The sequence below is a fragment of the Pristis pectinata genome, chromosome 28 (genome assembly GCF_009764475.1).
Source record: "Pristis pectinata isolate sPriPec2 chromosome 28, sPriPec2.1.pri, whole genome shotgun sequence".
NCBI classification, from domain to species: domain Eukaryota; kingdom Metazoa; phylum Chordata; class Chondrichthyes; order Rhinopristiformes; family Pristidae; genus Pristis; species Pristis pectinata.
This window is the reverse complement of record NC_067432.1, coordinates 17,277,483-17,854,198: the sequence shown is the minus strand read 5'-3', so window position 1 is coordinate 17,854,198 and position 576,716 is coordinate 17,277,483. Positions and strand designations below refer to the sequence as shown.

General features: G+C 39.2%; 1 protein-coding gene and 1 long non-coding RNA gene across 2 annotated transcripts; one reads left to right on the top strand and one right to left on the bottom strand.

Annotated features, from left to right (window-relative positions):
- Positions 1–140,986: 140,986 nt before the first annotated feature.
- On the bottom strand, positions 140,987–397,708 carry LOC127584065 (uncharacterized). The gene is made up of 5 exons (XR_007958336.1): positions 397,674–397,708; positions 342,654–342,863; positions 337,623–337,789; positions 148,158–148,264; positions 140,987–141,009 (listed from the first exon to the last, which is right to left on the bottom strand). It is a non-coding gene; the product is annotated as an uncharacterized LOC127584065 (long non-coding RNA).
- Positions 397,709–561,802: 164,094 nt separating this feature from the next.
- On the top strand, positions 561,803–570,605 carry LOC127584077 (arrestin domain-containing protein 4-like). Its single transcript, XM_052040627.1, has 8 exons — positions 561,803–562,461; positions 564,588–564,657; positions 564,747–564,894; positions 565,603–565,705; positions 565,788–566,044; positions 566,259–566,421; positions 568,042–568,196; positions 568,356–570,605. Exons 1-8 carry the CDS (start codon positions 562,200–562,202, stop codon positions 568,413–568,415), a joined length of 1,218 nt encoding a protein of 405 aa, XP_051896587.1. The 5' UTR covers positions 561,803–562,199; the 3' UTR covers positions 568,416–570,605.
- Positions 570,606–576,716: the final 6,111 nt, after the last annotated feature.

Sequence of the window (576,716 nt, the reverse complement as noted above, 5' to 3'; positions counted from 1 at the left end):
GGTGTAGGGACAGGTGTAGCACTTGCATGGTTGCAGGGACAAGTGCCGGGAGGGTCATCAGTGGGGAGGGAGAAGTGGACAAGGGAGTTACGGAGAGAGTAATCCGTGTGGAAAGTGAAGGGGGGGAAGGGGAAGATGTGCCTGATGGTGGGATCCCATTGAAGGTGACAGAAGTTGCAGAGAATGATGTGTTGAATGTGGAGGCACGTGGGGTGGTAGGTGAGGACAAGGGGAACCCTGTCCCTGTTATGTCGTGGGGGGGGGGAAGAGAATGGGGTGAGGGCAGACATTTGGGAAATGGAGAAGATGCAGGCGAGGTGGAAGGGAAACCCCGTTTACTGAAAAAAGAGGACATCTCAGATGTTCTGGAATGGAAAGCCTCATCATGGGAACAGATGCAATTTGATTCCACATTTTTTCTTGCATTTACTGGTTTCCTACAAGGATGATAAAAAGTTTTACCTAAAAATTTTGAGTCAAATCAGATTCACCCAAGGTATGATTCCATAGTAAAGACAAAACAATCCTGCACTCCATGTTTGATTTTATTTTTAAAGAAAACTAAATCCAAATATGTCACTCACTGATCTTGGTCAAAATCAAAGCAACCAAACTGCTTATTTGGATTAAATTCACTTTTAAAACTTGGATTCATGTCATTTCCTAATGCTTGGATCTACAGTATGTAGGGTGGGTCAAATTCAACTGAACTTGTTAAAGTTTTAGTTCTCCTGTTCACTTTAGCACATACCAGGTAAAGTCCTGCTAAGTACTTTGTTGAGGAAAAATCAAGCTAAAACAGACAAAAGTATCCAGTAGCAACCCTAAGGTCATTTTTAACCAACAATCTATTAACTTTGCGGCATTGTTGAAGTTCAGTACTTTTCTTGCATTCTTACTTCAAAGCAAGCTGTTCATAAAATCAAAGACATTTAGAATACAGGAGTACACTGAAGTTATCACTTCCATTTATTAACCAAAAGCTATCTAACCTAATCACATTTTCCACCTCTCAGTCTGTAGCCTTTAAGTTATTACGTCTTAAGTGCTCATCCAGGTACTTCTTAAATGTGGAATCAATGTTTCAGGTCAGTGACCCTGTCTGACCTGCTGAATATTTCCTGCACTTTGTGCTTGTGTTTTTGTTTCACATTTCTGGCATCTGCAGCCTTTCACTTCAATCACTTTTTACATATGACAAGGACCTTTGCCTCCTATACCTTCGTTGTGAAAGATTTCCTTCTTTGGGTGAAACATGTTTCCCTCAACTCTTTATTGACCCTTTTACAAATCACACAAACTCCCCTAGTTATTAACCCATCTGCTAAAGGAAAGAAGCCCTTCCTGTTCACCCTGACTAAGTCTCTAATAATTTTATACTCAATTAAATCTTCCTCGGTCTCTTTCATTCCAAAAACAAACAATCTCAGACTGGCCAATCTTTCCATGTCGCTAAAATTCTCCAGATTTGTAGCATCCTCATAAATCTGCTCTGCACCTTTCCTAATGGGTTTATATCCTTAAGTAAACCATTTAATCATCTAAGTTTGCAAAGTTCAGCTTCATTAATGTGAGGGACCCATGTTCCATTTTACAACCATTGTATCTCAGTGAATGGAGCACAGTGAAAAGTTAAGTGAATTTTTATGGTTAAAGTTATTGTGAACCAGCAAGATTTTATTGTAGTAACTGTTTTATTGTTTGAAATGCTAGGTTTCAAAAAATTAGTTTAGATTTGATTTTAAAATAATGATGAAGCAAAAAATGCTTACCATTATAATGGAATAAATTGGAGAGTAGCTTCCAAAATAAGAAAGATCTGGGTTATTGGGGTCAAAATCTACAACCTGCACTAAAACACATGAATGATAGAGAAATGGAGGGCTATGTGGGACGGAAGGGTTAGATAGAACTTAGAGCAGGATAAAATGTCGGCACAACATTGTGGACCAAAGGGCCTGTACTGTGCTGTAATGTTCTCTGTTCTATTAAAATAGTACCTCGGCCACAGACTGAGTACAGAACTACATGCACATACGTATGTAAAGCAGGGCTACTTGCCCATTAAACTGACCAGAAAAAGTTAGAACTGCTGTATTCAGGTTTGAGTGAATTTTAAGCTGTATGATAGCTGCTAACTGTATCCAGAGAAATTGTAATCAAATTCTATAAATTTGGTCCTTATTACCTTAGATAACATTTTAGTTCTTTTTTTACATAATGTGAATATAACATTTGAAAAATGTCAGTTATATGGTACAGTGCTGGCACTGCTGTTTACTTACTGTTTAGTTATGAAGTTGTTGCATCATTACAGGAAGGAGATGGAGGTTTTGGAAAGAGTACAGAAGAGGTTTACCAGAATGCTGCCTGGATTAGAGGGTATGAGTATAAGGCGACGTTGGACCAACTTGGATTATTTTCTCTGGAATGGCGGATGCTGAGGGGAAACCTGACAGGAGTCTATAAAATTATGAGAAGCATGGATAGAGTATATATTCAGAGTCTTTATCCCTGGGTAGAAATGTCCAATACTGGAGAACATGCATTTTAGGTGAGAGGAGGAAAGTTTGAAGGAGATGTGTAGGGCAAGTACTTTTATACAGAGAGTGGAAGGTGCCTGGAACAGGCTGCCAGGGGTAGTGTGAAAGCAGATATGACAGTGACGTTTAAGAGGCTTTTAGATAGACACATGAATGTACAGGAAATGGAGGGATATAGATCATGGGCACGCGGAAGAGTTTTAGTTAAATTTGGCATCATGGTCAGCACAGGCATTGTGGGCTGAAGGGCCAGGTCCTGTACTATACTGTTCTATGTTCTATGTTACCAGAGTAGCAAGCCCAGAGACTTGAGCTCTTATCCCACTATGGCAGCTCCTGAGATCGACAGACAGTGTTTGTGGTGAAACTGACAATGGAGATGTTGCAGAGGAAGTTGTTGGAATCTGTCTTGTCAGACGTGGTCATTGCCTGGCAATTGTGGGGCACAAATGTTACGTCACACTTGCTGGCTTAATCTCAGCTTGGCTCAGTGTGGATTCTTCCACTTGATTGGTTGACTGCTTTTTTTTAACTTGCTCCCTGGTGCTCATTGAGAATACACATTGGTCTAGATGCCAGATTAGAGAAAGCCTCTAGTTAAAAAAAACAATGTGGGCAGATGTGAGCAAGGTGAATTGGCATTACTGTTCCTTCAAGGCTAACCCCCAAATCTGGGCTAATATATTTCAGTCTTAGAAGTGCATAATTAGCTTCAAAGAAGACTTTTAAGTTAACAATTATCAATCAGTGACCACTTATAAAACAAGTATTATACCATTCTTCTTTTTCTTCTTCTGTGGGTTCAATTAAATTTTTTTTTACATTTGATTTATTTTTATTCATACAGAATCTGGGACTCAGCATTCTTACTTCCGCTAATCTTAAAACAGTCACCAGTTAAAAGGTGGTGAAATGTCAGGAGAAAAATATAATGGACAATCTATCTGTGTTCAGCATGGATATTAGGATCCTGCAAAAGGCTAATGAAAAGTGAAAGAGCAAGCGTAATTTTTTCTCATTGATGTTTCATTAAAAGTCATTGATTCTGAGTTCAGCTGCAGATGCATTTTAAAAAGTGAGTCCTTTATTCCAAGTGAGCCCCAAAGTTAATAAACTCAATTTGAGAGAAGTTTTCAATATCTCCAGAAGATAGATGAGAAGGAGATAATGGTACTCATGGAGATGATGAGACTTGGTAGCCTACAGCTCATTGGAGGTATTATAGCAAGCAGCACAGAACAAATGTTCTGGTCACATCAGCTCAATCCTGCTCATGTTCAAAAGTGATGGAGCAACTGTGCAATTTGGTCAATAAAGACCTACAGGACCATTTCTACTGGAGTTTTATGTCATGTGTGCTTCCCTGGACTCTTCTGTTATTCACTGAATCTCAGCCATTTTGTTTAACATTTGGATATCTTGTGCCCATTAGCTGGATAGTCAAATTGTTCTGCACTTTGCTGTGAACCCACACATTGCTGGTTCAAATCTTACCACAATCATGCTCCACAATTGGCTAGCCACCTGCTGGGAGTAGTATTGGCTACAAAAGCCAAGACTCTTGTACATGTAAATCCAATTATAAGGAAAGGCTTGAGACTAGAAGAGTCATACATTGGAAGATTTAGAGAAGGTGAATTCATTGCATTAAACTGCACATTTACTTAATTTATTTGTATGTCCTAATGACACTTTATGTAAAGTGAATATCTCCCTGATGGCTGTAGACAAGCTATGTTACTTAATGGTTCCTCTAGTTGAGAAAGTTGCACTTACTCTGCAACAGTGGCTACACTTCAAATTTCTTCCTTGGCTACAAAGTGCAATTCAAATGGAAGCCTGTTCTTTCTTTCTATGTCTCAATCGCCTCTTTGTGATTAATTTAATGCTATCTGCCCAATCCATTTGATCAAAACATGCAGCTTCTGTTGGGCAAATCCTCATAATGCCCATCTTCTTTCATTTTACTCAGCAGTGACTGCAGTTAACCACACCACCCTGTAACAATTCTTCACTTCAGTGGAAATATCTTCGCTTATTTCTACATATTTATCTAATCATAGAAGTTCATCTCCCAAAATTCTCTCCCTGCTCACAAACAGATACTTCAAGAATGTTCCCATTTGTTAATCCAGTGACATGCTTTTCATTATCTGCATGCAGCACCTTGACAACTTCATCAAAGGTCCGTGGCTGGGCCCCAGATAGGTGCTCTTTGATTCCACAATTCTCCTGATGCCATCACCATGTTGCCAAACTGTTTGGCCATTATCCAGTCTTGTGTAAACTGCAATTTATTAGTCAGTGATAGGGAAGACTAAAAACCATCATCGTCTCTGATCGTCATGGGAAGCTTTTGCACAAAATTTGTCTATTATCAGTAATAATTCTGACATAATTGATAAAATCTGTGAACTGGAAAACTCTCAAAGTAGCATTAATGATTAACATAAAAAGTATTCACAGTAATGCGGTACCTTGCACTCCACAGCCAATGAAGTACTTCTGAAGTGTTGGCTTTCTGCAATACATGGAAAATTTACCACACAGAGGAGGCCTTTTGACTCATCATGTATGTGCTGCTCAAAAATGAGCTTCCCAACCCCACCTTCCAACATGAGCTCCACAGTCCTGCAGGTCAGGGCTCTTCAAGTACATACCCAAGAACTGTACAAATATGATAAGGCTTTCTGCCTCTCTCACCCGATTGGACAGTGAATTACCCACATCAGCCTCCAGGTAAAAATATATTTCCTCATCTTTAACCCTCTACCAACTACTTTATACACACAAACAGCAATACAATAAATGTACAAGTAATATGCTTTACTAGTTACAGTGTGCAGGAACAACTTCTCTCCTTTGAACAATGACATGGATCTGGCAGTGTTTCCCTGATCCATTGTCAAGATTACACAGGATGAGTAAATCCATTCTTCAGAGTGGCATTTACATCTTGAGTAACCTTGTACAGGAGCTGCACCCTGTTTAAGTGGAAGTGTTGCTTCAGTCACTGTAAAATAAGTCATACATCATGACTGCTAGCAAGCTGCAAATTAATATGAAGATGGCCCTGGTACCCTTTATACAATTATAGTGATGCAAGATCAGTATGTTCATTACATTTTTATGATTTCATTAACTTGCCCCCGTCACATATTACCATAATTTCAACGTTTTTCTTGAAAAGAAACAACACATAATGAATTAACATATAATGATATTTAATATGATATATTCTTACATCACATCAAAAGAGGCAGATGAGTAAAAACTAACATTAGGCCTGGAATAATAGTGGTACTTTACAGCTATTAAAATACCATTATAAATATTGGAATGACAAGGAGAAGAAATTATTTAACTAATGCAATTTTGGAATGAAGAGCTAAGATTACTGGTCCATTCTTATAATTCACTTTATACGGATGATATCTTACACAAACAACGTATCGATCGTTTTTGAGTTGACAAGGCAAATTTGAAAGGATGCCCCATGGCCCCTCTTAAATTGTGAAGTTAAAGGATTTTGTGAGGTCAAAAGTGTGGTGGTTGATGCTACTCCCTGCATTTCTCTTGAAGCTGATGTGCAGTACAGGTCATGTGTTTGGTATCTCCAGATGGATGGAATCTACATTGTAGTATGGGGAGCAACTCTTCCACCATGGGGCAGAGGCAGTTCAGCAGGAGCCTGCAATGACTTTCTCTGGGATGTTGCTCTGCAGTTACCACAATCAGATTTGCCTGCATCTCTGAGATCCCTTGGCACGTCCTTCTCTTTCCAGACCTGGGAGAAGAGCTTGTGAATTTTTCAATGAAGTCCTTCTCCATCATGTTTTGGGACTTCAGCGTGGATGACATCTGCACCAAAAACCTTTCTTAGTTACCATATGGCCTTGTCAGTGAGGGCACTGGCAAGACTAAACAGTATAGTTTTCCTTGGGATGGAGTCAAGATAATCACGTTATGGATCTGACTCACTGGGTGGTGATTCCTGTGCTCATGAAACAGGGTCCCGATTCCTGTGATCCCTTTAACACTCCAGGCCCCTGGTCCTTGCACTCCTTTTAACGCACAGGGGCCCTCGTTCTCATTAACAGACCAAGGCCTGAGTTCTCATGGTCCCTTTAACACCTGGACTCCTGTTCCTGTGCTTCCCCAATCTCATCCGCGCCTCGATTCTCACACTCTCATTAAAATCACCCGGCTCCGTACCTGTCCTCCCTTTAACCTCACCTGGGTCTGTTTCCTGTGCTCCATTTGAACTAATCAGGACCCCATTTCCCACTCCCCTTTTGAGCTCACCAGGTTTACTGGAAAATATATTATACTATTGTGTAATATCTAAAATGAGTGAATTGGAAGTGTGTTGTAATATTAATTGGAATAGCATCCAAAAGTCTGGAAAATCTGCCTGTCCAGCATCACCAAAGTCCTGATTGTGCCTGATTAACAGAATTCTACCTCAATGAGCGCACTAGGTCCATATTCTTTTTGAGTTTAGAAGAGTGAGAGGTGATCTTACTAAAATTATAAAATTCTTAAGGGGCTTGGCAGAGTAGATGCAAGAAATGATGTTCCCCCTGGTTGAGGGGTTGAGAACTTGGGTGATAGTCTCAAAATAAGGGGTTGGCCTTTAGTTCAGCACATTGTGGACTGAAGGGCCTGTTCCTGTGCTGAACTGTTCTATGTTTAATTTTCTATATTAATTTCTAGACCTGTTTCTTTCATCTTAACTTAAGATACACTAATAGATGAAACAAAGAAAAAGCAGAATATTCAATGCCAAAGGCTCACCTTGTTGTTCTCATTGTGTTCACAGGCACATTTGATAGTTAAAGCACATTCTCAAGCAAAGGTGAGTTACTTTATCCCAATATCAGCAAGTTAGAGTGCCAATGGAATTCAAGCATTTTCAACTGGAAATTTCCTCTCTCAAATAGAGAGGAACAGAACAGAAATATAATCGGTAAACATTTAATATAAGACGAGCAAGTCTAGTGTTCAGGTAATACAGTTTATTTAGATTGAACCCCAGTATCTGGCACTTGCATTTAGCCACTTTACAGTGGGCAAGCTTCCAGTCTATTTAATCAGGGGAAAAGGGGTAAAGTAACAAGGGAGGAAAGTGAAATTAACAGGAAATGGCAAGAAGGGGGAGAAGAGGAGACTTGACCAGAAAATAAGGAAAATAAATATCTATCAAGGAAGAGAAATTAGCAGGGGCATATAAAGGTAATCGATAATGATGAGCTAGAAGGTTAAACCAAGAATGAATGAAGGAGGAAAACACATCAACAAGACAGAGAAGGAACAAGAAGCAAAGAGCCCTCAATGAAGACAGAGAGAGCAAATCAATAATGAATAAAGGGAAACTAATAATGAGAAATAGGAAGGAGTTCCCAGGGATGAAGAAAAGGCTAAGAGAGAAATAGAGGGGGAAAGAAACAGCCTAGAAGAGGCCAAGGCAATGGGAAAAGTGGAGAAAGTTGCTGAAACCTCTGAGCTCACTTGAGACAGTTGCAGCCAACTCAACCTTCCTGATGATGGGATACTGCAGCTATAGAACATGGAGAGAGTGAGAGAAGGATAAATGAAAGTATGAAGGAGTAAGGAATGATGAATGAACAGTAAATTCAGAATTTCAGATTCAATGCTTCATTTTCAGGAAAATATTCACAATAAGCTCCACATCAAAGCAATCAGAGACATTTTGGGCAATCAGTTAAATAAAAAATAATCAGCAAACTACCATTATTCTCTACTTTTCTCCTCTGCTAATCAGTCAGGGACATTTAAAATGACCAATGCAATAAGTGCATGAAAGAATACCCAGTGCTGAAAATGTAGTTGAACTGATGAAGAGTTCCAATGAGAAGCAGGACTTTTAAGTGTCATAAGAAAATAAAGGATGATTTCCTCTCTGTTCCTTCAACATGCCTTTAGAATATTAATGTTTTTCATCTCCATGGCATCTGGCTAACAGCTGGGAAATTTACAGGTCGCAGGGTGGCTCTCAGGAAAGAACCACAAATAAACTGTAAACTCCTTTACTACGGGGAGGGGGTGGGGTGGTGTATAAGACAGCGCTTGAACATCAGTAATCAATTATGAGATCAAGGCTCCTAGAAACACATCTGCTACACTAAAATTACAACCAGCTGAATTCGAGGATATCTTGTAACTGTAAGATTTCCACACTCTCAAACTACAGCTATGCAGCGTTAGCTATTATTAATGCCATATTAGTAATGTTATAAATCTAGCACATAACAGCAGCCTTTTTGTGTAAATGTTCTAAAACATATCACTTGCGCTTAATTTACAACGTACACGCTTTGAGGATCTGGGGAAAACCAAGGCTTTTCTTTCAACCGCAGACACAGCCCAGCTGCTGCACAGAACACACAAAGCAGGCGGAAAATTATTTTTTGTGTGTAGTTGGAATCTAAACAAGTTTTTTTCTTTTTTTTCAAAAATTCCTTTAAATAAACATTTACATTTTGAAATATATTTGCAAATTTCTTAATAGAGACATAGAAATGTGCTGGCATCACATGATTGATTTTATAGACTGTCAAGTTAATTAAAACACAAGATGAAGTCTATTGCATAATTTAGAAGACATTGCTTGAAATCGATAGCCTAATTGCCACACCTTAAAGAGAAACTATATCTGTTTATCCATTTATCTCCTAGCATATCTGTGCTGATTTTGGTGCATGTTTATTCAAAGTGATTTGTTGTAGCCTTCAATTACTGTTCTGACTTGTAAAGCGATAATGAATTGATAATCAATTAAACTTTGTTCTTTAAATTTTAACAGGGCAGGTCCTTCTGCTGGGCAGTTACATGCATTTCTTTTAAATTGACTGCACTGATCTTTAAAGTAGTAACTAATGGACAATCAATCCAGCTTTTCTCTGGGAATCAGGACAAGACAGCAATTTTGGAAATACTTGCTAAGACAGTTTTCCTTCTTTTGTATAATTGAATGAAATAAAATGGAAAATCGAGAAAGACCCAATTATTCACATCACGTAATTACTTTGACTCTGTTCAGCAAAATGCCAGTGTTGCAGGCTAATTTGTTACTAGTCTGACCGAGGTGAGGCACTCCTAAACCAACCCAAAATAAACTGGATTCTGAAAGGCTTGCCCAACAGGTAAATATTTAATTTAAACCAGAGTTTGGTATATTCATGCTTCTCATTGAGTGAAGAATTTCCTAAAATATCTTAAGAAGCTACAATGGTCCAGGAAAGCAGACGTCATAGTGTCACAGAGCACAGAAACAGGCCCTTCAGCCCACTGAGTCTGTACTAACCATCAAGTGCTCATTTACACAAATCCCACTTTATTCTAGAGACACAAGGGACTGCAGATGCTGGAATCACTTTGTTGTAACCATTTTCTTCTTTCCACATTCCATTAACTCCCCTCAGATGCTACCACTCACTTATACACTAGGGGCAATTTACAGTGGCCAATTTACCTACCACCCTTCAAATCTCCAGGATCTGGGAGGACACTGGAGCACGTGGAGGCAACCGATGTGGTCACAAGGAGAAAATTCAAACTCCACAGAGGAGGTAGGGATGGAGCATGAGTCACTGGACTTGTGAGGCAGCCACTCTGCTAGCTGTCCCACTACACTACCCAGCGGCTCTACTGTGACATTTGTTTGTGAGCAATAACATGATTAGAGATTTGCTGATGTGCTTACACCTCTGTCAGTGTATATTGGTAATGTTTTATGAACTTTATTAACCTCTGGATAGCAAGAAGCTTCAGTGAATTCTGCCCAGCAAAGTCAAAGTCAAAGACACGTTTATTGCCATATGCACAAGTACATGTGTGCACAGGGACAATGAAAAACTTACTTGCAGCAGCATCACAGGTACATAGCATCAGATAAGTAACATTCACAAGAGACTCATAAATTAAACATATATTTTATAGAACTTTTGCAAGAAAACACAGAACAAATAAAAACAAAGACCATTTTAGTGCAAAGTGGTCTAAATGGTCATGGTGTTGCTAAACTGTAGTGATTAGGGTTTTGCCAGTTGGTTCAAGAACTGAATGGTTGAAGGGAAGTAGCTGTTCTTGAACCTGGTGGTGTGGTGCTTCAGGCTTCTGTACCTCCTGCCTGATGGCATCTGCCAAAAGATGGCGTGGCCCAGATAGTGGGGATCTTTGATGATAGACGTTGCCTTCTTCAGGCAGCACCTCCTGTAGATACTACCAATGGTGGGGAGGGATGTGCCCCTGATGTATTGGGCAGAATCCACTACTCTCTACAGCTTCTTATATTCCTACATATTTGAATTGCCGTACCAGACCATGATGCAACCAGTCAGGATACTTTCAACAGTACATCTGTGGAAGTTCCTTAGAGTGTTCGATGACAAGCTGAACCTCCTTAACCTCCTAGAAAAGTAAAGACACTGGAGTGCTTTCCTTGTGATTGCATCTATGTGCTGGGCCCAGGACAGGTCATCCGATATGTTAATGCCCAGGAATTTAAAGCTGCTGACTCTCTCCACCACCGATCCTCCAATGTAGACTTGCACATGTTCACCCTCCTTCCCCTTCCTGAAGTCAACGACCAGTTCTTTAGTTTTACTGACATTGAGCGAGTGGTTGTTTTTGAGGCACCACTCAACCAGGTGACCTATCTTGTTCCGGTAAGCTGACTCGTCTCCATCCTTGTGATTCATCCAACAGCAGTAATATCATTGATGAACTTGAAGATGGCATTGGAGCTGTGCTTAGCCATGCAGTCAATGTGTGTATAGAGAGCAGAGCAGGGCAAAACAAATTCCATTTTGTATAAAATCCTGTGAAGTACATTATATATAAAACGTATCATATGCAGTAATTCTGATTATCTCTGTGGCTTTAGAACTATCATATTGATGTTAGAGCAAATATCAGCTGTATTCTTTTCACATTTTAAAATAAAATATTTTGAAATATTGTACACCTTTTTGATACCCACTAATGCAGGCCATGCAGCATCTGTAGAAAAAGAAACAGAATTAACATCACAGTCAGAGGTAGATCAAACAAGAGGATGTAGATTTTGCATAAGGGATAAAAGAATTAGAAGGGATCTGAGGGGGACTGTTTTCACCCAGAGAGTGGTGAGTACCTGGACGCACTGCCTGAGAGAGTGGTGGAAGCAGAGTTGCTGACAGCATTTAAGAAGTGTCTAGACAAACACTTGAATCGCCAACGCATAGAAAGCTACAGGCCAAGTGCTGGAAGAGGGGATTAACATGGAAAGGTCCCCGCTGGTCAGTGTGGACATGATATGCTGAATGGCCTGTTTCCATGCTGTATGGCTCTATGACAATTAATCTTTCATCAGAATACACCTTAAAGTATCATTATCCAAAAACATTAACTCTGTTTCTTTCCCTATATATGTTGCCTAACCTTCCGAGTATCGCCAGCATTTTCTTTCTTTAATTCCCATGGGATTCAGTTGGTTAAGGGTGAAGAGGAAAGAGCTATATTTATCTTCTTGCACGATTGCCAGCAGGGAATTTTTTAAAAATCTTCCCAGATTTAAGATTCTCTACATGTATTTGTCCCAATGACATATGATCAATGCTTCTGAATGAAGTCATCTTGATGGATGTCATGATTTCTGATCCTGTTTTGTACATTTATGCAATGACTAAGCGTAGGCCAAAAGCTGAATCGTGTCTAATCTTATCAAAAGCCAGAAGAGTTCTATGTTTTTGTTGAAATTGTTACAAAAAAGTTTGCAGATTCTTATTTACAATTTATGGAATCCATCGTTATTGCCAAATTTTAAAATTGGAATGATGATGTGTTCCACTATCACTGTTAATACTTTGAAATATTGGGCTGGATTTTGCAGGAAATTTCATCGCTCTATGTAATTGTTACTGAGTTGGGGATTCCCGCAGGAATGTAGAAGTCCTGAACTTGTTGGCTGTTCTTTGCCCACCTTTCCTGCACAGTTTTCCAACAGTGGGCTCATCATGGAATCTAGTGGTAGACCATGAAGCAGCAGCAATTGCACAGCATGTATGTTTAGAAATTCACCCACAGAACCCACACCAGTTTAGGTCTGGTGCAGGAACAGCATCTGAAGAGCAATGACTGCCAGGAAACAAGAGAAGAAATCGGTAACTTACAGATTTTTTAAAAATTAGTTAAGTTCAATTAAATTATATTAGTTGGTTAAATATGATTTTATGAATTTTCAGTCATGGAAAATCAGGATCAGAATCAGATTTATTATCACTGTCTTATGTCGTGAAATTTGTTGTTTCGTAGCAGCAGTACAGTGCAAAGGCATAAAAATACAATGCACAATAAATAAATAGTGCAATAAAAAAGGAATAATGAGGTAGTGTTTATGGGTTCATGCATCCATACAGCACAGAAACAAACTCTTTACCTACTGAGTCTATGACAAACATCAAACACGCATTGACACTAATCCTTCACTAAGCCCATTTTATTTTCTCCACATTCCCATTACCTCCCTTCTAGACTCTACCACTGATCTATAGAAGAGTCAATTTATAGTGGCCAGTTCATCTACCAACAAACATGTCTTCAGGATGTGGAAGGAGCAGAGCACCCTGTGAAATCCATGTGGTCATAGGAAGAACTTGCAAACTCCACATAGACAACTTCGTAGTTTAGATTGAACTCAGGTTGCTGGAACTCTACTAGTTGAATCACTGTGCCACTCCAGTTTTATGTTTTAATATTTTTGATCATCTTTAGCAACGTTTAATTCCTTGGTTTGATATTTTATGGCTTTGGAACTTTTTTGAATAAAAAAGACATTCAGAAACATTCAAAACCTTTGACAAGATTGAGAGCAAAACCCAGAGTTTAGCCAGCTGTCCAAGAAGTTTACACTTGTTTTGTGCAATGTTTGTTCTGGCCCCCTATCGTGATAGAATTCACATGCACAAAGCATTACTGGCAGAAGGACATGGTCACTTGAGGATCAAGCTGGTTTGGGAGCTCAAGGTTTACTTTGCAGGATCTGTAAAAAGTAAGACTGGATTTACTACGGAGGTCAGAGGTGAGAGCAGGTGGTTTATTGTCAACAGGACATCCTGTTTCAGAGAACTAAGACTTGCCTGGCATGTGCAGTGTTTACTTTTCCTTGAAATGGGTGAATTTTTGACTTGCATCACAGTACAGAAATGTTTGTTTTTGTGTGTGTTAGTGGTTGTTCTTCGTTTCTATTGAAACCAATTGAAAGTCCAAGACTTTTTATATGACTAAATGCCACATGAAAATAAATGGATTTATTTTTATATTTTCTTATATACTGTTTCTGCTTTTGGTCCTTGGTATCTTCACCATTTTGAATCCAGTGACCGCATTGCTGGGATTGAGGCCACACATAACAAAGACTGATGATTGTGGGTCCATGGGGAGAACGCAGTCAATGTTCTTTGTATACAATGACTAACTAAATTAAGAATTTGTGTTAGTAGATTTACAATTTAATCATTCAAAGTTCAAGGAAGGATTCTTTGTTAATGTAACTAAAGAAACAACTGAAGTTATTATTTTTATTTCCATTTTTTTAATTTATTGTGTCAAAAAAGCAATTTACTTTCATAGCAATTCCATCACTTCATTGTTGCAAATAGAGGTTAGAGCTTGCTCATGATTCCAATCAGAAGCATTGGCATCCAGCCAATCATAATGCACCACGTCCTGAACTTCCATGCATGTGCCGACAAGTTTGGAATTCAGGGGCTTACTGACGGATTTGGAAAGCTCAATCTGCCTCTTCATGCCACCGCTGAACTCCACATGGAGCTGGGATTCCCAGTATTTCTAATTTCTCCACCTTTACACTGGACTTGGCAGAAACAGCCACTCAGATCCTGCTACTACTCTGGTCTGGGCCACATTCTGAGACTTCAAAGAGTTCACTATGAATTGTAAGTTTTAGCAGGTAAAAGGAAATGAAAGTTACATTTTTAAAATGATTTTGCTTTATTGGTTTTAATTATTTCTTAGAGTTCATTTTCTAATTTTTTAAATATTTTTTATATTTCAATGTCTCCAATGTCAGAGACTATAAAAATGATTAATATTACTGATTGTTTTTGGAGCCAGCAAAACTCCACCCCCAACTTCGGCATCAGTCAAAGATGGCTAGGAGATTTTCAGGAGGGCACTGTGCTCCTGAGGCCCTGGCACTATTCAGGGAACACTGCTGGGTTCCAGAGTTTGAGGGTTCAGGGAGATCAGCCCCCACAGCAAGGCAAGGTAAGTGCAAACACAGGGGGAAAATACTGGGTATGGGGACTAGGACAGAACGGTTCATTGGGTAACAGCTAGGATATATCTGAAGTTTTACCGAGCACTTTGATACGAGGATTATACTGCGATTGTGAAAACTGGTACTTTGACATTGCCATGGATTCCCATTCCATTGCTCTCTTTCCATTCTCTCTACATATTGAACTCACATGAAACTCAGCTCCTCATTTTCTATCCTGCATCAAATCCTGCTCAGCCCTTCGTTTACTAACCAATAGTGAAGCCTAATCATTCATGGTCAAATTCAAAATCCTTGTTTTAATTTCCATTTGTTGACTTGTCAAGTCTTATCTCTAGCACCATTTCTTTTCCTTGTAAAGCACTGATTATTCTGTGTTCCTCCAACGATGTTCTCATCATTTCCAATTCCTTTTGCACCATCACAGATGGCCACACTTCAGTCAACTGGGACTCTTGTTCTAGGATTTCCTGCATAAGTCTGTTATCACACTATATCCATTACCCTGCTTTAAGACCTGCATTGTAATCTACTTCATTGACAGAGATTTTGTTCAATTTTTGTATTCCCTCCTTTGGCTTGGTATGTACATTAGTTATGGAATGTGGCTGTTGTTGGCAAGGCCATCATTTATCAGCCGTCTGTAGTTCATCTTGAGAAAATGGTGGTGAGCTGCCATCCTGGACTACTGCAGACCTTGTGCTGAAGGTGCTCACACAATGTTGAAATCTGGTGAGACTGGTCAAAGAGCAGAAGAGCAACCGAAATCACAGAGGGGGAGTAGTGAGAAGAGTCTCACAGAACTCCCATCGAAGAGAGGAGGAAAACTCGGGCATACCTTGTGTCTCTGACTCACACAATGTTATTGGGTAGAGAACTGCGTGGAGACCAACCCAGTACCGGTGGTACATTTTGAGGTCAGGATGGCGCGTGACTTGGAGGAAAAATTGCAAGGTCCCCTGCTCCTGTGGCCCTTGACCATCTTGAGGAACATTCATGTAGCTTTAGCTCATGACTGCAGCACATTTTGTAGATAGCATAGATTGTACTACTGTGGAAGGTGGTAGATGAGGTCAAACAGACTATTTTTTTTCCAGATGAGCTGAACTTCTTGAGTGTTGTTGGAGTTGAACTCAACCAGGCAAGTGAGCACTGTTCCATGTACTGTATTGCCTCGTAAATGGTGAGGTAATTATGATGTAACAAAGCATCTAGGATCTTGTTCTCTGTTAAAGGTGTTTGGTTATGCAAACTTATGTCCCCCAGATGCCTGAACTCCTTTGATACCTTTCAACTTTAAAAAAAGTACACACAACATATTACCATCAATACTGGGTAGGATTTGGTACCAATGAGACCACTTAAGAACTAGTTTGGCAGCAGTTTAAAGTTTCCCAGCTGTGGTATAACTAATGGACATCATTTCCAAATGGAATATTAATGTAAAGAAATGACTTTGCCAAATCTATGTGCAAGATCTTTGAAATTAAACCCGCCTTTCCTTATCCTTTGAAGTTATGGACAAAATTCAACTGAAAGACATACCTTAACTAGAATGGCCAGAAAAACAAGACAGTTCTATTCCTTTTTTAAGAGTTATAAACCACATTTCATTTAATAAGAACTTGTTTTGGGGGTGTTTTTATTGTGTTTACTTACAACATCCAGAAACACCACAATGAGAGATTGCTGATCGCAAAGTCTGATGCCAACTTTAAATTGCTTGGCACTGAGCTGTACAAATGTGCTTTTGCTCTCAGATCTTATCACTCAGAAGAAGTGGAGCCAGAGCCAGAAATCTGCAATCAATCACAGTTAGAATGGACCGAGGAAAACAAGAGGAAAACCAAAAGAGAGCAAACAAAAAGTAAGGAATGGTTGAAAATGTACAAAAACTATTGTTCAAGAAATGAAAACAAAATGTTCACCTCCAATAAGTGTGAAGAGACCATGGATTTCATGTCATGAAGTTTGAAGCCACCATGGTCCCTCTCCTTCTAACCCCTATGGGATTCCCAGACTCATAATGAATGAATTTAGTTTCCCTCCTATTTCCCCCTCTTCATGCTTTTGCTCAACTCATCTATGAGATCTCTTCCAGATCTCAACCCTGTACTCACCACAGAACTTTCCTTCCATGCCCCATGTTAATTGAGATGTCTAATGGCCCCTTCTGATTAGCATTGACCCCAACCCTGATGGAATGAAAATTAGATACAACACTGATGCAAGGCCAGAATTAACACCTATCACTGAGGCATCCAGTTGTATTTTGAGGACACTTGCCAATGCATTGAGGTGATAACAATGGATTTTGTGAATCACCTAAAACATGACTTTTATTAGCATTTGTTCTATCCAACATATCCTATTGGATACAATATGATAGGTACAATGGAGGTATTAGCAAATGCCATAGCTTGCAGAGAGAGGAAATTCGTTCTCAGTTGGTATGACCAGAAACCCTATATTGGTGAACATATGTTGTGTTCTGCCTCCAACCCTTTATCTGTTGACTTCAATGTGCTGGCACTACTTTACAACTGTATTCAGTGCTGCTGGTTGGGGATGGATTTCTAAGCCATCAACTATGAGCATAAGAAATAAAAATAAAAACTGCTAGCATCTGTTAAAAGAGAAGCAGAGTTAACGTTTCAGACTGAAGCATCAAGTTCCAGCACCTACAATGTTATGTTTATTTAATGAGAGTAGAACATTTTGGATCCTGGGTGGAGACAATTTTCCACTGATGAAGTGCCTTTCACCACTTGGTCCACCCAGACTGGCACGGGAGCGGTGTGGCCATTACCACCAAATCATAACTTTGTTTCTATTTCTCTGGCACCCTCTCCTCATCATCTCCTCTGAGCATCTCATCTCATGTGAACCCTCTCACCTCTCCATGGTCACTCATTTCCACCACTCATCCACTCCAAATTTCTGCCCATAGCCTCTGCGTCAAGTTATTCCTCATCCTTTGTGGTTTCAACTTCATCTCAACTTACTTTGTCTGCTCACCTTCAGCTTTATTCCCCTCCTATCCTACCTTCAATCTCTCCCTCAGTTTTAACCTCATCACAGCCATAGCTTCACCATCAGAACAGTCCAAGTGCATCAATCATAAGTACATCATCTCTGAGCATATAAGCCCCTTTAGTGACATTTCATTTCCCCCAACCCAACTTTCTTTGCATCTAACTTATCACTTAATTATCACAACTTCAACTACCTTTGATGCATTTGTTCACAAGAGAGCAATCCAGCCCCTCCAACTTAACCTGAACTCTTTCCCAGATTACAGCCCCCATCCCCTTCGGTCCGAGATCCACAGATTTGAGAATTTATGGTGAGCAAATTAAATCAACCAATCATCACCACATCTAGCTGGACCACTTAAAGCACCACACTGTCCTGCATCATCTGCCAACACTGCTCACTATTCCAAACCACCCCCGCATGTAAAATTACCCACTGTTTCTTCACTCCACTACAAACCACTGTCTTGAACCATCCTCCCCTCCTTCCCCTACTCCCCATCTTCTCCAAGCTCACCTCCAATAATTGTGAAGAGATTATAAACTTCCTTGTCGCCGTCTGCTCAGCTGTTTCTCTTGCTTCCTTCAACCTCTAGCCCACCCGAGATTCCCCAGCCTCATAATGAATACCCGACTCATCCACACCAACCGAGTTGTCTACTTGAGTTAGTCCCATTTCCCTGCATTTGGGCCATATCCGTCTAACCCTTACCTGTCGATGCACCTGTCTAAATGTCTTTTAAATGTTATATTTGTACCCACCCCTAGCACCCTCTAGTGGCCCATTCCATATACCCACCACCCTCTGTGTGAAAAAATTGCCCCTCAGATCCCTTTTAAGTCTTTCCCCTCTCACCTTCAACCTATGCCCTCTGGTTTTAGACTCCCTTACCCTGGGAAAAAGACTGTGACCATTCATCTTGTATATGTCCCTCATGATTTCATAAACCTCTACAAGGTTATTCAGCCTCCTACACTCCAGGGAAAAAGTCCCAGCTTCCCAGTCTCTCCTTATTGCTCAACCCTTCAATCCTGGTAACATCCTAATGAATCCATTCTGCACCCTTTCCAGCTTAATGACTTCTTTCTTATAGCTGGGTGACCAGAACTTCACATGGTGTTCTATGCTTATGGCAATGGTTGGACAATGGAAAATGTTGTGAATGCTTGTGCTTGGATTGGATTCAGATCTGCTGTGGTCAGGATAAGTTCAGGTCGAATGTTTACTTTATACTTCAGCAAACTCTAAATCCAGTTACACACCATGGTCACTGGAAACTAGACTGAATTGTTCAGAACCTTAGCATTTCATTTGATCCTAACTGAACTTCTGACCCCATACCTTCTCCATCAGCAACACCACAAATTTCCACCAACGCTGATTGTCTCCGATCATTTTGCAGTGCACTTGCAGTAGAAATCCTCAATTTATGCCACTGTTTCTTCAGGACTCAACTCTCCCAATGCTCTTCTGATTGGGATCACATTTTATACACTGTAGAGGAACTCATCCAACAACCTACTGGTTATATTATAACACATTCTATCTGCCCATGTTGATTCCCACATTGCCTCAATATTAATATTAATATCCTTGGTCTCAACTCCCTCCATAACTTTACTGCTGCACAACACTCCTTCAGTAATGACCTTTTGTGCATCCAATATTTTATCTCCTCAAAACTGGCCATGGTAATCCCTAAAAAAACTCTCACTACTTCTCTCTTAAAATCCAATCTCTGGCCAAGCTTTAGACCACCTCCTTTAATATCTCTTTGTGTGGTTTACCATTTAATTTTATTTAATAACACATGAAGACAGACAACTGGGTTGTGTTACTGTCTTACCATTGGTAAAAAAATTCATTTCCAGTAGCACAAAACACACATATTGTATTCTATCCTGGGCCCAGCTTGCAGATGCAACCATGAAGAAGGTGTGCCAGCATCTCCACTTTTTTAGAAGCTTAAGGTCTAATTAATGTCATTGTGTTTATTTTTGTTTATTTAGTCATGTGTGTTATGCATACTTTGTTAATGTAAGTTTATGTTAATTTATGTGTGTCATGTTTGTAATGTACTGTGCTGCTGCTGCAAAAGCTAATTTTGATGGCATTCATACCCTGGGTAGGTATGCCCATAACAATAAACTTGAACTTGATTTCAAAATCTCATTTCTATTGAAGTCAATGGAATTGAATTTTGGAGGTAACTCATAACTGCCATTATATAGAGTGCACAATCAACTGGGGATGAATTCTTAAACATCCAGAATTACAAATTTTTGTTAATGGTTTCACTGCCAGCTTTCAGAAGTGAAAGGTGAACCATGTAACAAGTTCTGTCACATATATCTCTTTGTTCCATTTACCTGACGCAAATCAAACAAAGGAAAAAGACAGAAATCATCGATTCATAAGTACAATTCCTTCCTTAAGTATAATCTATTTCAGGCAAACATTCAAAATAAGTGCTATTCATGCCGATTCTATAATCACAGTGCCATGTTTAACATCTTAATTACATTATCCATTGGGACATATAAAATGCCATAAATAAGGAAAACTTGGATTAATAAACAACTTACATCTATTAACATGTGAACAGGTATAAATTACTCTCTTTGAAATAACCCACATAATTGTATGCTTAAATCAAAACATAGATTAGATTGTAAAATTGTCAATGTGTTTATGCTATTTTAACAGCATTTGCGAAGCTTAGGTCCTGGTCTTATTTCATGGCAATTGCAATGAATTGAACAGAGACAGAAATTTCAAGCACTTTATTTTGGTGATGCATTAATAATTTTACATGAATTATTATTATCTGTTTTAGTACAAACCAGTCAGAGAAAAATGTAGAAAATGGTAAGAAAAATAAGCAAAATTTGAGTTTGTTCTTGCTGACAGCTGACCTGAAAACTGTGGTTGGGATTTTAAACAAAGTTTCAAAATTATGCTGCTTTGAACTATGATTTTTGCCTTTTATGCATGAAGAACCTTGAATGCATCATGTTGTATGCATGGATTGTAGAAAGTACTTGAAGATAGAGAATGACATTTTAATCTATTGCAAATGCTTTCAGTCGTTACGCTCAATTGAAAAGATGAGATGTACTGAAAGAGTAAATGAAAACCTAAACAAAAACTGCAGACACTGGAAATCTGAAATAAAAACAGAAAATGTGAAAAGTCTCAGCAGGATGGGCTGCATGGAAAGTGAAACTGTTTGTCTTTCCACAGATATTTCCAAACATGCTGAGTATTTTAAGCATTCCCTGTTTTTTTTTATTCTGAAACAGTTTGAATCAAGCTTAGTTTTTTGACTGATGAGATATTAATTTGAAACTTAACTGAATAACAAACTCATTTGACATTATTATGAAATTATACAGATATAGTTGTAAAGGAAAATGGAAGCCACATAGAGTTGTTTGAAAAGAAGTTGTGTATGATACCTCCAATTCCCTGTCAATGAATTCTTCTTCCAAACAATCAGCACAGACATGCTGTATATTTACAAATTAACATACATATCATGGCAGAATTTGAAGTAAAAAGCTCTCCCTGATTAAGTAAAAAGAAGATTAGTTGAATTTCATGTCAAATACAGGGGCTCCTGGGGTTGCGAATGACCTAACTTACAGAGATCCGAACACAGGGTGCAGAGCTGGGCAGAGAAGTGGCAGATGGAGTTCAATCCAGAGAACTGTGAAATACACTTTGGAAGATCTAACTTGAAGGCAGAGAACATGGTTAATGACAGGATTCTTAGCAGTGTGGAGGAACAGAGAGATCTTGGGGTTCCAGTACATAGATTCCTCAAAGTTGCCACACAAGTTGATAGGGTGGTTAAAAAGGCATATGGTGTGCTGGCTTTCATTAGCCGGGGGATTGAGTTCAAGAGCAGAGAGATAATGTTGCAGCTCCATAAGACCCTGGTTAGATCACATCTGAAATATTGTGTTCAGTTCTGGAAGGTTGTGGAAGCTTTGGAGAGGGTGCAGAGGAGATTTACAAGAATGCTGCATGGATTGGAGAATAAGTCTTATGAGGAGAGGCTGAACAAGTTAGGACTTTTCTCCTTGGAGAGATGGAGGATGAGAGCAGACTTGATAGAGGTGTATAAGATTATGAGAGGCATAGACAGAATGGACCACCAGCATCTTTTCCCCAGGGCAATAATGGCCAATACTAGAGGTCACCCGTTTAAGGTCCGTGGAGGAAAGTTTGGGGGGGTTGTCAGAGGTAGAGCAGTGGGTGCCTGGAATGCGCTGTCAGTGGGGGGGGGGGGGGCGGGGTGGTAGGGGCTGATACAATAAGGTAATTTAAGAGAATCTTAGATAGGCACATGGATGAAAGAAAGAGGGTTATGGGAGGTGAAGTAGAGAGGGGGATAGATAAAATATGGATAAAGTTTATATAGGTTGGCTGAACATAGTGGGCCGTACTGTGCTGTACTGTTCTATGTTCTACGTTCAAATGTTCCATACATTTTTATAGCATTTTTCAAGATAGCAGTAATAATAATAATAAATGTTTTATGGTATTCATTAATGACTGGATATAGTATGTATTCCATTAGTTTAATTATGGGTAGAGTTGGGGTGAGTATTCAATGAAATGAAAGAATTATAGTCAGTGTGTGTAGAGCAAAATAATATGGATAGCTATGGAGAATGGACGTTTCTGACTTACATAGAAATCAGCTTACGGACAGTTCTCAGGAGTGTAACCCTTACGCAATCCAGGCACTGCCTCTACAGTGTATGTTATTGTTGTTTTGTTTCTGGCGTCATTTCCATTGATGTTCTTCATCAAAATTAATGCAGCTTAAACACATTAAGTTCTATCTAAAAAAAAAATAGAAACTATTGGAAATATTCAGTACTTGTGGAGAGAGTAATAAAATTAGAGTTTTAACCCTTGTTATGCTGACTGACAGAGCACAAATACAAGTGTTTGAGAAGAACCAACCAAATGGAGGATACACCTGTCTATTCTTGCTGTTTCTCATACATACAAGTGTACTTATATTGGCCGCTGACCAGTAGCTTTGAATGAAATTAACTTCAGATTTCCGATGGTCTCACTGGTTGTGAATCCTTCCTGTGGTTTTGCAGTTACCTCTCTTACTTTCCTCAAATCTCCTCCAACTATAAAACTTAATGAAATCTCTGAATTTGAAGCTTTGCTTGTGTCAGTTGGATGAATGGAGCAGTTAGAATAGGAAGAGGGAAAGGAAAAGAAAGTAGGGGGAAATGGCCAAAGGGAAAGAAGTAGCACAGTGGTGCCACAAACAGTGCCCCTACCTCACAGTTTCAGTGACCTGGGTTTGATCCTGTCTTGGGCTTTGTTGGTGTGGAATTTGCACATTCTCCCTGAGACAGTGTGTGTTTCCTCTGGGTGTTCCGGTTTTGTCCGACATCCCAAATCATCACGTTGGTAGGTTAATTGGTTACTGTAAATTGCCCCTTCTTGTAGGTGGGTAGTGGAAGAATTAAGGGAAGTTGATTGGCATGTGAGAGAGAATGAATTATAAGGGAATAAATGTGGTGATTGCTCTGAGAGCCAGCAGAGACTCCATGGGCTAAACAGTCTCTTTCTATGAAATAAGGGGGGAAAACACCCTGATCTACTGCTGCACTTCAGCAACCTGAAGATCTGGAAAATGAATAATGCCATGAATGAATGCCAGTGTTAGCCATCCAGCTGAAACTGGCCAACAGAGGCAACTGGCCAGTAGTTTGAACACAACTTCAGGCAAAACAGTAAATCAAAGGCAAAACGATTTTTGGAGGTGTGGGCAAGAATGATGGGAGCCCCGAACATAAGAGGTCTAAACTTTACTTGTCGGGCGTGGAGTACCACTCCTGTTCCTCTAGTGAGAAAAGTTACCAGTCTTGGCTGTTTTTTTTATATTCATTGAAGGGACATGGGCTTTGTAGGCTGAGCCAGTATTTAATTGCCTGTCCCTAGTTGCCCTTAAGAAGGTGCTGATGAGCTGCCTTGTTGAACAGCTGCAGTCCTTGAGGTGTGGGTATACCCACAATGCTGTTAAGAAGACAGTTCCTCAGGACCAGGGTCCTTCTCCAATTGCCTTCAGCTACCTAGAGAGCCAGAGTAGCTTTGAGCCCATCAAAATTGCAGTAAAACCCAATGATGTCATTGAAACTTCATCTCTATATTTGGAGAATAATCTTGACGAGCTCAGGCAGATGTCCTCTCAAATTAAACACGGCTGAATGCATGAAGATTAGTGATCAGCTGATTCTCAACTGTCCACCTGCCAGAACCTGAAGGGATTCACTCCTGAAGGGAAGGGAGGGGAAAATCTGAGAGCAACATGAGAATTTGATTAAAGTAAGTCAATCAGGCAGTGTGGAGAAAGCAACCAATAGTTCAGCACCTCGTTGGACATCACTTTGATGCTGATAACCAAAGGCATATTTTTCTCCTCAATTGTCAGTTATATTTGTTGTTATTTCAGATTTGAATCACTTACAATCTTATGAAAACAGATCAAGAAAGTTTAGGACATCAAAGAAAAAAGATTCAAGAGATACACGGTTAGAGTTGGGGATGGGCAGCATGGAATGTGGTGCAGGATGTGGTAGTAAATGTTGTTGAGCATCATTCTAGCACATTCTTGCAACATGGCAGTAGGCAGAAAGAATATTGAAGAAAAAGAATAAAGAATACAGAAGAAAAGGGAAAAATAAAGAATATAGAAGAAAAAGGACTTTTATATTGGCCTCATGACTGTTGAATGTTCCAAAGTGCTTTTAAAACTAAGAAACATTATTTATAGAATTGCGAGAGGACTGATGCCTGGTGACAGCCTCGGAATGGTGGCCGGGGAATTCTGGTTTGGATATTGATGTTTGGGGCCCACTTTCTTGCTCCTCTCAGTTGCTGAGTATTCTTTTTTGCCTGGATCATGATTCAGCTTTATCCTTTTCTCATCTTTGCCTGTTTTAATGATTACGTCATTATCTATTCTGGCTAGATAGTGAACTCAAGTGACACATTATGAAAAGATTTTGCCAAGAAACGGGGCTATGTGCTTTTGTGGGCTTTGCAACTGAAAAGTAAAACATAAAGGAAGATCAAGAACAACACAGCAACAAAATGGAGACACAAGAGACTGCAGATGCTGGAATCTGGAATCTCTCCCCCCTCTCACAACTACCTATCACCCCCCTCACCTGGATCCACCTATTACATGCCAGCTCTTGTTCCACCCCTCCCCTTCTCCTTTTTATACTGGCTATTTCCCTTCTTTCTTTCCAGTTCAGATGAAGGTTCTCAACCTGAAATGTCAACTGTTTATTTCCTTCCAAAGATGCTGCCTGACCCACTGAGTTCCTCCAGTGCTTTGTGTGTTGCTCCAGGTTCCAGCATCTGCAGTCTCTTGTGTCTCCATAATGGAAAATTGGGGAAAGGTAGAAAGTCCATAATCTTCCTTTCAGGTTTTCCGTGTGTCTGAAGTGCCCAATGTAGCAAGACACAGCTGGACACCACATTGGGAATTTTCATCCAAGGAAAGTTATGCCTTATATAAGCTTACTCCTCCTCAAACCTGCTGGATTTAGGAGTGGATCACTCTCAAATAAATCTCAAACACACACTCACCAATAGCTTAACATCTCCCCATCTAACTTCTGTGCAAAAATATCTTCAATATCTTCAAGAGGCGGTGCCTCAAGAAGGTGGCATCCATCATTAAGGACTGTCACCACCCGAGACATGTCCTCTTCATGTTACTACCATCGGGGAGGAGGTACAGGAGCCTCAAGACCCACACTCAACATTTCAGGAACAGCTTTTTCCCCTCCCCCATCATATTTCTGAATGGTCCTTGAACCCATGAACACTACCTCGTTATTCCTCTTTTGCACTATTTATTTATTTTTGTTTAAAGATATCTTTAAAAAATTGATAGTAATTTTCATGTCTTGATGTCTTGCACTGTGCTGCTGCCACAATACAACAGATTTCATGACATACATCAGTGATAATAAATCTGATTCTGATTCTTATCTCATAGCCCAGTCTATTTTGCTCTTATATTCTTGCACTATTCCTTTCCTTTTAAGGTTCTTCGTGACAAGAGTCAATGATTCCTTGTTAGCTGACAAAAATAAACGTCTTTCTTCAAATGATTGCCTTTGCTAGTCTTTGGTAAATTACTATACCTGTTGGTTGCTATGTGTATTGACTGTCCTGCCATTTCCAATGCTTCCTCTGCAATGGTTGACACAATGGCACAGCTTGTAGAGCCACTGCTTCACAGTGCCAGAAACCCGGATTCAATCCTGACCTTGGGTGCTGTATGTATGGAGTTTACATGTGTAGAGGTTAGCATAACGCTATTACAGCGCCAGCGACCTGGGTTCAATTCCAGCTGCTGTCTGTAATGAGTTTGTACATTCACCTTGTGTCTACGTGGGTTTTCTCTGGGTGCTCCGGTTTCCTCCCACATTCCAAAGACATACGGGTTAGGAAGTTGTGAGCATGCTATGTTGGCGCCAGAAGCGTGGCGACACTTGCGGGCTGCCCCCAGAGTAGTCTACTCAAAGATGCATTTCATTGTGTGTTTCCATGTACATGTAACTAATAAAGATATCTTATCTTATCCTTGTGTGCTCTGGGTGCTCCAGTTTCCTCCCACATCCCAAGACATGTGGATTGGTAGCTTAACCCGCCACTGCAAATTGCCACTAGTGTGAGGGTGAATGGTAGAATCTGGGGGCAGTTGATGACAATGTTGGGACAATATAATTGTAGGATTAGTGTGAGTGGGTGATGGGTGATCAGTGCGGACTCGGTGGGCCGAAGGGCCTGTTTCTGTGCTGTATCTTTTTATGACTCTATGACTACTTCACCTCATTCTGCAGCATCAACAGATGGTATCACTAAGAAAGTTTTCTGTCACTCTACAACATGATCCAGTAAATCACGCTTTTCCCTCGCGAGGCACAGGCCTTCATGCATCATATTTCATTAGTTGCTAATATGGAAAAACTTTCATTGACGAAGATGAGCTCTTGATTGGCATCAAATTTGTGTCGGCTTAGGATGGTTTCCTCTCAGTTCCTCTGGCTCAGCTAATTTTAATGTTTTTTAATGATCTGCGCACACTTAATAATGCCATTTCCTTTACTCAGCTGAGGTAATCCATATTTTTCTGTAAATTACCACTCATCATTTTATTACATTTTATTTAAGGTTCCCTAAATTAGGTATTTCAGGCAGTGGACAGCACGGTGGTGCAGCAGGTATTGGTGTTTCACCACTCCAGCTGGTCTCCAGTGCTGTCTGTGTAGAGTTTGCACATTCTCCCTGTGGTTGAATGGATTTGCCCCAGGTTTCCTCCCACATCCCAAAGACATGCAAGTTGGGAGGCTCATTGGTTACTGCAAATTCTCCTAGTGTGGGTGGGTGGAAGGAGATTCATGGGGGAGTTGATCAGCAGGTGAGATGGAAGAGGTTACAGAGAAATAAGTCAGGTGCTAGCATTGCTCTAACAGCCAGCACAAATGTGATGGGCCAAATGGACTCCTTATGTGTCATATGGGAAAAATGAGATGTTTCCCTGTCAACCAGGAAGAAGTCTTTGCTTGCTCAATGATTCCCATTGCGATGAATAGCTCTTTGGAAAACCACTGAGCAGAATTTACGGGCTGGAAGCCAATGGTTCAGTTGGGATTTGCTGGGCATCACCTCTTGTGGTGTACATGCTGTCACATCCTTCTCAGATCTCCACATGTTCCTGACCAAGTGCAGAAGTCCATTACAAATGGGACATCAAATGTCAACACAACTGAGGAAGGGCAACCCAGGAACCCAGGAAGGGCAAAGGGTTCAGAAAGGCCTCTGAGGCTCTGGAAAAGGGAAAATGCATTCAATATTTGAGTTACTTCACCCTATATTAATGCTTTTAATTATTTGTTAGTAACATGCATTGTGTTTAATTAATATGTTTTAAAATTTTTATTCATTATTTAAATCTACTTGTATAATTTTAAATTTTCTCTACCAGAGACAGTTAAGAACAGAGATGTCAAGGTCTGTTGAAGCAGTCTGGAAACGATGTCTCAGGAGTATTCACTCTTGAAGCCTGCTCTTCCTTGTGGAATGTCTCATGGATGCAGAGGGTAAGGAAGTTTGGAGCTCCACAAAGAAATGTGAGTCCAGGTGGGCAGGTACCACAAACAACCATTCTCTGTGTGAACCAGATCCACATGACCAAGTCCAATGGGTTTGAAGCAAGTTTTTGATTCTGTTCCACTCTGTTACTTCTATGAACTTCCACTGAACGTCATTCCTTGAACATTTTAGCAGTTGCCTCTCATTAATCCTTTGGGATCAAGTATTTGAATTTGATATGAATCCCAAATGATTTTTTTCTATTGCCTTTGCTTTATGTTGCAGATATACTTTAGTGATGAATGGTTCTGCAGTGACAGGAAGGGCTAGAGTTCCAAAGCAGAATCCCAAGTAGGTGAGACTGGCACAGGTATAAGTACTATATATAGGTATATATACTTCTGTTATAGGTATAACACAACCCCATCCAACACATGCATGCTAATTCAAAACCAGAAATTATTTAACTGTTAGGAAAAAGAGGAAGTGTCCTCAGCATGCAAGTCTAAAGAAAAGGTAGCTAAGCAAAGTACTTTAGTGAAGTGTTTTCTTCATAGAGTGGAAATGGACAGGGGACTCCATCCAGGCCAAACGTTTTCCGTGGGTTAGCTCTCCGGAAGGCTTATCTGACATCTGTAATGGTGACTGTGGGTACAGGTGCATTGGAGGCTGTCGGGGTCGTTGGTGTCATTTTATTGCCCTTCTGTTCAATGTGTGTACAGAATACACTGAGCTCATCGGGGAGGGATGTGTTGTCTGCGATGTTGCCTGACTTTGTTTTGTAGCCCGTTATACAGTCCTCCATTGGTTTCCGGTTAAGCAACATTTTGTTTCTCAAACTTTAGTCTTCCTTATAAAATCTCTGCATGCTCTGAGCTCTCTTGACATCTTTTGTTTCCTCCAGCCCTATAATTTGCTGAGATATTTGCACTTGTCTCATTTGGCCACTCAACCCTCCCTTGCTTTTGCCGTCTTGCCTTCAACTACCAAGCCTTAGCTCTGAAGGTGTCTCCTTAAGCCTTTCTTCCTCCTTTTTTTTCTTCAAGAAGCTCTTTAAAGCTCTCTGTTTCCTACCTGCTAATGTATTTCCTGCTGCTTGTGTTTCTGAGTATTTCTATTTTCTCCAAACCTGACTCAGCATTAACATTTTGCTCTTTAACCCTCCTACAAAACACTTGGGAAAGTTTATGCTACACCAACAATGCTACATAACTGGAACTTGTAAACCTTTACCCCCTCCAAAAAAGGCTTGTCGGGATTTCTCACTCTGATCAAAAGAAACAGCAAATAAAGTTATCTGTTCTGGTTTTGTTTTACTCCCAGCCATCTGTTGTATCTCTTAGCAGCAGAAAATGCTCTGGACTTCTGTTCCATTGGACTTCCACCTGGCTTTGTGCCAACCCCATTTTTTGACCTCTTTGGTGTCAGGTGGGACATGTCCATATGTTGGCAACCAAATGCAAATAAGGTGACCTGGCACGGAGTTATCAGTGGTCCAATTTTTGCCTCATTTAACTTCACTTCATGTACGCAAATTTGAAAGGGTCTTGGGTTTGAGGTGGGAGTGGATTTAAAGAATGCCACAGCTAAATTAGTGGGATTTCCATCAACTATACTTCGACTGAATTCTGATTCTTGCTATTGAGATACCTGCTCTCCATTTGTTTCTGTTGTTGTGAATAACATAACTATTTACCTTTGTGTCATTTTCAATGGAGTATCATTTACTCATATCGTCCACATTAGATGGGCCACACTCAGAACATAAGAACATAAGAAAATAGCAATAGGAGTAGGCTATCAGGCCCTTCAAGCCTGCCCTGCCATTTAAAATAATCACTGCTGATCTACACTGGCCTCAAATCCTCTTTTGTGCTGTTTCGCCATCCCCTTCTGTGCCTCGATCTATCGAATATTTATCCATCTCCACTTTAATTACTTCTAATGATCTGGCTGTCACCACCCACCATGGCAGAGGATTCCAGAGATTCACCTCACTCTGCAAGAAGAAATTTCTCTGTACCTCAATTTTAAATGATTGGCCCCTTATCTTGTATTTTTGTCCCCTTCTTCCAGACTCCCCCACTAGTTAAAACATTCCAACATCTACCCTGTCAAGTCCTCTTACCATCTTGTATATTTAAATAAGGTTATCTCTCATTCTTCTAAATTCCAAGGAATATAGGCCCAAACTATTTAGTGTCTCTTGGTAGAACAACCCTCTCACTCCAGAAATTAGCCTGGCTAGTCTCCTTTGTAGTGCCTCCAATATTACTCTACTTTATTTGAGGTAAGGGGACAAAAACCTGACGCAGTATTTCAGGTGTGGCCTCACCAACACCCAGCACAATTGTCATAAAATCTCCTTATTTTTAACCTCTAACCCCTTGACAATGAAGACCAAAATGCTAGTTGCCTTCTTAACTACTTGTTGTACCTGCCTGCTCGTTTTTTTGTGACTCATGCACTAGAACAGTGGTTTTCAATCTTTTTCATGCTGCGGACCCCCAGAACACGTCCTTGTTAGATGGCAGACCCCCAAAGCCCACAAAATCAAACAATCGATAATTCATGCATACAACACTTAAATTACTGCACATAGGCCCAATTGAAATAGTGACTATTTCAATCACCGATAATTACCAGTGGTGTCTTTCAGTGTTCAGTTCAATGTGAAGGTTGTGCCTGTTTTGCACTGCAGAGTTTGTCCAAACATGGTGGTATGTGCGACAAACATACGTGTACGTCATCCTCAATATTCAGTCTTGATCTGTATTTGGTTTTCATGGCAGTGACTGCAGAAAATGCTATTTCGCACAAGTAAGTGGTTGAAAATGGTAACAGAACTTTGATGGCTTTGTCGGACAGCAGTGGATACTCCTGGGAACATGCTATCCAGAACGACAACAGTGAGATTCGGTTGAACTGCAAGCTCAAAGTCCTGTCAGATGACAGTTCAGCCAATTCTTCTTGTTCACATCCAGTTAAATCAGTAAGCATGCATTCAAATGGATTTCAAATCCAATCAAACATGCTCGGGTCATCGTCACCGAAATAGTCATGGAAATAATGTGACAGCTGTCGAATATGGTTCAAAACAGTGCTCGCAATGGCCTCTGTCTTAGTCTCGTTCACTGTCAGAAAGTCAGCCAGCAACAGGTTTTTCTGGAAGGCATTGATTTTGTCATGCATTTTCAGAACATTTGAGCCAGGTCCTTGCAATGATAGATTTAAGCTGTTCAAAATGTTGAAAATATCTGCAAGATAAGCTAATCTGGCAACCAAAGTCTCACCTGTCAAGAACTGTGCCAATGATCCATTATGCTCATATAGAAAAATGAGCAGTTCATCTTGCAATTCATATACACGCTGCACAACGCGACCTCGTGACAGCCATCTGACTTCTGTATGTAGCAACAAATGCTTATGCTCGGCTTCTACTTCACAGCATATGTTTTCAAACAAACGATGACTGAGGGGCCTGGCTTTGATAAAGTTAACAATTTTAATGCACGTGGAAAACACATCCGCAAGATTTTCATCCATATCCTTTGCAGCCAAAGCCTCACGGTGAGTCATGCAGTGGGTTGCTGCTATATGTGGAGCTACTTCTTTCACTCGTGCAACTAGACCCAACTTCTATCCCATCATTGCGGCAACACCATCCATGCATACTCCAATACACTGTGTCCACACCAATGCCGATTGTACAAAAAAAGTGTCAAGCACACGGAAAAGTTCTTCACCGGTTGTATGCCCTGGGAGCGCCTTGCAAAACAAAAAGTCTTCCAAAGCCTCTCCTTCCCAGCAATATCGAACATAAACCAACAACTGTGCAGCACTGGCAACATCAGTACTTTCATCGAGCTGAATCGTGCTATCAGCTGGCTCTGTATATCTTCCGCTATATCGCCAATTCTTCTGCTTACAGTGTTATCAGACAGTGGAATGGCTTTCAGTTTTTGACTGGATTCTTTTCCCAGTACAACTTCGCACATATCCACTGCTTCAGGCAGTATAAGCTCTTCTCCAATTGTGTGAGACTTTCTGGATCATGCTATTCATAATGCTACCAAATATGATGCGTGAAGAGCCTTCTCATTTACAGTGGCGCAGGCTGTCATTTTGCCTTTCTGCTTGAGGTACAGCTCCTTTTGCCACTCAAAATATTCCTTCGGCTTACTGGCAATATCTGGATGCACTGTTGTTAAATGGCGCTTCAGTTTTGCTGGTTTTGTTGCATCGTTGAACAGTGTTTGCAAACACACAACACAGAGAGGTTGGTCCGCATTTGTCCCCACTGCGATGAAGCCATATGAAATGTATTCTGGATCGTACTTGCATAGTTTTCTCTTTTGGTCACCCTTATCCCCTTCGTCATCAGAATCTTTCGGTTTCTGGTCAGCTTTTCTCTTTTGAAATTTCTCCATACTCAGCAATACACACTGGACAGTTTAATTACTATTACTGATAAACAAAATTATCAAAACTAATCTAAAATTTACATACTTGCGCACTTTTCGTTTAACAGTGATGTCACTGTGGCGTAAATGCACGGTGAGTAAGCAATATTATTAAGGCACACTAACAACGTCACTCAGTCTCACTAACACTACAGTGCACAACAGAATAGTAGTGAGTAGTAAACACTACTGGCTACTCTGACTACACAAATCGAATATTAAGCGGCAGCTTACCAGAAGGGAAAACCGTTTAAGTCTCTAAGATTGTCGCCTATAACAAATAGAATAGATATGGCCGATTTTCTGAATAGTGGAAAACTGAAGCAAGCAAGTAAGCTACATCTTTGTAACAGGTCGCTTTTCCATTTTTTTCTTGGCTTGCTCGCGGACCCCCTGGCAACCCGCCACGTGGACCACAGGTTGAAAACCTTTGCACTAGAACACCTACTTCACTAGAATACCTGCTCCACTGTACTTCACACGCACGCAGTCATTTTCCACTTAGATAATAAATTGCCTTTTGACTTCTCTGACTGATGTACATGACCAGTTTTACCATGTTATTTGAAATTAGCCATTTGATATCTTAGGGATATTAGCAATGTTTCCTATGGTGAAGACTGATGCAAAAAATGTATTCAACATATCTACTATTTGTTAGTTTTCTGCTATTAATTCACCAGCCTCTTTCTCTATAGGCTCTATATTTACCTTAGCCAACCTCCTCCTATTTATATAACCATAGAAACTTTTATTGTTTGTTTTTATAAACATGAAAATTTTCTCTTAATTTTTCTCCCTTCTTATGAGCTTTTTAGAGTTCTGCTGCTGAAGCCTAAAAACCTCCCAATCCTCTGGTCTTCCACTAGCCTTTGTCACTCTGCATACCCTGCTTTTCAATTTAACATGATCCTTTACCTCCTCCCTCGTTAGTCACAGATTATGCCACTTTCACACGGAATCCCCCTTTTTGATTGGGGTAAACTCTTGTTGAGCATTATAGACCTGTTGTCTGAATATCTGCCACAGTTCATCTACTATCTCTTGGCTTGTTTACCCAGTCCATCTTAGACAACTCCTCCCTCGTGTGATTATGATTGCCTTTATTTAAATTGAAGCCACTGGTCATGGACTTATATTGTGTTGATTCTTCAGCTGCATTTGGAAGTCTATACTGTCGTCATTCCCCCTTCAGGATCTTCAACCACAAAATCCCTTTATTAATCCTTCCTCATTACATAAGACCAAATCTAAAATAAGACCAAATCTTCCTGGATAACTCCACAATGTACTGCTCTAAAAAGCAATCCCTGACACATTTCACAATTTCTTCTTCTATGAATCCCTTGTCAATTTGGTTCATCCAATCAATATGTAGATTAAAATCTTCCATGATAATTGCAGTTCCTTTCAGTTATGCTCTTGATATCTCCCCATTTATTCTCTGACCTATTGTGACATCACATTTTGGGGATATACAGACTACTCTCACCCATATCTCCTTCCCCTGCAATTTATAATTTCAACCCAAACTGATTCCACATCACTATCCACTGCCTTTATTTCACAACTCAGCACTTCTCTGGTACCTTCCTTGATTGACAATACCATCACACCTCTTTTCCCTTTTGGCCTGTTCTTTTGGAACAGTGCATTACCTGGAATATTGAGCACCCAGTCCTGTACACCCTGCAACCACATTTCTGTCAGATCTTTTACAATATACTTAAATATTGCTATCTATGCTATCAACTCATCTATCTTGTTGCAAATCCTACGTGTGTTCAAAGAAAGAACAATCAACCTCCCAGTGTTCTTGGAAGAACAAAAAAAAGCAACAGAAAATGCTCAGTTGGTCAATGTAAACTGATAGTAAGCAAGAACCCCACTAATAGCCACACAGCAGAATCAGATCCTCCCTCCAACTGAACAAAGGCACATGTTCTTTAAGGCACCACTGATAAAGTTATATCATATGATGGAAGTTAATCAAAAATTAATTTCCAGCATAGGCTTCAAATAGCCAATGGTTCCTCGCATGCTGCTACTGGAGTGATCCCCAATATTAGCTGATCAGTAATTCATTGGTGTATTAAGTACTCCTGGAGCAGAGAATGTCACTTTCCCATTGACCATCCACAGCAGCATTACAGGACTCCCTGTGTATAATAAGCAGCGGAACTCTTACCAATCTAACGAGATGTATATCATATTTGGATGGCCATACATTATTTCCCTACACAAGGATTCCATTCCCTTAACATATAGTTGCAACTACCTGCATCGTATCAGTACAGCCTCTCTCTCTGTATATAAAGTTGACATTACCATCTGTCCTTTCTCTGTTTTCAATATCACCAAATTCCCACTCTGGTTCCCTAACAAATGGGAATTCAACACCTTTCCAAAAATGAAACTCCTGAACAGAATAACTTTAACATCTCATATCATAGATTCATAAAGCACAGAAATGGGCCCTTTGAATCACCAAATCAGTTCCAAGCACCAAGCTCTCACTTATATTAATTCTGCACTAATCCTATTTTATTCTTCCCATGGTTGCATCAACTCTCTCCAGATTCTACCATTCACCTATACGGGAGGCAATTTACAGTGACCAATTATCTGAAAGTTTTTGGGATCTGGGAGGAAACTGGAGCACCCAGAGGAAACACTCGAGGTCACAGGGAGAACATGCAAAGTCTACCAGACCAGTACTGGAGGTCAGGGTTACATCTGGGTCATTGGAACTGTGGCACAGAGAGTCTAATAGCTGTGCCACCATGTTGTTCAATCCAGGGTGTATTTTTGACTTCTTCCATGCATAAAGCTGTTCTTTGTTGGCAGTGAGTGAACTATGAACTTCAAACCCTAACGTCCAGTGAGGTGCTACTTCAGTTGAGGCCCTGCTCAAGATTGTCTACAACCTTTGCTGAATTAGATTGGAAGCAGGCCTAGGGATGTGTGTAGGGGCATGACTGCATCCACGTGTCCAGCCTTGCATTTTATGGAGTATTCTGATGATTCTTGATCAGGTTGCAGGGTCGAGTTGCTGTGTCCTTGTTTGTCCCTCCTGCTGCGTGCCCCAGGTTCGATCCAACATTTCAGACCAATTTGCTAACATAGTGGTTACATTGCTGGACCAACAGCCAGATTTCTGAACTTTGAAGTTACATTCTCCTGCTACCATGGTGATATTCAAATGAATCTCACCATGGTAGCAGGAGAATGTAACTTCAAGTAATTAAATTTAAAAACAAATCTGGAAAATAGTCTCAGTAATAGTAATGATGAAACTGTTGGATTGTTTTAAATACCAATGTTGTCCAGAAACTTCCTTTAGGAAAGGAAATCTGCCATCCTTACTTGGTCTGGTAGTATGTTTTTAGTTCCAACACGATTATTAACATCAGAAATGGCAACGTCACTAGAATGAGCCAAAGCCTCCAACTCACATATCCTTTCCTTGACAATTTTCTCCCTGTCCATCTTCTCGAAATTGTTAACTCCCTCTCAGGGTACAACTGGGTACTTTCATCTGGTCTTGTCCAATTGAGTATTATTGTTTGAGCACAAACTATGTTTATTACTAGGCTATTCAGCAGCAACAATACCACAATTGAACTTAGACCAATCTTCACCCAAGTGGATGACACACAGCCGCTGAACAGTGATATGGAATGAGTACTTTGGTTGATTTAGCTCACTGTAACTCAAAGGTGCTAACTGCAGATATACTGCTTCTATTGCTAGCCTAGCTAATATCAACTAACTCAGCACAAGCATCCATATTCCCATCAGATGCTTGGCACTATTATTATTTTGCTTTTAAAAAATATCTTTTATATTTGCCCACCTCACATCTTAACCAACTTGGAATTTTTCAGGTTATTTGCCTCAATGAGTTTGCCTGTTGTCAGATTTGGGATTGTCCTATTATATATTCATTCCCATCTCCAGAAACACCTTTTAACTTCCCACCGACCCCCAAAGAGACCTGCCTATTGTGTTACATTCTGTAGAACCATAGTAACTGTGAAAAGGCAGGGGATGAAAACAATTTGAGCTTTATGTGCAGGTTAATCATACACTTCCCAATAATACTGCTGGGAAAACACTTTTGGCAGCTTAGCCCTCTGTGCATTCTTCCCTTTCTTTTCAGATTCCTGGGATACTTCTATCTTAAAAACTCAATGATATCGCTTAATGTGTTTTCATGTTCAGGAGCTCCCCACATTTTATATTCTATTTGTCCACTCCCTCAGCCTTGGAATAGATTTAGCATCGTTCTCAGCAGAACCTTTGAATGAGGTGAGCATGTTTCAGAACTATAAATTTGATAATGGCCTAGAAGATCTTCCATGTAGAGAAGATATATTAAAATAGGTATTGCATGGGTTCACATCAGTTTGTGTGAGGCCTCCCAAATCTGTTATGCTCAAGCTGTAAGGAACAGTCTATAATTGGGTAAGAGCACTAGCTCTTCCGTTGTTAAGTTATAAGACATTAGAAAGGAGGAAAGGAGATCAATCTTACCTGGTCCACTGTCATGAACTCAAAGTATGTATTGGCTTGCTAGAAGCTCCTATTTTAATTATGCTCCCCAATATTTGTTCCCACTTCCTGCTGCTACAGATATCTCTGGAACGCCTGCTCATGTCTGGGTTTGTCTCCCCACTCTCTGACCCCCCTAGCCTGTTCAACAACCATATCCAAAGCCCTTGGCACCATAAGTTGTGTTCAACACCTACAAAGGTGGCATGTTGAACCTCACTGACTCTCAATATTTCTCCCATTGTGGATGCTCCTCTATTCTCTGGTATTTCTTTGTCCCCGTTACTTCTCCATCTCCCAAAGCCCCTCCATTTCCCAAAGAACATTTATTTATAATGTCCTTCGTCTTCCAGTGCTTCATATCTCCAAATACACTCTGTCCTCTGATACCACTCCATCCTTTTCATCTTAGTCCTGATGTTAAATGGAATAAATTTGTTGAGTAAAAGATAAACAGGCTTGATCTGGGTTTGTAGACTTGCCTTTACTTCATTCCTATTGTGAAATAAACTGCACGTGGTTAAGTCTAGTCACCAGCTCTTAGGTTACTCTTCATTTCTTGATATATTCAAATATATCTTGCTTATATCCCTTGACTTTCTGATTGGTTAGATGTCTGTGTGCATTGCTACAAGCAGTGCTTACACTCAGCAGTGTCAGCCAATCTGAATTTTGGTCTGTGGTAAGTTTTCAAGATGCTAATGTAATGGATTGCTGGGATGATCAGGGTCCTCATCCTCTGTTATTTTAATCATGAGCATATTATCACATGTCCCAACCGCCCTTCCTTCTCATTTTCAAATTAATTCTTCTTTCCATATATCAACTGATAGTCTTAAGAACTGCCAAAGTATTCCCAACGTATATTTGAAAATTGTTGTTTGTGATTAAGAATTGTAAAAAAGAATATCCTGGAAACTCACATTCACTCTTCACAGAGGGCTGATCTTCCACATATTTTGTAATGTACTTTTAATCTCAAAGATAAAATCTAAGATTTTTCAAACACATAAGTTTGACGCTTACATGTGTTGTTTGTAGTTTGGAATATTTAATTTGCCACAGTTAATATTTGGTTTCAAAATGGCTAAACACGACCAAAGGAGACTTAATCTTTAATTTACTTGAAATATATACCACTAATATATCATCATATTGTACAGCAGGTTCATCATTTTATGAACTGCTTTGATTTTCATAAAAAATAAGATGCGATTTTAAAATTAGTCTGAAATAATAATTTTCATAAAAGAGATTAATTTTCTGCTATAGAGTTTTATTATCAATTAATTGCACTTCATATTTTCAGTGATGAACCCTCCTCCTAATGTAGGAAAGTTAACATATCCTTATTTCACCTACTTTAAAAATGAAGTGCACTTTTACGGTGAAAAGTATATTAGTGTAAAAAATAAGCGGTGGCTAACCTCCTTAATTTTTGGTGGCAAGAAGTGCAATTCCTGTTAGAAATAGAGCTAAGATTTATTTGTCCTTATTTTGCCTAATAGGGACCTAACTTTCAGGTCTTGCCCTTACGGTAGGTGGTAAGGCATAATATGAAGGAGTCTTTTGTCACAGCTATTCAGTGTTGCTAATTTACTGTATCTAATAAAGAACAAAGGAATAAAGCTTTCACAAGCAAACGTTATAGGTTATAATAACTCCCCCTCCCCATCCTATAACCTTCTGCTATCTGAATTAATCAGAATTTATTTTTAAAAATTCCTATTTTTACTGTTCTCTCTTAATTAAAGGGGCTAAGATGTAAATAGGAAGAGTGACGATGAACATAGTAGAGAGCTGTAAACAAGGCTCATTAAAAAGATGAATGACCATGCAGATTGTTAAAATTGCTTACTGTGCAAGTGTATATTTTATAATTTCCTGACTACTAAAAGGGCTAATGCCACACAGTCATCTCACATTTATAATAGATGGTAATTTTAAACAGTGAAAAAGGGAAAACAGATCATGCTATTAATCAACAAGCTTAAAGGTCAGTGTTTCTATCAGCTGCAGCCGCTGGATATAAAATACTCATAAACGAGAGAAAAGAGGGAAAAAAGACAAAATTTCTGTTCTGGTGTAAACATGAAAGCTGTGTGTTCACTTGTTCTTTGAAAGTGACACAGAAAGTAAACACCAGTCATTTAATAAGCTAACTTTACTTTATTATTACTACCTTTGTTAATTAACATTATGAACTTTTTAATTGCAAAGAGAGGAAAAATAATGAGCTTTTCCATTCAAGAAACTGCATGCTGCTTTTATTGGCGACCTGAAGAAGCCCTGAATGTGCATGGAGATAAGGTGGGACTACAGCATTGCAGAACATTCAGCATTGAAGCGGAAAGCTCATCTGGTATCCAGAGGATTCCCAGAACTTTCATTCAACCAAGGTCACAGCGTAAACTCCTCTATTTATGAAGAAATGCATTATTCAATTAAATACAACATATTTTATAATCATTCTTGTGCATTACTCTGTTTTATCCTAATTAAAAAAAAACAATTATTAAAATGATCCTTTCTTTTAATTTAGTTGAGTGAATTAATTGTACATTTTACAGGAGGAAACTTTTTTTATTTTGAAGTGCTGTGACTACATAGAATCTTACACAGCAGGAATTGATCCTAACATCTAAGCTGACCTCAAGAGGCATGAGGTAGGACTGAGTTCTTCACTGTAAGGTGCTTCTGGAACCCATTTTATTAGCCACTTGTAAAATATCCCTGTTTTGACAAATATTTAGTGAGGGGAGATATCTTTGATGCCATATTTTGATATTCCAGAACACTTAGTTAAGAGTTGCCATCACTTGCTCGTTTTAGCGACTTCTGGTGACTAGCCAAGAAATTAAATCACAAATCCTTTCACCATCAAGTGATGGAAAATTTGTTTTTGTTTTCCGAAGTGAAACACAAGAATAAGCATTTCTGGAATTATTTTGCATTATTCTGAACACCTTGAGTCATGAGTCAGCCTTGTACCAGTGATGCCATTTCCATAATACCAGAGCATGGGTGGTGAACTTCCCCACACACAATATTCAGGTCACTGACTACCACAGGGCACTCTCGAGGCACCAAAGCCTTTTCAGACTGAAGATTACATCTGGTGGAGGAGGCAATGACCAAGTCAGTTTTATGCACATGAATTTCCAGACTATTATCTTTTTCAGACTTCTTGATACAGAACCAAAAGGGTAGATAACTGCTTCTCCTCCCTCAGTGTTAACGTCATGTTGTTAATCAACCTCACTCTGGCCATTTGCTTCTTCTTAAGCCTGAGCTACAGACTAGCACCTGGGTCACTGGATCTATTCCAATATAACTGGAGCACAAACATAATGCAGTCCCCTACCCTCTTCCTTCTGACATTCAAGTTCAGTGCACTGGCTGGCTGGCTCCCACTGTCACTGTTACTGAGCTTGGGTCCAACTAGGGTTGTGAGAGATGTTGAGTGTAAGTACTGACTAAGAATAATCTATGACCAGGTTCTACTTTATGTGACAATATTTCTAGCTGTTTAGTAGCTGGAAGAGTTTGGCCTGAGGCTTGCATACAACAACAAAAAAATAATGAGAAGAAAAATGTATTGAAAATTGGGGATTTCTGGTGAGTTGCATGAAGATACAAACATACAGATTAGGAGAGTAACAAAGGACTGCAGATGCTGGGATCTCAAGAAAAACACCATGATGCTGGAGGAACTCAGCAGGCCAAGCAGCATCCATGGAGAAAAGCAGGCGGTCAACGCTTCAGGTCAGGACCCTTCTTCAGGACTGATTACAGATTAGGAGCAGGAATTAGTCAACTGGCCCTGTGTGTCTGGTCTACCTTTCAGAATGTCATAGCTGATCTGGTAGCAACCCACAATTTCACATTCCTTCTTCTTTCACTAAACCTTTCACCCACTTGCTGATCAAGAACCCATCCATCTCCGCTCTGCTTTCACCACCCTCTGAGGAAGAGCATTTCAAAGACTCACAGCAATGAGGAAAAAGAATCACATCATCTCTGTTTAAATGGCCAACACCTTATTTTCAGACAATCATCTCTTGCTCTGGGTTGTTGTTCAAACCACATCCTCTCCACATCCACATGGTCAAGACCCCTCAGCATTTTCTGCTTCAATTAAGTCATCTCTCACTCTTCTGAACCTGTGAAGCCCGTGCTTCTCATTCTCACCATGTAGAATGGAGGAGCTTGGACATTGCACAATGGCATCCAACTGCATTCAGGGCACACATGGACACCACACAAGAAATTTTCAATCAAGCATGTGTGTCCCTTACTGTCCACGGATCACACATTCAGAATCAAGGCTTTAGGCTTCCTGAGGCCTGCTGTGGCATAACTTAACGCTCTACCCATAAAGCGGCAGATACTATGGCAAAGTTAAGTCAGCTCTCCGTCATGTTCTTCATCCCAAATCTATAGCCAGCTACAGCAAACATTCTGCTGGAGGACCTCAACAGGCTGAACAGCATCTGTGGGAGGATAGGAATTGCTGACATTTCGGGTTGAAGCCCTGCATTAGGGTTCATCAACCTGCAAGGGTTTGACCTGGAATGTCCCACAGATGCTGCTCAACCCGCTGAGTTCCTCCAGAAGATTGTTGCTCCAGATGCCAGCATCTGCAGTCCCTTGTGTCTCTATAGCCTGCAACCCCACTCCACATTGTCTCCCGCCCACACTGGAGGCCCTGTTCCAACTCAATCCACATCCACTAATCTGCCAACCTAACCCAACACGAAGCCACCCTTACTCCCTGCTCCCATTCATACATCCTGTTGCCACTAAATCTCATCCAATCATCATATGTCACCAAATCTACCCTCACCCAACTACCAAGGATAGCTTTGCCCAGACTACCAACTCTACCCCCACCAAAGCTCTCTCCTATTGCCAGTACTCAGCAGCCAGACTGATCAACCTCAACCTTTCTGAGAATCCCAACCCCAACCCTACCGTCCTCTCTTCACACCCGGCCCCATCTCCTGGACTGATCTGATTTTGTTTTCATACTCTGTAATGGCTTCCCGTTCTTCCCTATCTCCCAACAGCCGCCTGACTGCTTGATTCGCCTCTAGAGGCACAAACCAATTTCTATGCATAAGTATCACATCTTTAATTCACTCATTTTATTTAGTAAATGTTTAGTTGTGTCGGCTTTCATAAATTAAGGTTAATTTCATTTACATATAAAAATTAAGTGGTACAACCATTCTGCCAAGCAGCGTAATATTAACCCCTCAACTGGCAGATGGTTATTTTTCACATTGATGATTCTGGAGAGCTGCTTTGTTATGAGTGAACTTCAAAAATTATTGCAAATGCATTGGGACATTCAAAATCATGAATTATATTATTTAAACACAATTTCTTTCTCTCAAAAATTTCTTTGCTTGTTAATTAGAATAGGTTAAATATCATCATAATTGTTTAGTCCTGAAGCTTGTGATTTTTCTTGCAGATTTGAACTAACACATGAGTAGCTTTGTTATTTATGTCACCTCTCTATATATGCCATATCTTTTAACTGTTTGTATACAGATCATTTTTAAATAAAAAAATAAATATACTATTTTAATTTCGAAAGGGCACATGAAATAGACCTAATTCTTAGAAGACAGCCCTCTAGTGACATAGTGTTATTTAATACAGCAAACTCCAAACATGTCAGATTAATCAACCTATGTAGCTTTAGCAGTTGAAAGCTTTAATAAAATTTAATCTGATTTGTAAAATATAAAGTAAAAATTTTAAATATTCGTTATTTTCAATTAATGCACTAATTGTTAAAATCCTCAGAAAATAGTTTTGCAGCATTATATCTTTGCACTGTTTTATTGTGAATTTGTCTCACTGATTATTTATGTGGGTCCAGATAAACTGTTTATCATTCCTGAAAGATATACAGTCTACCTTCCCAAGGACGCTCGACCGTTTTGTTTCTAACTTAGCAGCCTGACAAGTTGACTCTATCATTTCCTATTTTTCTAGCCAACTCTCATCTGTGCCCAAGGCAGCCTCTCTGAACTGAAATTATTCTGTCGGGAGCTATTTTACAAGGAAGTTACTTCATTTCCATCTTTTGTGTTGTGCTGAATGCAGACGTCGCTCTTTCAGCAATATTCAGCCCCTTAAACTCCCATCTTCTGCCTTACATAAATATACACCCCTTCTCAGACCATAATTCACGTCAAGCCTAGAAAAATAGTTACTTCCTTATTGGTTCTATTCTCCTGCAATGCCAACAGCTGCACACACTCACCTCTGAGGTTCCTTATCTTTAAGTTTCCATTTGTCTCTGTGCTCCACCAACATTTCCAATAAAGTATTTTATTAAATTCTTATTTATGCAAGTTGAAAAGGGTTCACAAGTTTGATCTTGTGCAGATGCATCCGATCAACGGGGAAAACCAGAAAGAATTGGCTTGGCAAAGCAGAATACAATTAGCTATGATTCTTACACACTGAGTTCATACTGGAAACTCAAGCTGATAATAATTCCAGGAAAAAAATGGGAAATAACTGCGAGGTCAAATCCCTGTTTATAGGAACAAAATCTTCAGGAATGTTTGATTTGAAAATAAAGATTGCAAGTAAGGAAAATTCACCAATGGTTATAAAACGTATCGAAAAGCCTCACTCAAGTACAAAAAAAATTATGTTTGGCAAAGCCAATTAACATTTCTTGGCAATTGTTTGAGAGAAGTTAAGGACCTTCCCCAGTGCTTCCAATGAGGAGCAATTGGCCTTTGGTCATGGGCTAAGTGTATGTGAGAGTATCAGAATTTAGTGGTCTAGGATAGATGTTTGGAGACCAACAATGTGAAGGGGTAAAAAGTCTGATAATATGCAAGTGAAGTTAACAAAAGTGAATGCAGCTGATGGCTGATACTCTTTTACTTGTTTAATGGTAACAACTAGACATGAATATCGCACTTACTATCTGCTGGGCCAATGACCTGGGCATTCAAAAGCAATTTTTTTATTGACATACGGTTGACTCCCCTTATACTTTCCATTGTACATCACTTGATAAAATTCAAGATGGAAAAGAGTCCATATCATCTAGTGACCAAGGAAGCAGGAAAAATTTCCACTTACAGATAACACCAGAAAATGCTGGATACATTCAGTAGGTCAGGCAGCAACTGTGGAGAGACAAGCAGAATTAATGTTTCAAGATAAGACCATCAGAACTATAAAAGAGAGAAAATAAGTTAGGGTGAAGTATAAGAGAAGGTGGGGAAGGGATGAATAGGAGAAAGATAACACCTGTGCAGATCTTTTGTGCACTAACATAGATCCTAACTTAAATAACATTCAGTGGAATGAGAATAGACTTGAGTTCTTCCTCTTGTATTTTGGATTATCAATCCATATTCTATGTTTTAGTAATTTTCCAAAACATGTCATAGCATTACACGTACCTATATATTTAACCTTGCTATTTTATATTTATCAACCAGATTGTGTACTTTCTAAATTATGTATTTACATTCTTGAATGCAACTTGCTCCAGCGCAACATTGTCCTTTTACTCTCTGCCAACAGTATTACTGAACTGAAAGAGTAGTGCCATAGAGCTTTGCCTTACTACTCCTCACTCACCAAAGAGACCCACGATGCAGAAAGCCTGGAAGAAATAAAATCTGTCTTCTGATAATCAGCTGAACAAAAATTATGTCTTCACTTCAAATGAACTCCTGTAAAGCAGAATTCTATAATGAGAGGGTGCCAGATGTCAACCTGCAATCTACATGCCAAGATATACTTATGACGTCTTTATGGATTTGGAGTCTAATAGGACTGCTGTATGAAGCTGTCAGTGTTGAAAATAACAGCCTGGCATTTCACATTTTACCTTACCTCTTCACAATACTTTTTTTCTGAGAGGACATTAAAGAAATAGTGATCACGTTTGGTTGTATCCTGCACAATCTATGAGGTGGTGTTGCAGTTGGTTGTGGAGATCAAAAAAGCATACATGGGGGATGGATAAGGACAGGCTTTGCTGTTGACCCTTTAGATTGAACCACAGCTACAACGCGGTGATTGGTACCAGTAGAGAAAACAACCGCACTCTCTGCAGAGACAAACTGGAAGCTGTCAAGCCCAAGGCAACTGTGATTCTTTTACTAATCCCATTTACTTTACATTGGGCCATTTTCTGAATTAAGTATTCATTATTGTTCTTAATTATTAATGATTTGTGATCTATGATCAATTATTAGTCAACTATCAGTTGCTTTTACTTTCCTCGAACACCCAGGACTTAAATAATATATCATGTAATTATGCTTGTATATATAATTAGCAATAGTACAACAGAAAGGGGATTCTGAAGGTGCATGGCTTTAGAATGAAGAATAATAACTTTCTATGGATTGTGATTATATTTATCAGGATAAGAACATTTTTTATTTCAATTTATATAATGAAATTGTCATCCATGACCTGAAACTAATTACTTATTCCATAACTAAAGTTCACTTTAATTAATGTTGTGTTGGGGTAATGATAATATCCTGCATTATTAGCAGTAGGCTCCAATCTCACTGAACACTTACTGACCTGCGTTGCTGTCTGAGAAATATATTACACTTCCAGGCACTGGGAGCAGATGCCCATTAAGAAAATAGAACTAATGATATCAAACTACTTCACAGCTTGTTTTGAGAGCTGACAAAGCTGTCATCCACATAATCTAAGAGGCTATCGTAGCATCCTCAGAAAGCCATACCACTATACCATTTCAGTCCAATTTCCTAATAATGGACCTGTCATAAATTCTAAAAGGCAACAGGACAGTGAGTACTGGTGTAATTGCTAGGGCTTGGCTACTACCATGAAGACATGATAAATATAAAAGAAAATGGTTGTCACTTTGGGCCCAGACCCTATTACATAGTGGTAATTTTAGTAGCTTCAGCACCCTACATCATCCTCTTGTTGTGAAGTGATGCCTTTTTTATTTGCTGCAAGATTGAGTTGCATGTCATCTGATGTCCTTTAAAAAGACATTGTTTGCCCCACAAGAGTTTTTTTTAAACTTTATTCTGTAGCTTTGGAAAATGTCTAAAATTCATTCTAATCCACTATAATTTGGCTATCAGTGATATTTAAACATTTTGACAATTCATTGTTTATTCCATTTGCTTTATAGGGAAGGAATTTGATTGGATTACAGCAAAATGTAAAGGGCAGCTCTGTTAGTTAAATGGAAGGAGTAAAGTGAATTCACATGGTGCATAGGCTGTCTTCACCTGTGTAACAAAAGCAACACTAACACTAACACTGAGTCCCTCTGTGAGAATTTCTTTTATTTAAGCTACTTTAAGGATTCTGCTTTAGTTCCCAATAATATGCAATAGGCTCTTGTTATTTATCCCCAAGTACAAATAGAGATAAACAGAAATAATATGTTAACTATATTCACGTTTTCAGTTAAAGAAAATGATTTGTGTTTATATAGCATTTTTATGCAACTTTCAGGACATCCCAGAACAAAATGTTATGTAACATAGGACACAAATTGTGTAAGCAACCTCCTACAAAGAATAATGTCTTAATAAAATAATCCACTTTTGTGATGTTTGTTGTGAGGTAATTATAGAAGAGGGTACTGTGTATATCTCTGCTGTCCTACTTTGAAATAATGCCATGAGAACTTTTACTTCAACATGCAAAGATACCCACACAACTGTTACTTGTAAGGTGACCAATCATGTACATTACCAAAGTTGCCTACATCACACAATTATACTGAAATGTAATAATCAGATACAGAAGAATCCTGAAAAGTAAAGTAATTTTCTGTTGAATGTTGAATGAATAACCACCCTATAGTTATTGATGATTGTTTTTCATCTATTCTGAACTTTTAGAATTACCAGATACAGCTCGATAGGTAACATCTGTAATCTTTTGTTTTGGATTTTTGGATATTTTACAATATCTATAAAAATATGAGAATGTCATTGTTATTAGCTATATTAATTGTGTTCACCCACAAGGCTGAGCCATTGGGCACAAATAACGTAATCACAAAGGAAGATAATTATATGCTGTTTACAGTCTGGGAATTACAACTTCCAATCAGCACATGCTGTGTTTACTTCAATAGTAATTTACGATAATTGGTCTATAGTGATTACACTATTGATATACTGATCTTTTCTTAAACCAAGCTTTAATTACCTTTTAAGGTTCACAGGTAACTTTATCAATTTCTCCAAAGTCATTACTTTCAACCCCTGCATTTACGATGTGCTTCTTGGGTTCAATCTGTGCTCTCTCACTTGAATTGCCAAGTGATGCAGACATTTGGTTCTCCCGAACCAATGATTGTGAGGTGAAAATGACTAACAATCAGTAGAAACATTGGATACATACTTCATGGTGTCACAGCAGCTATTATGCCATTTCCTGGTTCAATACTGGTTTCAAGTGAAAGCCAATGCTTGGTCTTAATGTCATGGCCCCTCCTTCCTCAGACATTCATCTGATATGCTCATGCAGGAATTACACACTGAAAATGCAGATGTATAACTGCACTGTAGGAATAAATGAGGGTTCTTAACAGTCCAACTATTTACTGAGAAAGTTAACCATTGCACAGAGTGAAGCAGTATATTAATATGTGCTCATGCCCTGGAGTTCATGTGACCTGCAGTATTCCACTGCTCCTGTACCATGGGGATTTGGAACAATATCATTGCCATTAACTCTTTTGTACTCGGATTTTGTTTAGTGCAATTTGATGGAATATTAAGTTGAGAGACAGTTAAGAGAAGGCATGCCAGCAGCTCTAGGAGTTTGAGGAGATTTGGTATGTCACCAAAGACTCTTGCAAATTTCCACACATGTACAGTAGAGAGCATTCTGACAGGTTGCATCACCGACTGGTATGGAGGCTCCAATGCGCAGGATCGATAGAGGCTGCAGAGGGTTGTAGACTCTGCCAGCTCCATCATGGGCACAACCCTCCCTACCATCGAGGACATCTTCAAGAGGCGGTGCCGCAAGAAGGCAGCATTCATCATTAGGGACCCTCGCCATCCAGGACATGCCCTCTTCTCATTACTACAATCAGGGAGGAGGTACAGGAGCCTGAAGACCCACACCCAAGGTTTCAGGAACAGCTTCTTCCCCTCCACCATCAGATTTCTGAACGGTCCAAGAACCCATGAGCACTACCTCATTATTCCTCTTTTGCACTATTTTATTTATTTTTGGTAACTTATAGTAATTATTATGTCTTGTACTGTACTGCTGCTGCAAAACAACATATTTCATGACATATGTCAGTTCTGAAGTCTGCATTAATTTCTTTGTTATATGTCTACTTGTGTCAAAAGCAAAATCTCATTCACATGGTTAATGTGTGACATGCTATTTCGTGTTTTTCTCAGCAAATAAAAGCAAAAAAATGACCTCTTTGAGCCTAGTCAGGTCACCAGGGGAAGTGCTGGCTGAGATAATTAGAGAGAAAAGTTTAGTGTGCATTTAAGAGTGATGTGAGAGTTGAAGGATTCATACTTCCATAAATTGCTTACCCACATTCTCTTTATGGAGCTCATGTAGAGGGGTGGGTGATGGGGAAATTACATACAATCTAACAGCAAAAAATATAGATAGCTCTTCAAATTGGAAAATACTTCAGGTCTTTTGGAAAGACATTCCAAAGAGAAGATGATGAAGGGTGATATGCTGCACCAGCAGTTGAGATGAGTGGTCAGTTTCTGTGCTGTGAGCTCTTTGTAATGGTATAAAAATAGGTAAAATTAAAAGTAAAATCCTCTGAGCTACCAGCCAATTGAAAACTTCTTTGGATTTTGTTCAGGGGAGAGTTCGTTGAAAAATGCAGAATGAGGATAAAAATAACATTGATGACTTTACACAAAAACTGGGCTGGATTGCAGTGGGAATACATATTCGATCCAACAGGTGTATTCTGTATTTACTAATATTTTGCTCTCATACTTTTTAATTTCCAGTTAAGTTTTTTATTATGTTTAGTATCTGTGCAGATTTTCAAAGGACAAAAGAAAGAGTGTTCTATTTTTCTTTTGTAACAGTCGAATGCAGGCTCCTCTTTAGCGGAACTGGGCAATATATTGTCAAGTCAGAATTGCACTTATTAAAAGTTGATAATCTAAAGGCAGTCGAAGGTTGTAGGAAGTAGAATTCAGAGGGGAGCACTTGGTGAAGGTTACTTGCTGTCACATCGTGTTGCCCGTGTGACAGGACATTTAGAAAAACGCTCTGTGCATGACGTTGCTCATAAGCGCGGCTCAGAAAACTGCCATTGACCTTTAGAGAGGAAGCTGACATCATAAAGTGTAGTTTGCCTCAGACCAAATGGGAATGACATAGCAGATTAAGGTGCTTTTAAATTATGCATTTACTCCAGACACCTGGGGAGATAGCGTGTGACAGAGGGGAAGAGACAGAGAGCCCATATAGAAGCAGATAAAGGAATTCAATATATAAAAGGGAAAAGAGATTCAGGGATGATTTACTTGTGCTTAGAATACTTACTAAGAAAGTACAAATATAAAAATAAAGGGGACGCTGTGTTTTATTACTGGTACTACTAGCAAGTAATTCGGATTCGAAGTATTTACAGAGCTCAATTATTACTTAAACTTCCAGCACCCTGCACCAAATAATAGTTTATTTTCTCATTCGCACTCCTTTGACAAGTGAATCCTTAGGAGTCTATAACACAAGTGGACAGTTCCAACTGTTTTCTCACACCCTTGTTAAATGCCGATTTCACACATTATTAAAGTCACACTAGAAACTACAAAGCACATCCCAGCACATTGAACACTGATGCAATGTCTGGGTCCTATTGATTACCATCAGTTTATCGTAGGTGATGCTTAATTTAACAATTTTAGTGTGAATGTTAATGGAATCGTCCTATGATCTTCAGATTAACATGCATATAAAATAGACCAAGTGAGACCTTTAGATTATCTCACAAAAAGTCAATGTAATTGAGTCCCAATGTGTTCTGGTATAAGGATTGTATATCTATTCCTCTTATATGGGAGTCTGATTCTATGCTCATCTCCAGAGAATACAAATTAAAATCAAACACTCTAGATTTTATCCATATAAGTTAGATAAGGGTATCACACAAGTGTAACTGATAAAATGAATTGGTCCACTTAAATTTGGTGGAAGCATTAGCTGGAAATTTGTACACAAACTGGGCATAATTAAATTTAATAGAGGGTTAAAAAATCTTTACTCAGACAGTGATGAGAATGTGGAACTCGTTAGCACAGCAAATAGTATTGGCATATTTAAAGCAAGATTAAATAAACATGTGAGGAAGAAGGGAATATAGGGTTCTGCAGCTAGAACAAGAACAACTGCTGAAGGAAATCAGCAGGTCATTCTGTTTTTTTTGCTCCAGATTACAGCATTTGAGATCTCTTGTGTCTCTGTTATGCAGATGGAGTTGGCCAAGGATAGGAAGAGACTTAGGTATCAACTAAGTGCCAACATACTGTGGTGGGGCTGAATGGCTAGTTTCATCACTGCCTGTTCTCTTTCATATAGCTTTCTTCAAATTTGTATTAGAAGAAGAAAAACTAGGGCCAGACTTCAGCCAATTTTCATTTATACTAAGCCAGCTCTCATGTCCTAATGCTAACAAGGAAACTCAATCTCATTGTATCAAATTGACTGCAGTGTTCCAAAATGGTTTAAATTCATACACTAAGTTCAGCCTTTGTAAGTGTCAATTCAAAGAGAGGGAAAAAAAGTTTTCTTCAATATTTTAAAGGGCAGGTTTTTGCTGTTTGAGGTTTGGTGTTCAATAGTCAACCACTTGTAAAGCATAGAAGTAAATCAGGTGAGAGGTTACAGATCCATGGTGAAACACATTTAGATTTCTTGTCCAATTATTGGGTTTGTTACCTCTGTGCTCAGCTGCTTCAATGCATTCCTGACTGGACTCAAACCCTCATTAAAGCCTGAAGTCACTGTTTCCTGATTCCAACTTATGCTGTTCCATCCTTTGTACTTGCTGGCCTATTTTCATTCTCCAATAATCAATGCCTGATTTCAAAACACTCATTTTTGTTTTCAAATCATTCACAGTTTCTATACTTTCCTACCTTCGTTCTGAGATATCTGCTCCAGCTCTGATCCCTTGACCTCTAATTTTATTCTCCCCACTGCTGGCATCTCCTAAACCTCTCTGCCCACTACCTCTCTTTCCTCCTTTAAGATATTCCTTAACACCTATTTCCTTAATCAGGGTTCTGACTCTCTGACCTTTAAGTCAGAGTCTCCAGTCAGCAATGAACCACATACACCCTCCACTGATCTACAAACAAAGCATCTGACACCTTGCATTTGCTAAATGAAGCCACCCTGATATTTAGCAATGAGGTTTCTCATATCAACACCTGATGCCTCATGTGGGATGCCTTGGACTGAGCTCTACCAATTGCCAATATAAAATCTGTTAGCCCGTTAAATCATGCCTCTTAGCTGGCTGTTGAATCTATCAAGTCTATAAATATTTCTCTCTCTGACATTCAGAAGCATTCAAAAACTACTGAAAATCAAACAGTTAAAATGTTTCAAAGCTAATTGTTTCAACGTTACAGCCTAGTCCTATACTCAATGAGGATTCCACTGTTGATGCTTTGTCAGAAGTTTTTTTAATTCATCCATTTGAATGTTGCTGGACATGCCAGCATTTATTGTCCATCCCTAATTGTCACTGAACTGAGGATGCAGTTAAGAGTCAATCACATTAATAGTTCTGGAGTCAGACTGGAAAAGGACGGCAACTTTCCTTCCCTGAAGGACATTACAACAGTTTGTAATTGCTAATACCAAAACTGATCTCTTTTAAAAAATCCAGAATTATTTAATTATTTGGATTATTTAATTCCCAGGTTCCCGTGGGGAATTCAGTTCATGTCTCTAGATCAATGGTCCAGTACTGTTTGCTAGTCCAATTACTTAACCACTTAATACTTAATGCTTCCAGGTAAATAACAGCTAATGTTCAGGACTTTCAGGTTCACCTGTACATGCAAAAATCCCAAAGCTGGTGGCAATCTCCTCAAAGTCCATCCTAATATATCCTTATGTGCGTCCATATCAGCTTCAGTTTGATGACATTCCTATGAAGAAAATTTAGGATGCCTTAACTCTCTTAAACGTCTATATGTTGATTTGAGAGGAAATCTTGAAGTTATACTTCCAATTATCACAATACTCATAAAATAGTTTTGTACCCATGTTTCCAACAGTAGAAACTTGAGGGTAAAGCTTATAAGGCACACCTTGCAGTAAAATGGAAATATTGGGGATTTACACGGAAATGTAAATACATCATCCAGTGAGCTGTTGTAACTTTGTGAAACAAACAAATCCAGCATGAAATGGCAAACGGATGCCAGCTAGAATGCCTCTACATTGTGACTCTTATATAAACTGAGCTATGTTACAAGAGTGAAAATCAAAAATAAAACACTGCAGATGCTGGAAGTCTGAAATGAAAGCAGAAAATGCCAGAAATATCAAGCAGGTCAGGCCAAATCCATGGAAAGAAAAACAGAATTAACATTTCAGGTTGGAGATAGAAGAGCCTTTGACCTGAACCATTAACTCTAGTTCTCTTCCCATAGATGCAGCCAACCTGTAGAGGATTTCCAGTATGTTCTGTTTTTATTTTATGTTACAATAGATTTTTAAAAGAAGCGTGTTTAACTGAAGTTACATTGGAATAGTCATTTTTTTTTCATAATTCATTTACTGGGATGCAGACAAAGATTGGAGCCTCATTCTTGCAATCACCACTATGCGTTCTGAACAGAGGTGTTTCCACAAAACATCAGTTCCACACATGGCAGAACTAGCTTCTCAAGCCAGATGGGGTTGAAGGGGGAGTAGAATTTTGCCCTGGAGGCCCACAGTACCAATAGTACATAAATTCCTCAACTTAGGACATTTGTGAAGGGCCTACAAGTTTAAAGCCCAGGGAGTGCATCTCCCACCCTATGCCTTTCTCCACTTCCTCTGGGGCCCAACTATATTCATAAACCTTGAGACAAGTTCTTCTGACAAATTGCAGACAATATGAGCCCAGATATTGGGAATTGCACACTGCCATCACCATCTCTGTAGGACAACTTCAAAAAGCCATCACCTGGATTTACAAAACTTGCCCCACTCTCAAGGTCATCAGCGTGCAGTTTACCCAAATAACTGCTCAGAATACGTGAGAGTCCAAGTCCATGATTGTCTGAGAAAGAAGGAGCATTCAGGCTGGCACTGAGAATTCTGGCTCCCTCCATTGGGAGCACGTGAAGCCCAACGTAAAGGGCAAAAGGAGGGTTCCATTCTTCATACTACCCCCACTTTCACCCTTTGAAGCATCTCCGTTGCAGCTTGGTCCCACATTGGTAGCAACGGCCACTTCACAACCGCAGAACTGCAGTGGAAGCAAGTCATTTTCAACTTCAAAGAACTACTTAACAAGAAGAAGATATGTCATTGAAAGGGCATGTTCATTAGTAGATGATTTTTAAATATAGTAAGAGTCAATATTAAGAAAAGCCCTCAATTGCTTAACTGTGTTGTTCTCATAATTGTGACAATATCTCCCTTGGTTCAATCACACTGATGCACGTGCAGCACAAGAAGGGGTCCGACCAAGGAGCACATGTGGAATTTATTTCCTAATACCGGGTTTGCTTCAGTGCTCACACCAATCAGGTTGGTCCAGCAAATGGAGGTCAAGGCAATTCTAACCTTACCCAGCCAGTGGCAGAGTGCTGGCTTCGGATTTTTGCTTCCATTGACTTAAGGAAATGTTGAGAGGAGTGTAAAACAGGAAACTAAACCAATCCGCTCAGATTCCTGCTTGATGAGTTATTTTAAGTGTTTTACTCTATAACAAAGATTTTAAAAGTGTTGGTTGATATTAGTCTACATTGAAGTTGGGTCTAAGATTATGCATAATGGGCCCTAATTAATGGAAAAGGACCTGCTGCTCACCCAGTAGCCTATTGAAGAGACATGACAGGGCTGAGTGGACATGAATGAATCCAGGATTGGTACAGGCAGTCTGTCAGCTGTGTCTGAGTTAGGCTTTCCAGGTAGTGTGTTTGGTAAATCACTAGCTGAAGTTAATTAATGACCTGGAGTCTGTGGCAAGTTTTTTGAGTCTGGGCAGCAGGTGTTGGAAGCTGTCCTAATTCCCATCTTGCTTTCTTTCAGCCTCACCGTGAATGTGGCTAAATGGTAATGTTTCATTGCAATTTGAATCCAGGGAATACTTGAGTCATACAGCATGGCAACAGGCCTTTCAGTACATCAAGTCTGTGCTGCCCATCGAGCACTCCATTAGACCAATTCAATTTTATTCTCTCTGTATTTACATCAATTCTCCCCAGGTTCTGCCACTTAACCACATACAAGGGACAAATTACTGTGGTCATTGAACCTATCAACCCATGATTGCTTGAAAAAGAGAAGGATGATTCAGGCTGGCACAGAGGATTCTGGCTCCCTCCACTGGGAGCATGTGAAGCCCAACGTAAAGGGCAAAAGAAAGGTTCCATTCTTCATACTACCTCCTGTTTCACCCTTTGAATCATCTCTGTTGCAGCTGGGTCCCACACTAGCATCAACAACCACATGAGATGAAACCAGAGCACTGAAGGAAATCCACGCAGTCATAAGGGAAATGTGCAAACCCCATGCATGGGGGTTAAGATTGAACCCAGGTTTCTGGAGCTGTGAGGCTACAGCTCTATTAACTGCATTACTGTGCTACCTCAATTGGTTTTGTTATTTAGAAAATGTTCAAAAATTTGTAGTTTAGCTATTACTGAATTCCATAAATGTGCTCATTTGTTCATCATCATTTTCTAGTACTTTTCTGATTAAGATTTTACTGCTCATGAAATCACTGCCTTCTTTCTGGCCTGCTAGTTCCAAACTTTTCCCATTGTATTGTGAAGGGGGCAGCTTTGTTCTGTGCTTTGTAGCTTGTTAAATTAATACTTAACAAAATTCCATAATCAAAATAAAATTAGAAATTTCACTACAAATCCAAGGTGGACGGTATCTGAACAGACTGATGAATACTAGACGGTGAATACAATAAAGCCCATCACTACCACCTGAAAGTATTTAAGGCTAGCTTCTGATAAGACTCACCAAGAGCAAGTGATCTGATTAGACTTGAGGTATTGTTGCAGTGGTTGTCTGACATTCACGGCCTTTGGTGTCTGGAATATGTCGTGTGTGTCTGTTCGGCATGTGTGTGCAGTGAGAAATTGTATGGCATCATTTGGAGACAGAGTGTGCTAATAAGCAGAGTTCGAGGGCAAAGGCTATAGTGTTGCAAATTGTAAGTCTATACAGATGTATCGCATTCACTAACAGGGACTAGACTCAACAGTTTATTTACCGAGACTCCTAAAAGGAGGTGCGAGTTTGGTACAAATGAAACCTTTCACACTATGTCCTTACTGCTCTCACAATGGAGCTCAGCAAACATGGTGCAAATGAGAGAGCAAAAACCTTCCTATATAAATCTTCACAGCTGCTGAAACCAAATAACGACCTTGACTTCTCACCACAAATAAAAGCATAGAGGGGGCTTTAGGATTTGAAACTCAAATAAAGTTTTTGAGCGCTGTAAAAGTATCTGTCAAGTTGATGACCTTAGATCATTATCAGGGGCCATATCAAGCAGAGAACGTTACCATGCTAACGGAAAGAGGGAAAATTCCCAGAAGTTCCCTGTCACAATTTAACAGCCTGGTCTCACACTGGAGATGTCCATGGTCATCTTCTTGTCTCACAGCACAAGTCAAAATACAATCTACAGTGTAAAAGAGAAAATCACCTTGAGACAGAAGTTCTTTTGAAATCAGTGTTAGTTTCAGCACCTAATTAGAATTGAGGATTAATTTTAAATGAGACACTTTGACTTAAGTTTTATCGTGTTTATGATGGAATCATAATGTGAGAAAAAAATACTTTGTTCAAACATCCAGTACTGCAACATAAACCAGTTCACCATTTCAAATTAGGGCAGCTAGGAAGTTACAAGAGGGACCCGAGAGGAGCAAAGACTTCAGAAGAGTGAATCAATGCAATTTATCTAATCCTAAACATGGGCAGGAAGAAGATACATTGCCTCCTTGGGTGCTACTCAGGATATATCTACAGTATAGTGTGCCCTCTGCATAAAATTACACTGCAGAATATGCAAGCCTGTCAGAAATCTCCTTTGCCAAAGTGTAAACTTTAACTCATTCATTGACACTTCTGTCATGCAATGATATACGATCAACCTTTGGTGCAAACTTGGACTTTATAAATGACCCAGCTGATTCTTACACTGCAGAACTGATGTCGCCATGCAATGAGACACTTTAACACGAATATTATGGATGTGCTGCAGTAATGCTGCTACATAAATGATAGGTGCATCTGAAGAGGTCTGTGGAGGATCAGTATTTCAAGACAGAGATCAATATTAAGGGAAACATGGGATATAGGGTTGGTGCAGAAAAGTGGTGCTCAGTAAAAGATCAGCCATGTGTTAATTGAATGGTAAAGGAGGCACAAGGGGCCGAATGGCCTACTATTGCTTCTATTTGTTACGTTACTTTGTTCCTATGAAGAGCATTTGTTGATTAATCAATGAATGGATAGATTGCTCAAAGCTGTATTTAAAAATGTAGTCAGGTTGATTTTAGGATAAGGTAATTAATGTTATTGTTATCAAAGAGGCCAAATGTACTATCTGAAGACTTTGAAGTTCTGAATTTGAAATAATGTGGTTATAAGAAACGTATGTTGATTAAATATATATAATATAATTGTCATGCATTCATCATGACTTTTATGTAAATGACCTGCTGTTAATCTAACGAACAAAAACCTTACATTATTACGTTTGTGTTATATAACAATTGCTGTGTTGATAATTGTTGGTTAGAACAAAGTAATGAGGGTGGAAATTTGTCTATTCTTGTATGTGCTAGGCACACAATGCAATAATGTATGCATGTTGAAAACGTATTTCAGAAGTGGGGTTCAAAGGACAAATGTTACTACAATGTAGCAGTGGATACAACTGAGAATGAATTTCTTTATTTTACATAAAATGCAGAATGAAATAACCAACTTACATTTTATTAGTATAACATCTCAAGTTGCTTCACAAGAACTGCCATCAAGTAAATCTTAAAATGAAGTCCCTTAGATAAAATTAACAGTACACACAGACACACTCACACACAAGCGCAGAGAATGATGCATGGTTACAAATGAATGAAAAACTAGCAATATATAGGTTGGCTACGATCTGCATTTCCTTGAGTAATTTGAGTGTACCTTTACCGTGGGGCCAACGTAAGTGACACAATTTAACAAACTCTAATCCATCTGCTTATCTGTTGATTTGTTGAAAGTAATGAAAAACGTCAGTTGCATATGGTTACAAAGGAAGTGTGGATAGTCAAATGCTTTATAATTCTATCCCTTCACAAAGATATAGAGTCAAATACAATTGAATTGAAAGAATGAAAGGCTCCTCTATCTGATGGTTGTATTTTGGGAAATGCCACATAACTCCTAGTAATTGTGTCTTCAGACGATGGAATTGCTTATTATTCAATATTAATTGGTCATCTAATTAAAAACATAAGAATTAGGACATAAGAATTAGGAGCTGGAGTAGGCCATCTGGCCCTTCGAGTCCGCTCTGCCATTCATCAAGATCATAGCTGAGCTCCTACCTCAGAGCCATTTTCCTGCATTATCCTCATATCCCTTAATTCACTTAATAAACAGGAAATATTAATGTTCTTGTAAATTTTTCCTTAATATTCACAGAAAATCAAAAAAAAACTAAAGACTGGTAAATGAAATCATGTAGTGACAGCAACATTTGGGGCAAAGGCTTTTCATCAGGGTAATAACATAGCAAGTTTGGGTCTGGGTCTAATCCACACTTTACTTGGCATGGCACTTGCCTTAATGAGTTAAAAAAAAGCAGAATTACTTATCTAAACATTTATATTTGAAGTTTTTCACACACTATGCCAGAAAACAGGAACAAGAGTCAAAACAGTTCCATAAGTCAATGAGGCATATGACAGTCTCTGATGGACCAAAGAATCATAGTAAGATATATCCACACACATAAGCTGCAATCTAACAAAATATTATAAACCAGAATAACTTTCAGAATGATTTATTAACAATTTTAGCATTAAGCATTTGTTTTGCTGTGACCTTTCCATATTTCAGGGGCGTAATGAAGGACTCTCTCAGAGTTCACCAATCAAGAGTGTATTGGTTAAGAATCATTGTGATGTATTATGTAAATGCAACTTAAAAAAAACTTTCAATAGTGTTTAACTAGTTCTAAATGACCTTTGTATATTGGTTATACCTTTTGAATTAATTTGCTCCAGCAGTTATAATGGTTGACCGGCTGATCAATTAATAATCAGATACAGGTCACGATTAACTGACTGCACTATTCATTAATCATCACATCTCTAAATGTCAACACATAGTGTCTGGGGAATATAGGCTGAACCTTGAAGATTTCATTGGATGCAGAACAGTTCAGTCTTTGCATAAGCACAAGTGACAATTCCCGACATGTTTAAAGATCTCTATTTTTCAATGTTTTAGATATGTCTTTGATTTTCCAAAGGTTGTTGCATTTCAAACAGAAGATCTATTCCACTCATGTCTTCAAATCAAAAAATGTTGCATTTAAAATTTTGAAAAATATGCGTTTGATCCCTTGAGCTAAGCTCCTGTGCCTGTTTTACTTCATAGCTGCAATTTTCTCTTTATACTGATCCTGGGTAATCAATTTGCAATTTGCAGAATGCTCATTTTTAAAAGTTGCCCTTTAGTGACCTTCCATAATGTAGCAAGTATATCTAGAATTCAAAAACAAAATAACACCACTTAAATACGAGAAAGCTACAAGCATGCCTTTCTTTAGTTCTATGTTATACTGTTAAATGTATCTTGATAAAGAGCACCAACTGTCTTGAATGCTAGGTATACATTTGCAGGAAATGCTGTAAACACACTTTAAGTAGTTTACCTAACAGGAACACTGAAGGAAACTCAATCTCCTTGTTAAGTCATTTCGTTAATCTCACTTTTGCAGTGAGATATTAAAGTGCCTTGTATTTACATATGCACAGAATCCTGCTGTTCAGGACCCTCCATTCACAAGACAAGGCAATTAATCATAGCCAAATACTCCTGCAGAGTCCCCGAGTACCCTAACTGTTCTATCTGCCAATGAATAAGCAGGTGTAAACCACAATGCAGCAAATCTGTCAGAGGAAAATTAAAGCCTGCAATAGTTTGAATGGGGAAAAATGCATTAATAATTTACCTTATTAACACATATGTTATAACTTGAAGATTTAAAAAAAAATATTCCTTTTCCAAAATATCATCCTGACTATTTTGGTAGTCAGAAGTTTAGTTGGAAAGAATGCTTTCTTTGGTTATATGTTGTACTTTTAATACTTTCAGTTCAAAGCAGCAGAATTTTCAAAACAACCTCTAAATCAATTTTTTTAACCAATTGCCTTTAGTAATTTTGTTTTGCTGAAATAATATTTACTAAAGGCATGTTTTTAAGAACAGTGAGTTTGTTACATGATCCTTTTGAAATAATAGTCTTTCTGATAATTCCTAATTCAATTTTACCATTTAATTCCAAATCAATCATTTTAAGTTAATATATCATTATACTTAGGACCAGCCCATGAGAGGTTAATGCAGTTCTTTAAGAAAATCCAAATTGGGCCCTTTGCACAATAAAGTTGTTATTCATGTGTAGCTCAAATATGATGACATTCAAATGATAAAAGCTTGTAGTCAAACACCTGACATGGATGTAAATGATACCCATATATATGAATTCATGACGTACTAAATCTTTCTAATTGTTTTGATGAATCGAGGTAGGTCAATTGAAACTTCTTATTACAATGATGCAATACAATACTGGTTAAAATAGTTTATTCAAAGACAACTTACACTTATTTTGCTCATCTAATCGTCTAAACATAAAAATTGATCTGCTCCTTCCCAACCATGATCCGCTCCTTCAACTTGATTCCAGGAGTTCCACAATATAAAGAATTGAACCATGAAGAAACATGCTTGAGACAGATCTGTTCTCTGTTCATACCGAAATGATTTCTTCTTTCTCTTTTATTCTTTTTCCAAATCTATTCTTTGCAAGAAACCAAAACTGATTTGCCTAAGAAAAGTAAGTAGATAATCCTGATGTGTTTTCTGTGTCCTGATGACACAGATGGGTGATTAATATATTTGATAATGTGCTGGTATTGCTTACATTGTGTGCATTTGACCACACAGTAAGCATAATTATTTTTCCTCAGTATAGCTATTATCTTCAAGGTTTTACGATCAATAATTCCTGTGATATTTGTGTAACAGACATAGACTAATCAATAGTGGGTCATATAAAGTAAATTACATTTCTCACAAGTGATTTTTTTCTGTTGATGAGAAGCGTTCTTTATTGGTTGATTAAAGTCTCATATTCCACCTTAACTCTAGAACTGCCAAAAGTAAGATTGTAAAATATATTTCTTTAGTTTACACACAAGCTTTAGAAATATGATGATTAATTATCTCTTCAGTTCTAAGCTGTCTATAAAACTCCTTTGCACATTTGTGTATATGTTTTTGCATGTGTGTTTGTGTGCGCATGTGTGTGTGTGTGTCTGTGTGTGCCACTCAGTGAATACATTCCAAATAACAGATGCAGAACTGTTAACAGAGTTTTGAATAAAAAAATAAGAAACTGGGCTGAGTTGATATGTTCAGTAAGTAAGTGTTTAATGTAAAATAGAGTGGCAGACACGTATGGACAAAGATATTAGAACAAAGCTAATAATGAACATTTATTGACAATGTAGACATCATGATATAGATCTATGTTCAAACCACTGGTGCTCTGAGCCAGAAACCCCATTGTTCATTTCTAGCATTTTGATGTTTGCCACTTGCTTAGCTAATATGTCTTGCACTATCAATCACTAATTGCATCCACAACAAATACTAGGATTAAAAAGAGGCAGGGGCAGGGGAATACTGGAATGCACTGATATTAGCTATTGATTTGTATATGAAAAGCAGCTGGATCACTCTGGAGCAGCAGCTTGCCAGAGCACATGGAAACTGATCTACAGCCTCACATTGCACGAAGGAAACAGTCACAGGGCAGGGGAAATAAAAAATAACTTAAAACAACTCAACCTGAAATGCTCACCTTAATCTTAAATACAGAACTGACTTTCAGAAGACAGACAGGATTAACCTCATTAATGACATGCAGTTCTGTTAAAAATACAAATCCAAACAAAGTAGTGTCCACTGTAGTAGTTAATTAAAAAGCCATGGAGAGTTTGACATTGCCCTAATATTCAGCGACAGCACTGATAAGTCTTCAGATGCATCTGTACAGGAGTTTTTGCAAGGTAAAATTAGAGATAGTGATTACCAAATGCAAACAAAACATTCTGAGAAAATGTGAGGAGGTCAGAAATGTCTAGACATTGAAGGTAAACTCTAATGTCTGCAGCCTTTCAGTGTTTTATGAAACAAACAGCAGCTTACACACTCCAGAGACCTTCTTTTCCTTCCATCGGATACAAAATGAGTAATATTTGCTTGTTCATGATTATAACTTAGCATGATGTCGTGATAATTAATAATCTTGCTGTTAGCAGAATGCATGAACAGTGTATGCTACTTTTGTATCAATGCAATTGTTTAATTACTCTTGAAATAAGTTGAAACATTAAGTGTGCCAAAAATCTATTGAACTATTCTTCTTACTATAACATCCATCTTGACGGAAGAATTACTTTGAAATGTTTGACTCGGAATAATTATAGCAGCACAAGTAGAACTCATCCAAAGCACAGGGAAAAACAAACATTTCCAATTATAAAGTTTTTTATGTCCATGCACTGCCAATGCCTTCCTAGGCATTGTTTTAGAATAGTACCTATTTAAAAATGATCTCAAATGCTGTTCCAAGAGAACAGTTGGCCAAAATTTCAATCACACAGCCCTTATCTTTCAGGTGATATTCGACTGAATTATAGAGAAAAATTAGTGGCTGAACATGATTGGCTCTTTATGGTGTTCAAAGGGTGAATAGGGACTATGTCTTCTGAATTTTCTTGCGCTTGGTCTACCCACATATAAAGCCCACTGGGCCCAGAGCACTAACAGCAACCCACACTTGAAATCACTGGTGCTACACCAGACCATGAGCACATGGAAAGGAAACAGAGTGAGCCATGAACAGAAGGGAAGCAAGGCAGAGAAACTGGGTCCCCCTGTGTGTCATTTAAAGGGACAGACCTTTCCTACAAGACTGGTAGAATGCATTATGGAAGATGACAATCAATTTGGCTCAAGTCCAAGAAAGCTCACCAGTTCCTCTACTTCTTCAGGAGGCTAAGGAAATTTGGTCTTCATTTCCATTCTACACTCTTCATGGCAGTTCACCCCCACTACCTTCAGCAGTCCCAGTTGAGGACCAGCACCTTGACAAGACATATGAACAGCTAACATACAAACATACCAATTTGGAGCAGAAGTAACCCACTCAGCCCTTGAGTTTGCTCCACCATTTAATACGATCATGGCTGATCTCAATGTTACTTCAACTTTGCATTCGCTCCTACCCCCAGTAACCTTTCACCATTTGCATATCAAGTATCTATCTACCCCTGCCTTCAAATTATTCAAAGATTCTGCTTCTATTGCATTTTGAGAAAGACTCACAAACTCCTGGCAGAAAGAATGTCACTTCATCTCTATTTTACATAGGCCACCTTTTATTTTTAAACAGTGACACTTAATTTTAGATTGTCCCATAAGAAGAAACATCGTCTTGGCACCCAGCCTGTTGAGAGCCATCAGTCAAGTCACCCCTCACCTTCCTGAGTTCCAGTGGATGTAAGTCTAGTCTGTTCAACCTTTCCTTCCAAGACAAGTGATCGATTCCAGGATAGTTGTCCGAGTTGGTCCGCGGTTTGCATGCAACTCTTGGAATTATGTATGGATAGTGCACACAACCATACTAAAGCCTGAGAATCATTTCATTTACTTGCACCATACATCACAATACAGTATATACACACTCAAAAGTAACTCCCAGTGGAATGATGAAGAAAGGAATTTTAAGATAGACATATGAAGTTTTTGTGTGTTAATAAAGCAATTTCAGAGCCAGTAGGTTTTAATATTTTAGTTAAAGAACAGTATTTTGTGGTGAAAACTCAGTTCAGCATATGTGGAATATTAGATGATTGATTGTAGTAACAGTGAAAGATTCTCCAGCCTTGTTTCATTGACTTCTGAACCTCCTAGTTCAATAAGAAAAACTTCAAAAGTTATGCCAAAACACAAGTAATAACACACATAACTTCCATCAAAATTGTAAATGAATATTGATTTTCTGCCTGGCAAATATTAAGCTTCTTTTGCTTTGATTTCCCCATTTGGCTGTTCTACACAGGCTTTGTTTATTTTTATCTGACTCTTGATCTCTGTATCACAATTCTTTTTTGATTAGTTTATCATTTCTCGAATTGATTGGAGAATGTTACAAGTGAAGGATTTCTTGATGATTGTAGCATGGTCCAGTACAAGATTTCAGATTGTGGACATGATTTACTGAGTCAACATCTAGGGATGGTGCCAATTCTAATACAAAGGGAAACAAAGTACCTGAGGCCTAATTGTTTTAATATTATTCCAGGTGCATTGAGCTTTAATATGATTCCAACTTCTTAGCTTTTTTAATTCTCAGCTTCAACTTTCTATAAAACAACCAGTTAGAAAGGAAAATTATGCAATAAGAACTGTGGAGAAGGCACTGAGAGATGATTTGGTTGGAAATGTAATCCTCTGGCATTACAGAACAGGGAAACACTTTGAGATCTATAACATCAGTGGCAAGTTGAATATGTCACTGGGAACCTACATACAAAACTATCAAAAGCTTGAAGGACAGAAGCTCTGCCCAGACCACTGTAGAATCAGAATCAGGTTTATTATCACTGACATTATGTCGTAAATATGTTATTTTGTGGCAGCAGTACATTGCAAGACATAAAGACATAAAAATTACTAAAAGTTCCAAAAATAAATAAATAGTAATAAATATAAAGGGATCATCTGGCTAGGTGATGTGTTGTAATTTGGTTCTTTGCATTCTACATTGGGACACTGTTTGGAACAGTGGTCAGTGGTATACTTGCATGGATTTGAAACTAACATTTCCAGTTCAGGTGCACTAATGATGGCAAAAGGAACAATAACATTAGGCTTAAGTTACAGAACTAGTATTCACAGATGACAGTGAAGCTGCTGCCCTCACAGCTCCAGCAACTTGGGTTCAATCTTGACCTCTCGTGCTGTAGGCAATTTTCACATCCTCTCTGTGACTGCATGGATTTCCAACCAGGTGTTCCAGTTTCCTCCCACATCCCAAAGACGTGTGAGTTGGTACCTTAATTGGTCACTGTGAATTGCGTAGTTAAATCTTGGAGAGAAGCTGATGACAATGTGTGAAGAATAAAATAGGATTAGTGCGGCTGGGTGCTCAGAGTGAATTTAGTGGGCTGAAGGGTGTGTTTCCATGCTGTGTGACTCTATCAGACCTGACCCATTGGTCTAGGGACAGGAGTTTAATCCCACTATGGAATTTAACTTCAAATAATAAGATAACCCTAACAGTAACAGTGAACATGAAACTACCAGATTATTGTAAAAGCTCATCTAGTTCACCAGTGTATTTTAAGGATGAAAATCTGCCATCCTTATTTGGTCATGGGAAAAGTAATTGACTCTTCACTGCCTTCTGAAATGGCCCACTCCACTTAGGGGCAATTGGGGATGCACAATAAACACTGGTCTTGAAAGTAGCAACACATCCTGTGAACAAATATATTTATAAGCTATAGTTTGTGAATGAATTTCTGTCTGATAGCATCTTTCAAACGGGAAAGAAATAACATAGGTCACGGAAGCCTGTAACTATTGTAAGCAGTCTTCTGAAATGAAAGTTTTGCCTTTTTATAACAACTTTCATACTACAGATCCCACTGCTTACAATTTACTGTATGTACTACAAGGTCCCAGAAAGGACTTCGAGATGTATAAATTACCCCTCTTCTAAATAATGTTGGTTAGTGGTTAAAAAGTAGGCAAGGCACTGGAGACAATTTCCATGCTCCATGCCATGGGATCACCTTACATGGAAGCTGAGAGGGCAGATAGGGTGTTGGTTTAACATTCCAATAATATGACACTGCTTCACTACTGCACTGGAATGGCAGCTCAAATTTAGCGTTTGAACTGAGGCTTGAAGCCGCAACAATATGGCTCAAAATTAAAAGGGTGACCAGCTGATAGAGAATCAGAAAAGATGGAGAGTCTCATGTTTGGGGAAGAGGGAACATCCAAATATGACTGGCAATGGACAATTCAAAGAAATTTCCCAAAAATTAATTACTTAGCCATCCTTAAGAGATCCCATTACTAGCAATTGGGAAGGTTGTACTTTCGAATGAACAGCATGAGTATTATAGTCTTTGACATGATAATTTGGTAAATATATTTGTGTTCCCTTTTAAAGTATATGTGGGTGAACAATGTAAGACTGTGACGAATAATATTTATCAAGATCAATTGATGCTGTATTTTACTATTCTGGACATTTGCTTATTTTGAGTGGCAAAGTGTATAAACTGATGACAAAGACCTTTCAACGTGCTTTCATCAGATACCGCCAGGACCAGAACAACCAGCGACAGGAAAGCTGAATGCTGCATACGAGGCTTGACATTGAGCCTGTCTGTGAAAATAAGCGGTCAGATGAGTAGTGAAGATGCTTGTAATTTGTTAGTGGCAGTGACAAAGTTTGTGGATTTAAAATCCCTGCATGCTATTTCCTCTGTTGCGTTTCTTTCCCACTTATGTTGTCCTTTACTGTAAATGATATCCTACAACTTTCTGCTGTCATAACTCCTTGTCAGAGAAGCATAAAACACCATCTGCACAGCACAATCACAGAAGCTTGTAACTTCACTGTGCAGAAGATATTGCTGTTTTAACTCTTACATACCAGAGATGAAGCAGGCACAGTTTTGAGGTGGGAAGGGTAGGGTTAAATTGAATACTTGTGCTATATCCTCCATTATTCTTCAAACACTTAGCATCACAGGAGTAAGAGAAATAGTTTGCTGCTGTTCAGTAATTGTCTTCACTGATCTGCCATTGGCTCTGACAGTTCAAGAATATGGAACTTGCATTTATATAACACTTTTAGAGTAGTGTAATGTAGCAAGGGGATTCTTAAGCATGCTATTCAATGGAATTCATCACTAAACCACTTAAGGTGATGTTCCAGTAAATGGTCTGAAATGGATAGATTTTAAGGAGTGCCTTGGGGAAAAAAAGACGATAGATAATAGACAATAGGAGCAGAAGTAGACCATTCGGCCCTTCGAGTCTGCACCGCCATTTTGAGATCATGGTTGATCCTCAACAATCAATATCCTGTTCCTGCTTGTCCCCATATCCCTTGATTCCCCTATCTATAAGAAACCTATCTAGCTCCTTCTTGAAAGTGCCCAGAGAATTGGCCTCCACTGCCCTCTGAGGCAGTGCATTCCACAAATTCACAACCCTCTGGGAGAAGAAGTTTTTCCTCACCTCTGTCCTAAATGGCCTAGCCCTTATTCTTAAATCATGCCCCCTGGTCCTGGACTTCCCCAACATCTGGAACATATTTCCTGTCTCTATCTTGTCCAATCCTTTAATAATCCTATATGTTTCAATCAGATCCCCTCTCAATCTTCTCAATTCCAGCGTGTACAATCCCAGTCTCTCCAGCCTCTCAGCATAAGTCATTCCCGACATCCCCGTAATTAACCTCATAAACCTACGCTGCACGCCCTCTATAGCCAGGATATCCTTCCTTAACCCTGGAGACCAAAGAAGATTTGAGTGACAAAGAAGGATAAGGAGAAAGTTCTAGAATGGGGCATGGTGGTGCAATTAATACTGAGGATGCATAATCTTATTTGAAGTCGCAGTCGAGTTTATTGTCAAATGCTCAAGTGTACGTACACACAGGTGCAATGACAAACTTACTCGCAGCAGCATCACAGGCACAGGCATTAGAGGCACAACATTCACAAGAAAAACATAAATTACACATAAATTATACAACAAAGAACACAATTCGAACAAAAAACAAAGTCCATTGTAGTGGAAAATGGTCAAAGTGGGTTTTGTGTTGCTATATTGAGGTTGTGATTAGCATTGTGCAGGTAGCACCTCATGTAGATACGACTGATGGTGGGGAGGGATGTGCCAGTGATGTAATAGGCTGAGTTCACTACTCTCTGCAGCTTCTTGTGTTCCTACACATTCGAATTGCTGTACCAGACCATGATACAAACAGTCAGGATACTTTCCACAATACATCTGTAGAATGTTTGGTGACATGCCGAACCTCCTTAACCTTCTAAGAAAGTAAAGATGGTGGTCTTATGGAGAGATATAAGGAGGCCGTTCAGCCATTTACATCCATCCTATCTCCCTGGACAGTAATCTCATCAGTACCATCCCCCCTCCTTATTTCCCTGGTCATTTGCAGTATATCCTGCCTTAACTCTCCTTGATTCTTTTTGCCATTCACTTATACTAGGGGTAATTTACAGCCGCCAATTAACCTACCAGTGTGTCATTGGTCTGCAAGAGCTAACCACAGCACCTAGAGGAAACCCACCTGGTCATGAAAAAAATGTACAAACTCCACACAGACAGCACCCAAGGTCAGGATTGAACTCACGTCACTGGAGCTGTGAGGCAGCAGCACTACTTGCTATACCACCGTGCCATGTAAATGGAGGAGCATAGAGATCTCGGACACTTATAGGCCTGGAAGAGGTTACAAAGCTAGGGAGAAGTTAGTCTGTGGATGCTTTCTCAAAACAAGCATGGAAATTTAAAAATTAATGCATTGCTGGAGCAGGACTCAACATACATCAACAAGAACAGGACTGGTGGAAGAACAGAACTTGGTTTGAATTTGGATACGGGGAGCAGAGTTCAGACAAGTTCAGCTTATGAAGCTGAAAGTTGTGAGTACAATAAGAGAGGATTGGAATCATTGGAGTAGAGAATAGCATGGATGAGCTTTAGTAGCTGATGAGATGAAAACAGGCAAAATTACCGAGACTGAAATGGACAGATAAGTGTTAAAAGCTCATAGGGTAAATATGAATGTTCTGGTTTAACCTCAGTTAATGACCAGGGAAAAGGTCCATCACCTGGTCACCAAGTTTGTGTTGGGGTCCGAAAATAATGGCATCAGTCTCTCCTCTGTTTCGTTGGAGCAATTTCCACTCATCTAGCACCGGATGTCAGACAAACAGTATGGAAATGTGCAAGAAAATTATTTTTCAATCATTTCATGAAATGAATGATGCGGCTTCAAAGAATAATGAAGAAGCATTCATTCACACCACAAGTGGAGCAGTACAGAAACTTCTCATTTCTTTTTTTCCCCCTCAAGCTTTGCTTGCTCTTATCATCACAATCTTCCATGGACCTGCCTGTGGAGCACTTACGGTCTGATCGTAAGTGACAAACCCATCTGTCGAATTGCTATGACAACTACTTAAACCACAGCACAGGTTTACCAAAAGCTGGAGATGGGAGGGAGATTGAATATTAGTCAATGTCTCTGACATTTATGACCACCAGTAAAGAATAAAATCACCATTCATTAAAAAAACCTTAAATCATGTTGATAAAGTAAAACAGAAACACAAAACAATGAAATACATTAAAATTAACTCCAATGAATGAACTCATTCTATATATACTAATACCTCACAACCATTCTTCTCTGTACAAGTGATTGTACACACTGTTCTTGTGTTAGGTCTACTTGCACAAGCAGTGAGCAGAATTCCCATGCTTCAATGGAGAGGTTCGCCATCCCCATGTTAGAAATTTCGGAATTCTTCATTTACACAGGATCCTGAACTTACACGCAGCTGTTGCGGGAAATGCTATCCGCTCTATGTGGAATAACAAAGGCATTTAAAGCAACACAATCAATGAGGTGGGTGTCGAATCGATGCCCCATACACAAGGGTCCAAGAAGCCTCCAAAGGCTGACAGTGTGAGGAGGTAGCAAGGAGATTAATACAGCAGTTTTATCCTGAGGTTATGATCCCAATGCTGCGATTTTACCAATCTCATCAATGTCACGAAGATCTGTTTTAGCAGCAAAGATCTCATCAATTGCAGGAACCCGCTGAGTTCCTCCAGCTTTTTGTGTGTTGCTCCGGATTCCAGAATCTGCAGTCTCTTGTGTCTCCAAGATGCTGGTGGAACTCAGCTGGTCAGGCAGCATCTGCGGAGGGAAATGGACAGTCAACATTTCGGGTCTGGACCAGATGTTGACTGAAATGTTGACTGTCCATTTCCCACCACAGGTGCTGCCTGCCCCGCTGATTTCCTCCAGTATCTTGTTTATTGCTCCAGATTCCAGCATCTGCAGTCCCTTGTGTCTCCATTGTAATCTAATACTTGTTTCATGTAATTTTGCAGTCATTGATGATCCCCAGAATGTTGCTATTGAACAAAAAGGCATTGGTAGTGCTGTTGAAAGTCAAGAGAAAATGACATGGAAGCTCATTGTTTGTCACAAGTAACTTGCACTGATCATCCCAAGTACAAATGTTGCAAGCTCCAGATATACTTGGGCACAGACCTTTTCCACTGTTTGCCTTGAGCTACTGGTGGATTCTTCCCGGGAACCTTAGATCATATAACACACCCTGACAATATACCCGATGCAGTTTTTCTTTTTCTCTATCTCCTCCTCTTCTTCTTCCCCTCCTCTTCCTCCTGATGCAGCAGAGTAGGCCACAATGGTCAGTTTGTGGAGGTTACTGAATGCTACAATGAAGAGTCGGGGCCTCTATGATGAGTCCTGCAGGGCAGTGCAGAGCATAGAGTCTCATCTTGAAGACTCCAGTGGCACCCTCATGTGGCTTCATTGCTTTGGTTATGATTGTGCTCTTCAGCGCAACTGTGGATCAGAGCTAGATGAAGGATCCAAATGACTAATGTCCTCCAAGAACCATTCAATTGCCTGAAGTATGTCAGACACAGGAGGTGAATGTTTCCTGGAGACACAATGTTAGGCAGGAGGATATTTTTACAAATCACAAACAGTGTGAATATTCAGGAACAGGTAGTTGTTATGGTTTAAGCAGAGCTCCTGGTCCATGTGTCCATCACTCCCTTAACATTTAGAAAGCTCACATCCTTGCAAATTGGCTAACATGCAATACCTGGTGCTGTCCAATCAAGGTAAAGGAGGTAAATTCTGGTCCCCTTAAGTAGAGAACAACAGTGGCACACCTAATACACTGCTGTGCTGCACTCCGCAATATGTGTCCTACATCCACTGCTATTAATTAGAATGACCTGAAGGGCAAGAGGCCAAAGGTGACAATGACTCCCTCTGTATCCTTAAACAACCATCCTTGCTATCTACAATTTCACCAATCTTCATGTCACCAGCAAGCTTACCTATCAGACCTTCTCATCCACAAAGTACAGGGTGAGAGGTTCAACCACATTGCACCTGGATTTTATATGAATTTGGTGACTGAATTGATTGCTGAACACATAGTAGTACATCAGCAGTAGGAAAACTGTTTGAATTATGGATGACAAGCAACAAAAACCCCAGCACCAATCCCTGCATTACGTCATTAGTCAGAAAAACAACCCACTACCCTCTGCCTGCTATCAGAAAGCCAATTTTGATCCAGTTTGCCAAAACACCTTGGGTTTAACTTTCTGGAGTAGCCTGCCATGCAAGGCCTAGTCAAAAGCCTTGCTAAAGTCCATGTATACCACTCTACCACCTTGCTTTCATCAATTTTCTGAGTAATCTCCTCAAAAAGCTTATGAGCATCTCTGGCATCACCAAAGACCAAAAAAATAGATGGAGTCTCCATATGGAGGCAAGCACTTCTTGTTAAGAGAGAAAAACTGAAATGGAAAAGATCTGCAAAAATGTTTTAAGTGTTTATACAGCATATTGATGTGCAATTTAACTCTTCACAACATTATTCTCCCATAGGACTCCCCAGTCTCTGGTGACCTTGAGAATTGTGATCCAGTTCACTCAAAACAGAGACTGGCAGATTCCTGGATGAAGATGAAGGGATGAGGGATATTGCTGGGAATGGGCACCGAGGTAGGTGCCTTCTGGGGAAGGTGCTCCCACAGTGCTGGTGGGGAGGGAACTCCAGGGTTTAGACTTGGAACGGTGGGAGATTTCCCAGTTGGGGGGGGGGTGGGAATTTGTGAGGCAAGATTTCCCATGCACAAAACCATGCTGACTCCCTTTAATCAGTCCCTGTCTTTCCAAGTCATCATAAATCCTATTCCTAAGATTTTTCTCCAATAGATTCACTACAACTGACATATTACTGTGTGCTCAGCAATCAATTCAGTCACCTAATTCATAACACATCCAGGTGCAATGTAACCTAATTTCTAGCCCCATACTTTGGGACTGTCTGAGAGAGCTGTGAAGAATTCTCCCACATTTTTTTCCAAAGTTGATTATATATTTTCCTCCTTTTTGTGGAGTTTGGCATTATAAGTGATGCTACTCCAACTGTTCCTTGAATGTGATGATGCACTTATTACCTATTGCTTTTCTGGGTAAGCAACTGCAAACAATTCTTTTCCCATTTGGGATCTAGAACAGATTCATTGCACCACTTTCCAGAACTCACTTACCAAATTTCAAACAAACTTAAATTGAATATCCTATTTCTAAATCTCTCCCATGTCTTTCCTCTGAAGAGAACTTCTTTCTGTGGTGTGCTAAGATGACCACCTTATCTGAGTGGATTCTTCATACATCTAGGAAATGTATGAAGAAGAAAAAACAAATCTAATCTAATCCTTTCTGATGTCCCACATGAACAGCTCCACTGTCATCTCTGGTTGGATTCTGGAGCAGGGACCATGCTGGTTTTCCCCTCACCAATTCTGCAGGTACTGAAGAAGGGTATCTGCCTCTCAACATAATCTGGAAACCAAACCGTGGCTTTTCCTATGAGGATTGACTAATCAATGGATGATGTAGCCTCGTCGAGAAGAGTCTTTACCAAATAACATCAACAGCAATGTTTTCTAATTGGTAACAAATGTCCAAATTATGGGATTGAACGTTGACAGTTTTCAACTATTCAGCGTGTACTTTAACCTTGGACGTAAAATGAACAATGTCAAATTAGATGAACATTTAATTTTCTTTACCATTGACTTCAAGAGAAAGGGAAATGGGTTGTGCTGTATAAATGTGGAGTTATTTCAAGTCATCCCACTTTAAAACATCACCCAAAGTTCAACGACTCCCACTATGCTCTCCACGACATTGTTAAACACAGAATTTGCATTAAGAGATACATTTCAGTTGTTTCTGATCGCACTGAAACAGGCAGTTTGGGGTGAGATTTGATGCCAGTGATTTTATGGGACAGTTTTTTTGTGTGATTATTTTCCAAAATAACAAAGAAAAACAAATGAATCATTTATTGTGGAAAATACTTATAAACAGGAAATTAACAAAACAATGTCTGTCTTGGGCTTTATTTCATTCATGAGAATGCCAAGATTTGTGTCAAGGTCAAACTCATAAATAATGTACATATTGCAGATGGGATTGAGACTTACACAAAATCAGGGTGCAAGCAGGAGCAATGTTCATTAAGCATGTTAAGGACGAGTATGTATGTGTGTTTAATATGGCTTCCAAAAGTGATCAAATGTAAATTCCTGTGCATATCCTTAGATTTCCAGAACATGCTTAAAATAGACTAAATTGAACTGGATTAGACTCACTTCCTGTGGTCCCTGCCTGCCTATGCTTACTGGGACAGATATAGTGAGCTGATAGAGTTGACCCTACATAGTGAGCAGACCTCTAGGAAGGCACAGTGAAGCCTCAGCAGTAAATAGGCCTCAGGAGGCACAATGCTGACAAGCCACCCCAAAATGCTCTGTCTGCCCATAACAGGTGGCAGAGTTGGGGGTAGAGCTTCACCCCCAGTCAAAGACCATGAGCCTTTTATTACAGTTTGTAAAAAATCTCTGATATCTAAAAATGATTATAATTGCTGCAAAACAATAATAAAACATTTTAACTCACAGTTAAAGATATATTAAAACACTAGGAAATAACTGAAAACCTTAAAGTAATAAAAAATAATTAACAACTTACCTTTATTTCCTCCTGTTCTCCACAGTCAAGAAGCTCCATTCAAATAAAGGGGGCTCCATTGAACTCTGATTGGGGAAGGGGAAGGAGGAGCTACTTCCCCAGTGTAATGTTGGTGATTCAAAGTAGGAAAGAACTCCAGTGTTGGAGTTCAGTGACACGATGTATTGTCAGATGTGTTGTCACCTGTAACATGCTGTGTTCTGGAATGATTGCAGGCTTAACACTGGCACTCCCTACAGTCAGCTAGATGATGGTTGGAATCTGGAACACACAACCTGAGCCAGCTACTCTGACAATGTTTAAGAAGTATCTGGACAAGGACTTGAATCACCAAAGCACAAAAGGATACACACCAAGTGCTGGTAAATGGGATTAGTATAGATAAGTACCTAATTGTCAGCATAGACATGGTGGGCCATAGAGCCTGTTTTTGTGCTGTATGACTCTGTGATTAGGCCACATCACTTTCAAAACAGTCAACAGTTTAGATTAAGTGAGAAGGGCGATTGTCAACCCAAGCCATTTAAAGCTCACGGTAGATTATTTTACTTTTGTTTTTAAATTGAACAATAAAGTGAAATGCCCCCTATTTACATTGCTCATTCTATCAGCTCAGAAATATATAGAAATGCCCTTTAACACACAAAATGACCTATTTCCACACCCAAAGAGAAGTGTGCAATTGCTGGAGACCTCTTTGTTTGTACCCAACCCTTTGATTTAGTCATTCTGGAATTTAGATCATAGACTATAGCAGAATATCAAGGTGTCTGTGTTGATATTATTATAACACTCTTGACAGAGCTCTGATTATCTGTTCAATGCATAAGTTTCTTTAAACCCCTCAAAAAAAATACAAGAAAACATTTTGTATTCAGGAACTACTAAAAATAGCAGACAAGATTCAAAACCACAGCATCTGTTATGATCACATGATCCCTTCCAGATGTTTAATCCCAGATGTTAGCATACTCACCTGTATGCTGAAGGCCTTGTCCTCCCTCAGATGCATGGCTGACCCTCTAACCCTGATCCGTATGCCAATGAACTTACAGGTTGGCACTAATCTGTAGTATTGATTCGCTATCTTTAGAACAAGAGCTGTAAATTCTCATCTCAGATCCGAGCCGATTTGTTATCAAATCACCCATCGACCGGCTGATTCATTGCCATTCAGTGGGGCTGATTTATATGCAGAATCTTAAACAGATGCAGTATGTGATACATATTTATGGTGAGTGCTGTTGGGAAGATTTATTACTGATTCTTTCATCAGGGGTGTGCATGAGTAAAGCGATGATGGCTTGTATTTCCTCTCAGCTGTCAATGCCAAACTCATTAAAAGAGGTGTGACTATTAATATACATTGTAATACTGACAGACACTAATTCATAATACTGTGGCCTGCTGTAGATTCTTGACGTGAAGATATTTTGGGTTCCTCTTTCTTATATTTGCTGCTAAATGGTGCTTCTAATCCAGGTGATCATAATTTAGTGACTTTGAGGATTATCAGTTTATAGAGAACAATTTCTGTTCGGGAACAGATAATTTTATGTAGTTTTTTTCCCAAATTTTTGTATTTTTTTAACTGAACTTTGTCAAAAATTACCCCATTAATTTGCTAACAACTAAAACCTTTTGATGATCCCAGATTTGCTTTAAGGTTGATCCACAAGGTAATATGTGGATGAAGTACCAAAAGGGTTTCATACACCATTTATTTTGTACAACAAACTCAAGAATAACCTCAATTTATTTGTTGGAGCAGCCTATATTTTTTTGTCTATAAAGTAGGACCATCTAGATAATGAAGACTAATGCATTATGACACCCAAGATATGCTATCACAATGATTTGTAGAATGATAAGAGCTAATTGATATTTCTGACAAAAAGTAGCATATAAAAGATGTACATTTAAACAAAATGTAAACTCTAGATGATAAGAGGTTGGGTATATAATATGGAACATAGATGGATTAACCTATGCAGGAAATCTGATTATCTTAGAAAATGAACATTACCATACATTAATCTTTTGTATTCCTGGGTCACAAGCCATATAGCACTGGTTCTTATGTACTACTGCATTTTAAGCATGTTTTTCAAATTTAAATCAATTTTGTTCCATCTAACTGCTTAAGCCTATAATGAATGTTCCATCATGTTCAATGTTCTAATTGTAGACCCAGATCTGATTAAAACATGAGGTGCTGCTCTCTGACCACAAAGATGACATGAGATATGCTGAAACATTATATATGTAATTTTTATCTATTTCTTTCCTTTGCCTTTCTGAATTACAGCTTAATCCATAAAGTAAATATACATGTCCCCATATTTGAATCGTTTCTTTCTTATATAACTCATTTTCATCATTTTATTACCGTCAACTGTTATCAGTGTATTTTTTGTTATTTTTCCAACTCAAAACAACTATTTAGGCCAGTTGGGAGCCAAAACTATTTTTTTTATTGTTCAAAGTTATGGAATCAGAGTCAGAACCAGAATCAGGTTCATTATCACTGACATGTTAAACATTCCATTGCCAGATGAGATAAAGAGTGGATAAATAAGAGATGTGCATATGAGAGGGGCAACAGGGATGACTGTAAATTGAGCGGCAAAGCAACATTTCTATTTGTTGAAATACTTATCGAATCACTTAAATAATATTTACGGCATAAATAGTTGAGCCCAGCAGTGATCAACATTGGATTTCATGAGCTACATATGGCACAAGGACAATTGTTCAGATGACCCGAATCCAGACCGCTCTGCCCCATGAGGATAACACTGATACTGGGGAACAAGTTCAGAAGCAAGCTAATAACCAAAAGAAATGAAGAAATGGGATAAATCTGCAATACATCTGCTCTAAGTCTGTGATGGCTTCTTTTACATGCAATTTTCAGCTGGGAATGGTATCCAAGTTAATATTGGTCAAACAAAAACAAGCATAATTCAAGCAAATGAAAACGAAAACACATACGAGGATAATGGATAACATGCAGTGAATTACTGGGCAGGGATCCAATTGTGCGACTCAGATTATATCATATACCAGGAAACAGAGGTTGAGAAATTTATGTCAATAACCTGAACCCAATACTAGAACAACTGCAGAGTAAGAGTTATAACATAAGGTCAGGAGTTTTTACCTTTCTCACTATTGCAGTGCCTTGTTGTTGAATGGCACAAGGCCTGAAACACTATTGAGCTACAATGGAGGAATTGCAACATAGGATGTGAAAGTCTGAAGAAGCTGTAATGCAGGAGACATTATTATGAGGATTATTTTTAACAGTGAATTGCAGGAAATTGAACTACCTTGTGCACATTGCAATTTAGCAAACATTTAGACTAACAGATTTAAGTTCCTAGAAAATCTCCCCAAAAATTGAAAGACTGACTAAATTAATGACATATTTGTCACTGGTTAATACATTAATATTCCCACATTTTTAGCATTATGGAGAACGTTTCTATTATGTGTTTTCGTTTTGGAACTATAATCCTGTTTTTGAAGTAATTTTTTTTGGAGATGGATCTTGCTCAGTTATTAACATTTGAATGTCTGCAAGGGCTAGACCTGTGCACATGCACTTCCAAAAACTGAAGACCATAATTTATCAAATAACAGATTGTGTCATTGCTGACCAGCACTGGCTTCCACATGGAATCAACTGGTGAGCCCCATTATTGTTGGGACTCTGCCTAAACACTGATTCCCTGCATTATCCCCACATCTCCTGATTCCCTTAAATACAGAAATCTATCAATCCCTAATTGGAATGAACTCAGTGACTGAGTTTCCACAGCCTCTGGGGTACAGATTTCCAAAGAATCATCACCCACCATGTGATAAAATTTCACCTGATCTCAGTCCTAAATGGCCATTGATTTTAGATGCCACAAGGAATATCCACCTTGCTTCCAGCCTGTAAGAATTATGTAAGTTTCAATGAGATCTCCTCTCAGTCTTCTGAACTTTATAGAACTCAGGCCTAAAATCCATTAAAAGACCTCACAGTTTTAATGAATGGCAAGAATCCACCCTTGGCTTGACCAAAGTGTAGTGAGGATGGGGCCATCTTCACTACACTCTGCACAACCCAGTTGTCATCCTTTCTGCTGGAGTGAAAGGTCCAGGAAACAATTTAGAAACATTCTCTGCATCTGGCGCAGATAGGTGCAGGTGGATGGGGATCACAGGTGGAGAATACTACCCCCCATTACAGTTGACAGATATCAAACATGAAGTGCTCACTGCCCCTGTCCTAACTCTTCCCAGAACCTTGAACCTGAAGCATAAGGACCACCATAAGGCACACGACGTTCATTTCATGTCACTTTACAAATTCTCTTTCATCTTCAGTGATCATGTTTATATCATTTCATATTTCATAACTCCTTCAATGTAAATGGCCATTCAGACCATCAAGCCTATGCCAGCTCTCAGAGCAATATCAGCACTCCCATTCCTCCTCTTATTTCTTTGAAATTTATTCTTTATCACATGCACATAAACTCACCCATCTTCCTTGAGTCTCCTACCAGCCACCTACACAAGGGGTAATTTTGCAGCAACGTGGCAACATGACAATTCGTTGCAAGGTGCTCTCTACAGATCTACTTATTAGTTCTATTATAATCCCTTGTACTGCCTCGGTGTACTGATGTAATGAATTGATCTGTATGGATGGCATGCAAAACAAAGTTTTTCACTGTACCTCGGTACATGTGACAATAATAAACCAATTTACCAATTTATTGCAGCCGATTAACCTACAGACCAGGATGTCCTTGGGATGTGGGAGGAAACTAGAGCACTCAGGGGAAATCCATGTAATCATCGGGAGAATATGCAAACTCGACACAGACAGCACTCAAGTCCGGATCAAATCCTGGTCACTGGAGCACCATATGGAAAGACAAGAGTTCAAGGTCACAAAGCCGTGAAATCATGCAGCATGGAACCAGGCCCTTCAGCCCATGGCGACCATTTACACTACTCCCATTTATTGTCCCCATATTCCCATCAGCTCTCCCCCTCCCGCAGGTTCTACCACTCACCTGCACACTAGAGTCATAGAGTTATTGAGTTATGGAAACAGGCCCTTTGGCCCAACTCGTCCATACCGACCAAGTTGTCTACCGAGCTTGTCCCATTTACCTAAGTTTGGCCCATATCCCTCTAAACCTTTCCTGTCCATGTACCTGTCTAAATGTCTTTTAAATGTTGTGATCGTACCTGCCTCTACAGCTTCCTCTGGCATTTGTTCCATATATCCATTACCCTCTGTCTGAAAAGGTTCCGCTCTGGTCCCTTTTAAATCTCTCCCCTCTCACCTTAAGTCTATGCCCTCTAGTTTTAGACTCCCCTACCTTGGGAAAAGTATTATATGCATTCACCTTATCTATGCCCCTCATGATTTTATATACCTCGAGAAGATCACCTCTCAGCCTCCTACGCTCCAGAGCAGAAAATCCGAGCCTTTCCTTATAGCGAAAGCCCTCCAGTTCTGGTAACATCCTTGTAAATCTTTTCCACACCCTTTCCAGCTTAATGACATCCTTCCCATAGCTGGGCGACCAGAACTGCACACAATACTCCAAGTATGGTCTCACCTGAAATTTGTACTAGTGACAATCTACAGCAGCAAATAACCCACCAACCTGTACATCTTTAGGATGTGGAAAGAAATCAGAGCTCCCACGGGTAACCCATGCAGTCACAGACAGAAGGTGCAAACTCCACACTGAGAGCAGCAGAAGTCAGGAACGAACCTGGGTTGATAAAGGTGTGAGGCGGCAGCTCTTCTAGCTGCACTAATATGCCTCCCCAATTGTAGTAAAAGAGAAATAATTTGATCCAAAATTTCCAGAATAGAGATTGCTGCACATTTTAAACTTTCTGTTTTAATCTTCAGCAGCAAAATCAAAAGAAAAGAGAGCCTAGCAGAGCCCTTTAATCCTTAGCTGTCTGAGGCGTCTTTGTGAGGCTTCCTTGTGAGTTTGTGAAGACCTTATAAAGGCCTGAACCCTTTGTGAAGATTTGATGTCTTCTGAGGTCTTAAAAACCTTGCGAGGGTCTTAGGACCTTGCATTCTTGTAGGGTTGTGAGGACCATATGAGGTCCTGATGGTTTTGTGAGGCTGTGGGGAACTGGTAGGGCTTTGGACACCTATGCCTTTCAAACATCTTAGCCTTGAGCTTTTAACAGATGTCTGGTCATGTTCTTGATGCTGCCGCATCTCCCTTCTGTTCATGGTCACCTTTTTGGACTGCTGCCTCATGTTCTGCTATAAGCTTCTCCAAGCAACAATGTGGAAGGGGCCACACATGTCTTAACCAACAGAATGTACTTAATGAAAACATCAATCAAATGTGCATATTTTCTGTTGAATCCAAACAGCAGTGGGAAAAAAATGCCTTTGAAAATAAATGATGAGGAAAAGAGTGTTTTTTTCTGATCATGTTAACTCTTATCGTGAGATTAGGCAGTTTGCACAGCCAATCAGATTGAAGAATTCCCACATACAAAAAGCTAAAGAATAAAACACCTAAATTATAATTATTTCTGAAATCATGTTATAAAAAGCATGATTAAGATTAGGACAAATTCTGGATTAAGATAGAAGGAAGAATTGACAGTATTTCAATATTTAAACGGTGAAGGAAATTTTAAGAACATTTTTTAAAAATCTATTTTTCTCCGTAATTCATTGGCCTTTCCCCAAAGTCGAATACCTCAAAGTCACGTGCTTTTATTAGTGGGGTCTTAATTACAGATAACCTTATTTTGCATTTGATTAAAATGGACTTCCACTCCTTGGTGAGAATGTCATAGCCATGATCTCTTATATTCGCACAGATACTTGTGATTTCTAACCAGCTCGGCTAAAGTGAAAGGTTCATGTTGCAACAAGTAGACAGATAAATGGGACATCAGCCAGAACATTCACAAAGTGCTCAATAATTGACATAGCATCCAGAAACTATTAACTGTGTTGGACACCAGTGGAAAATGTTTGATAAAAAGAGTCCAGCATGCAGTATGCTTGGCTTCCAGTGTCCTTTGCTATTATCCTCGAAAACACATTAAGCAAGACTCATTCCCTGAGAAAGAACTGAAGGGTGTGTTTCCCCTTTTAACTAACTTTTATAAAAATAAAGTTGATTCTTTGATTTTTTTGTTAACAACTTGTTTCTAATCAAAGAGGCAGCAGATTCCATCTGGTCATTTGAACTTAATTATGCACTGTACATAAAACTGACAGAGATTTGGGGAATTTGCTTCAGAAGTCATGTTACCTGTGCAAAAGATTGTACTGAATTCTTCAGACTAATTATTGAGGCAATAGTAGTTACATGATTTACAGTTACCTTACCAAATGAAAAATAATCTTCTATCTTTCAGCTTAATTGGATAATATAATTGTTGACACCTAATGGCCTACAATTTGAAGTTGAAATAATGGTGAAGCTATCAAAGTTTACCTTCATTACCATGTAAAGCTGATCAGAATCAGAATCAGATTTATTATTGCTGACATATGACGTGAAACTTGTTGTTTTGCGGTAGCAATACAGTGCAAAGACATGAAAATCTATAAATTACAAAAATAAATAAATAGTGCAAAAAAAGGAATAACGAGATAGTGTTCATGATTTCATGGACCGTTCAGAAATCTAATGGTGGAGGAGAAGAAGCTGTTCTTAAATCATTGAGTCTGGGTCTTCAGGCTCCTGCACCTCCTCTCTGCTGGTAGTGACGAGGAGAGGGCATGTCCCGTATGGTGAGGGTCCTTAATGATGGATGACACCTTCTTGAGGCACCACCTCTTGAAGGTGTCCTCAGTGGTGGGGAGGGTTGTGCCCTTAATGTTGTTGGCTGAGTCTATAACTCTCTGCAGCCTCTTGTGATCCTGTGCATTGGAGGCTCCATACAAGGCAACCTAAGCACATGGAAAGTTAAAAGCAGAAATTTGGAAGTTACCTGTACTCTTCTATAGTGCATTCAACACAGAGAAACCGTGATTTGATGTGAACTTCAATGTCTTATGTTGCATTCTTTTTGTAAAATCTCCTTAAAATGTTAAGTCTCATTGAATGAGCTGTTAATGAGTTGTCAATGGAGTACTTAGTGATAATTACTGCTGAACAATCTCTCTGACCCTAAAAAATAAAAGTGCAGTATCATTCCATCTGTTTCATGATAAAATCTCAACATACTTTTGAAAGAGTAGAAATGTTTCTTTTTACTTACTGTTTTAAAATTTGCAAATATCATTTCAGCTTCTACCTTCTATATTGTACCCCAGTCTTAATCTTGCTATCTGTAAAATGATTTGAAAAAATCACTGCAAACTCTTTTAGTTTCTTAATTTTTTTTGAATATGGGAATATTTGAATGTGATCCGATGTGTAGGCTTCTTAATGGCTTTACTACAGATGGCAGTAGATTGCAAGTTATTTCATTATAGAAGTCTACCATAACTTTGTGGGCAGCTTTTGGCAAGTGCTGTTAGTGCTGTCTCTTTGCTCTTGGCTGCAAAACCCAGGCCAATATGTTTGTGTTTCTTTTTTAAACTCCTGAACAAAACACATGAGAAAATTGAATTCCTATGTCTCACAGGTTTATTGAACAGCAAAAATATTCTTGAAGATATTGCCCAGGTGATTGTTTAACAGTGAGGCTGCCTGTTATTGACTTTTAGATCAATTCTGATGAACAACTTTAATGCATAAAATAAGGCAAGAAGAGGCAAATGGGAGGGGGTTCTAAGTTTTTTTTTAAAATATCCCCTTTAATTTTTACAACAGTGTGACAATTCCATTATATCTGTTTTTCCTCAAGAATTATCGGCATTTGTGATTGATTAACTGTTTCAAAAAAATTCACATTTTTACTCTTAGCAACGTTTTGCAACCTTTCACCTCAATGTCATTTTCTTCCAGCAATTTGACCTTGCTTTGAAGAGAAATCTGAAAAGCTAGGAATCACAAATTGAAAATAGTTGCAAATAAATCCAAATAAATAATACTGCAGAGAAATGTCTTTACCTGGTCAGTGGTTACAATGTGGTTCATGGAGCAGTTGAGGTGCAAGACATGAATGAATTTAAGGAGAAATAGATAAGTTTATGAAGGAGAAAGGAGTAGAAAGATAAATAGTAAAAACAGAAAATTCTGGAAACATAGTGTGGTGCATATCAGTGCAGCATATTGGTCATTTCTGTGTTGTAAATTCAATGTAATTTTGTGCTTCTTGAATTTGGCTTTATGGAAAAGACTTCAATCAAAATGTCAATATTTTGCTTACAACAGGAAAGTTCCACTGAAATGTTCACTCTGCAATTTGTTAAGGCACTTCCAAAAAGTTCATCAACATTTCAACACAATACCAGCATGTGGATCAGAGTAAGCAAAGAAGAATTAAACCACCTTTTCCCTACCATGTTTAAATAAACTGATTACACGTCTAGTTAAGATTTGTGTAAATTCATAATGTAGGATTTTTGTCCGTATTTTCTATTCTTTGCATTAGTTCAAAACTTATACAGCTTAAGACATTACAATGTAAGCCACATCTGCAGTTACTTTTCCTCCTCCTTCAGTTCCCCCAGAGTCAGGTTGTTACAATGGAGGCATTTCATGTGGTCCATCTCCAGCTCAAGCCAAAGTAACAAAGATTGAATTATTTGCATGTGAAGCACTTATTTATGCAAAAGACACCAACAGATGAAACTGAGAATAAAAAAAATTATCTGATATGATCCTAAATTGCATTTATGTTTCAGATTTTTGGCAAAAGTCATCGATTGATTCAAAATATTGTGTTTACTCCAGTTGCATCAGGTGACAAGATAACCACTATGACAATTCACTAAGCTGGAAAGTGATGAATAGTAGTACAAAATCCCATTATTAACTATGATTTTCTTATTAATAATACAATAAAAATAAAGTGAAAGAAATGCAGTCCAAAAAGTAAAGTTTTCTCAGGGATATGACTGCAGAATGCATGTTAAAACGGGGAAAATTTCCCACTCTTCATGTACAGCTTTGGATCAGAGATCAGTATATCTTGTCATATCAAAAGTGCTAACACAACTGAAAATATATAAACCTTGACCTGTGTCTTTAATAGTGAGAATAGTGGAAGGCAGGAGAGGTTTACATAAGCATATTCTCCTGCACTGGTAGCCTTTATACCCTTGGCTCATATACTCGCTTAGTGATTGTTTACCCTCCATTTGTGCTTTTCCATTTCTCTGATATCTCCAGGCATTTCCTCATATTTTCTTTTGTGCTCATGCACAAGGAAAACTCCGGATACAAAATCCTTTCATTGACATGGACACGTCAACACTGACACAAGTAAGGCCTTTTCCCCGAGATCCTACATAAGATTGTGTTGTCCCACCATTCTGGTTGGTTGCTGAATGCCTCTGCAACTGGAGAAGTGCTTTTTACTGCTCCACTGTTCATTCTTGAATAGCCTGGAACGAGTGCAATGCTTATTTTTAGAAGGAACAAATACATGTTGAAAAGAATGTGTCACATTTCAAGTTGTAAGCATGGAAGTAAATAACCTTCTCCAATTTCTTTTTGGTGGCTCATCATATTGGGGGACAAACACCACTTGAGGCTGCTTTCTCCTTTGTTGGACACACACAGAAGGCCTTTCAATGAAAACTATTTACTCTTCTTCTGGATCTTTGCAAATTCTCTACTCCTATCATAATAAGTTCATGAACATTTAAAATGTAACATGATTTTAATAAAGGTCGTGAATTTGCATTGTTCGATGACTGTGCACAAACACTTAATGTTTTGTCCTATGTTTAACCCATGTCGATTTCAATCTCCTGGATCCTCCAGCACAAAGAAGATCACTCATCTCTATGTGCTGGCCCCAATTCCCGCAGTTATTACTCACTAGCATTCCTTATGCCTTTAGAAAATTTCTTCACATCCATTTTTGCTTTGAAAGTTTTTATGAGTTCTCTTTCCAACATTTTTACAGGTAGAATGTTAAACATTTTGTAAAGAATAAAATCTCCCAGTCACTCAATATGTTCATTTGATGATGATCTTGAAATTATGGTCTTTAGTTGGTCTTCTGACCAATGACAATGAATTTCTGCTCAACCGTATTTTGAATGTATCAAATAGTTTGATAAGGTTCCCTATTCTGATGAAACGACTCAAATTATATTTCTCCCTGGATTTTCATGGACAAGACCTCAGGAAATGGTGTACTGTGACAGATCTTATGAACTCGTGCACTACTAACTGATGTTTCAAACACATCTGAACTTTTGGTTGAAAGGAAGGCTGTCTCCAAATTGTTGATTAAACTTGGACTTGAAAAACTCCTGCTTAAAATCAAAATCTAATGTTACTTGGTTTTATTTCCATCAGATGGGTTATTAGTATATGATTCCAAGAACCACTGTGTGCAGCAGTTACAAAGGGAGTGCTCCAAAGGTCATGTGTGGGTTGTGTCAGCCCTCAGTTAGACACTAGGTATGGAGGCACATTGGAGACATAGTGTTGGCCTCTTTGTTTGTCCCCCCCCCTCCAACTGTGCCCTTTTAATGTGATTGTAGGTCTTCACTGACAGGGCTGATGAAGAAGTCTACAGGACATGCCAAACCACACTCCTGGCTGCAGGATATAGTGTAGCAACAAGCAACCTGGAAGGGGAAAGATTGAGGAGGAAAGTAAAGAAAGGAAACAGTTTGACTCTCTGTCACAATGTTGTCTTACCTTAATTACACCTGCTTTAAACTCTTGTGAATTCAATTGTTAACTAATGCATTTGGCATATGGGTCTTCCTATATATTTCAAATCATTCCTGTATTACCTAAGGGTAATCAAAGTTTCTGCCAGAAAATTCTAAAGAACGAGTCTTTATACAGATATACATAAGACAGCAAATAAGGATAAACAATTATACAGTACTGGCTGCATTCAACTTTTTTATGTCCTCTGCACTATAAAAGCAACCCACCAACTTCCCCCCCCACTCCCCCACCCCCCCACCCATGTGCCCCCTCCCAACGAGAGCTCTTGTTCAAATCAAGCCTGTGAACAATAGATTGACATCAATGTGTTCTATCTGGTGCATCTAATGAGATAAAGTGGGCAGATCAGCTCCACTGGTTCGTCATTCAAAGCCAGGAGGAAGAAGTGAGGAAAAAAACACAATGGTTTTTTCAATATCAGAGTAAGTGATGTGTATCTTGGCCTCCTTGTCAGGGCTGAAGGGAGCCTTCAAACTGCTGAATATTGTTTCTTAACACAGCCCATCCTGTGCTATTATGCCCTCTGACAGCTGATTGGGGGAAGCCTCCTTACTCTCTTAGAATGTGCAGCCAACCATTCCATTAACCCTCGAGGTTCCACATGAAATCCCCCCTTTAGATAAATTCATACTCAACAAATGTGATTAGCTTTACAGCCCTTCTGCTTCTAATGTATAAAAGCAGGACATCATGATCAATGCGGGCCGCAGTTGTCTTCTTTTAAAGTCGGGTGCAATAGCCAGGGCCTGTGAAGACGTAACAAGCAGCAGCCCTTTTTGAAGATGACAAGCCAAGCTTGACAACCTAATCCTTCAGCTTCACTTGCTGTCTTAGTTAGTGGCCGCCTTTAGAACAGTCAGAAGTGCTTGCTTCCAAGGGTTTTTTGGCTGTAAATACAAAGAATTTTGAAATTAATCCTCCTTTGCAATTTTGTAAATCATAATTTTTTTGCAATTGAAATCCAATTCACCATAAAATCAGATTGCCAAGTGGATACCTCAGATATAAAACAAAAACAGCATAAATTCATGTAATTTGATTATTAATTAATCATTATTGACACTTACTATTTTTTGTCATGATTATACACCTGTTTTGACATTACGCAAAATATACATCTACACATCTACAAGCTGCACTTGAAGAGGATTATATGAGAACTAACTTCTCATGACTGTTCCAGCCTTGTGCCTGGGTACAAGTAGCCCATATCACTGCTTCAGTAGACTGCAGTCTCTTACAAGGGGCTATTTAGGAGGTTTTAATTTCTAAGCTATGCAGTAGCCGTCTAAATATACAAAAAGATCCTGAAACAAGAGGGCTGGCCATTATTATCCAGATCTCTGACGCTTATAGCATTATGTTCCTGATGCAATGGATGAAATCTTGGGACATTTAATGTCGCCTGCCTCACAAAGTGGCCAAGAAATGTTTACTAGTGAGAATTTAAATGAGTCCTCCATTCTACTATATGTCATTTTCCCACAGTTATATGATTTGGACTTGTTGCTGTTGACACCAAGTTGCGCAGAATGTGGAGAAAAAAAAGGAGTGAAAGAATTCTTTTCAACTCTTTTCATGTTTCACTCATTTCGCCTTGGCACCACTTTAGCCTCTTTATGTTACACGATCAGTTGGAATTTGCACAGGAGGAGTTGAAGGAATGCATAGGTTCCCTGGGAGAAGAAACTACAAACATGCTATAGACCAGATGTATAATGTTATATGGTCAAACAGTCAAACACAAAAGCTTAAAAACAAAGCTGTGAATTAGGGAGAAGCATTCAAAGAAATGTTTTCAAAACAGCCCAGCTGAGAGCTTGGATGCCTCTCCTGAGACTAAATGCTTAAAAAGGAGCCAGAGAAAGAAAGGAAAAGCCCATTTTGCTAATTAGGTGAGGCCTGGCTGCTGAATTTAGCATCTACTTTTCATCAAGGGCTGGTCTGTGAAGCTAAAAATATGCTTAGAAACTTATAAAAGGAAACCTATAGAGGATCAATTTAAAAAAAACGAGATGATACCAGCATCTGGGTTACATCAAGATCTGCATGAAGTTTTTATACTTTTAAACACGTAGAAAGAAAGCTAGAAATACTATTTATTAAAACTCAATTTTCTTAAATAAAGCAAAAATTATTTTCTAACAACTAAGGCTCAGGTTAATATTTTTGAAGATCGAAATCAAATAGTTTTAAATTCATTTATTGATTGTTCAATTTTTTAAATGTTTAACTAGCACTTAATTTGTTAAGATGAAGTTGATAAACTTGATAACGCCAATAGAAATTTAAGCTAAAATCAAATATCCTACATTTGCCTTTAAAAGTAGTGAGAGTAATGAAGGTTTCATGCCCTTAGGGTCAAACAAAGTGGATAACTTTACATATTAAGAGTAGCAAAGAGACGTGCAGGGGATTAGGCACAGATTTTATTTTGTAAAGACAGAAAAACAAGTGGAAGTTGAAATCTGTGATTCTGCGTCATTATCAGACTGGGCCAGAAACAAGGCCAGAACCTTTCTTTCCAGGACTTTTTAAACAAGAGCAGTAGTGGATAAACTTTTCGGAGAGGTGACAATGGTTTAGAAACAGTGAATATAAGGAAAGAACATGGAAAACTGTCAACCTCAGCCTTCCTGATGCAGAATGTGTCTTGGTAATAAAAAGTATATTAGCTGGTCACTTGTTGTCTTTAACACTATTTTATTTTTCAGACTTCATTAAAGATAGTAAATAATTAGTGTTGACTTACAGGCCAGTATTCCTCTCATCATACTGAGCTTCCACTGACAAGAAATCAGATCTAGGGAGGGGATGGAGTGGGGTGGGGTTGTGGTGAGGTTAGTGTTCTGTGAGCTTTGAGCCTGAGATTTAGTTGATGGAATCAATGAGCCATGTGTCTGATTCTTAACCCTGTTATAAGCAATCTTCCCTCTATTTTTAATATAAATGCAAAATGGAAATAACTTAGGAGTTAGAAGTTACAATTCAAAAGGAACGCTAATAAGGTTGTTGACAAATGAGGACTCAGTGCAGTTGCAGGCTGCACTGAAATAATCATTGCATAAAATCTACTTCCTAATTTTGATTGAGGAATTAATTCTGTTCCTTTTGCATATTAATGAAACTAGACAAATGGAAGTTCAGTGAAAAGACAAATGATTTTATGCAGTGGAACAGCAGAGATGTCCAGAAAACAACTGGATTGGGGTCATTCTGTAATTTTGTTGTGTTATCCTGCTGCATCTTGTCCACTGATGTAGAGGTTTCTGATAAGCCTGTATATATTCTCTAAAATTACTTTTAAATATGAAGCCTGCATTTGTAATATTAGCTAAATATTAGTCCAATTTGATCCTTAAATTTCTCAACCTGTCCTAAAATTGTTAATCCTGAAAATTATAAATGCAACCCTGTAGCAATCTGTAACGTGGTTCATGTATGTGATTGTGACTTATGTTATTCAAGTCCCACCACTCTACTTACAGTGCTGGCTGAGCAGTACACGTTCTTTAATCCAATATTGTAAAAGCAAATAGTGCAAAGCAACCTTGTGATTTTTAACAGAGAACATAAAATAGTGAAGTGAAATTCAAGGGGTTCTAAAGTTAAATGCAGAGCTCAATGAGCAGAGACCCACATTGTGGAAATGTTACAGGCCTGCGAAGTGTTACAGGAGATGCGTGCGGATGGGGTGTTGGATTGGTCCGCTCTAAAGAACAGTTAAAAGGAAGATACTGCAGCTTTCAGGAAAAGCAGAGTCATAACAATTAGAGAAAATTATATGTAAGGAAGGTAACAGTCACCATCTGAATATTATTACTAAAAAATATCTCAATTGAGAAAGTTGGGGTAGTGACATCTTTTCACATAAGCTTGCCTAACTTGAAATGTTTTATCTCACTCTTATAATATAAAGCATCTGTCAATCCGACAGTCAGCATACTTAATCCATCGGACTGAAACAATGACTCACTGTTTGGCTATAGATGGAGGCAATGAAAGAGCACACAATTTCCACTGATAGGGCCGACTGTGAAATCACTCAAAAATGATTCATAGAGACCAGATCCCTGGTCGGAGAATCCCATTCCTCTATCAACTTCTCAGTAGTCCTGGCTTTAAAGAGAGAGAGGACAGTGAAAGAGAGGTTTGTAAGGAGTAACTAAGATTAATGAGGTAACCAGACTGCTAACATGCAATCATTCTGTTAAATAGCTCCTCAAACTGCCTGCATGAGGCAGACAAGAGCATAGAAGGCATTCTTTTTTTTTGGTGGTACAGAAGAACAGAGCAGGGGCCCCACAACCAGAACCTTCCTGAGTAACTGGTTGTCAAGTGCACCCATTGAGAAATGATGAGGTCAGCAGATCTGAGGGGTTCGCACCATATGCTTCAAATCCTGGCGTGTACTGGTGTGACCTCCAGAGCCATGTGGAAAAGGGAGAGGGGATTGAAGTACTGTGGGGAGGGGGCTGTTAATTGGAATTGTTCTCCAAAAGGCAAGAGGGATATGAGGGGATGTTTGTTGCAAAACATGTAGCAAAAAATGTAATGGTTCATTGAAAAATAAAATGGAACTGGCATATCCTTAATTATCAGTTGATGGGATAATGCATAAACTCACAACTGCACACCTCAGATGTTGCAAAGCTTTTGCCATACTGCAATGTAACACAGAATTTTATTTTTAGTCTCATTTCATCTTACCTTATGTTATAAATAAATGTTTTATTTCTGATGATGGATCCTTTGCATTTTTAAAAAGTATGGTAGAATCATTATTATTTAAGAAAACTCATGTTACACGTTTCACAGCTTTTCATGGTATCACTCATTTGAAAGGAATTTCAGGGTTTAACTCTTACTGACCCAGACTGATAGTAATCAGAAATCCTCACAGGTATTTGCATTAATAATAGCTTTGTTGGAAATCTGTGGGGTAGGAGTTGTGAGGGGGGTGTGGGATAAGAAAGAAGCCGATTGCTGCATCATATGGTAAGCGTAAGATGGGACAGGGATGTAAAGGAAGGTTCTTTTACCAGAACTGGTTGAGAAAAATGTAGAAAACATTACTGTGGAATATTTCAACTGGACAAATGTTTAGCATTACAACCACCTGTTCTTCCAAAGCTCGTCCATCATTCCCAGTGGGATGTGGGAAATTACTTTTCCTTCAAGTATATGTAGAAAAAAAGGTCTTATTTTCATTACTGACTTTTTGAGCTACTTTTAAATACTTTCCACATACTGGGGGAAAGCAATTTCTAAAGTAAACACAGCTTTAAATGGCAACGTGGCTGTTCAGATCTTGAGCTCTGTTGATGATCTAAAGCCCAATTCTATTATAATCTATCTGAATGTCCTTCTGGGGTCAACAACATTTCAACCCTAAGATATAGGTAAGACTTTCCAAAGTGAATGTGGTTTTGACTGAGGCAAAAGTTGCTCCATTTCACCAGGGGTAAGACCTTCTAGAAAACCTTATTCAAAGTTTATCATGCAATGACTAATTTGAATGAGAGATAGATGGCAGAGTTGGCAATCATCACAAACTGTTCTGTGAATCTGTCCCTGTGATAATGTCAGGCAAAATCTTTCCTGCATTTCACCTCAGTAAACATAAAATTGGGACAGAGTCCAGGCTCCAGAACCTGCAGATAACAATCTGTATGTAACTATTAGATCCAGGCTTTGATCTATATATAGTCACACATCCCATCCCTTTGAGTATCTCATTTTCTTTGCAGATTTGAAATGACTCAAATGTTCTCCATCACATACAGAACTGTTTTACTATCAATTGTGAATCCTAATACTTCTGAATGAGAGAAATATGAGGAAATGAGAACCCAAACCTTTGCTTATACAGCTCATCGAGTAAGCCACAAAAAACGTGACCTTGTGTATTTACAGTTCATGATGCTGCCATATTTCTCAAGGGGTTAATTACGCAGTGTTGTGGAAATGCATAAATCCGTCAGGTGAATGTCTTCGTCCAGAGATTGGGCGTGAGGAGCAGCAGGAAACAGGATACTCTCTATTGCGAAACAAGACCCTCTACTTCAGATTAACTGCTGCCAGTATTATATTTGCGCATCATAATGGAAATAAACAAATGGCTAATCGTGAAGACCATGTCAAGATACAGAGGTTGTATGCTTGGGGCCTGCTCCCCCTGGTGGAGATGGGCTAACCTGTAGGCCCTTTGCTTTCAGGAATTTCTATCTAATATAAAACACATTTCAAACACACCAAACTCACAGTGTACAACCAGAGTACTGGCTGCTTTAGTTTTGTAAAGAGATGCAAACCAGTGTACAAAATGAGAAAGAATTAAAGATTTTCCTCAGCATAATTTGGTGCATTGAAATATTTATATATTTTTCTTTTTGCCCTGCCTATTCTGAAAAGGCCCAAATTTTAAGTTACAGGAACTGTTATCTACATAAAGTATGCACCACAATAGGTATTACACCTATGCTGTAAAATGTCTTCAACATTGGAAGAATGGAAATATCATCATTTTAGAAAGGACTTATAATTAAAGTTTAATGTTCATGGTTCTGGCTGTCATCCATGCCTTATTGTTTTTATTTAAACCAGTGTTGTCCTGCTGCTTGTTAATGATAGAATTTCATTCACCACAAATCTTTGTGACTGTTGAAACAGAACTAAATAATATCATTGTTATTTGCAAGGAAACTATATAAAAATGTAAACATTCCCTATCACTATTTATCTTCCTTCTTTCAAAATGCTCTTTAAAACTCACCTCTTTGACAAAATCCTTATCTCTTTTTGTGGTCTGTGTCACGTTTTGCTTTTCGTCACTCATATGAACTGCTTTAGGACATTTTTTCTTCTCAGTATTATTAAAAACAAATTATGATTGATAATTGTTTTATTATAATAAGTAATGTAATTACAAATGCAAGAAGTCCAATACAATCTCTCAATAAAGTATATCATTAATATTTCTATAACTTGGAATCAGGACAAATATCTTCTGTGTTAACTCTTCGATGAAATGGCCGAGAACCATACAATGTTAATTGTGCTACAATAAGCAATAGAACAAAACTCATTCTCGTAGTACTTTAAGACTGAGATTGAAAGTTATGTCAATTTGCTTTTGACATGCAAGCTCTTATATTAAAAGTCCAAAATAAATGGTGAAAGTAGCGTTGGCTTTCCTTGAAAATATATTTAAGGCCCAGCTTCTTTGAAATTATTTTGACCTGAAGTATTGCTGACTGAAATTGTAAACATGACTCTTGAACGATAACATTGGGCTCCAGCGCCACACACACTATAAATATATAAACAGGAACAACCTGTTCAACACAACGAGCCTGTTCCACCATTCAGATAGGCTCTGGCTTCTCTGTACTTCAACTCATCATCTTACCTTTCTTTTATATCCTTGGGAACTCTTACCGGCAAAATTCCTAATGTATTTCTGCCTCAACAATTTCAACCTTGCAAGATGTGCAGCTACTTTGAAGGAGAAAACTCCATTTTCTATAATCTGTGTAAGCTTTCTGCTTTCCCTTGTGGATTCCCAAGCTCTTGCTTCAAGGTAATAGGCCCTTGTTCTTGATTCCCCCTCACCGACCTCATCAAAATCCTTTTAACGTTTCAAGCACCTTGATCTGATCAGCCTTCATTTCCAAACTCAAGAGACCGTAAGTCATATTCATGGAACCCTGCTGATAACTTAACTCCCTAAGCCCAGGTTCTTTTCTATGTTGCGTCCCCTTAAAGACCAATGCTCAGAACTGAATATAGTACTCCATATACTGTTGGAAAACATTCTGTTTCCAACTGATGGTTGCCTTGATTGCTCTTGATGGTTTCAGTACACCTTGGCATGGTGCCTGGCCAATCAATACACTTTACAGCAAAACAAATGCATGTGTGCAATATATTCTAATTCAACTACAGTAATATTTGTCTGTACTTGTTATATGTTGCTCATAACCCTGCAATAAAATGGATATTTAAAAGCCTTGAATACAAATAAAATGCCAGAGTTGATGAGAATCTTACTTTATTTAGTTTAAAATCCTAGTCATAGAATAATTACCACTGACTCCACTCTCTAGAATTCCCTCACTAGAATCTCTTCCTCCATTCCTTCCAATTACAAAATCTTTCCAACATTCATCTCATCTGATCAAATATTTGGTCTTCTCCTTCTCATTTTTCTAATGAAAACTCCATTTTCCATAAAAACATTATGACATTCTTTATAAACATAGACTTTTGTCCTCTTTCACCAGTGCTAAATGTGTGTTCACAGTGGTGTGCATGTGTGTTGTCTTTGGCTTCCAAAATTTAGTTTTACTGAGGAATTTTCAGAAGTGAAGAACAACGTGAATTCTTTTTGACATTGTGAGTTTAGAGTATGTGACAGAGGTTTCACTTTTTTGTGGGTGTTTCTGGAATGTAATTTATAAGGTCATTTTACAAACTTTGAAGGAGATCTGGCAATGACATGGTTAATGACTGGAATCAGTTTGGAATGCTGAACCCTCCCTAAACTTTGCCGAACACATTTCCCATAAATGTCACTGAAAGAAAAGATAGTGACTGATTGCAACATACTGAATTGTTTTGTTAGTTGAAGCTTTTGCCAAGTAATCCTAACCATTTCAATCAGGTCCTATCTTCAGATAATGTGTAAAACTGCCAGTACTTCAATAATTAAAAAGATGCCTGCATGCTGATGAAACGCAATTGTAAAAATCTGAGTGGCGTTTGACAGCCATGTCTCACAGCGATGGTTCAGAGACATGCTGAGGGTTTCAGGCCTGTCAGCAGCCAGGTCCTGACCTGTAGGTCTGGGAGTGCCAGTGTAACATGACCTGACACCAGGTGTATGCCCAAAGGGCTTTGAGCTGGAAAACTAGCATTAACCCACTCTCCCTAACCACCCAGATCCCATTAGTTGTTCAGCCTTCACATTCTTTGTTTTGATAGGTGTTTGGTATTTTGACTGAACCACACACAAATGCCTTTTTGTTTTACTTCAATGTATCAATTCATTGGGGGAGGAAATGAGGCTGCATGTAAAGTACGTTTTCAATTGGCACACAGCAATAATCTACATTTGATTATCTCGTGACACTACATGATGTATGACTTGCATATTAAGGATAAAATGGTAGCTAAAGTGTGCTCAAAACTGGTCTCAGAATTACTACTAAAAGGGTGCAGATGATTAAGCTTTGGTAGAAATGGTCGATTCTTTGCGGACATGGTTCTCATCAGCCAGCGCGGCTTCCCTACCCCATAAAACTATCGCTGAATGATTATAGAGGGAGGGCAAGGAATACAAGGCTAACTGGTAATAGTTATACGAAGATGTTATTTTTCAGTGTGTTACAGAAGGAGATGCAGGCATGATCTCCAGCGGTCCACAGTCTTGTTTCTATTTTGCTTTAATAGACTTTTTAAAAAGTTTTGGCCTGAACTAGGCCGGCAGCAGTTGTTTTGTGCAGATCTTCTCCTGCAGCGATATCACCAGCGGGGGGAATGTGGGTAGGGGTTGTGTGGGTGGTTGAGGGCAAGTCTGTGACCCCAGCAGTCTGAAAGCAGAAAATAAACCGTGAACAGGGAGCTGTCTGAAACATATCAGTAAGTGTACAGAGAGCTCCCTCTATATTCAGGAGCATGAGGTGATTTTCATGAATACAATTGTCCATTAAAATGTCGGATTGATTGAACTACAAAATGTTGCAGATTAAATCATAACATACAGATGCAATTTTCTTTAATCAGGAAACTTGACTATAACATTATTCATGATTTAATAAATATTAAAGGCACTGCAGTCTGGTGTGATATATGACTAACCCTGAATTTGCATGCAATTTCCAAAATTTTAAGGCTATAGTTCAGGTTTTAGATAAGACAGGCAATACTGAGAAGGTGTCAGCTACAAGAGTTATATCCATTTATGCCTAGGTCAAAATAATGAAAAGATTGAGGGCTTTTTAATATTTTGCATGATTTATCATTATATGGGGACTGATAGTTTAAATGAATAATACGTTCAGGGTAAAGGATGGTAAGTTTGCAATGAAAGGCGCATGTCTTGACCTCTCAAACTTTACCATCGTCAAGGCTTGTCAGGAACACTCACTACTAGCTTGGATGTTTGCAAACTCAACAAGAATTGTGGAGCCCAACACCAGCCATGGTTAAAAGATTGGATCGGGTTGAGAAGCTGTTTCTTCTAGTTGGGGGGGTCAAGAACAAGGGGATATAACAGTAAAAGCAGAGGTAAGGTATTTAGAAGGACCACATCACACAAATCTTATACTTTTAAGGACACAGAAGGAGGTCATTTGGCCCTGAGGTCATGCTAGCTCGTGGTATGATACCACAATTGATAGTATCTAGATGCAGCGTTGCCTCAAGAAGGCAACATCTATCATCAAAGATCCCCACCATGCCACCTTCTCACAGCCACCATCGGGCAGGTGGTACTAGAAGCCTGAAGTCCCACGCCACCTGGTTCAAGAACAGCTACTTCCCCTCAACCATTTGGTTCTTGAACCAACCTGCACAACCTTAATCACTATCTCAGTATAGCAACACTATGACCATTTTCATAACTTTACACTACAATGGACTTTGTTTTGTTTTGTTCTAATCGTGTACCTTGTCTTAAAAATTGTGTACAATCTATGTTTAATTTATGATTTTCTTGTGAATGCTGCTTATCTGATGTTATGTGCCTGTGATGCTGCTGCAAGTAAGTTTTTCATTGCACCTGTCCATATATGTGCTTGTGTATATGACAATAAACTCAACTTTGACTTTGACTTAGAGAAGAGCAATCCCTTCAGTCCCTTTCCCTCTCTCCTTACTTCTCTGGACCTCTGCAACTTTTTGTCTCTCACACATGCCCATCAACTCCCAATTGATTCTTTTACCACTTATCTACACCAAGGGATAAGTTACAGCAGCCATCAAACTTATTAGTGTACCTTTGGGATGTAGGAGAAAAGCAGAGCACACGGTGGAAACTTTTGTGGTCAGAGAGAGAGCTCCACACAGACAACATCAGATGTCTGGGGTAGAGGCACCAACAGCTGTGTTGCTGTGTTGCCAAGAGTACAGAAAGTTCAAACGCCCCACCCCTAAGAGGTTGTAGAAGCTGGGTCAATTCAAAATTTAAAACCCATGACAGATAGATTTTAGTAGGCAAAGGCTTTGTAAGCAAGGCAGATAAATGAAACTGCAATTAAGATAAGCCATGATCTGGCTAAGCAGCTACGAGAGGCTGAATGGTCTCCTCGTTATGTTACACTCCTTTTCCTTTCAACCTTGGGTGCACAATTGCTGTAGGATGTGTTAAGGAACTCACCAAGGTGACTCCAATGGCACTTCACAGTGCTCAGTTATCTACTATTGCAAAAGACAAAAGAGGAGTACATTTATAGATGCCATCGGCTACAGTTTCCTCTCCAAATGCCCAGTATCTTGAATTAGATTAATACCATCATTGAAAAGCAAACAAAAAAACCCTGCATTCCGGGAGAAGCCACTGATGTGAAACATTAACCCTTTCTTTTCTCTCCACAGATGCTGTCTGATCTGCTGACCATTTGCATCAGTTTCTGTTTCCACCTCACGTTTACACTGGGCCTTGTCCACAGACAGAGGCTGGTCAGAGTGGGAGTAGGATGGGAAATTAAGGTGGTAGGTAACTGAAGGATCAGGGTCACCTCTGCCATTTGAACCCTGGTGCTCTGCAATAAAAGGCAAAGTTGGTTCACCACAACCTCCGTTAAATAAAATAAAAACTCAGGTGTATTAGAAAGGCACACTGACCTACAAGGTCCAGCTTCCATCACCAATCTACATAGACAGAGTAATAGCTTGAATGTTATAAACAGACTCAGCAACACATTACTAGGGATCCCATTCCTAGCCACTGCCCAGTCATTTCTGCCCACTGCCCGCTCATTACTGCAGAGTATGTGTGCCGATACAAGGACAGCACAGAGACAAATTGTGCTCCACTCCTATTGAAATACTTCTCGTCTGAGAACACATTGTAAATGAACAGTTATTCTATTTACACAATGGCAATCATTACAGATTTTTACATCTTTTCCAAAGTACATATATAAGCCAGCTCCACTTTACGTAAAAGTCATCAGCCTGGAACATGGACTGATTCGTGCCCCATCCAACCCACCGTCAGGTTTTGCTGCCTGCCCTCACTTTACCTGGCTCTGCAGGTCTGCCCAGCTGCCCTGTGAGATGGAGGAGGCTGTGAGCAGTGACTAGACTTCAAGCAGCAGGTTCTAAGACCCAGTCTTAGAAGGCCTTCTGGTAGCTCACTATTGTCAAAGGCTTTTTAATTAAAATACATTTTAAAACAATTCAAAATGAAAAATATTGTAATATTATAACAGAAAATATTACAATATTATAACAGAAAATGTACTTAAGTACATATTTAAGTGCTAGAAACTAATTTTAAAACATTGAGATTAAATATAATAAGAAAAAAATCACTTTACCTTTCGCTCAAAGGCAGCAACACCAACCAAATATCTGAGCTCCCACTACATATGCCATCCAGCCCCTTTGTAAATCTGAGGGTGCTGATGCAAAATGCCTCCCCGCTCGACCTATGCACACCCTCCTCCCTCCCCTTCCCAATGCACGCACCACTCACGGCATTTGTATCCTGCCCCTGGATGCAGAGCTGGGTCCAGCAATAGCATCTAATCCCCTGCAAAGCAACGTGTGGGTATGCAAAGCAGGAATGAAGTGACCCGCACCCTGTCTACAGTTCTCCACGGAGAGGTCGCCTGAAGGCCAGAACAGCCTGGCCTGTTAACTCTGATTTTCTCTCAACATATGCTGCCTGATCTACATTCTCTGTTTTTCATTTGAGATTCATTGCCAATTCATTTTGGCCCCAAATCAGAATATACATGGGCTTCTCTTTCACACTGGCACCAGAGGAATATTAAAACCAACAAAAATGCTTCTAAAGGAGGGCAAGGTTTCTCACACTCTCTTGGTAGACATTATCCTACAACTAATAAGTTCCCAAGAGACTAAATCATCCTATTACTGCCCATGGGACAATGTCTAGTTGCCAGTTGGGTGCTAATATTATGCTAGATGACAATTATCACTTCATTTCAAAGTAGGCACAGTCCTATGCCTGTCCCAATCTCTTCATAGTAACCCCCTGCTTCCATTGACAGAGAGATAAAATCCCTGCCTCTTCCATGTTCATTTAAACAAAACATATCATTCATTCTTCATCAGTTGTGCTAAACACCATGTGGAAGCAACAACGTATTGTAAGTTCCACCAAAATGTACTGAACTTACAAATCTTAAAAGATGTGTACTGAATACCTTGAAAGAAGTTAGGTGCTGTGTTTTCTGGAATTTTGTGGACATTTATGGAGGGGGAACAAGCTTTGGGCAGACATTCTAATAAAACCAGACACCAACAAAAAGGAAGAACAAAACTGCTGTGAACATGACTCATTCTAAAAATGCAGTTCAATTAATTGTTACTTAGGGCAAACTGTTCTTCACCAGTGTACTATTTCTACATGGCATTTTTGCTTAGCAATTTTCATTGCTTTATTTGAATGGATGGGAGTAATACTGTTGAGCTTAGACTGCATGAGAGCATGCCACAGAACTGCCCAGTTGAAAATTATTGCAGCAATCTGTTTTATTTCAGTGTGAGAAAGGAATAGTTTTCAGAACATACTGCAGCACACCTGCCTGTGGGAAGAAGGGTTACGTGTTCTGCCTCCTTTTCTCTCACCCTTGTTGTTTCACCAAGCCTGCCTCAGCTCCAAAATAAACTGACATGAAAATATTTCTGTGTGCTTCCACATAACAAGTGCTTCTATGCCTTTAATATGTAGACCTCCAAAGTTGTTTTACTATAATAATTCAAAGGAGGAAAAGTCCCACTGAAAGCATAATAACATTTCACTTGAAAAAAATAAAGCAGATAATTTATGAGTGGACCCTTGCCTCAAGGAACCACAACAGTGCTGTGTATAAATGTTCAGCAGATCACACCCTATATCCTCACTCTAAAACAGCTCCAAGGTCTAAATTTAACACTGTGCTAAAGTTAAATATATGTTTTCTGGATCCTATGTTTTAAGTGAGAGAAAAGTGAATTGGTTCCTTAATTAAATTTAAAAAAAACATGAACTTTTCTTAAACTCTCCTTTGTTGTCAGTTTGAACTTCCCCTCAAATGATTCACTTTACATGAACTTGGGGCTGAAGAGATTTGTGTTTCAGTGAGGCAATTTACAGGCCACATTTCTTCCGCAAACCACAGACAAATTGTTTCTTATGATAAATTTCAATCCAGCTGCAAAGGTCCCACTCCCTTCCCTTAAGGGAGAATAATGAGGATAAATATGTTTTTATGGAAGAAAGCAAGAATTGGTAAATGATTCAAGGCATTTTCCAAATAAAGTGGGAAGCAAAAACACATGACATGGAAAAAAATCTAGCAGGCTATATTGGTATTCACTAATTCCAATGTCCATTTTTTTTGTAGTATTAACTTAAACTAGAGATAGCTATTTTACATGTATCTGGCGACTCTCATGACAATTAAGACATCTCCATACACTTTACAAATATAATGTAGTCACTGTTGTAACATGGAACATATCGCAGCCAGTTTCCACAAAGCAAACTGCATGAGATACATGACCAGATTATTTTTTGGACCAGTGACAACTGAGGGATAAATACTAGCCGGGACAAAGGGCAGAGCAGCTCTGCTTTTCTTCAAAATGATGCCTTATACCTTTGAAGTAGATGTCTATCCTTTTTTTTGGATTAAATGGTGCCAGAGTATCAGCCACCTGCTGGATCTGGTATCAGGAGAGGGTACCGCAGGTGACCAATGCTCCAGCATCCATTTAGCATGGGGGGCCAAAGACAAAATTCTACCTTTTAATGGAAACACAAGAGACTGCAGATGCTGGAATCTGGAGCAACTCACAAGATGCTAGAGGAACTCAACAGGTCAGGCCGAATTAATGGAGGGAAATTCATAGATGCTGTCTGACCCGCTGAGTTCCTCCAGCATCTTGTGTGTTTCTACCTTTAATGTTCACCTCAGGCCTTTTTTTAACAGCTCATCCAAAAGTACTGGTCCAGATTACATGCTTAATTTACTGAAATGGAGTTTAAACCCACAACCTGCTGCAAGAATATCACCCTGCTGTTACTGTATTCTGTTTGCATTCTTTATCTGATGAATCATTCCACTGTTACTTAGAGATTCTACTCTTTAATGGAACAATAACAATTACAGAATAATTCCTTCATTATCGAATTGACAGGATTATTCCAATTACTCTCCCATGCCTGAAAGTTTCACTTCTCCTTAGCATTCTTGAAACAGGTCCAAGGACCAGCAAGTTTGGATTACTCTCCACTTCAACAAACAGTAATTATTTTCTCCTATTCTTCTTGTCTCCTCTGTTCCCCGAGGAAGGAGGATCATTCTGTGAGGCTATTTGCCCAATAAATACAGTGCAATAATTTGCATTTATAATCCAAGCAATAAAATGACTGTCAAATCCATATTGCCCCAATGGTAAGTACTGCCACTTTTCAAACTGGGAGTAATGCAAGCAATTCAACTTAATATCAAATGCACAGCTGCTTGGTCAATGATGCAGAATTATTTTACACTGGCACAAATCAAAGTTCTATCACATTTTCTGAGGGGAAGGCTTGTTTATCACACAGGAAAAGCCCAATATATTGAAAAAGGCAACCACCTGTTCCTGACAATGTGGTCCAGGGAATAATCTCCATCAGGTGTCCATTGGACTTTGGGCTTATATTAGCATCACACTTCACATTACAACATGACACAAGCTGAATTTCTCTTTCTTTTCTGATATTCTCTTTCTATTTAACTGACTTCCATCACTTCTGTATCCGAGCTTGTCCTCCTAACTAGAATCACTTTAACATTTCAATCCTTCTAGTTAGATAAAAGGATGCATTGGCTGTCTTGCAGTTTCTAAAATGTACTGACAAAATTGTCACTGAATTTTCAGTGGATTCTCATTTCCACGGTGGAAAAGATTTTTCTGATCAGTCAAGCAAAATCCTTAGTCACACAGAATTGTATCTTCAAATGCTGTAATCTCATTATTGGAGTTTCTAGGCAATGATTAGATATAGTTCAAAATCATCAAAACATCTTTATGATTGCATTATGGTGAATAGTAGTCATAGAGACACACAGCACTGAAGCAGGCCATTCAGCCCACCATTTTCATGCTGACCATCAATTACCTATCTATTACTAATCCCACGTACCAGCATCAGCACTTGGTCTGAATCCTTCTATGCTGTAGCAATTTCAGTGCTCATTCAGATACTGAGAGTACCTGCCTTCACCATTTTCTTAAGCAGTGCATTCCAGATCAATACCACCTTTGGAATGAATTTTTTTTCCTCGGATATCTTCAAACTCTTTTACTCCTCACCTTTAACCTAGGGCCTCTGGTTTTAGATTCCTCTGTTATGGGGAAACATTTCTCACTAACCACCTAATCTACGCACCTCAAATGCTGAATGATAAATAACAGTGTGACTTGTGTCAGAATGCATGCAGCAGACTGGTGATACAACAAGTTGGAGATACCAAACAGGGTTTAGTGTAACCTGTGCCCAGCATAGCAAAAAGAAATTAATTGAAATTTTCTTATCCTAGCTAGGTTTCTTCCATAATAATTCTTTTTGTACCTGGAAGGAGGAATACATTAATGTTGTGACTAGCTCAAAGGAACTTAGCAGATAATATTAAAACATTACCAAAATAATTATTCCATTATGAAATAACCAGGACCATGAGGGGAGATGAGACACTTCGCCTATTTTGCTCATAGACAGGGACAGACCATAGTAACAATTGCTTCTGACTGAATTACCTGTGGCAGGCACAGAAGCAAACTGTAGGCAAAGCACATTATTATGGGTCCCTTCTGATTAACGTGCCTCCCCCCTGCCCCCACCCCTACCCACCCCCCCATTACTGCAAAGGAAATCAGTTTCAGAAAAGAATATGCATTTTGTAAATGCAACCTTCCACTATTTCATTTCAGAATGTTGATTATAATGAGAAAAAAAGTCATGCTTCAACTATGGAATAAAATCCCAACATAGGCAGCATGATTGGTTGAAATTCTACATAGCTAGAGGGACATCACTGGTATTTCCTTAAGGCTGCAGTAAATTTGGGTCTATTAATTAACTTTCCAGTTTATATAAACATCTCTACTATTTATGTTAAGTTGTCAGCTGCCATCAATGGCAATTCCCTTTATGGAGCATTACCAACTGTGGATATCAGCCTCAATTCAAAGATATTTTCCTTACAATAAAAATAATATATCCCTTTTAAATGTCCATGGTGAGACAATCTATAAAATATTTCTGTAGTTAATAAATTAAACTTATGATAAATATCATGCAAAAGTATTCTCAGTGTAGTCTGTGATGATGAATCACTGACAATGTCAAAACTCTGTCAATGTTAAACTCTGAGTGCAAAAACAACAAAAGGAACATTGAACAGTCAGTTCCAATATGATTTTATTAAAGTAAATTACATCTGACATTTGCTGCTGTGCAGGAAATGGAACTATTTCAAACACTTGCTTGCCTCAAACCGTGAAAATCATGTAAATCTCATAACATCTGTGTGGCTTTATTTTTGTTTCATTGAACATATCGCATGTATTATTTAATTCATTTCACTTTGGCATGCTGATAATAGAACACAGAGAGAAAAAGAAACATTGAAAAAAGAGAAAACAATATTGTGCAGAACAACCAGAGCAGGGAAGTGAGGATTACTGAGAAGAAAACAGGCAGGCATCACAAAAATTTTAAACTGAAGAAAAAAACGAGGAAGGAAGTGGGAAAAAAACAAACTGTGTAGATCTCAAGCTTCATTTACAGGGATGGGCTGCAACCTGGTGGCTGATGTCTCAAAGTTACTATGAGGAGAATAAAGAGACGGAGTTCGCCGAGTTAGGTACGAATAGTGTCACAAAGTAAAATGATTCCAGCTTGCCTGCATTTGTTTAAGTGAGACCATATAATGTCTTTATTGTGTTGTTACTGCAAATGTAATGGACTCTATAATGAGCAAAATTGAAAATAAAGAATATCTCTGTTACCTGAAATGTATTATCTTTATATGAAGTAATAACTTTCCCTTTTTCAGAGAAAACCTGACTCTGCATACTGCACAAAAATATTTGCTTTTCTCACAATATCCCTCCTACTTATTTTGATAGACAAAGGAACTATTTTGTAGCTGGGGTGTCTCATTTCTGCTAGATAAGTCTCTATGCTGGGAGCAACATCTGGAAAATTGAACCAATGGCAAATCATTGGGTTTGCTACTTGCAATGAGATGGAGAATTAATAGATCGGTAAATTAATTAATGTGCAGAAGCAAGAGAAGCTCTGATCTACGGAGTTTGATAAGTTAAATTTGTGTTTTTTACTTGAAGCTGGTAATTCGTTCCATTAGGTATGTTTTCATTTGGATCTTCCCCACCTTCCTCCTTTCCCCTTTTGGGTTTCTTTTTCCCTCTCCTCACATCGCTGTTTTCTCCTTCAGCTCCTCTCCTGAACTTCCTTTGTTCTCCTGAGGCTATGGGGACTGAGATTGTGGAGAATTATAGGGATTCAGGCAGGGCCCCCTCATGGCAATCACAGAGTACACGATCTGCAGTGCTTGAGGAAGGGGTGTTCCAATCATGGCAACAGTTTGACATGAAGTTGATACACAGTAACCAGAGCTACTTTTCCTATTGCATTTTCTAAAAGTCAAAACAACTCAACAACATTTAAATGATACTAACTTTTTAACAGATGCATTCAGAGAGGTCCTATTTTAATAAGGCTCAGGCATTTTGCTCAGCATTGATAGGTATAGTTCAGGAAGATGTGCAGCTATAAATACTTCATGGAAATAGGCACAGCAGGGAAGTGAGATGGGCCATAATTGTCAACAGTTAAAGTGCAGCTTTACACAAGAATTTTAATCTATTTAATAGAAGTTAACTTTAGGTTTTAATTTAAGAAACATGCTAAATTGTAAAAAGAGAGAGCTAACAAACATCTCTCTTTATGGTTTCCAAAATATATGACATTTAATAATGAAGTTCTTGAGTATTGGACTCAGGTATTTAGTTAATCAGTGTGAGTGTCCTTTCATTTCATTAATGTTTAACATGTGGTATATTTGTATGTTAATAAATAAGTATGTAATAGGAGTCTGTAACATAATGACATTATCACATGTGTGATTTAAGGACACACATCTGTTGTTGTCAGCCTACAATGAAGTACACACGCAAGTCTCGGCTCCTCCTAAAGATTGTTATACTCACTAGCACAACAAATCTGGCCCATGGACCACCTCCCAATACATTGCAATTGGCAACAAGTATTGTTAAAATCAGTAATGCATATCTTTTGCCAGATGAACAGTGCTGACAGATGACACTCACCTGAGCACTTCCAAGCCGTATGGCTGCAACGTTGAAGTTTTCCTGGGTAATCTCAGTAAGTGTGTAAATCTCTGCATGCAGTGACAGGTATAAAAAAACAAACAACGCTGTCTGTAGCATGGAGAGAAACTGTCTTCAGACCAGAATTATATAAACAGGGAAAGTGGGCAGAGGTTAGAGAAGCCTTGAATGCAGCAGTGTCATCATTTATGTGGGTATTTGGTCAAAATGCTAGTACAGGAAGGTTAAATAAGTCGCTAGGAAGGTTCAGTTCAGCATGTGAGTCCTTCACAGTGTATATGAAAAGGATGAAAATGTTCTTTATAGATAATGGTATTCACAAAATAATATGGACATGTGCAGACACTAAACACTGCCATAAGAGAGCCAGGTGAAATGTGGGTTCTGCAGACATAAAAGACTGCAGATGCAGGAATATGGAACAAAAACAAATTGCTGGAGGAACCTAGTGGGTCAAGCAGCATCTGCAGGGGGAAAAGGGTTGTTGACTTCCCACCTTTTTCATTAGTAACATGAGGTAAATGATCCTGATGCAGGGTGTGAACCTGAAACATAAGCAATTCCTTCCCCTCCACAGATGCTGTTCCACTGAGTTCCTCCGGCAGATTGTTTTTTTCTGCTGATGGAGATTGGCACTGAGATATAATGTATGCTTACTAATCTAGAAAGACCTCGTCCTTCTAATCTCCAGCCAGTACAGGCCCAGAGCCATCAAACGCTCCTCATATGTTAACCCTTTTATCCCCAGGATCAATCTCGTAAACCTCCTCTGGACCCTCTCCAACGTCAGCACATCCTTCCTTAGGTATGGGGCCCCAAACTGTTCATAATAGTCCAAATGTGGTCTGAACAATGCCTTATAAAGTCTCAGTATTACATCCTTGCTTTTATATTCTAGTCCTCTTGAAATGAATGCTAACATTGCATTTGTCTTCCTTACGACTGACTCAATCTGCAAGTTAACATTTAGGGAATCCTGCACTAGGACTCCCAAGTCCCTTTGCACCTCTGATTTCTGAATTCACTCCCCATTTAGAAAATAGTCTATGCCTTTATTCCTTCTACCAAAGTGCATGACTATACACTTCCCAATGTTGTATTCCATCTGCCACTTCTTTGCCCATTCTCCTAACCTATCCAAGTCCTTCTGCAGATTCCCTGCTTCCTCAACACTACTTGCCCTTCCACTGATCTTTGTAACATCCACAAACTTGGCCACAAAGCCATCAATTCTGTCATCCAGATCATTAACATAGAACGTGAAAAGTAGTGGATCCAACACTGACCCCTACAGAACACCACTAGTCACCGGCAGCCAACCAGAAAAGGGCCCCGTTATTCCCACTTTTTGCCTTCTGCCGGTCAACCAATCTTCTATCCATGCTAGTACCTTTTCTGTAATACCATGGGCTCCTATCTTGTTTAGCAGCCTCATGTGCAGCACCTTGTCAAAGGCCTTTGGAAAATCCAAGTTAACAATATCCTCTGACTCTCCTTTGTCTGTCCTGCCTGTTATTTCCTCAAAGAATTCCAACAGATTTGTCAAGCAAGATCTTCCCTTAAGGAAACCATGCTGACTTTGGCCTATTTTATCATGTGCTTCCAAGTACCCCTAAACCTCTTCCTTAATAATGGACTCTTACCATCTTACCAACCGCTGAAGTCAGGCTAACCGGCCTATAATTTCCTGTCTTTTGCCCCTCTCTCTTCTTAAAGAGTGGAGCGACATTTGTGATTTTCCAGTCCTCTGGAACCATTCCTGAATCTAGTGATTCTTGAAAGATGCCTCCACAATCTCTTCAGCTACCTCTTTCAGAACACTGGGGTGTGGTCCATCTGGTCCAGATGATTTATCTGCCTTCAGCCCTTTCAGCTTCCCAAGCGCCTTCTCCTTAGTAATAGTGACTACATTCACTTCTGCCCCCTGACTCTCTCAAATTTCTGGCACATTTCTGGTGTCTTCCACGGTGAAGACTGATGCAAGATACTCATTCCGTTTGTCCGCCATTTCTTTGTTCCTCATTACTACCTCTCTAGCATCATTTTCCAGCAGTCTGATGTCCACTCTTGCCTCTCTTTTACTCTTTATGTATCTGAAAAAACTTTTGATATCCTCTTTTATATTATTGGCTAGCTTACTTTCATACTTCATCTTTTCTCCCCTTATTGCTTTTTCATTTGCCTTCTGTTGGTTTTTAAAAGCTTCCCAATCCTATAGCTTCCATTAATTTTTGCAATATTGTATGCCCTCTCATTTGCTTTTATGCTGTCTTTGACTTCCCTGATCAGCCACGGTTGCCTCATCCTCCCTTTAGAATGCTTCTTCTTCTTTGGGATGAACTGATCCTGCATCTTCCAAATTACTCCCAGAAACTCCTGTCATTGTTGATCCACCATCATTCCTGCTAGGGTCCCCTTCCAATCTACTTTGGCCGCTTCTCTCTCATGCCTCCGTAGTTACCTTTACTCAACTGTAATACTGATACATCTGATTTTAGCTTCTCTCTCTAAAACTGCAGGGTGAATTCTATCATGTTATGATCACTGCCTCCTAAGGGTTCCTTTACCTTCAGCTCCCTAATCAAATCTGGTTCATTGCACAACACCAAATCCAGAATTGCCTTTTCCTTAGTGGGCTCGACCACAAGCTGTTCTAAAAATCCATCTCATAGGCATCCTACAAATTCCCTCTCTTGGGATCCAATACCAACTTAATTTTCCCAATCTACCTGCATATTGAAATCTCCCATGACCACTGTAACATTGCCCTTTTTACATGCCTTTTCTACCTCCTGTTGTAATCTGTACCCCACATCCTGGCTACTATTTGGAGGCCTGTATATAACTCTCATCAGGGTCTTTTTACCCTTGCAGTTTCTTAACTCTACCCACAAGGACCCTACATCTTCTGATCCCATGTCGCTTCTTGCTAAGAATTTGATTTCATTTTGTACCAAAAAAGCCACCCCACCCCCTCTGCCCACCTGCCTGTCTTTTCGATAGGATGTGTATCCTTGGATATTTAGCTCCCAGCTGTGATCTTCTTTCAGCCACGAATCTGTGACGCCCACATCATACCTGTCAATTTCTAACTGTTCTATAAGCTCATCTACCTTATTTCATAAGGTTAATAATAATATTATTAGGTTCATAGAGATTAACATATGACCTAGCATGCAAGATTTCAATAAAAGAAGCAGGAAAAAAATAACATGGAATTTATTCCATCACTAGGTACAAATATGATCGGAGCTTTCAGTCAGAAAGGTCCATCCCAGGAGCAAGGTCAGCATCATGTGAGTACAGGTGGTACAAGTTCTCTCTGGAGATTTGATGATGGCCATTTATCTCATGTCTGTTCCTTTAAGAGACTCAAACCTAGAACAACTAACCAAAGCAATGCTACCAAATGTGAACCTGCCTGGAAAGAAAATTTGTCCAACAAGAAAATACAGAGTGGGAGATGGCTAAACACCTCAGCTGTTTCCGAAGAACAAAACTCAAGTTATATATAACAATTATGTTACTTATGGAAATGGTGGGAAGTAGCAAGATTTCAAGATAGAAGTACAAATAAATGACCAGGCTGTAGGAATGAATGTCAGGGTTGTTCTATCATGAGTGGGGATGCCTACAGCAGGAAATTCAGCCTTCTGCCTTTGACAGAAAGTACAGTTAGTTTAGTTTGAGTTTAGGTCTGACTACCTAAAGGTGCTATGACAAATACAAAGCTTCATGTGTTATAGTGATCTGCAATTTGAACCATCATTAGCCATTGCTGATGACATTGAACAACTGATGGCATTGTTCGAGGATTAATATAGGCCAGAGACTGGTTGGACAGAAGTGTTTATTGTTCACGATGTGATGCACTATCCCCACTATGACAAAAAGGTTCTGATGTAAGTTGTGAAAGTGGATGATGACTTCCCAATCACAGCTGCAGAAATTGGTGAGACAAGGTGAGAAGATACTCTTCTGAAATTGGTCTCTGAGCAGACTCTCAAAGGTTTAACTGATTCAGATGAATGTCCAAATGTGGATCTGCAACTATTTTACAACAGAAGGTTTGAATTGTCCACTGATCAAGAATGTCTGAAGAGAGGTCTTGGAATAATTATCTCTAAAGTCCTGTTAAAATGGACCTCAGATGAATTATACCCAAAACATGCTGGCATTTTATATACTGTATGTATAGGCTTCATATATTGGCCAGATATTCACATAGATCTAGAAGATTTACTGTCATCAAATGCAGTCTGTCGATACAGAATGAAACCATCAAACCAACAGACATGGGGGTGACCAGCTCAGCTATTTCAGAGACACTGTGTTGATTTTTATCAGAAAGTCACCAAAGACAACCTTCTAATTCCTATTGATATCTTTTTCAGAATGACTTGAAGCTAAGCATATAAGATCATGAACAACAACAGATCATACAATACAGGATCTGAGACTGTTTCTTGCAGTGCATCATATACCTGAAGAATTAGTGTCAGATAACAGACCTCAATTCACACCATATGTACTTGAACTCACGATTCATTCATTCTCCCACAGTATCCAGCCTCCAGTGGTGCAGCTGAAAGGTCTGTCCGCCTTCTTGAGGAAGCCTTGAGGAGAAAAGTTTTCCAAAGTTGTGGGATTTTAACCGCGATCAGTTAGCTAATGCTTTGTTCGACTAACATGGAATGCTGCATTCTACCTCAGGGTTCTCCCTGGCAGAGAATCACTGAGTGGTTGCAGATGGAATGAGGTCATTTGGTCCATCATGTCAATACTGACTCTATATAAGGACAATCCATCTCATCTCACGTCCCCTATCTCTGCCTATAGACCTGCAAATTCTTTCCTTTCAGTTAGTTATCCAGCTCCCTCTTGAAAACTGCAATCGTATCTTCTTCCACTTCTACCTCCGGCAGTGTGTTCCAGGCCCCAACAACTTGTTGGGTAAATTCCTCATGTATCTTTTTGTTATTTTCCCAATCACCTTCATTCTACATAGTCTAGTTCTTGACCTTTCCACCAATGGGAACAGTTTCTCACTCCCCACTCTAACTGTATCCCATATGACTTTAAATAAATCTAACAGATTCCCTTACAATCTCCACTGTTCAATGGATAACAATCCCAGCTTCTCCAATCTATTCACAAAATTTCCTCATCCTGGGAATCACTTTGATAAATCTCTTCTGTGACCTCTCTAAAGTTCTTAATTTTTTTCTAAAGTGTGGTACTCAGAACTAGGTATAATATCTAGCTGACACGGTAGTGTAGCGGTTAGTGTAACACTATTACAGCGCCAGCAACCCGGGTTCAATTCCGGCCGCTGTCTGTAAGGAGTTTGTATGTTCTCTCCATGTCTGCGTGGGTTTCCTTCGGGTGCTTCGGTTTCCTCCCACATTCCAAAGGACACACAGGTTAGGAAGTTGTGAGCATGCTATGTTGGTGCCAGAAGCGTGGCGACACTTGCGGGCTGCGCCTAGAACACTCTACACAAAAGATGTACTTCACTGTGTGTTTCGATGTACAGTACATGTGACTAATAAAGAAATCTTGTCTTATACTCCCATTATGGCCGAAGCAATGTTTTTAAAGTTTCATCATAACTTCCTTGCTCTTGTGCTCTATGCTTTTATTTTTAAAGCCCGGTATCCCACATGCTTTCTTTTATCCTCTACCTCAACCTGCCTTGCCACTTGCAATGAACTCTGCACATATATCTCAGATATGTCTATTCTTACACCCCTTTCAGAATTGTGTCCTCTAGTTTATGTTGTTTTTTCAAATTCTTCTTCACAGAATTAACACCTCACATTTCTCAACATTGATAGTCACCTGCTTCCTACCCGGTCCATATCTCTTTGAAGTCTATTGCTATCCTTGCCACAGTCCATTTTGCGTTTCCAAGTCTTGTGTCCTCTGCAAAGCTGAAAATTGTGTCCTGTACACCTGAGTCCAAAACACTAATTTAATTACCAAAAAATTTGGTCCTAGTAACAACCCCTGGGGAACTCTACTGTACACCTCCCTCCCGTTCAAAACAACCTTTCACTATTCCTCCTGTTACTTAGCTAATTTTCCATCCATGCTGTTCAGTCAGTTGAGTCAGGATGTCACACATTTGTCAGATCAAAAAATAGCAACAACACCAGAGAACCCAACACAATTAAGAAAGTCTGAGAAAGCTGCTTAACAGATTGTTGCCTGAAAATTGGACTTCTTCCATTGTTGGTGCCCTAAATATGTGCTGTTTTTAGTCTTAATGCCCAATCAGAAGACCCACAAAAGTTTGCTAAATTGATTAAATTTACCTCTAAAGAATCATTAGGGTGTTTTCTTCCCTGTTCCAGTTCCCTGAACTGTGACCTGTGTGATTCCCAATGGCAGCTGCCTCCAGTAGCAGCTGCTGCGTCATTGTTTCCAAGGTTCATGTGAAGTGTGTCAGAGTCTTAAAGTATACTCTTCATGACATCCACAGCAACTGTACCAAAGGTTGTCACTTCCAGAGTGGAAAACATTGGGGGAGGGATGACACATGCTTCAGTGTGTCTGGCCAAACATCCCTTCTCACCATGACCCAGACCAAGTGTCTTTCTCTGTGTTTTAAGTGGCCCAGGTCACTGAAGCACGAGATCATCATGTAATCAAAGATCAGAGCAGTAGTCTTGTCAAATAAAATTTGCTTCAAGCACTGATAAACACAGAAATGTTCTTCCACACACGTAGATCAGTGATCAATCAGGCAGGCACAGCAAGGGGTGCAGATGTCTTAGCAGAAACCTGTTAATTCATGTAAAGGTGGTGAGTTGTTCTGGGATTTCCTCCTCATTTGACAGTGAGTGAGAAACACAGGTCATAGTTTGCATATATTATATGCACAATTGACCCTGAGGAAAGGTAAGGTAAGTTGATCCCAGATGTCCTCGGTTCAATTTCTAATAAGTCGGGTTTCAACAGAAATGAGCTATACATTTTAAAACATATAGAAAACATTTTTATACATTTTACACATAAAAGTGGGTGCAAGTAGATCTTTTCTAGACATGAACCTATTACTGCTATACACATATGTGAAAAGATGTTAGGTGGTGCATTGTATTTGTATGTAGGTGTGTAAAAGATGTATATGAGTAAGTAATGAGATTCTGAATCTAGAAATGATAATAAAATAACACAAGCAAATAGGAGCAGAAGTAGGTCACCAGCCCTTCAAACCTGCCCCGCCACTCAATATGATCATGACTAATCTATGCTGGCTTCAACTCCTCTTCTGTGCCAGTTCCCCATAACCCTCAACGCCTCAATCTTTGGAATATTTAACTATATCCAATGACCAGGCATCAACCACCCTTAAGGCAGAGAATTTCAGAGATTCACTACCCTCTGAGAGAAAAATAATTTGATGCACCTCAATTTTAAAAGACCAACCCCTCATTTTGCATCTCTGTCCCCTTGTTCGTGACTCTCCCACTGGTGAAAATATCTCAACATCTACCCTGTCAAGCCCTGAGGATCTTATGTGGATGAATAAAGTCACCATTCATTCTTGTAAATTCTAAGGAATATGGCCTCAAACTGTCTAGCTTCTCTTGACAAGACAACACTTTCATCCCAGGAATTAGCCTGGTGAACCTCCTTTGGACTGCCTTCAATGTTACTATGTCCTGCATTTGGTAAGGGAACCAAAACTAAGCATGGTGTTCCAGATGTGGCCTCACCAACACCATGTACAACTGTAATGTAACCTCCATATCCTTAAGCTCCAAGCCCTTTGTAATAAAGGCAAACATGCCAGTTGCCTTCTTAACTACTTGTCGAACCTGCTGCCAACTTCTTGTGATTCATTCACTAGAACAGCTAGATTCCTCTGAACTTCACTCATTTGCAGCCTCTCTGCATTTAGGTAATCATCTGCCTTTTGATTCCTCTTACTGAAGTGTATGACCTCACACTTCCCTACAGTAAACCACTTTTTGCCAAGTTTTTGCCCAATCACTCAATCTATTTATATCCTGTTGAAGAATCACAATGTCCTCATCACAATATGCCCTTCCATCTATTTTTGTATTATCGCCAGACTTGGAAGCTTAACTTTTTGGTCCATCTCTTTAATATAAATAGCAAACAATTGAGGGCCAAGAATCGATCCCTGGGGTACTGCACAAATTACAACCCTCTAGCCTGAAAAGGGCCCATTTATTCCAACTCTTTGTTTTCTGTATGACAACCAGTTTTAAATCCATGCTAATACACTTCCTCCAATACTTTTGGTTTGAATTAATACACTGATTCCTTATGTGACACCTTGTCATATGTCTTTTTGCAATCTAAATACACCTCATCTATCAGTTCCCCTCTATCAACTCTCCCTGTCACATCCTCAAAGAATTCAAGCAAATTTGTCAAACACGATTTAGGTTTCATAAAACCATGTTGACGAGGTTTAATTACTCAGTTTTCCTCAATGGTTAGCTATTTCCTCTTTGATTATTGACTCTAGCATTTTGCCAACAATAGATATTAAGCAAACTGGCCTAGAGTTCCCCACCTTCTATCTCCCTCTCCTTTTGAATGTGGAAGTCACATTGGTTGTTTTCCAATCTTCTGCTACCCTCTTGGAATTTAATGTGTTTTGTAGAATTTCAACCAATGGATCTACTATCTCTGCGGCCATGTTCTCCAAAACCCTTAGGTACAGGCCATCTGGTCCTGGTGACTTGTCCACCATTAGCCCTATGAGTTTCTCTAATCCTGTAACCCTTATGATTGTTTTTTTTTACAAGTTTCTGTCTATTATTTGAAATTAGCCCATCTGTTATCTGAGGAATATTTACAGTGTCCTTCATGGTATTGGTATTGGTATTGGTTTATTTTTGTCACTTGTACCGAGGTACAGTGAAAAACTTGTCTTACAAACCGATCTTACAAGTCAATTCATTACAAAGTGCAGTTACATCAAGTTAGTACAGAGTGCATTGATGTAGTACAAGTAAAAAAAATAACAGTACAGAGTAAAGTGTCACAGCTACAGAGAAAGTGCAGTGCAATAAGGTGCAAGGTCACAACAAGGTGGATCGTGAGGTGATGATTGATGTGAAAAAATTAATTTAACATATCTGCCATTTCTGTTTCCTGTTATTAACTCATCAGCCTTGTTCTCAAGAAGTCCCACACCTACTTTAGCTGCCTTCTGCCTATTTATATATCCATAGAAGCTCTTGCTGTTTGTTTTGATATTACACACGTTTTCTGTCAAAATCAATTTTCTCCCTTCTTATGAGCTTTTTGCTCTTTTGCTACTGGATTCTAAAAACTTCCCAGTCCTCTAGCCTGCCTTGGTGCTTGCCACTCTGTATGCCCTACTTTACAATTTAACATTATCCTTGACTTCTTTTGTTAATCACAGATTGTGCATCTTTTTCACGGATAGACTCCTGCAGAGTGTTATGGAGGATCTGTTTGAGTATCTGCCACTGTTCATCTACTGACCTGTCACTTAGCTTATAGATAACTACTACAAGCCTGGTTCACACACCACCTCCAAGTACACAACATAAAGTGAAAATGAAAAAAATAATGCACTGGAGACATGCTGATAGAAGGTCACAGACCTGAAATGTCAGCTGTTTCTCTTTCCACAGATGCTGCCTGACCTGCTGAACTTTTCCACGTTTCTGTTTTTATTTTATACCACACAAAGTATTTCCTTTTTACTTTCACTCTCTCTATGCCTTCTATTTGCTTCAAGCCCTTTTCAACACGCACCTTCAAAATGGTCAAACTTTTTTTTCCCTGGTGCTCTCTATATCCCATACATTCTTGCATTAATTGGAATTTGTTGCCTGGCTTATATCAAATAGTTGGGCACACTTTGTAACCACTGTTTTATCTGCCATTCTTTTGCCCACTGAAGCTCCCAACCTCCAGTCACCTCTACCACCTATATGCACCAAGCATGCAGAATTTTATACTAAAATGCAGTCACCTTTTTTCTTCCCAGTTTTTTCATAAGTGGTTAGTGTGCATTTCATTTCACACATTACTGCAACTACCCTCAATCATTGTGCAAACACAGTGGCTCACAGAAGCTTAGTGTTGAGTCTTTTCATGTTTCAAGAAGTTCAAATTAACCTGCAGAAATGGAGATCGACAAAAAAAACATGAAATAAGCATACACACTGTTCAGATGAATGTGCACTTTTCTTTTACTGAACCTGCAAAAAAAAATGGCATCTTTGATGTGCATTTGATCAGATAACATCTGCTTAAATATAGAATGGTTGAATAAAACCAGTGCCTTGTTAGGCATAAGTTTAGAATGTTTCCTTTGAAAATATCAGAAGACTGATTTCTTAGTTTGGAAAAATTGATCCTGCCGAGTACTCATATTTGTAGTGGAATGGAGGAATTTATAGTTTAACCAATCAAGTGTAATTCTGCAGCACTGTTTGTGGGCTTGTTGTTCCTTTTAATGCAAATTGTTAACATAACTGTGAAATCCATCCAGGAATCTGTGTTGGTGGCATTTGGCCCAGACGATATAATTTATCCAATCCCTTTTTAAGCAACATAACTAAACTGCTAGGATTCTCTGCAGGCATGTTTAATCCCTGCTGTTATCTGAAAAATGCATGAGATCACAATAGATGGTTGAGTCGGCAAGGCTGTGTCTAAATGTTCTTCAATACATTATAGTACAGCATCTTTTAGAGTTTGATTTTTTTAATGTTTCCTGATGCTAGCGATGTATTTTTTATGAGGGAGTATACATTATTGTTGTCATGAGGTTTAAAGTAGAAATTGAATGCAAGTCAGATCCTGCCCCCTCCAATCTCCACCTCTTCTGAGTGTGTCCAAGGTACATTTTTATTTCTTTTATTTCCAAATTTATTTGTAATGCCATACTAACTTTTTTAAGCAGTGTGTATTTTAGTCAGATGGATATTTGAATATGGACAGTAATTATACGGGTGCAAAATTTTGTTACTAAGGAATAATTATGCATTTGAACTTTGTAGATTTTTATAAATATATGTAGACAATAATTTTACTCTCAAGCTTATATAGGACATGATGAATTGGTCTCAATTCTCATTTCTGCTGAAATTTGCAGAAACTGCCAAGTGAAATCCCCTGAGCAAGCTGTTGACTGTCACTTTAAAAAGAGGGGGACAGGTAGTTTGTGTTTATGAGAGTGTCAGTTCATTGATATATAATTGATTATTTGCAGGATCATCGAGTTTCAAACATATGTAACTGTTATGGCTCCTGATTTGTATACTTTGTTGTGAACAGTTTATTTGTGCAGGTTAAGTCCCCACCTACACTCCACAGATATCCAATTTCCTATTTCCTCTCTGCTTTGACACAAGTGTTTGGTTACCGAATTGATTGAGGCTCTTCTTGGGAGAAAGCAATCCAATCCATGGAATCAGTGCTCACATAATGTATTTTCCAGTCTGCTTCAATGGGCTGCAAACTCGCCACTGAATGTCACTACATTGGCTATTAATATAAAATTACACTGTGCACTATCCATTTTAGCTAAGGTCACAATGTGGGAGGTATTTACCAAACAGTCTCCTATGGTTGAAGGAGTTCCCTCACCGTGGATGTTTGCATGCAGTGAGGAAACTTATAAAGGTTGTATTACACAGCTCAGAATCTAAAAGAATATGGTTGTGAATGTGAACCGACAAACACTTGAGAAGAGAGCATCTTTGTTGGGACCTTGGGAGCCTTGTTGTACTGGAAAGACCCAAGTAGTTCTCACACACGTCCTGCTTTCAGCATTAACGCATTCAGGTCATAGGAGTGTTTTATATTTTCATTGGAAAAAATATTCTATTCTTGCAGTTAAATCATCAATTTATTCTAATAAGCTTGCTTAGCAACAAGTCCAAATCAGTGAAGGATATAAAAAGATAAGTACAAATATATGGCCCTGTTACATTTGGCAAGACTGTGTCACAAACCATGGCACAGAAGAACATGGACTTTGGTGGAGAAAACATCAGCATTCTTGCAGTTATACACTGAATTACAGTGCATTCAAATCCATGAGTGCTCAGTGCTTTATACAAAAAATTCTAAACAAAACAGGCTAAGTTTTCAAGTTGGGCAGCAGGTTGAAATTTAAATGAGCAGATTGGGCACCCACTTTATATCCCACCAAATTTCCTTCCCCACTTTTCAATGTTACTATGCCACCCATTATTCTGGGGAGTTGGGGCACAGATGAAACTTAAAACATGCCCCAAAGTGCACAAATCTTATTAGATTTTCTTCTGGAATCATAACCAAAACCAATTACTTGCTTTATAAAGTGAAACAGTGCACAATGCTGATACATTTTTGAGTTCTCCTTCACGCAGGATTTATTTTTTGCTTCTGTGTTTCAGAGTATTCTTGCTTCTGAGTTCCAGCTGAATTTGTCCTAGAAGGAGTGATTACCTATGCCAAACTATCTACATAAATCTGTGGTTTATGCTCTACTTCCATTTGTTTTGGCTCTTTTGGAGTTGACAGAATGTTATTATATTGCATTCTACTATATTTTGTCTTGATTTTTAACTAACCCACAAACACAATTAACTAATGCAAGAGAATAACAACTGTAAGACATTATACATTACCAATAAAATGGTGAATTAATCTACAGTAAATGCTGTATTATAACAACCGGTTTCCCACCACCATGCAGTGACCATTCAAGAAATATTCCTGTGCAGTTTCCTATTCCCCTCTAATTTCTAAAGTTACTTGGTCTGTTTATATATGATAAATTTATTAATAGACTTTGGTGTCTAATCATTTGGCTCTGCTTGTAAAATACCTTCAAAAGTGAAAGGGACCAATAACATCTGTTTTTAAAAAAGAATGAAATGCTGCCAGGCAAAATTTTTTAACGAATCTCACAAGATGTTTATATTTGACTTGAATGAATTGACCCACTTTCTTCAGGCATCAGGTAAATCAATTAAAATCCATGACAATTATATCGAGTTAAATTGGGATTTAACCTCTCATGTACTCAAAAGAAGCCAAAGAAGTACTAAGGATGAGGCAAAGTTGTTCCTGGTTTTGTCACTGGCTTTTATTACAAAGTTAAATGAAAGTTTTCTTACAAGGAACTAAATCATAAACCTAGAACCCTTTCCTTCACCTCAATCTTCCCTCACGAGTTATAACAAAAACCAATTCATGATATAAAACATCTGCACGTATGCTCCACACATATGGACAGAATGTAAAAAATTGGTCGAACTTCAAAAATAATTAGTTTTATTTCAAACAAGAATAGAGGTGCAGTCTGCATTCTGCCGTTCCCTCCACCTGATCTGTGGTGCTCCAATTTTCCAAAAGAATCCATACTACTTTCTCATGTCTGCCCTGGCTTTGAGGTACATCTCATCTGTTCCCCCCCCCCCCTTTTGCCTGTGCGTTCTTTCTATTTACACAATGAGCTGACTGCTGCTTTTTTATTCCCTCCTGCAGGTAGCATAAGTATTTGCCATGAATTTAAATTATCTTAAATTCAGAAAGAAAGCATATAGCACCTTGGTGCTATGAAGTTCTAACAATGTACAATATCAGCATAATGTTACTTTACAGTATTTTATCCTTGTAGGCCTGAAGATGACTTGCCAAAATGTGCAGATACCATCTTCTGTATTTTTTCTGCAACTTCAGTGTTAGACATCCATTGTTCTCTTATGTTGTGTCACATTCCTATTGTTTTTCATCACTGATTGTATTCTACCTGAATATTCTCCTCACCTTAGACTATTTTTCATCTGCAGAAACAAGGAAAAGGCAACATACATCACAGAGTATTGAATAACACAATCAACAATGAGATATAGACATGTATGGAATCTCGTTTCATAAATTTAAATGTACATTAGTGAATTGGGGCTACGTGCTGTAGACGACCAATTACATAAATTCAATCTCTGGCTCTAGAGGGGCAAAAGTGATGATCTATGATCAAAATGACATGTTCTTTAACATTAGAACTTAAGGAAGAAAAAGAGGCTATTCAGCCTAAGCTGGACCAATCCAAAGCAAAGTGCACTCCCTCCTCATCCTGTTATTCCTATTTTCATGCTTCAAACTAAAGATGCCTGCCAAGGAATTCAATTACATTTGTTTTACTTTTCAGTGTTATGCAAGAGAAATTGTTTTCTTCCCAATGTGATCCATGGTGATGACTGTTTCCTAGTTGTTTCTGCCCAGGCCCTTTCTGGCTTTGCACCTTGCACTATCTTTCATCGTCAGAAACAAGGAATAGGCGACATACATCACAGAGTTATCAATAATACAATCAGTAATGAGATAGAGACAACCATGGATACTTTGTTCCACATTCGAGGGGCTTAGGGTGATGTCATTTCCCCCATCCTCCTATCCACAACACACTTTTGGCAGCATTGAAGGAGAACTGGACCACATAATCCTGGAAGGTGTCCTAAGACAACACAGTCCTTCCAAAGCTATGCTGAGCTGGACCATCTCTTTGGTAAGTTCCACACTTGCCTGTGCTGGCAACCCCACTACACTACACTGAACTACGCCCCTCACCCCACCCCTCACAACTACGTTGTTCCAGGCCCTTCAATCTTCAGATCTCCCCTGCAGCCCTTCTCCAACCACTCCCCCCACCCCACCCCACACAGTGATCTGCCAAGAATCTGAGAGAGGCCTCAATGTCCAATGACCTTCTTCCCCCACAACCCACCCGGTGTCACTTATCACCGCACCAGTCCTCAAATATGGTCCTGACTCCTCACTGCCCACTGTAGGGAGTTGGTGACCTGATTCATTCTCCCCAAATAAAAGCCACAGAGCCAGTTTCCTCACCCCTCTCCCAGCAGCACGTCTGACTGATCTTCCAGCTGCTGGTCTTCCCAACTCCTTGAACACTGCCTCCGCCTTGACAACTGAGTGGGACCATTTTATTCCAAAAACAAATGTGCAGACCCTGTTGAGTTGTACTTAGGCTTGTAGTTTTAGCCCAACTGAAGCTTCCAATGACCTGATGGTAAGTGACATCAAGTTGCAATTTCTATCAAGCATATCCTTTAATGTGGACTTAAATTCCTGGTCTTCATGTTTCCTACTTCAACCATTCCCTATGGCAGTGGGATCCATTCTCCAACAGCCCTGTGCAAATAGAATTTCCCCAACCTCCCTCTTCACCCTCTTGATGCTAATTTAAATTCAGATGTTTCTCTCAGTGCTAGCTCCATCGAGTGGCTACAGCACATGGAATCTTTCAGTAATTACATCAGCACTCAAAATCTCAGGTAAGAAGCATTGTCATCTGTGCACGTTTGCTGTACTCACACAAGAACTGTAAGTCCTCTACCAAAGATCAAATATACACATCTGCACACTGAGATGGCACATCCTCCATACAGAATACCAGGGTTTGGGCAAACACATCACAGCTGTATACCTTACCTCCTGCTGAATTACATAGCCATTTTTTAAAGTTTAATTTATTCATTGTCTTTAAGGTACTCTTCTAATATAGCCAGGAATCAGTGAAGTTTCAGAAGAGTAACCAGCAGGCAAGATTTTTACATTTTTGAAAAAACCCAATTAACATTTACTTTTGTCATTGTAGAATGATGAGGGGAAAACTTAAATGGGGGATAAATAACTACCACATGAATAGTATAACTGTGCATCTAAAATTTTCCTTCAATGATTATTTACAAAAGGGACATAAAACTATAAACCCGAATTTAGTGGAAATTGCACTGTTCCTGTTGGTGTATGAATGCATGCATGTGGATCTAATGGCTGGGAAATGCCCTGCTCTTTTTGCCAGGCCAACAGGGGCCTTGTTCCAGGAAATTTCCAAAAGTTTAGGCCTAAATGCTTCCCGTAAGAGAAATTCACTTTTTGACATCTTTATTCAGCTGCCAAGTACTTGAACATTGTATGGGATTTGTATATTATTCATAGGAGAACAAAATTGTACTATAGATTTTTTTGCTATGTCTAATGCTAATAGCCAAAGACATTTTTTTTGCAAAAGAATAAACAGAACTCCCACGGAATGTTCCACTATGTCCGAGAATATACAGAAGTATCAGAAGCTTCAGACTATAATCACACAGAACAAATTATTTAGCCATTGTTCTTCCCTTTAAGCCCACAAGTTTTCGTTGTTCTGCCTTCCTCAGACAATGGAAGGCTAATTATTCTTCTCTGTTAGCGGACAACAGAAATCTGCAAATCAGATCTTGCTGATGCACATCACAATCCTTGGAAGTAAGAGAAAGAACTTGCATTTAGATAGCATCTGTAACAATCATCGAAATCCCAAGGTCCAAAGTACTTGTGGTGCAAAAAGTGAGGCAGGTACTTTGTGCAGAACCCAATGCAACAACGATAAGTTTATCAGCTTCCGGAGATATCAATCAAGATTTCATGTAAAAACTGGATTGCGTAGCACCACAATTTTGTTTGCGACACAATTCAATTTCTTTGTAAAGTATAATGTAATCAAAGGTCTTGAATTTACTGCATAGTTCACATAATCTGTGATTTTCAATCTAGGCCTTCTGTGCTTCTGTGCTTCTGTCAAGTTCATGCACAGAGGACCCTAGATATGTGTACTGGTGCCCAACAACATGCAATGTATCAAACTGGATCCCATCTGTAGGACTGTGCTGGACCATCTCGCTTGGGGCGGTCTTCCACAGTGGTGGTGAGGCCTGCCTTTGCGTGGCATTAGAGGGCCATGCCTGAGCAGCTCCCGGGCCAGGAATGGAAACCTGACTCAACTTGGGCTCCTTAAGTAATTAACTTACTCAGCCCCCCTATCTCAAATTGTAACCATCCTCATCTGGTCCCCCAAGCTCTCACACAACCACACCATCCTATCCATCGATCTGTTACCCAACTCAGTACCCCATCCCATAACCCAACATCTGTCCTCCAAATGCTAAACTGCCAGGTACCATGATCTGACACCCACCAATATTTGGTGCCCCACCACAACTCCTGATGTTCCTTGATTTCCAGCCTCTAACCTGCCTGTCAATCTCACCTTCTGATCAGACTACTGAGACCCTCCCAACTATTGCCCTTCACAAAGACTCTGGCAGTTGATACTTGGTCCTAGTTACCAAATGCCACCTGCACAATCTTTGACCCTACCCTACCCCATTGTCAAATGCCATTCCTCATCGATCCCCAAAACCCAGTCAAGGCTCAAAATTTATGTGATTTCTTTTGCACGCTCCACACTGGTGAAGCTTTTAATCTTGAAATTATGTGCACCATTGAATTATGGCTGATGTTAAGGTCTGACTGAATTCTCAGTGTTGAGACCACACTGTGGGTAGGCATGGTAGCGTAGCTGTTAGCGTAATGCTATTACAGCACTAGTGACCCAGGTTCAATTCTGGCTGCTGTCTGTAAGGAGTTTGTGCCTTCTCCCCGTGTCTGCGTGGGTTTCCTCCGGGTGCTCCAGTTTTCTCCCACATTCTAAAAAGATGTACAGGTTAGGAAGTTGTGGGCATGCTGTGTTGGCGCCGGAAGCATGGCGACACTTGTGGGCTGCCCCCAGAACACTCTATGCAAAAAGATGTATTTCACATGTGACTAATAAAGATATCTTATCTTATCTAGGAATATCTCAAAATCAAAATTTCAAAAGCTTTAAAGGTTCATCCTTAACCAGGTAGTGGTTTTGGCATAATTTACACGATTCATTTTACATGCTCCACATTGATGAGGTCTTTAACCTCATGTGCTATTGAACTTTCCCTTGGTAGAGCCACGTGAAGAACATTCATTGGTCCACCACACAGCTACTGATCTCACCCGTGTAGGCATTGGTTAATCTCGAGATCAGATGATACCCATTATGCGCTTTGGCACATTGTATTGTAGAAATGCTACGTTCATTCTTAGGTAAGTAATTAAGTTGCTGTTTGAGTGATAATTATAGGACAGAAGGCCAGGGAAAACTCCTCACCTCATCTAGGAAATCAATCACCTGAGTATATCGAGGAATTGATTTAATACCTTATCCAAATTACGGCAGCTCTAACAGTGACATTTTGGATTCCCTGGATCCTGACTCAGGAGTGGCAGTCACATGTGACATTAAAATAGGTTGCCTTAGCTTTGTAAAAATTATTTTCTTCGTGGAAGAATGCCTGGCCAATCAGATGTGACTTTTGACACTTCATCATCATGTGCAAATGAAGCACTGATTTATGCCTGCACATAGCTCAGGAAGCTTGTACCCCTTGAAATGAGACCCATTTTTAATCTTTGAAAAATATCATTAAAACGTATGTCAAAGCTGGTTCTTGATTGAGGATAAACTTTTAAAGGTTTTGAAATTAAAATGCTGATCCATATCTGAGGGATTCCTCTGATGGTCTTGAACTCTGGAAGACCAGTGAGACCTGAACAGTAAGGGAAACTGTTTTGTTTTCAATATCAATTAAGAACCTGCTGCTGTAAAACAGGTTTCTTCTTAAGTCATATTAGAAATCCACAAAGACTATAGAAAGTTCAGGCTGCAAGGAATTTGCAAGGGATACAATTTGCACTGATCCATACCATATGCCTTTCCTCCACCAGCTGAAGCTGCACGATGTAGGCAACTGGATACAAGGCTTTTCAATCCATATGTGCTGCTCTCATCTCTGTTTCATGCCTACATGGTTCCATGGATGAATCCTGCAACATACTGATTGCTATTAAAATTTGCCGTGTTACAGTTGTGCTATGTTTTCCCTTATTTATCATAGCCCCAGCATCTTATTGACGAAGCTACACACCGAAGCAACAAATTGAAGAATTTCAATATTGCAGCAAGATGGACCTTGTTTCCAACCTGAAGATTTTCATGGCCAATTGAAACAAACTTACAGGATTGCTTTCATATTTATTTTGGAATATCAACCCTCACATTCCAGTTAAAAAGAAGGCATTCAGTGTGTGTATCTCAGCTTTTGGCTAATTTATAACTGAGGTTGCAAGACACCATTGCAAGAATGAAAACCAGGGTAAACATTTAAAGCAGCACCTGAGGTATTCACTTCCGTGTGACAGGATGGGAAGCACATGAAAGGGAGGACTTATTTCATGCAAAAGACTGAGCTAAGGCTTCCCTAAAATGGGATCAGCGAAATAATGGGATTCATTTAAATGTTGATGGTCAGTGTGAACTCAGTATTCCAAAGGGCCTGATTCCATGCTGATTGACTCGGTAACTCTATGGCTTTTGATGCAGGCCCTGTGTGGAGTGACGACTTTGTCATCTACCATGTACGGACAGTCCCACAGAAAGATTAACAGAAGCAGTGAAGACTTATTTACTCACCTTAGGACCTCTACTTCTGATAGTTTCTGTCCAAACAAATATAGCCTCAAAGAAAAAGAATAGCCAGCATTCTACCAACTGTTTGTCCGATTCCCAAGTGCACAGGCCTTCCTGTGGTTTTACTGCAACATCAATGCATTTGCCCAGTGCTCATGTAATGTGCAGAGGTGCAATTAGGAAGCTCGTTGCCAACACAAGTAACCTGCAAGCTGTATCTCAGTGATTCACATAATGGAACAGTGCTGTAGACTTTGTACCATTGCTATTTACTTACATGGGAATGCTATACATAACAGATGCCTGTAATTGAAAACTGGATGGGAACTAACAAGCATAAGACAATTGCCCCTTTATAGGGGAAAGGCCCGACACATTTAAGGTCTGGAAGTGATTGGGGGAACAGGGAAGGATCAGGTTGAAAGGCTAGCACAATGCTTTTTTCAATATTCCTCCTTCCCTCACTTATCTGTACTTATTCATTCATTGTGGGCAGATGTTGTGCTATTCATCGATGTTGATGTAACACTGAGGGCAACAGCATTCTCAGTGCCTGGATAACATGGAGGAAGCTTGTCAGCAGTACAAAACAGGCATTGCATAGCTGGTTCTGTTCAGTCATGTTGAGACATTGAGCAAAGTCCTCATTACCATTTCGTTGAGAGCTTAATGAATCTAGCGTATGCCTGGTGCACAGGGTCTTCAACACATCACATGTGCTCACACTACGTTACTCTGCACAATACGCAGCAAGCGCAGAAGCTTTAATAACTGAGAAAGTAATTGTTAGGATCAGCGTTACAGGCACTGGGCAGTACAATCTAAACATCCCTGCCTCCACACCATCCCCACTGATGCATATCTGGACCCAAGAAGGTACTAACCAGTGGCCTGGGGTGATGCTATCCTCACTGTGGATAATAAATGGCCTTGGCCTAACAGCTACGAAGTGTTTGATGTTGCATTGACCGATGATCAATCCCACATGGTGATCTTCTGTTCAGTAGGAGTTTCCCCCAAAGGGAAACATCCCAGTGTGTTCATTCAATTATTGTTGCACCATTGTTTTCAATGTTGAGGAATATCAGGGTATTTAAGTTGGTTTATATCATTCATATCATACTTAGTATCTTTGCCTTGAGGCATATATTTCAGTAGCTCCTGAAAATTTGCCTGACAAGTGGAGGGGAAACTGCAGTCCTAAACCAAGTACTGATCACAGATAGATGAGTATAGACTTTATATATATTATTCTTACTCGTATGGGGCTAACATGTGTGTGCACCCATAACCCATATAGGTATTGGGAAATCATTGGATTTTGGCCATGCCTTGTGCACTGAAGCGGTGAGATCATTGATTTCTTGCAAAGATTAGTATTAGTGCCACGGAGTTTGTGAGAAAGAGGGGATTTCAATTGTTATGGTGAGTGAGGGGGTCATCAACCTGAACATCTCAAAATGTCAACATTAAAATTTACCCTATAGTAAAAATATCTCAATGAATGCTGTTTCTCATCATAACCATTGGTCCTAGTTCCAAACAATAGAAATGAAAAGCCATTGTTGAAATTCATTCACAGGATGTGGTCACCACTAGCAAGGCCAACAATGATTGACCATCCCTAATTATACTTGCGAAGTTAGTGATAAGCCCTAAACTGGAACTGCTGTTGTCCATGATGTGACGGAGCTTCCAGAGTGCTGAAAAGTAGAGAGTTCCAGGATTTTGACCATGTACTAATGAGGAATAATTATGAGTTTCTAAAGCAACATAGTCATTGATGTTCTCATTCACTGGCTGCTCTTGGAGCTGTGAAATGGGCCTTTGTGTGTGCGATTTTATTCCATCACATTCTTGACCTATGTCCTACAGAAAGATTCTGGGAAGTCAGGAGGTGAATGACTTACTGCAGAATACCCAGCCTCTGACTTGTCAGTAATTATATAAGGCTGGCCCAATTAAGTTTCTAATCAACGGTAACCCACAAAATGTTGACGGAGGGGATTTCACTATGGCAATGTCATTGAATGCCAATCTGTGCTACTACCTTGTACACACGTGGAATGAATGTTATTCATGCCTTGTCAGTCCATGCTCTGTAAGGATGCAGGCACACATTGCATCATTACCTGAGGAGTGGCAAGTGGAAACGAGAACTTTGAAATCAACACCAAGTATTTTCTTATGGTAGAGTAAAGATCTTTGATGAAGCAGATGGGTATTATTGGATCTAGGATGTTGCCCTGAAAAACTCCTGCAAAAAAACCTGGGTGGAGATGATTGACTTCCAACAATTAAGACCGCATTCTTTACACTAAGTATGACGTACTGATGGAGATGTTCATTGGGCCTCCTCTTCTCTTTAGTTATTTGATTGTCCACCATCATTCACAGGCAAATGGGTCAAAGTAGTAGACCTTTCATTGGTCCCTTGGTTGAATGTTCATTTTATCTCTGTCTACTACATATGGCTTAGGACTATAGCACGCATGTTGTCCTGTGTTATGGAGTCATAGAGAAATACAGTGCAGATACAGGCCCTTCAGCCCATCCAGTCCATGCTGACCACAGTGCCCACCCAGTTAGTCCCAATTTCCTGTGTTTGCCCATATCCCTCTAAGCCCCACCCCTCCATGTGCCTATCCAGGTGTTTCTTAAATGATACTATTGTACCTGCCTCAACCACTTCCTCTGGCAGCTCGTTCCATATCCTCACCACCTTCTGCGTGAAAAAGCTCCCCCTCAGGTTCCTTTTAAATCTTTCCCCTCTCACCCGAAACCTTTGCCCTCTAGTTTTCAACTCCCCTACTCTGGGGAAAAGACTGTTAACATCCTTGATTCTGAGGAACTGCCCCAGAGGAGGAAGCAGGGGCCATCAATTCATGTCATCAGTGTAAATCCAACTGGGAATTCAGAAGAAAACTAACTGGGAGACTGATGTACTGTAAGTGTAATGCTGGTTCCCACAGGCTGAGGCAAACGGTGTAGATGTATTTAAAGAGAAGCTGGGTAAACACAGAGGAAAGAGGATGTGTTGTAGCTTCATCAATACTTGGGAGGGTCTTCTACACAACTCATTGAATGAGGTTAATTCATCTTGATGGTAATGATGGAGTAAGGGAATTGGCCAGGCCATGAGATTACAGATTGTGGTGGAATATAATTGTACTTCTTTTCTCCACTGGTCCATGGTACCTCTTGGAAATCAAATTCTGACCTGTTAAATCTGTTGTGAACCTATCACATTTGGTATGGTAGTGATGGTATTCAAAATGATGAAGGGTGCCTACATAGTGAGAATGGTGAAGCTGATTTCAAACAGACCTTTTCCTTTGCTTTTCTTGCCTGTCAGTAGGCTAGATGGTAGTCTTGCCTTTTAAGATTTGGCCAGCTTAATAAGTGGTGGTTCTCATGGTGATGGAGATGAAAGACCTCCACTCGTTTGCTATTCTGTGACCTTGCTATCCTCAGTGCTTCTTCCAAGTGGTGATCAGTACAGTGATTACTGATTCATTAGCTGAGGGAGGGTATTGATAGCAATCAACAGGGTTTTGTTGCCACAAAACTTCACGTTATGTTGAGGATTTCCAGGGACACTCCTCCCATTACTGCATCCCTTGCCAGTGAGACAGGATGTACCCAGGGATGGTGGTGGGGGAGTCTGGGATATCGACTGAAAGAAATTACTCTGAGATTCTCCCAGCCTTGGCATGTTTCCAGATGTTAATGAAAAGATATTCCAGGGTTAATTAGGCTGGATTTTGCTTTGTCATTTTGGAGTCTGGTGCCGAGCTCAGTTCAAGGAGTTGATCCAGTTTTATTCTTATATTCCTTTCTCATTCATGCTTAGTGCAACTGAACAGCTTATTAGAACAATTCGGAGGGCAGTTCAAAGACAATCACTTTGTTATGGATCTACAGTCACATCTTAGTTTAACCAGACATGGATGACAAATTTCCTTCCCTGAAGAGCATTAATGAACTAGAAGGGGTTTTATGTCAATCTGGGAAATACATAATCCCTACTGCTGATAGCAATTTTTTAATTCCAGATTGATTTAACTAGCCTGATTACTCAAGTAGCTGATTTTTAATCCAGACACCTGGATTGCTAAAATCAGTAACATGACTGCTCCCCTTCCCACATCTGGTCTCAACACCTTCATGACATAAGGTAATATTACATCGCCCTAGACCTTACTCATCATTAAGTTTGGACTCTCATACGGAGTTTTAGATAATGCGAAAGAGTGCTGAGGTTTGGAACACCTCACCAGGATAAAAACACAGGAAATAAATTATATGTAAAACCACAGAAAATAAATTATTAAACATTAACAATTAAACTTTAAAGGTTATAGGAAAGGACAGGGAAATGCAGCTAAGTGGAAAGGTCTCTCAGAAGGTTAGCACACATGAACAGAACAGCCTTCTCCATATGGTAGAATGCTAGGTCAGTAATTTAGTCAACCCAACTAACAAATACAGTGGAGATGTGGAGACATACCATGTCTGAGGGATACTAGAAGCTACTCAGATTGAGATCTGGAACAGTTAATTCTGCAGCATAACTTGCAAGTGACACCTCATGGGAAAGAAAATTATAGGGATTTCAGGCTCCTGCCAATGATCCACAACCAGCATAAATACAACAGTGTATCGTAAATGATTACATTTCCTTCATGGATCCTTTTCCTTACTGTTTTCTCATCACCATCCTGCAGCCAGGGTAAGGAATCTCTAGTGCACAACACGTTGCCAATAGAGAAATGGTCATTGGACAATATTGCTTTGGTGGGCTCCTATGACATTTATCACCTGCCACTTTAATGAAATTGATTGACACTATTAAAATATTGAGCAGATTTGTGTCCTGCGAAAGGAGTTCAATCTTCATACACAATCACAAGTAGTAATTCCTAGGATGTGGGTTAGTTGTCCAGGAAAACCCAATGATCAATACATTGACATGTCTATGTCATTAACTCAAAGTGGATTATGAGTGCATGATCACAGTAAGTATTGTTTTACCTAGCCAGCAGAAGGCTTTATTTTCCTGTTTATGTCTGGTGGAACATAGCATCTTTTCCTCAATATTACACTCTAGGTCATTCACATTTCCTCAGCATCCATACAGGATTTCACTGCTGAGTGATTGCAGTGACTTTCGACAAGGTCTCCAGCTGATTCTGAGCTAGGGTCTATTTTGCAATTCCCTTGTAACAGTGCTACAGCAAGTAGGTCAATGGGTGAGGAAGAGAACTGGGGGTAAAGAGGGAGGGTGTGGGAAAGGGGAAATGAGAAAACAATGCTGTGGCAGTTATAAATAGAGAGATCCCTTTGCTGTCTATGTTCAGAAGCAGGTGTGGTGTGCCTGACATTCAGCTATGGTGTGCCTGACATTCATGAATTCTCAATAAAAACAATTTTTGCATCCCTTGAAGTGTTGTACTAAAGTAATATTTAAATATTTTTGAAATGAAAGAGTCTCTTTGTTCTCTATTTGTTCCACAAAAGCACAATGTCAACATGCAGTAACCATAAGAAAGATTGAGCAATCATTCTTTCTGTTTCTAATTTCTGATCTTCTAGGCTAACGAAGATCAGCAACTTCTACTTTTTGTTCCAGCAGCCATTGTCATGATTGAAATGTTAGTCCTTTGCAATTTTAGAAGCAAGGTCCTTGCCCCAATACTCCACTCAAACATCCAAAGGAACACCAGAGCCTTATTGATTGAATTTACAAGATTCTAAGTGTCTTAAACATGAAAAGAGGAAATGTGGTAGAAGGGAGTCAGGCTAAGGGAGGATTTGGGAGTGTGATTCAATGCTGTTGGAACCCCATCCCTGACAACATGACCAAAGCTGTTCCTCTCCCTAGCAGTTCACCCAATTGCCTAGTGCTGACATTCCATGCTGCACCTTGCCATTCCTATATGTTGGAGAGCTGCTGGGGTGGGATATGGGTGCTGGGCAGTGGATTGTGATGTGGGGGCAACTTAATTTCTCTCCCTCTGCTATGTAATATTACCAACATAAGGATATAATAAGGAGGCCATTCATCCCTCAGCCCTTCCATTCAATAAGATCATGGCTGATCTTTGACCTCAGTGCCACTTTCCTACACCGACTCCATATCCCTTGATCTCTCACATATCCAAAAATCTAATGAGCTCTCTCCTATCAGCTACTGTTGAGAAAGGGATGGTGGGCTCTCCTGTAGTGGCATAAGTTTGAAAATGATAGTCTTGAAGACAGGGTATCCCAATAGTGAGAAAACCTGAACAGATCATCACCAATTAAAGTAAAATGGAAGGAACGTCAATTGGTGCCGTTTCTTTTACAGCTCATGGTAACCATTTATGACGGCAGTTGCTGCTACAGTGCAGGAGAACACAGCATCCAATTTATGCACTAAAAGGCACTAGACTAGAGTCATAGAGTCATAGAGTCATACAGCACAGAAACAGGCCATTCGGCGCAACTGGCCCATGCCAACCAAGATTCCCATCCAAGCTTACCTGATATGCCTGTGTTTGGCCCATATCCCTCTAAATCTTTCCTATCCATGTACCTGTCCAAGTACCTTTTAAACCTTGTTAATGTACCTGCCTCAACCACTTCCTCTGGCAGTGGAAACAAAAATTAAAAGAGAACTTATAATCCTTTCCTGTTCTCCTGAAAAGTTATTTTTGATGTGTTCATGGCCTCTGGACATCATTAGAAAGGCCGGTGTTTATTGTCCTTCCCCAATTACCCCTGGGCCGAGTAGCTTGTTAACCCACTTCACAAGGGATTCAGGAGTTAACACCAATGGTGGGTCTGGAGTCATATATGAGCCAGGCCAGGTAAGGACAGCAGATTTCCTTCCCCAAAGGACATTAATGAACCATATTTTTTTTACAACAATCCAGTACATTCACGTTCACCATTTCTGGTAATTTTTTTTAATTAGTCCCAGATTTTTTTTATTTTAATAATTTGAATTTAAGTCCCCCAGCTGCCAGGGTGGGTTTCAAACATGTCCCTATGGATCAGTGTTCCAGGTCTTTGAATACTAGTCCAGTAAGTTAACCACCATATTACTACACCCCAAGTATGGATTACATTATCCAGACTGTAGCTATCCAGAACTTCTGCCAACAAATGCAGAATGAAGTATTTCAGAAATTACATCCAATACATAACTTGGAATCTTCACAGATTGGTCATGGGGAAGATAATCCCAATGTCTTCAAATATTCTACATGATTTATGCAACAAAAGTAAACAACTGTTAAAAATATTTAAATGGCCCTATAACTTAAAATTAAAGAGATCTTTTGGTCAAACAACAACAATTTGTATATATATTGCACCTTTAATGGAACAAAACATCCTAAGGTGCCACATAAAAGTGTTATCTCACAGCACTTTGATACTGGGCCACAGAGAGAGAGAAAGGGTGGACAAACTAAAACTTGGACAAGAAAAAAATTCCACATATTATTGAACAGTTTGAATGTGCTAACATAAATGAAGAAGGTCATGTATTTATATACCACATTTTGCACCTGCAGGTCATCCCTAACATCTTAGAAACTGAAGGACATTTGAAGGTTATTCTATGCTGGCACAAGTCAAACAAGCAAACAAGAGAATGTTGGAAATACTCAATAGGTCAGGCAGCATCTGTGGAAAAAGAAACAGACTTACCATTTCAGGTTGAAGCATTAGCCAATGTGTGTGCCCACAAATATCACAGGGATAATGGCCACTTAATTTGTTTTAGCAATATTTGTTATGAGATAGCACTTGGGAGAACTCCCCCTGCTTTTCAATAAATCATAACCATCAGATCTTTTGGAGACATAGAACATTGAATCTTCACTGGCAATCAAGCAGCCATTTACCCTAATCCTACATTAATCCTGTTTTATTCCCTCCCCGGTTCTATTTCTCACTAATTCACTCGGAATAATGTATACCAACCAGCATGTCTTTTGGATTTGGAAGGAAATCAGAACACCAGGGAAACCCAGTCACAGGAAGAATGTGCAAATTCCACACAGACAGCACCAGAGGTCAGAATTGAACCAGGGTGGCTAGAACTGTGAGACAACAGCTCTACCAGCTGTGTTACCATGCCATGAACTTCAAATGGAAAAGTGGGCCTTGTTGCTGCACTGGAGTATCAGCCTAGATTATATGTTCCAGTGCATGAAAAGCAACTTGAACCCACAGCCTTCCAATTTCCATAGCAAGAGTACTGACACTAATACACAAACTATGTTGCAGACATATTGCTATCATCGTCTGATTTTATCTGTATTTCAACATTATTCTTCTTTGATCACATTGAGAGGAATAAGCAACCCTTTCCTGCAATAATCTAATGCAGAATATGTGACCAATGCAATTTTATGTTTTTCAGTTCCTTTTTTACTCAGCTAAATGATCTTCCTAGCAAACTGATAGACACTTTTTGCCAATCCAAGCCGAGCCTAAAAATTATGGACCTGCAATAGTTAAATCATTGCACTGTCAAATAGTGTCCTTGTGATGCGTAGGCAAAAAGTCAGTGCGTCCTTGGGTTCAATTGTTCCTTCAGCACTTCGCTGTTCAAAAGACTACCTGGCATACTCTACATTATTAATGACACTCTCTGCGGCCTCTTTTACACAGAACATTGGCAGAGTGCCATTTATAACACCAGAGAACTTGATGTTTCAGTACAGTAGATGGTAACGGACAAAAATCAGTTTGCAGAACAATGATAATATGCCAATTTGAATTGATTCTGAGTCCTCATATCTATTGTGTTGGCAGATGGTATCTGTTACACTGACCCAACAATCTTAGTTGTGTAATATATTTCTACATTTGTCAATCTGTTAGATTAGTTGGATGTGTTTTTATTTAAACATAGACATATTAAAAGTCATAATTGTTATTCCTTTGAGACATCCATTTCCTGAGTAAACTGAAGAAAGATATTTCTTTTGAAGAATTGAAAGATGTATTAATAGTGACAAATTTTGTCTCACTTTTTAGAGATAAACCAAATGGCTGCTAATTAAAGGTACATTGTTTTCATTTCTACATCTAGGAAATAAGAGCAGATGTAAATGATGGACAACATATTTTCATACCAATTAAAATTAATAATTAATGTTTCGCATATATATAAATGAAAGTAAATAAAATCTTAACCTTTTCACTTTGAGTGAAGATCAGTAATGTAAAATATTGTTAATCAATGCTAAGAAGACTCTAAAAATTTAAAGTGGTGTGTAATACAAGTTATTTCACAGACAGTCTAAGGCTTTGTAATCAAAAGGTTACTTACAGTCAGCACATGTAATATCATGATTTCATTTGGTTGAACACAAAGGCTATTGGTGTTAAAAATGGCAAAGGTATATTGAAAGGATAAAGTTGATCTACCATCATCATGGCAGGGTTCAATAAAGAAGTTAGTATTTTTTCCTAATCTGGGCACGCTAAGCCATTATTGAGTAGGCATGTAACTGGGATGGATAAAGATCTGATTAAAATGATGAAAAATGAGGTGACTGATTCAGAGCAAAAATGTCCTCACATTTTAATGGAATTCTTGTCAGGTTTCCCTCCCTGTAAGTTTAGATAAGGGGAATGTCCAAAAACCTAAGTGGTCATTTCAGTTGTGAGATAGTAGTTTTGAAACAGTGAGCAAAATAACAACTGTTTTGCCTTCTGGGGATAATGAAACGTTTTCATTCAAAAAGCAATAAAAGACAGGCATGATCATCCATAAAAATGCTCTTAGAGGCTAGGACTTGGTTAGGGAGGGATTAGTTTTAGAGTAAGTAATGATCAGACAGCAGTTCACTGGATGATATATTAAATCTATTTATAATGTAAAGCAAATGTGCTAAGTTGCACCAAGCAGACTATATATTTTATGTCTTTTATCTAGGTCTTCCCTCTGATACCATGCAAACCCTAGAAAAGATGTGATCATGTCATAATTGCATGTGACGACATTGGTATTACAAGCTCATCATCAGTACAGCAAATAGTACCAATGGGAATTCCACTAGAATATGTGCTTCATCTTCTGTTCAGCAAACTAACATATTATTGTACTTTACACAGTGATGATTAGAATTATGTTATTGGAATCAAATCCCTGGAATAGATCTCTACAAACAGTGCTGAGAAAATGGGCAAGTTTGAAGCTTGAAAAAGCAGCATTAGCAAACAAGAATACCTCATTCAAAAATTAACGTGATGTTAGTAACTGGCACTGAGACATGCAGAACCTTGCACTGAATTTCACCACTTCACATTAGTGCAAATTTTTGGCATTGCACAGATGAATTTCTAGCCCAAGGTGTTTAAAGCATAGATCCATTGTACTGGTGAGTTGGGAGTATGATCAAATCTAGCATATTTATACAGAGTGTGGTAGAGATTGTCCTTTACACTGTAAAGAATCGGCTGAGTAGAACCTGATCTATTTTTCTTCCATTCAAATGTGTTGCTGCATGGTTCAGGAGGACACTAACTTACACCCAGTCAGAACACACTCCAATCTATGTTTCTCTCACTGTATTTCTCAGCAAGCTAAAAGGAAGTGGAGAATTTGTTGGGACTGGATTTTCTGCCTCGGACACAGAAGTCCCAACAGCAGGATTAGAATTTGTTTGACTGTTTTAGAAACAAATCCCTGAATGTGAGATCACTGGGCAGTACAGTGGTGCGACAGTTAGTGCTGCTGCTTCACAGCTCCAGTGTGTTGGATTTGATCCTGACCTCTGGTGCTGTCCGTGAGGAGTTTGCACATTCTCCCTGTTACTGCATCGACTTCCCCTGTGTTCTCCAGCTTCTTTCCACATCCCAATGACATGCTGTAAATTGCCCACAGTGTAGATGGGTGAAGGGAGAATCAAAGTGGAGTTGATGGGCATGTGTGAGAGAACAAGTTACAGGGAAATAAGTGGAGGAATGGGACTGATGGGATTGATTTGAGAGCTGGCATTGACTTGATGGGATGAATGATCTCCACCTCCACTGTTAGAAAGATGAAACCATTATAATATGATCACCTGTCTCAGACATAATTAAAATAATCAATGGCACAGTTATACTTTAATCTTTGTGTCAGGAAGATGGATCTTTCTACAGACTGTGAAAAGCAAATTTTAAAATGTCTCCAAACAGGACAAATTTTTAAATATTAGCTCAACATTTCCTGTTAAAATATTGGCAAAGCTAATAGCACTCATTGTTATCCCTGCATAAATGCAGTGTAACTTCAGGTAAGAACAGAAGGGTAATCAATCAAAGAGATCAAGACTTGCTGTCAGAGATATGTCAATCCATCATTACATTCATAAAAAGAGAGTCCCACTGATGGCTCAATATTTAAATGTATTGAGTAGTGTGAGCTTCCTCTTTATGCATGATATAAACTCACTATAGAAGGTTTTGTTAAGTCATTTCAAGTGTAACTAACCTTTTAACATTATGATAAGTTTTAATTACTGTCAGTCAACCACTCAGGCACTGATTATTAACTATAAAACTAGCAAAATTGTGTGCAGTATCATTACTTTCTTTGCATTGTTTCTGGGGATGTAAACACACCAAAATTATCCATTTTGTTACTTTTGCTTTTTTCTCCAACTCCATTAATCGAGTCTTACTTTCCCCCTTTTAATTTTTCAATTCTTAATGTGAGATTGAATTTATACATTCAATTTACAATTTTTTCTTCATTCTTACATTGTTTAATTCACAATTTAACTTGATTGGTTAGAGATAACCAGTTGTATGTGCGGTCCATTAATGTTCTAGCAGATATAAAAATATGTGGCAAGATACATCTTTGGCATCAAATGGGTAAAAGCAAGTTTAACAGTGGACGCCATTCATTGGCCTATCAAAGCAAATTTAGGACCATTATTTTTCACCTTCAGAGTTAGCAAAATATTAACTGTTGATTTGCTTTTCTTTTTTCAGTGATTTGCTTCTCTTTTTACAAAAGAGTGTTTGCTGGCTCTTGGACTGTATTCATTGGAATACAGAAGAATGAGAGGGGAGCTCATAGAAACATGTTGAACGTTGAAAGGACTGGACAGAGTAGATGTGGCTAAGTTGTTTCCCTTGGTGGTTGAGTCCAGGACAAGAGTGCACAGTCTTAGAATTAGAGGGTACCCATTTAGAACAGAGATGAGGAGAAATTTCTTTAGTCAGAGGGTCGTGGATTTATGGAATTTGTTGCCACATACAGCAGTGGAGGCCCGATCATTGGGGGCATTTAAGGAGGAGATTGATAGGTATCTAATTAGTCAGGGTATCAAGGGATATGGGGAAAAGGTCGGGAATTGGGGCTAGATGGCTGATAGTTTAGCTCCTGGTGAAGTGGTGGAGCAGAATCAATGGACCGAGTGGCCTACTTCTGCTCCTTTGTCTTGTGATCTTGTGATCTTTACTTCGAAAAGGTACTGATCAATTCAAATCACGTATAAAGCTTTTTTTTGCTTGTACAGATAGTAGCAGAGTTCTGTAGAACTTTGTATCTCCTTTATTTCCATGTTTCTTTGCGACATAGAAGGAGGCTATTGTGACACGTCAAATCGATGCTGGCTCACTGAACAATCCCATTCCCATATTTCCTGTAACCTTTTGTCCTTACATCCCAACTACCACCTGATTCTATCACTCACCTAAATACAAGGAGCAATTTACGTGGCCAATTAACCCACACATCTTTGAGATGCAATTGAAACCCAAGCACCCAGAGGAAACCCACATGGTGACATGGACAATGAACAACCTCCACACAGACGGCACCGGAGATCAGGATTGAACTCGGGTTTCTGGAGCTGTGAGGCTGCAACTCTTGTAGATGTACCACTGTTCTGCCTTAAGTTAGATCAGTGTAACTCCGATAAGTAGTTCTGAATTCTCAAGACAAGTGAGTCAGAAAATTTTTTGGGTAATGTTCCTCTTTCCACAGTTTATATACTTGGTGGTATTGTGGTCATGTCATTGAACTAATAATCCACAGAATCTGAGTTCAAATCCCATTATAGGTCTTTGAGAAAATTGAAGTTACAAAAGAATCAGGCATGGTAGTGTAGCAGTTAGTGTAGCACTATTATACGCTAACAACCCAGGTTCAATTCTGGCCACTGTCTGTTAGGAGTTTGTACGTTCTCCCCGTGTCTGCGTGGGTTTCCTCCGGGTGCTCCGGTTTCCTCCCACATTCCAAAGACATACGGGTTAGGAAGTTGTGGGCATGCTATGTTGGCGCCAGAAGCGTGGTGACACTTGTGGGCTGCCGCAGAACACTCTACACAAAAGATGCATTTCACTGTGTGTTTCGACGTACATGTAACTAATAAAGAAATCTTATCTCATTTTAACTAATCTGGAAATACGAAGTTGCTTGACCTTGAAGGTGTGGGATTGTAGTGAAGAAATAATTTATGCATTTATGTCTTGTTGAGTAGGAAACTCACTGTTTTACATGTAACTCCAGTGCAGTTGATGAGTATCTTCCCCTTCAAGTGACCTAACTATCCCCAGGTATAGAACTACTTGAAAAATGGTTGGACTCTGCCAACTTTTCAGGGCAACTGGCGATGGTTAATATATCCAGCCTTATCACCCATGCCCACAGCATAAGAATTAACAAATAGATGCTATCAGTTACAATGAGCAGGACTGAATTCCTATTTGATATGATTGAGCTCTAAAACTGCTGTGACCTCATACCTCTAACATTGATTATTCTCATTACTTCCATTTCCAAAATAGTATGATTTAGTTAACACTTTCTTGCAGTTGTTACAATTGCAGTTATTTTAGACTTTGAAATAGACCAAGCTAAGAACTAGTAGAAATCAATATCTTCCTCAATATGTTTCAGGGAAGGAAATTTGATTAACCATCTCCAAATAAATGTCACCTATGCTATCACACTGCAAAATTTTACAGTAAATGAAGGTGATACAGTACATTACTGCTCTAGTTATAGATCCCAAAATAATTTCAGGTTATTCTTCTGTTCTAAATTCAACCCCTGAGACAATCATGTTATTTTCAGTGAGATTTTTATAGAACTACAATAGCCTCGTGACATAACTCTCTCTGAAACAGCATGACCTCTGATACATTATGAAGTATTTACAGATTCCTCTCTAAAATAAAGTGGATGTTATCTCCTAAGATATATTCTGTAGAATATTTTTTGTGTGGTTCCACAGCACAAATAATTTATATATCTCCCTGAACTTCATTTGTTTCCCTTGACTATTCTGCTCTCTTTCTCCTCCTTTCACTCACTTATTTAATGTGCGCACTTCTCCTGCATTAGTTTTAATCAATATTATTTTCCCACATGATTTCTCTTCCTCTTGACCTACCTACTAGTTTTGTATTTCATTGCCACTTTTTCTTGTCTATCCATTCTCCTCTATAAAGGTCCAGATTAACTTTAGTCTGAGGATCTTACTTTGTTGGGATTTGTATTATAATGTATTGTGAATGACTCAATTAACCGGTGGACTCAAATAATAAAGGAAGTGTTTTGTGATTATGAAACTGAGTATCGTGATCCATTTCACAGATAGTAATTCAACAAGAAACTATTTTTCCATTTGAGCTAAGCAATGAACTGTAAAAGACTCTTCGTAGATGGTGATTTTGCCATAACTAATAGGAGGTGGATTTGCATCCTCGTGAACCATTTCTGAGTTGGTGTGATGTGTTGTTTTCTTTTAAGAAGGAATATTTCCATTGGTTTTTATTTTTTTATGTATACTATAGTTTAGGAGATCTGGCAGAAATTTGTGCTTTCTTTCACCATTAGCTGACATCTGTCCTGTACAAATTGTCAAATACACACAATCTCTCACACCTTTGGGTCTCACTTCTCCTAAAAATGAGCCAATGTCCTGGACAGTTGGGGAGTGGAGGAGGGAAAAAGAAAGATTGGCAGTTGAGCAGATGGGGAGGGAGTGGGAGTGGAAGGCAAATCAGATCAACATTCTATAAGTAGGATCAAGAACTGGGATTTTCAAGGATGAAGTTTGCAAGAAATAACATGGTTGATGCGAGGTCGGCAGGTCATGAGGTCAGAGGGATCTGGGTTAATGGGCAAGGGTTGCAAAGGATAAAAATGATTCATTTACTTGGTTGACAGACATCTCAGTCTGGCACTGAGCAGGGAAGACACATTGTCTGAGGAGTGATAGACAATAGGTGTCCCAGGACAACATGGTCCACAATCCCCCTGTAATGCTCCAAAAGGAGCACTGCATACAGATCATCATCACCCCACCTGTTCTTTCTGCAGGTCCCATGTTGAGAGTACAAGGTGCCCTTCACCAGAAAGTGACCAGCTAAATTTCTGAAAGATGCAAAACAGCCCACAAGTGCTTGTGATCATATTTCACTCAGGAAATGAAATCCATTTTCAATCACAAAACAGTGAAATAAACAGTGATAGGTTATTGAATTTCTAAGTATAAATTCTGAATTAAACAGCAATTTTAATCAATTCTGGGTTAAGTGAAAGCCCAGCTTAAATCAAACACATGGCTGTTATTTTAAACTAACAATAAATAATCATCTACAGACATATCAATCCACCGTGCATTAGATGCAATGTTAATCTTTGGCCCTAATATTAACCTGTGTAAAGATTAACTTATGTCCACTGTCCATTGTTTCAATGAAAACATAATGGTTTAATGACTGAGTTAAGTTACATAAATATGTTTAACATCGAACTATACAATTTTCCCAGCCTAGTTTCAAGGTCTTGTGACTTGGTTCTAAGCCTTAACCAGGCACATTGGTGAACCTCACCCCTCATTTGTCTTCATCAATTACAACAAATATTTTGACTTTGACTCTTGAAACAAAACCCAAGTGGTGGAGGAAAGAACTGACTGACTGCTCTGGGAATATTAGTTTTCTTTTCTCGGTTCTTCAAGAAAACAATTAGCTTTAATATAGACAGCTCTGGCTGTATAAAAGCAGCATCAAATATTGGACAGAGTCATGCTGATGCCTAGCCAGAGGTTCTGTGGAGCACTGCCAGCTAGCATTGCAGGTCAGAATAGCAACAGGGCAGTCAGAAGGGTGCTGAGAGTCATTTATTAGAGCATTTAATCTTTCACTCTTATCCTGGGCTCACCTCTTAATGCAGGAGTGGGTCAAGGTCACCTTGAGCTGAAGGGCCAGGTATACCTCACATGTGCTGCTTCAGCTTTATGCTAGCTAGGTAATGTTGTCACCAACCTGGATAGAAAAGTTAAAGGAAGATCAGTGGTTTGTTGGTATTACATTTAAGTTTTATTTTTCAATTCTTCAGTGCTGTCCTAAAACTAACACACTAACACTTAAAAAGTATGCTTGCAGATGGCTTCAATTGTCAGATAGGAAAACAACATGTTTAACAAGAACTGAGTTTACATTAACAACAGATATATGTCATTGGCCAGTTTTCCAGTTACATCAGTGTTACATTCAACTCTATAACTCAGATCTACAATTGACATTTTATGTAAGTGTACATTGTTGGTCCAAATTTTCTAAATGAAAAATACATCCGAGGTATTTATATGCTATAGAATCTGTATAATGATTGCACATGCCTTACATCAATAGATCCTTAAAATACTTTGACTTTGGTGCTCTTCATGTTTCTCCCATTTACTTTCTTTGCTGTAATGAGAGAATGCAGAAAATATTCACATGAATAGTTTTAGGGGTGAGAGATTTCAGATCTAACATAGCCATGATTGTTCTTCTTAGAATCATAGAGTCATACAGCATGAAAACAGGACCTTTGGCCCAACTGGTCCATGCTGACCAAGATTCCCATCGGAGCTCATCCCATTTGCCTGCATTTGGCCCATATCCCTCTAAAACATTCTGATCCATGTACCTGTCCATATGTTTGTGATTGTACCCATCTCTACCACTTCCTCTGGCAGCTTATTCCATAAACTCACTACCCTCTGTGTGGACAACTTGCCCATCAGATGTCCTTTAACTCTTTCCCCTCTCACCTTAAACGTGTGTCCTCTACCTTTTAAATGTTGTTAATGTACCTGCCTCGACCACTTCCTCTAGCAGCTCATTCCATATACTGACCACCTTCTGGGTGAAAAAGTTGCCCCTCAGTTTTCCAGTAAATCTGTCCCCTCTCACCTTAAACCTATGCCTGGTTTTTGATTCCTCACCCCTGGGAAAAAGACTGCGCATTCACCCTATTGATGCCCACATGATTTTATACACTTCTATAAGATCACCTCTCATTCTCCTACACTCCAATGAAAAAGTCCCAACCTGTTCGATCTCTCTCCATAAGTCAGTCTCTTGAGTCCCAGCAACATTCCCATAAATCTCCTCTGCAGTATTTCCAGCTTCATGGCATCTTTCCTACTACAGCATGACCAAAACTGAACACAATATTCCAAATGCGGCTTCACCTTTGAGACTTGATAGGGGTACACAAGAAAGTGGTTTAGATAAGGTAAATCAAGCCAAAGTGTCACATCAGCAGTTTACATGAGCTGTTCTCCGGATTCAAGGACCCGGAGACACCAATTTAAAATTTTGAGGAAAAGAAGTGAGAAGAAATTCTTATTCTAAGAATAATTGTGATCTAGAACTCATTGCCTGCAGGAGTGATGGAAACAGAATCAATCATTGCCTTTAAAGAGAAATTGGATCAGGACTTGAGGGAGAACATTTTGAGAGGCAGTAGGAAAAAGCAAAGTAATGGGACTGAAGGAATTGTTCTACTGGGAGCTCAACTCGAAGAGTCAAATGGTCTCCTGTTCTGTAAACAATCTGTGACATGCCTGGAACATAATTTCCTTAAGTTGATTTAATACTTGGACAACACTTTAATGTTAAAATTGCTAAAAATGCTTTTAAACTGATGCATTTACTACAGTGGAGGAATTGCTTTCCAGATTTTAAATGAGTGTTTGGATAAGATTGGGTTCTGGCCACACTCAGTGGTTGGTAGCAGCCAGGTTCCCAGGGTTTCGCTTCAAACAGGTGCCAGGAACCCCATTAACAGAGCAGTGAAGAAATCCTCCTTTCTACAGTTCTCCCTCCTGGGATATCCCTTTAGGCCATTTGCCACTACAAGACAATTTTGAGAAATTAAGAAAATTTTAGTGTCTTGTATCAGGACACCAGTTTTACTGAGCTGAGCTCCAAGGTGCAAATTGGAGAGGATTGATGGCCATATCTTCCAGGCCAATGCCCACGTCATTCCAATTCCCTGTACAAAACCAATTTCTCCTCCTATGAATTGATTTGAAGAGCTTCAGGCACATTTCTACCCATTATTTTGTTGTTTTAAACCATATTTTCCATTTGTCAGCTTTTACCCACCCATCCTCCAGGTTTAGCATGGTGCCTGCCCTGATAGGGTTTCCATTAATCCATCCTGCCTCAAACCTACCACAGAGCCTGGATTACCAATCTATTTGCAATTGTCCTACAGAGACTATGGGCCTAATCCACCAATAACATATACACTGATCATAACACACAAAAAATTGCTTCAATTTTTATTTTCATGCTATTACTGTAGATTAACTTACAATGATTAAAGCATCAATTAAGCCAATTATTTGGGAGTTGCCTCAGTGCCATTTTCCCTATCTTTACTGCACTGAACATGTATGTTATAAGTCACATTTAATGTAGGTATTTAATCGCTCCCACTCAGTAATGCCAATGCTTCATCAGACATACCCCATATATTTTCTGCTCCACACAAGCCTGCTGTGATTTATACAACAGTAGGGATTTGTTAACATGCACCATGATGCAATCATGGATACATTTTAGGAAATCCAGGCAAAGTGTGATCATTTTAAGCTGATTTAAAGGGATTTAAATCGACACTAATAAATTGAAAATGAATTTAAAGCGCACTATGCAATGGTTTGTAACTGTTAAATGAATTGGCGTTGAGCCAGTCACAATCTCCATGCATTTATTGAGGAAATCAGGACCAGAAGTGTAGCTCATGCCACAACATTTCAGAAAGTGTTACAGGAAGGTCTATCTGAGTACATCATGGTAACTAAAAAAGAAAATGCTGGAGTATATTCTAACATGTAACTTCAACAGCTGAGTTGCATAAATAAAAAGGATCCATGGGTAGCCAAACTTAAGGTCAAATAGACTGCTTAGATAACCTTATATTGCAAATGAATATACTGTGCGTTATATTTCAGTGCATTATCTCTTTTTTACTGGAAGTGCATAATTTACTCGTGCTATTCTTTTACCTGCTATTGTTCTTATAACCTGATTGTTAGCAATAGATTAAAACCAGCCTAAAAAAGTTTATAGCCTGCAGTGTCTGTAAACTTTCAAATATCCAGCTATTTTCTAAATGCATGCCAATATCTAGATCCCTTAACTTGAAAGATATTTATTACTCCAATCATTTTTGTCCTCAATATTTTGTGGAAGTTTAACATACATTGATAGATTTTTGAAAAGCTTAAGTCCAGTCTATGTATCAAAACTACAGTCACGGTGTTGTGGATAGAAGTGATCATATGTGATCTTCTCTTCCTTTGTACCACGACATTTCAGGACCTATATCACTATAACAGTTATTTGCCCTGAAGCTAACCAGTGAACACAAACTCTCTCTCCTTATACAAATTCCTCAACACTGCACCCAACAGGACCTGAGGCATGGATAATGGAACAGAGGATCCAATTATAGGAGGAATGACTATTCCACAACTTCCTAATGACATGAAAAGGAATTATTTCACAATTATAATTAAAACGTAGGACAGAGGGATTTTTTGAAACATATTTGTTTTTGGGATGTGGACATCACTAGCAATTTATCCAACCCTAGTAGTCCTGATAAGATGGTGTTCCCACAGAGGGCCATAAGGATTAACAGTACTACTCATCTCTTCTTCCACTGGCCTACCTTAGTGGCATTTGAACAGCCTGGTTGGCTTTCAGGAACCATAACCACTACACAGTGTATTGGTGACTTGCATTGGAGCCATAACAACAATTGCCTGCCATTTGTAATAAGGAAAGGTTGTCAATCATTTCTATAAGTTGCAAGGGTGGTTCCATTGAACACTTTGCAAATGATACAAATCAAGCTTTCCAGAGGAAAGAGTGACTCTATACCTTCCTCTTGGTGTTTCCTCTGAAAGATGGCAACAACATAGGAAGTTTACAACCATCTATTTACCCGTTCCCTCTCTGCTTTATCCCCCATATGTTACAGTGCTACACTAAACAATGAGGACTGTCTAAGTTAGACTGTGAAGGAGAAATAAAAGGATTACGCTCTGAAACACTATGTTCCAATAACGTTTTGTGTCAGAGGATAAAATGATGCTACAATTATCTCTTGACCAAAATGACATGAAGAGGTGATAGGTAAAGAACTGTCTAGTCAGAATATCTGATCAAATAGATTGGATGTACAATAAGGGCTCGTAGTTCACCAACTCTGTGAAGCAGAGAAAACATTAACAACAGCCTCAATGAAAGCTATTCTATCAGATTTGTATTAGATATGAACGGTTTCCTACTGGCGCTTCTTATTTATACTGTTGACCTAATTCTGAAATGCAAGGCTGTTAAACATGTCCTGACAGTGAAATAGACAGGGTGATTTAAAACAAAAGATACAGTTAAGAAGCAGAATCACCTATATAAATTGGAAATAGATGGTAAATGCTCTAGAATATTTAGAAATAAGTTGTGAGAAAATAAAAATAGCTCAGAGAATTAGTCATGGTTACTTGGAAAAGCAATAACTACAGATTCAGCATTGTCAGTATAAAAGTAAAGTAATGAAACTATTAAAAGAACTATCGAAATTCTGACATAAAGATGGGAATAAATAATACAAATATGCAGAGGTTACATAAGGAGGTGACCTTTCCTGTCCTTGGACTATTGGAAGTTCAAAGTGCAAGCACTATGGACGGGTGCAAAAGCTGAACAAAACTGTAAGGGAACAATGAAAATGGATTAAAAATCCCCACTTGATATCGTCTGGTCAATAAAAAGCTAGTGGAGTCATTACAGAAGTACATAATTTAGCAAGGATCTTGAACATGGCATCATAATAGGTTGAAAAGTTAAAAAATATAAACAAAGCAAATGTACATTTACAGCCTTTATAAGGAATTTCATCAAGGACGTTAAATATCTGGAAAAGAAACATTGTGAATGTAGGCTTCAAAATTCTTCAGACTTTTTTCTCAGGAATCAGAAAAATAACTAGCTCTGCAGCTAAGTGTCACCTGTAGTGTGCTCATTGACTTTCAAAGGGTCGAGAGGGGAAAAAACCTCCTGCTTAATACATTATCTGTACACTGGGTATTTGCTGAAAAAATTATCTACATCAATCACATGCTTAGAATTCTCCCATCCTTAATGATGGTTCACACTTCTCTTCACAAGGTCAGGACAGTAAAAAGGCTTCTCACCTTTTCTTCACCAGACAGTTCAGGTGAGCAGTTGTGGGATTCAGCAATGTTTTTTTTCACACTCAGTTAACAGATAAATCACTCTGTAGAGGAGTAGTTTCTCTCATTTTATGTGGGGTTTCTACCTGAAATCTGACTGACAATTTAGAATTCTTATTAAAATCTTTCAGGCAAGTTAAAATGTCAGACACAGTAGCCACAAGACTGAATTATCAACAGGTTCTATTTTGACCTAAAGGAATCACTCACTTTTGGCACACTGTAACTCTGTAACTCTGAAACGCACACTCCTAGCTATTCCTGATTGTGGTGTTTTGAAGATTTACTGAAGATCTCACTTTGAATAAAAGGCTGCTTACGCTTCCTTTGCATCCAGCTGGATGGACTGAGATAACCCAGAAGTAAGTGGAAATGGGTGGATTCCCTGGAGAGGGAGTTCCTGTTGGTTGGATTACAATAGTTGTCATCTAGGCAATCAGAAACGAGGGAAGCAGAAGAGACCATGAAGTGTTACAGCTGCATCGGGTGTAACAAAAAATGAACGATGCAAAGACTTTCTAAACAATTGAATCTAATCTCACTTCCTACAACAAAGAATACTGTTCCTGCAGGATACTCTGTATTAACCCTAAAATGTAATCACATAGATTATTTTACTGCTTATTTTACAATAGGGCAAAAGTAGTTTAAATTAGTTGGTATTTAACTTATATAAAATAGTTCAGTCCTTCAGAATGTCATTATGGTGATATAGAATGCTTAGAATCTGAGTAACCTTTTAAAGCTATTTCTTCACCATTTTGATAAGGTATCTCAATCTGTGACCTGGCACAGGTAAATTGTTACCAAGATATTAAAAGAACCAGATAATAACGAATTCTGTTATGAGAAATATTCCCACCTATCCTAAACTATTGCATATATGAAGGTTACCCTATATGGGATCTTAAAAGTTATGAAGCACACATGGATATTTGTTTATTAACATTAGATACAGTCAAATGAAGTCTAAATTAAAATATTTGGGTTTGCTGTCCTTGTACATGGCAATTAATAATACATTTATGGAAAGAGATTTTAGCATTATCTATAATGTTGTTTAATGGAGGATTTGTTATGCAAAGAAAGTAATCTACAAACATATAGCAACACAACCATTTCTACACACAATACTGTAAGACCCATCCATTCAAGCCATTCAGAACTTAGCTACCCTTAAAATAGTTTAACATTGTATCCATAGAGTGATGGCCCTTGACATCAAGGCAATATTAGATTGAGTGTAACAACAAGAAGCCCTGGTAAAACTGAAGTCAATAAGCATCAAGGGAAAATATTCCAGCGGCTGGAGTCAGACCTCACACAAAGGAACATGGTGGTGGTTGTTGGTGATCAATCATCTCAGTCTCAGGGCATTATTGCAGAAGTTCCCTGGGGCAGTGTCCTGGCTTAACTCCCTTTAGCTGCTTCATCAATGGCCTTCCTTATTCATAAGGTCAGAAGTGGGGATATTTATTGGTGATTGCACAACTTCCAATACTATTCCTAAATCCTTATCACATGAAGAAGCCCATACCTGCAGGCAGCAAGGCCCTAGGCAAAACTCAGACATGGGCTGATACATGGCAAGCTACATTCACACCACAGAAATGGCAGGCAATGACCATTTCCAACAAGAGACTCTAATCACCTACCTCGATATTAAATGACATTACTATTGTCAAAGCTCCCACCATCTACCTCCTGGGGAAACTCGATATACTGTACAAATCACGTAAATACTGTGGCTACAAGAGCAGGTCAGAGGCTGACTATCCTGTGGCGAGTGACACCCCACAGGCTTTCCACAATCTACAAAGTACAAGTCAGAAGTATGTTGGAATTCTCTCCATTTGCCTGGATTAATGCAGCTCCAACAACTCTCAAGAGTTTTGCCACCTTCTAGGAAAAATTATCTAACCTGATCATCATAAATAAACATTCCCACCACCATCAATATCCAATGGCTTCAAGGTGTACCATCTACATGATTCACCACAGTTATTCACCTCTGTTACTCTGATGGCATCTCCCAAATTCACCAGGAAGGACAAAAGCAGCAGGGGGACAAGAACACCACCACCTTCAGGATCCCTGAGTTTGGAAACATATCATTGGCCATGCTTTATTGCTGGGTCTAAATCTCCACCCATCTAAACAGTGGGAGCACCTTCACCAGAAGGTCTACATCAGTTCCTCAAGGCAATTAGGAATAGGTAAATAATAGCCGGCCTTGTCAACAGCACCTGGAGTCTAAAAATGAATAAATAATAAAACAAATTCACTGCAATTTATATTTGGTTACAGGATACATACTTCCATATTTCACATATACTTCCGCAGAACTGATCCTTCCAGTTCTCATATCCATTTACTCCAGATGACCGTAGTGTTCAAGCTTACTTGTAAAGTTGTAAGGGTCCCTATGGAAGCAAAGGATAAAGATATTTTCATTTATATAGCATCTTTCACAATTTCAGCATCCTCCCAATGGGCTTTATACCCAATAAAATATTTGAAATGCAGACCCAATTATAATGCACTGGAATATAATGCACAGTCTATTCATTTGCAATATAAGGTTATTTAAGCAGTCTATCTGACCTTAAGTTTGGCTATCCATGGATCCTTTTTATTTATGCAACTCAGCTGTTGAAGTTACATGTTAGAATATACTCCAGCATTTTCTTTTTAAATTGATTAAACTGAACTAAACTGAACACTAGTACAGTGTACAGCTTTAACAATAAAACCAAAGTGCAAATGCATTTAAATTGTCATCCTAATCATAGCCTAATTCAATGAAGTGCATGAGTTAACATGTTTCTTCTGTGAAGCGTCCCTTTTGTAGCCATGATGACAAATTCTCTGAGTCTTATTTAATGATTATCAGTCAGTTTTTTATTAAATTATCCACTTGTTTCTGTGTGCCATTAAAAAGTCAAATAAAATCTTTTTTAGTTACAGAAGTAATGCAGCTGATCCAAAATGCTAAAAAAAATGTTCATTCAATTAGGCAACAGTTTTGGTTACAGTACGTATTTGGTAGTTTGTGCTGTCAAAACAAGGAGAAAAATCAAGGGCTTGACATTGCTTAATTCATAAAAAAAAGCATGATGCATGTGGTTTGAACTTTTAAGGGATCTGTTAATGTAATTACCCAGCTTGAATAAAAATTCATAAGCAGTAATGACAAAGCAGCAACCAATCATGACGCAACTGCTATAATAATCTTTTCATGCTTCTGAAGTAGCTAATGAACCACTTGACCCCTATAAATTTTGAAAAGTCTGTGAATCTACAACTGGAAGATGGGTTAGCAACCGTGGTCTAAAGCTGCTTTATGGCAAGGAAGCTCTCAGCAAATACTGATAAATGTGCTAATGCAAATACAGGGGCTCAGTTTTGTTGGGGAAGAATAGGTGTGATTAAATTTCACTGTCATCACCGGCACTCGATCTCCCACTAAATCTGGAAGAAGATACAGCAAATGAACACAAAATCAACGATTTCACCCACAAGTCTTATTTAAATGATGCCCTTAATGTAGCAAAACAGCTCAAGACACTTCATTGGAATGTCATTGAACAAAAATTTGACCCAGACAGTATAAGCAGAGATTAGGCTATCTGAGCAAAATCTTAGTGAGAGATGTAGGTTTGAAGGAGGAGGAAGAAATTGAGAGGCAGAGATGTTTAGGAATGGAATTCCAGAATTCAGGATTTTTGGCTGTTGAAAGCAATTAAATTTGAGAGGAATAAAAGGCCAGATTTAGAGGAATAAGATAACCAGGGCTTGAGGATGTTAAAGAAATAGGCAGGGCCATGGAATTGTCTTGGAAACAAGAATGAAAATTTTAAGATCAAAGGTTTGTTTAACTAGGAGCCAGTCAATCAGCAAACATGGACTGATGTGTGTGTAAGACTCGGTGGGAGTTAAGATGCAAGTAACAGACTTTTGGATGGCCTCGTTTTATGGGAAGCTGAATGAGTGTGAGTGAGAGAGAGAGAGAGAGAGAGAGAGAGAGAGAGAGAGACATTCAGGTATGCTCTGGAATTGTAAGTTCTGAGATAAGGAATGATGAAGATTTCAGCAACATTGAGACAAATGTAGAGTCAGGTAACTTGGAGGAGGTGGAAATGGGCAGTTTTAGTGAGGGCACAGATACAAGAAACCAAACTAAACTTGAACCAAATATGATTCCAAGGTTGTGACGTAACACAAAGATAAGATGTGGGTACTGCTGAAGTAAAAGAGCAATGGACAAAATCTCATTAGGGAAAGTTGAAATGTGTAAATGAAGCCAATACTCATAAGTGAAACTAATTTGTAACATGCTCCTGGAGAAGGATGTCTACTTCTCTCTGGAATCTGTTGAAATTCCTCTTAAAGGATTGTAGTGACACCACATTTCAGTACTTTTTTCCTTAAGTTTTTGATAATGAGTATTTTTCTTAGATCCAATCTAATTCTTTGCTGGAATGTTTTACAGCCATGACCTCTGTGGTCTGAATATTCCTAACAATGTTTTATTAAACATCCATTCATTATTGTGGACACCAATCATATTCTTTGAGCCTCACTTCCCCAAGGTAAATAATCTTTATTTTGTAACTTATAATTAAGCTGTCGTACTATCCTGCTCTGTCTCCTCTATACTTTGAGCTAAGACACAATGTCATTCACCAAGGAAAGTTGGTTAGAATACTCTCTGTAAAAGTGCTAGTACATAGAACATAGAACAGTACAGCACAGGAACAGGCCCTTCCACCCATGATGCTGTGCCGAATTAATTAAACTAGTAATTAAATGCCTAACCAAACTAGTCCCTTCTGCCTACACAATGTCCATGTCCCTCCATTCTCTGCACATTTATGTGTCTATCTAAGAGCCTCTTAAACATCTCTATCATATTTGACTCCACTACCATCTCTGGCAGCGCATTCCAGGCACCCCCCACTCTGCGTAAAAGACATGCTCCTCACACCTCCTTTGAACTTATCCCCTCTCACCTTAAATACGTGCCCTCTAGTATTAGGCATTTCAACCCTGGAAAAAAGATTCCGACTGTCTACTCTATCGATGCCTCTCATAATCTTATAAACTTCTATTGGATCTCCCCTCAACCCTCATAGTGTTATGTAAGATCCTTGTTTTGTAATCACTAAACAACTTAAAATTCTACAGTAAATGAAAAATAAAACACTGCAGGTGCTGGAAAACTGAAACAAGAACAAACATGCTGGAACTACTCAGGAGGTCAGGCACCATCAGTGGAAAGAGAAACAGTTAACATTTCAGGTCTGAGACCCTTCATCAGAATATCAGAATCTAAGATTCTAATTGCTTTCCCAAGCTGATACACAATGTTTTCAAAGCTTAAAAAGGTGATCAACAAATATCCAGAGGTTTCTCCCTTAATTTCTTTAATTGATTCCTTAAATATCTCAGTGATGACAGACAACATTAAGGTTCAGTGGTTGTTCTCTTGCCATTTAGGCAGAAGTCTATGAGTCCATAAATGACTTCATTAGGAACTAGTTGTAATTTTAACAGGTCTGAGAGGGGAAGTCATTGTATCCATACTACCATGCTGTTGAGAAAAAGGTCTGCTATAAAAATGAATATACACAGAAAGAGCAGAACCTTCTCGCTTGTCATGGACTACCCTCCCTCTCTCTCTCCAGCTGGGAGACATCCCTTCTCCAGATTTCCCTGGGTAATGATGGGCAATAATGGATCACCAGATCAGTAGCCTTTTAGGAAGCTGCCAGTTGGATTGGCCTGAATCATATTATCTGCAGCACCAGGTAAGTTACTACTTCACCTCATCGCTCAACCACCCCAAGTCACCAGGGTGTTAAAATCTGCACCATCCTTCCATTTTTTTTCCTTTTGTGAACAGTAACTACTTTGTCTTAAACAATTGGATTGTTTGCTCCCATTAGTGCCACAATGGCAGGCTGACAAGATTCCTCATTTGCCTAATACCTCTGGACAAAAAGCATTGAGTCCAGTAATATTATCACTCTTATAAGCAGTGATTACTTCCATAACTATTTCTATTAATGTAGTTTTAACTGCAAACCTTTTTGGTAACTCTGTGAATGTGACCTAGAATTTAGAAATGAAAGTTAATACCAATGTTCCACTCATGAACCACATATCAGCCCCACTAAATCCTTCAAAGATCCTATGCAGTCAGGCTAACTAATATTTACTACACAAAGCAAGGGACTTAGCATTGATCCTGAAGAACCCCAGCATATGCAGCCTTTCACTCACTAAATATACACTCACCATTATATAATAGGCACAAGGAGCAGAATACCCAACTCCTGATTCTGTTTTTTTTATCCCTGGTTCTGCTACTGAACTGGTTTGCCATGTTCCCTTGGACCCCAAGAACTTCTGCTTTTCTGATTAATTCTGCACACAAGATTTTGTCAAGTGCTTTGCTAAGCTCCATGTAAACTATATCAAGTGAGCCAACCATAATAACCCACTTTGTTGTCTCTTCAAAAGCATTATTCAAGTTGCTTGGACCTGACCTTGGTTGAACAAGTTGAGGAGACACAGGACATGACCATGTAGGTACAGCAAGCAACATGGAAGGCAATGTGTGTGAAGTCTTTACTTCAAGGAGACTGGAGAGAAAAGGAAGGATATCATGTTGAGTTTCACTCTGACCTCCGCCTCTAAATTAACATTTAGTTGCTTAGAGTCAGTTCATCTTAAATTCAATGAATTGATTCCTGGTTGAGGGAATTGTTTTTATGAAGAGTAATTTTGTAAAATTGGCCTAAACTCAGAGTTTAGAAGAATGAGAGCTGATCTCATTGAGACGTAGCAGATTCTCAGAAGGACTGACAGGGCAGACAATAAGGATCTGTCTCTTTTAACTGAAGCATCTCTAGAAGGGATCAGGGTATTATATTAGGATATAGGGTTAGTCACCTAGGATTAAGATGAGGAAAAAAAAAATCTTGATTCAGAAGATTATAAATCTTTGGCATTTTCTACATCAGCAATCTGCAGATGCTCAAATCAACTAGTGCCTTCAAGACTGAGCTTGATGGAATATTTATCACTGAGGGAACCAGTTTGGCTGGTTGCAGGATCAGCCATGATCTTACTGAATGCCAGAGCACTTCCTTCGATGTTTTTTTCTAAACGTTTGCTGACCACTGATTTTATGCTGACTCCCTTGTAACTATTTGGTCTATCACTTTCTCTCTCTTTAACCAATTGGCTTATATCATTATCTACCAGCACTCTGGCAAAGAGAGCTGTAAAATGATGGCCTAAATCTTTATTATTTCTTCCCTTGCTCCTCTGAACAGCTTGGGCTACATTATATACCGGCTTGGCAATTTATCTACTTTAAAGATGCAAACCTCCGTTAATAGTTCTTCTCTCTACTTTTATCATATTCAATATTTTTCACACTTTTTTCATGACAATGTCTATACCATTTTCTAATGGGATGATAAATATTCATTTGACATCAACACCTGTCTTCCTCTTCCATGTTATTGAATTTCCTTCCAATACCATTTCATGTAGTGCCTTCCACATCACAACACACAGCACAATATTTTTATCACCTCTGGTTCTTTATTGTAAACCTGTGTCCTCCTATCGTTGATTCTCCTGCCACTGGAAACTGTTCTTCCTTATTTAAGCTCAACATAATTTTCTATTAAATCTCCCTTTAACTTTTCCTGTCCAAGCAGAAACATTGCTGCTTCTTTGGACTCTCCACATGACTGAAGTCATACATCCCTGGTATCAAGGTGTCTCACACTTCCCTGAATGCATAGCAGATCTCTTCAAAATTTTTCATCTCCGAAAACTTAAAAGTTTAAGGGCAGTTTTGTGTATCTTAATGGGCCATCCATCCAGGTAAGTATCGTGTGTTGTTTTACGATCTTGAGTTGCAGAGGATAGAGAGGACCCAGGTGTTGGGTGACGAGTCCCATATTGCAGAGTACCCAAAGATTTGCTTGTTTTTGCAGTTGACATGCAGTTAAGCTAAGATTTTAATTAGTGACAGCCAACCATTGAAGGCAATTACATTGTCATTATTTAACATCAACAAGTGACAGGGGAGCATTCTCAAAAGCCGTATAAAGTACAGGTGACACCCACGTTATGAGGGGGTAAATGGTCCATGTCACGATTTTCTGTAATACAAAGCCACATTATCTGTGCATGTATCAAGAAATGCGAGCTGAAAAAAATGTTTATTTATTTACCTGTTATTACATAAATTTAATTAGAGTGAATTTTTATTCTGTATCCAAGATTTTTTGGTAGTGATTTGTGAATTCCAGAAGGGTGAAATTTCCGTTACCAGAACTGCCATAAAGTCACCAATCCCTTGTCAAAGACACCTGACACCCAAAAAAGTACAATGCTTTCACTGGAGATAAAGGTAGCCTCGCTTCTTTATCTCCTGTAAGCCTGCAACTAGTTATATAGACAAAACACAAGTGCTAGGATTTAGCAAGACATATCTGCAACATGTACATGGAAGATTGCAGCACAGATACAAACCTGGGGACAAAATAGATTAAATTCCTACTGCAACACACACAAAAAGTGCAGGAGGAACTCAGCAGGTCAGGCAGCATCTACGGAGGGAAATAAACAGTTGCCGTTTCGGATGAAGACCCTTTATCAGCACGGCAAAAATTAAAATAGAAAATTAGAATATAAGAAGTACAGACATGAGTATACCCTTGAGTTTGGTACACCATTTACTCAGATCACAGCTCTTTTCTTACCTCAGTTTCCTACACCAACCTGTATTCCTTGATCCCCTTAATTCCTTTTGTACTTTAATTGCAAACCTGTATCAATTATCCAAATGCCAAATAATAAAATTCCAAAGTGCAGCAAAAAGGGATTGTGGGTTATTGCTAAGCTTACCAGAAGCACTGAAATTATGGTCTGTATCCATTACTCTGTTGGATGTACTTTGCTCTTTCTCTTTAATTGAACAGAAAGATTTGGCAAAAGGTTAGCCCATGAGTGCCCCTGTGGGTTATTTGAATATGCCAATGATATTAAAGTTGAGGGCAGTGATGAAGAAAGTCCCACACTCTCGTCACACCACACTTGATGAGCCAGAGCTGTCTGAAGTGGTATTTTCCACTAGGTAAAATTGCTGCCTGTGCTTAAAGGTCTCATCCCTCACCCCACTTTGGACAACCCCTTCCCCCTCCCAACACCCCATCCCATTCCACCACAAATGTCTGGCGATGGGACCTGTTCCCATCCATGTCATCAGCTGTCATTCCTAGCTCTTCCTCTGCTGTCTGCAATGTTTCATTTTAAAATCTTTATTAGTGCCTGATCAGAATTGATGAACTGTTCCGATTTCATTCTGACACACACATAGTAATCATTCTCTACTGACCTTTAACAACGAGTGAATGACTACTATCTTTTTTATCCAACGGTCTCTAAGCATTTCTGAAAGATTTTTATGGAATCAAGGATATCAGAGCATAAGTCTGTCGGCAGACACTTCCACAATTGGTCACACACCTCTACTTTTTGTGCAACTTCGCAGAGGAATCACTCTCTTCAACCCAACCACCACAACACCCACCTTCTCTTGTCTCTCTTCACATCCCTGATTATTCTACTGGAATGGAAGAATCAGGCCTTGAATTTCATCTTCGGAAGAAGTGATGTAATAGATAACCTTCTCCATTGTTACACATGTAACTGTGCCATCCTCCACAACAACGCTCTCATAATTCTCTCATCAAAATGCCATTAGCTGCTATCACGTGCACAAATCTAGTCTTCATAAACAAAACTCGGAGTAGCGGCAGAAATCTTTGACAGATAATATTCTCTTCAAAATTTCAAACGATAGTGCTTTTTACCCAGGCCCAGCTTCCACAGACCCAACAGAGAGCACTCCACTATGCAAGCAAAATATTCAGAACTATTAAACATATACTGAAGATCAATGCATTAAATGTCTTTCAGAATTATTATCAAATACCTTCAATAAGAGCCACCGTTAAGTAATATAAATAGAGCACTGGATGGTAATTCAGGCAGATTATACTCGTTACCATTTATCAAAAGCTTTTTTCAAACCTCCTGAATTCCTGATTGAAGCAAGTCTTTGTTGTGACAGATTAATGATTGTAGCAAAAGAATCCAATGAATTCAGTGCTAGAGATCAGAAAGACTAGTGCTAGCCAGATTTTTACAGAGATACCATTAGGGCTTCACATAAATCATGCATGTTTAGAGTGAGGATACATTTTAAAGACCATCTGGACTTTCTAACCCCGGCATTTATATCTGGTACTCTTTGCCAAAGCAATGTTAAAAAAAAATAAATGTGGAGATTTCATAACTCTGTAGGACTGGAATGGAGTGACTTCTGGGAACGTGTAACCTATTTTTATTTTGCTTTGTTATTTTTCTTAGCATAATATCAGTCCTAAAATAAAACAAAAGTTGAAGGTAATAAAGAGTATTCACCATATCCAGACTGGTATGACATCTATGTTACAGACAAGACTCAATCCATATTCCATCACTATGTGTCTTGCTGTTATGATTTGATCTGTTTCTTTGCTAGTTTATTATAAATATGTCATTTACTTTTTGACTCCAGGCTAGGCTATTAACTTTTACATCACAAAGAGTATTAGAGAGGCTCACCATTGTAAAGAAGTGTTTAGGATATTCTTTGTCCTCTTTTGATCTGCAGTTGAATGTGCCATTTTGGGCTACACCTCTCATATTAGAGGCTGACCTATTGCTATGATGTAATTATCTTCACAATGGTCAATACATTTCCTAACTTCCAAAAGCATGCTATAAGTCCATGAATGTATCTAAGTTCATAGCAAACGAATATCTCACTCACTATTTCTACAATAAACGTAAGCAGAAGCAAACCAATCTCAACAATAACAATTGAAGCTAAATGGCAGAAAACAGTCTGATTGTGGTTTAATGTTATGTTATTAAAATCCAGCTATTTACAATCTATTTTAGCACATGCAATCCAAAACTCATGATTTTATTGTGAGTACACCAAAAAAAATAAAGCAGCTTGTGATCAAATATTTACCAAAATAATGTAGTCAAATATTGAGACCCATGGCTTGAGAATTCACAATGTATTTTAATGCCAAAGACCCCTTAGAGAATTCTACAATCAGCACAGAACCAGTGCAATCACTTTCATTGTAGCTTTCAAATTCACTGGAATTGAAAAGTTGAGTCATGAGCAGAGACAGTAACTTCCTGGGAAAAGATTGATGAAGTTACAGCATAGAAACTGGTCACTTACTTCAACCGTCCTTTCCCAGGGTTTATGCCCCACACAAGCCGTTTCCCACCACCTCCGATTAAAAACAGAGAAAGATATTATGAGACACTTTCACAGTTCATTCTTGGGATTTGGACCACACTGACAAGGAAGGCATTATTGTCTATTCCTGGAAAAAGTGATAGTAAGCTTGGTTTAATAGTTTAGGGCTTGCTAGGCCACTTCAAAGAATAGGTAAGAGTTATTGCAGAAGGACTAAGAGTCAAATATTGGACAGCCTGAATATTATGGACAAGTTTCATTTCCTAATGGCTATTTTGGTAGATTCAGCCTCTCATAACCACATTCATTTCTGGGATTTTCTACCAGAGTGAATTATGAGTAAATATATTCATATGGTGCACACACCACATATTGCATCACTAATAGGTTTGTAGAATCCACATTACGTTTAGAGGGGAAATAAAATGTTGGTGACCCTTCTCAAAGTGTGTCACAAATTAAGCCCAGAATTTCCTGCCAATGTCGAGCTGCCTAAGCCCAAGTTTGCTGCTGACCTCTTCAATAAGTATAACTACAAATATTCACCACCTTAGCTGGCTGTTAAAGCTGTCAAATTTTTTGAATGTATCTGAATCCAATTTCGGACTGTAATCAAGAAAAGACTTGGGGAAGAGCTATAGAAACAGAAAAATGCTGGTAACACTCAACATATCAGGCAGCAGCTATGAAAAAAACAGTCGATGTGGTAGAGTACTGGAGATCAACAATGGAGAAACCAAATGCAGTTTGGGTGATCACTTTGCGGAAGTGATCACTCCAGTCGCTTGTCACTTTTTTTGCACTATCTCACTGCCACTCGATCCTTTCTGTCTGTGGCTCCCTGCACTGTTACAATGTGGCCCAAGGCAAGTTTGAACAACAATACCTCATCTTCCATCTGGGCACCATGCAGCCTTCTGGATTTGATATCAATTTCTCCAACTATAGGTAAGTCTTTCTTTCTGTCTGCAGCAGATCAGGCCATTTCTGCTTGTTGTCATTTTAGCTCAGTGTTTCTACTTGTGCAGTCTGGTGTGCTGGGTTTGTCCCACAGCCTTGCTGTTAGCAACACATTACATAGACAAACATGTATAATCTGATCCTCGCTGCTACTTAACGGCTACCTTACTTATTTGGTTTCATCCCATCAGAAATATTCCCTTTGTTCTACCCATCCCTCCAATACTACTGAAAACTAGCTTGTTTTCTCTCTTTCCCAGTTCTGGACTTGAACTGTTTCTCATTCCATAGATGCTGCCCAACCTGTTCAGTGTTTCTCCTTTTATTTCAGATTTCCAGCAACTGCAGATTTTTGATTTTCATTTACTCATGAAGAGCTACCCAACACGTTTGTGACTTCCTCATGTACCCACACATATTTGGAAATCCTGAACTTGGTAGTGCGTCATTGTTAGATCCAGGTCATTGGTCAACTGTTGCACATGTTGCATCACTGAATAAAAGCACTATACTATTGGCTTGTGGAAAATAACAGTTAGACTAGGACCACCATTCCTGTAGAAGTGAAAGTTGTCACAGTATAAACTGCTCATGTTCCAAATTGCTTCAAGAAACATTAGCTGCAGAGAACATCTGTAGACAAGCGAGAGTTTTGTAATCTAAACAAATGCAAATGTGCGGACTTGCACATAATCTGCATAATATATAAATAGCTTTAAAAGGTAATGATAGCTATACTTGAATAACCTTGTTATATTTCTACTTGCATCAAATAGACAGGATGCACAACTTTACTGAATGGCAAAGTGCCATTTAATGAAGTCATCACTGATGACAGTCTCTGTGGCCATAATGCCTGTTTTTATTGACTCCAGAGCCTTCATCAGCAGGCAGAGTTGCACTTGATAAGTGTTCAGGTAGCAACCAACAACAGAATCTGTGTTGAATCCAGGAAATGGCCTATATTGGTATTGGTATTGGTTTATTATTGTCACTTGTACCAAGGTACAGTGAAAAGCTTGTCTTACAAACCGATTGTACAGGTCAATTCATTACACAGTGCAGTTACATTGAGTCACTACCTCTATTGTGTGGCATTACCTTATCGTCACACAATATTTTCTTTTCAATAAATGCTGATTTCTTTTTGTAACAAACCTTAGTGGGCTTATTATTAAAGAGGGATCAATTGATCCTCTAAATCAGGTTGTTGCAAACAAAAAGAATACAAAGAAAGAGAAATAATCTGCATTTATATAACATCTTTTACAACCTCAGGATTCCCAGAATGCTTCACAGCCAATGGTGTACTCTTGAAGTGTCAGCACTGTTATAATGTATGGAACCACAGCAGCTAATTTGTGCACAGCAAGTTCCCACAGGCATAAAAGCAATAATAGTATGATATTCTGTTTTAATAATGTTGGTTGAAAGATAATTAACAGTCAGGACACTGGGAAGAATTCAGTTGCTCTTCTTGAAAATAGTGCTGTAGGATCTTTTACAGCCACCTAAGAGGGCAGACAGGGCCACAGTTCAAGGTTTCATTTGAAAGACAGGACCTTCGACAGCACAGTCACTAGTCCTTCAGTACTGTACTGCGAGTGTCAACTGAATCTTGTGCTCAAGTATTGGGAACACAACATATACCACACAGACCTAGTGTAACATTCCATTGAAACAACTGTAGCTAATAGATAAGGTATGCCTGTGCTTGTGTTTAGTCTATATGTTAGTTAAATGTTATGTCAAACTCATGCAATGTTCTGTTTATCAAATAAGGACAGTTATTAAAATCTCTAAGGTATATGTGGATTGAAATCACACTGTGAGATCTTGGTAGCAAATGAGTTAGCATGTTGATATGAAATACTGCTGGCTATAATTTAAATATATGTAATAGGAACATCACACAGCATGATTCAATCCAATAATTCTTATTTTAAATTTGCATCCACCTTTCACACCTTTAATTATTTAACTAAAACGTGTTGTAAACATAATACACAAAGAGGCACGGGGTTCGATTTAAATCCCACTGGTGGCACTGACTATAACTCACTCACAACTTCATCACTATTGAATAACCAGGTCAGCCCACATGTGGGATATAAATCAGATTCCACAGCTCTTCCCCATATATCTATAGTGCGTATAAAAACTATAAACAAAAGACTGTATTTTATTAACTTTTCATTCAATATATTCCCCTTTTAAAACCACATTACTATTTTTAATGAATGACATTAAGAAGAAACAATGTAGTAATGTTATTATTTCAAGCACTAAGCATGGAGTATTAAAGTTTTTGTTTCCATATGCTTGGCTCCATGCATTTTCTGTCACATTGGGGTAACAATTTGCTTGGCTTCCATCTCCTGACCCTACGAGGACCCCTTGATTGCTAGACTGCTGTTGGACAGCAGAACCTGGCACTTTAACCACTGGACAATTGATAGGAGGCTTCTGCATTGGTAAATCAGGGCAAATGGTTCAAATAATCTGGGCTTCGTCAGTGAGTGAGTGAGCATACCAATGGCCTGGAATTAAATTTGTAAGATTTGCTGGACAGGAGAACTGTGACAGATAAACTCAGATATATACCAAGAAAAATCACTTCAAAGCAGTGATCTGTTAGACTTTATTAAATTCCCTGTTGCTTTGTTTGGCCATCATGGAATGCTTAGATATATGGTATCAGTGGAACTCAGGTGGGGAGTCTCTCACACTGATAATAGAACCCATCTGCTTTCCTAGTAGTTTAAATTGACAGAGAATCAATCAGAGGAGAACATTTTTCAAAAACCTAGCTAGAAAAATGGATAAGATGCTGAAAACACTCAGCAAGTCAGACAGCATCTGAGGAAAAAGAAACAGTTAATGTTTCAGGTTCAGAACTGGGAAAGGGAAAAGCAAGTTAGTTTTCAGTAGGAGAGAAAGTGAGGGGAGGGACGGGTAGAACAGAGGGAATATCTCTGATAGGGTGAAACCAAATGGGTTAATTGGGACATTTACAATCATAAATTTCTTTGTCTGTGCAATGTAATAAAAAGCAAACCTGTAGGGCACATGCAGCAGCCAAGACTATACATATAGAAAAAGAAAATGTTGAAAGGCAGAGACTGCTACAAATAGAGAGAGAGTGGGTTACCTAAAGTTGAAAAATTCAATATCAAGTCTAGGAGGTTATTGTATGCCCAAAAATGAGGTGTTGTTCTTCAAGCTTGTGTTGAACATTGTGTAGAACATTGTGTTGAACATTGCAGGAGGCTACATTCAGAATAGGGATGGAGTGGTAAATTAAAGTGGTGAATTAAAGACTCAGTCAGGTTGCACTTGGGGCCTGTGATTTCCCCCACATCTTATCCTCCTCTACAAACAGCATTTAGGGTTAGGGTTTTATGCTCAAAGTACAAATGGGGGAGAACCTGTCCCCTGTTTTTACTCAGTTGCCAGCCACTTGATCAACCATCATAATGGATACCAGCATTTTCCAAACAGGTGGTCCTTATTGACCATTCCCACTCAGGTTGTTTACATCAAGCAGATGGGCGCCCAAACTAACAGTTTATGTTTTCTTTGTTTTACTGAACATTTTTACAATGGATGTATTACTGGAATGTTACTTCAGTTTGAATCCTAATGTTCCATCAAGGCAATACATCCTGAAAATGTCTAACACTTCCTAGAGGGAGTGTTTGTGCTTGGGATACAGCCTCGCATGCAGACAATAAAACAGATTTGTAGCAGATTATTGACATCAGCACTTGGCTTGGATTGATCTATATATATGACCTGGGATTAAGTCCCTGAGCTCACAACAGGAGCAGCTGGCTCGAGTCTTCCAACAATAAATACACATTTCTTCAGACTTCAGCAACTTTGCCACTTCCTGCAGGGTGCAATTTTTTCCCCCTGAATTTCACTAACTCAAACTACAGCCTTTGTTTCAACGATTCACTGCTTCCACGAGTCCCTGTTGCGTTGAATTATCTGTGAAGGGCTATCTTGTATTTCCCCTCACTCTGCACACAGGAAAAGGATATGAACAAGAGTAAATTACTGATTTGATTTAAGGGTCAAAGAGTTAGGGGTCAATGCAGATCTTTTCGAACGCTTGGTGGGGCTGTGAAAGATGTGGTGCTTTTATGTATCTTTGCTCGGAAGTAACTTTTCATAGCAGCTGACTAAATTATGTAAACAGAGATAGACATATGGAGCACTCATGATCTATTACTATTAGAACAAAATTCAGCTGTCAGAGACAGTGCTTTCAGTTTATATCCTGTAGCATTTTCAGAACTGAAACAAAAAGTCATGATTATTTAATATCTCTATTCTCTAATGAGTATACAGCATTTGGAATCATTTTATAGTCCCTTTGAATGGAATTAAATAAAATTGCACCACAGAAATAAATTCAGCCTATTTGATCTGTGTGAGTGTTTACGCCTCTTTTGAACCTCATCACACCTTACTTCAACTAATCTTATCAGCATACACTCCTATTCCTTTCTCCTACATATTTTGGCTATTAATATACAATTTTACAAGCCATTTCAGTTAAAAGATTGCAAATAAAGACAAATGTTGCTGGATCATTGCCAGTGCAAAACCAAAATGAACCAGGCAAGGTAATTTCTTTGTCTAGATATTTGGAATTGGCAAAACACCAATGTGTTGATAAATGAGTGGTGATGTTCGATTGATGCATGAAATATACTCTTAAGGTATGAGATAGAATATAATCAGTGATTTCTTCATTGTTAAACCCTTCAGGCACAACACTCCTTTTCACTTTACGCACATTTCTACTGTATGTTACATTCAATAAAGCTAAAATGTCACACAAGATAAAGGCAATCCTGAGAGAACTTCAGTTCAAGCTTGAAATGTTTATACAGAACATTGCAAGTCATAGTATTTGGTTGCATACATGTACAACGGAACAAATAATTTGGATTTGCTCTCCCCAATCAACAACAACATTCTTCCACCTTTGGCTTAATCCTGATTATGAGAAACAACCTACAAGTCCAATAAAAACAGCTTTCCAATGCTTTAATGGTTCTTTCAAGGCACCACAGAACAGTGCTGCAGACAGTCTATTTCCTTCTTACTTTACATGAGCAATGTTTCTTAATAGTATACGGAAATATGAGAAGCACGTTGCTGGAAAACGGTCGATCTGCTGAATTCTGACAGGGAATCCCATTGCACAAACACAAATGCCAATTTATGAAGAAAATTATCAAAGATAAAAAAATGAATTACCCTGAATATAGATCCATTTCATTACCTCTGGACTTACTAATTCCCCATGGGTCGCCTGGATGGTTCTCATTCTGTCTCCAATGTTGATGAATCCATGTGCTGTTTGTGTCAACTCCTATCACTCATTGATTCTAGATCCAGCAATGCCTCAGATTTAAAATTCTTGACCTTTGGTCTAAAACCCTCCATAGCCTCCTCCTTTCCTACCTCTCTATCTTCCTTCAGCTTCACATTCTCTGAAAATTCTGTGCTCTCTATTTCTGGTCTTCTGTGCATTCTAGGTGTTTATGCTCTACAACTGGTAGCCATGCATTCAGTTGCCTGAGCTATGGAAGTCACTATCCAAATCGTCCTGAAGGTCTAACTCTTAACTTTTGGTTTAAAAACTCATAAAAACCTATTGCTTTGTTTAAGCTTTTGGACACTTGCTCTTATATCTTCATATGTGGCTTCATGGCATACTTTGTTTATTTTTTCTATGAAGTGCCTTAGAATGTTTCATTACATAAGTAGGTCTAAAAAAATATTTGCTGTAGGTGTGGCGGAGGACTAAATGAAGGATCCCAGATTTTACCACAGTCTCTCCTGACCTGTTGCTAAGCTCAACCATGTCAGTGGTAGAAAGCATACAATGGGCTCACATTCCCAGATTTAGGAAGGGGAAAGCAACTGAATAAGGTTCCAAGTCCCTAGGATGTAGCTCACCTCATAAATGTGTGTTTAGATATAATGAAAGGAGCATGGTCTCATTCAATAACATATTAGGTTCAAGTTGATGAATGACCTTGTCGCATTTCTACTTTTCTGAATAATCAAACATTCTAATCCCACAGGTTAAGAAACCCCATGCTTCTGACTGGAATATTAGCAGAACATTTGATGGAGACCATGCAGTGTAGGTGGATTTTTTTAATTGCAGAACAGGGGTGTAAATTAGAGTCTCGGATCCATAGAGTAATACAGCGTGGAAAAAGGCCCTTCGGCCCAACTCATCCATGCTGACCAAGGTTCACATTTAAACAGTCCCATTTGCCCTCTGAACCTTTCCTATCCACATACCTATCCAAATGTCTTTTAAATGTCATTATTGCACCTGCCTCAACTACTTTCTCTGGCAGCTTGTTCCATGTATGCACCACCCTCTGCGTGAAGAAATTGCCCCTTAGGTCCCTTTTAAATCTTCTCACTTTAAGCCTATGTCCTTAGTTTTTGCTTCCCTTTCCCTGGGGAAAAGGACTGTGTACATTCATTGTGATAGAGATACTGGGGTAGTTTTTTTTGTAAAATGCTCAGTGGATGCAGGGATTCAGAAAGCAGCATGCCTAATACTGATATAATTTAAATACTCCATCTTATACTAAATATTCTTTGCATTATACACTGTAACAGCAACCTTAACTAGTAGCATCATTTATAGATGCTCCCTTCTTTGCCATCAGGATGCATGGATAATATTTAATTAGGAAGTGCTCCTTATCCATTGCTGGGCTTGAAACCTACACTTGCTAAAGTAATTCAACAATTGTGAGTGCAGTTTTGCATTTTCTAAAGCTGCAGATAACTTTGATCACTTTGGTTCCAATGTTCTTCAGAGTTCTGTTTAGAGTGAACATTGCCCAAAGTGCACAGTAGTTAATGAATTTACATCTCCCGAATTTATGCAAGATCCACTTCAGTGCCTGATCTTACATCTGTGCAATTTCAATCCAGCAGCTGGTGTGAGTTTGAATCACCTGTTGTGGTAACTGCTCCCCTTAAACTGCCTATCACATCACAAGTCCATATTAAACGTCAAACATGGCATTCATGCTGACTTGATTGCCAACCCTCAGCATACCCACTATAGAGAGACACTGGAACAGGTTCAACCATTAGCAGTTTAGCTTAAATTCTACATCTGACGAAAGTGCAAGAATGTGAAAACATGCTATAAAATTCTTTAAAATTTCATCCACCTTATTCTTCACCCACCAAAATAATCTAATTGGAAATGGTTTTACAATGGCAGAAACATAGATACTAGAGTTTCCAAATGGATTTGCTTTAACTAATGAGATTATTCCATCTAATGTGTTGTATTTCATGTGATTGTGCATGTTTTTTTTAGTTGCTTGCCTTTGGTTGTCAGTAATCATAAGGAAAACTATTTTCAGTGAAAACAATTCTTATATCTTGCTGACTGCTAAGCAGTATGTAATTCAGCTACACACGCAGTTAATTAACTTTTCATCCACATAAATCCTCATGCAGGTTTGAACAAAATATTTCAAGGATGGTTTAAGGCACATGTCACTTCAGAATGCCATCTTCTGCCTCTCTGCAATCTATAACATTTCACATTTGTTTAGCATGATTCAAGAGAGATATACATGAAATATGTAATGGAACAGCAGATTACTGACATGTACTGCAAATGCATTGTGACTGCGAATTCGGAAACAAATATGTTGTTTGCCAATGGTGCAAGAGGAAGAGACTGCACACTGTAGGAAATGAGCAATCATGCAAGAGTCCCCATTTCCTTATATTGTAGTTTACCCAAGTGTAGTACAACTACACATTTGAGACTTACTTTTTTCAGACCAAAACATACAGAATAATGCATTGGAGTGGTTCCACTGAGAGACAAATGAGTTACAAGAATAACATTTTCTGAAAGGACATTCATTCCAATCACTACATATAGCTACAGAGATTTTTTTAAATCTTCTATGTACCATTCAGAGCTGCAAAGAGGACACATTACACATCCTTGTGGAGCCACAGATGGCAATGAACATGATGGAAATATCACAGTGAATGTCCCGTGGTATTGGCCAAAGTGAAACATTCATCTTTTTCCACAGAGGTTAGGGTAGGGCTATTGGGCTGGAGGAGATAGAGATCTGGCAACCAACCTCTGGGCCTTTCGCTTTCACCTGAATAAATCAGAAAGGATTCTTAGTGGCGAAACCATGATTGTCAGTTAATAAATGGAACAAAATGAATGAAGAGTAGCACTGGCAAATCGAGAAAAGAAATATAATTATTTTGTTCCATAAGAAACAAGCACTTTTGCTGATAGGGTTTGTGAGCTTTTTAAAAGTCCTTTCACATGTAGGCCAACCTGAGGCTTTGCTCCTGGACAACTTGTACATCTGATTTCCAGTATGTCCAAGGACCGTGAAATGGTGGTGCCAGGCCTCTTGTACATTCCCTATCGAAAAGCCCAAAAACTTCAGATAGGAGCTTTAGACAAATATCCCGGGATAAAATATAGATTAAGGCTAAGACAAGTAAGAATCACAAACAACAAGAAAGTGACATGTATCTTTTTATGCACGGGACTTGAACAGAAACCTGCTGCTCTCCCTCACGTGGTTGCTAAACTTCCTGGTTGTCACTGTTAATAATTAAGATACTTCACCTTGCATTCTGCAAAATTTCTTACCATTATGGCTGAGTTGACTGATACTGTTTAGTTTAGGTGCCCAATATTAAAGAGAATGTCAATGAGAATGTCTGGTCCAATAGCAGAGAGATTCACTAAGATATGGAGGAGACTGGAGAACTGAGTGCTCTTTTCACTGGATCTGATACATAGAAAGAGACTTGACGGAAGAGTTCAAAGTTATTAGGGATTTCATGAAGTAAGCATAGAAAAATTACTTCCTTTAGCCAGCAGTTCAGTAATTAGAGGGCAATTAACAACATTACCAAGAGAAGGAAGATAGAGGTTTGTAGATAGTCTTCGATAAACCATACAATTCATAGAAATTTATTTCCATGCCATTTGGTATTTCATTTCCTTGCCAGCAAGGGCTGTTAGAATCTGAATATTTTATAGGGAGTAGTGGTGGAAGGAGAATCCATAATCAACTCTTTAACTAAGTACATAAATACTTGGAAAAGGAAAAATTGAAAGGAAATGACAGGGTTTGACTATCAGTGAGTTGGCATGGGGCAATGGGTAGAATGAGACGGAGAAATATTCCCACTGCAATGTTCAGACATTTTCTTTTCACTGACAGATGCAACTATGGTTTCTCAGCAAGCTGGCAATGAGACTTTGTAATTGAGAGTGTATGGAAGGCCTATCTCAAAGAGACTGCTCCAGCCCATAAATGAGAAGTGGGGAAACAATGTTGCATGTCACAGGCCCTCAACTCTATGTTTGAAATTTTCAAAGTGGCTATGCCCTTGTATACACAAACTGCACGTACCATTTACACTGATCTGTGGACTACTTAGCAGAAGAGCCAAATTATATAATACCATTTCTCATAGCATTCAAACTATTTTCATTAATTACTGCACAAGCTACTCATTTTATCTATATACTCTCATTTTTGAAGTCCTTGGCTAACCAGATGCAGAAAAGAGTGAGAATAATATCTTCTCACACTTTCATAATTTACTCCAAACATAACTTGAAAAGTCAACTTTATATAATCCCTTTCCAGATAAGTTCGTGAAGCTTCAAAAATCTAGGTGAAAACTTGCAAAGCTAAAACTTAACAAAAGCCATTCAACTACTTATTTACACTGCAATGTATAATTGTAGAGTTTGAAATGGTTAATTATATCTTATAGGTCAGGATCAATCACAGAATTGATATGTGACTTTATTACTCATAGGCAATGAAGTTATCTTCATCAGCAGGCTGCAAATAAGTAGTTTATCCTTTATCCTCTAGAGCTGCTTTAAAAGTTATGAAGAAGCTTTTTGTTTGTGGTTTGAAATATTTTTTTCTCTCTCTGTTTTGCTGCAGCACCATCTGCTGGACCAGATGTTGTATCCTTGACCATATCAAACGCCTGACACAGTCTGTCAAAGAATAAACTGCTGTCCATTTGGATTAGAGATTTCCCCAAAATTAAGAGAAAGCATCACTCTAACCTATAAAGGATCAAACAATCCGAGGCCAGAAACAATAATTCTGCAAGAATCACACACACTGAGATAAATCATGCCTACGTTTGCAACTGCCATTTAAAATGTGTTTGCCAAGTCTGGCAGAAATAAAGGAGAAAGTCCCATTCTTTTTTTAGATGATCTTTCTGTCCAAGTGATAGTGTTTTGGAGCTGTGATACACTCAGTGAGACCTGATGCAAGAGCTGATCACATGCTATGACACCAGCAATCTGGCAGATCATTCATTGCAGCTGATGTAACTGATACTCTATTTTCATTCGAATAACAGTTATTGATCAAAACTCAATATGAGAAGAGGCTGAGCCAAATCATGACACATTGCAGCCTACCCGTGTCTGTCACTCTCAGAATTAGTTTGAAAGCAGCTGTTATGTGAGGGGACTGTAAGCAATTCATCAACACGAGTCTCTTCAGGCAGACCATCTTATAAAGTTTCACTCTATATCATTTCAGCCTTTGTCCTTAGCAGAAAAAAAGCTCCCATTGTAATGAATAATTTGAGTGAAAAACTTCTCCCAAATGAAAGCAAAGGGTTATGTCAAGTGGCAGTAAAACAGTACACCATTGCAGAAACTTATAAGGCAGTTTATAGATCACCAAGCGAGAGCTAGTTGTAGCCATGAACTTTTCCTCCCCCACATTTTTTCTCTACTTTCTTTGTTCTATTAGTTGGGCAAATTGAATAGATGGGACTAGGTTTTAGAATGCTGGTCCTGTCACTTTTGGAGGGTTGTTAATGATGATCTTCCACTGTTAATAAAACAGACTGATTAGTCGAGCAGAATGTCAGGAGAATAATCTCATCAATTAATAATGACAACCACGAAGGGTTAGCAACCAGTCCCAGAGTTATAGCAGTGTATTCTAGCTCAAGTTAAGTGTATAAAGGAAAACATGTCACTTTCTGGTTGTTCATAATTTGATTTGAAAGCTGCATATTTGCTCAGACATTTGTCAACATAAGAAAACAAGATATTGAATGTATACATCATGAATATTGTTCAAACTGCTCATCTTACCACAGTAATGTTGACACTTCAGATAAGATGGTGGGTAGGAAGAATTAAAAAGCGCTCTCCTCTGCTCTCAGATTAGTACTGCTTCTGAATTGGAGCCATGTGTTTGTCTAGAGAGAGTGATGCATGTGAGTCTGCTTCACCCCTGCCTTCACAGTACCCAGCTGACAAATGATGAAACCCATCATAATTATGGGAAGAAAGATCTGTTGGTCCCCTCTGGGATTTGAAGCTGCAACCACTGAGGTGTGGGCAACAGAGTATTAAAGACAAGCTGGGAGCGAGTCAATTAGTGAGCCTCCTGAGTGACATGCCTTCCAGACAGTTCTGTATCTCATGAACACCACCACCATTGGCCTCCTCTTCCTCTATATTCCATTCTGTCATTCTTTAATGTTCTCATAATGTGTAGTGTACGATACAGAGTTTGAAAGAAAGCACATTGATCCTTCATACTGCTGCCCGATGTCTTCACTTGCATCATCAGCATCGCACGTCTAGCTAGTTTTGGGTCTGTGAATCTGCACAATAAAAATCAATTCTTTTTGCACTAACCAGAGTTTAATCAAGACCTGGATTGGAAAATCCTGATGTGAGTTACAGTGGTTAGCTAATTTTTTTAAAATCCTCTTTTCCAATTTTTAAATAAATCATCTCCAGGAAAGGGTATCAACTCCTAAGCTTATTTTCAACAGAAGCTGATCTACAACCACATATCATGATTACAGGAGATCCTTTAAAAAACAATAGCCTAGTTATCTTTTCATATGTAAAAAATAGAAATTAATTTATGCTGTGTGGAAGACCCTAGCTTCTTTGTTGTAAGACCAAGCAAGAGATTCATTATTTTCAGAGGGTAATTTAAAAAAAACATACATTACAAAGCGCCAAGTCACAACAAGCCATGCCGAGTTTGTTGGAGATTTTCCCTTCTGTGGCCAACCACCACACATCTCCTAAACCCAATAGGAATAGGACCCAACATCTCCTCTCCCCACACAGATGCTGCTCAACCTGCTGAGTTCCTCCAACAGTTTGTTTTTTGCTCCAGATTCCAGTATCTGCAGTTTTTTGTGTCTCCAGATGAAATGCAATTGCATTATGCATTTAAAAAAAACTTTGAACTATGGGACAGAGTTACCAAGCCATTGACCACACATCTGCAACAGATGTGAGGTGACTCTTTCGGATGGATTCTAGTGAAACATTGTCCACAACAGGGTTCAGTTTGCAGAAGTTATAGAATTACAGTCCTAATATTCCAAGCTGATTGGAAAGGGTGTGAAATTGACAGTGTGCAACGAATGAGTTAATGGGTTGATCACGTGGTTCATCATTCTGCGAAACTGTAATCAGCAGGATTTGTTCATAGTGATGACACCAAATATCACAGCAGAGTGACAAGGTCAGGTTCAGAGTAATTGTCAATCTGCAGTTACACAGTTGACTGCAGAGTCACAAGAACACAAGAACAATGAACATTGAATTCTCCCACTTCAAGTAATCCCCACACCTCTTCCCCTCACCCCCCCCAACCATGCTTCTTCTTTTCTTCCCTTTCCTAGCCTATCTCTCTTTTCTCTAGCCCCCTTTTTTCCTCCTTACCTTTGACCCATGCCCCGGTGGATCTGCTCTCCTCTCCTTCCCCGCACCTACCTATCACTATCTCTTACCTGCATCCACCGATCACCACCTTGTGCCCACCCCACCTCCCCTCTTTTGTCCACTTATCACTGCTCTGCTTTTCCCTTCTTTACGTTGGGCTTCCCCTTTTCTTATCTTTAGTCCTGATCCGAAACATTGACCACCTGCTTTTTTCCACGGATGCTGCCTGGCCTGCTGAGTTCCTCCAGGATCATGGTGTTTTTCGTCTAGGTTCCAGCATCTGCAGTCCTTTGTTTCTCAAGCAAAATAAAAAGGAATGTAATAATTATCTGTAATAATTAACACCTCACTTATGAGTTAAATAGCAGTATTAATTAACATCGATGCTATTATTGGTATAGCTTTTGCACAAATCATAAGTTCATATAACATGCAAGGAAATAGCTTCCCTTCAGTCAAGTTGATTTCTTCAATGCAGTTCACTTGAAAGTAGATGCAAAATAATAAGTACAAGTGCAGATCTGCTAGATTTAAATATGTCTCCTGAAACCTGGCACCATCCCAAAAGGTTCAAGGCCACCTCTCTCAGCCCCACCCCAGGATAAAGTAGAAATTATTGACTTGAACAATCCTCAAAAACTATTATGTGTCTTTTGATACTATTGCATACAATTTTGAAGCTCTAGAATGTATTTGTCTGGAAGTTTGATCACTCGGTAATATTTATTTCAGTAAAACATGATTAAAAGTGAACACTTCCCAAGTGAAATGTGATTAATGACCATTTCTATGTCATTTCATATCACTCTGGAAATTTGATCAGACATTTTGGCGGGAGTCCCAATTATGTGTTTAATGCAAGTTTTGCATTAAAGACACATTAAGTGATGTAATTCTCATGCATTGCTCCTTTTGGAACTTTGCAGGGAGCATTAGACTGCATTGTCTTGAGAACAAATATCATTAGTCACTCCAAAGACAACTAGATTTTAATAGCACTGCACTGATTCTTCTATATAGTGTCCTCTCATTGTATATGGTCCAGCATTAGCCACTATGTTAGCTTATTTTTTAATGGAGATCCAAATGTCCATTACCTTTCAGAGAGTTATTGCTCCTGACTGTCTTTCAAACATGAGCTTGGCATCAAAGGAAAATCATTTTCACATCATTGTATTTAAGCGATAAAAGAACCCTGAAGATGCAACTTACAATTTTTATCCATTCACAGAAGTTGGCAAGGTTGGCATTTATTTCCCATTCCTAATTTGGGACGACACAGTGCCACAGTGAGTAGACTTGCATCCTCACAGCTCCAGTGACCCAGGTTCAATGCTGATCATTGTGTATTTTGTGTGAAATCAGCATGCTCCCCCTGTGACTGTGTGGCTTTCCCCCTGTTCTCTGGTTTCCTCCCACATCCCAAAGATATGAATCTCGGTAGGTCAATTGGTCACTATAAATTTCCCCTAGTGTGTAGGTAAGTGGTAGAATTAGGGTGGTGGGGGCTGTGGTAGGAGGGTTGATGGGAATGTGGAGAGAATAAAATAGGATCAATGTATGATTAGTGCAAAAGTGGGCTTGATGGTAGGGCAGACTTGGTGGGCCAAATGACCTGTTCTGTACTGTACAACCATATCATATCATTAATTGGCCAATGAACCAAATGGCTTGCATACCATTTCAGAAGGCAGATAAGAGCTAACCAGTTAATGTGGTTCTGCAATCACATACAGACCAGATTGGATAAGGATGACAGACTTGCTTCCCCAGAGGAGATGGTTACTGTTTGTTATACTAGGTTTATATTACAGATTGATTTAGCTAACCAGTTCCCCAGCCATCATCATTAGCTGATCTCCAACGAATTGTCACGCATTGATGTTAAGTCTTTTGTCCTCTTCTGATGCTGATTTATCCTTTGTATATTTTCAGATTGCCTCTCAGTTTCAACAACAGTAACAGACCTCCCTCTTCTATTGAAGAAGATTTATGGGAGACAAGAATATTAATAGTTCTTCAAGCAAAATAACTCTTTGTTCTCTCCAGAGTTCTGTTCCAAACACTCAAAGTCCTCTAAACCAAACTAGTTATTATGTTTAACTTTATTTATTCAAAATTTCAGAATACTTTCTCTGCTTTCCTGAATCATGGTGCAAACTCTATGACTTTACAGCCATTAATTTTAATGGGGTGGAAAATCAGGGGAAGGTATTCACAATTTCCCATGATGCTCTCCCTGTGCTTGGTGATCCCAATTGTGAACGGTCTTGTTATTCTAACTTTAATGATGCAACTTCATACAACCTGTGGTCAATCAACTTCACAGGATAGTGAGTGGCTTCAGTAAACAATGTCAACCAAAATTAATGTGAAAGGAGAAACAAAGGATGATGAAAATCCACCATGGAACTGAAGTGTACTGATGCTTAATATGACATTTCTCTGACTGCTGTTTTAATGGAGGTGTTGACAGAGTAAAATTTTCATTAAACTACACATTAAGCATTTCAAATATCGAGGCAAATATAGCAGATTTCAACAGAAACACTAATGTATGGACATTTGATCATTTGAAGTATCAGTTCTGCATTCGTTTTTGGTATTTTTCACTTCAATACTAAAAAAACTCCTCAGAAAATTAGTTTGGTTATTGATGAATATCATTTACAATTCATTCTTAAGGACTTTTCTCCACATTAAACCTCACCAGATTTATTCTATGGGTTTTTGTGGAATATTTTCCTGTCTTTGGAACAGAGTACTTTTAATCATTCCCATCACTGGCAAGATCAATATTCATTGTCTGTGATTGAACCAGATGGCTTAAAGGTTGGTGAACTGCTTAAAAAGCTCCATGTAAACTTGTGCAGTGCTAAAAGCAAACAAACCTAATGTGCTTAATTCTGGATTACTAAATGTATTTTTTGCAAATGAATTTAGATTTTGAGTGAATCCTCTGCAACTTTACTCAAGGTGAACTGAATGAAGTTGTCTATCTTCTAGCTTTCACTGTTATAACAGGTGCCTGCTTGGCTCAGTGGTAGTACTCTCCAAGACAAAAGGTCACAGGTTCAAGCACCACTCCAGGACTTAAACGTGTAACTTAGGCCAACATTTCAGTGCTCAGTGGTTTGCTGCATTGTCAAAAATGCATCTTTGTTCAACTGAACATAAATCTGTCTGTTTAGGTGGACATAACAGACTCCATTGCCTTCTTGCACTGAAGCAGAGGCCTCTCCCAGCAAATATTTATTTCTCAACCAACAACATCAAATACCAGTTAACTAATTAATCTCACTGTGATCTGTGGGATGTTACCATGGGAGACCTGATATTACCCACAGAACCAAAATAGTTCTGACCAAAAAGATTTACGAGAATGTTTCCAGAACTCAAGGTCCTGAGTTATAGGGAGATGTTGGGCAGGCTTGGACTTCATACATTGCAGTGTAGGAGACTGAGCGGTGACATTATAAATAACAACATTTAAAGGACACTTGGACAGGCACATGTATAGAAAAGGTTTAGTGGGATGCTAGCAAATGGGACTAGCTTAGATGGGCATCTTGGTCGGCATGGACAAGTTGGGCCAAAGTGCCTTTTTCAGTGCTGTATTGCTCTATGAGTCTAAGATCAAGAATGACATTTGATTAAATTGTGATCACAGGCATCAACTCTTCTTGGTTGCTGTGCAGTTTCTGAGAATCTGATATTCCTCCAAAGCTTTTCTTGCTCAATGTCATTTTTACCTGATCATAGACAGAGGATCTTCAGCAATCCTTTTCCTCCACTCAGTTACCTTCGGTGTTTGCCAAGTATCCATCCATATTCCATTCCTCTTCCTCATCCATATCATGTCCTCTTAAGATAACTATCCACAACTTCAACATAAATGCTGAATGACATGCTGTTCTCTCACTCCACTGCCACTACAGAATTTGGTCTTTGATGAACCATAACTCCCTATGTTAATCATTAGGAAAGTTAGCACCATTGTCTTTGATCCTTTTGATAAATTCTTAAAGCTATCTACCTTCACACCTGGTAACTGCTTGAGGTTGATCCAAACTGTATGCTTCCAATCACCTATCACAATGGCTGTCTTTTTCCACCCCATATTATTGCACACTTCCATGCTTAACTCAACTAACTGTTGCCACAGTTTTTGTAGGTGCCTTTTTCATGTCCTGATTTAGTTACCCCCATTGTGCTTCATGACATCCTTCCATGCTTCACCCTTTGTAAACTTCAGCTTATTTAAAACTATGCTACCTACTTCATCATAAGCAACTTTGAAATTCTGTATTGGTCCCAAAGGCTCAAATTTTAGATTTTAACCTCGTACTTGAAGCATCTATTCTCTCTTTTGATTCTTCCAATTTATAGTTAACTGAATTTACATATAAATTGTGGGATTTGAATTCATGTTCTTTGGATTTATTTTTTATTCAGGAATCCAGTAAAATGACTACTACATTATTGTATCCATAATGGTAACCTCTCTGTATCTAATCCAACAATTATTCTTCAAACTACATTATGAAAAATGAGATTAATGTGGAAAGTAAAATATGCTTCTTTTTTATGCTAAATATTACTAGTTTACTAACCTTATTCAGTGCAATAGAAATATAATTCAACTTAACCAATGTTTGGCATTATAGTGTTGTTTTAGAGCAAGTTGATCTCATTTCGCACATATAATTTGAGTATGCAGGGATCTTATTTCCTACCAGGTTATGTATGTTGCAATGTCATGTAAACTGGATCTGTGGAATAGGACCAAATTTCTGAAAACTTTTACTTCACTGCATCAAATCTACATTTGCATCGTTTTATCAATTATGACTATATGTAAATTTAGCAGCGGCAATAACTGCTGTATTTGACAAATCTTAAAATATAGTTGGTCAAACTGCCTTAATACAAACCAACATGCATTTTACTGCAAAATAAACTTTGTTTGTTTCATCAGATTTTTAAACATAGATTCCTTGCTGTATTTAAAGTTAAATACATTGAGTAAATCTCCAGAGAGGACATTCTCCTGAAGTAGGAAACATATCGTGCATTATCTCCATATAGACTTTAGTTTATGGCCTGAAGTACAACCACCTGATGATAACATAAAATTACTTAAATTGCACAGTATGCAGTCTGAGAAATATAGTTAATGACCACTGTATTAATTATCATACAAGATCAATATTGAACAAGTTAACTTCTCTCTTGTTACACTAAATCAATTAAAAAGTTATTCAGTCATCACTAAGAATAAAGTACAGGAAATCATAAAACTGATGATTTGTGGTGTGTCTGTATATATGGCTGTCAACTACTATACATGCATTTCAATATGGCAAAGGAAAAAGGTGCATTTGTCTTTCAATGTTATACTATGCTTAATTTTGAAACTTAATTGCAATTATTTCCATGTAAAAATTGCTCCAAAAATTTCTGGATCTACCAATTGAACAAGAACCCACTTCGAAGAAACTGTTCAAATTAAAGTAGCAACAAAACATAATCCAAAGGAACTCATTTCAACTCCAAAAGTGTTTATTGTTGTACACCAGGTTAATTATTTACATGGTGGGGGGATTCAATACTGATCAAAGCATAAGCAGTCTTTCCTTCTGTATCGGATGTGCATGAGTTACCATGCAATATGCAGAAAGTTGAGTATTTGTATCATTTTTCCTCTCTCCTCCTCCTCCCATTACAGTGGGCTTCTTGTTGTAATATGAGCCTTCCGCTAAGAGGGTGTTTAGATTGACTGGCTTGCCACACAATTAGGTGGTTTGTTACTTTAAATGTTCTGGAGGAAAATGTGCTCTAAATAGGCATAAAATTGCAAAATAAGTAATTGTTCTTTGTGCTGACTGCTGGAACGTATAATGAATTAAGATATTTCATCAGATAGATGAGGAACTTAGAAGGTCATCTTAGAACTTAAACATGTGTGCCAAGCATTTGCATGAACTAAAGTGGTAGATGTCCGGTTTGTTCGTAGTACTTCTCACTATAACCCATTTCAGGATAGCTTTAGTAACTCGTGGTATTTTTAAAGAAAAAGTTGTGAAGATGTGTACATTGCTGGGACCTTAATCTGGGTGCCTTCCCAAGCTAGTTCAGAGGATGGCTACAATTCAACCTTTCTCAAGTGGGACCGCAACCCTACCTGAAGCAGAGTGAGTAAAACTGGCATAATTTCTTTCACTGGAGCTTAATAGTTTATGACAACCTGTGAGATTTATACTAGATTTCCCTGATGCCAGCCATTTTATTTATTTCCACATTTATTTAAATGAAATTTGAATATAAATTGTACAATTTGAAACCATGTTCTTCAGATTATTTCTATCTCAAGTTCTGGGGCACTAATCCAGTAAAATAACTACCCACAAGGATAACCTCTCAGTGTACAAGTCACCAATTATTCTTCAAACAACATCATGAAAAATCAGATTACCTGATCATTATTTCCCTGCTGTTCATGTGGCCTTTCAGTGTAAATATTGGCTGCCATCTTTTTCTTCACTGGAATAGTGACTACAGACTTCCATTGGGTATAAAGCACTTTAGATTATCCTGAGATTATGGAAGGCGTTTATTAATTTCTCATCCTCTTATTAAAATTATAGGGCTCTGGGAGGCAAACTGAACCTTATGTTCAGAAAACTAATGAAGACATGTTCAATCTACCTCATCGTGAATCTGAATCAATCCTCCCTAAGCACAAATTCAGATGCAATAAGGTAGGCATGCTGTTGATCTGTCAAATTTTATTTCAAATAACTTCCAGCTTTGAAGCATAGAGCAAGCATACACTGCTTTGCAGAAACAGTAGAAGAATACTAAAAATTCCATGCTTCAAGCTGTAGTTTGACTATATACAAAATATATTTGAACAGTATACAGGAACATTTTAATGAGAACTCAACTCCCATGTTAGCAGTGTATTATTCTGGGATTATGATATTTTTTCTTTCTAAACATGGGAGACCCCAGCAAGGTCACACTTACAGATCATTCTTGATCCCAGGAGTGCAATTCTTCTAGGACAGAATTAAAGTCCACTCCTACATACACAGGAACGATTATTTGTCTAGAAACTTTCCCTGACATGATGAGATGTGGGGAAGTCCTGTAACCACATGGGGACAGGAAGCTGGTTCTGCAGTGTGTCAAGTGGATATGGAAGGAGGTAGCAATCAAGGTTAATGGGAGAATCAGGCACTAAGCCATGGATGTAGTGTTAAGTAAGGAGGAGGAGATTTAGAGGAAACTAGAGGAAGAACTTTATCACCCAGAGGGTGGTTTAAGTCTGAAGTGCGCTATCTGAGGAGGTGGTAGAGGCAGGTATTTTCACAACATTTAAGAACTATTTAGATGAGTACTTGAAATGCTTTGGTATAGAAGGCTACAGGCCAAATGCTGTAAAATAAATCTAATATTAATGTACTTGATGGCCAGCACAGACAGTCTCACTTTCTACTAACTACTCCACTGGCTATACACAATATCCAATATAATACACCCCACCACTCACTGACCAACAATGGCCACTGCTCATGGTTAGGACCTAACATTCATAGTTCCACTACACCCTCAACTTTTTTTAAAATTATGTTTTATTTTAAAAAATAATAAATAAAAATATTTTTAAAATTTAAAAAAATTATTTTTATTTTAAAAATTTTGCACAACTTCAGGCTTCTCGACTACATCCCACAGCTTTAACAGAGAGTGAATACCACACAAAACACACTCATTCTCTCCCATGCAGGAGAAGACAGCATATAATCTATGGCAGCAACAATAATTAGTACCAAGGGGGTGGGGGGGGGGGGCACAAGCTTTGTTGAGGTGGAAACAGATTACTAACATCATTTTTCCAATTCAATATTCATAGGGGCTGGAAAGGTTTCACTACAATCCAGAAATCTGAGTTTTAAAGGATCATAAGAATTATTGAACTGCAGTTCTTGGCTCTATGAATCTATTGCTGGTTTTGCTCAGGAAGATGTCAAGTTCCTTGAGTATTGTTGGTGCTGCACTCATCCAGGCAAGTGGGGAAGTCTCATATTTCTGACACGTCAATGGCTTGGGAGAGCCAGGAGGTAGGTTCGGCTGACCTGACCTCCTCTTGTAGGCAAGTTGCTTACGACACTAATACATCTGATGGTCAATAATAGCATTTACTGTTGACCATCCTACTGCTTAATTGCAACCCTCAAGTTATTAATTTTGGTACTTTGGCAAAGATATTGCCATTAAATGTCAACAGACAGCAGTTAGACTCTACCTTGTTGGAGATGGTCTTTGACTGATTCTGTTCTGGTGTGCATGCTATATTAAAGTCTTGCTGTAAGAATGTGGAGAATATAAAAGGCAGCAACAACCTGACAGCTACCCTTCACTACACTGGAAGGCACCCTTAAAACATTCATGACAGTGGGTATATTGCTTCTGGATTCTAATTGTTTGATCCATCATATTCCAGCTGCAGCATGAATCTTCAGTTGTTGGTTTTGGATGGGTACTCAACAGTCATTCCTTGTTCCCCAGAAACCACTCTTTGATTTGTCATGGTGAGTCAAAAGTAGCAGGAATGATGGATTGAACCAGGAACAAGTCATGACTACTTTCCCAGGTATCAGGCATTCATTGCAGACCAGCTGTACCTTCATGAAGTGAATTCATTTGCCCCCAAGGTGATGTGAGTGTAACGAATGGGCCCTTAGACCAATGGGAAGTTAATGTACATTCTCTTTGTCTGCCTCAAGGAGGAAGAGATTATTTCAAATCTCCTGGATCTGACAGCTTCTATTACTTCCCTCAAGCAGTGTGCTGCAAATTGTGGAACAACTCCAGCATCAGACTGGAAGAAACTTCTGGAAATAAGTTTATCACCACATGAGCTTTACTGCCATTGACAAAGCAGTTCTGCCCCTGCTCTGTTGCCACAGTTGAAGACTACAGCATGTGGCAAATAAAAACTTACTTCAATAAGTAGGGTCTTCTGCATGCATGTTGCTCATCAACCTTGCATATGTAGATCTGTTCTCCACAATAAAGCCAGAAAATGCTGGACATGCTCAGCAGGCCAGGTAGCATCTGTGGAAAAAGAAACAGAGTTAACATTTCTGGTCTGAGGCCCTTTGTCTGTCCTGAAACATTAACTCTGTTTCTCTTTCTACACTTGTTTTTACTAGCACTGCCTGGTTTTATTTCTGATTTCCAGCATCTGCAGTATTTTTTTGATTTTCATAGATAGATAAATAGAGCTTTGTGCTGAGAACCTTTACACCCCTTTCCTTCCTCCTCCTCCTGCTTTTGATGAAGAGCCCTATTCTGTAGATCCTTTCTTCCTCTTTCTATCCACCATATTGCATGCTCAGAGTCCATGTCAGGCAGCAACGGGCTGGAACTAAATTTGAAATGTCCAACCACCTTGAACTTACTTGGACTGCAACATTTTCCGGTTTTGGGAACAGTTCTGAGTTTCTGTGTAAATCAGCCTTTGGAGAGGTGTAAGTTAATCAAGGATGGTCAGCATGGATTTATGGGAATGTCATGTCTGATCAATTAGATTCTGTTTCTTGAGGGGGTAAGAAGAATGATGTGATATATTTCATGTGAATTTCAGCAAGACATGCAAAAAAAGTCCCACATGGCATGTTGATTAAAAAAGCAAAATCACAGCGATAAGGCACCGAACATTGTCTCAAAGGAAATGGTTTGAATTTGAGTGACTGCAATGGTGCACTGCAAGTCTCAGTAATCTGCTGCTTAGTCTTCAGGATTTATATGAATAACTTGGACATAAATGTAGAGCCACGATTAAGACGTTTGCTAAGTACACAGAACACTGGAGAATCGCAGAATGGTTAAGGCATGGAAGAAGGCCATTTAACCTGTCCGGTCTATCACAATTTTAAGAGCAATTCAGCTCATCCCATCTCCCATTCTGTCCCCAAAATTCTGTAAGTTCTATCATTTCAGATACTTATCCAGATCATTTTTGAATGTACTGGTTAAATCTCCCTCCATGGTTCTCCCTGGCAGTACATTCCAGGCTCTAACCATTCACTGGGCAAAAACAAAATTTGCATGCCACCATTAGTTCTTTTGTCATGTCCCTTAGTTCTTGAGCCCTCCACCAACAAGTGAAGTTTCTCTCTATCTCATCTGCCGATACCCTTTGTGATTTTAATGCATGATGATAATGCATGATGCACAGTAGCATAGCGGTTAGCGCGATGCTATTACAGCGCCAGCGATCGGGGTTTGATTCCCGTCGCTGTCTGTAAGGAGTTTGTACGTTCTCCCATGTCTGCGTGGGTTTCCTCCTGGTGTTCCGGTTTCCTCCCACATTGCAAAAAGACGTATGGGTGGGTTAACTTGGGTTTAAAATGGGCGGCGCAGATTCGTTGGGCCGGAAGGGCCTGTTACCACGCTGTAAATAAAATTTAATTAAAAAAAAAATAAAAATTTAATTTAATTTAAAGATTTTAAAAATTTGAATCCCCTTGCCTCTTCCTCTCTTCCAAAGAAAACAATCCCAGCTGCCCCAATCCATTCACCAAACTCATCCCTAGAATCATTTTGGTTTGTCTCTCCTGCAATGTCTCTGAAGTCTTCACTGAAGTGTGGTGACCATAACTGGACACAATATTCCAGCTGTGGCCAAACCCATGCCACCAAGTTTGGTAGTGTGGTTGCAGTGAGGAAGAACGTTCTTGAGTGCAGGGTATTATCAATGCACTGTTTAGTGGACACAAAATGGAATTAAAAGCAAAGAATTGTGAACTAATGTATTTTGGTAAACCAAACAAGTAGAAAATCAAACAGGGAGAGCATTCTAAAAGCTCTTTTATCTATGCCTCAACTAATAAACATCTACATGTTCTGCTATGTTTATAAATCTATGGATTTTACATCTCTTATTATTCTCCTATTTATTGTCCATTACCTTGACTTGTTTAATTTACCCAAATATATTAGTCCATAATGCTCTCCAGTCACCACATAGGAGGTACTAGTACCAGAGAGGATGTAGAGGAGGTCTATGAAGATGTCACCAGACATGAAGATTGTCCAGGTTGGGGTTGATTTACTTGAGAATAAAGAAGACCGGGAGGAAGTTTAATTGAGACATATAAAAGTATATGTATATCCCTCAGTTGGTAGAAAGATGAGACAGGACACTTTTTCATCCAAAGATCAGAGTGAGTCCAGAGGTGGTGGAAATAGAAAACTTCATTACATTTTAATAGTACCCAGCTGAGTTGTTGAAGAGCTACTGCCAGAAAGCTGGAAAGTTGAAATTACTTCATCGCTTCACTTTTGACTAATGTTGGCACAGTGGGCTGTATGGCTTCCTTTCTGTCCAATACATGGCTATGATTCTATGACTTCCAAGAGTTCCATTCTATTTAAGTGGAAGGACCCTATACCCTCGAATACATTTCAATGGTTTTCTCAAACTATAACATGTTTAAACTTAGAAAAAATTAGGAATGGTACTGTTGATCCTTCGCTTAAATTTGAGGAAGTTTGGAATCCATTTATTCAATATTTCTGTACAATATGAGCAGACCTTTTTCAAATCCCCTTCAATAACCTTTGAATATAGAGGAGCGGAGCTGACGACATAGGAATGTGCTTTTTTTAATCGAAGAAATATCAGTCCAGTTTTTTTTCTTTGTAGTTTTTGGTTTGCTTTTGTTTAATATTATACTTTTTTTTTGATTTGGGGGTTTTCTCTTCATATAATTAAATTTCTTTTCAATATTTTTTCCCATCATGTACACTTAGCAAGAGTGCGGGAGGTCTAGATTACATTACTCCTTGTGAGTATAAATATTAACTGTTATTATTGTTATCCTGATCTCTTTGTATCATATGTATAATTATTAATGTTATGTACATCAATTTGAATTAATTTGAAATTCAATAAAAGGATGGAAGAAGATTCTATGACTTGCCTATTTTGCATATTTCTGACATGCAGCAACATTTCACACTCCATAGTTCTACCAAATATGGTGGACAGCTTGAATCATACTGAAAATGCGCCCATGGCAACGCACAAAATTGGAGCTAAAATGGCACTGGGTGCATCCAAATAACATTCACCATGGTACCCAATTTCATAGCCTATAAATTTTAGTTTCACATTCGGAATGGAGTTCTCAAAGGAAACTTTTTGGGCAATGGAAACCATCTGTTTTCCAATGACCTCATAAACACCTTTGAACTAGACTTACTATATCTCAGCATGGAGCAAAGGGAGGATTATTGAATTGCCATTTCTGGCCTCCATGTGCAACAGAACCTTATCAAAATGATATACAGTGTGTCTGCATCACATACAATCAGTAAATTCCACAATTCCCAATGAGAGGAATGGAGTGCAGACCCAAGGGTACCTTATTACTCGTAGGTCCTTCCACATCCCCAGTCCTAAAGGATGGAAGTCCTAGTAACCATGAGGTAGTGTAATCCCTCAGGCAATTTTTAGATCAAAATCTGTAACAAACATAATCATCCCCCAAAGCTTTTAGCCTATAGAACAAGACTCTCATGTCACAACATAAATAGCTCTGTGGGTTACTCACATATAACAACTCACTAACCATAGCTTTCTGCTCATCAACAGCTGGGCTGCCTCTTTCAAACCAGATTTATGTGCAGACACTCAAGTGCTCATGACATTGTCAAATAGAACTATGTTTTTCCCAGCTGGTGACTCAGGGTCTCAGCAATCAGAAAATGCATCCCATGCTTTGCTGCATACATTTTCCTTCTTCAGTGACAAAGATACGCAGCTGGTGCATGTGGCAATTTTTGATTCAAATTGGTTATTACATATTTTGTATCTTTGGCTGGGAAGCCACCAGCCTACTTTGTCAGACTAGAGCAGGAACAGCCCAAACCAAGAAGGAGTTAGCAACTAGTTTAAAAAAAAATCAAGATTTATTTCTTCATTCTACTAGCACAGTTCTCAACTCCAAACCACGGCATAAGTTTCAACTCATTCAGTGACATTCCACTTTCAAGATATAATTGGATATTTGGCTATCTCGATGAAAAAACTTCTAGGATTCCAGTATTTTATGTATCCATTAATAAGAGATTTCCATTAATGGAAAGTTATGTACGGTGTATTAAAGGCTCATGACATTGCTATTGTTTCAAGCTAAAATAGAAATTGTACATCTCTGAATCATTAACATATACTTTCAATATACCAACCTAAAAAATAGCAATGTGAAAAACTTACCTATTATTTTTTGGATACCTAACTTGTTATTGGTAAAAAAAACTTGAATTTCCATCATACTTTCTCATGTCCCCTCTGTCTATGTTATGATTCCTCTGTAGTCTTTCAATATGGGTGATGTTCAATAGACAGCTAATCTGATTGCAAGGCCTCAATTGCAGGAGTGAATTGGAAAAGAGACTTGAGCCACCATACAAAAAAGCACAAGAAATGGAATCGATTAGGCGAGGGAAGTCCTTACAATTATTCTCTCTTTTAATTATCTATGAAAATGTTAGTTGACTACAGCTATATATTGATTAACAGTCAGTCAGCTGAATAGCCATTAAACCCCCATCATGGTGTCCTCAGTTTTAATCAGTCACTCATACAAATCAAAGCTAAATTAATCTGGTTAAGAGTTACAAGATTTTCTATTTTTTTTAAAATCACCACGTCATTCAACTCAAAACATTAAGTTATATTTAGATCAAAACTGTAACTGATTTTATTAAATTATATAAATGAAACAAAGAATACATGCAATTGTATTAACACACAAATAAATTATTTTGGAGAACACTGTACTTAAATATTCAAGTCACAGCTTTAATGATTTAGGGGGTCTTTAAATGGAGACTTCAGCAATGTACAGCTGCACTTAAGTACTGACTGTTGTAAATTAACTGTACTTTCCACTAAAAGGCTAGCTCTACCAAGGTTGTTTCAGGTCTCCGAGGCCTATGTGTCTTCTAAAGTGCGTTGATTACTCTCAGAAGAAAACTGCATAGGGAGATATTTGCTGACCAAAGCTATACATTACTGTCCAATTAGTATAAAGATTGCTAGGCAAGTGTTCACTGTAACCAATGACCGTCACATTCCCCTGAGGCAAAGCAGAAGAAAGTGCAATGAGCTCAAATCAAATTAACCTCTGTTTAGAAAACTGAATATCCATATTATATTATTTTCCTTTAATTTAATTCCTGTAAAGTATGGTAAACAATGGACAAAGTACAAGATTGTCATTTAAAGAAGATATGCATTCACTGAGACAATAACAGAACTAAAATAATTCACTTGTGGTGATTAAACGCACCAGGTTGGGATAACAGAATTATGAAGTAAAGCTGGACCCATTACAACCACAATAAATTCATTTGAAACTACTTGCCCTCATGAGGCTGTAAGCATTTCCTTTGCAAATTTATCCTTTTCTTTTGCATTATATCTCAATCATATCACTGGATTTGCTCCATTCACTGAACCAAATCTTTCAAGGATCAGCTTTGAGGAATATCCTTACATATATAACATTTATTTTCCAACTTATGTCACAACAAAGAAGTTATCAATACATTTTACTTTATTCAGATGCTAGAAGGATAAAGCCTTTGATGTTATGCTAATGAAGTCACTTAAGAGGCTGCCAATCAGTTTATCAAATACAGGCTGAATTCTAAATGGCCTTAAAGAAACAATACAACAAAGCCCAGTGGATTCAACATGGCTATTATTAGATGCACATTCTGTTTTATCACAGTCTTACAGTGACACTGTAAAGACTACGATGGCCTACAAATCTTAAAGCCTCAGCAATAATTTTTAAGTTTACTGAGACATGGGAAAGAATATTTAATTCTTCATGATGTAGTGTCCAGCCTTATTTAACTTAAACCCGCTGTAGCTTTTCACACAGTTGACCACTCCATTTCTCTCCAATGCCTTTTTTCTGTTGTCTGCCTTTAGAATTCTCCAACACTCATTCTTTGTTCACTTCTCTTCTTCATCCACTTGTTGCTCATTGACAATGTCATCTGTAGGCATAGAATGGGAAAACCTCTGACTCCATCTCTTTAGTTCCTCTCTCACCACCATAAACTAATTGCAAATAAATCACTACTCTTTCCTTTGAGGTAAATTGTTGAATCCAATGTTAGTCTGCAATTCTGCCACATGCATGCTGATAAAAAATGCCAATTTTGCCCTTAGACACAATGTTAAATCATACGCTCAGATTTTTGGTTGCGTAGACCTCTCTGCTCTCTTGACCTACTAGATTACGCAAGCTCTACCATATTCCCTATTCTTTTCTAGTACTACATTTCATAATTTAACAGTGTCAACCATAGATTTTATGATGCAATCACAAAGTCTTACTAAAGCCCAGACTATATTTGTAGATCATGGGATATATTAGAGGTCATGTCAGTGATGAACACATTCATAGTGACAAAGAATGCACAACAGATGTTTGCAAAAGACTCTTTTGAGTCTTTCCTTTCTGAATAGGAAAAAATAGGCCAACCGCCAAAATAATGAAATTCTGATATGCTTTGCAGGTTTTTGCCTCCCCCAAATCTTTCAGTAAACCAGCATCAAAAGCCACAGAATATATGTGCATGTCAACAAAAAGTGAAATACTGAAGACACTAAAATGTTCCCTCAGAATTTGTATTGTAAACTTCTGATGGGCCACGTGTGTCTTTCAGGGCAACAGCCTGAATTCCACAGTTATTGTACAATGTCATACAGATCATCCTTCATCTTGCCAGTTTGTTTCTCTTACAGCTTAAACGTAATTGTTTCCCAAAGTTTTATTTCACCTTACAAAGGTTTCTGTGCGTACACTGATTTGGGAATGAACAGTGAACCACAACACAGTAAAGCTGTCATGTGCTGGTACTGTGATAACAAAGCTTTCTTTTTCTTAAAATGAAAGTTTATTTGCTACCTACTGTACCTCATCACATGCAAATTCCATGCAAGAACATACTTGATCTGGCTCAAGTGTTCCCAAGAGGACCAGTGCATAATATGTTGAATTAGAACGTGCATGCAGACAGTACAGGTCTGAACTAGGTCATATTTTATCAATTGCAACCAATCTGGGTCTACATAATCTCTGCTGTTAGATGCTGACATTCTTTCTGTTCTAATTGTGAGCAGTTACCGCATAGAAACAAATTTATAAATGGGATACCCTGAGCCCAACCACCTGTGCTGAGCTGTGAAATAAATATGCTAATATTTCATATATGGTTTGACATCCAGCTTATATAAGATAACCTATTATAAACCAACCAAAGGGAGCACTGCCTTTTCCTAATTTAGAATCTAATTTCAAATCCCTGAGGGCAAAATAGACTGTAGTGTCACGCTCTGATGTCTAGGGAGAATGACAGTCTGACCTGTTTGGGGCAATGTCAATTAATGTCACCAAAATATCTGCGTGCAAGTATTTCCTTGCTGCTGTGGGTGCTGTTTCTTTCAAATGTCTATCCACCACACCCGCCTCTCCATTCCACCCTCCACACAAAAAAATCAAGCTATTAGCTGACTTTATCAGACCATAAATATGAGCAGCAGAACACATTTTGTGATAATTGCATGCTCAATAATATCAGCACATGTTTTAAGCTTTGTACTTTTTGCATGAAGCATTGACAAGAATGTCGTTGCCATCAAAAACAAATTTTTTTTAAAAAATCATAAATCTTGAGCATAAACATATAAGATTACATTTCTTTGATCCATAAGCTCATTGTTGGAATGGAAGCAATTTGCAATTAATTGTTTCTTTAACAGATTACTTCAGAGTTAGTAGAAATAGTTTCATCACGAAGTGATCAGCTGTGTCAATACTTGCTGTATTTTGGAAGTACTTGCTCATTTCTAATGGATCATTTAACTTCTAAAGAGACAGACAGCACATCTGACCCCTGGGTCACCTAATGTCACAGAGATCATTTCACACAACTGAAAATAATCCTTTACTGCCGTGAATGTAAAGAATGCAGAAGAAGCCTGACATCAGCAGGTGCTCTCTGTCAGCAGAACTATAACTTCTTGTCCAGGGTCCAGAATAGTTTCAGCAATACTCTGTCACTATGTCGAAGCAGCACAGTGGGGCACACCATTTGCCCTAGGACCAGACACCATGGCACCTATGAGGTCAGCATGGCTATAGGCTCCCCTCATCGTTTAAACTCTTCTCTAGTCTGAAATTAGAATTTCTGTTGCAAGTTTGGATTGTAACTAAACACCATTAATTAGTACCCTTTACACAACCTCCAGAAAAGCCAGAAAAATGTCACTTAAAAAAGTGGCTAACAGAAATCTGCACTAATTTACTTTACAAGGTGTTATGCATTATTTATGTGACATATGGATTGTCAAAAAAGTCGTAATTAAATATCCTGCAATGGCATTATCCTGTGCAATAGATTGCCAATATTCAGTGTATCACAGCTCTAAAAAGAATACAAATTGGAGATTTAGGTGTCAGTTAGGCATACAATATGGTCATTAACATACAGTAATTCTTGCTATCATTCTTTACTATAAATTTGTTGGAACGTCAACATAATTACATTAAGTTACACAGCAGTATTTTTTTTCTATTTTGCAAACACCCATGGGATAAAGGATGCCAGATTGACAATATGCAATATTACCGGTGTCAACATGTAATATTTGTGTCAAACAAACCAGGCGTAGCAGTAGCACTAGCCATTCTCTTTCACTGGTGCCAGATGTGTTTGTTTTCAGGGATGCTGCCACCTCCACCAACTGTGCCCATTTAATGATACTACCTTTGTTAATGATCGCAGTTGTTCCAACTGAGTCAGGCCATGACTAACCACAGTTTAATTTTGATTGTGGCAGCTGTGTCACCTACACCGACTGTACAACCGTGCCAGTTTTTATAATTATGCCAACTTGTTTGAGGAGCTATTGTGCAAAGGATGCCAATTCTTACAATTATGCCAAGCCATCGCAGAATGATAATGTCACCAAATACTGTAACTGCTGCAAAATGAAGTTTCATTCATTCATATATATCTATGCCAACCAGACTAGGTTTGGTACTGATAGGATGTAGTCACAATTCCAGTTTCTGTGCGGAGTAGACTAAATTAGTAGTGCCAGTTGTCCGTTCTCTGTCATCTTCAACATTGTTCTGGACGAATAATGCATTAACAGAGGTGCTGCGTGTCAGATGAAATAAGCAAAGTAAGGTCCGACCCAATCAGGAAGATGCAAGAGATTTTATCATGTCAGTCTTAGACAACATTACCATTAGCATGAACAACTAGTCATTTATCCCATTGTTATTTGTGCACATTCTTTCTTTGGTATTATTTGGATGTAAAAGATCTTACAACAGCGTTTTGAAGGGAAGATTGTGGTTAAATTCAGTGGTCTGAACAATATCTATTCCACAGTCAACACCACTTAAATGGATTATGTGGTCAGTATTGCCTTGCTTTCTCTGTGGCCTTGTTGTCTGTGAATCGGTGGACAATTTTGTCACCTAGCAGCAGTGGGTACACCATTATGGTTCTTCAATGACTGAAGTATTTTGGGACATCCTGAGATTGTGAACAATATAACATAATTGCATATCATTCTGCCTTATTATCTGTAAAGATCACAAGCAACACACCCTCTCCAACCTGATATTGGACTGGACCCATGTGTATGGACCATAGTTGCAATAAAGAAAAGAGAAAGCAAGACAATGGAAAAACAAAGTGCTATTTGGTTTTTTGAAGTGTTTCTGACACCACTCACTATAAATGGTAATTCATCCTTAAATCACCTTTTGTTCTGAGCTTTATCAATCACATTTTCATTGAAACACTTTTTCATTTATGCAGGGCACCACTTTGTTTAGTTACAGACCTTTCCTCATAATGGTTTAATGCCATTATGAGGGCCAGAGCAGTGTTCAGAAATCATGTCACTGACTAAGAGTTAACTGACCTTACTGTTCTTTGATACTGGGAACTGTAAAAAGAGAGATTTTACTTTACAAAATTCCAATTGGAATAGGGGAATGAGTAGGAATTTAGTTAATATAGATTATATGAAGATTGTAACTCACATTTTTTGTGTAATTAAGCACTGTTGCCTTTGTCTCAGCTGGTAGCACTCTTGCTTCTGAATCTGAAGGAAATTTGCACTGGTGGACTATCTTTTGGATAAGGGGTCAAAACAAGTTGTTTTACTTAGATGAATATAAAAGATCTGATGACACAAATTTAAACAGCTGTAGACTTCTCCCTGATGTCCTAGTCAATAATTATTCCTTACTTAACAACATGATAAACAGAATTTCTGGTCATTTCACATACTGCCTGTGGAAACTCACTGTGTTGAAATTGGCCACTGTGTTCCTTACATTACAACACTGACTATATGACAAAACTACTGTCTTGGCAGTAAAGTGTGCTGAGATGAACTGAAAATGCTAAAGGCACTACATAAATGTAACGCTTCCTTTTTTTATCACACCTATTCTCCGGCAACTAGGCTCTTGGGATTAGCTGCAGAATTTTGTACACTTACCCATTAAAGAAAAGGTATGAATCCAATAAACAGGCTCTGATAGGTGCTATTATTGACTTCTGAATATTGTACAGTTAATATGTACAAACTGTAAAGTTCTCTGGAGGGAATAAGTCCATCTTCATTGTATGAAACGGCATAATTATTGGCAGAAATAATTTCAGAATATAAGGCTTTATAAAATAATGATTTTTTTCTGTTATCCAGCATATGAAGAAACTTGTCATTAACATAAGAAGTCTAAGGCCATTTCACCTGCTGTGGTGTTAGATTGCAGGGTTAAATACTGCCTGTGAAGAGTGGCAAAGTCTCATTGACAAATCTACTTTTCTGCATTTCATCATTATTCACTTTTCCAGCTTTCGTATTATGTCAGGCTGATTGATCATTCATCAAAACATTTCAAATACTGTTTACCTGTTTGAATTATAGATTCTGTTTATGGAGCTACCATAGAGGATCAATGTTATTCCAATCTCCAAATTAGAAATAGGTGTAAAGCATTTTGGAACCATATTAACCCCAAACAATCCATAAACAAGCCTCAATGTCTTTATCTCCCATTAAGACTCTTCTTAAAATTGACTTCTTTGATTAAGCTATTGGACTTCTGGTCTAATATGTCTCTAGGGGCTAAGTCTCTAATTTTATTTGATAACATTCCCATGAAGGGCCATGGGATGTTCCATGTGTTAAAGGTTCTACCTTTCAAGGTGCTAAAAATGAAGACTTGCATTTACATAGAGCCTTTAGCTCTTTCAGTTCATCTCAATGCACTTTATTGCCAATACAGTACTTTTGTAGTGTAGTCAGTGTTGTAATGTAAGGAACACAGTAGCCAATTTCTATACAGTGAGTTTCCACAGGCAGCATGTGAAATTACCAGAAATTCTGTTTATCGTGTTGTTAAGTAAGGGATAAATATTGGTTCGGACATCAGGGAGAAGTACATACTGATGCATTTTCTTCTCAAAGGCCAAAGGTAGAACTCCCTACAGCTATTCTCCAAGGATGTTAATCATTGACAACATGTCATATTAACTTTACCCTCACTCTAATATGACCAACCTATTGGTCTAAGGGCCCAGATACAAGACTTAACAATTGTACTATTTGAAAAAGGCCACTGAATGACAAGAATACAGGCTGATTGACAGTTGGTGAAGGCTGATTTACTCCCTCTCTATTATATTTCCTACTCTTGCCATAACTCTAATGTATGACTTAATCCTGGACCCAACATATACTGGCTACAGGGAATTTATCTTTTGCCATTGGGAAGAAAATGCAACAACATGTCTTATGTAGCACCCTTAGTGCAAAAAATATCGCATGCACTTTGTGGATACGTATAATATCGAATACATCTGGAAGTGGAGCCACATTGAGAGATAATAGGCTAGATGTCCAATAGCTTAATCAAAGAAGTCAATATTGAGAAGTATCTAAATGGAGGAAAGCAACGTTGAGAGGTCAAGGAAGGGACTTCTGGTTTCTGGCATTAGTAGTCGAAGAGTACAGACAAAAATTGCAGAATGTTTAGATCTGGTGATGATGAATGGTCAAAATTAGATTGGTTCAAATATTTCAGAGGATTATGGGTCTGTGGATAAGTTAATGACAACTGAACAATAGTTTTGTTCAGAGGTATTTCTGGTCTTTGAGTTCAGCCATTTAGACAAGTGGACTCTTTTCAAAGTATCAGCAATGTGTGTATCCCATCAGCGCTGTGGCACCTTTCTATCTAATCACTAGGAATGGAGAAGAGAGATAATTTAACAGTAATTTCCTAAACACTGAAGGCCAGCCTTCATCACATATACGTACCAGCAAACGCCTCATTCTCAATGCATGTACCAAGACTTTCCCATGGGCTCAGTGATCTAAAGATATAGTCAATGACTATTCTTGGGCCACAATTACACCAAGATCAGATCCCGGTTCTCCACACCATAACATTAAAAAGAACCCATTACAAAAAAAGAATTTTGCTGTTAGCTAAATCCCAGAGACAGAGCTCTGTCTTGTGCCATTTCACATCTTCATCTCACTGGTTCAACCAAAGTTAACAAATAGAGTTCACACAAGAACTGGTTCATCTGCACTTCTTCATGGGAACAGCTCCTGTTTGCTCGAGGTTGATTTTAAGCCCTTCTACACTACACATGTAGCCTGCCAAGCACTGCTGGAAGCAACATTTAATTTTCTTATTTAACTGCCATGAGCATTCAATGGATCACTTTAATTCTTACTGTACAGTGTTCCAAGAAATCTTCTAAACCTTGACGAGCTTCATGTAAATGCAAGCCTTTGTTGATTTTTCTCACATGGTTTCCCAAGCCAACCACACTCCTCACTTTGTTAAAGTACCCGAAGCCTTCCACAAATTAACTGTCATTTGAAATAACTTTGGCTCCCAAAAAACTTGGGAGATTGATTTCAGACAAACCCTCAGAAAGACGGTATTTACTTCGGCTTCTGCAACTTTTCAAACAAAATTGCAGCAGCTGAGTCAAAGAACCTTATAAAAATTCACACTCTTGTCATTTCATGTAATTACCACTGATATCCCTCTTGAGCTGACATAACGTTGAGGAACATTGGTAAGTATTGATATGCTCTCAACAGCGCATGGAAGGTAATAGATAGATTACATTGTTTGACCAAATTAATAACAGAGCTATCTTTAAGATCTGGAAAGATAACTTATTGGCTTTCCTGAACTTCAGGATGGTTTTTACTGCTAATAATGGAAAGTAGTACTCCCTAACTGCAAAACTTAATTTTACAAGATCAATGCATGCTCTACATTGGTTGACATTTGTTGATTCACTGGGTCAACTATCTTTCAGTTGATGTCAGGACTGGAGGACCACAAATGGTTAGAGGCTGTTGCAGAAAGAATCAGAGGGCTTTAGGACCTTCCTGATGGAGGATGGAGGTGTATAAACACTGGTGAAGATGTTGCAGAAAGGACCGTTATGAAGGGTTATCGAGCTGGAAGGAATTGCACAGGTTCAATGATCATGGAGAGATCTGAAATCAAGGATGAGAATTTTAAAAATGCTTGACATGACAAGCCAGTAAACACCAATATGTGCAGGAACCATGGAGAAGTCAGGACAGAGGTAGCAGGATGTTTAGATAACCTGAATCAATTTTAGGCAATCAGTTCACCTTGTACCAGTTTGCATTTGTTTGACCTAGCTCCTTCCGGTAAACATTTCCCATGTGCTGCTAATGCTTCACCAAAATGGTGCCTTGAGTAACCTGTTCCAGATGTGCTTGCACGCACCACCGATTCCAATTGTGAGCTTTAAGAGCACTCATAGTGTCCAAAAATGGGTGCTGCCAGGTCCAATTTCACACCAACTGATTTTATGGCTTATGGGACTGGTCCCATTTATTGTTAATTTGAAGCATCTGTTTAGATCTGAGCTGGTGTACAAGGCATTCTCCCCCTCTACCTTCAGTGTGCTCCCAACAGTCAGCTTTATCCATACTCAGAGTTCACCTTGAATGCTGAATAGACCTACGTAAGGAGATCCATTGGGGCTGTGTGTTTCCAAGTTACGTACATGTAAAGCCCGAAGCTCACCATTTCTGAAGCCTCAGCACTGGGACCAAAAGAAAAATTATCTTATAATTAGCAAATTAACTAATAGGACTGCAGGACATAAATGCAAATTAATGGAAAGTAAATTTGGAACAGCAATTACGAAGTAATTCTTTATTTAGAGCATGATAAACATTTGGAATATTTTCAGGTAAAGTAATGGAAGCAAACAGGTTGTAATTATGTGAGGCACTCTCATCAAATGCATCATTTCTTTCATTTGGCTTCTATTTATTTAATGCTGTTTACTTGGTTCTTTTATTAAAAGCATAAGAACATAAAAAATAGAAGCAGGAGTAGGCCATCTGGCCCGTCAAGCCTGCTCCGCCATTCATTAACATCACGGTTGGTTTTCTGCCTCAGCACCATTTTCCAGCACTACCCCCACATACCTGGCCTCTCTTAACCTCCAGAAATCTATTGATCTCTTTTTTGAAGAGATCCCAGAAGTCCCAATCACAAATGATTTTTTTTTGTAAAGGTAGAACCATAATTAATGTCTCCCTGCTTTGGTGAGAGGATGAACAAACTCCCAGGAAAATACAGAGTGGCATAATTAACGGTGCAAGCCACTTGCTCCTGAAATTCCTCAGTCCATCTCACGATTAAAGAGTTCCTTCATTGTGGAAACACCATACCAAGAATGAAAATCGCACGGGAACATCTGCACTATGACAAGCAAGTCGAAAATTTGTTCTGAAATTTCACATTCTATTGACATGTATATATAACATGAAACTGAAAAAGATATAGAAAGATAAATATTTAAAGATTAACAGTTTTAATTTCATGTGCTCTCCATCTGGTTAACATGTATCTACAAAAGTCTGTATGCACTGTTTAAATATAGTTGTTAATCTATTTAGAATGGATAAAAGATTGGACTAAAACTACAACTGTCAAGATGTTATGCAAATATGCTAAACAGCATGTGGAAAATAGTGCACAGAGGGCAAGTAGCCTATGAACACAAGCTATTCAATGACCTTTTAATTTGGACTAGGTTTTTACTGTCAATAAAGAAAATATAAAAAGAAGGATGATCTTAAACGAAAAAATACTTTTGTACAAGATTAACGTTTGTAGCGTATGGGGGCGGTAAATCACAGATTGAAGTAGGGCGTACTTAATGGACGATAACACACAATCAGCCAGGTAATCAACCTTCTGTTTTATAAGTGAGTTATCTAAGTCTTTCTTATGAGTGAAATAAGAGACAGATTGCACTGTCTGACAGTGTATTGATCTTTTTATTGTATGTGTGTGACTCCCTTTTATAAACTACACGTACGTGAATAACATGCACATTCTACCATGTTGTTGTTGGATGCATGGGATGTAAAAAGTGACAAAATGTACTCGTTGCTAGACGTGGTGTGGAGAGCAGAAGAGGACTGAATAGTAATTAACTGAATATGAAATGTACATTTATCTGTTGTTTCCACTGCATTAACATATTTATTTATGAATTGTGGCCATACCATAGAGTTTTTGTGTCATATTTAATTGAATAAAATAAATCAATTTTATGTTAATAATACAAATGTCAGGTAAAATAAGATTACTGGATGTCATTGAATCTAGAACATAGAACAGTGCAGCACAAAACAAGCCCTTCAGCCCACCATGATGGGCCAAACTAATTAAGTTAATAATGCCTAACTAAACTAATCCCTTCTGCCTGCACATGGTCCATATCCCTCCATTCTCTGCATATTCATGTGCCTATCGAAGAGCCTCTTAAATGCCTCTATCGTATCTGCCTCTACCACCACCCCTGGCAGCACATTCCAGGCACCCACCACTCTCTGTGTAAAAAAAAATGCCTTGCACATCTCTTTTGAAATATCCCCCCTTTCACCTTAAATGCATGTCCTCTAGTATGAGACATTTCAACCCTGGGAAAAAGATACTGGTTGTCTACTCTATCTATGCCTCTCAGAATTTTATAAACTTCTGTGATAGAGATACAGCACAGAAACAGGCCCTTCAGCACAAGTCTGAGCTAACTGTCAAGCACACATTTTTACATGAACCTGCCCATTTTATTTTCCCCATATCTCATAGCTCCCGTCTCCACAAACCCTCCCCCACCACCACCTTCCCTGGCTAATTCTTCCAACTCATTTACACGCCAGGGGTGATTTACGGTGGTCAATTAGCCTATCAACTCATAAATATTTCAGATGTGGGAGAAAGCCAAAGCACCCGGAGACCCACACAGTCTTGGGGAGAATGTGCAAACTCCACACAGACAGCAGCCGAGGTCAGGATTGAACGCAGGTTGCTGGAGATCTGGGGTAGCAGCTTTGCCAGCAGTTGCACTATGCTGCACTGTGCCATTGTGTTTGGTGGTTTAATACCTCTCATTACAGATAAATAACTTAACAACATTCTCAACATCATTGAAATGCTTTTCAAAGCCCTTTCTATTATCAGTCACATAGCTTGTTATCTAATGTTTTTGTACCCATTTGAAACTTTCTTCATGAGATCTGCAATGCAAGCTGTGTCTACTGTCCTGATAGCTTATACTTTAGTCCACACAACTTTTCCCACCATCTTGAAAATCTCCTCAGTAATAATTATGTTTAAATAATGGATAATTAATAAGTTGTCACAGTGCTAGTTTCTGATTCACCACCAGGTGACTTCAATCAATTTAAATCAGCTATATAGTTTTATCTTTATGGGGCAGAAATGGTAATGTTTCTTGGTTTGATTCCACACTGATTTGACAATTTTAATATGTAGTTATTTTCTTATAAATTTAAATTAGTCCCCAGTCAAAATATCACAAACATAATTTTTGCAATGTTAACTGAGGTGGTTCTGGGAAACTGAAAGAAATGGCAGAGCTATCCCAGCTATTGTATCTGAATAATTTATACAAACAGGACACTGTTGAATTAAAAATTGTATATTCAATAGTCCTATGTCTGTATATAAGTAGTATAACCTTTAGATACTCTGCTACAATAGTTAATCCACTCAAAAGTTGAGCATTTCAACACCACACTAAATGTCACTTATAATCAATCCTCATTTTATCTTGCATGTTTAAATTACAGAACACCAAGGCCTGCTCCACTGCGAAGCTATATCATATACAGATTTTACTTTTAATTGGTGTTCTTTTTAATGTCCAATATATTGTACGAAATTGCAACTTTATGACAACATGGAAGGGAATTGAAGCAGCATTGTTTATTCTTTAAGATTAAGATTTAAGATTTCTTTATTAGTTACATGTACATCGAAACACACAGTGAACTGCATCTTTGCGTAGAATGTTCTGGGGGCAGCCCGCAAGTGTCACCACACTTCCCGTGCCAACGTAGCACGCCCACAACTCCTAACACAAATGTCTTTGGAATGTGGGAGGAAACCGGAGCACCTGGAGGAAACCCACGCAGACACGGGCAGAAGGTACAAACCCCTTACAGACAGCGGCTAGAATTGAACCCGGGTCGTTGGCGCAGTAATAGCATTACGCTAACCACTACACTACCGTGCCTTTTTAAAAAAAAGTCATACACAGGATGTTGTTATTGTTGGCAGAGCCAGAATCTATTGCTCACTCTAAGTGTACTTGACCACTTCTCGAACTGCTGCCGTTCTTGTGGTGAAGGCATTTCCGATGTGCGGTCGGGTGGACAGTTCTAGTACTTTATCCAGGGTCAATAGAGGAACAATAACTTTTCCAGGTCAGGATGGTTTGTGACCTAGAAGTGAACCTGCATGCGGCGGCATTCCAAAAAGCGTATTCCACCTGGGTAGTGACGACTGTGTGTTTAGAAGTTGCTGTCAACAAAGATTTGGCAAACTGATGCAAGTTGCATTTTGTAGATGGTACACAATGCAGCCATGGTGCGCTGATGGTGGAGTGAATAAACATTTATTCAGTAGATGGGGTGCTTATCAAGTGAACTCCTTTGTCCTAGATGGTGTTGAGTTTGCTATGTGTCATTGAAACTCTTTATGGGAAGGCATGCCATTATATTACTGACATGTAGATGAGAGTCAGGTTGCATCACTCGCTGTAAGATACTCAACCTTAGACCCATTCTTTAACCACAGTATTTATGTGCCAAATGTACTTGAAGTTCTGGTAAACGGAGATGCACAGAATACTGACAGTCTAGATTTGCATTGGGAATGGCAGTGAATGTGAAGGGTGGAGGGAGGGGTGATTAAAATGCTCTTTTTTGTTAAAGGTGATACTTTCTTACTACTTATCTGGCATGACTTATCATCCCAAGCCTGAACATTGTCCAGATCTTGCTAATGTGGAACCCTTCATTATCTGGTGAGTTGTGATGAAAATGTCTAATCATTTAGTGAACATTCCCATTTCTGACTTATGTCAAGAATGAGGAAAAAAGCACATCCTGGATGATTTAGACTCAAGCAAGTCACACCGGTAAAATGCATGAGCAAACTGACAGCTTTTTCTCTCTGTTAAAATCATTAGCAAAATGGTTAGAATTTCCCTTCAAACTGCTAGCTTCATGTCATTTTCAAGCACTAACACTCAAATCATCAGATTTATTGTATGCAATTTTATCTTGTATCATACTGGAATTTGAACACAAGATTAAGTTACTGACCCTGTAACATAACCATGATACTACCTTTCATTTCCATAGCAACAACTGTTATTGTTTAGATTTCAATAAATAATTGACATTTTTCATTTTTAGTTTGAATGCAATTCTTCTTTAATGGAGATAATTCAAATAATCCATTGAACAAAATTAGCAGCAAGTTAGAAGTCAAGATAAAATATTCAACATAATCTTTAGCAACATATTTTTACTTTGTTACATTAGAGATCTGAGGCATATTCCTCAGAATTTCAAAGAAGAATTCTGTTAAGTTAAGAGGTTACACACTTCTAATTTTAAGTAGTACTAGCACCTGGTTTGTATTAGGGTATTCCTGACCTTGTTCAACTGTTGATAATCCTGGCAGATAAAGGAATAGCTCAAACACCACCATTTAAAATCAATAGTGAAATAGCTGTTAGGTTAATTGGCTGCTACAAATTACCACTAGTGTAGGTGGTTGGTCAGAGAATCAGAGGTTGAATGAATATGTGCAAAAGAATAAATTGCAAGGAAATAAGTGTGGGAGAGAGCAGGTGGGATTAATGGGACTGCTCTGAGAGGCAGCATTTACTTGACAGGCTGAATGGTCTCCTTTGATGTCGAAAGGAAATATGAATACTATATAAATAAAAATGTTTCATCAAAATCAAATGAAATAAACTTTTTTCAACACCATATAATTATACAAGCTAAATGGGACTAATAGAAAGGATTTCTTTTTGATCCCTTGAGTTCATGAGCCTACCCAAATTGCACAGATTTCCAGGGAATCACAGGGCAGTACCTCCACACATCAAACAAGTCCTGTAAAGTGTACTGTAGTTTTAATCAGGGACCATGTTTTTTAGTGGCATGGGAAAAATATTACTTTGTAGTGCATTTATCAAATGACAAAGTGTCGACAATATTAAATGCATTGTCATCATAAAGATAAAGGCTATAATCAGTCATTAACAACAAGGAGAAAAAAGACACTCTTCGAGAATAAAAGAAGGAGAAAATCAATATTGTGGTAGAAAATACAGCAGTAACCTTATTCCTTTTCTCTTTTTTTCTACTTTACCTGCTTGGTATTTGATTCAGCCTTTCATTTATTTTCTTTTGCAGCTTAGTTTCAATTTAGTTCGCAATTAACAAGATGGACAGATATTTCTTTCATGTTTTGAGAATTAAAACAGCCTTGTCTTTCTTTAAAGCTTCAATGGTTTGAGAGACAATTGGTCTATATCCACACCTCGAAAGCAATTTACAGTTTCACAAATGTTTCAAAACCTGCTCTGGATCATGCAGCTATAGCATAGCTTTGAAACAGGCTAAATACCAAACATTGCCATGTTCATATATAAAATACACCTTAAAGCTAAGGCACACAGCAGAGACTTTTATAACCCTTTTGCAATAGACCTATTGTGCAATATGTGAAAAATTGAGTTAATTTGTGGAAGCTACCACATACCGATAATGTAAAAATCACCTTATGATTAAACTGTTGATCTCTATTTGCAAGTCTTTTTTTAAAGAATATATATAATAATAATCTTGGGACTTGGAAGTTTATTTTTCATATGTCAGAACTGAAAAAGAAACAATATATCTTTTATGTGATTTATATTTTTTATATTAAAATCATGTTATTCTTTTATAAAGCAAGCTGACAAATCATCAGCTGAAAGTAATCTCAGCTATCATAAAATTGTTACCAGTAATAGTTTTGATAATAATAGTGTAACACCAGCCTGTCATACCGAGAAGATAAAGAGAAAAAGTTCTAAACATTTTCCCTGAATACATCAAGCTCATCAATAGTGAACTCCATGTAATGTTTTAACCTTTTGGCAATTGTTAAGAGCATAATATTATCAATGGTATTTTATTATTGTAACCTTTCAGCATACAGGCATTTACTATTTTGATTCAATTTAAATATAAATGTAAGACAAATCTTCAGGATTATGTCTATAATAATATAATAATTTCTCTTTGTGCATTATTAAATGCTTGAGAATGAGTTTCTTTGGAACTGGTTTCAACTCTACCTTGTTAGGCATCTTGGAGTAAGGCAAATATACCTATTTCAAATATTATATCATTGAATGAAAACCACAATATACTTTAATTGCTTTGGAGAGATAACCCAACAGATTTTTTTTTGCATTCGGTAAGACTGATGCAAACAACAGTGTGGTATAACAACATGGTTCTGCCAACTGACCATCCCTTCCCTAGAAAATGTATAATTGAGATGCTTAAATGTTAGCTGTGGTTAAATAAAATAAAACAAACACTGAGGATATGCACAGAAGTATCCAGTTGATCTTCTATTGCTCAATCTTAGAATCTTAGAATGAGTTTCCACTAGTTGGAATCACTGTCTTTTTATGGCAAATAAAGCTAATACAACTAAAACAAAACAATTATTCTATTTGTGTTTTAGTTTATGTCAGGATTGAGTGCACATCATACAGTGTGCCCTACATCCACAACCAATGTCTAGCAAAAAAATAATGGCTCTCTGGTTTACTGTTAGCAAAGAATGAGGACTTACCCAAATTCAAATGGCTCACTTTTCCGACATTCGCTGTTGGTCTTGGTTCAGCATTTGGAAAGAGATGCAAAATTATCGAGGAAAGGAATCAGCAGAAAAAAATTGTGTTTCACATTTTCCTCGCCATGTTGCGGAAATACAAGGCTGGGACCCTCAGCAGGCACTTTTATATAGCAATGCACAGAGTGACAAAATGCTAGCTGTCATAATATGCCAGTTAGCATGTCCAATATGAGGCGATCGTTAGAGTCCCAAGGGTTAGGAGACAGGAGCGCTGAAGGAAAAAGGAAGGAAAAAAAAAATCAGAGAGATCAATAGTGCTCTGGGAAATAAGGTAGAAAAGGTTATTTACTCTGCATTGATCTGTTGCTGCAGTAGTAAAGAGCCAGCCTGTTTTCTCAGACAAATCTTTTGTTAACCTTTTAGCTGAAACATACTCACAAGGCAACAAGGGAAAGCACTAACAGGTGTAGATTATGGATCGAAGCAGGTCATGGTACTACTGTCGCTGCCTTGTGCCCATGTAACAACAACCTGGAGAAATTCAAACATCAATAGGGATAATAAGGGCAAATTTATCAAGAGCCGGCCTAGACTTGCTGGAAGCCTGACTTGGTCCAATTGCCCAGATGAGGCTCGATTGATTTGGACATTCTTTTTCCACAACATATTATCGATACTGACATTGCAAATTTGTTTGCTTCTCTGAGCCACACTTATTCTCAACAGCACCAACAGCTTGATTGCTTCTGAGCACAAGTCTTCTTAATGATTGAATGGATGCAATTATAATAAATACTGATTAATTAAAGTAATAATATCCCCTCATGTTGCCTTTTAAAAGCTCTATGGTATTTCAAGTTTGTAAGAAAAGGCTCCATTAATAGCAGATTCTATTTACAGATGTAGTATTTGGCTTAACAAATATTTCATTAGTTATAATTGCAACCAAGAAAAGCAAGAGCATAAAAGGGTAACGAAGAATCAGTGAAAGCAATCTCCAGATGTGCTTCTTAAACCTTTCCATTCTGATCATTTTGGGAAAAAGCAACCAGAATTTTTCTGTTGCTTCTTAGTAAGGAATTTTCATCCTTTATGTCAGCATTTTGCTATGATATTGTGTTTTAAATATTATTGAGTCAGCAATGAAATTCAAATATGTTTTGTAACTTTTTTGGTTCCTGGAAAATATTTTCTGCCATAACATTAGTTATTCTAGATATTAAATCATTAATTGATGTAGTTCTTAATTTTTATTTGCAAATAGTGCTAAAATTGGTTAGCCTCAAATCAATTTTGCCATTTATTAAGAGATAGCTAGGTAAATATCTTCATTGGGTTTATGAGGTATTATTTGTTGCCATTGCCATTTCAGTTAAGAAGTGATATGAGTGGAGTTTTAATCTTGAATAGATAATTTTCTTTTTGGTTAGGTTGCAAATTATCCACCTGTACTACAATGGTCTAAAAACATGCTTCCAGCATGAACATCTAACTACTGTTAATTTTGCGTTGTTCAAATCCAGTAACTTGAGGCATGTCCACATGTGCACATCACTCTCCTTCATTATGTAATCAGCAAGGGCAAGTGTGCAAGTATTTCAAAGGATAGAGCGAGGATAATTATGATTGTAGTTATTTGGTCGGGTAGAATTACTTTTAATTGAGCAAATGCTAAATCTCCAATTTCTCTACATTTAAGGTTATTTCAATTATTGGTCAAGAAGCCATTTCAGGACAGCATAAACAACAGTTGGGTCATGGAGGGGTAGTAACATCATGGAAGATCAGTGTTTACTAATAATTATACTAACTAAAGGTTATTTCAACTACATTGGAAGATATTATTGAAAATATTTAGTTAATTAGTGGTGACCCATGATTCAAATTTCTTCTTCCACTACTGTCTGTTCAAAATAAGCAAAAACAAATCTCTATTGCTACTTGGGTTGTCAATTTCCATTGTTGAGCCTTTTATTTGTGAATCTGGAACAGACTTGCTTCTGGGTCATTTCTGCAACAAAAAATTATTTTTATGTGAACAAGCCATTAGAATGACTCATAACCCTACCAGGAGAATTAGTGGACTGTCTTTACAGTGGTTCCTTCACTTTGATCTGTTTGGTGTGAGCAGTCCATCATTATGTAACATCTTTAAAAAATGGCATGTGCACTTCTCAGGAATATTATCAGATAAAAAATAGGTCTGGTGGCAAAAAAAACCTGTTTAAAGGATCTATATACTCATCAGCACGTCTAAGATTTATGGGAAACATCAAAATAGATTCCCCAGGAAAAGACATAATTACACTGTGAATATCTGAGAATACCAAGGTCACTAACTCCTTCAAATTCATTCTGTAATTAGAATGTATTGCAAAAGTTAAAATTAACCGGGAAATAGTGTCAAATACTATTTGCATAGAGGGAAGTTCTACAGTTACCAGTGACTACATAGGTTCACTGGTAACATTGTTGGACATCAGACACCACATAGCTAGAGTATAAAGAAAGTGTTTTGTTGACTCTGTGGTCAAATGCTAGGAAAGTCAATTCCTATTTAAGTGGCATCAGAAGAAGTTTATATTGTACACTTACTCTTCTCAACAATTTATCTCTGAAATTACTTTATTGCTAATCAAACTAAATCTGGACGTTCTAATAAATTATAATGTTTAAATGTCTCTGATTTCCTATCTATTGAATGCCTTTTATAGAATTTTTAAAATACTGCAATTGTGGAAGCCAGAGAGTCAAACAGGCCCTTTGGCCCATCCTGTCTATGCTGACAATCAAGTACCCAACTGTACTAATCCAATTTACCAGCACTTGGCCCATAGTCTACTATATCTTAGCAATTCAAGTGCTCATCGAAGTGATCCTGAAGTGTTATGAGAATATCTGCCTCCACCACCTCAGGCAGTGGTTTCCAGATTACAACCACCTACTGGGCAAAAAAATTGTTCTTCAAATCTCCTCTCAGCCTTTCACTCCTCATGTTAAACCTATGCCCTCGTCCTAGACTCCTCTGCCATGAGATGGCACCTCTGCAACTAAGGTTGTTTAAATTTAAATGAATATTTTCCCTACAACTGGTGATCAATATAAATCTTCTCCTTGGTCACACTCAGATAGGTTTTGTGATAGTATGTTCTGATCGTCCAGTATGACACAGGGCTTCTAAATATGAAAGAATGGGAAAGGAGTCTTGATACACAATACCAGATCTATTGGAAATTACAACCTAATTACTTAAAATAGAGAAGTTTACTTACACCACTATCCTGACACTTTGAAAAAAAGTCAGAGGTGGGAGATATCATTTGCTCATTCATTTTAGTCCACTTGTGAGCTGATCCTCTATATAGATGTTTATCAAATCACTACAAAAAGCAAATAGAACAATTATTCTCAATCATAGATACTTAGTAAACAAAAAGCAAGTGATTTCAATTATTGGAGAGGCTCCAAGGATACACTCCTTCTCACTCCCTCTTCCAAAGAGGGGGTTCTTGTCTCCCAGAAAAACACTTTGGCCCTTGATGCTGTTGTTCAACATTCAAATTTGGGCAATTAACCAAGATTAGTAACTGGATGATACAATTTATTTCAAAGCGTTAGCTTGTGAAAACAGGACCTATTTCTATCGTGAGTAATTCAACAGGCAATCCTCACACAATGCATATCTTTGTGGCACTGTTGAGAAGAACATGCATTTGAATTCTTAAGGCTTTAAGTTTCGGAGATGTTAAAATTCACCTTTCCATTAAGCCTTAAGTCAATCCTAACGGCAAAGCTCCCTCGAACAGCAGGGCCAAATTTGTGATAGGAGCATAATTAATAGTAATGAAAAATCAGACAACTGCACATGCATCGATTGATACATTTGACATAAAAATGTTGGATTTCTTTTTGAAATTTAGACTTTTCCCAATGCACAATAAAAACCCAATGTCATACAGTGAGTGCAGTTTGTAACATGCACAAAAAATTGAATCAACCTTACCAAAGGAAAAGCTATGAATGAGGTAAAAGCTTGAGGGCTGATGATTTCAATCAAGGATTTCCAAACGTAGAGCAATTAGCTGAAACTTTAGAAGGGGTGGTGACAAGAGGAGGAGGATATATACAATATCAACAAATGGAGGTACCCTAAAGGTTGGTGCTTAGGAGCTGCATGGAAGCGGTTTTGATATAACAGGCGTTCCCATGAGAAAAATATCGTGGGTGGAGTTGTGGTAGAGGGGGTTGATAAAAGAGATAAGAACTTGCATTCTAAGTTATTGGAGAGTTTGCAGGAGAAGCAAAAATGGGATAGAAAGCAGCAGCAGTTAGAGGATGGTAAAAATCTGAGAGTCATAGAGTAATACAACGTGGAAACTGGTCCTTCCATGCACCATCAAGCACCCATTTAAGATAATCCCATTTTATTTTCCTCACATTCCTTTAACTTCCCCCAGATTCTACCACCCATCTACACACAGGAAACAATTTACAATGCCCAATTAACTTACCAACCTCCACATCCTTCACATGTGGGAGGAAACCAGAGCAACCCGTCAGAGAAACCAATGCAGTCTCAGGGGGAATGTGAAAACTCCACACAGACAGCAATCTGAGATCAGGACTGAACATAGGTCGCTGGAGCTGTGAGGCAGCAGCTCTACCAGCTGTGCCACTGTGCTGTGTTGTTGAGGACTAACACCAGAAACTCCTTGTAACTAATATTAGAAATGAGGCTGGTAGATGATTGCGGGAATACTTAATTAAGTGGTCAGCAGTAGTAAAAAGTTGCTAGCTTTGACCTCTACATAATATATGATTTTTGCAAAGAGGGATGAAATTTCATGGAGTTGAATGTACTCCGGTCAGATTTGACAGTGGATGGTTAAGTTAGTTGTGTACTTGATTGAATCTTGATTTAGTGATGGGCAAGAATGAGGAACTGTGAACATTTAAATGAAATCTAGAGCACTGAAAGTAGAAATCAGGGTAACTGAGCACATCAACAGAATCCAGCGTCCTGGATAAATGGGCGACAAAATAAATAAGTGAACCAGTGATGTAAAGATGTTATGTGGGGAGCCCAGCCCATTTTGGGTAAGGTACTCCAGCAGTGAGATTCTCTGACTGGGTGAACCAAGAGTTTGTACGCAATAGATAAGTGCCTTGCACATTTTATGCAATCAAAGGTCTTTCCTTAACCAGTTCTGCCATTGTGGAGCTGATGGAGGAAATCAATTTAGTCATGGATTGTTGGGTTGTGTGGAGCCTGGGAGAACTGAGCAAAGCTGGGTGACCCAGTAGTTTCGGCAGATTGGGAGGATGCTGGAAGGATGGGAATCTTTGGGAAAAAAGGTTCAGTCAGGGAATCAACTAGGGATGAGTTCTGCAGGGTGATTGATGAGCCAGTGCGGGAGGTAGCAAACCAGTGATAGAATTGGGGGTTGATGGAGAAAGTCAAGTCAGCAGACTAGTAATTGATAGGGTGGGGCCATTGGATAAACTGGCTAGTAGCAGTTAGCAAGGTGGGTTTGGAGCCCTGTTGACGTCAGCAAAGAGGGGTGCAAGAGGTTGGAGAGAACAATGAGGAAACTATTCAAAGGAAGATGGATGCTTGGTGCTTTACACTTCCCAGTGGCAGATTGGTTCTCCTTTATAGAATTATAGAATTGTACAGCACAGAAACAGGCCACCTCTGCCCACCTCATACATGCCAATTGTGATGTCTATCTACTTTAATCCCATCTGCCTATGTTAGGCCTATATCCCTCTATGCTTTTCCTATCTAAGTACTTGTAATTATATCTGCCTCTACCAGTTCCTCTGGCAGTTCGTTTCAGATAATCACCACCTCCGTGTGGAAAATCTTACCCCTCAGAACATCTTTAAATGTTCACTCTCTCACCATAGACCTGTACACTCTAATTTTAAGCTCCTCTGCCCTGGGAAAAAGTAACTAACTAGCAGATCATGACCCCTCAGTTAAACCTGCTTCAGTGTAAGTGTACCCCATATTTGCATAAAAAATTTGTGCAAGTGGCTGTTTAATGTCACCGAACCCTCATGGTTGCCTCCATGTCCTGTACGAAGATAAAACCCAGAACAAACACCTGGAAGCCAGTTCTTGACAAACTGAGTATTCAATTGTGTTTTGCAATGAGACTTTGATAAACTTTGATCATGTACCATATAAAATTATTGTGCTGTGCAATAGAAGTTCCAGGACAACATTCTGTATAATAATCCCAACAACCACATAGACCTGAGTGCATCTGCATCCTACTTCTGCCCACTGATAGAGCAAGGTTGCCTTCAGCAGCAGGTGGGAGCCTTGATTAACTTCAGCTTCAAAAAGGCCAGGTGCAGTCCTGACATGGCATCTTAGAATAAACTGTGGGGGCTTCCTAGAAAGTCAGCAGTGAGCTCTTTGATGTGTTATTGATTGCCCTACAAGCTGTGGTGATGGAATACAACTCTTATCTCTTCACATAAACTGTGTAATGGCACATGGGTACCATCACTGTAAGAACATGTCAACATAAGAAACTTCAGGCCAATCATCCCTTCGAATATGCTCTGTCATTCTGTTCAGCAGAAGAGGTGAAGGACGCCTTGCTGAGCCAAATGATTACAGGGGCTTGAAAGCTACCGATATCCCTCACGGTGGCCTGAAACCAGAAAGATAAGAGATGAGAGCCCTACTAGTTCTCCAAGAAAGGCTTGATGTCTCCTGAAGAAGATAGCACAGCTTTGTAACTGCTCCGCTTGTGTCCACTCACACATCCTCCTTTCAATCTTGTCACCCATCTGCTCTTGGGCCTGTAAATGGACAATCAGCTGCAACTTGGTAGGTGGATTGAGACGATCTTATCTTACCTTATATGTATAATGACACAGGAGGAGCTTGTTCAGCTCATCGGGTCCATGCTAGCTCACAGTGAAGTAATCCCATAGGTCCCATTGCCCCTCTCCTTATTTCCCTGTATTGCTTGAGCATTTTCCCATCAAGTCTCCTGGCCAATCTATCTACAAGCATGAGATGTTGGAGAATACTGCATCTCCTGGGTAAAACCCATGCAGTCACAGAGAGAACGTGCAAACTCCACCCAGCACCAGAGGTCAGGATTGAACCCTAGTCCCTGGAGCTATGAGGCAGCAGCACAACCTGCTGCACCTGCCCTTCTTAATTACTTCGTATCCTGAATACCCTTTCAAATTTGCTTGTAGTTTGCATTAAATCATTTGACGAGGGAAATTTAAAAGAAGCAAGTAGAAAGATTTGCGTTTATAAAGCACCTCACACATCCTTTTCAAGAAGTCCCAAACTACTTTACAGCCAATAAAGTACTAATAAAATGTAATCAATATTGTAATGCAGAAGAGACTTCAATGTAGCAACTTCTATAAGAAGTAACATGATAGTGCATTTTATCTAATAGCTCATTAAGTAATAGTACATCCTTGTTCTGGTGTTAAACCTTGATGCTTTACTCATGTTCATTGTGATTAAAATGTGTGAAAAATGCTTTCAAAGTATTTTTTTAAACATATTCATGTTATAACAAGCTCTTCAGAGAATTGACAAAAGGATTTTTAGTTTGCCATAACAATCAGATTTTCAGCAATTACCACCAACAAAAAGTTTTATTGCCCATCATTTGCTTAATATTCTTGTTTTGAAAAGACTGGTCTTTGATGAAAGTGTTTATTCAATTCCTTGGAATTGTCTGGTTAATTAGTCTTGGTCTCCGTTAAGCTGTGTCCACCCTGACCTGTGTACTAATATTGGCCTGGAAGCTGTCTGGCATTTATCCCAACAACCATTGCAGGATGAACCTTGCATCAATCATTGGTGGAGACAGGAAAATGGCACTAACCCGATGCAATGGGTGGTAACTGCTTATCTTCCCATATGCTGGGTCTTGTAAGCGGATACTTCACGCCAACGCCTGCCTTGTGCCAATGCAAATGTATTCACACATCCTGCTTAGCAAAATGTGTCCTGATGTTTTCATTTATCAAGCTAAGCACAGTATTAACTTTCCTGCAGACCCCAAATCAACGCGATACTAATATATTTTCTGACTGCTTTGAAAATATTCAGTATCACTTTATGATTTAGGAAACACTGAGCCTTTTGTATGAGCTCATGAAAAGTGTTGCTTAAAGGAGCATTATAATCTGGTGAATGTCTAACAAGATACTGCAGCAAGAGTTTAAGCAAAGGTGGGCATATTGGCATGATACAATGATCTCATTATGTTGTTGAACATGCCTGTCACTACAAATTCTTAAACTGTAATTCAACCCTAAGTAGAATGATAAACTCTTTGCAGGAGTTCAGACTGCAGTCCAGGAGCCCAAGCTGATATTTTAATATATGTCTGCACATTGTCAGCAAACTTCACCTCTCAAGATTAGAGGCCTGGAGATTCTATCATGCAGCAGAGCTTTTTTTTTAAATGGATATATTTGGAATTTTATCAAAGACTTTCTTGCATGTACCAATAGCATTTTTGCTTGGGTCCTCACTTGTATCACAGCCACATGTACAGCTGCTGCAGGGCACATGCACTGATATTGAACACTGTGCAAAATTGTTTTACACTGTTGAGGCCTTCAAATGGTCCAGGCCTTGCCCACTAAAGAAGGTTGTAAATGGAGGGTTGATCCCTGCTCTGTATTTTCTAAAGAACAACTAAAACGTGGGGAGTCAGAGGAGTCTGTCAGCTTCTAGGTATGGAGGCACAAGAGGCTGCAGATGCTGGGATCTGGAGCAACATATAACCTGCTGGAGGAACTCAGCAGGTTGAGCAGCATCTGCGAGAGGAGAGGAATTGTCAATGTTTCAGGTCAAAACCCTGCATCAGGACTGAGAGTGGAGAGGGAAGATGGCTGGTATAAAGAGGAGAGGGAGAGTCGTGAAGCAGGGGCCAGAGGTGATTGGTGGACCAGGAGGGGTGAAAGATAACAGGCAGATGGAGCCAGGTAGGAGAGTAGGGAGGGATGGAGTAAGGGAGACAGAGGCAGGAGGATGATAAGTGGGGGCAGAGAAGGTGGACAAAATAGCAAATGGAGTCAGATGTCTGCACATTCACATTCATATCTAAAAGCCTCTTAAATGCCTCTATCGTTCTGCCTCCACCACCACCCCAGGCAGCATATTCCAGGCACCCGCTACACTCTGCGTAAGAAACTTGCCCAGCACATCTCCTTTGAACATTCTCCCTTTCACCTTAAATGCATGCTCTCTAGTATTAGACATTTTGATCCTGGGAAAAAGATACCACTGTCTACTCTATCTATGCCTCTCATAATCTTATAAACCTCTATCTGGTGCCCCTCAGGCTCCGCTGCTCCAGAGAAATCAACCCAAGTTTGTCCATCATCTCCGGACAGCATCCTAGTAAACCTCTTCTGCACCCTCTCCAAAGCCTCCACATCCTTCCAATAATGGGGCGACCAGAATTGAAAGTAATACTCCAGATGCGGTTTAACTGGAGTTTTATAAAGCTGCAATGTAATTTCATGACTCTTGAACTCAGTGCCTCCGCTAATAAAGGCAAGCAGATCATATGCCTTTTTTTTTATCATCCTATCAATTTGAGCAGTCACTTTCAGGGAACTATGGACTCGGACCCCAAGATACCTCTTTACATAATATGTGCTTGAAATTGCAGAAATGAAAGTCTGGTGTATGTACAAAGAGTTTCAGCTTTCGCATAACTTGGGTCTTTCTCCCCAAAGGTTGTTCCACTGGATCGTCAACATATGTTTATTTGCCAAAGTGAACATATGGAGTTGCTGCATGGTCTGGAATGCGATATTGTAACCAATCTCCAAGTGACAGTTTGACTGACAGTTTTGAAAAGTAAAACGTATATAGGGGCTGCTGTTACAAAAATATTCAAGGTAAAATAGTACTTCTTTCATCTCACCACCAAAATATAACTATATGGGAAAAAGTTATCTACTCTTTCACTTCTTGGAAAGGGCAGAAAATAATTTCCTTCTCTGGATATTTCAGAAACATTTCCTCTCTTTCTGTCATCATTAAGTCTTCTCCCAGGTACCATTATTTTTATTATCATTGGGGTTCATTTAGCAAATTCATCCCAGGCTGAGTGTACACTCATTTTTAATGGATTTATGGAAGTAACAAAGATGAGACCAAGCTCCTTACATATCACCAAAAATAGATAAAGCCTTCTCTTTTATGCATCTTGGATTGGTTAGCTAACGACAATGCATTTTGTAATATTTTGTTCTGTTAGATTAATGCAACAAAGAAATTAGGAAAGTGAGAATTTTCAGAGGAAAGATTTTATTTTGCAGTATAATTTCAGAAACAGTGAACTATTTTGCAGAAAGAAATTCAGGTATAGATATATAACTGGAGAGTAAAGTGTTACTGGAACTTCTTGAAATATTGCAGAACACATGAGGCACAATGGGGATTGTTAGACCAAGAGAATGAACGGCTTCCACATCTATCATCCTCCAATTTTAAGAAAGTTTTCTTTTACTGTACAGTTCCTTGTAAAATGATATTTTTAGAAAAAATGTAGTATAGAAAGCATAAGCACAATAATTTATTTTGTGATTGATAATTATCCCTGAGGCCACTTACCAAGGAAAATGTTCGACTGATTAATCAGACAGCCAACATTCTGAATTTTTAAAACTTTAATTTTTTAACAATATCGCTACTGGAAATTATGTATTCTGTAATTTTCAACCATGATGAAACTGAATAATAAATCACACAAATTATTGTTACATTAAAGTCTACTGAATTACAACAGAATGCAGAGAAAATGCATTTGAGTGGAATAAAATACATCCATAATATCTTTTTTAATTTGAGATTTTCAGATAATTATATCATGTATTATGTTTCCAGCATTTCTAAGATTGTTTTCAGGCATAAGCTATGTAGAGGCCATGAGATCTGTGACCTTTTTTATATTTTTATCCCTTCTTTCAGCAACAGAAGTGCTGAACAATGAATTCTTTCCCAATCATCAACAAAAGATTTGGCTGAAAATAGATGATTAAAGTATCATTTGCACTTCTATTTTTCTTAACAGATTTTCATACCTTGACAACCTTCTGATAATGAAATTAATCCCAGGACAAATATAAGATTGAAATTTATCACCTGAATTCAAGAATGGCTTCCAATAAATTTGTACTGTTAATGTTCCCTTAAACTGAGGAAGCTTTTGCTTACCAATACCATTCGGAAGACTCATTTTTATCTTACAGAGTGAAATAAAATTGCATGACATTATGAGGCTGAATTTCCTTAGACTTCCTTCTACCAAAATTCCAGAAGTGAGGAAAGTCCCAAAGAATTTCAGGAGTAGTAAATCATTTGTAATGTGCTGGGAGTATCTCTGAACTCTAGAGTGTGATGTCAATTTAGTATTAAATTAATCTAAGGTCACTAGACGGATAACTATAAAAATACTCCAGGGGCTAAACTGGATAGCCTCTGAAAATGGGTGCAGAGATTGGGAAACACAATTAGTCCGCATCTGTTGATTGTGATGTAGGCAGCATGTCAACCCAATGCTGCCTGCTCTGTAGAATGATTTATGTGCATGGCCAGCATTACTTCCTCGTATGCAGTCTCGAGGAGTCAAGGAAGATTTCCTTTCATAAGTCCATAAGACCATAAGGTATAGGAGCAGAATTAGGCCATTCAGCCCATCGAGTCTGCTCTTCCATTCAGTATGGCTGATTTTTTTTATCAACCCCATTCTCCCTGTAACCCTTAAGCCCTTTGCCAATCAAGAACCTATCAATCACTGACTTAAGTACACCCGACGATTTGGCCTCCACAGCCCTCTGTGGCAATGAATTCCACAGATTCACCACCCTATGGCTGAAGAAATTCCTTCTCATTTCAGTTTTAAAGGGATGTCCATTTGTTCTGAGGTAGTGTACTCAGATCCTAGACTCTCCTGCTAATGGAAACGTTCTCTTCATATCCACTCTATCCAGGCCTTTCAGAATCCAGTAGGTTTCAATGGGATCTCCCCTCATCCTTCTGAACTCCACTGAGTACAGGCCCAGAGACATCAAATGCTCCTCATACATTTCACTCCAGTTCTGAGCTGGCTGATGAATCAGAATCTGCAGACTCTGCCAGTGATGGGGCAGGTTGTGTTTGATGGGATGGCGTGTTAGATGCTGTGCATTCCTATCACTGTTTATGATGGACTCCATAGATTTGAAGAGCTCAGTGCCTTCGTGGGGACTCCTCCACTTTGAGCACTCACAGGCAAGGGATTCCCACGTGTCAGCAAGGATTTTATACTTTTTCAAGGAGACTTGGAGAACATCCTTGAAGCATCTTCTCTGTCATCTTGGAAATTTCTTATTGTTATGGACCTCAGGCCAGAGCTGTTTCAGGAGTCCAGTTTTAAGCATGTGGACACTATGGCCCACCTATCACAGCCTTGATGGGGGGGCACATTGACCTCAGGGAGGGCATTGACCTTGCTTTGCTTACCCTGTGATGTATTTGGAGTATTTTTAGTGAAGGTATCATTCATAATATTTCTGCAGTATTGTAAGGTGCCTATTGTAGGATATCTAAGCTTCCAGGAGGGCAGGGATTACTACTCTCCATAGACCATGAGCTGGATGCCGAGTGTGAGGTCTTGGTCTGTTCTTCAGCCACACTGCTCTTTTACGCAGCTGTGCTGGTGTGCCACAGTGCAGTTGGATCTTGTTAATGATCTTCACTGAAAGCTGGCTCCTTGATATGGAAAGTGATCTGTGTTTTCCACCATCTCACCATGGATCTTGATCGTCAGATAACAGTGTTATGTCGAGGGCAGTGACAAGTGGGGAGGAAGTAGGTTAGTAGAGGAGCTTTGGCTTCAGGAAATTTGGTATATGGCTCATCCATCTGTATGTTTCATTGAGTTGATGGTTGATTATCACATCCATTTGCTAAGAACAATATGAAATGTGGTGTTTCTACTGCTGTAACATCTTCATTTCTTCCCCATTGTGTATCTTGGAATGGATAATTGGTTCAATGGACACACTTGAATTCCATGAGGGATTTCTCATAAGGCTTGTTCAAATTTCCCTCATAGGACAACCCATCCACTCTAGGTATTAGTTTGGTAAACCTTCTCTGAATTGTTTCCAATGCATTATTCCTCATCCTTAAATAAGGAGACTAGTCCTGTTTACAGTACTCCAGATATGTTCTCACCAATGTTCTGTTTAACTGAAACATAATGTTCCTACTTTTGTGTTCATCTAGTAATAAGCAATAACATTTGGTGAACTTTCCTAATTACTCCTCTCCTCTCCCGTCAGGCAGAAGATACAGGAGCCTGAGGGCATGTACCACCAGGCTCAAGGACACTGTGATAAGACGATTGAACAGTTCCCTTATACATTGAGAAGGATTCTTGACCTCACAATCTACCTTGTTGTGACCTTGCACCTTATTGCCTACCTGCAGTGCACTTCCCTGTAGCTTTGACACTTTACTCTGTACTCTGTTATTGTTTTTTTTAACTGTACTACCTCAATGCACTGTACTAACTGAATGTATCTGCACTGTGTAATGAATTGATCTGTACGAACGGTATTCAAGACAAGTTTTTCACAGTACCTCAGTACAAGTGACAATAATAAACCAATACCAATACCAATACCTGCTCTGCCTGCACAAGAGCCTTTCTAGAATCATGCACCAGGATAACCAGATCCCTGTGCATCTCAGAACTCTGCACTCTCTCATCATTTGGATCATCTGGTTCTTGTCAATCTGCACAATTTCACATTCTCTCACATGATACAACATTTGACAGATATTTATCCACATGCTTAACCTATCCATATCCCTTTGCAACCTCCTTATGTTCTTTTCACAACTTACTTTCCTACTATCTTTGTATCATTAGTATTTTTAACAACATCTATGCCTTCATCCAAATCATTTAGTTAAACTGTAAAGCGCCAGCACCAATCCCTGTGGCACACCAATTTTGTAGCTAGAAAAGGAACCCTTAATATCTGCCCTCTGTTTCAAGTTAGCCAGACATTCCAATTTACAAGGCCAATATGTTATCTTGTACACCATGAGCTTTCATTTTCCCCAATAATCTTTGATGTGACAACTTAACAAATATCATCTGAAATCTTAGTGCAGTATATCCATTGGCCCCCTATATCCACAGCACCAGTTCTTTCTTTAAAGCATTCCAATTAATTGGTAAAATAAGACTTGCTTTTCACAAAACTATGCCTTCTATTTCCCTCCATTTTGAAATAAAGAAGTTATGTACGTTATTCAACCTTACTCCAAACGAGGGAATTTTGAAAATTGAAACCAACACTTCAGCAATCTCATTAGCTATTTCTTTTAAAGCCCTTGGAAGAGGTGTACTGGGACCTGGAGACTTGTCAGCCTACAGCTTTGATGATTTGCTCAGTACCACTTAGTTTATTGATGTGTTATAAACAATGTAAGTGTATCAGCAAACAACAAGTGAGGGGATATTGGTGTACTATGGTGATAACAAATAATTCCTTGGTTTGCTGGGGGGTGGGGCGTCAATGATTATGGGAAGTGTTCAGAAGTGTCTCCCTAAATGTGAAACTCTTACCTTTTGTTTCGATGTGTGACATCTTTTTTATATTTTCTTACAATTTGCAGAATGAGGCCATTTGGCATCAAGTCCATGGTGATTCTCAGACCATTCTCATAAGCCACATTTCCCCATTTATTTCCCTTATTTTCTTTCAAATGCACATCAATCTCTCCCCCCCCCCCCCAGCAGCCTCATTTCCTTCCCACTCCCGATTCTCCTGGCATCTACCTAGCACATCTTTGAGGTGTGGGAGGAAACCAGAACACTCAAAAGAATCTCACACAATCACTGGGAGAATGTGCAAACTCTCCACCATCAAGGGGATCTTCAAGAGGTGGTGCCTCAAGAAGGTAGCATCCATCACTAAGGACCCTCACCATTCGGGACATGCCCTCTTCTCGTTACTACCATTGAGAAGGAGGTACAGGAATCTGAAGACCCACATTCAATGATTTAAGAACAGCTTCTTCCCCTCTGCCATCAGATTTCTAAACAGTCCATGAACCCATGAACACTACCCTGTTATTCCTATTTTTGGCATTATTTACTTATTTTTTAATGTATAGCAATATTTATCAATTTGCACTGTACTGCTGCCACAAAACAACAAATTTCACATCATATAAGTCAGTGATAATAAACCTGATTCTGATTCTGAAACTCCATATAGACAACACCTGGGGTCAGATTCAAACCTGGGTCACTGGAACTGTGAGGCAGCAGAACTACTCGCTGAACCACTGTGATAATTAACCTCATGAGGATTATCATTTTTAGCAGTTTTCCCAACTGTTCTTATGTCCTTTTTGAACAGGCATGTGATACTTACAATCTTCCAGACTTCTTGCACCACCTTGTACCTAAGGAGGAATCACAGATGGTGGCCATTACCTCTCCAATTTCTACCCCTTACTTGTCCCATGAATCTACAAAGAATCCTTTCCAGACGTTGACTTTTCTAGTTTTAACTGATCCAGCATCTTAACTATCTTCGGTGGTAAAAGCAATGCCTAACTTCTATTTAGTACCTCTTCAGCCTCCATGCATAGATTTCCCTTCTAGTCCCTAATGATCTCCACCCATCCTTTAATACTATTTATGCTATTTATATATCTTCATAAAAATCTGGATTTCCTTTTACTTTAGCTTCCAGTCTACTGTCATAATAATTTTTTATTCATTTCCCCACTGATCTTTCAACATATAGCTGGGTCCTGATATATTTATATTTCTCAGAACATAGAAGGAAGTCCTTTGGTCCATTGAATCTTTGCTGCCTCAGAGCAATCCCATTAATCCCTTTTCCCTACCCAGGAGCCTGTTCTTTCTCACAAGCCGATCATCTACCACTGATTCTCACACCTCTAACAACCTACCTAGGCTCGGGGTAAGTTACAGCAGCCAATTAACCTACCTACCAGCACATCTTTCAGATGTGGGAGGGAAGTAGAGTGCCAGGGTGAAACCCTTGAGTTCACAGGAAAACTCCACATGGACTGTACCTAAGGTCAGGAAGACAGATCCCTGGAGTCATGAACCAAAAACGCTAACTGTTGCACCACTATGCTGCCCTTCGAATATATTATCGACTCTATATCTGTAATACACCCTCCTTTTTCTGCTTCACCTTGGACCATATCCAAATCATCTAATCTTTAAAAGCCTTCTATTGTTGGCAGATCATTCCAGGTACTCACTACCCCCTGCGTAAAGAAGTTACCTCTCATGTCTCTTTTAGATCTGTCCACTCTTATCTTGTATCTGCACCCTCTCGGTTTGGACTCCCCAACCCTGGGGAAAAGACTATGACCTTCCATGTTATCCATACCCCTTATGATTTTATGAATTTCTATGAGGTCACCCCTCATTCTCCTATGTTCCAAGGAAATCATCTTTGCCAAAGATTGACTATTTCCATAGCTGATCTAAAATGTAGCAATTTGTAGTCACTCTTCCCAATATGATCCCATTGACATGTGTTCCACTGGACCCATATCATTCCCTTGAAGCAGTTTTGGCATTGCGTGTTTGCCTAGTAGCTCAGAAATGCAACAATCAGGAAAGTTTTCCTGAACACACTTCAGAGGTGCTTCTCCCTCTCACTTATTACTACCCTTGTCTGCATTGGGGAGTTGGTTCCTCATTATCACTGCTCAATAATTCTTGCATCTGAAACTAAATTCCCTGAATATTTGACCAATATACAATAACAATATTTATATTAGAATGACTGTAGTGTGACATCACAGACAAAGGCCATTCAGCCCATCAAGTCTGCACAATTCTTTGCAAGAGCAATCCAGTAACCTTATAACCTTGCATTATTTTTTCTCTTGACTCCCCTCTGACAGCAATGATTGATTTTTCATCTATCAATCTTTCAGGCAGTCAATTCCAGATTTTAACTACTCATGCCATAATTGACTCTTTTAACAACTGCCTAACAATGGGAAAAGTTGCTATTTTTGCACTCCATCTCACGATTTTCAAAACCCCCACAGAAGTATTTCTTAATTTTTTATTATCCAAGGACAACCCCAAGCTCTTCAACCTACCCATCTGACAAGACCTTCATTCCCAGCACTAAATGTACTAAATCTTTTCTGCGCCATCTCCCAAGAACTTCACATCCTTAAGGTAAGGTGACCAGAAATTAACCGAATATTCTAGATGTGGCTGAACCAATGCTTTACATAAGATCAACATAAAGTTTCTGTTTTTGTACACCATGTCTCTAAGTAGGAAGTTAAAGATCCTTTTTTCAAAAAAATGCTTTCCCAACCATTTCTTCTGCTTCCAAGGATTTCTGCACATGTACATGAGGTTTCTGCCTTGCAACCCCTTTGGAATTACATTCCTTATATCCTGTTGTTTTCCTCCCACCAAAATCATACTTGCATGTGTCGGAACATTGAGCCTGTTTACATCTTCTTGACATATATTACCATCCTCCTCACTGTTTCCCACACTTTCAAGCTTTTTCTCATTTACAAATTTTGAAATGGTTCTCAAAATCATCATAGTGGTTAGCATAACGCTCTACAGTGCCAGCAACCCAGGTTCAATTCCAGCCACTGTGTGTAAGGAGTTTGTACGTTCTCCCCGTGTCTGCGTGGGTTTCCTCCGGGTGCTCCAGTTTCCTCCTACATTCCAAAGACGTACGGGTTAGGAAGTTGTGGACATGCTATGTTGGCGCCGGAAGCGTGGCGACACTTGCAGGCTGCCCCCCAAACCACTACGCAAAAGATGTATTTCACTGTGTGTTTTGATGTACATGTGACCAATAAAGAGATCTTATCTTATCTTATATCAAGACAAGTAATGATCAAAGTATCAACCCTTTCCTCCAACACAAAAAAAATGGTTCATTATAAATCTGTTTCCTGCTGCAAGACCAGTTTTGTAAGCATGCTGCCACCAACCTTTTAATTTTCTTTTGCTGACAACCTTATCATGTGGCACTTTAACAAACATCTTTTGAAAGTCCATATACAAAACATCAACCAAATTGTCTTTTTCTGTAACCTCATCAAAAGCTCAATCAAGTTAATTAAATGCAATTTGCCTTTAACAAATTTATTCTGGCTCTCCTTTATGAAACCATATGTGTCCAGATCACTATTAATTTTGTCCCTGATTACTGTTTGTAGGAGCTCCCCACCAGTGTGGTTAAACTGACTGGCTTGTGGTTGCTGGATTTATCATTACATTTTTTTTCAAATACTATTGCAGTATATAATCCTAGCGAAGGATTTAAACTCATCACAGATCCTCACCCTCACTGACAAGTGCAACTACAAGGATAGTGATTAGTTAACACATATCATTCATTTTGATTATTATTAATTGGAGCAACAGTAAAAATTGTGAACATGGTTCGTGAGTTAAGACATTCAACTTGAAACAATGCTTCAGGATAAGTATATGTTAATTTGAAATTTTACTCTGTCCTATTTTGGCAGTGGTATTAAGCTATTTAAAATATAAGTAGTAAGCCCTCTAATAAAATAGCAGAAAGAGGAATCTCAAACAAATGTATTAAGCATTTAGATGCTTAGCATCCCACAGTGTCATTTTGAAGTCATTATTATTGCTTAAACTATGAATCAAAATGTGATTAACACAAAGAGACAGCATTACTGGAAGTGAAACAGAGCAAATTTCTTTGATCATCATTTAGTGCTAATTAGTAATGTCACCAAAAAGATGTAACTGCAGCAAACCATTTGGTTATCATGTATATTTTTAATAGAAGAAAAGCACACTACTAGTAAGTTAAATGAAATTTTCAAGCTTCCCTCTACCAAGTCAAGTAAAAGTGTTTTGAACCAGTAAATTTCCCTTCCTTTCAATGGTTTTTCTTAAACAGAAATATAAGCTCACACTATGCATTTGTTCCAATGGGGAATTTGCGGGACCAAAATATAACAGAGTTGTTCGTGTTGCACAATTGAGTTAGAACCTGTAGAGCAGAGCATCGACATCGGTTATTAAAAGATAAAATCTATGGAGGTGATAACCTCAGTATGAACCCTACACATTAAAAGATTTCACCTCATGCTGAATATATATTTTTCATAGTCAATTGTCTATCTACAATGCTGCTAGTCAATAGATAGCATACAAGACTGTCTATGTTTTACTACTGTTGAAGCAGATAGCATAAACTCAACACTCAACCATTTGTTTGCTGTTATGGATATCAACAGATACACTAAAAAAGTCATATTGGACTAATGTAAGCAATCTCACCAAAATTTTGATGTTTCACATTTTCTGAGCTCCCTGTGTGTCATATTAATGGATAAGAATTGATATCACAAAATCATATCCCTGACAGACAGTATCACCCCTACCAACTGTACAAATTTTCTATAATTCTACCTCAAGCTCTCTAATGATTTTTTTTTTAACTTGGAAGTAGGGCCTTTCATTTCCATTCCCCCAACAAATTAACAGCAACTTTAATCGGCCTAGTACCTTTAACATCAGTGCGTGCTTCACAGAGCAATGGAAAGTAACAAGTGAACCGTAGGATGTTCAGGATCAGATTCAAACACAACCAAGGGCTCACCACACTCTTTTTACAATCCTTCTTCAGTTCCAAGTTTCACCCTGAGGTTCAAAAATCAATAGATGATAGATTTTAAGCTTACGTAGTTCCTGGGGATATGACAGGATATCAATCAACCCACTTGGTTCATGGTGAAATTCGGAGTAAAAAATGTATAGAATGAACTTCCTTCCCTTTCTATATTGATTGTAAATGCAAAACAGAGAATAAATCTAACCATTAAAATAGAAGCAGGAAAGAAAAGCCCAAAGAGGCTGGAAGAAATAAAAGTAAAAAGGTAAATAGATGTGTCACTTTGTTAGGAACAGGATTATTGAAGACATGCATCCATCTTTGATTCTGTGGCTGAATATGTTTCTTTCAAAGTTAATTGTCTACCTAGATAGCTGCTGGTCAATAGAAAGCATACAAAGCTATCTATTTTCACTGCTGTTGAAGTAGATAGTATATGTAGGTGGTATATGAAATTCACAGGTAAACTATAAACTACATGCACTAGAAATTCATCATAGTGTGACTTGGCAATAGCTGTATTGGTAGTGGGTCCACTGCTTAAAAGTTCAGTAGCACCCAGAGCTCTGGGTATCTTCTGCCACTAAATCAGCTGTAAGGCCTTTTCTCAGGTACTTTACCAGTGCAAGATGAGAACAAGTGGTAGATCCAGGCTGGGATCAGGCAGGGGGTGTGGGTTGAAGTTGATGTTAGAGGGAAAAGAGGCCTGAAGATGAATCTGGAGGATTTAATATCAAAAGGGGGAGAGCTGCACATATTTGATGATGATGAAGCCTACAACTGGTGGTTGAGGAGGAGAAATCTGCTGATTCAGGGAGTTTGTAGATTGGCTGAGGTGTTGGAGAGATGAGTTGGTTGTTGGGGTGAGGAAAAGTAGGCATGGGTTGTGTCAAAAGATTGGGGCTTGGGGGAATGGGATGTGGGGATATTAGTGCTGGTCATGAGCTCAGTGGATATGGTGCTTCAGGTCCTTGACAGAGGAGAGCAAATAAGTAAATGATTAAACAGAACTTACGTGTCAGGTTCCCAGGGCCTGTTTTAAAGCCTGCTGCTGCAGAGAAGGCAATACCAGTTAGATATACTTGGGCTGAGAACGGCTACTCACAGTCATGTTTCAGAACCACATAGACGACTATCTCCCAGCAATACTCCAGTCTAGTTTTAGCCGGGGAATAATATCAGTGGGAAACAACATTGGTACGTTTTGGGAATGGAGGTCAAATTTCTGGAAAGTCTGAATTCAAAGCAATCAGATTTACATTCTGGAAGAAAATAACTACCAAGCATTTAGGCCTGAAAAAAGAAATGCTGCTCAGTTAGATTAGGTATTTGCCTGCTTTGCAAAGACATTTAATTTAATTCTTTATTGAAAAATGCCATTGGGATCTCTGTGCCTTTGTCATGCAGATTCAAAACTTTTTATGTGTATGATGCATGGAGGTTGCAGAGCTCCAATGTCACTACCCAAAATTCATGGGTCTGGGCTAATCACACAGACAACAGACTTAACTGGAGATCTGGCAGCTTCAACATCAGTTAACGAGATTCAGCCTTACCTGGTCCATGTCTGGGAGTCTGAGACATCAATCTTCTGGCAAGTAGATCTACCTTGAGAACTTTGCCAGTTTACTATTCTCATTTCTCACTGTAAACCTGTTCACATGTCCACACCACATCTCACTTCCAATTTTGTCTCCGATCCTGCTGTCCCTTTCTCCAAAGTCCTTTACTCTGACATTGCCCCTTCACTTGATATTCCTTATGCCAGGATCATTCTCCATAGACCCATTCCCTGGGTCTTTGTTAACTTCACCCCAACCCCTTTCTCCCTCTGCTTGATTGTAACACTGGAACAAATAAACAAAAAGTTGTTTGTGCTAATTTTCACCTGTATAGCCTGTCAACAGCACACAGTGTCATTGGGCTATCAGAAGGCCTCAGACAAATTGATCTGGCTACTCATATGCCAATAGTTTAATGTGCCTTTTTAGGCACGAATGAATTTCTAGGCCAGAAGATTTAATAGCCTATTAGCACACATTCTTATTTGGCATTTCTTTGTGCAAAACACATTGCTGCAAATGGCTTTATCAAGATCTCACATGACACAACAATGGTAGGAAAGTGCGTGCAATATCTCAAGCTGTCCTCTGTCAATTTATTGGATGCAATTATTCTTATGCAGATATTTTTTCATGTTTTCTGTAGAAAAATCACTACGAAAGCTCAGAAGGGTTTGTTTAGTGTGGCGAATGAATCTTAGAAAGTTTAAAAGGAAGAATTGTTAACAATAATGGTGATAAGGGAATGGAAACATGCTGAGTTATTGTTTGGAGAGCAAAGGTCTGCTGGGCATTATAAGGTTAATGACAGTGGACAATCACCATGCAGTGAGTGACCCACAACTGTCAAAATATACCTCATCAGGGAGGTTGTCTTTAAAGTGTGTCTTCTGTTTCTACCTGCACTATCATCATGGGCTTCAAATCTTTACTTGTGTTAATATACATCAACAATATAATTTCATTCACTCAGCCTTCATTTGGTTTCACCATCAGGTTCATTCCAGAATCAAACACTGGTACCAAAGGATAATAATAACAAACCCATCTAGAACAGAGTAGCATAAGAAATAGAAACAGGAATTTGCTATTTGGTCTCTTGTGTCTCTTCTATCATTTAATCAGATCATGGTTGATCCTTTACCTTGGTGCCTCTTTCCTGCACTACTCCCCATATCCCTTGATCCCTTGATCCCTTGATTTCCTGACAGGAATTACTCTCTGATTAGTTTACTCTCTGCCCAGCCTTGGTTTCCTCTCACTTAAAAGGAAAGTAAAATCAAATGGATATAAAACCATTGTTCAGTCTAATCTCTTCTCTTCTCAGTGGGTTGGTTGAGTTCAAATTATGTCCCAACTTGTCTGATACCTTGAGAAGCTTCAGTGAATCTGTACTTACAAAAGGGTAGAAAATATACTTGGAACCATGACAAACATATGTGCTCCTCCTAACCCTTCAATAACCTTTACTACCTTCTTCTCCTTTAATGAGTAGTCCCTTCCCATCTCCTTAAGTTCTCAGGCTTCATGTTCTTCATTTTCCTACAATGCTTAGTATTATCACTTGTTGAACCATCTAATCTCTATGTTGGCATCAAATGAGACCCACTAAGATAAACACTCCCTTAAGCAATCGATGGCTTCAGAGACAATTAGCTAATAAGAAATAATGATAATACTATAATATATCCAGGATAAAACCTTGTCAAGTGAGCAGGTTTTCTGTATCCAAACCCCTACAGCTGGAGCTGGGGCTATTCTGATGGCTTAGTTTTCCTTTCTGTTAAATTCACCAACTCCAGAAATGAATCAAAACTACATGCTTTGTCCATTTTAAATTTTTTTGTCCATTTTTAATGACCATTAACAAGGTCTTGGACAAGCAAAAATACTTTTCTTAAAATACTTGAAAATTTGCATCCTTTTTTCAAAGTGGTCTTGGAGTGATCCAAGGAGTGTACCATTTACATGGAATTACATTGAATTTACAATAGAGAACCGAACCATTCAGTCTATTTTGATATTTATCAACTCCACCAGCATCCTCCCACTCTACCTCCTGAGTTGATCAATATATCTCCCCAATCCTTAGCCAAGTACTTGACAATATTTTTTCACGTGGGGCGGCAAGCATTTCAGAATCGGTTGAATGGCTAAGATGTCATCTCAAATAAAAGCAAGTGGATGCTGAAACTCTCAAGCAAGCAGATTCAGAAATCTTAGCTCACATAACTTCTTTGCAAATATATTTCCTGTTCAGAATTTGTGGAATGTGGGTTGATAGCATCAGGCATAAAAGTTAAGGATATTTGTTCTCAAATAGTTTCCACTAAGATTTATTTTTGTATTTGGCATGGTGAAGAACAATGTTTTACATTCTTTGATAGACACTGGTGATTTTTACATATATTTCAATCCCAGTGATTTAGAATAATGTAAAGTCAAGATCTATTTATGAAATATAGTTCAAAGTATACCATTTCACATGAATTAGCTTATTTTTGCAAAATTTGTTTTACAAGAAAAAATAAATACAAAAACATACTGCTTTATTGAAACCTTATTCCTTCCATTGTCATATCAGCTGTGAAACTTCATCAGTTTTCTGTATGTTATTAGTACCAATCAACACAAGATAAATAATGATGTAGTCATTGTTAATGCTAAAGGACCAGTTGCATAGTCAAAGCACTGTGATTCAAGTACTTGCACTTGGAATGGAGTTTTCCGATCTTCTGATCTACTTGGGCATATTTTATTCTTCAGGAATTCCATTCAGATCTCTCACAGCTAAGATAATCAAATCAAAGGCACATTTTAACAAACTTCATTCCAATTTGACACTCTGATGAACACTATTAACATTTCCAGGCTGCCCATCACGAATGCTAAAGAGTTATAGAGTCATGAAGTCATACAGCACAGAAGCAGGTCATTGACATGGCCCACCATGTCCATGCTTCTTTATAAACAATTTTGCTTTAGACATCCTTGTGCTTGCTTTAGGTTGCTTGACATACCTGAGAAATTAATTATATCAGGTGATATTGCATCTCAGGATACCGTCCATATAAACAGGTCTTCAAGGGAGTTGGAATCTCCAGTCACTTTATGAATCATGCCTTTTTGTCATGAGTTTATTATACAACACGCTGCATAGTACAGTTGACTAAGCGCATCCTGTAAATTTGCAATTAAGTCAATATTCATTGGAGCATTATGCCATGATCATTAGCTAATTGAGTATGGAGTCTGGGTGATCTTCCTAATGTGGCAGTGAGCAGCAAAATGTGAGATGCAGCATTGAACCGCAGAGACCACATGGAGTGTTCCTGAAGCGAAGACAATGGGAGTGAATGTGACCCCGATCTCCCTGCGTTAAGCAGCGAAGTTTGCATTTGAAATTGCAGCAGGTCACAGATTTCAGTGAAGATGGATGGTATCTTAAGTAGATTAATTTCAGGGGGAAACAGAGTTAATAAAACCCAATTAGAACTGATTTTCAAACCGGTAAGTTTGAAAACTTCATGGACAATGTTCTCTCTTTCCCAGTTCTTATGAAGGAACCAGCGCTGAATCACCAACTATTTCTCTTTCCACAAATACTACCAGACCTGCTGAGCATGTCCAGCATTTTCTGGTTTTCTTTCAGATTTCCAGCATCTGTATTTTTGAAAATTTTTACTTATGTGGTAACTTTACTGTATAGTTTTTTCCAACTCCATGGATACATGAGAAAGAATATGGATGATAAACCAAAGAAAGTGATATAAAGCAGTGGAGAAAATGTTGGAGCAACACAAAAGGCACTGGAGGAACTCAATGGGTCGAGCAGCATCTGTGGAAGGAAATAGATGGTCAACATTTTGGGTCTGGAGAAAAAGTTGGGTTATAATCAGAATCTGAAGGAAAGAGAGAGATGGGAGGACACAAAGTCTTTGACAGAGAGTGAGGTGCAAACAGATGAAAGCACAACTAACAATGCTGGTTCAAAGTGAGAGATATTGCATTAGAGGCATGGCTTTCAGTCAAAAAAACAGAAAGTTTGGGAGGAGATGGCATTAGCTAGAATGAACTATAGAGCAACCAGTCCACAACTAGCCTTCATCATCTTTCCTTATCTAATTCAATTTTCATAAGCCTCTATTTCTTCTGACCCATATGTTTACCCAGTTTTCCATTAAACATATACATATTATCTGCCTTTTCCACTAGATGTGGCACATTCATAAATAAAAAAAAAGATGTATTTCACTGTGTGTTTCGATGTACATGTGACCTTACCTCTTACCTTATCTCTTATAAATATAAATACACTTTATGAGCCAAAAGCAGATGCTGTGAACCTGAAATAAAACACAAAATGCAGAGAATACCCTGCAGTTCAGGTAGCATCTGTGGAGAGTGAAGCAAAAATTAACATTTCACCTCAATGACCTTCCATCAGATTTCATGGAGCTGATGGAAGTGAGAAATGAGAAAGCAGTTTCCAATGACAGATGGACAAATTGCATATTGTTTCTGAAGAGGACAGTAGTGAGAAAGGAGTGCAAGATGTTAAAGGCAAAAGAATGCTTGGGAGTTAAGAAAGGAATTGGGAATGGGAATGAAGGGAGGATTTATGGATGAACTGAGTTAGTGGATGAAAGGATAGGATCAGGAAAGTTTAAGGTGAGGCTGAAAGGCTGGGAAGGGGTTTGACTTGAGAGAGAAATACAGCAAAGGCACAGCAACAGACCTTCCAACAATTTGGCAGAAGTTCAGTATTTTGGAACAATGTACCAACCAAAAGAGATGAAAAGTCATGATGTCTATGTTGTGTTTCACAGATAGTAAGCACATTACACATATTGATTTGATGACATAATGATAAATACAATGGGCAGACAAGAGTTAAGAGTACTATTGCACAGCAATGACAATTGACATCTTGTACGTTTCCAAAGATGTGTTTAAAGTAATTTAGGCTCATGCATTATTTATTGATTCCATTTAAATCTATTATGTTTAAAGAAGCTAAAAGTTTCATTAAATACAAGCTAATGGGGAACTACATAATGATAGTACTACTCTGATCATTTCAGTAAGTGTTTGCAGACGGCTTAGGCTGGGTATAGAGCACAAGAAACTCACAGTAAGATGGGGGACTGGTGGAGTGGGGGTGGAATTATCAACATATTTTGACAGTTGCCCCAAGGGGGTAAAACAGCATGCAGTGCATTTGTGAGATACAGTTCTTATCTGTTAATGGAAAAGAGTTGTTTAATTCACATTACATCTGCAGCAGATGCAAACACTTGTTCAGTGGTTCACAGCAGTTGTAATTAATTAACACGTACCATAGGTTACACACATTTACTGTGGCGAAATTCCTCAACAAAAAAGAAATGGTAGGATGCCGTTTTTTCTCTGCAATTAACAAACCGCTAATAGAAATGCATTCATGGAAATTACACATTTCCAAGATACACATTTCCGTAATTGATTTACAGATCATTAATTACAGGGAAGCACAGGACTTCTCCCTATTTTTCTTAAGAGTGGAATTGTGTCCATAATTTGGCTTTATGATATTTCGGTCAAACATTTCCTGCCACCGTTGAACTAGATTTTAGCTTGAGGGGGAAGAGATATTAACTATTTGTGAAAAGAATTCAGACAGGGTAGAGAGGTCCCAAGTTTAATGTCAGGGAAGTGGTGAGCTCCCCAGAGCACCTTCATACTAAGGATCAAAGACTGGCCAGAGTTCTTGCTCCTTATTGCTTTGTTGCAACCTATATCAGGGGAAGCACATGCCTGTGAATTGCAAGTGACGACATTAACTGATGAGGATCATACACTGATAATGGTTGTTTTGGCTTTGGTGAGAGAGAACACTGATCAATATGGAACTAAGCCCCAACAACACTTTTGTAGGAGGAAGGTGGGGGTGGTGAGGAAGAGAAAATTGGTGGAGAAAAATTGGCAAGAAAGAAAAAGATTAAAAACTGGACCCAATATGCAGTAAATAGCCCAAAAATAATTGCATGAGTGGACTTCTTGGATCATGTGACCTCACAGGAAATTTCTGAGATGAATATGTCTCACTTCCTGTCACTGTCTGTCCCCTCACACACTCTCAAGGACTCAGACAATCTACTTTTGTAAATAGAACTGTGCTTTATATTTCTCTATTACCTCTAGCTGGCCGTATCAATAATGCAGGAAACGCATCTGTCCAGCGAGATGAGATTATTTTTCTGATTTCGGCTGACAGTTATGGTAATAGTTTGGCAAACAATCTACTCCTTCGACAATGACCGCAGATTACAGCTGTTTTTAAATCTCAGCAGCTCATGAAAGCCTATGATTGATTAGACTCTTGGAGACAGAAACATACAGCCTTCACATTTCATGAACGCTTAACTCTTTCAGTGATTCTTTTGGCAGCTGTAATTCAGAAACATTTACTTGTTGTAATTTTGAATTTGGCGACCAAATTAATTTTTGTTCTTTTTTATTTATTCCTCAATATTTCCATCTTTAATTTTCCCTATTAATCAACCTCTTCAGAAGAACTGCTAGGTTGAGATAAATGATAAAGTTCAAGACCACCTGGCAAGACAGCTCCAAGATTGCCAGAGGGGTAAAGTGAGTTAACCACCCAATTCGTGGCTCCTCCTCAATGTGCAATGAAGCACCATTGCTAGATTTCTATTGAGCATTTTACTTGAGAACTAATTGCCTCCAGCTTTGAACATAAACTGGCCTGGGTAGTTGCCACCATAAGACTAAGTCAGCAACCGTATTGGAAGACATTGAAGTTTTCCTCATGATATTGAGCTCTACAGAAACATTTGCCTTTGAACAAAAGTGCGTATGAAGCAACCCAGGGGAAAGATGATTTACTGAAGCATCAGATATTTGTATCACAACTGTTGTGAAGGATACTGAAGGTAAATCCTTTGACAGATGACACTGAAGAGAAATCACTGGCACTCTTATCATCTGCTTTCTCCTTAGGTAAGGTCTGGATATGGAAACTGTCTATTACAGGCTGCTGAAGATATGTTTTACAGTTGCCACTAGTGGGAAGTGGATCTGGATCACTATGGGATCTTTTTTATGCTTTCCATCCAATTTCAAGTGCTGTGGCTCAAAAATGTCTCACTTTCAATTAAAGTTACATAAATCACATCAACCAGAATGGGGTTGATCCATCACTTCTTATTTTAGCAGTGAGTTTCCACTACTGTAATGCAGAACAATAATTTACTGGTTATGGTATGGAACCAGCAGTGGTGCACTTACATCACAGTAAGTGTTGCTATTCTTTGTGACAGTTGTGATACCCATAATCAACTGGTGCTGCTGCCTCACAGCTCCAGCAATCCAGGTTCAATCCCGACGTCTGGTGCTGTCTCTATTGAGTTTGCACATTGTCCCTGTAACTGTGTGGGTTTCCCTGGATGCTCCAGTTTCTTCCCATATCCCAAAGATGTACAGGTTGGGTAGGTTAATTGGCGACTGTAAATTGCCCTTGGTGTAAATGGCTGGTTAGAGAATCAGGGAGGAGCTGATGTACATGTGAGAGAGAATGGGCATGGATCAATGTGGGGGAAATGGGATGAATGGTGTTGCTCCGGGAGCCAGCATAGACTTTATGGTTGGATGGTCTCTTTCTATATCACAAGGAAATATGAGAAATAATATGAGAAATTATACTGCAGAGCCATTTTACATTCTCATTATTGTTATGGATGAAATTTAATTCAATAAACTTAATATGCTGCAATAAGAGGAAATGACCAAGAAAACAGGCAGATTGTTTTAATACCCAACCACATTGCTAGCATTCATCAGGAAAAGAGCCTGCTACCTTTGCACAGTCTGATCTATATGAGGCTCGAGTCCACACTCTATGTTTTTATTTTAATGTCAACTGCCACAGCCAGGCAAACGACTGAACTGTGAAAAAGAAATTGCTGGAGTGTGCACCTTTGCCTTCTCAGGGCAACTGAAAGCAGGCAATAAATGAGGATTTGGCTGTTAATTCTACTTCTTAAAAATGAATTTAAAACACCCATTTTGTGGACAGGACAGTATCCAAAGGGAATCAACTTATGGAAGAATTGCAATCATTTTTAACTATCTTGTGTATTTTTCTGAAGATTGAAATAACCAAAAGTGACACACTCTTCAGCATGGTAAGAACAATAATTGACTTGCAGTTTGCAACACCTCTTTTTCAAGTGTCAAAATCTAACTGCCATTGGTCTTCAGGGAACTGGGATGAACCTGTCAGTGATAACTCCTTATAATGCTATCCAATTATAACAATTAAAAATACTAGTCTTTTCCCATGCTTACTGAAAAAAATTCTGGTCTGCTTATTAGTTTGAACATGAGATTTTATACATTTACCAACATAAAAAGAGTGATAGTGTTTCACTTTAATGTCCAAAAATAATGCTTGGAAGTACTGGGACACAGAAAGGGCAGTCTGTAAATGCAAGCTTTTGCTTTCTTTTTCCATTTCTGTGTGTGTATTTCATTTAAATATCCTAATCATCAGAATGGCATAAGCTGTCTAAATAGGTCTAAATTCAAACACCTGAAAATTGTTTGCAAAATTGCCGTTTGTTAGTTTTCAAGTTGTTTTATCACTCATTCTTTACAAGCTCACAGGTCTTCCAAAGAAATGTACACAATTTCATACTGTAGTAAGAAAGTTCTGTTTATGCCATTCGATTGTGAATTCTGTTGTCGCAATATTGCCATGGATTTAACTTGTTTTGCTCACTATAAAATAAATGTGTTTGTTTAGCCATCCTAATTAAATAATTAGTCTTTTCTGTTAAATAATCAATTAATTTACTTACAACACACTTGGCATAAAAGCACATGGGAGTTGTACATCGGCTGTCCTGGGTTTATGCACCATTTACAGTTACTTTGTCATCTGTAGTACAAATATCAATACAGATTAATCTCCTCCAAATACTGTCTAATAAATGATATGATACAACCTTACTAATGTGATACATTTGGAGAAATATGTATGCCTAGAAATTCATCACTGGCTGGTGGTGCTAAGTGCGTTATAATCCAGCATCAAAAATTCTGTTCCAATGAAGTCAATGGGATGAATTTCAAAAACAAAGCATAACTTGCTGACACCATAAAGCACATTTAGTTCTACTGTCCAGGGCTGAATGCCAAGTATTGTGCTTATTTAGGGAAGTTCAATCAGTAAGTTCTAGAGTGCTTGACATCGATAGTGGCCAAAAGTGGTTAAACCATTAGGTTTCCGTTAACATCAGTATCTGAAGCACTTGTCCAATGTTATTATCGCAGCAGGTTCTGACTGTCTGCAAACATATTGAGCTGTGAAATGGAGTATTAATTTAGGAACATTTATCCATCCTAATAATCTCTGGTGATGGGCAACCATTTGATAAAATTACCTAGAAATTAAATTCTAAACACAGGCTGTTTGTCACAGTGGGTCAATGACCTTCCACATCAGTAATTGTCCTAATTCCATATTCCTTTTCTTTCTATGTTCCTTTATTCTCCTTCTCTTTAATCAGCTATTTCATTGATTCTTAAATGCTGACATAGTCTCAGCTTCATTCGCTAGCTTTGTAATGTATTCCACACACAAAGCTCCCTCTGACCTCTCTTACATGTAATTCTATAATCAGTAGCAGCCAGCTTCTATCTATCTTGCATCACTGTTTCATAATTTCAAACTTTTTTTTATTAAATCTCAACTGTTGTGATGAAAATAACCTCTTTGTACATATTTTTATATCATAGAATTTGCATTATAGTCCTCCCTATTCTTGCAAAAAGCTTCCAAAACTATGTGAAGTACTTCAATTACAGCCTTATGTATTCACAATTGCTGCTACAACTCAATTTTTATATTCTATAACCCATGCTATTAAAACCCAGTATTAATTAGCTTTTCTTAATGGCCTTAACCACATGAGATTCTGCTCTTAGCGTCTTATCAACCTGAATCCCCAAAATTCTCTGCCCTTTTGTATGACCCAACTCTCTCACATCCCAAACATAATCGACTGTTTGAAGCTAAAAGACATATAAACCCTTATGATTATTGTGTGCAGAATTCAGTGTGATTACTGTTCACCCACCATGGGAATGCTGCAGGTGAGGTTTCAGAACAAGAAACATGCAGCTGCCAAAATTTGTACTATTACATAAAACTCTGCTCCCGCATAGTATCCATAGTTACACTTAACCCTATCTGCCCCAGAGGGATGACTGAAAACCACAGATGTACACCAGGTCCAAGCTTACCTGTGCTGCTATAATGGATAAAACGGGTAATCTACAATGATAAAAAATAGATAGAATAAATCTCTCAATGAAGGAATCAGGAAATTTTAGAAATGTACATTCTCAGAATCCATCCTTTAGCCAGTCAGTTAGGTTACAAATCCAAGACTCTGGGGAATAGAGTGTATTCTTTTACTGGATAAACAACAGCAACTCAGTCAAAGGCAATGGACCTGACTATAGTTGTCCTCTTGAAGCACCCTGATGAGATATTCGCTGTCATAATCCTCACTGAAAGCTTTGGTTATTATCAGAAATACACAAATGTCTAAGGTCTGAGCTGTAGAGATGATGGAAACTTGCACTTAACATGCTTATAGCAATGAGTAAGGATGATGTGGTCATTCATTTTAGATCACATATTGGCCAATATCGTAGACCTGCCTCTGCAAGAATCTTATTTGAAGTCATAAGGAGTGCCCTCAAAGAATTAATCCTCCTTTATTCACCTGGAACATCACTTCTTTAGATGATAAGAAGCCAGGGATTGGACTTTCCTGTTCAACAGGAATAGATTTACGACCTCTCCGTAAAGAAATGTATGGCATTTTTAATGACTATTTTCTCAAGTTGTTACAGTCAATTAACATTACTAACGCCAGAACATAGTTTTGAGAAAGTATGGAGAACAAATAAGAAGATGGCTGAGCTGTGACATATAATTCAACACACAAAGTCATCTCAATGACAGTATCAGAGAGAAAGGGAGAGGGAGAGGGAGAGGGAGAGGGAAGGCGAGGGAGAGAGTGGGAGAGAGATGGAGAGAGGGAGATAGATAGATAGATAGATAGATAGATAGATAGATAGATAGATAGATAGATAGATAGATAGATAGATAGATAGATAGATAGATAGATAGATAGATAGATACTGGACTTGTCATGAAAATAAGTCCCTCATGGTCAAAGGTGCCAAAAAGGTGGAATTTTACAACTAGCAAACATGTCTGTCTGTCGGACAACTCAAGAGTGGCATTTACAACACATAATGTTTTGATACATTGAGAATGCATTGCTTTATTTATCTCCAACATCTCCTAATTAAACAATCTTATGTTGTCATAAAAAGAATAAGGACATGTAATAGGTCTGTGTGAAGATGAAGGCTGGTCATATAAAAGCACAAAAAATTCAAAATCATGGATATATTGTTAGTTACGTTTTATGATGCAACATCTGGGAGACAGAAATATTGTGAAATAAAGCAAAATATCGAACTACAGCAAGAAAATAACATACATTTGCATTAATATACGGCATTTCATATAAGAGCTCAATAGCCTTTTCTGATATCATTGCAAATGAATCTGGACCAGAGAAAAATGTACTTGAAAATCAAAAGAAAACTGCAATATAAAACAGAAAGTGCTGGAAATGCTCAGCAGGTCAAGCAATATCCATGGAGAGAGAAACAGAGTTAACATTTCAGACCCTTTGTCAGATCTGCTTTGATATTTTTTATGTTCCTTTGTTCATGTTCTCTCTCTAATGGCTTATTAACCTATCAACCAGGTGACTTCATCTACAGCTTGTCTCCATGGAAACCCCAGCCTCACCCTATCAGAGACACTCCCTTTGTCTTGTTCTTCACTCCTCCACCTTCTCTGCAACTTAAAACTAGCTTTTTTTCCCCCTTTTCCCAAAGGGGGCTGTTACAGATTAGGTTACTATTTGGGGGAATGTCCCTTTAAGACATAGTACAGTACTGTCTGTGTGTGTGTGTGTGTGTGTGTGTGTGCGTGTGTGTGTGTGTGTGTGTGTGTGTGTGTGTGTGGCATCATTACAACAACAGAAGATAACGACATGCTGACATTTTGGTTTAGTCAGAGATGGAAAGAGAGAGAGGGGAGAGAGAGACACTGCCTGCTGGTCTCTGTATCGATGGATGGAAAACAATAACTGTGTCTGTCACTACAATCCACGTATGGATTTTTGGAATAATCCAGTGGAGTCCACTTTGTCGTCAACCTGTAGAGGGAAACGGGTATTTGTGTGGACGGCCACGTCTCGAATGCCTTTCGGAGTGGCAGATATTTCAGAACAAAGCAATGGAGACCTTCAGAGACTGAGGTGTCGGATGGGTTCCATCGTGGAACATTTGGATTTTGTAATGTCTCTATTTTCTCTCTACATCTTCTCTTCAGTCAACGGTGGTTTTGCAAAAGTCTTTGCTCACATTTCACCTTATAGCTTGTTGAACTGAACTTTGAAAACTATTCCTTGATTTGGAGTTTGGGAATTTGCCACACACACATTTCGAGTTTAGTTTTTGGGGTTAATGTTTAAGATCTAACATTTTTACTTCTAACATTCTAACATTTTTTACTTTTATTTTCCTTATTATCATAAGTAGTTATTAATAAAATAGTTTTTTACACTTATACATGACTCGGTGTGTTTCTTTTGTTGCTGGTACGTGACAAAATTGGGGGCTCGTCCGGGATCAATCCCAAGATTGACGAGAGTGGTCCGGGATTTGATGGGGTGCGAGAGGTCAGGTTACGTTAACACACCCTATAAATAGCATATGGAAAATATGAAGACAGATATTCTACTGAGACAGGCCATGCTTATTTTCACAATTAAACATCTCCCCAGTAGTTTTCCCAACAAAGGGGTAAACACAGTCAATGTTTCTCAATGCAATCTGTATGTACAGATGCATAGACCATCAAATGCAATGATCTTTCAGCCAAGCCTGAGCTCAAAATAAAGACATGCAGCAAATACTTGAGGTGTTTTGAGAAAACATTGACCCTCCTACAGCTGAAGCACAGGGTATTTCTCATGTTGTGTGTTTTTGAAAATAAAATCCCCAAGGAGTAACAACATATTGGATTAAATCCAACTTTTTTACTTTAGAATCAAAAGAGATTTCACACCAGGTGAATGAGCTTTCAGGGGAAGAACTCCCTATAAATCTGTAAACCCCATTGGAAGAGATTGTTAACGTGTGCTGAGTTAGTTGATCTTATCCAGCAAAAACCTGTGTTGTGCTTTTGGCTTCAGTGCTTCTGGGGCTAAGGAGGCACAAAACCAGCCGTGCCTCCTGCTCTTGATCAGTGGACAATGACAGCTGTGAAAATTGGATGTACCTAGCCATTCGAATCAGGTTGGCTGGGATCAGCAGAGGTCAGCACCTTCTGAATATGAAGGGCCAAATCAGCTTGGAAAGGTCCACTGTTACATCTCTCAACTAGAAGAGTTTCACCTTATTTGGCATATCTAACAGGTTCCACTTTGGACAATCGTTATCCAGTAAAACTGTAATGAACATTTCTTCAGCTTTCAAGTACCCTTATCCTTAAAGCAGCAAAAATAATGACAAAGAAATGGAATGAAATAGAATATTCTGACTTTCTGGTTTGGAAACAATACACAGAGTGCCAAGGCAACCAAATCCATCTCTGTATTCGACTCTCACTGGCTGCTATTGAAGAGATGGGGAATACCTACGAGTAGTAGAGGTACTCATTTCAGATCATCTGAATACCAACTGTTCAGTTATGCTAACCAAGAGCACCTCTACTGATCGACATATTTAACGTAAAGGGATATTCTCAGGCTGATTTCAAGTGTGAAGCAAGTTATCTCTCTCCAAAGACCACACTTAACTTTTTAGTTCATGAAGTTGGTTTATTTGTTCCAGTCTGAGAATGAACCTGATAGGTTGTCACAGGCTGCTTTGGGACGAGTGCTAGTGCAAAGAGCCTGAGTGAAAAAATCTAAACCCCATTTAAGGAGGAAAAAAAGCTCTCTTCAATCCAAAACAAAACAAATTCAACAAAGTTTCAATTTCTGTTTTACACTTATTGTTCATCCATCCAGAAGCACCAATTAGTCTGCACAATGAAAAAGGGTGACAAAATTAGTTATGTAAAGGCAAGCTTCAATTTATGGCTAAAGCATTCATCTATACTTCTGAAACCATTCATAACATGAATGCCACAATGTTAACTGATGCACTGCATTCAATTTTGGAGGAGCTTTTTTTTAAATCAAAAGCAAGTTTGCAGCTGGTAGGGTTAAGAAGTGAATAACTGCCATTTAAAAATAATCTGAGCTAGACCCAAGCAATGCTTGGCTTTGATCTGGTCCGATTGAACCATCTAAATTTAAATTAGCTCCAATTTCTGGCCTGGAGTTTTAGACATCCCTAATGTTCAGTGAACCAACCGTAAGTGCCTGACCTCCGAATGAACTTCGCATTAAAGTCAACAAACCCATAGCTGCCAACCTTGGCACATTACTTGCAGAGAGGTTTTAGAAGCACAAAGAAGGAGATGAATTACAAGTCTGCTGGAATATATAAAGATGCCTTTATTTTCAAAGAGTGGAACATAGGGAAACAGTGAGCCTGACTCCTAAGCAGTGAAACTTGGCAGGTTTGCAAAACTTATCAAGTTTTCAGATATTTTGCTTTTCCTTGAGTGTTTTAATATACTCCTCAAGTTTATTATAAGGTACCTTGGGCTCCTAACTGGACAGATTGTCTCCAATGTCCATGTGCAAAATATCATTGCACCATTAAAAATTTAATAGTTACAGCAAAATAGATCACTTTTGGGTCAAAAGTACATCACAGCAATATCACTGAGCATTAGCAGATCTTTTACTGTTATACCCATGAGATCTTGAAAGAGCTCCAACCTCCTGAAGGCTTAGTGCTGACAGTTCAGTTACAGATGAAAAAAAAAGATCAACAGTTTTAGCTCCATAAAAACAGAAATCAGAATTTGTTACAGGTGAAATGCAGTCAGGTAGCTGTTGGAGCTCTAATACATCATTAGGCATGCTATGCATTCATCCACTTAACAGCAAATAACCATTTAGTACCCAATCACCTGTATAGGTGTGTTACATCAAGGTTCCATTTACTGTAATAATTTAAGCAACAAATTTGATGCTGGTACTCCTGTCTTTTTTTGAGCAGAGATTCAATGGACAGTGAGATAATGATACCATACAGGTACACATTTTTACCATTCTTAATCACTAAGTGCGATAATTTAATCCAAAGTAAGTGGTTGCAAGATTTTCACTACCCGGTTGCATTTGATTAATGCCTTTATTCTTGTTCATTTATTCAGTCAGTTAGTTCATTCTGTCATTCATTCTTTGTTATAGCGTGTATTCATTTCTACATTTTATTGTTTTAAGGAGTAGAATACAACTTTCTGGGCCATATATCCCATCCTACATAGGACATGCCATGGTTTAGAGACCGGTAAAGGCATTCTGCTTAAAACTGTCTGCTCATTCCAAAACAACAATGAAATTTCTGTGGATTTAAAAAAAACATAACAATTAGCTCAAAAACAATGCATAAAAGAAATGATTACAGATAGACAGCATGAAACATATCAGTCCTCAAAAAAAGTGCATTTTCTGGTAACTGGGTAATGTGGCTTGTCTGTGGATACATCACCCAGACACTATTCCATTAGGCAATACTTCCAGGTCAGTGTGGGGGCTATGGGCACTGAGATTACATACACGGAAGTCAGAGCATTAGGAAATGTCAGGATTGGTATGGAAAAGAGACCAGAGCAGCGACAGTGGATAATGAAGCAAAGTCTTCATAGTGCAGCAGTCAGAGAAGGTCAAACCTGATATTGTAGCTGTAGTGATGCTGATGAGGCTTTGCTTCAGTGAGAGTATCACAGGAGGTAATCGAGGTCAAGGACTGCAACCGTACCTGACTGGAAGAAACTGACTTTTGATTACAGTTCAGTGCAGAATTGAAAAATTCTTTGAGGACTTATTTAAATTTTAAATGCTTAGATAATTGAATATCAAATGTATCTGTGCCTGAATGTATTTACTCAGAACATCTTTTACAGCTATGGAAGTGTAAATTATGTTGATAGCACCTCCCCACTCCTCCCCTACCATCAACCATTACTTCTTGCCCCCCAGCCCCAAAAACCCTCAACTTTCAATAGCCCGTTGCAACTGAGCCACAAAGGTCAGGCCATGGGTTTTAACTCTGGTTTATACTGAATGAGATGATCTCAGCAAGAATGTTAATACATGTAGTGCAATAGCCTCAGATTCAATAGGCCAGATAGGGGGGAAACAGATTGACTAACACGTATGTTGTTGAGCCATGTTAATGCATTGGGCATTATTTCATGGAATCTGGAATATTGAAGGAGTGGGTTCAGCAGTGATTGAAAATATAATTAGATTGTGTACCATTGATCACATTTAGATTTGTTTCTGATTTTTAAACTTAAATTAAATTTTAAATTAAATTAAATTTTTAAATTTTTAAATTTACATTTTATTTACAGCATGGTAACAGGCCCTTCCAGGCCAACGAGTCCGCGCTGCCCATTTTAAACCCAAATTAACCTACCCGTACGTCTTTGGAATGTGGGAGGAAACTGGAGCACCCGGAGAAAACCCACACAGACATGGGAGAACGTATAAACTCCTTACAGACAGTGACGGGAATCGAACCCCGATCGCTGGCACTGTAATAGCATTGCGCTAACTGCTACGCTACCATGCCGCCCTTTTTTTGTAGGGCATTAGTTAATCTGATTGCGATTAACTTACCTTGTTGAAAAATTGCATACCTGGTTGTAAGGTGAGGGTAAGATTGTGCATGACTGTGATAGCTTGCAGATTTGAAGAGCTTGCCAAGACAATGCCAAGACAGCAGAACCACACAACAGTGTGAGCCGCATTCAAGAGAGAAGATTGGAGGCAAGGAAATGTTAAAAAGGTAGATTTCTTACTGTCAGATTGTGAAGCTGACAGGTCTGCAACATCTCTAAAAAAGACAAATTGAACTCCCTGGTCCTATTTTAACCTCAGCTAGTGATAGTGATACCCGCATCTATCATCAAGGATCCCAACCATCGGGTCATGCCCTCTTCTTGCTGCTACTATTGGGCAGGTGGTACAAAAGCCTGAAATCCCACACCACCAGATTCAGGAACAGCTACATGCCTACAACCATCAGGTTGTTGAACCACCCTGCACAATCCTAGTCCTACCTCAGCAATGGAGCACTACTGTGGGCTTGTCTCTGATTGTGCTTTATTTGCACTAATGTCATTTTGCACAGTTTTTTTTTTGCACTGCCTTGTATAATTTATGTATAATTTATGTTCTGTGTGTTGTCTGAATCTATGTGTCTGTGTTGCTGCTGCAAGTTTTCCATTGTACCTATACCTCGCTGTACTTGTGCATATGACAATAAACTTGACTTGACTTGAAATGCTATTTTCCTCAAAGTAAGACCACCTGCTGCTAAAATATGTGCTGACTATCTCCTGAATGTGTTTAAGTTTATTAATGTCACATTCATGACAAACTTTTGCATCAAAGTGGGAAAAGTTATCTTTTTTTTTGTACAGTGGACTGTTGTATGTACACATTTTTATTTATTTTTTAAGCTGAACGTTACTTCCATCACATACAGTAAAGGCTAAAGTGATCAAATCCCCAAATGAGGGATTTTCAAGATGGTGGCCAATCATTTCAACATTGAAGAGAGAGGCAGCACATGATACATAATGATGATATTAAAGTACCCCCATAATAGTCCTCATTAAAAATTAATTAAAATTAAATAAAACACCAATTAATGCTGAAGTTATTTAATTAGAATGTTTATAAATAGAAAGTAGTATAGTGAGCAAAAAAACATCCAAATTGGAAGACATAGCACTTTCGTTGGCAAAATTATAAATTATTTTCTATTGCCCCCTGCAGCATATCTTCCAACAGCTTTGATTTTCACTGAAGCCGTTCCCCAATGTACAATACATGGGCAGCATCCAATGTTCGGCTTGCAGTTTTGAATGGAACAGAATTGTGAAAGGATTTGACATTAAAACCTGAATTCCAGGGAAATTAAATTCAGGAGTGGAAGACTTTATGCTTCAATAAAACATTGTACTGAGTCACTTCTGGGCTGGGAGGTCTCCAGAAGCATGCATACTACTTGTTAGCTAGTATGGCTTAATTACTTTCATGAATAAATAAAATGCTCCCTTTTCATGTTCCCAGGTCTCTTTTACTACCAGGTCATATCACTGCAAATGTCAGTTATACTGTAACAAAATATTCATTTCTGTTTCTTCCACAATGACTCTTCCTATGATAATACTACAAATATTTAAATATTCCCTCCTTATTTTGTGTGTTGATTTCACTCCATTTGTTATCTTGTATGAGTGAAAAAGCCATATTCTACGAATATAGTTACCCTGATATCTCAGATCATTCGACAATAAAACAATTGAATTATGTCACCACTTGAATTAAGCAATGTTTATAACAAGTAGGTGGGAATTTAGTGCTAAAAAAATCTCAATTATCAACTAATTTGAATGCAGCAAGTTTGGGATAAGAGGTATCGACTTTAGATTTTGCATTCAAGAGTCAGCCCGTTCAGTCTACAGTTATGCATCAAACAAAATATATAGTCGTTGCTACAGAATTCAGTGCATTCAGTTGGAAATGCAAGCTTTCCAAAATCATTAAAAGGATAAAGCAGCAAAATGGTTCTCTGTAAATACGATTGTCAGATAAGCACAGAAGTGCGAAATTGTAGTCACAAAGCTATTTAGAGCAAAGAAAACAGCCTTATTACTCTGCCATTTTTACTGTTTTGTCTGACATTAGAAAGTCAGGCCTGACATACATTTTTTATGGCTTCATAAAGTCGTCCTCTGACCAGGTCACCCTCCTCATAACTAGGGAGCAGTACACTTGAAAAACCCATTAATCACCGTTGAAAGGAGCCCCTTCAATATGCACAGTCTGGCAAGAATTGTTCAGTGCAAATGCTAAGTTACTTGTTCTCCAATGCCAAATGACCCATTCATTTCTATTAGCATGGTTGCTGTGAAGGGCAGGCTGGCTTGCCACACATGCACTGTCTTATGGGAAATATCTTGGCACAAAGACAGCACACCACACAAGATCATTCATATTCATTTCCTTTCATGATGAACCAATGTAGAACCTTCATACTGATGTCAGCCAAAAAAGGATTTTTTTGTTGTTATTGTTACCCTGTTACTTTCCATGCATCAGAAAGAACATTCAGTTTAATCTGAATGTTGTACTCGAGAAGTCAAAAATGTTAATAATTAAATTCAAATATGATTCCTGGATTCACAGTTAAAAAGACTGGTTGACAATAAGGAAGAAATCTCCCCTCCATCTCGGGGGAGAATGGATTCATATTGCGACTGAATTGGCCTATTATAGGATATCACTCCACTGCTGGGAATAGGTTCATACAACACACATCCACACCATTGCACTAATAACATTTCAATACTAATGTTTCTGCTTTAATACTAAACTGACCATGTCTCACACATTCATCCATTAGAGTGTAAACAATCAGCTATGAACATGCGCACTCATTGTGGCTTGGTTGAACTACCAGCATACTAATCCAAAGGCCTGGACAAGAGGCTCAGAGATCTGAGTTCAAATCTTGTGGAATTTAAAACAAACCTTAGTCACTGGTAATAATGACCACAAACTGCTAGATTGTTGTAAAAATCCATCCAATAATACCTTCAGGGGAGGACATTTTTCTTGTTTTTCCAGTTTGTTGTATATATGACTCGACATACCAGTGCGGTTAACTCTGAAATAGTCTAGCAAACCATTCAGCAATTAGGGATGGGCAATAAACGGCCTTGACAGCAGTGAGCAGATGTTAACAAAAGAGTAAGAAACGCAATTGGTACGTCATTGGGGATAGGGCAAAATATATCTTCCTGCTATGCTCCCATTGATGAGGTGAACACACCATTAGCTTGGATTCCCATTGCTGATCAGCAGTCATGTGCACAGAGAGCATTTCAACAGAAACTTCTGTTTTTGGTCAGGGCATGTGATTCCCTGAGCATCATTTGCTGTATAGGTGACTCCTTGCTAAGAGAAGGTCCATTAGAGGAATTAGCCTTCACGTAACTGAAGACTCCCTTATCCTCATATAGAGACATGAACACATACTCACCTCTGGACCACTGAAGAAAATGGGACAAACCTCCAAATGACTGGGAAAAAGAAATGCATTCTTCTTTTGCGATAACCCCATCAAGATGGATGCTTGAAATATTTGCCTTGACACAAAATTGCATCATAGGTACAGTATATGTTGGGGCACTTTAAATATATTGCACTTGTTTAAGTATACAATTGAATTTGCACTCTATTATAGGTCCTGCAAGCAGTTTTATAACCAAAGTGCCTAATGAGGGATAATTTTTACTGTTGTTGCAAAGATAATTTTCTAGTGCATCTTCCTGAGAGGGCTGTTTATTTGTGGGTAGATTTTCCTTCTCTGATCCATAGCCTTTTACACGTGATCTGGCTTCATGTGCTGTGCCCATATGTCTATGCAAGGCTGGAGTGACTATCCAGAGGGCAAAGCCTGGGCAATTAATATTGAAAGCCCTGAGTTTCCCCTTAATGCAAACACCTTTCTCTTCACTACTAATCAAGCCCAAAGAAGTGACGGAGCCAAATACCTGAAACTAGTAATGCAGCAGCAGTAATTACTCAATTCACTCTTTAAAACACAAGATCACATGATCACAAAACATGTGTCTTTAAAAAAAAGTGAGACAGTATTGAAATCCAGATAAATTTTGTTTATGAATTACAACTCTGTTCATCCCATAAAATTCACAAAATTGTAGAAGTTTGATTAATATATTTACTTCAAGCTCTATAATTATGGGATATCTGTGAAAATTAATATATTTATTTTAATATTATTTTGTATATGTTGGAGAGCATCTTTAAATATGCTGCTTTCACTGAATACATGTGTGTGTTTACACCATAATAATGGACAGGAGAATCATATGGTGTGCCTCTTCGCAGCAATTTAGCAATGCCACAGATTACTGGTGATATTCAGTTAATTTGCTGAAAATCTCAACAGGTAAGTAGTTTAACTGTGCTCCCTTGCAAATAAAATGTGATCTTTTTTGGATATGCAAATCCTTTCAAATTGATGAGATTATTTTCCTTCTGGAATGCTGAAACACATTGATGACTCCTGCTTGGCAAATGTTCAGTAAATTTGTTGCACCAAAACTGATTTTTTTAGGTGTTTACATGTGACTTCTGCCATGGGATCTTCTTTGTCTGAGGTGCCCTGGTCTGTCAATAAGAGTACATAACACAGAAAGCCACAATGCCATTGGACAGTAGCATTGATTTATCATTGGATTGTTATATGCACCAAGTTTAGCCCTGACACTATTGAACAGAGGTAAGGCTGCATGGCTGCCCTACTGGGCTACGTTGGGAGCCTCAACATGTATAATTAAGCTTGAGAACCATTCTGCTTGAATGTTGAATAATTGGATATGTTCCTTAAACAGAACAATCTTCTTGTGGTTGAAGGAGAAAGCAATACTGTTGAGACCTCAAAATGATATGATATGCAGGAATAAAAAAGCAATATTCCTACAGAGATTGGACCCAAAACCAGATAGTACCCTACAAATCTTACACCACATCATGCAAAAAATGTCTTGTTTAAAGATCTTGTGCTAAAACAGGAAGGGTACTTTAATCCAACACCATTAGAAGTAACTGAAAGCTACAAATTCATACCCTGAAGTAGGTTGAGATAATCAGCGAGTGCGTTCATTAAAAAAAGTATCCTTGCAATGCAATTTGGGTGCCTTTTTAGGATGTACCTTATGCAATAGGTTTATATGTGGACTGGTAGATAATTAATTCAGTTAAAGCTGTTGAACACAGAAAAAAACGGCGTAGTAAATTATATGCAAAAGTAGGTATCCAAGAATGTTAGAAAACTTTCTCCACCACAAATGATTGGAATGGCTACAAGGAGCCAAAGCAAAGTCCAAGGCTACCAAACTGAGTTTGCAGCATAGCACATGAGACCAGAGTAATCAGTTGTTTTTATCGTGATGACTATTACTTACCACAGTTCTGTTAATATAGAACAGCCATGTCTTCAGTTGCTAAAAGATTTCAATAGCCCACAGATCCAAGGCTAAGACAAGTTACAAAAGCAATTTCTGTGGCTATTCAAAATAGTAACAGAAAGGAGGACTTCATTGTTTGGAAACATATTCAGACAATGAGGAACTAGAATCATATTGCATTTGTGCAATAGGTTGAAATGGCAACAAGCAGACAGACATTTGAGTAAAGGTGTTAATTAGCAACAAGTGCATTGGCCTGTGAATTTAAAGTGCTGTAGACTGTTCGATAATGAGTCACTACTCTTATTCTAGTAGGTTCAGCCAAATTACTGAATGGAAAGCCCTATCACATGGAAAACCTACTTTGGTAAGGTTTTTACAAACATTAGTGAAAATGTGTGATCAGAGCAATACAATGGACTGAGTACAGCCACATATCACTGTAACAAATGATGAAAGTAAGCCAACGTTAATGGGGAAGGACTGGCTGAGACAATTTAGGCCAGGTTAGAAGAATGTTTACAGCAGTGACTCTTCAAAGCTGCATTTTGACACATTGTTGGAAAGGTATGGTGGTATGTTTCAAGGCAGTTGCACTGGCGGAACAGGGTTCTATGCATTCATTTCCATCAAATCAATGTAAACCAAGACCAGTCTACTATATTCTAATGAGTCAAGTTGAGAAGGAATTAGAGAGATTAGAGCATAAGGGTATGTTTGTAAAAACTGATCAGAGTGGACTGCACAAGTGGTAGTTTTGCCTAAGGCAGTCAAAATGGTGTGGCTATGTGAAGACTGCAAAGTCACACTAAGTGAAGCAATAGAGGATAAACAAAGTCCAATACCCACTTTGTGAGACTTGTTCACAGATTTATGATGAAATCTCTTCACAAAATAGGATTTCTCCCTGCCTGCGCATAAGTGTTAACAAAGATAGTCATCACTTGCACAAAAGGTTCCAGTTCCTTCAAAAACATACCCAATGGAATTAGGTCTTCACCCAAACTTTTCCAGGCCATGATGGATAAAATCTTGCCAGACATGGATCATTGCTTGTGTAAACTGGCCTCTGGATCCCTGGATGTTATGAGCAGAAGAAAAGAAAATCTACTGATTTTGGAGGAAGTGTTCTGGAGATTACACGGCACAAAGTGAAGTTGAAATGAAACAAATATATGTCTTTTCATTCATAAATAGTAAGGAAAAGGTATATGTCTCAGTAATGTGTCAAAGCCTGAACATATAACAGAGCTAAGGTCACCGGTAGATGACACAGTATTACACATGATTACCATCTCAATATTTCATTCACTCATATGATATTGGATGATAGTGAAGTAATCTAACAAAGGAATTCATTAAACAAAATAGAACCAAACAGAGAACCAGGCAGCTTATTCCCACACAGGCAGGCAGCTTCCGGCATGGTTTACACTAAAAGTACCAGCAACACCGACAGCATATCTGGTCACATGCCAAGATTCTTAAAGAGGTATCAACCCTTAAGTTACAATTGCATCCAAATCTTGTGATGGTGCTCACACCATTGCATCACTTGCCGAAGAATGATCTAATATAGATCCAAGAACAACAAAGTGCATTTCATGAATGCAAGAAAAGCTTTGCAGCTTCCTGATTATTACAATACTATGTATAATTTGAAGTTGGCCTGTGATGTGTCATATCACAGTAGAGGGGATAAATGATGGATGGTGGGGAAGAAAAATCCATTACTTTCACTTCTTTCACTCTCACAATTATGCAAAAAGCACTTGGAATAATGTTTGGAATTAAGAATTTACATCAGTTTTTACAAAGAATACCCTTTAACCTAATAACAGATAATAAACCACTACTTGCGATAATAGAACCCAAATCTGTGATACCACCCAACATGGTCACAAGGATTCTATGATGGTCAATCCTTCTGTTCTTCTGTTGCAGCATAACTCTACAGTCAAGTACTGATGATCCGAGGAGAACACTATTGTGGATACTAAAATGAAACTCCAATAATCCGGCACCCTTGGGACTTTGATGGTGCTGCACTAGCAAATTTTCTGGACCATTTCACGTTTCTCCTTTTAATAGCCAAATACACTTTTACTTCACTTCTTTTACATTACACAGAAGTACAATACAATTTCCAGTGAACTTGGCAAGCTTAAAGGGAGCAGGAAATTTACAAGCACTGTGGACTCCAACTGCAAACCTACACACATTCTGGACGCAGGTGTTCCGGACCCCAAACCTGGCTCCAGCTGCACACCAGGGTCACATTGTGGACCCCGTCCCCCACCAAACTCCAGATACCCCTCCTCTGGCCATACAACCCACTTGAACTCCAGACTCCTGGCTCACATTCCAGATCAACGAATGAGTCAGATGCTGGACCAACAGGATTTATGAACAATCACATTCTGGATTATTGGAATTCTGATGTTGGAAGTGAAAAAGTGATCTTCACGCTAAATACAGCCAATGAGGCCATTCCAGTGACAGTTTCTGCAATCCAGACGAGGCTTTGAAAGACATTGTGTTGAAAAAGACATTAAGGGGATGGACAGAATTTGACGTTCCACGACCACCACAGTGGGTTATCATATGAGCAGGAGGACATTAAGAGGAGTCATACCATTTGAATACCTAACACTTTGAGAGAAAACAAAAAGGCCAAACTTCATACTGAGCACATGGCGGCTGTCATTGTAAAGCAATTGCAAGAAGCTTTGCTTACTGGCCCTGTTTGGACAGTGATCTTGAATCATTGCTTAGCAAGTGCCACATTTGCTAGAATTGTCAGAATACTCCACCAGAAACCTCCTTGAAATTATGGGCATGGAGTCAGCAGTGAAGCAACAGTGTTCCAAGTCTTTGAGGAAAGCTGTCCACATATAATGACATTCCCTTTGGTATGGATATTCCCTCTTTCAATGTCATATGCTTTTCCTGGGTGACCTCGGGGTCCAGCAATAGTAAAGTCATCCAGCAGAATGGGCAGCCAATCACATTGAGAAATTCTCATGAACAGCCAACCGGGAATTAAAGAGCTCAAATATTCAATAATTTTTTGAAACATTTTAAAGAGAACTAAATAAAGATTGGGACATTTGGAAACTGACACACCATAAAGTTTAAAACATAAATTAATAATTAATTAGGTTTATAGGAACAGGGAGGTCGTTAAGCAGTAATTATAGCTTAGCATGTTATTAAAAACACCTCATTCAACAAATTGCAATATTTTCAGGGTTATTTTTACAATCCAAATAGTTCATGAATAATTGAAGTGCTTGTCAAATAATTGTATTTTGCTGATTACCCCAGAAAAGGGTGAAAGAGTTCACCTTTTGGAAGAGCAGTGAATCACTAAATTTAGCATTTTACTCCCAAAGTTACTGCCGCATTTCCTCCACTATTACGGCAAAGGCAGACAGTCTCGCCCTTATTCTTATCTCAAACTGCAGGTCATGTAGTTTGTGATTTCCCACAAAGTCACACCTATATTTCTGAATGATTCACTCAGTGTCAGTACCACATACATTCCTGGCTGAGAGGCAAGAACAGAAGAAAAGAAGACTCCAGTGAACCAGTGGAAGAATGCAATTTTCAAAATTGTTTACACTTTGATTCATATCTTTAAATTTATATATTGTTTTCCTTGATCTTAAAGTGGGCACAGGAATGCCTTAACTGTGTTCAATGATCCTCTATAGCAGATTAATGAATTTGTACATTTTCCATTAGTTTTAACTAAATAAAACTTTCTTATGAGAGAACATAATGATAAATGGAATTTTTTTTCAGCTTTTGCCCTTCTCCAGAAGGCACTGATTCTCAAAAGGACAGAAGTTGCTTAACTATTGACAGCTCTCACTAAGTGCCATGAACTCACTCACTATTTATGTATCAAGTCAATCAGTGAAGGTGGGTGACTTGACTCTGTGCTGATGGACCAATTGGCCTTGGGACTGGGATCCAGTTGACCTTAGAGAAATGGGCCATTTCCCCATGGACCAGAAGGTCAGTCAGAGAATCATGGAGCCATTCAGCACAGAAACAGGCCCTTCAGCTCACCATGCTAACCATCAAGAACCCATTTACTCTGATTCTCTTTTAATCTCTCCACATTGCAACCTCCTCCCAATTTCTAACATTCCTCTAAACACTAGAGGTAATATATAGTGGACAATTAACCTCCCAACCCACGTGTCTTTTGAATATGTGAGGAAACCAGAGTGCTTGGAGGAAAACCAGGCAGTCTCCGGGAAAACATGCAAACTCTACACAGATAGCCCAAAAGGTCAGGATTGAACCAGACTTGCTGGAGCTGGGGGACAGCAACTCTGTTAGTTGTACCACCCCAGATGATCCTGGAATGGTGAGTAATTTGACTCAGTGTCATTTAACCCTGGGGTGGCAGGTCAGTTGACTCACAGACAGTAGTCCGTTTGACCCTGGGTCAGTGGGTTATTCAATCTTGGGCTGAAGGACCATTTCACCCTGGACAGTAGGTCATTTAATCCTGAGCAAATGTATTACTTGTCTCTGGGACGCTAGACCATTTGACCCTGGATCAGTTGATTATCTGACCATGAGCTAGATGTTCATGAGTCTGTAAGCTCCTTGGGCAAGTCATTCAACCATTTGATCATGAGTCAATGTGCTATTTAGCCATGGGTTGGTAGGCTGTTTGTACATTACAGCTGAATTGCTATTTCCCTGTACTTCCTGCAGTAAGCAATGGATGGCAGTTAACATGCAGATAACAATTATTCACCAGTTTAGCAAATTGAGGCCAATTTTGACAGCTTGACTGCAATGCCAGTTGAGATCAACTAACTCAGCATAGATCAGACCCTAACAGCTCCTTGCTTCTCATGGAAACTCATCTGTTCATTTACTCACTGCACAGCTGAGGGTGGAAACACAATTTTTAATGCATAAAACAACCTTTACTAACACAAGCTCTTAATTATTAATCGCTGTATCATCCATGACAATTACTATTGTGTAATTGACCTTAATATTAAATTGACCTCAGATGTGAAATGCGAAGAAGGTTACACAATTTTTAAAAAAGATACATTAAAGCTTGAATGCACAACAAGTTTGGATTTAATTAAAAATTTATTTTTGTCTGGATGTTCAGGCCATCTGGATGGCAAATATAAATTCCTGAAGTACGGTGAATTCATTGCTATCACATACATTTCCCCATCCTGAATGAATCCCTGAACTTTAGAAGGTCCATGTGCAACCGAAAGAAGACTGTAAATAATTTATTGACAGTGATAGTCACTGAAGAGGAACAAATAGTGTTTCACTAAGAACCCTCAACCCCTGACCTTCCCTTTTGCTGGAATACCTGAAGTGAAAGCCTGATTGCATTAGTGAAATATTTATTTGATGGCATTTTAATATTCTGTCTTGATGACTTCTTAGCAACATTTAGTTTCGGGGGTCTTATGTGCTTCCTCCTAGGAAATGAAACATGTCAAAACTCATTACAAAAATCAAAATTTAAATACTTGAGCCACATTAGGTTTATGTGCACAATCCCAGTAGCACATAAACACAGTTCACAAGTACTCATTTGCTTGCTCAACTCTAATGAATGAGTTTGATGAAGCATGTTGGGTCATGAAACATATGCTACCAATCTAATTTAACCTATTACTTGCTGCCACCTTGTAGATCACAGATAAATATTCTCGGAGCAACTGTGGGTACATCTAGTTTGCACTCTCGCCTAGCAGCAATGCACGGATTGCTGAGTTTAGCATCCATTTCATTGCCATTCACAATTAATTACAGTGTGGATCAATAAAGTAAATGTTGCTATTGCAGTCAATGTTTAAAACAAACATACTAGAGCTGGGATTTTTTAGTGTAAGTCCCTTAACTTCAAAGTCAATTTATTAAGCAAAATCATTTAATTCTATATATATATTATATATATGTACATTAACTCTTCTAATATGCAGTGATGCGGCATACAAATTGTCAGATCATAAATGTTAAGTATGGCATGCATATTTTATGTGTGCAAATGGAAGCAGAAAAACTCAGCTAATGCCAGCAGAAGGTCACCATCACTGGGACCTATATGAACATTTTGAATAGGGTCTTGTTTAGGTCCGATGCCTTTTAGAACAGGGGTGCAAACTCTTACATTGCTTCTATTATTCATTTCCTTTAACTTTTTGATGAGCAATACTGAATGTTTTCTTTATTTATTCCCTTACAAAAATGCTATGCCACAGAAGTCTGTGGCCATAAATTCTGAATTAGAGTTTAGAAAGTGGATGAAGCTACGAAATGGACTACTTTTCAATCCTCATCATTCTTTGAATGAACTAAGATAAGGGCATGTTTTACATTCATCTATCAATTCATTAACAGTCATTTTATGGAATAGCATTTCATTTTAAAATGAATTGCATCTTTACATAGAACCCACTGTGCAGCTGCTTCTTTGATCTCTTATTTTGATGATGCAGCTGGAATTATAAATCTATTACATCAGATGTTATTCTCACATTTGCAAAGCCTCAATGGAAATCAAGTTAATGAACAGATGACTAGAAGACTGCATGCTCCAAACCGCTGGTGAGGATACCAAATGAAACATATTCAAGTGTTCTGGCCTCATCTTTGCTTGACACAATGCAAGGCCTCTCTATATCCTAAGACCATTACTTTAAATCTCAAAGCTAAATGATAATGTAAAACAGAGCACAATAAAAGCTGATGGCTTTCTTTACTGCAAAGATACAGGAGTGAAAGTAGCATCCTCTTTGAAATTTGGAGGAATTTAAGGAATCTATTGGTACACAAAGCTACTCAGATAATAAGCAGAAATAATTCGAGTTCAGAACAAAAATGAGGATGATGGAATATGAAAGAAAACATATTTGGTTGGCAAAGGATCTAGTGGTGTCTACCACTAGTTAGACTTGCTCTTGAATGCTTTTGTTTTTAGTTATTTGCACCATAACTTGCTGGAAGTATGGCAGCACAGTGGCACAGCTAATGGAGCTACTGCCCCTCAGTTTGAGGGACCTGGGTTCAATCCTGACCTCCGGTGCTATCTGTGTGGAGTTTGCACATTCTCCCTGTGACAACAGGGGTTTCCACCGGCTGCTCTGGTTTCCTCCCACATCCTAAAGCCATGTGGTTTGGTAAGTAGATTGGCCAATGTAAATTACTCTGAATGTGTTGGTAAGTGGGAGAATCTGGGGTGAGTTGATGGGAATGTGGGGAGAATAAAATGAAATTATGTTCCCCTGAGTGCAGTGGTCAGTGCAGATTTAATAGTCTGAAGGGTCTGTTCATGCTGTATGACTCTATCTATGACTCTATGAGTGACAACTGGATCCAGGTGAACACTGCAATTGTACAATGTGAAATAGAATTTCCAAGCTGGCCCTTTTAGAAAGGAGAACAATACAGCATAAATCGGCTGCATAAGCACATGAACTTCTGACTGACTGATTGAGTGCTTCATTGCTTATGACCTAAATGCTGCTGTTAACTTTCATTACATAGCCTGCAACAAGACTAGGTCATCCTTCCTTGGAGTGTGTTCTCTTTCCTTACCATGAAGTTCTTTCCCTAATTATTGATATTTTTATTCACTCAATATAGAGCAAAGTAAAAAGCAGAATGTCAATACTGGGAACACTCAGCAAATCTGCAGAGGAAAAGCTGTAATGATTGGGTTTTGGTCTCACAGTGCTAAGTGATATCTGCATTTCATCCAGCCCTTAATTACAGACTAGGAAACCCAGAAGTTGCCCCTTGGAACATTACTAAGAACTTCTTGTGTTCAAGCTGCTGTTCTCTCCTTCTTTTGCTCTGCCTTATAAAGAAGTTCCCATACTTTCCACAATCTGTCTTCAACTCACTATCTTTACAGTTTTTAGATGCTGCCACACATCTACAAAGTTCTTTTGCATGTTATGCTTTTATTTAATATTGACTAATCTTCTGTCTACAACTGGCTGCTTTGCAAAAAAATTTGCGAGTCAAGAGGAATCTCTAGGACCAAAACACATATATTACTCATAGCTGAGTGATTTTATATGCCCGACATTGGGTTATTCTTCTGTAACAGGAATTTATGCTAATAGTTCTCTGCATATGCTTAACTCACATATCTATATTAAAGTTAATAGACTGTTACATTACTTCTTAACCCTGGTTCCATACGCAATTAGCTTTCCTGATTTTTCTAAAACATTAACAACTTGGAAACGTAAAGCACCATTTTATGCACTTTTTTACTGGCTACTAGAGCTGCAAAAATTATTTGAATATTTAATTAATAGTAAATTATTGTGATAGTTCAAGCAGATCTATATGAGCAGTGGTTCCCTTTCTCTCTGACATTTAATTTAGAATGTGTGAAGTATTTTCATAAAATTATGTCGATTGCATTATACACTTTTGTCACCTCTGTCTCATCTGTAAAGTAAATACTTCTTGGACATATTAGGAAAACTTACCTCAGAGATGATGCAACAGCACACTGACATCATTTTCTTTAGCAATCTTTCCTTCACAGCTTCAAAGTCATTCTCCCCAACCTCACACAGCCTGCTTCTATCTTCCCACTAAGAACCACAAGCAGAAATATCTCAGTAGACCCATCATTTCAGCCTATTCTTATCCCATAGATATCATTCGTTATTTTGACTGAATTTTTATTCCACTGTCAGTCTCATCTCACCTACATCTACACCTTCCAGGTCAGTGTAGTGTTGCATCTACTCGAAGAGTTTCCAATGTCTGGCCCGAATCATATCATTTTCACTGTGAGTGTCCTATCCCTCTACACCTCCATGCCTCAACAGGATAGGCAGAGGGCCCCTCATTCTTTCCTGAACAAGTTTCCAATCAGTTCCCTCCATCACTACTATTGTTACGTACCAGCAACAAAAGAAACACACCGAGTCATGTATAAGTGTTAGAAGCTATTTTATTAATAACTACTTATGATAATAAGAAAAATAAAAGTAAAAATGTTAGAATGTTGGAAGTAAAAATGTTAGATATTAAACATTAACCCCCAAAGCTAAACTCAAAGTGTGTGTGTGGCAAATTCCCAAACTCCAAGTCCAGGAATAGTTCTCGAAGTTCAGTTCAGCAAGCCATAAGGTGAAATGTGAGCAAAGGCTTTTGCAAAACCACCATTGACTGAAGAGAAAATGTAGATAGAGAAGAGACATTATGAAATCCAAATGTTCCATGATGAAACCCATACAGCACTTCAGTCACTGATAATCTCCACTGCTTTGTTCTGAAGTATCTGCCACCCCGAAAGGCATTTGAGACGTGGCCGTCCACACAAATACCTGTTTCCCACTACAGGTTAACGACAAAGTGGACTCCACTGCTTTATTCCAAAAACCCATATGTGGATTGCAGTGACAGACACTGTGATTGTTTTTCATCCATCGATACAGAGACCGGCAGGCAGTGTGTCTCTCTCCCCCTCTCTCCTTCTGACTCCGACTGAACCAAAATGGCAGCACATCGTCATCTCCTGTTGTTGACGTAATAACGCCCCACACACACACACACACACACACACACACACACACACACACACACACACACACACACTACTGTACTATGTCTTAAAGGGACATTCACCAAATAGTAACCTAATCTGTAACACTATCCACTGCTTGGCTAAATTTGTTCTCACATGGGTCTACACCTTTAGCGACCTCCAAATAAATGATGTTGCGTCACTGGTGCAAGTGAGATTTGCAGCCAGAAATGTCCAGTCACTTGCTGGAGTGGCACTGTTTAATCTAGAAATGGCTGCAATCTTTTTCTTGTAGAGTCAGCATAGTTTTACGAAAGATGAGTTGTGTTTGACAAATTTGTGAGGGTTCTTTGGGCTACAACAAACAGGTTGGGAGGGGGGAAGTAGTACATGTAGTATATTTGGATTTCCAGATGCCATTCAATATGGTGCCACGGAACAGGTAGCTAGATGAAAGCTACAGGTTTGGGAGTGATATATTGGAATAAATTAGAGTGTAGCTAATTAACATAAATCAGAGAGTCAGAAGTAATAGTTAATGTCCAGATTAGGAATCAGCGACTAATGGAGTGCCTCAACTATAGACAATCTGTACTGATGACTGATGTGTCAAAGAGAGGTGGGTTAGCAATTTGTGAGAAGGATATAAGGAGTCTGAAAAGGGATAAAGACAGGTTAAATACGTGAGCATGAATTTGGTAGATGAAGTATAATGTGGGAAGATATGAGGTTATCCGGATTGGAAGGATGAATGAAAAAGAAAGTTACTAAAATGAAGTGAGACAACAAAGAGATCTCAGACCCTAAGAATGTGCACCGCTCCTACTCCCAGCAGGTGTATCCAGGGTACAGAGGTGAAAGCAGTGCTGCAAAAGAGGTCTCTACAAAGAACTGTGTAATTCAGCAAGGCTTTATTTCTTTGCTACCCCAATCTCCTTGAAATAAAGGCCAACAAATTATTTACCTTCCTTATTTCTTCTTGTTCCTATTTACCCTCATGAACACACACACCAGGGCCCATCAGTACATCAATACTTAACACTTTCTTGCTGTTTAAATATTATTCTGTTTTTCTATTCTGATCAAAGTGAATAGCCTCACACTTTCCACCATCACCTCATCGACTTACTTAATCTTTCTACATCCCTTTGCAAACTCTTTGCATCATCCTGCAGTTCACTTTCCCACAAAACATGTCCTACCAGAAAACATGCACTTGTTACACTTTGCAATGGAAGTAAGGGTTTGGAGATTTATTTTTACAACTGAAGCTTAGGATTTGGAATCTCCTGACAGAAGGTAATATAATAACTTTCAAAAGTGGACAAACATTTTAAAACATTTCAAAGAACAAAAAAATGATATAGGTGCAAAGGATCAAATGGCTTCCTGCGAAATTTTGCTTCTAGCAAAAAAATGTTATGTTTCTTAGTTGAGCAAAGCATTTTATCCTTCTATTGAAGATGTCCATCCATCACAGAATCTGATTAATCATTGAATAACCTCAGACCTATTGCCTCCACTACTCTATCTGGAAGAGTGTTCCAAACATTGATCACCCTATGTGAAGAAATGCTTACTGATGTCAGTCTTGACCTTGGAGTCCCTTTCTTCCACAGACCCATGTGGATTTATTTGTGCTGTAGAAAATCTAACACTAAAAATATCTTAGTCAACACTATTCCAAGTGATGCAAGGAGTTTCCAAAATATATTTATACCATGCTGGAAAAAATAAAATAAAATGAATGTAAAAAATGAGGGTATAATTAATATTGTGATTATTCAATTAATCAATTATAGTTAATCAAGCTTAAAACAGCTTTTAATTGCCCCAAACCACAATATTAATTCTGTTATGAAATTTCCATGTTGACTCACTGTTATAATTAATAATGAGATATAGCTTATAATTGATTGCTTGTATACTTTTTGCTTGGGCATGCATAGTAAGCATAAAACAGCAAACTACATTTAAGTTAGTAAATGTACTTAAATATATGTATTTTTGAACAAAGCAGATGCTGCCTTTCTCAATCAAATAACTGTCTCTTGAATATATAAATATCGTTGCAAAGATTGGACATTCCAAGGGAAATCAGAATGATGCACAAGGAAGATAAAAGTCAAAGAGTAATATAAAACACCAAAAGGAAGTAAACAATTGAAATAAATTGAAAATGAGATTTATACTAGCTCCAAAACAGAACACTTATTATTCCTATGCTAATCTCCCTCCAGTATTGTCACTAGAGTAAGAATTATTTTGCAAAGGTAGCTTTACATAAGAAGTTTGAATATGCCTTCTGACAGAGCTATCAAAAATGTATGCCAACTGTGAACTAAATAATCAGAATCAAAAAATAATTAAAAATGTTAGTGTAGTTCCACTTAAATTATATACATGTATGCATCATTGTGTCTTTTAACCAGCTTTTCAAACTATGACATGGATAACGTGGTTGTGGGCAGATGGATGGGATCAGTTCTTCTGTGCTCTTAAGAAGTATTTTGAAGTTAGACAGATGATCTTTGCCTTTGGCCTCTCCTCCTTCCATCTTGCTTCAATTTAGTGATTCCTTCAAGTAGCCTGCCTGAGAAGAAGAATTCACCACTGACAATCTAGCAAGGGTGGTCTACATCCTACACCTGCAATATACCTGCCGGTCCACTATTGCACGTGTCCAGTCAGTGGCCCCTAACCTGGTAAGATTTAGAATCCCTTTAACCCAATTTCAAGATGGAGAAAAATGAAAAAAAAAGTGTAGTTTTGATGGTTTCCACTATCCAGTCCATTAAAGACTGAGATTTTGACTTATTTGTGTGATATTTTTCAATGTACCTGAGAGTGTGCCAATGTATGATCCATACTATTGTAAAAGAACTTGTATGAATCCACTTCTACTTAGAAAAACAATCACTAAACAGGCCTAATGCACTGTGCTATTGAAAAATAAACCCATCAATAACAGCAATTATACCACATTTGCATCAGACAATTTAGAAATGTTCTCTCACCAAACAGGAACTGAATTAAGGAAAATATGAAGCCAAGAAGTGTCAGTTTAAAACAGACTGTTTTTTTATACTCCCATTTCTGACCTTCAAATTACTCTGTTATTTTATTTGAGCACATTTGCAGGAAGAACTTTTATTTCACTGTTAGAACAAGAATGGGCAGTGTATTAACATACATCAGCTTGCTTCAGATGAACATTTGAAGGTAAGCCTGTCAGTTGTGAAGGGAGCCTTTTTTCCCATTTGGCCACATAGTTACAAAAAGGGTTAAAATACATTGGAGATAAGCCCATCAGTTTGGTTTAATTCCTTCTGTAATTTGTCAGACATTATGTCAAGCTTTTAGCATCAAAATGAGGGTCTCAGAAAGCTGAATTCCCAACTGGGAGTGCCAAGGAAAACGACAATTTGTCCTTGTGAGCAATTAACTGCTGGAGATATAAGCATGTACTGTAGACATAATGTTTGGGAAGGAAAGACACAGAAAAAGGTGTGTTACCAATACATTGGCTAATGGCTCATATAATGTATAAATGTCATTGGTCAGTCTTTTTACTCCTTTTGATCCTAAAATATAAATTGCATGCAGTGTACTTATTCTGTGAAGCTCGAAAGTTCTGAAAGTCACAAAGTCCCAGTGCAATTCATAGAAGTCTTTGATATTCTTTGTAGAAGAGTTTTCTAAAACTCTACAAATTTTCTTGGCTGTGAATAACTTCAGGACCTCCAAAAATGTGCAGCCCACTCAAACCATGCAAGGTGACAAATCAGCAGGAACAGCAAATGAACTCAAATGAAAATGGACAAAAATACCAAAGTAAAAGAATTTATAAAGAATGCATGTCATCATCCCAAGAATGCCATTACTATTTCAGTTATTTGCACATGTTATGGATGGACAACCTCCTGAATGCGTGCAAGTTTAGGTTCCATAATTGCATTTCATGATCACATTATCTTTCCCTAACAATTCAAACCTTGCAGACTGTCATCTTACTAATCAGCATTTTGAAAAATAGATTAAATTCAGTACATAATTGTCATTTTACAATAAATGTCATTTTGAAATCTTGTATAAGTATTATAGAATGATTTTCTAAAACAAAACAAAAATAGAAAGTCTTTGCCTGACGTTAATTTTTATCCCTTCCTTTTACATAGGCAGCAAACAAATAAAAGTTATTTTGTTTACTTCATGTTTATGCTAAGGAGAAAAGCTGAATAAGATGGATTCATGGATTTCTTCATTAAAGTCAGACCTAACACTGAACAAACTAGAACTTTCATATTGTTTCAAAAATCTATTTTAATAATCCAGATTATGCAGTGGGAAATCACCATAACAATGGACATCTCCACTGATATTTTTTGAAGCTCAGTAAAAGATACCTGCATGTCAGACTTAAGTTTCATTCCACTAGTATTTGCCTCATCAGCAATCCTGATGGTATTTTGGGACATTTTAAATAGATACTTTGCTTTTGAGAAACTTGTGATCTGTCTAGTGAAAATCTAAATGGTACATCAATTCATCTTTAGGTATTTCAGTTTACATTGCAGCTGGCATTAAAATGACTGTTGGAGAGAACTAGCAGGGAAAATAGAGTTTCCAGCACAGATGTAAAATTATGTACTCACAATGCACTTATACAAATGTAATAGAGACATATAAAAAACAAAAACAAGAAATCAAAATAAAATTGTGAATAAAGATTTTGAGAAAACTCCTTGCATTGTGATGGAAATGAAAACACAATGCAAATGAATTTTGTTGGAAAAGTAACAGCAGAGTACTAAAACCAGATAATAGCAGAAACTAAACGTCCTCAAACCGCTGATGCATTTGGTTCATCACTTCCTATTTCTTTGATAATGTGGGGAAAGAGCCTGATTAATCACATAGAGCACTCTAGGTGGATAGTGATCAACTAAATATAAAATAACCAATACATTCATTTCTTTTCTTTTACATTAAACCATTTTAGTACAGTTTTGGGACTGTATTTGTTCTTCATATGTATCTTCACTGATATCCAAGAACAGTAGATCAGGAGGGAATCTGTGCTTCTCACTGTAGCATCTACGTTAAAGGGTTTACATTATCATTTCATAAGAAAAAGCATAAGGTGACATCTGCCCACCACCAGCCTCGGTCTTCAATGGGACACATTCATCAAAAAAAGCACTGTCCCCTGAGCTTGCAACCATATGCTGTTTGAAAATGTCACCGGTTAAAAAGGTATTCATTTGCCATTTTCAAAACTCCATTTGATATTCATGTGTTCCAAGTATTTCAGTGTAGATTTCTGTAACTCAGTAAGATCCAATACTACACAGGAAATCAGACAGCTGTTGCTTATGCTTTCAAAAAGAATTCTGAGCTAAAATGATTAAAAAGAAACAGCAACATTATTGGCTGCTGCTGGCATTTGCCTGAGCCAATATGTTTATTACCAGTACCATTAACCAAAACATATGGACTTACATTTGTTACAAGTCACAGAATAGGGGCGTCATTTGAAAAGTTCTATCACAGTTATTAAGGTGCATTTTAATAAAGCTTGACAATCTAAAAGAGTGTGGAGAACTCAATTTAATTAATTCTCAGGAACTTTGATTGCAAGAAAAACTGCACTTGGTTTCTAAATGATTTGCCAACAATAAGACTGAGTCTGATATACAGTGTTGGTTAGTTAACACACAGAAATCTGGATCACTGAGAAATTTTTGTCAGTGAGGCAAATAAAGTGGTGAAAAAAAAGGCAGATGTCCTGAATCGGTCAAAATAATTAATGTACTCAAAGGACTGAATTTACTATTATATGAATTTTCATGTACACCATGTTCACCCAAGAACTGCAGAGGACTATTTAAGTGTTTCATTCTTCATACACTCAGTAGAACAGCTACCTCCTCAGGTTCCATTTATACTTTTTTGAAATGGTTCAGACGTGTGTTTCATTGTGTGGTATTTCATTTACTGGCTTCACCGGATGTTGAGAATGATTCAAGAAAGTCTGGTCTGTATAACACAACTGTTAATTTTGTTGAAGCTATAGACTATTTATCAAAGCCAGATGTGCCAATTTACTTTCATCTTCTTGGAAACCAGCAAAATTTGGAAGCTCTATTTGCTACCTGGCTAATTTTCTGTCAAGGTTAAATGTCCTTACCATAATACAGCCACAGTAGTGGGAGATTGGTTTGTTTGGTAATCACATTGAATGAAGCTGAAATAAGAAAGAATATTAAAAAAAAACTGCTGAGAACTTAGCCAAGATTAATTAGCTGGGAAATATGGTAAGTGAAATACTTGAGCAAGATAAAGTAAAATGCATATGTCAAAAACAGGAGGTCCACAGACAGAGAGAGATTAGTGCAGAGCTAAGCAGTTTCTTAACAGCAAGTGGGAGAATCATTACTGGAGAAAGCATTCACATGAACACCATTAAACAAAATTAGGATTGGAATAGTCTTCCCAGGTCAAAAGCTAGAGAATTTTCAGGAAATTGTTAGAGATTAGAATTGGATTTAAGGAGAAAAACTGAAAATTGCAGGCCAGTTAGTCTCATCTTAAATTGAGGATACATTTCTTCAGGGCAGATATCTATACTAAGTTTAGGATCAGCTTTAGGGGGCAGCATTATTGCTTTTCACATACAAAGTTCATGTGCAAATTGTGAAACACCCCACACTACACCTCCCCCCCTTCCTCTCGTCCCATCAAGCACCTCCTGCCCCACTGGTGACAAAATCTGCAGACCTTCCATCGGACTCTTCAGCCAATTCTAAACCTACAGAACTGGAATAGAAGCAATTCATCCTGAACCCTGAAGGACTGCCTAAGAGAGAGGAATTACAAGGATACTTGAATGTGAGGGCAGTACAGTGGTGCAGTTAGTTGAACTGGTGCCTCACAGCTCCAGTGACCCGAATTCACTCTTGACCCTAGTGCTATCTGGGTAGAGTTTGCATGTGTTCCCTGTGGCTGCAGTGGGAGCTTTGGCTGAGTGCAGTCAGAGCCTCGGTGCTGAGGAAGCAGGTCTCGCAGAGGCTGACTGCATTGGTTGGCCTATCTTTCCACTCAGCTTAAAAACAGAAAATGCAGGCAACTGTCAGCAGGTCAGGCAGTCTCTGTGGAAAAAGAAACACAGTCAACATTTCAGGATGAAAAGTGGGTACTGGCCTGTAGTGCGAACTGTTTCACTTTCCACAGACCTGCAGAGTATTTCCAACATTTTCTGTATTTATTGCAGAATTCCAGTGTTTTTGATTTTCATTTGCCAATTGACCTTCAGAATTTTGCAGATACAAAGCAGAGTCACAGAGCTTTACAGCAGAGAAAGAAGCCCTTCAGCCCAACTCGTTCATGCTGACCAAGTTGTTGAACAGAGCTAGTCCCATTTGCCTGCATTTGGTCCATATCCCTCTGAACCTTTCCTATCCATGTACCTGTTCAAACGTCTTTCAAATGTCATAATTGTATCTGCCTCTGCCACTTCCCCTGGCAGTTTGTTCCTTATATGGACTGCCCATTGTGTGAAAAAGTTGCCCCTTAGGTCCCTTTAGAATCTTTCCCCTCTCACTTTAAATTTCTGCCTCTCCCAGCCTGGGGAAAAGACTGTGACCATTCACCCTAACTATGTCCCTCCTGACTTTATAAACTTCTGTAAGGTCACCCCTCAGCCTCCTCTGCTCCTGGGAAAAAAATGTCCTCGCCTATACAGTATCTCCTTATAACTCAAACCCTCCAGTCCTGGTAACATCCACATGAATTTTTTTTTGTACCCGTTCCAGTTTCATGGGTGGTAATTCTCCAGTACTCTCAGCCATTGCAGGTTCTCCATAACTCTGAAGCATTTCGAAGGGACATGCTAGCAATGACCAACTCACTGGACACTTGCTGGCCCTCTGCCACTTGATGTTTCAAGAACATAAGAACATAAGAAATAGGAGCAGGAGTCGGCCATCTGGCCCATCAAGCCTGCTCCGCTATTCAATAAGATCATGGCTGATCTGGCGGTGGACTCAGATCCACCTACCTGCCTTTTCCCTATAACCCTTAATTACCCTACAATGCAAAAATCAATCTCTGTCTTAAATTTATTTTATGAGGTAGCCTCTACTGATTCCCTGAGCAGAGAATTCCACAGATTCACTACTCTCTGGGAAAAGCAGTTTCTCCCTCATCTGCATCCTAAATCTATTCCCCCAAATCTTGAGGCTATATCCCCTAGTTCTAGACTCACCTACCAGTGGAAACAACCTTCCTGCCTCTATCTTATCTGTCCCTTTCATAATTTTATGTTTCTATAAGGTCCCCTCTCATTCTTCTGAATTCCAGCGAGTTTCATCCCAGGCAACTCAATCTTTCCTCATAAGCTAATCCTTCCATCTCTGGAATCAACCTGTTGAACCTCCTCTGCACCGTCTCTATAGCCAGTATATCTTTCCTCAAGTAAGGAATACTCCAGGTGCGGCTTCACCAGTAACCTGTACAGTTGCAGCATAGCCTCCCTGCTCTTAAATTCAATCCCTCCAGCAATGACGGCCAACATTCCATTTGCCTTCTTGATAACCTGTTGCACCTGCAAACCAACCTTTTGCAATTCATGCATAAGCACTCCCAAGTCCCTCTGCACAACAGCATGCTGCAATCTTCCACCATTTAAATAATAATTTGATCTTCTATTTTTCCTTCCAAAGTGGATGACCTCATATTTACCAACATTGTACTCCATCTGCCAGACCCTTGCCCACTCACTTAACCTATCTATCTCTCTGCATCCTCTGCACAATTTGCTTTTCCACTCAATTTAGTGTCATCAGCAGATGACACTAAAGATGACATTTAGAGATGCCTCCTATCTTGCTGGTGAGGGCCTTATCAAAATTCAGGGTCAGATGATAGCAGTATACATTCTGACACCGAGCAGCTGCTTTCAAGCCCAAGTACTAGCCTTGCCAGGCACAGAGGAATGCCAAGATTTCAATATATTCATCCTGTTGGGGGGAGAAAGGGAGATAAATGCATAAAATGATAATATAATTAATATTTTAATTACTTAACAATGCACTACAGCTAATCAAGCAAAACATGCACCACAGAAGGAGACAAAACAGAGAATGTTTCTTCGCAAGAAGCTGCAGGGAGTAGTGGACTCAGCCCAGTACATCACAGGCAAGTCCTTCCCCACCATCGGTAGCATTTCCATGAGGCGCTGCCTTAAGAAGGCAACATCAATCATCAAAGATCCCCACCATCTGGGCCATGCCCTCTTATCACAGCTACCATCGAGCAGGAGGTACAGAAGCCAGGAGCCCCACACCACCAGGTTCAAGAGCAGTTACTTCCCTTCAACCATTGGCCCTTGAACCAACCTGAACAACTCTACTCTCTACCTCAGTATAGCAACACCATAACCACTTTAAACACTTTGCAATACAATGGACTTTTTTTTTGTCCTAATTGTCTTTCTTGTGAAAATTGTGTATGATTTATGTTTCTCTTGTGAATGTTGTGTATCTGGTGCTATGTGCCTGTGATGCTGCTGCAAGTAAGTTTTTCATTGCACCTGTGCACATATGTTCTTGTGCATATGACAATAAACTCAACTTTGTCTTTGACTGCGTGGACTGGGGTGATTGGAGGAAGAACTTTTTCACAGAACAACAGTTCATGATCCAGAATTCAATGGATGAAAGGGTGGCGGAAACAGATTAAATTGTGGCTTTTGAAAGTGAGTTGTATTGAGACTTGAGAGAGGAGAAAAGTGCAGGACTGAGGGGAAAATGCTGTGAAATGGCACTGACTGAACTGTTCAAGCAAAGAGCTGGCACAGGCTGAATGGGCCGGATAGCTTCCTTCTTCAACAATTTTATGATACCAACAGGAGGTGATGCAAGCAAAAGCATTTTACAGCAAGAGATTGTTGAACATATCATCAGGTAATAAACTATACAAAGTGATTTCCTTTTCACTTGTTCATTTTCTGGCAGAGGGGCATTTCTGGCCAACACTTATTGTCCATTCCTAATTGCCCCTGAGAAGGTGGTGTTGAGCTGCCTTCTTGAACTGCTACAATCATTCTGTTGAAGGTGCACCCACGGTACTGTTGAGTAGAGGGATTGAGACTCAGCAACAATGAAAAACCAGTGATCAGGGTAATTACCACAATTAAAAGTATCTTCATAAAAAGCACCCAAATTGTATTGTGCCACTGCAATAATTGCAGGAAATATCATCTCACAGATTCTATTTACATTATGAATGATAGAAATAGAATTCCAACAAGTTTTGGCAGAGGAATACAAACTTCTGCCCATGTTGTGTAGGGAATCCAGAGCACAAAGCCTACCAAACATCTGGCACTTGGACAACAGACCACAGATGCAATCACAACTGAATCTTTTTAATGTAAGTCTTTCAATTCATACTACAACAATAATGCTGCCATCATTGTTTTATATTGAGCAATAATATCCATAACATAAATATTGTAAACCTTGACTTAAGCCAATAGAGTAACTCATGAGTATAGCTTGGTTACTGCTGGCAAAATGGCATTGATCACTTTTCAGTATCATCAAAATTAAATATGTATTTCTTAATTACATATAAGATTTATATTTAGTTCATATAGAAAACAAAATTATTCTATGTTTCAACCAATCTGTGCACTATATGTGTTTTAACAGAGTATATTGGAGCAGGAGCAGTTTGGCCCATATCACCCAAATCCTTCTAAAGGCATCTAGACTAAAGCTTTCAACTCAGACTCAGTGACAATGCTTTTCAGGCATCTTATTTGAATTTAGGGATAATGTCTCCATCTTTGTCCTCCAGCCTACATTACTTTAATGGAATCCGCTGTAAAATGTTCCGAGGAGAGTGACATCTTGAAATATTGGAAAGAGTAAAATAAATATTTCATTCCTGGAAGCATGAATGTAACCACTGGATATATTGCAAGAAGTTGAGAAGGACAGGAGGACAAGGGGTGTGGAACCACAATCCTCCACAGGAGGACCAGGGGTGGGGAACCACAATCCTCCACAAGAGGACCAGGGCTGGGGAACCACAGTCCCCCACGGGAAGACCAGAGGTGGGGAACCAAAATCTTCCAGTACCTACCAATGGAAACACTGGTTGTCTTGACTTCGGTTACATGAATGTAGTATGAAATTTTCCATAATGGAGGACCACAAGTAATCAATCAATTTTCATTCTTAGCTCCATCAATCTGGGCTCCCTTTCCTGTATCTTGAACCATGGAATACATGAATCCTTATTCTCCTTCATTGATTCTGCTGGTGCTGTTCACAAACACTTTTGTTATTTTCCATCATGGGCTCTCAGCCTTGCATTTAGTTTGGGTAAAAGGTTTACATGGAAAGAAAGTGCCTTCAATGTGCCGCTCTCCACTTTCCACGTGGGAACTGAATTGTTGACATCAAGGACCCAGAGACTGTGGATGCAATTGACCTGCTGTGGACCTTAATCCGACAGCAGAATTCTATACACCCGTAATTGTGGGAATGGAATCTGGAAAAAAATCATATTCACAGTTTTTAAATCAAAATTACAATGTTTCTGAAACATTAAGATAAGAAACCGTGACTTGGCAGTGAAAAACTCCCAAGCTATTGTACAGTTCCCATCATCCCCTGCAGCTGATTCGCACAGTTCAGTACATAATAACCCTTATTGAAATCTCAAGATGCTGTAGGGAACAAAGTCATCCAGAAACACAAAATCGGATTTTCTTTCCTGAACCTTCATCTAACTGGCATCCTTACAGGTAATCATAGACCACAAATGAACCATGATCCTGTGTTGCTGGTTTAAACTACTGAATGAAGCTAGTTGCTACATAAAAGAATAGATTTACATTTTGCTGCTTGTTTTGTTTTAGCATTTTAATTCTGTCATCATGAAGCTCCAGCTGTGAATATAAAGAATGGGTGAGGCAAATTCCTCTACAGTTTTAGTCCCAGGACCAACAGGGAATGTACATTTGTTCTAACAGGCAGACAGTGAGCTGGATTCCCACCTGTGTTCGTTGTTTCCATCAAACACTTTTCACATGTGCAAGTTCTGAGACTAAAACTCCATTGCTTCACCAACACAGTTCCATTATTTATTTCAACAAAAGGAGCTCACCATGAGTAACTTTATTGAACTATAAAAAGACCACCTGCTCTGGAAAGAGCCTTGCAGTTCACAAGGACATTTTAATCTCTTTCATTAATCTTTCACTGCTGCATTAACACCCTGAGATTAGTTATATGAAACTATCCCTTGCAGCCTGATATTGGACATGCAACATAACATTTAAACCACCAACTGCTACGTGGAACACAATCCATTTAAAACAAGAGAACTCGTTGTTTTCAACATGAACAAACAAGGCAAGCAGATACCACAAAGTCTATGGTACAGCTGGAAGATTTTATCACCCAGCGATTAGCTGTCATTTGAGACTGTTATCAGCATCATTCACAACTCCCATCTTCTCATTGTTTTGAGAAGTCCTTCTAGCTCTCATTCCAACAATTGCTGAAGGTGCTTCACAGTAAAGTGATTTTTACACCAAAATGTTATGAAGACACTTTCTCCAATGTAATTCCCATGATCGATAATACTTGGTTAATAAGTGATGTAGCTAGGAACAATTTAGATAAAACAGAGTCCATCAGACTGAGTCACACTGGGTTAATGGGGAAAAAGTAAATCTGTGCTGATTCAAATGTTTGTTGTAAAGATATTATAATAGCATGCTATTACGATAGAATTTATCCCAGAGCACAGAATGGTTTGTGCATAATTCTTACGGTTGTCATGAAATGCAATTGAATCACAGATGTTAATTTTGAGCTTTTTTTCTAAAATGATGGCATATCTAATATGGGAAATTACAAATTCCTCTGTTTAACAACTGTATTTGGTAATACCAAAGAATAATTATCACCAACTTGGATTTATCTTTACGGTACTAATTTAATAAATTATAATCAACATAGTTTTACAAGAGGGAGATCCTATCATACTCACTTTCCTTTGAGAAGATTATGACTCCAATGATATATTACAGTATATTTGTTCTGGGTCTGTGGATGATATCGGTATGACTGGATGTATTGCTCAACATTAGTTTACCCTGGAAAGGTGAAGTGGGACTTCTTGATTAGGGGTGGCTTTTGAAAACCTTTAGTATTATAAACCAACCAGGTGGAACAGACTAGACTCATGTATAGGTCAGACTGGGTAGGAGAGAGGTTTCCTGCCCAATTTATCAGTCATCTGCCATTCAAGTTCAAATTCAAGCTTATTGACATGGGGATACATACCCAGGGTATGAATGCCATGAAAATTAGCTTTTGGTAGCAGCAGCACAGGACATTACAAGCACGATAAACATAAGTTACAGAAACTTAAATTAACATAAATTATACATGACCAAATAAACAAAAATAAACATAACAACATTAATGTAAGTCGAGGAAATATAGTCCGAGGTAGAATTAGGGCTTTTCAGTTCAGTTCAAGAACCTGATGACAGCGGAGAAGAAGCTGTTGTTGAACCTTGAGGTGTTGGTCTTCAGGTTCCTGTATCTCCTGCCTGATGACAGCAATGAGAAGGAGGCATGTCCTTCTTATGGATGTCATAAGAAGGACATGCCTCCTTAATGATAGGGTCCTTAATGATGGATGTCACCTTCCTGAGACATCACCTCTTGTAGATGTCCACAATGGTGGACAGAGCTGCACCTGTCATGGATCTAGCCAAGTCCACCACTCTCTGTGGCCTCTTGCATTCCTGTGCACTGCAGTTACCATACCAGGTAATGATGCAGCCAGTTGGATTGCTTTCCACTGTACATCAGTAGAAGTTGCCAAATCTCCTTAAACTTCAAAGAAAGTAGAGACATTGGCAGGTCTTCTTCATGGCTACATCTTTGTGCAGGGCCCAGAATAGATCCTCCGTGATGTTGGCATCCAGGAACTTGAAGCTGCTCATCCTTTCTAACCTTGGTTTGGAAAAGATCTTCACTGCTTTTTACTAGGAGGGCTTAGCTCAATTCCTGATTCCTCAGTGAAAGGAAATAATTTCTTTGTATTTAACTTTCAAAATCCATTAACCCATTTAACACTTCAACCAATCTCATCTCTCAAGCTCCTATATAAAATAATACAACTAAAATCCATATATCCTAGCCTCATTATTTAACCCCCTGGACTCTAGCAATGTTCTGGTGAATTTATGCTCTATCCTTTCTATTCCAACATACCTTACATGTGATGTTGTGGCCAGAACTGGTGACAATACTTCAGATGGAGTTCTAAATTTTTGTGCTAAGGATATCAATAATATTTTTTAACAAACAAACAAACTGCTGGAGGAACTCAGTGGGCAGGCAGTGGTTGACATTTCAGGTTGACGCCCTGCATCAGGACTGAGAACATAACATGTTGACCATCCCTCTACCTCCATAGATGCTGCCTGACCCATTGAGTTTCTCCAGTAGTTTGTTTTTTCTTGCTCCAGATTCCAGCCTCTGCAGTGTCTTGTGTCTCCAACAATATTTTTAATTCACTTGCAGATTATTTACTTCTCTGATGAGGTGAGCATTTACTGCTAGTTCCCAATTTCCTTGACATGATGGAGGTGGTGATCACCTTCTTGAAGAAGTTCAATCCATTAAGTAAAGGTGTAACCATACATCTCCAACAACCTGGGTTCAATACTGACCTTGGTACTGACTGCATGTAGTTTACATGTTCTCCTTGTGACTGCATGGGTTTTGCCCCAGCTGCTCCATCCCAAAGATGTGTGGATTAGTAGATTAATTGGCCACTGTAACTTGCCCCTAGTGTACAGGTGAGCTGTAGAATCTGAGGGGAATGTTAGAAGAATAAAATGGGATTACTGTGATTAAGCAGATTATATTTACCCTGCTTTCCAAATGGACAATTTGGGCTAGAGAAATGGAGTTGAGGGACTCTATTAAATTCAACATTCTTCAACTTACTTAATTTCATTATTTGTGCAGAGAAGCACAGAGTTAATGTTTCAGGTCAATGGCCTTTCAATGGAACCTTTGTAATCCCTTGTTTATCAATCCATGTTATCGTGGGTTTCGGCTCATGGATACAAATGTCTTCAAAAGCTGAGGAATTCCACTTCTCTTCTTAGCTCTGGATAGTTTCTGGAGTCAAAGTGAATTCCAGTGACCACAAACATCTTCCTTTGTGACTGATGGGGGTGGAAATTGGTGGGATGGAAATTTATCCTTTGTAGGATAAATATCTGGAGCTGCTACCAATATTCAAGTACCACGATGTACTAACTTTATTAAATCACCCACAACTTTTACCACTCTCTTCTTATTCTCCTGTAGAATGGTTTTCTGTTGATTTTGACACGTTTTTGTAGTCCAACTGCTAGCCAACTGCACTAATCCCATTTATCGACACTTGCATGTTCCTTTTCTGTTGGATGACGGTGGAAAAACGGCTAGTAAAATACAAGGAGAATTGTCTCTCTCTCAGATGGAATGTTAAACTGAATTTGTAAAGGATTCCATGAACTATTTTGAGAAATAATTTTCCTGATGTCTGAGCCAATGTTTATCTCAGTCAGTTTTCTTAACCAAATTTGTTAACCAGCAAAAATATCTAACCAGTTGTGCTCAAGTTGATTTCCTACAGCACAATGGTCACTACATAACTGGCTGAAAAACACTTTGACATCATGTGAGGCCATAAAAGTTGCTTTGCAAAGTTAACAGCGAAATGAGGCATGGCAGGGCAGCTCAGCTGAGTGGAATATGTGTCTGTGCCAAGAAGGAAGTTGTGGATGCTTACAGAATCTGAGAAAACCACATGGACAGTAAATGACTCCAGCAAAAGCAGCTTAACCTCTGGGTTTTGGAACTGAAGTGATGCTGGGACCCTCTCCAGTACATCCACAAGGCTGATGACTTCATTGTTAGTACATTTAGGAGGGAGGTTGCAGCACAGCTTAAGAGTGTGGAGACAGTGGGGGAATGTGTGACTGGTCAGAAAAATAGGCAATGATTCCAGGAGTCCATGAGTCTATCTTGCTTTCAAGCATATTTTTGATTTGGTTTTGGCTGCACGTGAAGGCCACACTTCTTCAGGAGGGCACAGCCAGAGCTGAGAGCACCACCAGTGTCTCAGCTGCACAGGAGAGGAGGAAGAAGAATGGAAAAGCAACAGTGATAGGGGATCCAACAGTTAGGGGAACAGAAAGGTATTTCTGTGGCCATGGACATGACTACCTGATGGTATTTTGTCTCCATGGTGCCAAGGCCAAGGATGTCATAGAACAACCGCAGTGTATCCTGAAAGGGAACGGTGAAGAATCAAATGTTGTGGTTCACATTGATACCAACAACATAGGTAGAAAGATGGATGAGGTCCAGCAAGCATATTTTAGGGAGTAAGGAAAGAGCAGACCCCAAAGATAAAAATCTTAGGATGTCTCCCTGTGCTGTGTGCTAACAAGTACAGAAGTAAGAGGATGGAGCAATGGAAATGTGGCTGGAGAGTTGGTGCATGAGGAAAGGCTTTAGATTTCAGGAAGCACTTCTGGAGCAGGTAGGACCTGCACAAGTTCGATGAGTTATATCTCAATAAGACCAGGAGAAATATCCTTGCAGGAGTGTTAGCTCACGTTTTTGGAGATGGTTTAAACTAGTTAGACAGGGGGATGGGAAATAGAGCCATAGAGTCATGGAATCATATAACATGGAAACAGGACATTCAGCCGAACTACCCATATATTACAAACAGCAGGGGTCCCAGCACTGATCCCTGTTGGACACACTAGTCACAGGCATCCAATCAAATAATAACCCTCCACCATCACTCTCTGAATCCTATTGCCAAGTCAATTTTGGATCCAATTTGCTAACTTGCCCTGGATTCCCTGGGCCCTAACCTTTCATGTGGAACATTGTCAAACGTCTTACTAAATTCCATGTAACTCACCTCTGCTACCCTGCCCTCATCAATACACCTTGTTACCTCTTCAAAGAACTCAAAATTGGTCAGACAGGATCTGCCCTTGACAAAGCCAGTTTGGCTGTGCTTGATTAGTCCCCACCTTTCCAAGTGATCATTAATCTTCTCTCTCAGAATTTTTTTCCATTATTACCTTTACCAATGATGGAAGGCTCACAGCTCTTAAGTTACCAGGCTTTTCCCTGCTGCCTTTCTCGAAAAGAGGGACCACGTTTGCTGTCCTCCTGTCATCTGGTACCTCACTTGAGTCCAGCGAAAATTTTAAAATCCCAGCCAGAGCCCCAGCAATCTCTTCCCTTGCCTTGCAACTGCAGTGCAACTGCAGAAAGGAAAAGGAAGCCTGGAATTAATCCCATCCAGTCCTGGGGATGTTTCCACCTTTAAGCCTGCTAAGGAATCTAGTAGCTCATCTTTATTTATGGAGACCTGCTCCAGACTGTCACCTAATTCTTCAAATACAAAGTTTTTTTTTGTGAATACCAATGAAAAATATTCATTTACAACCACACCTATCCCTTCTGGCTCCATCCACAGATTGCCTGTGTTGTCCCTAAATGTGCTCCTGCTTTTTCCCTGGTTATTGTTTTGCTCATAATATACTCATAGAATGCTTTTGAATTTACCTTAATACTGACTGCCGGTGATTTTTCTTGATCCCTCTTAACGTTCCTAATTTCCTTTTACAGTGCCTCCCAGTCATGGCAACAACATCATGGACCTATGTTAATTCACGCCTTGAGTTTGTCTCCTTCTATTCCTGTTTTCGCTAGCTCATGGCACTGGAAGCAATCCAGAGATTACAACCTTTGAGATCCTGCTCTTTAAATGGTACCTAGCTCCAAAACTCATGTTGCAGGACCTCATCCCTTCTCTTAACTTTGTCACTGGTACCTACATATACTGTGACTTCCACCTGTTCTCCTGCCCTTTTAGAATATCCTGCAGCTGCTCTGAGATACCCTTAACCAAGGAAGCAACATACAAACCTGGAGTCTCTTGCAGTCACAGACATGCCTTTCTGCAGCCCTTATGATAGAATCCCCTACCACTATCGCTCTCCTAGTCCTGCCCCCCCCCTTCTGTACAGCATCACCCACCATGCTGTCATGAACTGGGTTGTTGCTGTTGGGAAGCCATCCACCCAACTGTGTCCAACACAGTATACTTGTTAGAGAAGGGACTGGCCATAGGGGGCTCCTGCGCTAGGAGAGCCAGGAGAAAGAGAAACAAAGCCAGAAGTAGACAAAAGAAGGAAATAGGCAGTAGAAACAAAGGCAAGCAGTAAACAATTCAGGTGTATTGTGGAGGGCCGTGGCTGTCACGTGACAACACTGTCCACTATCTGGTCGGAAGACACACCACTGCCAATCAAGGTTTGGCCCCGCCCCACCCATCAGCACACACCTGACCACTGGCCCCTTTAAGTACCTTTGTACTTGGCCTTGGGCCATTGGCCTTTATAATCGATTAGTCCTTGCTGGCACCAAGCCATTGGCCCCTTTTAAATTGCCTGGGCTGGACCCCCCAGCCCTCCAGCACTATAAAGGGTGCCATGTGTGCTCGGCTCGCTCTCTTTGCCATCTTCAAGGGACCACCCTGCTTCACTCCAGGCCAAGTACCATTGAATGGCGCTGGAGAAATCATTGGTGAGGTGTGCACTGTTAAAGGGTTGGGAGCGTTTTAGTTACTGTCCCTAGTAGCATAGAGCTGTGCCTGCACTGAGTCAAAGGGTGGCGGGTATCGTATTGTTTTTCCTTGATTGTGTGTGCCTCATTCATTGTGTGTGTGTGTGTGTGTGCGTGTGTGTGTGTGCGTGTGTGTGTGTGCGTGTGTGTGTGTGCGTGTGCATGTGTGTGTGTGCGTGTGTGTGTGTTTTATCCCTGGTGCGATTTTCCGACGCTCGCTATAAACTCTGTGCGTGTGTGTGTGCGTGTGTGTGTGTGTGTGTGTGTGCGCGTGTGTGTGCGTGTGTGTGTGTGTTATTCCCATTACTATTTTCCCACACTTGTCTTTGGTAAATAAATCATTAACTGCCAGACTGTGTTCAGAGTCCTTGCTTTTGAGACCCATCGAATCTGTTTTCTCACTCACAACACCAGACCATGCAAAAATATGAAAAGACCAAATTTAAAGGCACACTATCTAAATGCACAATGCATTAACAGATTACTTGTGCTGTTAATTCATTGTGCTGAGAATGAATTAACAGCATAAATAATCATAAAAGGTATGACCTAATTTCCATTACAGAAATGTGCCCATAGGCTGACCAAAGCTGGAGGCTAAATATTCCAGGATGTCCAACATCTAGGAAGGCAGGCAGAAAGGAAAAGGAAGTGTGGTAATACTGTTAATAAGAGATGACATCAGTATGGCAGACAAACTATAATTACTTAGCATCTGCTCTTCAGTGAAGAAGACACAAAAGACCTGTCAGAAGTACTAGAATACCAAGAGTTTTGTGACAACAAGTAACTGAAGGAAATAAGTAGTAGTTAAAAAAAATTGGAGAAGTTGATGAGACTGGAAGTGAATAACTCCACAGAATGCGACAGTCTATATGCCAGTGTTTTGAAAGAGGTGGCTATAGAAATAGTGAATGGTCTTGTTATCACTTCCAAAAACTCCACAGATTCTGCAGGTATTCTTGTGGAAAGTAGAAAATGCAACTCCACTATTTAAGAAAGGAGGGAAAGAAAAAATGGAATTATCAACCTGTTAGCTAACATCAGTGCAAAGGAAGATGCTGGAACCTATAATGAAGAATGTAATAACAGGATATTTGAAAAGAATTATAGGACTGAGCAGTGTAAAAATGGATTGATGAAAGGAAAATCAAGTTTACTCCTCTACTGGAATTCTAGACAAGAAGAACCAATGGATGTGGTGTGATGGGATTTTGAAAAGGCTTTTGATAAGATCCCACAAGAAGGTTGGTCAACAAGCCTAGAGCACACAGAACTAGGAGTAATTTACTGATATGGATTAAGAAATGAATATCTGACAGAAAACAAAGAGCAAAATAAACAGGTTGTCCTCAGGTTGGCAGATTGTGACTAATGAGTTACCACAGTGTCCCAGCTTTTCTGCTTCCATATTAATAATTAGGGATCTAGGTTTACTTGTACATAAGTGATCAAAAGCCAAGAAATTGGGAAGGCAAGAAAATGCAAGAAATTGGGAAGGCAAAGAGTAAAGATGTCTTACTACAATTATACAGGGCCTTGTTGAGACTTTACCTGGAATGTTGTGCACAGTTTTGATCTCCTTACTTCAGAAGAAGGATATACTTGCCATGGGATGGGAATACAGCAAAGGTTCACAAGATTGGTTCTGGGAATTGTGGGCTCTCATATGAGGAGAGGTTGAGTAGGCTGGACTGCTTTTCTCTAGGGTTTAAGAGACAGGTGACCTTATTGAAATGTACAAAATTCCTAAAGTAGTTGCTGGGAAGTTGTTTCTCTTGAGTGAGAGGTCCAGAACTAGGGATCACAGTCTTAAAATAGGGGTAGGCTATTTAGGAATGAAATGATAAGAAATCACCACTCAAAGGGTGGTGAACCTTTGGATTTCTCTACCCCAGAGGAATGCGGACGTAGTCACTGATTGTGCTCAAAACAGAGATTGACAGATCTCTGGATAGTAAACAAGAGGAACAGGGATAGGGAAGGAAAATGGAGTTTGAAGTGCAAGATCAGCCATGATCCTCTGAAATGGGAAGAAGACGCAGGGGAGTGAATGGCTCTTTCCTGCTCTTATTTCTCATGTGTTACATGAAGGTGCAACTTGTTTTTCACACACGTGTTTGCCAGTTTTTAAAGAAAATTTGACTGTTTCAATGAACACAATGAAATTCACTCCTAGTTATTGATTTCAGGACAAGGTGATCAAAACTTTAGATAACGTTCAGAATAGTTGCTTTTAAAGAGTATCATTTGAAGAGCTGCACCAGTTCCTGCTGTTATACTCTGCGGTTCCCACATCAGTCACCTCAGAACCCACAAAACCGGAATGAAAGCAAGGCATCTTCGATCCCAAGGGGCTCCCTATGAAGCTGAACGGAAACTGAGAAAATGAAAAGAAATAAAAGGTATCCTTTCACTTTGCAAGGTGTTACTGTTAATGAAATACACACATTTCTTAGTTGAACAATATAGGGATTAGCATTTGTAAAGTTAATGAATGGAGCTCCCCAGGGAAAAATCTCTGGAGTTCTACTTTTCCATAATCTATACAAATAATCTAGGTTAGGGAATGGCACTGAGTTACTAAATTTACAGAAAACAATAAATGGTAGAGGATAATGTAATGCATAGTCAGAGCCCATACTATTCAAAAATGGCTGCCGTAGGGGTGTGAAGGGAGAACAATATTTAATGTGTTATGCAGAAGAAAATATGCACAAACTTTATCACAAGATGCAGGGCCAGACATTTACGAAGGTTGAAGAACGGGAGGATTTAAAACAGCCTGTAGCTGCAATGTGAGATGCCAATTAAAGGCAAATGCAGAACGTATGAGGTGTGCTGTCACAAGTAAAGTCTGTTAGTCACAGGATACAGCATTAAGTCAGTAAAATATATTGGTAGCACAATATTCAGGCTAAGTCACTGAGAGTTCAAATGGAGCATATTTAGAAAATAGTTATCTGTTATTTATCACACTAATACCAAACTAAGTTCAGGATATCCTATTTAGGTGTAAAATAAAAGCATGTCCGATAACTTCTATTTAAAATTTTCCAAAGGATTGTTGTTGGTAAAGTGATTGCTGGTAATGTGCATTTGAAAGCTAAAACAGAGTCAACAGGTAGCGGTGACCTACCAGGTGCATGACCTGAGGGTTAAATTAAACCAAACCTTTTCAGAGGATTCCATAGTCCTTCTGGTGAATTACATCATAGCCATGCCTGCTATCCAGTTTCACTTTTTCTCTGAGAACCACAACACCTCAGGTCAAACAGTATCAGACTCAGTTTTCCTCCCTCCTTGTTTTGTTTCTCTCCTTTCTTTTTATTTGCTCTCTTAAGTGCATTTTCCCATGCTCTGCATCCACCATTTGGACAAAAGCCACACAAAAGGAGCGGAAGGAAAACAAAGTACTGTGGCAAGGGTCCATACATGGTCAGGTAAAGCCCAGGCTGAAGCAGTATGAAGCTATATAATTTGCCAAACTGCTCACAAGTTTCCCCTTCTGCAACACACCTGGTGCCATTAAACTCTGACTCACTTCTTTCTTTGTCTCAAAGACTGTGTTGTTCATTTGTTTTTTGGGGTAATAATTTGTTCATACATTCCACGATAAAAAGAATCTGGAACTTCTTTTGGCTTTTGCAATTTTTAAAGGTCATAACTATGAAAAACTTTCCTTCCTCAAAATCATTTACTCCTTTTTAAAGAAAGCAAACAAATTAGAAAAAAATGGCTCAAACAAATAAAAGAATCTTCACAGATGGCCCACAGTGCTGAAGATACTGTAAAATTTTGACAGCCAGGTATTAATTAAAGTGGTGAGCTTAGCTATAAAAACAGAAATGATGCAGTATCTGATTAATATCTTTTTCCAACATCCAAAAAAAACCTTCCAGATTTTCTAACGAGCCTGATAAAGGTCAATAGGAACATTGTGCATGATTATTTTTAATAAGCTGAAAATCTTGCATAAGCAAGCTGGAAAAAAAGAGACAATTTTTTGGGAATCTTGATGGATGTTTATCACAACTTTTCTAAAACAATAACATATTCTTTCCTATATAGGGTGTGAAAGAAAAATAATTCCAGATGATCCAACAGCTATAACACTGGACTAACTCCCCCAACCCTCATCCATTAAATTACTGACAGGTTTTGTAAAAATATTACACCAAACAAAAGTGAAGCGGCTTTCATATTGCGCTGGTGTTTATTTTTCTAGTAGATCTGCTGACAGAAAGTCTCAGGATGTGTAGGATCTCATGTTTTCCTCTCTTAACAATAGGCTGAGGGACAGAGGCCTAGTCCCAGTAGTGGCTGCACCTCACAAATTCATTTCCTTATATTTGAATCAGACATCCCTCTTTTGTTTTTTCAGTGCAGTGTGAGCACGTGTCAGGCAATGGCCCGCCGACAAATATTTTTGCTACTGCTGGTGCATAGACAGTTTCCTGAGGACGCAAGGTCACAACTTTTACTGCTGGTCATGCACAGGAAGAGATAGGAGCCTGTGGCTGTATGCACGGCACCTATGAAAAGCCCATCAGCATACTGCTTGTGTGCTGCACTCAAAAGAAGTGTTTTAATGGGTTGGTAATACAGGTTTCCTGTCAGCAGTCTTGAGTCCCACTGCAATATTCAATCAATGACACAGAAACTCCCACACACACACAAGGGAAGTTCTGTGATGGAAGATAAAGAGTGTGCTTTCTTGTGGCGGCTGTAGCACAACTTTATAATTCTGAATTTTGATGGAAAGTCTTTTTCCAGTGAAAGCATGCAGCCTCACAGACATTTTTTCATGTCTGGCTTACAGAATATTGAATGCAAAACATATCAAACCTGAAGTACGTCGTATACATTCAGAAAATGAATATAGTAAAATGGTGCACAAAATAAAAGGGAACTATTCCTTTCAAATGCCATCTCTCTATATATAACCCAAGGTGAGATTAGACTTGGCTTTATCGAGTAGAAATATTAATGAGGTTGAACATTTAATCAGAATCATTCCTTACTATAACTGAAGCACCTGGAAAAAAGGGTGTGGCACAAGAATTTTTTTCCAGCTACTGAGCCAGACTGCTCCACAAAGTATGATTTACCATATAATGCATTATATCGAAACCATTCAATGTCACAAAGGAAGCAACCAACCACAGGTACAACTTTCCAAAAATAGAACTGTATGAAATTACATACCTGTCAGTAAATGAACCCAATATATTCCAATCAACTCTTATCATTCATATTCCACAATACATTTCTTTATATAATGGCTCAGTTTTTGTTCCAAGGGTTTAATTGGGAAAGCATGAACTAGTTTAATTTCACATTGTAGCTACAGCTTGTTCATTTGGTGCTAATGTCCTTTAGTTCTGTGATCATCATCCAAGTTAAATAACCTGCTTCCATCTACACTAGCCGTATTTTTTCAGCTTATGAATATACAAAAAGGGCAGGGAAAGGTCATACCCATTAGTATGCATCATGCACATCAAATGCTAATAAAACTAGCTCCTCGGGGAGGTAAAATAAGATAGGGAAAAATACATAACTATAAACTCTGGAAAATACTGTCCCAACTCCATAACCCAATCAAGCAAACTTCAGGAGACACTTATTGCTTATGGCAAAGCACATCAGGGACTTAACTAATCATCTCTTGTGCAGCCCCATGGCTTGCTCTCTCTTATCCCATTCTAAGTAATTACCACATACTCACATTTGCCACATTTAATAGTAATCTGTTCCATGTCATGATAAGACTCCAAGAAAACAAATTTTTTCCTGGCTTCAGAAGTAAATTCCTTGTCCATTTTTTAAATATGTGTACTTTGAGTGCAAAAATTATTCAAATATCATAACTAAATTTGCCAAATTAAATCATTATTAAGATTTATGTCATGTCTTCAAGATCCAGAGTTGGAGCTAGTTTTCATTCCCAATTTTTAGGTGTTAAAGAAATAGCAGAAAGTTAACACTTAGCTGCCAAGCAGTCTATGTCCATGGGCTCTACTTGCTGACACCACTTTATTCAAGGCATGGCTGCACAGATCTCCTACTTTGACATAGATAAGAGCTCTATCAAAGTCTGCAGTTTAGAGTCAAATGAGATCGACAGGATCCAGTAATGTTTTTGTGATCTTTATTTAGCCTGGTGAATGCTGAACAGGCTGAGAAGTACATGGCAACACACTCTGGGGATGGACATCTCCATTAGTATTTAAAATAATAAAATATTAAAATAAGAACAAAAAATGCTGGAAATACCAAGCAGGTCATGAGCTTCTGTGGAGGGAAAACAGAACTGGTGACTCAGGTTGATGACATTTTTGCAGAAATGGGAAAACTTTGAAGTTGGGGGAAGAGTAGAGAGAGCAAAGGGAAGATCTGTGATGGGGTGGAGACTGAGAGAGAACTTTGCATCTTCATCCCCCACCTATTCGACCTCCCAGCCTCTTTTACTTGACTTGTTCCTTTAAGATCACAAAGTTCCAATGCTGTAATATATAAATACAACAAAACCCAGACTGGAGAAACAGGTCATTGTGCCCATCAAGTCAAATACCAGCTCTTTGCTTCACGGGCCCAGAACTAACTCTACAAACTTGGTCTCTCTTTGCATCATTACATTAATATTATTCAGTTTTCCCTGAAAATTTCTTATCTCAGTCTGTCCATCGTGATGTAGTTTTCTTCATTCCAACGACTGTCAGTGCAAAAAAGTCACTCCCAATGCTTTCCCTTATTCACTCAGTAACCATTTTCCAGTGATGAACCATCCCCACACCCCTCACATCTCCTCACTGTCATTGATATCACTCCTCAGCCAGAGGCTTTCCTCAATCACACTTTCACAATTGAAAACAAACTATATTTTCACTCAGTACAGTGGTGCTTTAGAAACCGGAAGATACTTGGAGCTTGGCAGATGCTTGTAAATTCCTAGCTCGAGGGTGAAAGGAATTTGCAGAAAATCCCTAGCCAGAACTATGTTTCTGAATTACTTTATTCAGAAATGAAACAGAATTGTGACCATTTCCATGTTGAATCACACCATTCCAGTAATTTAATAGGATGTAATTCACTCCTAAATGTTTCATGCAATTTCTGCACTTGTCTTGGATGGGATGGCACCATTCATCTATGACTCAATGCTTCTGAAATATTGCTGGGAAAATTGGATAAAATTATCCCAGTTATGGCTGTTGTTGGGCACTCCTGGGACCAATGGCTTCAGTACATAGCCCTGGATTGGGACCATCACATTCTACTTACCTCTGAAGCTGGTACCATCCAGACCTACACTACCCCGCTGCTCAACAATCTTGGTAAAGATCCTCTGACCTCTCTTCTCATCCTCCAGTCTCACTCCAGACCTCAGGTCAGAGAAGGGCCATGATTTCAGCTGATGCCTACACTGGAGATCCTGATCTCTACAACCCCTGAACCAAATCACCTACCTACCCAATTGACATCCCACCCCCTGCACTGAAGAGTACGCTGCTCTATACCCACCATTGACCTTGCAGCCTACCTGGACCAAAGGACTGATCCTTGGTCTATGGCCTTGACCCCTCTTCCTACTCTGCAATATTCCTGTACCCAGGTCACTCTCAAGTGGGACTTTTGTGACTGTCAAAATTTGCAATATTGACCCACAAATTATACAGTCATGGGCAAACTCTGGCTTCAATCCTCTAATGCATCCGTATGAGTGCATTAGAATTTCTAATTAACTGAGTCTATTCTATTTTATAATGAATTGTTCCATAAATACAGGAGTAATGTTTTATGCTGACATTAAGGTGGAACCATAGCCACATCTTTCAGAAAGTTAAAGGTTTGATCAGGAGGTTTATCAAATAGAGATGTGGTTGATATTCTGAGGTTGTAGCTTTGAAACACACAATATTTTAAGGTTTCTCTGATGATTACCCATAAAGACTAATCCCAGACTTTCATCTCTTTTTCTTTTCAGACTGCTAACTGGCCAGCACTGTGTGGGTGTAACCAGAGAAAGATGGCGCACAGAAGCAAATAGGTATCATTTTAAAAGATTACTTCCTATCTATTGCAATGATATTCAGTCTAATGAACACTGTTTGACATGCTGGTCTTCCATAACCAGAGGTCCATCTCTTAGCAGCCTGACACACAGAAATGAGGGGCTTACCTCTATGCATCCACTCTTGTCCTACTCTAGTGCTGAGCCCTACCATTTATGGGCTTCTACCATGTGTCTCTGGAACATTACAATGCACGGTTAGTTCGTGGGTACTTAACAGACAAGCTACCCAATAGCATACTCAATGACTTTACATAAGTCCTCGTGGTTCAAGTGCTGAACTTAATCAGTGACAATATGCTTTATGCCTCAGTTATAATCTGGGTTGCCCTGAGGAGCCTCTTGGTGGAAGACATTCATGCTCAGATCAAGACCATTAATGGCAATGGTCGGTTGAAGTCAGCTGGGCACTCTGTAGGATCTATGATATAGAACTTGGTTGATGGTAATATCAAATGCCATCCCTTGCAATGGGAGGACCCCCTCTGTTTGGACGTTAAAACATGGATTTAATGAATTAAGAATGTAAATCTCATCCATGCTGTGCCTTGGCTTCAGCAGTGCATTTCTTGTTCAGATCCAAGGTGACAGGTTTGTGGGACAGGAAAATACACTACATGGTCTCAGATTATTTCATTTCCAGTTTCCCCCTTCACTTTCATCTCCATCTTGAAACTACAGTGTGGTTCCATGAATTTTATAAATCAAAAACAAAGTATTTCAGCCTGACTTTTGCAGCTGCTGAGAAAGTATGACTCAAAATTCAACCAGCAGCTCTTTATATAAATATAATAAAGGAAACAAAGTTATGGTGGCTTTCTTTTAGTAACTTTGTTTCATTCCCTCCTGAATAAAAGTGTTCTTCTAAAAAAATTCTGAGCTGCAGGATGCAATTACAGTTCTCTCTGCACAATATACTTCTGTAAATGTCACATGTAAGTATGTTTTATTTACACAGATCTTCAGTCATACCGCTTCTCTAAATCAGTAAAGTGCTCCAAGGATCTTTCTGCCATTCCTTTTTCTTTGCCCTGTCTGCTTTCAGCTAATGTGATTTGTTGAACAAACTGTCCCATTAATCCCATCCTATTTGACAGACTGAGAAAATAAGTGCCAAATGGCAAGATTCACAAGAAGCTAACTCTCTGTCTTCCTCAAGGTAAATAGTTATTACATTTGTGTGTCAAATTAGTGAAAATGATGTGCTTTCATTTTAAAACTGTAAATGTCACTCTTGCCAACCAGTTCAAAGCCGTGTAATGTGACATCTAGGTGACAAATGAGGCAAGGGCAAGATGGATTTCAGTAAAGATTCTCTGTTCTGTTGCATGAAGAAGTGGTTACTAAATGTTCACAAAGCTGCAATGAAAGTTATAATCCGCAATCAAGAAGTAGTTGTGTAATGACCTCCAGTTTGATCATTGCAACTCTGCAATTTGCTAATACTAAAAAAAATCACCATATGTTGTTATCTATTGCTACAGAAATCCAGTACATTAATACAATTAATGCTGGACTGACCTCATCGCAGCCTTGGAAGATTTTCAGACTGCAGATCCTTGTTAACCCCATCCACCAAGCAAACTGAACTAGCCTGAAGAACAACCCAGATGTCAGAGTCATCACAAAAGGATACCAAGGACCACCACTGAATGTCACTGAATGTCATATCCAGCAAGGGCCTCACTTGCATCGAGCAATGGCTATTTACTCAAACCTGCATGGAAGGTGAGCATTGATTGTTGTGTCTGCAAGTGGTATGTAAATTGACAACCAGCAAACAACCACAGGTACCTGGGGTGAAACTGGGGACTGGGGGAATCCTACAAACAATATACCAGTGCAAGGATAAACCAGTTAACATTTCAGGTCAAGGACTCTTCCTCAAAAGAACCATTCCCAAGAAGAGCCTTTGACCTAAAGCATTGACTAGTTTCTCTTTCACAAATGCTGCTTGACTGGCTGAGTTCTTCCAACATCTTTTATTTTTTTGTTTCAGATCAGCAGTTTTATTTGTTTTCCACATCATTGCAAAGCTTGTTAAATCAGACCTCATTGAGACTACCTCAATGACAAACAACAGAGAGATCGAAGTCCTGAATATCAGCATCAGAGGGATTTCAGCCATTTCAGTCTGGGAACCACCCAACAAGAAATTTGAATCTCCTGAGCCAATGATGCATCCAAACCCAAACAAACCTCAAGTTGTTATTGCTGACCTTAACAGGCACAGTAATAACTGGGGTTACAACACTACCAACAAGCATAGGCAGTTGGGCAGAGGTAGAGCAACTGAGCCAGATTCAAGAACACAAAATCCTTTTGCTCCATCTATTGTCACCACTGGAAACACAGCTACATGCCTGATCTCATCTTTGTTAGCAAAAATTGCAAGGTCTGAAGCTACCAGATGATCATAGATTCAATCCCACACTTCAAACATTAGCCCATGGTAATCCAAGTCTCTGCAGCTGTGAAATCAAAGGCAATGTCAATCCAATGTTGCTTCAATTTCCAAAAGGCTACCAGACATGAAATAGAAGCAGTCCTGAACAGAGTAGCAGCAGGCATTAAACATAACCCAGAAAGATATAAAGAGTTTGTCAATGAAGTGCAAAGACTGCCAAAAAGCAAAGCCCACAAGTTCACAGAATTAACAATATACTGGAACTCACACTTGAACTGACCACCATAGACAACAGCGACATCCAATCACTTTGGAAAAGATGCCATTGGAGCAGGTAAAGAACCCACCTCCAGGTGGAAGAAGAATCAACAAGTCACAACAAGAACTGATTGTAAATCCAGACATGACTCACAATTGCAAGGTAGATTTGTCACAATCAAGGATCAGGATGATGCATGGAAAGCAGAGCAATACTGTGCTGCAACGTTTAACTGAGGAGAACTCCAGCTGCTCCAAAACATATAACCCAACTGACAAACAACACCGGAGGACACTGCAATGAAAGAAACATCAGGAACAGGACAAATATTAGCTGCTAAATTAGAAAAAGCCTTCAACTATATGAGGACCAGCAAGGCCTCAGACTTTAGTTGACCTGAGTAGATAAAGCCAACAACAAAGGATTTGGCGTCTGAGCCAAAGGATTACTGACCTCCTGCACAAATGCAAGTATATAGCCCAGATCTAGAAACAAGCACACATCGTTGTACCTTTAGAGGTAGATATGAGCCGCAGAGATCCAACGTTTCAACCAACTTCATTACTTTATTACCACTACAGTCGTTATGAAAATATTACCCTGAATTGGCTCTTAATCATTTTGGAGGCACAATTCATCCCCAACCAAGGCAGTTGCTGAGTGGGCAAGTCTGCACCAACTAAAGGGAGGTGCAATTTAACTGCAGTGAATAATAGAAATTGCTGCACAAATTGTTGTGTTCTGGAAAACAGACAAATCGTAGGGAGAGGGAGGGTACTGAGATTCTCTGACTTTAAGGGAGGTGGGAGAAGAAGTATGGAACCGGGAGACCTTCCAGGCAAGACCCCTGGAGGCAGCAGGAGCGGATGGTTGTAATGGTACATGGGAGAGTCAAAGCCCCAAAAACCTGGACACAGTTCTAGAAGAAATTCAATGATCTCACACGCTTGGTCAAGGTCAATAAATGCATCTTCCAATGCATTATCTCACACATCCATTACCTATAATGTAACAAACTTTATCAATGAGGGCTCATACCTGACATTTATTTACTCCACCTCACCCTCACACACATAATGTTGCAGGCCTCTCACTCACACCTCACAGGTTGCATACACTGCCAGCTACCTAGCCAATACAAGCACATGATTGAAACACTCTGTTTGACACTCATGAACACACTACAATCACGTGCAGGATAAGCATTGGCACAATCGGGCATAGCAGAAGCAGCTAACAGGCAGGGGACAGATTTGCCTGCATAAGGTGGGCACAGTGCTCCCTGTCATTGCTAAAACCATGGAAACAGTAAGGCTGAAATCATGGAAGCTCACAGCTTCCTCTTGCCTAAGCCTCCTTCCCAAATCCCACATTTCTTTCCTTCCCACTATTTCTTCTGGTTTACGTGCTGTCTAATGTGTAAACCTCATTTCACTCCAATCACCTCACAACAACATTACCCCCTGACTTTGTTTCCCTTCAGATAGACAAGAAAAAGGCGACCTGGAGAGACAGAGATAGAAGGACAGGTGAAAGAGCAAAGATGAAGTCATTCAGTTTGAACTTTGCAACTACCCACTCAAGATAGTAAGTGCACCAGTAAGTTTGAAGAGAAATCAGAGGTCATGAAGAGGGCAGGAGAAATTGAATAGAGATGGAAAATGTGCGGTGAAGTCATGTGGTATGATGAATCCTTGCTTGAGAAGCAAAGGACTGCTGATGCTGGAATCCAGATGAAAAACACTATGATGCTGGAGGAACTCAGCAGGCCAGGCAGCATCCATGGAGGAAAGCAGGCAGATAACGTTTTGGGTCAGGACCCTTCTTCGGGACCTTGCTTGTCTGACCTGATGTAGAACACATGATATCCATGTTCATATGTGATGTCGAGCTTCTTGAGTATTGTTGAAGCAGCATCCAGGCAGTTAGAGAATATTTCATTCCACTCCTTGCATGTCAGGTAGGTTGCAGAATGACTTTGCCAAGTCAGGGCTTGAGCTCTTCTTTGCAGAATGCCAAACCTCTTATCTGTCTCTGACAGACACAGCAATTACACGTTCGGTCAGCACTGTGTATACAGCATGGATGGGTGTTGATGAGGTGGTGGGAGAGATGTTGGAAGCTTCCTTCAGCAACATGCCAGATTTACCATGTCATTAACACATGGAGTTAACTGGATCGACACAGCCCACTTGCGCAGGGTACCAAATCAGCATTGTATATGGGTTGATGTTACTGGCTGACTAACCTCTATCTGCACATTTTAGTGCCTGTATTATCTTACTATCTGATTTGACAAGAATTGTAAGCATCACATGCACAGGACCTAAGTATGAGGAGTCGGCAGTTAGAGACATTAACCCATGCTCACTGCTGATTTGATGCCAGCCACTACTGAGCTGTTATAAACGTGCACTCATAATTCAGTCAAAGAATTAGAAGCAAGTTGGCCACAGATGACAAAATCACAATACAACCAACACACGTGGCCAAGATGTGTAAGGAATGAGAACCAGTCATTAGTATCGAGGACAGGGGAAAGAGGCAAGGAGGACAAGTCACACACAAGTTCAGCTACAGAGCACAGCAGGAGGACCATGATAGAGCAGCCACAAAGGAAGGCTGACAGTTCTGTCTAATGACATTGCAGGGCCCTTGGCAGTTCAGTTGGGTAAACACAGTGCCACAGTTAGTAGAGCTGCTATGTCACTGCTCCAGTGACCTGGGTTCAATCCTGACCTCGGGTGCTGTTTGTATGGAGTGTGCACATTCTCCCTGTGATGGCATGGATTTCCACTGGGTGCTCGGATTTCATCCCACAGGTGAATAGTAGAACCTGAGGGGAATTGATGGGAACATGGAGAGAACAAAATAGGATCAGTGTAAGTGGGTGGTTGATGATCAGAGGGACAGAAGTTCTTTTTCCATACTGTATGACCCTATTAATCTGTTATTACTTCTTCCAAAAATCCCGTGTGTCATATCAAGGAAGACAAGTGCATTTAGCACAAACCTTTACAGCCTTTATGCCTTTATGGAGAGCTTTCCAGTGCAAAACATACAATATAAAAAGTAGGAGCAGGAGTAGGCCATTCAGCCCCTTGTCTGCTATACCATTCAATAAGGATGACTTTGTGACTCAATTATCCCATTATTTTCTGATTCCCAGAATGCCCCAAAAAACCAACTCAGCCTTAAATATTCTCTTGAAATAGAGAATTCCCAAGATTGACAAATCCCCATGTAGAGAGATTTGTTGTCATTTAAATAATCAACTTCTAATCCTGACACAATGACTCCAAGTTCTCAACACTCCAGATGGAGGAAAGAATCTCTTGGCATCTATCCGATCAATCCCTCTCTGAATCTTGGATGTCTCAGTGAGACCAATTCTAAACTCTAACAAACATAGGAAATGGCATTGGTATTGGTATTGGTTGCATACACCAGCATACACCATGGCAGCATACACCATTAGTGCTCTTCTATATATCTGATGACCAGTATCTCAAACTCAGAAGCTTTCTGATGTGTGTATGCTGGACTGAGAGCTTCTGTCATGCAAAGTCAATTTGTCGTCATCTCAGTTCGGATTATTGCCTTCATAACTGTGGATACCAGTATTCAAAGGAGCCAGAGTAATGTGACGGTAGTCCTGTAATCTGTCCTTTACTGGGTTAGTGAAGCATTGCACCAGGGAGTTACAGTGACTCCAACAAGGCCAAACATGCTGTCGTCTCTCAGCAATGAAAACACTCAGTCAGTGCCCCACTATCAGCCAACACTGTCATCATTGCCAAAATGGTGTTGTCTGAAAACTGGCCATCTGTATACAAAGCTTCCTGAGGACGTACTGCAAGGCCATCAGCAGTCTATTGAATTAGAATCAGCAGCCTTTCACCAGCCATGGTCCAGAAACTAAGGCCGCATTATGGAGGAATTGTGGGCCAAAGGCACAGAGAAAATAGGCATTCATCAGATGCACAAGGGGAATTTGCTGGTTTCTTGTGAATATTTTATCATTTGAAATAAATTTGACCTTTCAGGATAAGGTGTGGTTCTGCTGGTGAATAGGTGATTAGGGTTGTCTTTACTAGGATAGCAGATAGATGAGTTTTCCATAAAGATTCTGCTAGAAAGGGGCCCTTTTCATTGCCTCTCTCTTTCTTCTTCCTTCTCCTACTCCCCTTCCACTGTTCCCAAAAAGCAATTGGAGGGTGTGGCTCAATAGTGATAATAGTTGAATGGTTCCCTTATACAATGAGATGGACTCTGACCTCACAATCTACCTTGTTGTGACCTTGCACCTTATTGTCTACCTGCACTGCACTTCCTCTGTAGCTGTGACACCTTACTCTGCACTGTTATTGTTTTTACCCGCACTACCTCAATGTACTCTGTACTAACTCAATGTAACTGCATTGTGTAATGAATTGACCCGTATGATCAGTATGCAAGACAAGTTTTTCACTATACCTCAGTACAAGTGACAATATTAAACCAATACCAATACCAATACCAAAACCAATGCCAATACCAATGAGATATTAAACTGAGGTCCCATCTGCTTCCTCAGGTGGACATAAAAGGTTCTTTGATATTTCAATGAAGAGTTAGGGAGTTATCCTCAGTGACCTGGCCAGCATTTATCCATCATTTACGCAGGTTATCTAGTTACTATCATATAGTTACTGTGAGAGCTTGTGAACAAATTGGGTGCTATCATCCCCACGTTACAACAGTGACTACAAATCAAAGGTACTTGATTGGTTGGAAAACCCTCTGACATAGACTATTCCAAAAATTTCCAACCCTCTGTATTAAGAAATATCCCCTCATTTAAATGGCCAAACCATTGTCCCAAGACTGCATTCCTGGTTCCAGTTTTAGAGGTCCTGATGTCCTCACCAGGTACAGGTGAGAACAGTACAACAGATCTGAATGAATTGTGACATCTGTTCTCCTGAATACTTTGGGCTATTGCAGTAGAGGAATCATTTCAGCTGGATGGTGCACAACAACGGTCAAACAGCAGCTGGATGCCAAGAGTGTGGTGTTGGCACATCTCAGAACCCACAAAATGCCTCATGCTGAATCAATGAAATCTTTTTGCACCCTGGGACATGTCCCCTCACATCCACATACATGCTCCACTTGCTACTGAAAGCCAAAAGAACATGAAACGCACTCAGTCCTCGGGTTTTAGTGACCTTCCTCACGTGACGGTGTATCATTCAGGTATCTCCAGCACCAGTTTGGTCTTATCTGATGTATGAAAGTAACTGGACACTGATACCTGAGCAGCCACTGGTAATACGGTCCTCACCGTGCTCTGAACTTGTAGTTATGTCTGGGACTGGTTACTGGCCCGAGGGGAAGCACATATGTCACACATGTACACACACGGCCTCCCATTAAGAAGCTATTGTACCTTCCTTCCCCACAAATATCCTTCTCTGCGCTCCCTCTGCTACTCACCTAGTCACGCTGTATTCCACAGAGAATGCCCATTAATACAGCCATGTTGGGCAACAGGCGGCTTTGTGCAGGGTATTTGAGTTCTTCAGTATCTGGCACATCATACCCTGCAGACCTCAACAGTGGTAATTAAATCTAAAAAAACACCAAATCTCCTGTGCAACCTTAGCAACAGTCAGTAGAATTCATAACCTGAGAGTAGTTGATGCAAAGGATGAGAGGTCCTGCTCAGTGCTCTATGTGTGCTCGACTATGTCAGGTAGACACTGAGCTTTAAAATGGCTGAGTTTATGTCACAATCTGCCTACTCTGCATACTTTCAGCAGGGTTTCTCTACAAGTGGATTAAGAGTTTATCCTTATTTATTATTGGTATTGGTTTATTGTTGTCACTTATACCGAGGTACAGTGAAAAAATTGCCTTGCATACCAATCATACAGATCAATTCATTACACAGTGCAGTTACATTGGGTTAGTACAGAGTGCATTGAGGTAGTACAGAGTGCATTGATGTAGAACAGATAAAAACAATAAAAGTACAGAGTAAAGTGTCACAGCTACGGAGAAAGTGCAGTGCAATAAGGCGTAAGGTCACAACAAGGTAAATCGTGAGGTCAAAGTCCATCTCATTGTATAAGGGAACCATTCAATAGTCTTATCACAGTGGAATAGAAGCTGTCCTGAAGTCTGGTGGTTCGTGCCTTCAGGGTCCTGTATCTTCTACCCAATGGAAGAGGAGAAAGGAGAGAATGACCCAGGTGGATGGGGTCTTTGATTATGCTGGCTGCTTCACCAAGACAACGAGAGGTAAAGGAAGGGAGACTGGTGTCCATGATGCACTCGGCTGTGTCCACAACTCTCTGTAGTTTCTTGTGGTCTTGGCCATAGCAGTTTCCGTACCCAGCCATGATATATCCAGATAGGATGCTTTTTATGGTGCATCGATTAAAGGTGGTGAGAGTCAAAGGGGACAAACCAAATTTCTTTAGCCTCTTGAGGAAGTAGAAGCGCTGGTAAGCTTTCTTGGCCATGGCATCTACGTGATTTGACCAGGACAGGCTGTTGGTGATGTTCACTCCCAGGAACTTGAAGCTCTCAACCCTCTCGACATCAGTACCGTTGATGTAGACAGGTGCATGTACACTGCCCCCTTTCCTGAAATCAATGACCAGCTCTTTCATTTTGTTGACATTGAGGGAAAGGTTGGATGTAGACAGGTGCATGTACACTGCCCCCTTTCCTGAAATCAATGACCAGCTCTTTCATTTTGTTGACATTGAGGGAAAGGTTGTTGTCATGACACCATTCCACTAAGCTCCCTATCACCTTCCTGTACTCCGACTCATCGCTGTTTTGTATTTGCACTTGCAAGTGTAGAATTACTGCTAGCACAATTAACTGGAGCCAGTTTGGAACTGATTCAGCCACAGCAAAACCCACAAGCTAAATTTTGTACGCTTGTCCCAACAGACAGCCAGCCTATAAACCTGTTGAGAGTATTTGGAAGAGATCCTCAGTTAAATATGAGTGGATCTGCAGGGAACCCAAACTTCTGGCTTCTTGTTTTCACATCCTAACTCTTTCTCTGCCCAGTTTAGTTATTATGGTCCTGTGTTGTGTTTACTTAAACAACATTTTGCGTTTTTGTCAAGATTAATTTGGCATCAACCATTTGTTAAGTATATATATCTATATATATATATAGATATATATAGATATATAGATATATATGTGTGTGTATATATCTATATATATCTATATATATATATATATACACACATATATCTATCTCTCTCTCTCTCTCTCTCTCTCTCTCTCTCTCTCTCTCTCTATATATATATATATATATATATATATATATATATATATATATATATATATATATATCTATATATCTGTGTACCAGGTAGTATTGATGCATTGTTGCACCAGCTATCTGTTATTTGAGTGTTTATTGTCTTCAAGAAAAGATCATTTGTTTGGTAGCTCTATCCTTATTTGCATTACTAAATGGCAATACAAAAGAGACCACAGAAACCACACAATAAACTAATGAGGTCCAAAATTAAGAAATTGATCTCTGTGAGTGGAGTGCATTGATTTAAAAGTTATGAAGGACATTCTCTTCACTTGGGGTTATGTCCATCAGAATGACAAAGTGCGAGTGTTACTTCTTCTCTCTATCAAGTATTCAATTCATTAGATGAACTAAGTGATTCATGGAAATGTATCCAGGGGAATCTTGCCTTCATGGGCAACATCATGAGAATGCAATAGTATCCACAGGTGACATTGTCCCTCAGTTTTAAATGGATCACTCATTGCCTTGCAGAGTCAATCACCTTGGGGCAAACAGAGAACTTGCTAAATTGTACCAAGACTAGTAGTTGAACATCCTGGTGACTTTGCGAGGCAGGTGCCTAAGTAGGGCCAGTGTGGAGGAGCAGAGGGATCTGGGGGTTCATATTCACAGTTCATTGAAAGTTGCCTCACAGGTGGAAAGAGCAGTTAAGAAGGCCAATGGGATGTTGGCTTTCATAAGTCGCAGGACTGAGTTTAAGAGCCGCAAGGTTATGATGCAGCTTTACAAAACTCTAGTTAGGCCACACTTAGAGTACTGTGTTCAGTTCTGGTCGCCTCATTATAGGAAGGATGTGGAGGCGTTGGAGAGGGTGCAGAGGAGATTTACCAGGATGCTGCCTGGATTGGAGAGTATTGAATATGAGGAGAGGCTTAAGGTGCTAGGGCTTTATTCACTGGAAAGGAGGAGGATGAGAGGAGACATGATAGAGGTATATAAAATATTGAGAGGAATGGATAGAGTAGACAGTCAGCGCCTCCTTCCCAGGGCACCAATGCTCAAGACGAGAGGTCATGGCTTTAAGGTTATGGGTGGGAGGTTCAGGGGAGATGTCAGAGGGACGTTTTTCACCCAAAGAGTGGTTGGTGCATGGAATGCACTGCCTGGGGTGGTGGTGGAGGCAGATACATTGAACAGGTTCAAGAGCTTGTTGGATAGGCATATGGAGGAACGTGAGATAGAGGGATATGCGGGAGGAAGGGGTTAGGTAGTGTGAGGGTGGTCTGATGGACGGCATGACACTGTGGGCCGAAGGGCCTGTTTTGTGCTGTATGGTTCTATGGTTCTATGGTTCAATTGCTGGAACAAACACAATGCAAGGGATATAAACTCTCTCCTTAGGATTTGGGGTAAGGTCCCCATGGGAACCAAAAATACAAATGGAGTCTAAACTTGTTGCACTCAATGGTTTCAGTATCATCCGCAGAAGTTTTGGACATCATTTGTTAGCACAAACATCCTTTATCCTGTGAACAAAAAAATTTTCAACATCACTTAATTTGATTTTTTAATAGGAGAATGATGAAGTTGAATAAATGAGAATTAATCTGTAAAACTAAACAATAACATCAGTGGTACAGAGCACCACATCTATAACTATGGCACTACTTTGAAGAAAAGGCAGAATATTCCAGTATCCTGCATAATATTCACCCTTGGTCAACAGATTAAGAGCCAACCATCTCATCATGTTGCAGTAAGTGGGATCTTGCTGTTCACTAAATGGCAACAATATCTCCTACTTTATCACATTGTCCACAATTCAAACGTGGTTTATTGGCTCTAAAGCACATTAAGAAATCCAAAGGTGATGTAAGAGTGTATATAAATGTAGGTATTTCTACTTAACATAAAACTTTGATTGAATTAGAAAAAAATCCATTATTTAACTTATCCCAAAACAAGATACATAAGTGGAACTATCAAATAATAACCAGTTAAACATTTGCAGAAGACTTGCTCATAATTCATTCTATTAAATGAACTCTTTCAAAGTTTCAGGATGACCTGAAACAATAACTTTGTTTCTCCTTCCACAGATGCTGCCTGACATGTTGAGTGTTTTCCAATACTTCCTGTTTTTATTTCAGATTTCTAGCATCTGCAGATAGTTTTCATTCTCTTTCAAGGTTTTTGTTTGCTTTAAGCTACAGTGGGATATAAATAACATAGTCCTTTACCTTTTGAGAATTGAAGTCCTAAGCCCAGAAATAAGTAACTGAGGTCACATCTCACTAACGGTGGTAAAAAGATTTTGGACAGAATATTTTCGCAATCTTGATCGAGTGTTCAGAGGAAGGTTTCTAAGACAAGATCTGGCTTTCATTCAGCAATCATTGCATGCATAGAAAATAAAGAGTGTGATTTTGGATGGATCTTTTTTTTAAATAACCATAAATGAGTTAGAGCTATTTTAAACATGGCTGAGAAATCTGAAGTAAAAACAGAAGATGCTGGAGGTCCTCAGAATATAGCATTCATGGAGAAAGAGAAACAGCGTACTCAAGAACACAAGAAAATAGAAGCAGGAGTAGGCCTCCTTAACCCTCAAGCTTGCTCCACCATTTAGTATGATCATGGCTGATCTGACCCAGACCCCTCAACTCCTCCTCTGTACCAGGACCCTTTTGCCCTTAATTCCTCAATCTTTCAAGAAATGGTCTACTTCCATTTTAAATACTTCTAATGATCTAGCCTCCAGAACTCTCTGGAGTAGAGATTCATTATCCTGTGTGAGATGAAATTTCTATGCATCTTGCTTTTAAATGGCCAGCCTGTTATCTTGAAAATATATCCCTTTGATATAGTTCCCATGATTCTCCCATGAATGAAAACATCTTGACGACTGGGAAGTCAAACCAGGGCAGAATTTATAAAGTGAATAGTCAGGCTCTGGGGAGCGCTGTGGAACAAAGGGACCTAAGAGTACAAGCACACAGTACACTGAAAGTGGTGTCACAGGTAGATGGGATGGCATGCTGGCCTTCATCAGTCAGGGCATTGAGTGTAGGACTTGAGATGTTATGTTGCAATTGTATAAGATGTTGGTAAGACTGTATTTGTTGGAGCATTGTATACAGTTTTGGTAAAGTGTGGGCATTGTTAACGAACACTTTTCATGGCAGCCACAGTACAACATCATGCTAGTTGTCATGGGAGTGAGATAGAGAGGGGACATGTTTTTGTCCTATGTGTCCAGTCATGCCTCCATGTGATGGTCTGGCCTGGTGTGTACCAGTGCAATGAGTGACCCTGAGCCACCACAATATACCGAAGGGCCAGTATTAGTAGGATGTTGCACTGAAGCACATAATATTGAAAAATGAGTCTAGGAGGGGCTGTGTGCAAAACATTAATGTCCCACAAGGAGCTCTTTAATTTATATCTCTTTACTGACTCACCACATGGTTTGTTCATTGTTTTACTGTGAATGAAAAACACAGGTCATAGACTGCATCTCCAATAGCCGATTCCTCTTGGAGATGTTCTCAATGTGCTAGATGACATCACTTGATGGCAAGCATCAAAGATTGGAAGGTGAACAGCACCCAGAACTGTCTAGGCCAATTCCCCAATGCCCATTAATCCACCCAAAGTTATGGTAATTGGTTTATTATTGTCACATGTACCAAAATACAGTACACAACTTTGTTTTGGATGCCATCCAGACAGATAATTTCAAAACATAAGTACATCGAGGTAGTACAAAGGGAAAAGCAATAACAGAATGCAGAATATAGCGTTACCGTTACAGAGAAAGTGCAGTGCAGGTAGACAATAAGGTGCAAAGGCTATGACGAGGTAGATTGTGAGGTGAAAAATTCATCCTTATCTGTACAAGTGGTCCATTCAAGAGTCTTATAACAGTGAGATAGGAGTTGACCTTGACCCTAGCGGTATGTATTTTCAAGCATTTTTATCTTTTGCCCAATGGAAGGGGGGGAGAAGAGAGAATGTCTGGGGTGGGAGGGTTCTTTGGCAATTTAATGTATGCAAAATGGCTTTTACATTAAAATCACTCATAAAATATGTGCATCTATTGGTTCAATTTCTAGTGCAGTAGTTCAACTACAACAAATTTATAAATTGTCATTATAGATGGGACTTATTCATTTATCCAAATACAAAATAGGAAGAAGATGGAAGTAAAGATTCTTCCTTATTTGTTAGTGCAACAATGGAGCACTAATTATGTCAAAATCAATGCAATTTTCTCAGCTGGCTTCTTGCTTAAAATTATTATTAAGGCTAGATATAATAAGAAGAAATGGGAAATACATATTTATCATTTCCAATTAATTTACATGTGGTCATTGGAGAGATCCAATCCTAATAACAGCCAAAGATAAACCTCTGGCATCTCATTGGCTCGTATTGTCGCTACTTGTTAGATTTCACTTGTGTTCATACATGGGCAACTTCAGTGAAATTTAAATTAACAAAATAAAATACATCATGAATGTAATATTGATCATTTTCAAGATATTCTCTATGTTCTTATTTTTCTGCTGGTTACCCTTGATCAGGATTTTGTCAATTCAGTGCATATATGTACAAACATCCACATCAGCCAGCTAGAGTCCAAGCAATTAATCACCTGCACAGAGGAATTTATACCATCCAGATGGGAAAGCCATCTAAAATGAGAAAAATAATAAGACTAATTAATTCTTATCTGCACAGCACAATTAGATAAATGACCAACAGCTCTGTCACCTATGGCTAAGACTTGGATCTCAATAAATTAACTCAACTGTCCCCCTTTTATAGTGCAAGATCTTTCACTTTAAACAATAGTGGGATTGAAAAATGGAAAAAGAGACAGATTATTATTTGGATTAATTTTAGGCTGTATAAAAGAGCATATGAGTAACAGTGTCTGATACGTGGATACATTGATATATGAGACATAACAAGTGGGTTGGGCTGAATAGAATACAATTTGGATCTATAAATATGTTGCACTGATCACTCCTTGTGCTTCTCCAATAAGATGGGTGACTTGAATATTTACAGAATAATTGATACTGTTGCAGTCTAATGAGTCTCTTAATTTAATTGTTTTCTTTTAATGATGGTATTTTAGATTATAAATGTCAACAGAACCCAAGACTAACATCAAACTAAGCTTTACTAAAACATTGTTGAGTCAGCAGACAGCTGATTTTTTTTATGCAACTATCATAATGAGCAGATTAATCATTTTTTTTTACCTGAAATGTAAGTTTAAACATTACCTAAATTTCTTAGAAATTACAGGGGTCTTACTATTTTTCAGTGTAACCCTACAAGTGTCTTTAAATTGTTGTTCCTAAGAGCTGAACATACCAACTGATGAACTTGATATGTAGATTGTTGTTTTCTGAGGCTTTAAAAGCATTTGAATTAGTATTTTAATTGAAAGATTTGTTGTAGGTCTTAATAATAAAAGATAACCATACCAGATTTTTTATGGTAAGAGAAATAAAAATGCCAAATTATGTGAAATATTTTGAAAAGACGTTCACAGCAGGTTTAATATTCAATTTTAGGGTCAAGATTAAAAGGATACTACAGTTTTTAATTGCAAATATTCTTCAGTGTCCACTCCACATGATATCAGTGCCCTATGAGACCACTATCTGAGGCACAATCTCAATCTTCTGTATCAATGGCCATTCTACTCTTGACAGGAACAAACATACTGTCAAATTAGGGGTGAGGGTGTATGAGAAGCTAGATATGTGCTACTTAGAAACAAAGCTAAGATTGTGCATAATTTTGCTTTTTAAGTTCAATGGCACATGGTGAATTTGAGAGTCTGCTTGCTAGAGAGAGGGACACTGTTCAATTTCATACAATAGTCACAGTGTAAGGTAACAAAGTATTTTTGTCACTTTGCATTAGTTAATCTAAGGCGAGAATGACTTTGTTGAAGGTCTCATTACTGAGAAGCTGTGTCTCACACCCTATCCAATAGACGATCCCTCATTAAGCTGTGCCTTGTTAAATTACACAGATTTGGGTAAACGGTGGGTGCTATCCAGGCTTCAGCCTGACAAAATTGTTTGCTAATGCCCGCAAGCCAGATTTTTTTGCTGAGTCTAACACCAACAACTTAACAAGGTAGGAACTTCATTAACATTTTTTCACAACTACTGCATGCTTTCTTATTAATTCATTTGTACCTATTACTGAAAAATTAAATATTTCATCCTCTGACTGTTTTTCATTTTTGGAACTATTGGTGCTTAATGGTAATACAGTAAAAGTGGACTGCTTTCATTGCAAATTGCAGCAGTCAATAGCACTTTGCAGCCCTCCTCATGAATAGTGAAATCCTTTAATGCTAAGATACTTCATTTTTACAGTAGTCTGCTCTTGTTAATTTGCCTGCAATTACATTTTCTTTTGAGTATAATAAATTACGTGCAGATATTCTTGTTTAAATTGAATAGAGGGGCATATGTGTTCTGCACTCCCCCAACAACAAACTGGGTGAAGGATTGGAGCTCACTGGGGCTTGGAACCATGAGCTGTAGCCTGTATAAACACTGTCCAAGATGACAGCCTTGGCTCATTCACAACCCCATCTGCAGCAGTAGGGGAATCCATTATTTTTATAATCCCAAGGGAGGGAAAGGTCTCTAGCATCATTACTTCTAGGGAAATGTAAGTGACTTCACAGCACACCCTAATTTGCTCACCGTAATTATAGGTCATGCACTCCTTTGTAATTTATAAAACCTTTGTTCTTATCAATAATGAATGGCCATTGCCAAATCATACAACTATAATATTTTTATATTATGAAAATGCTAATGTGCTGCAGCTGAGGCTTATCAGCGGTCAGGCGCTCTATTAAGTAGTCACCAGTTAGTTCACGCAAATTGGTTATGTTAATGTCCTGCAACTAGAATGTAATACTTGGACAGGATGAGGTTTTGGCAATTAATTTTTTTCAGTCACCAGACAGACAGGCAAATTTATTTTCCCCCACTCTGGGAATAGGCTAAGAGGAGGTGAGGTGGAAAAAGCACTTCAGAGAGATATGTGACCTAATTGAATGCTCTAAATAAAGCAGAAACAATGGGAAGGATTGCATCCTCATTCATTCAGCTGACAATGTTTTGCAACTTAAACCTGTTTTATTAATTATGTTTGACATTTCCTTAATTAGTTTCATTTACATCAAATCAGCCCCTACCAGACTATTGCACCATACATCATTTCTCAGAATCTGCATACCTACAGAAAGCCAGCTCGATTTAATTATACATAAAAAGTGTCTGTATTATTCTCCGTGAGAAGCTGCAATAGAGGAATGGGTTGCAGCTCGAGTGCCATTACTTCTCCCCATTTATCTTTTTTGCACATCAAAAAAAAATCAGGCCAAAAGGCCCTGGCATCTTATGCCCATCTCCAGGGTTGTGTCATAAAGCATTATCACAAAGGATGCGCTGGAAATGACAAGCATGGAGATTTTAATGTTAGAGTTTATTAACTGTCACAGACTGCCGTTATGCTCTTTCAACACATTGCGCACCTGAGATAAGCAGACACCACTAAATTAGGCTGATAGATGGATGGACCTGACAGGCGTAAGCAGCTGGTGTTGAACAACTTAATCACCCAGCGTTTTTGTAAGAATTTGAAAATCTATTGATTCATTTACAATTGAAAAGGATCAAGAAAGAGTCATTGCCTGAGTATAAGTTGTAGAGCTCTAGTGAAAAAAATGTGTCCATTAAAAAGTAGTTATTTAATCAAAATTGCTTCTATAGGCTTTTTTTGTACAATCTGAAATGAGTTGTTAATGTAGGAAATGGCTTTTCTTTTCATTATTGTTTTAAATTATTGTAGTGCTCTAAAACCTGTATTATTAAATGTGCACATCGTTCAGTAAGTAAGTCCACTAAAACTTCAAGAAAACAGCAAAATGAATTAATAAATTAAATGAGTTAGTTAGTTAGTGTTATTTGGAATCTCAATTGGCTTGGCATTTAGTTAAATTTTCCTTTCATGTTCCTTTCCATGCATCCGAACAAATGGTTTTGACTCTGGAAATATGCCCATAAACCTCTCTGCCCCATACTCTTTTAAAAACCACTCCGTTGTTCAAGCAAGCTTTTAGACATTGCTCCTGATCTTTCTAGCTCAGCTTTAATGTTCAAATGTCTACCTGTGAAATGCTTTGGGACAATATGTTAAAAGTGCGATATAATGCATGTCAATGTTGTTTAAAAATAAAATGGGTGGAAATTAATAAAATCAAATCAAAAACCTAACCAAACAGAACTATATTCATTTACCGCCACAATCTTGCAAACATGAAATTTATGCTAAGATTTACTTGTATTTTTCATTGCATCTTATTTAAGAAACATTGATACAAATAAAGACAAGACTGCAGATGCTGGAAATTCAAAATAAAGACAGAAAATGCTGGAAACACTCAGCAGGTCAAGAGGCATCTGCAGAAATAGAAACAGAGTTAATATTTCATGCCTGCGACCATTACTTCTCCTGAAGGTGTTGACTCTTCGCTGTGATATAGTTCAGCATCGTCAAAGGTTCCCCAACCTGAAACATTCACTTTGTTTCTCTTTCACAGATGCCGCCTGACCTGCTGAGTGTTTCCAGAATTTTCTGACTTCATTAATGCACTGGAGGTGAAGCAAACATAAACACTATCTAAATTACTTGCAGGCAAGATTTTGTATTTTGACCATAGTACTGCACATTTAAGGAAATAAGGTAACAATCTGGGAAAGTGACTATAATAAGAACAATATTAAAATCCAATGAGTTTAACTCCTCAACTGATGCATATTTAACAGACACCAACCAGAACAGTGTATAGATGCTCAAAATGATTTGCGCATCCCTGCATTATAGAAGAAGTACAGTAGTATGGTTGCTTTCTGACTCTGGATCCTGATCCAATTCCAGTGCGTATGCACAGATACAATTAAGCCCAGTCATGATGCCGCACAAGATCAAATAGACAGCTGAGATATGTTGGTATAGTTTGTACATAAATAATGGCCAGAGAAAAGAAGACCTAGGTTGAAAGACACAGTGGCCTGTGGAAATGTATCTTCTGGAGGAGTCAACATCTTCAGAAGCAGCAAGAACTAAATATGGGCAAGGAAGATAAACAAGAATAAACTATTGGACTCTGTAAACCTGGGCTTTTAGTGACGACAACTAAAAATTATAGTACATCGGAAAATTGTTGTACATAATAGAAATAATATTAAAATAATGTTACCTTTAATGACATAAAAATACCAATCTTTAAAATTAGATTTTTACGGTTACTTTTAAACACCTAATCTGTGAGATTGCCAAAGTGCACCAAGGACACCATTACCACATTTCTACACCCTGCAGATGGACCCTGTTTCTGTAGCAGCACATTGCACGGCTGTAGGAGCAATAGGTTCAGCATCATGTTCCTCTTGCTCAGACATAGCATGGTGGGATGTGTGGATGGCAACAACAAGACACACCTTGACGCTATCCTAAAATGAGTTTATTTTCAAGTGAAAGCAGTAGTCAATTCCCTTTTACATTAACTTAAAATAAACTAAAAGAAGCTGGAAGGAATTTTGTTGTGGAACCCCAAATGAGGGAATATGGTGCCTCAGATTGATTGCTTGAGTGATGAACACATGAAGACACTCCCCTTCCATGCTAATATTAAAACACCTTAAGATTAAAGGGATGCTTATCCAAATATATGTCCACTTTAAACCATTTCTGCTCCATGCAAGAGTTTGCGGCTTTGGTTATTTATGCCAATGTTCTATTTCAGTCATGGCTGCTTGCAACATTTTAAGCTATAACTGAAAAGGAGCAGACAGAAAGAATTAACAGAGCTAACCAAAGCTGCAGATCCTTGTACAGATCAGCAATGGATTCAAAATGGACTTATACTTGGATAAGCATCCTTTTAATTTTATGGTCTTATAACATTAGCATGGAAGGGGAGTGTCTTAATGCATTCATCTCTCAAGCAGTCAATCCATAAAGTTGTTACCTGGTTCAGGCCCAGTCTTCAGCAAAGGGAATTAAAATGAAGAGTAAAGAATCAGTGGTCCATTACCAGTAATAGTACTTTCCAATTAATCAGTAAGTAGCTACAAGCTGTAAAAAACAGAATCAAATGGCTTGCTGCATCCTAAAGTACAGACTTCTTTTTGTAGGTGACATGTTAAGATGTAAATGAGAAAGAAAACTTACATGGGCAACTGCAGCTGTGAATATTCACATCATTTCATTGTTCATTCATGCTCATCAGATCCCACAATGGATTATTGAAAAGTGCATCAGTTAAAACATGTTCCTTTATACAATTACATTTAAAAGTGTCAGGTTAAATAACAGAATGTAAGATTGTATTAATTCAGTTCTGAATGTACTAATGCAATCTTCAAGGGAAACAGAACAGCATTAAATCTGATCCAAATAAAGGAACCCAACCAAGAGCAAATTTATTTTCTTAATGTTTCAGTCACCATTCAAATGGGAGAATAGGGTTAATAAAAGCATATTGCAGATTTCAAACATGTTTTGACACAGGACAGATGCAGGATTTTGCTCAATCATTTAATTTGGCCACATTCTAAGTTTATTATGAATTCTTTTGAAACATTTGGTAACAAGACTTGTTTGTATTCTAGCCTTCAGCATGTTGAGATTTATAGGATAAGTAGTACGGTTGTTCTTCATTCATATCTTAGGAAAGTACATTTACTCTAAAATTCCTTGAGTGTCACCTTTTAACATTCTGCATTCAGCATACATATTTTCTCTTTGTTTTCCATGAGGCAGAACCTCCAACATGATTTTTAACACAGTTTATCGATGAACTTTGGTACAAGTTCAAACAACGTTAAGTTGAACCTGAGAACAATTCACACATTGTAATACAGTAGAAAGCATATATAAGCTCCAGCCATTAAAAACCATTAGCACATTATTATTGCTGTTTGTTTTAGAAACAACTGATCCTCCCGTTTTCTGAATTAAACTGTGAAATCAGTATTAATCTTCTACTAAAATTAGAGTAGCAAATTAACCCTTTATTTCATCCACTGCTTTCTACTATAGAAAGATTTATTTTGACCTAGCTTTTCAAAGAGTTATAAGCACAAACACCATCCGTGAAGTTTGCTATTTACAGCAATGAGGGCAGCAGTAGGTGATTGGACTGTCACCAGCCTAAGTGAGGACTGGAACAGTACCAGTCTTGGAACAGTACCAGTACAGTAACAGTCTTGGAACAGTAATGCAATGTTACAGTTAGATCATAAAATGATGTTTCTCTGGCAATGAGAGAAAACCTGTGAAGAATATCCTTTAAAGAATATCTGTTGAGAATCACTCAATGTAAGTCTGCTGATGATATTAATATACCCAAGCAGATACTTAATTTGTTGATCTTAGCAGATATGACTGCAGTCACATGTTCAATAGAATGAAAAGTTGGGATTTCTGTCCTAGAGCTCGGCTCATGACCTGAGTGGGTAATAATAACATACTATCAGTAGAAAATAGTACAATGATAGCGGTATTTTAACTACTTCTGACTGTAGCTTTTATACGAATGTCTGCCAGCTGATTCCTTCATATAGTGCACATATTATATGGCCACTTGCCAACAGAAAGTAATAATTTGCTGTAAATGTGGCTCCGATTACACCAAATTGAAATTTCATCACTGTTTTGCGAACAATTTTAGTTTTAAAGGAGCCCTGAAAGTTCCTGTAGATACCAAAAATACTAAAAAAAAGTGTATGTTTCCTGTTACCAGTCATTCATCAGAATTTTGTGTCATTATTTTTCCATTATAAGTTCCTCCTTTATAAAGGAAACCAACTATGTAAACTTGTCATGCTTCAGTTACACCATCTTGCTATTGGTAGTGCAGAAGCAGCTCAGTTAAACATTATTTAGTTGTCAAGGTTGTCCAACTGAAAATCTAGCCAATTCCTCAACTTTCCAAATTGCCATTGTTAACATTTAATAGTAAATATTTAAGCTAATTCAAGTATTAACCAATTAAGGGGAGAATATATGATTGTGAAGTAAGTATATAGTTACGTGGACCATTGCTCCATTCCAATTACTTCTCCAGCCTTATCCCCGTGTCTTGGTACAGATCTGTGCCCTGCATCTCCAGGCCAAGTAAAAATATGGCTATGTTGTCCACTGCACAGATTCCCCTCTGCTACGCTAACTCAGGAGGAATACAACTTCAAGCGTAACAACAACAGTCCCACCCTTAACTTGATTAGGTCACTGATCCACAGCACACTTTGCTAAGGTTCAGAAAGCTAACAGCCCTTTGCGAGCTCAAACCTGTCACGTTGAGATACTGGCAGCCTTTGATTTGGTCCATTTTGCCTGTACACTCCATGCCAGAACATTTTCAGCAATTGTTTCCCTTAACAGATGACATCATTAATTGCAGTGATCACTATTCACCACTTACTGCCTCACCGTGGTCTCACTGCCTGTCCAACATCCAGCCTGTGATGAGTCAAAACTTGACCAAATTGCAGTTCAATGTAGAGAGCAGCCTTAATATTATGAACATTAATTAAGTCCTGAAGGTTGCAGTACAACCTCATTCTCTCTGCCAAAAACACAGAAAATGCAGTACACTGTCTGTGTTGAGACAAGTGGCAGATTGTTCCACCCCTGCCCATCATCACTGAGGCTATCACTGCCACCAAATTCAGGAAGTGTCATGTCGAGATGCAAATACATCCTTCCACCACAGCCAACCTCATTGGGTAGCTATCCAAAACAGGGGCATGAATCCCAGTGTGCAGTTATCCTGAATATAAACAACAATGTTGTTGCTCTTTTACATCATTTTTGCATGAAACCCACACTAAATCATAAGCTGCACGTATCAGTAGGGATCTCAACCCACACAAGTTAAAACTAAACTGTTTCTTTTAATGGGGAGGTGCATGGTGGCTGATTCCAGCCTTGAATGATATGAACATAATTTGAGAAAGACAGAATAAAGGCTGAAGATCAAAGAGCAGCAACTCGGGTTTCCTGATGATGGATAATAGGAGGATGCAGAACAGAAGAGAGAGGTCCCGTGTCACTGAAAGGCAGAAGACTCTCTGACACACGGCAAAAATTTGGGAGCAGATAGCTGTGGAGGTCAACATCTAAGTACCAGGAACTTTCAATGAGGTCCTGTGTTATTTCCTACCAATTGCACCACTAACCTTAGCCAATCTCTATCTTCTGTGAGGGACACAGCACTAGTTATTATTGGAAAAGCCACATTCCCATCACTCACCTTCCAGCCAATCTACCAATCAGGACTCACATCGAAAAAGCATTTGTTTCATCTCATCCTTACACATTGTTGCAAGCCTCACACCAAGATCTCAGAGCTTCGCACACTGCCAACCATTCAAAGAAAATAGCCAAATTGCCCAAACATAATGTGCAACCCTCATTGACGCACTTTGTTCCCTCCAACAAGAGATGTTACATAACCAATGGCAGCAGGAAGTAAGAAGAAGAAATGAAGTCTGCGCCTTCTATCTGGACCCTCCATGAGGGACACAACATTGACCATTATCAGAAGGGCTATTGTTGAGTCTGTGGGAAGCTGTTAGGCTGAAACCAGAAATGGTGTCAGCCCCCTCATAAATGAAACACCTTCTCATATCCCACATTCTCCTCACCACAGCTTTACCCACATGCCTTCTTTTTTAACCTTTGAGATACCCAAAGCCTTCAGGAAATGGAGGAATACCAGAAAGAGGGAATGATGAGGACAGATGCTTGGAAAAGTAAAAGATACTTGGTGAGGTGTCCTAAACACTCAGGTTGTGGCAGGTCATTAATTATTTTGTTTGAGGACCAGCCACATGGAAATGTTTCTTTAGTCAAGGCTAAGGAGATTGATAGCAAGGCCACCTTTAATTGTCCATCCCTAGTTGCTCCCGGACTAAGGGGAATAAGTGTCAACCACATTAGAGTGAAGAGACCCTGCACCAGCAAAACCCTTTCCCTCCTGTGATGGGTGGCTTATGGGGGAAAGAGGCCGATAGGTTGGGGGGGGGAATAAAGGACTGCAAATCAGAAGGGGAGTTGGCAACTAGGGTCTGTAAATGGAGGGATCAGGACTGGAGAGAGAGGTAGAAAGTTCAGGGCTGCTTGGTGAGTAGAGGGGTAGGGGCTGCATAGCTAGGCAGAAGGGATGTAACAGGATTGGGAAAGAGGTCTGGGTTGTTGGCAGAGGAGTCAGGGTGGAGGCTGGTGGGACGGTTCAGACAGGGGTCAACGTTGTAGTTCATTGTGGGGGCGGTAAGTGATAGTTAGGTCAGCAGGTCCGTAGCTGAGTTGGGATAAGGCCATGCTAGCAGATTTCCTTTGAGTAACACTGAAGCAGGTCAGCACTGCTCTACCCCATATGTCAGATATGGTCCCAGAAGTAAAACTGCAGACCATGCAACCAGCTGTACATTAGGCTTTCCAGCACAAAAATGAAAATCACAGAAAGAACTACAAATGCCAGAAATCTAACATAAAAACAGAAATGATGGAAATACTCAGCAGGTCAGGCTGCATCTGTGGGAAGAGAAACAAGAATCAAAGAATGATTCTGATGAATAGTCTTTGGCTTGAAACATTAGCTCCGTTTCTCTTCCCACAGATGCGACCTGACCTGCTGACTATATCCAGCATTTTCTGTTTTATTTCGGGTTTCCATCACATTTTATTTTTCATTGAAGCTGAATCACATTACACAGAAGTATGTTCCAACATGATGATTACAATGCAGATGCTGGCACTGTGCCCATCTAATGTGGTAAATTTGAAGCTGAGCCCACATGGTGAGACACCTGGCATGAGAGCACTGCAACCGGGGCAAGGTTCAAGGGTGGCACAAATGCCAGCTTTACGGAAAGGTAAAGTCACATGTGTTCACTGGACTTAGATGAAGAATTTTAAGGAATAGGCTACAGGAGAAGGCTGTGAATAAACACAACTTAAAGCACAATACATTGGGAACCCTGCCAGGGAGATTGTTGCTACATTAAGGAACATGAAGGAGTCTGGCACCAGCCTCTGTGCAAAGCTTGGAGCTCATTCTTTCCAGCATGGAAGTGGCCAACACCAGTAGCAGTTGTGGAGTTAACAATGATGCGGCATTTGGTAGTTGACAATTCAGTTTCTATCACAGCACAAAAAGACTGAGCACCACACGAGAAGCTCAGACTCCTCTCAAGTAAGCTCGTTGCAATTATAGTTGAGGATTTCACTGTTCGAAGGCACTTGCAGGTGTCCAGTGACACTACAATGACTTATTGGAATTGCTGAGATGGTTTACAGGGAGGGCAGTGATGGCTTTGTGGGGAACAAGCCTACTCTGCTCCCTCAGGATGGTAGTATTCCTTTTCCTACCACTGCCACTCCATTTGCATCCTTGTTGCTGGTGTCCACCACCCGGCTGGGACTGCTGTTACTCAAAGTTTCTCAAGGTTATTCTTCAAGGCCTCTGCCGTCTCCTCCAATGGCAGCCTTCCAACAGTCTTGATGTAGCCACTGGGATAAACAGTGCAAGAGCATTGGAACATCAAAAACACAGAGAAGGCAGGCACTGAGGGAATGGACTGGTTAATAAGTTTATGTTTGAATGCAAAATGGTATGACTTCATGATTAAAATTAGTTTACAATATTTATTTTGTGATGATTTTGACTCTGATATTGTGTTGATGTGAAAGCCAATAATAGAGGGTATGAGGCATGTGACTGTTCGGGAATAGGAATGGGGGTTTTGAACTTGAAGTACTTCAGTACAAAGAAGGCAAGAATGGTTGTCCAGGCTGCTGCCTCCCTTCCCTAGCTGTCACCGTGATTTGCCTGCTCAGCATACATTCACACATGCTAATACCGGTACCAAGATGAAGTGTGTCACATTTAACATCACAAGTGTGTGTGTGCTGATTTTGCAACTCCATGGGTACTTACAATTTCTCGCCCACAACCATCAATTTCTCTGTAACTTGGCCACCACATTTTGTAGGTCTCTTGACCTCAAATAAAATGACAAATAAAAATGTATACACAAGAAAACACACACAAATTTTGAAAATCATGGACAATTACATAGAAACTCCTAAACATAAGCAAACATTTATAACTCTTATGCAATAAAGATAGTTTGACTTACTCAGTCATTGTAAATCGGCAACCTGGACAATATTTAATTATGAAACAGCATAACTTCAGACTCTTTGTAAAAAAATACCTAGGGATATCCACTAATAATGTGAATGCTGGTTATTCTCACATTTTCTGTATATTGAATTTCTGATGTTATTTACCTAGGGATGTCTGCCACACTTCAGATATCATTTTGGGACACATCCAGGTTTATGGACAGGCCACCTTCAGGCAAGGTATTTTTAAAATCAGTAACAAATATTGCAGAAACTTGATTTACACTAGATATAACTCATTTAAAATTTTTAAATGGTTAGCACTCCTTTGGCCAATCTTAGCTGACAAAATCAAAGAAAATAAGCAGAATCTTGGTCCTTATATTCTGCCTCATCATTAGCAATTCCACTGCAAGTAACATTATACAAACATAGGCACACGAGCACTTGCTGCCCATCAGACCCCAGCTTCAGACTTCCTGTGTCACATCTCAGATGTGATATGCCTGACATGTGCAGTCTGTATCAGTGTTGCACTTGACTGGTTCAAACTTTCTCCTTGTATAGTAGCAATAAATCACAATTAAACAGGTGGATGCCACACAGACTGAACACATGGAAAGGAAATAGCTAAATATCCAATAACTATTTACATGTAGGCCCTTAGTTAATCTGGTATTATTGCTGATTCACTATCAGGTAAATTGAGAGTACTGTATGTTCTAATAGTACTAATAAATAATACTGCTGTAATAGGCAATGATAGAAATAGCAACATTTCCCCATGATTATATACGGCATGGGGTTGGGATAGTCGGGTAGGAAACGGTTTGAGGTAATATTGTAGGAAAGGATACCAAGCCAGTGATTATTAGCCTCATCTCTCCAGTGCTACAATATCTCTGGAGCAATCTCTCCAAATACTGGAGTGAAAGATCCTTCCTTCTTGAGCAGGAAACTCAAGCCACTGCTGGATATTCTGAAAACCCCCTCAGCATTACATATCCTTCTCCCTCTGCCCCAACTCCCTACCATCACCCTTCCCCATCACCCAAAAGTGCTCTCTAGCATGTGTTTTTTTTCTCTGCAGGGATACCACTATGGGATAGAAAGCTGGGACCTCTTCCCCCAGTACAACCAGAGTCTGGCTCTGATCCAAATGTCCCAATAATGCCTGATCCCAGGATTACTGAAGAAACTTTAAGGACTCATGCTATACATTGCTGCTCCCAACACACATAGACTCCAGCCAAACCACAGATCCATCATCCAATGCCTTTAACCTCTGGGATCCTCACTCTCTCTTGCAGTATGTACATGCCTCTCTTTTAGGTCATATTAAAGACACAAGATCATGGCAAGATACAGCACGGAAACAGAACCTTTGACTCACTATGACAAGAATCAACCACCCATATACACTAATCCCACATTAATCCCATTTTTGTTATCCTCCCCACATTCTCATCAACTTTTCCCGGATTCCACCATTCACCTACACTATGGGAGTAACTTGCAGCCACCAATTAAACTACTAACCCGTGTGTCTTTGGAATGAAGGAGGAAATCGGGGCACCAGGAGCAAACCTTCATAGTCTTAGGAAAAACATGGAAACTCTACACAGACAGCACCCCAGGTCAGAACTGAACCCAGGTCTCTGGCATTATGGAGCAGCAGCTCTACTAGCTGTGCAGTGTGCCACCTTTGTTTTGTTGGGTTCTACTTCTCTCATGTTTGGAGTTTAGTCCTTCCTGTTTTGTTTCTTTTTCTATCTTCCTTTGCTTTAACTCCTCTACCTTCTTTTCCTAAGTTTTCTCTGCCCTCTGATTCTTAATTTCTTTTCTGCCTTTCCATTGCAGATAGGAACAGCAACCTGGTGTTTTTTTTAAGTGAGCAATTTACGTTCATTTTCTGCTCTTTTTTTAATGACTTTAGTTCAGAGGGGATCATTTCAAATCATAGATTTCTCTACAACCATCACTGGAGATTAGCAAACAAAAAACCCACATAAACTGACCCACAGCTACTAGATTCCAGAGATGGAACACTCCACTATTTTAATATTCAAAGTCCTGTAGCTGAGCTGGGAATTAGTCAACTACTCATCAAAGACACTGTTAGCTAAAAGTCAGTCAGCACCAGGATTTGAACCTGAACATTCTGCCTGAGTGGAAACAATTGTCACTGGAATCATGGAACTCCCTTAAACAAGAGAAACAAAGGACTGCTGATGCTGGAATCCAGATGAAAAACACAATAATGCTAGAGGGACTCAACAGGCCAGGCAGCATCCGTGGAGAAAAGCAGGCGGTCAATGTTTTGGGTCAGGACCCTTAAACAATATTGTTAATTTTTATCTATTAATCTTCCTTGCTTTTATTGTGTGTTAGTAAAGTTCTTATTAAACTGCTAACCACACTTCCTAACGCCTGTACTAGCTGATATTGTTAACCATTCTTTCTTCTGAAAATCTGATTCTCTTCCTCAAACTATCATCCTTATCCTCAAAGAACAGCGCACAGTCCCTCTGTGTCTGTTAGCTATCACCCCATTTCCAAACTTGTTCTCCAGGGTTTTTAACCTTCTGAATTCTTTCTTATTTTTCCCAAAATTCCTTGTCTGAATCCCAAGAATCAGGTTTTCAACCCATAACATAGTACTCTTCTCAAAATCTCCCATAACATCGAATGAGATCATGACAAAGGTCATAATCCGTTTTGACCTTTGCCACAGTAAGCACACTATATTCCCTAACACCTCTCCAACATTGTCCAGCTGACTGGGAACGACACTTTCCTGGTTCCATTCCTATCTATTCAGTCATACACAGAGAATCAGCAAAAATGGCTTCTTGTCCCACAACATCTCTGTTACTTCTGGTGTCCCCCAAGGATCTCCCTTTGGTTCCCACTGATTTCTCAGTTACATACTACCCTCAACAACATCATTCATGAACTGCTCCTGAGTTGCCACTTATATGTTGGTGATACCTGGTTATGACTCACTTTCTTCTTCTTTCTATAAGTAGACAGACTACTTTGGCAGCATACGACAATGAATGAGCAGGAACTTCCAACTATATATTGGAAAGATGGAAGCTATGATCTTTGTCATAAACTCCATTCCCTTGCTATCAGCTCTCACCATCTCATGCCAGCTGATTGTTAGTGTCATTTTTGACCCTGAGATGAACTTCAAATGACGGGTCCATTTCATAACTAAGCCCACTTATTTCCACCACTATAATCCAACCGCCTTGGCTCATCTACTGCTGATGCCCTTAAAACCATGCCTTCTTTTAATCTCTGGAGTTAATTTTTCTAGTGCACCACCAGCTGTCCTCCCTCCACCATCCATAAACTTAAGGGCACTCAAGACTCGAGAAACAAAGCACTGCGGATGCTGGAACCTAGATGAAAAACACGATGATGCTGGAGGAACTCAGCAGGCCAGGCAGCATCCATGGAGAAAAGCAGGCGGTCAACGTTTCGGGTCAGGACCCTTCTTCAGGACTGAAGATAGGAAAAGGGGAAGCCCAATATATATGGGAGGGAAAAGCAGTGCAGTGATAGGTGGACAAAAGAGGGGAGGCGGGGTGGGCACAGGGTGGTGATAGGTAGAATCACCTTCTTGGTGAGAACTGATAGCAAGGGAATGGAGTTTATAACAAAGACCATAGCTTCCACCTTTCCGATATATAGTTGGAAGTTCCTGCTCACTCAGTGTTGTATGCTGCCAAAGCAGTCTATCTACTTATAAAAAAAAGAGGGAAGAAGAAAGTGATTCTACCTATCACCACCCTGTGCCCACCCCGCCTCCCCTCTTTTGTCCACCTATCACAGCTCTGCTTTTCCCTCCCATATATATTGGGCTGCCCCTGTTCCTATCTTCAGTCCTGAAGAAGGGTTCTGACCCAAAACATTGACCACCTGCACTTCTCCACGGATGCTGCCTGGCCTGCTGAGTTCCTCCAGCATCATCGTGTTTGTCACCCAAGACTCTGTTGCCTATGTCCCAATTCACAATGTTCATTCATCACTTCTGTGTGTCCCTACCTTTTCAACTTCCTACAGCCCTACAACTATATCCTTAAACACCCCTGTCTCTTTCTGCCTTTAAACTGTTCCAAATGCTTGCCTGTTTGACCAAGCCTTTGATCATCTGCCCTAATAATGAATGTTTACTGAAAATTAAGTCAGGCTAGTTTATTGGATGGTGCCAAAAAATCATTCTTTTTTTGAGATACTTTAACACTCATCACCTCTACGTTGTTAGAATGTTCGTGATCACTGCTGATTTATATTGAGTTACTAACTTTGAAACCACAAGAATTGCTCGTTTGTTAATTGGAAATAAGAAGGAAAGCAAATGAAGTGGAAGCTGGACCAGGCATGAACCTATTGGATAAGGCCATGTCAAATCATCTGTCAACTGTCTGAAGTCCACTTTCATAGAACATAGAACATTACAGCACAGCACAGTACAGGCCCCTTCGGCCCACGATGTTGTGTAGACATTTTATTTTTTTTTATTTACAGCATAGTAACAGGCCCTTCTGGCTTAACGAGTCCGTGCTGCCCATTTTAAACCCAAATTAACCTACCTGTATGTGTTTGCAATGTGGGAGGAAACTGGAGCACCCAGAGGAAACCCACACAGACACAGGGAAAACGTACAAACTCCTTACAGACAGCGACGGGAATCGAACCCTGATCACTGGCGCTGTAATAGCATCGCGCTAACCGCGATGCTACCGTGCCGCCTGTTCTAATATCTATTTAACTCTTCCCTCCCACATAGCCCCCCATTTCTCTATCATTCATGTGACGATCTAAGAGTCTCTTAAATGTCCCTGATGTATCTGCCCCCACCACCTCTGCTGGCAGTGCGTTCCATGCACCCACCACTCTCTGTGTAAATAAACTTACCTCTGACATCCTCCTTATACCTTCCTCCGATCACCTTAAAATTATGCCCTCTCGTGTTAGACATTTTCACCCTGGGAAAAAGTCTCTGACTGTCCACTCGATCTGTGACTCATGTGTGCACCTCTATCAAGTCACCTCTCATCCTCCTTCTCTCCAAAGCGAAAAGCCCTAGCTCACTCAACCTGTCAGTCCTCATATCAGTCCTTACTTCATAGGTTCTTTCACAATCTTCAGACATCACTGACAACACTTCATTTATTTTCCGTCCCTACTTGCCCTTGAACTGATCAGGCAGTTAAGAGTCTGATAGGCCAGATGAGTGGAGATAGGTGAAGGAACAAGTGTGTCACAGAGGCAGGGAGTCTGCAGAAGGACTTGTACAGGTTAGGAGAGCGGGCAAAGAAATGGCAAATGGAATACACCATGGGAAAATGTGGGGTTATGTACTTTGGTAGGAAGAATAAAGGTGTGGACTATTTTCTAAGTGGAGAGAAAGTTCAGTAAACGGCGGTGTAAAGGGACTTGGAAGTCCTCGTTCAGGATTCCCGCAAGGTTCACTTTCAGGTTGAGGCAAATAAAATATCAGCATTCAGTTCGGGAGGACTAGAATATAAAAGCAAGGATGTACTGCTTAGGCTTTATAAGACGTTGGTCAAACCGCATTTGGAATATTCTGAGCAATTTTGAGCCCTGTATCTAAATAAAGATGTGTTGACCCTGGAGAAGGTCCAGAGGAGGTTCACAAGAATGATCCCAGGAATGAAAGACTTAACATATGAGGAGCTTTTGATGTCTCTGGGCCTGTACTCGATGGAGTTCAGAAGGATGAGGGGGGATCTCATTGAAATCTACCTGATACTGAAAGCCTGGATAGAGTGGAGGTAGAGAGGATAGTTCCATTAGTAGGGGAGTCTAGGATCTGAGGACACAACATCAGAATAAAGGGACATCCCTTTAAAACTGAGATAAGGAGGAATTCCTTCAGCCAGAGGGTGGTGAATCTGCGGAATTTGTTGACACTGAGGGCTGTGGAGGCCAAATCATTGGGTGTATTTAAGGCAGCTATTGAGAGCTTCTTGATTGGTAAAGGGATTAAGGGTTATGGGGAGAAGGTGGGAGAATGGGGTTAAAAAAAACAGCCATGATAGAATGGCGGAGCAGACTCAATGGATCTGAATGGGCTAATTTTGCTCCTATATCTTATTGTTATGGACTTATGAGGTAAGGATGTTAGATTTCCTTCTCTGACAGACATTAATGAATCATAGGGTTTTTACAACAATCCAGTGGGTTCATGTTAACTGAGACCAGTTTTTTATTAAATTCCAGATTTATTTAATTACTTGAATTAAATTCCCCAGCTAACATGGCAGGATTCAAACTCATGTCTCTGGATCAATGGTTCAGCTCTCCAGCAGCTAAACCAGTAGCTTAACCAAAATGCTACTTACCCTTAACCCTCACGTTGCTTGATGTCCTTTAATGTCCGCACATCTATTGACCTCATCTATAAATTTACTCAAGGATGGTGCATCCACAACCCCCAAGGGTAAGGAATTCCAAAGCTTCACAACCTTCTGAATAAAGAACTGTCTTTTCATCCTGGCCTGAGCCCTTATCCTAAGACTGTGCCCTCTAGGCAGTATAAGGTGAGCTTTACTATAGACCTAATTCAAGCTATATTATATCATAAAAGCAGACAGCAGAAAAATATGCATTTTTATATTGACATCCCTCATCTCAATAGGCACAGAAGTCATTACAGAAACAGTAGCAACGATTGGCCTAAATGCAATAGCATTATTTCAACAATACAACTTTGCACTCACTTCAACACAATAATGCACATATTCTCCCAGGCAACACAAGTCTCTGGGCTCTGAGATTATAATTACTTACAAATTGGAGAAAACTTATGGTATGAACTCATTCAATAAAAATAGTAAAGATCAGCAGACTAATATTTTTACTCATTACTCTAAAATAAGGTATATTTATTTTTTTATAAAATAGTCGTCAGATTTTGTTAATCATCACTGAAATATAATCTGCTGTTGCATCCAAAAGCACCAAAGAAATTTAAACAAAGTGATAACGAAATCTAACTATTATTTTTATACATTCTATTTCTTTCCTCTGTGTTCTTCATACAACTGCCCTTTTAACACAAACAACTCCTGACCCTTCTAATGCCATTTCTTAACTGCTTGTGGGCCGTGGGAGGAATAAAACAGAACACTTCAGCTGGCCTTTCCACAGCGATTCAAGATTCAAAGGAGCCTCCACTGGGCTTTCTGTGTATCAGAAATAACGTACATTGTAAGCTTCATTCACTTTAATTGAGACCTCATCTCGTTGTCAAAGGCAAAGCAATAGAGTCAGCCTTGGCCCTTCAAAATTTCAGAGGGAGTGAGCTATTTTTAGATGATCTTGACATCAAAAGTGTTTTAAGCAGAAGTCTGACCGAAGCAAAGGAGACAACTTAACTTGGTCCCTAATTTCCATCTTGTTAATACCTTATGGAAAACTCTCCGTGGAATAGTGAGGCATGCATTTTGAAGCTTTCCCTTCCTTCTGTTATCTGTGTTAGTAGTGTTTCCCAATGCACAATGAGAATACTGCACAGAAATGAATACAAAAGCAGCCTCTGCTGATTCACTGATTAGATTCAGCAGGTTATCTGTGTCAGCTTGTAGCTTAGATGAAAGCTCCCCATTGGCTTGAGAGGACAGCTCACTTCTTGTAACACAGTATAAACCTGCACATAACCAGCTTGAATAAATATGGATTTTAAACAATTCTAGAGCTGACTGGAATCACAGTAATTCTTTCATTTTTAAGCACATAATGTATGACTCATTCTCATAAAAATTTATATCTCCATTCTCTGCTTTAATTTATGACCAACCTCAAGGCTGATATTATATGATGAACATTAATAAAATGCCTGTAGATCAAAAACATCACATTCTTGCATTCTCTATTACTTCACAACAGTCTAAATTATGTTATATTTTGCTTAATGTACATTCTTGACAGAGGTCCATCTCACAACAACTACAATTGAATAACAAATTAGAAAATTACATATTGTCTTAATCATTCTAACAATTTAGATTTCCTTTATTAAATTTAATTAATTTTTAATGATCAGTTCTGCACTATGTCACTTAATATGCTATAAGTTTGGTACTTCTTTCATTTTTCAGTTTATTCAGATCATTAATAAAAGTAATGCTATGTTTTTTTTAATCGTCATTGTTCTCGATCATTCAATTCACATCTTATTTAATTTCTGCCAAATACAGATGCAGTGGCTAATTCATAAAGCTCAAATTTTAATATTAGCAAAGAAAATATTAAAACATTTATAAGATTAAATTTTACAGCAAAACTATTCATTTCTGCAAGTTCTTTTTAAAAATCCAACTTATATGCATGTATTTTACATTGTCCAACATCACAGCAAATTCCTGTTCACTGAGATCTATATATATTGTGTGAGATTAAAACCAAGAGCTAAGGGCTGTTAGGTTTCAATAGCCACCATCCCAAATATTTGTTGCAAATCTTCCAACCGTAGTCCCCCTCTTTTTAATTAATCTATTTTATGTTGGAGTCATAGAGCATTAATAAAATTCCTGTTCCAGCTTCCTCCCTTCCCTATATTTTCCCCTTCACCAATTCCCTATCTGTACCTTTTTTCCATTCCTGTTATTTCCTTTGACTTTTTTTTTACTTTCTACTCTTGTGGATAGATTTTATATGGCAGAGTAACATCAGCCATGAGGATTGATAGATTGGGTACTGCGAAGATCAGTGGAACTCCTTCACACTCCCAAACAATGTGCCTTAACCTCAACCTTTGAAAAAAGCCCTGGTGCTGAAGTGGAACATTTCTATTTGGCCTCCTCAGGTATTGCTGAATTGTCTCAGTGATTAGTGTTGCATTACACCCCCAGTGGCATCTGGGTAGAGACTACCAAAACTCATTTCACATCAGGGACTTTCATCTCATCAAGCTGGGCTGAATTTGAACTCCTGTTCGACTGTGCTTTCACAGATGCTGACAGCATTCCATCACTTTGTTCTGGCAATGACATTTCCAGTGTGAATTTAGACAGTGAGAGTCAGCAGGTTTTTGTACTGGGAAAGGGGGGTGAGTAGGGTCATTACACCAGTTATCAACCAGCACCCATATTTGCATCCTTCAGCTGTGGTCACTCATTAACAAAACCATTATCACCAAAGATATTGTGATTTGGCTGAATTAGCAGATCAGTCCTGATCTGGATGACTTTTTTCTTGTTTCTTAAATTATTATTTTTCTAAATCTTTTACTCATCCTCCATCTTTCTTCACATTGTATTTAGTCCTCATTTACCTAAAGTCTTTCTGCTGGTACTCCTATTTAGTTTAATCAAGTAATTGCAATTGTATTATAACTTCTATGAAGAAACAAAATCATGAAGAAGCAAAATTTACTCCCCTCCATAGATGCTGCCTGGCCTGCTGAGTTCCTCCAGCACTTTTTGTGTGTGTTGTCAGCAAAAGACAATATTTATTAGTAAACTTTAGGGAAAAGGGATTGCTATTTAAAGCAACTAATAAAAACAATTATAAACTCTTTTTTGAACAGATACTTTTATTATTGAGGAATACAAAGGAAGGAAGGAATATCAATATTTGGTTTATCTTCTATAATCAAAATTTCCAGCAAGATATCATTTATAAGAGATCTAAATCAACAAACTCTAACAGTAACATATTTCAATACCTAGTTAATTTTAAAACAGATATGTTGTCTCAGAAATACTTGGAACACTGGGGTTAAGTTCTACACAGCCTATTCTGATGACTAAACCTCCAAAAAAACTAATCAAATGCCCTTGAAAGGTAAGAATGTCAAAGAGTATATCCATAGTTCCTTTCACCAAAGATGGAGGCCATTTTGGCCTATTGAGTCTATGCAGACTCATAGAGCAATCCCTTTCCTCACTTATTTTCCCTGTTACCTATTCTCCCCCCTACATTAGAGGAAATTTACAGTGGCCAATTAACCTATCAACCCACACATCTTTGGGACGTGGGAAGAAACTGTAGCATCCAGAGGAAACCCATGCCATTCCAGGGAGAATGTGCAAACTCCACACGGACAGCGCCAGAGGTCAGGATTTAGCTTGGGTTATTGAGCTGCTAAGCGGCAGCTGCACCACTCTGCTGCCCTTATCACCCTTTCCTCATCTTAAAATGAGAGGTCCTCTCATCATAAATGTATTTATGCATGCTTCCTTCATTCCTTATTGTTGCAGGATTGTAAATACATCTTGAAAGAGTACTTAACAATTCTAGTTGGTGAAAAGCAGCCAACTCAATGAAGTGTTCGACTCTAAGGGCTATTAAGAGTCAACCAATCAACACCAAACAGTATTGAAACAAAAAATGCTGAAAGTACTCAGCAGGTCATGCAACGAGAGAGAAACAGAGTTAATATTTCAACAGAAATGGGAAAGTTAGAAATAAATGAGTATTAAATTGCACAGAAAGATGGGAGCAGTAGAGAGAATGAAACATCTCTGATAGGCTAAAAGCTGGGAGAGTTGAATAATGGAGCTGGCTGAGAAAGGTTGGGAAATGCTGCAGAATAACATATGGGATATCTGGGGTAGGTGTAAATAGAAGGAGATGAATGAAATCTTCAACTACCAAGGGAAAGGAAGAAACTAAATGCTGTAAATGCAAAGTACTAGAGCAGAATGGATAATTATCTGACATCATTGAATGCAGCGTTGAGTCCCAAAGGCTGTAACGTGCCTCATCAGAAGATGAGGTGCTGTGCTTCAAGCCTGCGTGGAGTTGCATTGGAACAAAGTAGAAGGTTAAGGACGGACAGCTGGGAGCTTTGGGTCATCCCTGGAGGCTAACTGGAGGTGTTCAGCAAGTGGTCTCCAATTCTGCATTTGGTTTCCTTGGAGTAGAGGAGACCACATCATAACCACCAGGTGCAGTGCAGTAAATAGGAACATGTACAGAGAGGAATATAGAAGGAAATCTTTACTGTTTCACGTGGAAAATGTGTTTAGGTCTCTCAGTGGCTGAAGAGTGGAGATGAAAGGGTAGGTGTTTTATCTTCTGTTCCTGCATAGCAGAGTACAATGAGAAGGACAGTGTATATTGGTGAAAGTAGAAGATGCCTCAGAAATAATGTCTCTTGACAATGCTGAAAGGAGAGGTGACAGGGAAAGATGTCTTTTGGTTGCATCACATTGAAGGTGTCAGAAACTATGGAGAATGATCTGCTGAATGTGAGGGCAGGTGGGGTGGAAGGTGAGGACAAGGGAACCCTGACTTTGTTCTGTATGGGGTGGCGGATGGGTGAGAACAAAATGCAGGGAATGGCAAAAGTGCACCTGACAACTGTAGTGGAGTTCAGAAAAAAAGACTTACTAGAAGCACTGATGTGAAAGATGGCATTGACAGAACAGACACAACAGAGATGAGAAGACTGGAATGGGAGAGTGGAATGGAGTCTTTGCTGAGACAGGGTGGGAGCTGGTTCATGTAAGGCAACTGCAGGATTCTGTGGGAGTGTCATAGATTCTGTTTGTTGATAACCACTGAAATGGAGGTAGAGATGAAAGAGAAAATTTGAGGAAAAAGTAACTATTGGTGTACTGAATTATTTCTAGGTCAGATGGGTAGGGGCACCATGTTTCCTTCTCTGAAGGAACTTAGTGAATCAGTTAAGTTTTTCATGCAAGCCTTAAGTGGTCAATTGGTGTTTACCTTGTGCCAAACCATTCAGTTGCTGCTTTATTTGATTTCATTTCTCAGGTTTTTCACTTTGGACTTTGAACTAAGGATGCAAAATCAGACTTTAAATCCTGAAACTTTGCTTGTCTGCGTATTTTCCACTATCTTCCTTTTCCAATGAATGCTTTTCACTTGACTGCATTCCCTTTCTTTAGAACAGTTTTCCATCTTCTTTTCCTTTGGTGAATGCACTCACTTTGTTAAACACAAGGTTGCCCTTCAACAGTCCTCCACGTTCATAGACAATTGTATTGCTCTTTGTTTTGAGGTTCGGTCTGAGGCCTATCTCATTGAAAATATTAACTTAATTGGTTTATTTTTATTCTATGTTTTATCTCTTACATTTTGTAACTGGAATGAGCACACAGCCTACTCTGCAATCTTTCCCAATGAGTGGCAGAAAATGCATTCCAGTTGTGAGCGTTTATGTCAATAGCCAAATCATCTCATAGTGTTCTCAATAGCTGTGTGTAGTTCTTGTAGTCCAGCGCTCAACTTCATCAGAGGACAGGCATCAACAGTAAGTGAGATGGTTTAATTTTCGCCACTGTTGCACCCTGGGTTCTCACACAGACTGTGCCCTGTCTAGAATCTGTTCAGTATATCCCATCAGCTCAGTGATTGAGTGAAGGCAGATTGTGGGATCCATGTCCAGAAACTTGTTTCCTGGTGATGTTAAACTTTGTTCTTTGAACCAGAGGGTCTTTGACTGGTGGCACTGAACCAGCAGTTTGGACCACAACAGGCATTGCGATGGTAGATGAACACTTCATGGGGAATAATCTTTCTAGGAACTAAAAACCATGGCAGAGGGATTAACCAGATCATTCCCAAGATGACATTTGTTGTTCTTTATTGTTGCAACTCTGAGCTTGATGTATGGTGACCATTCCAGACCAGAGCACATTATACTGCTGCGGAGTCTGAGACAGCAAGAGTGGCCATCCCTTGTGTACATACAAAGGTTCCATTACAATGCCAAGGAGCTGTCACACACACCATATACGTAAAACAAATGTTTTCCTGCAAAATAACTTGATTAAAAGTACTTGATAAAAATATTTTATTACTGAGAAATTAAAATATCTATTTTGGTGACTAAGTTACCCTGTGCAAAACCATTTTATATGCAGCTTGTATTACTAAAATATAACATAATATATGGTTTGTATTCAGATTGCCACTGTAGGATAACTGTTTCTGAAAAATAACTATTGAGAAGATCCATGTTAATGAGTAGTCACTGAAAGTGGCAAAGAACTTGCAAAAATAATTCAACATAATAATGACAACAACACCGTATTGATTTAAGTTCTTTTTTTTGATTAATTGACTCGTCAGACTAATTGTGTAAAGGGTTTGGTCCTGCTGCTGTGTAATTAAAAGGGAAGTACTGTGTTTTATTTCAGGGTCAAGAGAGCAGGGAGTTGAAATAAAATGATAAGCCATGAATAAAAGGACTTGAAGAAAGGAATTGCATGCTATGAAAGTCAGCTGGTCATTTGTTCTCCCAATGGCCACTTAAAGATAGACATACTGCCAAGTGACTTTGAGAAAGTATATATGTTTGCTTATACAGATGCTAACAGGATTCTGAATGGGAGATATATGCATTGAATCCCTTTTGTTTCAGAGAGACTTAAAGAGCATTAATACAGTTAATTACCTTTGCTGTGTTTTATAAGTTGCTGTTATTTTTCAGTTTGTGAACTTCCACCAACCACACATAGCATCACAACCATTTCATTGCAGGCCAGCTAGGCATCAACCACAAACCCTGTCCACTGTCATGACTGGTACAAGGCAATATCTGGCTTTATTGATTAGATTTTAATTAATCAATATTTTAATGCTTTTTAGTTCAATAAATTGCCAGGTCTATTACAGCACAAGTGATTATTCAGTGTCTGGTGATACTATAAACCTCTGTAGGGATTGCTAATCAGAAATTATTTCTGTTGACTGTAGTAAATTTGGATTCAGTCCAGGCCCCATAGAAGGCTTTGACTTTATATTCCCTGTAAAACTGAGCAAGTAACTGTGTCACTGACACAACATTGCCTAAATAAATGCAAGGCCCTATTTTGAACTCAACTGAGAGAAACTGCTCATTTTAATGAGGTTTAAGATAACTTTTCCTGATTTCTTATACATTTTACTTGTTTCTGTTGGGTTCTCAAGTCATATAATACCAACTCATACTTTATTAATTAACCACCTGATACTTTTTCCTGGATAATTAGGTACCCATTAGTTCTAATCAAGTAGTTACTTAATTATTTCAGTAATTAGTCTAATGGTCTAGCAAATTGAAGCTTTATCACTTTTGGATACTTAATGTTCTTGGCAGGAAGGATCAGAGGTGTCAGAATTTTTGCTCTGGCAATCAGGCAGAAAAACTGTTTTAACAAATAGCTGAACTCCATTAAAGTTGGAAAAAAAATGAGGAGGCAAGCTTTTGATTTCCAACATATTAACACCTAGTATAAATAATAACATATTATATCAACCTGCATAAGATGTTTCACAAAACATCATTACTTTATTATATGCTATTGAACATGTTGAGAAAACACATCAGAAAGAAATGCAATTGGAAAACCTTTATTACAGTTAGTAATGAGATGTGGCATAATAGAAATAATCAAGTTAATCAAAATAGTAACAAAACATTTACTTAAATTCTGGAACATCTTGTTATTTCTTCATTTTTTGAGGTACATAGATTATTATTATTATTAAAGAACAAAAGAGCAGGCATAGTCTTTCATTGGTAATCTTGTTACATTTTCCCAAATTCCTTAGCGTCTAACAACTGTGCTTCAAAAATTACAAAATACAAATGATCTGTTGGTAACTATCTTTAATGAATGTAGCTTCTATTTAATTAAAATGTTTATTCATTCATTGGCAATAACTCAGAGTAAAGGAGGATTAGAATTAAAGCGAACAATATTAAAGACCAAGATATATGGTGCACCCTTGATCACCAGGATACATTGCACCAATATTATGTGGGGCTGAGCAGAGCACCACTTGCAAGCTCCCCATCCAATCATACCTTATCTTGAAGTATATTGCCATTCCTTCATGATCACTGGAGCTTCCTCCCTATAGCACTGTGGGGGTATCTCCAAAGGTTAAAGAAGGCAGCTCACCACCAACACTGCTTTCTAAAGGCCAATTCAGGATGGTCAATAAGTGACGTCTTTATGAGCAATGTACACTTGCCATGAACAAATAAAACACATATATGAATAAAAAAATATGATGGCAACTGAAGGTCACCATCAGTGTGATGGATTAAGTGATCTCCACATGAGGATTTGAGTCCCTAGATCAAAGTAGGCATGTCTAAGATAGTAAGCAGACAAAATACTTTCAGTTCACTGTTAATATGGAAATATACACATAAGTGGTCTGATGATGATTTGTCCTTCCAGTTTTTATTATTGCTATCCCTTTGTCTCTCTTCTCCACCAGAAAGTATGTGAGCTCTCTCTATTCAATGCTTATGCAATACTGTAGTTGATAATTGGGACTTTAGTATGAGATTGCAAGAGAAGGCTCACATGCCACAACATTGTGCCTCTCATATCCCATTATAACACCCTATTTTTCTCTCTCTTTTTAAAGGAAACCCCGTGGAGTTTGTCCATTCATCACAGATGCTAGCCTGCAGAACAAATCTTCCCTGCATGGCCATTTTCCAAATGAATGGATCTGCTTAGAAATGGAATAGATACTTTACATTGGCAGCTCTGTTCACCAAGACTTCAGTAACGTTGCCAGAGAACTATGTCTCTTACAGATCTATACCCATCCTTACTGATTATTTTAATAAGTTGTACCAGCAAATTGAACTGTTAAACATAAGTAGACATAAGCTGTGCAATTCAGTGTATGAACATAAATAAGATAAAGTCAGCAAAAAAAATTGTTAGATAAAGGTTATCCAAGATTAAAAAACAAAACTAAAAAACAGAAAGTTGCATGACTTGATTATTTTTCTTGTACAGAAATCAAGCTTAAATAAAATCATTCCCCAAATTAGGAACCAAACTCTTGTCTTTTGGCAATAAAGTTCTCTATCAACAAGATGAAATTTGAAAAATGAGTGATATGAAAATTCTCACAAAATGGTCAGTCATTTGGTAATGGGCTTTCTCACTAATCAGGATGACTGACAAACAAATAGCACCTACTTAAAGAAAATAGTGCTACAAGATAAAAGGCTTTGTGTAACGCAAAAAAGCACAAGTTGTGATAAAGAGGAAAAACTGTTAATGTTCAAAATCTGTTAGAAATGCTGAAAATATATAGAAAGTCTGTCAACATTTGAAGCAAGAATTGATGGCATGAAGTATTATTATAACTGCTGATATATACCAAAATTAAATACTGTCACAGTTTCTTATACAAAACATAATCTTTCACTTTCTCCGTATCAATAAATATTGAAGATGTGATTTTGCAGTTAACTTTATTCTTGTAAATTGTTAAATAAATTTACACTTACCTCACATGCAATCCAAGCAACAGACGTTGGAAAATTTAATTGTAGTTCCAAAGTCTGTTTTGATGTGGTTTTCCACTGAACGTGTCAGAAAAAAAGGGAAAAGCAAACTCTGTGATTATGTGGTGCTTTTCGGAGTCTCTGAGCACCCCATGGCTAATGAACTAGCTTTGAAGTGTAGTTACTATTGTAGGACACACTGTGGCCAAATTCTACACAGCAAGCTCCCATAATGGGCAGTTAATTTATCTACTGACATTGATTGAGGGCCAAATATTGGCTGAGACAGCAGAGAAAACAGAGATAAAGTGTCAAAATTTTGTTATCAGTGGGAGTGTAATATTACATCAGTACTAGATTTATATCAACCACATTTATAAATCTATAGAGCCTCACTTTATCCATCATTATTATATGGATCCATCAATGCAATCTCCTCTTTTTCAGTTCACACCATTTTCCTGGGAGATAGCATTGGATATCAGTTGTTCTTTCAGATTCTAGCACCTGCCATTTTGTTTGTTTTCCATCATAAGGCAGGAACTCGGATGCCCTAACATTGACACTGAACAAGACATAATAGTTAAGAGGTAGCCAGCCCTAAGAACGAAGCACAGAGTACACCTTCTCCTGGGAATGTAAACTATAAGCTGAATTCCATCTTTACAGGATGAGCCTTGACATCGACTCTGGCATCTCAGTAACTCCAACCACGGCATAGATGAATGTTCCATGACCCTCTGGCTCATTGTGATGTGGACCCAGTCAGTTACTGTCATCACAGCCAATGCCCCAACCCTGGAAGTTATGGATGTGTACAAGGGCAACTTCTGCTCCAACCTTGAGGGAGAAAAGTTGGGAATCCTGGGCAAATTCAATACCAGGGTTGGTAAAGATATAGTTCTTTGGCTTTGAGGTAGTAAGAAAAGCTAACTCCATCACAGTCCTCCATTTGGACCATGCTCTTCTCAACTACATCCTGTTTCATAAGAGAGTCAGGCACAAGATTCCACAGCAACCTCCATCTTTGGCAGAAGAAAATGTGAAGGTCTCAACAATCCTGCAAAGATTGTTCTTCTCAGACTGTGCCCCACTGCCCCACTGACTTCCTCATGACCTGCAATCACCAGGAGCATTGCGTGTCCACAGTATCTGGATTGCCCTGAAGTTCACCATCATTTAAAGCAATAAAGAAACGCTTGGCTTCTTTACTGGAAAACACCAGCACTGGTTTGATAAGAATATCCAGGAGCTAATTAATTGCAAAACCAAGGCATTCTTGGATTGGAAACTCTTCCAGACTACAAAGGAAAAGCAACTTTGCAGGCTTCTGAAGGCTGAGGTCTAATAGAAAAAAACCATGGCCTGAAGAACAGATGGTGGGTAGAAAGACCGCTGGAAATCCAGCAGCTTGCTGATAACCATGACATGCTTGACAACACCTTCAATACCATCGACCTGCCAAGAACCTCTTACTTCACCTGTGACAGAGACTGTACACCCCACATTGATCTTAGAGAGTCATCGAGTCTTTCAGCGCAGAAACAGCCCCTGCTCACCATGCCCATGCCAGTCATCATATCCATCTACACTAATCCCATTTACCAGCACTTGGTTTGTAGCCTTCTATACCTTGGCATTCAAGTGCTCGTCCAGGTACTTATTAAATGCTGTCAGAGTACCTGCCTCCACCACCTTCTCAGCCAGGGCATTTCAGGTTGCTACAACTCTCTGAGTGATTATTTTTTCTCAAATCCTCTTCCTCCTCACCTTAAACAAAAGCCCTCTAGTTTTAGATGTTTCTGTTCTGAGGAAATATTTCCCAGTATCCACCCTATCTATGTCCCTCATAATTTCGCACACCTCTAGCAGGTCCTCCCTCTACACCTACCACTCCAAGGAAAACAAACCCAACCTATCCAGAATCTCCTCCTAACTTGGCAAAAAATCCTGGTAAATCTTCCCTGCACCCTTTCCAGAACAATTACATCCATTCTATGATGTGGTGACCAGAACTGTATATAGTACCTAGCTGTGTTTTAACCAATGTTTTATAAAGTTGTATCATGATCTCCAGGGTCTTGTATTATATGTACTGGCTAATGAAGCCAATATCCTGTATGCCTTCTTCATTACCACCTGCCACCTTTAGGGATCTATGGACTTGTCCACTATGAGCCTCTGTTCTTCATCAGTCACCTCAAAACCCAGAGAACCTAGAGCAAATCATACTCAATCCCAAATGACCATCTTAGATGAGAAAGACAATCACAGCCAGAATTAATTCAACATGTTTAGTTTTTCCAATCATGGATGATTTGTGAAGCAATTTTTTTCTCTAATACAAAGTTCCTCAGCTTGAAGAATATTCAGCAACAAATTAACAAATACATTTGTTTGATTATAGTGTATAAAGAACACCCTTTATTGCATTTATCTGCTAAATCTTAATATTCACTATTGTCATCTGCTTTAAAGATCACAATACCAATAACTGATCAGTTTTATTCTATTTTGTAATTTCAAGTTAACAAAAAAGTGCAAATTTGCAAGCTGATGCTGTCAGTACAAAATAAAGCTGTGAGCTTAATGGCTATACTTCAAAAGCAACAGATCAGCACAAAAAAAGGCCTGGGAATTAGGGAAGCTTACTGCAAAGGCTGCAATTATTCTAATTAACAATCAATTAATTGACTAATCATTACACAACTGATATATACTACACACCAGTGTGAGTTCATTAACTATTTGAAGGAAAAATTAATTTAAAAAAAAATTATAGGAAGTGTTTCCGCTGAGGGCTCCAATCAAACTGAGGCAAAAAGGTGCTAGCTTTGAAAATTGCTTTTTCTTTTCTCTTCAAGCTTCTGTTCAAACTTATTTCCATATCAGCAAACATAAAATCTGCTTCAGGCCAGCATAATCGGCAAGTGTTTCAGAACAAAACTTGCTTTAGGAAATAACTCTTGATACATTTAACAATGATAAGTTGATGCAATGTGATTAATACAGCTGAAAATAGTTTTATCACAAAAAATGAGCTTTTTACTTGGTATCTAATCCATCATCTGTTTAAGTAATCAATTTTAAGTAATAGAAAATGGCTTTAGACATATACATAAGTATGCTAGATGTAACAGTGCACAACCATCAGTTTCTTAATAAAGTATACATAAAGCATTTAAAATAAGTTTTGTAGTGTTCTTGGGCCCAAGGATCCAGCTTAATATTTAGCTCCTCAAAGATTCAGAAACACAAATTGTGGAAACTTTCAATGCAGATCAATTCAATACAACTGCGTGTGCTTTGCACATTATGCTTGAAAGTTAGCAATCTTTTGCACAGCTTCTGTCAGGTTTGGGTGAGTTGAAGCAAAAAGCCAGAGCAATTATTCAGGAATGCACAACCAGAATTTCAGCCACTCATATTAAATGAAACAAAAATCTTGAAGATTTTGCAATGCAATGAGAACGAGGCAGCAATGAGTGGACCAATACAGTATGAATGAACAATTAAATCCTGCAAGTTGTTAAGATGACATATTTCATTCTGAATATATCAACTTGCTTCCTGAGATATCACACATGTAACCTCAACCTTTGCTACCAAGTGGAAATCAGGTGAGTAAACAATAAATACATGTTGAGACACTTTGCTTGTTGGCATCTCTCACTGTTCCAACGTCTGCTATGAAAGCAAAGCTGATGGAATTAAAACCAATGGCACCCCCGGTCTCAATAGTGCTTTTAACTGGTGTCCTGCAGAGGGACACTTTTGAGGCTTTTCCATTAGGCAAAGGGAAGAAAAGGAGATGAGACAATCCAGTGTGGATAAGTAGATACACTCCTTCAAACCTAGTGAGGAAAGTTTAGGCTTCCTGTGTCCCCAGACAATTTGATAAGAACTTGCTAGTAGTGAGATAACCACTCAACTGTCTATTGGAGAGTTGCCCAGTACTTATGATCTGATCAATAAATCCAAAGCTACCGGATCTGGTGCTTCACAGCAACAGTGGCCAAGCTTATCCAGTTCTCATAACATGATGTTCAATATTCCTGAGGGGATCCAAACATTGGTGGCTTTCTGATCACTTGTAGCATCGAGTAAGGGAAATCACCAATATTTCAACTTTGGATCACAATTCTCAAATAAGTAGCTCCATTTGTAAATCTGCCCACCATTCAGTGAGAATTCACTGTGTCAGTTGAGGTAAAACAGGAAGAATATACAAGTTTAAAAAATAAAGAAGTGTATGTACAATGGAACTGATTCACATCAGTTTGACTTAAAATGGTTTGACTTCAATGTCACATAAGGTCACAAGCAAAATCAATTGAAATCATTTCAGTTCTGCACTAGAATTGATTTTGATAAAATTAAACTATCATTGTAGGTGACAGTGAACACACATTTGTGGCCCAATCCAACAATGACAGATTTGAGTGAGTACATAGTCATAATTTTTCACTGCATCTAACACAATTCTTCCATATACATATGATTGGGTTTAACTTACATTTAATGAAGAAACAAACAGTTTTGCTGCAATTCTCAATTCCTGGTTGCCTACTGAGTGTTACTTTATCCGCCCAAGGTACAACAATGTCATTAATTGCAAGTTATGCTCAACAAAACCTATGGTGACAACACAAGTCATTTTGTAAAGACTTAATAGTATTTGCCAAAGCCCATGTTGCACTATGGTGCAAGTTCAAAACAGCTTCATTTAACAGACTAAATTAGAAAGGCAATAATGGGCTAAGATCAGCAAGAATGACACTGGGACTATTTCAGACTGCTGATATATGATTAGAAGATCCATTGCTCTCCATGGACACATTTGTGGTGTATATTGGTCATAAACATACAGCAGATTGAGATCTCCTTGCTGACTATCTGAACTGTTGAGAGCTTTATTTTCACACCTGTTGACCAAATGTTTTTAGTAAGTAGTGGAAAAATATACTTGCCTTTCTGCTGCTGGTTTGGAAGTGAACTGCTGGCAAGTTGCTTCTCATAGGTCAATGAATTCCTGATTTCCTCATCTGCATATTGTAGCACTAAAGTGTAGAATGTGCTTAAAGCCAAGTGTTAGTACACCTGACCACCTGCTCCACTGCTGAAGACAGTGCAGAGTCCAATAGTAAAGTATCCTGAGTGGAGTAGCCAAGGTGGGCAGAGCAGTGTGGAGTGGTCAGATGCACTTCATATCTGGCCCCTCCGCTTTATCCGAGTGGCAATAAATCATTTGACTGCTCTGGTCTGGCTGGAAAATGTAACCAATTTTTGAAATTTTAATTAATATGTATGTTTTAAAATAATGTATAATGTTAAATGTGTTTTAAATGAATGTATTATTTTCATTTCAATTATTTTAATCTATTTCAACTGTTTTTAAATTTTTCTGATGATCAAAAACACAAAAACAACAGAAAACAAGAGCAGGAGTAGGTCACCAGGCCCTCAAGCCTGCCCCATGATTCAATGCATAGATCATGGGTGATCAATGCTGGCCTCAACTCCTCTTCTGTGCCACTTCCCCATAACCCTCAACTCCTGGATCTTTCAAATATTTATCTGTCTCCACTTTTAATATAACTAATGATTTAGCCCCCATCAACCATTGAAGAGGTAGAAGTTTGGTCCTGAGGCAGCACCTCAGATCCCACCACTTGCCACTATTTGCTGGGATGGCTGTAGCAGACAGGTCAGGAGCTTGATTGGATCAATAGGGCCACAAAAGATTAGTGCAGTCTTGGGTAATGAGTGGTGTGCAAACACAGGACAAGGGCCAGGTCAAGCACGATGTATCCATTTTATTAAATAAACTAATCTGTCAAACTGTCAATACAATTCCATCTGGATCAGAACAAGTATCCCTGGATTTGTACCAAAAACCAATAATGTCAGAGGAGTCATTCCTGAATCAGAAGTGTTTTATCCCCTAGTTTTTAACATTTGAAATAGTTTCCATTTTTATGGGGAAACAAGCTTACAAAGATGGCAGCATTAGAGGAGACCAATGCACTTCAAATGAACAGATTCCAAATTGCTTGGCAAATAAAAAAATGCTGGTCAACTTTAAATTGAGACTCCTCACATTTCCTCATTCCTCCCTCTGGACCGATACCAGCATCTTCTCTGCAATGGAAAACTAACTCGGTTTCTCACATTTCCAGTTTTGATGAAGGTTCTTCTACCTGATACATTAACTCTGTTTCTCTTCCCGCCATGCAGCCTGACATACCGAGTGTCTCTAGCATTTTTTATTTTTGTTCCAGAGTTTGATGTTTTTCTATTTAAAATGAGACTACTTAGCAAAATAATGACGACAGAATAGGTGGGATTATATGTAGAGTATCAGAGACTAATTCTGTGAATAGCAGAGTTCTGGTTTCTGAAGACTTGTGTTCAGTCCTTAGTCTGGTCTTGGACACGGAAGTTAACGAGGCAATCCCCACAGAAGTAGAGGAGCATAAAAGACACAAGTGTTCTAATGGTAAACTCTCCAATGGTCTTTGTTCTTGCAACAAAAAGAAACAGGTTGCTCTGAAAACTGAGCTATAAGCTTCTTAAATTGTCAATTGTCATAGGGTCCATGCCAGCCATCAAACACCCATTTACACTAATGCTATTCTAACCCATTTTATTCTCCTCACATTCCCATCAACTCCTGCAGATTCTACCACTCACCTACACACTAGGGACAATGATGGTGGCAAATTAACCAACCAAACAGCATATCTTTGGGATGGTGGAGCAAACCAGAGCCCCTAGAGGAAACCATACAGACACAGGGAGAACGTGCAAACTTCAGGAACACAGCACTGTTGGTCAGGATCGAACCAGGGTCACTGGAGCTGTAAGGCAACAGCTCTACTTGAGCGGCACCCTCTACATTTGAGCATTTGTTACAGTTTCCTGATATTTCAATGTTGTTTTATGCTAAAACCATAACAAAATAAATGTAACCCTAACTGTTAATACAATGGGAAATTAGCCTCAAATTCACTGTCTCAGTCTCTGAAGCCTTTGCTGCTAAAATTAAATTTCATTTAATTTATTTCAAGCCCTTGTTAAAAATTTTGATGCCCCCTTGATTGCTTCCTCTTTAACTTTCACGACCATAATAAATAAAATCCCTGTTTAGTAATCTCTCATCATAAATATATCCTCTATTCTCCAATATCATTCATGTATAACTGCGGTTCACCTTTCTCATGCCTCCAATATATCTTTTGATAATAGCATGCTGAAAACCAGCATTCCATCTGTGGCTTAACCAAAATGACTTGCACAAATTAATCACTAATCCTTTCTTTCTGTCTCTCAAAAGCTTTTATTCATGTTGTGTTTAATACTTACAGTTTTTCAATGATGTCCTTATACTTTCTACAGGAAAATTATTCTTTTAAGAAGTAACATTTCACATCGCTCTTTTTTGCATCTTATCAAGTTCTTGGATATCTTATCTGTGCTATCATGACCAAACCTGTATGCTTAAAATATATAACACCTACCCTTACATGGCAATGAAGTATGTGACTCAGTTCACCCCATGTTAAACTTTACTCAAATGGGAAATAGAATGTTTAAGCAACACAAGTTTTCCCACCCAGATGTGGGCTCTGCCAGTTTTTGTGGCATTAAAATAAACAACTGTAAAATAGGCATCAGAACTGACAAAGTATCTTCAGTTTGAAATGTTAACTCTGTTTCTCACTCCACAGATGCTTTCTGATCTGTTGCATGTATCCAGCATTTTCTGATTATATTTTAGATTTCTAGTATCTGCAGTTATTTTGATTTTCAGAAACCATAAAGGAATATAAATTGAGTTCTGGAGTCAACACCTCCACCCATGTCAAACAAGGATCAAGTTGGAAGCACTGATGCAGGTCTTTTATCCTGTGACGACTTGCAGGTAAAGAATGGCTGGTAGGCAAATAACCAGAACACTGAATTAATGACACATAGCTGGGAGAGGAGCAGAAAATGAACATTGACAATATTCCTTTTACACTCTGGAGATATTGCATTGGCACAATTGTGATCTCTGATTATTATAGCATGTTTTCCATGTAAACTTCTAAGACATCATTAGCATGTTCCCAGACATTGGCCAATAGGTTTACTTTCCATAGGTACAGTTTGCATATTTTTTTTAACTTCACTTTTTGGGACATTACTGGCAAAAGCATTAATTGCCCATCCCTAACTGCCCTCATTTGGTGGTAGTAAGCTACATTCGGGTGAAGGTGCTGCCACAAAACTGTTAGTGAGGGACTTCCAGGATTGAAACCCAACAACAATGAAGGGCTGGGAATATATTTCTAGGTCAGGACGATGTGTGGCCATCGGTGGCCATATTCCCCTGCACTGGCTACTCTCAACTTGTTGGTCGTAGAGGTTGCAAGGTGGCAAGTGCTGTCTGCATAGCTGGATGAATAATTGCAGTGTATTTTATAGATGGTGCATACTGCAGCCATTGTGCACCAGTAATAGACTAAAAGAATGTTTAGGATGCAATCAAATCAGTTGTTTTCTTCTGAATGGTGCCTTAGGGTATTGCCAGATTTACACTCATACAGCAAGTGGAAAAGTTTCCATCACATTCCTGACTTGATGGTAGAAAGGCTTTGGGGTATCAGGAGGTCAGTCATTTGCTGCAGGATACTCATCCTCTGACTTGCTCTTGAGGCCATTGTATTTATGTGGCTGATCGAGTTGAGTTTCAGGTCAATGGTGACCCCATGATATTGATAATGGCAGTATGGCACTACATGTTAAGAGTGGATGTGTGTGATATGTTTGTTGCTTGGTACTTATGTGGCTCAAATGTTACTTGCCATTTTTCAGCCCATGCCTGAATATTGTGTCCATTTTGCTGCATGCAGGCACGAATGGCTTCATCTGTAGAGGAATTTTAAGTGGAATTGAACATTGTGCAATCATCATCAACCATCCGTACTTCTGATGGAAGGAAGGTCATTGATGAATCTACTGAGATATGACACAGTCCTGAAGAATCCTAATGAATGATCTCCAAAAACCACAACCGACTTCTTCTGTTCAAGATATGGCTCCATCCATTGAGGTGTTTTCCCTTGACTTAGTTTTACCAGGGCTCCTTGATGCCTCAATATTTGAATTGTAATTGGAATTGGTTTATTATTGTCACTTGTACCAAGGTACCGTGAAAATCTTGTCTTGTCTACAGTGAAAACCATTCATACAGATCAATTCATTACACAGTATATTGAGGTGGCACAAGGTAAAACAATACAGAATGCAGAGTAAAGTGTCACAGCTACAGAGAAAATGCAATGCAGGTAGACAATATGGTGCAAGGTCATAACAAGGTAGATTGTGAGATCAAGAGTCCATTTTATTGTAATAGGGAACTGTTCAATAGCTAAACGAATGCAGCATAGTCTCATATTGAGATAAATTATAATAATCGTGTAATTCCATACACCACAAGCACAAATCCATAGTATTCAGCAGGAGAATGCCCTGACTGGCACCAATATATTCATAAACTTATGGCATCATTTATATGTATTTCCAGCATGTTTCACTGCAACACACTTGAATTTTATTGTGCAGTGGGGATGAAGTGACCTCCACAATATTAAAGAGTTAGCATTTCAAGCTTTCAAGTTTTTTTTAAGAAAAAGTTTATAAAATCTTAGCTCTGTGAGGTGGAAAGAGTAAACAGTGGCACAATACATGTCTATCAAGTATTATGGTAATATGGTTGCTTTTGCATAAAGATACACACCACTGCTGATCAGGGAAACATATTGAATGGGTTTGATCCATAGGTGTCTCAACACTGTAGACTTTGGTGTCCATCTTATCTGATACAACTTAACAATGAACACCACTGAATTCTGATCATCAGACAGAGGTTTAACACCCAGAAGTGCATGGCTACATTATTGTTGGATTAAGATTATATTTGGATTAACATGAATCAAGAAGTGATTACAAATGATGCATTGAAATTTTCTGCTTAGAAAGTATTATGGCTGGGTAGCATATTCAGCTATGCAGATTCTACTGTACAAGAGACAGACTGATATGGACTGTGCAAAGTGGAACTGGCAAAACCTCTATGGACTCAAAAGTACATTAGGTAGGAAACCTCCAATGGGTTGAATAGTTCAATTACATGGCTGGTAATAACCTAAGTTTAAACAATTATCACCTTAATATTAAAATACTGTTTTCTCTTTTAATTTATAGTTGACCTGTCACTTCCCTTGAGTTTCAATGGTCCCAGTATATGAATAGCTTGGCTGCCTAATAGTAGCCCAATTGTCTTGCACCTCGGTGATTGAACACAAACTTTAGAACCTATCAGATTCAAAGTCTGATTTTATGCATTATAGTTTTTAGAGAAGTCTTCAGCTGACTATTTAGACTGCAGACTGGATTGAAGCAGAAGACATCTTTTTATTTGCACCAAGGAGCAATTTCTGCTGTTTGAAAGGCTGGAGATTCTGTGCCATTTGTGCTCCCCAAAACGTCTTTGCATGGAACATTCAATGCACCCTATTGACCACTACATATTCCGTACTGTATTAAATTTAATGAGAAAGTGTGCATGCAATTAGGAGACAACAGCTGCAGGCTTTTTTATTCACATGTACAGCCAATCTGATTTGCTGCTATCTTAAAACATGTTTATTGATAACATTTTTGTTTGTTAAGGTCTATTAAGGGCTAGACAAAAGCGAATCAAAAGCAAACTCTCACTGAATTATGCAGGAGGGGAAATAAGCAACATGAGTTTTAAACCCTAATTGGTATTAGTGATTTGAACAAAATTAAGAATTTTATAATATCACTCCAGCAACTAAAATGCATCTTACTTTATATTTTTCAGGTTGCTAGCCTGCAAGCTGATTCTGCTTCCAGTTATCAGGTGACAACCTGAGAAGAAGGGATGCAATGAGATGGTCATGCACAATGAAGCAAAGAGAACTGAGGTATCTAACATGGTACATCAAAGAAATGCAAGGACAACTTAAAATCAGTTGACTTTAGTGTCATTCAGGTACATGTTACCACCCATCCATTAAGCAGGTTACTGTAACTGGAGCTTTGTTTCAACAGTAGAGGCAACTAGAGGATTACTAAACCAACACTGAGTGATATCATGTAGATATACATGTGGTTCCTTTTAATCCAACGTATACACAAACAATACAAGCTATTATTCTGTCAACATGAAAATGAAGTGCAACTAATGGCAGAAGAAAGGGCTATAACAAGGAACAGATTTGTTCTTTAACATCTTAAGGATGCACTAAGATATTTCTCAGGCAAAGGATTCCTTTTGAACTACCATAACTGCTTTTACAATCATACAGAAGATAGTTGCTGGCCCTATTCTGTCTCCTTCACAATGTCTACATTCCCCAGCCACCTGTACACCATGTAGTCTCCTGCAAAAGACATGAATCCACAACATGAAAAGGAGGAAAATGACCAGATAGTTGTATTTCCAGAGAATGAATGCAAGGCAAGATACACAGAAAACCATTGAAGGATCTTCAACAGCTATTCAGGCAATCAAATTGGCCTCAATGCAATGACAGTAGCTCTCCTTCATGCATCATCCAAGGCAAAACAGTAAGAGTCACAGAGAATGAAATCAGTTGTAATCTTCAGCAGTAAGCCAGCAATGAACTAATGAGGGTCACACTGATGATCATAGCGAACTCCACAATCTGCTGCTGTCAATGGTGCATCCTAACACAACATCAACTGACAATTGTTGACTGACTGCCCACGTTAAGCATGGAGCCATATGACCCTTCTAGCCTTTTCTACCAATCCACAAGATCATGGCTCACCATCTTTCTTCAGTCTGCTTAATGACCAAATATCTATAGCTGCTGATTCCCTTGGAGTCCAAAATCTATCAATATCAGTGTTGAACGTACTTATCAATTAAGCCTCCACAGCCCTCATGGGAGGCCATTCCAACCCTTATCTCATCCCAGGCCAGAAAGTTTTCACCTAATTCTGTGGTTGCTCTAGTTTCTCCAGCATAGAAAAAACAGCCCCTTAACATCTAACCTGTCAATCCTTCTCAGAAACCTCTCTGCCTCAATGTAATTCACCACAGTTTTTGGATTTTGGAGGATTCAGGGTGAAATCTGAGACAAATGAAAAAGACAGATCTATTAGCAAATGTTGAGCCACAATGGGAACAGCTGCTCCAGATGTGCATTGACTGACCCCAGGAAACTGTGAACTACAAAGCTTTCATTACTCAGTTTCAGCACACACAAGGTGGAGGAGGCAGGAAATGTAGGTTGAAGAAAAATATTGTTCAGCAATTATAACAACAATTAGTTAACCATTGTCATTAATAAGTATTTGGCTTTGATGGAATACCTTCATCATCAAGGCTATACTTTAATTAAGTCACTTGTTGCAGTTGGAAAAATTAGGCTTTATGTCCTGATTGCACCATCTTACAACAAATTCTTACCATTTCATACCTTTTCTTTGCCTAGGTTACTCTGATTTCTGTGTTATCTGTCTTCTTTGTCTTCTGAGCATGGACACATGCCAAAGGAACCCAAATCTTGTCTCACCTCACCCTCTTAACTCATCCTCCGCAATCCCTCCACGCCTCAACTCGCCTTACCAAACCACCTGTGTCATGAATGCACACTTAAGCTTGCAGACAGTGGGATGGATCTTTGAAGGTGTCATTGTCAACTAAATGTTAAAGTTCCCAGGTATGATCAGTCCCAGAAGATACACAGGCAGTGTCAACTGTCCAATTTTTACTTAGCATATTGTACTTGCATCATTAAAACAATCTACAGAAAACTGCAATTTTATAACAGGAGAACAGTGTTATAATTTGTAAGCAGTGCAACAATTGTTGCTGTATATCAATGGGAAATCATCAAAGTCAGGCAACAATTGGACCTCCCTCCTTAAGTACAATACCACTATCTCCTACAATGGTGGAGTGTTTCGTCACAAAGTTCCTGCCTGATTTCACAATGTGCTGCCACCTGTTTCTGGGTCTACTGTTCCCAGTGTTGAAGTTATCTGATTTGAATTCAGCAGATGAAAGCATTATACTTTTGTACATAAAGTTTACTGACCAAATATCTTGCCTTAGAAAACCCTCCTTAATGGCAAATAAACGTTATTTTAAAACAATTCTGAGTTTTGCAATGTTTGTAAGTTTCAGACTGAGTATCAACTAAATGAAAGTTCTTGCCTGTGGTCTAGGCTTGAGTCACAGTTGCATGATAAACTATAAACTCACATAATCAGTCTGATGTTTTTGGCTATTTTTCTAGACATCCAGTCAAAACTATTGGGTCTATCTAAACTATCTAAAACTATCTAAACTATCCAGTCAAAACATTTTCTGAAACTTGCTACAAGGTGCAGCAAGTTTTTAACTTTTTAGTGAATAGTAATTTCAAGAAGCCCCTAACCCTTCAAGTCCTGTACTAGTTTGTTACATTAACCTAAAACGCTCAGATTATTCACACTCATTCATAACTCACACTCACTACTGCAGCACTAGATGATTACATTTCACCAGGTCCATCAATGCCTCAGTGTTAGAATTCACAGGTTTGCGGACATTCCACTCCATTCCCATTTTTCCTTTTGCTTCTCTTTCGTCTCCTCCAATCCTGCGGGAATGCTCAACTCTTTTGCTCTGGTCTCTCTGCTTTCTCACCCATTATTGGTTGTTGTGCCTTCAGCTGTCAAGGGCATAAACTCTCCAACTTCCTCCACTAATCTACTCCCCTTTCTTATTAGAATTTCCTTAAAACCTACCTCTTAACAAAGTTATTTTGGTCACCTATCCTAATAGCTTCTTTGATGCAATGTCAACTCTTGTCTGTCTCCTCAGAGTGGGATTGATTGTAGTACTGAAAAATCAGACTTGCAATTAAACTCTGGGATTTAACTCCACCTTTGAAAGAACTGCAGATGCTGGAAATCTGAAACAAAAACAGAAAATGTTGGAAACACTCAGCAGGATGAGTAGCGCAGAATCTGTGGAATTTTTCACACAGAAGACAGTTGAGGACAAATCATTAAATATATTCAAGGAAGAGTTAGGTATGGTTCTTATGGCTAAAGGGATCAAGGGATATGGTATGAAATCAGGAACAGGGTACCGAATTTGGGTATTGAATCAGTCACAATCATATTGAATGGCAGAGTAGATTCAAAGGGCTGACTGGTCTACTTCTACTCCTCGTCTATGTTTCTATGAAGCACCTTGTAGTTTACGCTGTTAAAAATGCCGTATAAATACAAACTGTTGTAGGTCCCCATTGACAATAATTTCAATTTTACAATGTGGCCCATATTAACACTAATTGTAAAATGAACTTAAACTTACAAATACTCATTTAGTAGAAAAGTGGTGGCATTTTACCAAATCAATCTGACACTAAAACATGTTTTCTTCTTAATTATTGAGGCTCTTTCACACTTGTATTTATCAATGCATGTTTCAATGTGTTGCAGAATTGAATGTAGTATTGAAATAATCAGACCTACAATTACACTCTGGGATTTAACTCCACCTTTCAAAATAAAAGATTTGAAACCCACCATTAAGAAACATTATTAGTCTAACTTTCCATTCTTTTAAACCAACAGATTATGCCTGGATAAATATTTGTCGGGAAAATTATTTGGCTTCTCATTTAACATAATCTGTTCATAAGCATTTAGACAAACAATACTGGATTGCAAATGTAACTTTATTTTCCCATGACAACTACAAAGTTAAGACTATGATCTGGCCTAGGAACTGGAACTAATTTAACTGAATAAAACAGAGTAAATCTCAACTATGTTTCTTTTTCCTGAACATTATTTTTTTTAAGGAGACAGTCATAATCAACATAATATGGCTTGAAAATGATGTGTGTTCACTCAGTGGCTGACAATCTCTGGGATCAAAATGCAGCATCGAGCACTGATCTAACTCTGGAATATGTGTGGTGAAAAGGTTTAGCGTAATTCTAATACTTTTTATAAGTGGTGACTGCTTCATTAATAATAGGAGACCAACAGTGTAATTTGAAATGAATTGCATACTCCATTATATAAAACTGCAGATAATATTGCAGTATCTGGATACACACATAATGGGTACATTAGTGAGCTATTGGACGGTCACTGGCTCCTGTGTAAATACACTGGAAAGATCCAAAGCCCTGGAAATACAAACACATCTGTTTGGTTATTTTCATATGCAAAGAAAATTACCTATTTACCCTCTCTGCAAGAATCAGAGGTAGTGGAAGGCAACACTGTCTCTCCATCAGATCATCTGCTCCCATCTTGCTGTGCATGAACGCTGAGGCCAACTAATACTGGGTGTTGAGCCTCACTTCCAACGTACAAGTGAGATGTAGAGGTTGACAGGTAACTCATTGGTGAAGCAGGATCCGCACAGCAGCTTTGGGATTGAAGAGAGCAACCTGGAAGCTTTGAGGGTGAACTAAGCCCCTTATATGAAATTGCAAAAGGCTAATGCCTGTCTCTCAATGGGAACTACACAATGATTTTTCTTTCAGTGTATTAATATGGTAGGCAGGGCACCCCTGGCCTTTTCTAAGACTGTATATTAAAGACTCAGGATGCATTTTAGGTACCCAAAAAGACCAGTTATTTTAGTACAGCATTTAGGCAAGATTTCCTATCCTTTTTTCAACAATATCTGATTCTTTCCAGTGACTGCACTGATAAAAATGGCATCCTAATATTTTTGAATGTGCCTTCCTGTACAATATGAAGGAATATATTGCACAGAAATACTACTTTAACTATAGGTATGTAGGGAGAACACTTGCAGCCACTTAGTGTGTGCCAGGACTCTCAGTCTCCTGTTGCTGAGCTTGGATGCCTGTGCTGGACTCAGGTGAATGAAACAGAGGCATTCTTCTGAGATACTGAAGAGGCCAGCTTTGAACACAACAGAACCCTGCCACTGGAACTCTGCTCAAAAAGATGTACTTCATATCTTTACCTGCTTAGCAAAAACATATCACAGAAAGGTTACAGTACAGAAGGTGGCCATTTGGTTCCACAAGCCCATACAGGCTCACTGTAAGAGCAATCCCACTCCGCTGCCTTCTCCCCATTGACAACTCACAGTCCTGAATTTTATTTTGTCCTCATGATTAGGTGCACCAATTATGTTAACATAAGAACAAGAAATAGGAGCAGGAATAGGCCAACTGGCCCATCGAATCTGCTCCACCATTCAATAAGATCATGGCCGATCTGGCCGTGGACTCAGATCCACCTACTTGCCTTTTCCCCATAACCCTTAAATCCCCTACTCTGCAAAAATCTATCTCATTGTGTCTTAAATATATTTAATGAGGTAGCCTCTACTGCTTCCCCAGACAGAGAATTCCACAGATTCACCACTCTAAGCTAGGAAAAGTTCCTCCTCATCTCCGTCCTAAATCTATTCCCCCGAATCTTGAGGCTTTGTCCCCTAGTTCTAGTCTCACCTACCAGTGGAAGCAACATTCCTGCCTCTATCTTATCTACCCTTTTCATAATTTGAGTTGTTTCCAGAAGATCCCCTCCCATTCTTCTGAATTCCAGCGAGTACAGTCATAGGCAGCTCAATCTCTCCTCATAGGCTAACCCCCTCATCTCCGGAATCAATCTGTTGAACCTCCTCTGCATCACCTCCAAAGCCAATATATAGAACATAGAACATTACAGCACAGTTCAGGCCCTTCGGCCCACGATGTTGTGTCGACCTTTTAAACTACTCTAAGATCAATCTAACCATTCCCTCCCACATAGTGCTCCATCTTTCTATCATCCATGTGCCTATTTAAGAGTCTCTTAAATGTCCCTAATGTATCTACCTCTACCAGCACCCCTGGCAGCACATTCCACGCACCATCACTCCCTGTGTAAAAAAACTTACCTCTGATATTCCCCCTGTACTTTCCTCCAATCACCTTAAAATTATGAACCCTTGTGTTAGCCATTTCCACCCTGGGAAAAAAGTCTCTGGCTGTTCACTCAATCTATGCCTCTTATCATCTTGTGCACCTCTGTCAGGTCACCTCTCATCCTCCTTCTTTCCAAAGAGAAAAGCCCCAGTTCGCTCAACCTATCCTCATAAGACATGCTCTCCAATCCAGGCAGCATCCTAGTTGGTTTATCTTTGGTTAACAATTGTATCATAAAGACTGTGCAAGAAGTCACAATTATTCCATCACAGTTTTTCACCTCTTACTTAACAACCTATTTAGTTCTGAAGGAAGCCTGTGGTCTTTACCTAATCTGGTCTACATATGACTTCAGACTGTAAATAACTGGAATGTTAAAACTTTGGGGTCTCTTTAGCTCATGGTAGAGAATGTAATGCCCAGTTTTGAACTGTGCACTCCATTTTACCCAGGTTTTCCTGCACTGCATCACCTGAAAACAAAGGCAACCTTTCTCCCTCATCTTCCATTGGCTTTGAGCCCTGTAATAAGGCTCTTATTAGTTTTCAGTATTCCATCTCCAAGGTGATGGTGGGATCCTTTCAGAGTAAACCAGCTCAAGAGCTCAGAAAGTGCTGGAAATACATAACAGGTCAGGCAGCATCTGTGGAGAGTGAAACTAAGTTAACATTTTACATCAAAGACCTGAAACTCTATTTCTCTCTCCACACATGTTGCTTGACCTTCAATATGTTTCCAGCATGCTCTGTTTTTATTTCCGATTTCCAACATTTGCAGGTGAGAGAGGGTTCAGGACTGGAGGAGGTTTTGAGGCTGGTTCATTGCTTATCAGTGTACAGACAAGTCAAAGCAGGAATCGGTAGGATTGATGGCAAGGGCATAGACTTAGTAGTCAGCGATAGATTTGGTGGTTGTATGGAGTACAATTGGTAGTTTGGGGGCATGATTAGTAGTAAATCTCGTAGTTAGGGAGGATGCATCAGTAGTCAAGGATGGTATTGGTGGTGAATGGTTAAGGTACCAGATTGGTAATTGGGGATAGGCTTGGCATTTGGGTGGTGGGTTTGATAAATGGGGTAGGTGGATAGGTTGAGTAGTTGGGGGTGGATAGAATCAGGTAGTTGGGTGAAAGATTTGGAATTCAGGAATTGCAATTGGTGTGCAGATGGGGGCAGTGACCTGTGGTGAAGTCTGGTTGGGTTGCCTGATCAGTAGTTTGGGAGGAGTTACATCAGGTCAGCAGATTGGTAGGTGGTGTGGACGGGGATGTCCATCAGATGAGGGTCAAAACGAGGTGGTGGGCAGGGCCAGGTGTGAACTGGACCTCTCCATGTTCCTGGTCTATATAGGGACCTACTCAGTCAAGCTCCCTTAAAGTCAAAGGTACTGTGAGACCCTGATTACACATCGGTGCCTTGATGACATGAACAACTGAAAATTAAGCAACCAGCATTCAGAGGGCACTGTAGCGTCTGTCCCGTGTCGCCCGCGAGGGAATACATCAGATGCACGAAGGGGCCAGAATGAAAATCACAGACTTCATGCAACTCACAGCAAGTCTCCAGTGTTCAATCACATTTCATTTTCATTGAAACTTGGCCGAATGGCACCATGTGATCTAATTTCCTGATGTGATTGTATTCCCTCTCAGCTGAGGAATGCCACATGACTGTAATTTCCCTTTTAATTAAGAAAAAAGACGTTTGATTTGCACCATAATTAACAGACCAGTATTAATATTGCACAATTACATAGCTTTGAAACATGCAAGAGTCCATTTTCTGTTTTTGAGTGTACATTGGAATGTTAGACACTAAGGTCATCACACATCCTGTGAATTTATACTCAATATTCGAATACCGACCTCTTGTTCGTGGGTGTGGGTGTCAGCATTTATTGTTCATCCCTAATTTTCCCTGAACTGAGGAGACAGTTAAGAGTCAACCACATTGGTGGGTCTGAAGTCACATGTAGACCAGATTGGGTAAAGACCACAGACTTCCTTCAGAACTTAATGGATTGTTGAGACACAAAAACAGGAAGTGCTGGAAAAACTCAGTAGGTTCAGTGGTATCTGTGGAGAGAGAAATGGAGTTAATGTTTAAGGTCAATGACCGCTCATCAGAACTGAGAAAAAACTAGAAATCAAACATGTTCTAAACTGAAGAGATGGGGGGTGGGGTGGGGGGGAGGGGAGATACAAAGGGAACCTCTATGATTTTTACAACAATCTGGTATTTCATAGTTATTTTTACTTATACTAGTTTTATACACACATTTGTTTAATTGCCTGAATTTAACTTCCCCAGCTGCCATGGTGGGAATCAAACTCTAGTCTCCAGGTCAATCATCCAGTCCCCTGGCTCCCCGTCCAGTAACTTAACCACTAATTCACTATATCCCAGGTTTTTGGTTCTTTGTACTGGGTGCATAGATTTGTAGATCTGGAAGTCCCCTAGAACTTCAGAATATTATCTTGTTTACAGGTCATAAATTACATCTTCTCACATTTGCTCTCTTAAAATACTTACAAAATTGAACTGACTCAGCATCCTTCCTTCCCTAGTGTACCATCAATAATGTAGATAGGGAGGACAGTAGGCTAGTTACTGATCTGTGCTGGGCTAATTAGCTTCACTGAGGACAGCTATAGGATCACTAAAGGTGATGTGAGATGGGGACAGGACTGTTGATCTGTGCTGCTACCCAATAACCCCTACACTCCATTTCTTCCAATCCAAATATCCATCTCCTTGTTCTCCCTTTCCTCTGCTGCCCCCTCCATCTCCAAGAAACTGCCCAAGACAGAGAGAAGAAACCACATCTCAAAGGCCATTGACCTTGACAACTTTCACAATCTTGGCTCAGAAATATAGATGAGTACACAATAAGCATTAGAAAGACTGCTAAATGTACAGTACATCCTGACTCAGGATAACTAACGTTACAAGTGGAGAGCGTAAAATGAACGGAAGTGTAAACTACAATTATAAATATTCTGCATATATGAAATAGTCTGTTTAATTATGGCCCAGTGACATTCAATACCCATATGCAAAGAAATTAGTAATTAAATAAAGTAGAGATGTTTTCATATCAGTTTAATAAGTTATGACAAAATTAATCATGGTCACTAAACAAACCATTAAACCACTGCCATTATTAGAAATACCATACATATTGATGCAAATAGCCACACAGGAAAATTGGTTCTGGGAGTGTTGTAATCCAGGAAATTAGTAATTTGTTGCTATCATAAATTTAACTCAATAGAAGGTCTGAAATTATTTTGTGAGTAAATGCGTACCTCACCCTAAGTCCACCTGAAATGTCTTTCCCTTTGTCTGTGCTAATGTTAATCATCTCAAAATAAACCGGTTACTTGTTCCCCACAACATTTTAATCTAATCATCCTTCCTCTTGTAAGTATTTGCACTCTAATGTCCATTAAGTGAAAACATTTATTAACACTTTCAACCCTCTCAAAAATCCCAAACTCCTAGTATAAAATAAATGTGTGCAATCAGATAATCTGAACATATCACAAGACTGGAATGTTAACAGGCACACCCGATCGTAAAAAAGGAATTAAAAAAAATACTTCAGCCATTTTAGTGACCAGTGCTTCCATTGTTTGAGGGAATTGTTTGAGCAGATTATGAAAACACAACAAGATGCTGGAGGAAATTAGCAGGTCAAGCAGCATCTGTGGAAAAAAGCAGACGGTCAACGTTTTGGGTCAGGACCCTTCTTCAGGACTGAAGATAAAAAAAGGTTTAGCCCAATATACAGGGGGGAGAAACAGAGCAGAGATAGGTGGACAAAAGAGGGGAGGCAGGGTGGGCACAAGGTGGTGATAGGTAGATGCAATAAACTGAAGAGGAAGTTGAAAAGAGAGAGGAATCAGACAACAAAAAGAAAAGATTTTTTTAAATAAATCAACTGCAATTTTATCAATAATAAATATGTAACTCCACGCATCACATCCTTACAAATGATAAACTGTATAAAAAATGAAATTAACATCTGCCATGTGGACTATTAAAACCCAATGAAAAAGCATGCAGCCTCATCTAACACTTGCAATCTGCATGAGACCACAGATGACATTAGGCAAAAGCTTTCTAAGAGTGGAAAGTAAGCTTCTGCCTTTTGTTCCAGCCACAACGTAGATGCTCAAATACAATAAACTGCTTTGTGCAATCTTGTTCAGACTGATGAATTTAGGACTCTGCTGTAACTAAGCCTCAGTCTGCAAAATAGATCCAACAGCAGTTAAGCACAACAGTAAGAAAGCTTCCCTTTCAGGCCAAGCATGTATAACATTTCTGTTGGAATTACTTGCTAAAATTATCTGTATGTATAACAACAGGTGAAAACTACACTAAGTATTAAGTCCTGGCAGCTATCAACTAACTACCTGTAATCTAATACATTCTTGTGTTCCAAATAGAGGCTGCTTGCTCTGATTGTATACCACCAAACTAAACGTTTCCTTGCAGATACAGAGTATAGAATTTACCATTTCAGCTCTGCATTTGTGAATGACTCTTTGTGCAACCTTGCCCATCGCTTCGCTTTCAAAAGCCAGCACAAGTGATGAAGTTTTGTGAGTGTTTTTTTAAAAAGCGAGACTGTTCACCAGTAACCTTTTCTCCTGCAGGGTGAGTGATCATTGTACCTGCAGCAAACTACAAGACAGAGAAGTTGGTGTGAATTGAATGCTTGCTTGTGCTGTCATCACCTTCCAATTAGCTGTAGTTTATTGCAGTTTCTGATGAAAGAACATGTCGGCAGGTGAACTGAAGTGTCTGGAAGGTGCTCCAACCAGGCAGACCTGTCTAATGCAATGGACTTAGCCCACCTGTCAAATGGCCAAATCAGATTACTTGCAACACTGACAATCAACTGGTCTTAAACCCAACAATAACTTCACAACAGAAACAGTGCTGCAACGTCTGAACCCAGTTTGGCATTACTTGACATGTTAGGTACGATAATTATTTCTAGGAACTAGTAAATTTTATGTCACAATATTAACAAGATAATCAGGGACTTGTTAATTTTGGTTTAAAACTACAGTTTAAACATTTCTTTTCAAGCCATTACAATGACTCTGCAAAGTCTTACACTATTCTGCAGTATAAGGTTTACCCAGATAATCTCTATTCAAGGCTTAGTTTAACCAAAGTAATTTAAGAACGGCTCCTTCATTAAATGTACAGCAGTGCATCATGGTATAAACCCTTCTGAACAGATAAGGTGGGGCTAATGTGCATTGGCTTGAAGCAGCTTTGTTTTTTTCTGAAGAAACAGTCCTGACCAGTATGCAAATGCAGGATGATTAATGGAAAAATAATCAGACCTTTTTGTACCTTTCCTCCCATCCTCTGCCAGGATTTCTTGGACCATTTATCAAGTAATGTTGCAATGTTTCAGTCAGGCTGATGAAATTAGAAACATTATGTTGTAGGTTTCAGAAATGCCCCTGGCATAAATAAAATAATCTGCACCATTTTATTATTTACACTGGACACATGGTATTGTTGGCACAAGTGTCAGAGTACCCTTTTAGGATTACTGTCTATTTGGATTGTAAAATATAACATGATATCACATAATGTGATTAAACACATTAATATACAAAAGAGAGGCAGATCTAATGCAGTACCCTGTAAATGCTGTGGGTATGATATTGCCCTACAGAGGTCAGCAAAGTACTCTCTGATACCTTGCCAAGTCACAAGATAAACTGTTCACTGTTTCTTAGATCACATGATTTAGGCACATCAACCTGCCATTTGTAAAAGTGCACCTCAAGACCTACACAGGCAATGTAAAATCTAAAGCTGGAATATGGCAAGAAATATTCATACTGTTGTTATTCAAGCATGTGCCATTGCCTATAACACATTGCACCCTCGGTTCCCTGTGTTATGAGCTAACTTTTATATCCTGGTGATAAACATTTGACTAGAATTCAGTTTACTTGAAGTGATTGCTTAAAGGCTGCTGAACTTCTTGTGTGTGGTCACCCTCACACACTGAAGCACAGAAATTACTGGTTCTTAGTGACCAGAAGGAAAGTGACAGACAGCATCAAAATGGGTATCATTTCAAGGCTGTAATCTCATCTTGTGGTTCAGATGACAGTTACAGAATGCATAGGCTTTTTACTCAGTTTATAATGTCACCTGACCCATAATGAGACCCTTATGTTAGAATAACACCCAACTGCTCAATATTCTTTGTAGGGCATGAATGTTAATCAACAGAGATCTACACAAGTAATATAACCTAATTCAGATGAATATTGTTTTGTTGCTGCCTTGTCAAATATTCCATATACTGAAGGTAAATTGCTAACACTTTCAACTTTAAATCTTTTCATTCATACACAATCTCTAGACTACACACAGCAAGCAGGTCCTAAACTTGATATCTGGACAATGTATCATGAGATGAAATTAAGAAATGAACTGGCAGATGTACCCTAAAGGTCACTGTCCAGGAGCCTCTCCCACATACACATACAGGGAGGTTAGGGTTAGTTTCAGTCCTGATGTGTCTTCTTACCCCATGAACAAATGAGAGAACAAACCTGAGGATGACCCAACACTTCCTGCGATCGACGAGTGGTGGTCTTTCTGTTACATAGAGAGTATGGCAGGTAGTTTGGTCATGGGAAAATTCCACACATTGCAATTAAATAAATGACACATCTGTATATGTTGAAAGTTAAATACCAGCCAGATCAATGTGAGAATCCCCCTGTTCTTTAACTTCACTGAGAAGGGGCTTTGGTTATCATCTGATTTGCAACACTGTCAGTACTGCACTGGAATCTCAGCCTAGATAATGTGGAGTGGGAGTTTACATTTACAACTTTCCAGCTCAAGAGCTGAGAGTGCAATCAACAGAATTATCCAGAGGCACAATGCACATTATCATCACTGCACATCAACATCAGAAGAAATATAGGGAGTAGCATCAACCATTTCACATGGCCTTTTTAGACTTCACAACAGCCATTCACTCCATTAATCATGAAGTACCATGAACCATTCTTTTCTAAGTTTAGTTCTCCTGAAGAAATTTGCCTCCATCTTACAAATGCTGCACAATGATGTGCAAGCCATGATTTTAACCTATGGGACCAATCAAACTCAATCTCAGCACAGAACTGCTTCAAGCAAGCCTGCATCTTCACCCCAAAACCTTTCTCAGTCTTTCTCATCGCAACACACCACCTCATCTCCAACAAGTTTCCAGCTGGAATAGGGATTAGCCACAGAATGAACAGGGTCTATTCTATCCAGCCCATTTCCACTTCAATATCATCTCAACTTTAGTCAATGAACTGCAGTGTGCTGACAATACTTGTACAAAGGCACCTTAAGAGCCAAGCTCAAAGTGATTATCAACTTGTTCACTAAAGCACATGAGAGAATAGACCTTACTGTTAACCTCCACTAGCCTGCCCTCACTGTACAAAACCACCCCTGACAATAAAGGCCCACAGCACAACTTTGGAAAATGTGCGCCACTTTTCTTAACTCAGGAGTCACCTCCCAATGAAGGCCGACGTCAATGATGAAATTCGTCATCAGTGCAACATTCTCTTTGGTAATATAAGGAAAAGTGTGTCTGAAAATCAAGACCACGAATCCAGCAAAACACCCATGACCTACTGGATAGCAGTGATATCTGCCCTTCTATATCCTTCTGAGACGTGGACCACAGAAAGAAGGCACTTCAAAGCACTGATCAAACACCAATCCTTTTTTTCTTCAAAATCCTCCAGATCCACTGGCAGAGAAAAGCAAACAATCTTAACATCCTCCCCCAGGTCAACATCCCAAAACTGAGGAGCTAATTGCACTCAGCCAATCCTTCTAAGCAAGTTATCTCATTTCAATGCTTGACAACAGACTCTCAAAATGGATGCCTCCCAAACTACACACCCACTTACTCCACGAAGTATCCCTGCCCCACCAGTAGCAGAAACCGACACAGGCCTCATTAGTCTCCCCAGAAGCCTACAGAACTGGAGTAGAAGCAAGTCATCTTTAATCCCAGGGGACTGACCAGAAGTAAGAGAAAAACCACTGTTGACATAAATTAAACTCTTGACAGGGTTAACTGAGGGCCATTTGACAAATCGCACGAAAACGTCACCCCCCCCCCCCACCATGTATGCTGCCCTCAGGATGCCTGCGTTGGGGCAGAAATGGTCAGCTACGCCTTTGCAGGCTGTGGATTTGCTAAGAGGGTGTGGAAACGGATGCAAGGGTCCGTGTCCCAGTTCATCCTCAGCAGCTGCGTGACAGAGGACTCTCTGATCTATGGGCTGTTCCCAGGGACACACACTGAGACACACACTGAGACAGGCATCAACTCGGTGAAGGACGCCCTTTGGTCTGCCCGAAACTTGTTGGTCTTCCAGAACAGCGAGATGTCCGTAAGGGAATGCTGCAGACTGCCACATTCCAGACTGCAGGGATACTTGCTGAGGGACGCACTGAAGTTCGGTGCAGTCAGTGCTAAGGCTCTGTGGGGAAGGACCGCAGTCTGGGCTCCTTCCACTACCGAACATGGAGGGGCAGAGTTGGGTTGGGAAGCCACTTGAACAATGAAAGGGGTATCACCTCAGGGAGCCACATAAGTGTGTCTGTCTCTTTAAAGTTTACACTACTGAATGTAACAACCACGAATGTTAAGGTTTTGTTTTTGCACTGTTTCTTCCTTTGTATATATTTTTTATTATGAATAAAATTTATCTTTGAAATTTAAAAAAAATCACATGAAAACATCATAATAAAGAATAGTTATGTATTATTGGCATCTCTTCTAGGGTAGAGGTGACCTGTACAAGAGGGATGGGTTGCACCTCAAATGGAGCGGGACCAATATCCTGGCAGAGAGATCTGCCAGAGCTACTCAGGAGGGTTTAAACTAGTCTGGCGGTGGGTGGGGGGGACCCAAATTAATACTGTGCTAGATGAGAAACTTGAAAATAGAAGTTAAAGCAAGCGAGTCCAACAGACAGGACAGGCAGGGACAGGACAGGAAGCATGATAGGCTGAACTGAATTTATTTTAATGCAAGAAGCCTGACAGGTAAGGCAGATGAGCTCAGGGAATGGATAGGCAGAGGGCATTGTGATATTATAGCTGCGGCTGAGGGACGGGCATAATAGAGGTGAAGGTAAGAATGGAGTTGGAGTTGCATTTTTGATTAAGGAGAACATCACTGCAGTACTTAGAAAGATATTCCTGGGGGGGGGATGTCCAGTGGGGCTAAATGATAGAACTTCGGAATAAGAAAGGGTGGTCACTGTGATGGGATTGTTCTATCGGCTCCCCAATAGTCAGCAAGAATTAGTGGAGCAACTACATAGAGGCATCGCAGATAGCTATAAGAATAATAGTAGGTGATTTTAACTCCCCAAATATTGGCTGGGACTGCGACGGTGCTAAGAGATTTGATGAGGCAGAATTTGTTAAGTGCATCCAGGAAAATTTTCTCATGCAATATGTAGATAGCCCTACTTGAGAAGGAGTAACACTTGCCTCCTCTTGGGAAATGAGGCTGAGCAAGTGACTGAAGTGTCAGTGGGGGTGCACTTTTGGACCAGTGATCACAATTCTATGAGCTTTTAAGTAGTTATGGAAAGAGATAGGACTGATCTAACCAGTCCTAAACTGGGGCAAGGTTACTTTTGATGGCATTAGACAGGAGATTGCAAAGGTTGATTGGGAAAGGCTGTTAGCAGGTAAAAGGACATCTGGCAAATGGAAGGCTTTGAAAAGCAACATAAGGAAAGTTCAGGGCCGGCATGTTCCTGTTAGAGTGAAGGGCAAGGCTGGCTGAATTAGGAAACCCTGGCTGATGAAGGATTTTGAGGCTCTGGTCAGGAAAAAGGAGGCATATGTCAGTTTAGGCAGCTGGGATCAAGTGAGTCCCTTGAGGAGTATAAGGGATGTAGGAGTACACTTCAGTAAGAAATCAGGAGGGCAAAAAGGGGCATGGGATATCCTTAGCAGATAAGGTAAAGGACAATCCTAAAAGATTCTATAAGTACATTAAGAGCAATAGGGTAACTAGGGATACAATAGACCCTTTAAGGATCAGTGTGGTCATCTATGTGTTGAGCTGTGGGAAATGGGTGAGGTCTTAAATGAATACTTCTTGTCTGTATTTACCATGGAAAAGGTCATGGAAGCTGGGAAATTCAGGGAAGAGAATAGTGATATCCTGAAACATATTGATATTACGAAACAGGTGTTGACAGTTTTGAGGCACATAAAGGTGGATAAATCCCCGGGATCTGACTGTGTACTCCGGGACTTTGTGGAAAGCAAGGGAGGACATTGCTGGGTCACTGGCAGAGATTTTTGTATTTTTCTTAGGTACAGGTACCAGAAGGCTAGAATGCGGCTAATGTTGAGGCTTTATTTAAGAAGGGCTTCAAGGACAAGCCAGGGAACTAAAGGCTGGTGAGCCTAAGATTAATGGTGGGATAGTTACTGGAGAGAATTCTGAGAAACAGGATCTATCTGCCTTTGGAAAGGCAAGGACTGATTGGGGATAGCATGGCTTTGTGTGTGGGAAATTATGTCTCACAAATTTAGTTGAGTTTTTTGACGAGATGACCGAGAGTATTGATGGGGGCCAGGCGGTAGACATTGTCTACGTGGATTTCTGCAAGGCTTCTGACAAGGTCCCTTATGGTAGACTGGTCTGGAAGATGAGATCATGGCGATCCAGGGGGAGCTAGATGGATACAAAAGCGACTTGGTGGAAGGAGTCAGAGGGTGGTAATGGAGGATTGTTTTGCAGAGCGGAGCCCTGGGACCAGTGTTGTGGTGCAGGGATCGTCATCTATATTAATGAGTTGGATGAGAATGTAGATGGCGTGATTAGACGACACTAAAATTGGTGGTGTTGTGGACAGGGAAGAAGGTTGACTAAAGTTTTAACAGTATCTAGACCAACTGGAAGATTGGGCAAAGGAATAGCAGATGGAATTTGACTCAGGCAACTGCGAAGAGATGAATTTTGGGAAGTTAAATCAGGGCAGGACTTACGCAGTAAATGACAAGGACCTGGAGAGTGTTGTAGAACAGAGAGACCTAGGGTACAAGTTCATAGTTCCCAGAACGTGGCAAAACACATAGATAAAGTAGTGAAGAAGACATATGGCATGCTTGCCTTCATTGGATCAGGTACTGAGTACAAGAGTTGGGACATCATGATACAGCTGTACAAGATGGTTGTACCTGGTATATTGTGTGTAGTTTTGGTCACCATACTAAAGGAAGAACACGATTCAACTAGAGAGGGTGCAGAAAAGATTCACGTGCAGGCTTGAGCTATGAAGAGAGACTGGGTAGGCTGGGACTGTTTCCCTGGAATGAAGGTTTATGAAATTATGAGGGACATAGATAAGTTGAATGGTCACAGTCTTTTTTACTGGGTAGAGGAGTCTAAAACTAGAGGGCATAGGTTTAAGGTGAAAAGCAAAAGATTTAAAGGGGACCTGAGAGGCAAGTTTTTCACAGATGATGGTGGCAAGAGGAAGTGGTAGAGGCAAATTTAAAAGACATTTGGACAGGTTCATGGAGGGATGTGGACCAAATGCTGGCAAATGGGACAAGCTCAGGAAGGCACCATGGTCAGCATGGACACATTGGGCTGAAGGGCCTGTTTCAGTGCTGTACAACTCTATGACAATATTTTGTAATTAATTTACTCATTCATTTATCCACCTTTTCCGGGATATTACACACGCCCACAGCCCACCCTAATAGACAAACCTCTGAAGGGCTTCTTTACTACCAAATGTGTTTTCACAATAAAGCTTCTGGTTGTTTCATCTCTTATTTCTGGACTATGAAGTTTGTGGAGTATCATTAGCAATGGTGGTACTTTGTCACCTATCTTTCAAGGCAGCTCATCACCCATTTATTTCCCTTTCAGAAATCAGAAACAATAGATTTGTTCAAAATGAAATGCCACATGTATCACCGACAAATTAATGCACGGAGGTGCAATATTTTCTTCCATTGTTTACATACAATCTGAAACTATATAAAGTAATAGCCTTTCATTATTGAGTACCTTATTATACATGCGATAGGGACACAAAAGTTTACTTAGACACAATCAAGGAAATGCTCAATGTTACTTAATTGGAGGAGTGTTTGTGCAGGGCAGTAGTGGCATTCATTACTACTCTTAGTAAAGACCAAATGGTAATGATAGACTGTCTCTGTGGTCTAATTTGATGAGATGGTCCATTTACATCAGAGCTTCCTTTAACATGCTCATGGACTTCTCCATGATATCCCAGCAGCTACTTCTTGTCCAGTACACCTACAATTTAGTGTTGTGCTTGCTGTGAGTGATGGCTTTCCTATACATGTTATGTCTTTCTGATCCTATACGACAAATGCAACTGCCGACAACCGTACATCTGATATGGGTCAAAAATTGATATACCATTGTGATGGTGCTTCAAAATCTTAGTAAGGCAAATCTGACCTGAAGAGAGAGATTCACCTTCTGATCATGACTTTTTTTTCATGATCAATCCTGAACAAAACAGTAACAAAAAAAATGTTTTACTTTCATCTTTGCTACATTGTATAGTCCCATTTTTGAAGAGAATGCCAATACACAAAAACTGCCTATTACCTTGTTTTTGCCCAGCATAATATCCCTCTTGCTCATGTCTGCATTTTTAAAATATATTCAAAAAATAAAAATATGACCTCTTTTTATCATCATCAGTCCTAAAAGAATGAAAGATCAAACTAATCTACGTGTGTTCTAATCCCTAATCAAGGAATTGACTGCGCAATTGATTGTACTCACCAGAAAGCCTAGTAAAAAAATGAATCATGTTTCCAATCTAATAAATTGAGAACAGACCACTTTTTCCCAGGACACAAGTGTGGCCCCTTTTGCACAACAATGTCTGGGTGGGATGTTCAAAAAAATAGCTTGGAATGAAAAAGATTATGGTCTCTCAATTAATGAGGTAATTATAAAAAATAGGTTACAATAAGGGTCACACTATATCAAGAAGTATTTTACTGGGGGGGGGTCATGGAGGGAGGTTTTATTTTGCACTGGATGGCATATTCATACAGCTGTCAGCCAATTACACTATACTGATATGAACTTTTGCCAGTAATCTATAATGTACATATTTTTCATATTACCGATTATTAACTCTGAAAAATTCAAGTAGCATATAAAAATGATAGGATATGGGAGCAAGTACGATAAATACAGCATTAGTCGTCTTGTGGATATTAAGTTTTCCAACATAGGGTAAATGACTGTAGAAACATTCATATAAGGATTGATTATATTTGCAGTAAAGTGGATCACTTCTCAGACACCAAAGAGCGATGGGTTAAAGTGTTCAATATATCATAAATTCCTTAAGATGATGTCATTGAAATCTTTAAGTGCTTGCATATTTTCAGATTCACAGATAAAAAAGACAACAATCCTTTTAAGAACGACTCCATTAAACAAAAAAAGACAACCCTCTTGTGGGAACAAGAGCAAGAGCTGAAGGATATTTTGCTGAAATTCCTTTAGAATAATTTGTCAGTGGTTAGTTTTTGGGGGGCTGAATCTGCCATCATGTCTCTAAACCAACATTAATTACACATTCACCTTTCACCTTATGTTGAGTGCTCCGATCGGCCCAGGTCATGTATAAATTGTCTCTCTAGCCTCTGCTGAAAATTCCATAACATTCAGTACTCGACAGTGATGTGTGAAAATTGACATGAAGATTTTAAAATTGGGACCATGGGAGCTCAAGCATAAAATAACTTCAATCTAGTGTGCTCTCTGAGGAATTACGCAAAGGCCCAACCAACAACAAAAGTATAGGAGAAGGTATGAGTTATTAGTGAGAAAAACACTTCTCCTGCACAAACAGAAGGGATGATCAATGGACTTAGTCAGTGAGATATTCAAGCAGAAAATTGCAGCTGTTTTTTTTCTTTTTGTCAATGTAGTAATGCACTGCCAAAATCTACCTTCCCCCCATAAGTGGAAGCTGTAAAACAGTACTGAAAAAGGTACAACAGTGAACTTACATTTTTATTAAAAAAATCCCTTTTAAAGTGACTTTTAATTAAATGCAACAAATTTAGTGTTTGTGTTTGTGCTGATTGTAAAACCGGACACTGATTGTGGATTCCTTAAATGAGGTTGTTTTATCGGCAGCTTTTAGAAAGTCTCTAATTGCTTAACCTATAAAAGTCATTTATCTTGTGGGTTTGCTGTAATACTGGAAATCCATTGCTGATTCTTCCATATCTCAGTAGTTCAGCTATCAACTTCTTGTTAGGGATAGAACAGAAACAAGCTTATATAAATCCAGGCAGCCAAGAAAATCCCCAGCCAGACTACACTCGGCGCTAAAAGAATCAGATCTAAAAGTTACCCATGTTACTGAAAACCTGGCGGTTATGGAAAGTTCATCTGCTTCTGTATTGAGAGCACGGTAACCACTTTAAAATCCAATTATTAATAAAGCCTCTTTTCTTCTTTTAGAATGAGGCTATGACTACACAGCTCTTCCTTACAAGCACTAATCAAATTATCTTTCAGTCAAAGCCATTCACCATCAGAATGCAGAGGTGAATAAATGAGATGAATATTTTCTGTTCAATAGCAGATCCCTGTGCATTCTGTGTTGCATAAAACGACAGCAGAGTCTGCTAAACACCTTCCAGGAAATGAGGCCTAAGTTCGGAAGGGTGAAGACTTTGGCATATTATCCACCTAATGTTCCCCTCAGGAATTTTTGGGAATCTTGCACAGTAGATGCCAGATGCATGTTGTCTCTGTACTGCTGCGCTCATCAATAATCTCAATCGAGTGTCCTTGTCTCAATTTCCAATGCTGGCTTTCTGCATTACTTTTCTTCATTAATATTGGGTGCCTGGTGTACAGACTAGCTGCTAACTTGATGCTGTCCAAAGTGTAGACCCAGTTCTGGCTTCAGCCCAATGACAACCTGAATGTTTCCATCCTTGCAAACAAATTGTATTTCTCGAAAAGGTGCAGAAACTGTCCACTTTTAAAACTGAGGGCAGCTCAGTGGCACAACAATCTGGGTACAATCCAGGTTTCCAGTGCTGCCTGAATGGAGTTTGCACATTCTCCCTGTGACTATTTGGGTTTCCTCTGGATATTCCAGTGTCCTCCCACATCCCAAAGATATGCAGGTTGGTAAGTTAATTGACCACTATACATTGCCCCTTATGTGTGGGTGAGTGGTAGAATCTGAGGGAGTTGATGGGAATATGGGGAAAATAAAATGGGATTAGTGTAGGACTAATATAAATGGGTGCACAATGGTCTGTGCATTCTCAGTGGTCTGAGGGACTGTTTCCATGCTGTATGACTGTATAAAGTTATTTTAGTCAGATAGGAGTCCCCCAGACATTCGAGGTACTGTTTTCTTCTTCCACCTCTTTTCTCAAAAGAGGTAATTCTGGTGAAACAGTGTTCTATTGCTCTGTGCTACCTAGTTCAAATGGTTCTTCTCCACGAATACCATTGCTCGTGCACCAGTTAACAAAAGGATTCATAACATCTATACCCAGCTCTATTGACCAATAAGCCTAGTAAATGGTATCATTGTGTAATAATATAACTGGTATGTTAACATTAATATCCGGAGGCCTGGACTATGGGTACATGAGTCAAAATGTACAATCTAGAAGACAAAGATGTTCACATTGAAATGGGGTGGGTGTAGCGGAGGTGGCAGCAAGAGGCAACAATAAACCTGAAGGGGGGCATATATGCACAAAGATGTGCCAGACTCCACAACCACAGACCAGGTTAAACCAGACCTGTAATAAAAACAGAAAATACATAAAATGCACAGCAGACCAGGCAGCCTCTGTGGAAGCAGAAACAGAGTTTAATGTTTCAGCTTGATGACCTTTCATCAGATCTAGGATAAATTAGAAATCATACTAGCTTTCATTTGCAGAGAACGAACAAGGGTTGATAGAGGATAGGGAAAGTCTGTGATATGGTGAAGACAAAGAAAGGCACAGAGGGTGGTGATGCCAGCTGAGAGGGAGGGGTGCGGACTTGTTAACTGCAGTTGATCTGTCTGGAGAAGGTGTAAATAGAGGGAGATGAACGAGGAAAGAGGAGAGAGGAAAGTAGATGTAAGTCCAAGATTTAGGAACGAGAATGCTGGAAATATTCAGCAGTGAATCCCACGCAGTAATTGTCCATTGTGATTTTGCTTGATTTCCTGTACATGTGACACAGAAATAGAGTCATAGAGTTACAGGGTCATACAGCACAGAAACAGGCCCTTCAGCCCACTGAGTCTGGCCCGATCATCAACAATCCATTTACACCAATCTTACACTAGCTCCACTTTATTCACTCCACGTTCCCATCAATTGCCCCCCCAGATTCTAATTCTCACCTACACAATTTACTGCAGCCAACTAAGCTATCAGCTAGCACATCTTTGGGATGTGGGTGGAATCTGGAGCACCCAGAGGAAATCCAAACAATCACAGAGAAAACATGCAAACCCCAATCAGACAGCACTGGAATTCCGGATTGAACCCGGGTCACTGGAGCTGTGAGACTGCAGCTCTACTAGTTGCTCCACTGCGCTCTCCTATTGAGTGAGGTGGATGTTTCGCTGTGGAAAGGAATTGCTAGGGCAGGTTTTTTGTAAGTAAAAATGACTGCGCAGATTTTTGTTCCCGCATCATTCTGCAATTAACTTAAATGTGTTTAAAATGCAGTTGTGGAGAGAGTTAAGCAGTGCGTCAGTGAAATATTAGCATGAGGTTTGAAGAGATAACTTGTAATTGAAGGCTGAAGACATTATAATAGACAAGGTCACTTCGATAACCTGAGGTGCATGGTACTGCCTCAAGCCAGTGAGCAGTATTTGTTTTATTACTCCCTTACAATGATCTATTTGCTTAAAAAAATGGAGAGTTTTTTTGCATTCTCTCTAGGCTGTGATTTCAAGATCTGTGACCAATTCAATTTGTTACCAATTGAGATCATTCACACAGCATTTTTTGACTCAAAAGTAAATCATCAGATGAGAGTGATGATTATTCACCCACGCACAGCATTAATTTAACCAATCATGAGTAACATTTCCATTCACATATAGTTAGCATCTAATATTGCAGCTTTGCAATTTTAACCAAAGCTAGATTTCTTCCATGGAGTTTGTGAAGGTCCATGACTTCAGGAGAGAGCAGTAGAATTCATCAGTTTCTTTGAATATCAACTGTTTAAACTGTTTAAATGCAGCCAATAAAAACAGGCATGGCTCTTAATATTAAAAATAATTTGCAAATATTACAGACTAAACAGTATTATACAAGTTGACCTCAGAAACACCCCACTTGACCAGCTCCCCATGCTAGCCTAATAGAATGCATTATTTTCTGCAAAATGCCCAAGATAAAACTTACGAAGTTATTTCCGTGAAGTCAGATTACTCTTTGAAATTTATGATTTTGAACATACTTTGCCCATAAACCATATGAATAACTGCGGAAAATCTGAAAAAAAACTCTGTGACATAATCATTTTAACACTTCACAACTAACTCATCTGCACAAAACAAAAATCACAAGGTGAATTCTGGTATGAAAAAAATCTCAATAAGTGATGCACCAAAAACACAAATATTCTTATAAAATATACAATTTGTCTTCACAGCTCTTGCTCAATTACTGGTAGTTGACTGACACCATTTCTCAGTGTTTTCCATCGGTATTGACACTGAACCACGCTAAAGGATCATTAACTCTGCAGGCAAATACATATCTGTTCAAATTATACTTAAGTATTATTATTTGAGGTCTTTTTTTCATTCTTATGTTCCTGCCTTATCACATCCAAGTTTCTTCTTAGCTACAATCTTCTGTGCAAGACAGACTGAGTTTGGGATAAAACTATTGTATCCATTATTTAGTGGGACAGTGATTCTTTCTGCTGAAGTTTGTTTGCACCCAAAAATATATTCTTTTAAAAAGCAGCTGAAACACCTGCAAGAGCAATGTGCTTTTGAGCCTTGAAGCAGCGAGAGTCTGCATCTAGAGCAAGGTCTCACTTCAAATGAGCACAGATCAGAGAATTGAGAGCAGGGGTCAGCATGCCAACTCACAGAGTTCCTAATATCACTGGCTAGAAAATGGAAGCACCACAAATTGGGCATCTGACTCAACACCAGATACTCCTATAGGTGCTGTCAATGATCCGGAGTCTCTACCAAACACAATCTCAGGACATTATTCTTTTATCTACCAATTAGAGTAAGATTTTAGTTATCCTGTCTGCAGTCTCCTTCCATGGTCCGGTGTCACTTTATGTCTCATCACAAAGAGCCTTGGGACATTCACCAATGTTAAAGATGCTATATAAATGCAAGTTGTTGTTAGTAAATATAACATCTGACTTCTATTGCTGTGATCGTTGTAGATTCATTTTATCCTCCCAAAATCACAGCAGGAAATGCCACACAAAAAAGTGTAAGTGCATAACCTTTGATATTCTGTCTATTTATTTTAAAGGACAGTAAATCTTAAAATTGGCTCTCTCAGTTGTCCTTCTCAGAAATGCAACTCCATACTGGGAGTGCGAGAACAATCTTTGGAGGTGGTGATATTGTAATCTTTGCAAATGGATGTTTACCCCATCTCAATTTCTTAAGAAATTGTGGGAACATTCTCAAAAGATGAAGTGATCAGAGGAATTCCTTCTGCTACTTTATATCACATAGGAACCAGAGGAGATCTTTCCCCACTCCCCTCTATGTTATAGTGCCTATAGATATGTCAGTGTACTTGTCTAAGTGTGTGAGTAAACTGTAAACATGTAGAAAAATTAGTGCTGCTAGTAGTCCAAATTCAAAGTGTTAGCCACATGTCATCTTTATATCAGTTTCTTTAGGTGTGGCTGCACTAAGACTGAGAGGGCATTGATGCACACTGTTTTTTTGGCAATGACGATGATATACTCCTGTCCAAAACCCTGCAAGGGAACAGAAAGTGTGAGCTAATATTGTACATTGCAAAAGAGAACAAATGCTGCTCTTAGTCTCAGAACGTGTTCAGAGAAAGTCTGCATGCCAATTTCTCTTTATCTGTGGACATGCACTGTACTTTTATTCCAGTTTAAGTGCTCTGCTTACATTTTCATAACCAGGATAAAATCATCAGTCAAAGATGATAATTAATAGAACAAGTAGATAAGAAGAAAGTGAATCCGCCCACAATGAAATCTCTTTTTAACGCTCAGCAGGATATTGCTTTCCTGTTTGCCTGTGGCTTGTATTTTGGTACTGTGTTTAGAAAATTTAGAGTGCATTACAGATAATGCAGTAATTGGTAAATCTGCACCAAGCACCCTGCAGCTTCTTCTGAAGGCATCATCTGTCTCCGTTCTAACCCTCATAGCTCTTGCAACTGGTTGGATCCAATTAAAACCCTGCAGACTATTTGTCAAGTAAAAAACTGGAACCCAATATTTGTTTTAAAATAATTGGCATGCAAATAGCTGCAAATGAGAAACAATGCAATGGAGACAACACAGGCTCCACTGAGCTGTCATGGAGCAGCCTATCACTATTACTAATCTACAGTTTCCATATTCCTGTTAAAAAGGAAATGCCTGCATTATTTAAACCATTTAATGTCACACTACATTCTTTGATTTAACACTAGTTACACAGCCGACTAAAGGAGCAGTTTAGACCTATTTCATGCTCTGGAAGATAACTGTTGTTTATTAACCATGTCGGCAAAAAGCAATGTCACTGCAACACAGAATTTTTATCTTAATCTGCAATCTTTGATGTGTCAACATATCTATTTAGAACACACAAATAAATAGTCATCTGACATTTCTCTGCTGAAGATGAACCTTGTCTATTAATCTGTAACGTAAATTACAGGTGTATATTTGAAAGCTGAGCAATATTTGTATTTAAGGCATCAATTAAAATTCACATTCATTAAACTGTTGTAACGTCTTTAAACATTTACTATCAGATGTTATTTAATGCTTCACTTAACTGCAGCATTCGATTAAGGAATGACATAGAAAATGGAGTCTAATCAAATTTCCATAAAAATGGACATTAACTTTTTAATAAAGTATGAGAAAATACAACTTTTTATTCATTTTATCTTTTTTTTGTTTCTTATCAAAACACAAAAAAATAGCTTCTTGGGTTTAGTCCCATAGTAGCATTTGTGAGAGAGGGTTTGAACATCTCAAGGGCATTGCGCCTGAAATTACACACACTACGGAACCATTTATCATTGGCTGACATGTGTCATGTTCCAGACTGGAGCAGGGAGAGGTTACAAGTGAAGACTGCTCTTTTGTTGATCAGCATCTAACACAACATAAGCACTTACTTAAGAAAATAATAATATATAAAACGCACAGATGAGATAGTGTATTTTATATATTTATCAACATTTTTCTAATTTTTAAAATTTGGAATAACTGGATACTTTTTAAGGAGAACAAATTTTGGTCCTGTCAGTACAATTCTAATTCTAAGTAAAATAGCCTTAGTTAGTTTGCAAATCTTTCTTTGCTAAAAGCATGTTTCTTTTGCAAAAAGCAGTGAGTATAGCACAGCAAATATTACAGTAAACCACAATCCTAAGCTTTTATAATTTCTCAAAGCACTAGGTTTATTAGTCAAAGTACATTGGGTATACAACAGAGACAACTTAAAGCTGGCAAATTCCATGAAGGTCCTTTGAAATTTCTATCACCAAAATATAATTGAAATACTAAAGGAGTGACTCTGAATTTTCTTGAAATGAAAATTATTTTGAGATAAAGTTGTATGCAGATTCTTGTTCTTTAAAAACTCTCCCATAATTATAATAAATATATTTTGCAGCACAAAGTGCACAATTTCAGTATTGTAAACAAAGAAGTCAAAAGATTGTACTGAAACTATCTTTAGTCCAGTAGAAAGTCCTTGAACCTAGTAAGTTTTGGACAGTGTATTTTTGATTTAATGTATGAAGCAAATGGCTTTTTAACCAGTCTCTTGACTATGTTTGTAATCTGCAATATTTCATAGTAAATCAGTGTATTCTAAATCATATTCAGCATGATTAGTACTTTTATTTGCAAGATATTAAGAAGGTTGAATATTTGTATCTATGCTGACAGCAACCAGAGTGTTGACTAAGAAAACAAATCTCAAAATAAAAATCACAGAGTTCATGATGTCACTGTAAGCCCTATAATTTATAAAATTGTGGACACTGCAGAATAACCTTCTAGCCATCATTCAGCTACAGGTTTCTAATATCCAGGAAAATCCCAGATCAAATAACAATCTTTAACTAAAGGTGCCATAACTGTTGTATTATAGTTCTTTCAGAGATAGACCACTCACCACATGTCCCATATAATCTTAACCTGTGTTCATGTTGTATACATTGTGAATGAACAAGGTTGAGAAGAGATGGTGGCCTGAAACAGTCACATCAACTCATATTACTCAGCATTGGTTGGGGGAGTGGATAAGTGGCAAGATTTAACTTGCTCTCTCATTTTCTCTTGTCCTTGAGGCAAAGGCCAATTCTATCTTGCTTTGTACAAGCAAGAAATAGGTTCCTCAGCTCTGATCCAGAGCATACCACTTCAAGGATCCTTAGTTCACTAAATAAAACCTCAGCCTCCCTACCTTATAGAGATAAACTGTAAGTTGGCAAAGAATATTGCAATAATAGCATCACAGTTTCAATCCAGAAGGTATCTAGTTTTGAAAACACTCCATCATCACAGAAATGAATTGAATGTGGAAACGAGGATTAGGCATATGATTTAATGCTGATAATCAGTCCAAAACCATCAACAAGCCATTAACTACTCTGGTACATGTATCTATCAATTTGCAATAAAACTTTAAAAGCTGCAAAAATAAAGTGCAAATGGAAATGTTGGCATCAAGTCTCCAGAAGGTTAATGGAATTAACAGTAAACAGCTGAGTATTTTGCATCTCTCCTCCTCTCCTAACCACTTCAGCTTAATTAGGAAAAGCTCTTCTGATGCTTCCCACCCTTCTCACAAACAATATGCTTCTCAACTCCCAGTGAGTGGCATCCGATGGTAAGGGAACAAAGAGGAGAGAACCTGGCTAAATCATCAAAGGAAGAGTCCTCCACAGAGCTCGCACAGCCATTCAGGGTTTGATGGCAGAAAGTAGGAGATGAACAAGAAACACTATTGGTGGAAACTGATGGAACAATAGCAACCAAAATATTTGGTTTTGCTGGGAATGAAAGAAAACACAAAGAAGTTGAATAAAAATATAAGAGGAAATGAAAATTCAGTTGATACAAGGGAGCTATAATATTTTCTGAAGCTATCGGGAGGGAAAGATTAAAAAATCAGGACCATTAGAGCTGCCTGATCAATGTTCCAGGACCAATAACTTGGTGACATGAGGGGAAGAGTAAAATACCCTGGTCTCTAGGGGAGGCAAGTAATATGAGTAATCTCCTCATGGGAAATAGGGTTAGCAGTATTTACTTTTTATAGGTGGGCTTTATTATAACATTACTTAAGTGTCAGGTTTGTCAATGTGTGCTGACCTGGAAATGTTTCAACATAAAACACACTCTATTAGAACATGAGTGAGCAAAAATACTTTACTGTTTAATTTAAGGAGGTGATCAAATCAAGATTTAGAAGAAGTAATAAGCTTTCTCCACACTATTACTTCATACCAGCTAAATGGAATAAACTGTCAAACATAAATATTTTAACTATACACTGCTGTCAGTCATTTCCCAGCATGCAGTGCAGGCAATGGGGCTGCAAAAGTTTGTGCAGCTTATTTGCAGATGTCTAGTTTCACTTGATCTCATCTCTGTAAATACAGTTGCATTTTGGTTGTTATGGAAACTTAAATTTGACTGCTTACTTTTTTTATTTCTGTGGCTGATTAAATGATTAGCACTAATACTAGTTCCATGTATTTGTAAATTCTATGGCCAATTGTACATGCATGACCTTTACCCAAAGGATGGATTCAGATATAAATTAGTCCCCCACATGTTTTTATATGACAATATAGATTTGACCTTAACTGCACCTAGTTATTGCAATATTTAGTGCAAAGTGATGCATCTACTGTCATTACTGCACCAACATTGATTGTTAGAGCAGAATATAGCCTACTCCACTTAAGGAGAAGTCTGATAAGAACAAATTCTGCTCGAAACAGTTCAGTCTCTTTTATCTTTTGCTTTGTTTCTATGACAATGAAAGTCTGTCTCAATGCAAATAGGTTATTTTTTCAACTCTTTGCTTTATAATCTGAGAAGATTTTATACTTTAATGAACAATTAATTACTCTTTGGTATTTCAGCTACACGATGATTATATTGGGCTAAGATGCCAGCCCTGACACCACATAGTGGGACATACACAGCAGTGGTTCATATGGATCTCATGTATCATACAAGGCTATCTGCACACAGATTCCCCATTTCCTTGCACCTATTTCAAATTATAGTAGTTCATGGCAACAGAGCTTGAGTAGTCCTTGACTTGAATAATGGAGAGGTAATATTAGCAGTGCATTTTCCAAGCTTTATTACTGCTATTCATGGAATCTCTCACCATTCTGTAAACTTGAAACACTTCTCTTCAGTCTAAAGTGATAGTGAGGCTAAAGTGAATGGAACAAAGGACACTCATGTCAAGGACAGAGACATAGTTAAGGAGTTCTTGAGTGCTGCTTCCAGCAGGTGCTGACTGCCTCTCTGTCCTTGATAAACTTTACTGCACTCTCACTCTCAGCAAAGTGGGCCCTTGGGAGTTTGAGTCAGAGATGGGTTTGAAAGCAGTGAAGAACCCATGATGGTTACCAGTGACTCTCTGGGTGTCCTGTGTTCTTCCCAGCCACTATCTTTTATTTAGCCCACCGTTTTCTGTTGGTCCTTGGCTTCAGGTGCCCATAGAGCCATTTCTTTTCCTTTAAGGCATTGTGAAGTTTCCATTTCAAGAATAGCTTGCATTTGTGCTTAATCAGCTCATGGATCTCATCATCATTCTCATCAATACAAACCTGGTGCTTAATGCCAAAGGAACTAAGAGTCCTTCGCAGGTGCTGTTTGTTGTGGACTCTTTCTTGAACTACTGGTTGTGCCTCCCTCAGATGCATTAAAACACAAATGCTTTGGTCAACTTTTGTGACTAACATTGACCAGATGTTGCATGCACATATACAAATAAAAATTCAAATTGAAATTCTGGTCCTAATCACTTTACCTTGTTTAATGTTCCTACAATGATCTATGGTCATACCTTTTAAAGTTTAATGTGTTACATACATTGATAATTGAGTCCAAAAACCAACAGTGATTATATTCCTCTAAGTTAGTTTATATCAGGACAAAATCAGACTTATTAACATGTACTTTCTTGCCAATTATATTATTGAGTACATGAAATTTTTTAGAACATGGTCTGATTAGGTTATGTCTAAAATATGTATCATTTACAGAGCTCAACTATATAAGGAGATGTTCCAATGTTTTGTATTCAAGAAGTAAATTGACTAAAACATCATATCACTTCTTCACTCCCCACTCACATGAGCTCAATTCTTCCCATGATTGCAGAGATTTCTCAATGAGTTTGCTTCATCTTGGTGGATAATTGTGGTTCTCAAATTTCTTAAGTGGCTTCTTTAAAGTAATATAGATATTAGGGATTGCCTTGCATTTCTTAACAGTTTTGTTAGCTATTATCTTCAATACTCCACAAACGCATTATTGCATGGATAATCAGGCCAATCAGATTTCTGCAAGTTTCCTTTCTCCTGAGCTGCAATCATGAAATATCTCATCCATCATTTTCTTGGAGTACTGGCCTACTGATAAACATTTTGCTTGATTGTGGGTATTATGCATTCACCATATTTAATGAGCTTGGCACTAGGGTTCTTAATAATCAGTGCTTGCAGAATTTCAGTTCAGTCACTCCAACGTAGACGTCAAGATTATTAAAACTATAAAACAATGTCATTTTAAATTCAAGCCCTAATCTTTACAGATGGCAAAATGCTTTTTGTGTTATATTGATCAAAACTGGGACTCACTCCTGAGCTGTTTAGTTTGTTGATGATTGGGTGAAAGTTTCTGGCCTAAAATAACTATAGTGGTCATAAGGCTGTAGGCCACTCAACGCCTCATGCCTGAATCTTTTCCTCAGCTGCACTTTCTAACACTAACCTTACACCCAGTGATTCCCTTAATATCTGAAAATCCGTTGATCTCTGCCTTGATCATACTCAGCAACTAGTTCCCACAGCCCATCTTGGGTAAATACAATGGGGTCATTTAAGAGACTATTGGATAGGCACATGGACGAAAGAAAAATAGAGGTCATTGGAGGTGAAGTAGAGAGGGGGATAGACAGAACATGGATAAGGTTTATATAAGTCGGCACAACATTGTGGGCCGAAGGGCTCGTACTGTGCTGTACTGTTCTAAGTTCTATGTTAGGTTCATCACTGACTGTGTGAAAAAATTTCTCATCTCTGAGTGATGTGGAGTGATAATTGAAGGATCAAAGTGTAGGCAGTGTCTGTGTGTTTTTTTATTTATTTGTTCACAGGATGTGTATGTAACTATCGGTGCCGACATTTGTTACCCCTCCCACACCATGCTCATACTGATGACAACCATCTTGTTCAGTCAACCATCTTGTGGGGCTGAACCCAAAAATTCCTCTGATGGGGCAAGGGCTTCTGATTTCTTTCCCTGTAGGATACTAATGACCCATGTAGGATTTTGCAACAATCCGGTAATTTCATCACTCCCGTTAGTGAAACTAGTTTTGCTTTCTAAAATCCGGTTTCATTCAATTTGAGTAAATTCCAGATTTAAGGCAATCTGTCATATCTGTGTACACAATGCATTTGTTTGTATCTCTGCTGTCGTGATGGCATTCGAAGGATGTCTCTGCACCAATGGTCTGAAACTTGGTTGCCAGTCCAGTAACATCAAGACTGAGCTAACACTCCCACTACGCTGGGAATCAGTGTTTGAAACCACAAGCAGATGTGAGAAAGGGTGTGCATGAAAGAGGGACTCTGGATTAATTGAGAATGCCAAAGTACCAAGAGACCAATCAGAACTTGGTGTCAGATTTGCAATGAGGACAAGGAGAACTAAGAAGGCACTGCTGAGTGGCACTATTTGGGATCATTAACAAAGTGATATGCAGGATTTTATCTGCAAGAGAACCCAATTGCAAGCAGCCCATCTTTGGTTAATAGTTTATTTCTTTAAATATAATTCTACAAATATCATCATATTGAGCAAAACCAATATAACCATCAATCAATGAGCAGAAGCATTCTGAAGGTAAATGAAAGAATGAAAGTTTATGTGTCTGCAGTAACGAATTCTGGAACACTGGATTACTTGCTAAATCTTGATATTTTAAGGGTATATTTACATTGTAAGTTGATACCACTTGGCAACAAGTTCAGAGTCTGGTTTTAATCTGATTCCAAACATAAGAGGTACAAGAACTCCTGGAGAGGGTTGACACCACATAGATTCTAATTCCAACACTGAATCAAACCTGCTTTAACAAGTATTCAGGAGATAGCTTCAGCCTCCTCTCTGCTTAATAAATTCTGTTAAAAGTGCTTTGAGAGTGTGGACACACTTCCCATGTTTCAAAAGTTTTATACTTTAAAGGCTATAACCAGAACTTTGCCTGCATGTGTAAACAGGAGTGTTAATCTTGCCTAACCAGGATCAAAGCCAGAGCATAGAGACAAGCTCATCGCGAATAGAGTCATTACTGCAGCTAAAACAAAATAAACAAAATAAAATAAATACTTATGTTTTATATAAGTACCAAGGTTATTTTGTTTAACACAGTGCCAAACTATTACAATTAAGTTATTAACTATTATAATCAATTAATTAATGATACAGGCTTGAAAGCAGATCAGTACGGCTCTTGTTACCACGATTCCCTCCAATTACACCGCCCTCCTAATCACAGTAACTCCCTTATATCAGCCAATTGGCACTAAGCACTTGCCACTTCCACTGAAGTCAATTAGAAAGACACCGCTTATAACACATTAACTGTGTCAGGTATTTCAGGCAATTCAAGCCACCACTGAGTACCGTTAACTATAGACAGAAGTAGCTGAATACCCCGACACTGTAGTGACATTGTTTGTATCTTGATTTAAATGTCATTCTGTCAGAGGTTTGGCTGTAGGGCACAGTGCCAGTAATCAGCAGTGATTCTGTCTGTTAGGGATGAGGTGGGATGTGAGGCTGTGGTCAACCTGCTACTAGTTAAGAGCCAATAGTCCCTTAAACCTTTGATGTAGCAAGTCAGGGGACCTTAACTAGACTGATATACAGTTGGTACATATCTTTAAAAGAAAGTTAAATGCTTTTTTTATTTGATACTTTGGCTAGTGGGCAAATCGTATGAGCACCACATACCCCATGACTAATGAGATACCTTTCTTAAGGGTACTACCAGAAAAATGAAAGGAAGAACTAGCATTGAAATAGCAGCATTCACATTCTTAGGATATCTGAATGTGATTAGAAGCCAGTGAAGTTTGTCACTGCTGTTTTCTATCCAAATACAGCAGTCAAATTGCATCAGGCAAGGTCCCACAAATAACACTGACATGAATGACCAGCGAACCTGTTTTCCCATATGTTGGCGTACGGATGAGTGCTGGTCACGATGCCAGGAGAATACCCTGCTCTTCTTCAAGGGGTGTCAAGGGAACTTCTGTATGCACCCCTCCCCTCCCTCTGGACCCCCCAGCTACAAGTAGTCTTCTCAATTCAAATACAGTACTGACAATGCACTAGGATTAGCTCAGACGATAAGGGGAAATCTGGGAGCAGGATTTCATCCCTGGTCTTGTGAATCAGAAGTATGATTGCCAACACAGAGCCAAGCTGAGAGCAAGTTAATCAAGTTGGAAAAGCGCTTTGGAATTATATGTATCCACACAGACATTTTCATTGAATGATTTGAAAGAATTGGCATAGAAAGATTACATGTTCCAAGCCTCTGATGTTGGTCTCTTTTCACAAAATTACATGTAGCCTAAACACGAGACATCACTTCACACCTGGCATGATGCATTTGTTCAGCTCACTGCTTAATCGGCAGTGGAAAGCTCTAACTGGTAATAAAAAGGCAAATTTGCCCTGTTTGGGCAATTATTTCCTCATTGAGCTGGATTGCTTGGTAGCAGCTGATGCACAAAGCTCCGTGGTCCTTTTAGGAGTGTGCTCAGCAGCTCCAATGTGAGTGTCTCCTGGCAGAAAGTTGGCAGCAGTATTCTGTGGCAAAAAAATACAAGTTGCTGGTATATGTGGGATAGCCCTGGCTCTTTGCCTCCCTCCTCATCTCCACATATCTCAACTGCAGCTGGTACCCAGCCAAAGGAAAGAAACGAACAGATAACTCAGGGTGTTTAAAGAAATAAATTATCAGATAGAATACAAAAATACCACTATAGGATAAAAGTCTTAAAATATTATTTGTTTACTAACTAGAGATCAATCCTTAATGCACTTCAAATATATCTTATGCTTTCAAAAGGTAAACATTTCTCTTGAATAAAATTGAATTTTTTTAGTACATTATATTTTTTTTAAAATTGATAGGTCAAAAGGGGTAAAACAGTCACTAAGTGAGAAATTGTATGGATTTAGTTTTTGACAGATTTTTACATCTAACCCATCTGGGCCAACTAAGTCAGTGAGACATTCAAACATGTGACTTTACTGCCCTCTGCTGCTTCTCAATTGTAAGAGCTTAGTTTGCTGTCATTTCCTGACATATTTTTAGTATATTACTTAAAAAAAAGTTTCAAAAATTACATTCCTTTCTTAAATTATTAATATTTAATAAAATGTACTCTGTACAGTACATTTCAAAAATCTAGATTCAGATGACTTCAGCCAAAATTAATTCTCTTCCAAAATTGATTCACTGTAAAGTTTTTTTTGAAAAAATATCCATTGTGTTTTTTTTAACCTTTTCGTAACTAGCAATAGCATCATAAGCTGTAAACTTGGTTTCAGGCAGAATACCAGTACTCAGTTAATTATCAAAGCAACTACTGAGGGACCGTGCAAATGATCACCGTTAACATTCAACAAAACCACTCCAAAATGAGTGAAAAATCGCAAATGCTTAGTACACTAGTGTGAGCAGCTTATTTACTGCAATCAAAAAGGGCTTACCAAAACAAAAATCTTCATTTCAATTAGCTGAAAATTGTTAAACTGGTTCTTTCCAAAGTAGTGTGCTGTATTTAATTTCACTCTAAAACAAACAGCATATTTAGCAATTTTATCAAGGGGTGGGTTTGTGGGGGGCAGGTGAGCAGAAAACATGAAAGGAAGCAAGGTGGTGCAAGGGCAATTAAAGTGGTAATGCTGTTACTTAATTCAATGGTTATTTTATGAGCCGAAATTTTATTAACCTTATTTTGCATTTGCGAGATTTGCAGGGCAAGTTTTGCTCTACTCATTAGAACTGCATACCCAAGACAAATATCTCTGAACTTCAAACTCCCCATTTTTACATCCAAAATAGGATGCTGCCTCTAGTGTTGATTAGTGTTACCCAATCAAGTTCCAAATGTGAATCCCGTGTTTAGCATGCAGAATTACATGCTAATGATCCGCAGGACTTATTTAAATATTCCCCATGCAATTTGTTGCACTGGCAACTGTCCAAAATGGCAGGTATTGTGCAGAAGAATAAAGTACATTTTCATGAGGCAATGAGTAGACCTCCTGTTGAAGAGGTTCCCAGAAACAAAGGACCCCAGAAGAGGTTAAAATGACCAGGGGCAAACAGCACCAATGATCAATGGAACTACCTGGAGAAGGTGAGGGGTCTCTTTAATCATGTTCACAGATATGCAAGGAGAAGCTTAGTGTTGAACAAGGTGATGTAGGATGGGCTATTTGCTGATGCTGGCTTTAACCTTGCTGAAGTAATATTGACTGGATTGTCACTATGCCCTTTGCTTATAGCCTGATAATGATTGTTGCTCATATTTGCAGATGAACGTTTAACATTTTCAATGTACACCATTGAAAGGGAGACAGCTGCAATTTAAAATAAGCAAATCAACACCAACATTAAAGAAGTTTGGTCTTGGTGAACTTACATGGCTGTTATATTGGAACAAAAAAAATAAGCATCACCAACAGTAATTTTCACGGCCCTGTAATTAGTAGGTTACAATGGTTTAAAACAAATCGACAAGGTGGGGTTGAGCGGAAATTTAATGGACTTGCCTTTATATATCTTTGTAGATTTATGGAAGAGAGATCATGTTTAACAAATTAGAGTATTTTGAAATCAGCAGAATAAATGAGGGGTAACCAGTGGAACTGGTGTATTTGGATTTTCAGAAAGCATTTGATAAGGTGACATGCAAATGGTTATTAAACACATTAGAGCACATGGGATTGGGGGTAATATACTGGTATGGACTGGTTAATGGACTGAAACAAGAAGCAGAAATACCTGGGTCATTTTTGGTTTGGGGGGGTGGGGCTGTGGCTGAAACAGTGCCACAAAGTGCCGACTGTTCACAATCCCAACCAATGATACAGATAGAGGCATCAAATGTAGTTTATCCAAGTTATCTGATAACATGAAGGAGGATAACAGTGGAGTTTGGAGGAGGATGTGGAGAGGCTTCAGGTAGATATAGACAGGCTAATTGAATGGGCAAGGACATGACAGGTGGAATATGATGCAGAACAATATAGGGGTATCACTTTAGTAGAAAAAAAAGTAAAGCAAAATATAGTGAAAAAGGTGTCAGGGAACACCGATGTTCTTCTACATGAATCCCTAAAAATTAATCAGCAGGTACTGTAAGCAGTCAGGAGGTCTATTGGTATGTTGGCTTTTACTGCAAAAGGACTTGATTACAAAAGTATAGGAATCCTACTGTAATTATATAGGACCCTGGTGAGACCGCATTTGTAATATTGTGTATGTCTTCCTACCTAAGGAACAATATACTTGCAATAGCGGGAGTGCAATGAAGGTTCACCAGATTGGTTCCTCGAATGGAGGGCTTTGTCTGATGATGAGGAGATTAAGCAGACTGCGTCCTGATGTTCTGTAGAGTTTAGAAGAATGAGAAGTGATCTCACTGAAATGTGCAAAATTCTTATGGGGCTGCCCAGGGTAGATAATGTTTCTCTGGTTGGGCTAATTAGACCCAGAGGTCACAATCTCAGGATAAGGTGTTGGCCACACATAATTGGTTTATTATTGTCACACGTACTGAGATACAGTGGAAAAAAAATGTTGTTTTGCATGCCATCCCTACAGATCATTTCAAAACATAAGAACATTGAGGTAGTACAAAGGGAAGAGCAATAACAAAAATAACTGAAATTGTGAAGAAATTTCTTCACCCAGAGGAAACAGTAAGATTCTCTACCCAAGAGGGCCATGGAGACTCAGTTGCTGACTATGTTCAAGACCAGGATGAAAAGATCTTTGGACATTAAGGAAACCAAAAAATATGTGGTCAGGGCAAGAAAGTGGCGCTGGGGTAAAAGATCATGATCATATTGATTGGCGGAGCAGTATAGGGGCCACTTGGGTAACTCGTGCTCCTATTTCTTATGCTCTTAATTGCATTTAAACTTTTAATAAATCTTCTCCTAGGATGCAGAAAAGACTTAGTCAATATATTGTCAGAGTTCCAGTTGAATGTCTGTGGTAATCTATCACATTAAGATTGAAAGACATTAGTAACAAAGAGATAGGTCACAAACAGTTGATATTTCAGGAAACTATTCCCTGTGGTTTACAGAGAAGAAATATACTGAACCCTTCTGCCCCAGCGTATCAGACAGTGGCTGTCAATCATTTCACTCCATTGTCACTGATTGGGTAGTGGTTTCATTAAGTCACAGAATAACATAGCATGGAAATATTCAGCCCACCACATCCACACCACACAGCAGGCACCCATTCATATTAATCCCATCCACCAGCACATGGCCAATACGCTTCTAAAGGGACCAGGAGCAATCCACAGAAGCAGGAAGCCAAGAACTGCATCAGAAAAGCTATGACAGCCTAACCTTAATCTTCTGCCCTGTCAACACATTTCTGGTCTAATCAGCTGACTACCACCATCACCATGACAACAAAAGGAAATGTCATGGTAAAGATGGATTTCCATCATCCTGGACCATTGGATTATTCCTGGAGTTTCCTGGGAGTATTCCATGAATCTAGTGACAACCCCTGAAGCCTAAGCTCAGTCTTGGTTTCAGGCAGCTCTTTCTGCTGCTGCTACCCAAGCCTCGTCTATCTTAGCAGCACCAACAAATGAATTAAACCTGGACTAAAAAACACTTTTCCAAACAGAGAACTCATTCAAGACCTGGCAAGGATCCTCGGTTTCTCCAGCCTTGAAACTCATGGATGATTCTAAGGAGGATCCAAGCAGATCATAGGCAATGTGGCATGTAAACCATAAGTGACAAACCAAATCCTCCTCTGCATGTGAACATGGCAACCCAAATCAACCACTGGATTTCATCATCACATTGTGGCCTCCATACAAATTGAATGATTCATACTTAAAATAGATCTCATCTATGAAAAACCTACGCAGCTGCTAACGAACTTCAGAATCAATTTATGCATTATGTTGGTCCAACCATGTACAGGAAGCAGAAGACTTCCATTCTGCAGGGATCTTGCACCAGCATCAATCACGAGAGAATGTTCTAATCTGGTGAGTAAAGATGAGGGTGAGTGCTGTATAACATTCAAAGACCATTTCCCAGGGCGATGGACAGTCAGAGACTTCTTCCCAGGGTGAAAATGGCTAACACGAAGGGGCATAATTTTAAGGTGATTGGAGGAATATATAAGGGGGATGCCAGAGGGAAGTTTTTTTGACACAGACAGTGGTGGTGCATGGAACGCACTGTTGGCAGAGGTTGTGGGGACAGATACATTAGGGACATTTAAGAGACTCTTAGATAGCCACATGAACGACAGAAAAATGGAGGGCTATGTGGGAGGGAAGGGTTAGATAGATATTAGAGCAGGATAAAATGTCAGCACCACATTGTGGGCCGAAGGGCCTGTACTGTGCTGTAATGTTCTCTGTTCTATAAGGGTCAGCAGAGACTGCAGATACTTATCTCAGAATCCTTTCACCGTTTCTAGAGAGAAGTCATGAAAGAGCTAATTTGGGCAGCTCGAGTTGATATTTCAGTCTCTGGCAGCCTTTGCCAAATACAGAACAGGATCAACTACAAAATCTGTACTCAAGTAAAAGATGAGATTACCTTAATATATGTGGGTGATCCAGTTTTGGCTGATTGTACATTATGGTACATTAATTATCAGCAGTAAAGTAAACCATATTGCTATTAACAAGTTGTAAAGTTCAATCAAAATTGTTTTTAACCAAATGTAGCTTTAAGTGAAGGTGGCTTGTGGAAGTTAGCGGAGCAACAGATAATGAACCTGTCCAAACTGTGGAGCTAGCAGTTCTTTACAGGCTCTGGGAGGCAGACTGAACCTTGTCGACAAGAAGCCAATGAACAAAAGTGCTATCTACCTCATCATGAGTCTGAATCGATCCTCCCCAAGCCCAAATTAGGAAGCAATAAGATATGGATAATACAGAATCTTATTGTTGCTCTGCTTCCTTTCAAATAACTTCTACCTTTAAAACACATCAATTAATGTTTTGAAGAAATAGTAGAAGAAAACAAAAAAATCCCAAACTCCTGGCTGTGATTTCACAATATACAGAAGATAGAGGTTGTCTCTCCCATGTTAGTAGCGAGTTATTCTGGACTATTTTTCAATCAGGATGTGGAAGACCCGAGTGAAGTCACACACTATTGCCCACCTTTGGTCGCTGGGGAGGAACTCTCCTGAGGCAGAATTATTATAGGCTATGTCCCCATGCACATGGAAAAAGATTCTTGATGGTCAGAGAGCCAATTATTTGTCCACAACATAAAAAATGGGCCTTGGAAAAGCATTCCAGTTTATAATGCAATCCAAAGATTGGAACTAGAAATGTTGCTGTTTCCCCTAAGGAAAGAAAGTTTTACAGATATTTTAAAAAGTAAATAATTTATTTTGTTTCAATAAAATCTCTAACAAATAAAGCAACTCAAAGCCTGGAAACACATCCATCATTATCATGTTCGAATTCCTTTTCCCAGTTTAGGATTAGGGTGTCTTTTTAATTAATTGCAGAAAGAAGTCTCACAGATAAAACATGAAAATATCTAAAAATGGGCAACAACTTTGCCCTTAATTATTATAGTCTTATACTCAAAAAAGACTTCTTTTTAAACCACACAGAGGTTTTAAACGTCTTCTTCAAATCTGAGATACCAAAGCGTTACTTTGTCATTTCACTCTTAATAAAGTTGCCTCAACTTCGACCCGCGAGGAGCACACAAAATTGTGCAGTTCCATGCCTAAAACCATTTAATATCTCCTCTAGGATGAGTATCTCTACTCCCACTACAAGTGAGAGTGCTGAGATGTGTGTAGGATGCTAGTTTATTTCAGCATCTGAAGTGTGTCTTCAATATGCCAAAGGTCTCCTCTATTAGGCTGCCTGTCACCCAAAACATCTCATTATAACCAGGGACATATAGATGTGGGAATGGCATGATGAGCCTGTAATTTCCGTGTGTAACCATTGTCAGTTATCATCATTCAGGGGAAGCAAACAAGCACTGTTACCCGTCAGATCACAAAGCCACCCAATGTTGATTTAGCAAAAACTTTCCCTGTTACGGAAAGTGAATTCAGTGAAGAGACAGATACTCCTGATACCAACTGTGCCCATAACTCGAAGGAAAGCAGCAATATTATCAAAACTGTCTTTTCCCCCATGTGTCCCGGAGTTACAGAAAGCCAGGTAGAGTGATCAGCTCAGTTGGTAATTGCACCTAATTAACAAATTTACAAACAGTGGTCTGGATGATGAGTGGCTCATCACCAGTTGACAGTGGCATAAAATATTAGGACCACTTGCAAACTCACTGCTGCGGTCAAAGTTGTACCCATCTGTGACTCAATTTTAAACTTACCTGCTGTCACGTAAATAAATCTCCAAACACCGACATGTTGAAGTGAAATGTTTACAGCCCTAAATGTATTTTACTTCCAGAAAGAGTAGTACAAAGCACTGAACGACTTTAAATATTTTATATTCTATGATTAAGTGGAAGATAGCAATTACATCACACAATTACTATCATTAATAAAGGGAAGATAACACATGAAATACACTCATGCATCCCTTCATTAAATGAGTCCGAAATGGAAACAGAAGAGCAATGAAACGTGCACTGTAAAATTGACTGAAAGAACACATTACCTCTCCTGAAATTAGATTTACAATATTGTGGTAGCTTAGGATTTAGTCAATATAGCTGTTAATAGTTAATATACTTGTACAAACTGCTTTCTTACCTGGAATACTGACTCTGTTTCACTCTCTATAGAAGCCGTCAGACCTGTTGTGTGTTTCTTATACTTTATATTTTTTTTTCATTCCTAACACTTGGAATGCTTCTTCTGGCAAAGCCTACGTCTGTTAATGGTAAAGGTATCTTACGGACCATCCCAAAAATACCTTTAATGGTTCGCTTTCTGGACAAGAAGCAATCACAGGTATTAACTCTATTGTAGGGTAATTATGCTTTCAGTCAGTAGACTGAACATTCTGCAACAAGTTTAATGGACAAGTAAAATGCAGAAGCAGCAAAAGCACAAAAATCATCGGTCGATTAAGCATCCATGACATTTCATGTTGTTAAACAGGAAAATGGAGGAAACTGTCTTAAACACAGTGATTTTCAAATCACAGGCTATCCCTTCATTGCCACATATTGTTGTCCAATTAGTACATTAGGACAATGCATGCTATTCAGAAAATGACTAATACCATTCACAGGATGGCAAGAGGCTGAAGAGGGTTGTAGACTCTGCCAGCTTCATCACTGGTACAATCCTCCCCACCACTGAGGACATCTTCAAGAAGCAGTGCCTCAAGAAGGTGGCATCCATCACTAAGGACCCTCACGATCTAGAACATTGCCTCCTCTACACTGGCGAGACCAAACACAGACTTGGTGACCGTTTCACACAACACCTGCGCTCCGTCCGTAACCGCGATCTGCATCTCCCTGTTGTCAGTCACTTCAACTCCCCCTCCCACTCCATCACGGATATGTCAGTCCTTGGCCTCCTCCACTGCCAGGAGAAGTCCAAGTGCAAAATGGAGGAACAGCACCTCATTTTCCGTCTTGGAACCTGGCAGCATAACGGCATGAACATTGAATTCTCCCACTTTAAGTAATCCCCACAACATCCCCCCCACCCAACCGTGCCTCTTCTCTTCTTCCCTTTCCTAGCCTCTCTATTTTTTTCTGCCCACCTTTTTGCCTCATTACCTTTGACCCATCCCCGAGTGGATCTGCTCTCCCCTCCTCTCCTGCACCTGCCTATTACTATCTCTTACCTGCATCTACTTATCAGCACCTAGTACCCACCCCACCTCCCCTCTTTTGTCCAGCTATCACTGCTCTGCTTTTCCCTCCTACATGTTGGACCTCCCCTTTTCCTATCTTCAGTCCTGAAGAAGGGTCCTGACCCAAAACGTTGACCACCTGCTTTTCTCCACAGATGCTGCCTGGCCTCCAACATCATAGTGTTTTTCATCAGGACACGCCCTCTTCTTGTTACAACCATCAGGGAGGAGATAGAGGAGCCTGAGGACCCACACTCAATGATTCAGAAACAGCCTCTTTCCCTCTGCCATCTGATTTCTGAACAGTCCATGAACCCATGAACACTACCTTGTTATTCCTTCTTTTTTTGCACTATTTATTTACTTCTGTAATTTATAGTAATTTTATGACTTTGCACTGTACTGCTGCCACAAAACAACACATTTCACGTCATATAAGTCAGTGATAATAAATCTGATTCTGATCTATTTACATGGATATCCTAGTAATCCTACTTTGGGTGTCAAACTCTACTTGCCAGCTCGATGAAAAAAAACTATAGAAAGAAGTTTTATAATTTGCTAGTTACTCAGCAGATATTGTCTCATTCAAAAATGTGCACAAAGTGTCCTTGAAATAATGTAACATCACCACTAACTCCTGGGAATCTCTGACCCAGAACCACTCAAAGTGGAGGAGGAGCATCTGGGGTGTTATTGAGGACCTTGAGGCCATGCGTCAGGAGTACAGAGTAGCCCAGTGTTAATGGTAGAAGGAGTACTACACCTCTACCAAGTACCTCCTGTCCCATCCGTGGAAGAGTCTGTAATTCCCACATTGACCTCATCAGCTGCCACAGGACCCACAAAACTGGAGTGGAAGCAAGTCATCCTCAATCCTTAGAGACAGTTCATGAAGAAGAAAATTGTTGTCTTTCCCTAAACAAATGCCCCAGGGGAAGAATTGAGGAACTGCCACCTTGAAATTAAGCACAGCAATGCCGTGATATAAAAAGCAGTGCATGCAAAAGCTTGGGCACCCCGGTCAAAATTTCTGTTACTGTGAATAGCTAAGCGAATAAAAGATGACCTGATTTCCAAAAGTCATAAAGTTAAAGATGACACATTTCTTTAATATTTTAAGCAAGATTACTTTTTTATTTCCATTTTTCTCCAAACATACCTTTGCTCATTGTGGCCAAAAAGTTCTATTTTAACTTCATCAGTCCACAGGACTTGTTTCCAAAATGCATCAGGCCTGTTTAGATGTTCCTTTGCAAACTTCTGATGCTGAATTTTGTAGTGAGGATGCAGGAAAGTTTGGAGAAAAAAGGGTGCAGAATTTCATGAAAAGAACACCTCTCCAACTGTTAAGCATGGGGGTGGATCAATCATGCTTTGGGCTTGTGTTGCAGCCAGTGGCACGGGGAAAATTTCACTAGTAGAGGGAAGAATTAATTCAATTAAATACCAGCAAATTCTGGAAGCAAACATCACACCGTCTGTAAAAAAAAAGCTGAAGGTGAAAAGAGGATGGCTTCTACAACAGGATAACGAACCTAAACACACCTCAAAATCCACAATGGACTACCTCAAGAGGGACAAGCTGAAGGTTTTGCCATGGCCCTCACTATCCCTTGACCTAAACATGATTGAAAATCTGTGGATAGACCTCAAAAGAGCAGTGCATGCAAGACGGCCCAAGAATCTCACAGAACTAGAAGCCTTTTGCAAGGAAGAACAGGTGAAAATCCCCCAAACAAGAATTGAAAGACTCTTAGTTGGCTACAGTAAGCATTTACAAGCTGTGATACTTGCCAAAGGGGGTGTTACTAAGTAATGACCATGCAGGGTGTCCAACCTTTTGCTTGGGACCTTTTTCCATTTTTGTTATTTTGAAACTGTAAAAAGTGGAAATAAAAAAGTAATCTTGCTTAAAATATTAAAGAAATATGTCATCATTAACTTTATGCCTTTTGGAAATCAGGTCATCTTTTACTCGCTTAGCTATTCATAACAACAGAAATTTTGACCAGGAGTGCCCAAGCTTTTGCATGCCACTATATATATCCATGATTTGTTGTGTCCAATTGGTATAATAAAATAATTCAAGGGAAGTAGGATCTGTTTTTGTACAGCATCCATCACAACTTCAGGACATCCCAAAGATCTGTACAGACAAAGACACACTTTTGAAACATCGTCATTGTTCTAAGGTTAGAAATGCAGCAGCCTACTTGAGCACTTGACACACCCCCAAACAACAATAATAGCCAATAACGTGCTGGCAGTTAGTCTGTGGTTCCATGGAAGACTGATGACAGTAGCGGTGCATGCAGTAGGTTTGGAAGTTTTCTGTCCCTTTATCCTCTCTCATTTCATACCTGCCACCTTTGGCTTCACGCCAGCAAGGGCAAGCGAATTCAGTGCAGCCTCATTCATTGAACATAGAAGACAGAACAGTACAGCATAGAAACAGGCCCTTCAGCCACCATGTCTGTGCCGACCATGATGCCAATCCAAACTAATGTTCTCTGCCTTCATATGGTCCCTATCCCTCCATTCTTGCCAGTTCATGTACCTATCTAAATCCTTCTTAAAAAAACATTGGAATCGTGTCTGCTCCCACCACCTGCCCTGGCAGCCCGTTCCAGACACCTACCACTCTCTGTGTAAAAAACTTGCCTTGTAAATCTCTGTTAAATTTTTCCCCTCTCACCTTAAAGCTATGCTTTCTAGTATTGGACATTTCCACAGCAGGGAAAAAACTCTTTCTATCTAGCCTATCTATGCCTCTCACAATTTTACATACTTCTATCAGGTCGCCCCTCAACCTCCGATCCCTCAGAGAAAACAATCCAGGTTTGTCCAACGGAGACACAAGAGACTGCAGATGCTGGAATCTGGAGCAACACACAAAGGAGTTGGAGGAACTCAACGGGTCAGGCAGCATCTATGGAGGGAAGTGGACAGTCGACATTTCAGATCGAGACCCTTTGTCTGGACCAATTTGTGTGTTGCTCAAGCTTATCCAACCTCTCCTTATAGCTGTTGAAAGGTAACCTTAGCTAAGTTTTTGCCTATTGTTCTTTATTTCCCTTTATATTTATGTGTTAAATAATTAACAGTAGTTTAATGTCTTTCAAATAAATCTTTTAAATTTTAAGGTAATTTTTTTTAAATTACGGGAGCTAAAGTCAATTGCAACAGTTTTTAAAAGTCTTTATTCATCAAAGGCATTTAAAACAGTGGAAAGGTCTTTGACAGCAAAGACCATTAGGTGGTTCTGAGGGATGGGGCTTCAGCTTGTGACATCCAGAGTCATAGTCGCTGCCTTTGCTCACAGGACAGCTGCAAAGCCAAGGCCTTACAGACATTGGGAGCCATGCAGCAGCAAAACTTTAGTGCAGCCAAGGCAGATCAGCTGCAGCCCAATACAGGCCAATTCATTTAAAAGATCTTGATTAACAATGGTTAAATATTGAACAGGACATCCGGAATCATTTTTTGAAGTACTTTCATGGGATCTTTTATATCCACCCAGCATAGCAGACAGTGTCTCACTTTAATATTTTTATTGAAAGACAGTGTTGCACTGCCTCAAAACTGTATTCAGACATTAATCCAGAATTTTTTGCTTAAGACCCCAGTGGATTTGAATTTACAACCTTGTGAATACAGCAATCCATTGAACTACAACTGACAAAGTTGGAAGGCTTTTGTTATGGATTTTGCCTAAGCATTATGAACATTGTCAAATTAACCATCAATCACTGTGCTGGAGGCAGGACTGAGACAAGCAGCAGCATTAGGTTGAGATGTTCATCAGTGAGTTAACACACAGGAAAACAGGGATCAATGCCATGAAAGTCAACAAGTATTTCCATTAAGCTAGAAACAAGAGGGATAAAGATGCATTTCAGCTACCAATGCTGATAACTGCAGACTGCAAATACACTCGCCAATCACTCAAAACAAACAATTTAGACCTTTGCTTTTATATTTTTCTGTCTGCTACATGTTATGTTTACCAGGCGGATTGCTATAAGGTTCAGCTAATTAGTCGGTTTCTAATATAGTGGAAGGCCAAAGGCTGTGTCAGATACCTTCCATTTCACAGTCATTAAGCCCGTATGACTTTTCCCGTACAAAGTCAGTATCATGGTTCCACAAAGTTAATCTTCAGGAATGGAGAGTCCTAGGCTCAGTTAATATTTTTTTTAGGTTTCGAAGTGGGTCAGATACATCACTGTGGCCATGGGCTCAGAAAATCTGTATGGAGTCATATAGCAACACAGCACAGAAACATGCCCTTTGGTCCACTGAGTCCACACTGACTATCAAGAACCCATTTACACTAATTCTAACCTAGCTCATTTTATTCTCCCCACATTTCCATCAACATCTCTCCCAGATTCTACCACTCATCTACACACTAGAGACAATTTACAGTGGTTAATTAACCTACCAACCTGCTCGTTTTGGAATATGGGAGGAAACTAGAGCACCCAGAGGAAACACAAACAGCAATGGTGGTTAGGATTTATCCCTGTGTCACTGGAACTGTGAAGCTACAGATCTGCTGGCCATACCACTGTGCCACCCAAGTTATTTTGTGTGAACCTGCTTTTCAGTCAGTTAGAATTTTCTCACCTTGATGTGAGAAATTCCCTTGAATGAAACGGATGGTTATTAGATTCTCAGATGCACCTTCTCTTGGCAACCGAAGTCCATTTGTAATCAAGCTTCAAAGTCATGACGTTAACCAACAGCAAGTTAATATTGGTGAATAACCACAGATGCTCAGTGGACAACTTTTCCCCAAAAGCTCCCAAAGCACTGAACCACTGCTCAAGTTAGCAGTGTTATTCTCATCGCTTTGGAATATTGACTTATAGGGCAGGTTGTACTTTGTTCATTCGGCATACATGGAGTTAGGAGATTGACCATGAGCCATGGTCTCTGTCATGGAATCAACTGCTCAGTAGGCAGCTTTGCAGACTGTACTGTGCATAAATGCTGCAGCCAATGATAATTGGCTAAGGATGAAAAATTCATGTATCAAATGCAAGTTATATGCATTTGGATGCAAAATCCTTAGTAACAGAACACAGACCAATTGTATCATGCCTTTACTGCTGGATGCAGACAACTGTTCATCAACATACATGAAGTTAATAAGACCCTAAATAGTAGGGAGGTGGCACTGATATACAACTGTTGTTTCTTCTCTAACTATTGCTTTCACTTCTAGGAAATGAATGAGTTAGCTAGCCCTTTGGGACACTGGATCACTCATGTGTTCAGTGCAGGTGGACAATTCACTCTGGTTAATACCCACTAAATCATTACCAAATGATTTGAATGAGCCAACAGCAAAATTAAAAAAAAATGAGCAGCTGTGACTTTTACAGCCATAGGCAAACCAATTGTAGTCACTGAGGACAACTGCAAGTTATTTTCTACACTTGATACACTTCAGTAAACGCTTCCCTGCAGAGCCACAGCCTCCTCCAACATGTCTCTTCCACGAGTCCTGGGAATGAGCTCACCTTTTGATATGATCTTCCCCTGAGAGTGCTGCACTTGTCATCCAACACTATATCTGAAAAAATGACGAACCAATTAAATCCCATAAAGCCATCTAGTCATCTGAAATACCTGTGTTTGGTAAATGTTTGATTGACAGCAGCTTAAATTACAAGCAACATGTGATCCAGACTTTTAAAATGAACAGGAAATGCAACATGGTCTGTTTAAATTGTATCCAGCAACCTATCCCTCAATTATAGTCTAATTGGTGTTTTCTCAACAGGATTGCAAATCCATTTTCAACATCAAAAACATGCAACAAAGCTGATGAAAAGTCATCAAATTGAAATGCTGACTCCATTTCTCTCTCTGTTGGTTCTACCTGGCCTGCTGACTATTTCCAGCACTCTCTCTTTTTTGTTTTAGCGAAGCTAATAACTAGGACCATAATGCCAAAAACACTGTTGTGTTTGTGGAACATTACAAACACTTACCTCCTTTCAAACATTTATTTGCAATCCATTAATCTAAAGCATTAAATTTCCAGAACCAGATGTGATTTCATAATTTATCTTTAACAATGTGAGTAGAAATTTGTCTTTGGTCATACTCCTGAAACCTACAACACGTGCACACGCTATCCCACTAGTGAAATTCAGTGTCAATGAAGTCAATAGAATTTCAGAAATAAATTATAATGTGAACATGCTGCTAATAAGGACAATTTTCTTCCCAAACAGTTAAAATATTAATAAATTTCTCATTTTCCAATTGAATCCCTGACATCCACTTTTCAGACATCAAGAACATAAGAATGAGAGAATTAGAAGCGCAAGTGGGTCACCTGGGCTTTTGAACCTTTTCCACCATTCATCAAGATTACTGCTGATCTTCTGCCTTTCTGGTGTTATTTCTATATCTCTAGATCCCCATAAGATCCTGAAATCTATTGATCACTGTTTTGAATTAACTCAATGATGGAGCCTCCATGAACCCCAGCCTAGGGTAGACAATGCCAAAGACTCATCACTCTTGAGTTTCAGTGAGATATCCTCTCAATCTTCTAAACTCCAGAGAAAGCAAGTTTAGTCAGGTCGTATGCAAAACCATTAGCCCAGGAACCAATCTAGTGAATTTTTGCTGCAATTGCTCTCTGGCAAGTAGACCATTCTTTAGTTCAGCAGACTGAAACTGTGCAACATACTCCGGGTGTGGTCTTATCAAGGCCCTGTACAATTGCATTAAAAAACATCTTTATTCCTGTATTCATATCCTCTCCCAATAAAAGAGAACTACCCTTTTCCCTCCTAACTGCTTGCCACGCCTGCATGTTTGCTTTCAGTGACTTGTGCACAAGAATACCCAAGTTGCCTTGAACAACAACATTTCCCCAACACCCACAACATTGCTTTTCCTTCTCTGTACCAAAGTGGATGAACTCACAATTTTCTACAGTATATTCAAATGGCCATGTTCGCAGCCTCTCACTTAGCTGATATATCATCTTGAAGCCCCATTACATCTTTCTCATTACTCATGATTTCCACCCCCACCCCCGCCCCCCCCCCCCCCCAGTTTTGGATCATAACCAAACATGGATATATGACATTTGGTCCCCACAGCTAAATTGTTGATATGGATTAAATAGCTGTGCACAACTAGTCATAACCTGACAACCTGAGAAAGACCCATTCATTTGCATTCATTCCTTTCTGTCTCTTAACCACTTTTCAGTCCATGCCACACACCATTCCCATTTCCACGCTCTCTAGCCATGTTGACAAACCTCTTGTGTGGAAACTTATTGAAAGTCTTCTGAAAAATATAATTATCTCTCATCCACTAGCTCCTCTTTATCCATTCTACTAAGCACTTCTACTAAGAACTTCAATAATTTAGTCAAACATGATTTCTCTTTCATAAATCTATGTTGACTCTGCTCAATCCTACTGTTCTTTTCAAGGTAGTCTGATATTATATTCCTCATTTTATATTACAGCAATTTCCTCACTACTGATGTTAAGTTAACATTTTGGTAGCTCCCTGTTTTCTCTTTCCCTCTTTCCTTGGGGTCACAGTTATAGACACCATTCTTCAATGTCTAGAATTTTGAAAGATGATGACCAATGATTCCTTGTTTCTATTGGCTAGAGTTTCAAAACTCTGCAGTGCAGTTCATCAGGTCTTGAGGATTTATTGGTTTTCAATCAGAGGGAATATAGTTGTAGGTGACAGCATCCATTTTTTCAGTGTATCTGGGTCCAATTTAAGAGGCAACCCTTAGCATCGTATTGGAAACTTATTCAATTCATGTACCATAGGGGCATCCTCAGTGGCAGCCCAAAACCAACTTTTACACCCCCCCCCCCCATTTTGCTCATAAGAAGGCTAACACCTGCTTTGGGACCCAAATCATAAATCAGTTTATTCTAAACATATATCCATTTTCTAAGCTGGTGTTTACTTGTGATCAGCTCCAGATTATCTCTTTGCAAATATGTGAAGGTTAGCTGAGTACACCTTCTTATCTGTTATTCACCTTACAGACTCATACAGGACGGAAGAACCTCAAGAATTCCTTATTCGATGTTATTTTTACTTGTTCCATAAATCCTTCATCTTACCTATCGCAAGATATTTGAAATCACCAAATGATAACATGGTTAAAGAATTAATAACTGTAATATTATCCAACATACATTTATCTAATTCTTTAACAATCTCTGCACATTCCAAAGTTCTCAGCATCCTATTAATTATTTTTGAAGTGTAGCAACTGTTTTGTGTGTAAATGATAAACAGCTATGAAGATAAATGACCAGTGAATCTGGTTTTGGTTGAGGAAGGAATTTGACCCAGACATGGATGACTCACTACTTTTACTCAGTCAGACTCATCAGATCTTTTACATCCAGCCAGTAGGTAGATAGCAACTCAGTTAAGCATCTCTATAGCAACTCTGGCCATGCAACAGTTCTAAATATTGTACTGAAAAAAATTTGCCTGGATGATATGGTCAAATTTTATAGCGGGATTTTAATGATAAACATGTATCGTGGGAGTGATACCTCATGAGCCAGATTGGTTCTGTTCTTTTCTTTGCACACTTTCTAAGCAAATGACCATGACAAAGAAGAATAATCAGGCTAAATGCAATGAAAAATATCCTGTGCATATTACAATAACAAAGTGATGATTTTAATGCTGTGTTCATATCCAGTTCAGAACTTTGCACAGACATAATGAGATCATAAAGTCCCGCCACTGCCTGTAAGGAGTCTGTGCATTCTCCCCGTGTCTGTGTGGGTTTCCTCCAGGTGCTCCTATTTCCTCCCACATTCCAAAGGCATACAAGTTAGGAAGTTGTGGGCATGCTATGTTGGCGCCAGAAGTGTGGCGACACTTGTGGGCTGCCCCCAGAACACTCTATGCAAAAGATGCATTTCACTATGTGTTTCAATGTACATGTGACTAATACAGATATCTTATCTTATCTTATATAGTCTTACAGCACAGAAATGGACCCTTTGACCCACCACATCTATGCCAACCTTTGCCTATCTAAACTAATCCTATTTTCCTACAATAAAACCGTATCCTTCTATGCTTTGCCTATTCAAGTGCATGTCTAAATGCCTCTTAAAATGTTGATTGTATCTGATTCCACCACTTCCTCTGGCATCGTGTTCCAGATACCAACCACTCATTATATAAAACCGTTCCTCTAAGATTCCCTTTAAACCTCCTTCTTCTAATGCAAACCTTATTGATTAGATTACGAAACCAGCACTATTAGTATATGTATAAGGTACATGATGCAACCTTTTGGACCTGCCTTTAGTAGGTTAGGCTACAGGATCACTCAATACGCTGTTGTAGCCAAAAGTATTGCACAAATGTGTTTAAAATGTCTTATCGAGATTCCAGGATTTACAAAGGTCAGAAGGCAATCATCACTACATGATTTATTTGTTAAGGTGAAATTAGACTTATAAAGCACATAAGCACTCATCAAAGTACAAATCAGAACGATAGATTTTGCTGCTTTTCATACTTTGTGAGGTTTTCTTAGGAACCTCTAAGTTCAAAAAAAGAGCAGCAAAACATACAAGCACTTGAACCTGTCAAGAACTCTTCACAAGTGCTTGGTATGTTCAAGCTCTCTCATTCCTCTCTAGCTGTCAGTCAGAAGGGATTGACCCGCCAATCATTTTCAGCTGTTCTCTGTTAAAGTAGGACTATTTTTTTTAGTTGCCATGGAAACTAATCCTCAGTTTTCACAATGCCAACATAAGCAGTCATAAACTCGGGTATTGCACTGCACCACACAAGAAGTTTAAGAAGGTTGATTATTTTTTGACAAAATCGTAAGCCTACTACACAAAGATTACCAAGCATAAGTTCTGTGCATCACATAAAAAATGCATAATCATATCCTCTGTAAATTTTAGTTTGATCATAGTGATTTGGGAGTCAAACGCTAAGCTAAATTTGCAAAAAGGGAGGCAGCCTTCATTATTACATGGTAGGAGCATACATTTAAGGACAAGTTCATATATGCACTGGTATAATGAACAATGCCAGTGTCTACTGTCAGCCTTGTATATTCTGTTGACTCATCTAACCGATTTCAAACTAATGGAGATACAAATGATGGCATTTTCATACCTTTTACGATTCTTCCCTCATGCTTTTTCCTCACTTTCGTTATGCTTCTCATTATATTACATCTTGAAATTTGATCTTCTTCCATCATTAATTTTGTTTTTCTCACAGTAGATCATGTAAGCCTAGTGGTACCTGAACCCTTGTAGCTTAAATATGCTCAAGCAGTATGCATCTATTTAACTCTGGTAGTGTAGTGAAAAGGAAAATGTGTTGGGCAAAGATACGGTTTTGTTAATGCTCCAAATCCTCTTTGATTACAAATTGCATTAGAATATTGGTGGTCAATCTATCCTATCTTTGATGTTAATATGAAGAATTGTAATTATCCCATGATAAGATTGTGCATCTTACAAGGTTATGAGATCTGAGGTTTATTTGTGCGATTGTTTGCTTGGTTTCATTGCAGTAATGAATCTTTATAATTTCCTAGGTTTACTTTGGAAGATGACGGATATGGTCAAAAAACATGGGCTTATGATAATGGTGACATATCCACATAATCACAATAACATAGTGGATAGCGACCAGACCTCTAGAAGTGAATTATCTATTTCATTTATAGATACAGCTATGCATTGGGGTCAAAGTGCCAATACACCTACAAGGGAAATTGTTACAATTTCATCACATGTAGTGCAGAGTCTTCCCTCCCCCAGTTGTAATAACTATTGAATAGCTTGAAAGAAAATGATCAAAATATGCTGTGATACAAATTACTTAACATATTTTTAATATCAACTATCTGTTTCATGTTCCATTTTCAAATAACTTTATACTGACTGATCCAGCAAAAATAAGTTGGAATTTCATCACTAGAACTTAATTTAACAAACTCATGTCTAGAAATTAGAGTTCATCCTTTTTTGGTGCACTAAGTAGTGTAGCATACAGAGCCAGCATCCAGCTGGGAGACCCGCAAAAAGAAATGATACCATTGGTGTAAAAAAAAGCCATTAAAAAGTTTTTCACCCTGAATTATGCACAAAAAATGTTACCTGTGCATTTTCCAGTGGTTGTTGCCTGCAGAGCTCACAGCTGTTGTGCTCTGGTGTGATGACCCCTGGGAAATGAGTTCTTAAGGTATTCCCTTCATTACAGTCAGAGCACAGCAACAGACAAACTTATTATGGAGCTGACGGAGGGGTGAAGTGAAAGGGAGGGACATGGCACTTTCTTATGTACCTAGGCACATTCACAATCCCCATGTAATGGTCTAGCCTGATTGGCCCCAAGTGAGGGTCTCAGCAATGGGGAAATGAACCCAGAAATGTGTGACATCAAGAGGTAGTGACCACTATGTATAAAAATAGATGACAGAAAAATGAGTTTGACAGTTGTTGTTTGGAAATATTGTCATCCCCTTTCATTCAGATCTCCTTGTCAACATGCTGTGGGGTTTGTTCCTTTTACTCTGGGTGAGAAAGGCAGGTCATAGGTCACACCTTTATCAGATGATTTTGGTAAACAGAGGAATGACATCATTATGTGTGATGCTGATACCAGATCCGAAAACAAAGGCAAACTTCATTCAGAGGTGCCCAGGCCAATCTCCTGATCATTGTTAACCAACCTGGAGATGATCTCTAGCCTGATCTAACTTGCGCAAAATGGCACATGTTCAAATCACTCGTACAATATGTGTGCAAGTGGGTGCAATTTTGTAGACAACTTTTTTTTTGTTTGTAAGGAACTTCAACTACAATAAACAACAATGTCACTTCATTCAGTAATGCTATTACTGCTCCACTACATTTTTACTAAATCACCATTGTGGGTGAAGCCAGAAATAGACGTGTCCATGTGATCGCCTCAGCTAACAAAAGAGACCGGTGTCCTGAAGAACCAAGTAGATGGCATTTTTTTCTTTCTTGTCAAAGATTGGTAATCAATAAACCATCAAGTACCAGTAATGAAACTGTTCCTGCGTAAGCAACAGCAAATTGGTTTAGATACACCCCTCACTGTAAACTATAATGAGCAGTAGGTTTTACTTCATAAATACTGCACACCTGATACCTTACGTCTTTGATAAAGATGGCTGTCAATTCTTCCTTACCCCAAGCCATTTTAGTTAGAATTTTACTTCTCCATAATAGAAAGCATGTTTTTGTTTTGATTAGGAATAGCCAGCCAGCTACAAAACTCAAACCATTCAATATTACTTTGCCTTCTGTTAAAGACCAATCAACCTCCAACAGAAAAATGTTGAAGTACCAACAGCTGAATGTTGCTTTGAAATGCGGTCTTCTACTCAAACAGTTTTTGATATTCATGGTCTATCACGATACAACACTAGGTACAGTACCGACACAAAAAGAGCTGGAGGAACTCAGCAGGTCAGGCAGCATCTATGAAGGGAAATAGACAGTGGACATTTTGGGTCGAGACTTACCAGCCCAGATGAAGGGTCTGTCAGTGTATGACACTGGGTTACAGTGCTGTAGGTTACATGTCCGTCACTATATAACAGTGCTGGGTACAGATCCGTCAGAGTTTAACACTGGGTGTAGCACTAATTGGTTTTGGTCTTTCTCTCCATCACACTAGAACACAGTACTAGTGGGCACTGGTCTGTTGCTGTATACCCCTGGGATACAGTACTGCTGGGAATAGATACGTAGTTGCAAACACTGGAGTACAGTACTGGTGAGTACAAATCTGTCAATATTACAATGAAGTACATGTCAAAAGTTGGTGGGAGGAAGTGTTGTCAAATTAGATTGAATAGTCAATGGACTTATAGTATCCACTGGCCCATGGTCTATCGCCCAGAAAATAGAGAGAGAGTTTAGGATAAGAACAGGAAGTTAAAAATGGACCATGGGAAGGGATGGGGAAAGTGGAAATTGGAAGCAAGGTCGATAAAATTTTGAAGCAAGACTAGGAACATTCAAGGATACCATTATCGTTATACAACGAAAGAAGGTGGGGGAGGATTACTGATTAGGACAGGAACAAAGATTTTTTCACATAAACTACAAAAACACACATTGGTTCCCACAGTAACCTTCATACTTTTGAGGAAGTGAATAGGGGCTCCTCAATGTGCAACCTGGTTTAGATAGGAACGCAGTGGTGATGGGGTCTACCTGTGATTTGGCTACTACCAGGATTCAAAAATAAAACAAGGGGTCTCAGGCTGTTTTGATAAGGGATGGAGACAGAGAAGAATTGAATCACCACGATGAAAAGTGGCTAGACAGGAAACAAGAAATTGTTAAAGTAACGGAGGACACACAGGATCTTGGATGTATGTGAGAAGAGACTGGATGAGGGAAACAAAGGAAGCAAGACCATTCCCTAGGGTCTAAACAGACTGAAAAAATAGGCCTCTTGAGGAGTGATAGAAGCATCTTGTTGGGGGGTGTTAGGACTTTGTGAGTTTTTACAGTTGATTTATCATTCATCAATTAACACCACTGTAGTACTGTGGTGCATATGAATGTGAGTGTACCTTTAAGAATTGTGTGTGCCTTGTGATATGATTTTAATAAATTGCCGTACCAGCCACTGCTGTTGCTGTTGAAATCTTCGATAACTTATGTTTGTTTAGTAGGACTATCCTTGTTACACACCTTACTTATCAGTGATATAAAGGAGCCTCCATATCTCTATATTTGTACTCAAACTCTTGAATTACCTTAGTGATAATCTCTATGGAAGCAAATCCATACATACTGAAGTGCAAAAGGGAATTTCTTCACCATGAGATTTGCAGTCATGTAAACTTTTAAGTAGCACAGATTATAGCCTATCAAAGTGAATTCTAATCAATTGATTCAATTGAAAGAGAAAGAATTATGATAGAATGTTTGTGTTACAACTTTGCCTGCTTGTGACTATATCTCAAATATTTGTACTTTCATCTCTTCCACAACTTTTAGTTAAGAAAATTGAAATACATATTTCATATGAATTAATCATAATGGACTGCTAGCAATAAAAAGGAACATTTAATTATACACAGTACTGAATTACTGAATTACATGAAATAAATCTTTTTTGTTTCTTTTTCATTATTTCATAACATAAATAATTTAAACTATGTTTAACCTATATAAAAACAGTTGTTTTAATCTTGTATAATTGCACCTTGCATGATTAACATTTGTGATGTTTAATAATATCTTTGAATTTGTCTTTGATGTGTAATTATTGATACATTAATAAATAATGCAGCTTGTTCTAATGGGAAGAAATATTGTAAAATCCAATTCCATGCAATTAATTTTTGAATGCTTATAAAAGGTTAACAATGAATCAAAAGAACATTTTAAAATGCAGGAATTAATAATTATGTGATGTGGTATGATGGAAACTAAAGAGAGAGAACATGATCACTACACTTATAGGTGATGAATCCAAAGAAAATAAGGACACTAGTATATTCTCCATAGCAGCTCGGGAATACTCAGTTCCCAGGTCCAGTGGAGGATACCCATGGGATCTTGGTCCCATCCCATTTACTTTGACCTAGATTTTCCAAGACTTCCCAGCAAGGTGAATCTGGTACTACATCTAAAAGAGCAGCAGAGTCAGGAAAGCAGAGAGTCAGGAAGGCTCCAATGTCTCCGTTTCCTTTTAGAGTAACATTTGGATCATTTGAGACACATACTAGGAATCTGGCACTGGAGGGCCTCAGCAAGAGTTTGAAAGTGTTGAGTCGTTTCTATTTGTACAACCTCAGTTTAGATCCCCAAGCCTGGCCAGCAACCAACAGCCACATAGTACTTGGTCTGGTGACTAATCACTCATCTGATGGTTTCTTAGGTTTGCAAATCTGTCCACTTTTTTTTTTAAGCACAATGGTACAGCAATGGAAGAAGTGTGGAAAGGCCATCCCACCTTATTGAGATGCCCTGGACCTACAGGTTGAGAGAACATCAAGGCCAGGATATAGATTGACAATGAACCTGCATGGATTCCTGGTAAAACTTACTCATGTCAACATTTACATTTATAAAAATGGTAAACAATAGGTTCTTAAAAGGCGTATGCTCAACTATTCTCACTGCTGATGTGCGAGGTTTATTTATGCAAATACTTTTCTTACAGTAAGCAGTTACTATGAAAATACTTCATTACTTGTAAGGCACTTTGAGGTGCCTAGAAAGGAATGCAAAGGGAGCAAGCCTTTCCTCCTTAAACATGGAGGGTCAGAACCCATGCTTGTCGCTGAATAAAGACTAAATCTGTTGAGAGTTGTCTGCCCACAAGCTAAGGAAGAGCGCTGCCTAGATCCCAATGGCTGAGACATTGAATGTCAAGAGTGGGGGATGAAAGGGTGTAACGGAATGGGATCCCGAACAAGTCCTAAGCCAATCCTCTGATTTAATTTACCTGCAATTTAAAAACCATCAAACGCTTGGGTTATTTTTGGCGATCAATAGCTGGTAGTAATGATTAAAACTATGAACAAATGTTTAATAATTTAAAACTTTAAATTTGTAAAGCATTTTAAGATGCTATTTCACTATTTAAAATTATCTGTCTGAGCCAATACTTATTGAAGTCGCTTGTGGCTGTTCACCTCATTAAAAAAACATGAGGAACCATCCCTGACCCAGATCAAACTGGGCAAAGGATGCTTGTGCAGATTGTGGTGGAGAATAACCATAACCTCATACCACTGCACTTCCAGAACCATATAGAGGCAACCAACTTCTGGAAAATTCAGAACTTCCGCATTTATATGGAAGTTCCAAAGTTGCTGCCTGTTAAGCAAGAAAATGTTGGCACTTATGTGGTAAATGTTTACAATTCTCTGCAAAATCCTGCCCAGCAGATATTCCAGAAGAAAGAAAATATCTACTTCTCATTTCAACACAGGTCCTGTACTCACCAAGACTGTACACATAATACAATGGGCTTGGGTTGGATAGAACAGTGGAATTCAATATGTTAACCACTAACTGTATATCACTGATTGGACATCAAGATGAGGCTTATTGTATTTTTGATCAGTAAATAAAAAAAGTCATTGGAGCATATAATCTCATGTTTATGTAGTATTATTCAAAACTTAAACCTTAGTGGTTGTTGTAAGATATTGAGACAAAATGCAAATGTTTTAGCAGTTGTTTCAAAAGTAGTGCACAACAAAATATCAGATGTCGGCATCATGGGAATGCCTGCAATGTTACATGGAAAGGGAAGATGCCACCAGGGTCAGCAGAATAAACCAGGAGACGAAATCAAACCCAAACACAGGCTGTACAGTGGCAAAGGACAAATACCATACTGCTGTGTTCTGGATGAAGATCAAGTATCTTGCTGTGTGAGTCAATGGTCTCAGCAACCATTCCCATTGTGCCTCGCTACTGCTGGGAAAAAGCCTAAATGCACCGCTAAAATGTACTGCCCTAGAATTCTATCACATATAGCAATGATTATGTTCACTATGCAATACAATTATTTGGAAAACCAATCTCTAACCATAATCCATCACTTCCTAATCTTTTCTTTAATTTTGTTTCTGGGTTCTCTACGTTCATGACATAATAATCCACAGACATGCTAGTTGGTATTCAATGCAACATGCTTAATGGCATCCTATGGCATCCAATGTTCATCAAGGAGCCATTCCCACAAATGGCTAGTGGATGGTGTCAGCCCCTTAGCCATAATACAGCTGTTGTTACAAATATGAGGCCTAGAGAGGAGAGTGTGATGGAAACCGGCAATCTGTCCATAGCAAAATGTGGTGTTACCCTGATAAGAGTACAGGTAGAGTCTGAGAGGAGACCACTCAAAGGGGAGAGCATGGCTTGAGCCATAAGGCAAGAGAAAGGAATGAGTGCCAAGTTTTCTGGAGAGAAGGAAGCTCAGAAACTGGGTTAATATATACAACAAGAGATTGCTAGTGGGTCCAACAGACTGAATCTGAGTGCAGTATAGGAATTATGCAATATAAGTGTCAAGGTGTTACTCCCAGGTGTGAAATACTCAGATGGAAACCTTACTGAAGTATAAGCCTTCTACCAAATACAAAGGGTTTTTAGGGTACCTTTAGAAACCTGGGGATTTGCAGTGGTGACTGTTTCATCAGAAAGAACTGTATGCATAGCCAAGGGGCAGGGAATTAGGTAAATACTGCAGTACAAATGACTGTGAGACAGAGGGGTGGAAGGCATGTTTGGTGGAAGTGTCTTTGGAGGAGACTACGAGGTAGAAAGGAGACACTGTGAGTTAGGCAGCTAGAAGTTCAGGCAAGGAGTGATGAGCAGTTTGAGTTTAGGTAGAGACAATTATCCTGTTTTTTCTGATTGTTAGGCATAGTCACAGACTTCAGCATCAAGCAGATTTGAAGCTGACTGTAATTAGTTTGGATGCTATAAGATGGCCAATTCACTGCAGTGTTAGCACAGTGTTGGAAGACTTTGGGAAGGTGGAAGGTGAGAAGCTTGACGCAGGGTGTCTATCTGCAGTGCATGGAGGTGGCAAATGGCCTCAGGGAGAATTGTGTTGCTCTATAGAAGCAAGTCAAGAGTCAGAAGATTCCATGCATGTTGCTACCTAAGGTCCAGATGCGCTCACATTGGCTCAGTACACTGAAGTGGCAAGAGAGGCTGAGAACTACAATGGCTGAGTTGCAGGAACTAGAAACTATCCACAGAGGGAAGGTCTGAGATGATAAATTGCCAGCTTCGAAAGGGTAAATAGGGAAAAGGAAAGGTTGAGAGTGGCAATGTGGCAAGATGGGAAACATTAAGAAAAACTTCAGTGAAATTATCTTATTTTGGTGTTTATGATACTTGAGAATATTTAAGAAGCCATCTGTAATGGTAATTAGAGCAGCAGTTAACAGAATATTGGTCTCTGTTAAGCTTCTGAACTCACAATTTATGTTTAGAAATGCATATGATATACTATATTCATAATTATGTATAGTTAAACTTAAATCCTCAACACAAGATGTGAAATCGTTCATTGTTAGTATCAGCAGTTCATATTGTTGAACTGTTAATCTAATTGAAATTGCACTGCTATAGATGACATTTTGACTGTGCATGTGTGTATTTGTAAGTAATTAGTTACATATATAACATAAACAGTTAACTGATAAAATATGTGGAGAGTTATTGTCGATATGGGTTTGTTACTTTTCGAGAGGAACAATATATACCACGTAAGCTAAGTGGTATGCCCTTTGATACAGTGTTGTATCAGTCGTTGCTGTCAGCTAGGTGTTGTTCACCATCTTTACTTGTTTTATTAAACAGCAAGTATAGAAGAGCCTACAGCCATTATAGTACCAACCTCCATCTCTCAAAAGTTCACGGCCCTTGGCCCAAACCTCTCACATACCAATCGATCATCTACTGATCACCTGAGAACCCCCACAATTTCCCAGCACCCCCACCCTTCCATCACCGGACCACCATTCACCTTTCCCTAATCCACAGTCAACCCCCTACCCCAACACCAATCACACAACCTGACTTGAAGTTCAAGGCAAAAGACTGCAAAAGTTCACAATGATAGGTAGTAGAGATATGTTCAGTATACATACACTTTAAAAATTCATATGCATTGTGCATAATCCACTTGCTCCTAAATTCAATGTGTCTCTGTAGTGTGTTGCAGCTGTGGCTGTTTAGCAAATTCCGCTGGTCCATACTGAACCATGAAATGTAACAAAATACAACATGTTGATATTTCTTGAATGCATAACCATATTTGTACCTAAGAAAAGCCATATGTATCACTGGACATAGTAAATATTCTGTGTTAGTCTGCTCTCCCAGTGCTCAGAAGGAAAGAGGCTTAAGAAGCAAAAGAGCCTGTTGTATATTTAATTGAGTATGCAATGAGTAATATTAGTGTCAGGTTTGACATAGAACTAGGGTATATAGAATATTTGAACCAGCATTAATTGATTGTGGACAAAGCATTGGCAGTATTCTCATGGGCTATGCCGAGGTTATTTTTTTTCCCACATTTCTTTGTCAGTAGAAACATCCATCAATATTTTGGAAGCATCATCAAAGAGTAACATGTCCATGATATGTGCTGCCAAATGCAATCCAGACAACTAAAGCTCTCAACCTGCACCACATACTTCAATTAACCAGTCTTTCTGATACGACGGTTAAATGGGTCATAACCTTTTGTTGCAGATGAAGCCATTGCCATTAATAAGAATAGAACATGCAGGAAGTATGACAGGTCTTTAAAGAGAAAATGCTAGATAGGATTTGACATCTGGGCCCTCTGACCAATAATTGGTCTACATCCAAAGCATTAAAGTATCATCTCCCTTACAATACTCTTGGAATTTTCTGTTTGACTTCAGGCCTTGTAGTTGCCTTTGATATTGTCACTGCCCAAAATTTACACCCTAAATTCTGATATATACCACACAATTGTGCGAAAGTCACATTCATATCTTTCCTACAAGGTGAGCAAGCAGAATGATTTTGCTGGCACAAATCAACAAATGGTGCCCTGAGGATCATGGAGCCTCCAGGCTTAATGCTAAGAAGATTGTGTGGAATTGCTGTCAAAATTGCAAGCACCTTGTCAAACTTCTGTATGAATCAAGAGTTTTGCTGTGAATCTGTGCCAAATAAAAGTGAGCAAGTCATGATCAACACCTCCAGGAGAGATAAAAACTGAGTTGTGTACTCTTGAGAAATAAGTGATGTGGCAAGTTGTCACAAGAAATAGAATCTCAATTGTAAGTCACAGTGAGAAACATAGGCATCATAGTGAGAAAAGGGAATGTCATGGCAATTTCCTGTGAGAAGCGGAAGAGTGGTAGTGAGCTATAAAAAATGTGTTGCAGCAAATCACTGAAACACAACAGCACCAAGCTGAAATGTTGTCAGAAGCTCATATCAGAAAGTCCGGACTTATCTTTACACAAAGTAAAAGCAATAGAAAATCCCTCTGAGAAATCAGACTGTTCTGAGAAAGAACATAGGGCTGGAACTTGCTGGGAACTGTTGGCAGCTCTGAAGTCAAATGTCATAGGGGTCAGCAAGTTCAGTAGCCCTACATGAAGACAGAAATCCCAAACTTACCTGCTGGTGATTTTCTGGCTGTGTTCTGATGTCGGAATCTGCACACTGATAGAGGAAAGAACATGCTGAGTTGCCTAGCACTCACGCTGTGGAATCTGCCCACCAATCCTGGCCCTGGTTAACAATGAAGCTCTCCTTCGATTGGAGAAGATCAGTTGGGAGGAAGCAGGGTCAGCAGAAGGTCATTTATACTTCGTTAATTTGTGTTTACTTTAATTCATTTAATTATCTAAAATGTTTTTCAGTGAAAGTTTTTGAATGATGTAATTATTTTTCAATTGGTTAATTTAAATTGATCATTTTTGAATGACAGGGTAATTGGATTGTAGTCATACAGCACAGATACAGGCGCCTCAGTCCACTATGTCCACACTGTCCATCAAACACCCAACCACACTAATCCCATTTTATTTTCCCCCACAATCCTGTCAACTGCCCCCACATTCTCCCACTGACCTCCACACTGGGGGCAACTTACAGTGGGCAATTAACTACATTCAACACCTCCAGGAGAGATAAAAACTGAGACATAAGAGGAGACACAAGAAACTGCATTTTTTTTGGAGGAAAATCTGCTGGAGGAACTCAACAGGTCAAGCAGCATCTGTGAGGGAAAGGAATTGTCAACATTTTGGGTCAAAACCCTGCACCAGGAGATTAAAAAAAAATGAATTGCCTATAATTGTGAGCTTTGTTGGGTATAGTTTTGTCAGCTGTCAAAGTTTATTTCAGCAGTTTAGTGGGTACAGTTTAAATAGGCCCATCCATGTTATTGCTTTGACAATGTCCAGCCAGCAATCAGGCCTCCCATATATTGGATGATGAGCCTAACTTGCAGCAAAACAACATGAATGCAACAGGTAATTTTGATGTTTTTCTATATGTTAGTGGAGCACTCGTTCCAATCCATCAACACATGAGGTCATTGCAGATGCTTCAGTTTGGGCAAGTCCTTCTGAAGAGTGCAAACACCACAGCAAATTGCTATAAAGTGCAAGGTCAATTACAGTGTGAAGTAATACCAATGATTAATAGAACAGTAATGATTACAGTGCTGGGCAAGCAATGGCAAGGTTATAGGTTCATATTCTGCCAGGGCATGTTGTGAAATTGAATTCAATAAATCTGGTAAATTGTTGGCTAACTTCAGCATAGAATTACTATAAAGACGGTTGTATTAATACAACTCACAAACCAGAGAAGGAGAAGGGTTAAGGATCATGAAAATACCATCATCTGCAGGTTCCCCTCCAAGTCACACCCCATCCTGACTTGGACACGTATTGCCAATCCTTCATTGTTGCTGAGACAAATGGTGGAATTGCTTTCCAACAGCACTGTGGGAACATCCTCACTGGATGGAAAGCAGCCATTCCAGAAGGCAACAATTCTCTCACCTTGTCATGAGTAGTTGGGAGTTGCCAACAAAATACTGAACTTGCCAGTTCTGCCAACATATGAAATTAAAAAAAATTAGTTCAATTCATTTCCTTCAGGGAAAGAACTTCCCCCACTGAATCCCACATTAAGAAAGTGCAGTCATTCAGACTGAATCCAGGGTCCTGAATTTAAGCACATGAAACTACAAAATTATGAGAACTGTTAACATGATGGTCAGAGAGCTTCCTTAAAAGGCATGGCAGTGGATAGGCACTAGTTAACACTTAGGGAGTGGATGCAGGAGTTCCAATAGTTATAGTTTGTTTCTGGAGCAAAAGCACAAAATGAAATGTGACCCAACCATGGCTTACAAAAGAAGTTAATGAGAATATTAGATCCAAGGAAGTGGAATATAAAGTTGCCTGAAAAAAGTAGAAGACTTAAGGATTGGGAGCAGTTTAGAAGTAAGCAACGAAAATAGAAACAATAGTTTGATTAAGAGAGGAAAAATAGAGAATGAGGGTAAACTTGAAAGAAACATAAAAGTGGACTATAAAAGATAACACATGTACAAAGAAAAAATTTAGTGAAGGCAACTGTAGGTTCTTTGCAATCAAAAATGGGAGGATTTATAAAGGGGAATGTGTGAAGAAATGGTAGAGCAATTCCTTACCAAATTGGTTCAGTCTTTCAAGAAAAGGACACAAGTAATGATCCAGAAATACAAAAGTCTAATGAAATTGATAAATAAAAGGAAACCAATATTAGTTAAAAAAAACAGTGCTGGAGAGATTAAAGCCACTGAAAGCTGATAAATCTCCAGCACTTTATAGTCTGAATCCCAGAATACTAAACAATGTAGTCATAGAAATGCTGTGGTTTCATCCTCCACAGATAGATTATAAAAGGGTTCCTGCAGATTGGAGGGTGGCAAATGTAACAACAGTATTTGAAAAGAGAAGGGGAGAGAAAACAGGAAGCTACAGACAGGTCAGTTTAACATCAGTAGTAGAATCTGTTATAAAGGATGTGATAAGGAACTCTTAAAAAATATCAAACAAACTGCTGAAGGATCTCAGCGGGTCAGGCAGCATCTGTGGAGGGAAATGGACAGTCAACATTTTGGGTGAAGACCCTTCATCTGGATGAAGAATAAGACGAAGGGCCTCAACCTGAAATTTTGACTGTTTGTTTGTTGCTCCAGATTCCAGCATCAGCAGTCTCTTATGGCTCCACTAAGAAAATATCAACAGAATTGGACAAAAACAACATGGATTTTTGGAAGGAAATCATGTTTGGCAAATCTATTGGAGTTTTTGAGGCTGTAACTAGTAGAATAAATTAGGGAGAACTGGTGGATCTGCTGAATTTGGATTCTCAGAAAAAATGTTTTTCATAAAATTCCATACTAAGAGCTTTGTGCAAAATTACAGCATGCAGTTTTGGGAGTAAAATACTGCCATGGATTGAAAGTTGATCAACAGACAAGAAACACAGATTATGAATAAATGGGAATATCTTGGGGTGGCTGGTGGTGACTGCAAGTGTACAACAGTGTTCAGTGCTTGAGTCTCACCTATTCACAATGTACATCAGTGAATTGGATGAGGGAACCGAATGAAGTATTTCAAAGTGTGACAATGAAACAAAACTGGGTGGGATTATGTGTTGCGAGGAGGATGCAAGGAGCTATTGGGTCATTTAGACAAGTTGAGTGAATGGACAAATACATGCCAGATGCAGCATAACATGGATAAGTGTGAAATCATTTACTTCAGTAGCAAAAGCAGAAGAGTATTATTTAAATGGTGATAGATTGAGAAATGTTGCTGTACAACGGGAGCTGGTTGTCCTTGCCCACCAATTACTGAAAGAAAACTTGCAGGAGAAGCAAGCAGAAAGAAGGTAAGAGGTCTACTGGCATTCATTGTGAGAGGGTTTGAGTACTGGAGCAAGAATATCTTGCTACAATTAAACAAGGCCTTGGTGAGACCACATTGGAGAATTGCATGCAGTTTTGGTTTCCTTACCTATACTTGCCAGAGAGAAAGATTCACTAGACTGATTCCTGGGAAGGCAAGACTGCCATATGCCAAGATTGGGTAAACTAAGCCTAAATTCACTAGAGTTTAGAAGAATGAAAGAGGATTTTATTGAAATGTACAAAATTCTGGCAGGGCTGGACAAGTTGGATGCATGGGTAGCTGAGCGGTCTGGAACCAGTATCAAGATATTGGGGAAAATGTTTAGGACTGAGGTGAGGAGAAATTTCTTTACTCAGAGGGCCATGAACTTAAGGACTTATTTCCTGCAGAAAGCTGTGGAGGCCAAGTCACTGAAAATGCTTAATAATAAGGTAGAAAGACAAAAGATATCAAGAGAACTTGAAATAGAGGATCAACCATGATCGTATTAAATAGTGAAGCAGGCTTGAAGGGCCAATTGGCTTATTCCTGCTCCTATTTTCTATTTTCTTCTATGTTTCCACATGGTGTACATGTGTCTCCAGTTAATTTGTAATACCTCTGTTAAACCAATTGTTTTAGAAACATGTCCATTGCCACTTAGTTAAACTCTCAGTGGTACCCACATGCCAAAAGAAAAAATTATAATAAAGGCATTGCCAAATGAACTACTGTTAGATGAGAAGACTGTTAAGCATTGTGTTGGACTGTAATGCATGATCTATAATGGTGTTGGAAGCAGAACCAATAAATGTCTTGAAAAGGTAACTGGACAAAAATTGGTCCTGTTGCATTTGTGGTTGAAGGTTAAGGTTCAGCTCTTGGAATGACAACTTCCATTGTGTTTTTACAAACAACAGGGAAGATGGTGAGCAAGTTGTCATCTTTTTTCCCAACAGAATGATAATTTTGTGTAAGTACTGAGTGGTTCTCTAAAATCAGTGCTGCTTCCAAGATTACCAGTGTTGCTAAATATCAAGATGGGAACTCAAACTGAAATCAGAAGTACAAAATCCTCCTGCCTGATCCCACCACCAAAAATAAGTTTAAATTGAGGAAATCATTCTGGTCACATATGTTCCAATTTTTGTCAAGAAGTCTGGATGCAAAAAAAAACCCATCTGACAAATGTGCCTTGCAGGACCAGTGTCTGACAAAAATGTGATTCCAGATACGGAGTGCCTACTTGCAACATAAATATTGGGCTGTACTGAATTGCAGTTGAACATGACTTGAAAGGCATGCCTAGTTATTGAATTAATCTGTCATCACAGACTAACTGGTACGTGTGTGGGGCAGTGCAGAGTGCCACATTGCAAGTTCCTACCGTGAACCAGCATAGAGGGAGGGACTGAAGCAACAGGCCATTGAAGCTGGTCTGGATGTCCTCACCTGGAAATCAAAGCTCAACGTGCAGTTTTAACCTGCACTGTTTCCTCTATTGCTTGGTCTAGCATATAACAATAAGAAAGTAAAATTCTTGAAAAGGAATATTGTGCAGAGTTATGGAGAAGTGGGACTAATTGGACTGACATAATGGGCTGAATAACCTCCTACATGGCACAATTCTACAGAAATACAAGAAATAGAAATGTCTGGGTGAGTTCCAGTAAGAAGTATCAAGAATGATAGGAACATACTGATTTCTGTGTGAAATAGCATCAAAACAGCATTGCACCATATCATTTTGATAATTGGAATTGCTGTCATGGATAGTGAAAGAATACGAGCATGAAAAGCAGGAACGAGGGAACATTTTGCTGTAAGAACCATTAGCTTCACAGGGATGTGAGCCGTAAGTTGTTGTGGTGAGTCAGAAATTAGATGATCCAGATGAACTCTGTGAGCAACAAGACACGAAAGTTGAGATTGCACTAGGGACCAAATTCATATCATATTCAGAAAATCATTCCAGATTCTGGTAGAAAACCACAGCATTAAAAGAAGTGAGCTATTAAAAAGAATCCTTAAAAATAATCATTAATAATCAGTTACAAAAAATACAATGTTGTATATCTTTGATGAAAAAATGTATAGGAGAGAAAATCAGGTTTTTGAGGCAAGATAATAACTTGCAACTCTGACACTGGAAGAAGATAAATATATCCCAGCTAATATTTATGCATATGGGCCACAAGCTTCTACATAGCTGATAGCAAGTGCTGCAGGTGAGAGTGTATCCTTTTATGTCAGTACTCAATGAAATGTGCTATTTTGGATTCCCTTGGCTTAGATAAATTTCAACTGAGGAATGAAGAGCATCTTCAAAGACATTACCAAATCACACACGGGCCTGGAATGACATATTTTCCAATTCTTGCAGGGTACACACTAGAATTGTGCACTAGACTTCCTATATGGACTATAGAATCTTACCCAATAATCCATGGGAAAGATAACAAATATTAAAAATTATCCACTTTATCAGCAAGACTGTGCATTGGAAATTTTGTAGCTACTTAACTACTTCTGAAAGGCAGAAAACACCAAATGCCACATCTCTTTTGTGCAAAATAAAACTTCCAATTGCACAGATTTACAATTGATTTTTTAAAGAGATTTTAAAGTCTGCGACGTGGTTAATCCATCTGAAAGATCTTGAAATACTTCATAAAGAATTAATTTTCTTCGTGAGTGCCACAAAACATCTTCCAGACTTTCACAGTCTCTTGAAATAGAGCAGCTAGTTAAGATGATACAGGCTTTTTCCATTGCCTGCTAAATCACACCAAGTCTGAGGTAAGCTCTTCAAATTCACATGCTGCACAAACATATGCTGACCACTGTACCAGTCCTAAAAGGTCACATTCAATCCAGGGACATTTAACAATATCTTTTTTCAGGGACTTCTGATCAGGTCAAGATTGTCACTTCTGCGTTGACTCCTGATAATTACACTGGTGATTGTGGCTCACTTTCCCCTCTGCAGAACCATAAAGTGTTTGTGATTCTAATGCCACAATATGCCACAACATCAGATATGGTAGCTTAAATACAGGGAATGAGTGCAGAGATATGAGACACATGGATTCCAAAATAAGCATAACCAAGTAAATAGCAACACTTGGCTTAGTATTTTCTTAGTGTGGAGCTTTTATGTAGATCACATACAGTTGTAGATGAGTTGACAACTGACAGTTTCAAAGCCAAAGCAAGTCATCGTACCAAATTTATATTGGTTTCTATCCTGCTGTTGTAAGGCTATTGAACGGTCCCCTAGTACGATAAGATAGCTCTTGACCTCACAATCTACCTCGTTATGGCCTTGCACCTTATTGTCTACCTGCACTGGATTTTCTCTGTACTGCAACACTTTATTCTGCATTCTGTTATTGTTTCTACCTTGTTCTACCTCAATGCACTGTTGTAATGAAATGATCTGTATGGACGGTATGCAAGACAAGTTTTTCACTGTACCTCGGTATGTGTGACAATAATAATAAACCAATTTAAATAAATTCCCTTTTAAGAAAATTTACTGAGTTAGTAATTCTTCAACACGTGGAGAACTTCTGTAGAGGAAATCCATGCAAGGTCCCAAGGATCCTTGAGAGTTGCACATGCAATCATACACAAAGGCTACTTCTTTGCAATTCCACTGCCATGGACGATGTACACCATGACGAGGGTGATGGGACCAGGTAGCAGTGGGAGAAAGTGAGTGCACCATACTCATGCAAGCTTCCATCTCATGATAGGGAAGATCTGGAACTCAAAATTCATTCACACAGCCACAAACAAAAATTATGCAGTGGTGTTGAAAATTAGGTTAACTTGCAGTGGAGTAACTGTTTATGCATTTCTGGGTACCAAATCATTCATTGGGAATTTTATTTTCTCATTTTTATGGCATGATTTTTCTTCTCCCTGGCTTTTTTTTGCCCCTTTGCCCCCCCATCCCCACTCACACACCTTCCCCTTACCCAATACCCCCAACTTTACATCAACAGGAGTGGAACACACAAAATTTGTCTGCAGTAAAGTTTTCAATCTCATTGATCTAAAGATTGACTTGTTTAATTCCCTCTGAACATTCTAACAAACTTCTACAGATGTTCTGAAGAAGTACCCTGACATCATGGTCTGGTACGGCAAATCGAATGTGCAGGAATGTAAGAAGCTGCAGAGCGTAGTAGACTCAGCCCAATACATCACGGATACATCCCTCCCCACCATCAGTAATATCTACAGGAAGTGCCACCTCAAGTAGGCAACATCCATCATCAAAGACTCCCACCATCCGGGCCATGCCATCTTCTCACAGCTAACATCATGCAGGAGGCACAGACGTTCCACACCACCAGGTTCAAGAACAGCTACTTCCCTTCAACTATTCAGTTCTTGATCCAACCTGCACAACCCTAATCACTACCTCAGTATAGCAAAACTATGATCACTTTGCACTACAATGGACTTTATTATTTTGTTCTAATGGTGTTCTTTCTTGCATAATTTTGTATAACTTATATTGTTAATTTATGTTTTTCTTCTTAATGTTGTGTCTCTGATGCTATGTGCCTGTGATGCTACTGAAAGTAAGTTTTTCATTGCACCTGTGCACACATGCACTTGTGCATATGACAATAAACTCGACTTTGACATCGACTGAAACCATGCTGTTCAAAGGGCCAATACACAAAGTCCTCATTGAGATCCCTGACCTCCTAGATTTCAAATACAACCTCATGTGTACCTGGATTGCTTTACTCATGAAGGTCAGGGTAAAGGTCCCCCTCAGTTTTCTAGCCTCAGGATCATTCCAGGATTCTGCTGGTGAGATCTGCCTCATCTCACCATTTGCCACTCACAACTGCATTAGGGAGGTCTCCCAAAGTCTATAGTCAGGGGACGAGACTTTGGTAGCTTTTCCATCAGCCCACAGGAGCTGCCAAAACAGGCAAGGAGATTTTCCCAAAGTTCAGTCTTCCCCAAATGCAGCCATTCATGTCCTTACAAAGACCTCCCTGGCAACTTTCTGCCAGGGACCCAATGGGTTCTCTGTGGCTTTCATACACAAAAAAGCATGAGTCCTCTGGAAACGGTTCTTCTCCAGCCTGTCTTGGTCCTTCTGATCATTGTGTTGTCTTCAGGCTGCATTTTGTGAAGCCTGTTTGCTGATCTTCAAATTCAATACAACACCATAACACTGGAGGCACAAGGGACTGCAGATGTGGAATCTTGAGCAACAAACAATCTGGCGGAGGAACTCAGCGGGTCCAGCAGTATCTGTGGGAGGAAAGGAATTGTCAAAGTTTCGGGTTGAATGCAGGCTATCAATCCAAAACCTCAACAATTCCTTTCCTCCCACAGATGCTGCTCGACCCACTGAGTTCCTCTAGCAGATTGTTAGTAACACCATAACAATTTGTGTTTATATATCCTATTGAAAGTAGCAAAATTTCCCACAATACTTCATAGACGCATTGTCAAAACAAAAGGAGTGAGTTATGTAAGGAAGTATTAGAGCAAATGACCAATTAACTGAACAAAGATGCAAGTTTTAGGAGGTATCTTAAAGAAAGAAAGAGAGGAACAGAGGGAACAAGGTTCAGGGGAGGAATTCTAAAGCCTAAGCCCTTGGAACCTAATGTTACCACAAAAGGTGCAGATGGATTGAATAAATTTAGAGATTATCAAAAGATGGAGGGCAGTTACCTCAGCTTGTTTAGAGGTTACAAAAATAGAGAGAGGCAAAGCCAAAGACGGATTTGAAAGCTAAAATGAGAATTTTTAAATTGAGGCTTTGTTTAACTGGAAATTAATATTAGTCAGCAACTTTATTAACAGTATGATTAAAATAGGACAACTTGTGATGCAGTGAACTACATTATTTGTTTCTCAAACTTGTCTTTCTCCCTTTAGGGCTTAATTGTCAGTTTTAATTAGGGGAAATTAGTGTAATGTTTAAATTAAGTTAATCCTGAGAAAATTTGCAAGTTAATTTCTCATTAGGAAGCATTTAACAAGGAGAAATACCTTTAATAGTGGTCCAAGGCAACATCAACTGATGCACAAGCCTTGAATCATTTCAAGAGAGAGGAGAAAGAAATGAAAGACTTCCCACTGTGTAGGAACACAAAATAAGTTCTCTAATGTGAGTGGTACAGAGAGGAAATTTATTGTCTTGGCCCAATGCAACCTAAAGGTGTTTTTAAAAAGCTGGAACATCACAAGACCTAAAAATATTTCTCACTTTTCAAGTCTGCCACTGGTATTTAAATTTACTGCAAAGACACAGTGATTACATTGCAGTTAAGCATGATGTTGTTGAACTGGTATCCAGGCTTTACTATATTAAAATTTGGTTGTGCAAACACAGTCAAACTTGAAATATGTAGGAATCAGTTTTTCTTGCCTCAGTTGCTTACATTCAGCAGGAAGACAAGTTTTTTTTTAATTCTGTATCCGTGCTGTAGTACACTCCGGTGGATAGAATACAAGATCAACCACTGAGCTATTTTGCAGCTCTTTGTATTGTGATCTTGTGTTCACTCTTTAAATTTCTGGATTTATACAAATGTAATTTGGGAACCATTATTGTTTCTTATTTCCCGTGATGACATAAAAATACAATGTGTTTAAAAGTTTATTTTAGATGCACAAAGACGATTGATTGTGAATAACTACCAAACCTCATGTTATAATTTTACACAGTACTCAATCATTAATAAATCATGATATTTAGAACCAACACACCCTCAAGGAGATCTGAGTGATGCAAGAGACTGTGGAATCTGGAATCTGGAGCAACAAATAATCTGCAGCATTTGTGGAGATTGTCAATGTTTTGGGTCAAAACCCTGCATCTGGACTGACTGAGACATCGCCAATTTAAATTCTTGTATACAAGCAGAAAATAGAGGACACATGCTTACACTGCAGGCATGATGAATGATTTGAAGAGTTAACTAGGCTATTAGTGGGACTGGCCTGAATTTGACAATACCTTTACTGGTTTTGGTTTGTAATTTAGTTAAGTTTCATCTTGCTCTTTCCTCACAAATGCTGATTTCCCTTTTCCCAAATATCTTGATAGGGTCCAGCTGTGTGAATAAAATCAAGGAGTCAACCTGGAATTACTTGTTGTGTTGGTGGTAACCACCAGATTAAAATATTCAAAGGGTTTTTTGCCCAAGGTTAGACTGGTGCCAGTGATAAGAAAGGACTACCTACCCAAGCGTTAAGTTAAGATGAGTTACACATTTTTTTCTTGCAATCTCCCATGGAATATTACTTAACACACAGCTGGAGTCTAGTTCCACTGAAGCTTCTGTACGGAGAAGAAACAGTACTTTTTGATTAAAAATGACGGTGCAGCATTACCAGAATTTACAATGAAAGGAAGCTTGAAAACATGGACATAGATTATTAATTCTTTCCTTTTAGTGCCGTATCATTACTTAAAACTAAAGAGAAATTTATCTTACCTGCTGCAATTAAAACTGAGAAATCAACCCCACACTATCTACACTAAGAGCAGTTTTTTTAATGTGGATAATAACAAGACAGTAAAATAACAAATCACAAATGTTACTGATATTTTTCACTTCAAGGACAATTTGTACTTGTGCATAGGACTGTGTTTAGTTCTACTTTCTGTTATTAAGCTATATAAACAGTGTTTCGGAGATGATCTAATTGAGGTTACAGCACGGGTAGACAAAAATATAAGCCAGGACAAGGGGGTGTAAAATTAAAATTAAATGTAGACATTTCTTGGACGATATCAGGAAGCACTTCTTCAGATTAATAAAAATCTGAAGTCTTTCCCCCAAAAAACTGAAGAGACGATATTAACTGGAAATTTCAAAACTAAAACTGATGGGTTCTTTTTGGGAAGAACATTAACTGTTATAGAACCAACCATAATAACTTGAATTTGTACAGCATTCAACACAGTCAAGCATCCCCAAGTGCTTCACAGGACTGTGCTCAAACAAAAGTTAACATAAAGCCACATAAGAAAATCCAAAAGCAGAATGTCTCTTTGCACAGCACTAGAACATCAATCTAGGTGGCAACATCTAAGCCCAGGCATCTGAGCCCACAACTTTCCAATTTTGAAGGGCTTGGCTCTCTTTTTTATACTATGTCTTCCTAAAAAGCTCTCTCTGAGGAAATTGCTTCTCTCTGTCTCTGCGTTTAGCTATTAATATCTCAATAGCCTCAAACAAATTTCCTTTAATCATCATAATTCAAAGGAATGTAACCCTATTTGTGCAATTTCCTTTCTGTAATTTAAGCTTGGTATTATTCTGGTAAATCTACATTGCAAGCTCCAAGGACAATATATTCTTACTAAGGTGTGGTGCTTAGAGCTGGTCACAATATTCCAGGTTATTAAACCATTAGAGCTTTATATAGCTGTACGATATAGCCTGTCCTCCAATCCTGAAGATGTAAAGACTATTATTTCTTTTGCCATTTTTGATTGTTTTCTGTGCTTGTCCAAGATGTTTTGATTATTGTTTGCAATAGCTACCAAAGTTTCTTCAGATAGCTACTGTTTCCAGCTCTTCCAAAGTGAATGGCCTCATGCTGCCCCATTCACTCAACTGCTGATCATCATGAATGTTGATAAACCACCACTGGAGACATAGTCAACTTTTGCCCTAGTTATTACTAACCAGTTGACAACTTACATTTGTGATTTTAAGAGCCACCATATGTTGAGCAACCAAAAAGTGTGAGTAAACAATTAGAGCGCTGCATGTCGGTGTCTGAAGTCCACCTTGTATTCAGTACCAAACAGCCAGATGCCTTCTCAAACCAAGTACTCATCAGACCTCTATCTCAGGACAGACAACATCAAAGAACTGCAATACACAGGCCTGGGTAGAACAAAGCAGGTGAGAAGTGAAGGGTTGAATCCTTCTTTGGTGTTGATAGAAAGGAACTAATCTTTCCTGGTGTTTGCTCCCACCCATCCAAGCCAAGTGAACCATCCCCTCTACATTCTTGTTGCGGATGTGAATCAGGTTATCCAATCCCCTTCCTGACTGTTCATGTTGCAGTTCTTGCCCTCCCCCAGTTGTCTCTCCAACCAACCCCTTCCATCCTTTCACCTATCCCTGTCCCTCCCACCAGCACTGCCCAGTCCATCTTCACCTGCACAATCCCCTCTTCAATCCCCTATCCCCACTCTTCAGTTCTGTCTCTACTGTTGCTGGAGATCTACAATACAAATGACTTCTTCCACTAGCTGACAATGGCAGAAGCTAGTGGTGAAAAGGTCTTTGAATCCCTAAAGTGCACAAGGCCTGCTCTATTGTATTCAGGACTTGGACAACATGAACCATAGAACTTCCTTGCCTGAGGCCTCACACTATCGGACCCTCAAGCAGTGCAGCTTTAACATGTCTACAATTTCTTGTCATCTTATCCCAATCTACATGGAAGCTAAATCCTCCCGCTGAAAATATACTGCCTTTACTACATGTTTATCTGATTTCTACTTTTATGCTTCACTTCACAGTTGCGGCCAGTGGCCTAAAAATGAACTCTTACTAGGGTCTTAAATCTCAATTTTTCCCCTTAGTTCTACATGTAAAAGCTCCATTTCTTTCTCCGCATATTAGGAGTGACACCTGATGGAGCTGTTCATTGTCGGGCACTACTGTGGCACAATGGTAAATCTAGTAACCATCTTGCATCTGGTACAGACTGTGGCCTGTTGCTGTCAAGTGAAGTGCTCATCTTAGCCCCCGAGCTGTAGGGTGTAGCATGGCACCACATTACTTTATTACTCTTTATTGTTCTTCCTCTATTCCTTCACATGCAGTGCATGGGCCTTCTCTGAACAGTACTGCAAGCAGCCCTGATCAGTATAGGCCATGAGATTACATCTTGCAAGCTCCTTCTTCACTAAACCCTTGTGACTGCTGTCGTGTTTGTGCTCTCTTGCATGAGACAGCCCAGGCTGCAGCGAGAAGTCAAAGGTAAAGAGAATAGTTTTTGCATTCAATAACCATCCGGCAGCTAACATATGGCAGGTACAACAAAACACCATTTCTGGATGAGTGGTATTGACCATAACCCCCTTTAGCCAGTGGTCACAGCAATCTGGACCAACAGGTAATGGGAAACTTTTCAGATTAATATTTGTTACTCTAAGCTCCAGGCACGTATAGCTCACTTCCCAACGTTGGGGAAGTCCACAATATGGGCAAACCCATGTGATTGTGTTGCCTATTATAAGAGGACAAGGAGATGAATAAGGCCCACATGGGAATTGGACTGGTGGCTTTACATCTCAACTCAATCCCATTGTACTTAAAAAAGATCTGAGATATAACTGAATTTTAGGTCCTTGCTCTATTTCCTGCATGAAGACATCAACAAGCAATAGAATATAAAAGAATCATTTGCAGATCTGTACCTGTTACAGATTGCATTGCAAGGGGACATGAACAGAAAGGTTTTGAATAAGGCAGGAAAAAAAAAATCAGTTGATTCAGATTTACATTCAGGATAATCCTTACAATTCAAAGAGAAACTTCAGAAATCAGCTTGAATTTTGTTTCAGAATGAAAAATAGCAAGGATAGTTCAGATTTTTTACCTGCAGTGAATTTCAAGCATTTTACATGGACATTAATCAGGGCTGGGAAATCATTTGCAGAATTTATGGGTTTTGAGGAGCATAAAATGCACTATTTCTCAAGTACAACAAAATATCTTGTCAGGCCTACAGAATGGCCATAACCTGATGTTCATGGGCAAAGCAATGGAAATGCACTTGGGTGAAGTCAGCCAGAGACGACAGCAATTGTTTAGCAAGCAGAACTACAGGGAGAGGACAGGAACAGCGGCATTAACTGGCTAAAACTGGCAGCATTATTGCGACCACCATCTACATAGAATCAAAATACCTTTTCATAAGAACAAAGGTGGCAAACAGAGTCTACTGGATCTTCCATTCCTAGACACATTCATCATTTACCTTTACACTTGAGTTGCTTAACATCAATGGTCAAAGACAGCATAGTGTCTCTTGTATACCCAGACTTCATGTGGAGCTGTCCCACTGCTCACTCCCTTATTTAGTTACACGAAGAGCTCACCAGAAATCTAATGCATTTGTCGTCACATTCAACATGAGATCCATTCCGACAGGTGGGTATTAACTGCTGCTGGTGATGATCAGAATTAATCTTACACTGTAAATCATGTTCTTAAAAAAGAGATAAGGAGAAAGAGAGGGAAGCAGAAACAGGTGGAAAACCTGAGAGTGTCGAGAAAAGTGCAATTGTGTCATTGATGGGGAATATTGACTAGAAATTCATTCCTCATCGGTACAGCTAACTGTGTTATATGCTTGCAACTGCATGTTGATGCCTGCCTCTGAAATTCATTCCATTAACTTTGAGGGCACAATCTGCTATATAGCACATTAGCATGACTGACTGGGAATGAGTTTCTAGACAAAATGTATCATGGGTATCAACTGATAATGAGTTACATTTGGTGTCATCCTCACTTCCCCCTGCCAACCTTGTCAGAGATCTGAGTTTAGGGAGTTATGGTCTGGATTCCTGCCTTCTTGTGGACTGTAAAACAGTAGTAAAATTTTCTGTACGTGGTCTATTTCTTCTACATTGGAAATCTGAATCTTCCAGCTTGGAAATGCAAGAATATAGTTCGTATAGCAGTGGAAGATTCTCACAAAGTTCATCTGACTGTTCCCTTGGACTCAGATATTTTTTAAAGTCCAAGACTGACCTGTTTAAAGTGACTTCCAGAGACAGATTCTGTGTTGCTGATTCCCAGCTGAACAGTAAACCTAATTATGTAGCTCTCCATCACAATGCACAGTAGTGGCATTTACCAAACATCATTGCTTGCTCAACTAAACCACCAAGTCACTGTCAACGATTTATTTCTTCTTCATGTCTCTGCTGAGAACAAGGATTTGATGCCACAAAATGGCTGTTGTCATGGGGATTAGAACTTATGCCTTTCCAACCTTCTCCTGTATTTGCGATTCTTAATGCGATTTGGACAGAGTTCCTTCACTTCTCTCCAAAGCAAACTCCTGACATAAAAGGGGCAAGTTGGCATGCAAACTTTAAGCTAAGGGTTGAAGCTGTGTATTTTTATTTTGCCACAAATGATATCTGGACACCAAAAGCCTTGTGAAGGAATAAGACATGCCTTTGGAAAAATTGTTGCAGCAGTATATTTGGAAGCATGAAATAAGACATTTCAAAGCATTATGTGATAGTAGTAACTATTTGGCCTTTGATTAGATGTGTAGCAATCAGAACTGGTGTTTTCATAAGATTTTTTGCTTCTCATCAAAAATTCAGTACAGAAACAGGCCCTTCTGCCTACCAAGTCCATGCACCCACTTACATTAATCCTATTGTATTCTCCCCACATTCCCAAAAACTATTTCAAATGCTACCACTCACATACACACCAAAGGCAATTTTCCTTGATCCATTGACCTACTAACCTGCACATCTTTGGAATGTGGAGAGAAACTAGAGCACTTGGAGGAAGCCCACTTGGTCACAGAGAGAAGATGCACACTCACACAGAGGTCAGGATCGAAACCAGGTCACTAGGGCTATAAAGCAGTGGTTCTTCTAGCTGTTCCACAGTATTGCCCAACTTATACATCAGCATTAAGCATTAAGGAGCTTGAAATCTATCACTAGAATCATCAGACTTGTTTGGCTTCTTCCTCTCACATTGTCTTTTCCTTTTGGTTGGAAACTGTAGCAGTCACCTCCACCTGAATTAGGATTATTGGGATCTGTTTTTCTCAGCATTTTTTGAAAACTGTTTACAAAATTTGTAGCTCGTGAAATTGTAGCCCACTGCAAAGCACAAGTGGCACACTCAGTGCACAAGTTCTTAAATTCTTCTTTTGGTAGCCTATGTTCATATACTTGATATGTACAAAAAAATACAGAAACTGACAAAACTCTGGTTCACAAATGTTCTTTTTCTTTAAATTTTTTTGTAAAATTTTATTTACAGCGTGATAACAGGCCCTTCCGGCCCAACAAGTCCGCGCAGCCAATTTTAAACCCAAATTGACCTACCCGTATGTCTTTTAGAATGTGGGAGGAAACCGGAGCACCCGGAGGAAACCCACGCAGACACAGGAGAACGTACAAACTCCTTACAGACAGCGACGAGAATCAAACCCCGATCGCTGGCACTGTAATAGCGTCGCGCTAACCGCTACGCTACCGTGCCGTTATTATGCAGTTATTTATTGTGGCAGAAGATAAAAACTTGTTAACCAGACACAAAATAAGGGACCTGGATAGGGTAGATAGGAGGAAACCTTTCCTCATAGCAGAGATACCTAAAACTAGAGGGCAGAGGTTTAGGGTAAGGAGAAAGAAGTTTGGAAAAGGTCTGAAGAAGACCTTTTTTATCCTAAGGGTGGTTGGAATCTGGAACACATTGTCTGTGTGTGTGCTGGAGGCAGGTACTCTCACAACACTTAAGGAGTTTTTAGGCAAGTCTTAGACAAAGTGCTGGCAAATTGGAATAGTATAGATCGGTATTTGATCATCAGCATTGACATGGTGAGTTGAAGGGCCTGTTTCCGTTCTCTATAACAACAAGGTGCATAGCCCTCTTCCAGCACACTCAGTCATGGTGCTTTCCTTTCAATTATAAATGAAATGAGATTTTATTTTATCCTTCAAGCTGACACGATGCAATGTTTCAAATTGCTTTAAAAGTCGACTTTCCAGAAGCCATTATAGGTCAATGATTGTATTTAATCTGTGGCACTTAATGGATTGGATGATGCAAAATAATCCACATTTCAGGAGTTCTTGCTATATTAGGCATATAGGGTCCTGAGGAGACTGCTCTTTGATGACTGTGCACAGATCTGGTTTCCCAAACTAAGGAAGAAATATGGGACATAAGTAGTGCATCAAAGGTTCACCGGATTGATTTCTAGGGCTAAGAAGGTGGTGGGTGATTAACCTATGAGGAGAGGTTAAACTGATTGGACCAATACTCTGTAGAGTTCAGAACAATGAGAAGTGATCTTATTAAAACAGATAAAATTCTTATGGAGCTTGGCAGGGTGAATGCCTGGATGATGGCAGGGCTGTCAGGAAAATAAAGGGTCAGGGCTGAGATGAGAAGAAATTTCACCCACAGGATAGTGAGACTTTAGAATTCTCTCCCCAAGAGGCCTGTGGAGGCTCAATCACTGAGTATATACAAGATGTAGTAGAATTTTGGACATTATGGTATCAAAGGATGTGGATTCATGCTGGAAACTGGGTCCGAGGTAAAAGATCAGCCATGATTATATTGAATAGAACAAGCGCAAGAAGCATAGTGGCCTGTTCCTGCTTCTACTTCTTACATTCTTAAAATAAACAAGTTTGGAGGCAACAGTATCTTGGCTTTTGTGGCTAATATAGACCCTTAGTTCTGTACACTTCCATCATTCTCTGAACTTGTAGCTCCACTGAAAATGAGTGAAGCCGTATATGGGCATCTCCACTAACAACTGTGACCTGACCATCCATCAATAAAGACCAGGCAATGTAGTGGACCCTGCTTTTTATTGATCAATTTGAACAACACAACTTGATTACATGAAGCGCCTTCAAAGTAAGAAAATCTCCCCAGACCAGCTACAGAGAAGAAAAGGTGGCAGATGCTTAGCCTGCGTGCATGTTCAGAGAGTGGCAGCTTGCATAACTGAAGAGGGAAGTTTTGAGAAAACTCTTAAAGTTGGGGAGAGAATTAAATCTGTAAAGGGAATCCTTGGAGAGTAAAACTAAGTACATTGGAGGGATACATCAATGAGGAGGAATGATCAGGAGGCCAAAGCTCAGGGAGTCCACAACCCAACTTGGGAAGGAACCATAACCAGTGCATAAAGCGTAGAGATTTTTGGTGTAAGCTGAACACTAACATTTTAGTTTTTCAGGTGTAACTTAGAAATGGCTGATCCATGCCTTAAATCAGGCAGGCAATTGGCTAACACAAAGGCAAAAATGGGAAGAAATATTCGAGCTGTATACCATTTCTGTCCCTTTCTGGTCTATGCATTGAAGGTCAGTCTGCAGGTCAGGAAGAAGACAGCCAAGGATTTGACCTACATTCTGCTTTCCCCCCCATAGTTCATGTCCATTCCATATCTACCTGTCCGAAAACAGCCACCACAACTCAAGTAGCAGCTCTTCTTCCATTTCTCCAATGTTCCCTTGGAAATGCCCTCAAGCTTCCAAGCTCAAGCTCCATATATATGGTTCAAAATAGCAACATAACTGAGCACAGGTTAACTTCAGATCAACATTGATAGCACACAGTTCCATCTTTCCAATGTTAGTCTCAAGTCTGGAACTTTATGCTGCATGTTTCTGTGTCAGGCATCAATTATTTGATCATCCAAAACTTATTCAATTTAACTTCAATCAAGTAAGAATATTCCGTTTTACCTCCTCCAAGTATTCAGCAACCCAAACCTAGATTTCAGCCCTTTCGTTAGTGCTGCCCAATCTCATTATCTGACTCCAAACTGAGGCTTGAACACTAAATTCTATCCATTACTAAGCCAATCTCTACAATCTTGTCTCTTGCTATCCTTAAAAGGGTCAAAATTTAATGTGTTATTTGCTGGAACATTGCAAGCACATAAACTTTAAATGAACAAAACTCCCACTGCTGCATGATTTCCCTCACTGACACATTACTTTTCATCTCTTCACCCTCCATCAGTTCCTTGTCACTCAATAGTTTCAATTCAGCATATTGTTCTTTTTCACAAATCCTTCCAAGTCACCCTGTTTTCTGTGTCCAACATGGCACTATGCTAGATGGACTTGAGCCTCTTTTACCTGCTATTTCCACTTACCACTTTTCCACCCTGAGCCCTTCTTTGCTTGTTATCTCTCTCTTCCTGCCAGCAAACCATCTCTAATACTTCACCCTCTATTGCCTTGGTTCAATTTCTGCTTCTGAGATGCACCTCAGAACATTTACTACTCAAAATTTATCAAATAACTGTCAATGATTGTTAAAAAATACACCTCAGGAGTAACAATCATAAGTGATAGTGAGCTAATTGGGAGAAATGCAACTAAAAGTTGTCTAGATGGCATTAGTGTATAGTACATGAATATATTAATGGAGAATGAATGCTTCACCATAATCATAGCAGATGAAGGGACTGATGTATCTTTTAAGAAACAAATGGATATATATTTAAACAGAGAATCACCAGTTTATGAGCCATTTTGGAAGACCTCAGGAAAGATGAGGAGACCCAACAAAAAAGGCTTCCTTCCATGCTGAATGTCTCTTTGGCAGAAAGAGAAGGCAAACATATCTCAATAATTGTTCACAATTTCTGTGTGGATCAGTTACAGAGAAATAAATGGTTTCAATAATATTGTTTGTAATTCTCAGAGGATGAGAATCACATGTGGCATTACAAGCATGATGAATAATCTATATAATTCCCAATCATGTCTCTGCATTAACAATGTAATGAACTACTTCAGCATTGCATATTTATTTTTGTCAATACAATCATCACTTGATACCTAACCCAATATAAACGGGGCAGTAAAGTGACAAGAGCCTCTCGTATCTTTCCCGTGGGATAGTTTGACTTGTATGTCATATAGAAGATAACGAAGCAAGAATCATAGTTCACTTTGGCTTATATTTAAACAAATCCAGATTTTAATTCCAAAGATTATAGAATAGCATTAGTAACACAAATTACATTTAGATTAAAACCCAACCACCATGTCTTTTTTAAAGTTCCTCTGTCACATAAACATACAGGGCAGACGTTAAAGGGATTTTCTATTTTTCATATTCAAAGGCACCAAAATAAAAATATACCAGTAATCGGGAAATCTACAAACTCTTACAATGCTGGTAAAATTCAAGTAGCGACTAAAAATACCAAAAAAAAATGTCACAGTGGTAGATTGAACCTTAACTAAGTTACAGCACAAGGCTTCAGTGCTCCGCATGCATAACTAAATATAGTAACTTAGGAATTTCAAGCACTGGGGCAAATTACAGTTAGATAATGAGATTAAAACTGGCAGCAGCTGCTCTGTCTAGCACACAGTTGCCTCTCCTCCTGCTGCCAGTCAATTATTTATTTTTATCACTGTAGCATTTTTTTATTCCCCCTCACAAGATAACCTTAAAATTTCAGGAAGTAAAACCTATCAAATTTAACTGTTATAAATTCTTATTAATGAATAAGCAAAATGACCATGTTAGTACCAGGGCTTTGAATACTGAAAGTTGACCTTTTCTTGCAGGATTTTTTTTTTACCTTATGCCTTCGTGCCAAAAGAAACTGACCTAATGGTTCTGAATGCTCTGTTAAGCCTAAAATCATGTTAATTTCTAATTATGTGACTAAAATGCACTCATGTCCTCCTTTTATATCTGATAATAATACTCCAATACTCCATCAAACCATCTCTCCTATCAACAAGCTCTGTAACACCTCTTAACCTTCATAACATAACAATTTCCTGTTTGAAAAATAATAAATGTCATTCAAAACTGCACATTATAAACAGACAATCATTTAGTATGTATATGTGTCTAGAGGCCATATCACAGTGTACATCAGAAAATAGCAAATAGTACAGGGGAAAAGTTATTTTTCCTGCATAAATTGCATTTCTATGATATTTGAGATTATTGTGCTCAAATGAAGTCAGACATTTGAACATTGGAAATTATATCCTTTGATAATTTGTTGATTACTCTTTGTAGTTTAAAGGTAACACCTCGACAGCTGAGTCAGAAACCAGTGGGTTATGTTCACTGTGAACGTTTCAAGCACAAGAATCCAGGCTGACAATGTAAAGCAGCACTGAGAGTGTACTGCACTGTTGGAAGTGCAGTTCTTCAGTTGAAAGTTTAAACTGATGCCATGTCTGCCACTTCAAGTATATGAAAAAGTCCCAAAGCACATGCTGGAAGAAGAATGAAAAAGTTCTCTCTGCTACTCTGGTTTACATTTGTCTTACCATTTTCACATGGCTGCCATATATGTCACATCTGTCTGAGATTATTAATGGTGTTTACTAATATAAATGCAAGTCTTTTTTTTATTTTACTTACTGAAGTATAGCGGTTAGCGTAACGCTATTACAGCACCAGCGACCCGGGTTCAATTCTGGCTGCTGTCTGTAAGGAGTTTGTACATTCTCCCCGTGTCTCCGTGGGTTTCCTCCGGGTGCTCTGGTTTCCCCCCACATTCCAAAGACGTACGGGTTAGGAAGTTATGGGCATGCGATGTTGGTGCCAGAAGCGTGGCGACACTTGTGGGCTGCCCCCAGAACACTCTGTGCAAAAGATGCATTTCACTGTGTGTTTCGATGTACATGTGACTAATAAAGATATCTCATCTTAAAATGCTCCCTTGAAACATGAAATCGAGTGTATTAAATAATTCAACCTGAATTTGCTCATGCCCTGATCTAAAAAGGTAAGAAATTTCATCTTTTTGCCAGTGTTTTTAGCATTACCACATATTCACAACTATTCTCTCCAGTCCCTAGTTGACATGTTAAACTCTCGAAAATGTCTGATATAGTCAGATTAAAACATCCCTTCAAGATTTTCACTTTGTGTTCATATCAGACATCGTCTGTGCTTCATGGCACCAGTAGAGTCAGCAATGACTCAAATGTTTCCGGTTCTAACTCCAGCAACAATACTGCCTTCCTCCTCTCACACATTGTACGTTCCTTTGATCCAAGTCCACTCCCAGAATCTTAATAGTGTAGTTTTCCCTCAACGACTTTTCAACTCATTCCACATTGGGGGCAAATGATTGAGTCCCCCTTTACCTCTTGAGTCTACTGATATATCCAACACAATCTTGGATGGCGTCATCATTGCTCTACATAGAGAACCTTGTTCTCTATTTTTTTTGCAGTAAATCACTGTCCTGCTACTTCAAGCAGCAACATCAACACTGGATGCCAATGTAGGTTCTTTTGTGCTGTCACTTGCATTAGCAAATAAACAGAGATGGATATATTAACATAAGATTCTTTATTGAAAGTAGTAACTCTCAACTAAGAGGTGGTGTTTAGTACAAGGTATCAAAGTCACACACCTGATGGTGTTCTTCTTCTCTTAGGCTGTCTCTCAGGAGTGAGGATGACTTGTTTCAACTCCAGTTTTGAGGTGGTTAATGAGCCAATGAAAACTCTTCCACAGATGGGAAAGGAGGAGCCTAATGGGACAGGAGGATGGGTTGGGAATTGGTAAGCTCCTTCCACTATGATACATGACTACTGCATGATGACAGCAATAAAATAAATGGGAGAATATGTTGCGGTGAGAATATTTGGACTCTGCAACATAATATACATACATAGGTTGAATGAGTGGGTGAAAGATTGGCAAATGGAGTTTAATGTGGGAAAGTGCAAGGTCATGCACTTCAGAAAGAGGAATCAAAAGGCTGATTACTATCTAAATAGAGAGCAATTGTAAATAAGTAAAATGCAGAGGGATCTAGGTTTTCTTGTGCATGAATTACAAAGAGTTAACAGGCAGGTGCAGCTTGTCATTTGGGAGGCAAATGGCATATTGATCTTTATTGCAAAGGAAATTGGAGTTTTGAAATAAGGAAATATTGTTACAATTGTACTGAGTGCAGGTGAGGCCATACCTGGAGCATTGTGCACAGTTTTAGTCCCCTTATTTGAGAAAGGATATCCTGGCACTGGAGGCAGTCCAAAGGGATTCACTGTGGTAATTCCTGGGATAAGAGGATTGTCCTTTCACAAGCAGCCGAAGAAGTTGGATTTGTTTTATCTGAAGTTTAGAAGAATGAGGAGTGATCATGTAAGGTCCTGAGGGAACATGACAAAGTAGATGTTGAGATGTTTTTCCAAAGTTTACTTAGGCAGCAACTCTTTATGAAATAACTATTTATAATTGGTATTGGTTTATTATTTTCACTTGTACCGAGGTACAGTGAAAAACTTGTCTTGCATACTGATCGTACAGGTCAATTCATTACACAGTGCAGTAACATTGGGTTAGTACAGAGTGTATTGATGAAGTACAGGTAAAAACAATAACAGTACAGAGTAAAGTGTCACAGCCACAGAGAAAGTACAGTGCAATAAGGTGCAAGGTCACAACAAGGTAGATCGTGAGGTCATAGTCCATCTCATCGTATAAGGGAACCGTTCAATAGTCTTATCACAGTGGGGTAGAAGCTGTCCTTAAGTCTGGTGGTACGTGCCATCAGGCTCTTGTATTTTCTACCTGATGGAAGAGGAGAGAAGAGAGAATATCCTGGGTGGGTGGGGTCTTTGATTATGCTGGCTGCTTCACCAAGACAGCGAGAGGTAAAGACAAGAGTCCAAGGAGGGGAGGCTGGTGTCCGTGATGCACCGGGCTGTGTCCACGACTCTCTGCAGTTTCTTGTGGTCCTGGGCAGAGCAGTTGCCATACCAAGCTGTGATGCATCCAGAAAGGATGCTTTCTATGGTGCATTGATAAAAGCTGGTGAGAGTCAGAGGGGACAAACCGAATTTCTTTAGCGTCCTGAGGAAGTAGAGGTGCTGGTGAGCTTTCTTGGCTGTGGCATCTATGTGATTTGACCAGGACAGGCTGTTGGTGATGTTCACTCCCAGGAACTTGAAGCTCTCAACCCTCTCAACCTCAGCACCGTTGATGTAGACAGGTGCATGTATACCTCCCCCTTTCCTGAAGTCAATGACGAGCTCTTTTGTTTTGTTGACATTGAGGGAAAGGTTGTTGTTATGACACCATTCCACTAAGCTCTCTATCTCCTTCCTGTACTCCAACTCATCGCTGTTTGAGATACGGCTGACAACAGTGGTATCATCTGCAAATTTGTAGATGGAGTTAGAGCAGAATCTAGCCATACAGTCATGAGTGTGTGAGGAGTAGAGTAGAGGGCTGAGGATGCAGCCTTGTGGGGCACCAGTGTTGAGAATAATCATGCCAGAGGTATTGCTGCCTATCTTCACTGATTGCAGTCTGTTGGTTAGAAAGTCAAGGATTCAGTTACAGAGGGAGATGTTGAGTCCTAGGTCGTGGAGTTTGGTGACAAGTTTGCTTGAGATTATTGTGTTGAAGGCAGAGCTGTAGTCAATAAACAATAGTCTAACGTAGATGTCTTTACTGTTCAGATGCTCCAGAGCTGAGTGTAGGGCCAGGGAGATGGCGTCTGCTGTAGACCTGTTTTGGCGATAGGTGAATTGTAGTGGGTCAAGATTGTCCGGGAGGCTGGAGTTGATGTGTGCCATGACCAGCCTCTCAAAGAACTTCATGATGGTGGATGTCAGAGCCACTGGTCAGTCGTCATTGAGACATGTTACCTTGCTTTTCTTCGGTACAGGGATGATAGTGGTCTTCTTAAAACAGGTGGGAACTTGAGATTGAAGCAAGAAGAGGTTAAGTATGTCCGCAAATACTTCTGCCAGCTGAACAGCACAAGACCTGAGCAGCGGCCAGGGACACCATCTGGGCCAGATGCTTTCCTCGTGTTCACTCTCCAGAAGACTGATCTTATATCCTCAACGGTGACCACAGGTTCAGTTGCATTGGAGGCTGTCAGGGTGGGTGGTGACAATCCATTTCCCTTCTGTTCAAAATGCGCATAGAATGCATTAAGCTCATCAGGAAGGGATGCGCTGTTGTTAACTATGCAGCCCGTCTTCGTCTTGCAGTCTGTTGTGGCATGTAAGCCCTGCTATGACTGATGGCTGGTCTGGGACTCTATTTTGAGTCAGTATTGCCTCTTGGCATCCTTGATAGCTTTCTGAAGGTCATATCTCAATTTCTTGTACAGACCAGGATCACTAGATTTGTGTGCATCAGTCCTCGACTTCAGTAGGGAGTGGATCTCCCGGTTCATCCATGGTTTTCTGTTTGGGAACACCCATATTGTCCTCCTTGGTACACAGTGCTCAACACTTGCTGATAAAGATTACAAGATTAAAGAATTGACAAGATTAATAAGAACCCTGGGGTGATGAGCAGACCAGATCTATTAATTTCAGGACATTTTAAAGTAACGGCTGCATTTTACAAAGACATTTTATATACCTTGTCAGTTTCAAACCACATTTCTGTTCGTGAAGCTTTGAACGTGAGTGTAGCTATTGAATATAGCAAATCTTACAAAATAAGAAAGAAATACATACATTTACAATGCATATTTCACAACCTCAACATGTTGCAAAGTACAAAAACCCAAAAATTATACTTTTTAATGTAATGTAGGAAATTTACCAGTCAATTTCCACAGTGCAAAGTCCTTCATAGAGCAATGTAATAATGACCAGGTAACCTGCATTAGAGATATCATCTGAGGGATAAATACTGCTTGTGACGTCAAGGAGAACTCCTCCATTCTTTGTAGTGAAATGGGATATATAGGTCTACCTGAAGGAGCAGGTGAGACCTCATTTTAACTCCTGAAAGGCAGCCCCTCCATCAATGAAGCATTCTGTCAGTTCTTTTCCAAGATATCGTTTTCCAGTCTCTGGAGTAAGGTTCAAACTCCCTGAAGTTAGGCTCTATCAGAGATATTTCACCTGCAAACCACCCTTCTATAAACAGAACAACTGATTACTCACACCTGTAGGAGATTCAAATTTCTATACATTTTAACAATCTGTGCCTGAAAATCATAAAACTATTTTATTGCTGCAATATTTTCTGTTACAGAAGCAAAATAGAAAAATAAAACAATTTTAAATATCTTTCTTCTGTCACAATTCAATACGTATTTAAATGTAATTCAACATTTTAATATAAAAATTTTGTTCTTGGAGTTCATTATCATAATTTTGTTTTAATTCTCAGAATGTTCATGTATGTAGTTCAATAGAATTCTAACTGACAGTTACTGTAGGATCAATCATCCTTGGCATATAATGAATGTTCAACATTAACAGCACTAAAATGAAATTATAGGGACACAATCTTCAATAAAGTAGTCATGACTAGTCTTCTTGTTGAATCAAAGCTCTAAAGCCTGAGGCATCATAGATTTATTCAAGCCTATGTTTCTGCATTGGAGCATTAATTGAGTTCAAGAGTCTGGCACTGATGGGCCTTCTCCAGTTTACCTACAGTGCAAGTTCATTGTAAAGAATTCACTTGAAGCACGCATTCCTTTACAACTAAGTTCCGTTTGAGCTTAAAAAAAATTCCAATAAAATTGCATCTTGTCCAAACATCTGAGTGGTGTTTTTCACGCAGACGGTGGTGAATATCTGGAACAAGCTGTCAGAGGAGGTGGTGGAGGCAGATACAATAACAATGTTGAAAGGGTATTTGGACAGGCATTTGGATAAGGATGGTGTAGAGGGACATAGGTCTAATGTGGGCAAATGGGATTAGCGTTGAAAGGCATCATGGGTGACATGGATAAGGTGGGCTGAAGGGCCTGTTTCTATACTGTATATTTCCAATGTTTTTATGATTATCACAGTCCTTGCCAAATATAACCAGGAATGAGGAAATTGTGCAGCATTAAAAATTATGCACTGCCCAGTTTTGAGAGAGAAAGATTCAGATCTGGATATGCTGTTAGTCCCCAGAAAAAATGAATTTACTTTCTTATAAGAAAAATATCCATTTAAATGGCATTAATCAGGTGCTTCTATGCTTCTACTCTTCATTCATACAGAACAAATGGAATTCAGTAATCCAGGCAAGGAATAATAATAGTCTGTGAGCACAAGGAATGTCCAAAGGAGATTAGCCAAATGGAGAGAGAGAATACAATGGAGGGATTTGATAGTAAGAAGCTGGCACACAGTACCAGCAAGGCTGGATTTCAATACAGACTCTACCAAGCAGATCTGAACTGAATGAATCTTGTGAGAAGATAAGGCGGTGAGAAAAGAATGTCAATATTTCTCTGATGAGGATTTCAAGGATTGTGTATGGACATTGCACTAGACAAGAGTGCTGAGAAAGGGATAATCATGAAAGGCAACTTAATGCCAAGCTGAAAACAGAAAAAGCAGGTTTGAACAGAACACAAGGTTAACCTAGCAGAACTTGGTACCCAACTGAGTTTGACAGGACCCAGATACACTTGGGTCAAGGTGGGTCCATATTCTAGTTAAACCATTCAGATTCAGCTCAGCCTGAGCTGCGCCATCTCAATATTTTACTGGGTCAGTTTGATTTTGTCAATAGGTGGTGGGCTGTGTTACCTATACACAGGTCCAGGGAGAGTAATTTTCAGGTACTGACTTCAATCTTCATTAATGCTGCCAGCATCAGTTTTAATTGTATAACCGAACAGATGTATGGCACATAGGAGGGTTCATATGGAGACTGTCGTCATGGAGGCTGGTGGATTTCATAACCAAAACATGGATCTCAGAAACTCTGTACTTCAAGTTCTCCCCTCTCTCAGAACTACAATGTAAATAATGTTACACAGGTACTCAGCATATTCAAGCTTTGTTTTCACGTGGTGTGATAGCGGGACTGGGAAAACCAATAAAATTATATTCTTCTAAGTCTTTAGAGAGGCAAGTTCATTTTAAAAGAGTTAAACATGAGGGAAGACACTCCCTATGATCGTTATCTGCATTAATATTTTTGTATGCACATTCTACAAAGAAAATCATACCCTACACCAGACTGATTATAATGCTTTCTGACTGTAGTTTTAATCAGCTTAATATACTGCAAAAATTAGTCACTGGGGTTTTTCTGTAATAAGGATATTCCACTTTATCTTTTCAACACTTCTTACCAGGATAATGTTCACTCATCATGCTCAGTAGAATTTTGACTAACAAATGATTTCACTATTTGCATGTATCTACCCAAAATAAAACAGTCTTGTGTACTGCTATCACTTTCACACCCATCCTTTCTTTGCTACTATTGTCAAGCTGAATTTTACATTTTACCTGAGGGTCCTTTCAGTTACTGACTTTCATTTCACAATGTAACTTTATTCATTTCATAAACAAAACACTGTCTTCTGATTAAATGTGAATTCATTGGTAACATTTCAAACCTTATAATATTGCTAAAAATATAAATATGATTCTGTGACTTTTACTTCAAAATAGCAACATAATTCAAGCAAAGGATCCCCATGAGATTATAGGGACATGGATGCTATGCAGAACGTGAGCAGGACTAATGAGACTTGGCGGGAACTATGGACGAGCGCTGAACAAAATTGAACAAGCATGTAATATGATTGAGTCAGCACTTTATCACCATTGTTGGTGGACAATGCCTAGTACACAAAATCTGCTCATTCTTTCCCCTTCCCTAGGGTACCTAAATAAACTTCCCCTGAAGGAAAATGATGTGACTACAGCAAAGCAAGTTTCATCCCTTTAGTTCTTGGTGTTGAAGTTTGTGTGATTATGTTCTTCTTTAGGGAATCTGAAATTCAACTTCCCCAAAGCAGCTGTCCTTGTCTGACTGCTAAGATACACAATTCAAAATGACAATGGCTCACGGTTGTGAGTCGTACTGTGATAAATCTAATCCGTGCGTGATACACATTGATGTTACTTTTGTTTCGACTTTTGAATAAGTGATATTTGTGTTTTGACATCCACACTGGACTCCACAAGCAGATGAGGGAAGATAGATTCTTAAACTTACATATAACTTTCAAGTGCAATTCCTTGGCTGTAAAGCACTTTTTGAAAGCCTCAATGTAAGCACAATGTCTTTGCTTCATGTCTTTCTTACAATAAGATTAGTGACTCAATTTAATGGTTCTCGCAACAGAAAGACTAGGTTTTACACTGGAATGGCAGATTCATTAAATCAACCCTTGGGCAGATGGCCCACCAGTACCAATGCTGATGCAGCAGTTCCTTTTGGAATGTAGGTCAACTAGGCTGACATATAAAATAAAATAAGAGATTACTTAAGAAAGTACATAAACCTATATATGACTAGGTGAAGGCAAAGTGTGTGGGGAATGCATCATGTGGAAATAAATAAACAACCTTTGCTTATATGTATTGTTTCATTCGGTGAATAACGGCAAAGGCCTTGATCGCGTAAAAGTAGAAAGCAGCAATAATTGTTGATCTGGGGGCAGAGTTGAACGAGATGCTGGTGTTAGGAGGTAATCAGGTCTGGACAATAAACATCCCCAACAAATGAGTCTATCCATCTACCCTTGGCACTCATTTATGCCATCATTGCTGGGTCCCCACCATCAATGTCCCAGCAGTCACCTGACCAGAAACTCGACTGGACAAGCTACATGTATCCTGAATACAAGAATAACTAATAGTTCAGAAACTGGGTATGATGTGTCAAGTGTGGCACTTCCTGACATCCCAAAGCATTGCACCATCTACAAGGAATTGGTCAGGAGAATGAAGGGATACCCTGCACTTCCCTGGATGAGTCCAGCTCCAGCAGCTCTCACAAAGCTGACACTATCCAGGGCAAAGCAGCTCATTTGACTGAAACTTCATCAACCACCATAAACAGTCATTCCCTCTGGTGAACTGTAGCTACAGAGTGTACCATCTGCTAAATGCACTGCTCTTACTAACGTAAGCCATTCAGATATCACCTCTAAAATCCCAGGTCTCTACCGTGAAGAAGGGTAAGGGCAGCAGGTGTATGGGAACACTCCAAGTCACACACCATTCTGACTTGGAAATATATCACTGGTTCTTCATCATTGCTGGGAACTTGCACTCCCTCCGTCTCCAACAGCGCTGCGAGAGCACCTTCACCAGAAGGCCAACAGTGATTCTAGAAAGTGGCTCACCACCACATCCTCAAGGACAAATGGGCAATAATTGTTGGTTCTCATGAGTGAAGCTCTGATTCCAAAAATGAACTTTAAAACAAATCTCAGCCACTCACCACAGATCAGTAAGGAGAAAAAGCATTTTATATGTCAGAAGAGACATAATGCAGTGGGATCCAGATCCAAATTTAGAACAGCAAACCAGATCACTGCTTCTCCCTGCACGGAGAGGAAATCTGCCCAACAGAAAAATATAGAGAGGGAAACTACATAACAGTGAAGGGTGATTTCAATACAGCAGAAATGGATATATGTAGAATCTACATTACCAGTGGAAATGGTGGGCAGCAGCAAAACTTCAAGACCAAAGTACAAATGTGGCTAGGCTGAAGAAATGAATATCAATATTGCAGTGAACTCTTATTTCATGAGTGGGGATTCCTACAACAGGAAGTTCACTCATCCACCTTTGAAAGAAAGTATAGTTATTCTCAAATGCTGGAGCACACACAATCCTTCAAGTGCAAGAAAAGGTGGACAAACTGAAGATCAATGGAGTTTCAGTGAAAATGGCTCAAAGCAAATTCACTAACTCAACCAAAGTAGTAAATGTGTTACTGTGCCTAATGCTTGTCATTGCTGACACTGGATTGTGTCAGAAAGCTAAGGATCCTGCGGAAAGATGTGACTAGTGTTTATGTGGTGAGAGAGAAAGAACACCTTGGAGACACTATTACCCAAATGTAAAGACATTTTTCTGAATGCTTAAACAAACATATGAATCAGGAATAGGAGTAGGCCTCTGAGCCCTTCAACCTGCTCCACCATTTAGTAAGATCATGACCAATTGTAATTGTAACCTCAACTGTGCATTCCCTTCTACTCACAGTAGCTTTTCATCCTCTTGCTTATCAAGTATCAGTCTCAATCTTAAAAATATTCAACAACTCTGCTTTCACTGCCCTTTGAGAAAGATATTTTCAGAGACTCACAACCACTGAGAAAGAATTTCGTCTCATTACTTTCCTAAGTGAGTGACCTCTTATTTTTCATCAGTGGCCGCTAGTTCTAGATTCTCCCACAAGAGGAAACATTCTCACCACCTCCACCCTGTCAAGAACCCTCAGTGTCTCATATTTTTCAATCAAGTTCCCTCTTAATATCCTCGCCTTTCAATCTTTTATCATGAGACAACTCATCCATTCCAGGCATTAGTCTCGTAAATTTTCACTGAACTGTTTCCAACCTGTCAGCATTTTTCTTTAAATAGGGAGACCAATATTGTACACAGCGCTCCAGATGTGGCTTCACCAATGCCCTATGTTACTGAAGCAAAGCCTCCCTACTTTTGTATTCAATTCCTTCAGCGATAGAGGATAACATTCTGTTAGCTTTTCTAATTATTTGTTATACTTGCATACCAGCCTTTTTAAATCAAGAGCTAGGATTCCCCATTCCTTCTGCACTGCAAACTCTGAAATCCCTCACCATTTAGATAAAATGCTTCCTTTTTATTTTTCCAAACTGCCAATGTCACATTTTCCTGCATTAATCTCTGTTTGCTAGATCTTTGCCCAGGTATTAAAACCTAACTCTATCTATTTTCTAGACTCCTAATGTCCTCTTTATGACTTACTTTCCTAACCACCTTTGTATCATCTGCAAATTTAATAATAGTTCCTTTGATGCCTTCTTTACATCATTTGTATACATTGCAAAAAGTTGATGCCACAACCATGATCCTTGTGGCACACCACTCATTACATCTTGCCAACCAGAAAAAGAACCATGTATGGCTCCTTTCTTTTTCCTGTTTGCCAGCCTCCCACAACATTGACTTTTATTTCCCATAATATCCTTTATGTGGCACCTTATTAAATGCCTTCAGGAAACCTAAGTATGGTGCAATTCCTGGTTCCTCTTCAAAGAGCTCCAATAAATTGGTCAAACATGAGTTCCCTACCAGATTGCCTTAAATGCTTTTAACTTTTTCCTTATGACAGATAATGACCTGCTTTCTGTTTCCCGACTTCTTGGAATAAAGGAATTATATTTGCTATTTTTCAATTTAATGGAACCTTACTCAAATCTAGGGAATTTTGGAAAATTAATGCATCAAAATTCTCACCAACACCTCTATAAAGGCCCTAGGATGAAGTCTATCAGAATACAGCTCCAACAATGTTCACAGCATCATTTCTAAGGTAATTGTAATTTTCCTAAGTTCCTCCCTTCCTTCCAATTTCAATTACTCTGGCATTCCTGGCTTCAAGGTTTACATGCACATCAAGCCTAATGCCAATCCAGTGTATTGCAAGTCTCAACCAGTGCCACATTTCCTAAAAGGTCAGGTGAAAGAAGAGACAGACAAGCTGAAGAAGAAAGAGTTTCAGTGAAAATGGTTCAAGGTGAATCTACAAATCCATTCAAGGTAGAAAATGGATTGAATGTTGACACGTGGAATCAGACACAACAGTGGAACATACAATTAAGGATCTGAGATTGATTTCTACAAGACATGGTATACTTGAAGAATTGGTGTCAGATAATGGACTCCAATTCACTTCATGAGTTGCAAGGGTATCAAGCATTGATTACTTCCATCATACCATCCTGTCTCTTGTAGTGCAGTGGACATGTCTGTACATATTCATTAGGAAGCCTTGAAGAGACAAGTGTTCCAAGGTTGTACAAGTTTAGCCTTGACTCATCAGTTCGCTGGCTTCTTGTTCAAGTATTGTACAATGCCACAGGTGCATCCTAGCAGCGATGCTAATGAGTTGCAGAGTCTGAACTTGTTGGAGTTTGTTATAGTCCAGGTTGGAGGAGAGACTGGAGAGACAGTAGTTTAAGCAAAAGCAAAGTCATGAATCAGATCCTAATAGTTCATTGGAGAGGCAAAGAGAAAACATTTCAGACAACAACAAAAAATGAGAACATTAAGATAGATGAGCAATAACGACACAGAGCTTTGGGACAGTGGTAAGGCAGTACAAGTCTGCAGTGCTAAATAATATCTAGTGTGAAACAGAGAAACGATCAAAAGTTTTCACGTTGACCGAATGATTGTAATGGGAGGTACAACAGAACATATTGGACATGATTGAGATGATGGATTAATTCTAGAGGGGGGATGTGGAACCAACCACTGAAGTCTACAATGAGCTGAATCCAGATGTCACCCATTCATCAAATTAAGAAATAATCACAGCTCCAGAGACCCAAATAAAGATAAGAAGGTTGCAACATTTGAGAAAGATAGTTAATAGGCTGCACTTGTAATTATGGAATATATATATGTAATCTATAAATGAGTCACATGTTCCTGTGAAATAATAAAAGCATCATTTGTGTGATATTAATCCAAGTGCCTGCAATAAACTACAAGCCCAAGTTCTGAAGATCCTGATTATTATGGATTATACTTACCAGCAGTACAGAACTGGCTCAGAGGAAACATCGAAATATATCACATTCGTGAAGGACTTTCAAACTTTTCTTTTCCTTTGTCTACCTTTTCTCTCTCTTGTAATCCAATCTTCTTTCCCTTTTAATTTAGCTTTTCGGCTCTGATACAGCTTATTTCCACTTGTCTTTCACTAAATTTTTGTTTGAGCTACAGCTGCAATGTCAGGTTCTAATATTTTATTAGTCAAAGAGGTTGGTAATTGCACCTAAGGTTCCAGATACCTGTCTACCCCTCTTTTGTTATTAATTTACTGTTCCACAAATTTATAATTCAAAAAGAATAGAACCTGTTAGGCAAGGAAAAATCAGTTTGCAATGCTTACTGAAAATTCAGCAATTTCTAATCCACTTCTCATGGCCTGAATCTTCTGTTTTTCAGTTGAGATTGGGGGCGTTTTGTTGTTTTCTGCTAGGGTTTGGCAAAATTGAGTACTTAGGGTAATTAAAACATTTTGCTCAAACGATACAACTTTCAGTCACTGTAAAGCACAATTAAACTGAAATCGGTAATAATAACAATTATACAAGAATTTAAACTTTATCGCAATTATCTCTGACAAAATCTTCCTTTGCTTTCAAGTGTTATGAACACCTTTAACTGCTTGCCCCACTCTCACCCTACTTGGATTCTTCTCCTTTTCACCAGCAACAGACTGTGGAATGCTGTATCCCACAAACAAATGAGATGGTTTGTTTTCTATGTGAGCAGTTTGAAAGCCACATACAGAATTCCGAAAAGATGCTCGATGAAATGATAAATCCTGTAGGCATGTCTGTTATTGCTAGTGTGGAGTTTTACCGTTTTAAACAAAAACACAATTTTCTGGGGCAGCTTTTCAGTTTTTGTTAGTTAAAACAAAACTGAAGTCCTATCCATTATACTCAGTACCTTAACATTGCAATAAATGCTATAATATCCACTTAATTAATCATTCAACCTGAGACATTGAACTTTATTGGTTCCACAATCCCATCAGATGCTTGAAGACATCAAAACAAAGCTCTCAAGGTCAGCAGAACTACCTCTCCCTCTGTCTCCAATCTTTTAGTTAGCAGACTTAAAGCTATTTTGTGGATTTCATTTGGGTGACAACTCACTTGTACATCATGCCTGCTTTCTTGTCATTAACTTGCTCAGAGAATAATCAGCAAGTATCAAGTAAGCAGCTGTGTTTGCTTGTAATTATTTTTTCTCTAAAGTTATGAAGCAACTTATGAATTCTAGGAAAACATCACCAGTTGGGAACTCTGATGGGTGAGATAAATCCCTTGGTGTAAGTGTGAAGTCTCTAACAGATTGGCATATTATCTACCTCTGGATACCAAGACAAAGATAATTTATAAGTAAACTACTGCAAACTTGCTTTTAAATTCACATTATAGAGTAGTTCACTTCAGCCCCTATATGAAAATAAAAGCATTAGGTGTATTTATCTGCAGTTTGATGATGCCTTACTTTAGCTACAATATGCATTCATTTATTTATGTCACTACATCAATAAAATTGGTGCCTCCCACATAATTTCTCCATAATGTTGAATCCACAGGAATTCATCCATGGATGCAAAAGAAAAACATGAGGGCAATGAATTCATTCATTAATCTGTTTCATTAGCAATAAGCAGGTACCCTTCCACCAGCAATGTTGCAGCCATTGGGGTAGTGTTGCGTGGAATCATTAGGCCAGCCAAAGCCACATGGAAGACAAGCAGTGAGGGAATGGTGAGGACTGATTAGTTGATATGTGAGTGTAATTAAATATGCTTTGATTTATAAATTCCATTTAGAGCCATAGAATCATATAGCATGGAAACAAGCTCTTCATCTCACTGTGTCTGTACCAGTCATCAAGTAGCTATCTACACTAATCACCTTTTCTAGTGTTCAGGCTGTAGCCTTCTATGTCATGGTACTCAAGTGCTCATCAAAATAAATATACTGAAGATCATACTTTGACATTGTGGCTCAGCCACAGAGGCTATGCCGAGGAAAGATAAGATCTAGGAGCAATGGTCAATGTGGAATTGACATTTCATTAGTTTGCATCATGTGAATTGGTCAACGATAGCCTGGCCAACAGGAGCTTGAGGTTGTCTCCACCCTTCCTTTTCGTCTTCCTCTTTCCTGCCTCCTCCTCCCAACTCATTCCTCCCTCTTCTCTTCCCCTCCTACTGCCCTGCTCATCGCATAATTGATGAGGTTGTGCAGCACATGCTCTACATACTTCCATTAGACATTAGCATATAATGTGCTAATATCTTTATCAATAGGGCAGCTGTCATGGCTTATCCGGCAAATGTGTGCATCAGTCAACACATCATGCACCCAGAGCATGCAAACAAATCAAGCTACAGAACTCATTTCTTCAGCCAAAGGGTTAAATGCAAGCTAAAAGCTGAAGCTATCTTTCTGGATTTGTTCACTTAATTACCACTGCTTGGAAGATGAAGTAGAGTCAAGTCTTAGGCTCTATGTGTAACATCCGCATATCTGTATCTCAACCTCAGTGCTGCAATCTTCATTAAGTCATTAATTATTCACCTTCATCAGAAATTCACTGTAGAGCAGTATTGCTATGCATACTTCAATACTAGGTGTCGAAATGGATCAGCAAACCATTTTATCTGTTTATACTGTTTCTTGCTCCAACAGTAGGTAAGCCTTCCTAGATTTTGAAATGACACATTATTTGGATTTAATCTCAACTCCTAGAACAGAGAACAGTTCCATCACAGAATCAAGCAGCCTTTTCCCTAATAGCCTTTACAAACCTGATACAATTAATCACATTTATCAAATTAAGTGAAGACAATTTTCATGTGCATGGTGACTGTTTTTTTGTGGGTGCCATTGATCACATTCACCAGGATACTGGGAGTGTTGCAAAAACAAAAAAAAAATCAGTATTTACATTTTCAATCAGGACGACAAAAAGATATCCTGAACTTTAAAAACTCATGACTGAATAAACATGTATTTTTTTTCCATTAGTGCTTAGACTACCTGTGAACCTTACGTTAATTGACTAATACAAGTTCTGACTGTTAGCTGTACTTCTGTGAAACAGAGATCATTTATGAAATGAGATCTGGCAGATATCACAGTTCACAGTGCAATAATTTAATTCCATTCTGAACTAATGTTATTGCATAAAACAATTGTCATAAGCTGAGACATTAAGTCATAACAATATATTGTAATATTATTTTTGTTGCTCTCTCTGTTCATTGCATTGCTGGAAATTATGAGCAATTTTGTTGGCTAACAATTTTTATTACACTTTTTTAAAAAAATTCATTCTATATATATTATGGAGGTGGAACAGGATACGAATGAATCTCAAACAAAATCAGAAAATGCTGGAAACACTAAGCAGCTCAAACAGCACCTATGGAAAAAGAAGCAGAGTTCAAACATCCTTCATCTTGATGCAGGGTTTCGACTTGAAACGTTGACAATTTCATCCCCCCCCCCACCCCAATGATGCTGCTTAACCCATTGAGTTCCTCTAGCAGATTGTTTGTTGATCCGTCATTAGTCATCACCTGACTGAACTTGTTGAGCTGGGCATGTCACATGCTGCTATAGTGCATCATTAAGACTTACCATGACCCCATACCTGAGATCAAAACTGGTTTCACAGCAGTTGTAATGATTATTAAATTTTGCAAATGTATGCACCAGTTCGATATTAGAATTTATTTAGCACCTATAGTGTGCAAACAAAACAAGCTATAGAGCCCATTTTTCCACCAAAATATAAAACCAATCTAAAAGCAATGCAAAAAGTGACTGAAACTAATCTTGTGGATTTGTTGACATTATTCCCATATTTGGAAGGTTGAGAAAAATCTACTCTGAGGTTCCATGTAAAGCATGTGGCTTAAGAGCTGTTGATGAAAAATTTAACAGATAGCATGCTATTTTTCAAACAGTGGATCCACCTACTTTTAAGATAAAACACAAAGTGACTAAAATTCAGATCAAGTAGCTTGTATCAACAATGCCCAAATGAGATTTGAACTGATAGTAGCTGCCTTTCATCAACAAACCTTTAAACCAATATTTGTTTTAAAAAGAAGGCCCCTTTTAAATCTTTTGACTTGTTCTGCATCAGTTTTTCGGCGTGTTTTTCCCATTTTAGAGCTTATGTTCAATTCTTTACAGGAAATGAAACCGAGCGACCACGTGCAAGATACAGTACATAAGCATTTTCCCTCTTAATAGCTTGAGGTATTACAGTAAAATTCCAATAATCCACTATCCATTTGTTCAGAAATTCTGATGGTTTGGCATCTGATTTACCAAGTACTATTTCCTGTGCTCCTTATAAATTCACCAAGACCCCATTTCCCACACTCCCTTTAAACTGACCAAGATATCTGGATTTAATTTAGCCTACTATGCAGTGATATTGGAAAAAAGGTGAATTAAAAATATGTTGTAGTATTAATTGGAGCAACATCTAATAGTCCTTTTCTGATCTGCTGGTCCAGTATCACCAAAGTCCTGAAGGTGCCAGATTATCATAGTTTTACTCTACATTGTGAAAAGACCAAAAGCAAAGAGCAAAAAAGCTTTCCTACATTAAGGAATATCTCCAAAACACTCCAGTTAAGTTATTAATTGGTTTCCAGCTGAACAATGACTCAATGTATATGTAACTAGTTCCTAATAATGCTCATGCACAGTTATCCTTACAAACATCATGACTGGCTCTAATGCCTGTCACCATTTCAAGTGTATTCAATTAGTGACTTAAGCATGTGGGGAAATGGACAGATAATGACCCCTAGCTTCAAGCAGGAAGTTGTCATGGCTCCTTTAAATGACACTTACATTTAAGGATTTAAAAAGCAAGAAATAATTTAAAGCTTGACAAACAACCTCTGGCTTAATTTAACTCGCGAACTGGCTCAGGTTCAGAATTCACCAGATGCTGGTGACAGAGACAGGATCCAACACGCATCTTTCTAGCTAAGCAACAATGGAACATCAACTTGTCAAGATAATTTGGAATATGAAATGTGCTAAATTATTCAAAAGGCTGAATAAGCATAAACAGGCAGCACAATCAAATGGAGCTGCATGCAAAGCAATGTTTGTGTGACACTTAATACATCATATCAGACTCATACTAGCGTGAAAGATGAACTATTTGAATGTGAACTATATGGCATCAGCAATAACTGAAAGCCAGAGTTGATAATTATCGGTAGCAATGTATTATTGTTTAATTTAGAATCACATAGCAAAAGAGACAAGTTTAGTGCAACTCAGTCAATGTTTTTGACTATAAATTTTTAGATGCTGTTAACTTTTAAAAATACACTGTCTTTATCATTTATAAATAAGATCAGCTTGGTGACATGAGCAAATTGTTAACAAGGCTGCTTCTAAAATGTTAATCCTAAATAGATGGTAAAGGGTTGAATATTAACAGGGTGATTAGAGATAAAATTTTAGTCACTGAATAGATTTCAGCAAAATAATAATTTAATATATACTTCCCTTGAATATACACAGGTCACAAAAGTGCAACAAGATGTAATCATTGCTTCTGTAATATGATTTCTCCCTTTGTCTAATTTGAATATTTGATAAGTTTCTTTAAATAATTCCTAATTAAAAACAATTTGAAAGTTTCTTCAAATAATTCTTTAAAAATCTTCCTGACTCAATGGCAATGATGGGAAATCTCTTTCCATTTTCAAAATTGGCTCAAGGTATGTTCTCTACTTTGAGTGCATCAGTAAACTTTTCAATGGTCCATGGAATAATCACAGATGCAGATAAGATTTAATATCCTCCAGGCCTTACTTACTCACAGTGGTTAAATTGCTAAAGAGAAATATAATTAAAATAAAAGAATGTCAGGGCGGCGTGATTGCATTATACAAGCATTAATAAATAAATCACTGAAAGATGATTATTACCTGCTAATTAAAGATTTGCTTTTTGCAATGTTTTTATATATGCAATCAAGCAGACAATCAAATAGCTCTTCAAAAATATACAAGTTAAAATATTTGGATCATTTTTGGTTTAAGAAGCCATTAATTATTCATAAATATGATCTGAATTCAAAACACCAGATGTATGGTTCAGGTCAAGCTTTTTGCTGCATTGAGTCCATTATAAATCAAGTGTGATAGATAAAAGGAGCGAGAGATTTAAAATGTACCCTCTGCTGAGTTGGGTCCAAAAATACAATTCCATGCAATAATTTATATGATTTGATCTTCTATTGTGGGAGGAGAAGCCCAATGATTCAGTCTGATATCAATGGTTAAGAGCAGTTAGTTTTATTTGTCCATGCAAAGTTAATAGATACAAGCCATAATCTGATGGTATTTAATACCAAAACAAATATCAAGCCATATTACCTATTCCATTGCCACCAGACATCAGCAATATTTATCAGGATCAGGGCCAGAGAAGTGTGTTCCAACCAAGCCCAACAGGATGCCTCGTACCAAAATAAAAGGATCAGGCTTGGTATACATCCCTTTTAAAAGTCTTAGATGACAGTACAATTGCCTAAACACAAAAGTAAATTTATCATGAAATTTTGTTTTTAAATAAGCTAAATATTAACTGAAAATGTGATTTTCCCTTCAGTGCTACTTGCTAATTATCAATAATCTAATTTTCACTTTGTTGGGAGATTTATCTTCTGGTAAAACCATTAAAGCTTTGAATTTACTATGAACAGAATGAACTTTGAATTATTCATAATTCAGAATACCATTCCTGTATGGATCCTGGAACTCCGCAACCATTAACAGTATGGGAGTGCCTTCACCTGAAGGGCTGTAGTGGCTGAAGAAGATGGCCCTCTACCATATCTCCAGGACAATTAGGACCAGGCAATAAATACTGATCCTGCCAGAAACTGCCACTTCCAAAAATAATGCATTAATAAAAGGGAAAGAAGCAAAATTAGATACTGGAGATAAGGGTTTAGTAAGTGAGGCTGGCAGGCAGGGAAATGTGTTTGGAAAATACACAAAAGATTGAAAAATGGTGAAAAACAAATTTGACAGTGCTTACTTGCATTTATTTAATATAAGGAGTCTTGGAAATAAAAATATTGAACTGAAAGTACAGTTAGACTTGTGCATCATCTTTGGAAAATGAAGAAATGATTGGCCATGTCGAGGTGGTCAGCCTAATGTTGATGGTGGGTGAAGTATTGGGAAAAAAATTGAAGGACAACATTAACCAGTATTTCAAGACATGGAAGTTAATCAAGGACTGTCAGCATTGATTCATTTTTTGTGTCTCATTTATTTGATTGACTTTTTCAAGAAAGTATCAAGGACGTCTGATTTGATAGTCTACTTGATGCAGTCTGCATAGATTTCAGCATGGCATTTGACAAAGACCCACATAGCAGATTAATTAGAAAAGTGATATCCCATTGGGATCCAAGGAAAAAAGGCAAGTTGAATTAAAAGTTGGAGAAAGCAAAGGGTAAAGATTAACTGTAACTTTACTAACTAGAGGGCTACGTGCAGTGGGATTCAAAATGACGAGAAGTCCCTTGCTTTCTCTAATGTATGTTAATCAATCAGGGTCTTATGAAGGGTTCATAATTAAGAATGTTGCCACTTAACCAAAACTAGTAGTGTGGATGATTGTAAAGAAGAACATTCTAGGCTGCAGGTGGTTATCAATAGAGTTGTTGAGTAGGTACAAAGTGGTGACTGGAATTCAATCCAGAGGAGTGTGAAGGAATGCATTTGGAGAGGCCAAACAGGTCAAGAAAATACATGGTAGGATGCAGAGAAATGCAAAGGAACAAAGGGATCTTGGGGTGTTTGTCCATTGATCCCTGGAGTTACTGAGACTTACCTGAGGTCTATAAAATTATGATAGGGTGAATAAGAAGGACCTATTTCCCTTGCAGAGAAGTTGACAACCAGAGGGCATATATTTAAGTTAATTTGTATGAATTAAAGGAGAGTTGTGGAAAAATAATTTCACCCAAAACATAGTCACGCTCTGGAACTCACTGCCTGAAAAGGTGCTGGAGGTAGAAACGTTCATCGTAATTTAAATGCGCCTGATGAGTTCTTGAAGAACAGTAACTGAATACACATATGGAGATATTATAAGTGGAAGTAATCTAAACAAATCCACTCTTGTCCAATTTGGACACAATGGATCAAATGGCCTCCTTCAATGTTGCACATTACTATAATTCCATAGTAAATGTTCTCTTTTCCTTTCAATGTTTCCTGAATGTTATTAATAGTTGGAAACAGTTTACAGAGTACAATGTCCCCAGTCATCAGCAAGTAAGAAAGGAGAGGAAAAAAGATGAACGAGAGGGAGTTAAGAGAAAGACTGAATGAGCTCCATTTCTCAGTGTTTCCGCATTGTGAACACCAGTAGACAGCTTGACCATTTTGCAGATAAGCAAAACCTGATTTTATCTCGGCCTCTCTTGCAAAGAACAAACTAAGAGGATTTTTTTTGAAACTGTAGAGATTTATATACATGGATATGGAAAGTGCCCAGAGGAATGAATAAACCATCATTTTTAAACAGATCCTAATGTGTCCTGGCATTATTATAGGAGGCACTGCTTTGCACCAGCTGTGCATGGTTCCTTTTATCAGTTTGACAGCCCCTTCTATTCCCTGTCCAAATAATACTCTGTATGTCATCTCGTTTGCATCCATTGGTGTTAATGGTATGCAATGCCATTAGAATTCTAATCCTCCTTATGTCCCCATTGCCTTACCAGGGGCTATTGTAGTCTGATATGTTGCCGAGTGTCCTTCCACACACATCTCCCTTTCCTACCCAATTTTCTTTTTCAAAAAAATATCGCCCTTTTGAACATAGAACATAGAACATTTTCGATATATTTCAATTCCACCAAGCAACAAGTTGCTTGAGAAAACTGTTTTCAACTCACATTGGCCTCAGAGAATGACTTTAAGATTTCTGCAACATTGCTTTATATTTTAAATCCCCCTCTGGTCTGATCTGTCTTGTATATGTGTTCTGTTTTTGCTATTTTAGGTATTGAAGGCAAGGAATACTTCCAGATGCCTTTCCTGCACTCCAAAATGAATTTATGCCCTCTAGAAATAAAAGACAAGTTTCAGAGCACGGGAGAGGTGGGGATAATAGTGCCCCAAGTTGTATTCTGACTCTTTCATTATGACAGAAAGAGCAAGTCCAATTATCATACACATGAGGTACATCAGCTTGGGGAGGAACATATATTGCATTAGAACAAAGCAAAGATCTGAGAAGTATACTGTATTGCATTAGGACAAAATAAATTTTCAAAAGAATCACAATACAAAGCTTTGATCACATGTGCTAACATTTGCTAGGCCTGTTATCTTAAATTACAATTTAACATATTGAAACTGTATCTCCTGTATCATTCAGAAATGAACCTACATCTATGCTCTAGAATTCCCTTCCCGATGTCTCTGCCTCTGGTTCTCTCTGCCTTTCTTTTCTCATAAGAACTACCTTATTGAAAAGGCTTTTTCTCACCCTCCTTTGTACCCTACTTGGCAGCTTAGTATCTTTTTTTTTCATCTTGATACATGTTTTCTACTTTAATGAAGTTATTGTGGAGCAATGCACAAGCAAGAGTAGACCATCTTTTGCTCAATCATGCAAACCTCAACATTGGGGAAACAGTGAACCAAATGTAGAATAAAGACAAGGCAGAGCTATTTTACCATATATTGCTGAGAGAAGAAAAGATATAACTGTAGGAACAAGTGTTCTCTTTGCAATCTGTAATTAAATCATTACCACATTTAACTGCAAATGGAGAGAGTATATCTTCTTGTATTTTCCCCTTGGGTGACTCAGTCACGCACCCCCAGCACTGAGATGATATATATGTATAAACTGCTTAAGTTTTGTTCTCATGATTAAAAGCATCACTTCAAACTCTCAGTGGGTACCTCTCTTTAAATTGAAAGATTTTTTTAAAATATTGAGCTTTATGGTAAAAGAATTGAAACCAGCCATGTTCATGTAGTAATAATACGTTTTGTTAAAATATAGCAGCAACATCAAAGTGCAACACGTGGACCATAAAAATGGCAGCACATGAATGTACCCCGAAGGCTCATTTGGATACAAAGCAGTATGGCCTGCAAATGTTTCAGTTACTGAACAAAAATTAGATAATAATGTCATTAACTTTAAAAAAACTCCCAGTAGAACAGTTATTACAGCTTTTGGCTTTATGGTGCTGCCTATTACAGTGTTTAATACTGTATTTTCTGCTAAAATTTACTATTGCAAAATGAGAGGAGCAGATGTTTTGCCACAAGAGTTGCCTGGCAGCTAAACCTATCTCTTGAATAGCCCTGAAACATTATATGTCTGTTTAAATAAATCTTAATAAACCACACATTTCTTGCTGTAGAGAAAGTGAGTGACCTAGAAGGCATTCCTAAATATTATGAATGTGCTGGAAAAAAATGAAAAATTATAGTCAATTTAAAAGCCACAACTTCATCGTAAAACTCCCTTAAAAAAAACAAATTGCAAATATGACTCTGGATAATAATTTGAAACAATCTTCCCTTTCTACATGCCACGGTTCTTGAGTACTTGTATTTAACATCTGATGTTCTATACTTTTCCTCAAGGGCATTTTGTGAGACAAGTGTTCAGATTTACATACACTTTGTTATCTCATGTAATGCTGTGTCTGGTGACAGAGCCACTAACTACCTCAATGTATTTCAATTATACTGCCGAAATCGACACTGGATGTAGTCAATTTTACTAAATCTAGCTCACTATTGACTATAAGTCATTTTAAGTTAAAATTTTAAATGGGTTATGTAAAACATCATTCCTTGAATGAACATTTTTTGAAGAGATAGTTGTCAGCTTCAACCAGTTCTTGATACATCCAAGGGCTGCTGCCAAGGAACGTAATTAATTGTGTTTACTTAAGTGAGGATAAAGCTAGTGTTTAACTTTAAAAACAATTATTACAACAGTTTTACAATGTTTGTGGTTCCTAAACATGCCAATAAATAATTTGACAGTATTCTTTTGTTACTTCAGTATCCATGTAGCAAAGCTCCTGTGTCAAACATTTATCTCTCACAGGGTCAAATAGCAATTTGTGATCTTTGAGCTTTTTCCCACTCTTCGGGATATCACATTTCGGTGAGGTTTGGAATCAAGCATTCCATTCCAGTTAAAACTGGAGAGTCAATTTCATCGACAAGAGTGTAAACTCAAAGACAAGGAATTGGTTTTGATGATGCAATGTGCCAGGTTGTTCTGACATCTGAATCAGATTGTTTTTACTCCTACAACCATATTGTTCATATTTAAATACCAGAGGTGAGAGGATAATGCATATATAGTGATAGTCAAGGAGGGAATTACGCAGCCATGAGAGATCCAATGTTCAGTAATGATGCAGACTGCAGGAACAAAATTGTTTTTTTAATCTGTGACTGTTGTAAGGTAATAGACTGTATTGGCTGTGGTCTCCGGGTATCTTTTTACACTGACTTAATGACAATTTCAAAAGAACTAAGATATTACTAAATCCATGCTCATCACATATTGCGCTGTTAATGTAGAAAGCTTGTTCTAAGATGATTGAAAGCTTCTTCATAGAGAAGGGATTTCAGGGGCCTTTGAGGGTGGAAGAAGAAAGACTGAAAAAGTAATAAAGAAGTGGAGTAGATAAGCAAAAGAATTCCAGACAATGGGCATGAGGAAGCAGAGATTAGCAGAACTGCTTAAATATACAGGATAAACCCAAATATATTTCATTTCCCCATCTCCCTTCTCCAACTTCTACTTATCTTCTGCCACTGATGACATCTGGTAAGGTAAAATTTAAAGGTGCACACCACTCCCCAAAGACTTTTGCAACTTTAAAGGAGACCAGAGGCATCACATACTGGTTCAATCAAAGCAATACTCAGGAGTAATCAATCAACCATTAACTTGCATGTAAATGATATTTCCTTTAAATAGCATGTAGGGGAGTGTCTTTTCTGTTGCTGAATATATTCACCCATCTGTAGATAACACACACTGTTCCTCCAAAGTTGAACTCAGATTTGGCAGCACCTGCAATAAGTCAGCACTGTGTGTTGATTGATGTCATGATCTGCCTACTCTGCATGTCTCTGACATACTTTTAATGTCTTGTACGGTAGCTTCTTTCCCAAAATGGCAACCAGAACCAGAAGCCTGGTTCTCATCAGAACTCATCAGCCTCCAAACCAGAAGCAAACTAACAACCACAATACCTCAACAAAGGGCTCCACTGCCCAAATTTTGTGTCCACTTATTTAAAACAAAATGCTAATATAATTTCATTCACAATAAATTCCCAGGTTGCATCATAACATCTATTGGAGAATGCTAAGTTTTTAGTGCATATTTTGGCAATTTATATGATCACCTACATTTATAAAGTTGTGCAATATTATGTTTCATGAAAAACATATACCAACTCCTTGCTTTGAGTCAGATGAAACAAGTGTGGTTTAAACGTTAACAAACTTTGTCAAATAGTTTGTCTCCCATCTGTGCTTCATGAAGCTATTGATCTCTTTACTGTTTAGCTATAATTTGGCAGAGCAGATCTCCTGACTGATAATGGACAGAAGATCTGCTTCACCAAACTCACACCAGATGATAAAAATAAATAGATAATTGGAGCCTTTTCACTTGACCTTTAATACATTTTGTTATATTGTTTGATGTTGTCCAAGTGGAAATGTACAGATATTCTGAAAAATTACTTTGAGTTGGAAGGTTTCTGATTTGCATGATTTGCTTTATTAGCCCAGGTAATTTATTGCTAGGTTTATGAAGTCAAATTTTGTTTTCTCATTCTGATGTGTTTTTTTTGAAGTTATCATGGAACTTTATTCAGCGTATTCACACCTTAGTTAAGAGGACATTTTTACAAGTAGTCCCAGTTGGTGTATTATAAACCTGAAAAGGAACAAGAAAGGAAACATATTACTAAATAATAAAAACTCTAATATACTCATTGGCTATCTTGTGATTCAGCAAGTATGAGAACCACACATCCAAACCAAAAACATTCTAGTTTAACTCCTCGATTTTTGCTGATTTCAATATTATCTCTCTGGGTAAGTACACTATTTTTTCCCTACATTACAGCATAAGAAAGAGTGTGTTCCTCTTCAAAATCAAAAAGAAGTTAGATTTTACAAGCTTATGGGACTTTTGAAAATTGGCAACCAATATTTTGATACAGCAAGTGGTTCAAATTCTACCATCATATACTCCAAGCAATCTAAGGGATGTATTTCCTGAAATGAATAAAGTATCAGAAGGTGAAAGTTTATGGCCGAGGTGAGTACAAAGCTAGTAATTTTCCATTTTCTTTTGACTGCTTTAAAAAAAAAGGCAGCCAGGTTCACCCAACAAACGTGAACTACGAATGAACACTTTGACATTATTTTAATAGTAGAACTTACTTCCATCACTGAGAAAAAACACAATACATGCTTCAATTACACAGGCTTGGCTGCCTCATTCGCTTCTCCATTTGGACTAGAGCACTTAACCTTCTATAGAGAATTTTCACGCTTCATTTTCCATTCCATCAAGAATGAGATGAGAGTAAACAATGTGAGTCTCTGTCTGAACACTGTCATCTACAGCACATGTCGCTGTCTGGTAATAATATTGAAAATATAATTGATTTTAACAGATAAGCTGGGTCCCGAGTCCCAACTTAATCACAGAATTTAAAACACGATCATATGTGGTCTAGCAACAATATATTTAATAAAATCTGACATGAGTTTATTTCTTCAATATTTATTTCAAATCCTCACTCAAAAGTATTAACTTGATATAGATGGTTTTCTTTCATTACAATACTTCAACTGTATTGAAAAACATAAACCAAAAAAAATGATCAATATAAATAAAAAATCTGTTTTGTAAGACTAGTGTTCATGTAGTTCTTTTGGATCCTAATAATTAATGCTGGCAACTACTAATTGGCACGGGTCCTGAAATTATACCATTGAAAAGAGGTATACAAATGCAATGCATCTGCATGGAGGTTCATTCTTTGCTATTTCAATGAAGATTTTATTATAAACATATTAAAACCTCTGCTAAAATCGCAGAACATTTTTCAGTGGAATGCATTGGCCATTTTTATCCCATGGCATTATCCAGATCCATACAGTTTCTTACTAAAACAATGCCCTTCTTCAATAAGATTAAGTATACCTTTTATTGTATTGTTCACAGTTACCACAGATGTAAAATTATGAAACTTTTCTAGTAACTTCTGGGTTGGATCTGCACTTTGCACTGGATGGTATACAATGAAAAGAACTTCAATTAAGTACTGTTGCACTTTTTTTACATCCCAATATCTCAGCTAACATCAGCTTTCATTTTTTTTAACCTTTGCTCAACTCTCCATTCCCTTACAAATGATTCCTTCCCTATCCCCATTGGTTCTTTAGATTCAGACAGAACATTCAGAACTTGGGATTCCTGTTCCCTCTTGAACTTGTTTCAATTCCCATCACCTTGATGCTGCCAAATTAACTGACTTTCAAATTTGCAATATTATTCTTGTACATTTTCTGCATAAGCTCTCAATGTCCTCATTACCTTCAGGCCTAACCGGCTCATTCTCCTCCTTGTCATTTATATAGCCTTCACAAATTCCATTTTATCCTACTAATCTATTGGCCCATACTCACTGGCTTCAACAAATGAAATCTTAAATCTTTTTGCTCATTTTTAAATCCTTCCTTGGCCTATGCCACCATTTCACTAGAACATCCTCCAATCTCATAAAGTTCCTTATTTGAACACTATTTCCTCTGACGGATTTTGTGTGGCCTCCCTTACTTTGTTCCACCACTGGCTGAAGTCTTACTCTGGAGCTCTGTCCCTAAACATCCTCATTTATCTTTCCTTTATAAACTTTCTCAGGACAAGTTTTTGGTCAGTTCCCTCATTTGCTTTTATTATGGTGGATTGTCAGTTATCATTGCATCCACAAATAAAGAACATCGGAAGGCCCTATATGGTAAATGTACCTTATAACGCAAGCTGATGCCTAAAGATACAGCTCCACAGAAAGACAGTGTTAAAACTGTCAAACTCTTTCTTGTATTGAATATAATCAGTTCTTCCATCTCTCATTAAAAAAACTGGGATATGGTTATCTCTTAAGATCTACTTTAAATTTAGAAAAAAAACATTTCTTTTGCACATTAATTTATCCAATGTTTCCTGCTTTAACATCACTTCATGTGTCAAACCAATCCAGGCTTCCATCGATGTGATAACAAGCTGTGCAGTATAAGTAGCATTTAGCCATGCTTGTATACGGGTGGTTTGGGAACAGCAGTATTTACAAGTTACTATATAAAAAATATCAATTATTGTCAGCATTTGTCCTGCTGGCAAGCATCTGTATATCTGTTTGTCTGTTACCATCCACAGTTCAATAATATTTGATTCCCATTTGGCTCAGAAATAAGGAATCTGAACCATTCAAAGTACAAGATACTATAGTAAAGCCACCGGTCATTTGGCCCAACAAGTTCATACTGGGATTTATGTTCTATATTAACTTCCACTTGCTCCTCTTCATCTTACCCCTTTAACATCTCCTTCTCTTCCTTTATCCCCATTTCAACTGTTCATTATAACAGTATGTTCCACATTCTAACCACTCCCTAGATAAATAAATTTCTACTGAATTATTAATTTGACTTATTAATATTTTACATTTATAACACCTTGTACTATTTTCATGGCAACTGGAAACATCTTCTCCATATCTGCAATCAAATGATCCCTTATCTTAAAAACGTGTATCAGGTCAGCTCTTAATTCTTTCTGTTCTACCCTGCATTATTCCTGATGAGTAAAACCTCTCATTTCTAATATCATTCAAGTAAATCTTTCTTGCACCTTTTCCTTTTCATAGCATGGAGTCCAAAACTGTTCACAATATCCAAAACAGTGTTTAACCAAGATTCTATTGCATAGAAATTTCACCGGACCATAAATGTTGTGGATGAGATAGAGGAATAACAAAAATTTGGTTGCAACTGAGATCTGAAATGATGGGGTGGAGAGGTGGGAGGATCACAGGGAGGGCCTTGAAATAGTACTTGACAGCACTCTCAATACAGGTCAAGGTCCATCTACCAAATACATTACAATTGGCAACAAGGATCTTTTTAAGATGAGAGATAAGATACCTTTATTAGTCACATGTACATCGAAACACACAGTGAAATGCATCTTTTGTGTAGAATGAATGGTCTGGGGGCAGCCCGCAAGTGTCGCCACACTTCCGGCGCCAACATAGCATGCCCACAACTTCCTAACCCATAGTCTTTGGAATGTGGGAGGAAACCGGAGCACCCAGAGGAAACCCACGCAGTCACGGGAAGAACGTACAAACTCCTTACAGATAGCGGCCGGAATTGAACCCGGGTCACTGGCACCGTAATAGCGTTACACTAACTGCTACACTAGATCAACACCAGCAGGAGATGTTATTAATGAAAAGTTGTTATTGGATGTCCAAAGCTAGAGAGTCACAGAGTCATACAACATTGAAGCAGACCCTTTGGCCCACTATGCCTATGCTGACCATCAAGTACCTACCTATACTGGTCTCATTTACCAGCACCCGCTCTGTAGCTACAATGCCTTGGTGATTCAAGCTTCATCCAGATAATTGTAAATATTGTGAAAGTACCTACCTCTCAGGCAGTGCATTCAAGATTTCAACAACCCTCTTGGTGAAAAACTTCTTCCTCAGATTGGCTCTAAAACTCTTTCTCACCTTAAACCTATGCCTTCTGGGTTTAGACACCTCCGTCACAGAGAAAAGTTTCTTACTCTCTATGCTATCCATGCTTCTCTTAATATTGTACACTTCTACCAGGTCTCCTCTGCTTCAAAGAAAACAAATCCAGCCCATCCAGTATCTCCTCATAACTGAAACGTTTCATCCTATGCAATGCCCTGGTGAATCTCCTCTGCACCCTTTCCAGTGCAATCATGTGATGACCAGAACTGCACACAATATTACAGCTGTGACCTAACCAATATTTGCAATATTTTACAAAGTTGTACCAAGATCACAAGGTAGGATGGTGGTGGTGGGAGTGGGGGAGCTGTTATAACTTGTTCAGGTGAGAATAGGTTGAGTAACCTGTGCCTTGAAGGACCATTGATGCCAGCTCTAACTCCATAAAAATTGAATTTACTAGGATTGTTTAGGAACGGCTTCTGCCACTTCCTTATGAAACTGCTCCTTTAAGATGTGTTCCATAGGGTAAGGCACTATGCACAGGAATACAAACATTGTACAGGAGGTCCAAGGGAAAAGGTTGCAAATATGATTTACTCTGGGTTAAAAGGATTTTCAATTGCATACGACTGAAAAATCCCTCACCATGAGATCCAATTCCATTTAAGTAAACGGAGTTTCAGTTCTCTTCCTCTAGAAATTCTACTGCTTTGTTTGCTTCCTGAGTGATCTTATTAACCTGTTTCTGTGTTGTAGACAAAAGAAATAAAGCTCCTGACTTTTTTTTATTTTAAAATCCATTACATTCTGAAATCTTTATCTGAGGGAATATTACTCCAATACATAAATTTAGAGGTTTTTTTGGGTTAAAGAGTTGCCTCAGCAGTAATTATACCATTACTAGCTCATTAACTTCACACAATGAATCACAGCATTGTACAGCACATAATTTCAACTGATTTACCTTGATTTTGTTAGAGAGCATCGCAAGTGGCAGAGTGGCGGGGAAGTGCTGAAGACTGACAACAACTTCAAGGTTCTTAGTTTAACTGAGGTGTGTGCAGAAATCTCAAAGTTGCTGTCAGTTTTACAGTACAATGACAGTGAACACGGATAACTTTGTGATTATTACAGCCACAAGATCTGGGGGCTGTTGAGTAAGTTTCTATGGTGATACTTATATGGATTCAGAGTTTGCAATCAACAGTGATTTGGCCATACTCACCACTGACCTACAAAAATGTAGATCCTTGAGCAGACCCCTCAGTATCCTGCTGCAACAATTGCAGCAAGGACATAAGTGGCATTGGGTGATGGAGCCAGCATGAAGGAGGCACCCACAAAAACACAGAAAGAAACAATAGCTGGCTAAGCTGAACCTCCTGGCTAATCCACCTGTCAGAAGTCTCAAAAACAATGAATGGTTCTAAACATTTCTAACATTCAAAAGCTATTAACATTTCTAAAACTACTGAAAAATTATAAAATAATTTAATTTTTTTAAATACAAAAAACTAAAATACTTAAAAATGGAAATAACCCCATAAATGTAACTAAAAATTCAAAGATAATGCATTCTATCTTTTGCAACTTTTCCCTTCTATGGAAATCAATGGAGATCTCTCTGCAGCAGGACTAACCAGGGATGGGTCATTCCAGCAGATTCCCCGCCAGAGGTGGCAAGAAACCTCCAGAATGGACAACATGAGGAGTCCACCATCAGACTGCAGTAAAGAAGCACCAGCCAAGATCTGTTAGCAAGTTTGGGGCTTCTACCGTTATGCACATGTACACAGAAATTCCACATCTATTGGCACTTATGGGGGAGAAAGCTGGCATTTCCTGACCAAATTTGGTCATGGTTGACATCACAAAAAAAGCCTCTACCTTCTCCAATAAAACCCCATTTAGAATCTTCTAATAGAATAATTCCACCATCCACAAATCATATTTGGCTCAAAACAGGTGCACTTCAACTATCACGTTTTAGCCCAACCTATTTTGTTTGAATTTATCTGTAAACAGAAGGACCTTATGAATTAAGTGAGGGTAATTTTTCCCATTCAAATTCATTTGTTGAGCTTAAGAGTTTGATTTATATTGATCTGTCACTTTTACTAACAGATTGCTAATTTTCCTGCGCAGGCACATCACATTTGCATGTATCTGTTCAATGTGTGTTTTCCTTGCCTCTATATTTGTGCTGTTACAGTATAGTAATATTTTCCCTTTATTGTTTTTCTGTCTAAAATTGTGTATCTTCTCATGGAAGTGATCTCATGAGAAATCATGTTTGTAGTGTCCACAATATGTTGCTGGGTAATTTGCTTACTAGGTGTGTTTGTGGGCTGGATTAAATGTGTTAATTCGTTCCTCCACCGTGCAGCTCACAAGGACCTAATCAGTTAGCCAGTTTGCCACAAAGCTATTGTGTGTGAACGTGACACATTCACAGTTAATAAAAGAATTTTTCATCTTTCTTTTTTACAGAAGATCTGCCCCATCTGATCAATCTTATGAATGAGTCTATGCTACATGGAATTTGCTTATTCTACCTGCAAGCTCATGCAAAGATATACGAGAAGGCATTAACCATTTTTCGTGGAGAAGCAAGTAATGTGGGGAAATGTTTCTGAGACTTTGAACGTTTAATGGAATTTTCCACAGATATGCACAGTTGTGTTAATCACAAGTTTCCATTGATGACAATCAAAGAATATATACAGTAGATGCCTGATGTGTACCAGCATCAGGGCATGGAAAATTTCACCCACTCCATGTCTCCTAAGTGAACGTTAGATTAGAAGTACAGATCCCTGAAAGCCAACCCTAAAGTTTTTTGTGGTTCTTTGGTACAGGGATTAATGTGAACTCAACCACGCACTGAAAGTAGTGTGAATGCCAAAAGTCCCATCTCTGTGCCTCGTTTGTGCTGACAGATAAATTAGTATTGCATCAGTTTCTCACATAATTTCAAATCTTACTTGTCTTTACTAAATGCTAGTTTGATTATGCTGTTGGACGCAGAGCAACTGAGCTTCTTAGAACACAGATTATATAAATAACAGTAAAGATTGAAACATTGCCATGTGTGATTCCATATTTCATAGTAAAATACAGAACAATAATTTCAAGTGACATTTTTAAACACATTATTTAATCAAGGGATTAAAAGTGCTCTTGGAAAGAGAAAGAATAATTATTCTTAATATCTGCAGTATTTAGCTGGGGTGTGAAGCTGTTGAAATTGGTTGTATGGATCTTGACACAGCAGTAAGAGATGAACATTAAACATCTCTTTACTTACAGTACCCCTATCCTTTGAGGATAAATATAAAAGAAGACATGTTTAGCAGTCTTATGCAAGTAAACACACTTTTCTTTGTCAAAGAATTTTTTAAAAAATCAATACACTTTGGAAATGATAGACTGATTTGGGAGGAAGTATAGCATAGATTTATCAGGATGATACCTAGACTCCAAGGGTTAATTATGAGGAACATTTACAGAAACAAGGGTTGTGTACTCAGGAAATTGGATGGTTATGGGATGATGTGATAGCCATTTTCAAGAAAAGGAAGATAAATGATAAAGAGAATCCACTTTCTTTGGCTGGTGACTCCTGCATTTTGCAGCACAGACTAAAATCTAGAACAAGGATCTTCAAGACTGAAGTTAGAAGGGACTGCCCCCAGAGTGAGGAGCAGAGATTCTCTTCTACAAATGACAATTGATCTAGGCCAATCATTAATTATCAATCTGAGATTAAAATCCTGAATGAAATAAATGCTGTAAAATTAGGTGGCAAATCCACCTTCTTCTTCTTCACCATCCCACAACATCCCTCAGGAAACCACCTTGATGTCACTGAATGGCAGAACAACCTTGAAGGGGTGAACAGACACACTTCTGTTCCAATGTTCTCATGAAGCATTGAACTCAGTGCTTGATATTTTCACAATACAATTAAAACCGAGTTTGCACAAAAGGACAGAATTGGACATGTGCAGCAATCCAAGGGAGATGTAGGGCTGCAGAAAGCAGCATAAAAAGGGAGGGAAAGACCTTTAGAGGATTTTGAAACAAGAACAAGGCCTAGCAATTCATTGGCACTGTGTTTCAGGTATTAAAATGGCATTTTCAGTCTCATTGCTCCTGTTTCAATAAGTGCTAAATAAATCATGAAATTTCTTCAAGAACAACTGAATTTAATACAGCTTTAATTTCCTGCATTTGCAGCACCTTTCCTCACAGCTCTGACCTCAGGAGATAACACTTAAAGGGACACACCACAATGCAACCGGCACTCTTCCAGCTACTGACATGATGGGAGTGGGATTGGTAGGATGCTCCCAGGAGGGCAAAGGAAACAGCACAGGCTTCTGAATAACAATGTGCAAAGGAGGTTGAATCCTCATGCAAGGGGCACTCATTGCAGATCATTAACTTCCCAAGTCAGGATTATGTGTGACTTGAAGGGTAGCCAGTCAGTACTAACATTGTCATATCCCTGAGACTATCGTCCTTCTTAGTCACAGAGATTATGGGGTTGGGAGGTGGTTACTGGAATAGCTTAAGTGAGTTCATTTTGTAGATGGTATGCACCGGTTGTAATGGGAAGGAACATTCAGGGGACCAAATGGGATGCCAGTCAAGTGGGCTGCTTTGTCCTGGATGGTGTTCGGCGTCTTGAGTGTCTTTGAAGCTTACATATCCAGGCAAATGGAGGGTATTCAATCACACTCCTGACTCATGCCTTGTAGATGCTGGAAAAGTTTTGAGATGTCAAGAGGGGTGTCACTTGCCCCAGGATATTCAACCTTTGACCTGCTCTTGGAGCTATTTTCTTTACCTGGGTGTTCCATTTGAGTTTTTGGTCAATCAAAGGTGACCCTCCTGGGATGTTGATAGTGGGGGAAGCAACAATCATAAGGTTGTTGAATGTCAAGGGGAGGTGATTAGACTTTCTCTTGCACAAGATGATCACTTTCCATACGACTACTTGCTATTCATCATGCTATGCCTGAATGCTATCGAGGTCTTGCTACATGCAGGCATTAGCTACTTCATTTGCAGATAAGTTGTAAATGGAATTGAACGTTCTGTATTCATCAGTGAATATCTCCACTTCTGACTTTATGACGGAGGAACGCATTTGATGAAGCAACTGAAGATGGTTAGGACCAGATCAATGCTTCAGGAACACCTGCAGTGGTGTTGTCAGGCTGGGATAATCGACCTTCAGTAACTACAACTACTTATGAGACTGACAACAGACGCAATAGTGTGTAAGTTGGAATAAAGCCTGTAAGATTGCATTGATAATATATTGACAACCATCTCCAATCTGGATAGAGGGGGATATTTGACCCCTGGAGAAGGTGAAAACAGAGACTGAGATTTTGTGTAAAATATGACCAAGTGCAGCATCAAGGAACCTTGGTAAAAGTGTTTTCCCCTTTTCGTCCACTGACTTCAATTTTACCAAGGTTCCATGATGCTGCACTTGGTCAGTATTGCCTTGATGTCAAGGAAAGTCATTCTCACCTCACCTCTGGAATTCAGCTCTTTGGTCCATATCTGGATCAATGTTGTGATACGTCCAACTGAATGGCCCCACCTACACAGTAGGGACTTTGCAGCAAAATATGTGAATGCAAAAGTCACATTTAGCAAAAGTAGCAGGTTCCCACTTTACTAGTGGAATCTTTGAAGTCTTATACCATGCAGCAGTGAGCAGAAAAGTGAATAGAACAGTGTTGTATTTGGCTTTTCACAGCAGTGGCAGCCTGTGTTGTTGCTGAAGCAGTCTTCCTGAGAGTGACAGTTCTGACTTCGACTCAGAGCAGTGCCGGTGCCTCTGTTTGCTGCAAACTCAAGTAACAATCAAACACAAGTGTTTGGGCTCAGTCTCTCTTTCCACCTTCTCCAGGGGTCAAATATCTCACTCTATCCAATGTGGAGACAGTTGTCAATATGTGAGATTGCACTGATAACAAGCTTTATTCTTACCTGCACACTATTGCGTCAGTTGTCGGTTGCAATAATTTAGCATCCTTTTCATTTTGTCAATTGGTTTTTCACACAAATCAGTTGTATTAAGCTCAAGTCTCCTTATATCCAAGGGTTTTGTTGTTTATTTTTTAGCTTATTATTGATATACTGACTTTGTTTTCCCTCATGCATGTTACTATCGATAATCCTTATAAAGCTTCCACTGCTTCTGTTCAAACCACTTACTAATTTTGTTTGAATCACCCTTTTGTTTCTGAAATGTCTTCGTGGAATCAGCTGATTCTCCTGCTTGTGACTATCTACAGTTAGGCCTATAGCAGCAGTGTCACAATGTCACTCACTACTTTCTGACTTTCAGACACTATCTTTTCCATTTCCATCTATAATTAAACTTATACCACATTATGCTTGTATCAGCCTTTCACTGGAACTGTGTTAAGAGTTTCTCGCAAGTCCAATGTACCATGTTAGCCAAAGCATTGCTCATAAAATGTCAGGAATTTTTATTGGAAAAGTTCCCTGCTTGAAATGTCGTCTTCTCCTCCTCCTCCTCCTCCTCCTCCTACTTTGGCAGTCCCTCGAGATCGAGAATGACTTACTTCCATTCTGAGGTATTGGTTTATTATTGTCATGTGCACCAAAATACAGTGAAAGACATTGTTTGCGTGCCATCCAGGCAGTACATTGAAGTAGTAAAATGAAAACAGAATGCAGAATATGGTGTTGCAGTGACAGAGAAAGTGCAGTGCAGATAAACAAATAAAGTGCAAGGGCCATGACGAATTAGATTGGGAGATCAAGAATTCATCTTTAGCATATGAGAGGTCCGTTAAAGAATTTGATTACAGCAGGATAGAAGCTGTACTTGAGTCTGGTGGTATGTGCCCTCAAGCATTTGTATCTTCTGCCTGACGGGAGAGGGGAAAATAGAGAATGAGAGTGGTAATGAGGCCAACGTGAGAACCACAGACTCTTCTACAGAAGTGGCAGCTGACGGGGTGGGTGATAGGGGTTGTTCTGCTCATTTCACCACTTACGCAAGGCCTTTGTGTGCTCCCAATGAATGGCCTGAGTTTCTCCACACTTCCCCAAATGTTCCTTCTCCACTTTGAGCTGTCATGGGCCAGGAGATTCCCAGGACCGAGTGGTAACATTGCATTTTACAGGAGGCTTGGAGTACTCCTTTCCCTCTGTCCACTAGTTGACATCTTCCCATGACAGAGCTCAGAACAGTGTATCTGTTTAGGGGTCTAGTTTTGGGTTTGTGAATGACGTGACCTGCCCAGCAGAGCTGATCAAGTGGGATTCTGGCCTCAGAGAAGACGTTGATGGGTGGTTCACAACGTTCCAATGAACTTGGAGCCTGATATAACCAGGATATCAAGCAACATACAAAGTTTAAATTTACCACTGAAAATTGTTTATGTTATTTTATTGGTTTTGTAACATGGAAGTTATGGGTCAGACCTAACCAGAACCGTCTCCCAAAGCTGCTGCCCCCATCTGCTCACCTATGGCTGATTTTGCTGACTCTCTACAGACATGAGGTGAGCAATGAGTTGAGCACAGGCAGTGCCATCCGGAGGTACTGCCCACCCCTCACCCCAAAAGCACCCTGGCAGTCAGGGACAGGAGGCAAAGCTGAACTTTGTCTCCAATGAGACTATTCAGGTTTGTAAATATTTCTGATATTCAGCAACTGTTGAAAATTAATACAATGGATGTAAATAATTTTAAAAGACTTAATGCAAAAGAAATAAATGAAAACAGATTAAAACTCCATGAAATGAATTTAAAGTATCACAACAGCTAACTGAGCAGCCACTGAGTTGTGCAAGTGGATCAGAAAATGCAGAGGGCTGGCCATCTGTTTCCAGTCACATCTCACTCACAGTGGCAATGTCAATGTCCAAGGAGCTGAATTCCCCTGATATGATGGCAGGGTGATGTTCAGCTCCATCACTGCTGACAATGCCCATGAGGATCCTAAAGCTTCAGGTCCTGCAGTTTGTGGACTGGAAGTTGACTGTCTGCAAAGCCTTGGTTGTTGCACAGTGAAGCCTTCTTCCATTGGTAAGGGGGTTCAAAATAACTGGACACCAGACTCTTCTGTGTGGATATTAACGTACACACACAACAGTTGAATGAGAATAAAATTGAGAAGAGGATGACAATGATTTAGAGCTGGTCAGATCACTATAGCAGCAGAAGGCAGTGACTGAGTAGTGGAAGGAATCACTGGCTCTTAACCAAACACACATTATCTGAAATAGAATATAGAACATAGAACGTAGAAAAACTACAGCACAGTTCAGGCCCTTCAGCCCACAAAGCTGTGCCGAACATGTCCCTACTCTAGAAATTACTAGGCTTACCCATAGCCCTCTATTCTTCTCAGCTCCATGTACCTATCCAAAAGTCTCTTAAAAAACCCTATCGTATCCGCCTCCACCACCATTGCCGGCAGCCCATTCCATGCACTCACCAATCTCTGAGTAAAAAACTTACCCCTGACATCTCCCCTATACCTACTCCCCAGCACCTTAAACCTATGTCTTCTTGTGGCCACCATTTCAGCCCTGGGGAAAAGCCTCTGACTATCCACCCAATCAATACCTCTCATCATCTTATATACCTCTATCAGGTCCCCCCTCATCCTCCATCGCTCCAAGGAGAAAAGACCGAGTTCCCTCAACCTACTTTCATAAGGCATGCTCCCCATTCCAGGCAGCGTCCTAGTAAATCTCCTCTGCACCCTCTCTATGGCTTCCACATCCTTCCTGCAGTGAGGTGACCAGAACTGAACACAATACTCCAAGTGGGGTCTGACCAGGGACCTATGTAGCTGCAACAATACCTCTCAACTCCTAAATTCAATTCCCTGATTGATGAAGGACAATACACCATATGCCTTCTTAACCACAGAGACAACCTGCGCAGCCGCTTTGAGCGTCCTATGGACTCTGACCCCAAGATCCCTCTGATCCTCCACACTGCTAAGAGTCCTACCATTAATACTATACTCTGCCATCATATTTGACCCACCAAAATGAACCACTTCACACTTACCTGGGTTGAACTGCATCTGCCACTTCTCAGCCCAACTTTGCATCCTATCTATGTCCCTCTGTAACCTCTGACAGCCCTCCAAACTATCCACAACACCCCCAACCTTTGTGTCATCCACAAACTTACTGACCCACCCCTCCGCTTCCTCATCCAGGTCGTTTATAAAAATCACAAAGAGCAAGGGTCCTAGTACAGATCCCTGAGGTACACCACTAGTCACAGACCTCCAGGCAGAATACGACCCTTCAACAACCACTCTTTGCCTTCTGTGGGCCAGCCAGTTCTGAATCCACACTGCAATGTCCCCTTGGATCCCATGCTTCCTTACTTTCTCAATAAGCCTTGCATGGGGTACCTTATCAAATGCTTTGCTGAAATCCATATACACTACATCTACTGCTCTCCCTTCATCGATGTGTTTAGTCACATCTTCAAAAAATTCAATCAGGCTTGTAAGGCAGGACCTGCCCTTGACAAAGCCATACTGACTATTCCTAATCATATTATACCTCTCCAAATGTTCATAAATCCTGCCTCTCAGGATCTTCTCCATTAGCTTACCAACCACTGAGGTGAGACTCACTGGTCTATAATTCCCTGGGCTATCCCTACACCCTTTCTTGAATAAGGGAACAACATCTGCAACCCTCTAATCTTCCAGAACCTCTCTCGTCTCCATCAACGATGCAAAGATCATCATCAGCGGCTCCACAATCTCTTCCCTCACCTCCCACAGCAGCCTGGGGTACATCTCATCTGGTTCCGGCGACTTATCCAACTTGATGCTTTCCAAAAGTTTCAGCACCTCCTCTTTCCTAATATCTACATGCTCAAGCTTTTCAGCCCACTGCAAGTTCCCACTATGAACCCCTAGATCTTTTTCCGTAGTGAATACTGACATAAAGTATTCATTAAGTACCTCCGCCATTTCTTCCAAATCCATACACACTTTCCCACTACTGCACTTGATAGGCCCTATTCTTTCACATCTTATCCTCTTGCTCTTCACATACCTGTAGAATGCCTTGGGGTTTTCCTTAATCCTGCCCACCAAGGCCTTCTCATGCCCCCTTCTGGGTCTCCTAATCTCCTTCTTAAACTCCTTCCTATTAGCCTTATACTCTTCCAGATCTCTATTGTTACCTAGCTCTCTGTACCTTTTGTAAGCTTTTCTTTTCCTTTTGACTAGATTTCTTATAGCCTTTGTACACCACAGTTCCTGTATCCTCTCGTGACTCCCCTGTCTCATTGGAACATACCTATGCAGAACTCCACACAAATATCCCCTGAATATTTGCCACATTTCTTCCGTACTTTTCCCTGAGAACATCTGTTCCCAATCTAGTCTTCCAATTTCCTGCCTGAGAGCCTCCTAATTCCCTTTACTCCAAGTAAACACCTTTCTAGTCTGTCTGTTCCTATCTCTCTCCAGTGCTAATGTAAAGGAGATAGAATTATGATCACTATCACCAAAATGTTCACCCACTGAGAGATCTGACTCCTGTCCAGGTTCATTTCCCAATACCAAATCAAGCACAGCCTCTCCTCTTGTAGGCCTATCTACATATTGTGTCAAGAATCCTTCCTGAACACACTTAACAAACTCCTCCCCATCTAAACCCCTCACTGTCTGGAGATGCCAATCGATGTTTGGGAAATTAAAATCCCCCATCACAACAACTCTGTTATTCTCACACCTTTCTAGGATCTGCTTCCCTATCTGCTCCTCAATATCCCTGTTACTATTGGGTGGCCTATAAAAAACACCCAGTAAAGTTATTGACCCCTTCCTGTTCCTAACCTCCACCCACAGAGGCTCTGTAGACAGTCCCTCCACGACGTCCACCCTTTCCGCAGCCGTGACACCATCTCTGATCAACAGTGCCGTTCCCCCACCTCTTTTACTTCCCTCCCTATCCTTTCTGAAACATCTAAATCCCGGCACTTGAAGCAACCATTCCAGTCCCTGAGCCATCCAAGTCTCCATAATGGCCACCACATCATAGCTCCAAATATTGATCCAAGCTCTAAGCTCATCTGCCTTGTTCACAATACTCCTTGCGTTAAAATAGACACACCTCAAACCTGTCTGAGCACATCCCTTCTCTATCACCTTCCTATCATACCTACTACTAGCTTTCTCTATTTGAGAGCCAAACACCCCTTCCCCAGTCTCTCCAGTTCGGATCCCACCCCCCAACAATTCTAGTTTAAACCATCCCCAGTAGCCTTAGCAAACCTCCCCACCAGGATATTGGTCCCCCTGGGAGTCAAGTGCAACCCGTCCTCTTTGAACAGGTCATACCTGCCCCAAGAGAGGCCCCAATGATCCAGAAATCTGAATCCCTGCTCCTTACTCCAATCCCTCAGCCACTAAAATAGTGATTTTAAATTGTGCGATGAATGGTTATAAATCATGGCTGGAGTTAGACTCCTTTGGATGGATTCCACAACTATTTCAGAGACCCATGTCAATTTGAATGGAAGCTCCTGTACTCAAGATGACCTGATAGCTGCTGAGAAGTTTGGTTCAGTGAACACTGATGGATAAATTTTGGCCAGTTGTCGACTGAGACATAATGGATTTACTGTTGCCTTAATTGTGCCAGCACAGCCTATGGCTGCATGAGGAAAAGAGTTTCTGTAGATTAAAGCCTCAAATCTGTCACAAAGCTTGTGGTCTACCAGACAATATTCATACCTGCCCTCCCATATGTTTTCAAGACATGGGCTACCTACAGTAAGTAAAACATTGGGGAGATACCATTAGCGCTATCTCCACAAAATCCTCCAAACTGACTGGCAGGATAAGAGAATTGATATCAGTATTACCTCCCTGGCCTACATTCTCAGTAACAAGGTGCTAATGACATTTCTTCACTAAACCATGTCACTCAGCTTCTCAATACTAGACTCCTGACACAGCACTCTGTTCTGAACTCCATCACAGTAAAAGACAGAGGAAACATTTCAAGGATGTTCTCAAAAACCCATCTACCCCTGGCCCATGACTGGTCAAAATGGTAGAGAAGCAATTGGAGTGGCTGAGAGAACCAAGAGCCCATACACCAGGAACAAATAAAATCCAAGTGTAAACACTGGAAGGAGTGCATCACCTCTCAGACTGCCAATCTATCTGCACTTCCTGCCCCACCTGTGGCAGAGTCTGCAGGTCCCACACTCGCTTCAACAGCCACCGCAGAACCCACAGACCTGGAATGGCAGCATATCAAACTTGAACCTTTGTTCTGATAACAAGTCATTGAACTGAAATTTTAACTCAGTTTCCCTCTCTGTAGTTGCTACCTGACCTGCTACGTATCTCCTGCATATTTTGCTTTTATCTCAATCCTGAGAGACTGCCTTAAAAGAAAAGGGAGTTCCAAATAATCAGAGGGTAGACCCAGAGTTTTATGGCATTTGGAAGCAGTTAAGATAGAACTAATATTATAACAACATTATGAGGTTCTTTTTAGCTTCATATAGTACATTGCACATTATAATGTTAAGGGTTATATGGAATGCAGAAAGGACAGGAGACAGAAAGCAGGAAAATCAGGCCAGTTAGCTTAATATCTTTCAAAGAAAAAAATGTTACTATATTTCATTGATTCATAGTGTTGTACAACATAGAAACAGGCCCCTCAACCCAACTTCTCCATGACAACTAAGGTACCTATCAAAACTAATCCCATTTCCCTGTGTTTGCCCCATATCCCTCTAAATATCCATGTACCTATCCAAATGTCTTTTAAACATTGCAATTGTACCTACTTCTACCACCTCCTCTGGCAGTTCATTCCATCTGGCCACGACCCTCTGTGTGAAAAACATTCCCCTCAGGTCCCCTTTAAATCTTTACCCTCTCACCATAAACCCATGCCCTCTAGTTTTAGACACACTTACCCTGGGAAATAGACAGTGACTATCTACCCTATATATGCCCTTCATTATTTTATAAACCTCTATAAGGTATTCATAAAAATGTTATAGCAGGGCACTTAGAAATATTCAAGGTATTCAGGCAAAGTCAACATGATTTTCTGAAAGAGAAATCATGCTTGCCCAAGTTATCGGAGTTCTTTGAAGTAATATGTGCTGTGGACTAAGGAGAACCAATGGATGTACTATACTTAGATTTCCAAAAAAACTTTGAAAGGTGCTACATCAAAGTTTGTTATGGAGAATAAATAATCATGGTGTAGGAGGTGAAATGTTGGCTTGGATAGAATTTTCAGCTGGCTAACAGAGAGAAGGCTTAAGTGGGTCTTTTTCTTTTGGAAAACATAATGAGTGGTGTGTTACAAGTTTGGTGCTGGGGCTCAAATTTTAATATTCATACAATTTTGATGAAGGCATTGAACACCTGGTTACTACACGCATAAGTAGGACAGTAAGTTCTGAACAGGACATGAGGAAACCACAAAGATTTTGCAAATGGAGTGTAATGCGGGAAAATGTGAAATTGTACATTTGGCAGGAAGCATTCAAAATAAAAAGAAGCATTTTATCTAAATGGTGAGAGACCACAGAGTTCTGAGATAAAAGAGTGGTCTGGGTCGCCTGGTGCATGAATTGCAAGAGGCTACTGTGCAGGATTGGCAAGTCGTTAAGAAAGCTTACAGAATGTTAATGTTTATTGTTAGGGGGATTGAGTAAAAGTAGGGAAGCTATGCTTTGGACATTGTTGCAACCAAAGCTGGAGTACTACTGATAGTATTAGTCTCCTTCTTAAGGAAGAATGTTAATGCTTTGGGAGTAGATCAGGAAGGTTTTACTTGACTAATACCTGATATGAGCGGGTTGTCTTATGAGGAAAGACTGTAGTTTATTAGAACAAGGAAGGACTTGACTGAAACATATGAAATCCGGAGGGGTTTTGACTGGGCAGATGTGGTGAGGATGTTTCCTTCTGTGGAAGATTCTAGAATTAGGGGACACTGTTAAAGGCTTGAGTTTCTACTCTATTTTGATGAAGGCACTGAACGTGCTTGGGAAGAATATTAAAACCAACATGTTTTCACATTACTAGTCAACATCCAAAGTTGAAAATAGTCAAAATAACCAATGTGAAAAATGAAACATTACAAGTGCTGATCACAACAGTTCAGAAGTAAATTTCATTCCAGTAATTATAGAGTTTAATTTCAAAAACTAATAAGGTCATCCCTCTAAGAATAGAACTGAAAAGCAGAGAAGCTATCTTGGTTCGATCACACTGAGCTTGCTGTACACAGTTCTGATCACTCTAGTATGGAAAGACCATACAAATATCACTGAAGGAAGAAACACAATTGCCAGAAATACTATGACATTGTAACTATCAGAGAAAAAAATGATTAGGTTTGAGATCTCTAGAAAAGGAAGAATGGAATGATCTAATAGGTGTTTAAATTATTTGGAGAAGTTATTTCCAGTTGTTGGATAACCCAAAACTATAATACAATTGCAAGTCAATGCAATAACCTTTTTACCCAGGGGATTGTTAGTACATGGAACCTGCTACCATACTAGGCAGCTGAGGTGATGGGAAGTTCATTGAGTATATTAGGGGAAATCCCTTGGTTATGATGAGAGAGTTAAATGAAGTAGAAAGGGGATGGTCTTGAGTGGAGCATTATCACAAGTTTCGGCAGAATTGCCAGTTTGTGCACTTTAATTCCACATAATGTTATGAATTACAAAAGCTTCTATCTGCTGTTTGTACAATAATAAACAGAGAAGTAATTACATTATGACAGCAAACTCTCCTTATGACCAATAAGTCCATTTAGAATCGAGCTGCACGGATGCAGGAGATTCCAACCTGCAATTACTATCCTCAAGGCTCCAACCATCAACATCCAACAGTTCAGAAGCTTAACTGGATCAGTTACACTAATATTGTGTCTACGAGAACATGTTAGTCTCAAGTGGATGAATCACTTATCTCCAAAATCTTTCCACCATATACAAGCACAGTTCAGGAGGATGATAAATTATTTTCTACTTGCCTGGAAGAAAGTAGCTTCAACAATATTCAAGCAGCTCAACAGTGTCCAGGGCAAAGAAGCCCACTTAACTGCCACCCAATCCTTCACCTTAAATATTTACTCCCACCACCACTCACACACTAAGGCTGCAAAGCCATGACATGATGACAACTTCTTTCACAGCTCATCACAAACTTATCATCTCTAGCAGTTATAGAAGTACAAGGGCAGCACGCGTAAGAGAATTCCAATGCCTGGAAGGTCCCTGAAAAGTTACATATTATCCTGGTTTAGAAATACATTGTCATTCTTTCTTCATTGTTGGGTCTAAATGCTGAAACTCTCAATGCAACTGTTCCATGGAATACCTTCACCACCCGGACACCAGTGACAGCTCGTGGGCAATTAGTGATAAATGCTGGCCATATCAGTGACATTTTATCCTGCAAATGAATTAAGAATAATGATCTTCTGCATTTAGTTAGTTGAATTCAATGGCCTTCAGGGAGCTGCAAATCAGTGAGAATTAACTCATAACACTTGCTGCAAAGTGTACAGTTATGAACTTCAGTTGAGCAATGCCTTGAACTTTGTTTTGGTGCTCTTGTGTACATGCTCAGTTGACACATAATCAATGAACGCAACATGAAGAAAGAAAAGGGAATACCTATCTTTCTGCTCCCCCCCCCTTTTTCATTTATTAAACGGTGAAGTCTCAGATGTTGACAATGCCCACAAAAGAGTAAGCAACATGGGGAGATGAAATTTGACCCCAAGAATGAGTGGATAATTAAAGTAAGTTATTTTTAAATTGCATTAACCAACCCAGTTTCAATATATTAATTTTTATTTAATAAAGGCATTTTGGATGCATCTGTGTTAACTCATTGGACAGTCAGGGCTTTAATTAGCATAGCCAGGCATATATTTTCACAGCTGTTAATGTCTTTAAGTAATAACTTAACTTTCAATTTAATTCTCCTATGGCTCAGGAAACTTGGTAACAGAAGTGAGGCAAGCACCAGATCTTGTAGGTCAGTGTGTTTCCAGCACTATTTGTGGGTCAGGATAAGTAGGAGGGCTTTCCTTCAATCTTCAAAAAACACTTTTCCCTACCAGTGATCAGGGTCCTTTCTTCCAACCTCCATGAACAAATCTCTCCTCCAACCTTGGTCAACACCCAATCCTTTTCTTTCCATTTACAACATCTCCTTCCTGCCTCTGCTTTCTACCAGCAAGATGCTGCAGCTGAAGTCTTCTCCCAACCTGGTCCACTGTTGGCTGAGAAGTGCAAATAAAGTATTTTATATGACACTACTGTTAAATTCTATAGATCTTCCATATTGCTGGTTTTCCTAGCTAGTCCAAACATCTAGGAACATTAGGGTCCAACATTCTGTACCTTCAGACATGGAGATTAAAATCAATAAGGACAAAGATGCAGAGAGATCAAGTGGAGAAGGAATTATTCTATTCCCAGTGAGATTCAAGGCTCTGACTAAAGTTTTCAGACTTTCTATTTTATTTACGTTCATGAGCTGAAAAATAGTATCAGCAATTGGAGAGTATCCTGGAAGTAGAATTATTCTATAGCTGGAATTAATATGTGATGCTGAATAACAAGTGTCCATTAGTCAACGTTAAAGAAATCTGAGCAATGCCACAGCAGTTTGCTGTCAGTATTACGATCATGCATTCACTAATGCAGAATCTTCTATGATTTTGCTGACCATCATGGAACAGGGAGGGCTGCATTCCACAGGACCTATTTTTGTACATTACTCCTGTACTGTGTTAACAAAGGGAGGTCTGCATTGTGAGTCATCATATTTTCAAATTATTATTTATTTATACTTATCACAAATAACATATTTCCTTTTTTTTTGCAAAAAGTGACTAGTGCTTTACAGAGTTTACTCTTCCTATTACTCAGTACATTCCCTCCCAGTACTTGTTTTTTGGTGTATATCATTGGTGTACATCATCATCCAGTCTGCTTACGAATATTGAGGATCATCATGTAAAGGGAAATACTTAAGACAAGGGGTTCCAGGGTGGAAATGCTTAAAACTCAAATAAACCATTGTGAATGTTTGAGGAGTATTTTCAATTTAGTGTTCTTGGAAACATTTTTAAGATTTCAAATTCCCTTTGTCCAGACATATGCTGCGTAAGACAACTGAAACGTTGATGGATTATTAAAATACAATTCAACCTCTCCCACTGATCGCTTTGGGGCTTGTATGCAACTCTAGTTCTCAAAGGAGTCAATTTCTCTATGTATTGATGCAGCCTGTCACTGTTGTTGAAAATCAAGTGCATGTCTTGGCAATGAAATTTCTCTGGCAATTTTCCACAGCTATGTGTAACTGTGTTACAGGATGGGACATGACCTAGACAACACTCTAACCTGAGGGTCAGAGGGCAGTCAAGCGTATCAAACTACTGGGTGCATTTTCTCTGCATCCATGACTTCCTCATTTCTCTTCAAAAGCTTGACAGAAGGAACTGCCCAATAGCAACCCCTGCAGCACCTGTCTGCTGATCAATACACAGTCACAATGCAGCAGGAGCTCACAGCAAGTCCAATTCCCAAACACATTCCCTGATACCTGAACACTTTCCCAAACTGGAAGTGAGATGCTGGATGATTTTCTTTTTTAAAAAAAAAGTATGTCTCACTCTTAATAATTGCTTCTTGTTCAGACATGCTAAAATCAATTAAACAGCTGATGTATTTATATGTTGACTCCAAAGCTAATGGTTTTGATGTGCAAACTCTTAACTTGTAGGTTTGAAGACAGTGTTTATACTTCAACCAGTATTCAAAAAACCTTTACCTTTATTATTCAATAACTCAGCAAGGTTACCTAGTTTGTACCAAGTTAATTGATAACAACCAGAGAGTGAGGACTGGGAGATGAGTGGGAAAGATGGAGGAAGTGGTGTGCTGGAGAAGATGTGGCTTGATGATGACAATCACTTTCAATGAAGTCTTAACTCTTGATTGATATTTATATAATACTTGCTGTGGTAGGCATCGATCTGGATTTAGACAAAACGTGATCCTGGGAGGTTGACTAGCATACCCATACTCATTGCCAAACCTAATACATAGAGAATCATCACTGGGTATGGTTTATAAAATGTCTGGTGACCATCGGAATATATCTCAATGTGAGGTTATGACATTCGAGTAGGTATTGGCATTGATGCAGATTAGTATTTCACATTCACTGCAACATGGAGGAAAGTCGTCTGCTTCTATAGAGAAGCCCAGCAGCAAATGATAAGGGGAAATTGAAAAAGGGCATGTCAATGGCAAAGCAGTTAGTGCTGCTGCATCACGACTCCATGGACCCAGGTTCAATCCTGACCTTGAGCGCTGTCTCTGTGAAGTTTGTACATTCTCTCCACAGCCACATGGGTTTCCTCTGAGTGCTCCATTTTCCTCAAACATCTCAAATATGTGCTGATAGGTTAATCAATGAAGATTATCCCTCAGCATAGATTAATGGCAAAAAGAGTCAAAAGGGGGTGTTGATACACATTTGAGAGAGAGAGAATAATGTTGAAGGGGTACGGTTAAATAAGGAGGAATGGAAGTATGGAATGGAAGTGATGGAATTGCTCCTGCATGATCCAAAAGGCCAAATGGCCTCATTCTTTTATTATAGAACAATTCAAATAAAAAAAGAGATGACTTCTTTCTACTTTACCAGCAATGTTATCATGTATTGCATTTCACAAACTCTAACTAAATGACCAATCAAAATTGTTACAATGATTAATTAAAAATGATTGATTCATATTACCATGGTGAATATATCATGGTTTTGGGGGAATAAGCTGCACATATCACAGCAGTCATAATGATTTCCAGTAATGAATAATAAGCACCACACTGCAGTGGTTTTATATGAGCTTGCCCGCTATCACCTACCACCCACACCGCATACCCCCATCACAGATCTTGCATATATGGCACCTGTGAAGAAATTTTATCTGACAAAGAAAAATATCATCATCTGAAGACCTTTCTGACCTCTCAGAGTTAAATATACATTAAAAAGAAAACTTAGATTGCTTCAGCTTGCACCAGTTGTCAATTTGTACAGCTGTTATGAACTCTCCCCTGGTTAGTACTACAGTTTTCACCATTCCCAAAATAATCACTTGGAACAAGAAGCACACATCTTTTTATGGATCACAGACATTCTGACTGCTGCTTCCAAAGTTAGACTATAAAACCAGTTATAAAAAAAACCCCACATTGTTCTAAGAAACAATCTGATTCACCACTCTCATACAGTCCAGCTGACTCTAATCATCCCCAACCATAAAATTGAACTGTTAAAAGGAAACGCATATTAACATTACACCATATGGAAGTCTTATGTATTTCAAGGCAACAAAAAGCTCTCAAAATCTAAATTGAAATCTTGAATAACTAAACACAAGATATTTTAAAGATCACATCCAAGCGTTTGCTTGGATAGCAAATCCTATGACATTTGCAAGGGATGCGATCATTGATATCCAGTGTGGTTGAAGCAAGTATGGATTGGGGAATGTGTACCAATATTTCAGCCCTCATTTTGTATGAGCTCAGGATCACAGAAATTATCTTTATGTGCAAACTAACATTACTCTTTTGATTTAATCATTGACATCATAATTATTCTTACAAAAAGTTTTCTTGTTTGGACTGACAGTCACAGATTGTACAAACACAAGAACATAAGAAAACAGGAACAGGAATAGGCCACAAGGCCCCTCAAGCCTGCCCCATCATTCAAAATGTTCATGGCTGATCTATGTGGGCCTCAACACCTCTTCAGTGCCATTAGCTCATAGCCCTCAAAACACTTCAAAATTTTAGCTTTGGTAAACTTGGTTTCTAAGAGAATTTATTATTTTCATCTGCCTACTTCCAAAATTAATTTATGTACCTCCCTGCATTCCTCTTTTATTACAAGTAAACCTTGCAAGAAAACTTGTTCACATGTCTGGGGCAACAATTGTTTCTTCAACATGTTCTTTAACAATATTGCAAGATTAGCTGGATGTCTTCGTTGACCTTGAGATACTGAGATAAATCTTTCAAAAATATATCTACCTTCACTTTAAATACTTCTAATGATCCAACCAAAAGAGTGTCAGAGGTTATGTTATTGAATAAAAAGTGAGAAGATTTTGAGGTGATTCCTTTCTCTCTCTACATAAATAAAGGAAGGGGTAGGGCAATCAGAAGGAGGAAATCTGCCTGAACTATTCATTTCCCTTACACAGGGATCTGCCCTCTACCTTAACTCACTGTAGGCTAATTTAATGTGGGAGGAAGGGGTTAGATAGTCTTAGGAGTGGTTTGAAGGTTGGTGCAACTCTGATTTGGGGACTAAAATGCAGATATTGGCTGACACGGTTATGTTTTTTAAGGTTTTTCCTTGCTGTTTCTTCTATCTAACAGCTTCGGGTATTGGTAGTGTGGGTAGATTTTTTTTGTAATAAAATATTTCAATTTTTTCTTTCCTTATTAACTAACTACTATATGTGATTATTGATTTAGAGTATTGTAATCCTAAGTACGACTTATTACAATGTATTCAGTAGTATTTTTACTTTCTTTTTTGATGCATGTACTCTATTTTCTTTCATGGATTTAATAAAAATATTGTAAAGAAAGAAATTATACATTAAATCAAAAAACTTCACAATGAAGGTCGGTGCAACATGGTGGGCCAAAGGTCCTGTATTGTGCTGTATTGTTCTATCGTATCCTGGAACCTACTTGAATGGCTTGATATTATATTGTGTTGTATAGTTACCGACCAGGTCATAAGAAATGCCCATCTCAAAGATTAACAAAGATGCAGAGCTAATTTTGCAATACTGTTGGATCTGTGCTCCAAACATGTGAACAATTTTATTATAAGTTTTACTTGTAATAAAAGAGGAATGTGGGGAGGTACATGAATTAATTTTGAAAGCAAGCAGATGAAACTAAAAAAAATCCCTTAGAAACCAAAACCAAATAGGAAACAGAGAGTCAAAGTGCTACACTATCATCATGAGTACCTCATGGTAACTGGGTCACCATTCTATGCATCCGGTCTTACGTTGTAGTTTTTGGTTTGTCTAATCCAACGGTATGATTAGTTGGGGTGACAGGGCTGACAATGGGGTGGATGCAGGCACTTTCTGTCAAAATTAGATATGACTGATTTTAGAGCACTAGATATTGAAATAAGAAGGCAGCCCAGGCTAGATCTTCATTGAAATGGATATCTGAACTTGTGCAACTAGAATATATTGGAGGAAAATCAATGCAAAACTAATGAGAAAAAGGACAGGTCATCCTGATAGGCTGCAGAAATGTCCATCCTTAGATCTTCAGCAGTCCACTTGGTCTCTACACATAAGTGCATTTGTTCTATGTTTAATTGCAGGATCTCCATTCAAATAAAACTCTGCTCTTAACTTTCTTGTGTTTGGATGGTAGGCTTCCATAACTATATGTCATGGCCTTGTTCATGATTATTTTTTTAGGGAATATAGGACCAATTTAAAACTTTAACATAAATCAATACAATGAAGATTTTCAGAAGTGTTCTTACTATTTATTAGTAATCACTTTCATTAATCCAACATTTCAAATGTGGACAATGTGATGTACTGCCTGGCTTTCATAACTTTGCAATGTTTAAATAAAATTCTCCAACTAAACAACTGAACAGGGTGAAAGTAAAAGTATCTGTATACCAGTATACATTATCGCTAATCTGTCAAAATCAATGTCATCAACTGAATATGTATACTTTATAAATGAGATCCTTCCACTATTAGTCTTCCATTTACTGAGTCAATAGCGCACTCTGCTGTACAGTGCTATTGCGAAGTAAATAGAAATGCATTAAATTGTATGTAGTCTTTATCTGTTGAACTTTATTGACCTTAAACAAAGTGCAAAGACTGTTGATAGATGCTTGCAATGGATGGAAAAGACCATCTTACCCTGCAATAAATAATAGTTTTAGTCTTCTTGACTAATTATTCAAACCAATTCCATATGGCAGTACCCAGACAGTTACATCTCTTTCAAAATGACAACTGAATAGCAAGCACTGAATTGAATAGAAAAGACTAAGTCAATTGTACTTTTCCAGACAGTAACAGAATCTTTAGACAAAAAAAACTTTGATTTTGTTTCCCATTTTCAATACTTTAGCAGGAAGAAAAGACTTCATTTTAGCAAAGATGCAGTGTGATGTGAGCAAATTTTCTGTATCAATGGAATGCCTAATCCAAGTTACAGATATGTCTTTTCTTCCTTCTGTTAATTCTTCTGTGATTTTATTCACATCCAGGAAATAACAAGAGTTCATTTATAGAATGCTAGAGATCTCCATGGTTACAGTTCATAGATGTGGTAAAAGCAATTAAGTTCAAACAGCCAGAAAAATATGTCTCTTCATCAGTATTCCACAACAGCTGTAACAACACTAAAGCACCATAACAAATGAAAAATAACTGAAAATCGTTGAAACTGAAACACCAGAACAATGCTCCATAATACTTCGTTAAATAATAATCATATTTTGCATTTATAATTAAATAGTGCTTTTGAGGATGTTCCAAAAGATTTTGATTTTATTTAATAGGTCAAAATCTACTGACAAAATAACAGTAAGATTAATGAGCATGATGTCATTAATGTGTAAATCATTCAGCAATTTATGAAAAGAGAGAGAAGTTCTGCGTCACCACAAATTGCTGGACAGTTTGGATCACTCCACCATTAAACGTATGAAGTTACGATCTCATCCTCCAGCTCTGTGGGAGTTTCATTCGCACTCATACCCACCACAGAAAGGTAGGGTGGTCACTTACAGCACAAGGACAATTTTGAAGATGTTTTTGTTTACTACCTTTGACAACGAAAAGGAACAGTTGAAAATGTGGAATCTCATTTTGGTTGGCAGTTAAATATTCTGAGATTTTTTTTAAACTCTAAACTTTTTATAATGTTCTTGCTTTTCCAATCTGTCTTTTATTCTCTCTTAATCCAGACCTTCTTTCTCTTTTGTTATTTCTTTTCCTGTACCCACTGTCCCACTGTGACTAATTCCTCCTGCTCCTTTTCCATCATTCTCCTCTTTCTTTCTCAACTCAGAATCCTTGAAGAACATACTGAGTCATAATCCGCTCATACTTACAGCAACGAGTGGTGTAAACAATCCTCAGCTGAAGGGTGATGAAAACTATGGAGTTTGGCATGCCATAAGATTCTCCTACTATTCCTGCCCGAATCACCCCTCCTACCACATTCCAGACTCACCACCACCAACACCTCACTGCACCAAACTGTGTGACCATGCTTTTCTTTCTGAATAACCAATCATTCTGGAGAATTATTCCACATGCAGCAGCAATTCTTCAGTACCACACTTTAGAGGCAATTCATGAGATAATTACTGAGTGCTGGCATACTCTCTGATCATAAAGGTCAAAAGGTCAAAGAGTTGAACTCAATCCAACATTTTTCCCAAACCTAAGCACATACATATCCAATAATTGTCATTGGCTAATAACCAACTTCATCAACTTGAACCATTTTTGCTTCCATTGGCCAGATTAGGATCACCATCCACTGGTGTCCCAGTCACACATTCCTCAGTACCATGTACACATACAATGTTTCTTATTAGCTTTTTTTTACAGTTTTCATTGGATTTCCATATCGATTTCCCAAAAAACCAACATCAAAGTATTTATTATCTCATTAACATTCAACTATCGAAGGTCAGTAACCCTGTTTTCAGGGAAAATGATCCAGTTGTGGATGTCAAACAAGAGCAAAGTAACATTGTTAAGGGTGAATAAATTTTAAAAAACCTACAATAGCATAATATACAGATTTAGCTATACCAATATTAAGGTTGTATATGATTGTGAGGGAAATTAACACCAAATATAGTATTATTAGGCCAATGAATGTATTAGTTTTAATCAGGTTAAGCATGTTAATTTGTGTCCTGATGGGAAAAAAGCTTAAATGCAAACAGCTTTATGATTGCAGCATTATGAAAAAGCTGATTTTTGTTTTACTTGCCTTTATCTCCGGCACATTTTTAAAGAACTTTGCCTGAATGAGTGCAGTTCCAAAAACACGCACAAAGTTCAACACTGCCCAGGAGAACAGCCTGCTGGATTGGCACAACATCCGGCACATTTTTAAAGAACTTTGCCTGAATGAGTGCAGTTCCAAAAACACGCACAAAGTTCAACACTGCCCAGGAGAACAGCCTGCTGGATTGGCACAACATCTTCCTCCTTCTGCATTCACTGATTCTACCACTGGCATACTTTGGCTACATAAACACCAGCTACAACGTAATCTGCAACAGCACCTCTCAAATCCTCAAGCCTTCTTGTACCAAAAGGATGCATACAGTATGTGGATAGGAACACCACCACTTGCAAATTGCCCACACAATCGCACACCAGCATGAAAATACATCACCATTCTTTTATTACTGGGAAAATATCCAAGAAATCTTTATCTTGAAGCACTGTGGGAGTACTTTCACCATATGGATTCAAGAAGATAACTTGTGACCACCTTCTCTAAGGGCAATTCAGAAATGTCAATAAATGCTGGCTTAACCACCAACACCAATATCTCATAGACAAATCTTACAAATCACAGCAAAACTTGCTCCCTTTCAGCTGCTGGGTCTCCTCTAATCCTGAAACCTGGCTGTATTGGGTTAAAACTAAAATGGAGATAAAATCAGAGGTACAAAGCTTCTTTAAGATATTTAAATTAACAACCAACTTTCCAGGAGAGGATCGACTGCCTGCCTTCCATTCCACCTCCATTTAAAACTGGAAATGGGGTTTGGTTCACAATTAGGATATTTGATGATGTCACTGTTTGCCTAAATTAGTCCTCCACATTTTTGGAAGTAAAATTCTTCCTCCACCCTGCACCCCCCCCCCCCCCCCCCCCACTGTATTCCCATGTCCTAGGTCCAGATTTATATTGTTAGCACTCAAGAGACAACTTGCTTTTTATATGTTTAATCTTACCTGCTTGGAAAATGACCAGTATATGATTGTTTAACTTTACTAATTGGTGATTTTATTGGATTGCTATAAAATAAAAGATCAATAGAATACTTCAGAACATGAGCCACAGTCTGATAGAGTATCAATTCCTCCACTTTTCTGAAGTCAAGACAATCAAGTGGCAAGCACAATATATCAAGTAGACTAAAATTCAGTGAGAAACACCTAGATCCACTGGATATATAATGTGCAAGCAGATAATAGCATCAGAATGAGTCATTGTCCACAGGTCAGAATTACAGGGCACAGAATAAACAATAATCTTCCATTTGTCGCTGCCTGCATAATTCCTCCAGTGCTTAATATTCTTTGGTTCTAAAATGTTTACACTAGTTTCTTAAATATTTTATTCAATAGACATGTGCATACATACAAGCAAGCACACTGAAAATTGTTTGTATTGAATTTTATGCAAAGTTCATAGTGCTAGTTTTATGTAAATATCCAATTATTTAATGTTGGATCATGCATTTTACATTACATGCCTTAGCATAGAAATTACTTTTGGCTGTGTCACTTGAATGCTTAACGTGTTGACATGATAGTCCTTTCTCTGATGTGTTAGTAAAGGTGCGAGACCATTTATAATAAATAGGTTAATGCATGTGTTAAGTTAGTGAAAAAAATGGAAAACAAAAGGGGTAAAATTCATTTATTTTGTATCAACATGAGTAATTTATGGGAATTTTAGTAAATTGTACTGAGTGCCTCAGTCATTAAATTTGCAAGAAATTTAACCATTCTCATTCACCAAAATACAGATCAGGCAAATTCCCACAGAACTGTAACTGATTCAAATATTAATCTAATTACAATGTTCAGTTCAGTTTTTTGTTCAGGTGGTTTCAAACACTATCTTGGGTTTCTGACTCTGCTGTGTATTTAAGGTAGGAATAAATAAAGATAAAAATTCTGCTAAAGTCTAGCCCAATAAATTATTGTTAGCAGCACCTGCAAGAACTTTCCCTCATTATATTTGCTTTTTCTTAAACTGTGGCCAAGGATGAAATTTTCTGACAGTTCAAGGTCTTGGGTACTAGGGATTCCCAGTTCTTGTAAATGAAAGCTTATGTATCATTCAAACTTTCTCCACTACAATAACAACAAGGCACCACAACAATGATTTTTGACATGATGATCAGATGGAGAAAGATCGAAAATTACTGTAGAGAGTTCCTCTCCATTTGAATAATAAGCATTTTGAGAGTAGTTTTTCATCCTCATACAATGGTATCACACTTTCCAAAGTACACCCCCGTCACAGGATAAGCAGTTATAAGAATAACAGACTATTGTGGCGACTCATTGTCTGCGCAGGCGAACCGGCTCTGCGGTCAGGGCGCGCGTCGTCAGATTGGCGGGGCCCAAGATGGCACTGGGCCTTCTTCTTCCCCGAGCAACAGGGGGGAACCCGCGCGCGCGAAAAGATTTCGATGACATAGCACGTACGTCATTTCCGTTTTCAGAAGGCAGGAACCGTGCAGCTTAAAAGGCCCGCGCAAGGCGGGTAAAAAAATCAGTCTTGTTCCACAGCTTGCAGACTCGTGTCTTTATTCTTGCATCATGGTAGCAGCCGCTACATTGGTGACCCCGATGGTCCAAATGGATTTTGGACCCACACAATGAACGACAACGCAGCCGCCAACGCAGTGGCACTCAAGCTGCCCACCTTTTGGATGCTTCGGCCCCGCGTGTGGTTCGACCAGGCCGAAGCCCAGTTCCAACTTCAACAGATCACCGCCAACTCCACATGGTACTACCACGTGGTCAGCTCCCTGGACCAGGAGACTGCCGCCCAGGTCAGAGACTTCAGCCAGTCTCCTTCGGAGGAAGGCAAATACAAGGCTTTCAAGGCTCTTCTCATTCAGACCTTCAGCCTCTCCCGTCGTGAGCGCGCCGCCCGCTTGCTTCATCTTGACGGCCTGGAGGACAGATCTCCATTGGTCCTGATGAACGAGATGCTGGCCTTGGCTGAGGGGGACAAGCCCTGCCTGATGTTCGAGCAGGCCTTCCTCGAACAGTTGCCCAACGACATTCACCTGCTGTTGGCCGACGTTGACTTCAGCAACCCACGTGAGGTAGCAGCCCGGGCAGATGTCCCATGGAAGGCCAAACGCGAGAGCAGTTCAGCCGTTGGCCAAATCGCCAGACCGCGTGCCCAATGCCTACCTAAACCAGTCCCAACAGCCGAGCCACCACACCCCAGAAACACAGATGACCAGCTGTGTTTCTACCATCAGAGGTGGGGCGCAGAGGCCCGTCGATGCCTCCCACCCTGCAAGTTTCAGGGAAACGCCAGGGTCAGCCGCCGCTAACGGCTATGATGGCTGGCCACCAACACAGCCTCCTATTCGTTTGGGACAAGCAGTCCGGGCATCGTTTCCTTGTCGATACTGGAGCAGAGGTCAGTGTTTTACCCCTGACTGGCCGCGACACTCGTAGCAGGCAACATGGACCCGCCCTCAAAGCCGCAAACGGCACAACGATACAGACTTTCGGTACCCGTTCAGTCCAATTACAATTCGACGACAGCCATTTTACCTGGAACTTTACCCTTGCCGCCATCGCCCAGCCACTTCTGGGAGCCGACTTCCTCCGGGCCCACAGCCTGTTAGTCAACCTGTGAGGGAAATGGTTAGTGCACTCCAGAACCTTCCGAACTTACTCTCTGGGAGAAGCCAGCCTACCAGCCCCGCGCCTGGACTCCGTTTCCCTGTTGGGTAATGAGTTCACCAAGCTCCTAGCTGAGTTCCCATTGGTTCTGGCACCTCAGTTCACGAATTTGATGCCCAAACACAGGGTGCGGCACCACATCACTACGACAGGGCCACCCCTTCACGCCCGAGCACGACGACTACCTCCAGACAAGCTCCGCCTGGAAAAGGAGAAGTTCCGCTGCATGGAGGAACTGGGGATCATTTGCAGGTCAGACAACCCCTGGGCCTCCCCCCTGCACATGGTCCCCAAAGCCACCGGCGGGTGGAGGCTCTGCGGCGACTACCGCAGGCTGAATGACGCCACCACCCCAGACTGCCACCCCGTCCCTCATACCCAGGACTTCACGGCAAACCTACACGGGGCCCACATCTTCTCCAACGTGGACCTCGTCCGGGGACACCACCAAATCCCAGTCCACCCTGACGACGTCCCCAAAACAGCGTTCATCACTCCATTCAGCCTCTTCAAACTCCTTCGAATGCCATTCGGCCTTAAGAATGCCGCGCAGACCTTCCAGCGACTGATGGACGCGGTAGGCCGTGACCTGGACTTCATGTTAATTTATTTAAATGACATCCTCATCGCCAGCCATAACCGCCAAGAACACCTTTCCCACCTCCGCTGACTGTACTCCCGCCTCAGTGATTTCAGCCTCACTATCAGCCTGGCCAAGTGCCAATTCAGACTCAACTCTATCGATTTCCTCGGCCACAGAATCACCAGCAAGGGAGCAACACCCCTACCCGCCAAAGTAGACGCTATCTGCCATTTTGCCCATCCCAACATGGTCAAAGGCCTGCAGGAGTTCGTTGGGATGGTCAACTTTTACCATCGTTTCATCCCTGCAGCAGCCCGTATCATGTGCCCATTGTTCTTGCTGATGTCTGGCAAGGGCAAGGACCTCGCCTGGGACAACGAGGCCGAGGCTGCCTTCGTTAAGGCCAAAGAAGCCCTAGCAGATGTCGCGATGCTGGTACACTCCAGGACAGACATCCCAACTGCCCTCATGGTGGACGAATCCAACACCACGCTCGGTGGGGTATTGGAACAACTAATCGAAGGTCATTGGCAACCCTTGGCGTTTTTCAGCAAGCACCTTAGGCCACCCGAACTCAAATACAGCGCTTTTGATCGAGAACTACTAGCGTTGTACCTGGCAATCTGGCATTTCCAGTACTTTTTAGAAGGCAGGCCTTTCACCGCTTTCACTGACCACAAGCCATTGTCTTTCGCTTTCTCTAAGATCTCCGATCCCTGGTCAGCCCGCCAGCAGCGACATTTGTCCTACGTTTCCAAGTTCACAACAAATATCCAACATGTCTCCAGAAAGGACAATGTCGTTGCTGACGCGCTCTCCAGACCGACCATCCACAGCCTGTCCCTGGGTGTAGACTACACGGCCCTGGCTGACGCACAGCAAGCCGACGACGAACTGCCCAGCTACAGCACCGCAGTCTCAGGCCTGCAGCTCCAAGATTTCGTAGTTGGCCCAGGTCAGCAGACCCTCCTGTGTGACATTGCAACCAGTCAGCCCCGCCCTATAGTTCCTGCAGCCTGGCGGAAATGTGTTTTCGACTCGATACACGGGTTGGCACACCTGTCCATCAGATCACTGTCCGACTGGCAGCCAGCAAGTTCGTCTGGCACAGCCTGCACAAACAAGTCAGTGAGTGGGCCAAGACTTGTCCACACTGCCAGACATCAAAAATCCAACGACACACCAAGGTCCTGCCACAGCAGTTCGAGTCTACCCGTATAAGGTTCGACCACATACACGTCGACCTCTTTGGTCCCCTGCCAGTTTCAAGAGGAGCACAGTACCTCCTTACCATCGTGGACCAGTTCACGAGGTGACCAGAGACAACCCCTCTCTCAGACATCACGACCGATTCCAGCACCTGGGTGCTGCTCACAACTTGGGTCTCGCGCTTTGGTGTTCCGGCCCACATCACTTCAGACAGAGGCACCCAGTTTACCTCCAGCCTATGGTCTGCATTAGCGAACATGCTAGGAATGCAGCTGCACACCACCATGGCCTACCACCCTCAGTCAAATGGGTTGGTAGAATGTTTCCACTGCCATTTGAAATCAGCCCTGATGGCCCGCCTGAAAGGTCCTAACTGGGTCGACGAACTTCCTTGGGTCCTGCTCAGCATACGCACTGCCCCCAAGGAGGATCTCCACGCTTTGTCAGCCAAACTCGTGCACGGTGCACCCCTGGTCGTCCCAGGGGAGTTCATACCCATCCTTAGGGGGCAAGAGGAACAACCCGCGGCAGTCCTAGAAAGACTGCGCGAGAGGCTCAGCAGCTTGGCACCGATTCCCACTTCGCGACATGGGCATTCCCCATCCTGTGAGCCCAAGGAACTACGAGACTGTAAGTTCGTTTTTGTTCACAGGGGCACGCCCTGGACACCGTTGCAACGACCATACGAGGTGCCACTCCAGGTCGTCAGAAATAATGGGTCCACCTTTATTTCAGGCACTGGGGGCAAGGAAGAAGTCTCCACGACGGACCCTCTCAAACCAGCCCATTTAGACCTACAACAACCGGTCAAGGCCCCAACAACACGACGCAGAGGCCGACCACCTAAGCAACGGCTAGCACAGCCCGCGAACTTTGGGGACCATATCACCGGTTCTGGGGGGTGGGGTTGTGTGGCGACTCATCGTCCACGCAGGTTAACCGGCTTGGCGGTCAGGGCGCATGTCGTCAGAGCGGCGGGGCCCAAGATGGCGCTGGGCCTTCGTCTTCCCCGAGTCATGGGGGAGAACCCGCGCACACGAAAAGATTTCAATGACGTAGCACGTACGTCATTTCCATTTTCAGAAGGCAGGAACCGTGTGGCTTAAAAGGCTCGTGCAAGGCGGGTAAATAAATCAGTCTTGTTCCACAGCTTGCAGACTCATGTCTTTATTCTCGCATCGCGGTAGCAGTCGCTACACTATAATCAAGTGCTACAGCAACAAAAAATCTTCAAGTACCAAGATATTTTCTTGTGTAGTTTTCAGTTTCAGGCATTAGGTAAAACTTCAAATGAAAGGCATGTTCCTTCTCAGAAGTGCTTTGTTTCAGCCCCAAAAGGAACAAAATGCATTCAGACATTTGGTGAGAAATGCACTTTGCATTCTTTCAATCAGTTGAAATGATGTACAATTATATTTTGCAAGAAAATGGTTGAATACAAAGCACAATTAAGACTGGTCCAATTTTCTTTTGGAAACAACTTCACCTTCTTCAAAGGGTAACATAGAAATCAGATTGTAGAAATTGTTTTCCCATATTATAAATTGATATTTAGATTACTGTAGAGTATTTGGCTGCAGACCTACTAAGTAACATATGATTACCAAGTATAACAAGCATCATAGATAAAATGAAAAATAAACAACTGCAGATGCTGGAAAGCTGCAATAAAAACAGAAAATGCTGGAAGATCTCAGGCAGCATCTGTAGAAGAGAAATAGTTAACATTTTAGGTCCAAGCCCCTTCATCAGAACTGTGAAAGAGAGAAAACTAGTTTTCAACAGCCTCTGCTATTGATGGGGGGCAGGGGGTGGTGCATGAGGGTAAGGAACATCTTAGATGGAGTCATAGCATCGTAGAGTAATACAGCACAGAAACAGACCTTTCTGCCCAACTGGTCTGTGCCGACCACAGCATCCTCCCTGCTAGTCCCAGTTCCCCGCATTCAGCCCATAACCCTTCAAGACCCTCCCCTCCATGTACCTATCCAAATGCCCCTTAAATGTTGCAATTGTACCCACCTTAGCCACTTCCTCTGGCAGCTCAATCCAGATACTCACTAACCTCTGTGTAAAGAAGTTACCTCTCAGGTCTCTTTTAAACCCCTCCTCTCTTATCTTGTATCTGTGCTCTCTAGTTTTGGACTCCTCAACCCTGGGGCAAAGATTATAACTGTCCACCTTATCCATAGTCCTCATTATTTTATAAACTTATATGAGGTCACCCCGCATTCTCCTATGCTGCAAGGAATAAAGATCCGGCATGGCCAACCTCTCCCTATAACTCCGGCCCTCTAGTCCAGGTAGCATCCTTGTAAACCTCTTCTGCACCCTCTGCAGCTTGAAAGGGTGACTGAAACTGTACATAATACTCTGTGTGGCCTCACCAGTGACTTATATAACTGCAACATAATGTTCCTATTCCTGAACTTGATGCCCTGACTGATGAAGGCCAGCATGCTAAATGCCCTCTTCACCACCCTATCTACTTGCGTGGTCACTTTCAGTGAACTGTGCACTTGTACTCCCAGGTCCCTCTGTTCCACAACACTCATCAGTGCCCTGCCATTTACTACATAAGTCCTACTCTGGTTTGAATGTCCAAAATGCATCACCTCAAACCTATTTAAGTTGAAATCCATTTGCCATTCCTCAGTCCATCTCCCTAACTGACCAAGATCCCTTTGCAATTCATTGTAACCTGCTTCACTATCAACAAGACCCCCTAATTTAGTATCATCAGCTAATATGCTAATCATGCCATGTACATTCATATCCAAATCATTTACATACATAATAAATAAGAGGTCCTAACACTGACCCCTGAGGCACCCTACTAGTCGCAGGCCTCCAGTTGGAGAATCAACCTTCAACCATCACCCTCTGCTTCCTGTTCTGAATCGAGCCAATTCTGAATCCACCTTGCTAGCTCCCCAGAATCCCATGGGACCTAACGTTCCAGATCAGCCTGCCATGCGGGACCTTGTCAAAGGCCTTACTGAAGTCCATATAGACAACATCCACTGCCCTACCTTCGTCTATCCCCTAAAGTTACCTCTTTGAAAAACTCCAAAAGATTTGTCAGACATGACCTCCCATGCACAATACCATGCTGACTATTCCTGATCAGACCTTGACTATCCAAGTGATGGTAGATCTTGTCCCTCAGACAGGGTGAGACGAAATGATAAAATTATACCTCCACTAGATACATACTCCCTTCCACTTTCAGAATTTTGAAGGGATCACTCTCTTTGTGAGCCACTTATCTTTCCACACCTACCACCCCCTTTCTTACGGTACTTTCCCATATATCTGTAGGAGATAAAACACCTGTCCTTTCACCTCTTCCCTTTCCACAATCTAGCGACCCAAACAGTCTTTCCAGGTGAAACACTAATTCACTTACACTTCCTCCAATCTAATGTACAGCATTCAGTGTTCACAATGTGGCCTCCTCTACACTGGAGAAACCAAACACAGACTGGGTGATCACTTTGCAGAGCACCTGCATTCAGTCGAAAGGAGTGACTCTGAGCTTCCAGCTGCCTGCCAGTTTAACTCAGCCTCCCACTTCCACTCTGACCTTTCTGTCTGTGGCCTCCTGCACTGTTGCAATGAGACCCAACCGAAGTCCAAGGAACAGCACCTTTAAATTCCCCAACTTTATGCTAATCACTCATACTTTTCTCTCTGTATCAGAAATGCCCACTTCTATCTGTCAACTTTTTGGCTCAGTTTTTTTCTCCACTTGTTCTATTTGTAGAGTTTGACTGGCAAGGCATGTCACACAGCCTTGCTATTAGCAACACATTGCATAGACAAAGAAGAATAATCTGATCCTAACTGCTATTCCAACTGCCACTTTAAGTCACTTGGTGTCACTCTACCAGAGATATTCCCTTTCTTCTGTCCTACAGAACATGTTACAGGTCTTGCTTCCCATGAGTCACAGTGTTGAATGTTAAATGCAAAGTCCCCTGATATATAGCCCAATATTCATAATTCAATGAAGGCCTTAGAGTTGGATGGAGGAATTTAAGCATCTCTCCCACCCCATGAAATACACAATACATCCTTCCCATATGAAGAAGAAATTCTACTTTTTACCAAAACTGATTTGTGGACACTTTGCTTCTCGGTGACTTTGTTTACATGAATCAGCCTCAATGAGCCAAACAATTTTTCACAGAAATTCAAAACTGCAGGTGGTAGTAATCAAAAATTAAAAAAAAGAAAACGTTGAAAATGCATGTTTTTTTATATCCTTTTACTTGTAAACTGTATCAATATAGAACCTCGTTATGGTAAAAGGGATTAATGTTGTGGAAATGGAAGAGTTTTGGCACTCATTAGGAAAAGTCACCAGGTCAGAACTTATTATTCCACTGAGAAGCTGCCAAGTGGTTGCCAGGACTTTCATGATTATCTTGTAATTAATGTAGATGAGAGCAATGAACGGCAGTGACCACATAAACAAAAGGCTTTTAGATGTCAGTTAACTGAGATCCTGTGGAGTGTAAATAAGTTTTGCTTATTTCACTGATATTTCAGATACTATAAAATGAAAGGTTTAACTTTGAGAAATTGTGCATGTGCCTAGTGTTGCAAAATGTTATTTTATAACATGCCTGAGATGTTGTGCGCTACAGAGCAAGACTTGCATGTTTGATGCCCACAAAGATCTTTCTTCCACTTGCTCCAAACTGATGGAAAAAGTAGAGTCACTTTGATATAGGTTATGAGTTACAGGTCAGAGCTCATGGAGGTTGTCCTGCAGAAATGGCTTGGGAGGAGAGAGGGAGGGAGGGTCAGAGACTCATTGGCAGTGATGGGGTTGGGTGACCTTGAGGGTCATAGATGGAACTAAGGGAAGAGTCACAACTGGCAGTTGTGTTTGGGTTCACATTGAGGCCCTGGTGGGACTTGGGTGCTGATGCGCAGGGTCTGAGAGTGAGCCACAGTGAAACATGGGTAAACAATTTAAATGGATCTACTTATAGGTGCTTCCAAGTGGTGCACTCCATGCTCTGGCTAGTTACTTACGGGTTATGCTGAACTTGGTCTTACATTTGTTGTGAAGATCTGCTCCCTGTGTGCCTCATGACATCCAAATTCCAGGTAGGCACACATATAGTTGGTGCACTTGGCATACGGGAGTGAGATAGATCGGCCGGTTGAGTGGTGTCACAACAACAACCTCACACTCAACATCAGCAAGACCAAGAAACTGATTGTGGTCTTCAGGAAGGGGAACCCACACCAGTCTTCATTGAGGGATCAGCAGTGGAAAGGGTGAGCAGCTTCAAGTTCCTGGGCGTCAACATCTCAGAGGATCTATCTTGGACCCCACACATTGACACCATCACAAAGAAGGCAGGCCAGTGGTTCCACTTCATTAGGAGTTTGAGGAGATTTGATATGTCACCAAAAACTCTTGCAAATTTCTATAAATGTACGGTGGAGAGCATGCTGACTGGTTGCATCACTGCTCCAATGCGCAGGATCGGAAGAGGCTGTAGAGAGTTGTAGACTCAGCCAGCTCCATCACGGGCACAGCCCTCCCTGCCATCGAGGACATCTTCAAGAGGCGGTGCCTCAAGAAGGTGGCATCCGTCACTAAGGACCTTCACCACCCGGGACATGCCCTCTTCACGTTACTACCTTTGGGGAGGAGGTACAGGAGGCTGAAGACCCACACTTGACGTTTCAGGAACAGTTTCTTCCCTTCTGCCATCAGATTTCTGAAGGTCTTTGAACCCATGAACACTACCTCGTTAATCCTCTCTTGCACAATTTAGTTTTGTAAATTATAGTAATTTTTATGTCTTTATGTCTTGCACTGTACTGCTGCCACAAAACAACAAATTTCACAACATTTGTCAGTGATAATAAACCTGATTCTGATTCTGAGACTTATGTCTGGGCACTTCTGTACAACAGCACACCATACAGAACCTGGAAAAGTCTGAAACCTAGACAAAAGATAATGCAGCTATTCAACCAGTTTACCACTTAACTTCTGTGTAGTGTAGATAAATGATCCATGATGCATTGGAATTTCTAGGCCACAGTGTCTTCATCTTCACCATTGTTTTCCTCTTCCACTATTTTCTTCCTACTGTTACGGACTCAGTGAAAATCCCTTTAAGATAGAGAGTGTGTGTGTATGTGTGTGGGGGGCGTGCTTACGTCAATAGAAGATAAAGGACGTAATGACGTTGTTGAAGAAGTAAGAAGAAGAAGAAGGAGAGAGAGAGAGAAGGGAGAGAGACACCAGCCTGCTTGTTTTCTCTATCGATGGATGAGAAACAATAACTGCGTTTGCCATAGAAATCCATGTATGGAAGTTGGAAGTAATCCGGTGGAGTTCACTTTGTTGCTGACCTGTAGAAGGAAACAGGTATTTGTGTGTGGACGACCACGGTTCGGATGCTTTTCGGGGTGAGGAAGTCACTACCGAGTAAACACTGAAGTGTCGTTTGGGTTCCATCGTGGAACATTTGGATTTCGTATGTACTCTCTCTATGTTTTTCTACATCTACATCTTATCTTCAGACAACGGTGGTTGTTGAAGAAGCCCTTGCTCATGTTTCACCTTATGGCTTGCGGAACTGAACTTTAAGAACCATTCCGGAACTGGGAGTTTTGGACTTTGTCACACACACACACGAAGAGTTTAGTTTTGGGGTTAACGTTCGAGGTTTAACATCTTTGAATTCTAACATACTAACATTTTTACTTTTATTTTACGTATTATCATAAGTAGTGATTAATAAAATAGTTTTTAACACTGAATCATGCACAGTGTGTTTCTTTTGTTGCTGGTTTGTGACACTACAAAATGAAGCAGCACAGGGCTAGGTTTGTGCTACAGGGACAGGGGAAGAGTAAAGGGTGCATGTTCCACCACCTGCAACTTATAAATCAGAAGGGAGTGCAGGTTGAATGGGAGGTGTGATACAAGAAGAACAGCTGGGAACCTCTGATGTTTTGTCAGCTCATCATTGGCCACAGCCTATGCAAACAGCCTCTCAGTGATGGCCAGCACCATCTCCTCCACGGGGTTAGGACACACTGGTGCCTTCGTTGGAGTGGATTTAATTCACCACTCCATTGGTTTATTTATTCTTGGTTTCCCCAGCAATTGGGAAAAAGTGTGAAGACAACATGTACGTATCTATTGTATATTTAAAAGGATTTTGGAAGTACAAGGTTTGAAGACTTCCAGAGTTGTCTGCAAGGTGATAGGAAGGGACAATGAACATGCCAGTCTGCCCCCAGATCTACGGATACCTCACTAGATGACTGTAAGGCCATGCAGGTGATTGAGCATCTTTCCATTGATGGGAAGAGCACCTCTGTAACTGAGACCAAAAAAGTGTAGCTGGAGTCGAACATAGAAATCAGCAGATGTATAATCTTCTACTCTCGGATTTGCTGCCACAATGACTGGAAGTGAATGTTGTGGTATGGTTGGTAAGTTTGCAAATGTCATGAAAATTGGCGTTGCTGTTGACACTGAAGAGGGCAATTTTCAGAGGCAATGGATTTTGGAAAGACTACAAAGACTAGGATACACACCATGAATTGTAGGATTCTAGAATTTACTGAAGAATAGAGGGACTTCAGTGTACAAGTCTAAGGATCCCTGAAGGCAACAGTCGAGGTAGATAAGATGATTCAAAACATATACGGGATACTTGCCTTCATTTGCCAGGACATAGAATATAACAGCAGGGAGGTTATGGTACAAGAATGTAAACCTTAAGTTAGGCCACAGCTAGAGGGCAGTTTTGGATACTACGCTATAGGAAGGATGTGATTGTACTGGAGAGGGTGCAGAGGAGATTGACCAAGATGTTGCCTGGGATGGAGCTTTTCAGCTATGAGGAGAGACTGCACAGACTGGTTTTGTTTTCTTTGGAACAGAGAAGGGTGAGAGAGGACTTGACTGAAGTGTGCAAAGTTATGCAAGGCAGAGAAAGGGTAGATAGTGAAAAACTTCTCCCCTTAGTAGAGCTATCAATAACTAGTGGGCACAAGTATAAGGTATGAGGTTGGAGATTTAGAGAGGATTCAAGGAAGAATTTGCTCGCCCAGAAAGCAGCTGAAATCTGGAACATCTTACCTGAGGGAATGGTGGAGGCAGCTACTCTCACAACATTTAAAAACTACTTAGAAGAGCAGTTGAAATACCGCGGCACAGAAAGCTACAGACTAAGTGCTGGGAAATGGGATTAGTATGGATACATGGTAGCGTAGCGGTTAGCGTGACGCTATTACAGTGCCAGCGATCGGGTTTCGATTCCCGTCGCTGTCTGTAAGGAGTTTGTACATTATCCAGCGTCTGCGTGGGTTTCCTCCGGGTGCTCTGGTTTCCTCCCACATTCTAAAGATGTACAGGTAAGTTAATTTGGGGTTTAAAATGGGCGGCACAGACTCGTTGGGCCGAAAGGGCCTGTTACCATGCTGTAAATAAAATTTAATTTAAAAATAATGTAGTGAGCTGAAGGGCCTGACTTTGTGTTGTATTACTCTATGTCTAAGAGGTTTAGTGAACCCATCAGATCAGCTCATTAACGTACCATCCTCCTCAATCTGTTTTCCTTGCTCCTCTCCAAAGCATCATTACACAGTCTAAATTACTTTGAAAATGTCACATTTTTCCCTGTCCACACATTCCCCACATCCTCATTTGTACAGATCCAACTAATGTGCAACTTCAGTTCATGCAGTGTCAGGTAACTGCTATCCAACAAATGCTCGATTGCACCTGCACAACAGAGAACATTCATTTCACTCATTAGCTTCGTTCTTCCTTCCTCACAGGAGAGAGCCCAGCAAACCAAGGAGTTGTGGAATTGGCAGAGCTAGCTCCTCATATCAGGGTTCAGAAGAAAGGAGAGCAAATTTTACCCTGGGCGTCCATTTGGGCAGTTTCAAGTAGCCCACCAACTCTACTTTGGGACATGCGGGTGGAGGCATCTGCCAAGCCCTACCTCCACACCTCCTATCGGCTCTGCTTTGGAGAGGCAGAACCAGAGAAGGTTCAGTGTTCAGCTAATGAATATGTGTAAAGGAGATGGCCATGAAGATGGTCATGAATTCCGATATCTTAGTTAACAGAACTAGGGAAAGTTCTGGCTACAAGTGATAGGGTTGTCTCTCATCCAGACACAGTGCATGGATGACCGCAGCAATCAGGTGTGTAATCAAAACGTTAAACATTCAAATTTATGCAGGATGTTCAGTCAGCCTGAAAACTGTGGAATCTAAGCTCTTTGTTGAGGTGGAATGTAGGAGAGATTAAATGATTGAAGAGATGGTGGAACCAGACAAAAGCAGACGATAAGAAAGAAAGAAAGAAAGGCACTGAGGAGTTGTTATTGGAAATAGTCAAATCATTGCCAAGGTTGTTGAACTCACTGTTAAAATTCAACCGTAGTGTTGTGCTTGGTTGTAAGATAAATGCTGATACTCAAAATTACCAAAACAATAAGCAGAGGAGCTCACTCCAAGGGCACAACGGTACAGGACTTGTGTCTTCTGTCCACCACTCAGATACTCACACATTGGCCAGTAAGGTACTTGGTGACTTTGCCTATTGTGTCTTGTCCATCTGATCAATGCTTTATAATGCAATCCACTTATTGTTCACAGGTTTCTTCAAAGTTTGCTAAGGAAAAATACAGCACATCTCACGTGAAAGAGGTAAAAACTGTTCAGGGTTGCTCAGGGTAGCAGTTGTGAAGCTGCTGTATTTATTATGAAGTGGCATTGTCCACTCCTCAATGCCACTTTGCTTTGACAGAGTTTAACTGACAAGTTTCAGCGAACTCAGAAACCTGTGTTCCCTGGGTTAAAAATGAAAACTGCATGTGAAATTGTTCTGAATGAGTAATTAACAGTGTTTAAAGTGACAATCCACCTCTCCATGAGTGTTTCATTAGCCTGCCTGATGTCCCCCAGTTAAGCACAAAAACTGATGGCTTTGTTTTAGCATTTCTAACCCGACCATTGTTTAAAGAATTTAACTGCCTATCCCCCAGCTCCTCCAAACTACCCCCCCCCCCCCCACTGCTGAACTCATCCACTCTTAGGGATTAATATCCTCTCCTAATTCTGATTCTCAGATGCTTCCTAAAATATAAGTATTTTGAGCATATTTTGTAATTTAATCTGCTCTCATTTGCTATTCAGCCGTACCTTCCAACAGAGGCTATAATATCTTTATCCAGAGAAAAAAAATTCACACATAGAAACAGTGAGTGCTAATCTCTCCAAATAATATGACTGAAAACGTCCCAGGAAGATGCCTCCAATATCTGTCTTTGAGATAGTGGACTCTGTACAGGGCTCCAAAGCAGAACAGGAAAAGTGCAACAATCAGATGGCCAAAAACTAAAGCCTACAGAAACTGATACTGGATTCTCTAATTTTACTTAACTCATTCTTTCTTTTTGTTTGTATCAGAACTGGCCACTTCTGCCGGTCATCGTCATTTTGGCTCAGGTTTTGTTTTTTTTGTATAGTCTGGACTACTGGGCATGTCCCACAGCTTTACTATTAGCAACACATCACACAGACAAACAAGCTAATGCAGGATCTCGACCTGAAACATCAAGAATTCCTTCCTCCCGCCCCTTCCCCCCCCCCCCACAGACATTGCTTGACCTGCTGAGTTCCTCCAGCAGTTGGTGTTTTGCTCCAGATTCAAACTGTCTGCAGTCTCTTGAGTTTCCAAGATCAATCTGATTTTAAATGCTCCTTAACTGCCACATTATGGTCTCACCCTATCAAAGATATTCCCTTTGCTCCATGCATCCCCATCTTCTCTGCTCCCTAAAAACTAACTTGTTTTTTCACTTTCCCTGTTCTGACAAAGCATCCTGGATCTGAAATGTTAAACATTCCTCTTTCCACAGTTGTTCTCCAACCTGCTGAGCGTTTCCAACATTTTCCATTTTTAAACTCAAAACTAAACTTATGTAAATGTGCTGACATTAAAATTGCTGCACCAAAGGAAGTGAACATTTGCATAGACTTCTGTTGTTGCAAAATGCACCACTTAAACGTGGCAAAATGAAACAGACACAATTATTAAGTTTTTTTTCATAAAATGGGACACACTTTTTCTATCTGTACATTCTTCTCTATTAATGTATCAAATCACACAGTTACACAGGATACCATTGATATCTAGCTCAACTGATGCGACAAAACCCAACTTCACTGCCTTTGTTTTGTTTTACAAATAAAGTGGCATTTAATATGAACACCACAGACCAAGAGGTTGCTATACATCTATACCAATGGGTATAAAGATAATTAAGCATCTTCAATCTAAGTAAAAATATCATTCATGATATATATATTTACTCAGAAAGAAGAAGCAATAAAAACTTTGAGGCTAGTTGGTGGTGAGATATTTATAACTTTGAGAATGTGTCACATTACTTAAATAATATATATTTTATGGATTCATTTATGTTTGAACCTCTGCATATTAGTGAAGAAAATAACAAGTGAGATTATAGAGTAAAATATTCTATGAATTGGAGAAACATTATTTGGAATGCTACAGATGACTTGACAAAAATACCGTTGAAATGTGTTGCAAAGCTTGTGTTCTTGGCAAGAATATATTATGCACATAAATGTGGTAGCCATTTTTACATGCATAATATATTCCTGCCAAGAACACATGCTCAGCAAAAACAGTAATGAACTGTGCCAACTGTTTCACTCATGATCAATGCAAGGTCAAAGGACAGCATCTCATCTTCTGACCAGGCACTTTGCAACCTTCCATAGAATTCAGCAATTCCAGATAATCAGCTATTGCAGCCTTGTAACTCACACCTCTAGCATCCATGTTGTCCTTTCCAATCTAATTTTAGATTTCATTCATCCTCTCTATTTGCACCTCCTTCAAAAATAGCTTTTTATTTTTCACTGGCCTATACCATCCTTTTACAATCAACACTAATACCAATCAATCAGTCTATCGCTCCTGCCCTCTACCTTGCACAGAACATCCCTTTAGTTTTCTCTGCACCCCCATCCTCTTGCTGCAAAATAAAACTTGTTTCACCTCTAACTAATGAAAGGTCATCAACCTGAAACATTGCTTTTCTCTCCACTGATGCTGCCTGACCTGATGAGTATTTCAAGTGTTTTCTGCTTTATTTAAATTCCAGCATCTGCACTAGCACCCATCTGGAGGCAATTCAAAAAAAAGAGCAAGGAGTTCTTTTGATATCCAACTTTGCCTTTAGCTATCAAGAGAACTCCTTGCTCTTTTTTTTGAAGTGTCACCAGATCCAAAATATCTACCCACAATAACTAAAGTAAGCAGGCAGAAACATGCCTGTGTGTGTGTGGCCAGAGTGCATATGTATGCTTGAAGCATGTGCTTTTGCAGGACCACATATATATTATAAATATACATATCCTAAGTCTGTGCGGCAGAGCCTGGTCTCTAATCATCCAGGACCGTCTTTCCTCTAGATCAAGACCTCCCTCTGTCAACTCCATTCCATGTTGAAAGAATTTACTCACAGGTATTGTTCATTCAACATTTTGATGTCAGTCTCAGGGTTTGCTGAATCGTGGCGGCCAGTGGTAATACTCACTCCTCAGAACTAGAGAAGAAACAAGATGGTGGAAATGGAGAGGGAAAAGGAGAAAAGTCCAGGGTAAGGGTTTGAACCCCTAACATAGTGACCAATATGACCCAAATTAACCCAGAGATCCTTCACCATTTTAGCATGCAGTTCACCATTTTTCAAGTTAACCATGTGGCTTAAACCCCCTTTATCATCTGGTAAAGGGGCTTAAACTGTAAACAAGTACATTGACCACATTAGTTGGAATTCTCAAATGGAAGTAGCTTCGTACTTCATACATTGCTTACTAACACCTCAGCTGATGTTGAAACGACTTGAAAGCTTGTGTTCTACTTCATATGCCATTGGGATTCCTTTCATTGGCTCTTAATGACAAGATGCAACTTTTCTGGGAATCATACAACAATCCCAGATTAACAGAATGATGACCACTTTACTAAGTTTTAAACAATTCCAAAATCAATGAAGCTTATTAACTATAACTATCGAGTCAAATATATATTCAATGCTTGATTCTCCTTACTGAAGTACTGCTTTGTCTCTTTAAGGTTTCATTCAAAAGCTCAGAGACAGTGGCCAGATATACCAATTATATCAGGATCAGTTGCATATTGTAACCTTGGCACTGGCATTCACTGAAAGTACTGTGGAGACATCTTTGACCTTATTTTTCATTTTGCTATCTGGTCACCAAAGGCAACCAGAGTCGATGTGGTGAAGGTTTGAATTGATTTTTCTTAAATATAACTGAAGTGTGAGCTTGGTGTAGAAGCAGGTTTGCAGTGCAGCAGGATGTGGGCTGCATGGTGAACATTGAAGGGCCTAGCTTGGGTCACAGTACTGGTGGTTAAGCAAAGGTTGACTGAGAGACACTTTCTGCCTCTGTTCCCCTTGACTAATGGTTACCAAGCCAGGCTCCAACTGTCCTCCTATTCAAGGTGTAAGCTAGAGGATTGTGAAATCAGCTAACTTAATGGACATGGTGGTGAACTTAGGTATTAGTATTGGCTGTGGAATTGTATTCACTGTTGTTGTTCTTGAGGGCCATGTACACTTAATGCAGCAATGGTCTTAAGAGTAGCCTAGGCTATAATAGCAGCATGATTTCCAGTCTCCATACCTCGTCAAAAAAAACTGTGTCAAAAGCCTGTGATGGTTTTCCCAGACCCTGTACTTACTGGCAATATTAGTTGCTCATGATCAATTCTGCCTCTGTGCTCGCAACAAAGGTTCTTACAGCTGTGTTGTGTTTAATTTTACCTCAAACTTCAGCACTACAATTGTCATTAATAAAAAGAGCTAACAACTCCTGACGAAACTCTGCTGAGCAAATAGAAGCCTTTTCCCCTCCCACCACAGAGAGAGAGTTAGAACCTAAGGATATATAAGCAAGTTCAAAACTTGCCTGGGGAAAGAAAAAGCTTTTATTATTGTAATTAATAAAAATTAGTCTCATAGTGAACAGAATATACTGCTGCCCAGAATGGCCCTTGTTCATTGGGCACTATTATTAAACATTGAAGACTTTCAGGGCAACCCTAAAGGAATGGGGCTTACCTCATCCAATTTCTCAACACTGCCCACGGAATTATTCAGGAGGCCTGCTCTGCAAGCCTAGGGAATCATCCTCATTGCATATTCTGATATCTTCTACTACAATAAAACTCAAATCATCAGATATCTGATTCCTCAGAAATCCTGATGGATCAGCACCTGACTCACTCATTAGCCCAAAATGGTGTGCGGAGAGCTGGGGGTCTGAGTGTGGGCTGGGTGTACAGTCGGAACTATAGTTGGGGTCCAGAGCACCAAGAGGCAGAAATATGGTAGGTTTGTCATCAGAGCACTCGTATAATTCCCATTCCCTTTAAACTCACTGGAAAATGTATTATACTGCTGTGTAACGTGTAAAAAAGTATCTGGGTATTAATAGGAGTAATATCCAACAATCAGGAAAATCTGCTAGTCTGGCACTACCAAAATTCCAAGGGTGCCGAGTTATGGAGGGTTTATTATATTATGTACACATACCCCATCCACTTCCCAACATCACCACTTCTTCACAAACCGTCCTGCCCCAGACTCCCCTGCCCACCCAAAAAAATTGCTCCAATATTTTGCAATTGCAACATGGTCACCTTACAGAGAGTAGGATGAGATAGAGACCAGCAAAATAATAACCAGCAGCATAATGTTTTTCTGCTTTTATCTAGTCTTGCCTCCTTTCTTGTTCAGTGATTAAAGAAATCTGGGAGGTATTGTTCTGTAAAGCAGCTGAGGAGGAAATTGCCACATAAACAATCTGGCTGTCGGATCTGCCATATTTCTGGAGATTCACTGTGATGCTGTCGGATCCATGAGCTGTCCGCTGCCTGAGCTGTTTTTTCACCTTGGAGTTGCTGGGGTTAATTTGCAGCCCAAATCTGAATGTTTTTTTTTGAATGACATAAAAATTCTAATTGATTGTTCAGCTGTTCATGATTGGTTTTAACATGCAATTCAAAAGCAGCAAATTGTATCATTCCCTTTTGTTTACTCAGAATTTTACAAGATGCAGCAGACACTCAGATTTTAAATTCCTAAGTGAGCATCTATGGCAAAGTGAGCTTCAATATGTTCACACTACATAATCAACTGTATTCGTATATCCTGTCAGATAATCAAACAGTTGCACTTTTGGTGTCAATGCCAAAATGGATTTGCATTTTGAGCATAAATCAGAAAATCAGATTACTCTTGCAGTTCTTAATGAAGCGTTATAGTTTAATCATACAGTATATGAAAGCAATCCCTTCATTCATTTAAAGTTGCTGAGAGTTTGTTGATGTTTTCTTTCCATTGTATTTTCCTCCTGCGTTCATTTGGCTATTCTGCCACCATGCTCAAGAACTGAAATGATAACCTTAATGTTGAGTGTTGACAGACTCTCCAGCTGTGGTAGTCACACAAATGAAACCAACCAGACACTTATATTTTCACATTTCAAGCCAGGGTCGTTGCACAAGTAATTTTCCTTTCCATTACCTAAAGGCTTTGCATCTAAGGACAATTTCCCTAGCATTCCTCCAACTGATACAAAATAACTTGCACGGGCCATGGACTGAACTAACAGCTACGATGCTGGTCACATTTGGCCAGCTAAATCAAATCTTAACGGAGCAAAGCAGCTTCTAAAATCCTCTTTCTTGTCCGGTCCATGTGTTCCCAAGCCTTCCTGTTCAGCGCATAGCCCACCTACCCAAATGCTGACTGGCCCCTTGTTCATTTTTCCACCCAAGCGTGTCTCAAACTCTGCTCAGTGATACAAGTGCTTCTTGGCTTGCCAGCTCATAAACCATCCCAAGTGCTTCTTGCTTCAATAACAACAAAACAATGTGCATTTATATTTAATGTAGCCAACACTCCCAAGGCATTTCAGGAGAACAATGTCAAACAAGATTTGATAATGAAGCTACATAAATAGATGATGGGGAAATGAGGTAGGCATTAAGGCAATTTGATCTGTGGACTTTAAGCAATGTATTAAAGAAGCATAATTTGATAGACAGGTATAGGGAAGAATTCCAAAGGTTATGGCCTTCTCAGTTGAAGACAGTTACCAATTGAAAGGGAATTAAAAGTGAGGATGATCAAAAAACAACATTGGAAGAGCAGAGACAGGAAGAGCAAGGCCTCTAGAGGGAGTTGTAAAGAATGAGCATTTTGCAATCATTTCATCACTTATCTGGGAGCTAATGTAGGCTCACAAAAGCAGATAATCAGTGAACTGAATTACTGCATCACCTTGTGTTCACAGAAGGTAGAGAAATGGAAGCCAGCTGGGAGTGCACTGCAATTGTCAAATCTAGAGGTAACAAAGACAAAGGTGGAAGTTTCAGCAACAGATAAGATGATATAGTAGCATAGTTAAGCAACGGAGCAGAAGAATAAGTGGTCTTAGTAATAGCAAGGATATACAGTCCAAAACTTACCTCGAGTTTAATATCGCACCATTTATACATATAATGATATGAACCATTTTAATGTGCTGAGACGCACATGAGCTTATGGTGATATTTCAGAAGTAATTTTGCCACTTAATGTCTAAGATTAGATCAGACAATTATTTCCAGCATTTGAACAAATGGAGCAGCTATACTGATCCACATTTCGCAAGGTTTCTTTTATCTCAAGGTAGGAGAGTGTTCAAGGACTCAAAGATTGCAAATATTGCACCTTTGTGTAAAGAAGGGGTGGGGAGGAGGGGTAAAGTATGAACCCAATTGCTACAAATTAGTCAGTCTAACAACAATAATAGGGTAACTTCAAAAGACAAAAATACAGAACAAGCTCATTTAGTCCATGAAGTAAATGGGTTAATAAATGAAAACCAGAGAAGATTTGCTAAAAATATATTATGTTTGACTGTCTTGATAAAATCCTCACAAATAACAGGAATGTAAATTCTGACCATTTTAGACTGTCTACTGGTGATTAATTACACCCTCTTACTTTTAAGTGCAATTTCTTTATTGCCACACCCAAGAAGCTGGGTACAATTAGAACCATACACATTCATAAATTGGAAATACAATGTTCCTGAAAAAGAAATATATTGACATTGCATACCAATTACATAACATAACAATTCGACCACATCCCTTCCTGCGTTAATTATAATTAATACACCAATTTTCTTGATATTTACATTTTTCCTTCGTCATGTATATATTGATATAAAGTATTTCAGACATGGGGAAGAATTCTGCTTAAGTAAAGGTTAACTTTTCATGACTTTTGGATGTGAGGGCATTGGCTGTTGTGTCAAATGGGCTTGCTTAGTTCCATCTGTGGTCTTGAGGTTATCTCTTTCCTTTTCATCAACAGCAGATGGTGTTGGGTGCTTTGACAAATAATGCATTGCACATGATACATTTTGACCCACATTATGCTGTAACCATGATCTTTTTGTGGTGGTCACTTCAAATAGCTGCATGTCACATGGAGTTGCTTGCCTGCCTATGTGGTCATCTCATTTTACAGGAATGTCTTCCCAGGCTGTGATGACATAGATCTGAATTCCATATATTGCTCCAAAATGTGGCTTTACTTGGCTTTGTTACACTACCATAGATATTGATCATCTGTTCACAGGCTACCTCGTATTCACTGTGCTAAAATGACTGTAGGTGGTAGCATTCCTGTTGTTGAAAGCAATGTTGCTCTGTATTATTGTAGTATTAGTTCTTTCTTCCAGGATTTGCCTTACGTAAGATTAGTTCTTTTAGCATTTTCACTTCTCTCTGCCGGACCATTGGCCCACAGCTGGCAAGATGAGATTTTGTGATGTGTGAATCCTAAGCAGGTTGCAAACTTCTTGAAACCATTCCTGATGGATTGTGGTCCTTTAACAATCCTCAGTGTGTGTGGAATGCCACGCAGCGTAAAGGTGTGATCAAGCTTTGGAAGAGCGGTTTTTGCAAGTGTAGAACAGAAAATTTCTACAACTGGAAATCTACTTGAGCCACTGTCAATTACAAGCGAATGATCACCAGATCTGCAAAAATCAACCCTAATGTTAAGTGCTGGGCATTTGGGTGACATTGATATTTGCATCAATTCCTCCAGGTTTGACATCACTGGTTTGTGACATACTAGACGTTTAATTTTGTTTTGAACCAAGCTACCAATTCCAGAGAACCATACTCCATCCCTTAAGATCTGTAGTTTTCACAATTGCTTGAAAGGTTTTGCATACAGTCTTTATAACAAGTTCTATTTGTGACTGTGAGATAGCAACATAATTACTTCATTGAACAAGGTCAGAGGTAAGCATGAAAAAGAGTTCTTTACAGACTTTCTAAAAATTCCAGTGTTTGCATCACGACAGGGTGCACTCTCCAAGATGTGTTTCCACTTTTCCAACAGCAGATGGTGTTGTACGCATCGACAGAGCACAAACTTGCGTCATCATCCTGCAGCTTTGATTTTACTCATTGCCTTTGCTTTAAGGACTGTAGTCACATTCACATAATCAATATGTTGTTCTGCAACCTTTTCTTGCCTAGTGGTGTCAGTTAACAGCACTGCACAAGTAATCCCTGCAATGTAAAGTGCTTATGATGGAGCAAAACTCTGAAGAGCATCACAGCCATCTGGGATTACATGGAATGGATTTGAATGTTTCCAGGTCTGTCAAAGATTTAAAGCTACTTTAAAGGAAATATCCTGATGTTTCCTCACTGAGTTAGGGTAAAATGACAATTAAGTTTGTTCATGTTGTCAAATGCACATGTGAAAACTGTAGAGATGTAAAGGCCACATTCACAAGCTGCAAATGATCACTTCTACCTGTGGCTGAGAGCTCTGATGAGTGTGGTGAGTAATAAATGCAGCAGGATCCTCAAATTTGCTTTTGACCTCTGCGTCAGCTTCAACACTCATTTCATGTTTTGATGCACTAGGATCGGTGAGGGACAAACATACAAGGAACAATTGGGTTTTCCACATGACTTACACTGTTTCCCCTAGCAGAACATTACACTTTGTTTGGATGGTTGCCAGTACAACTGTAGCACTGTTCTGAGTTCTGCTTATCTTAATGTTGGTATGATTATTCTTCATTGATGCCTTGAATGAAAAATTCTGTCCTGGTGGTTATTTTATTTTCTGAGTCTATTTACAGCCATGTTTTTAGACTTTCAACATCAATTGTTCTATAATCTGGAAGCAACAATCATCTTGCTAAATCAAGTTGCCCAGACAGTTTGATGCCTTTTGCAAGGTCTTTCCATCAAAGTTGCTTTGATATGCATCCTTCAATGAACTACTCATTCAGCTCTTATTGAAGATCAGAGAATTCATATTTTGCAGCAAATCGTCTCAGAGGTGTGGAATATTGATCAATCCTTTCATATCTTGCCTCATGCAATAGTAAAATGGTCTTATACATTGCCATCTGCTCTGGAGAAAAATATCCAGTCAATGAAGCTTTTGTCCCTTTATAGTCATCCGTCACTGGTGATAATGCTTCAACAATGTTAAACAATTCTTCACCATCATAATGCAATAGAACTGTTTGTTATGTGTCACCTGTGATTTCAAATCCTGGCATTGTCCCAGGTGGATTAGAATACACATCAGATGGCACTAGGTTATGCTTGGCCATCAGCATTCTGACAGTAAGAAAATACAGTATAAGGTATTGAGAGCTGTTTATTTAAACATGTACTTTCGGTGTTGGTTAGCTTACACAGAATTGGTTTAATTAGATTAGGTGTGAGAATTTATTGCCTCCTTGGCATCTGCAGAGTTGAACAGCAGGTTGACTCAGTTTTGAAACACGAGGGCTACAATAGTACTGCAAGGAATCCCATATAATGTATTAAAAAAAAATCTACACAGATCATTTTGGGTGGTATTTGTGCACCTGTTAAAACTAACAATACCTGCATTTCCAATTGCCTTATCTCATTGCCAGGTAAGGTCCAAATGTTTTAGTCCTTACATTTGTGATTAATTATACAGACTTGCTGGTCAGCATGCTGTAAATCATGGCTGCATTATTTATTGCCGCATTCAAAATTCTAGGAATGCTCAGAACTGTACAATGTTGCTTGATTTCATGCTTTGAAGAAGAAATGGACAGCATTACCAGGGATAATGTTGTGCATGTAGACCTTCAATAGGTCTGTCCATTTTTCCTACTGTCTGGATGAAGGACATCAGGCCTCAGGAAGGATGCAAGACTTCAATTTGCAGAGAGCTCGGGACAAGATACAGTCTTACTTCATAGGGTGGAGAAGATAGGGAGGATTTGATGCAGGTCATCAACATCTTTAGGAGTTTTAATAGTTTTTGCAAAGATCTATGTCCAATGGCAGAAGTGTTAATCAATAGAAGAAAGAGATTGGCAAAAGAATTAGAGATAACAAGAAGGAAAAGACAGGAGCAAATGATCTGAAAGGAGCTGTTTATGAGGATGGGGGAAGCAGATTCAATGAAAAGCATTCAAAGAAATATCTGAAATGGATAAAATTCAAGGTTGAAAGGAAAGAACGAGGGTGTGGGACTAACAGAAAGCTCTGGTTCAAGCACAATGGGCCAAATGGCTTCATCCAGACTGTATCTTGTTTATAATTCTATGGTTAATTAATATCATTAAACCCACTTCCACTCAGATTAGTATCCATGCAAAAGCAGTGCCTGGAAAGAATAAGTTGCTATTATCAAAACTGTGTTGTGTTCCCTCCTGTCTAGAGCCAAGGTATTTGAGGAACTGAAAGGCCTACTCTTGTCCCCATGTAGAAAGCATCAAAAATACACATGCATACAACTAATACCAAGATTACTGGAGAAACAAAGCACTGTAGATGCTGGAATCTAAACAAAAACCACTGTGATGCTGGAGGAATTCAGCAGGCCAGACAGCATCCATGGAGAAAAGCAAGCAGTCAACGTTTCGGGTCAGGACCCTTCCTCAAGACTGAAGATGGGAAAAGGAGAAGCCCAATATATATAGGAAGGTAAAGCAGAGCAGTGACAGGTGGACAAAAGAGGGGAAGCAGGATGGGCACAAGGTGGTGATAGGTAGATGCAGGTAAGAGATAGTGTATGGTAGGTGCGGGGGATGGCTTATTACCTTTGACCCATCCCCCGGTGGATTTGCTTATCGAAATCCCTTTGCAGGCTCTTTGCATCCTTCTCACTTCTGGCTAGCTCACTTATTTTTGTATCAGCAAATTTGGCTCTTGTACACTTGGTCACTTGATCCAATGTCATCAATATAGATTGTAAACAGTTGAAGTCCCAGCACTGGTCCCTGTGGCATCCGACTAGTAAGTGATCGACAGTTGAAAATAACACATTTAGGCTAAGTCCCAGTTTCCACTAGATTGCTACTTTCCTTTCTATGTCAATATATTACCCCCAAACCCATGCACTCATATCTTGGTAACTTATTACATGGCACCTTATTGAATGCCTTCAGGAAATCCAAATACTTTGTCCACATTGTTTGTTACATCCTCAAAAGACCTCTAGAAATGTTGTCAAACACAATTTCACATTCATAAAACCATGCTGACTCTCTTTGACTGTCTTATGACTTTCTGACTGCTCTCTTATTTTCTCCCTAATAATGAATTTCAGCATCTTCCCCAATAACAGATGTTAGGTTAATAGACCCAAACCCTTCTGCTCTCTTTCACCCTCCTTTCTTGAACAATTGTGTTATATTTGCAGTTTTCTAAACTTCTGAGACCTCTCCAGAATCCAGGGAATTGTAGTAGATTATAACCAATTCATTCACTAGCTCTGGAGCCACTTCCTTTTTAAGAGTCTGGGATGGAGGTCATCAGGTCCAGGGAACCAGCCAGCCTTAAGCACTGCCAGCCTTAGTTTGTTTAGTACCTTTTTTTGCCCCTAGTGATAGACACTATTTTGTGCTCCTCCCTTTCCATGGACACTTGATTATCCATTACTATAGACTGAAGGATAATGTTGGTTGCTATTTCAAGTTATCCAATAAACCCAGATCAACAAGAAATAAAATCCCACAGTAAAATTACCATTAGCTGGAAACTCACCTTCATAAATCCATAAAACTGGTCCAAATACCTAGAATACCACAAATACAAGAGAAAATGCAATTTAAAGGTTTCAAATTAAGAGAATTTCCGTAATTAGACATAAATAGGTTGAAACCACGATATGATATGCCTACATGAATTCTGAAATGATTAAAAGAGTAAAAATGGCTTACGCATGTAGTATTATAGTCACACACTGTGCTTAGACCTGCAAATTTGTAATTGCTAATGTTCTAACACTTATTAGTCTCAATTTCATTGCATTAAGAGATTTGCAGCAACTTAATTGTTTTTCCCACTTTATAGAGATTAATGCTGGAAAAGATGTGCAGTAACAAAGGAATAAATACATTTTTTTCTGGATACAGATAGCTTGCTAGACTGAAAAGGGAATAATAAATATATCAGGATTCAATGCATTTGAAAAGATAGTGATAAAGCATACTGTTTCTGGTTACTTAAAATAATATTAAGATATCCAGTTGAGATACGTCTGATATTTTTTAGCACATTATTCAGTGCATACAAACCTCATCAAAAAAATGTTACATACTCAAGAAGTTCTGGTTTATGAGGAATACAAATCTGTGTGCCAATAATGATTCATGCTGGATATCAAAAAGGGTGAAAATGCAAATATGTTCTGAGGATAATGCAGATAAACGCTATTGTCCAAGGGAAATGTTGCCATTATTGTTTCCTACAGATCTGCTGATTCTTCTTCATATCACCATCTGCAACTCCAGGACTTTGCCCAGTACTGGCCCTATACAGTTGCTGACCTTGAGACTATGAAGTTGCAGTATTTCAACCACCCCACCAACCACCCCGACTCCCAATTTACATTAGCGAATAGTTGTGAGGGACTGAAGTATAAATAGTTAATTTTGATTTGTTTTAATTGAATTCATTTAAATGTACTTGTGCTTTTAAATTATTTTGAGTGAGCATTTTAATTGTGATACTATTGTTTATTCCACTTTAATTTTTAATAATGTTTTAAAACTTTTAATTGTCTGAATATTTCTTAAATATTTTTAATACTTCTTAATATCAGAAATAATACATATTTTCAAAACAGCTTTGAAAGTTGGCAAAGTCAGCTTAGCTTATTATCAATTTTGTTTTCCCCCAACAGTTTTTTGGACAGGGCATTCTGCCTCTCACTTCATCTCTCCTGTTAAGGCACAGGGTCTTGGTGCAAAGGACTGAGCCAGCTTCTTTCCACAATTTCCCATTGAAGGAAATCTTTCCCTGGAGGCCAGCAGTGAATGAGGTGGGTCACCACTGACCAAAGATCCTGGACTTCAATTTGTGTTTTAAAAATAGAAATTATAACAACATAGGAAACAAGAATTGGGAACAAGAGTAAGCTATCTGGCCCTTTTAGCCTGCTCCTACATTCAACCAGATCATGGCTGACCTTCTATGGTGCATATACTTGCATTGAGACATCTTTATTCCTGTACTCAAATTCTCTTGTGATAAAAGCCAATAAACTGTAAATCTTCCCAACTGCTGACTGCACGTGCATGTTAGCTTTTGGTAACTTGTATACAAGGGCACCTAGATCCCTTCAAACATCAACATTTTTCCATTAATAAAATATGTTGATTTTTTCTGCTTTGTTCACCAAAGTGGATGACATTTTTTAAAAAATATTTATTCCATCTGCCATGTTCTCATCTTCTTACAAATTGTGCACAATCCCTTGAGGTCTCTCTATATCCTTCTCCCTACTCACACCTCCACCGAGGTTTCCATGGAATGCTGGAATTGTATGGCCTTTGGCCCACCATTTTTATGCTACTCATTTTTCCCACCTTCACTAATCCCACAAATTAGTTTTGTACCATGAACAGTCTTGGAAAAATGACATTTGATCCCCTCATCCAAATCATCGAAATAGTTTGTGAAGAACTGGGTTGCAAGTGCCAATCCCTACTTTACCTCAATAGTCACAGCCTGTAAACCTGAGAAAGACATATTTATTAACTACTATTTGCTTTCTGTCTGTTACTCTATCTCAATCCATGCCAGTATGTTAGCCCCAACTCTATGGTCTCTCATTCTGTTGATGAACCTCTAAAGTGGGACTTTATTGAAAGCTATTTGAAAATTGAAATCCACCAGACCACATCCACTGATTGCCCTCACCCATTCTACTGATCACATCCTCATAGAACTCAAATATAGACAAATATGATTTTCCTTTCATAAATCCACACTAACTCTGCTCAATCCTATTCTTTTTATTTCTAGATCTGTTACTAGCTTCTTCATTTAGATATTCCAGCATTTTCCTTACTATTGGTATCAAGCTTACAGGTTAGTACAGGTTCTCCCCAGGGTACAAACACCCAACAGCCCGTACATATGGAGGAGCATTTGGGAGACCAGCAGGATGGATTTGCTGGCTGTTGCAGGTACCTTTGCCATGTGGAAAGTTGGTTCATGACTCTGGTGTAATGTTGGGATCACAGTACATGATCTACCTTCATAAAGCATGAATGAAACAAACTAGTCCTTTATTCCATACAGAGCACAGACATTACTGAGTATGGATAATAATTTTCCTGCAACAATATCATTGCATCTTGCAGAGAAATCTGAACAGTTGAATTAAACATGCTGGTTTAACTACACATTGCCCTTGGTTGGCCTATGTTTTTAGTTAAATATATTATATGGTGGCCATATTCTGACTTACGAACTGTTGGGATTACAGACAGTTCTCAGGAACTGAACCCTGTCGTATCCTGGGCAGGACCCGTAGTTACCATTTCATTCTCTTTTCCTCCTTTCATTAACAGTGTGGTCACAGTTGCTCAAATCTACAAGAACCATTCCAGATTCTGTAGAATTTTGCAAGATCATAACCAATGTATCCACTAACTCTTTTAAAACGCTGGGATGTAGATCGTTGGTTCCTTGGGATTTATCAGCTTTGGACCTCAGCAACCTCTCTAGCACTCATTTGTTCAAATGATATTTCTTTCCTCATTCTCAATAGATCCTTTGTTCTTCAGTATTTTTGACAGGTATTTTTTGTGTTTTACATTTTTATTATGACTCTCAGTGAGATAGCCTGTCAGAACGATATTATACGTTCCAAGCTTTAGTAAATGTATCTTAAATGCAGTTCCAAATGTTTACATTTATCACTGTTTTATCTTTTATTCAGTACTTCCAATATCTTGATTTTCTTACAGAATTAATTTTCAACATGACAGATTATCTTGCATGAAGAGTGGACCATGTGCAATTTCAGAAAAGGTGCCCATGAGCAGGTTTGCCGGAAGCTCCTTGTCAGATTGGTCCAAGAACAGAAAATTGGCTTAGAGAAAGCATTGAATCTTTGACAGAGCAACAGCTTTTAACATCCCACTGCTCACACTTAAGAGATTTGCACCAAATGCCTGACATGACAAAACAACCTCCTTGCTTACACATGACAAATGTATGAAGGGCTATGAACTAACTTCTGGAAGTATGCCATCTGGGTATATTTAACAACCAGGTTCTTGTTAAAATTCCCCAACCCGGTCAGTGTTCATGATGTGGCCTCCTCTACATCAGCGACACCAAGCAGAAATGAGGCAACTGTTTTGCAGAGCCTCGGTGCAGTGTCTGCAAAGGCCACCTTTGAGCTTCTGGTTGCATGTCATTTCATCTTCCCTCCCCATCCCCACACTCAACTGTCTGATCTCTGCCTTCTCCACAGCCTTGGTGAAGCCAAATGCAAACTAGAAGAACAGCAACTCAGATTCCATTTGGGTGGTCCACAACCTAATGGTATGAACATTGAATTTTCCAATGTGTTCCTTCCCCACTCACACCAGTCCACCCAGGCTCTCTTTCCCTTTCTTCATCTTTTCCATCCCTCCACCTCTTTACCTAGAATCATCACCCTCCTCCCACCTGGTTCCATCTCTGATCACCCACATACCTATCCACCTGGGTTTCTTCTCTCTTGCTTCACCTTTCCTATCCCGTCCTCTACCTGGTCCCATCTGCCCATCTTCCTTTCCTTATGTGGTTCCACCTATCCCCTACCAGCCTGTCTCTACCCTCCGCCCTCCCCCCCACCCTGGCTCTATTTGCTTTTTTCTCCCCTTATCTCTGTTTACAACTATCACCCACCAGTCTCTCTTAACAATTCCCCCTCCCCCTTCCCCACCCAGCTCCATCTCCCCATCATCCCCCCTCATTTTGTTTCACCCATCACCTACCAGCCTCTATCCCACCCCTCCCTCTCACTGGCCGTCTTCGCTCTATACCCTCAGTCTTGATGTTGACCATCACTTTGCCTCACAGATGCTGCTTGACCTGTCCAGTTCTTCCAGTAGTTTGTTTTTGCTGCAGATTCCAGCATCTGCAGTCAACTTGTGTCTTTTACTCAAAGTAAATCCCTAAGTACATAAAAATAATGGAATTTCTGGCAATAACTCTGACAATAAATATTAGCTTAACAAAAAAAAGCAATTTTCCAAAAGGTTTTCATAAAGGAAATATCATTTTGACTTACAAATCCTACCAAATCTTAGGTATTTATTAATCCTTGCAATTCATTAAGCTTTTCACCAAAGAGATTTTCTTCATAAAGTACAAAATCGTCATTTTAGTTTTTTGCTTGAAACCGCACTTTCCATGTTATAACAACCACATCTGCATTTATATGGCATTTAGTTAACATTGGAAAACATTGCCAAAGTAAATTGGAACTGCTTCAGAAAATAATAGGAGACAGATGGTCACAAAGGAGCACAACTCTGAAGCACAATTGCACAGGTACTACTTCTGGCCTTAACCTTAAATTGACTTATCCTAGCATATTTACAAAGAGCTCTGGCTATATAACGAAATAACCACACTATGCTATTTTCTCCTTTTTACTATGTTTACAAATTGCCCACAATTGCTATTTTTACTGTGAGAAAGCAGAGGATCAAATGGGAAAAAAGTACCTGTAAACCTTAACCTCAACCAGTACATTTTACAGTAAAATTTACAGGAAAACTATAATTTTATTAGAGAATGAATTATTGGGAAAAGAACTTTTTTTGCATTCAGTCTGTCGCAGACTTAATGCAGTTGCTGACCGAAAAGTCAGTGTTTCATTCTGTGATAGAAAGGGAAGCCATTTGTTCTGCTGTTTAATGTTTTAGTGTTTGCAGTGTATTGTTTAGTTATTGTGAAAATAAATACTCCTGAAGAAAGAATTTCACATGATTTACAGAAGAAAACTCATTCCTTCATTTAAAAATGTAAAGCTCAAATTTTAGTGAACTCTTAGGAAGCTTCACAGTTCTAATTTTTCCTGTTTAAAAAAAAGCACGTGTGCAAGTTTGATTTGATATCAAACACTAATGCCTTAAATCAAAGTCATGCTGAAATTAATATTCCATTTCCATACTGCACTTGGATAGACTGAACACCACATTGCCAATTATCTTGCCTCAGGACACCAGCTATATGGATATCGTGTTTTTGCTCCAAGTACATGCATGGTACATACGTGAACATAGCAGGTTCTGATTCCATGTCCCCAAGCACAACTAAAAGCAGAAAGTGAGGTTCAAATGAGAAAGGGCTGGATTTGTTAGAGGTGCCACTAATTTAACAGGGTGTAGATAAATGTGATATGGTGTAATGTTGGTTTATAATGGCAAACACACACACCATTAATGGCTTGAAATAAATCATAATTGACCAACTAATGTTGATTTTTGGAAGCATAATTCAGACAATTTCATGAGATTGGATTTTGGCCAGTTTTAAATCCCTTTAATCTCTATTTACCAAAATGAATCAGCAGCAAGAAACAGAGTAATACAGTATGGATACAGGCCCTTCGGTCCAACAAGTCCATGTCAACCATGGTGCCCACCCAGCCAGTCCCAAGTTCCTGCATTCACCCCATATCCCTCTAAGCCCTACCCCTCCATGTACCTCTCCAAGTACTTTTTAAATGATACTATTGTACCTGCCTCAACCACTTCCCCGGCAGCTCATTCCATATACTCACCGCCCTCTGCGTGGAAAAAGTTGCCCCTTAGGTCCTTTTTAAATCTTTCCCCTCTCACCCTAAATCTATGCCCCCTAGGTTTGGGCTCCCCTACCCTGGGGAAGAGACTGTTACCATCCACCTTATCTATGCTTCTCATAATTTTAAACATTTCTAAAAGGGCTGCCCCTCATTCTCCTAAGTTCCAAGGAATAAAGACCTAGTCTGGCCAAGCTCTCCCTACAACTCAAGCCCTCTTGTTCTGGCAACATGGAAGAGAAAGAGGGTTAAACATCAGTTCATGAGATTTTGAAATAAAAGAATATATTGCAACTGAGAATGAGAGATAAAGTGACAAATTTGAAAACAGACATCTTATGGACAAAAGGAATATATTCTGCAATAGAATTTTTTTCTCCTCATTTTGATGGTGAAAAAGCCAGGGGCGGCACGGTAGCGTAGCAGTTAGCGCGACGTTATTACAGCGCTAGCGATCGGGGTTCGATTCCCGTCGCTGTCTGGAAGGAGTTTGTACGTTCTCCTGTGTCTGTGCACCGGTTTCCTCCCACATTCCAAAGATGTACGGGTAGGTTAATATGGGTTTAAAATGGGCGGCGTGGACTTATCGGGCTGGAAGGGCCTGTTACCACGCTGTAAAAAAAATAAAAATAATAAAGGAAGGATGAATGACAAACATGGGGAAGGTGGGGTGGGAAGAGGTGGATGACAATATTCCAGATAAAATCAAACAGAAAATTAATGCATCAATGAAACTAAAAGATAACTACAGATATAGTAAGGGAAAAGATCCTTCTTGCTTGACTGCAGAATTCTTTTACAGCACAATCCAAACAATGATTTACATGAGTCTTCATGGCTTAAGGATGTTAGTTCCTGAAATATTTCAGTTAGAACATTAATTCTGTTATATACGAAATTAAATATTGAAATATCCTACTATTTTCAATTCATAACAAAAATAATTTCCAACTTATAATTAATATTCGGAAATGACTCTTGGACGTGCATAAAGCCTTGGGCATCATGCATGCTAAAATATCAGACCTCAACTGAAAACACATTAAAGAAGCAATCACATCAAAATTGATAATGGTTGGTTACCAGTTATCTGATAAAACCATAAAGGTATGATTATTAGAAGCAGATTACTAAATTATTCCCAGTTTAGGTTTCAAGTCAAGACCCTTCATCCTGATGAAAGGTCTCGACCTAAAACAACTGTCCATTTTCCTCCATAGATGCGGCCTGATCCGTTGAGTTCCTCCAGCATTTTGTGTGTTGCTTTAGGTTTTGTATTAGTCTTTATAATTAAATACATGGTGTGAAAGTTGCAACCATAAACTACAGAAAACACCAATAATTGTACTAACTAGTTGTAATATGGAGTCATAGAGACATACAGCACAGAAAGAGACCCTATGGCCTACTATGTCTATACTAACCATGTTACTACACTAATCCCATTTACTGGCACTTGGCTCACACCCCACTATGCTTTGCCAATTCAAGTGCTCGTCCAGATGCTTCTTAAATGTTGTGAGAAGCATCCTGCCTCCTCCATCTTCTCAGACAGTGCATTCCAGAATGCAAACACCCTCTTAGGTGGGAAAAAAATTCTTCTTCAGATACCTCTAAACCTCTTACCCCTGACCTGAATCCCATGCTCTCTGGTTTTAGACACCTCTGCCATGGGGAAAGGTTTCTTACTGTCTATTGCAAACAAGTAATAGACCTGAAAACTGCTGTCAGTGGTGCTGGGCTGGATCGTGCTGGACCCAGCCTGAGACTCACATTCACCTTACCCCAACTGCACAACCCCAGTGGTTGCCATACCATCACACTAACCTTCTGCAGAGCAGAATTCTCAATGACCAAGGCCTCAACACCGCAGCCATTCTGTAAGCACCCTGGCAGCCATCCTGCTGTTCATGCTCACAGGCCTTTCCATTGTTTTGCAATTGTCTCCAATGATCAGCAGCACTTGGAAACAAGTGAAAAATAAGTAATTTTGAGAGAAGTTATTAATAAAAATATTTTAAGACAGATTAAACTTATCTTAATTTATTAAAACCATAGAGTGAAATAAAGTAAAGTAAATAAAAATCTTATTGAACTTAACATCTTAATGAAGGTTGGAGACCTCCCTTCCAATGATGGCCCACATAATGCTAAGGGTTAGATATGGTGCATCCAGTCCCTCGGGTCAATGATGTGTTGGTGCCCGGTCATCAGCACAATTAAAGAAACAGCTCATGAGGTGTATGGAAGGTAAAAATAAATGTTGTGACTTATCCTTTTAATTTCCAGGTGGGGAATCTTCATTCGGATGTGATCTGAGTAAGATGCTGTGTATTGCCCAGAAATTCCAGCTCTGCCATTGGACTCCTGCTGAAAAGTGATACAGCAGGAACACCAGCACATCTTGGATTTACAAGGGGGCTGTGCAAGTCTGAGACCTACTGACCCGAGATCCCCAGCTGCAGCCAACTCAATTCAGCCTGTTAACCAAAGCATGTCCAAAATGTATTGTTGGTGAAGGTGCCTCAATCGAGTGACATTGGGAAACCTGCAGACAAGGATATATGTAAAACTATTCCAATATGTCAAATAGTGCACAAGTTTGTTTTTCCTCTGACAGGTTTCAATTTGTAAACATAACTAATTGTGTTTCAAGTACAAAATGGCCCAGATTTTTATCAAAAGTGAACACAAGATTTCTGAAATCTTAAGTTACACTCTCTAACCTAGTGTAATATAGTTACTTATGATTCATAATATTAATACGGAATTTTAAGTAAAAAGACACCCAATACAAATAAATATCTGGGTGTACATCAATAAGTTACTGCAAGAAGTTGAAGTGTAGTTACTTACAATTCTAAATGTATTTTAACTTGCTCATCAGTTGGGAGAGTGCACAAATTTATTCAATCAATATTGTGTTAGGTTGTATTGTATTAGTTAGGGCCCTTACTAAAGAAGTCTTCTTCATGGGTGCATTTCTTGTTTATGGGTTGGAATTTATGTGGCTTTTAAATTGTATATTTCTGAAATATTACTCCATAAAAGAGACTGTAATGTCCAGAAAAAACACATTGATAATGTAATAATTTGTGATAATTATAAAGGAACCAAGTATAATAAAAAAATGAACCAGTTTGTGTGTTTTACATAAATAAAAAGGATTGAGGATTAGAAATTCTATTGCATTGCACAATGTTTACATGAAATATGCTGTTGAATTTTATGAACCCCATTTGTTTAGTATGATTGATTTGAAACAGCATACTTCTGTAAATTGTGGTAGATTCCTCCATATGTTGGCCACACATAGTTGGAGGTTGCTGGGAATGCACAGTGACATCACTGATGTTCAAGACAGAATTGATTTCACCTGCATGATTATTTTCACAATTGTGGTCTGAGCATGGAATGGGCCACTCCACATCGACCGCAGAAGGGGCGTTAAACAGATTAAAGCCTGATCCTGCATGATTATGCTTTGAATCCAAAATTGCCTTGGTGATAGGAGGTAGAGGTTGGAGGTGGAAGGTTGCTTTTCTGATTGGAAGTCTGTGAACAGTGGTGTAACCTTGGTTAACAAATTGGATGTGAATGTAGAAGGAATGATAAGCTTGCAGTTGACACGAAGGTTGGTGGTGCTATGAATAGTGAGGAAGGTTGTCTAAGGCTACAGCAGGATATAGATCAGTTGGAAAATTGGGTGGACTATTGGCAGATGGAATTTAATCCTGACAAGTGCAAGGTGATATATTTTGTGAAGTCAAATAGAGGTAGGACATATACAGTAAATAGTAGGGTGTCGAGCAATGTTGATGAGCAGAGACACCTTGGAGTTCAAGTCAATTGTTCCCTAAAAATGGCAACACAGGTAGATAAGTTGATGAAAAAGGCATAGGTCAGAGAACAGAACATAAAAGTTGGGACATTATGTTGCAACTTTACAAGATACTGGTTAGACAGCACTTGCAATATTTTGTGCAGTTCTGGTCGCCATCCTATAGGAAGGATGTGGTTGCACTAGAGAGAGTGCAGAAGAGATTCACCAGGAATTTGCCTGGATTGGAGGACTTTTGTTATGGGAAGAGTTTGGATAGGATGGGCTTGTTTCCCTGGAGTGAAAGGAGTGGCCTGATAGAGGTATATAAAATTATAAGAGGGATAGATAGGATAGGTAGTCAGAATCTGAAATATAGCAACTATCCTATCCATCCCTCTGGAGTCTCTTACAGGGGATTCCTAACTGGATTCTTTGATTACTGATTGAACTGTAACACAAATGACACAAACATATTGCACCAAATATCTTTCCACATGGTAATTTCTAATTAGTTGCAAATCTAACAGAACCAATTGCAGTGTATCGAAAGAAAAGGGGCAATGCACTACCATGATAACTTCCAATAAAAGCTATGGCACAAGACCTGCTCTGTCAATGAGAAGCAGTAACAACAGTTCTTGCTACTCAGCTACCTGTTTGCACTTGAATCAGCAGTTTGTCCATGAACCCAGATCTGAATTAGCATGAGCACATTAGATCAAAGCTATCAAAAAACTTTAAAGCAAAGCCATCAAAAAAAACTTTAAAGCATCTGCAAATGTTTCTGACATTCACAAGTGTTTATAGGCCATCAAAAATATTAAAATTGTAAACATTATTACAGTTGTGTATTTTTTAATTAAAAACATTAATACACTAGAAAAGACCTAAAACATTACACAATTAAGCATATCAAGTTCAATTAATCCAATAAAGTGCAAATTTCCTGCAACTTACCTGTATGCCTCAGAGTTCTTCCTCTCCATTGAAAGGGATGTGTCATCGAGCCCACACATAGGTTCAAGTTACAACACATCTGTTGGGAAATGGACACACCACGACGGACTATAATTGGAAAGACAGCAGTGTGGATCTCTCATGAAGTCAAAGACTTCTGCATTTCTGTAACAGACTGTCAGAAAGTGTTTCAGAGTGTTTTGGGCAACCCACCAAACAGGTACAGTGTGATTTAATGATCCTATGAAATGGTTGAGCAAACTTTAAGGATGTGTTTTGGGGAGGGAGAGAGAGTGTAAGGAATAAAAGGATGTACTGACTGGGTAAAATGAAGATGAATGAGAGGATGCTCGTAAGGAGCATAAACATTGCACAGACCAGATTGTGAGAGAGGCATGAATGAGCAGTGGGTTATGTGCACTTTTGATCTGAGTAGAACAATGATCTTTTCACGTTGGCTTGTTTGAATCAAAGACGTGCACAAAGTTTCCCTGGAAATTTTTTATTTATAAAGCTTTCTTTTACAGTTCAAAAATATATTTGTGTTTGTTTACTTTTTGTCTCTCTGTAATGATCAGAACAACTTGAATGTAAATAGATGTTGAAAGTGGCAGAAAAAGTTCAGAAGGTTGTTTAAAAAAAAGTAAATAGGAACCTTGGATTTTATTAAAGAGCACAAAAGCAGGAACCATAAAAACTGCTTATAACTAGTCTGTGTCTCTGTCCCTCTCTCTTTCCATTTTCCTCTCTCCTTGTACCTTCTTTCTCTTTTTCCATACACTCATACTCTGTCTCTGCCTCTTGGGTACACTTTATCCAACAACAAGGTCATAATTGAGTCTCTTATGGGATTCATTAATGAGTACCAGCCACTTCTGTGAGCTACAGAAGATATACAACCAGATTGTTGGGAATCCAAAGAAAATCGGCGAGTGCATTTAAAAAAAGATATCCTTCATCCTTCATTTCACATAAAATCAGATTAATGACCTTTGATACAGGGAATGAATACATCATAGCTTGTTAGCAGCTTGCAGTGCTGAGGTAGCAGAGCATTATCTGAGGAACTGTACAGAAATGAATTGCACATTTGGGGAGCAGGTACTGAGGCAATGCTCTACTGATGGAAGTACTGACAGAGACCTGCATATTGGAGGAACATTACTGAGGAACCCTTACACTTCAATGAGATACTATTGTGATTGAACTATACCGCCAGGGTTAGTGTTGTTCCATCAAAGTTGCACTACTGGGGCAGCATTGTTTTGTCATATAGGCTATGGAGGATGTTCCCACATTGTCTGAGTGCCAGTAATGTGTTGACATTGCACTGATGAAGGGCCAGTAACAAGGGAGTATGGCACTTTCTGATGAATGGTACTGAAGTCTGTAACCAAGTTGGAGGGAAGGTACAGAGAGAACATTGTACCACAGGGGGTAATACTCTTGTTATGAGGTATTTACGAGAGGGTCCAATTTGCCCTCTTACAGGATGTAAAATGTTCCATTGGCACAGCACATCATCATAGAGTCAAATAGCACAGAGGCAGGCCCTTTAGCCCACCATGTCCATGCCAGCTGTCAAGCATCCGTCTATATTAATCCCATTTATCAACACTTGGCCCATAGCCTTCTACGTGCTGACAATGCAAGTGTTTGTCATGATGCTTGTTAAATAGAGTCAAATATCGTGAGAATACCTGCCTCCACTTGGGCAGAAAGTTCTAGATTCCAAACGCCCTCAGGGTGGGAAGTTCTTCCTCAGTTTCCCTCTGAACTTCTTACCCCTTACCCTAAACCCATGCCCTTTTGTTTTAGTTACTTCTGCAAATGAGAAAAAGTTTCCTATCTACAGTATCTATGCCCCTCATAATTTTGCCTACCTCTACCAGGTCCACCCTCAGCGTCCTCTGCTCCAAGAAAAACAAATCCAGCTTATCCAATCTCTGTCTATCCAAACCCTGCTTATCCAGTCTCTCCTCATAATTGAAACACTCGATTCAAGGCAACGTCCTGGTAAATCACCTCTGTCCCTCTCCAGTACAATCATGCCCTTCCTACTGTGCGGTGACCAAAGTACACTTGGATTTTTACTCTGGCTATTCTTAAATTTAATTTTGAATGCAATAAGTCTAACTGAACTTTCTCAGGTGTATCTTTTTAAATGGAACATAGCTGATGACTTATGATTTGTGATGTCACAATAAAAACTGTAACTCTTAATGATATTCTAAGATTGGATAAAATTTAATATTATAGACAATGCATTTAATAAATAAATGCAATCAGCAATAAGAATAACTTAAGTGAAGGTTTCACAGGATAACATCAATCAGGTTTAGAATAATCTCTAAACCATTTAATGTGTTGTAATGTAAAGCTCACCAGCCAACAATAATTTTCTTACAGAACATGCTATGTGATTAAGACAATAGCATTGAAAAATACAAATTGCAGGATTAATAGAATAAAAACATTGAATGAAAGTACTGTAATATGATTCACAGAGGATCCTCATGATGAAAACTACAAAGACAATATCTCAATATACAGATTTTCCAAAAACAAGCCAATTTTTTGAGTTACACATTCAAATTAATTTTATAATTGTGATAAACCCTTTGAAGCTGGGAGCTTAAATAATGAAGCATTTAGTATTCTCACTTCAAGAATGGAGTGTGACTCCCAAAAATCAATATGTGAACTCTTAAGCACAGAACAGAACATATGGTTGAAGTATGCCAGGTATTGATTTTTGAGATTCAAGTCCACAATCATTGCGGTCACGGATACAACTTCCAGAGAAGAGGAACACTAAAGCCTCCTAAGGGAACATCTCAAAATTCTTACAATTGCTTGAAATGTAACATATTTAACTACCCTGGCATTTACAACAAGCTATAGAGAGCAAAATAATAGAATCTGTGAATTGAAGATAACTTGTAATTCATTAGGTTTTTCTAATATGAGGAAATATCTTTTCAATTTATTCTGAAAGCATTATCTGAGGGCATGTATTATTTTTCCTTCTAGATTCCAATTGTGAAATTGAGTTCAAGTCTTTCAATAAACTAAAATCTTTTATTCATTTTGTCTCATGTTTCCATTCTATTCCTAATATGCTAATTAAGTATTACCTGAAATATATAGGAAAGCTCATTACCCTCATTTCCTGAGATGAAAAGTATAACTATCACTTACATTATTCCCAGGGACCCAAGCATAAAAATACATTTCATCAGCTGCTAATAGGTTAAAACAGTGACCATATTATTAAATGTGGTTTGCCTGAGAATTCATAAAAGATTAAATAACATAAATTGCACAGAAAGCACAATTCTGCTTTCAAGTGGAATGGATAGTTCAATTTATAACATTTTGTTAACAAATTATCCATAATTACATGTTTTATATGTTGTAAAGTATCCACTGAACTGAAGCAATGCATAATTTATTGTCACACTTCTGCCAAAATTGCATTATTATATAATGCCTGATTATTCAAACAACTGTTTAATCATCTGTGGATTTTGAGAACTAAAACTATCAATTGAAGAATGAACGGTTCCTAGGCAGGAAAGGTAGGCCTTCTTAAACAAGAATAAAGCCATTCCAAGTAAGGTTATGTTAGCGAGGTGTTCTGTCTCTGAATCACCTACCTGTGTGACATGCAGAGCTCAGTGACAGACACATTAAAACACCATTAAACTGTGAAATAGAAAACAGCTTGAGAATAGGTTCAACCTTCACAGCTTATTGATTTTTCTTTCCTTGCTTGATTTCTTGGACAACTGGTTTATAATAGGTTTTACTTATTTTTCTGTTGCTTTCCAACTTCATCAGAAGCTGCTATTATTTCTAAGAGCTATTGACAGTCTGAGCAAGCTGTTTCTCCACGATCCTTCAGCTTCGGAATGTTTTGCCAGTGATTCAGTAAACAGGAACCAGTTTCCTGAAACAGTGGAATTACTTTTTGTGTCAGTCACAGTACAGCTAGAAACCTCAGTTTCAAAAACACTTAACTCCTTAAAGGACCACTATAGTATTGCATCCCAAGAATATCACAACAGGATTGTTTCTTAACATCATGCTTTTTCAAAGCTCAGCAAAACATAATTGAATAGTGCATTGTACACCTTTGTTAGATGCATTAATATCGTTGATCCAGAGATATTGTCTTACACTTTCCCTTGCAATTTTGATATAATATACCAAAATTCTCTGGATTCTAGGCAGGTCCCAGTGGATTGGAAGACAGCAAATATCACACCACTGTTTAAAAAAGGATATAGGCCAAAGACAGATAACCATAGGCCTGTTACCTTAACGTCTGTAGTCAGGAAAATGCTTTAAGCTATCATTAAGGAAGAAATAGCGAGACATCTAGATAGAAATGGTTCCAACAGGTAGACACAGCATGGATTCAGGAAGGGCAGGTTCTGTTTGACAAACTTACTGGAGTTCTTTGAGGATATAATGAACACAGTGGATAGAGGGGAACAGGTGGATGTTGTATACTTGGATTTCCAGAAGGCATATGATAAGGTGCTGCATAAAAGACTTATCCATAAGATAAAGATGCATGGAGTTGGGGGTAATGTATTGGCATGGATAGAGGATTGGATAGAGGATTGGTTAACCAATAGAAGGCAGAGAGTTAGGATAAATGGGTGTTTCTCTGGTTGGCAATCAGTGGTGAGCGGGGTGCCACAGGGGTCAGTGCTGGGCCCACAACTGTTCCCGATATATATTAACGATTTGGAAGATGGGACAGATTGTAGTGCATCTAAGTTTGCTGATGACACTCGATTGAGTGGAAAAGCAAATTGCGCAGAGGATGCACAGAGTCCGCAAAGAGATATAGATAGGTTAAGTGAGTGGGCAAGGGTCTGGCAGATGGAGTACAATGGTGGTAAATGCAAGGTCATCCACTTTGGAAGGAAAAAATAGAAGAGAAGTTTATTATTTAAATGACAAAAGATTGCAGCATGCTGTTGTGCATAGGGACTTGGGAGTGCTGGTGCATGAATTGCAACAGGTGATCAAGGTGGCAAATGGAACGTTCACCTTCATTGCTCGAGGGATTGAATTTAAGAGAGGGACGTTATGCTGCAGCTGTACAGGGTACTGGTGAGGCCACACCTGGAGTACTGCATGCAGTTCTGGTCTCCTTACTTGAGGAAAAATATACTGGCTTTGGAGAGGGTGCAGAGGAGGTTCAGGTTGATTCCACAGATGAGGGGGTTAGCCTATGAGGAGAATAAAATAGGATTAATGTTATATTGATGCAAATGTATGATTGATGGTTGGCATGGACTCAGTGGGCCGAAGGACCTATTTCCATAATGGATCTCTCTATGACTCACAATGACTCCATTTCCTCCACCACTGGTACACAATGGCTACAGTTTGTATCATCCACAAAATGCACTGCAGTTAGTCACCCACACTACACCGACATCTTCACCCAAACCTGTGACCTTTACCACCGATAAGGTCAAGGGCAACAGATGAACAGGAACACACCACCCGCAGGTTCCCCTCCAAGTTGTACACCATCCTGACTAGGAAAGATATCACCCTTCCTACATCATCACTGGGTCTAACTGCTTGAAATTCCTCCCTTTCAGCACTATGGGAGTACCTTGACAAGGACTGCGGTGGTTCAAGAAGGCAGCTCACCACCATTCTTAAAGGCAATAGGGATGTGCAATAAATATTGGAATTTTTTTTGTAAGAAGAGCTACATTTGCTGGCATTAGTTTGAGGAAAACTTTTGATAAGATACCAGGGAAATTCCCTATGCTGCTTCAAACATTGCTATATGAACTGTGCCATCCATCTGAATGGCCAGTATAGACTTCATTGAACACAACACCTGAAGAATAACACCCTAGCATTTAAGGACTGTAAATTTCATAAACAGCTCCGTAAATGGGTTTTAAAGGAAATACAAAAGAGATGTAACAAAGTGCGGTGCTTAAATGAGAAGGTGACAGAAGGTAAGGCAACAGGCAAAGGCAAGAGCTGGGGATCAGAGCCACACAGCCAACCCAGGTGATAAAAGAGGCAGCTAGTACAAGACACCATCATCATCCATAAACAGTTCCCATCAAAGTTATTTTGTCATTGCAATCATACACAATAAGGTCTTGGATGACAAGGGCCAAGTTTTTCACAATGTTAGATATGTTGGATCTGTATGCTCAAATAAAATTTGACAAAAGAATGTCAAAATTTTCTCACTGTAAACATGCATACAAATCTTTACTTGGATGGAAAATTCCCAAACAGAGTTATCACCAAAAGATTTTCCCACCAACAATGGGCTAGGCATAACTCACTGCCTACGCAAGCAGTGTCACCTTTGCATTGGCACTTCTACTGCAAAGGACAATCTTTACATTTTGGAAGAGGTTCTTTAAATGATTACATCATCATAATATGAAAATCAAAGTAAACGTGTTTGTGATCAACCAGAAGTTCCCCACCTTGGATTAAAAATGAGAAATAAGAGCTTACACTCTGTCCAGAACACTATAAATATTATGGGAAAGGAAAATGTGACAAAGCTCATTAATATTTTGGGCACGATTCGGTATTACTCAGGGTTATTCTCAGATTTAGCATCAGTGCACCAAAAAGAATGCTGATAAAGAATGAAACAAGGAAGGAGCAAACAACTTACGTAAACAGAGCTGAAGCAACAAAAACATTGTAATATGACAAGAACATTGAAGCTCAGATATATTATCTTAAACTATGGAATGTATGCTGTTATCAGTCACATCATTGATAAATGCTAAGGAGATGGTATTTGTGTCTTGCACTTTGAACAAATGTGAATGGGATTATGAATAAATAGAAAAATCCCGAGACATCATTTTGGAATGAAGAGATTTACCCCCAATGTCCTGTGACAACGAAACTTTAGAATAATTGCACTCAACACATACCTGCATGTCTGCTATTGCAAGTTTCATGTATTTTCAGATGATAGAGATCCAGAAGATTTGGTCTCAATAAATTCAGTCTACAGTACAGACCCACACAACCAAATTCACCATTACAAACATGCAGGTTACTGACATGAACCAGCTCAGGGAGGTCATTTTGATTTTTGTCAGAAAGTCAATGACAACTTTCTAATCACTACTGATACACACTCAAAATAGACTGAAGTTCAACACAGATCATGTGTAACAACAGAACGGACAATCAAGGAACTGAAGTAAGTATTTGCAGCTCACGGTATACCTGGACTCCATCTTAGAAACATACTAACTTGAATGCTTTAATGGGGAGAAACAGTATCAAACACATAATGATTCCCCCATAACATTCAGCCTGTAACAATGCAGTCAAATTCATAAGCATTCTCGGGAAAGCTTTGAAGAAACAATTTCCAGGATTGATCAAAACTAATTATAAACTGTTATTCAGATAATTTTCTATTCAACACTGTACAATGCAACATTCCACCGCTGGATTGACTGAAGCAGAGTCGTTGACATGTCACAGACTCCCAATGTGTTTGAGTTTGCTACAGTCTACCGTGGAAGAGAACTGAGAGTCAGACATTGAAACAAAAGCAGAATCTTGGTTCACATCTTAATGAGAGGCAAACTGAAGCAGTTTGAGCAACATGAGCAAAATGAGCAAATGAGAGCACCAAGTCTGACAAACAAGCACAATGTGCAGAAATAGTATATTGCTGCAAACAGTACAGGTTTGCAGTACCAAGCCATATTGTGAAAGCTGGAGGAAAAGTTATAAATGACCAAATAGTCACAAAGAGAAATGTACCTGAACATATTGGAGAAAAATATGATGACAAACTTATTCCGGTAGTGAATACAGAACCAACAACTATGTAAATAGCAAGCTGACTCAGGCAGTCACACACTTTTCCAGATTACAACATTGGTCCAAGTGTCTAAGAAAGTCAATTGGCAGACTAAATGTATAACTATTATGCGTATTGGGAAAAAAAACTCTTTCAAAGATTAAAATCAGCATGATGTATCTAAATGTAAATATTCAAATGAGTCTCGTGAAGTAATTTTGTCATTGTTCACGCATGTCCTGAAAGCCTCCTAGAGATTACAGTAAAACTCTAATAATCCAGCACCTTCAGGATTTTGTTGTGCCAGATTTTTTGGACTATTGGAAGTTTTCCCTATTAGTACTCCAACCCACTTTTAATTTTTTAGATTCACAAATTTTTCAGTGAACCAGATAGGTTTAAGGAGAGCTCAGGAAACAAAACCCAGTGACTTTAAAGGGAGCACAGAAGCCAGGACCTTGGTAAATTTGAAAGAATCTGTGGAAATAAACTCCCGGTAATTTTAAAGGTCATGTGGGAACCAGGGGCCTGGTGAGTTTAAAGAGAGCAGTGAAAACAAGGCCCCAGTGAGTTTAAAGGGAGTGTGGGAAACAGAACCCCAGTGAGTTTAAAAGGAGCACACAAACAAAACCATGATAAGTTTAAAAAGTGTGTTGGAAATATAAACTCACGAGGGTCCCATTCCCATTCTAAACACATTGGGCCACTGTGAACCATAGAAACAGGATTCTGGTGAGTCATATGCTGAACTATCTGGATTTCCAAACAAAAAATCAGACAGCAGATTATTGGAGTTTTACTGTTCTCACCAGCTGTACAGTTGTGTACATACACCACTTACAATATACCATAGGGTTGGTGCATCAACACAAGTAGCTTAAGGACTGGCAATGTATGCCAATTAATACACCTTAGCCATTAGGTAGCTAAATAATCAGGTTGCTGGACTAGTAATTCAGAGGACTAGAGATACTAAAATGCAGGGAAATGAGTTCAAATTCCACCATGATATGTTGGAATTTAAATTCAGTTGATTGAGTAAATCTGGATTAAAAGAGTTAGCATCAGTAATCTTAATGTAACCACCTGACTATCATGAAAATAAATCATTCACTAATGCCCTCCAGACCTACAGCAATGAGGATGACTATTAGCTGCCTTCTGAAATGGCCGATGAAGTCACCGAGTTAAAGGGCAATTAGGATAAGTACTGGACTTAACAGTGATGCAAAACATCTTGTGAAAAAACACATTTCAACTCTGCCTGGCAAAAATGATTCATCACAAGACCTCTCCAGAGGAGAGGTCAGCAGGAACAAGATTCCACTTCAAGGTTTGGGAACAGGTTGAAGAGACCTAGAAAATTTCATGAATTTTTCATTAGAAGAAAAACAAATAGACTTGCAAATAGGGCCAAAGTAATTAATGTGCTGTCCAGATTCCATGCTTGCTACCAGCAATGGCTCCACTTTGAAGCACAATTCTCAAAGCTCTTATTCATTCCACAAGATAAAACCTATTACACAGGTTGTGTAACTGCACTCTCGGCACCAATGTCAATGTTAATATAAGCATATACTTCAAAGCCCATCCCTGAAATCATGGAGCTTCATTTTGCTGACAGTGAGAAGACTGCCCTCTCAACTGTATTCTGCTGGTTCAGCTTGGCATTGTCAGAGAATGAAGGGACTTAAGGTACCATCCCAGGGGGGTAACAATGAGAGCTTCTGGAGATTGATGCAACCCACACATCACAGCAGCTGTTATGGCATACTATGATATGGAAAGTGCACATTGGAAAGGGTTCAGGTGCCCTCCTTTCCCAAGAACAAACATTTATACCCACTTAAGCCAATACTGTGTTACTAGACACGGCCCTAACATTATCAATGAGAAGCATGCAACCTCCCTCCTGAGGCTTCATGGTTTCAGGCCTTCAGTGGTTTCCTAGAGCCTCTGGGGCTGAATGGTAGGTTTGAAACTCTCCCACAGAGGTACTGGATGTGCAGAAGCTGAGTTTCTTCCACCAAAGAATACAACAACCATGGATGGCATGCAAACATTATTCTTTTCAAGGTAAATTCATCACATCCCATAATGAGACAGCATTCTTATGAGTTGAAGTGACATTTGCAGATAGATTAAAAAAGCAGCCCACTGCCTTATAAGGTTTGAAGGTATCTTACCTTAAGCTATGAAGACATGACTGTAGATTATATTAGATGATCTCATTGCCACCCTGATCTGGAATCAGAAAAGTATTTTGTCTTTAGGTGCATGGAGTGATAGGAAATGCCTCCACAATTTGATTGATGATGCCAATTTAACCTGCTTCAGAATGTTATATCCCACAGCAGCATACAATTCCTAGTATGAAATGTAGGATCTTACAGTAAGAATTATTCCCACACCTTGAGTTTCCCCTTTAATGATGTAAGTAGGATAACCCTGAAAACTTGACTGAACTTTGTGTAGAACTTGCATTATCCTGATGGCAAAGTCAATGCCTAGGCCTCAGGCAATTAAACCACAAGTGGAATAATACTGAACCCCACCCCCAAACTCTGATGACCTTAACAGCAAGTAAAGCTGGGACACAGTTTGTTTCCTCTTAAAAATCAGAGATATTTAAAAACCAAAATTGCGATAAATATGTTTTAATTATTCAAAAATTAATAGTAAACAAAACACATAAACAATCAATGACACAAAATAGCTTTTGGAGGGATGACCTTAAGCTGGAAAGAGTGCAAAAAGATTCACAAAGATGTTGGGGGGGATTGGGGTTGTTGGGGGATTGTGGGGTAGGGGGATTATGGTGGGGTGGAGGGTTGTAGAGGCTTGTGGGGTTGGGGACTGTGGGGGGTGGGGGGTTGGGGTTGTGCTGGGTCTTGGAGTGGGGGGGTGAGGATGTGGGTTTGGGGGGGTGTATTGTGGGGTGGTGGTGGGGGGGATTGGGGCGGGGTAGGGCAAAAGTAATGTCTCCGATAGGATGAGCCCTAATGAGCAAATGTCGGAGTTAAGCTCTCACGATCAGATTTTTTTTTATCTGTGTGATGTGCTGTCAATTGTAAGTTTATAGGTACGCTCAGCAGACCTTGCTTTACAAATAGTGAAAGCAAAACTGAGCAAAAATGATGTAAAAACAGCAAATGCTGGAATAACTCAGCAGGTCAGGCAAGCATCTGTGGAAAGAGATTGGCCCTTCATCAGTACTTTCAAAAAACAGCTATTTATTTCAGTCTCCTAGCACCTGCAGTCTTTTAATGTTCGTGAGACAAAATGATGGCAGACAGAAATGGCCAGTTCTGATATAGAGTGAATTATCTAAAGCTGGAAAATTGGATATTGAGTCTGGAAGGTAGCTGGAGCAGTCAAGCAGGGTGGAATGGTGGCAACAACAGCAGTTACTAACAGCTAAGGGAGCAATTAATGGAGATTGTGGAAAGGAATGGCTGGCACAAGCAGCAGCTCAGAATTTGCCAGCAGTGGCCAGAGACCATGTTTAGGGTAAAAAGAAGATAATCTAGCAGAACAGCAGACTTGCAATGGGACTTCCTGGAAAGAGCTCTGGCATAGCTGGAGGAACTGATCATATATGTATTGTGTTTGGATATTGCACATGGGACACTGGAGGTCTCCCTGATGGGAGCAAGCCCACAGCAATTACACTCCCGGGCTTACTCTCACATTGAAAATACAAGTGAAGGAGTAAGTGCTCCAGACAGACTGAAATAAAAGCTTCCATTGGTTTATTTTCTTAACTTGGCTGTTTATCAGACATAACACAATCAAGTAAGGAATCAGGGGTGAGCCCATTACAGAAAAGTACAGGAAGACATGAGACTGAGAGATAGGTAGCCATGGGCAAATTAAAACAACATTTTCAGAAAGGGAAAGGGCCTCCAAACTAATCAGTATTTTTTATCGAAGTGAGTGTGACTATGAAATTGGTGGGGTGTTTTTGCATAATAATTGTTATGCTTTTGTTAAACAGCAAAGAAAATAATACTCACTTAGATCATTTTTCCTATGAGTCAAGTCCAACAGATCAAAGGAATTAAAGCCTTTTTTGTGTGTCCAATGTAACGAGAGCCTGTGAATTGCCCTAACTTGGTTCTGATTGGCAACCTCATTCAGAGGACACAGGGTATATGGTGACTGGGAAAATGGCATAAGCACAGTAAAATCTGCTCTTCTGATATCATATTACTTAAGCAGAGCAAAATAAAATCGGCCTGATTTGAATCTGTTAACTGCTAGCACTAAATGGCTGAAGTGGAAAAAATTTGAATCTGACCAGTTTCACTCAACACTCGAAAGACCACAGAACAACGAAAGAGAAAACAATGGAAATACAGATGCAAATACCTAACCAAATAAGGAACATTTTCTGATAAATTGTCATGGATGGTTAAAAAAGAGCTTGATACAGATTTGCAAAGGGCTTACCCTCCTCTCCCAGTACTAATGGTTGAAAAACAATGCACTTACATAGCACCCTACATGACTCAGAATAACACAGAATATGTTTTATTTCCAATGAAGCCTAGACACTCTCATAAGATTGGAAACACGATGACTAATTTTTGCACAGCAAATCCTATAGGCAGAAATATTCTTATTATTGTGAGGAATGGAAACAGTACACTAGATTAGAAGTGCAAGTGAATTGTTGCTTCACCTGAAAGGATTGTTTGGATCTCTGGGAAGGGATGATACAAAAGAGTAGGTGCACATTTCCTGCCTTTGATGTGGGAAGGGGACTAGTTTGTGGAGATGGAGACTGGGAGTCACAAAGGCAACTGTCCTTCCGAATGACAAAGGGGAGGGAATGGCAGGATGCATCTACCCATCACTCCTGAATCAGATCCCATCCCATCAAAAGATGTCAGTCCTTCCTCGCAAGTGTGATCCCTGATGGAAAATGAATCTTCTTCCAGGTGATAAACCAAACTCCTCCCCAACAAAATGCTGGGTTTTGATGCCCTACCAGCCCCCCACCCCCACCCCAGCCCTTTATCCATAGGCTCAACCTTTCCCTTGCAGTCCTGAATCCCAATCCAAAATGCCCAGTCTATTTTGTTGTAGATCTTAAGTTACTGGCTCACTGCATTTATGTCTTTAAGCACTTCTGTCCATCCAAGATAACAAGCAGGCTTGCTTTGTGTTTCATGCAAATGGCAACACATCCAAAAGTGCTGAACTCCCTCAGTATTTTCTAACAAGGTTCCCTAGGTTCAAGTCTCTTGAACCCTGGACTTGAACACACAATCCTCCAAGTCGGAGATGTGAGTGTTACCGACTGAGCCACAGTTGCCTGAGAACAAAAAAATACGTAGACAAGTTGCACAGAATTTCCTGTACTCTCATACTACAGATTTTGGTGCTGCAGGAAGTGCCACTTTGGATACCATAAGAATCATTAGAGAAATCTTGACACTGACCCTGCCTTGCAACCAGCATTGATGATAAATGTATAGGACAAGTTAAAGTCTAAAGAATGAGCAAAACATTTTTTTCATAAATGCAATGGGCCAGAAATTTTATTGTCCCAGCAGTGGATAATTATTTCTGCAAAAAGCTGCAGTTTGTATGTCCATTGCCTTCATGTGCAATGTAAGCACCTGTCCCCAGGAATATGTTTGTGCTTCTGCATCAGTCTTTACAATCTGCCTTAGAAGGAACAGGTAAAACGATAACTTAAATATGTGAAGTAATAGGCCGAGATTCTGAGGAATTCAGCTGCAAAATCTACTTCGATGGAAAGGGAGAGTGCAATAACACACAAAGTTTGCACAGGAAATTCCTTTAGAAAATTATAATGGAAAAATTTCAAAATGATGTTTGAATCATAACAGGCATATAGGTACAATTATCCTGCTGTCCCTAAAGATTGTACTTGCTGTTAACTCCCCGTGAGCACTAACACAGGAGATGGAGCAGAAATATATTAAAAATCTTATGTCAGCACCCGCTTGTAAGCAACCCTCTCCATTATCATTTCCTATGTCCACATTTATAATTAAAACTGCCCACATAAATTTATCACACTGTAATTACACTTCTCCCCAACTGTGGCAATGCAATGCAAAATCCTGTAATTACAGCATGACAAGTTTATAGAGGCAATTCTCAATATAAATGGGAACAAAGAAACATAATAGAAATGTGAAAATAGCAACATATAAACAAAAATTGAATGTATGCCTTGAAAATGTCCTAAGTCACATATGTGTCCTTATACAATTAAACTCGCGGTCCAATGTCATTTCACCCGGAAACCAACTTGATCTTGGTTCTGTATATGTAATTTATAATGCATTTATTTAATAGGCATAGAAGGCCCATCAGCTCTTTGAATCTAGCATTCCATCAGCTTTTAAGTCCTCCACTTATTTCCTTATAACCTATTCTCTTTCATATGCCCATCAAATTCTCCCAATTCCCCTACCACCTGTCTACACAGGGGGCAATTTGCAATAGCCAATATACTTACTAGACGTGCTGAATGTGAGAGGAAACCAGAGCATCCAGAGGAAGCCCTCAGTCACAGAAAGAATGTGTTAATTCCATACAGACAACAATAGAGGTCAGGATCAAAACAGATTAGTGGAGTTGTTTAGCAGCAGTTCTAACTGTTGTGCCACTGTGCAGCACACAACACTATATTTCCTCTCTCTATCAGCAAGGGCCCTGCACTTCTCAACATTACAAGCTTCTTTGTCTGCTTTGTCACCCCCTCACTGTCCCCATTTACAATTTGCCAGAGAACCTCTAAAACTTAGCCCCAAGGCAACCCTAGCCTCACCTATCACAGATATCCCTTTGCTTTATTCATCCTTTCACCCGCCTTCTTTACAACTTGAAACTAACTTGTTTTTCTTTCCATAGAAACTGGCTGATCTGCTGAGTATTTCCAGTATTTTCTGGTCTTATTTCAGATTTCCAGAACCTGCTCTTCTGATTTGGATCAGGGACATCTGATTAATTTATGACAAAGAACATACATGGTATGTACCATCATCAATACAAAGAAAGGTTTATTCAGTTTGTTTCAAACAAAACAAGATAAAATTGAGATGACAAATGTTTTCCAGTGAACAATAAAATCCTAACCAGTTACAGCATATTTGCTACAACTGTTGAGATTTGCATGCTGTCAACAAAAAAGGCACCATTGATAATGGTGTAAAATCCATACTTCATGTTCAGAAGTTGAATCTAGAAACTTAGTATATGATATCTGTGGTGATAGAAGTTAAAGAAGGAATTTTCATTTATATTGCCTCTAAAGTATTCGAAGGCCATCTCAAAGCACTCTGCAGTCAATGAATTATTTTAAACATATACACAATCATGTTGGAGTCTCTGTACATGCAGAGTATATTTAAGAATGAGTCTGATTCATGTAGTATGACTCATGATACTTTGTTTTAGCCAGACATTCCACTTCAGTTGAGAATTATTATTCTCAGTAAAGGATGTTCTGTTAAACTCTATCCCTGTTTATGCTTGAAGCAACAGAAAAGAAACCTATACAATGAGAACCTGACAAATAGCGAGGTTTCACGGATGGCAGTGAGATAATGGTGTGGAATGTTGGTCATGCAGTGCCAGTTGCTCACTGGCAATGAAAGAGCAAAGTTTCAGCAGTTCCTCAGGTATCATATATTTTCTTCACTAATCCTAATAATGAGGTATCCCCTCCATGAGATTTTTAACATTTCTATTATCAATTTTGTTCCAGAAAAGTCAGACTTTTACTAATTTTTGTCTAGCTCATCAATGTGATTGATTAATTCTGTGTTATACCCTAAAAAAAACTCCAGCACCAGTAACAACACTTGGATCCCCATTGCATATGGCCAAATCATTTTACACACAATCAGCTGATTTGCATTACTCAATAATGGAAAATACCATATGGAAATTTTACAGATAACTGCAGAGGAGAGAGGTTACTAATGACTTTTTATTTCTAGCCTGCATGGTTTTATCATTAGGCCTTGCGATTATCCTGTGATATTTCTAAGAAGTTCAGATGCAGGAATTAAATTTTCTCCAAGCAAGATGTCTTTGCTTTGTCAAGACTTAACCTAGACATCTTTATGGGCTATTGTTTTATTGTATGTGATTAGCATACGTTCACAAATTTGCCTTAAAGCTGAATTATAGTTCTCAAAGGGATTGTTCCAAATTCATTTCCATAATCACAATGACAACTCAGATTTGTATAGTGGATTTAATATTAAAAATCAGACAAATATGATGTCAAGAAAACAATGGGGGCGGCTGAAATCTTGGTCAGAGAAATGTATTCCCGAAGAGCTCTTTAAAGAAAGGGAGGTAGAGAGGCGGAAAGGCTTAGGGAATAATTCCACTGAATTAACTCAGGTGAGCAAGTTGATTGGAATTGTTCTCTTATTAAAAACGTTAACCTGATTAACTTCAATAAACATTTTTTATGGACGTTGACCTCCTGTTAGAGCCTCAGATCTGGATTAATATGGTTTTATGTAGCATGTTTAACATGACTTCAATACAAATTTAAATTCCCCAGTCAGAATCAGAATGTTTCATTCTCATTAGGTACTTGGGTTAGATAATCAAGCTGTTCCCTAGGACCAACAATTTTATTTTGATTAATTTCAATTAACGTTCATCTGACATTAGTTAAAGATGGAAACACAAACCTTACTTCACAGTAGAAGGTTCATTGATTTAAATGAAGATCAGAAATGAAGATCAGAAAATGAGAAGACTTTATTTTTGTTCTGCTGTTAGTGATGACACAAGCATTACGTATTGACAATAATGGGATTTCATTCACATGGGACTTCAACATCAATTTTATGAGCACCTTCAATCTCCACCCATTCCCCCTCATCATCAACTAATGTATCATCTGGCATTACCCTGCTAAATACAGTGAAAAAATAATGCTAAACAACACTTTATGCAACTCCATTTACAACTTTCCAAGATAATTAAAACATTTATAACATTCCACAAAACATGCTGCCATTACAAGGGATATTCTTCCTTTTATAGAGCTATCTGGGTTAATTGCCTCAGAAAATAAGTACTGTATAATCAAAACAAAATCCATATCCAAATTGGCAAGAATTTAATGGCTTCCTATCCACGTTTTCAGAGAAACCCATTGCAAAGATCTATCAGCAGCACTCTGATATCACTCTGTGATCACTCTGCTATGAAAATGCAGTCTCGTGTTCCATGGAGCAATCTTAAAGAAATATTTCTGAATAATTTTACAACCATTGAAGCAAGATCTGCTTTTTAAAATTCACAGCAGGGTATCAGTTGAATAAGTTCATTGATATCCTGAGAATTAATCAATGAGAATTTTTCAGTAAATTAACTGCTGGTCAAAAACAGCAAGGGTTTTCTTTCATCCTTCTAACCAACCACTCTGCTTATTTAAACATTTTTTAAATAAACTTGCATGATATGATGCAGTAGATGAAATAGGATGGTGCTCATTGTAATCCCAAATTGCCCCAACTTTGACATAGCAGTGGAAATTTCATTGCAACCTTTAAACCCTGCAAGAAAAAACAATTTTGCTACGTGTATAAGACCATATTTCTTAACAGTGAATTTCCACAGAGAATAATTCTTCAAAGTTAGCACCAGAGTTGGCCAATTGGCCTATTTTTCTTGTGCCACCACTAACTCCATAGTAGGACTACCTATTTCATACCCCTTTCTTTGATTTCTGATTATAATTTTCTTTAAGCATTTATTTTTTAAAAAAATATGTCCATCTACATTCCAGATATTGTTATCCTCCCAACCTTCATTGAAAATATTATTCGTTAGAATATACTTTATTTATCTGCTGCTTCAAGCTGTTCTACTTCATAGTTATCCTGCATGGAATTACATTTGGAGAGTGCTTATTTCTATGGGGAGTAAGAAGGGAACAGATTATCCAGTGAATTCAGTTACACAGGCCCACATTATACAACCAAATATAGTATAAAGCAGCACGATTAACTCAAACACATTGTGACTGCTTGACTTCATGAAGTCAAGTGAATTACAGATGTAATAATACCTATCATAACATTCATATGAAACTATTGTGTATATTGTGCTAAAAGTTACCTCATTTATAAATATTTTAATCCTGTCAATGTTCATACAAATATAATAAGAATGACTGAAACAGATATTTTATATTTCCTTAATATATTTCCTCACAGCTCATTTGGTTCATGGAGTCCATGCCGGCTGATAGAACGATCCCATTCCCCCAGGAACATTCCCTGAAACCTACTCTCCCTACACTCCCACCCCAGGTTCTACCATTTATCTACACACTGGGACCAATTCGTACAGTGGCCAGTTAACCTACCACCCAGACACATTTGAGATGTGGGAGGAAACCAAAGCACCTGAGGGAAACCCATGTAGTCACAGGTGGAACATGCACACAGGCTACAGTGGAAGTCAGGATTGAACCCAGGTCATGAAAGATGAAAGGCAGCAGCTCGATTAACTTTTTAAAAAATTTAAAATTTAAAATTTTATTTACAGCGTGGTAACAGGCCCTTCTGGCCCAACTAGTCCGCACCACCCATTTTAAACCCAATTAATCTACCCGTACGTCTTTGCAATGTGGAAGGAAACCGGAGGACCCGGAAGAAACCCACGCAGCCATGGGAGAACGTACAAACTCCTTACAGACAGCGACAGGAATCGAAGCCCGATCTCTGGCGCTGTAATAACGTCACACTAACCGCTACGCTACCATGCTGCCCAAAAAATAAATTTTATCTACAGCATGGTAACAGGCCCTTCCGGCCCAACAAGTCCACGCCGCCCATTTTAAACCCAAATTAACCTACCTGTATGTCTTTGCAATGTGGGAGGAAACTGGAGCACCCGGAGGAAACCACACAGACACGGGGAGAACATACAAACTACTTACAGACAGCGACGGGAATCGAATCCCGATCGCTGGCGCTGTAATAGCGTCGCACTAACCGCTACGCTACCATGCCGCTCATTCAATTCACCTTTTTATACTGGCTATCTCCCCTCTATCTTTCAATCCAGATGAAGGGTCTTGGCTCAAAACATTAACTGTCCATTTCTCTCCACAGAGCTGCCGGACCCATTGAGTTCCTGCAGCATCTTGTTTGTAGCTCTACTAACTGTACAACTGTGTTCCTGTAAATGCATTAATGAAATGCTACCTTATTTAGAAGTATATTTTACACTAATAGAATATAGGTGCCAGGTGAAGCCTCTGCACTTAGTCCTAAACAAGTGACAGGATTTTTTTTTGAAGCCTAGTCATCAAACTAGGCATCACAAATCTGCCAGTTGTGTTTCAATGTAATGGCTGAAACAATTAAAATATCAGGCTTACCAGAAGAACTCCAGTTGAAAATTTCAAGTTTGATGGATAAAGTGGTATTTCTTTTTGTTATTTGCATGTTCTTTTGAAGTTCTTAACACCCAAGAAGAACAGCCCAAGTAATCAATCCAGTCTTCGTCAGCATTACAGAATTTCATAAAGATCAAAAGCCTGCAAATTAAAAACAGACGTGAGTTTGTTTATGCACAGATTCATCTGGTAATATCATTTTGGGTCAAAGTCAAAGTCAAGTTTATTGTCATATGCACAAGTACATGTATGCACAGGTGCAATGAAAAATTTACCTGCAGCAGCATCACAAGCACATAACATCCAATAAGCAGCATTTACAAGGAAAACATAAATTAAACATAAATTATACACAATTTTTACAAGGAAGAACACAATTAGAACAAAAAAAACAAAGTCCATTGTAATGCAAAGTGGACAAAGTGCTCATAGTGTTGCTAAACTGAGATAGTGATTAGGGTTGTGCAGGTTAGAGTCTCTGTATTAACTAGGTAAATGCTGGTGGGTTTAAGATACTTAGTTTCATCCAACCATTGATAATGTAGTGCCTTAGGATAAGATAATATTCCAAAATTACTCAATATTAGAATTAGAAATCTGATTAGACTGAACAGCAATTTGGAAGGCACAATGAAATGGAAAAGTCTAGTGGATAACTTGGAACAAACTGATGCACTTAATAGTTTTCAGACTTGCGACCTTTATATGAAAGAGCCAATTCTGTAATTTTAAAGCACTTCAAGAGTTTTGTGATCTTTGAAGTCAGAGTTTTAACAATTTGTCCTTGAGGTCAAATAAACTTAATTTAGATGTAACCTTCCTACTGAATTAGTCATCTAAGCTCTTCAATTGCATCTATGTATGTGTCATGTAAATAATTCATTCACTCCAGGAACTACATCTCCAGAAAAAGAAACTGAAATGATATTAAAAAACTAATATAATCTGAAGCAACTTCAAAGCAAAATTTTCACATCACTATTTGACAGTTTCAAATTGAAGTTTAGGAAAAACGGTGGGGGGTGGGGGTGTTCGCTAAACAATGCACAAACATCTTTTCAATAATCAAGGCATAAAGTATTTATATAGAATTCATTCCCATAATCTTACCATCTAATTTTGAACATTATTAAAACTATTAAAAGGTAAATCATAATGAAGCTGTGAAAAGCAAACAAAGAATGCACCTCCCAAAAAGCAACGGCACCATCACTCCCGAGTCTCTTCCCCTCCCCTGACTTCCCTTGCCATGTTATCATACAGCAATTTTAGCAATTATTCCCTAAGTACCCTGGTATCTCACCCTGTTGCTTATTATCAGTGTTTCTCAGATTTACCTTCTACAGTAAAACTCCAACAATCTGGCATCCAAATATTCAGAATTTCTGATGGTTTGGCATCTGGTTCAATGGTTGGTCCGGAATGTGAGCTAAGGATCCAGAGTGCATACAGGGTGTATGACCAGAGCTGGGGACCCAGAATGTGGCCAGGGTTGTGGCTGGACCCAGGTCAGGTTTGGAACACAGAGGGTCAGGAACGAGAGTAGGTTTGTGGGCAGAGCCAGGGTCGGGAGTGCTTGTAAAGTTCCTCCTCCCTCTGAATTCACCGTGTCCATAGGAAAACTTACTGTCATACTCTGTAACAAGTAAAACAAGTGAAATAAAGGTGTGCTTGGGTATTAATATTTGAATAACATCCAATAATGCAGAAAATCTGCTTGTACAGCCCCCCCCAAATTCACGACGGTGCCAGATTATCAGAGTTTACTGCATCTCTTCACATATTTCATTGATGGTCTTTCTCTGATCGTCTATGGGCTCCTTTTTGGCACATTTTGCCTCCTGCATTGCCACACACTTTAAACAAGAGATAAATGTGAAAAGCACAAATAAAGAAAGATATTTAAGAGCCACTGAGAAAATCTAAAAGAAAAAAAAGTTATAGACAGATTAAAATGGAAATAGCTCAAATAGTGTATGAAACTATACAATGAGGGAAAGAACAAAAAGGAAAATGGAAGGGGAGAATCAAACAGAATGGCAGAAAGCAGTAAATTTAATAAGGGTGTAGGAACAAGGAAACCCTGTTGGTGATGGTTGATGGGGGTGGAGGGGGTTGTTTTGAGGATAAATGGGTGCTCACATCTATAAGTTTCTGAAAATGGTTGCACAAGTTGGTAAGGCGATTTAAGAAACATTGGAATATTTGACTTTAAAAATGAAGACACACAAGTGATAAGATTATGCCAAACCTTCATAAATAGCTGGAGAATTTGTCCAATTCTCAGACACTCTTTAAGTAAGAATGAAGAGGATGTTAAGGTTTGCTACAATGGTACTGGCTTGAAGCCTTTGGTCGTTTGAGGATGCTAGAGAAGCTGGGGTTGTATTCCTTAGATTAAAGAAGGTTTCAGGGAGATATGGTAGAGTTTGAAAGTTATTAAAGATTGTTTTTGAAGATGGAAAATGCACACTGTGCTCATAGCAAATCAGCCATCTGTTTTTCTACCATGTCCAATTTTCTTTTCAATTAAAGTCAACAGAAACCACCATAGGGCACATTGTTTATTTGTATTTTGTAAAAAATCAGTTTCTCCCCCAAACCATCTTCACTAGAAGGCATGCAAATAAACAGAGGAAACTTGTTAAATAGGTAACGTGAAGAAAAGGAGATTTTTTTCCACGTCACAAGTTCTAAAATACACTACCAAAAAGTGAAGTGAAAGCAGATTCAAATAGAATTTTTTTAAAGGAGACTGGACATGTACTTAATAAGGAGAAAAAAACGTGAGATTAAGTGGTTAGGGATGGCAAATAGCTACAAAGACAAGCAAGTGGCCTCCTTCTATGCCAAATCATTTTATACAAACAAAAAGGAAGAGTGCACAATGTTGAAAGTAACCAGCAAAAGGGAATTTTTGGAAATTTCTAAATGACCTCCTAGATTGCACTTCAAAAGAGGCACTTATTTTTGTATCCCAAGGGCTGAAAAGGAACCATGCAAAAGTATTTACTGTTCCCTCTGTGGGCAGGTGCCAGCACACTTTAAGGACAGACCATAAGTTTGATAAGAACATTTGTTCCTTCTCCACTGTTAAGGAGTCAGAAGATCTGCCCTGATATTTCTCCAAATATAGATTCAACCTGCAGGGCAGGCAGAGGATTTAAATTTAGTTAATTAGATACATCAGTTATAAAAATCTGCTGATCTGATGGCAACCACAAAATGTTTGTAATATTGTAAAATCCTATCTGGTCCATTATTATTCTTTAGGGAAGGTGGTCTGGCCTATTCTGTATGTGACTGTTGGCAGCATGGTTGACTCCCAACAGCCCTCTGAAATGACCAGACACTAGTCCATTTCTCAAGAAGGCAGTTCACTGCCATCTTCTCCAGCAATTATGGTCTCTATATTTATTGTTTTTTCACCCTTTGGGATACTGGGAATTTCAAACTAACAACTTTTTTTTTAAAAAACATGTACAGTTTCACAGAGAAATGTTACTAATAGTTTACTTCTGCAGAGGCAGATAGACTCTGTGAAGTTTCACATGGATCAGTGTTGCAGTACAGAGAAGAGTGTTCCCAGGGCCTGTTTGCTTGCATGAAGCAAGTCTCCATGATGGTCTTCCTTAGATGACACTGTTCTGTCCAATTACGAGTTACCCTCCTCCATCATGACTACATATGACCGAGGGGGTGCTGTGTGGCAAATCAGTGACGTTTGTCACAAGTGGCATCAGTCTGATGTGGGCTTCATCCTATCTCTCCAAGTACTTGTAGCAAGAGGATCTTGGTGTCTCTGCTGTAGCAATGTGCCCATCTTCTTTTGTCCTGCACTTGTTTTCTTCTTACACTTTTCTGCATTTTTGGTTCTAGCAACCTTTCTGCTGTCAGAACGGAGTTCAGCCATCTGCTTATAAGCCTCAGCACAGGATTGTTTGTCTTCCCTTGGATTGAGGTACACAGAAGGCTAGAGTGCTCAGAAAGAGATCAGACATGATAATTTTGTCTTTTACAGCAGCTCCATTCATTTCCATTACTCTGTGGAAAGTGAGATGTTGTGGTTCAGTGATCAAACTGCTGGTCCTCGAGAACCTCACAAACTTGACTGCAGTGAACTGCAGCACTTTATCAGTGATCAGGACCTCAGGGATGCCATATCTGGCAAACTGTGCTTTAAGCTTGCAAATTGTCAATAGATAGGTGTTCCTTCTACAGAATTCATTTGGCATGAGCTAGTTGTGTTCGCTGGTACTCTGAATGTGACCCTGTCTCTGTCCATACACAGCTCATGTCATTCATTGCATGGACCTCTGATATCCTCTTCTTAATGTATGATGTGCAGAAATTATTTTTCAAACCAAATTGGACACATTTTCTTACACACAGAGCGTTTCTTTCTCGGCCATTCAAGTTGTCAGTCACAGTACTTATGACATCTGAGAATGATTGTTCTTTCTCTGTTCTACCCTTTGACATGGTCTTTACTACGAGTATTCTTCTGTTGGCAACCCAACACTTCTCACCTGATGTTGGATAGTTCCACACCTTTAAATGCCTATATGCCTTTTGCTACAGTTAACCTTGTCTCATGAAGTGAGCCAATCTCTTGGGCTAGACTCCTGGATTTCACAAAAATCATTTTTTCTGATCGACTGAGTCTTTCAAATTTATGTAACTTCATTTACCTGATAATCGTTGTAGATCTGTTATGGAATATCAAAAGAACCAGCAATTGTCAGCTATTTCTTTTCTAAGTGGGTTGCAATCTGCTCCTAATAGATTCTCCAGTCTCACATTTGAGGACTTGACTGTGTGGTACAACTCTCTCCCCATGCAATCAATGAGATGTAGATCACTACTGCTGTTTGCTCTGGTTTATTTGGCATAGCCAGCTTCGTACTCCCATATTTCCTTACAACATTGAAAGAGTCCATTTGGCCCATTGACTCTATGCCAGCTCACAGAGCAATCCAGTTCCCCAACTAATTTACCTTATAGTCTATTTTCCCCATATTCCCATCAATTATACCGTGCACCGACATAGGGACAGCTTACAGTGACCAACTACATTAACAATATACAGTGTGATCTCTTTCTTCCACTGTCCCCATTCTTTAGACAATCTATTTGTCTGGAAATCCAGCCTCTTAGGCAACTTTACATGACTCACTCAACAGAATCACATTGCGCACTGTCTCTCTGTACTTATTCATGTGCTATCTAAATTGACAAAGATCACGCCTAGTGTTCAATGTTCTGATTCAGGCGTAGAGTCTCGATTTCATGGTTTCATCAACCAACACTTCCCATACCACATCACAGTACTTTCCGCTCTTACTGTACAAGATACTGGGAGGGAGTCAGTTATTCAAACTTACAAGGGTTATTTATGAAGTAAAAAAAGTGCTGTCAGGGAGAATTCTTGCTGTGGCTTTCTTCCACAGAGGCGCAGACTCGGGAACATTCCAAATTAAACAACGTTGTGACAGAGACAGCAGCTGGTTACATGAAGCAATTCTTCAAAGGATACCAACCAATTTCACATATGGCACCCATGTCACATTAGGGATGGCAAACAAACCTAGTGTCACCGATGATATTCACACCCTGAATAAATTAAAAGCATTGAAGAACTAGCCCCAAAAGTTAGCATCAATTTCTTAACTTGAGCACTTGTGCTCATTTGTCTGATCTGCATTGCCAACCTATATGACTTGAAGCAGAGAATAATTGCTAAAAAGTGTACAACTTTGAAGTAGCTAATTCAGTTTTAAATTAATTATCTACATTGCACACATTTCCAAAAGAAATTTTATTTATTTATTTATGCTGCATGTTCCCTTTAACCCGACAACACTTTTGATACAACTTAGGAAAATCTTATTGATCCAAGGAAAACATTAACAGACACCTGCTGCCTAACTCAGCAGAAACATTGGCTGTTATTATGAAGTACCATTAATTAAATGACAATCATTATTAATGTACATCTTAGAATACATCGAAACGTACAGCAAGATGTTGTCTTTAATAGCATAATAGCATTTAATAGCATGACAATTACACAAAGTAAGCTTGTTCTGTAAGAAAAGATGCACATGCAAACAGAATTTATTACATACTTTTGTAATCAGTCATCATTACCTTAACAAAAGTCACTGTAAACAAAATGGAGAGAAGATTGAATACAAATAAAATATAGATCAAACCGAGCTATATCAAAGTTTTACACTGACAGATAAACCACATGTAATTTTTCAAGTCCATTCACGGAACATTACTCACCATGCAAGGAAGACTGAAAATTTGAGTAAGATTTCCCTACCAATTTTTTCTTCTTCTCGAATCCATCCACCAGGGCCAAGCATCTGCTGAATGGTAATAGCAGAATTGGCAGTCACAATGATTCCCAAACCATGACATGAATGCTTACTGAAGTGAATGTCTAACAGCACAAGCTGACAGGTAAGCTTTCCCAGTCCTGATGAAGGGTCTCGGCCTGAAATGTCCACTGTTTACTCCCTCCATATGTGCCGCCTGACCTGCGGAGTTCCTCCAGCGTTTTGTGTGTGTTGCTCCAGATTCCAGCATCTGCAGAATCTCTTGTGTCTCCAAACTTTTCCTCTACCAATTTGGATTTATCACATTGCTGTTTAGTTTAGAAGGAATTTTCTTTAATGGTTTAAAGTTGTAGATTGGAAAAATCTGAACCGAAAAATTAATTACTCAAAATTTGAAAAGTGTAGTAGAATTCAAAAAAAGATGCTCTCAATCTGTCCTTTTATGTTGTGCCTTTGTAAGAAGAGGGTCAATGGTGAATGGAATACATCTTTAGTACAGAATCACATTTTGCACAGAAGTTCTCAGGGCACTTCCAAGACATCCTGAGCACTACTTGAATCCATCCAAAATACACTTAACTCAGTTCAGTACACATGACTGGACTAACAACCAATAAATTGTGAGTTCAAATCCCACCACAGAAAGTTATGAAATGTAATTCATTAACTCAAATAATTTATGAACTAGCACCAGAAAACAGCCTTGAAACAAGCTGGAATGTCATAAAAATATGAATGGCTTACGTAGGTCCTATAGGGAAGGGAATTAATACCAATTCTCAATCTGATTTACATGCAACTGCATGGTTGAATCTAAATTTCCCCGGGGCATCTAGAGATAACAATAAATACTGGCTTGCCACATTGGCTATATCACAAGAGCAAAAAGAAGCTTGTGGTGGAAACAAAGCAGCTGGGTACAGCATTGCACATACTGTATGTAGTACTTGCAGGATGGTCCACTCAATGCAAGGGAAGTATCCCTTGATGCAAGGCTGTATAAGCAAGAGATGGTTTGTGAAGGTTAAAAGACAGACAAAGAGGCAGGGATGTTTAGGTAGTGAAAGCAAATCTGCCAGTGAATTAAGTTCGGGACCAATAAAGAAGTCAAAAGTGGAACAGTGAAAATATCTCCAAGAGTCAAGCATGGGGGTGAAATGTTACTGAGGCAGGCACAAATGAGGAGTTGAAGTTACAAACAGATCAGCCATATCAGGTCATATCAAATGGCAGAACAAGCTGGGGGAATGTAGTGGCCTTTCCTTGCCCCTAACTTATATGCTTGTGTGTTCTAGACCTGAGCAAACTACAAAAGACGACAGTGGTAAGGCCATTAAGGGGCATAAACACAAGGATGGGAATTTTAAAATTGAGTTGTTGGCAATGTAGGTCACTGTGCACGGGGGTGAACACCACATGGTGTGAGTTAGGACATGGGTGACAGAATTTTGCATATACATTCAGTCCTCCTTATCTCCTCACTTGCTATCTGTGGATCTGTATACTCACCCCAGGTCCCACCTCAAATTGTTTTCAAACAAATATATCTATATTTACACACACATTGAGAAACCAATCATTGTATAAATATGTGATCAATGTTCAGATTCCTTTTATCAGGTTGCTCTCTGCTGTGCAGTAACAGGTGGTCTTTTGCTTATACAGTGGCACTTTGTGATCTCAAAGCTACTAACTGTTGTAAGTTTCAGTGAAAGTAGTTTGTTAGTTAATGTCATTTCCTTCTGGGTACTTAAGCACTTTAATCTCTAGATTTCACAATCTGAGGTAGGTGCGAGATAGGATTCCGATGATTGGAATGGCTACCCATTGATTCCCATTGACTTCAGTTTTACTGATGCCACACTCCATCGAATGTTGTCTTGAGGTTGAGGGCAGTCATTCTCACCTCTCCTCTGGAATTTAACTCTTTGGTCCATGTTTAGATCAAGACTGTGGTGAGGTCTGGAGTGGAGAGTTCTGACAAAATCCAAACTTGGCATTGTTAGGCAGGCACTGTAGTGTATCGGTTAGCATGACACTATTACAGCGCCAGCGACCTGGGTTCAATTCCGGCCACTGTCTGTAAGGAGTTTGTACGTTCTCCCCGTGACTGTGTGGGTTTCCTCCAGGTGCTCCGGTTTCCTCCCACATTCCAAAGATGTACAGGTTAGGAAGTTGTTGGCGTGCTATGTTGGCACCAGAAGCGTGACAACACTTGCAGGCTGCCCCCAGCACATTCTACACAAAAGATGCATTTCACTGTGTGTTTCAATGTACATGTGACTAATAAAAATACCTTATCTTGAGCAGAATGTTGGTTAGTAGGAGCCATTTGATAGCACTGTCAACGATACCTTCCATTACTCTGCTGATGATTGAGAGTAGACTGATTGGGCAGTGACCTCTTGTAAATAGCATATACCTGGGTAATAAGAGGGAGCAGAAGTACGGACTGGAGGGAAGTGCACCATGGAATTCAGTACTGGCATCACTGTTCCCCTTAGTATAATGATTTTGACCTGGGTGAACAGGCACAATTTTTGACTTTGTAGATGACTTTAATGCCTTGTGAACTACAAGGAGTTTTACAGCAGAATTTAAGGAGATAAAGACAGGCTGGTGAAATGAGCAGAGGTGGCAGGTGAAATTTAATGCTGAAAAATTTGAATATTTGTTACATTTTGATAGGAAGAATGAGCAGAAGCAATATCTAAAAGGGATCTGTGGGTATTTATGTGTTGTTCATTGAAAGTGGCTGAAAAGCTTGAAAAAGTGGTTTAAAAAGCCTAGGGTACAAAAGCAAGGAAGTCATACTGAAATTTTAAAAAACACTGATTTGACCACAACTGGAGTGTTGAGTCCAGTTCCAGGCTTTAGAGAGGGTGTAGAAGAGATTTACCAAAATAACTCCAAGGATAAGAGACTTCAGTTGGAGTCTTAACGCACTACAGCACAGAAACAGGCCCATCTAGTCCACGCCGACCTGGTTTTCTGCCTAGTGCCATCTACCTGCACCTGGACCATAGCCCTCCATACCTCTCTCATTAATGTACCTATCCAAACCTCTCCTAAATGTTACAATTGAACCCGCATCCACCACTTCCGCGGGCAGCTTATTCCACACTCGCAACATCCTCTGAGTGAAGTAGTTCCCCCTCAGATTCCCCTTCAATATGTCGATAAAGATGTTATAAAGATGAATATGTTATAAAGATAAATTATGTAGATAAAGTGTAGAAGCAGGGGTTATTCTCCTTGAAACAGTGAAGGTTACGAGAAGATGCAAGGGGGGTAAAATCTTGAAGGATATTGACAGAGTAGATAAAGATAAACTACTTACATTAATAGGGGATTCAACAAGTAGGAAACAGAATGAAGATGTTTGGCAAAAGGCAACATGAGGAAAAAAAATTTAAACTGTAAGTAGTTAGCATCTGGAACATGTTGTCAGGGGCAATAGTGGAGGCAGATTCAATTGTAATGTTAAAAAGGGAGCTAGAAAAGTATGTGAAAGGAAAGCTTGCAGGCTTAAGAGAGAGAATGGCAGAATGGGACTAGCTGAATAGCTTTTACAGGATTTGATGGGCTGAATGCTCTTCTTCCATGCTGTAACCAATCTGTGATGTGACGAGGAGGCATACAGGAGCAAGATGGGTCATTAGGTTGAGTGGTGTTTTAACAACAACCTTGCATTCAATGTCAGCAAAACCAAGGAACTGATTGTGGACTTTAGGAAGGGGAAGTCAGGTGAACTAGCACCAGTCCTCATTGAGGGGTCTGTGGTGGAAAGTCAGCTTCAAGTTCCTGGGTGCCAACATCTCACAGGATCTATCTTGGGCCCAACATATAGATGCAACTATGAAAAAGGCATGCTAGTGTCTCTACTTTCTTAGAAGTTTAAGGAGATTCGGCATGCCATTGAAGACTCTGAAAAACTCCTAAAGATGTACAGTGGAAATCATTCTGACTGGTTGCATCGTGGCCTGGCATGGGAATTCCAATGCACAGGAATGCAAGAGGCCACAGAATGAGGTGGACTAGGCCAGTTCCATCACGGGTACAGCTCTCCCCACCATTAAGGACATCTACAAGAGCTGGTGTCTCAGGAAGGTGACATCCATCAATAATGACCTCCACCATTCGGGCCATGCCCTCTTCTCATTGCTGCCATCAGGTAGGAGGTACAGGAGCCTGAAGACCCACACCTCAAGGTTCAACAACCAGCTGCCATCAGGTTCTTGAACTGACCTGAAAACCTCTAGTTCTATCTCATATGATATTTCCCTCAACTTTCACCATGTTTATTTTGTTTATATATAATTTATATTAATTTCTGTTTGTCATGTTTGTGATGTACTATCTGTTGCTGCAAAATTTAATTTTCACGGCATTTATACCCTGGGTATGTTTGCCCACGACAATAGATGTCAAGAAGTAACAAAGCCAAAGAGTTTCAGTCAAACATACACTGCCACAGTGGTGAAACTGAACAATTGCAGAAAAGGCAGCCTTGGAGATAATGTGGATATATATCCTAAAACTCACCTCATGACATCAAGGTCATAACAGACATCAGGGAGAGGGTGAAGTTGGTAGCTGTTAAGTGGAATACTTGATCAGGACTAAAGACAATTACTAATATTTAGCAGTAGAATCTTTCAACTCATCCACTGCTAGATGTCAAGCGAGCAGGCTGACCATTCAGACACAGTGAACAAGTCAAGAATACCGGTAGAGAGATAGGACTGGGTGTCTTATGACTATTTGTGAAAACTAGCACTCACCTGGAAAATATCCGGTGCCAAGAGAGGCAAATGAAAGCCTTGGGCAACACACAAGGCGCTGGTGGAACTCAGCAGGTCAGACAACATCTATGGACGGAAATGGACCCTCGACATTTCGGGTCGAGATCCTTCATCTGGACTCAACCCTGCTGAGTTCCTCCAGCACTGTGTGTGTTGCTCCAGATTCCAGCATCTGCAGTCTCTTGTGTCTCCATGTAAAAGCCTTGTCCATTTTTGCAAGGACCCAAGCAGCCAAGTTAGATCACTAATTAGAATTATCCTTGCATGCATAAACACAAAAATATCTTAAATTTTATGATTTCAAATTCCTATCTCCCAAAAATATTTATTTACCAAACATTATATGGAATTAAATTCTGGGGAAAGGTTTCCGCATCGCTCTTCCCAACAGGCAAGACAAGAGAGGTGTTAATTCTGCCAGTAAAGGGAGGTTAAAGGTTCTCTTTCCCCTCTAACTTATTATTTCATAGGCCAGGTTTCCACCCGGCCCACACCTGTTTTCATATATTCTAGGCTGTGAAATGAATACTTCTTGCTGTTGTTCCCAATAACATGCTCCAGAGTGCAACACCCATTAGGTCCAACTGTTCAATATTTGTCATTTACCGGAGAAGATCTCTAAAGAGGAATTAATGGGCTTTTTAAACACTCATAATGAGAAACTTTGGAATATGAACAACGAAAGATTAACAATGAGAAAATACTTTTCCTCCAAGAAAGTCAGTGACTGCCTTCTGCCTTCCAATCCAACATATCCCAGTGTATGTAAGTAAACTGGATAATGGAGACAAGGACTGCAGAACTTTCACCTTGTCAAAAGAACTGTACACCACAATCACAAATTAAAGCTGTGTGTAGAAATAAATAGGTTATAAAAACATTTGCATTTATATGGGATTTTCAGCAAAAGTGGGGTCTTTTACGAGGTGAAATCCTTGACTTGGCGAGATAAGAAATAATTAGTCATTGTTAGCTCAAGCACCACTCAAAGCAGAAAGGATACTGTCTTCTCAGCATTCTTCCTTGAATCCTTACTATTAAGAATACCACTCACCTCACTGACATTTGTGAAACTTTGCTTTTGTAGCAATAGTGACCAAATGTCAAAGTAATTCATTGTAGGTGAAGAACTTTGGAAAATCTTGAGTGATGTGCTAAAACACAGAATAAGAACATGCTTCAATTGATAAAGCATACAGATGTAACCCCTACAGAACATCTAATTTATCATAAACAATGATGGAACTGTCAAGTATCCCTTTGCTTCCCAACCACCTCAGTCTTTACAGAATGAAATGTTCCATATTAATGAGATATCCTGGGTAACTAAATATCATCATAACTAAAACAAATTATAATTGTAATATCAAATTCTGAGCTTCCAAATTGAATCCAAGCAAGTAGATTACTGTGCAGTAAATATTAATAAGAATTACTGTCATAACAGTAAGACTTGGTATGTATGGTTCAACTTGAGAAATTATGTGCACATCCACCAGTGTTAAGCACCGGTAATAAAGCCTATATAATTTAAATGAAAAACAAAGCAAATTTTTTTTTTAAATTACAATTTGAGATGATATTATTGTCAACAGTGTGTTAATATGTAATGAAGTATTACTGAATTCTTAATCTTAATGTATTGGAAAAGCATAATTTATTAAAATTAAAGAGCAATGAATTCTATAATAATTAGGCTTGGATGTATATTTGTTTTTCAGTCTTCTTCTTAGGCAATCCCTTGACTTGCTTCCATTGTGATTTTATGGGTTTTGAGGTGACTAATCAAACCAACGTGGAAACCACAGACTCTTCCCACCATAGGGAAGGAGGTGCTTGACAGGCTGAGTAAGTTTATAAGGTAGAGATGTTCTTCTCTCACTTACACAGGACTTCTGTGTGCTTCCAACACATGGCCTGGAGGTTCTTAACACTATCCCAAATGTTCCTTCTCAGTGTTAAGCATTCATGAGCTAGAGGTTCCTGGGAGTCAGGACAGATGTTGCACTTCTTCAAAGAAGCTTTGAGAACATCCTTGAATCCTTTCCTTTGTTTGCTTTATTATTTTTGATCATTTAGCCAACCCACCATATAGCACCAACCTCTAATCTTGCTCTCAAGTCCTCATTTTGCTCCTAAACACCCAATTTCCACCAATCAGTACTCCATCCCTAGGTACTTTTCTGCTCGCTATCCAATCAACCCAGCCCCAATTTCTCTTGCAGATTCCCTGCCTCAAGGCTCTGATCTTCCCTGCATATATTTCACACACCACGTACATATTTAGAGGGCCATACATCAGTTGAGCCTCCATTTTCAGAAAGTAAAACAGATAAAACTGAAAACAGAGTCTATGATGAAGACAAGTACAGACCTAGACATCCCCAGGGAAAAGGAGTGGATTATGAACCTTTATCACCTATCAGAGTTTTACACCAGTATCCAAACATCTAGTTGAATGAGAAATCACTTCAGTCTCTTAATGTAAAGATGATATTTATCCCTTATGTTACAATCTTTCATACCATAGCAATCCACAATTCTGTATTAGTTATTAAGACAAAGCTGCAGATGACACAAAAACTGGTAGAGTTGATCATAAAGAGGAGGATAGTGCCAGGCTACAGGATAATATTGATCAGTTTGTTAGATGGGCAGAGCAATAGCGAATGAAATTTAATCCTGATAAGTGTGAGTTGATGCACTTTGGGAGGACTGATGAACTGTAAGGCCCTAGGGAGTAACAGAGGATTCTCGATGTGCGAGTCCAAGGACTTCTTAAGGTAGTAGTACAGGTGGTTAAGATGGTGAAGAAGGCATATGAGATACTTGCCTTCAGTTGTCAGGGGATAGAAGAGGAAGGAGATCATGGTGTAACTTCATAAAAATTTGTTTAGGTCACATCTGAAGTATTGTGCACAATTCTGGTCACCACCCTCGGTTCCGATTGCACTGAAGAGGTTGCAGAGAAGATTTACCAAGATGTTGTCTCAGGTGGAACATTTCAGTTATGAGGAGAGACTGGGATAGCTGGGTTTGTCTTCTTTGGAGTGGAGGAGGGTGAGGGGTACCTGATGGACGTATGCAAAATTATGAGAGGCTGAGATGGGGTAGATGGTAGAAATCTCTTCCTTATAGCAGAGATATCTAGAAATAAAGGCATAGGTTTGGAGTAAGGGGTAAGAGGTTTAGAGGGGATCTGTAGAAGAACTTTTTCATCCAAATAGTAGTTGGAATCTGGAATGCACTGCCTTTGTGGGTGGTGGAAGCAAGTATTACCACAACATTTAAGAACTGTCCAGATGAACATTTGAATCGCCAAGGCATTGAAGGTTATAGCTCAAGTGCTTGTAAATAGGATTAGTATAGATGGGTGCTTGATTAATCAGCATGAACGTAGTGGACTGAAGGGTCTGTTTCTGTGTTGTCTGACTCCATGAGTTGTTTTATAAATAGAAATAAATAGATGTTGAATGTTTCTGGTTATTTCTAATTGTCAGAAATGTTGAGAACTTTTGACAACTGGCCAAGCCAGGGGCTGAAGTTTAACTGGCTGTCAAAAGTTTATTTCAGCTGTCTTTAAGACAGGATTTGTCCTTGCCCAAGATTTGTCAGTGTAATGGACTTGATGCCTGCTGTGCCTCACAGTGATGGATGGAGCAGCCTCTCCACAATGGTTGGAGCTAGACCATCTCTGCAAGTCAGAACCTTCTTTGGAGATCAGCGGCAAGCATGGGTGGCTTGCTGCTTGGCCATTGTGCTTTTAAGAATAGGGTATTCATGCGTGCATACTTAAAATAAAAATCTCAGATTCATAGTTTAGATGCTGATCACACAACGTTTGTGTATAAACTGTCAATGTTCAATATCGTCGCTACTAAAATGACAGTAAACTGTAGTGCTGCAGCAGTTAGTTCTGCTGCCTCACAGTTCCAGAGGTACAGGTTCAGTGCTGACCTGGGGCACTGTATGTGTGGAGTTTGCATCAACCTGCATCGATTTACTCCCGCATGCCAAAGTTAATTGGCTACTAGTATAGATGGCTGATAGAATTATTGGGGAGGAGTTGATGCAGACACAAGAGAAAAAATTGGGATTAGTGTAAATGGGTGTTTGATGATCAGTGCGGATGCAGGGAGCAGAAAGACCTGTTTACGTGCTGTATAACTCCATGATCCTATGCATCTACAACATTGATCCAGATACAATGAAACAAACATCCAGAAGCTGTGGACATTCATACAATTCTGATTGATTGGCTCAGCCAGCTTGATGTTGGATGCCATAGATACACTATAATAGGCACCTGGCATCCACAAGTCAGGAAAGGGAACATCCACACCATAGAACCCATTGAGGTTTGTGAACTGGTTTCTTTGAGCCAGTTCCAAATCAATCCTTTGTCACTGATCAAAAATTTTGAGCCACTGCATTAGTTTTCTCACTAACAAGATGTATTTTTTAAAATCCATTGATTTGGGAGATCCATGGTCCCAATGCAATTGTAACTAGCAATGGATAAAAACACAGAATTGTAATAAATCGTGATTGTAACTAAAGTTAAGTAGGCCCAGGAGAAAATGGCATAAGTGTTGGAAGATCACCTGGAATTTTGTTTAAGTAAGAGGGACACTGAAGTGGAGAAGCATATCATGTCCCTTTTTTTATTATATAAAGGAATTTGGATGAATGTGAATCTGTAGTGAATCTGAGCCTGATCATAACTTTTCCCATTGTGCATAGTACTCTTTCTTTCTCTTTAAGGTAGTCTTTTCGGATGGGGATGACATGCTTCCACTTGTGTCTAGTGGGTTCGGAGGTATCTGATGAGGCCAGTGTGGGACCCGCAAATTCTTCCCCAGATGGGGCAGAGCAGGAGATGCCTGATGGGGACAGCGGGTGGGTATTTTGTGAGCTGGTGCACTCTTCTGCCTAATGTGCTGGGCTTCTGTGTGCTCACAAGGCATGGACTCGAGGTTCACAATACCGTCCAGAATATTCCTTCCCGTCTTTAAGCTGTTATGAAGCTGAATAGGAAAAGACACAAACCTCTGACAAGGTGTGATAGGGAAGGTTGACCTCAATGGGGTCCTTCTTCTTACAAAGGGCTTGAAGTACATTGTTGCCATAATAAACACCCTGTTTCATCATAAGCATAAGCACAAAACCTAATGGCAACAGTCCAGTCCAAGCACTGGCACCTGCTGGATTATATCATCATCTTAACCAGGTGCTGCTAAGATGTCCGTATCACCTACATCAAGTCTGGTACCAATGTCCTGAGGACTGACCACTACCTAATCTATTTTATTATTTCCATCAACCCTTCCCCAAAACATCAGCATCAACAGAAGCATTGCTGGAAAAAAATCAATGTCAGCTCACAAGTATCTATAAAGGTGGCTCTTCTCAGACAATATGCCAATTCCCAGGTTCTCTTCGCCATGGGATACCCACAGCTTATGGGCTGCCCTGAAGTCCACTGTAATTGGCACCAGGGAATAGAGAACAAGGAGTAGTCTGGTGAAAATAAGCAAAAGGTCAAAGATCTAATTAAGGTGCTCCTATATTAGAAGCTCTATTTGAAGGCAGAGCTCCAGCAGAAAACCCCTGAACTAACTCTTCTGATGTGATCTGAACCATTAACTCTGTTTCTCTTTCCATAGATGCTATCTGACTTTCTGAGCAACTCCAGCTTTCCTACTTTTATCATTACTTCAGTGAGGCTCACAATTGTGGCCCATGACCTGTATGGGAGATCCTCTTTAAGTTTTACAGGAGCAAACTTCGAAGATGTTCTGAAAGCCTGATTCTACACAAGCATGTCACACGTCATTGAACAGCCCTGGGCATCCATGTCTTACATGTGAGATGAATGGAGGACTGTGTTAACTTTTGTTTGCATTTGTATTCATAGAATTTGGATCACAGCATGTAAAAGCACAATACAATATAATCTGACTCACAAGCTGATCATTTTCCATTTCCTTTACTCTACTCACCAAAAAACGCGACACCTTAATCAACCCAATTTCAAAACATTTCCTGCAAGTAAAACCATGTGATTACGTTGTAACACTGCATGCATTGCACATAATGATGTCATCTGCTGACGTGCAAAGCTTTTTCTCCTGCTTAGAGAGAGGACGAGATGAGTGCAGTTTTAAGCTTACTCCTCAATGACCCCCAGGAGGAGGTGGGAGCTAAACATTTAGATTCCATATGTGGTCCCAACCTGACTTCATCCCACCCAGTTGAAGGATAACAAGTGAATGATAATTTTTCAGAAAATGGCTGTTCAGTAAAAAGTAATCTCTTTAGGAGACTGTGTTCATAAATTTTAGACTGTGTTTTTTATCTGTCGGGGAGCTTAGGTTTTCCAGGACTCGGAAATGGAGGCAGATAAAAGGAGGAGCCAAGAAGGGTAAAATTTAGGAGCAATCACAACACTGACTGTGGCCTGCAGAAGCTGTAGTGTCCCCCCAAGCCTCCAAGATAAGCTGTCCTTGGAGTCAATGGTCACAGCTGATATGCATGATTCCTCCCAGCCCTGCACTCATCTCCTCCGCCTGATCTCCGACTCCCTCCAGTCCCTGTGACCTGTCTCCTTACCCTGCCATCTCAAGGTGCTCACTTCCCTTATCGATCGTCCGCATTGCCACATCCACCAGAAACTCTCAGCCCACCGCACACTGCCTGCCATTTCTGACCTGCATCTCTTCACTGCTGCTCTGCTGCTCAACAGCATGTTAAACCATCTGTATGTCAATTGTGAAATGCATTGAAAATAATTTAAATGTGATGTTTATTATAACAAATATTTAGGTAACCTAAAGCAGGGTTCAAGCTTTGTTGTTCTTCTCACAGTACCTAATTTCCTGGGAGTCAGTGGAGGGAAAACAATGGCTTCTACAATAGACAAGAAACGTTCTCCCCATTCACTCTCAGCAAGGCCTTGCAGTCTTGAGTAAATATAGTGTAAAATTTAAGATATAGTTAATCAAATTATAACTATGTTAATTCAATTGACTGAGCCATGTGAAAGTCTGGCACATTCCAGACTGAACTCTTGTTTTCATTAAAATAAAAACAAGTTAACTTTGATCTGAAATGTTAACTGTTTCTCTTTCCACAGATGCTGCCTGACCTGCTGATTGTTTCAAGCATTTTCTGATTCCATTTCAGATTTCCAGCACCTGCAGTTCCTTTCTTGATTTCTAAGCTTTTACTGATGTATGGAAACCAAACAACAGATTAAATGCATTTGAAACAAATAAAGAGAAAAGAATGAATGTATTTAAGAGATTCTCTGCTTCAATGACCTGAAACATGAGCATATACCACTCAGTGTTTAAATCAGCAAACTCACCAGTGAGCTTTTTTTCTCTCTTTGTTTTGAAGGATGGAAAAAAAAATTTATTTCCATCAACCCACCCCAGCAAGAACTTTGAAGTAAAAATTATTGCCTAAGGTTATTAAATATTATTTGATGTACTGTGAATCACAAAATATAATGCCACTGATATTTGGAACTTGTGACTCTCATTTTCAGGAAAACGGGTATTTTATTTTCAACAGATAACCAGATATTTCCAACTAAAATTCAGCAGAAGTTGGATGTTGAAAGGTTAAATGCCCTCACTCTGTAACTGCAAAGCTTCTTAACGTGCAACAGATATTTAAAACATTATATCCATAGTAAATTAAACAACAAAAAATTAATAGAAATTTAAAGCTGAATAGTTTATTGAATGCAGGACTAATTGTTGCAGGAGTTTAAGTGCTTGTGAGATTCTTCAAATAGTCAAACTAAATTTGAATGCTGTTAACGAAAATTAACTGGTGATATTTATTTGTAGATTCATTATCTGCTGAAATCTGATACATCTAATGAAAGAAAATAAATGGAAGTGGCAATAAATTGTAAGCAGAAACAGGGCAAAGCATAATGCAATTTGTCTCATATAGAACCATGTCCTTTGAATGCTCAGTAAAATATTCAGTTCTTAAACAGGGCAATAAGAATTCTTTTCCACAGATCACATGGAATATTTAACCATTCTCCTCCGGCAAAGTCTGGCTGAGCACAATACTTGCAGGATGAGCTTGTAATTCAATTGCCTGAGGAAAGCTTTGTCAGCAGTCAAATGAACCTTCAACACTTATATGAACATGAGATGGCGCCAGTGAGCTGCTTCACACAGCTGGTGCACTCAAGATCCACCAGATGGCACATCTGAACAAATGGGATACAGAAATTGCCATTATTTGAGCAGCAGTGGGAACATCCCCTCTTCTTGGCCCCTTAATGCAGTCCGCAGAAGATAGTTCATTTCAAATTGAAGAATAAAGAATTTACAGGAAGTCCCCGGGTTACGAACGCCCGACTTACAAATGCCCGTACTTACGAACCGACCTCCGTAAAGCCTATTATTTTAAAAAATCGAGTTACACACAACAGTTCGTACTAACGAACGTACGAAACGAACGGGACGAACTGTACATATTTACATGTATGTATTTGCATCTGATTGTGAAGAATTTTAATGTTCATTCATAAAACATTGTAGAAGAACCGATTCGCTTGCACAATGATTTGAGGTAGATGCTTTCTGAACATCCAACCGTGTCTTAGAAAAGAGGCAGTGAACACTGGATCCAGTTCATCTATAAAGCCGATAATCTCTTTGAAGAGACTTTATCTAAAAAAAAATTCTCATTTTGATGGCAAACAATAGTTTTTAATATATATATATATACATATATATATATATATATATATATATACACTAAAATATATACAGATAAAACAAGCTTACAGTTAACCATGGATAAATGTGGGAGTGGGTGGGAAGGGTGGTCATGGAGACAGAGAGAGGAGGTGGGATGTACACCATCAGCAGCTTGTGATCAATGCTGTTCATCTGCATTTTGAAGCAAATCACTAGACACCGATAGACTGTGAAGCATTACTTCATAAAACAACCGTGCTCCTTCTCATCACCACTATCACCTCCTTTTAGTTCAGAGACAACATGGATATGGTGTATGTTGGTTATCTGCTCCATACAATGCCAGGGGGGTTCCTTTAAAATTGGAGCAAATAAAAACAAACTGCCGGGGGAACTCAGCGGGTCAAGCAGCATCTGTGGAGGCAGAAGGATGGTCGAAGAGATTCCTGGCGCAGGGTCTCGACTCGAAACATCGACTTTCCCCTCGCCTCCACAAATGCTGCTTGACCCGCAGAGTTACCCCAGCAGCTTGTGTTTTTTTTTTGCTCCAGATTCCATCATCTGCCGTCACTTGTGTCTCCTTTAAAACTGGAATTGGTTTCTCATCTGCGCTTGAGAAGGTTCACGGTAAAGAGAACCCATCCGATCTGATGCTTCCATCAGGCCCCAAGTAATGACCCACACTGGTTCTGTGGATCAATGGTGTTCATAACTTGTCTTCTTATTTAATGTTCATGCATCTTCTTAATTGTGACGATGAAAGATGGGAGAAGTGAATTGAATTGCATCCTCATTCCGCATCTGATTCAGAAATAAAATGGTGGAAATGCACAGCTGGTCAGTCAGTTTTATTGATGTGCAGTTTTATTGTGACAGTTTCTTCAATGTACGGAATTTAGGCAGTGTTGAACAGGTTGTGAACTTGACAAATGGTAAACACAATATTCAGGTTTGGCAGTGAGTGTAACTCCGGGCTGAGAGTTATTCGCACATTGAGGCCTCTCGCGTCTCCTGATAGTGCGGCAGTCCGCCTGACACAGACACCGCAATCGATCCGTTTTCTCATAAACTTATTTGATAAAGTAAAGAAATGCTAATAACTGCTCCGTGTTCGGTTAACATCACCCGCGACCCACTGAACCTTAACTCGCTGCATCCCCCACGGAATAAAAAAAGAATTATTACTATTATTACTGCATTATTATATTTATGATGTTTTAGGTAAAATATATACTATAGATTAAGACAAACATTTGACTAATTGGCGCTAGATGTGATAGATGTGAACTGTATGTAACTGTTCTGACTTACATACAAATTCAACTTACGAACAGACTAAAAAATGGAACTCATTCGTAATCCGGGGACTTCCTGTATTTAAATTATTCCTACAACATATAGTTATTGGTTGTGGGGAGATGCGAGTGGGCAGTATCGCAAACAAGTAAAAGTAGAGAGTTTTTGTAATCTCTGAGGTTAATGAGCTGCCTCTGCAAATAATATAAATTCTAAAATGTTAGTAGCCACATGAATTCAATTTTAACTGGGCTGAGGAAGGAAACACTTAAAAAAATTGCAATGTATAACATGTTGGCATTATTAAATATAATTACTCATAGTGAGCTTACCAAAGATGAGGTTTCCACGGTCAATACTTAGATTGCAACAATACTGGGAGCAACAACAGCAGCACTGATAAATTCCAAATAAGGACAAAACAAGGAATTTGGTAAATCACATGCTCATCTCTAGTTGGCTAACATGGAAAAGGACATGTGATTTTGCCCTCCTACCCCATTTTACATTGTAATTACAGCACAACACACTACCATTATAAGCCATTGTGTTCAAAATTAGTGCCTGGGTTATTGGAGGTGATATGACCTCTGGACTGCTACCTAAACTTTATGTTTTCTGCTACCAGTTTACCTATTTCTGCGACTGTCTTTTACTTCAGTCAATAGACCCTGCAAAATGTGGACTGCTAGATTGCTGGATATCCCAGCACATTTGCAGCCAACTACCCGATGGTTATTTCATGTCTCAACCTCAATCTTCTTTTATACATGCCCACCAGGCTGTTTTTTCTTCATAACAAGGTAACCAACATTGTTGGCAGGTGTTAACAACTTAAAGTTATAAATTAAATCTTTCTAGCAATATATTAACACAAAATTTAAGTTTATCATTAACATTTGGTAGTGAATATTAAGCTTCACTTGCTACAGTCTTTAAGCTATGACAATGGAATTTCAAATCACAGCAGCTATGATTTCCACTTTAAATATTCTCATGTTCATACTAAGTCACAAATTAGTATTCATGTAAATAGATAAAATGTAGAACTATTGAATTAATATTATTCAGGGACTTCAATCCATGACTCCAGAGTCAAAATGTCTGCAGCCTGTGGTTTGAAATAGGCTAAATTGGATATTACTATAAGACATGCACAGGGATTGCAGTGCACAATTAATGTGCATCTGTTCTACCAGATGCAAGCATGCTTGTTGTGATTCCAGTGTTCTAACCAGTGCCAACCATCTTGTTTGTTATCTTAGTACATCATTAGTAGGTACAATTTCATGAATAGCTAACACTAGTTCAAACTATCTAGCGATAATTAAAGGCAGCCTACAGCTCTTAAGTAGGAAGTAATTTGTGGTTGGCATCAGTGGAGAAAGTTATTCCAGCAGTCTTCACAACTTGCTGGATGCCATGCCTGAGCAAGGATGGGAGCAGATGTTTCTGACATAGCATTGAAAGGGAGGTGGGGTGTCAGGAAGCCTTCCAAGGCACTAGCTAACATGGGAGGAAACAGCTGTTATGGTTAATCCATGAAGTACATCAAACAGACGATCAAGGTCAGTGAATACAGTTTCCAATCTCCTTCCACCTGACCACCAGCCTCACAACTGCTCAATGCATCACACCACTTCCCTACAATTTCTGCCTTGAGGGCTCAGAGCCAACATTTAAATGCTCCATCACATCCTCCCATGCTTAGCACTATTGCAAGTGCGACATCCACATCTCAGTGAGGGCATATAATACGTTCAACCATGATGAGCAAACTACCCAAACGTATCAGACAGCATTCAATGATTCACTTCCCTCTTTCTTGCAGGGGAATAGAACAAATAACTGACACCAGCAACAAATAAGTGGTTGACAAGTGCGAATTCTATCTCTAGATACTCAAGAAGTACTGCCATTATTGGAGTGGCCTTGACAGCAGAAGATGGTGTCCTCATATACACTTCCATTCCACTCCCTCCTTAAGCTGCAAACTTAGTGGAAGCATGCAGCATTCACTACCTCCTCCTTACCTCACTGCAAGCCTTTCTCCTTCCAGCTAACCAAAGTCCAAACTAACCAGGCTACATCTCCAGAGCAAAATAGTGAAGCTGAAAGCCTCTGTAAAGCCTCTGACACTCATTGGCATTAGCTTAGATATAGATATGTTGTGTACATTGAGTTTATCTTAGAAACAAGACTTGAACATGGCAAGTCACCAAGAACAGAGAACTTCCTAGACAGGGCAAACAAAACCTCAACACTGAGCCCTGTGCTATGGGAGGATCCTTCAACACACTAACTTTGTCACTTTATGAAGCCAGAACAATTTCCCACTGGCATCTATGCCACACACCCTACCTTGGTCAGATATCAAAACTGTCAAAAGCTGTGAATCTTTCTGCAAAATAATGGGAAATATGAATAATTAATCATTACTCAAAACTGAAAAATTATGGAAACTAAAAGAATTGGAACACATAAAAACATTCAAATAAGTCCAAACTAATGAAACGAACTGTAAGTACTAACACTTGCTTTAATCCGTCCCAACCATTTCCCTCCTCTGAAATCAATGGATAAGAATTCGCAATCAAATCTAACCTGGTGCAGGTGGTTTAAGCAGATTCGCTACCAGGCAGAGTCCTTTGGCTGTGCATTGTGATAGATTCATGGCAAACAGCTGTCAGGATGCTTGGAACTTCTGCATTTGTACACACTTGCACACGTATCCCCACTTGCCTATTAGGTTGGAAATGCTGAACTGTCCCTGCAAAAGTCCAACAGATAATTTCTTCTACTTGTCCAAAAATAAATGATTTTTGTTTCATCTACACTATCTTGAAGATCATTCCATGTGTAGAAATACTTTGAAACCATTTCCGGATTTGCTCCTCCCAACTTATATAAGCACTTAAAACAAAAACAGAAAATGCTGGAAATACTCAGCAAGTCAAGCCGCATCTGTGGGAAGAGAAACAGAGATAATGTTTCACACTGAAGACCCTTTGTCAGTTGTTTTAGATTTTCAGCATCTGCAGCTCTTTTTTGATTTTCACTATGGAAGCATTTCCTTGTTCTGAATTTCAGGCTTAATTGGAAGACCCAAAATTAATATTTGTGCCATGGTTCTAAAGTATTCCTTTTCACACATCTTTTGAGGTAGCAGAGTTTGGGATTGGTGATGTAGTGGATCGGTTACTGATAATCCAGAGGTCTGAACTAATAATCAACAATAACAATGTAAAAAAATAGGGACAGTGTAGGTGATATGGCCCCTTGACTTTGCTCCACTATTCAATAAAATCATGGCTGATCTAATCTTGGCCTCAGCTCCAATATCGTGTGTTCCCCATAACCCTCAACTCCCCTCCATTCCCAAAATCTATCCTTGTTGAATAGATTAAATCATTCCCATGTGTAGATAATTCCAGAGATTAATTCCTGGGATGAAGGGTTGAATTATCTCTTCTCATCTCTGTTTTAAATGAAAAACCCTTTGTTCTGAAATTATGTCCCTAGTTCAGGCCTAAACTGGACAATCGTTTCTCATAATTCAACCCCTTATTCCAGGAATCAACACCATTACTTGTCACTGAACTGCCTTCAACAGACTTTGTGTTTCATTCATGAGGACATGCAGATCTTTCTTTACAAGAACCTACTGCAGTCTTTTTCCAATTAAACAATATTCTGCTTTCTATTCTTCCTACAAAATGTATAATCCCACATTTCCCCACGATATACACCCCAACAAATTTTTTATCCACTGGCTTAGTCAACCTATTTCTTTTACAGACTCTGTGTCCTCACAACTAGCTTTTCTGTAAGCTTTGTACTGTCAGCAGATTTGGCTACAATACACTTGTTCTATTCATCTAAGTCATTAATATGCACAGTAAGTAGCTGAGGCTGCACACTAATCTCTGTGGCACCCCACTGGTTGCAGATTGCCAACCTGAAAATTATCCATTTATCCTAACTCTCTGTTCTCTGTTAGTTACCCAATTGACCACCAGCAATAATATTTTGTCCCCAGTGTCATGAGTTCTTACCTTGGTCAGTAACCTTTTATGTAGCACCTAATGCCTTCTGGAAATCAAAATGCACTTCATTTTACATGTTCCTTGTTATAAACCCTATTGATTTCACTTTCAAAAAACTGCAATCAATTTGTAAAATACAGTTTCCCTTTCATAAATCGAGGTTGATTCTGATTATATCATACTATAATTTTCCAGTGTCCTGCAACTAAGTTCTTAATAATAGATTCCAGTGCTACCAAAATTCCTCTACTGATGTTAAGCCAATTTTCAATTGCATATCACCATTTTTTGTAAAAGCAAATTATTAAACCCAAAAACTAAAACAATGCCAATATGTTAAAATTGAATAAAACTTTTAAAATAAAGATTAAAGTATCAGGGTAAAAACAAAAGTACACCAACAATTTATTTTATCCTCCCCCAGAAAACTGGCAATCAAAAAAGCTCTGAATCAAAGTATGGTATCATAAAATGATTTCATTCTATGTCTCTGAGTATACAAAATGTCATTTCACTTGCCTTGAAGTAAAATAAAATGAAGTTTTATAGATGAAATAAAGATACTGACTTCCATTTTTTCCTCTGGGAATTACCACCAACAATAGCACTTGGAATGTCATCAGATGGAAGGGCCTGATCCAATTGATCCATAGGTGAACTCAGATAAGGTGGGCCCTAACAAGAGACAGGTCAAGCCCACAATGGTTTTTGGTGGTTATTATTGATGCACTGCCCAGCTTCATTGTTGCCATTGATATGAAAGGTACAGGTGATTAATACTTACAGTATAAAGAGTTGATATTAAGTGTAAAATATTCAGATGGGCCCTAATTTTGCTCAGTCAGGATTTCTGCCAACCTGCCACCAACACACTGGCACCTTAAAACATTGTTGTTCCAAATTTGCAGATTTAGTCCTGTAAAAGTCAAAACCTCTGCTCACCAATTACAAGAGCAATGATATTTGAAGGTGCACAAATGATAGAATCACTGAAAGAGAACAACTTGCACAACTTTCTGGCTCATCCACTCAGTCAGAACACTGAATAGGACTGGAAGTCTTCAGTTGAAGCAGAGTTGCTCACAGATGAGTAGACAGTCCAAGCAAGGAAGCAGTTACAGTATCAAGAGAAAAGCAAAATACTTACTTTGCCAAAAGTTTGATATCCCCTTCCCTCACCAAGGATTACAACATGTGACACTAGCAATGCTGAGAAAGGGAAAGATGGGAAACAAAGGGTTGTGATGGTCACGCAAGTGCTGAGCTGCTAGAACTGATTGCTGCACTTGTAGGTTGTCAAGACAAGAAAGGAAGAACAGACTGCAGATTGGATGAGAAAAAAAGGTCTATCCACAAGTATATCCTTATGTTTGTATGCTGACAGCAATGTTGGAAGATAGGGAATTCATATGAATTGTGCAGGATGGATTTCAAGGATGTATCTTGACAGGTATTATTCAGAGAAGTTAAAAAGATATGGAGCTGTATTTTCTTCTACTATTGCTTACACTAAGGGCTGATCCTTGGGAGTAAAGATACCCTATTAACGCTTTCAGCCAACCATTTGTGGCTCTGGGGATACAACCCTAGGTATTAAATTACTCCTGATTAAATGAGTCCTGATGAAGGGTCTCATCCCGAAACATCGACTGTTTATTTCCCTCCTTAAATGCTGCCTGACCTGCTGTGTTCCTACAGCACTTTGTGTGTGTTGCTCCAGATTCCAACATCTGCAGAATCCTTTGTGTCTCTACTAAATTACTGTGTCTCCCATCCTGCTCTAACTTCCTCCATGAGAACTTTCAAGGAGATATCAGGAAATCTGGCAGCTCCACTCTGGCTCAACTCGGATGCCGCAATTTTGCCAGCACTGGAATTTGGAGAGGTTGGCCATCAGAAATAACACATTTTAAAGCCACACATTGCTGTAATTTTATGAACATGTTGTTAATTTGGAAAGAAAATAGATTCCTCTCTTTCTTAATCAAACAGCAATATTGCTCCTATGTGGTTAATGATCAACAAACTAATAAATCCTATTAATCCTATTGAAATATCATTTAAAAAGTCAGTGAATCTTGATTGCAAAACAAATGTAATTAACCTCTGTGATCTTCCTGCAATGGGCAATAATATATAACCTGTGCAATATCTATCTGTGTTAATATCCATTTACTTGTATGGTAACTAGGTTTTGTCAACATGGAAATGCTAAAATGAAGTCTAACAATGATTTTACTTTTATATGTTTTGATATAGTTATTTTATTGAGCTTTTAATTTCCCATCAGTAACAATGGGACTGCGTTTGCTTCTAGTTTCAAAGAAGTACGCCCACAAAGCTTCTGAGGATCTGTGGCCCTTTCCCCTTTTCCAATGATGATTACTGAAAGCTACTTTTCAGGATCTGCAGCATTCTACAACATTGATATCATCAAAGTGGTCGAGCAACCAGATTGTTGAATTCTGATGGAAGGAACTTTTTATTTCCAGGCTGGATCACTTTTAAACATTTTGAAGTGAATGCAATAAACATGTATATGTGTGGATTAGGGAGATTGTGAAATAAACAAACTTTCAAACAGAATTAAAAATCCATCAAATTTTTAAATAATTATTCTGAGGAAATTAGTTAACAAGTTAAAATTTTTAATTGTTTCACAGCGAGGATCATGCATTAAAAGGTCACATCAATTGGCTTGGCGAAGGCTGCAGCAATTGAGCCTGTGGAGGAGCGGGGTATCACTGACAGCAATATTTCTTCATATCTAATTCTGCATGCAGATACCAGAACTTGCTGTCGGTTTCATACAATGATGTTGATCACTGGAAGCTCTGCTGTCATTACAACCATAAACTCTGGGCCATCATCTGCCTGGACTGCCTTTCAGACTCAAAATCATATTCTACTGCATCAGGTAACTCGCTTTCTCTGTCAGTATTGGAACTGGCCAGTCTAGCTCTGATATTGGCACAGATCTTCTCCCTCATTGGCGCAGCCTGATCTGCTGGCCATGTTCTCACTGTCTAACTGCCCTCATTCCATAACCTTTATGTTTGTTTATTCAATTTCTCTCTCTTTCTCCCTCACTGCCCACATTAACCCATCAACTGGATGAACTCTTTCCAGTTTATTCCACAGCAACCCTGACCTCAGCTGTTCAGAAATGATACCTTTGATCTATTCATACCTCCCCACCCTCTCTGCAACTTTAAACCAACATGTTTTCTCTCTTAAGAACATTAGTAATGTTCTTGAAGCACTATAGTCTTTTTCGAGAGGGTGTTCCCGTAATGCCTTTGGGGAGGGAGTTCTGGGACTGACACTTGGCAACAATAAAGAAACAACAATGTTTCCAACTCAGGATGATATGCAACTTGGAAAGGAACCTGCAGACAGTGATGTTCGCATGCGCCTGCTACCTATGTGCTTCTAGGTGGTAGAGGATGTAGGTCTGGGAGGTATTATTGGTGTAGCCTAGGCAAGTAACTACAATGATTCCATGATGGTACACACTGCAGCCAAGGTGTACTGGTAATGGAGGGAATGAACATTTAGGATGTTGGATGGAGAGCCAATCAATGCCGCTTTATCTTGGAAAGAACTGCACAAGCAAGTCGAGAGTATTCCAATACACCCTTGACTTGTGCTTTGCAAATGATGGAAATGATTTGACATGTCAGGAAATGAATCATCACAGATCTTGAATTGCCACAAAGTACCCAGTCTTTAACCTGCTCTTGTAACCACTGTGTTTATATGGCCGGTCTATTGAACTTCTTTGGTGATGTTCAGGATGTTGATAATGGGGGTACTAGAAATGGTGATACTACTGATTATCAAGGACAGGTATTAGACACTCATTGGAGATGGTCATTGCCTGGGACTTTTCTGGCAAAATGTTACTTGCCACATAAAAGTCCACATCTGAATGTTAACTGTCTTTAGTGGCATTCTGACATGTTTCAAATGCTGAGGATTTGCAAATGGAATTGAACATTGTGCAATCATCAGTGCGCACACCCATTTCTGACATCATGATAAAAATATTTGAAGCAGTTGAAAATGGTTGGGTCCAGGACACATTCCTGAGGAACTCTCGCTGCATTATCCTGGTGCTGGGATGATTAACCATCAAGGACCATAGCTATCTTCCTTGGCATGAGGTACAACCATGCTCATCTCTTATATGGCTTGAGTAAATCAACAGTAGTTTAGAACTCAGTCTCCGAGTGTGCACTATCTATTCGTAAATGGTACGTGACAGCATTGTTTTGAAACACTTTCCATCATTTGCCAAGGATTGAGAATAGACCAATTACTGGGATTAGATTTGTCCTGTTTTCTGTGGACAGGACACAACAGGACTATAAATAGGTGGTTTGGGAAGGTGTGCATTCCTTATGCTGTTTCGGTTGGCTTCCATATGGTCCTAATGAAATGACACAGGGTCCTTAACAGCATTCCTAATGCACTTTCTCCATTTTGAGTGGTCATGGGCCTGGTATTCCCATAAATCAATGGGATTGTTACGTTTTTTCAAGGAGGCTTTGAGTGCATTCTGGAATCATTTTCTCTGTCAGCTGGGTATTGCAATGACAGGGCTCAGAGTAAAGTGTCTATTTCAGAGATCTGGTATTGGGCATGAAAATTTCATGGCCCATCCAATACTGTGTGTCATTAGAACCTGGAAACAGAGGATGTTGGCCTGGGAGAGATCACTAACATTGGATTGCTTTTCCGCCTAATGAATTTGAAGGATTTTACAGAGAAAGTGTTGGTGGAATCTCTCCAGTGCTTTGAAGGATTGTATTGTTCTTCAAACTGCAAGTTGCCAAATGAAACCTTTCCCAAGGCTTTCAATCAACTCCACACCATCAGGTATCCACGTGAAAGTTTATCTAAGGTTTTAACACACTGTAGACTACAATTTTTATCCAAAAGGATTTTATCAGGGCTGAAGAGTGAAGAAGGGAAGGAGTGGTGGTGAGGGGAGAGAATGAGGGAGAGTTGGAGAAGATTAGTGGGCAGGGTGTACTTATCTGTGAGCATCAACATCCCCTGATAATTTTAAAGCCCATGGTCATGGATCAGGACCTCACCCTGCCAATCTCATATGGTATTTACTGTGCTATATCTATTCTACGTTATAAGAAGTAACACAAAACAACTTCCATTCCTTAATATGAAGTTTTGGACCTGGGCCACCTGCAGCCTCATCAAAAAGTACCAAAGCCACAGGTGATGGCAAGGGTATTAGGGTACTGGTATTGGTTTATTATTGTCACATGTACTGAAATACAGTGAAAAGCTTTTGTTCTGTGTACCATCCAGATAATTACATTGAGGTAAGCAAAAGAAAACAGAATATAGTGTAACAGTTACAGAGAAAGTGCAGTGTATGTAGACAAATCAAGTACAAGGGCCACATCAAGGTAGATTGGGAGATCAAGAGTTCATCCTTAAGCATATGAGAGGTCCATTTAAGAGTCTGATTACAGCAGGTTAAAAGATGTCCTTGAGCCTGGTGGTATGTGCTTTCAAGCTTTTGTATCTTCTACCTGACGGGAGAGGGGAGAAGAGGGAATGACTGGGATGGAAGGGGTCGTCGATTATGTTAGCTGCTTTCCCGAGACAGCAAGAAGTGTAAACCAAGTATTGGTATTGGTTTACTATTGTCACTTGTACTGAGGTACAGTGAAAAACTTGTCTTGCATACCGATCGTACAGGTCAATTCATTACAAAGTGCAGTTACACTGAGTTAGTACAGAGTGCATTGAGGTAGTACAGGTAAAAACAATAACAGTACAGAGTAAAGTGTCACAGCTACAGAGAAAGTGCAGTGCAATAAGGTGCTAGGTCACAACAAGGTAGATTGCGAGCTCAAAGTCCATCTCATTGTATAAGGGAACCATTCAATAGTCTTATCACAGTTGGGTAGAAGTCCATGGAGGTGAGGCTCCTCTGCGTGATGGACTGTGCTGCGTTCACAACTCTCTGCAATTTCTTGCAGTCTGGGGCAGAGCAGTTGCCATACCAAGCTGTGATGCACCCAGATCGGATGCTTTCTCTGGTGCATCGATAGGGTAGCTTTGGCTGCAGAATTACCCTGAACGAGGTGGAAGTTAGTGGCTGCACGTCAGCATTGAGGGAAAAATCCCCCTCCCCAGCCCAGGCTCTGCAGCCCGGAGGTGCTGCAGGCTCGGTCTTCCAGAATGAGCTCACCCGAATACGATCCGGCAGATGTAGATAACCAAAGGCGAAGTAAATTCACTGAGTCAGCTGATTGTAGCTCCAAACCTGGGACAGTCGTGCAGGGGCAGCAGCTGTACCTTTGCATATATAGAAACAAGAGGAATAGCTGCACTACCCGCCTCCGGTTGCCACGCAACCGCGGCCCAGCTGACACTTGTTTACGCCGAGGACAAGCAAAGCCCCGTGCACATGATGAACCTCTTTTCCGATTGGCCGGGAGCCCCCCTGACGTATTTCCAGCCGCCCAATGGCAGTGCTGTACACGTGCACGTCCCCGCCGCTGATTGGTGATCACGCACCGATCAGCTGGACAGCGCCGGGGAGCGCCGTTCAACCTAACCTGTACGGAGGGTGGGGGAGAGTGCTCCGGTTGAGTGGCAGCCGACGTATCCAATCGGGAGAAGGAATGTGCGTCAGCGCACCCCAGCGGAGGCGGGTAATTGGTCCGGACAGCCAATGGCTTTGAAAGGGAGGCGGGGTATCAGGGTAGGGTGTGCGGTGGCATGGTGCTGAAGGCTGCCTCAGACTGGAATTCCCTCGGCGTTACGCGGTCGCAGGGATTTACTTTCTTCCGAAGGGCCGGGGCACAAGAGGAGAAGCCGACTTCGATGATTTATGCTGGGGCCGGCTGGTGGAAGTTTGCGCCGCTCTCCTCGCACAGACAAAGGGCTTTGACTTGACGCTGCCCCCGGCCGCTGGAAGCCCCCCGAGCGCCATGGGGGTGAAGGTGAGGACCTTCGGCATCGTCTTCGACAGCGAGGAGCTGAGCAGCTACTCCAGCGGCGACCTGGTGGCGGGACAAGTGCTGCTGGAGGCGAGCGACGAGCTGGCCGTGGCTGTCGTGCGGCTGGAGGCGAAGGGTTGCGCCCGGGTGCACTGGAGCGACAGCCCGGCGGCGCCCAGCGCCCCGGCGGCGCCGCGGTACCGGGAGGAGGTGGTGTACCTGCAGCAGCAGCAGGTCCTGCGCCAGGCCCCAGGTAAGGCAGGTGGCTGCGAATGGGGAGTGGGGGTGGCGGCTCTCCGTCCTTCCAGGCAATGCTCCCGATGGATGTAACCTGGGCAACTCATTGAGCATTGCAGTAAGATGCCAAACGTGGCAGGTAACACTTGTGCCAGGCAGTGACTAAGGATGTTGCCTGGATTGGGGAGCATGCTTTATGAAAACAGGTTGAGTGAACTCGGCTTTTTCTCCTTGGAGCGACGGAGGATGAGGGGGGACCTGATAAGAGGTGTATAAGATGATGAGAGGCATTGATCATGTGGCTAGTCAGAGGCTTTTTCCCAGGGCTGAAATGGTTGCCACAAGAGGACACAGGTTTAAGGTGCTGGGGAGTGGGTACAGAGGAGATGTCAGGGGTAAGTTTTTTTTACTCAGAGTGGTGAGTGCATGGAATGGGCTGCTGGCAATGGTGGTGGAGGTGGATATGATAGGGTCTTTTAAGAGACCTTTTGGATAGGTGCATGGAGCTTAGAAAAAGAGGGCTATGGGTAAACCTAGTAACTTCTAAGGTAGGGACATGTTTGGCACAACTTTGTGGGCTGAAGGGCCTGTATTATGCTGTAGGTTTTCTGTTTTTATCTCCAAAAAAATAATAACATTCCCTGACTTCCATCACAGGCCTCTGTCACTGTCAAGGGTCAATGTGCATGTTGTATTAAACCATCTGGTCCCCTCCTGCTGAATCAGTACTTTGGAGAACATAATATTAACTAGTGAGACTTGAATGACTACCCACTTCCCGACTGTTGCACTTGTTTAACCAACAAAACTCTTCACCTATAGAAGCATTAATTTTGAGATTACTCTGCACCAAAGCAATAATTGTGCTTAATTTCCCATTCCCCAGCAACCACTGTTGTCTTTTGTTGCTCTGTACAATGGGTGTCCAGTGCTTTTACCCTTGATACAAAATTTTCCAGGTTGGTTTCGTTTTGAATGAGCTGATGTTTAGTTCAGAATGAGCTGATGTTTAGTTCAGAATGCAAATGGCACATTACGTCAGTTGACCATTGATCTGTAGCCTTCAATGTATAGGTTCAGGAAATAAATTATGCAACTCCTAATATAGCTTTGAAGAAAGGTTCCTTTAAAGTATGAAGAGCAGCAAAAACTAATGTTTTTGTCACAGAAACAAATATGTAATTGAAATAGAAAATGCTAAAAATACTTAGCAGGTCAGGCAGCCTCTGTACTGAAAGAAACAGTTAATGTTTCAGGACAATAGCTTTTCATCAGAATTGGCCAGTTCTGATATAACCTGGAAAAGCCAGTTATCTGAAGATGTTAAATTCATTGTCTTGAAGGCAGTAACATACCAAATTGGAATACGAGATGGGTTTTCCTCAAGCTTGCAGTGAACTTCGTTGGAATGAACAAGGAGCCAAAGCAGAGGACAGATAGGGATGGGGAAAATGAGTTCTCTACTGTGGACTTGATTTTAAAATGTCCTGCTAAATTTGTTATTGAAAAGCTGGAAGAATGTAATGGATTTGAATTTCAAAATATATAGAGGTGTTCTGAAAAGCAATCTCTCAACTTGTATTTGGTTTCTCCAATGCACATCATCACACAGTACAGTTGGAAGAAGCAGAAGTGAAAGTGTCCAGAAATGAGTGGGTTAGTTGAAGGGAAGGAAAATCCAAATTAAATATTTTAAAATGACTTTTCAAAGAAGGACTGCAAACAAGAGAATTGAACAAATCTTTGAGCCTGCCCACACTGTGACTGAAGCATCATGACTAAATTCTATTCTATGTCCTTGCCCTTTCCTAATGCCTCTGCTACTTGTTTCATGTCCTGGTATCCTCTGGCAGGGGAGAGTGGAGTCAGACCCAATGACGACAATTTGCCTTTATACTTTGCCTTTTGCTGTGACAAAAAAATCTGAAAAATTAAAAATTAGACCAAAAAATTGCATCAATTAAATGCTTTAAAGGCTCTCATCTCCCATTTAATGCAACCTATGTCTCAGTCAACACAAGTTCTACTAGAAGCATTAATTTGGCTTTTCAAATTACTATCTCAGTATGTATTGATAACATTCATTTGGGGTTTCTTGCAAATGCACATTACTTTATTGATGTATAACTTCATTCGCTATAGGTGATCAAGGATACTTCATTTTACAACCTGGGAAACATGAATTTCCATTCAGTTTTCATCTTCCACAAGGGTAAGCGATCTGTTCAAAAACATGATTTATATTTTCAAAAACAAATGGCAACGAAATTCTATATTGCATTTTAATTGTCTAAAACATAGGCCATTGGTCACATCCTTCAGTGGAAAATATGGCAGTGTTAAATATTGGGTGACAGCAATATTGGAGCGGCCTTGTGTCTCAAATCAAGTTGTGAAGAGAGAGTTCTCTGTAACAAGTCAAATTGATGTTAATGCACCGTATTTTTTGGTAAGTTGATTTGTTTTTGTATTGTATTTTTAGAAATATTATTTAGACAATTGTCAAGGGGACCTTGGTACACCTGCATTATATATCTTGCATGTCAGTTAACCTACAAACAAAAATCAGTTACTGAATGCAAAAGAATGAAAACTTTTTTGCATTAATCAATTACTCATCATGTTCTAAATATTTAGCTTAATGGTTGTATATTCAGGTTAAGATTTAATGTAAATTTCCAGCTTGCAAATGTTACAGTTCTTTGGTCCATCAAAATAAATTGGCTGTGAAGTACTGGGTGAAGTAATGGGTGTCATCAATATAATTTGTTTTGAGGAAACTCTCAAAGAGACTGTGTAGCCAGATTTGCAGGAAATTCTGCTAGGTTGTTCATAAAGTTAAGACAGCAAAAAGATAAAGTACCTAATTCAATGCTTCTGCTGAGCATTGTTTATAGATTAATTTGGAATTGTTTTTTAGGAAAAAAATTCAATTTGGAAGCATGCTTCGTGCACTGCAATTAATGATCAATTGACAGGTGCATTTGGGTAGGTCCTATGTAGCTGAGTGGTGCCATTAAGAGCCTGGTTAGTTTAGCAAATAAGTATCATGGCAATGCTTCAGATCACCACTAATGAATGACACCACCTTGAAATTGTATAATTTTATAAAATTACTATTTAGTTATTGCTGACCTGTTTTTATTAATGTTTTTAGTCTTCAGTCTCAAAGAGTAAAGAGAAGACAATTGGTTGTTGGTTTTTTACCTCTGGACCAATATCACTAAGTGCCAAAATTGAGAGAAGTGGTTTTTGTAATGGTAAGTTATTTTTAAAAAAAAATGTTTTTGGAATTTTGGGCAAGTTTTTGTTTTCAGTGCTAACTATGTAATTTTACCACAGGTGAAGCAATCCCTATCTATGCAGAGTTTGAGAATTGTTCTTCACGCCTTATTATGCCAAAAGCTGCTATTTTTCAAACACAGACTTACCTTGCAAATGAGAAAACTAAGACCTTTAGACAAGTGGTTGCAAATGTTCGTGGAAACCACGTTGCATCTGGTAGTACAGAATCATGGAATGGAAAGACCCTCAAAATTCCACCAGTGAACCCCTCTATCTTAGATTGCAGCATCATCAGAGTGGAATACTCTTTAGCTGTAAGTATGTTTATTACACTTGGGTTATTTCTGAAGATTGACAAATAGTAGTAAAATTATTATTAAACACACTACCCTTTAACGGCAGTTACAAACACAAGTAATTAATGCATAAGGCTAAACCAGAAAATAATTTAATCTTGAATTTTAAATCTCAAATTATAGCAATGTATCTTGCAATTGGGTCTTCACTTTTGGTTTCTCTTATATTTAGGTCTATGTACACATTCCAGGTTCTAAAAAGCTGATGCTGGAGCTTCCTATAGTAATAGGCACAATTCCGTATAACAGCTTTGGAAGCAGAACATCTAGTGTTTGTGGTAATATCAGTATGGATATGAGTTGGCTTCAACTCGCCCTACCGGAACAACCTGAAGGTAAATATTCTTAATTCTATTACACATTCAGTGAAACAAAATCTAATTATTGGGATAAATAAATTAAATTTTTTTTGGTTCAGTGAAGCAATTGTAGTCACAGATCTCAAAGCATCCCACAGAGTTGGAAATATGTGGTTTTGCCTTTTCTGATATCTGTTGCTATTAAGTGTTCATCTTAAGGTATCTTTGGCATCTGGCAACAATGTTATAATGAAGGAGACAGAGCAGCAATAAAGAATTCTCACAGACAACACATGCAAAATCAAGTCTGCACTTTTAGCTAATTTTTAAGCATTTACAGATGTCACAATTTAAGGTAGCACCTTGAATACCTCAACTTCAAGAATACACTTAAAACACTGATGGAATGGCAATGTAGGCATATAAATTTTGTTTTGAAAAGGTTCTGTAAATCATGGGTTTTGCACCATTTTTAAAAACTTATTTGTCACTATTGAAGTGGAGTATAACACTTGGTTATTTTCCAATAGTGAATACCCAAAGTTATTGACAGTTAGAAAAAAACTGCAGTTGCTGGAAATTGGATATAAAAAGTATTGGGTTGAATCTGTCAGGTGTATTCATCAAGTCAGGTCACATCTGTGGCAAGAGAAACCGTGATAACATTTTGAGTTGAAGACTTCCTCAGGAAGAGAAAATAAGTTGGTTTTAAGTTTAGGAGAAAGAGCAGTATATAGGCTAAAGGGGATTTCTATGAAATTAATTTCTACAAAATCCCCTTAATTTGTATTTTGTATGAGAAGGTGAGCTCGGGATGGGTTGAAGAAGTCATCTCAATGTGTCAAGGGAAGCAGTTAGAATACGAGCAAAAGACCATGAAAAGTTGTAAAAAGCAGGGCTGAAGGATGTGCCCAGCAAATTGCTCTGTGCCAGCAGAGGAAAAACTGAGCCAATATCACAGCTCAATATCACAATAACAGCAGAACTGGCCAAACCTGATACAGAAAGCAAGCTGCTGAAATTGCAGAATTCAGAATCTAAAAGGCTGTAGTGTTCCCAGATGTAAAATGAGATACCACTCAATCTTGTGTTTGGGCCTCTTATAAAAGTGCAGGGGGTCAGAATGGGATGGAAAATTTTAAGTGACAGACAATAGCAACCTCAGTTGCAGGTTGAATTGCTGCTTCATCTGGAAGAATTGTTTGAATCCCAGGATGGTGGGAAGGGAAGAGGTGGATGGATTGGTGTTGCATCTTTTTAAAAAAGGTTTTAAAAGGGTTTCAACCTGAAATGTTATTTCCCATTTCATTTTTCACATGTGTTACTGGACCTGAGTGTTTCAAGAATGTTCTGCTTTTACCCAAGGTTTTTTTCAGTTCACAGATTTGCTACTGGAGAAAGCAGTAAAACCACAGGTCATTGGCCAGCAATTTTGGGTTACTACACTTAACTCTGCATGTATGTGGACTGGAAGTTGTCAGTTTTGAGCTATAATGCAGATGCCAGATGTTATAATTCCAAAATCCAAGCCTTTATCTTTAAGTAGAATCAATAATTCCTGAATACTAGTGAAATACTGGGTTCATGGCTTCTAAATGTGATTTGTTGACAGAGATGCAGATTATAAAGCTCCTTTGGTTTTTTCTTTTCCCAAAGCTCCTCCCAACTATGCTGACGTTGTGTCTGAAGAAGACCTTGCCAGACATTTTCCCTCTCTTCCACAAGCTGACTATTTGGAGCATGAATTTGGGAGCCCCATATTCGCATACATTCAAGAGTTCAGATTTCAGCCACCACCAATTTATTCAGAGGTTTGAATAAAACATTTTTTGATTATCCTGTTTTAGGTCAGAGGCTAAATTTTATGACATTATTTATTCTATTATAACAATCATATCATCTTTTCACCTAACTACATTACAGAAACTTACTATTTTGAAATAATTGTATTAATTACTTCCCCCTTCCAGGTTGATCCCAATCCTGCCTTTTCTGAAGAAGTGCAACATGAAGTATCATTTGAAATTTGAGGAGGATTGTCTGTAACTTGAGGTCACGTGATTTGATTAGTTCAGAGTGGAAGTATGGAGCACCTCAGCTGCAGGAGGAACATCTTGAAGTGAATTATGAGAAGGTGCAGAAAAATCAGTTGGCAGAGAGATGAGGAAGAAGGACTAATGTTAATACTGAACTGAGGGGTTGAAAAAGGGAAAATGTAATCAATCCAAACATGACAGAGTAATGGACACCACCGCTCTCAAGAGTTATAAGCACCCAAATACATTGGATTTTGGACTTGCTATTTCGGTAGCAGCTAATGGTGGGTGATGATGCAATCGCTAACCAATCACTATCTGTCAGTTAAAGGAGAAAAGCCTGAACTATTAGGGTCTGCTGATCCTTGAAAACCAACAACTAATGTTTACGTTTGCATTTCTGTGCCCTTAAAACAACACGATAGTGTTGCATTTTTGAGAGGGTATTTTTCAGTTATTAAAAATACTGCCAATGTTGCTTTAATTGGTGAGCAAATAGCTTCAGAAAATAGTTGCCATATCTGCATTTGTAGTTACCAAAGAGTTTGGGTTTTTTTGGTTACAGTTTCAGTTATAAATTTACTCAATTGACGTATTTGTGGTGCATAATCCATTTGTTGCCTTTACAAATGCAGTCCAGCTGAATGGTGAAGAAATTAGTTTCCCAGCCCAAGTGCTATCTGAATACTTAGAGCAGATAGGGGCTGAGTGGTGGTGCTATCCATAATAGAAGAGATACTTAGGACAATAGCATATGCTGATCAATTGTTCACTACTATGTCTGACAACTGGCTTTAATGCTGTGTATTTTTTATGAAGGTATTTGCAGGATTTGTTTTTGACTGTGGTGTTTGTCAGTTGTTGAGAGAGTACTTACACAGGGAGTGGCTGGATTCCAAGAAAGTATGATAAATTTGCATGTAAACTGTATTCCTAAATTAATGGCTCATATTGTAAACGAGCAACTTCTTTTAAGAAAAAGATGACAAATTGAAATCTTGAGCAGATAAATGTCATCTCTGCATGTCCTAAACAGCATTTTTGGAGTAAAGGAACACAAAATTTGGGTTTTTGAAACTTTTGCGCATACACAAGTGACTTTATTTTGGGTTTGCATCCTTAAAGAACACTTATGAGTGGCAACCTTGCATTTAATTTATCAATGAAATACATTAGTGCTTCATGTGGAAGGTTGATGAGAATTACTGCTCCCTTTTTTCTCCAGATACTATTGATATTTGCTGTTTAGAATTCCCAATTTGATTTGATTTGGAAATTTTAATGGTGCAATATTGTTTCTCAGGGCTTTGACTGTAGTGCACTCTTATTTTTTTTCTTGTGCTTGTGGGGCTGGGGATACTTTTGTTCTAATAGCTGAAGAATCTTGATTCTTATTCCTGACTTGTTACCTTTTTTCAATTGTTCAGTGCTGTCAGTTGGTAGCAATGAAAACTGGAAATTTGTTTTCTTAATTACAAACCATACTGGCCAATCAAGAAGTGAGAACTCTTTCCATTGGTATCTTTAATTGTATTATATCAGCAAAATGTTGCTTTGAGTTCATATGAATTATATTTTGCATTTTCTAACACTTGGCAAGGTATCTTTTGAACCTTGTGTGGAGCTAAAGTGAAGCTAGAAAAATTGTAATCTTGACAAGTATGGAATCTAATGTCTTAAGCTTAATATAAAATAAACAATGCACTTGGCTTTTGGAAAATGTGAAAATTCTGATATGGAACTGGTTACAGAAGTAAAGACACTACAATGTTAAGTGTTGTACATACCCCTTGTAGCTTTTTATTTCCAGACCTTTTCATTAACTGTGGTGGGGAGTTTGACAATTGTTTGTATCTGTAAAGTGGCCTTGTTTATGTTAAGTCTTGGTTAATCGTAAAGGAAGAGGAGCATTTCAAATGGAATGGAAAAACATGAGCACAAAAGTGTTACTTTGAATGTGAAATTATACAATAAGCTAAACGTGCTTTATCCTTTGCCGTTAAAACTGTGACTTTTTCCATTTCTTTGCACCTTGTTGCAAAGGACAGTGTATTTTGTACTATTTAAATCTAATGCAATGTTTTAATAAAATTTTGTTTTTGGAAAACAACTGTCTTCACTAATAGAACTTAAATTCATTCCCTGTAATCATATTTCATGGGATGGAGGCAGAAATTGTATTTCACAAGGTGCAGAAGGCAAAGCAATCATGACAATATTCATTTTGGCTTTCATCACTTCAGCTAATTATAAATACTGAACTTTCATTTATCTGTGCCTTTTAATACAGAGGGGGGAAAGGCTTTGGGGAGTGAGGGGGTCACTGTCTGTACCCTGTCACACCAAACTACTCAAATGACAGCACAATTATACTTTGTTTGCCTTTCCAAATCTCCACACTGTTCCTATTGATGCAGCATGAACCAGTGGTTGTTAGCCTAAACTGCTCCAACAATGGGTAGTACTCTTTTTTTTTAAAAAAAATACTTGCCCCTCTTAGACTACTGGGCCCCCAGCCACTTGATGTACCAAACCACAGCCTGCTGATAATGACATATGAACTTAAGAGCCTCCCAGAGGTGTAATAGGTCTTTCTTCAGCTTGAGCATCAGAAGGAAGATGTGGTGGAAGAATTCCCCCAGACTGAAACTTAGGTGTGAACAAACAATTGAACATTTTCAATGGGAGCACAATTTAAGCGATAAGACAAAGGACCTTTTGAGACAAGGTGGTTCATGTCAGTATTCCAAAAGTTTGAGGGCAGAGAAAGAACATGCATCTAAAACATCCTCCTTGTTACCATATTCAGGAGGATGGCTCTCTTGATATACACATGCCCAGAACAAATATGATCACTATGATTGAGTTACTCTGGCAAACTAGCCTCCCATGATCTCATTCTAGGGCTGGAAATGGAGGGCTCCATTTATCTATTATGTCCCCTTATCGATGTTCCAGTGGTGCAAAGCTCAAGATATCTCACTTTAATGTTTTAAACCTCATCCACAGTTTTAGTATTGATGGATATCCCATGTCCTTTTCAGTATAATCCTGGGGTTTTAATGTAGTCTAATTAGTATAGCCCTGTTGCTTGTACTAGTGACCAATGTTTACAAGCATGTCTCATTTGCTTTGTCATATAACAGCAAGTATTGTTTTACCAGTTTCCAAAGCATATCTTTTAAGTAACCTCCCACTATAAACTGATAGCCTGTTCCTTTCATAGACCTTGTATCTTCAAAGCCAATTACTGCTTAAGTTGCATGTGGAAGTAGTTTGAAGGCTGGTTCTTGTTTATATTAATAGTTACCATACCTCTGGCCCTAGTTTCTAGTCCCTAACAGACCAGCCGCACAAGTTTTGCTTTGTGGCAATCTCCAAGTTGATATTAGATGGCAATGCCTTTGAATATGAAAAATGGATGGCAGAGCATTAGAGTATGGCATTTTGCAGATAGTAATTGCCATTTTAATTACTAGCACTCTTCCTTTGGATGCCAGTTAAATGACAACAGGGCAATTTACAAGGCAGCTCTAAGAATGACTGTAGGCTATCCAGGCACCACTCAGCAGCTCCCAGAATCTACTCAAACTAGCAAGAAACACTTTTACAGAATTCAACAATGAGCAAATCATTCCATGGGTGTCTTAGTATTCATAACATTAGCAGCTCTTATTGAATAGAAACTTATGCTAGACATCAAGTGAGTTGGAGGATCTGAAATCTTGGCATTGACTGCATTTGTGCTCAAAAAAATCATGAACTCTTCTTTAATAAAAGAAAATGATTCTGCTCACTCTATCATGGTTGACAATGATTGTGCCAAGAATTTTCCCATGATCAATGTTTAGTTTCCTAGGAGTTTATAAGGTTCCAACATTCTTAGAGAGTCTGCTTTGCCAGACATCTCCCGAAGCATCATCAGATGAGATAGATCCTAGGGAAACTACTCACTAACTACATGGTTTCTGACACCATTGTGGACTCCTATCACTGGTCACTGCAGACAATGTTGCAATAGATGATCACAATCTTTCTCCGTAAAGGAATCCCTAATAGTGTGGCCAGAGGTTGCCTGAGCAAGAAAATCCAGCCTTTGTGCTTGAAGAGAAACCTCCCTGTCAGATTTGTCCTCATCGGCTTATCATCTTGTGACCAGTAGTCCTCAGACTCCTTGTTGGCCTTCCTCAAGCATAGGTTGTTTACTCCTGGCAATCCAGCTGAGTGTTGCTACGATGAGAGTCACAGAGTGACCAAGATGATAGTGGAAAATGCCATCACCCTGTTAAAGATGAGATTCTGTCGTCTGCACTAATGAACATATCTGATTGACATGGGAACTTAATAGCTGTCTGTTTCACCCTCCACAACCTGACCAATGGGAGAAGCAACCCCTGTGTGAGGAAGCCAACAAGGAGCCTGAAGTCTGTTGGTCACAAGATAACTAGCTGGAGCAGGACAAGCAGAATAACTCTGACAGGGAGGTTTCTCTGGGTTCTCTTGCTCAGCGTGAGAGAAAGGCAACCTCTGGCCATAATGTTAAGAATTCTTTTACAGAGAACGATTGTCATCACTCCTCATAGTATGGACTCCCACCTGTATATCAAACTTATCCCACTGCCTTCCAACACATGATTTGAAGCTCTTCATTCTCCATTTCCATTCACCACCACAGTATACCAATAAACAACCAACTAATCCAAGATGAGGCATTATCTTCCCTCTCACTCTGCAGGACCATCTGCAATGCTTATAATCCATCAAGGAATTAAGCCATGTTCCTATCATATATATATATGCTTTATCTGGGTCCCATAAAGTCATTAAAAATTATTATAAATAATTTTCAACATACAAGTAAAGAAAAATGAAAGTATAGTTTAACAGAAACTCATAACAGTTGTTTTTTTTTTGAGTTAAACACTGTTCCCTATGCTGGTTCACCTTGCAGAGAAGTTTTAATAGCCCACTTCTACATTACTGTGTCCTTTCTGTGACTGAAGTCTAGCTTCTGGAATAATGCAATGCTTCTTTTACTTTCAAGTACATACAGATCACACAAGAAGCTTTTGACCCTGAAGGAATGGCTTTAGAATGCCACCAACCAAGTCAAGGACCAGATTGGAATTGTTGACAGTGGGACACAGGCAAAGATAATGCCTGAGTGGAAGGGGAATTGCTGACTGTTGTCAAAACACTCAGTAAAAAAATGCTTGGCTCATGGCAAACCAAAACTCAATCCCAATCCCAATCTACTACTCAGAACCCAGCACGTCAGTGCTGATCTTTTCACAATGCTGAAAAGCTCAAGCTTTATTCCCACAAAATATTTTTGTTGTGTTAATGATTGGAAATCATTCTTATTGTCAGACAGTTCATGGTCCTGTAGCATACAAAGAGGACAAAGATGTACAAGCAGAAGGGAAGGTTGTGTTGATCAAATTGTCACACGTGATTTTGCATTACAAATTAAGAAGCCTTCAGGACAAACTCTGGCAATTTGCAAGGGAAATGTGGACAGAGCTGATCGATTGTATAGTTAGGGAGAGGTATGTATATGTGATTATAGGTTAAAGTTAAGGTTTGAAGGTACAGCATGCAGAGTTCATATTACAACTCTCAGTTTGCACTATTTCAAATCCCATAATTCCATGCAACATCTTATGCTATCATTTGTGCTGTTTCTACTTACTATATTATTTGTAGTATTTGCCCTTCTAATACGTCTAAAGTACACAGTTTTGCTGCGCCATGGGCCTTGACACATTTTACCTACACCTATTCTCCTGAACTAATCTGTGTAAGAGAAATCTGCCTACATGTGGGATGTCATCATCCTTAACCTGCACATCTGCTGATCTATCAGAGGACTGAGTGGATGTGAGTCACCAGTCTGCTGTGGATCAGACTGCTCTACCGACATTTCAAAAGTTCAGCCAGTTGTCTGACCATGAGTCACTGTGAATGGTCCTAGCTATCTTTGTGCAATCAGGACAGAATGCTGTTAATAAGAGGTGTTTTGTTAAGTGGGGTTTTTTTTTGGGGGGGGGGTGGTGCGCAGGGGGCAGTGGGTGGGGGTTGTGGTTTACACACCTCTGCTCTGGCAGAAAAGAGTTCACATCTGTCATATCTCTGCTCATACAGGAAACAAATCTGCTCACATCACAGGTTGCATCTGAGTCCATTAAAATCTGCAATCTGCTTATAAATGGTGTCTCTCAATGAGGACATCAAACTTCTCAATGGTGGCATGTCATTATTCCTGAAGAGCTTCAAGCTCTGTGTGGTGATGAGACCTCAAGCTGGATCAGGATTAGGCTCCATAGAGGCAGAAAGATCTGTCTGTGCCTCCATTGTTGTTGTCACCTGAACCAATAGGTATTACATGACAGCACTGATACTAAATTCACAATCTGTTAGGAGGACCTGATTTGGCAATAGCACCACATGCAAAAATAGATGGAAATCCAATATTTAGGCATGTGCAATGAAATGATTTGTTACCCATTTTACCTTTCTGGGAAAGCCACAGTTGTGATTGTGCACTTTCTGGGAAAGCCACAGTTGTGATTGTGCACAAGGACTGTACAAAGCAGTAAATAGATGAATGTGTCACAATGTCGAGCAAAGAGCAAGCTCATGGAGAACCCAAATGCAGCGCACTGGTACAAGACTGGAGTCAGGATGCTTCCTCAGAACAAAACGCAAGCAGCAACCGGAAGGAATCTTGCCTCGGAGTTCTGAGGTGGGGTCCCAACATGAAAACTAGATATCCTAAGAACAGTGAAACAGGGACTGCTCTAGAGAAACAGCCAGGAGACAAAGTACACCCAAATGTTGACCAATACTCTGGCAACTAGTGCTAGTGAAACCAGGGCTCTTATGCTAGTCTCCTGATGGGGCTCAGGTGTGTTGTTATGTGATTAGTTGTGCATGGACTCCATGTGCTACACAACGAGGCACCATCAATGGAGCCAAATCAAGGGCCAGCACTCAGAACCACAACAGTACCACCACACCTCATCTCCACCCCCTCCCCCCACAACCACCACAGGAGCCTCCAGACAACCCACCAGGCTTATCTGGATGGTTCTGATGGAATTCCTGAATGAGGGAGGGGTCCAAAATGAAGGAGCAAGGAACCCAGGAACGTTCCTCCAGACTGTATCCCTCCCAATCCACCAAGTACTGAAGGCCCCTACCCCAGCAGCGTACACTATCTGACGTTTACTGGATGTACGCTTGGTGATCAACAATCCAGGGGGGTGGATGGGGCTTGGCTGGAGGGCACAATGGACTGCTAGCCACTGGCTTCACCTGAGACATGTGGAAAGTGGGATGGATCCTCAGGGTCATAGGCAATTTGAGCCAGACCATTGTGGGATTGACGATCCACTCAATTTTAAAAGGTCCCAAGAAGCGAGGAGCTAGTTTTTTGGGCTCATCCTTGAGGGGGATGTCCTTAGTCAAGAGCCAAACCTTCTGCCCAGGCTGGTACACTGGTGCAGGAACCCACCAACAATCAGCGAATCTCTGGTTTCGGTCAGTGGTATAGAGCAGGGCTGGGTTTGTCCTCCCAGACCTTGCGGCAACAGCGGAGATGGTCCTGAACTGAGAGCACAGTGATGTCCCCCTCATGGATGGAGAATAGAGGAGGTTGGTAACCAAGTGAGCATTCAAAGGGGGATCTTCCAGTGGCAGTGCAGACCGGAGAGTTGTGGGTGTACTCAACCCAAGTGAGGTGGGTGCTCCATGTTGATGGGTCATTCGCCATTATGCAGCAGTGTTGTTTCCAAATCTTGATTTGCCCATTCCATCTGGCCATTTGTCTGTGGATGGAAACTGGATGATAAGCTTACGGATGTTCCAAGGGCATGACTAAAGGACCTCCATACTGCAGAGGCAAACCGGGGACCCTGGTCAGAGACAATGTCTGAGGAGATTCCGTGGAGGCAAAAGACGTGTTGGATGACCAGGTTGGCTGTCTCCCAAGCTGTAGGGAGTCTGGGAAGGGCCACAAAATACACTGCTTTGGAAAAGCGGTCCACTATGGAGAGGACAGCAGTGTTCCCGTGAGGGGGGCAGTCCCATGACAACATCCAGGGCAATATGGGACCACGGATGGCTAGGTATGGGTAAGGGACAAAGCAGTCCAGCAGGTGGTCCGTGGGAGGCTTTTCCCCACAGGCATAGACAGTACAGGCAGAAACAAAGGAACGAGTATCAGCGTCCATGGAGGGCCACCAGAAGTGTTTCTTCAGGAGGAAAAGTGTCCTATCAATCCCCAGATGGCAG

Excerpts from the sequence above, each read along its gene's own strand:
- LOC127584077 (XM_052040627.1), top strand. The coding sequence starts at position 562,200 with ATGGGGGTGAAGGTGAGGACCTTCGGCATCGTCTTCGACAGCGAGGAG. Across the intron at positions 565,706-565,787 it reads GAGAAGTGGTTTTTGTAATG|GTGAAGCAATCCCTATCTAT; the intron begins GTAAGTTATTTT and ends ATTTTACCACAG. Across the intron at positions 566,045-566,258 it reads GAGTGGAATACTCTTTAGCT|GTCTATGTACACATTCCAGG; the intron begins GTAAGTATGTTT and ends TCTTATATTTAG.